The 499,155-nt window shown below is 38.9% G+C and overlaps 2 protein-coding genes and 1 non-coding gene across 4 annotated transcripts; 1 reads left to right on the top strand and 2 right to left on the bottom strand.

Moving 5' to 3' along the window:
- Positions 1 to 84,298: 84,298 nt before the first annotated feature.
- LHFPL6 (LHFPL tetraspan subfamily member 6) lies at positions 84,299 to 305,776 on the bottom strand. The gene is made up of 4 exons (XM_045566961.1): positions 305,440 to 305,776; positions 303,421 to 304,000; positions 109,953 to 110,051; positions 84,299 to 85,437 (listed from the first exon to the last, which is right to left on the bottom strand). The coding sequence occupies exons 2-4, from the start codon at positions 303,803 to 303,805 to the stop codon at positions 85,319 to 85,321; spliced, it is 603 nt and encodes a 200-aa protein (XP_045422917.1). The 5' UTR covers positions 303,806 to 304,000; positions 305,440 to 305,776; the 3' UTR covers positions 84,299 to 85,318.
- On the bottom strand, positions 168,440 to 168,542 carry LOC123649582. The gene has a single exon (XR_006739080.1). It is a non-coding gene; the product is annotated as a small nucleolar RNA U13 (small nucleolar RNA).
- Positions 305,777 to 336,260: 30,484 nt separating the features above from the next.
- On the top strand, positions 336,261 to 394,500 carry COG6 (component of oligomeric golgi complex 6). Of its 2 annotated transcripts, XM_045567213.1 has the most exons (19): positions 336,261 to 336,515; positions 337,665 to 337,808; positions 340,660 to 340,731; positions 341,644 to 341,702; positions 346,557 to 346,668; positions 348,336 to 348,418; positions 348,792 to 348,862; positions 350,541 to 350,634; positions 355,661 to 355,789; positions 355,869 to 355,960; positions 357,489 to 357,553; positions 361,607 to 361,698; positions 366,024 to 366,141; positions 378,728 to 378,859; positions 379,538 to 379,705; positions 383,130 to 383,237; positions 384,205 to 384,258; positions 387,110 to 387,189; positions 392,799 to 394,500. In XM_045567213.1, the coding sequence occupies exons 1-19, from the start codon at positions 336,279 to 336,281 to the stop codon at positions 392,944 to 392,946; spliced, it is 2,058 nt and encodes a 685-aa protein (XP_045423169.1). In that variant the 5' UTR covers positions 336,261 to 336,278; the 3' UTR covers positions 392,947 to 394,500. The 2 variants fall into 2 exon arrangements, with proteins under 2 accessions (XP_045423169.1, XP_045423170.1); XM_045567214.1 differs by lacking the exon at positions 383,130 to 383,237.
- Positions 394,501 to 499,155: the final 104,655 nt, after the last annotated feature.

Raw genomic sequence — 499,155 nt, 5'->3', positions numbered from 1 at the left:
AACAACAATCCATTCCCAAGAACAATGTTTTCACAGCGTGAAACCAGAGGTGAGATTATTATATCATGTAAGCAGTACAAAAGACGAGGCTGTAAGGAGCAGGAGTCCCTCCCTCAACCCCCACCACAAATTTTTTATTATTTTAATATAGCAGCATCTCAACTCAAGTACAAACTATTGGAAACCAGCCCACTGGCATAAAGTAAGATTATCTCTTTTTGAGGTTTTTTTTTTTTTTTTTTTTTTAAGGTAGATACAGTGTCTGTGAATTCTGCTAACCTCCTGCAAAACTAACTTTCCCAAGTGTCAGACTTGCAGACTGTTACCCATCTCAGAGACTATCTACAGTAAATTCTTGAAGCAAGTCCATTATAGTTCTTCATGCAATGATCTTCCATCAGCATCCCTCTCCCAGGAGACTACCTGTGAAAGTGCCCTCTTAGTCCCGTTCGGCAAGCTTGGACTCGGGATGAAATAGGAAAACAGCAAAAACATCATTTCCCTTAGAGAAGTAGCTTTCCCTCCTCATTACTCCAAGGATGTCAGAGTGACTGATAGCCGCTAAGTCCTAATCAGCAAGTCAATTTATCTCAAATCTTGAAGCAGCCAGCAGCCTGGATTATAGGGTTTGCCTCCAGAGAGCAATCTTTTTCCTTGATCAAACTTCTGTGTGATCTACAGACCTGCCACAGTTTACAAAGATCCACAGTGTGACAGCTCGAACTTCACCAGAATGAGAGAGAAAAGGCTGCATTCTCACCCAGAAGAAATGATGAGAATGAAGCAAAAGCTCACCATGTCTGCTGGTCTGTAGCTCTAGTTCCAAATGTGCTCTGCTGACCTCAATCTGCGCTCACCCGAAGCTCATAGACTGGGTTCCATATTTAGACACATACATTTTTTCCCTCTGTCCCTAAATTCTAACACTGATGGCAGAAATGATTTTACTCCAACTTTATTTTATTCCTTTTTAAATTTTTTTTAAATCTGTGGTTTTTTTCTGGAAAAAACCATTATTCATTTATAATTGTTTATCACATGTGTTGCATGTGCTACTCAGCAGGAGAAATATCGAGAACTGGAGATCTTAGCAGTCATGCTGGAAAGAACCAGGCAGTTTATGTTCTTACAGACACTCAAGCGATATTAGGATCATTTGTTACACAGGGTTTCATATTGAGCTTTTATTATTCTGGTTTATAAGACAAGGTTACTGTTATTGAAAAATGGTCAAATTGTTGTCACCAAATAACTGCCTTTGTATCATTCAGGGTTCAACCAGAAAAGCAGAACCATTAGGACTTCTATATTCAGAGATTTATTGCAAGGAATTGACTGGTGCGGTTGTGGGGGAGGGCTGGGCAAGTCTGAAATCTGGAAGCAGGCAGTGGACAAGGGCAGGCTGGAAATCCCAGGCAGGGAGGAGCTGCTGTCCACAGGCAGAATTTCTTCTTCAGGGAAGTCTCCACTGTGCTCCTAAATTCATTCAACGGATTGGATCAAACTCACCCAGATAATCTTCCTAGCTCAAGGTCAGCTGATTAGCAAACTTAATTTCATTGCAACCTTGATTCACCCCTGTTATATAACATAACATACTGACAGATTGTGGAAATCTTTGGGAATTATTACTCTGCCCACCACACTTTTTTTTTTTTCTTTTTGAGAGAACCTGCCCACCCAGGTCAAGAATACAACCTTTTGCCCCTGGTACCTTTTCTCAAATGGTCCCAAATAAGGTATCTAGACCTGTTTTCTTTCCAAGATCTCTACTGAAGCTACCGGGGAACTCACTACTGCCTTTGGCTAATGGCACTTCTACAGGACGAAATTTGTCAGGGTTTTCTGTCCCCACACTCATTCTGTGCAAATTATTACTTTTAATCTCCTGAGGAAGTACTTTAAATTGTTGCATGATATTGGAAGACAACAATATTTAAGAAAAATGGATTAAATATTGGTACAGGATTGAGAAATGTGTGTTGGGGGGAGGCATTAATAATGTCCATGTATTTGGACAGTGTGGGTTGTATATCTTTCAGACCAAGCCTCAAAAGAATAATGACGATTAATGATTAAATAATGTACACGAAAACTCTTTTAAAAATGCCATCTCTAAAGAGAGTAGAATTTTAGAGCTTAAAAGTAACTAGTGATTACCTAATTTAATTAAAGGTATGATAGACTTATCTTTTCCACCTCAATACTTTTTTTAATGAATTTTCTGATATTTCAGAGGAAAGTTTTCTCCAGAGGTTTGATCTCTAATTCTTCATATCCTAAGAAATCAATCTTATTTTAAGGGAAAAACAACTTATATAAAATTCATTTTACATTTCTAAAGTGATGAAAATGACTTTTGATTTCCAAAGAATAGTAAAAACAAAGTAAGCATTGCATATATTTCAAAATATTCACGTCCTTTAATGTTCCTGGAAATTTTTCTCTCTTAGCCAACTCCCTTTATTTTATAGATAAGGAAAGTGAGGCAAAGAGAAGTCTTGGGTTAGGGCAGAGCAGGGGTGTATATATGACTGTTCCCATCCCAATTCAGAGTTCTTTTTTGTGCCATCATTTTGTACAAAGTATTTATTTTTGCTTCTATTATTTTCCTAGGTCTTCATCACTGACTGGTGTGTTTGGAGATAGCCTCCAAATGGCATTATATTACACAGTTTTGCTAAGTAATTCATAGTTGTGCCTGGCCTTTTGTGGGCAGAGCCACCCATTTTGAGGCAGAGAATCACCCCCATCTTTTTATCTAACTAACTCTGTATGTCCAGAGCTTGAAGACATATCAGAGAAAACCTGGAGAACCAATACACTTCTTGTTCTGAACTTTCATCCTAGATTCCGTCAATCCCTACTTAAGATCCTTTGTGACTTCCACTTCCCTCGGGTTAAGTTGCAAACTCCTCAGATAGCCTGCAAAGCCCATATGCTCTGGCCCCCATGAACCACTCCATGGTCATCTTTTATCCCCTTATTCACCCCACCCCTACCCTGAACTACAGCCTCAACATCTCACAGCTGAGACTGGGCCTTTCTGCATCAGACCTCGATGCCTAGGGCAGACTTCCTCACCACTTGGTCGCTTTGGATAATTGCCACTATCTTTCAAGTGTCAGCTTAAATGTCTCCTCATCCAGGCAGCCTTCCCTGACCACTCCTAAACCGGGCCAGCTTCATCTTCAGTGTGATCTTACGGTATCCTGTACTTGCTCCTTATCTAGCCCTTACCACAATGTATGGCCATTTCTTGTCTATTTCTCTGCCCTCTCTAGGCAGACTGTAGTGTCTGCCTGGCTATCCCAAGTAGCCAGCACAGTGCATGGCACATCGTAGGCCCTGAATATACATTATGGAATCAGTTAGTGAATGAGAAACGAGAGAAGGAGCATGTGGTCTATCACTCACTCAATCTCCGGTCAGGGGTGAGACAGAACGTTAAAACCCTCTAATCATGCCTTGGTCTTTCAGGCTACCAGCTCACGTTCTAAAGCTACCTAGGGGCCCCAGCTACCAGTCTTCTCATTATTATACAGAACAAATTCTCACCACTTCAAAAATTCCAAGAGTGTTAGGAGCTATGTGCCAGGAACCAAGGAAAAGACCAAATATGTATAATTCTTACTATATCACAGCATCCTAGAAACAATTTCTTTTAAGCAAGTTATTGGAAAGAATTGCCATTGTGTGATATAGAATTGCAGGGTTGAATAGTGTTGCCCTAAAAACTGTCTTTTTAATTGTCTTCACAAACACAGCCCTGGTCCTTAGTAGTTTTTCCTCATCAATCACACTTAGCCTGCCCGGTGTTGTGTCTAGCCAGACTCATGTGAAATACGTTCTTCCTTTCTTTTCCTTTCATTCTCCCTTCTTGGTACAGAAGAGAGGGAAATGGAGAAGGAGAAAATAGATTTGTTTTAGTAATTAATGTATGAGAAAAATCAATCTCTCCCTTACCTAATTTGATAGTTGACCTTTTTCTTCAGTAGCACTGATTCCTGTTGTAAACACACACAATCGTTTACAGCTTTTGTTCTTGATGTTGGCATGCAGGTGACAGGAGAGGGCAAATAACAAATCCTAGAAAGTCTTTTTTAAGAAGATTACAAAAGTCTGATGGGTTACTACCTGACCAATATAAATTAGAAAATTTAATCTTCCTGTTTTTTTCCTTCTGTTATTCATCTGTCCCCTTTTGGAGGGACCTTTACTTATATTCATGTTTTTAAAAAGCATTTGTTGGATGCCCTCTGTATGTCAGACTCTGTGCTGGGTGCTGGGGATACAGCACCTTCTTGGTTACAATAGGTAGGTATTAGCAGTGAACAGATATTTTAATCCCATAATAACCCAAATAAATGTAAAATTACAATTGTTGTACATACTACAAAAGAGAGGTACATAGCTGTACCAGTTCGTTACTGCTGATAACAATAACAAAATATAAAATCTCAGCACCAATGAACAATAGCCATTTCTTTCATTTTGTAGGTCAGTGGGGTTGGCTGATTTAGGGAGGGCTTTGTTGGCATGGCTCTGCTCACACGCCTTTTATCTTCCTCTCAGAACCAGTAGGCAGCCTGAGAGGGTTCTTTTCATGACAAGGACAGAGGCACAAAAAGACAAAACTAATTGTGCAAGCACTTTTCAAAATCCTTCTGTGATATATTTGCTTTCATGCCACGGGCCAAAGAAAGCCAATACCACGCCCAACATCAAAAGATGGGAACTTGGAAAGGGGGAGGAGGGCAATTCTGAACAATAATCCAGCCTCCCACAACGGTTCATGGGGAATACCTAGTGGGCAATTTGGGTAAGAATTAACTAAGCGAATCAGAAAGGGAACAATTTGACTAAACCCTCTGCAGTGAGAAGTGACACGGTGGGTTTGAGACATGGAACAAGCTGAGCCTAGAGAGATTAAGAGGGACCAAACCACAAAGTGACCTGCAGGCTATGTTAGAGACTTGGAATCTTTATCCTAGAGATTTAATATTCAATACTATTGTAATATTATAATACATTATAGATATCCTGTGCATCATGCAATTCTCTTTCTTCTCTTTTCTTCCTTATGAGTTTGGAACAAAAGGGAAATCACATAATTATGATTAAAGAAAAATATAAAAATGAAATAATATAAATATAGTTTTCAATATATGCTTTTCAATAGTAACAACAAGCCAGAATTTTATTTGGTCTTTTTTTCATTTTGAATTGTTTTTTTCTATTTTATACTCTTTCTGATAAACTTAAGATCCTACAGCATTTTAAATTTAACCAGAAAACTTATGGTACAAAATGATTCCTTTAAAATCATCTGACAATTATATCTGAAGTTGCATCACATATTATATTAAGATGGAATATTTATGCATTTTGCTTAAAAAGTAAAAATTTTACCTGATAGTACCTGGTAAAATAAATATGGAGAATCATCCTTTTCATATTGGCCTAGTGGACTAAAATCAAAGGCCTGAATTAGCCTTCTCCTGCCTTAGTTTTTCCTTATGGAATACTCTGATTTATGCTGAAAGATATATTATTTGAATTTATTGGCAAATAATATTATCATAATGTGAAAGTATATCTAGCATGACTGTATAATTCATGATCTAACCCAGGATAATTTTGAGAGCGAAATGGGAAACCATTAAGATTATTGCCTAAACCAGGGAAAACTTGACATCAGAGGACCCTAAGTATGTTCATATAGAATTAAGCCCATTAAGAAAAAATGTAGTTCTTTTACCTGTATAGATAGGAAGATGGCAACCAGTACAGTAACTCTACATCAATATTCTTTTTCATTTGTCAGAATATTCTCTAGCCAATAATGAATCCTAAATCAGTCGGGCACTTCTGTTTTGTTCGGGCCATCTGATGTCTCTTTAGAAAAACTAAAAAACATTTTTAAAAGTAGTAGTTTATTAGGAGGTTCACTGGGACATAGTGAATCTAAGTGACTTGTTGAAAATCAAACTGGCACTAACTCAGTTCTTTGAAGAATCTGACTGATCTTACCTTCACTAGAAGAACAGATATCATATTTCAACAATTAGCATTACAAAGTTTAAATTCAATGAGTGATATTACAAAATTTAAGCAGAATTAATAATTAAATGGTGATTGAAATTCATGTGTGAAGAAAGCAGAATTTTAAAACATCAGTGTATTTTAGACATTATTGGGTTAATGAATCAGAATCCTCTGCCAAAAGTGAAGTAGATTCTAATGACCCACCATTAGTGTAATTTATGTTATTTCTGAAAATGGAATCATTTCAGGCTTTAATTTTATTTATTTGACAAAGGAGATAGCCAAACAGGATTTTTTCCTGGAAAATTGAAGGAGCAATGGGTTAACAAGTAATCTTGTCCCTGTGTTACTGATATTTGGGCCAAGGATAAGAAACAACTGCTTATATTAAAAAAAAAAAATGTTTAAAAGTAGATGCAGGAGTTGGGCAATCTCCAGCTTGCATTGTTTATATTGTTACAGCTTTGTACTGTAATAAGATAAGAAATCCCTTGGTAGAAAGTTAGAGTTTTTCCAGATGTAGTAATTACATTCTTTAAGTGACAGAAAATTCCCCCCATGCCTTCAAGAAGTGTTGAGAAGATAATTGATGGATTCATGAGATGGAAAATGGCTTTATTTTATTTATGTCCTCTTCATTTCCTTACGGGCCATTTGAAAGAACAACAGTTACCACCTCCATCCTAAGTGGAAGGACACAACAAAAATGAAGTACGTGAGTCGAAAGAACATTCTCAGCACTCTTAAAACTAAAATAGGCAACAAAGCACATTTATTGTGTCCTGTTTTCAAAAATGCATTTGAATGGATTTCAGGTAGGACTATTCAGGCCACCAGTCCAGACAAACCAGGACTTTCCTGAAGAGCACAGAGCTTCACACGCCACAGACGGCACGTCTGAACTGAGGAGACATTCAAATTTCCTTTCCCAGAGCCCACGAATGAAAATATTTGGGGTAGTCATCTCAGGACTGGCTGCCCAACTTCTGTTTTTATGATTTGCATTGAATGTTGGAGTTAAGCACGATTGGCCTGTTGATTCCGTCAAAACTGTGTAATTATTTGGCCTGCCAATTCTGTCAAGCAGACTTAACTGATACATAGACACTGTTTGTCTCTTCTTAATGGTAATGTCGGGGTAATCAGCATCACAGAATAATAATTCCTTAAATGTATGTAGTATTTTAAACTTTTCTGAGTGCATTCACACTTTCCCATTTACCTCATTTGCAGTAGATCAACACAACCAGCCGTAGACAAGAGTAGAAAGGCAGTCATCAATCCTTGTCATGACATAATATCCTTGGCCCATAATGATCTGGCCGCTGTCAACCTCCCTAACATTATCTCTTCCTGTTCTTTGTAAACCTCTGTTTCAGTGCTGCTAAATATGGCTTCTTCAGCGGGCACCGTGCTCTGTGATTTTCCTCCTGTGCCTCCCTGCTGGGAAGTGCAATGCTTGTCTGGCCTTGCCGTTAGATCCCAATCCCTAGCGTGGGGCCTTGCACGCAATAGGAGCTCAACAAATATTTGTTGAAGAAAGTAATGAATAACTGCTTAGCATACACCTTCCCTCCTAATACTTCAAAATTCACTTGAGATATTAGCTCCTCAAAAACACTTTCTCATATTTCCCTCATATCTAATCAGCTACCATGCTCTATGCATAAATCTATTAATAGACTCACTGATTTCTCCCTCTCTCTCTGTCTCTAGGCTGTGACCACCCGTGGGCAACGACTGTGTCCCATTCACGTCTTTATCTCCAGTATCTAAAGAGTGCCTGTCAAACAGGAGGCTCCCGGAGACAGGTTGTTCAAGGAATATGGGTCCCGACAAGTGGTCTCTGGTAAATCACTGAAACTTCAGTGTTCCAGATCCACAGTCTTTACAGGGGTCCCCAGAATGAGTGACAGGTGGCACTGGATGAACCTTACCCCCTCCTCCCCTCTTTTTAATGCCAGTTGCCTCCCCCTTTGCCCTCCTGTGCACCACGGCCGACACTTTGCTGTGCACATCTTCTGGGCCTGGCTCGTTGGTGTTGATTTTGTCTTAACCAATCTTTCTACCATCTTTTCCTGCATTGACTTGAAAATGCTCCTCATTTCACCAGTGTTAGAACCTCTTTCCTTAGGTTTCGGCAATAGAGGTACCACCTGGGGCACAGCTCCTTCATTTGACTTGCTCTCAGCTTATGCAAACCCGTTCTCTCCGGGAACTTGGCAAACTTTCCCCAGGTGCTGGGCTCCATGTGTCACTGTACTAAAATCCACATGCCACACTCACATTCTGCTTTCCTGGACCAGGTGAGGACAACTGCTTCTTGTTTCCCTGAGGGCGAATATCTTTTCTATAAAAATTTGTTGCCTGAGAAGTCAAGTGGCAGCCCCCGTGCTCTCTTTGCTTGGGAATCTTAGCCCTGTGGACAATTCATCAAGGAACCCAATCACCACCTCTCCCACGAGACTCATCTGTCCTCATATAAAGGGAGCTCCCGTCAACCTTTCAGTTGGTTGGCACAGAACTGCCTATACATGCCTGATTTCACGGCACATAGGCAGCTTAAGTCCTTACCCAAGGCCCCTGAGTGAAACAGTAAGGAGATTTATAGCCATGAATACTCAGGAAGTTTCATGACATTAATTACAGCATTGATAAAATTTGGAGACGCACTCAGAGGTTCTGCGGCAATAGCTGTCATATGCAATTTCTTCCCTAGAAGTAATTAAATTTACGGATATTCAAGTAGGTGATTATCAATTTTCTCTATACATGCAGAATAGCACGTGTGACAGAGCTTTGAAACTGAGTTTTGTGATCACCTCGTGTGCTGCGGAATAAAGGATGAGTTAAGTCACTTTCACCTGTCTTCACTTAGGGCTTTCATCTTCTGCGTCTTTTCATCTTACTCTAATCTCTCCCTCTCACCCTGTACATCTGGAATATGAAATTGTGTTTTTCCAAAGAAGTTCCTAGCGCAACTGTAAATTAGCCACACTGTGACTATGTGATAGTACAATAGCAAATAGAAGTATATTTTCTAATGCAAGATGTTACCCAAAGCATGCAAATCCAAGGCAAGTCCTTCCATGTGAACATGGACTGACACCTGTGGGGCCCTGTACGAAAGTTAAATGTCGCTATTCCCATCTTCCCAGAGAACGCACTAGGCAGCCCCACACAGATGTCTGTGTGAAGAGTGGCACAGAACAGAGTATCCAAGTACTGAGAAGTACCCCCAGCCCAGCCCCACACTGAGCCAGCGCCCCAGCCTCCCACTCCCACGGTGAAACGGAGCAGCCCTTCTAGGGTCAGCCCTCACCACCAGCACCACTGCCCACGCCACTAGGTCAGCTGCCTGGGGACACTGATCAAGCGCTATTGGCTCTGTAAACTTGGTAATAGTCCAGGCATAATTCAGAGAGGTAAAAAGAACCAGGGCTCAGGTATAATGCACAGGACGCTGGTCAGGAAATCTGGAAACTCAAGTATATTTACATTTCCAATCTGTCAAAATTTCTGAGTATTCTTTCTGTATTGGATTGGATACCAAAAAAGAAAACACAGACCCTACCAATGAGGTTTTTCTACCAATGGCTACCAAATGATTATTTCATTCATCACCCACTGCATCTGGGTCTAAATGGACTCCTCTGTAACTGGGTTATGATACCTACCCTTCCCGCCTTTGGGAAACACAGTGACTAGAGAGCAAATGTGTATGGTGTGTATAGAGTGTAATGGAAAAATAGTGCCAATAAATTTCTCTTTGGATATAAAATGTCAACAGCAGCCCCTTTCCCTCACAAGAAAAAAAATACAAGAAATTAAGAATTCCACTTTATGAAATAACTCTACTGCAATTGCAGTAATTGGATACTTTGATCTAGAAAATTAACCTCAATTCCTACATTATGAGAACAACCTACTTAGTGATGACATGTGGCTGAGAGCCGTCTTCCCAAACAACCAATGCACTTCATTATCTGAGTGAAAATATATGTAATAAACAAAAATATGTCACTAAACACCTATTAGGCTGGCTAACAACCAAGAGCCTGACAATACCAATTGCTGGCAAGGGTGCAGAGCAACAGGAGCTCTCATTCATTGTTGGTGGGAATGCAAACAGCACAGCCACTTTGGAAGATGGTTTGGCAGTTTATTAGAAAGCTAAACATAGTCTTACCATATGATCTAGCAATCATGTTCCTAGGCACATATCCAACTGATTAGAAAACTTATGTCCACACATACTTGCGTGCAAACAAAACGGCACACAAGTGTTTATCACAGTTTTATTCATAATTGCCAAAACTTACAATAAACAAAAAAAGCTTTCAATAGATTAATGGATAAATAAACTGTGGTATATCCATACAATGTAATATTATTCATCATTAATAATATGAGCTATCAAGCCACAAAAATACACAGATGAATCTTAAATGCATTGTAAAAGAAACCCTTCTGAAAATGCTACATACTAGGTAATTCCAAATATATGACATTCTGGAAAAGGCAAAACTATAGAAACAGTGAAAAGGTCAGTGATTGCCAAAAGTTTGGAAAAGGGAAGGTGGGTTGAATGGGTGAAGTATAGAATATTTTTAGCGTTGTGAAATTATCGTCTATGATACTGTAATGACAGATACATGACATCATGCATTTGTCAAAACCCATAGAAATTTACACCAAAAGAGTTAACTTTAACATATGAAAAAACTTTTAAAAGCATCTAGACAGTCAGGATCCCAGAATGAGACACAGAATGTGCCAAAATAGTCTAACTTTATTGCAAATGCCTGCAACAACCTCGCTGAAGGGAACGTGGTCTAACAATTGTGATATACTATAGATATGTAACAGAAATTAACAGTTAAGCAAATGGAGGCCAGATGGTGGGAGCCATGTGTCTTACTGCTGGAGGGGGAGGTTACAATTCACAAGGGGAAATGGCCAGAATGATCCACGTGATGATGGTTTAGAGTTGAGACATTAGTGTGAACTCCTGTTTAGTTAATATAGATAGAGAAATATTTACAGATATGTGTGTATACATATATATGTACACAAACACATACACACACAGGGGTTAGTATATTCAGGGCCCAGAAACAACAACACCCCAATATCAATAAACACACCTGGCACACAGTTCTTGGTTTCTAAGGCCATTCTCTAATAAAAGAAACTAGGTTTTATGAAGAAATGTCTGATTCTAGGACCTGAGCAGGAACTATATAAGATGAGCCTAGAGCAACTTATAATGATGAAAAAGCTAAAAGCAAACAAATAAACAAACAAAAACCTCCAACCAACAAACCAACCCACGAGCCAAACAAACAACACACGATGATGAAAGTGTGTCACAAGGACACAAGAGCCTACTAAAAGATACCCCAAAGGCCAAAGCTGGAACAATTGGAACAAAATAAAGTATTATTGGATTATAATCCAAAGTATAAAATAAACATCCATGAGCCCATACTGATATAAATAAATGATTCACTAAATAAATAAATGGGAAAGAAGAGACACATCTCTCATGCAGAGTAATTCCAAATAATTTATGTAATTGCTTCCCCTCTTCTCAAGTGTGGTTTGCACAGTGACTTCCTTCACAAGAGTATAGTATGGCACAGAGAACAAAAAATTAACTTACTGATTGGGAAACTTGGCAAATGCTACCTTAATCAGGTGATCAAGGTTAACATTAACAGTCATGTTGACAGTATGTACCCTTAACAGATGTGATGTGGATGGGACTGTACTTTGGTGGTCTTCTTTCCCAGAACTCATAACCCCAGTCTAATCAGGAGAAACACAAGAAACAAATCCCATTAGAGAGACATTCTACAAAACATCTGACTAGGATTCCTCAAAGTTCTCAAGGTCATCAACACAAACTGTCACGGCCAAGAAGAACCTAAGGAGACAGGATGACTAAATGTAATGTGATCCTGGAACGAAAAAGGACATTAGATAGAACTAAGGAAATCTGAACAAAGTATGGACTTTAGTTAATAATCATCTATTAATACCGGTTCATTAACTGTGGCAAACGGACCACACTGACAAGGATGTTGATAGGGAAACTGGCCGTGGGGCGTGTGGGCGCTCTCTGTACTACCTTTGTAAATTTCCCATAAATCTAAAACTGTTCTAACATAAAAATTTTATTTAAAAATATAGATTTCTTTTGATGCCGTATGCAATGTCGGAAAAAAATCACAATTACTCAGATTTATTTTTTCAAGTAGTAAACTGAAATGGGGGGTGATTGTTTCAAATGAGCATGAGGAGAAATTATAGAAATATTCTCATGACAGGCGAGAGGAAGGGTACACACTGAAAGAAACACGCACACACACGGCCTTGGAAACCAAATTCAAACATCGTATGAAACAAGCCAGCGCAGCAGGGGAGAGTGGAGCCGATCACCTCCAGCTCCCCGGTGCATGGGGTCTGCAGCTGCCCCGTGGGCTCCAGGGCCTGTCCAGCCCTGCCAAGGCAGAAAATGACAGATAATTTCAATAGCTACAGAGCACTTTGGCAAAATCCAAAGAGCCCAGATTTGCCCTTTTTTTTTTTTTTAGTTACATTTATCCACTCAAATCCTTCTCATTATTCTCGGAAAAAAACTTGGAAAATACTAGCATTCTCATAAAAATTAGATAAAATATTCAATTTTGATTAGCAGAGGTTTATCAAATCTTTGCTTTTCCCATTTCCATATATTTAAAAGGAAAAAAATAGAAAAGACAACAGTGCTCTTAGAATGCTCTAAAAAATATAACCCTAATTAGAGCAGAACTGTGTGTTCCTTCACGAGTGTACATTGTATGATTAATGGCCACCTCTTTTCAGGGCTGTTTTCAGGCCAAGATAGTGATGGGTTAGCACTGCAAATAACATCATGATGTTGCCCCGCTCCCTCTACTTCCCCCTTAGGCACACTGCTTGTGAAAACTGGAATCCCCATTAGGCATTTGTGTTCCATTTAAGTAAGTTTGGGAGAACACTATTTAACCCCACAAGCTGATTACTAAATATCTGTTATGCAATCAGCGGAGACTAATCCATCCACAAATTCACTTCAGCTTAGTAAACAGAACCATGAGAGTCTTTCAAGGTCTTTTCCTAAGACATCGTGGTAAACCACTGAGTACCACTTCGACTGGAGGCATATTGCCTATGGTGGGTGTGACATCACCTGTCATGTCCTGGAAAAGAAACAAAAACCCCGGAGAAGGGGTGGCAGAACTCCTTGGCTCTGGCCCTGGCGCTGCCACTAACTTAGCCTATTTGGTCCTCAGAATCTTCAACTGTAAAATAATGGGTTTGGATCTAGATGGGCTATGAGAGCTTAACGAACTTCACTCCCTAAGGGGAACTTGAACATTTATTCCCAGGGCCCTAGGACTTGTAGCCAAAGGGACCGCTCAGTAAGTGGATAAAGTCTTTGAATTCTTTAGGTTAATCTGAAATTTTGATGTACTTTATATACTCTTCATAGTAAAAATCAATATTTTTATTATGAAAATGTTTTAAATTAGTTACAGTAAATGAGCATCATTAAATTATTTGCCATTTTCTTTCTACATGGCAGAGTAAAATCGATATTTATGGAAGACCATACTATGCACACCTCGTGGCTCCTCTGAAGCTCGTGGTATTCCTATTCCAGTTTGTGAATCAGCAGGACCAAGGTCATCTTTAGTTAATAACTTCCTGACTCTGTAAAAAAACTTAATGATTTATTACGTTCTGAAATCATAACATATTCAGACTTGCAAATTACAGCTGTACCAAAGGACAAAGGAGGAGGTGTCATGTTCTGCCATCAGAGATGGTGTTTAGTCTGAGTCTTACATGCTCTAAGTCCCTGCCTACCTTTGATGCAAATCAATGGAAGTTTTAATCAACTGGTGGCCAGAGCATTACCAGTTTGACAGTTTAAATGGAGTTGACCAATGTATTTGAAGCAAGTACAAGTTTGAATGTTTTATGATTACCGAAGAGTTAGAGAACTAAACAACCCCATTTACACAGTCATAATATCTTAAGCCATTCTCCTTGGTGTGACACTAAATTTCACAATTTATTATTATTGTTTTTAAAAGCAGCAATAAAAAAGCGTCAATAGTTAAGTGTTCAGAGGTTATGCAGGGTGGTTCCCACGCAGAGACGAAACTATTGTGCTGGCAGCCCTTGGTCCTTTGAGTGGTGGTAATGATAGAATAATAATATTAACTACTTGTAAAAATGTTCAAGTCCTGTTTTGGAGCCCTATCTCTTCTAAACCTTACAACAGCCATAGGTTGTGACACAGGTTGAGTTGTCCTTTTCTTTCTTAATGATTTGTAGGAGTTCCTTGTATTTTGGGACCCGAGTCCTTTGAGGAACATATGCATTGCAAGTATCTTCTCCCAGCTGATAGCTTGCTTATCTGTTGTCTTAGTGGATTCATTCTCTTGACACACAGAAATTCTCAATGTTAATAAAGTCTAATTTACCCATTTCTTTCTCTTTTATGATTAGTGCTTTTTTGTGTTCTATTTAAGAAATCCTTGTGTACCACAAATTCATGAGTATCTCCTATATTGTCTCTAGAAGCTTGATTGTTTTAACTTTTATATTTATGCCTGTGACCTATATTGTATTAAATTTCGTGTATGGTGTGAAGTGATATCAATATTTCTTTCTATCTGAACTTCCAATTGATCTAGCACCCTTTATTAAAGATACTGTCTTTCCCTTCACTAAATAACAGTGAAGCTTTAGTAATATTAATAGTCATGTGATTGCATATGCATGTATATATGTATGAACTCTACCCTCTGTTATGCTAATATGTTTATGTATCCTTATCCAGTATCATAGGTCTTACTTTATAGTAGATAATCTGGTATATAATTTGCAGTAGGTACATTCATAATAACTCTTTATTTCTGAAGTTTGCTTTATTTTTTACAATATTGCATTGACTATTCTGGGTCCCTTGGTTTTCTATGAAAATTTGAGAAACAGCTTGTCAAATTCTGCAAAATAACTGGTTGGGATTTTCATTGGGATTGAATTAAATCTGTAAATCAATTTGAGAAGAATATACACCTTAGCAATATTGAAGCTTTCGATAACTAATTATGGTATTCCCTACATTTTTCTCAGTAATATATTGTAGTTTTCCATATCTTACACATCTTTAGTTAGATTTATTCTAGGTATCTGATATTTTCTGATCTGGATGCATAGAATTTTTAGTTTTTCTTCCATGCCATTCTCATTATTGTAAAACATTCAACCTATTTCAAATTTTTTTTGTGATTAATGTTATGGTGAACATGTGATAAATAGTTGTGAGGTTATACAGAAAACATTTTTATGTTTCTTCAAGGTTAGAGATTTCTGGGTAAATTTTGCTGAACCTTGGGACCTCAGCTAAAGGCAGCCCATGGAAGGTTTGTGTGTGCATTTCAAGGCAGGGTGAAACCTGGGACTGTGGACACATCTCTGGATACTGGACTTATCTTTCTCCTGCAGAGGTTTATTCTCATCTCATAAAAATAGAGTAAGAACCCACAATTCTTACCATTGTGTTTCCAAAGAGACTCTCTCATAAGGGAAAGGGAGACAGCTGCCTCTCCTACATAAACAGATTATATTTTTAGGGTTCCTCACCTAAAACCACCTTTATGTATAAGATGCATCTGGCTCTCATCTCATCCCACCACAGGTAAGAGCTGAAGCACAGGGAACTCTATAATTATTTTCTCTAAGTAAATAATAATAATCTCCTCAGCTCCAGAAACCTTGATTGTGCATTCAGGGTAGTATTAATAACTATGGATATTAAAAACTTAATAATAGGTTTTTTTTTTCATGAGGACAAAGTATTCGTCTGGTTTTAATTGCCACGGTGTATTTCCTGGCATCTAGAACTATCCTCAGCACATAGTAGGAACTTGATAAATATTAGTTCCATGATATATTAGTTATCTATTTCTGTGAACATATTACCCCAAAATGTGGTGTATTAAAACAGCAAACATTGATAATCTCATAGTTTCTGTGGGTCAGGAATTCAGGGGAAGCTTAGCTGGGTGGTTCTGGCTCATGGTGTCTTATGAAGCCCCATTGTCTTCTGGGGCTGCCGTTGTCTGATAGTTGACTAGGGCTAGAAGAAATGTTTTTAAATTCACTTGTGTGGCTATTGACCAAGGCTTCAGTTCCTTGTTATATGGGCCTCTCCTTAGAGATATTCATGACATGGCACCTGGCTTCTCCAAGAGAAAGTTATGAGAGGGAGAGAGAGTACACACTGTCATTTATGATTTACTCTCTGAGTTATACACATACCATCACTTCTGCTTTATTCTTTTTATTAAAATCATGCCACTAAATCCAGCCCATATTCATAGGAGGAAATTACGTGATTACACAAAGGCATGCATACTGGCAGGCAGGGATCATTGGGGCTTTCTTTGGGGCTGGCTATTGATATTGATAAATGATATCATATGTTGATATCATTTATCTCCTCAACTAATCATTACTTTGTGCTCCAGCTCTAAACTCTGGAATGAGTAGAATTTCATAGGCACAGAAAAGAAGAAAGGGTTTCCCACCAGAAGAAACACTGTGTACAAAACACAGAAGCTAATAGGGCATGTTTTCTGCAGGGAACTGTAGGTAGATCTCTGATGGAATGCAGGGTAGTGAAGAGAACTTGCAGGACTTGTGGCTGAATTAAATCATTAAGAATCTCTGTAAGTCATGAGAAGGAGCTTAGACCTCACATAATGGACAATCACTGAGTGTTTCTATGCAGAAAAGTTGAGGAATTAGAGAAACTCATTTGTTCCCTACTAGCAGTGTGGAAGATAGATCAGAATTAGGAGTAAGTGGAATAAGACAGACCTGTTAGCACTAGTTCAAAAGTCTCCCAAGAGATGGTGACTGTGAACGAGGCAGTGGCAGTGGGATACATGATAGTAGCTAATATTTTTATGAATAATAAGAGAAAGAAGGAGGAGGAAGAGGAGAGAGAGAAAGAGAAATAAGATTTGAATGGTTTACTGATTGTGATGTGCATTGTTTAGTGAAGATAGAGTGAACTCTCTGGCACAAATGACTCACTACATTTAAAAACAACAACAAAATCTGTACTGTGACTATATAGCAGTACAGTTTTACAATCCACAGATCAGATATTAATATCAGAAACTACCTACCTCCCAAAACTCTCCATTTCAGCCAGGGTGTTGCCTGTCTTTATCAACTACACCTAACTCCTTTGTAATCTGAGATGGGTTCTGTCCTGGGCATACAAGGATTATGTACCTCAAGGGGTATTTTCTTCAGTACTGGCTCCCTCTTACTGCTGGTTTTTCATGTCTGTTACCCTAATGGCTTTGGTTTTGTTCTCAATGCTATTTTCCAAACTATTGATTTCTGCTCTTAGGTCTTCCGGATGCTAAAACACGGTTAGCAGATCTACAGTTTCTGCCTATTATTTGTGTACATTTGTTCATATACATATGTGTGAGCATATGTGACCATTTGAGGTAGTACTGGGGACAGGAATATGAGTAGAGACATACATAATTCAAAGATTACCTAAGAGACAAAAAACTGGGGCCTGGTTCCTCCCTTTATCACTTCTTTAGGTGCTCCTCGTGATATTGTTAGGTAGATAGTGAGGGATTCCAGGTCTCCTAGGGACAAAAGTGAGTGCTGTTGCTTTGGTGCAATTGCCCCATCCTAATCTCCAAAGCCAATGCCATACCTGGGGAAGAGGAAATACTCTACAAATCGGCCAATCAGTTTAGTGCACCAGTTGCAAAAGAATGCAGAGGACTCTCTAGCCCCCGGGCCAAGCAGCATAGGTACCATAAAGCCTGGATATTGACCTAGAACAACCTGCATGTGTAGTAATGCAACTCCCAACTGTATAATCAAAGTGCTTCCATGGTGACGTCTGAGCCACTAGGGAGGTCCGAATCTGGGCACTATAAAACAAGACGCAGACGATAACCAAGTCCCTTTTTTTGGCCCCTTCCTTTGGCTCTCTCTTTGCTGCAACAATGGGTCGGGTCGTCATCTATGGCGTATGTATCACGCTCTGTAAACCTGTATCTTGCTCTTGCCCTGTAATCCTGTCTTTCTCTCCTCAATAAACCTCACCTTCGTGCTTGCCTTACTTTGGTGTGTCTGGTCATTCTTTGGCCATGAGCGCACTAAGAACTGACATTTCAGACTAAAACCTGACAGGATGAGTAAAAAATACTGGATCCAGAAGTGAATTTAGCATTTCTTTGCTTGAGTGGGGCATGAGCTTATAATACACATGAAATCAGGATTAGAGGGCATAGCACAGGCAATAATAAAGTCATTGTGAAGGAAGTTTATAATAAAATTACTTCTCAAAGCAGGTACATTTTCTAAAAGACTTGCCACTGAACCAATTTTGTTGAATTCAATGAAGTGGCATTGAGTCATGTTCTGCATGCAAGGCCCTGTTCCAAGCATTGCTGTGAGCAAAAGCGGAGGTTTGCAATCACTCCCTGCCCTAAGGAGCAATGATTGCAAACAGAACTGGCATCAGAGCAAATTACCATAAAGAACAATTCACCCCTACCATTTAATCTTAATAAATGTGTTTATCAAGTTTTTAATGTGGCCAGGTGAAAAGGCATTGCCTGATGTGTAGCCTTGTGACATAATGGAAAATGTAATCACATAATGAGTAAATAGTAAATATGTATGGGTTCAGAAAAAGCACAGGTAGTTTTAAAGACTCATTAAATAGATTTGACTGTGCCTCTGAAATCAAAGTGTGCATACACTATTTGAAAATGAAGTGGAGACGAAAGCCTATGATTGCATCTCTTGATCAACTCTTCTTCGGAAAGGCACAGAGCTCGTAATACTTGTTTTTTCACCATTGCTTTACTCTTTGGAGAGTTACAAAATTATTAATTTTCCATTTTTTAACTAAACAGAAACCTGTCTTTAGGACAGAGTACATGGAAATGTTCCAGAGACTGATTTATGCATGGTCATATGGGACTGTCTCCAGAGTTGGACAACTGGGAATGTCATCATGGGCTCCATGTTCTTATGGAGAAGCCTCAAGAAATTGTACCTTATCATTCAAGTTTTACAAATCACATATTTCACAAATTTTAATTTTATAAATTTACATATTTCTACCCAAACGTGCACATACTAATTTAGTTATTTTAAGCTCATACCTTTACAGGGACAGCACTGTGTGTCTATATCTGCAAATTTGAAACCAATGAGTATTTAAAGGATACAAGCCAATCTAGAGGGCTACTGTTGCAGAGCAGGCTCTCTGGGAGCACAGTGAGCATGATGTTTCTTACAGAGTGTCATTGGTGTCCACACCTGGGGAAGAGAGGAGGGAGAAGCAAGGTTGGGCAGAGGGAGAAGTGAGCTGCAATCTAGTCCAAATGGTTAGATGACCTCACAGGGAGCTCTGAAGATCAAATAGCCCTTACTTTGGGTTGGGTGAAAATGGCCAATCCTTTCTACTCCTGCCTTGATTAGTCATTGGATGTCAGCCACCTAGAAAAGGGATTTGACTTTGGCCAAGGGGCCTTTCTGCAGCCAGCAGGTCATCCTTGAAGAGCCTGACAGGGGAAGGCTGTCAGTTGTGTGTATGCATCACATTTTCTTTATTCATTCATCCACCAATGGCCATTTAGCTTATTTCCATATCTTGGCTATTGTGAATAATACTGCAGTGAACATGAGAATGGAGATATCTTTATAAGGTGGCAATTTCATCTCCTTTGGGTATATACCCAGAAAAGAGATTGCTGAGATTTTTGTTAAATAAGTAGATTTTAGCTGCTCTTGTCACACACACATACAAAAGTAACTAAATGATAGATATGTTAATCTGCTTCACTATAGAAACCACTTTACTATCTATATATAATCCATAACAGCATATTTTAAATCTCAAATATGCATAATAAAATTTATTTTAAAAAATAAAATAACAATAACAAAGAAAAAGAAATATATATATATATGTATGTATATATTTTTGTCTTGGTCCTCAGCTCCTGGCCAGGACTCCTACAACTCTTGTAATTTTATAAGTGATAAGAGTGATAGGAGTATCTTTTGTTATAATATTTGTTTGGGATTTTTGTTGTTGTTTGTCTCTCCAACTTCTGAAACAGGTCTGGAGAGATGAAGGTGAAGAGAACTTCTTTTGTTATTCATAACAAGCCCCTTTCAACTATATTTGAGTTTATGTTAATTATGTGACATTTGGAAAGCCCCTAAGGATGAGGGGGTGCTGGTTGCCAGGGGAATCAACCATATTGATTAGAGGGTTGGAACTTTCAGTTGCACCTCCTGACCTTTGGAGAAGAGAAAGGGGTTGAAAGTTGAGTTGGTCGCCAATAGCCAATAATTTAATCAAGCACGCCTGTGTGATGAAGCTTCCATAAAAACCCTAACCAAGGGGTTCAGAAAGCTCTGAGGTTGGTGAACTAGAATGTATCCGCGTGCCAAGGGGGTGGCACACCCCAAACTCTGCAGGGACAGAAGCTCCTGTGCTCAGAGCCCTTTCTGACCTCGCCATATGTATCTCTTCATCTGGTTGTTCATTTGTATCCTTTAAATTTTTCTTTGTAATAAGTCAGTAATAGTACGTAAAGTTTCCCTGGATTCTGTGAGCTGTTCCAGCAAGTTATCAAACCTTGGTGGGGGGGGGTTATGGGAACCTCTGATTTGTAGCCAAGTCAGGTAGAAGCTGTGGGTCACCCGGGGACTCACTACTGGTAAGTGACATCTGAAGTGGGGAGCAGTCCTATGGGACTGAGCCCTTAACCTGTGTAGTCTGTGCCATCCCTGGGCAGTTAGTGTCAGAATTGATTCAAATTATAGGACACCCAGTCAGTGTCACCAAGAATTAGAGAATTGGTTGGTATGGGAAAAACCTCCACATATTTGGTGTCAGAAGTTTGAGAAAAGTATAGAAAAATAGAGTTTTTACTTTTAACCAGGTATCAACAAAATGCTTGTGCTATGACAGCAGATAAGGCATTCCTAGCCCTTCACAGAATGTACTGTCTAGTGAGGATAACAGTTACATAAATAGGCTCTTACAATACATTATAATCCCAATGTTCTTGACTGAACCTGCCTATGAGCCTGGATTCCTTATTAACCCAGGGACTTCCCCCAGTCAACTTGCTGGGATGACTGGGAGGCATTTTAGAATTGACTCTTTATTATATTAGGTAAGGGCTTTGCAATTCTGCTTACTAATCAGGAAAAATTGAAGCTATTAATCTCAACTGCAGCCTATTTGTCAACTGCCTTTAAAATGCGAGTTACATGGAAGAATTATGATCTTTATGGAGTGATTTAAAACTATTGAGAACCAGTGTAGTTTTACTGTAAACTTTAAAATTAGAGCATTTTTTGATAAACTTCTGTTTAGATCATAACAGGGTCTATCAACTAGAAAAATTCTTTATTCCTTTTGACCTTTAGAAATACCTACAACAGATGCTGAATTTACAGACTACGATCCGTCTTCTCCTTTGCAAAGAAAAAGAGCCATATAAATGTTAAGAGGAAATAATTTCTGAAAGCTGGACATTTTGCAAACAAAGCATATGCACTGGTACACTAAAATCCCAGACTTCACCACTATATAATACAGACATTTAATGAAATTCAACTGGTACCCCTAAATCTATTAAAATTTAGAAGAAGGAAAAAAATGTATGTGAAAAAAGAGGTCACCTCTTGAAATTTTGAAGAGAGATTCCAAAACGTGGAGCCTAATCAATTATCTTCAAGTTTGCAATTTGATAATCCTTAACTTCAGGATGGCAATTCTTTATATTTAATTGAAATTCCCAATTAAGAAAAGCCACCTCCATTTCAGGACTTAAAATAATTCTTAGCTGAATGCCACATTCCAGCTAGCATCAGAGAGAAAACTCCAAAACTCTATAATACTGAGAAAAGTGCTATTAATAATACTGAGATTCTGAAAATATTTTCTATTTAAGATATATTTTCAACTTTTTGGAAAATACATATCATCAGATGTCTACATATTTCCATTGTTTATTAAGGCATCTAAGGAGGACTTTGTTAAAGTCTTCTGTTCCCTTTAGTATTGTTAATATTAAATACTAACTGAAATTCATTTCAATAAAGTGTCAGTCATGATTATGTGTTAGACAAAGGTGTATAAATACCACTTTATAAGTAAACTGTGAAAATGTGTTATTTTTCAGAAGCAGAGATGTCTCATTAAGTCTATTTTTTTCTTCTTGGTTATGTGGGTAACACAATTTTCAAAGTTTTTAGTAGATATATTTACGACTTCAGCAGATTTAGTAGCGTTGGAAATCTTCCCTCAGGATGGGTAGGTGAAAATAAAAAGAGACAAAGGAATAATAGAAGAAATCTTTAGTTAATGGTCTCTCTTTCAGGAAATCATTTCATGACATAGGAAAAAATAGTTTCTATACCCCTGTTACCAAATTCTTAATCTCTTTGTGCCCTTTGTTTCAACTGTAGCTACACCTCCTTTTATTTTTTAATTTTTTATTTTTAATTATTACTGGTACATAATAATTGTATGTATTTATGGGGTGCATGTGTATTTTGATACAGGCATACAATGTATAATAATCATATCAGGGTGATTGGGGTATCCATCAGCTCAAGCATTTATCATTTCTTTGTGTTAGGGACATTGCAATTCCATTCTCTGTATTTTGAAGCATGCAATAACTTACCGATTTGTTGCCAAACACAGGTTTGGCTGCCCGCCACCTGAGAGCCAGACATGAGAGGCGAGTGTTGGTGAGGACAGGTGGTTTATTTAAGTGCCAGCAGCCTGAGGAGATGGCAGACTACTGTCTCAAAGACCATCTCATTTCCCCTGCTTACTGGGCAGCTTATGAAAGGCAGGGGTGAAGGGGGTTCGTGGCAGAAAATGAGCTTTACACAAGTCATGACTAGCTCAATGGTTCTCGGCAAATGGTAGGTCATCTGGCGGATCTCGTCGTTAGCTGTCTGTAGTTGGCTGTTCCGGACTCTTGATCTGTTTTTCCTCAAGGTCCTTTTCTAATCTTGTGCCCAGCAGCCGTATAATCAAGAAGCAAGTTAGTTCTCAACTTTTAAGACAGAACAAACCGAAAGCACAGTGGAAGCAAAATGGCTTCTCTTTAACTGGCCTAGCATTATAGTCTGAATGGCCCTTGGGGAGCACTCACACCATTTAAAAAAAAATTTGGAGGAATTAGGTAAAAAGACACTGAATGAAGTTGAGTTGTAGTGTGAAATCAAGGGTCAATTTAATGTTGAATGGCTAAAGATGTTTATAAAAATGGGAAGGAAGTCCATTGTTGTTCAGAGATGAAAATTAAAAGGTACCTGGTGGCATTCAGAGGGCCTTTTGCAATGCACAGAGGGTGACTGTCTGCAGGGGCTGTGTGCCACGGTGTGGGGAGGTGAGTGCAGTTCTCTGTCTTCCACACTTCACACATCATCTGTGTCTGCAGAGTCGGCAGTTCTAAGACACAAAAGCCCCAACTTACCTCTGTGCTGATCTTAGCAGTAAAAATCCTTGCTTATTTATAAGTCTGCTTTGCACTTCTGTTCTCATCTGAAGATCCCAAATAGCTTTCTGGGCAAAGAGGCACGATTAATCCCACTTCACGTGATTGGGTCACAGTGTCACCAGAAGCCATAATCTTTCCCTGCACATTTCCAAGTTAAATTTTTCACAGAAAGAAACACGTTGGAGAGAATAGTTCTTCAAGGAGAAGGCTGAGACTGAGCTCCCAGAATCCCTTCCCTGCGTTTTCCCTGGTGTAGCTACATTCATTCAATAGGGCAAGTATAAATACTGTATGTTATGTCAACAGAATTCTGTTCAAAGGTGCACTTTTTTCATTTATTCCCTGCATTGGATGTTTTATCAAAGAGAGTATTTTGGGCTAGTTCTATGCAGCATACACTGGCTTGATAAAATTGGGTGGGACTTGCTGTTTCTTTTGCAGAAGAGACATGTCAGCTAGCCAGCAGGGGGAAAAGTATACGTCTCTATGCAAAATGATCCACATCTGTTCTTTTAAACAGATTGTTTCAGTGACTCGGACTCAGTCTGAGAACATATCTACATATTTGGAGATGTTTTTTGAAATGTGTGACTTACCTTCCATGCTTTGGTCGGGGCACTTGGTCTAAAGGAAATGGCTTAGGCTTATACAAGGCTCAGTGACATGCACTGGGGGAAGGAAGGGATCAGTAGAAACTTTTTGACAGTGACAAGAAGTTGAAATAAAAAGGAGGATTTAGAGCCACCAAAATGTCTGGCCTCCTCTATTAGTGAAAGATGATTACTACAGAAAATAATATTTAGCAATATTTTAGTTTAAAAAAACCCCTACCTATTTGTTCATAAAAGAGTGAGGAATGTGATGAAAATATACTGGGCTAGTAATATATTATTGGTTTATATTTGATTAAAAATAATTTATGAAAATGGATGAATATATCATCTCAAATAAAGATGTTAATTCCAGACACAAGAGGTATCTTTATTCACCTTTGGGTGACTCAAGGCTTAAAAGAGGAAAGCTAGAGAAACCAAGAGAACAGAATTTTATCACCCTCTAAATGCAGGGCTTTGGATGATAAGGGCTTTATGTGTCACAACGCAATACAATTTCACCGACACAATGCTAAAGTGAAATCACCGCTTATTTGAGGTCCCTGAGATAGCGTGTTTCATTTTTATTTTGTTTTATTTTATCTATTTCCTGGGAGCAGGTTTGATCCTACAAGGGAAATGTGAAAGCTGACTCTATACTATGGTATGAAAACTGAATAGTCCTGACTGGGAAAACTGATCTTATCCGCCAAGTTTATTGGGCAGACATCTGTACCGTTACATTGACTAGATAAGAGAGCTCCAGTTTAAAATGTGTAAATATCATCTGCCAAAGGCCTTCGGGCCCTCTTCTCTCACTAGCACGTTAGGAGAAATTATCGGCTGGAGTTAAGGTGCTCATTTCTCGGTGATGGGGTGGGAATAGAAAGAAACATGGAGGCGAATAAGAGGAAACGGCTCCCAAATGAAGAGAAACTGGATTTCCATTAATATGTACCAGGGCAAGGCCTGCAGGGAAGAGACTAGGCTTTGAAGCTTTCTCTGCTGATCCACACCCATCCTCAGCTGCAGCGGACAGAAGACGAAGATGGGAAAAAGAATAAAAAAGAATTTGGAAGATGCAAAGGCAAACCATGAGTGCTGAACCTTCAAGATGCTACAAACCAGAAATTGTGTGAGGATCTTCTAGGAGCTGCAGTTTCCTCTCTGATTTTGGAGAGAGAGAAAAGAACAGTTGAGGAGAGATCAGAGTATTTTCTCATTTAAAAATGATGTAGCTGTTGCTAACTCTAAGATATTTCTGAGACAATAAATAATGCTTATTTGCTTTAGAATCAGAAAAAGGGAGGCTGAATGTTCCAACAATAGAATTCCACACTGATTTAGGGATATTGCAGTTCCCCTATTCCTTAAATTTTATTTCACACTTTAAACAACAATGCCATTGAATATGTTGTTGTCTATTCATAGCTCACTATTATTTTTCTGATTTATTAAACAGGAGGAGTTAATGAATTTTTGCAGTGCAACTGAATTATATAGCAGAGAGATCCTTGAACCTAGAAGAGCCAGACTTAGGCGATTGCAACTGATGAGGTCTGTAACCTTTTGTGATTCACATAAACTCACCGAGTCACCCATAATATGGAGAAAATCAGATAATACATATGAAAGTATTGTATAAACTGTAAAGCACTAAACATCTTTTATCCACATCAAGCATCTTTAAAATTAATATTAAATTAGACCTGGCATTGAGCAGAATATTTAATAAGTTAAATATATGTTATAGAAGTTGGGTCCTTCCTAGCTATGATGCAGCCTACAATCGAAGGGGGAAAACTAGTCACTGACTCTGCCTTTACACCCCTTCCTGGGGTGTGGAACAACACTGGAACATTGTTAATTCAGCCACAGGTCCGAGAGTAACAGAAACCCCCACTTCGGAAAAACTCTTTAGAATGAAAAACTTCACGTAGAATTACATTACTGTCTTTGAGGCGGAATTTTTCCTCCATGTCCTATTCTGAACAAATTAAGTAATAAAATGTAAGGCAATGGGAAATCAAAATATCACCTTTATAACTGAAAGTGAAGTTGGGAGAACAGTTTAGTGGGAAAGCCTAATATGTCTGCTAGGTGAAACCCCAAATTAGAAACGCTTACCTGCCCGGTCAGTAGAGCAGTTCACTGACATGGTCCTCTTGCCCCCCACCCCCAGTCTTCACAGGCAGAGTGTGTCCCAGGAAGACCAGAGCAGTTTGCACTTTCCCTGAAAATCACTTGCTCCCAAGACAAGGGCAAAACTGGGCTGCGTTATGCCCAATTTACTGCTCCATAATTTACCAACAGAACAAACCACCACACCACTGCCACCTTGGGGTGAAATGAGTATGGGCCAGTACTTACATTTACCTGTGTTCCCTTCACAGGAAGGAAACACCAAGAATAATGAAGAAGCGTTCCTCATAACCTTTCCCATTTTGATCTCTTGACCTTTGGGCTTAACTCTCAAGCCCCCATGGAAATAGTAACCTTTCAGGATATTTTTGTTCCCGTCTTTAAGCCACTTCCCCAATAACAGCCATTGTTCCTCCAATAGTAAGATTTATAGGCATGTGTCCGTAATAAATTCCAACTACAGTGACATAGTTGTCTGCAAGGGCTGCCATAACAAAGTACCACAGACTCTGTGGCTTAAACAACAGAAATTTATTTTCTCACAATTCTGGAGGCCAGAGGTCTGAGATCAAAGTCTTAACAGGTTTGGTTTTTTTCTGTGGCCTCTCTGCTTGGCTTACAAATGCTATCTTCTGCATGTTTTCACACAAAATAGTCAATATTGATAAAATTCTAGTATCTACTTCAAATCCATATTCAAATGTTGTGTCTTTCATAGCTTTTATTCTCCTGATTCAGAATCAAATTCAGGATCATAAATGTCTCCTTAACATCCCTTAATCTGAAGGAGTTTCTCAGCTTTTCTTTGTCCTTTTTGCCTGTGATTTTTTTGTTTGTTTGTTTGTTTTGAGATTGGGTCTCACTCTGTTGTCCGGGCTAGAGTGCCATGGCATCATCATTGCTCACTGCAACCTCAAACTCCTGGGCTCAAGCAATTCTCCCACCTCAGCCTCCAGAATAACTGGGACTATAGGCGTGAGCTGCCACACCCGGCTAATCTTTTTTTTTTTTGGGTGCCTATGGGGTCTCGCTATGTTGCCCAGGCTGGTCTTGAACTCCTGGCCTCAAGTTATCCTCCTGCCTCAGTCTCCTCAAGTGCTAGGATTACAGGTGTGAGCCACTGCCCCTGGCCTGATAATTTTGAAGAGTACAAACCAGTTATTTTGTAGAATGTCTCTGAATTTGGGTTAGCCTCATTGTCATGCTTGATTCAGGTTATGCATTTTTGGCATGAACACCTCTAAAATGATGGGTTTTTTTTTTTCAGAACATTTTATTTAAAGGTACATGAGCATGATCATGATACTGTAGGTTAGTTTCTCCTAATATTGGTGATGTTAAGTTTAATAACTTTGCTAAGGTGATATTCAAAAGATTTCTCTTATAAAATTATGATTTTCCTTTTTGTAATCAATAAGTAATTTGTGGGAGAGATATTTTGTGACATGTAAGTATCATGTTAATTACAAAACTTCTAGATTTGGACAGTGGGAGAACCTTTAAAGATTACTTTTGTGTCCTTTTGACATGAGTCTCTAAACACTTCTTTACTTTTGGTGCAATAAGATGTTCCAGGTTCATTTTATACTCTCCCTGCCCCAGCCCTGGAATCAGCCATTTCCCCAAAGAAGATTAGGTCCCTTTTGATGGAAAATTATATTTAGAATATAAGATCTGGGCACTAGGTATGCTCATTTGTGTTGCTGTGTCATTGCCTTTCAAGCTAACAGACCTAGGTAATATGTAATATATGATCTATCTCTATATATTAATGCATACATACAGCTATAATGATAGATATATGTATACATATGTGTGACCACATAGAAATAAAACATATATATCTTTATTTTGCTATCTATCTTAAAAATCATTTGTTCATACTGATATCTCTAATTCTAATCCAATACTACAGGATGTTTCCATATTTGTAATTCTCCAAAGTGAAAAACCTGACCCTCATTATACTTGATATATTTCCATATTTGCTCAAGCCTAGACTACTCAGATGTACTTTCAGAATTGTGAACCCAAAACACTGCAAAAAGCAAACCTACTGACTAGCATTCATATACATTTACTGTGTGTAGATAGCATTTACATACTCTAAAATGCACATATAGTTTTTGTTTTTCTATTCTCTATTTTTCTACCCAAATTAAAACTATTGCTGTTCAAAGGACATCAATTAATGACACTCCTCTTTTCTGCCCCAATTCTGAATCAATTGAGAAATAAAGAGTAAGGCAGATGGAAGATCAACATAGAAGTAGCTTAGTGATCAAGACAAATCAGTTTGCCAGCTGAACCCCAGAAGTGGGCACGGTTCCTCCCCTGGCCAGTGCCAATCCTGCAGGGAGAGATCCTGTCTTGGGCGAAGTGGAGCAGAATGCCTGCTCCCTGACAGTGTTTTATTTCCAAAGCGAAGAAGAGCTGAATCAACTGCAACACCCTGGTCCATGGCATCCAATTCCTAGCACAGTGCTTGACACAGGGAAATTACTGAGAACTATTGAATAAATAAATCTTCTCATTCCTGCTGTATAAGTCACTTCAGGCTGCCATGACAAAACCGAATTGTATATAGACTAGGTGGCTTAAACAACAGGATGTTATTTCTCACAGTTCTGGAGACTGAGAGAGTTCAAGGTGCTGGCTGATGTGGTTCTGCAGTCAGGGCTCTTTTCTTGGCTTGCAGCCTTCTGACTGTCCTCACATGGCGAGAGAGACAGAGAGAGCTCTGTAGCATCTCTTCTCATAAGGGCACTAATCCCATCATGAAGGCCCCACTCTCAGGATCTCATCTAAACTTAATCACCTCTCAAAGGCCCCATCTCCAAATATCCATCACATTGGGAATTGGGGCTTCACCATATGACTTTGGGGGTGACACAATTCAGTCCATAGTACTGCATTACTACCAAATCCTCATGTTGCAGATTTGTGTCCCCTGAAAGGTATGTCCAAGCCCTAACCCTTGGAACCTGTGAATGGGATCTTATTTGGAAATAGGATTTTTACAGATATAATCAAGTTAGGAAGAGGTCATAGCAGATTAGGGTGAGTCCTAATCCAGTGACGGGTGTCCTTACAAGAAGAGAGAAATGTGACACAGACATAGATAGGGAGAGAGCACTATGTGACCACGAAGGCAAAGACCGGAGTGCCGCATCTACAAGCCTAGGGACACCAAGATTGCTGGCGACTTACCAGTGCTAGGGGGGAGGCATGGATCCATTCTCCTTCAGCGCCTCCGGAAGGAAGCCACCATGTCAACACTTCCAGCCTCCAGAACTGTGCAACAAGACATTTGTGTTGTTTGAAGCCGCCTAGTTTGTGGTACTTTGTTACAGCACCCTAGGAATGAACATCCCTCAGACCTATTGTCATTGATTCCAGTTGTTCATCCTTGAACCGTTCAGCTTAATTCCGACAGAAAAATCTTTCAATATCACTCACATCATGTCACTTCTTTGTTCAACAGTGACCAGTGATACACTATTTCCTTCAGTTATCACTAAACTCTTGTTTGCCTTGTTTTCAGAATCTCAATTACGTATTTTTTCATACTGTCCTCTTTCTAGTCAGGCTTAACTCTTTCCTGTCCTGAAACTCTGTATGTTCTAATTCCGGGGTTTGCTCCCTCCCTGCCTTCTCCCTACCAACCTTCTGTCTAAATCTCATGCTTTCTTTAAGTTCAAAATTAAAATTAAAATAAAGATTTTTCATTCATTACACCAACACTTCTTATCTCTCTTTCCTCTGAATTTATACAAAAGCTGTAATCTATACCGCAAAAGTTAGCTCTTTATTGTATATGATTATAATTGTTTTATCTGTTTATCTTGAAGACTTCTCTTTAAGGCGAATACCATTTTATACTTCTGAGCCTCCCTCAGGCCTAGCAGAGTGATAAGATATGCAAGAAAGAGTTTCTAATTCATTTGTACCCATGACATGCATACCAAATATTGTGCCCGCCACGCTCATAATAAATATTGCATTTAAACACACATGCATAAGTTCTGGCCAAAGATTACTCTGTTATAGCCTACTCCATTAGTAGTGCTTTTGACCTAAATTCTTTCCCTCCTTTAGGAAAACTAGGAGGAAAAGAAGCTTCATTTAGTCAAAATGCAAAATAGGATCTAGAGAGTGGGAATGACCCAGCAGGTGATTTTCAAAGTGCTCTGGTTTGAAGGGACATAGTGCTTCTTTCAGAATCCAGTACAATGATCCATTATGGTCAGAGAGTGCGACCAGGAAACAGAATTTCTCTTCTGTCATTCATGGGAGTCGAGAACTGCCTTGTGGGAGATCTGAACTGTCTGCTCTTACGTGTGGTCCCCGTGCCTGCCTTTGACAGTAGTTACCCATTATCTGGAAAAATATCTCACCATCTAGATTTTTTCTTTGCCTCTCCCCATTGATGGTCTAATTACTGGCAGTGTCAAGTGAACCTCCAGTGCCTGCGCTCACTTAGGTTAGCCACCGCGGCCATCTTCTCCTGGTGTTTGCCCTGATGTCTCCCCTTGGCTCACTCAGCCCTGGTCACACGGCCAACCTGCTGCTCCTCAAACATGCCCACCAGCACGTGCAGCCCTCTGGTGGGATGCTCTTTCTCCAGATATCCTCGTGCCTCACTCCTTTCCATAAGTCTCTCCTCAGATGTCACCTCCTCTGTTTTAAAATATAGTGTAGCAATATAAATTTGGGGGTGTTGTTAGGCCAACAGATCAGGAGACAACTTTCATTGAAAAGAGAGCTTGTTACTGACAGACGCCGAGGGTGGGGGCATGATGCACCATGGGGGCCACAATGGAAACGCCAGGCCCATCAGGAGGCAGAGGGGTGGGCAATGGTGGGCGAGAGCCTCCATGGGGAGGTGAGCAGGTTTAGCATTGGCTAGTGTGAATAATTTTAGGAGGGCTGTCCCTGGTTATCTGGTACTGGCCCTGGGGTGACTAGAGCAGGTGGATAGTGACCTGGAGTGTGAGAACCCAATGAAGGAGGGGCTTGGGGTCTGGGTTCTGGATTAGCTGGTTTGTATTTGAAAAGCACACCCCTGGGAGAGTTGTTTACTTTCTCTAGGACTCGGCTGGCCCTAAGAGAGGCAGCCCCTCCAGGGTCAGCAAGGCCCCAGAGGTCAAAGCATCAGAACACAGAAAAGACATAGTTACTGAAACCCTCAAAAGGCCTTCCCTTACACCCCGGGGAAGCATCCCGTTCCCCACCGCCAGTCTCCATCCGCTGCTTCTTTATTTGGTTTCACAGCACTTTGTAGAACATACCTGATGTATGTTTTTTGCATGTCTTCCCCCAGTAGCATATACCTCCATCAGAACTTATATTCCACGATGTTACTAAGGTGCCTCCAGGGTAAGACGGGAACTAAGCTCTGTTCCCAGCCCACAGTACAAGCTCAGCAATACTAGTTGAATAAATGAATAAATATATAAATCGACACATACAGCTTGCGATATGATTTTCAGTAATAGCATCACATGTGGATTCCTTATCACCAAAAATTACATAACAGTGAAGATGCTATCCTCTAGAAAAATGTGTTTGATGATACTAAAATGTTTCTAGTAATGACAGAGATTGATATAAAAAGTATGTGTAAAGGGTTTGAATAAATTTTTTCAGGAAATATAAGAATGAAAAAGCAGTATTTCTAAATTAAATAACACTATGATACATATTATGTAATTTTCTTTGAGCTTATGATATAGACGTGCACTGCATAACATTTTGATCGATGAGGAACCACATATATTACGGTGATCCTATAGGCTTATAATACCATATTTTTAAAATCATCCATTCAAACTAGAATGTAGATGTTCCTGAAGTGGATTCAGGCATAAATAAGCGATCTTAATGTTAATTATCTAGCTTTGCCTAATTTAGACATAGGCTGTCTAGTAGTTTACCCTGATGACATACACAGTCAAAACCTGATCTAGACATTGCAGTATTATTCAGACCTAGAAGGCTGTATTTTTTAAACCATACTTTAAGTCATTTTTCTTTTCTTTTTGTTTGTTTCTTTAATGTAATTGTTTCTATTTTAATAGATTTAGGGGGTATAGATTAAGTTCCATTACATATATATGTTGTAATACTGCACTTTTACTATACCTTTTCTATGTTTAGATCTGTTTAGATTCACAAATACTTACCAATGCGTTATAATTGCCTAGAGTATTCAGTACAGTAACATGCTGTACAGGTGTGTAGCCCAGGAGCAATAGGCTATACCATATAGCCTTGGTGTGTAGTAGGCTGCACCATCTAGGTTTGCATGGGTACACTCTATGATGTTCACACAATGATGAAATTGCCCAATGACAAATTTCTCAGAATGTGTCCCCATCGTTAAGTGACACATAGTTGTACATATTAATTAAACATTAGCTCATGTATAATTAACATATGTGAAACTAATTAACACATTAAATATTGTAAAAAGGTATATGTTCAAGTTGGTCAAAATATCATTCTTGGAAAAATGACCTTATGTCAAAATTGCTTTATATTCATGCATATAGAGTATTCTTTGAGTCTACTTAACTCAGGATTATGTTAATGTCAATGCATTGTTTTAAAGAAATTTTGCTGGAGAGCCATTACAAGGTCAAGAAGAGAAAAAGTACTTTGCAGAGTAAATTAATGTCAGTCATGGAAACGTAACACATGCATAATCAATGCCAGATCGCCTTTTCTGTTCTCATCCAGAAAAAGGAAGAGATCATCAGTTCTCTTTGCAGGGTAGCAGAAGTAGGAATCACCACAGAACAAACTGGAGCTGCTAAGAAAAGAATTAACTTCCCCTCAGTAACAACTGTGCAAGCAATTAAAGTCTTGAAAGCCTTGGAGAAAACAAGAAGATCCTAAAATTCGGAGGCTCGGTGAAGCTTGAAAGAATGAAGGTTTCCCCTGGTGAAACTGAGAAAAGGAGGAAGGTTTTGGAGATGGCTTGTCTGATAACTTGATCATATATTTTGAGTTTGACGTGGTGTGGGACAACCAAAGGGCCCCAGAAAAGGAATGCGTTGAGTGAGATTGAAGGTTCTCAAACTCGAATCCACCTTAGAATCATTGGCAGAACTTTTAGTGGCAGCAATCTGTTCCCTTTCTCCAGAAGAGGAATTCAGTTGGTCCGTGGTGAGGCCAAGGCATTTTTTTTAAAGTGTCCTGGGTCAGGATTGGAAATCTCTTGGACAGAGATATAAATCAGGTTCAGTCTCTTCAGGTGGAGTAATTATTCCTAACTTAAGTCAATGTGGTTGGTCGAAAAAAATGAGAGTGGATCAGACCTAGGTTTACATTCCTATTCTACCAATTCCTGGGTGTTGGGATCTTTGATATCTTTGATCTTTTCTGTGAAAAAGAGCTAATAACCAATTATGATCTTCTGTACTGACCAAGTTGGATGTTCTATTTACTGCAATAGCCATAGTGCTAATTAATAGGACCTGTGACAGATGGTATTCATTTAAACTTCTGAGACAGACAGTCATTGCCTACATGCAACAGTGCAAAATATGCATGAAAATCCAGATGGGCCACAGAACTTACTTTTAAATGTGCACGTATAATATATACTTGTATTAAACAGGCAGACCCATACATTATCTCTGTGGCCTTTATATATATCTATAGATTCATATGTACTCCACTTCCTTTCATACATCATGGAACCCCAAATTCTTCATTTTCCAAGTTATGCAGACTCTTTTGACAGGAAAGTAATAATGTCTCAGCCAAGAAATAAAGTCTGTGAGCCAAAGAAAGAAAGAGAGAGAGAGAGAGAGAGAGAGAGAGAGAGAGAGAGAGAGAGAAAGAAAGAAAGAAAGAAAGAAAGAAAGAAAGAAAGAAAGAAAGAAAGAAAGAAAGAAAGAAAGAAAGAAAGAAAGAAAGAAAGAAAGAAAAAAGAAAAGAAGAACAAAAGAAAAGAAAACAGCCCAATGTCTTGGACTAGAAAGAAATATCTAGGGAAGCCTTTAAGGTAATTTGTGCTAACGATGTAGTTTGCAAAGCTGGCTGAATTAAACATTTAATCTGCCTATTCCCATTTGGAAATGTTTCTGTTGACATTGCTCCCTTGGCAAACACCCATTTTTCTCTCAATTGTTGGAATTTATCAACTACAGCACCAGGAAAGAGGGCCAAACACATGCGGCTACCAAAAATGCCTTCTCACTATTATTCAAGTTCAAATAATAATCTACAAAATTATATAATATCATTCAGTAATAATCATTATCATTGTGGTTTTCAAACTTGACCTCTAACTCTTCATTTTTATTTTTACTGTCTTGAGTTCCAAAAACGCTGAGCTAGAGACAAAGATTCATATGAAATTGATTTACTAAAGGAATGCTTATTGGGAGATACATCTTCATGGGTCTCTCATATTTCTATATATTTTATGAGCAGAGGAACTGGCTACATTTGTTCTGAACTATCTTTTCAAGGCTATTTATATAGCGGAGCCATGGAAGCTAGAGATATTGACTCCATCTGCAACAAAAGGTAGATTTGTTGATTGTCCAGTATGATAAAGATAACATTTCCTTCCAGGACAAAGGTCAGGCAGGTTTTCTCACTGCCCAGTATAAAAGATTGAGGTTCCTTAAATTCAAGTTTTCTCTCCCATAATGTAACCTACGATGTATCCAAGTGTCACCCGGCTCTCTTTGCATCACCCTGTGGGAAATAGGGTTTGGGGAACCAACGCAAAATGATGCTACTCTGCCTGCTGCTATTACCACGTGTAACAAGCTGTTCTTTGTCCCTGATACAGGAGACTCTTTCTTCCAACACTGTGGCAGGTTAACCTGATAGCTTGCAAGTAGAAAATAATCTCAGACCCTCCACAGTTTTGACAGTTTTAGCAATAAGGATAGGGAGCTGCTAAGGATGGGATTTCTGGAAGAAGAATGAGGATTTCTTAGGCCAATTAAGAGGATTTGAAGGAAGTCCAGGGGAATCTGTAGTGAATGTCTTGACCGAGTTGTATGGACAACCAAGCAAGAGATGGTCCCCAATTTTATTGCCTGATAATGAAGGTGACTAGGAAGGTGGTTACAGGCCAAATCCAGGGAAGTAGGTTCAAAAACAGCTGCCAGATGGCACCTTGGTTGTTGCTAATCCTCCTCTGGGTGGAGGGATTGCCTTAGCAATCCAGCGGTCAGCCTCAGGTCTACCCCATTGTAACAGCTAGAATAGAAATGGGTGGCAGAGGTTTCCAACACCCCACAGACAACAGTTACAAAGATGCACACCTACACTGAGTGTGAGAGGAGAACAATTCACATCCACTATGGGCAGAAACCAGGTGAATGGGTGGAACTTTGGCATCATCGTGGGAGATTTTTCCAGATGCCAAGAGGACATAGAAATGAGAGAGTATTATTGAGTGACAATTCTCCATGGATCTATCATGTTTTTTTACATCCTGTGAGCAGAGACATTGGCTGCCTTTGTTCTGGACTATCTTGTCAAGGGTGTTTGTAGAGTGAACAGCTTTGGAAGACAGAGAGAGGAACCCCTCGACAACAAAGGGCCGGTTTGCTTACTTCCTGTTATGAAAGATTCAGTATCCCTAAGCTCAGAGGGTTCTTCTGTAATGCAAGTGCATGTGCCGTTGTCGTCTGGCCTCTGAGAATAAGGGCTCTGTGCAATCAATGCCAAAATGATGAAACTCTGGCTACAGCTATTGCCATGTGCAGGAAATTGTTCTCTGTCTCTGACACAGGAATGCCTCATCTTCTTCCAGCATGGATAAAACTGTGGCAGGCTGACTCGTTAGCTTGCAACTAAAGCAGATCTCTACCCCTTCGCAGCCCTTTACAGCACCCTCAGGAGAAATCTGCAGGAGAAGGACACTAGGAGGAGAGTCTGAGAAGAGAGAAAGAGAGCAGGGAAAGTATTTGAACAAGGCAGCGGTTTCAGATGAAGTCTGTGCTCATCTTGGTGTAATTATATCTCAGAGTTTGTCCCACTAGAATTAAGAGGGGATCTTTTATATTACCTCCACTCCCGCAGTCAATGGCTCTGGGCCACCCAGGGGCGACAGTGGGGAGGGCACACTGAGCAGGCAGCTCCTAACAAGAAACTCCAAATGCACAGGGCAGTCCTCCTGAGACAGCTGAATTACAGATGCGCAGCAGCACCCACAACGGCCTGTAAGTGGGATCCCTGGGGCACCAAACGTATCTGCTACACTGACATTAATTAAATGCTTCCAATACGGATAGCAGTGTTCCAGGGACAGTGGCATTCAAACCAAGGCTGCACTATGAAGGGAAGCAATTCTGGGTTAGTACCATGGTTTGAGACAAGGCCAAACAGAGGTAGAAGCAATGACCTAGTTGCTCAGAAGCTGGCCAGCAGTCTGCTCAAGGACACAGCCAGATTGGCAAAACACACACACACAAAAAAAACCTAGAGAAACTTGAAGATTTGTTTTCCTGTTCATCCTTTATCCTCCTTTTCTCCCCCTTTAGAATATGGTTCTTGTAAACCATCAAGGAGAAAATGTGGCCTCTCCCGACATTTGAAAGAAAGCAAGAAATAACTTTTAAAAAGAAAATTTTAAAACTACATCAAACACTAAAAAATTGCTGGGGTCAACTGTAGGGTCACTTCTGCAGCACTGTTTTGTTACGTTAGAAAGAAGTTTTAAAATTAAAAAAAGAAAAAGAAAGACATAAAAGATAGAAAAGAATAAATAGGCAGTCAGAGAGACAGATAGCTTTTATAATAGCATCGGAGCTATCCTGGGATAGCACTCCAGTAAATTAATAAATCATCCCTCCAGAATAAAATAGCATCATTGGATTGTAGCAGCCCTTCATAGCCAAAGCGACATACCTCTGTCCAAATAACTTTGTCAAACAAGAAACTGCCTTTACATCACACTAGTATCTAGCAACTCAACTTCAGCAGTTCCATGAGATAAAAATGAAAATGTCAATTGCAAATGGCTCTGCTACAGCTGACTTTGTGGTTATCAGCTGGATAATGCTGTGAGAGGCAGTACATACTTTGGACCTGTTTTGAGGCAGCTTTATGATCTTTTGTCCATATTGGTCCAGCAAATTACAATCTAGCAAATACTAGCTACTGTGGTAGAAATGAGCAAAGAATGTGAGCAGCTAGAGCAACTTCCAGAAAACTCTCCTTTTGTCTTGTAAAGGATAGATATAATTGAGGAATGTTTGGAGAAACCTCCTTATTGACCTGCTCAGGACCAACCTGAGTAGCAGAACATTAGGAGAGGTTCTGAGCAATGACAAACCCGACAGTCATTTATTGACTCAATTCCTCACAAAGGCTGGTTTGGGCATGTTTTATTAGTCTACAGTATCCCTTTTCTTCAGTGTTTTTTGTGGAAATGAGGAAAGATGCAGATAGCTTGGATAAACTTTCTGGTAAATTTTTTAGCAAATAAATATATATTTTCAGAAATATCAACATATGTTGATATATGGTGATGTGTTGCAAATAGAGAACTCATAATTGGAATGTATTATACAAAATAGCCTGGCAGATGCTACATTCTTTAAAAAGAATCAAAAATATTTGCCTGCTCTTCTGTTTGGCTCAATAGCATGTTTTATTTGGGTGTTTTGTTGATTCTACAATATTTTAAGTAGTTACTAAAAATGTCATAAAAGCTTGGCAGTCTTGTCCTACAACAGGCCCTCTTTACTCATTTGTGTTGTTTTCTGGACTCTGAGAGTTATTTGGGTTTACAACCCCTGATCTTCGTTTCTTCCCAACATCAGAATTAGGTGAAGAGATAGATCCTAATCAATCATTTCACATGGGTAATGTCCAAATACACCGAATGCTCTATGACCAAGATATGACAATTGTCCTTGGGAATAAAAACATAATTTCACAATAAAAATAATTATTGTGGAAAAGTAACTCATGCAATAATACGTACATTGTTTCAAAACTATTTTAGCATTTTCTTACTTTGAAATATTACATCTAGATGGAAAGATACATATAGCATATATTTTAGTTTAATAAATTTGCATAAAGTAAAAGTCCATGAAAAAACACTGAGATAATGAGAAAAAGTATTGGCATTACCCCCATAAAACTGCAGCCTTGCAAATCACATCCACACCTGCCCGACTCCCTGTGTGTAATCACTCCTCTAAATTTTGTGATATTAATAATAACCTCCTTACCTTTCTTTATAGTTTCACTATATATAAATGGCATTCGTGAACTAATAGCTTAGTTTTGCATGTTTTTGAACCTCATATGAGTGAAATCACACTGCATATGTGATTTCGTGTCTTGTTTTAGCTTAGCATCATGTTTGTAGAATTAATCCATGTTGAGGTTTGTAACTATAGTATAGTTGTTTACATTTTACATTTATTTTATAGATATATCATGATTTATATGTCATATGTTGATATATATGGTTTTCAGTTTGGAAATAATGCTACAGATATTCTAGTGCATATTCACATGAGATTCTTCAGGTATGTACTTAGGATGGATTTGCTAGATCATAGCATGATTCTTCAGTCTTAACAGTTAATGTCAATCTGTTTCCAACACAGTTGTACCAATTAACATTCCCACCAGCAGTGAATGAGAATTATTGTCCTACATCCTCACCAAAAAAGGTTATATCAATCTTTTTAATTTTTACAAATCAGCAGAGTGTTGTGTAATATAGTTAAGCTTTTTAATTCTTCCTTGACCCATGGGCTATTTAGGAGTATATATCCTAACTTCCAAAACATATGGAAATATTCTAACTAGCTTTATGATATTGGTTCTTATCTTAATTGCACTGTGGTTAGAGAAAACAGAACACATTTGGTCTTATTAAACTCTCTTAAATTTGGTATTATTGAATTTATGGCCTGCCACATTTTTTTTGTAAATTTTTCAGTTGTGCCTAAAAAGAATGTTTATTTGGAAATTTTGAGTATACTGTTTTATATATGTCCATCTGGTCAAGTTTGTCAATTTAATTTTTCATATCTTCTACATTTTACCATAATTTTATCAAGATCTATTTATTAGTTACAGAATAGTTGTATTGAATTCTCCCACTGTGACATTCAATTTATCTATTTATTCCTTTAATTTCTCAATTTTTGCTTTATATATTTTGAGGTTATACATATTTTGGAGTATTATATCTTTCTGATGAATTAACAATTGTAAAATATCTTTCTTTTTCTCTAGGAATGACTTACATAAAGACTACTTTATTTGATATTAATACACTTGCTTTTCTTCAGTTACTGTTTGCATGGTATATTTATATCTTTTTCATATTTTTACTATCAACCTTTCTGTAACCCTGTGTTTTAAATGTCAGTTGTAAGCAGGGAAAATTGGGTTTTGTTTTTTTAATCTGCATGGCCTTCCATCTTTGTCACTTAGTAGGAGTCTTTAGTCAGTTTAAGTTTAATGTAATTACTGATCTATAGCTTTTTACTATTGAGTTTACTATGCTACCATCCCTGCACATTTGCAGGTGATAATGCTCTTCAAGTATTATTTTAATTTGATATGATGGCAGTGGGAGAATAGCTCTCAGACAAAAATTAAGAGTAGAAATTGAAGTCTAAGATGAACAAAAAATAGTGTTATCTGGGCAAATTATGTCTCCGAATACTGAGACTACTTTTAAAAAGATACATGAAACATCGTCAATGATCTTTGAAGAACTATGAAAAAAGGAAGTGCTAAAAGCACATGACCACACATGGTTTTTATTTTTCAAAAAAAGAAAGTAGGTTATTTTGCTCTTGACAGCAATCTTGGGGAAAATTCTCAAATCAGTGTTTTAGAAAGAATGGTTTATAAGCCAATCCTCAGAAGAAGAAACGGTGATTATCAATCCAGAATATGTTAACTTTAAACTCCATTTAAAATCATCTACATTTCCTTTTTGTGAAAGGATTACTAGACAAGCAAGCAGTCCATAAAGTGACAGATGTAATGATTCTGGAATTCAAGCCATCTGACATAATGTCCATGGGACATGCTGGAGAAATTGGGGGTGGATGACATTATAATTGGGTTCATTCAAAGCTGATTAATCAATGGCTGCTAAATGTGCTGATTGATCTCCTTGGCTCCATCTGATTCACCATTTCAAGCAATGACTCAGATAAATATATAGGAGGGGTGCTTATAAAATAGGTGGATGACATGAAGCCATGAGAGCTGAAATATGTATTGAATGACAGAACAGGGTTCAAAAGGCTCCCCTAAGCTGTACTTCATTTAGGATGAATAAGGTCAGGAACTTGAATCCAAATATAAAATTGAGGAGATCAAGCTTAACAGTAGCATGTGTGAAAAGGATTTTCAAACACTTTAGATCCAAGTTGACAGTAAGTTCAATATGAGGCAGCAGTGCAATGGAGCTTCCAGATAGTCTATTTGGCTATTCTTATAAAAGTATTACATATCAAACAGAGAGGGGCATGGTCAGATATACTTAGAACGTCAGGTTTATTTCCCTCCTCTCGCCCCAGTAATCCCATAACATCCACTGAAATGTGGTATGTCAGCAGAAATTCTAGAAACCAGAGTCTTCCCAAAGCAATGGAATACTCCGAAGGCAACAGAAATTCCAAAGAAAAGGAATGTGACTTGGCAGTTTCCTTGATGAATGATGAGAGTTTGAGAATCTGGAATACCATCATCAAAGGCCAGCTGTTGATACACTAGGGCCAGATCAAGTTTTACAAAGACCTTCCCACTCCCCTAGAGAAATCCACAGAAAGTTGTTGGCCTGACCAAAAGCTGTGGAAACAGGAAGAACTGTGTGAGTTCTTCATGGCTGGTGAACTTGAATTCTTTATGAAGACCTACTTTTCCATTAAGCACATTTGGCACTTATGTAACTAGCTCAAGGACATAGTTATATATTTAATGCTTTACAAAGTATTTTTTGTTCCCCTGAACCCTGAGCAGCTTTTCTCAAAATTGAAATCCACAGGACATTTGTTTCTCAAGAGCCGTGAAAAATTGATCTGTGGTCAAATCAGTGGGCACATTGAGTTAACAGGTTTTTTTTACTTTTAAATTGAAATTTTGTTATTTGTTATCAAGTAACAAAAGAACATAATTTTTAAAATTAGGTGCTACTACAGGCTTAAATAAAAATAGTGGCACCTCATTCTGTTCTTCCCCGGTTCCCTTTGTATGAGACCTGATGTCTATTATTTGTTAACTTCTCCAGAAGTTTTAGGAAATTCTTTTTGTTCCCTGAATTCTGAAACTCCACATTATTGTGTTTTAGTCTTGTTTTCTGTTTTTCCAACTAATATACTGGGCATTTTAAACTCTTTTTGCTGTTTCTCTTGCTATTTACTATATTTAACCCATATGACATGTATTCAACCTATACTACATACCTCCTATTTCTTGATCCTTTAGTCTGAGATATCACCTATGCTGTCTATGAAATAGGACATTGCTATAGTTTGTATGTTTGTCCCCCAATACCTCATACTAAAGTTTGATCCCCAGTGTTGGAGGTGGCGCCTAGTGGGAGGTGTTTGGGTCATAGTGGGGCAGATCCCTCATGAATGGCTTGGTGCCCTGCTCACAATACTGAGTTCTCACTCTATTACTTCCACAAGAGCTGGTTGCTAAAAAGAGCCTGGCACCTCCCTCCTCTCTCTGCTTCCTCTGTCACCACGTGCTCTCTGCACACACCGGCTCCCCTTCACCTTCCCCCAGGAGTGGAAGCTTCCTGGGGCCCTCACTGGATGCAGATGCTTCCTGTACGGCCTACAGAACAGTAAACCAAATAAACCTCTTTTCTTTATAAATTATCCAGCCTCCGGTATTCCTTTATAGCAACACAAATGGAAGAAGACAGATATTATATGCACTTCCAGTATATCCCACGCTCCACGACTCTCAGTATACTTACATAAGAGGTTGTATTTAAATCAATATATTCAGTGTATCTTACTGTGGCTGTATAACTGTTATTCATTGTTGAGCCACAAGTGTTACCTTTCCTTTATTTAACAATTTCTTGTATCATCTGGAGTTATCAGTGATTTATTTTTTTTGTTTGGTTAGTTTTCCATCAATAACTTATCACCAAACTCTCTAACATAACTCAAACTGTCCTCTGAGTTAGTTCAAACATGTTAAATAGTCTAACCATGCAGCTTTCTTCTTGAACGTTATCTCCCGGAGCCCTCTGTCCTCTTGTGCCCAGCAGTTCTGCTGCTCTCTGGAACTGCTGCGTATACAGCTGTAGTTGTGGGACAGTCTCATAATCCCCAGAATTTTCTGTTTCCCTAGTATGCTAGCATCCCTGCTTCCTGGAGCTTATACCTCTCTCTTTCTTTGCTTACTCTGTTTATTTAGCTGGAGCAGATGAGCAGAGAAGCCTCCTGAAAAAGCCTAGAAGAAAACGTTTTGAGACCTTAAATGGCTGATAATGCCTTTATTCTAACCTCACATTTGATTAATAATTTTCCTGGCTATAAAATTCTACATTGAAAATTACTTTCCCTTATAATTTTCACGGCCTTGTTTCATTGTTCTCTGGCTCCTGCTGTTACTAGTGAGACGTCACCCTGATTCCTGCTGTATATTCTCTTTTCATGAACCTAGTTTTATTGGTGGGCAGAGGACGTGTCCACTGACAGGCTTTCCTCTGGTGATGTGGTGGCCATTTCCTCGGAGTATCCCAGACTCTATCTCTAGGTCTTTCTCATAGTCCAGTCGGCTTCCCAAGAAGAGATTCCTCCCATGTCCTGCGTGGGGAATGCAAGCCTGGCTGTCAGCACACCGGCAGCCAAATGTGAGAGAGTGGAAGGAGACCTCACTAATCAGTGTCGACTTTTACTTAATCCTCCCATTTTCATGTGTCTCCTTCTCCTCAGCTGTTCCTGATGTCTCCAATATCAGATCCCTCTGGTTCCATTTCCCCAGTGACTCAAATACCCATCTTCTGCCATAGTCAGGGAAAGATAATCCTTCCGCTGTATGGGACAAAGGAGGGAAACACTGGTTCTAATTGCTACTTATATTGAGCTTCCAAACCCACTTCCTACTTTAAGATTTAACTACACTCCTGGCTTCAGAGGTATCTGGGGCCTTCAGTTTTGAATCTTTGGGAAATGGAAGATTCAAGTTAACTTGTTTCTGGCCTTTCCTCACTGCCAGCTTAGATTTCTACTTTCTTTGGTCTAGAAATTTTAGATATCTCACTCATTCCTGTGCTTTACAGCTTCCAAAATTTTGACACCATCTTTTATCTGCACTTTACTTCTTGCCTGTATTCCTTGTCCTGTGGCTTCTTTTTTAAACATCCTTTTAACTGCTATTTTAGCAGTAGCAGTTTATGAGGGAGCAGATGTAAGTGCATGTGTATTTAATCCTCTATGTTGTCTAAAAGTTTTTTTTTAAGCTGTAAGACTTCTTAGAACTTAAAATATGCTCAATTGCTTTGTGAATATCTGAGAAAAGGATATGCTGTGCAGCATTTTTATATGCGTTAATTTGGCTGCCACAATAGACATCCCCTCAATTGCAGCAGCTTACAGCACAACGAAGGTCTATTTCTCACTCACAACACATGTCACTAGCTGCAGGTCATCACGACTCTGATCCACATGCCTTCTCATTCCAGGACCCAGGCAAAAAAAATAGCCCTGATATAAAACGTGCCAGATATAGGAGCAAGAGGAATGGCAGAAACTTCCCAGGCATCTTAGAACTTCTGCTTGAGTGTTCACATTCCACTGGAATTTCACAGGCTGAGCCCAAAGGTGATGGAGTGAGGGAGGTCTATCCCCCAGTAGACACTATGTTTCACATCATAATTGGCAGGGATGCATGATTCTTTTATAAGAAAGAGGGGAGTGGATAATTGAGAACAAGAGTATAGTCTCCTAACATATTGCAAGCTTAAATGTTTGAGTACAGAACTTCATTTTTATAACAGTTGCAAACTATTTATGATTTAGGGAGCATGATTTGAGAAAATGTTTTCTGTGTGCTCCAAGTATATTCATGAGGGCATAGAATTATGTAAAGGGGAAAACCTCAGATCTTGAAAGCCAAACTTCATTTCAAATGATGGTTCTATCACTTGCTTAATAATGTAGCTTTGGGAAACTTAATCTCTCTGAGGCTCTTCCCTCATTTGTAAAATGGACATAGTAACATCTACTTTTCAGCTTTGATGAGAGGATTAGATATAATGTATATAAAGGGTCTAGTGTGCTCTAGTAGGCCATTAGTAAATATTTATTGAATAAATGAATGGATAAATGAGTTAATGACTGAATAAAAGATTTTAACTAAAGTAGTGCAATGGTTCAGTTCAGCTGAATTTGGGTTGGCTCTCTCATTTTAAGCTTCTGATATCTTGAAGAATTATTTGAGCAACCTGTTAATGAATCCTATTATAGCAATTATTAAAATATCCTTCCCAAGAAACCTTTGTACTGTTCTTCTTGCCAAATTTATATCTGAAGCTTGAATCTTCAAGAAGAGTATAAATATATACATGATCTCGACATGATCTAGATATGTCTCAACTGATCCAAAAATACCAGCAGACAGGAATTTCCTGTGTGCCTGTGTTGTCCTATTGGCAAGTGTCCTCAGCTCTGTGCTGTAGACATTTAGAAGCTGTTTATTCAATTTTGAGCCATGTTGGGAAATAGCTTTACTAGTTTGGGTTCATTTTATTGGATAGTTGTAGATAATAAATTTTCTTCCATCAAGAGATGACTTTAGAGAAACTCACCATCAATTCCAATTACAAAGTTGGATATATTCCCATAATATGTCATCAGAAAAAGTCACCAACATGCTGCTACAGAAACAGACCAGCTGGCTGCATAATGTAGTTAGGACTGCTCTCACAAAATTGATATTTCTCTCTGGAATTACCAGTTGTGTTGGTGCACAATGCACCTTATATTACGCCAGAAGTCTTTCAAATGCCCAAGTTCAAAATGATGGACCAGTGATAAGACCTTGTGTTATAGGAGACCTTTGAACTTCACAAATTGCCACCAACACAATGGTAATGAGAACCCTCAATTCTGTCTTCTTCCAGACACAATGAAAGCCTGTGCTCTGCATGGCTTGCAAGAAGTTGATTGACTAACCTTACATTTATCCAAATGCCCATATAATTATTTGTGGACAAGGTCTGCTAGCGTTCTCTGGAAGAAATCACATTAATTTACTTATCAGTAGGTTTGTTTTTATTTTTTTGAAAAAAATTCCATTCTTTTCATGAGTTAAGATTTCCTTGGATGGAGGGAAAAAAGGGTAGTCAAAGAAATAACAGGTGTTCAATGAGAAATTTGTGGTGGTATAATTATTCTGTCCTAACTTCACAAATTATTGAGGCATGCCACCTAGAAACTCAAAATGATTGAGAAACACTAAAATAACATTAATGTGCAAATTACATGTTTTTTGGCATATATACATAAGTCCCTCCACTTAAAATGGTTTGAAATAGAAAAAAAAATGTGAATGGGGTTTGCCTTTATGAAAGTATTTCAAAGTGCTCTTCATCAGTTCATAGGACGAAAATTTTGCAGTAAAAGGAAAATATCCACAGAATCCAATGCCAAAGGGACCGGTTCTCCCAGGGATTTGCCTCTAAAAATTCTTCTATAATGGAAGAAAATGATACAGAGTGATTCAATAAATTAAAAGGCAGAGGAATTGGCTTTCTGAAAAAGAATAAGTGAGGGAGACATCACAGACTTCAAGAACAAAGGAAAATGGTTTTCAGGGCAAGCTACCTGATATTCTAAAATAGATGTTTCACTGGTAAACCAAGCAGCAATGGAGCGATTTTTAAAGCTCTACGGGTGCCATCAATTGGTGCATTAACCTATTCCTTGGTGTCCATTTGGGGACCCCCTGCCCTGTCATAGGCTGCCTGACTCATCCTTCCAAGCACCTGTTTTATCAGATGAAAAAAAAAAAGAATCTGGGCTTGCATCAGTGCAAAGGGGCTAGAAAAACTTAAATAGGAAATAATGGTTTGTAGCCTTTCATCATAGGACCTCAAATACTTTCTCTACATAATCTCTGTTCATCTTTTCCCAAGTTCTGTTGTGGATTAAGATAATATGAACCTAATGGCTACATAGCTAGTGGTTCACGGTTGACATAATATCTGATGACTACAGAAGAGTGAACATATGGTGTACCAAATCTAGAATTATATCAATTACGATGTCATCTGCAAGAGTAAGAAGTAGCCTTTGTTTTATAATAAATCCGTTTCCATTACATGACTTGATTTTCCTTTACTTCCATAAAAATAAGTTTTGTAAAGGCTAAAAATTTCAAGTGTACATGTTCAATGTTCATCATGGAGGATCCTCAATGCCATTTATGTTTAAGGTCCTTAAAAGAAATTGCCCAGTGTTTCTTCAGATGCCTATCTACATGTCTCAGAGAAAATTGTATGAAAACTGTAAATTTTAAATCTTTCTCCTATAAAGGAACTCTTTGGATCAGAGGTAAATAGCTATCAAAAGGTAGGCTCATGTCAAATTTGTTTTTTATATATCTCAAGCTTCAAGTCTTTTCTTGGGCCAGATATCTAAAACCTTAACAAAGGAATATTCTTTGAAGGTATTCTTTTGGACTTGTGCTTACTATAGAATTCAGTACAAGTAGTATGTATCCAAAAGGACAGAGACCCTTCTAACTTCTAAGAGGAGCATGATAACTTGTTTAAGAACTCTGGGGTTAATGCATGCGGTAAGAATGAGAAAGTCAAGGAAATGTTGAGTTGTTCTATTACAAAAATGATCAAATATTTGTAATTGATATTGCAAAAATATTACTAACAGCTAACAAATCTGCACTGCCTTTTCAAATGATTTGCTTCTTCACCAACAAGCCTGATCCACTGTCCACAAGAGACAAAGTTATTAGGATTTAAAATAACACCACAAGCATGCCATGAGAGACGGGCAACTGTGACTTAGTGTTTCCTCCAGGAATGTTCGATTTAAAAAACAACAACAAAAAAAAACCAATTGCCAGAACAGCTGGAATATCAATGCGAGAGTTTTGAATTGCATGCCTAGGCCTATATTAGTAAACAAGGGTAGAGGTGGCCTTCTCTGTAATATTTCTCTGTACATTTTATTATTGAATTGTTCAAACAAGGATTACAGGGCTAAGGTTACAATAATAAAGATGACATAAATAAAAACCAAGGGAAGTTTAAATTGATGATTATACAGTTTTAACAACTTGAACATATTTCTCTCGTTTTAAAATGAGAGGCTGCAATGGAATTAGAAAAAGTGGAAAGGCTATTGTTTTATAATAGTTTAGGGAGGAAGAACAAATGATTATATTCACTCTCAGTAATTAATTAAGATGAATTGATTTCTGGATTCCATTTGTTCATAGCGAATTATAAAGGTCCACTATGTGCCAGTGAGTTGGAGATAGAAACTAGCATGAAAACAAATCATGATGGATATAACATGTTACGCACAAGTGCTAGGTAATGTTTGTCAACTCTCAGTGTGTGTTTGCTGAGTGACTGATGGATGCACAGAGTAAAGTCAGACCTAAAATGGTGAGGGAAGACTTCCCAACTGTACTGGATCAAGGAGTCGTTGTCAGTGAAGTCACACAGCCTACATTCATGCTGCAGCCTTTTAATCAAAGTAGCCCCAAACTCCTGTTTTGGAGGGCTAGGTGTATGATACTTTCCTGATTCCTACTTTGAAGGTGAAGTAAACCCTGACAACACATCAACAACGGGTTGTATCAGGAGCCTGTGCATAAGCTGAAGCACCCACATGTGGGTTGGGTACCAGGTAAGTGAACCACCTCTATGACATCCTCTGTATTCATTTGCTATTGCTGCCATATAGATTACCACAATTTAGTGGCTTAAAACAACATCCATTTATTATCCTACAGCTTCTGTAGACAGATGTCTGGAAGAGCGAGACTCAACTGGGTTTCTGCGTAGAGTGCAGAAATTACGGTAGCAACAGGGCTGCGTCCCATGGCCCCATTTCCTTGGTGGCTGTGGATAGGGACATTCCCATCTAGGGCTGCCCACATTCCAAGGCTCAGGGTCCCCTCCACCATCAAAGCCCCCAATGCAGGTCAAGCTGTCCTCAGGCTGCCGCACCTCTTCTGCCTCCTCTTCCGCTAGTGCAGATCTCTGATTCCCACTTCTTCCTCTCTCTTCCCATTTTAAGGCCCCATGTGACTACGGTGGGCACACCTGATAATCCAGGATAGTCTATTTTAAAGTCTGCAACACTCATCTCTTCCGCAGTCTCTTTTTGTCCAGGGAGGGTGACATATTCAAAGGTTCCGGGGATTAGGGCACAGACACCTTTGGAAGGCTATTATTCTTCCTACCACAGCCTACTTGGAAGTCTCCACGATACAGGTTTTGTATCTATACATAATGACAGCAAGCTGTCAATCTTTTCTTTTAGGTAAACCAAGAGAAAGCATGCTCTTAGAGCTCCATTCGTTGCCCCCCAAAATGCAGGGCTACTTTTCCTGTTCACCGTGGAGCTCTCTATATACATTCCAGTCAGGGAAAAAATGAAACCCTGGATGACTCTGCATTCTATTCACGTTTCTGTATCTCTTTGCAATAAATATCCAATAATTCTGAGCCTATCTGTGATCTGAATTTATCTGTTTCTAGTGGGCCCAATGCATTGACTGATACAGTATAAAAAGTCACATGTCAGCTGGATCTTGAAAAATAGAAAATTGGTGGGGAGAGGGAGGGAAACATTATTGAGGTCCTTTATATGTTAAGAACTATGCTAGTTGCTTCACATAAGCAATTTCATTTATTTCTCCTAAGAGCCCTGTAAGATAAGTACCATTTTGCTACTGAGAAAAATGAGGCTGAAAGAGATCACATTACAACAAATAAATTGTGGCACAAAGACACAAACTCTGACTCTAAGGCCAGTGTCCTGCCCATTTCAAGTTGGAAGAGGATGGGGAAAAGGGGAGAAATAATTATTCTAGGAAGAGAGCACAGTTTGTACAAAAACATGTAACTAACCAAATTATTTTATTTTTAGCCAAGGAAGGAAAGACAAAAGATGGACACTAGGGAGCTGAGCTTGACAACTGCAGAAGTAATCAAAACAGGAAAACCAGCAGTGGTTCTATGTCTAGGTGCAGTGCATGGATGTGTCTGAAAATTTTAATTAAATGCAGGACTCAGAAAGGCCAAGTATAAGATTTCTTGCAAAACTTGTAAAGCTCCCAAAATTCCAGCAAGACCAGAAATTCCACAGGCTCAGATCATCATATTTTTTTTTCCTGGTATTTCTACTTTCATCTTTAGCATAACTTGGAATGTCTGGAGTTTGGGAGGGGATCTGGTCCCCCTGTTGTCTCGAACTTCCTTAGCCACCAAAGCTGAATCCAACACCTCAGAACTTGTTCTAAAAGAAGTAAAATAATGTAGAAAGTCCTTCCTTTTCCCTGTTACAATTTTGCAGAAGGGCAGTGTATTAAGTTTCTCTAGAGAAACAGACCAATAGAATATGTGTGTATGTGTACGTATATAGAGAGATTTAGTTTAAGAAATTGGCTCATGATGTTATGGAGGCTGGCAAGTTCAAAATCTGCAGGGTGGGCCAGAAGGCCAGAGACCCAGAAAGCACCAGTGCTACTTTTTAAGTGCAAAGACCAACTGCTGCAGAATTCCCTTTTTCTCAGGGGAGCTCAGTCATTGAATGGGTGAGGCCCACGCACAGTAGGGAGGTCAATCTACTGTACCCAAAGTCCACTGACTTAAATGTAAATCTCATGCAACAACACCCGTACAGAAACATCTGGAATAATGTTTGACCACATATCTGGGCCCAGCCAAGTTGACACATAAAAATTAACATCACAGGCAAATCAACAATTATTCATGCTACATCAACTTTGAGAATTCCATCATATTTGTGTTTTGCAATCTTTTTTCCATGGGTGTTTGGTGAAGTGGGTGGAGCTCACAAAATCCAATTAAACTTCTTGAAATATCTTGTAGAGGAGAAATGTGGCCTCTTTCCAACTGGCTATTTCAATACATCAGAGAATTCTATAACCCTGAGATACAATCAGAAAAGGTTCTGGAGCCTATATGATTCCATTTTTATTTAGTCTTAGTCAATGAACCTGCTACAGAGACTAGAGGATGAGATATATGAGTCAAAAAGCTAAAGAAAATGCATGTTTTCTGAGGACAGAGATGGATGCAGAGGGAAAAAAATAATTAAATCCCCTGAACACATTTAAACATTTCCTTACACATATTTTCTGGGTATATACACAAAGCCACCTGAAATTTTTCAAAAAGTTCTTTAAATAAATAAATACATTTATGTGTGTATATACATATACATATAAGTCTTACCTGTGAACATTTTTGTACTTAAATAAATATATATTTAAATCTGTACATTTAACTATTTCCTTATTATAGATTTTAAAGAAAAGCCACCCACATACTTGGTGGTAAATATGCTAGAAGCATTCTCATTGAGATCAGAAGCATAATAAGGATGACTGTTAACTATCAACACTTTTTTTTAACTTTTTTTAAATGGGGCTGACAAACAAATAAAATATTATGAGATGAAATTTTGAAATTTATATTCTATTTGACAAGTAAAAACTATATAGATTTATGGGGTACAACATGATGTTCTAATCTACGTATATGTTATGGAATGGCTAAGTCTAGCCATTTAAAATATGTATCATCTCTCATACTTACCACTTTTTTGTGCTAAAAACAGTTAAAATCTCCTAGCAATTTTCAAGTATATAATATATTGTATATTATATATTGTATATAGAGTCTTGACTCTACTTTCTCTGATTTTCAAGACCTTAGAAAGATCTTATAAAGACCTTCCAAGACCTTATCAAGAACAAGCTCTTCCAGTTTTGTTCGTCCTCAGATGCCCTGAATTTCCCACAGTTTCAGTTCGATGGTAATATTCTCTCCTTACCTGGCACATAGCATGGATGTTCAGCTGTCAAACACCCAGGAACTCAGCCACAGGGACCATGAGGGACTTGTCAGGCTATAGAAAGGGGAATGAGTTCTATAAATAGTGTACAAATGTTTCACAAAACACCGTGTAATCATTATCAAGAACATTTCTTTATAACTCCAAAAGTTAAAGAACATAAAACGATTGACTAAAGATATTCTGATGTGTAATGCCCATCTGGAGAATGTTTCACACCATTCTAGATTATTTCTATGCATAATCAGTCCTCTTCTAGGATTTGTGACTTAGTAGATCAAAAAGAACCTTGAAAATGATGTTTCCAAATGTGCATTTTTTTGCTACCATTCCATTGACTTAGGCATACTCTATAGCTTTGGTTTAAAATTTGGATTATAAGAAAGTATGGTCAATAGTTCATTTAAGATTTGAAATTCTTTTCCAAGAACTCAAAAAGATCCAAATATGATCTGATCAGTTCAGATGTGTAAATTAGGGGTCAGCAAACTATGGCCTATGAGTCATATCTTACCCACCAACTGATTTTGTAAATAAAAACTTTGGGAATGTAGCAACTGTCATTTGCCTACATACTGTCTATGGCTGCTTTCACACTGTAACAACCAGGTGCAATAGTTGCCATAGAGACCATATGGCCTGCAGTCTAAAATATTCAGTCTAGCACCCTTTAAGAAAACACTTGCTGACCCTTGATTGAGATTTATAGAATCAGAGCCCCAAAATTCAGAGAAACTTTTGTTTCTTAGCTATATGATAACATCAGCAATAATTAAGATTCTCACTCTGATAATAGCATGGGCTTTGAAACCAGACAGGTTTGGGTTTCAATCCCATGTCTACCATGCTCTTGCAAACTTGGTCAAGTTACTTATTCTCTTGGTGCCTATTTTCTCATTTGTAATGTGAGGATAATAACATACGTAGTTCAAGATTATTGTGAAAATTAGAAAGAGATGCTATTTATTAATATGATAGTCACATGGGATAAGGTAAGGATAACGATGGATAAGAATCCAACTGTCTCAAAGACGTGCCTCTCCATGTGTTCGATTGTTTGTCAGTCTTAAAATGACAATCATTTTATTATAGCACAGTTTTGTGGTTAACGAGTTTGGGCAGGGCTCATTTGACTGGTCCTATTGTTCCACATGGTATTCACTGGATGGGCTGGTCTGGAGGTCTCCAGAAAGCTAGACTCTCCTGTGATGTGGTAGGGTGGCTAGAAAGGCCAGGCTCAGCTAGGACTGTCAACTGGAGCACCCACATGGAGACTTCCAAGCATGGCAGCCCCAGGGTAGGTGGACTTACTACAGAGCAGCTCAGGGCTCAGAGAGGGTGTTCCAAGGGGCAAAGGCAGCAGCAGCAAGACTTCTTGTAACCTAGCTTTGAGAGCTACATAGTGTCACTTCCAGCACACTCAAGCAAGCCTCTGAGGCCCGACTCTACTTCTCAATGACAGGGATCACGGAGAATTTACAGCCATCCTTAATCTACTATACCCTACCTTATGCATAAAAAAACAATTTTACTAAAATCAGGGACTTCCGGTTCCAAAATGGCAGCATAGAAACAAGCTAGCTTCACTCCACCCCACCCCCACCTCCCAGAAAACCAAAAGGAAATATACAGCCCTGAGATTTGAGGATGAGACAGCTCCTGGGGCCACAGAGAAGTGAATTTTACTAAAATCAACCACGAAAGCAACAAGAAATTTATTCAACCAAAGAAATGGTGAATTTAGGATTGCATGAAAATTAATTACACTAATTTTCCACTTTCCTTCAAGTTGTTTTAGCAATATTTCAACACAACTTGTCTGTCCATTCGAACAACCAAAACAGTCAGAATTTTCAATACTCCCATTTACACTTTGTAGAATGTATCAGATTCGTTAAGCCACCATTCTTACTACGCCTCTAAAATGAGCAAAGGAGAGCCCCTTTCCTCTTCTGAAGGAAGTAAGTATAGTGTTTTTAAAAATATGAAGGAGTGTAGCTGTATTTGAAATGTATTTTGAACAATTTGGAATGGAAAGTGATAGCCATCTGCTACCTTGTTTCTTTCCTCAAATATAGAAATGTAGTTAGTATTTACATTTTAAACTCCATGTTTATTCCAGATGTATCAGGGGCAGGGAGCAGCCCAGGATGGTGTGGAATTCAATAATACATCCTCTGCCAGATCTCAGCGGGTGGTTCTACCAAGCAGTGCGATGAAACTAAATCGAGAATGCGCAGTGCAGTCAGCCCTCATGTGTGGCACAGACGCCAGACCTGAAATAGACACAAGGGCCCCAGAGCATAGCTGAGGCAGAGCTCTATGGAACAAGCTAATGGCTTCGCTTTCGGTGGCTTCTTGCAAACAGTGAAAACTTCAGAGCTGGAGCGAGAGGGAGGCTCTGAAATTTTTGTGTGAGGAAGAGTATAATTTAAGTGAGAAAATAACCAACATCTATTTTGGAAACTCTCTTTTTGTGCAAACAGAAAACTGTCGCTGTAAAATGTATGTTTTTCTTTTTTTAATGTCTCTCTCTGACATACAAAAGAGTTTTTTAATAGTGTTTATTATATTTGTGTCACTTTAATGGACGTAGCTGGGAGGCTGGATAAGAGAACAGCCAGGAGCATGCTTGTAGTACATTAGGCCTAGAACCAGACCCATTTATTTTAACCACCAGTGTTTTACTGGATAGGTAACCAGCTCATCGTGGGCTACTTTAAGATGATCAGCACTGTTCACATTTCAAAACAATGCTTCCTAAAAAGAACATCCATTAATCAGATCAGCAATGAACACTTTTTCAGTTTAAGTAAAGCAAGTTTGTTCTCTCTATATTTTTTTCCTAGGAGTGTGATCCACCTAAGAAGACACACGCACAGTAAAACTCCACTACAGCATTGATAATTAATTTTTTAATGTTGTTATTTAAAAATGTAAACCATTAAAGTTGATATGTTTATGGTTTGAGATACAATAAACTGGAAATTCAATCAAATTTTGTGGATTTGTTTTTATATATGCATGTGTAATCAGAAATGTTTTGGTTTGCAGTTGTTCCTCTCAGTGGGAATGTCTAACTTCACCACACGGTATGTATCCTCATGCTGAAGGCTGCCACTCATGAACGCCTGAATATACAGGCATGAACTCTGGCTTCTTAGAGAGGAATCATCGTTCAAGGATGAAGAATCCCATCCACTGATAATGACTCATGTTTATAATATATTGCAGTTTACAAAACTCTTTCACATAACTCACCTCATTGGATGCTCACAGGCATCTGAGTTAAATTTTACTCTGCCCATTCTATAGTTCAAGAAATAGAGGATGTGAAAAGATAAACTTTTCTTTTCTTTTTCCCGAAATTTCTGGCCAGCCCAGAGCTGAGTCAGGGTTCTGAATTATGCGCTTTCCACTGCACCCACCTCCCATCCTCCACACCGCTCACCTGCGGTACCTATTCCCATCACAGTGATTTTCTTCCTATCTCCCGTGCCACCTGTTCTCTCCTACCTCTGTCTAAATGCTGCTTCTCTGGCTTGCCTGAGTACCTTTAGCCCAGAAAGACTTCTCTAAACACTCCAGCCCACCTATATCTCACCTTTTGGCAATATCCCACATCACTCACTATCTATAATGAACCATGGTGTCTGGTTGTGTTATTTCCTCTTTCCATCTATGATATTTGCAAGTCTTAGGCATCCAAATGGCACATAAACAAATGCATTGGGTGCAGGGGCTGTACCATTCCCTCTCCTTCCCCCAGGTGCCAAGCACAGTTGTGTGCACAGAGCAGGAGAACACTTATTATTCAAATGAACAATTCAAAAATCTCTCTTCTTGAGCCAGGTACCTGAGTTTCTTTGCTCTGCCTGAAATGCCCTCAATGCTTTCAACTTCCCAATCCCTAATTATCCTCAAGTCCCAGCTCACATGTCACCTCCTTTGTGAAGCTGTCCTGAATCATCAGGGAAACTCTAATCACTGTCTCCTGGTATTTGTCACACTCTCTGGTGGTAATTTACATGTCTGTCTCCCGACAAAACTATCTGGAAAATACATGCAACAATCAATACCAGCCACTGTTTCAAATACCTCCTGTATTCTTCTCTAATTGTTAGTGGAAGGAATTCTTAAAAGCCCAATTAGATTGTAAACTCCTTTGAGTAGGGAGTATGTGTTGGTAGATATTTGTGGTTTGAATTCGGACTTTGGAAAAAGATTAGCTCTAAAGCAGTAAAATCATCTCCAATGAAACATTTGTCACTGAAGAGGAATAAACTAATTGCACAAAGCCTTTTTCAAAATCACCTAAACATTTTTCAGTAGAAGTTGGTGTATTTATCTGCCTTTTTTTGTTTATAAACAAATAATTATATTCATAACACAGTTGGCACAATCCTATTGGAAGAAAATTGATGGTATACAAAGAAGGCTGTCATGTGAATCACTGTTTCACAAGAAAAAAATATGATGCAAATATTTCTCACAACTCAAAGATGAGATATGTGCTCCATAAAGATTTCATCTAATGTCTAAAATATATGGAATTTGGCTTTCCAGAGCACATTTTACATTCAGCATAATGAAAAGTAATGAGCTGAATATAGACTATTATATAAAAGTGAACATGATGATCATAATTCATCTTGAACATTAGAATTCATTTTAATTACATCTTAGTAAATTTAGTCTATTTTAATTATAGCTTAGTGAATTTAATGGTATGAAAAGGTACTTAAAGTTCTTGATCTAGAATGACAATATTACACATACAATATTGGCCTTATATAGGGATGAACAAGGGAACCAGAGTTCAAACTACAATATCAAAATCACCTGAAAAACTTGTTAAATATATAGATGTTCTGGCCTCAGTCCCAGAGATTCTGAATCAACCTCTGTACTTTTAATTATAGTGATAGTGATTCACACTGAAATTTGGGAGCCAATGGACTAGGGAGATAAACTTAGTGGTGCTAAAACCAGCTCCTACTGGCTTATAAGGGCTGATTATGCCCATCTCTTCCCAATCCTGTTGTCAGTGACGACACGTTGGTGACCAACTCAGCCATGGTGGCAGTATTTATACCACAGAAATTGGCAACCCCTGTATTGCTAAACATCTACCAGCACTCTACTGGATAAGACATCAGAACTTCAGGTCTCTCTCTGTAAGAGATGTTTGGATAAACTTTGGTCCTGCTGAAATTCTCTCATAAGCATTCTGTTATGAGTTTAGGAAGAAGCAAAATAAAAACTCAAAGTTCCTGAGCTGTCAGACTCAGAATTTGTCTTTAGTGAAGTGACAATTAAAAGGCTTATGGAAGTAAGCTAATAGTCATTTAAAAGGCAAGGAAATCTCAAATTTCTTGTGGTGGTGAACTTTCTGAAAATTTATGGACTGGATTTATTCTGGATAAGGTGAATCATGGGGAAGAGGGAGAGTGCGGCGTCCCATGGATCTGCTTTGCCAACTTTCTTATGTTTCATCAGATCCAACTGCCATGCTGCTTTCCAGCTCCAACCAACTCTCATCCAAATACAAGACCTGGTGGGGAATATTCCATGGTATACACGCTCCTGCCCCTCCTGGACAGCTGGGATGTATTTATGCTCACCTGTTATCCTAAACACAAATCAGACCCAGATAGAGGCAACTTAATTTAATATTTTGTCAAATGACACAGGAAACTCAGAGATTTGTATTTCGGAATGACTAGGTCAGCAATGAAAGTCCCATGACCCTGAAACATAATCACACTCTAGAGGCTTGTGTATAATGTCTTAAGGTGGGAAAACCACAGTTTTGAAGGAGAAAAAAAATATCTTGCAACTTCATTCACTGATGCAAATTGAGTGATAAAAGCCTCCTTCAGGGGGAAAAAAAACTGGCAGAATAGGCTGCGTTGGTCACAAGAGAAAGGCAAAGAATTAGTCCTTTAAAACTGTAAGAAAGCCACCAAAAATATTCTTAGGGATGATTCTACAATTCAAATACCATATAGGAATCATATACATTGACCATCTATTCCAGATTTCCTGGAACACGTATGATTTTATGAAATTCTATTTTCACTAATAAAAGGCATCTCCGTTACTAACTAAATGGGATTAGTGTACATCTCACAAAGAGTAACTTCGCAAATCAAAAAAATAATAATAATTTTTTAGCTAGAAAATGTGTTCCAATTTGAGATTTGGAAAATATGATGACCATATTTATAGAATTTATGTTAATGTTCTCCTTATAGCTAGACAGCATGTCCAAAGTATAACAGGTTCCATTTGCAAATGTAAAAGCACACAAATGGAAACTCCCAGCCTCTTAGTGTACGTGCAAGGCTTATGTCTCAGCTCCCCCTCTCCCCCACATCAAACCAAGTACCTCTCGAAAGCTAAAAGTCTATTGAATTAACAAAGGCAAACACCCTCAAATGTCAAAGTTTAATCCATACTTCTGGGGACATTGGTTGATCTGTGGAACTAAATGAAGAAAGAAAAAGAAAAAAAAGAATAAATAATAAAAGCATTGTGGGAGAACTAGAGTGTTTCCCCAAATGCTCAACTTACTGCCGTGGAATCAGACCCCTGGAGTCACCAGAGTGAAATATTTCTGCTCAGGAGAGAAGGAAGCAAAGCTTTCATTTCTAGCACTTAAATAGTTTGTACTCCAGAAATGGCATTTGTGCTCAGACTCCAAATCCCAAATGACAAATCATATTTGAGGCATTGATCTCCTTTTCTGGGGAAGCTTCACTACCTACCACACGTGCTCCATCTTTATTGTGTATTTGGGCTATTTAATTATTCTTCACAACTGTTTTTCTTCCAAACTATTTCTAAAAATAAATAAATAAATTTTCAGTAAGTTAACACTTCACCTCAAATCCTTTGCAGCACTACGCAGAGCATGTGGGTGCTGCAACCCTCAGCAATAAAAGGAAAGCTGCTAATGTAGATGGAATCGTATATTTCAAAGGAACAGATGGGCCATGAACTTCAGTCTGCAGACAGTGGGATGATGCTGACCCTAAGGGTTTCTCACTGGGGTTTCTGGAGTCGATGCTCCTACCAGCAAGCAGACCCCTTTCTGTGCCATTGCTCCTGAGAGTCTCTTCGGATCCCCGGGATCTGAGTTCCTCCCAGTGTTGCTTCAGTGTTCACCTAGCCAACGCCAAGGCAAAGAAACCTTAGAAAAAGGGAGGAGCAGAAAGAGCTGCGTTGCCGGTGGGGAGGGAACTGAGGGAAGGGAACACAGACGTTACAATACCAAGAACTGAGCACCGAGGTGAATTTGCATTCCTTGGGGTTGATCCAAAGGGTGTCTGGCATTTATGAAAAGGAAGCCTTTTGGCTTCCTGGTAGCTGTCAGGGCCTCAGCGAGAGGAGCAGGCTCCTGCACACACTGGAGGCACAGCATCGCTGCGACTGTACAGGACACAAGGGCCTCGGGCTGGCTGGAGAGATGGAACATGGAGAAACGTCCCTCTCCAAAGCACGGTTCTTTCTGCCTGCAACACAATTAGCCCCAGACATCCAGGGTCCTGGTCTGGGTCTCTCCTATTGGAGCACCTGGCTCTGGTGGTCCTCTTGCCATCCCTCTCCAAGGTGGAGAATTCTGAGGCACCAAACTCAGCCCCCACTCTTCTACACCACAGTCCAGGAACCCAGGATCAAGCAATTCCCCACCCGAAGGCTCAAGCCATCCCTGAGTCTGCAAGAGGCTTTCCCCCAGGTATGTCCTTGAGGGGGCTCATGCTTAGACCTCAGAGGTGGCCTAGGGGTGAATGTTTGCAGAAGAGGACGGGGCTGGGATTGGACAGAGCTTTGACGTGCTGGCTGGGGTGTCACACAATCATGTGTGGGAGGTGCCTCACGGTGAGGGACACAGCGGAAGGAGGAAAGACGTGGGGATGGGCTTACATTTGCACTCTTGCTCCCAAGCCCTGCAAATGATGGAGGTGGACTTGCTGACATCTGTCTTGTTAAGGATCATATGACACTGGCCAGGAGACATGTCCATACACTTAAAAAAAAAATAGGCCTCTTGCTTTCCTGGGCACAGTGAATAATCACTGCCATAAAAGCTGTTAGCCTTTAATATATACTGGACTCTGTGCTAAGAAGTTTACATATATTACTTCATTTCATTAACTATAAGATGTAAGAACTAGTATTATTCCCATTTTACAGATAAAGAAATCAAGGCTGAGAGAGGGTAAGTCATTTGTCCACATTAACATAGGTGGTACATGGAGGCCCGGGGTGAAAAATCTCTAATCCTGCATGAGTGATGGGAATCAGTGAACACAGAAGAGAAGCACATGTGGGTTTTGCTTCTCTGAGGTGGAGAAAAATCTGTAGACTCTTAGGAAGGGGTGGGAAAGAAGCAGAAAGACTTTTAGAAAATAAAACAGCTCAGAGGGAGGAGGAACAAATCCCAGGCCAAGGAGAGTGCTGCCAAGAGCTTCAGGCCAGGAGGGCTGGATACAAATTCCAGCTTTCTTCTCTGTGCAGAACCCAAACCCCACCCACAAATTGTCTTAACGGCAAATTACTCAGTTAATTACACCAGCTGGACAAAAAAAAAAATTCAAAGGAAAGTTTGCATTTTAGACATAAGTGAACTGCTGGCTCTAAATATTTTTTAGTTCAAAGGATGAGGTTTTTGGTCTTTTTGGACTAAAATATAGTTGGAAAATCTATGAGAGGCCCTTGCCATGGGCTTCATCACAGTTCCAACAGCTGAAGTTTGTTTTGTTTGCTGTCTAGTAGCCCTGGAGGATCTACAGGGCTGAATTTCTGAAGGAGAACTTGCAGCTATCAGATCAGTTAGAATCAAGGCAACTAGCGCAAAAGTTCTGGATGTGAATTTTTTTAATTAAAAAAGGGTTTTGGCTGGGCGCAGTGGCTCATTCCTGAAATCCTACCACTGTGGGAGGCCATGGTGGAAGGATCGCTTGGGCTGAGGAGTTTGAGACCAGCCTGAGCAAGAGTGAGACCCTGTCTCTACTAAAAATAGAAAAATTAGCCAAGCGTAGTGGCATGTGCCTGTAGTCCCAGCTACTTGTGAGGCTGAGGCAGGAGGATGGCTTGAGCCCAGGAGTTTGAGGTTGCTGTGAGCTAGGCTGATGCCACGGCACTCTAGCCGGGCATACAGAGTGAGACTCTGTCTCAAAAACAACAACAACAATAAAAAAACATTTTTCATTAAGGTCTATTCAAAGTTAGTTTGCAGAGTTTCCGGAGAAATTAAAAGTAATATAGAAAAGTGACCAAATTAATTTAAATGCATATACTACCTCCTCTTTTGTAATTATGGGAAAGGTTTATAAAACACACCTGTACGAGGGAATAAAGAACACTTTGTCATTTTTCAATTACATTTCAAATGTTAGGACAATGAATGAGCATAAGAAAAAGAGGTTGTATCAGTGTTGTGTATGATAAAATAGAGGACAAAGTATGTAATACTCTCTCATTACTTTGCATTTTTGCTGTTGGTGTTACATCCCATTTATTCTCCATGGACGAGATCTCTATGCAAAAACCTCACTCTTCCTTCTCAGACTAGGTAGACTGACATCTCTCCTTCTGTGAAAATCCCTGTCCACAAGAGAGAAATGATTTTTTTCAGAATAAGAAATGATTACACCAGTAATGAAGGAACTCTAATCAAAGTGCTGCAGCAGGCATGTTGGCACCTGCCCCACTAGCAATCAAGACCCCAGCTCTGTCTGTCTTTTGGGCATTGCCCCTCTCACTAAGGTACTTCACACATATCAGTATTGTGAAGGCCTCACCCATCCCCTTAGATTACCATTTTACAGATAAGGAAATGAAGACTCATTGATTCACGTATTTTTGTATCAGTTAAACTTTTTCTTAATTTTCTTAAGCTTGAACTTTTATTGTTGCTATTATGATTTTTTAAATATGTCAATGACTCAACACTGGTCCATTAAGATGTCGAAATAGTGATGAAAATAAAAACACAAATACTACAGCTTGGAATAACTTCATAATGAATGATGAAGCGGTCCCTAGGGTAAATATAGAATTTGTCTTTGCATGTGTTAGGGTGGCGAATTTATAAATGAAGATTTTTCACAAGAATCCAAAGAATGACAAATATTTGAAAATTGAATTTTGTTGGCTTGTCTTTTATTGGATCTGAATCCTTAGTGTGTTTTCTTTTAAGAAATCTTGTTATATTAGGGCAGTAAACCATTGAGACTTTTGTATCATTTCTCAAATAAAGGACAGTTGCTTTTATGGTAAACCATCTGAGTTTCTCCAAACTTTCCACTGCAAAGCTGCTACTTTTGTTGCTACAAGTGACACAGTATAAAGGGTAAGGGAACAGGCTTTAAAATTGCACTTACTGTGTGTACATCCTACTTACTAGTTTTGTGACTTTGGCCAAGTTGCTTTGGACACAATGTTTCTTTGTCCCACTTTTCTTGAGTGTGCAGTGGTGCTAATAAGTATCTAGTTTTATAGAGTTGTTACAAGGGTAAAAATCATGTAAAGTACTGAGATCAATGTCTGGAAAACAGTAAACATTCAGTAAACATTAGCAATTATTAACAATGAAGAAGAGTACAAATTCAGAGTGGGTATCTCTGAGTCACCTTCTTTGTGGATACACAGATACAAATAATAAAAATCATTTTTTTATTTTCTGGAAAATAATTTATTGAATTCAAAGTAATATGGAAGGAATAATAAAGCAACTATTTAAAAATATTTTCTTTTTTTAGTTGACAAAAATTATATATATTTATGATATACATGTTGTGATATATGTGTACATTGTAGAATGACTAAATAAAGCTAATTAACATATGCATTACCTCACATACTTATCTGTTTTGTAGTGAGAACATTTAAAAATTACTCTTCTAGCAAATTTCCAGTATACAATACATTGTTATTAACTACAGTCACCATGTCATACAATGGATCTCTTGAACTTACTCTTCCTAACTGAAATTTTGTGTCCTTCAACCAACATCACCCCCACTCCCCCTAACCCCCAGGCCCTGGTAACCACCATTCTACTCTCTACTTCTGAGTTTGACTGTTTTAGGTTCCACATATAAGTGAGATCATGCAGCGTTTGTCTTTTTGTGCCTGGCTTATTTTACTTAGCACAATGTCCTCAAGGTTCATCCATGTCATCACAAATGACAGGAATTTTCCTCTTTTGTAAGGCTGAATACTATTCCATTGTGTATATATACCACATTTTTTTAAAATCCTTTCATCTACTGATGGACATTTAGGTTGATTCCAAATTTTGGCCACTGTAACTAATGTTGCAACGAACATGAAAGTGCAAAAATCTCTTTGACACACTGCTTTTATTTCCTTTGGGTACATACTCAAAAGTAGATTTGCTGAATCATATGGTAGCTCTACTTTTAATTTTTGAGGAACCCTTGTACTGTTTTCAAAATGGCTGTCCTGATGTATAATACACTCCCACCAACTGTGTACAAGGGTGCTCTTTTCTCCACATCCCCATTAATACTTATTATCTCTTATTTGTTTTGATACTATCCATCCTAACAGGTGTGAGGTGATTTCCTTGTGGTTTTAATTTGCACTTTCTTGATGATTAGTGATGTTGAGCATTTTTTTCTAAAGCTTTTGGACATTTATATGTCTTCTTTTGAGTAATGTCTATTCAGGTCCTTTGCCTATTTTTTCATCAGGCAATTTGTTTTATTGCTATGAGTTGTTTGTGTTTCTTATAGTCTATTTTACACATTAACCCCTTATCAGATGTATGGTCACAAATCTTTTCTCCCATTCCACAGGTCATCTCTTCACCCTGCTGTTTGTTCCTTTGCTGTGTAGAATCTTTTTAGTCGGATGCCTCCAGTTTGTTTATTTGTACTTTTATTGCTTGTGCATTTCGGATCATATACAAAATGTCAAGAAGCTTTTCCCCTGTTGTTTTTAAATGGTAATAATCTAGGGATCAGAGAAACAGCTTAATAAGGGATTGGCAGAGGCCCTATAGCAAATGGAGCTGTGGATACTGCATATTATAAACAGCATAGCAGCAGGAAGGGCACCGACAAACATAAACACTGCTGGAACTGACCACTGGATGAAGCTGCGTGTTGTGTGAGAATCTGTCTGGTTTTTGTCCTAGGTTCCTGGAATGGAGCATCTAAACACTTGGAATTTTCTGAGTAACAAGAGTATCTTTGCTATCCATGGTTGCAAGGTTATGCTAATGGGGTGACTCATGGTGGGCCTCTAGATAGTTTCAGAATGGAGGCTGGCCATGCTGGAAAGACCAACTATGTGAGTAGAGAGTTGGGGTTTTGAGCCAGGTGATATCAGACCTACCTCCTGGGAGGGGATAGGGACTGTTCAGTCAGTTGGCCAATGATTCAATCAACCATGCCCATGCAATGAAGCCCCAATAATGTTAATCTCTCTAAACAACAAAGCTCAGTTGAGCTTCCTGGTTGGTGAACACACTGAGGCACCAGGAGGATGCTGCAGCCTGATTCCAAGGGGAGAGAACATAGAAACTCCACATTTGGGAGGGGTCCCACACCTTGCCTTATGTACCCCTTCTTTTGGTTGGTCCTGATTTGTATTCTTCATAATAAACTGTAATGGTAAGTATAGCGTTTTTTTTGAGTTCTAAGAAATCATAAAACCTGAGGGGGTTATGGGAATTCCCAAATGTGGAGCCAATTGGTCAGAAGCGCAAGTGGCCTGGGAATCCCCAGAGTGACAGCCAGTGTCTGGAGTGAGCGCCGTCTTGCTGGGGACCGGGCTTTGAACTGGTGGGGTCTGCACTAACTCTGGGCAGAAAGCATCAGAACTGAACTGCAGTGTTGTACGGTGTGAATCAGCCCTTGGCATATGTGCCCTATTTGTACAGAGGTGATGGGCTGGACCACACTTTGACCTATTCAGCACTGAAGTCATGTTCTAGAAAAGAAAACTTTTTAAGTTAAGTATTATTTTATGCATTGTGGTATAGACTGGAGAAAATATGTTGACTTGAGTACCGACAAAGCTTGAGCAAAGGGCTTCACAAGGAAGGGTTTCTGCCACCGTCGGTTGAGCACACAACTCAGGGGCCGCAGTTGACAGGCAACAAGTAAGTAACCCCTCAGCTTAATTCAATCGTTATGGTGACAACTGTGATACAGTAGGATTTAGCCGACCGAAAAATTTGTTTTCAGCTTATTACGCAAATAAATTGGCAGTTATAAGTCTGCTTTTTCACTCTGAAGTTCTGACTGTCGAAGGAGGGGTGGCTTGGCCTCCACTTTCAAGTTACAGTTACGCTAAAACCAGCTCATCATGACACTCATCAGCCTGCTGAAAACCATTTCTATGATTTCATGAAACCCGCTCAAGTGTCACAGCTCAACAACGTATCACGAACCCTGAATCGCCAAAACCTGTCACTTCAGAGGTGGAGTTTCAAGATGTTCCTGCAGAGGATATGACACGAGGATTTTATAAGAAAGCCAAGATATGATAGACTAATTGCTGAGAGTTCGACTCTCTCCAAAACGTATGTGAAATACTTCACTCAACAGAAGAATTGGTGGCCTTCATATTAGTTGGTTATATTTTAAAACCACCTCCACACAATGCAATGGAAATGGGGGGAAACAAAACGCTTACTTTCCAGAGTGCAATGTAACAAAAAGAGTAGATTAAGAAATCATAAACTGCTTTATCCCAGGCTGAAACCCTCCTAATCCCGTCTACTTTGCACCTGACAGAGTGCCAGGAGCCATCTTCCGTGAGAAGTCACCCGGGCAAGTTTGAGGCCTTGCCTTGCCCTGAAAACTAATCAACAGACTCACCGATCACTTGCATTCTTTTTGACTTAGGAGTTTCTAGTTTAGGAGAAATAAAGACTAAGAAAAGAAACATAGCAGACGCTGAGCCTGACTGATGGCTAATACTATTATGCCATCAAGATGGATACAATAACTCAGTTAAGATATATCCACTTAACTTATACGGAGTTAGCATTTTGAAATCATTTAAAAACTATTTCCATTAACAACAGCAATGACATTTGTGTTATGTTTATGTAAAATTGGCAGTCTGCTTGCTGGGTGCCAAGGAACTTAGCCTCAAATTTCAAAATGCAATAACTGGTCTGCTAGGAGAATGGACTCGGGATATGGCAATGTGAGGAGCTAGGGGAATGCTCTCCCCAGGAAAACAGGCATTTAACTGGTAGAAAATACAAAAACAATGATGACCCTGGATATTTCCCCAGGGATATGCAGCAAATGGAAAATACTGAGTCAAATTGTGCTGCATCTCCATACAAACAAGGAGAGTCTTAGACATCTGAACGATGAACCCACCCAACTCCAGCTCCATGTGAGGGAGGTACTACTCCCGGTGGGCAGAGGCAAAATGATGGGGTCCCTGCTCCCCTCAGCTTCTAGTCCAGGACTGTAATTTCAGCAAGAAAGGGACAGGCCACTAGCACCTCCCATCCTCCACAGTCTCACATCATGGAAGTGCTGCCCTGAGCAGGCGTGGCCAGAGGAAGGGGGGGTCCCTTCTCCCACCGAGCTCGCATTCAGAGGGTGAGGGTACTTCCCGCCCCAGGTGCTGCAAGCTGGGAACACTGACTCCCTCTACTGCAGCCTGCTCCTGGGGGAGGAGGTGCCACACCCTTGAGGCAAGCCAAGAAGGTAAAAGGTACCCACCCTTCCAGCACTGCTTATAGAGGGTGTGGCATTCTGGTAAAAATGGGGAGTTACCCCAAACCCCAGCTCTGGTTCAGTGGCTCTAAGTCTCCCTCCAGGGGAAGGGGCAGGTTGTGGGAATGGAGAACGCCACAGCTCGGCTTGAGGGGAATAACTTCATGCATAAAGGTATTGATGACAAGTAATTGAGAGGGGGCTGGGAGTACCATGATACTAGTAGAAATGAGCAAAATGGAAGACCAGCCAAAAGATTAGCAGAGAGAATCAGGGAAAGAGTCAGCCAAGAAGAGCCCTGCCGCGATCAAAGTCCTCCCTGGGGGTCTGGAAGGCTGTGCACATGAGCCAGGCTGCACCCACTCAGGAGTAATTAAAGCAGGATGTGGGGCAGACCCAGAAGCAGTCCCCAGGCCATACACCACTCTGGCCGCAGAGGTCCTTGAGCCTTTTTGGATCAAAGAGCTTCGGCTCCATTTCTGATCAAACACTGCCTGAAAATAAGCTACTCTGACCCAGGGAGAACTTCTAGAAAGCCAGGCTTAAAAAGTAAAATCACTGCCATCTCTGGTGGACTGGAAGTCTGTGCACAAGCCCAGCACTGTGTCCCCTCAGCAGGGACTGGAAAGCACCCCTCCAGGCCACCAGCCCCTGGATGAACACGGGGCCAACTTATAAAGTCCCCACAATGTGAAGGTAATCCCCAAGCCACACATATAAGATGGTTGTGAAAATAGGATGAGACTATAACTGGATAAGGGCTTAACCAGAATGTTTGCCCAATAACTGGTTTACACAGAGCCAGCGGGGACGCCTAGGAAGCCAGGATAAAAGGTGAAAACCAAGAAAAATGTCTGAGCAAGATATTAGAGGCAGCCCACTGTCGGGGAAATTGACTGCATAGAATCAGTCCAGGCAAGAATCTAAACAAATAACTGAACTAAAAGAAAAAAATATACGGTGTCTCAGAAATTGGAAAAGGAAAAATATCCAGAGTTGCTATAACAATATATTATCTAAGATGCCCAATTATTAACAACAACAACAACAACAACAACAAAAAATAGGAGACATGCAAAGAGGTAGGAAAATGTAACCTATATGCAGGAAAAAAATGGCAGGCAAAAAAGCCAAAAGCAAAAACAGCTTTAGAAGAGGGCCAGTATAGAATTAGCATACAAAGACTTCAAATACATTCTGAGAACTAAAGGAAATCATGTTTAAAGAATCAAAAGAAGGTGTAATAACAATGATTCATCAAATAGAGAATATTAATAGAGATAATGTGATGGTTAATTTTATGTGTCAACTTGACTGGGCTAAGTGACACCCAGGCAGCTAGTGAAACATTATTTCTAAGTTTGTCTTCTAGAGCTATGGTCCCCAATCCCCGGGAGGCAGACCTGTTAGGAACCAGGCCACAGAGCTCCACTGCCTCCCCGCTGCACCTCCACCCCTGTCTGTGGAAAAGTTGTCTTCTATGAAACCAGTCCTTGGTGCCAAAAATGTTGGGGACCTCTGTTCTAGAAGACATTAGCATTTGAGTCGTCAGTAAAGAAGATCATCCTCACCAACGTGGGCACATCCAATCCACTGAGGACCTGAATAGAACAAGACGATAGAGAGAGGGTGGATTTGCTCTCTCTGCTTGATTTGGGACACCTGTCTTCTGCCTTCAGACGTCAGCACTCCTGGTCTCAGGCCTTTGGACTAGGGCTGGGACTGGTCCCCCCAGCCCCCCAGCTCTCAGGCCCTGGGTCTGGACTGCAATGACACCACCAGCTCTCTTGGGCCTCCCACTCGCAGACGGCAGATGGCGGGACTTCTGGGCGTCCATAATCATGTGAGCCAATCCCTCATAATAAATCTCTTACTATATACCTATACATAGCCTATTGGTTCTGGTATTCTAGAAAACACAGATGAATAGAGATAGTAATTATTTTTTACAAAAAAAAATCAAGTGGAAATTCCAAAGCTGAAAAGTACAAAAACCCAATTGAAAAATTCACTTGAGGAGTTGAACAGTCTATATGAGTTGGCAGAAGACAGAATTAGCAAACCAGAAGAAAGAGTAGTAGGGATTACACAATCTGAAGAATAGAGAGGAAGAAAAATAAACAGCCTCACAGAAATATGGGATACCATTACATGCACCAACATACATATAGTGGAAGTACCTGAAAGAGAGGAGAGAAGCAGACAGAGGGGAGCAGTCAGGAGTGGAAACACAAACCCAGCTGTCATCAGCAAGTTGGTGGTAGCTCTGGCCCTGTCCCACGCACTGGCCTCCTTCCACTCCAGCCCTGTCCTCTTTCATTGAGGGCCACCTTTATTTCCCCTCCAGAACTAACCCGTCTTTGCCTCCACCCCTTTGTTCATGCTGCCATTGTTTCCTGGGATGCCCTCTCTCATCATTTTGGTGAAATATCTATCCATTTTTAATTACTGAGAAAGAATTTGCAGGTAATATCTACTACATATGCTACAGACAATTTGGCGAGTTAACCACAATCTGTACCTAATCTTTGCTTGTCTAGCAATTCTCAAAAAACAAAATATGACTACAACAACAACAATAAAACTTACAGAAACTGAACATTTATGTGCTTAACTGAACCAAAACTGAGTCCTAAACATCTGAACACAAAGACTGAGGCAGTCTGTTCAGCACCCCGGCCAAGCATCCAGTCGTGGGTTTTGGCAAACAACTTTTTTCTTATTCTGCCAAAAATCGTATTCTAAGATTCGTGAAGGGTCTGCTTCTTTACTGACTTTGTGCACACGCGAGCATGTACCCATGACTATAATAAAGTCGGACACGTGCTCAATTCATTTGCAGCTTTTTCTTGAACAAGAACAAAGCTCAAGCGACAGCTCCTCTGTATAGCTTTCCCTAACTGTCAAGGTAGAATGACCACTGCCTACCGTATTCCCCACAGGACTCTGTACAAACTTCTATAATTGTAGCTCTACTTACTAACACGTCTGTCTCTCCGTCAGACTGCTTCTTGAGGGCAGGGACCTTTTGTTTGTAGTGTATCCTCTCATATTAGCGCAGTTCTTGTCACTTAAAAAATGGAAGTGAGAAGGAAGCAATAAGAAGGAGGGGAGGATGGAAGGAAGGGAGGGAGGGAGAAAGAAGGAAATTTTATGTGGCATGTTTTGTAATGGTATGCTGTTCCTAATACTTTATTTAATAAGCACTGATAATTAACGTTTACAGTTTTCCTAGAAAAATTGGCAGCCCTAATTTGAAACACACACACACACACACACACACACACACACACACACACACACACACATATTTGGGCAATATGCTATAAACAGAAATCATTAAAATACAACAATCTATTCAATTGCTCAACTAGGTCAAAACAATGTTTCCTCCTGTCTGGTTTCTCTCCAAGCAGTCCAACCATTTCATTACCAACTGAGTAGCTGAAAATCACTTGCCGGAGGCAGAAAAAAAAAAAAAAATCAAGTGACTGAAAATGTCTGTCTCAGCGACCTGACATTCTTAGTGAAAGCTCATGGGAATTGCTCCTTCAGAGCCTAACCATGTCCCGGAGCAGCCCCCAGGCCTGGGGAATGACACCGACAACCCGCAGAGGCAGAGAAGGGCAAGATTGGGCTCTAGAGAAATTTCCAACATTGTGAACTCAGGAAACTATGAAGAGCTCATTCTAGACACCTCCGGGGGCCTTAGGTTTGTGCTGAATGTTTCTTATTCACACTTGTGAATGTTTCAGGTGATCTAACAATACTCGTAGCTTCCTGTGTGCACCATCTCCGAACAGTATGGAGGGTTTTGCTCTCTATGTCCTGCACAGGACATCGTGGTCACATTTCCTCCTTTCAACACTCCTGCTAGCAGATCTCTTCCTCGGCGCCCGATTGGACACACGTAGTTCTGAACTGTTACATCTCCAATCAGGAGATGTCATTTAAAGTAAACCCCATATCCAATGTGATGAGGGTTGTGAGCTGTTATTAAAAATATCAGTCCATGGAATGTTCCTAACACAAGGGAACGATAAATGCTTGAGATGATGGATATCACAGTATTCCTGATTTGATTATTACACGTTGTATGCCTATATCAAAATATCATCAGTACTGTATAAATATATGCAACTATTATGTACCCATAATAATTAAAAACTTAAAAATTAAAAAAAAAACACCCAGTTTGTGGAAGAGCTGTGCAGAATCCTTCATTAGGCAAAGATCTGATAAAATAGACCTTCAGTGCCTGTGGTAACACAACTAGAGACCACTTCCTAGGCTTCAAAATGTTCTCCAAGGAAGCTAATTGCAGAGAAATCTGGAGCACTGTCAAGAGGAAATTTCCAAGTCAGAGTCAGATGCAGGCTCTTCATTTTCTATAAAAGAGATTCTTATAGATTCCATAAGCCATAACAGAGCACCAGGACTTCAAAACGTGAAAATATTAAGAATGGAAATAATGACGTTAATTGAGCAGTTACTATTTCCTAGACAATGTTGTGAGTTTCCCATTAGGTAAGTATTATTATTACCTACAGTTAACAAGTGAGGAAACAGAGGTTTCAAGATTTCAACACTCTCTTGGCTAGTAAGTGGCAGAAATGAGTCTTCAATCCAAGCCTGTTTTACACTGACATATACCGTTACTATGGCTTTAAACTCCAAGCATAGCTGGAGTTTAAAATTAAAAAATGAATGATTTAACCTAAAAAGGAGCCAACAGAAGCAAAACTGTGATAGGAAAGGCCAAAACAATCTTGTCCAGGCCCCTGAGAGTGAGCACGTGGGACCCCCTGCTTGGTCAAAGATGAATGATCTGGAGAAACTTGCATGGGCCTGCCCCAGTCTGGTGTCACCTCCAGAACCGTGGAAGAAAAAACACCTTGGTAGCAGTTGGCATATACTTAGGAAGAAAGAACAAACGCCCTGGCATCACTCAGAATTCTAGATCATCATTTTGTCTTTGAAACTCAAACTGTTCTAATAAAATAGGAATTTTATTCTCGAATTCTTCTGGGTTGACTTTTGCCTCTAGAAAATCAATTATGGAGAGACTGAAGATTTCCAGTAGGTAGGAAATTTCTAGCTACCTCTCACTCAGTCCAGTGCTAGTATGCAAAGTGATGCTATCTCTATGGCCTCCCTCACCACCCATTTTGGTCTCTGAAGCCTGCCTCATAGTTCTGTTACATGTTTTATTGTCATTCTTGCAAGAATCAGCTGTTTATAACTAACAATTGTCATTCCTTATCTGTCACTGCTGGATGGCAAAGCTGAGGAAAATGTGTAAATACTGAAAAATACTGACTCCTATGAACCTTAAACTGGCTGTGCCCATCACTACACTTACACGTGTGCACACACACACACACACACACCCCTCCCTCCCCTCCCTGAAACTACATCTAGTGCAACAGTTTTTGGTAAAAAAAATTTGGAAAATTTCAATGTCCTTTTCTTTTCATTATTTCCACTGTAAGAATCCAGAATTCATTTGCATGTTAAGGACTCTCAGTGCTGCCTCCCAGTTTCTCTTGAAAGTTCTGCTTTTCCGAGAAGTCTTATTTCTCCCAAGAAAATGAGACCCTAGGGAGTCTGGGGGTCAAGGGATCTGAATTCTCTCCTGACAGTTTCCAAAGGATAATTGATAAAATGGATACCTCCCGATCTGTCAGCTCAATATGATCCACTCCTGCTGCCCATCCACATTCTTCTCCTTAACCTAGATTCCTACCAAAAAGCCAACAAAGCCCTTACATTTCTAAATCGTAACCAAATGTATGGGTGATATTCATGCATTCCAAACAGCAGCTTTTTTTAAGAATCACCAACTGAGCAACTTTTTTTATATGAAAATAAATTTATAAGTCTTTGGGAAGAAGGCATGGTCCTGAGAAATTTTGAGTCTGAATATTGTAGGCATATTTATGTATTAAATGTATTGGAGAAGTATGCCATTTACATTATTAGCCATCATTTATCTATTGTGGAAATTTAGACTTTTCTAGAAAAGAGAAATGAAGAAGTCACACCCATGTTAGTAAATATTAGTGTTAGTAAATGTAGTCCACTCCTTGGAGGAAAAAAAGCTACCTGTTTTCTATTTCCTCACTTGTAGTAAAATTCACTTCCGTTTCAAACTGAAGGTGCCCGATTTCCTCAGTAGGATATCCACAAAGACCCTCCAAGGTCACTGATCTCTCCAGTGATGAGGATTGTAATAGCAGATGAAAGGAGTGAGCCAGGTCTACGTGTGTGAATAGGGTTAATATGTGTGCTTGCTATATCTTCTTAATGGCTTTCTCTATCTTTTAAAGTCTTTACTTATATTTTAAGTGCTAATTACTGGGCCCCACACCATACATCCTGAATAATAATCTCTCAGAGTTAGACCCATGCATCTGTATTTTTAATAAACAATACAAGTAGAGGGGGAAATGTATGAGCAATTTAATGCCTGAGAGGTTACTGGCAATCTTTCAATGCATAAATTATTCCTTGCATTGCCTCCAAGACACCACGAAATAATACCATAAAAGAAACCCAATGTTTGCAATATAAGCAAATGGACTTCTAATCTGTGTTTACTGGAGCAAAGCAGACAAATGGATTTTGCACTTTGTAAAATTTCCCCATACGGAGTTAATTCACAGCACAGTTTTCAACCCAGTTTGCTGGGAAAATTCCTTTGACTCTCATTTGAAAGGTCACCCTGTGTCCACCTTTGACCCCTGCCATGCTTTCCTCAGAAGACTCTGAGAAAAAGTGATGGAGAAACTCCTTCCAGACATGCCCTGCGACTGTTTGTATTCATTCTCATCCTGAATGTTGTTTTTTCTTTTCAAAGACTGTTAGGAGCCATCAGATAAGGGAGATTTAGAATTTAAATTTCAAAGGGCATCACATTTATATATTCTCTGTATATCCAATTTGAGTAATTAATGTGTCACATCATTTTCCAGGGAATATCATTAAAAAGTCTACACCAGTTGATACTTCCAAACATAGCTACCAACAAACCCATGTCCCAACGGGACATACAATTTAAGTATGTGGCTGAAGCTCCCCAGATATAATACAGCTGTTAAATTCACTCAGTTGTGCGGTAAATATTTATTGAACACTAACAGAGACAAACGCAGTGCTAAGTGAGTAAGACAGACACAGACTTGGTCTCTGTGATGACAACTTTCAAGTGAGAAAACAGACGTTCGACAATTAATTAATTGCGACTTTGGTCATAGGAGGGTCTACCAGGAAGCTCACATCATCTGAAGTGGGGAGAAGTCAGCAATGTTTCCATGAAGAATGGCCCTGAAGTTGTGACCTTAATTATACACAGGGTTTAGTTCGGCCAAGAGAGGTGGAGAATGACGTTCCATGGAGGGAGAACAGAAGTGCAAACCCCGCAAGGCACAAAATAGCTTGGCCGATTGAAGGAATGGAAAGGAAGACAATGACAAGCGCAAAGAGGAGAAGAGTGTCAAAAGACAGGGTAGTAAGATCTATACCGACCTGTTAAAGAAGAGAAGTAAGAAAGAAATCAGTGAGGTGGAGGAATAATGAGACTTATGATTTCAAAATTTGATTATTTCACCAATATGAAAATAGGTTTAGAGGAGAGCAAATGAGGATGCAGGATGGTGAGTTAGGAATGTGCAGATAAAAAGGGCTACATTGTAATGGATTTTTAAAACGTGATATGTAAATATATGTGTCTGTGTGTATACATATGTGGGTGTGTGTATAACACTATATACTATACATTATGAGTATAATTATATACATTATATATGTAATTACATACAAATATATGTAAATTCTTTTTAATCTCCACCCTAATGGTGGTTAACTTAACATTCAGTAGACCCTCATCAAATGAGGCAGCTACAACAACTGACTTCAAATATCACCATTAAATCCTCATCAGAGAGTTTGTTAATTGACATAAGGAAGGGCAGAATATTTCATTGGTGCAATGAGTGGCGTTTAAAATTAATGAGTCGGCTCTGCCAGTTCTACCTTGGCATGAACAGAGTTCTGAGACTGTTGAGAGCCCAGGAGCCTCTCACCTTTCAGAGTGGAATCCTAGGCATAGGACCCCTCTGTGTCCTATTATTTCACAAAGGATTCTGAGCTAAAAATAGGTGAACCGAATCCTGTTGCTAGATTATTGTCACATCTGCTCAAGTGAGCCTTTCATGTTGGGTACTTTCCAAAGTGCCTAAAGAGCAAATAAGTGGAACAGACAGTATGAGAATTTTTTTGTGCTTACTTGCAAACGCTATGTGGCAGAGACTTGCTTTAATTGTAACATCCCATCTGGTGGTGAGCTTGTGGAGGAGGAGACTTGCAGCTCTCACCAATCTCGAAATTCTTAAACTAGTGATATTTCCAACATGAACCTCAAAATAGGATTGGCTAAATTGGCTCAGGTCAGTTGACAATCACTGGATTAAGAAAGTATTTGTGGAGGTGGAGGAAAGTAGGTCTACCAAAGGGTTGGATTTGATATGGACGGGGAGAGGGAAGTATCAATGATGACAATTTTCTGGCACGAGCAGCTTGGTTCATGGTGGTACAATGTACAGAGACAAGGATCACTGGAGGCAGAACAGGTTTAGGAAGAAGATTATGAATTCAGTTTTAGACAGATTGGGTTTGATACATCTGTGATTTTGCTCAATGGAAATGTTGTATGTGCAGTTGGATATAAGAGGTCTGGGGCTGAAGATGTACCTGTGGGAGGGTTTGGTAAATCGATATAATAGAAGCCACAGGAATTCCTGAGATGGCCTAGGTAGATAATGATGTTGAAGGGGAAAAGGCCCTGAAGAATGCCAATGTTTAAAGGCTGAATACAGGAATAAGATAAATCAACAATAATTTTGCAGAGCTGGGTGCTATGGCACACAACTATAATCCCAGCTGCTCCGGAGGTTGAAGTGAGAGGATCACTTGAGCCCAGGAGCTTGAGGCCAACCTGGGCAATATAGTGAGACCCCTTCTAAAAAAAAAACATTTTGGTGGTGTTACTCTAGAAATATTAATATGTGGCATTTTTACAAAATTTTACAATTTTAAGAACTGATAGCAAAATTTCTTTTCAGGTAAGCTGTCTTTATATATACTTAAGCAATGAAATAAGATCACAGAATTGCTATGCAGGAGATTAAAATAATTTATTTTGCTTTTTACAGAAGAGGACAGAGGAGGCAGCCCGATGGAGAGAGGTCAGGCTGGTGGGGTTCCGGGAAGTTCATAGTGGAAGGGCACCAGAAGGAAGGTGGTCTACTCTTCCATTTATAGGGGCTCGAGATGCCGCACTGTAACTACGAGGAGTTTTTGTTTGTTTGTTTTGCTTTTGCTTTTTTGAAACTGAAGAAGCAGCTCAGTTTCAGGTGGGGGTCAAAGTGATAAAGAACAAAGGCAGGATGTGGGTATATAAAAATGCAATGGCAGAGATAACCTCTGAAAATAGCCCCCCAGAAATCTGCAGAAAGTTAGGGGCTGGCTTTGAACTCGAATAGGCTGTGGAATGGAAAGTTTTATTTTCTAAAGCTTTTGAGAAATATGTATATCTATCATCTCTTGCATTTAAAAATTATCCCTTTGTATTATTCAAAAATTATTTTTGGAAAGGTAACGACAGTCACAAGTCCAACAAAACAAAGGGCACTTAAGTCTCCCTCCCTTGCTTATCTCTTATCCAGAGGCACCCATTGTCATGTTTCTTATTTATCTTTCCAGAAACGTTCTATTTGTAGAAAGCAAATGCATGTATATTCTTTAAAGATATTATCCGGAATTTTGGCGTACTATTGATACATAAACTCTTCCACATCTCAATTTTCTCTCTGAATAGACATGGGCGCTCTTTCCATGTCAGTACAGAAAGGCTGCCTTTTAAATGGCTGTATGGTTTTCTACCCATGGATGTGCCCTAATTTATTTAAGGAACTCCTCGATGGTTGTTTGTTTCCAGACTTTTGCTATTACAGAAAATGCCTCAGTGTCCGTAATCATTTGGCACACGTGCAAACCAAAATGATTCTTCTTGCCAAAGTAGTTTAAAACTCCTTTCTCGTGATGACAAGAGGCAGAACACAGAGGAGGCGAGGCGCCAAAGAAAACAGAGATAAAGGCTCCGGGAAAGCTCAGTGTATAGAATCTCAGCTGCAGCAGCAAAGTCATAGCCACGTGCCCCAGGGCAGTCAGAGGAAAGTGAAACATTGCAGAGAAATGAACTATTAATAGTAAAGACTTTGGACTAGAGATCTGTGTTTTGGAAGAAGATATTCTAAAGCGTATCAGACCTCACAGGACAAAGCAATGTGGATCACAGAGACAACACACTAAACTAGCAAGAACCACTCCCTTAGTTTCCATGGACAAGGGTGATCAACAGTTCTTCAGAAGAAATGAAGACAAGGATCAGAAAGTGTATTTTGTGTCTAGTTTTATTATCAAGTATTGATAGAGTATTTGTAACAAACCTTTTTAGATGCTCTTGTAAAGTCCGGAGTTCTTTCCCTCCTCTTGGTACTGTTATGGACATAGAGTGTGTAGACACTCCTTTCCTATTCGTCAAAATTCTGGGACCCAGAGTGAAAGAAACCAGAAAAATAATGATAATAACAAAAGTTACTATGTATTAAGTGAGTACCATGTACTGATAACAAAAAGTTTACCCTGGCTTATCTTGTTTTATCCTCATGAAACTTTATTAAGAATTATAAGATTATTGTTCAGATTATAAAAATGAAGAAACTAAGGTTAAGAAACTTGTTGAAGTTCCCACAACCATTATACAATGGAATCAAGATTCACACTCAGTCACTCTGACTCTCAAGCCCCTACTCACTGATGGGTGCATGAAGTTTTAGCCAAGGAGCCAAATCTACGTTTGTGGCTGGTTAACTAGCCCTAACCTATCCGTCTCCTTATGTCAGCTGTACCCTTAATCCCAAGTTTCCCTTAAAGACCTGGTGCTTGTCAGTAAAGTGGATCGGAAACTAATCACTTAATAACTCACTTCAAGCAAATAATAATTCATTGCAGGTAAGTATATAAAAACTGCCTTTTATAAAAATCCCTCCTAATGAAGCTTATTTCTGTGTATTACAAGTTAAACATTCATTTTTTAAAAAAAAATTATGGTTGGCCCTTATGATCTAATATATGCTTAAAGAATTGTAACAAACAGCATGTGTTTTAAAGAATTAAAATGAATAGAAAAATTTAAGGACCATAATAAAAGGAAAAATACGTCAATGGTAGCTCCTGGCACAGTATCTGATACCTGATACAGAATATGTGATCAGTAAACACTTTTTAAAGGAATAAATAATTAACATAAAAATACAAGGATATCAGAAGCCATGTAAAACTATTCTGGTTGAGCCAAACTAAACATCTCAGGCAATCATAGCATAAGTTTCTGACTAGACAAGCAACAGTGCCTCTCCATATCCCAGAGAAATGTCAATTCTGAAAGTTGTGAAGAAAAAATATATACGCAGAAGAGTTTCCAGATCCAATTGCTGGTGGAAGTAATTTAGCTTGTGTGGCCACAGATGGCCTCACAACACCGAGCTCTCTCCTTGTCCTGTTTATGTTAAAAATAATCTCATTTTTCATTATCACCAAAAATTCATTTTCAGGTATATTTAATTTAACTATCACTTCAGTACATGAAACTAGGATAGGCACAAAAAATACAGAACTAAAGATGACTTAGATCATAAGAATATCGTCCTCTTTCTACAACAGGTGAACTCCTCCAGGAAAAAGTCAATTGTTTTCTCTCACGGACACAGACTGCCACGTGCTAGCGCAGTCATCTGGTTCATCGTATCTTCCTTCCTTGCTCTGGGGAATTAGTCTGATTCAGTTCCCTCAAAAATTTCTCTTGAAACAAAAGGTAATTTCTTCTTGGTCCTGTGGGCTTTCTGGAACCAGTGGAACAATCTGGTGGACTTACCTCCATCCATGAGGACTCTCTGGAGAAACCTGCTCCACTTTGTAAGAGAAGCCTGAATCAAAGAAGGGTGCGTGAGCATTTGCTGTTCTAACAAATTCACCCCATTCACCAAGGATTGCAAAAAAAGTTTTCACAAAGATGGTATTTTTTCTATTAATAAAAATGCACAATGAATTTCATCTTTCTCTCTCCCTTCTCAGCTAAGTTTCTTGAAAGATTATTCTATAATTGTCACTTCTTCTTCATCTCTTATTCACTCTTCTACCCCTAACAATTTCATTAACACCCCCACAACTCTACTAAAACACTCTTTTCTGAGGTCATTATTAAACTTCTAGTTACGAAATCAAATAAACAGAATATGACTCCCCCAGGACATTTGCCATAAACACTACTGAGAACCCTCTCCCTCTTGAAATTCTATTCTCCTCCACTGGTGTCTGTGACATCTTCTTTTTAGTTTCCTTTGACATCTCTGATTGCTCCAACAAAAATCCTTTTAATGTTCTATCCTTTAAATTATGATGTTCACTAACATTTCTTCTTCTGCATTCATTCTTTCTTATTGACTGCATGTTCACTGATATTGCCCACATCTGTTATCTATACAGTCATGCGTTATATAAAGACTTTTCAGTCAATGACAAACTGCAAATATGACAGTGCTTCTGTAAGATTATGATGGAGCTAAAAAATTCCTATTGCCTAGTGATGTTGTAGCTGTTATAAAATCACAGTGTAATGCATTACTCATGTTTGTGGGGACGCTGATGTAAACAAATCTATTGCACTGCCAGTCGTATAAAATTATAGCACATACAATAGCACTATAGGATGACTATAATTAACATTTTATTGTATATTTTCAAATGGCTCGAAAAGCAGATTTTGAATGTTCCCAACCCAAAGAAATGATAAATGTTTGAGGTGATGGATATGCTAATTACCCTGATTTAATCATTACACATTGTATACATGTATTGAAATATCATGAGTGCCCCATAAATATGTACAGTTATGATGTCAATTAAAAATAATACTAAAATCAGAAAAGATAAAAAACAAAAATATAGCACAGTACATAATACTTGAAAATGATAATAAACAATTATGTTTCTGGTTTATGTTTACTATACTATACTTTTTATCATTATTTTAGAGTGTAATCCTTCTAGTTATAAAAAAAAGTTAACTGTAAAACAACCCCAGGCAGGCCCTTTAGGACCACAGACTGATACCTGACACCTGTCTGTGACTTATTAGGAACCAGACCACACAGCAGGAGAGCAGCAAGTGAGTGAAGCATCCTCTGTATTTACAGCAGCTCCCCATCACTCACATCACCGCATAAGCTCCGCCTCCTGTCAGATCAGCAGGGGCATTAGATTCTCATAGGAGCGTGAACCCCACTGTAAACTGCACATGAGAGGGATCCAGGCTGCATGCTCCTTCTGAGAATCTAATGCCTGATGATCTGAGGTGGAGCTGAGACGGTGAAGCTAGCACTGGGGAGCAGCTGCAAATACAGATTATCATTAGCAGAGAGGTTTGACTGCACAATAAATGTAATGTGCTTGAATCATCCTGAAACCATCCTCCCACTCCTCTTGCTGTGGAAAAATTGTCTTCCATGAAACTGGTCCATGGTGCAAAATGGTTGGGGACCACGGCTTTAGGAGGTATTCCAGAAGAAGGCATTGTTATCATAGGAGATGACAGCCCCATGCCTGTTATTGCCGTAAAGACCTTCCAGTGGGACAAGATGTGGACGTGGTGGACAGTGATATTGATGATCCTGACCCTATGTAGGCCTAGGCTAATGTGTGTATTTGTTCTAGTTTTTAATGAAACAGTTTAAAATGTAAAAAAAAAATTGCTTTTTAAGTAGAAAAAAGTTTATAGAATAAGGATATAAAGTATTTTTGTACAGCCGTACAATGTGTTTATGTTTTAAGCTAAGTGTTATTACAAAAGAGTCAAAGGTAAAAAAAATTAAAAAGTTTATAAGGGAAAAAGCTTACAGTAAACTAAGGTTAATTCGTTAATGAAGAAAGAAAAATATTTTAAAATAAGTTTAGTGTAGCCTAAGTGCACAGTGTTTATAAAGTCTACAGTTGTGTGCAATAACGTACACTACTGGGCCTTCACACTCACTCTCCACTCTTTCAATCACTCATTCAGAACAACTTCCAGTTCTGTAAGCTCCACCATGGTGCGTGTCCTATACAGGTGTACCATTTTTTAATTTTTTATACTGTCTTTTTACTGCACCTTTGGTATACTTAGACAAATAGCACTGTGTTACAGTTACCTACAATATTCAGTCCTCTTCCATGCTGTACAGGTTTGTAGCCTGGGAGCAATAGGACCCTAGTATAGGAGTACAGTATACCATGGAGCCTAGGTGTGCAATAGGGTATATCATTTATGTTTGTGTAAGTACACTCTATGATGGGCCCACAATGATGAAATCACCTAAAGATGCATTCTCAGAACATATCCCTGTGTTAAGCAACACATGACTGTATATCCAAAATTTTGCCTGAGCCTCAGGCCTTAATTTTCAACCCACTAAGCATGTGCACCTGAATATTTCACAGGCATTTCACACACAAGTCCTTAATTACACTCATTTTTTTGGTATGTCTGAAAAAGGTCTTTATTTGAAATTTTTTTTTTTGTTTTTGAACTGTTTCCCTTGGGTGTAGAATTCTAGGTTGATGGTCTCTTTTTTTTCTCTTTTAAATTTATTTTTAACTGACAAATAAAAATTGCATTTATTCATGGTGTCCAACATGACGTTTTGATACATGTGTACACTGTGAAATACTCTTTTTTCATACCATGTCTCTGTCTGTGGCATTGGCATCCACCCACCTCTCTTCCTCCCATTCTTTACATTCCAGGGACCTACCGATTCTATCCTGTCCTCTCCAATCTGTCACAGCTTCTCCACCTCTGCTAATTTTGCCCAGTCTGGCCCTATCATTTCGCACCTAGATGACATCACCCTGTTTGTTCACCTCCTTTTCTCCAACTCCGGGGATCTTTCTAAAAAACACAAGTTGTTCTTACCACCTTTCCCCCTACTTTGGAGCCTTCCACTGCCTCCAGGATCGCTTTTAAGTTTTAGTTCTCTTAGCAGTGGCACACAAAGCGTCCCCTGCCTTTCTCAAGCCTCATCTCCCACCTGCCCCAAACTAACCCTCACTGCCACCACACCAAGTGAGACGACTCACAGTCCCATTAACACTTACGGCCCTCCCCACCTCTCTTTTTTTTTTTAATGTACAATTATACCCTAAAATGCAATCCGTAAGTGCTCTTATTGATGGATTTAGGCAAGCGTATACACCCATTTGGATACCACCCCAATCGATACATAGAACGTTTCCATTATCCCAAGAAGTCCCCCTGTGTCCTCACCAGTCAATCCCCCACCTTCATAAGAGGGTAACTACTATTTCTATCACCAATATTAGTTTTCCCCCTGAGTCTGCCTTCTTTTGCTCAACATAATGTCTGTGAGATTCATCTAGGTTGTTGTGTATGCCAGATGTTCATTCCTTTTTATTGCTGAGTAGCCCACTGTTTAAATATACCACAATTTATCTATGCATTGGTGGACATTTGAGTTGTTCCCAGTTTAGGCTTATTATCAATAAAACTGAAATGAACATTCTTATACAATCTCTTTGTGGACATAATTTTTTTTTGGCATAAATACCTAGGAGAGGAATTACTGCAGTTAACTTAGCAAGAAGTTGCCTATTGTTTTTCCAACCATGCATCCACATACTTGGCAATATTTGAGGTTGTCAATATTTTAATTTTTTGGTTATTCTAGTGTATGGTAAGTGGTGTTTCATTGTGGTTCTCTAAGTTTCGTTTTCTTGTCAACTAATGATGTTGAAAACCTCTTCAATGTCATTATTGGGCATTTGTATATCCTCTTGTGGGAACTACCCCATCCATGTTTTTACCCATTTAAAAAATTGGGTTGTCTTTTTATTATTCATCTGAGAGAGTTGTTTATGTATTCTGAATACAAGTTTTTTACCAGATATATGACTTTTTCCAGTCTTAGGCTCACCTTTTCATTTTCTGAATGATGCCTTTTGAAGAGCAGAAAATTGTAATATGTCATCTTTCTTTATGCCTTTTTAATTTGTGTGTGCGGATTCTGGGAGGAACTTCCTCCCCGTCTTTGAGAGTCAGTTGACATGTGGTAGAATGATCACCGATGCTCTTGTTACTTCTTCCCCAAGAGCTCAGGACCAACTTGGGAGCAGGGGCTGTGTTCTGTTTAGCGCTTTATATCTAGCAGAATGCCTACCAAGTAGCAGGTACCCAATAACTATTATCCAAATACATGAATGAATTGCTGAAAATTGGAAGAGTCAATTAAATTCCATCAATTCACTTCTTTGCATGTCATTTTCTCTTCCTGAAAACAAGCTAAACTCCCCACTCACCTCACAGGCATGTGCAAGCAATGAAAGCTTTTGAGGTTGTAAAAATGGAAAAATTTTTTGCCTCGTAAGTGTACATCAGTAAGAACCCTGTGAATATATAATGTTCACAGACTTTGCTATTATTGTTATTATTCCATGAATCTTGATTTTCAATTGAAAAACACAATATATAATTATTAATAAATTAGATGTTTCTCATGAAATGCTGGGACATCTTGACCCAAAAGAGAAAAAAAATCATCTGATCTGACTAGCCCTTGTGGTGTAAGGGTTTGTCATTTGACTTTATCATGAAAGAGTGGCTCGGTTTTTATTCTAGTGAGGCCCACTAATGTCTAAAGTCATGTGGACTACATAAAAATGACATTGACATCCTTAAATCTGTCTAAAGAATTAGGCCTTAATGAATTCCATAGAGAACTCCAACTTGATAATGGGAGCTAGGAAGTCATAACACTATACTGACAGGAAGGTGCAGTTAAAAAAAAATGTGAAAAGCACCAGCTATACGTGAAAATAATAGGCTAATTGAGGAAGCAAAGTGCAATCTTCTCTTCTCTGCAGGAAACCACAGAGTGGAGAAGCCCCTGCTCAGCAGACAATGAGACACAATCAAATGACATTCAGCACATTATGAATTAAGCATCTGAGAACGGAATGACTTTCTCCATGCCAAAAAAGCCTCAGAAAGTCCAGAATTTTATTGGCCAGATTCCAGCATTGTTCTTCCAGAGCAGTATGGCTCCTCACCCTGCAATGATTAAAAGTACCAGAAGCGAGCGTGATCCTCAGATATTCAAGTTAAATTGATAAATATGTATACAGTGTATAGAAAATATAGTTACATGTATAAATAGCCAGAATGTTCAATTTCTAAATATGAAAAGCACATAATTTAGAATCTAATTGAAGCTGAATTTTTAAGGATTTGCTACAATAGTTCAGACTTGCTTAATAAAATAATATATCCGTTATCCAGTATGCAATCTTTGCGCCTGCAAGAGCTGGGCCTGTTAAGGGGGCATGAAAACATCCAAACCTTTCTCTTTAGTCGGGGCTTTCTGCTGAGGGAAGGCGTGTGAGATAACCTCTCTCCAACGGCCAAGATCCCTGAAGGAGCATGGTGTAAAACTGTCCCTGGCACAGACGTACAGAAGAAACCCAGCACCTCGTAGAAGGTGGAGGACAGCACGTCACTGGCAGCTGTGACAACACTGTCATCATCCTGGAAACTAGTCGTCCAGACACCTCCTGAGCCATGAGCTGGCTCTTGTTGCCCTACATCATGTCTGACTGTGGCCCATAGTCTCAGACTTAATACCAAATAGAGCTGAAATTTTTCTCTCGTAAGAATTTGGTCATATTGAAGTGCAATAAGCAGGAAGTTAGAATTCTGGCAGCAAAGCATTTTATTTGAAAGCAGAAACTATTCTTATTTGCCTTTAATACACTGTATGCCTAAAACTGTGCCTAGTTGGATGATTAGTGAGTGACTTAATGAGGGGCCTTAAAAGAGAGAAGGAGAATTTACAGGACTGTTGTAATGGAAAGGCTATATTTAAGAAATTAAAGAGGCAAACTCGATAACTGAGTTAACACTCCATGACTCATCTCGCTATTGATCAAACAGAGAATTTATTCACAGAGCTTTTCAAATACAAACAAAATAGCACTTTGTAGTTTTTTACAAAATGAATATTGAAATCAACGTGGTACAGCACAGAACAATAATGGACAAAAGAAAACAAGATCCAATGCCTGGAAAATGTCTCTTATCCCTCTCATGTCTGCAGCTGAATTCTCTCCTAACAGTGGACAGAAGGTTGTCCTTCTTACTTCACAAGAATATCATAGCAGAAGCTAGTCAGAGAAATATTGCATATCTTTGAATAACATTGAAATACAAAGGCTTAACTCTAAAGGTTTGCATAAACACTGAAAACGTGTAGAGGGTGTAAGGAGCTTATGCAGGATATACAAAATACTGATAGAGTGGCTTATTGGTCCATGTATTAGGCTTAATGTATGCTTTATGAAGTGATAATACTGTATTTTAAATGTATATTAAAAAAAAAAACAGAGGAATAATGGCACCACCAAACCTCCCGTACGGTCTGTGCGACAATCCACGTTTGTGCGTGGGCGCGTGTGTGGACGCGTGTGTCTGTGTGCTTGTGTGCTTTCAGGAGTGCCATGACCTACAGGGAACAGCTGCAGGGGAGCCTGCTTCCCAACATGACACTGTTTCTACTAGCCCTTTTGATTTTCTGAGTCCTTACCTTTAAAGAAAACACTAAGAACACAAACAAAACCCTTGTTTGCATATATAGATTCGTTGTGTGTGTGTGTGTTTGTTAAACGTTAACAATACTCTGTGGAATAGAAACACCCAACACCCTGAAATATTTTTAGCCTTTGGTCCATTTTTCTCTGTCATTCCATACGTTTCATTGTTTTCACAAATCTCCCCCACCCCTCCTGCCTGTATAATGTTCCTGGTTTTATTGGGTTTCATTTCATTAGCATTGCATTGGATTAGAACCACTATTCCACCTTTTGAAAGTAGCTGGATGCTTCGGCCCCATTCAAGCCACTTTGGGCCATCTTCTCCTCCATCTGCTCTTGGGGGCTCCCTCTCAGTACGGGTAGTGCTTCTGCTTCTTGCCGGAAAAGCAAGCCAGCCACGTGCACAGCAGCATGGCGGCGGCGGCCCCTGCTCCCGTGCAGTAGTAGGCCCAGCCGATTTCACACTTACCTGGGGATGAAAAAAAGAGAGAAAGCAGGCATAGGTGAGGATGCCTTTGCAGGAGGCTTTGTTATTTCTTTCCAGTGTGTGTGTGCTCTGAAATACCCACTAGGAACATGGTGTCCTCACTCAAATGGAATGATAACATGTGCCGAGAGCTATCTTGAGAGTGAAGAAAACAAGAGTGGTTTTGTGCATTTCAGAAGGATCTCCAGGGCTATGACTCATGCTGGCTAACAGGAGAGAAGCCTAGTCCCCTCCACCAATGTCCACACCCCTGCCTGAACAAAGGGAGAAATCGCAACAATCAGAATGGGAGAGTCGGAGTTAATTCTAATTTAAATCACCCAAACTCACCTGCATGATAGAGTACCTTAGGGAGAAAAATCAAAATACAGATACAACCTTTCTGCAAAAGAGCTCCTCTAAGGAGGAGGATAATGGGTAATTATCCTAAAGTGAATAATACTGCTATTTATGACTCTACTGTCTGAACCAGGGACAAAAACTCCCAGACTCTCCTGGGGTCAACATTCACCTTGAAGTTAAAGTACCGTTAAAGTGAAAAAATAATGACAAGGGTCCAAATAGGTCCTGATTTCTCAGACTTGGGTTAGTATTTATAGTAATAATATACTCAAAATACTAAACATATAATTAGTAGATTTCTTTTTTATATATTGTCTTTGTTGATTTTTCTAACAACATTGTGAGGTAGAATACTAGCTCAGCACGGTTGACAAAAAAGCTGGAATTTAAAAGAGAAGTTATATGCTTATAATTAGTAATAATCTGAGCCAGGATTCAGACCTGGGTTCCAGATTCCAAGAATAAGAAGACATTGACCCAAAATATCCTATCTGCACTAATGGAATGGGTTTCTGCATACATTAACTTTTTTTTTTTAATGGCATCCAAGTTATTCTTTGTGTGTGCACAATAGAAAGCCTGTGATATCTTTCCCTTGATATTGTTTTTTCTGATCCAATTTTAATTTTTCTTTTCACTGGTCTTACCATCTTATCGGACAATACTCCAACAGCAACCATTTACCTCCCTTTTGTTCTTGTTTACACATTACATTAGACAAAAACACAGGCACCAAGACACTTGGATTTCACAGTCATTAAACATATAAAATTTAGATTAAAAACCTATCCCTTTTTTCAGTCAGTCTGTAGGCAAACAGCCTGTTGCATGGCAAGAGTGATGCCATCTTGAAGCAAAACCACCGTGCTGACCCGATGTTTGACTCCTGCATACCAAGGTGTTCCTGGAGCATAGATAACGTCTCATAAAGAAACAACGCCTACAGCATAGAAAACCCTTTATAAAGATGTTTATCTAACTTCCCCTGTGGTCATGATTTCGCAAGAAAGTCTGAGACGTGACCGGCTGCACATGTCTTTACCCTAAAAACTTGCTTTTATAAAGAACACGTTCTGGAGGGTGGGTGCAGGCATCCACAGTCTCCTAGCCATCCCAGACGTGGCTTCTCTTCGTAAGTCCCTAATAAATGTTTCTCTCTGAGAAACTGGATTTGTCAGGCTCTTCTTTCGGCCTCTCAGCTTCCTTGGCCATTGGGGGTAGGTTTGTACAGTCTTGCTCGCTACGGAATGCAGTCATTTCCACCTTGTTCATTTGGGAAAAATTAACAACTTCTCTACTGAAAAATACAAAGACTGATGCAATTCAGCTTCATGCTTTTTCTGGAAGTTTCCTGGAGGGGCAGTTAGCTTGTGCCCCATGTACAGATAAAAAGGCAAGGAGAGACAGAGCTATATGAGCTAAGGGCTGTGGTCACTATGATCAACAGCAGCAAAATTAGATCAAGAGCCTCCGCATCTTCAAAGTACTCAGGGCATCGCTTGTGCACACAGACAACAAGCTGTGTAGTTGATTCTCCAGTCTAGGTGTCGTCCTAGATTCCTCCCTGTGCACATCCAATAATCACAATTTAAAAAATAATTAATATGTATTGACTACTATTTGCTCCAAAGCATTATAAGAGCTTTACATGGAGTAAATATTAATTAAATATTAATGTATTTAATCTTCATAAGAACACAGTAGGGTAGATACATGGGTTTCATCCCCATCCTTCAGATGAGAAGACTGAGGCCAAGGAAAGTTCAATGACCTGCTCAAGGACTTCCCAGTAATAAGTGGCAAGTCCTTTGCCACTGCCCCCAAAATCTACCATGGGCATGTCCCCTTCTCAAATGCCCACAGCACCCCCAGGCAGTCTCACCTGCCGTCATTGCTGTCCTGTCTCACTGCTTCTACCTACATCCTCAGCAGCAACAAGGCAGGCACCTACATTTTTAAAAGCCAATCAGGTCAAGTCACGCTCTTACTTGCAACCCTCTCATGAATCCTGAAAGGCCTGTGTCCTTCCTATGGCCTAGGCCTTAAATGAGCTGGTGCCTGCTGACCTCTCAGAGCTCATGACCACCCCCCCCCCGTCTTCTCTCCGGCCACACTGACTACCTTTTCTGAAGCACATCAAGCTTGTCGCTGGCAGGAAGCTTCACACTCATTACTCCTTCCACCCAGCAAAGTCTAATTCTCGAGCATTAGAGAACCGGCTCCTTCTCAGACGGCACCTCTGCAAAGACACCACCCAGCCCTGCCTGCCTCATCAGAGTCACTCCATCGTCCTGTACGTCACTTTACTGCCCTCACAGCACTTTCCACGGTCTATGGGTAAGCGTGTGTGTGTGTGTGTGTGTGTTTCATTCTACCACTAGAACCAAAGATTCAATAAGGGAAGAGTGTGTATTTTGTCCCTGCTGTAGTCCTACTACAGTGCCTGGCCCCTAGTAGGCACTCAGTAAATAATTCCTGGATGAAGGGGTAAAATAAAAACAGAAAGGAAGGAAGCAAAGCAGGCGGCCAGGCTGTCTCAGAGAAACGGAATAAACCTGGGGTTTTATTTTAAGAGTGACTCTAGTCCTGTTCTGGCACTGAACTTTTGGGGAGAAATTCCCAAACCTGGTTTGTTTTTCCAGCCTCACAGAGAGTGTCTTAAATGTAAGAGGATGGCAGATGCTGAAAGATCACATCTCCACGTTGGGGCAGGTCTCATTGGCACAATGACCCCCATTAATACCGAGACATAGAATAAGCATTTTTCACAGGTACCCGTGTCCCCTTCATGGACCAGAAGTGCTGACAACCGTGGGCTAATGTGGCTGTGAGTCTTGAGAATAACGTCCATTTTGAATTATTCTTTTGCAGGATTAAATAAATCTGGGAGGGAGAATTAATAGGTAGCTAAGAGATGGCCAGTGGTTTACAACCTTTCAAAGAGTCAGCAAAATTTGTGGTTTATCTGTTCAGCACAGGACTCATATCACTGAATACAATCAATCGTTCATTATTAACAAGGTATTGACCTCCATACAGTCCTGTGACCTAACATGAAAAGCAGAGTATATAATTCTTTATTAATGACTCAAGAAAAAGTAGCTGCTGGGGCTAATTATTGGAGAATAGTATATGTGACAGCAGCCACATGTATTAAATAAAGATGAAAAAAGAAGCTGCCAAAGAAAGGGTTGACTATCAGAGGACAAAGAAAGAGAGGATATCATTTTTTTTTCCTGCAGAGAAGTCAATAAAATAGAAGTTTAAACTTCAGGGGGGTTTAAATGGCAGGGGAGCCACAGCTGATGGTATAGATGTTCCACCCGATTCCTCTGGATCCCTTTGCTGGGTGTGGACTCTCACTCCCCAGCTTCTAGCTTCTGTTTGTACTTTGCTCCTAACAGCTTTTACTTGCAGCCCTCCTCTGAGGACCCACGAGGGACTGCAGCCCCTTTGCCCTAACTCTCTGGCGGCTAAGGTGCCCCTGGTACAACCTGCAGTGATGAACTTGTGCAGGAGTGTGCACACCTGGCTCTCCTGCCTCCCAGTGGGGCAAACTCTGCAGTGTGATGAATGTTTCGGAAGCCCTCACCCAGAATTGCACCCTTGCTTGGTGTTCATGCCTTCACCCCCTTGCTTCCCCACTTCCTTACTGTTTTGTCCTTGGTGCATTTCCAGGAACACAAATCCTCATCTCAGAATCTGCTCTGGGAAGCCAGAACTAAGACAGGAGTGAATGAACAAAGTCTTTCTTGCTTTTCTTTATCAAAGGGTCTGTGAAGTTGCTTCCATTGTCAGAGGCTGAACCATCCCACCACACATCCAAGCCCTGCCATTTCCTGCCGGACCGAGGGCCAGAGAAGAGCCTTCAGCAGCAGCTTCCTCACACTCCCCTGTACTACCATCTGCCGGGGGCAAACCCAACTCCTTCCCTTATTCAGCATGTCATCGTAATTTCTTGTAATTGTTATGTTTCTGGATCTATTCGTCATAAAACATGCAATTAACTTGTCAGACCAGTTCTCTATCAGATGAAAACTGAGAGAAAATTAAATAAAGGTTCGTAAAGAGTATACCACGACAGGATAAGATGTTTGAGGATGCAAGAAAACATGGCCACTGACTACACATGTATGCAAGTCTACATGCATAATGCACACATTTTGTTAAAATTCAGCAAATGTTTAAGGTCCAGAATAAGAAAATAATGTTCAGTGTGATTTAAAAGAAAAATATTCCTCCATTTCAGACAAGAAGATTTTCACTTATTAATTCATAAAATAATTATTAAATCAAAAATGATTTAGTATGGGATGGTTCTAGTATTTTGGATTCTATGGAATTATAGACAGCCCATCACATAGCCTCAAAGATATACAAAAGCACAAACACACACACACATAGATCTCTGAGGAAATAAGAAACGGTCAAAATCAGTCTATGAAGAGCAAAATGTATCAGCAGGATTTAAGCAAATCTGAAGAAACACTAAGTCATCCAACCCTAATTTTTGATTCTCTCCTTCCTTTCCTCCCTCTCTCTCCGCTTCCTTCCATCCTTTCTTTCCTCCCTCCATTTATTCACTGATTCAACAGAAATTTATTGACTGCCTGCTCCAACTATGAATCACTGGGGACTAGCAACTTAGTTGGGAATAATACAGATATAATCCCTGCTACCAAGGAGCTTATTGTCTAGTCAAGGAAATTAGTATTGAACAATACTCAGAGAATTATACAATAGTCACTGTGATGTGTGCTTTGATTTAAAAAAAATCCAGGATGCTAAGGTAGCAAATCCCAAGGGATCTACGTAGTGTGGTCAGGTCAGTGTCAGTGGAAGTGAGATTGAAGCCGAGACCCGGCAGATGTGCAGGAGCGAGCCAAGCATGAATGTGGGTGGTCAGGCAACAGTGTGTTTGGACGAAGGGGATAGGAAATGTAATGGAGGAATGCAGACAGATTTGTGTCTTGCTAGAATACTTCTCCAGTATGAAACGGATGCCATTTTTGGTGCAAAGTGAGAGATGGGGTGGGTATGGCCATCTCCAGAATTTGAGAGCTTGAAGCCTGAAAATTTCCTCTTCGAATTTCATTTGTACTGTTGGATGGGAATATGAGGTATTCAACATTCACAAATAAATCTTAAGTACCTATGTCTGTCTTGCAATGGTAGAGGAGCTGGAAACAGAGCAGTGAACTATGCAGAGTCCTTGGTCTCAGGAAGCTTTCTGTCTATTGAGTATTGGTCACATCAGTTGTATTTTTGAAACATCCCTTGTATATGATATACATTTTGTAGAAATTCAGTTCAATGAAATAAGCCAGACAAATAGGGATTTTTTTTTCTCATAAAACTATAAATTTGAAAGCAAAACATCAAGAGTTCTGTGAGAGATTAAGGATTTACCAGCCACATACCCTGAACTTCTCCAAGGGAAAGGAGAAAGTAGATTTTTCTCTTTGAGTATAATTCCATTGTTAAAACCCATGTGCCCAATACTAAGAAATTAGCACCATGTTTTACAGTCATTGAAGGAAAAACTCTTTCTGAGTACTTGCCAGGAGCAGTCATGGAACTAAATGAAACCAGGAAATATGGGGCCATTCTTCTATCGCCTCCCTTTTCCCCTGTCATGGCAATAAATGCTTGTTATTATAATCCAAACAGAAAGCATTTTACCAGAGGGCAAGTTTTGTCTGTGATCCTTTCAGGAAATTAGAGAAGCAAATCTGTTTAAACTTTCCCTTTTGCTCTCTGTAATGCTCCATCAAACAGGACTGCAAGCTTGCTTGGTTGGCAAATTGCTGCTTTCAACAATGGGGAATACTATTCTTGACAGATAAAATAGAGGTTAATGGGACAGAAAGCGGCATACCACAGCCACCTGCCAAGGCGATAGGATAGAAAAAGACTCCGTGGCGTGGCAGCATTCCAGGGCGGCCCCAGAGTGGGGACAGGGGTGGGAGAGGTGTGGCTGACTGCGTAGGGTGGCTCAAATTAGTCCTTAGTGCAGCTTTTGGAAGGAATGGGAACAAGAGAAGCAGTACAAAGAACCCAGCCTTACCACACACAACAATGGAATTCCAGTGATCTTTTCATCTGTTAAGGACAATGCTGTTTAACCTCTGCCTTTTCATTAATTTGGTCAATTAAGATTTTGGAGCCCACCATGCGTGTCTGTTTTTGTTTCTGCCTGTTCTACTGGTGTATTCCACCGCTCAGCACGACGACTGGACCACAGCAAAGTGATGCACACTTGTGGCATGAACGGATATTGGACACCATACTTGTGCTACACAGAAACCCAAAATTAATAGTTATCTAATAGCTGTCATGTACAGACTGTGAGTGAAGGGCTAAATAGTTAACAAGTGACATTTCATTTAATCATTTTTGTCTATGATCCTCTATTTGTTTATACTTTTCCAACATCATTTTCACTTTGATGATGCCGCAATTGAGTAACATAAAAGATAAGTAACTTGCCCAATATCTCAAATAAATGATAAAGCTTGAGCCTGAACTTGGGTCAAAGTGATTTCAGAACTTTCTTCTGTGTTCAGATAATGTATAAGGAACATCTAAATCAAATGCATTTTTCACATTGGTTCTATAGAACTCATCTTCGTGAGCACTTATAGGCCAAAAAATATATATATGAAATATATTTATCTGACCCCTTCAATGTTGCCAGTGTTCTCAGAAGACTCTACATACCCACGTCCACCTTGCATGGTTCTAGTTATTAAAGGTCCGCATCTCGCACAGACTTGACAACCCCGATTCCTGAGCAACAAAACCAAACCTGGCGCTTTTGGCAACCCCCCTTCTCTAGAGGATGTGGAGAGGTGGGGTCTAAAATAAGCTGTCTTCAGGAATTCAGATAACTGATGCTCCCTGCGTGAGAACCTGGCTCTCGACGTGTCCCCAGACTGAGTGCTTTTGAGCTGACCCTGACTCTATCGGAGTCGCAGCTGATGAAAGGCTTCCGCTCCTGGGGACACTCCAGTTCCCCTCCAGGGCTGCTGTCTGCCTGTGAACGCTGGGCAGTTTGGCTGGAGCCACCATATCATCCTAACTTTTACCCCAAGGGTCCGCTGTAGCACCCTCCCCTGTGTACAGCGTTGCTCTGTCAAGCACAGCACAGAACACTGTAGCCCAGACAGTTCCTGCCCTCTGACCACCTGCTATCTATCACAAAACCTCCATTTGCAGTGCCTTCCTGTGCTCTGAAATTTGAACTTGAACTCCACGGGTTTCCAGCTTACTTCTCTTTCCCCACGAGGTCACTGCTGAGCTCCCAGCACGCCTTGGAGCCACAGTGACTGAGTCAGGAAATGTTAAGCCATGACTTCCTTTATCAAGGCAGAATATCCTTCATCTGCAATATTTTGAAATTGTTGACATGTTTATATTAAAATGTAAGGTTTGGGTAGAGAAGAAGCAGGCATATATTATCCTTGCTGCTGCTGGAATAATGAGGGCAGGAAGGCAGAAGGATTAATGAAAGAGAAAAAACGTCCGTATTTTTAAATACCATGGTCAAAAGTTTGATAGGTCTTTCTCCTCTTGCATAAATTCCTTCATATCTCTTCATATTCAGACCATCCTGTTTGCATGTGCATTAAAATAAAAAACAAAAATAATCTGTCATGGGGCCAATTCCATTTGCTCCTTAGTGAAGTTACTGAACAAAGGTATTAATATCACTTGTAAGAAAGAAACAGGTATTAAACCTTTGACCTAAAACAAAAAAGTTTTAAATCAAACTTTTAGGCCAGGCGTGGTGGCTCATGCCTGTAATCCTAGCACTCTGGGAGGCCGAAGCAGGTGGATCGCTCGAGGTCAGGAGTTCGAGACCAGCCTGAGCAAGAGCGAGACCCCGTCTCTACTAAAAATAGAAAGAAATGATCTGGACAACTAAAAATATATATAGAAAAAATTAGCCAGGCATGGTGGCGCATGCCTTTAGTCCCAGTCACTCGGGAGGCTGAGGCAGTAGGATCGCTTAAGCCCAGGAGTTTGAGGTTGCTGTGAGCTAGGCTGATGCCACGGCACTCACTCTAGCCCGGGCAACAGAGTGAGACTCTGTCTCAAAAAAAAAAAAAAAAAAAAAAAAAACAAAACTTTTAATGGACAAGTTGTAAAACCCATATCTCATGTGCCTATAAAGAGGAGAGAAGAACACCCTAACTTGGTTGGTGGGCAGAAAACATAGAAGTAAAAAGGTTGAGAGAAGAATGGAGGTGTATTTCTTTTTACACTTATTATAAGCTCCTTTTCTTGTCTTTATGTGTGGTGGTTTTTTTTGTTTGTTTGTTTTTTGTTTTTTGAGACAGAGTTTCACTTTGTTGCCTGGGCTAGATTGCCGGGGCCTCAGCTTAGCTCACAGCAACCTCAAACTCCTGGGCTCAAGCGATCCTCCTGCTTCAGCCTCCCAAGTAGCTGGGACCACAGGTACATGCCACCATGCCTGGCTAATTTTTTAAAAAATTTTTTGTAGAGACAGAGTCTTGCTATGTCACCCAGGCTGGTCTTGAACTCCTGGTTTCAAGCAATCCTCCTGTCTTGGCCTACCAAAGTGCTAGGATTATAGTTGTAAGCCCAGCCCATCTGGAGATTTTAAATGCTGCTTTGCACATATTATATTCTTCAAGCGAAAACCATAAAGCATAAAGAGAGGCCACAACACACAGTAGCCAGCATGAAGAAAATCATTTCCATTTCTTTTATTAACAATTCTGTATTTGAAACATATCAGTATGAGGTCTTCAGCTTAGATAATAGTATTATATCAATGTTAATTACCTAATTTTGGTAACTGCACGACTAGGTAAGAAATTGCCATCTTTAGGAATTACTCATTTAAGTACCGAGGGTTGGAAAGCCGTGGTTGCGAGGGTGAGGGGGGGGGTGGGAGGGAGGCAGAGAATGATAACACACATGTGACCAAATCTAACATGACGGGCATCTGGGTAAAGGGTTTACAAGAATTCTTTGTATTATTTTGCAACTTTTCCATCTATCTGAAATCATTTCAAAATCAAAATTAAACACACAAATAAAATGTTAAATATATGTGTATATGTTTATAAAAAAACTCAGCGAGGGACTTTATGCTTGTAAGTATAGGGAGCAAAAAATCAATACATATGCTGGTCATATGGCAGGTGAAACGAGAAACCGCATAATGGCCACTTGTATTCTGTAATTTTCCTCAGGAAAATGCTCATTTACCCTCTCGGCCCCCATTTGCAAGTGTGGCTGTGTTAAGCACAGCGCAGCTGAGGTGGTACCTGCCCTCTGGCCACGTCCTGTCTGCCCCCAAACCTCTTCCCATTCCTGCCAGTCACAGCCAATCCACGAATAGCCTACAAATCAACTCACTCAAATGAAGACGGTGTTCCAGCATGAATCATACAATCTTGCTGTGAAACGACACATGAGGTGGATGAGCGTGCAGGACCCGTGTGCCTGGGTGGGAGGGAAGAGAAGGGCCACCCGTCTTCTCCAGGAGGAGGCCCCCAGAGGACCAGAGCAGCACAGAGGGGCACAGAGGGCCCCCTTTCCCCAACACAATTTCTCCAGCCTGGCAAGATGAAGCAGTTATATATTCCATGTGGGAAACAGTATTTCCCACTGAAGGAAAGGGAGTTTTCCAGCTCATACATACACAAGCAAAGCCTGTGCTCCAATGAGAAAGACCACAGGATTGTTACGTGCCATCAGAGTCGTCCCCAGACAGCTCCAGCTGTGAGTGCTCCAGGCAAGGCAGGAAGGCAGGAGGGACGGGAGTCAGGGATTACAGCAAAGGGATTAGACCCGAACAGCACAGAGGCTCTTTTAAATCCAAGTTTTGTCAAGAACCAGGGCATCGCACCTCCGTTTCTGCGTCCTTTTGACTTTTCATCATTCTGTCACTTCTGGCACCCAGAGCATCACAGCATCACAGATTCTAGAGCCAGAGGGACCTTGGAGAAGGACTATCTAGGTCAAAGGTTGGCAACCTGATCCTGAAAAGGGCCATAGAGTAAACATTCTAGTTCAAAAGCAATAGTCCCTGAATTAACAAACGAGCATGGCTGTGTTCCACACAACTGTACTTACAAAAACATGTAGACCAAATTTGGCTCACAGTTTGCCAACCCCTGATCTAGGCCATCTCCTGCATTTTCCCTAGGAGGACACTGCTGCCCTGGATACTGAAGGGACTTTCCCTGATTTCTCAAATGTGTTCTTTTCAGTAGCTGAGTCTTTCTCTTTGTGTATAATTTGTAATTTCCCGGCTCCCAATCTAAAGCAGCAGGCTGGTGACACTGGGTTATTCTTCTCTAAAAGTCTAGTCCTGACCATTTGGGAAATTAGTGCATATGCCACATAAGTACCTGCCTGCCCTTTTAAAGTTAATTTCACATGCCCAGAACAAAGAAGTATAGAGTTATGAGAAAAAGAATAAACCATCAACTTTTTTCACCAACAAATCAGGACATTTGATCATATGTACAGCCATGCATTGCTTAACAACAAGGACATGTTCTGAGAAATGCGTCCTTAAGCTATTTCGTCACTGTGCAAACATCATAGTATACGCACACAAACCTAGATGGAATAATAGCCTACTCCATTACATAGCTCCATTATAGTCTTACGGGACAACCGTTGTATATGTCGTCCATTGCTGACAGAGCCATCGTTATGCAGCGCATGACTGTACACAGTATTAATATAAGTAAACTACTAGTGGAAAAGAGATGGGTATAAAACAGAAGAAGCAGGGTTATGTGGGTAGGGAAAGAGCAGATGTGGGCCAGTTAAAGAAACTGGGCCAGGCAGATCTAAAAACTAGATGTCCAGGTGATGTTGCTGGGTGTGGCTACACAGGAAGAAACTCCCTTCACTTCCTGTCATATCTAGGCTCCTGTGGGTCTCCCTTTCATATCACACCAAACCTAATTGTTTTTCCCTCCTGTCAGATCCATCCAAGGTCTTCCCTCCTAAACTCTACACTGAATCAAGATCCTCCATCATGCCATTTTGAAATCCTGTTGAGAATCCCATAACCACGGAAAGGGTGGTGATGATGCTTTGAGCATATCTTCAATGCTAAGGGATGGCAAAAGAAACAAAAATACCCCAGTTCCTGCAGAAACATAATTAAATTTCAGTTGAAGTGTGGAAAAAGCAGTGTGAGTAGAGTGGCTTCTGAATTCTCATGATCACACCAATCAAACGGCCCTCTGTTCTATGACCCAGTGGGTAGTTTGCTTAATATTCACATTTGCACCATTTACACATAAAAAGCGGTTCATCATTTGTCTTGTCTGGCCCACTGAGTATCTGCCAGTACAGTTGCTATTAATCCTCAGCACCGAGTCTGTCCTGAAAGTTTTACTAGAGATAATGCACCGTTAAGACGATAAGGCAAAGGCTTGGCTCTATCTAAAGAATGCAGAGTGGTGGCCTTTGTGTTCACACTGCGAACTGACACAGAATCCGATCTCCAGGTGGCGGTGGCTAAGATAACCAGTGGGGCTTTGTTCAGAGTATGGTGATAAAGATTATCCTTTAGTTTCTGTCTGTGGCTGCTATTTATAAAGGCTGGCACTACCTGAAACCCAGCTCCTCTGACTCACGGATGGCCCAAAAGAGTGTGTGAAAAGACCCCGTCTGTCTCTAAATGCTGCTGTCAGTGTGGTCAGTGGCTGCAGCCAATTTTCCAGCAAAGCACGTGAAGAGGTACTGCATTCCATCCTGATGCCATTTCATCTACTTTCCCCATCCGTATCTACTATCCCCAGTCACACGGCCACTGGCCATTGAGCAGCCTCTGAATATACTCTCCAGGCGTCCAGTTAAACAGCACAGTGTTGCACCAAGCGCTGCTTTGATGTCGGTTAGCTGCCCTCAGTCTAAGAGGTTCTCCTTGATGATCCTCCTTGCTTGTAAGGTAGCTCTGGTGAACAGACCTAATTCAATTTGGTCAAGAACAGCCTTGAGACTCTTTCTGGTAAATTATAACAGCTGCTGAAAAAGTGTGAGGGGTGGTGAGGGGTAGCTACTATTCTACGACCTCGTTTCCAAGTTATAATGAAAGCAGGTCTCAGACCAAATCCAGCTACAGATACAGACGCTTAATAATAAACAGCCACGAAAAAGCAGGCAAAAGTCAGCTCATCAACCTGTTCCAGGAGCTAGTTAAATTCTAGCTCTCTATCTGTGTAGGTGTTTGGACTACCAACTTGCATAAAAGAACCACTAGAGGCAAATACAGCAAGGTTTCAGGGAAGGACTATGCTCCTTTTGGTAATAAACAACCATAAATCCTCCCAACAGAAGATGAGAAACAGAACCTTTTAGAGATGCTAAAGCCTTGGATGTCATTCCTAAAAGCAATGAGGGCACAGCTGAATGCATCAATAAGGCTGTACTCACTTTCAAAATACTACAGTACACACCTCTGCCCTGGTAGGTAAACAGTCACTGCTCCCAGCTCTCCAAATATCCCATTTTTCCTTTCTTCCCCTATGAGCCCTAGAGAATCTTACCCTCCTGTCCCAGAAACCAAAGAGTTAATGCCCCTGGGGGAGCCTGTTCAGCACTGTGGCCAGCACTTGTTTTGGTTCAAATTCTTCAGAGCCTAAGACAACTGGTTGTTAAATATTTTGAATATCACTCAGACAGAGTAAGGCCTCCATGGCTGGATGGATGTTTAAATCCTTTTATGTAACCATAGGGAGTGTCTCTAACTATTTTAGCCAATCTGCAATCTTAAATATCTTTAATTTCACTGACAAAAGTCCATTTTTAACATTCATCATGCTAACTAATAAGACACTAATTCCACCAATAAAATTCCATCTCTGACAAATGCTGTGCTAATTAGCAAAGCTTCTGGTGTTGGTCAAGATATGAGTAACAGAAGCACCTGTAGTAGCATCCTTGAGTATCACTCTGGAGTATGCACTGGAGTTGTGGTTTCCCCTAAATAATACACATATATCACTGTCTATGCTGAAGTATTTTAAAAGGAATTATAGGCACTGTAACAGTGTTGTCAAGAACTGTAAAAGGTCTGAGATTTTACTCTATTTTCAAGCTAACAAATTAGATTGCCGCAATTTCACTGATGCTGGCAAAAGATAGGAGACTCCTGGGTCAGAGACAAAGGACTGTGTCACTCACAGCACAAGTTGCTGCATGAGCTTCATGTTTACACCCATTCACCTTGTCTCCCACATCCAATGAGGGCTGATGTAAAGCACTCAGTGGATGCAGCCAACCCAGTGAGTTTGTGTCACAGTTGGGGAACCCCAACCTAAGGGAATTGAATGTTTTATAAAGGATTGCAATAAAATCTTCCCAGTCTTTACCCCAGAGGGAAATATTATTTTTATTATACTGGACAATAAACAATCCTGTCCTCTGCTCTGCTTCCAAGGTTGTTTACTATACAAACACCTTTGAAAAGATATCCCAGAATAAAGTGCCTCCACTCACAAGATGTGCTAAAACACGATATCCACGGAGAACTGTCTCTAGGCAGCGGCACTAATGAAACTGGTTACGATCCTGAGTGGAAGCACATTCAATTTACTAGGAAGGTTGAATGCACATTTTCATGATTTCAAATTGGAACTGGTATATGGGAGAATTTATTTGCATAATGGTTATTGTAAGTAAAGATGATTTTCCCTATAACATCCCTCTAACAAACACTTTCATAGATAATGAAATAAAATCAACAGGGTTCAATGGCTTTCCAGCTTTCTGGGGAGATTTGAAGACTGTTAGGAGGTTAGGTCTGGAGTTCAGTTCTCTAAGCTTTCCATTGTCAGACTTCCAAATGTTTACCAGAGGTCCTAAATCTTCAGATGTCAGGAAACCATTTGAATAATAACAAAAAACTATGAATACTCTCTTTGGAAAAAAGTACATGTGCATAATCCTATAAAAATTGCACACCCCGGGTTCACACATTCTCTGAAGCCTACTGATGGACTATTGGCCCCTTACATGGTATGGTGACCTCAAGTTACATCAGTGTGTGGATCAAGGGTTACCATAACATTGAACTTATTTACCAGTGTCATCAAAACACCAGCTGCTAGCTCAAAGTGGCTTACTTAGCCAGATACCGTGTAATTGACATCCTCAGTCATTCAAAGCATGACCCCCAATCAGGAGTTTAAAAAATGCTGGCCAGAGCATACAAAAATCAATGCTTCAAAGATACGAAATCCTCAGAAACAGAGGACTGAACAGTGTTTCTTTAAAGCATGATCCTAAAATAATTTATGAAAAGTAGAAAGGACACAAATTAGAAGTGAGAGAATAAGGAGAGAAAGGCATAATTAATGACTGCAATGAATAATCAATAACAGTGTGCCATAAAACGATTCCAAAACAACAACAACAACAAAACCAGAAAGAACTTAAAAATTCTTTCAGTCCTGGTTATTTCATAAAAGAGCAAGAACACTTCACAAATGCCCACCGCTCTTAGGAATGACTCTATATGACAATATAGCCACTAATGATAAAAGAAAGCATGTTTATGCTTTATATGTTTTATATATTCTAGCTGAAATGATGCGGAAGTAAACAATACATCCTCAAAATATTTCAACATGATTAAAATGGGAACTATGTTGGTAATTAAGGCAGAATGGAGGGACTAATATTTGTTGCATGTCTTCCATGTGCAAAGCACCTTATACTATCATACTTAATCTTTTTAACAGTCATCAGAGAAGTAGGTATTATCATCCCCTTTTGAGAGAAAGAACTGAAATTCTGAGGGCTCAAATAGCTTTCCCAGAATCAAACAGTTGTAAGGGGGTGAAATTGAGATTCAAATCCAATTCATGTTTTCTTCCATTAACTATTGCTTTAAGGTGAAACTACATTAATATAGAATAATTCATTCATATGGTATTTTCTGAAAGGATCTGATAAATGAAAGTCCCCTCCCAACTGCTCGGTTAGTGAGCTTTTCTCTAGAATTTTTCTATATTCCTTAATTTTTCTCAACATTCTACCAGGTTAAAGATCAGATTGGAAGTCAGATCAGTCCTTTGATCACTGTCTTATATTTTTGGTTTTATTCCCACTCCTCTTTTGATGAGCTATTCATCAATATGCTAACAAATGGCCCTTTCCAAGCAGGAGGAGATCTATCAAGAGGATGGGGCTACTTTCTATCTTTTACTATGGAACGAAGGCGAAAACACACAGTAAGGTCACTAATAGGTGAGTTAGCACACCAATACAAATTCTCAATTCTGGATGGATTTTTTTCTGGGAGATTAAGACTGTAATTTAAAGATTTGAAAAAACTTTCTCTAATGTTCATATAGATAAATCTCCTGGCAGCATCAGTGAAAGTTCTCTCCTCAGTGTTATTCTGAATGAACGTTTATCTGATCAGATAAATCTGTGAGTCTTTTCAACTATAATCTGCTTGAGGGCAGAAAACAAGTGGGGGACTTCCCAAGGGGTTGTATTACATCAAAAGGAGACAGCTGGGGAAGGAGAGGTAGATACATTCCTCCCTAATCCTATTTACCAGAAAATCTTGATGAAATTTGTACATTTATTCAAGAGGATGTTCAGATAGCCAATTTGTTTTAATTGCCCTTTCTTTCCAATATACATCATTGATACAGTCAATTGAACAAAGTTCATTCCTGAGAGATGATCCAACACATCAAAAATATCCCCCAAAACAGTTAAATTTAAAATTAGTGCTTTTCTAGCCCCAGATTAATATTCAAGTGGAACACACTAGGAAATAGTTGAGAGCACATAATAAACACACACACACACACACAATTAGAATGAAACAGTTCAATTTCCTACATTTCCTTAAGTGTGCTACACTGTATCTAAAAATGAATACCACTCAGGTACATCTTTTTTTTCCTAATAATAGGACAACATTGAAACCAAAATGAAGAAGAGTCTTTAAAAGAGAGTCTAGCATATTCTCTCCAATAGTTTTAGGGCCCTATCTCAAGAAATCTTATTCCCACAGGTTTTCTAAGAGATTTCCTTTTTTCTGCAATTGCTGAATTCCACTGATATAAATCGCTGCAAGCCACTGAATGAAGCTTTCAAAGGGCATTATTACAAGAGTGGGAATGATCCTACACAGCAATAACAATCCAAAAAGGACTTGAGAAAAAAAATAATTTAGAGCAATTTCTTTTTTCGCCTATCAGAATATATGCTTCTTTAGACTATGATTTTGACATTGGTTTGTTTTTTTTTTCCTGAGTGATGATTAAGCCATTAGTCCTTTAGAGAGTGATGTCACAATTCTTGCTAGGAAGGATATCAGTGGCCAAATACATATAGAAACATGAAGGGAGCTGCCTCTTTCGTGATCAAAAATTAGCAGTAGGGGTTTTTACTTCTTTTCTTCCTTCCTTCCCTCCTTCCTTCCTCTCATTCTCATTCCCTTCTTTTAATCATTAGTATATGGCAAATATATGACATGCAGGTAGAGACCATGTCTACCTTATTAATAATTTTATGTGTGCGGCACATAAACTGTGCTTAATAAATATCTGCTGAATAAGTAAATGAATCTAAAAAATACCAAACACCAAGTTAGGCACTGAAGTTGCAAAAATCCTGTCCCACTAGTTCATCTGGAACCTGCATAGATGTGTTTAGGGAAGCAGAGAGAATTGGATCTATGATTGTGCGGAATGGGGGACTTTCTCCTAAAGCAGGACTAGAGGTGTTGTGTTTACTCAGTTATAACTTAAAATGGAAATGTTCATGCTCTAATTTTGTTGTCATGGAACCCACTGGAATGGGCAGGTTGAATGATGCCCCTGAAATGAATATGGTATTCTCCCCACTTTCTGGAATGAGTGCAGAAAACCACCTTATGAAAAGAGGTCCCTAAGAAGGCCGAGTGACCAGAAAAGCTTATTGTTTTTTGCCTTGGAGGTGCCTGAACACTTTGCTCAGTCATGTCATCACTGGCCAAGTTGAGCTTCCTTGGCTGGCGGAAGTTTCCCAGCATCATTTGGAGCCAAGTTCCTGGGTGCCCCGTGGGTTCCTACCCAATCTGGGTCTTGGTTTAACTTGCAGCAGCTGCCTGGTTTTCCTCCATCATTCTCCTGCGCTGAGCTCCGGGGGAGGAAATTCAGGCTCATGCTGGACCTTCTAAATGATTTCCAGTGACTTGCACTCAAGTGTCAAAAGTTTGGCAAAGGTCCAGTTAATAGCCATATGGAATGTGAGACACCATCGCTGCTTCAAATACCTTAAATTTGGCTAAATTTCAATGCTTACTGTAAACCAGCCTCCCAAATAGCAATCTCATAATGGAATAATCAATTTACTTCAAGCAACGACCGATGCATCAAGTGTTAAGGATCTCTTCCTGAACTGAGTGACAGACACTTTAACTGCTGTTCTCTGCAAATGTCTGCTTCTTACAAGGGGCGAGTCAGTCCCACTCTGGTACCCAACTTTTATCCTTGCAGCCATTGGGCAGAGCCTCAGCTGCCTGGCCAGACTGAGCATGAAGCAGCCTCACAAGTCCACGTGAGTCATAGGAGCCTTCTAGTTTCTAGCCAAAGTGATGCTTGTTATATTAAATGTCATGGAGGCCAATAGCAGGTTCTCTTGCTTGAGAAGCACCAAGCCTGAAAAAGCTCAAAATCTAAAAAAAAAAAAAAAGAAAAAAAAAATTCTCCTTTTGTTCCCATTTTTACCCAACTGACCTCCCCATAACTTACAAATTGTTTTTCCTCAAGTATGATTAGATTTGGGAGAGGAGAAAGCCGGAGTCAGGAGTCAATGAGCTAAAGGAGAAGTGTCCAAAGAGATGTGGGATGATCATTGTTCAGATGAGAATAGAAGAGATTTCTTCCCTAGACTGAAAATTGGAAGAAACAGGCTCTTATCTTTTCCAACACCCAGAGGCTCTGAGTTTTGAGTTCATGGTAGTGTTCTTGAGAAGCCAACAGCATAATTTCAAGAACAGGAAGCATGATGGCTTCTTAATCAAATTAAAGAGCAAAATGAAAGTAATAATTACTCAAATTTACTTGGCAAATTAGTAAGACAAATTAATTGAAACACTACTTTTGATCACAAGGATATAATTAGAAAAGTCTTTGGTGGATGAAAGTATCTCTGAGGCATCAATTAAATCAATTGGATGACCTGATTATAAAGACCTTATGCTTAATATGTAAACCCAAACTTACTGTTATGGAATATAAAAGGAAGAATAGAGATTGATCAGCAAATTAAATTAAAAATGGTCCTGTCCAATTGCAAACATCTACTGGGCTTTTATTTTGTGCCAGATGCTGTGCTACGCTACGTATTCTTATCACTTACACTGAATGGTTCTCTTAAATAAAAGTTAACAAATAAAATCACCATTGTTAACACTTGCACAGCATAAACCATTGCTGTGTCCACATCCACAGGCTACATTGCTGGAAGGAGCCCAGGGCACTGAAGTTGGACTAAAGAGAGACACATTGAGATCCTTCTTCTCCTATTAGCCTCATCTTCCACTTACAAATCCCACTCCTTGGTAAAATTCAGTTTTGTAAAACTCTGTGCATCCAAGCTGGACCGTAAGAAGCCAATTAGCACATGGCAAGCCCTGGCGGCAGTTACCCCTTTAAGAGTTACACACAGCAAAGTTGGCCCCACTACAGTGAGAAGGGAGGCTTTGAGCCCACTAGTTGGGAGAAGTTCCTCCTCTCCTTTTGACATGAACAGGATGCTTAGAGCCACAGGTGCCAAGTGTACTTAGGACCACAGGGAGAACTAGCCTCAGGGATGAAGCCGGCCTACAGATGGTGGATGGTTATAGCCAGTCTATAGATGATTCTTCCTGAACATGGGCCCTAGACATCTTTGAGCCCTTGGGTCAGTCAAGTCTGCAGCTCACCCTAGCTCCCACCTTGCTACAATAAGAGATCTTCAATGTCTTCTTTGTTTTAGCCAGTTTGAGCCAGATTTTTGTAACCAAAACCTAATCTACATAAAACGTAATGAATGTTTGTTAAACTAAATTTTAGCAAAGTACAAAAAAATTAAGTTTCCATATAACTTGGGGCAATTTTTTTCAAAGTATGATCACCGACAACTTGCACCTGAATCATGTGGGATACCTGTTTAAACCACAAATGAGAGAATTATAATTCTAAGGTGTGGAGACTAAAAAATCTACATTCTCAACAAGACGACTACTGAATCTAATGCTAACGGTTGAGAGCTACAGTCAAGGCAAGCCGTACAATTTTATTTGGGGAATTTAGAAACTCATTATGCAGCCCATTTGGACTCTGCTTTCCCTGCTTTAAAAATGTGTGTATGCACACCGACTCCTTGCTTCTTCATAAATTAGTGTGTTCCCAAAGTAAACAGAGTAACAACCTTTGATTTGTAAAAGGGAGTACTTTTGCAAAATTGCTTCAGGGTTCTGAATGTAATAAAATTTAAAAATGCTTGAGAAAGAATCAATAGACTTATAAAATTGTTTTTAAGACGCATAAAAAAAAAATTCTCCCCAGTACTCCTTTCTAAGGAAAGGAAGCATTTTTAAAGGAAGATCTTTAGATTCCTACCACATCACAACTACAGGCACGAGCTTTTTATGAAATCCCTTCTTGCCTAACTACTACTTACATTTCTGAACTCAGTTTAAATATTCTTACCCTAGGAGGCTTTTCCTACCCCCTGAACTAAATAAAGTATTATTTTGTACCATGGCTGATACTTGAGATTAAACCTGCCCAAACAGGGCAGCAGAACTTAAAGTAGGATCCTCCCTGGCTCTTCTCCTGGCCCTCCCTACGGCCCACCCATCCATGCCACCCTGTAACACACCAGCACTCAATCTTCACCCACCTAAATCCCATACAGCCTTTTGGGTTCAACTAAAAATAACACTTGCTTAGAAAGGTGAGGTCAGGTACCCTTGAATTATGAACTAGCAAATAAATACCAGTCAGGGTGCTTTGGGCTGCAAGTAAGAGAAAACAGCCCTCAAACATTAGCCAATAAGGAAATGAATTACTGTGTGTCAGTGAGTTTGGAAGTTCCCAGGGAAGGCCAGCACAAGAGATGGCTGATCCACAGGCTGGGTTTCTTTGCCCACCTCTACCCCAGCAGATGTCGTGCTCCTGCCGTTCCACCCGGTCAGAGGGGGCTGCTAGAGGACAGAGAGCATGGCTTCTGCTGCCTGCCCCTTAGATGTAGGATCCCTCTTCCTCAGAAGCCTCTAGTCACACCGGCCCAAATGGGCTTCAGCCTTCCCATCCCATGCCAGTGTTAGGGGTGGGGCGGCCAAGGATGATTTACAGTACTTGCCACCTTATTTTCCCCTGCCACCCAACAAGAAAACTGTAGTGTTCGTACACACACGAGGATAATTGGATGGGGCTGCACAGTGCAGTCTTCAACTGTCCTAGAAGCTGACCAGCTGCCCTGGAGGCTGCAGGGATCAATGAGTGAGCACATCTGAAATGAAACCATTTCTGGTATACCAGGGTTATTCTTTGGCTGAGATCAGGGATCATCAACCTATGGCCCCACTGCTTGTTTTTGTAACAAGTTTTATTGGGACCACCTATTATCTTTCACACTACAGCTGTAGCGTCGAATAGTTGCACCCAAGACCAGATAGCTTGCAAAACTGAAGATACTATGTGGCTCTTTACAGAAATGTTTGCCAACCTCTGACTTAGACTTACCAACTAGGGTGCAATAATGTCAGTGAGTTAATAACAATGCCCATTGTAGCACCCAACACTTTTTCTTTCTAACATACTTCACACATATATTACCTTTTTGAATATCTGCCTCCCTTGGTAGTTTTAGGTGCCCCAAAGGGCAGTGAATAATCTCTTTACTCATTGCTGATGCCATATCCCCAGCACCTGGCCCAGGGGCTGGCACAATGTAAGGACTTCATAAATATTCGTTGGCTGAGTAATTGAAATGAATGCACTCCTTAAATAATCACCCATGTAGAAACAACAGCAATTATTTCTTTCAGGATCCTCTAGATGAGAAAGTAACAACATTTCAAAAACAGCATGCCAAACAAGTGACCCAAATTCTACAGTAAGGAAAGCATGAGCTTTAAAAACATTAACATTCCCCAACCCTTGGGAGGAAGATGTGCCCACACACTGTCTGTCTCCTTTGAGAAGAGACAGAAATGAGCTCAGAGTCTCAGAAGTGGCAGAGCCGGGGTGTGGCAGAGGCAAGCACCATGTATGTCACTAAAATTGTGCCCCTGTCCTTACTGAGAATGCCCACAAACTCATGTTGTGACTCACAACCCCAGTCCTAGAGGTCCTAGGTACCCTCTCAATTTAAACTCTGTAATTTGTGACTTCACTAATTCACTGAAGTTCAGCCTTCATCAGTATTCAGGGAAATAGTAATGATTTTTTCAAAGTAGACAGGAAGTTAGGTGGGATGGGCCCTAGTGATATCTCCGTGCTACAGTTTCTTTTTAGGTATTTTTTTGAAGGAAAAATTGACAAGAGTCCACCAAGATAACAGTAACCTGGAGAAAGAGAACCTGATAAACCCCCAAAGTTATTCAGGGGACCTAGAATTCATTTTACCTGCATATGATTTTAGTTTTTTTTTCTTATCATCCAATCTAAGACAAATTTAATAACAAAAAAAGCAGAAATGGAAACACCATAGTGTCTTAAATTGCCAAAATGGTGTTAGTGAGTTTAATAGCATAAGAGATTATCACCACTAGCAAAGAAGCAAGTGTTTTTTTAAGTTTTAGTTTGACATTCAAAATTATAACCCACGATGCTGAGAAGACACAAAGGACTGGGGTGTGGTAATGAAAACTGCAATAACGGGACCTGAGTTTCATTATAATCTGCTAATTAATATAGCAACACACAGGGACAACAGATCAGCGACGACAGGATTCTAATCAAGTTGGGGCCTGTGTTAAACAGCCAAGAATGCCGCAAACACCAGGGCAAGGAAGGTGCCAAACACTGTATTAAAATATCTCCTCTGGACATCGTTTGCTTTCCAAAAAAAGAAAAAAGAAAGTTGGCAGTCAACTTTGTGCCAGCATTTCAGCATTTTTTTCATTTTTTTCCCTTTTCTACATTTATGGCCATCACAAACTAATCCAGACTTAGGAAGCCTTGTCATGGAGAAGAATGGGCAAATGGAAATCTCTTATTTTTTTTTAATGCATGCAAATTAGGTGGTATTTAGAACACAGTCGTCTCTACCTAAAGAGCCAGTATTTCTTTCGAGGGAAGGCAGGAGGGTGGTTGTCATCCATTAAGTCAAACAAAATTTGCTTCCTTTTCACATTAACAGACCTCTGATGTCGTGTCACATCTGTCCATTCTTCTCAGTATCTAACAGAGAAGCTTTTTCATAGACGTTATAGAAATTTAGAAATCATTGTTTGGGATGTATTAATACTACTATTAGACCAAATCCCTCAGAATTTTTCTTCTTACAATAAAATATTTAATGTGAAAATTAGGGGTTTAAGCGAGCAACTTACTATGTACTAATTGTCAGACTCTCAGCCTGTCCATCCGTAGAGCAGGGAAAATATATTTGCTATCACTTGGCAGTGATGGGCTTCAGGACACACCACCTCCAAATTCAGCACCTCGGCACGTGAAAGAACAGCAGAAGCAGTGTGGTCACCCTCACCTTGCCCCTGGCCTTCTCCCTGGCATGGATTATCTGACATTCCCCTGACGTAGGTCATAAGAACCTCATTTGAGAGCCATCCTTTCTATACCGGAGAAAAAGAAAATTCTTATCTCTGAAGACACAAGGACACAGAGAGGAACCTGAACAGACAGGCCTTGCTAAGTTCTCCAGTTTATTACTATTAGATCATATCCCCTTTGTTCAATCATACTATTAATAATACTTCTGCACAGCTACCCGCTGCTTCATCAAAACTAGCATAAAAAGTACATGGGCTTACCTATTTCTCCAGGTCTTCATTTCTTTACAAAGGCTCCCATGCCATGCAAAATTTATTTTAAATAACTTTGTATGCTTTTCTCTTGCTAATTTGCCTGTTATTATAGGAGCCTTAGTCATGAACCTAGCAACAGGTGAGGAAAAGATATTTCTTTTCCCCTATAGCAATAAGCGTTTTATGGGTTCATATTCCTTGTTCTAGTAACACCAATTCTAGAAAAAGACTCTAAGAAAATAATTCAGTAGAACAAACACTTATATTCTTTAAACTATTCATTACAATATGTCTTAAAATGACAGAAACCGGAACAGCCAAAATGCCCAACAAGAAAGAAATAAGGAAGTGGTTAAGGAAATAGAAGTTTATCAAGTAAGGGAAATACTATCCAATGATGACACATTAAAATGATGCAACCCATGTAGTACTCTGACAAATTTTTCGTAGATTGCAAAGTAGAATATGCTAAGGCTACAAGTGAAATATATCTGAAATGTTATTAGTACACACTGGTCCTTCATCATTCAATCACTTATCTGGACGTGGCACCTTGCTGTTCCTGCTGCTGGAATCTCTGAGGTCTCCTAAGGAGCTTTCTCATTCCTCTCTTGTGCCTTTGCGGTGCTGTATTCCTTGCCTGAAAGGTGCTTCTGTCTGCTCCTGATGATACACACGCATCACTTGTACAGGACCCAGCTCCATGCTCACTCCTTCCCCAAAGAGGTCTGTAACCCTGGAGTGAGACTGCTTTGGACTCCTTCGCCCTTGCTGTCATTTTTCCTTGATTGTTTCATTTGCCTCCCTTCTGAGACAAACTGCAAATTCCACAGAGTTGCTGTTGGCATGCAACAGCATGCAACAGTGATAAATATAAAAATATGATAAATATATGATTTTGAATCAATTCATCAATGAATATAAACTCATAAGAACAGGGGCTGTTTCTTATCTTTGTATCTACAATATCCATCACAGTACTGAGCAAACAGTAGATTACCCGTAACTCTTCACTAAACAAACGGATAAATTTATATCGTCTCACACAAGTGCTTGCTGCAATACCAAGATAGACTTTTCTTATCTGTCCATTTTCCACTTTCTGCTTCTATGAAACATCAGATAAGGGTTTTTTTCTAAAAGGAGCAGCATCCATGAGAGAGCTTACCCAGATCGAACTGGCCAGAAATGTAGCCGCAAGTCTGCCGGACTTCCTCACTGTCCCAGCCCAGCGGGTAGAGGGCGCATCCAGCACCGATCAACAAGCCTGCAAAGAGATAAGACAAGAGAGCTTTACCAATGCACCTCTGCATCCATAGATAAAGATTGGGGAGTGAGGGAGGATTCAATATTTAGCAATATATCAAGAACATAGTGTCTGCTTTTTGGAAAGCACCAGGCACAACTCTCTTAAGCAATCTAAGGTCAGTTTGACTCCAAGAGCAATTTCAAGTCTGCTTAAAAGAAAAAAAAAAAAAAGAAACAAAAAGCTTGACAGCTCAGTTTGGTTCCAACTTTGCCTTTTAAAGCATGAAAAACTTCACAAATCCTGTTTAGGAAATACATCCAGAAACTTTTTAAATCATTCATGTAAAAAGTCAACCATTAATTCATGCAAACAAGTAATTCAGGAGCAAGCAAAAATTCCTAATACATTATGCTTCCTTACTCATTAGATGTTTTGTTTCCAATTTAAGAATCAAAACAGAATGTTTCAGCATTGTCGAATTTTACCAGGGGCCAAAAGAGCATAAAGATTTTCACAAACCACCTCAGCATATTGATTGAACTTGTGAACTGTTATGCTGCAAGAGAATCATCCACAGGTCTCTGAAATATTCTAGAAGACAGACACTTATTGCAATCTAAGTCCTCCTTGCAGTTAAAACCAAAGGTCTGACGATTAAACTGAAGAAGAGATGGTTTTATTTTAATATAAATTAAGTTATCATGGCAGCACATTCTGAGCTGACAGTTTTCGATGGTGAGTCTAGTTTTGCGTCAAAGCTTAATATGGTTTCACAAGAAGCGGAATGAGATTTAAGCACTCACCATTTGAATGTGTGGGCTAATCTGAAAGTAAGATCTTGTCACATCAGTCAGAAAGTGTTATCACCCCTGAGTATCACAGATGTGACCCCCTTTTGTCCTCCCAGTCCCCAGCCCCTGCCCCAGTGGGTGACTGTGTAGTTGTAACCCATACAAATGATCTGTTCCTTCGCAGGCATCTAAGGTGGAGCTGCTTTCCCTCCTCCTCCCCAACCACTGTGCTGAGCTGTGTGGGATAGAATTTACATCATTCTGAAGACAACTGCTAACTAGTTTTATCTGCCATCAGGTAAAGAGATAATTACCTTACCTGAAGATGCCAAACTTTGTGTAAACTGAACTCCAGGAATGATGAATCAACAATGTGGTATCGTTTCTATGATACTCAGTTCTCAAATTAATAAGTAACACCACTTTTTGAGATCTTGAGAGCAATTTTTAAGGATGACAAATGCAGACAGGCATTTGGGACAGAAAGTATTCAAGTGTAAGAAAAATGAAAAATAGTAACATTTAAGCCATCAGTAGTTTTCTCTTTACCTGATCGGGAAACAAATGAGAAATAGTCTGATTTGTGAATGTTCTTTTCATTACAGCTGAAAAATATGTGTCAAGAAGTCATGAAAACACTCATCTTGGTCCTTGGTCTAGCCACTTGGGGACAATAGAAAGGAGGGTATAAATGCTACACAGGCAACAGGTGGGACAGTGGTTCTCCAAGTGGCAGGGCACTTGGCAGTCAGGGTTCTGTTGTAGAGTACTGGGTGTCTTTGTGATGCTTTGTAATGTAGATTTAACCATATAAATTAGGAACAGTTTTATACACAGGGAATTTGTGTTACATGTATGAATTTTTTAAAAAAATACTATGAACATAAGCTCATGTTTTAAAAAGTTGTTCAATGAAGGGCAACTAGCTTATCTGAATTTCGATGTTAATATTTATGTAGTTTTTGTTTGCTTTGTCATCTGCTAATGTTTGCTAGCAGGAGAGATACTGCAGACTCCAAAGATCTGAGAAACATTTCTGGGTGAAAATTGTACGTCGCAAACTGATCAGGCTAATTAACCATCACAATTATTAGGATACGTAGGTAAATATTTCAGCGTCCTTCCCACTACCTTGCTACCATTGTAAGTTAAGGGAGTCTCAGATGGAATTTGGCCAAATACTTGATGAATGTTTATTAGCAAGTTGACATTAAAACCAGTTAGAAGACCAATTCTGTAAGCCCAGTGACATCCAACCCCCCCTACAACTCTATCATATAGTCATCCTAGCAAGGACCTTATGTGAAATTTTCAACACACAATACAACAATGTCAGGCTCAGGGAAACTTCAGGTCAGATCAGGCAATATTATCTCACATTAAATGCAAGGGAAGCGGGAACAGGACCAAAGAGAGTTCCAAACCTGCACTGCCCAATGCAGTAGCCATGAGCTATATGTAGCTCTTTAAGTTTAAGTTAATTAAAATGAAGTAAAACTCAAAAATTCAATTCCTTAGTGGCACTAGCCACATTTCAAGTGCCGAATAGCCACATGGCACTAGTGGCTACGATATTCGACAATGGAAATATAGATCATTTTTATAGTCGGCAGAGTTCTATTGGAGATGGCTATCCTAGATCTAAGACACACTTTAAAAGGATGCTGGACTTGCCAAATTCCTATGCCCTGTACCTGATAGTGCTTGTTAACAATCAAAATCATCCCTTCTCTTTTAAAGTCTCCCTTTTAGGTAGGGCTAGAGGCTAGGAAACCACATTCTGCAAACTCTCCTGCTAGCAGGAGTCCTGGGTCATATTCTGTCAATGAGAAGCCCTCCTGTGGAATTGGCAGCTGCAGCCAGGGGCAAGCCTTTCTGCAGATGGTAGATGTGAGATTTTGGGAGTGGCTTCCAGGTGTCCCCTTCCTCTGCACCCACTGAGGATGTCAGTTGTAGCTCCTTTTGATCCCAGCCCTTCCTGCTTTCCTGAAGTCTTCAAAGCAGCTTCTCTGATCTTCACTTTCCTAGACTTTCTAACAGGTCTATAAAACTTTAAATCCCTGGCCAATACCCCTTCCTACGTGAAATATCTAGAGTGGTTTCTTTTACAGGCCAAACCCTGCTGGGGACATGCCCCACTCATACCAGGGCAGAGAGGCAGAAGCAGATCTTCATATCTCACCCATTTTCTCAATTAAAAATCATCTCTAATAAAACTTATGCTAATTATTAAACTTCTGGGGCAAGTATAGATAGTGATATATTCAAAAGCTTTGCCTTTAACCCTCTCTGTGGTGTGGTCTCTGGGTAAGGAATTTAACCTGGTAAGAAACCTATCCTGGAGTGTGGATGTTAACTAGCTGCCCTTAGGGGCTGGATTGAAGTTAACCAGCATCTTATTATCTATACTGAAGTGCTATATTGTAAAGTAAAGTAGACAAAATTAAAAAGTGAGAACATCTTCTTTAGCGGAAGAAATTTGCCATTGTTCGGTTCTAGCAGTGGTAAACCTCAGTCTATGTTATGGAAATCAAAGTTTCATAGAAGCAGAGTTTAGAAATTCCTGAATTAGATACCACTTGGGTATTATACCATACGGAGAAATGGGACTCAGAGAGCGTTCTAGAATTTAAAGTGATTGTCCAAATGATGTGTTAGTGACCTGACAGGTTTTAATAACTCTAGTTGCCTAATTTACTCCCAGGGAGTAAAGGGTTCGATTACAATCTTTAGCTCACAGACTTTTGTATTATTTTCACGCATTTTCTTTATTAGATTTCTAAACCTTGTGGTTGCCATATGGGCTTAATTTTAACCAAATTCCTTTGTCACTGCCATAAAAGACTCATGAAAAAAAAGTCACATGATCACACTTTTTGAAAATCTGTGCATACAAAAGTGAGATTGAGGAAAGAGGCTGAGAATCAAGGCAGCAACCTGAGGAAGGTGGTAATGGGAGGTGCGTTGTTGGAAGAGGTGTGAGATCGTTCAGGCTCATTTGCAATCTATTTTTGCAATCCTGTAGACTTCGCAACTTTTAAGGGTTACGAGTCCATCACACATTACTGTAAATTAGTTCAATCTTTAGTTTTCACCCAGCACCTCACTGAAGTCAGCTCTCTGGAAGCAACAGACCATGAGGAAGGTCACCTTAGGACTGGAGAGAGATGCTGCCTCCGAAAAAAGAAAAAAATAATAATCCAACAGATGACTCTTTTAAATTATTAAATTAAAAAAATCCATTTTAATAATGCATTGACTATTAGGCATTTCATCCTAAGTCCCTTAGAGTTTTAGGCTCACCCTCTTCCAGAGCCAAGTCAGTGGAATGACCTCTAAGGAGAAGCCCGTGCTAATGGCAAAGAGACGGTGCAGATAAATGCAAAGAGGTGGGAGTTTCTGAACCACGCAATAATGCTGTTTTGTAAAAGAAATCTGTTCTTTAGCCCCAGATGGGCTCCAGGGCCCAAACCTTAGCCTGGATACCCTCTGTCTAACTGTAAACTACCTAGGGGAGAGTTCCTAGTAGAAATTGTCAGTTTTCACAAAATGCTAGAAATATCTGTCATGATACTAACTGTTTCTTCGAATTTGAGAGTGAAGTCTGAAGTCTGTAAAGAGTGCTCAGAGTAAAGACCTGGGGCTGGGAATTTTCCCTTCTGCAAAACTCTTTCTATTCAAACTCAGGACTTAACACTCCGCCAGCGGACTATTAGCATAACAATTCGGCTCCCGCCAGGAAGGCAAAACAAACCTCTACTCAGCCAATGCCAATTACCCTCCGCAGGTGGTAAGAATAGAGTCCTCATGTTAAACCCATAAAGCCTTATTTTTCCAGGCCAATCTTGAAAGTTTTTTTTTTTATGTGATCTCACTTTTTTCCATGACTATTGCTCCATTCTTTTTCCACAGATTTTTTTTTTTTGTTTTTTATAGCGTGACTTTTTCCACCCATGGCCCCTTCAGCGGTCACACCAGCGTTTCCCATCAATTCGTCTTTTATGTGTTTTGGATACTTTTATCCATCCTTCAATTCCTTTATCTTCCCTTCTGTGGTAAGCAGCGAGGGAAATTGTTTTCTTTACTGTTCTCATGAAAGCTGCTCAATCTTGTGGCCTGTTATCTGGGCTTCTCTTTAAAAGTGGTTGGCACGTTTCCATCTCAAAGTCTCCATATGCTAATTTAGGTGCACGAGTTTTGTTCGTTTTCATCCCCAGATAATGGTCTCTTTATCAAAAAAAATGTAACAATAAAATAAATAAATAAATTCAGTGGTGGGGAGGGAACAAGAGCAAGGTTCAGTATTATAACTCTTTAGACCCTGAAAACCCAAGAAGGAGTAAACTGTTTATGTGTTCTACAGAAAGAAGGTTTGGTTAGACTCTAGTAAACCACACCTCTCAAAGTGCTTTCTGGAAACTGAGGCACAGAGCATGTGAGAAGATGGTCCAAAGACACAGAGTTCAAAATAATCCTGGGTTCCTGGATCCCAGCCAGGGCTCTTTTCCACCTATCGTGATCCCAGTGCTTGGACATATGTCCACCCAAAGTCACACACTCACCAGCCATAGTCTGAGTTCCACCGGAGACATGTTGGATTTGGCCAACATCCTGTTTTAGTAAGCGGGACTTCATATCCCTAAGTTCAGATTTCTTGGATCTCCTGAGTAATTGAAAGATGTGCCAATACTGAGCCTGCACACGGCTGGCGGGGGCCGTGGCATGGCCATCCTGTTAGACCACTCTCGTGCCCCGGCCACTCTCAGAGACATTTCTGACTCGGGATCGCTGACTTCCTGCACCTACTACTGGTTCTTTGAATATGTTTTGAGCCTTCTCATCTCTGAAAGTTGAATCCCTTCTCTCTGACTGAGATACTCTTCTTACCTCAATGCTCAGACTCCACCATGAAAATGCCAGCTGTTAAGGTCTAGAAACCTCAATGGACAGCCTCCCCTGGCCATCCCACTCCCCTGGCCATCCCACAGCGAGCTTAGGTTTTACCCCCCCCCCCCCACCGTGAGCTCCCACTGTGACGCGCTCTCCACAGTTCACTTGAGGCCTACCCGCTTGCACTGTCGTTATTTGCAAGTATTACATCTCCTGGAAGGCCAGAAGCTCTATCGTGGTTACTTGCACCCAACTCACTCATTCCTGACGTTTGTTAAATATTAAATAGTAGTAATATTTATTCAGTATTTCCAAAAGCCTCAGAGTAACTATATGATAGTTACAGAACAGGTAATACAGAATATATCATTGCCCCCATTTCACAGATGAGGAAGCTGAAGCTTAGGGAAGCAGGCCTACGCTCACGAAGCTCCTAGGTGGTAGATCCACATTGAGGGCTGAGCCCTCAGCCAGTGCTTCTCACTCCCATTTTCCAATCCTCCCAAGTCCCCGAGAGTTCACTCTCCCAACTCTGGGCTTACCTTCCATGTCCACGTGTATACTAAACCCTGTATATAAACGGGGAAGGAGGAATGGCGGGAGATAGAAAGAGATTATAAAGTCACGCTTCCTCCAAGATTGACTCTGCATTAGCCACGGGGAACACTCTTAATGTTGCCTCTAACTAAAGACGAGGGATGGGCTCTTGGGAACCCAGAAAGTCCCTCCCCTGGGTGCCGGTGAGGGAGACCCCAGATGTGAGCTTTAGCACACAAAGAGCTTCTGTCTACAAAGAGCAGATGAGGCATAAAGATGAGAAACGGGTTCTTTATCATCAGAAGTTTACCCAAGGAAAGCATATCTTACCCTAACACTAAGATATGAAGTAGAAATATGATAATTAACTATCCAAAGTATTTTAACAAGTAACAATAAGATTATTTCTTTAAGGAAAACATCCTGCAGGAGAGTGTATAATTCTGGTTTTCTTAAAATGTTTTTCAAAAAGTCACCTTGATTCTTATTTCTTCTCCTTTTCCAGCTCATGTGACAGAAGACACAAAAGATATATACAGTGTGTTATGCACCAGAATACCTGCTCCTTAGCTCAGAGAAATATTCCAAGCTAATTTTAGTCATGAATAACTTGTCATCTTTTCTCTTCCTAGAGTCCCTAAGCAATCATTGGTAGGAAAAAAACTGTTTCAAACATTGAAACTTTGGGGGATTTTACAATTTCTATGTGACAGTTTTCTGGAAAATTGAAACTGATTGCAAGCAACATTTTTCTAACTCTAGTAGTTGAGAGCACCTCAGCTCACTATTGTACTTCTTTAGGACTCAGTTTTCCTCATCTGTAAAATGGGGAAAATACCTATCTCTTGGGGTGGTTGCAAGGAATTAAATGAGATAGTATATGCCAAGAGGTAGCACAGCACAGTCCTTCATGGGAAGAGTTCAATGAATGATCTTATTGTTGAACTTGAGACCCTGACATGCAGGCAGAGGAGGGCAGTGGATTTTGTGCAGGGCAATGTGTACACAGTTGCCTGCTATCCAGTCCTCTTCTCTTGGAGAAGGTCCTCTTTTTAGGTGGAGTGAAGCAAGAGCCCCAGCCAGGACATTCCTGGGTGTGTGAGCAGTGGACACTCCCCCAGCAGTCACATGAGCCACACAAACCTCAGTAAGCACAAGGGACACAGCCACAGTCTGGTGGCCCTCACGCTTGTGCAAAGGATTAGTATACTGCTACCATGATCAGAATGCTTTTCTCTGTTCCTTTTTGTTTATTAAAGGCACATTTGGCCTTTCTGTGAGGAAGGTACAGCCAGAACTGGTGTACTCTCTTGGTAGACAAAGAAATGGAGTCACAGACAGGTGGGGCAATCTAAGTGCCGTCATCACACAGGCAGAGGCAGCGCAGGGACACAAACTCAGGGCGCTTGACTGCTAGGATGGGAATAGGAGCTTCAGCCTTCACTCTGAGACTGCCAGAGAGGAAGCCAGCAATGCTCACGCTGCAGCCACACCTCTGAAATCACAGAAATGCTCACTTTCGGGGACCCTACGGTGTCTTGTGTAGGGAGAAGGGATGGGGAACCTGCGGCCTTGGGGCCACATATGGCCTTTTCACTGAATCCAAATTCTACAGAACAAATTTTGCAGCACAGAAACAGCTGGGGAGGGGGTTGTTAGAATGCAGATTCTGGTTCTGTAGTTCTGGGGAGGGGCCCCAACTCCTGCATTTCCAACCAGTCCCTGGTGAGGCAGAGGCCACTGTCCTCAACCACATTTTGAGCAGGGAGGGTCTAGTGGACATTGGACAGATGTTTACATCCACAGTATCAGCCTTGAATCCTGCTATCACCCCGACCAGATGTGCGCCCCCAAGCAGCATGCCTTTAACATCTCCGAACTCAGCCTTTCATCTGGAAATTAGACCTAATAATGGTTGCTGTTCCTTTAGCATGGTGTCTGTATCTTTAGCATTGTTATTAGAAATAAATTAAAGTCTTAATAAAAGTGTCTAGTTCAGAGCTTGGCATATAATAGGAGCTCAGTATATTGTAGTTGTTTGTGTCAATATTAATAACAATATTGCTGCTGTCTTAGAATTGCAAACGTTTCATTCTATTAGACCTGCCAATTTCAGATTCTGCATTAGCAGCTACAGGTGCTCACCAGTTTAAAACAAGCAAACAAATAAAAACACTACCTAATATTGCCTGCTCACCTCTTCATAACAAATACATTTTCTGGAACTGACCACATGTCTACAGATAAGAATAATAAACATTTCTTTTTTTCCCTCTGACATGACAGTATAAAAAAATTCAAATTTACAGAAGAGTTGGAAGAACTGTACAGTGAATACCCATACACCCACTGCCTAGGTTCTATGATTAACAGGTTTTAAAATTTGGACACCCCTGAAGCTCTGACTCGGGTGGGGCAAGGGCCATATATGTAACCTAAACATTTATACCCCCGTGATATGCTGAAATAAAAATAAATAAATAAATAAAATTTGCTGTATCACCTATCTACACATTTTTCTATTCCTCTATTGATCCATAAATCCATCTCCTTTTTCAGGGGTGGGGGGGCTTGTTATAGTAGGTTTCAGGCATCACTATATATAAAGTCTCTTGTCATCATCATACTTCCTTTCCTTTCCTTTCTTTGGGCCAGCAGTCTGTGCAGACTTGTGACACTGACACAAAAGTTAGACCCAAAAGCTGTAATTGAGACAAGGCTGTATCCCTAAGGCCTGATGGCACTGAATTGAGACCATCAACTGGGAAAGTGATTTTTATACAAATCTGGGGCAATGGATACCTCTAAGCTTTTCACATTTCTCAAACAACCACCTTACAGCCTAAAGCAGGATCACCTTGCTTCAGCTATCTGCCCCAGAAATCCCAGTAAGAACTTCACAAAGCCCAGAATGACAGGGCCATAAAGCCTCCCAGTACAGACAAGCCGCTCAGCTTGGATTTTTCAGTAGACACATTTTCTCTTAAGGATCACTGTTGTGTTGTGCAAAATGAATTACTCCTGACACTGACCCTCTTAAATAAGAAAAAAAAAAAAGAACATACATAATCACCGTACTTCAATGCAAAACCTTTCCAGAGGCAGGGCTAGGCTCCAAAAATACCCTGTCAGAAAAGTTACCACGGGGAAAAAAAGGTGCAAGTAAATTTACACTGCAAACCCTGAACCCCTTCCACCCCTGCTTTGAAAATGCAGAGTTAATTCTAAATCAGACTCCGGCAAATGCATGCTAGCGAACTGCCATTACCCTCAGTCAGATAAATATTTTGGTGGTAAACTGTTAGAAACAAAGGCTTTGGAGTCATAAAGTGTTGTGTTTGAGTGAATTTGGGTCTGCCAATGACTAGATATTGCCTCAGCAAATCTCTTAAACTTGAGCCAAGAAATTTCTTTCCATAAAGAAATTTCTTCCATAAAGTGGATATGCCGGTGCCTCTTACAGAATTGCTGAGAGCATTGGAGAAAATGCTTTTAGAGTCCCAACACAATGCAAAACAAATAGAAGTAGTTTACCTCTTATGAAATAATGGGAAAGAGGAGGTAACACTCCACTCCAAACATTTATTTTTATTTATATAATGGTAGCTTTATGAAAACAAAGTGTACCACCGTCACATCAAGACGTACTGTTTTGATGGTAGATCTGCGAAACTTCTGCTGGAATTGTAGGGCAGATGACGCCACGTGTCTGAAGTCTCGCAGACAAGTCACCTTGGCATCATGAAGTAGAATGCCATCCCCAGCCACCTACAAGCCTTTCCCTGACATGTGTACAGATCTTTGCTTTGATTCCTGCTAAATCCCTAAGTCGCAGTTTCCTCCCCCTCAAGCCTGTGGAGTGCTTTGCTCTGGGCGTGGGAAATATTAACATCATTTCTGCCTGATGTGCTCATGTTGTAACCCTCCCAGGGGCCCTGGGTTATTGGGAGCGGTCTCTGATTACGGGTGAGCACATAGCCAATAGAATCATTGCTGGGAGCCTTGTCAGGGCCCTCTACCAATCACTTCCCGCCACGACTACCTGCAATGGTATATAAGCCCACTGTCCTTCCTGTTCGGGGTCTCTCGCCATGTAACTAGACTAGATGCCTCATTAAACTGCTGTTGGAAGAACTCCAGTTTGTTGCGTCGTCCTTGCAGGCGAGTGCGGCGCGACACTGGGTGAGCTGGTATCAGGGACATTGGTGATGGGACTCAGAGCCAAGCAATGCACAGACAGAGTCGGCGGGAGAAGAGGCTCTGAGACACCCTGTCTCCTGCAAGAACTGGAGCAGATGTGGGGTTGTGTCTTCAGTGGAGACAACTGTGGAACCAAGATGGCCCATCTCTGCAGACTTTGTGAGGAACCACATTGCTTGTCATGCTAATTAACACACAGCTACCATGGGGATCCCATGACCTCAGGGAAGGGGCTGGCTGGGTGGAGAACTAGTGGGGTGTGAGTAACCAAGTCCCCTTGGGAGAAAAGAGGGGCAGGATTGTGGGTAGGGGAGAAGGGGACCAGGGAAGGAACCTTCTCATACCACTGTGAGAAATAGTAATTTATTATTTTTGAATTATTATCTAAGGCCAAAAAGTGTAAAGAAAGGGCATGGCTGGGTTTTAACTCAAACGGGGTACTGAATTGGGAGCTGCTGTAGGTAGAGGAAGGACAGTAAGCGTTGGAGCCAGAGGGCCTTGGGTGTGGACCAGGCTCTGCCCTGGTTGGTGGTGGCCACAGGCAGGTAGCTTGCTTTGAACCTCAGGGTTTCTCTCAGGACCAGTGTGAGTAAGGCTGTCTGTACCCACCAGGGATGGGGCAATGACCAGAGCAATGCACTCCAATTGCCCTGCACATGTTGGACAGTGACATGTCGTGTTTGCATGTGACAGGGGAGGATGTCCTATTGGAGGTCACTCAGGATGAGCACACCCAGACAGGGAAAACTATTTGGAGGAAAATATCTCCCTCCTTAGTTCTGATATCCTAATGTCATAAAATTGCCCAGGACAGAGAACTGAGATAGAACAATCTTCTAAAGGAGTGATGGATTCCCTGGGGCTTTAACTTCAGCTTCTCTACTGTGTAAATTCTATTTTAGGAACCTGTTTCCGTTCTAACATAACAATATTTAGGAGGAAGAATAAAACTTTTCTCTGGACTAATGCCCTTAACCAATACATCCAGTGCCCAAGGACTGACAGACGCCTCGCTTCTAAACCCTCTTCATTCATTTCTACTTGACTTAAAAAAAAAAAAAATAAATAAAGGTAGGGTAAGAAATAATTTATCTTCTTATTTATTTCTAATGTTCTTAAGTACTTCAATCGGGGGCCCCAAGACAACACCACGATAAGATGGCAGGCCTATTTTTAAAAAGTAGTAAAATCTACATTTGATGGAATGAAAAGATAATGAAAGACTTTCTATGAATTCACATAGGTGAGGACCCGGTGTAATCTGTACCCTGCCACAGTGGGCCGCTTGAAGCCTGGAAGCTTACCCCAAGAAGAAGAGTGTTTAAAAATACTTTAAAAAATGTAATGCAGGGAGTATCGTGTGAAAATCCTATGTGGTAATGAAAACAAGCATATCACACATCGACATGGCACTTTTTTCTTTAAGTTCTAGATATTCTGACGGCAGATACTACTTATCTCTAGCTTGCAAACAAGAAAATTCAAGCATGAAACTGTGAAGAGTTTTTGTCTTGACAAACTACCATGGCAGAGCTGGCCTTGAATCCAGCTCCTTACTACTGATTTTGACGCCACAGTGAGGACCAACACCCCACGCGTTTCACAAACAGTGCTGCAATGCCATTTGGCGATTAAGGGCATAGCCCTAGGAGTGTGGCCACATTTCCCTCTGACTTTGTGATCCTGGACAACTTTCTTGCCTTTCTCTTGGGTATGTTTCCTCATCAATAAAATAGGAATAAAATATCATGGAGCTATTGTGAGACTTTTAAAAATATATATTTATACACACACATATATACATTACATACATGTGTGTGTGCATGTGTGCACACATATACACAAACCTTATATATAATCATATACAAATTATATATGCAGATTATATCATTATTTGAATATATACAAATTATGTACTATAAATTTTTGAATAAAGTATATAAGTCCTTTGTAACAGGTTTCAACTAACTTTTCAGCTTAGGATAAATATTATTTTCACTATTTATATTCATAAAGCACCTTTTCACCACTAGAAAATTAGAGACTATGAACATACCATAGATTGCATAAGGTGGTGTGGGTGGCCTGTTCCCTTAAAACAAACAATTCTTTAAAAATATTTTTTTTCCTTCCTCCACCTTCTGGGACATCAGGAGAGAAAAACCTCATCTATTTTCTTCAGGTCTTTTTAAAATACCATCAATTCCACTAAAAAACAGTAAAACCATCTGGAATAGCTGAGAGACAACAATTTGGAAGCAATTTCTTTCGAGACAGCTATAATAATTTTCCTTTCTGTTTTCTTTCTCTCTTGAAATGTCAAGGATAACTGAAACTTTTTACTTTTCCATCTGTGATCAGTCCCAAAGAAGTTTTGAAGGTACTTGAGAATTTTGTTCCCAGTTAGTTCAATATTGTTTTCTCACTTCAACCCAATTTTTAAACTACCACATCTCTCTTTAGTGTCTTGTAACATTTAAAAATATAAAATGCTCATTAAAAACATACATCGGAATATGAATATAAAGTGTTCCACAATGGGAAAAATACTCTATTTAAAATACTACCACAAGTAGTCATAATGAAATCACTTATATCTTTTTCAAATAGATTATTCTAACCAGCACATGAAAATAAAAGTAAAAACAAACTCTAAAGTGGATAAATGCTGTGTCTCACATTGAAGAACTAGTAGAAGGTAGAATCAGGAATACTCATTCCTGATGTTCTATTTATCCGAATATGAATTTTTTACATGAATTTTATACAAACAAAAACCTGAACACTAAACACCAGATGTATACCCAAGGTTCAAACTATGAGATATATTTTAAAATATTTAAAATATATATAATATATAATAAATATATATACATAAAAAATATATATAATACAGTTGGCTCTCTGTATCCATGGGTTTCCAATCTATAAATTCAACCAACCGTGGATCAAAAATATTTGGGAAGAAAAATGCATCTTAACTGAACATGTACAGACTTTTTCCCTTGTTGTTATTCCCTAAACAATACAGTATGACAATCATTGACATAGCATTTACATTGTATTAGGTATTATAAGTAATCCCGAGAAGATTTAAAGTATCCAGGAGGGTGGGTGTAGGTTACATGCAAATACTATGCTATACTTGGGGACTTGAGCATTCACAGATTTTGGCATCTGAGGAAGGTCCTGGAACCAATCCCCCAAGAATACCATGAAACAGCTGTATATTTTTAAATATATTTGGTAAAGAAAACAAGACTAATTGTTCTCTCCTTCATAAATTGAGCCAGTGGGCTTCTGACTCTGAGGCAAGCGTGCTACTTGTCGCTGTGGAATTCAGAACCCCAAAGAAGTGGCCCGTGCATCTGAGCAGAAGGAAAGTAACTCAGAAATAACCACAGGTCAAGGTGGGACTTGTGTCATGTTAGCAGCAAAACCAATAATTACCAGAGAAGTCAGTTCATTTTGGGCCGGACATAAGGGAAGGTGGTTCTTACTGGACGAGTGGGTTCTGATGAGCAGACACAGGCACCTCAGGTGAAGAGGACAGGCCGAGATGGGCAGGCACAAAATGAAAATAGAACAAGATAGCAATCAAGGCAGGAAAGTGGTGGCTAAACGGTGAGCATGCGGTCAATGACCCTTGCAGAAGGTCCTTCATTCTGGGCCAAGAAAGTTGGCCTTTATTTAGTAGGCAAAGGGAGACTGTATTATTAGTCTGCTAAGTCTATTAGAACAAAATACCACAGACTGGGTGGCTTACGCAACGGAAATTTATTTTTTTTTACAGTGCTAGAGGCTAGAAGTCCCAAGGTGTGGGCAGGCTTGGTTTTCTGTGAGGCTTCTCTTCTTGGCTTGCAGACGGCCACCTCTCACTGTGTCCTCACCCCGTCTTGCCTTTCCTCTGTAAGCTGCACTGGCTCAGCGTCTCTGGGAGTCCACATTTCCTCTTCTGACAAAGATACCAGTCTTATTGGATTAGGGCCCACCCTAATGGCCTCATATTAACTTCATCACCTCTCCAAGCCACTATTTCTAAATACAGTCACATTCTGAGATACTGGGGTTAGGGTTTAACATATAGATTTGGGGGCTGCATAATTTAGCTCGTGACAGAGATCTTAAGGTTTGGAGTTGAATTCTCAAATATAAGAGCTGAAAGGCATCCTCAAGATGATCTAATCTGGTGCTTCTCAAACTTGGCCGTGAAAATATTCCTAAAGACAAAGAGGAGTGAGCTCATACCTTAACTTAGTCCTCCTCGGAAACAGGTTTTCCACAATCTGCTGAAAAACTATTGCGAAATTTTCCATTCTCCTCCACAGATAGCCTTATTCTTTATATAAAAACGCTTTCCCCAAAATGTTGGCGTCAAATCCATGCCCCTGGAAGATATTCTAGGTTTATCCTGTGGCTTCACACATCCATGGCATTTCCTGGTAAGTACACGTGTAGCTCAGTTTTAGAAGAATGAATCTAAGCTACGGCTCAAAAAGACGAAGTGACACCCTCAAAGTTCCAGTTAGTAAAATAACCAGAAATGGAACAAAACCGCTTATTCCTCTGTCCAAAGCTTTCTCTGCAACACCAATTGTCACACAGAAAAGAAGAAGGTCCCTGCTCTGGCTGGCACAGGCCACACCACATTCAGACAGCTTCGGCCTGACACACTGACTTCCCCAGCTGGCCCCATGGGTCACCCCTGCCCCTTCCCACAGGGCAGCAGACAGAACAGACTCCACGTCTTTCAGAACAGGACTGCAAAAGCTGGCTCGGACCAGGCTTCCTCCGGGGGAACTATCTCCAGCCACAACTTTCCAGCTTATTTCTAAAGGGAGAACAGCGCCTCAGACAAATGCTTCCCTTTTCCGAGCAGCTGCTAATCAAAGGCCGTGAAGCATGATTTGTACTACCCACAGCTTCATGGGAAGCATAAAAAGAAAGATCACAACATCATGTTTATCTCCCTTTCATTGCTGTTTCTGGCAATAGTATTACAGTCAGGCAGGCTGAGTCAAAACAATTTTCTAAAAATATGGATCAGCTGAGACCATTTAAAGCCTCTTTTTATGGAGTTATCGTTAGGACTTTTCCCCTTGGGCTGCGTTGTGTACTGTTTCCCAGAGCCTCCTCTTCCAGCATCTAGTTATCTAAAAAATACAATTCTTTCTCCTTGCCAGGGGGATCGCAGCCCCGCAAAGGCTGATAAGCAAGTGTGCATTCCTCCCAGGAGCCCGGGCAACTATTCCCAAGAGTTCTATCGTGCGGGGCGGGACGTGGCACGAACAGCAGTCAGAGTTTCTGCTGGGGAGTAATTGGCGCTGTTGGTGGACATTGTGCTTCCCAGAAGGTGCGACTGACTGTGAATCCATCTGTTTCAATCCTTCCAAGAATGAGTTTTCCCTTTTCCCAATTTTCATGACAGGAGGATGTTAGATTCTAGAAGGTGAGCCATATGCCACAATTCTATATGGATGTTAACATTTAGGAGGGAAAAATCAGCCCTCGGTCTGTGTTAGGCTTTTCACCCAACTGTGCAGTGCTAAGGTGACATTGGAGAAGTTTGCTTTCATTATAGATTCTATTTCCTTTGTATTAAAGCCAACGAAGGAAATGCAACTACTTTCAAACAAGCTTTATAAACAGACTATTTTCAGATTTATGCCCCTTAAAGATGCCTGCTATAAAGGCATAGGGTTTTACTTGAGAAAGAAACCCAACGGAACATCTAGTTTTGCTGATTTTTGTGCTGTGCCCCTGGGAAGAGGGGATCCATGGTGTCTATAGAGCCATCAAACTGGGCTGCCACTTGATGATTATATAACAGCAAGTTTAGGCTGCTCAATAATTTTGAAAACTACCCTAAGCTGGTGTTATGGGTTAAATTGCATTCCCCCCAAAAAAAGAGATATATTGAGGTCCTAACCCCTAGGACCTCAGAATGTGAATTTATTTGGACATGAAGTTGTTGCAGATGTAATTAGTTAAGATGAGGCCATACTGGAATAGGGTGGGCCCTTAATCCAATATGACTGGTGTCTTTATAAGAAAACAGCCAGGCGAAGACAGAGGCAGAGTTTGGAGTCGCACTGCCATAAACCAAGGAATGCCTAGGACACCCAGAAGCTAGGAAGAGGCAAGGAAAGATTCTTCTAGAAACTTCCGAGAGAATATGGCCCTGCCAACACCTTTGCTTCAGACTTCTGGCCTTCAGAACTTGGAGAGAATAAATTTCTGTTGTTTTAAGCCACACAGTTGGGGGTCTTTTCTTAAAGCAGCCCTGGGAAATGAAAATACCTGGTTAACAATACATTCTTTCATTGTTTAATTTTTTTTTACCTTCTCAGTCAATAAGTTAATAAAGTAAATTGAAAGAAAATGTAGAAAGTTATTTTCTCAGTTTTCTAACTCCTGTCCCTCACCTCACCCCCTTATGTCTCTTAAAAGCATGCCTCCAAAAAGAGGCATACATAGAGGCTCTGGTTTCTCTATGTACCCTGCCAATGTTCAAAGAAGTGGCCCGGATTCCCAGATGCCACACATAACGCTGTAAATCTCTGTCCTACCACTGAGTCAAAGAAGGAAGGTCAATGAAGGCTCTTCATTGCTCTAACCCGGAGGAAGCATAACTTACACATCAGACACAGTTAACCATGCATGCTTGACATGTGAGATGCAAGCTGCATAAGCATAATTTATTTTTAAATAGCTTCTTTCAGCAAAGAGCTTGAAGAAATTTACTGACTTTTACTTAATTAATCCTTGCAAGCCATCCATGACGAAGGTAAAAAGTAAGGTCATATATCCATCTCTCCTCTGGCATCTCAAGATTTGGCCACTTGTTCCCTGCTGAATTCTTGCTTTCAGGATTGTGGAGTGTCTCCTCTCCCAATACACAGACTTTTATTGTGAGTATGAGCTTTGCATTTCCATATAACCCTGTTTCTGGGAGCTCCTGGTAAGAAGAACATAATTTCCATCCTGCCTCTCTTTTTTGAGGGGGAAAGGTTACTCAGAAAGGCCCACTCTATTCTGAAATAGCTATTTACTTAAAGCCTTAACTAATGAATTGTGTTGAGATCTAGGAAACTCAGTGTGTGGTGTGTGTGTGTGTGTGTGTGTGTGTGTGTGTGTGTGCTCATGCACATGCGTGGAAAGAGAGAGAAAGGAAGCAATGCTTGCATTCGAAGGCCATAAAAGGTGTGTTAGGTGCGGAGGCGGCATCTCAGCATCTCAGGCAACCCTTCATTGCTGCACACATTTTCAGGGACTCTTTTGGTCACTCTCCAGCATGTGTTCCGTTGGCACTCTGCCAAGGACTGCATGGTGCGGACACGTGGAGAAGAAATCATTAAGGAAGAACTTTGGCGGCAAACCCTATTTCAACCAGCGCTGCTTCTCTTTGGCCTATTTTTCTATTGAGCTGAATAAGCTCAACGAAGTAAAATCAAAATAAAAAATAAATAAAATAAAAAATCTTCGAAGGACCTTCAGGGATATTATAGGAAGATTTAAGAAAGCACCAAATTTTTTTGAGCTCTTTAAAGAAAGAAGTGATGAAAAAAAAACAAACAAACAAACAACAAAAGGTGCCATGTAACACTGAGTTCTCTGGATATGACCTGTGAGGTTCTTCCTTTAATTTACCAAATAGTGACAAAGGTTAACACCTATGTTTCTTGACCGCCTAAGGGTTAAAGCTCTTCTGCCAACGGCAGAGCAACAGTAAGCCACTGCAATCTCCTCTAGCCCCTCTTGGAGGTGAAGTGACACATTTCACCAACCTTGGAAGCTTTGTGGACTAGTTTGCCTCCTTGGATATTGTGTATTTACTGGATTTAGCCAACTGCCACCAGCAGAGCACTTTTTACAATCATTTGACATGTATGCAGCCAACCTACCCCACAACTCCACATCTTTCCCAGAGCCAATAATTAGTGCAGAAACTCAGGTTTTAAAAACCCCATGTTATTCAGATGCCATAAAAATTTCAACACGTGTTTATAAAGCCAAAACACCTTAAGGCTCAATCTGGTTTATTCTACTGTTTATATTAAAATCTATAATGACCATATTTCTATAGTACGTGCAGCCAGCTAGTTGAGAAAGGTAGTAGAAAGGAGAAACCACAGTCTACAGTGATTTTTATATATTTCATTTCTGCTCAAAATGGTCTGAAGGCTCAAAATGGTCTAAAAACTAAATTTAGCCTCTTTAAGCAAAAGGTTGTTAAAACAGAAGGTTCTAAACCAGCGAGAAAAGTATTTTGATAAGCACTTACAGGAAGAGGAAAATGATTATCAAGAAAGAGACAAAATTGGAAGGGAGGTGAACAAGTTCTTTCTACACTCCTATTAAAAGCATTTACGTAGGTGTATCTTAATTGGGAGTTTAGGATAGCAGAATTGGGAAAGCAGAGCAACAATTATTAACTCTTGTTTGTGGAAGAGGGAGAAGCCTGAGGGCTTAAAAGATCATGTTCTGTAACAATCAAGCTGTGGAAAGCGAAGAAACTCATTGAAAGGCCAAAATGTTACGACTGATATTGCCCAATGCCGCCTCTTGCATTTTGGGCAAGATGAATTCTGTCATTATCAGCACCCAAAAGGGGTTGAAGGGGTTCCGAGATCAGATAACTTTGACTGCCAGGGTTAAATAAAGAAATGTTACACATAAAATAAGATTTGATCTAGGAGAGTAAATCCAAAGTGAGGTGGAAATTACTAACAGCCAAATTTAAAATGAAGGAGGGCAATAATGTGTACTTCAGCATACCTTTCATTTCAGTAGGTATTTGCTGTTATGTGAACTTGGAAAAAAATTGACTTGAGCTCAATCAAAATGTAAATTCTTACAAAACAAATAGGTCTTAGGTTTCACAGTCAGGCCAGCCACATTTCCCATGTTCAACAGCCACGCACGGCTAGTGGCTATCATACTTGGACAGCACAGATACAAGACATTTTCATCATTTACAGACGTTCCATTGGACAGCACACATTAAAAGGAAATGCCTTCCAGACCTTTCAGAGTATTATAAGGATGGTTGGTTTTAGTAATATCCTTCTACATCTTCTCAACACCAAAATGCCCATCAGCATCAACCACTGTGTTTATGCCAAACTTTTTTTATTCCTTTTCATTACTATGTATCAGTTTCACCTATTCTCAAACTTTATCACCAAAGAAATAAAGAAGAAATAATATAGAAAATGATAATTTAAACATAGAGCATACCACCCTATAATTAATACATAGAAAACTGATTTGGATTATTTTTTTATCCAGCTTATATGACATTAAATGCTGGTCTCATGACTGTGTTGAGTATAATTAAAAATGTCTGTAGCAGCTACATTAAGTATTCTGAGTCCAACAATTATAGAGCCCCCAAAGTCCTTTCAAGTGTGGGGGATTTTACAGCACTTTTTCGAATTTTTGGAAATACACATAGGCGCCAAAATCATTTGCATGAATCTCTTACATAACAATCGAAGTAAAGACTAGACAGGAAGAAAACAAGTACAATCTGTTCCTCCCTCTCAGTTTCTCTCCTTCAAAACTGAGAATTCACTGTTTTCACTGAAGAGGGGAAAGTCATCAGCCTCATGATGACACAGATGAGGGAGCCTTGGAGTCAACAGTGGGAAATGAGGACCTCACTGTCTCACGCAGTCAGACTCAATAAGGTAGAGAAGGGGGCAGTGTCCATTCGTGCCTGTTCTTTTCAGTACATTCGTTAGACTCGTGCTAAAGCAGAAAGATAAGCAGTATGAATATCTACGAGCTCTCTGGAGATACACATGCTCAGTCTTTTTCTTCTAAATTTTTAAATTCAGGTTTCACAAAAGTATCATGAACTCTACTGCTTGATCATTCTCATGCCTTTCCTGACTTGCCAATCTCCTACTACCACAGGTTATCAGTCTATTTCTGTCATTTTTATATCACCGTGAACAATTAACCAAAATGGATAGGACATGGGACTAAAGACATGTCTGAATTCCAGTTCCATAAGGCCAATTCGCTCCCCTCTAGCAACACCTGTAACCCTGTCGTCTCAAAAGCAGGTGCCATTGGGCATGAGACCCATTTGGAAGATAGGGAAGGATTCAGGCATATGCTTTGCAAAAGTTGTCCAAATGATAAGCTGAAGGAACAATGGATTATGCAGACAGCAGGTTTCTTTGTACTACTATACAGACTTGTGCTGTCCAATGTGGTAGCCACTAACCACATATGGCTACGGAGCACTGGAAATGTGACTATTCCAATTTGAAATGTGTTCAAAAAGTGTAACATGCACACCAATCATAAAGATTTCCTAGGAAAGAAAGGAGGCAAAACACTTTGTTAATAATTTTTATTACTGATACATGTTGAAATGACAACACTTTGGATATATTGGGTTACATAACATATATCATTAGAGTGAATTTCATGTTTCTTTTTGCTTTTTAAAATACAGCTTCTAGAAAATTTTTATATAACATATATCATTAGAGTGAATTTCATGTTTCTTTTTGCTTTTTAAAATACAGCTTCTAGAAAATTTAAAAGGACATATGTGGCTCACACTGTATTTCTATTGACAACGCGAATATAGACCATGATCACAGGCTCCATCTGTAATACAAAAGAGCTTAGAAAATGCTGACTCATGAAAAGCAACCCTAAAAATGATCTGTTATGAAGGCAAAAGAATCGTCTGGCAACAAAAGCAGAAGAGTGAGTGGCTGGCATTGGAGAAGGCATCGTAAATATCTCTGCTACTGAAAACGGCATAAAGGCCTCAGCAGCAGCCGAAGCCATGTAATCCGGCAGTATCAAAAAGAAATCAAACACAGATTTCAAAATCCCTGGCTTGTCTTTTGAACTAGCTGTGGGAAAGCAGCTCTCACAGTCTGCGAGAGGTTAGGGCTGTGACTCCTGCAGTCCTCAAGTCCTCACTTTGATTTTTCTCTTGATCAAAGATGGAACCTCATCACTGAGAACCAGCCAAAGGCTCCTCAAAGGAATTCCCCCGGCAGGATATACAATGACCCAGGGAGAATAACAAGATAATTTAATAATGACATCAAGAGTTTTCTGACTAATATTTAAGTCCCCAGATATTGAGAGAGAAGGAAAAATAGGGATCGATACATTGTATGTGATAAGGGAGAAGCAATGCTTTTGTCAAGTGGTGCTTGGAGTCATTCACAGAGCCAGACAATGAAGGCATTTGCCGGTTTATAAAAGGGAACATCCAGGCAGCTCTCTATTTCCTCCTTTATTTCGTTGCTCTCTATAAGCTCTTGTGTTCTATAAATAGGCAAGAAGGAAAGTTAATTAGTGTCAGCTTTCTCATCCAAGAAGAATGTTATCCTTGCCTCTTTTTCCAATCTTTCCAGGCTCGGAGACGACCATTACTCTTCTGTTACAAAGTCTGTAATTTACTTCAAATTACTTCAGTACAATCAGTGCATATTGTGCATATAGTGGTAGGTTTAAACTTTCATGCCCAGGAGTTGTCAAGCTAACATGCATAAAGAATGTGAGGTTAGGGTGGCAAGGTGACATTCAATCAGAAAGAGCCACGCTCTAGAGGCAGCTACTGCAAGTCCTTCTGTGATCTATATATCAACTGAGAGCGAAACCATGCCAATAGTAAATAAATAGCAACAATAGGTTTTTACTGGAATGTTTATCGAAGCAGAATTCACAACTGCGGAGATATGGAATCAACCTAAGTGCCCTTCAGTTCAGGAGTGGACAAAGAAAATGTGGTATATATATATATACCATGGAGTACCACTCAGCCATAAAAAGGAATGAAATAAAGTCAGGTGCAGCAACGTGGAGTGATCTGGAGACCATTATCCTAAGTGAAGTATCTCAGGAATGGAAAACCAAACACCACATGTTCTCACTAATAAGTGGGAGCCCATAGATGGGCACACACAGGCACAAGGCAACATAAAGGCATGAGAAATCAAGAAGGGGGAGGGCACGAGGATGGGTGTGGGATAAACACTTACCCATTGGGTGCAGTGAACACTATTCTGGTGATACGCACACCAAAAGCCTTGACTTAAGCATTATACAAGATATCCATGTAACAAAAACACTTGTACCCCCCATAATTAATATTAATATTTTGAAATAAAATAAAAAAACAAAAACAATAGGTTTTTATTGGTCAAAGTAACATTTTGTTAATTAGCATGACAGATTTAATAATAGGATTTCATTAAATGACATTTAAAATATTCAGAGTATGTACATGGGTAAAAATATGTTAGACATATCCCTAATCGTATTAAGGGTATACAAATCCAGCCAGGCCTGTACTCTGTACCATCTGAGAGAAATGGTGCCTGTGGCTTGGTACCTAGTTGTATCTGTGCCCAGTCATTGCTCTAGGAGGATTTCTGATTTATGATGCTAAGCGAAAGGCCTGGAATATCGCCTAGTAGAAGCTGTTGTTTTTGCCTCAAGTAAACCTTACCTACCGGGCCAGGTCATTGTACCTACAAGTACAGAGAGCTGAGGCTTTATGCAGCTTACAGAACGGAGTGCATGAACTGCTTTGCGTCTGCTTTGCTAAAGCCTGCTTATTAAATAAGCACCTGATGGAATTGTTTTATAACCTGCTAGCCAGGTGATAAGCGCTTGGCTTTCTCTCACCTACTTTGAATTTCTTAGTTGCTGCTGTCTAACAAAGTTAATCTCAGTGTTGCCCATGATCAAACTGGCTGAGGTCAGTAAGCAACAGCCTCATTTTTCACTCTGATTCAACAATCAAGCCTTCTTTCAGTCCCTTGGGGATACAATCCTTCCAGTCTCAAGGAGACTTATATCCCCTCAACATTCCTCACCTGGTCACTTCTGAGTCAATTTTCAGATCTCAGCCCAAATCACTGGTTCCCAAACCTTGCTGCAATTAAGAATCATCCAGACAGCTTCTAACAATCCCACTGCCCAGATAACACCCTGTACAAATTAAATAAGAACAACTGGACAAGGGAGCCTCAGTTTTAAAAAGCATCAACGTTTTTTAAAGATTCTCTCTGGGTGGTTCCATCCTGCAGCAAAGTTAGAGAAGCACTCAAAATGAATGAGTCAGTGAATTCAATATTTACCTTTTCACTAATACTTTCTCCCCCAAATTAAAACTAGTCAACTAACCAAATATTTGAGCACTGTGTGATTAGTTTTCTAACAGGTACTTCGGAAAGATAGAAGAAAACTTATAATCTCTTTGCAAGAGAATTAATGCATATGAAACCCCAAGAGAGCTGGGATAGGGCAGAATATATAAAAGGAAGGGCTTAAATAAACTTGAGTGCAAGTTAATAAGGAGTAATACACATATGTGGACATTTGTCCTCCTAGACTTAAGTGAGCGAACTTGGGCATAGATAGTCTAATTTAGAAATCATATAGTATAGTACAGGCTGTTTTCATCCACCCCAACTTTGCATTGTCTCTCACTACCCAGCAAGTCTTCCTGAGCTTCATGCAACATTTGCATAAGTCAGTGGCCTTTTGCTTATCTGAGTCAGAAAACCAGATTCAACCGCAAAATGTGAAAGAAATGGCTTCGTGTTGAAAACTGATTGTCATCTTTATTTAATTTTGATCCAGCATTTGGGATACTATTTAAATGACTAGCCTGATGAATCATAGAGCTGTGCTAGAAGAAACATTTGTTGGTGAGCTCTACAATATTTACTCTCTTCATAATTCTTATCATCTACCTGAATCCTTGATGCTGTAAACATTTTCTGGGCTGTCTCTACAAACCACAGCTTCTGCATCCAGCATGAATAGATAACTTCTGAGCAGAAACCCAGATCGGGCTTGGGGACAATAAACATTCTTGCTAATTTTAAGAAGCTGACACAAACAGACCAAAAGCACTTTTTTGCCTCATAACAGAAGCAGGTGCTGCAAATTAAGGTGATGTGCACAGGCCACATCAGAGACAGGGATGAATAAATTCTAGGGAGCTCCAGGGTAAAAGAAGGCATGTGGTAAAAGTTGAAGGACGTGTAAGATTAGCTGGAGTTGCTTAAGGGCAGCCACAGCTCTTTTTCTATGTTAAATATGAGTTAACGGCAGGACTCATCCTATAAAAGCAGAGGATGGAATTTATCCAAACTATTTTCTGTGATGGGTAACACTAAGAACCCTTGTGGGTGTGACGGACATTAATTTATGTTCCGTATTGTACTGTGCTCCCCAGAGTTCAGGGTGAATGGGAAATGACAAGAGGCGTCTGCGAGCGATTTCACTGCATGGGCCAGCTCAGCGCTGTGTCCTACGAAGTGGCAGACACTTTCCCAATCAGGGCTTGAGATTGTTATGTAAAATATTGTCTGCTTGGGTGCCTGCTTTTTTTTCAATAAATAATACACCATTTGAGGAAGAATTGTGTCAGGATAGTATCAGTGTGCGGGTTTTGTGCACAGTTAGGATTTACCTAGAAGCTATTTGAAAAATATTCTCAAAGTTTCTAGGTCCAACTTATAAATTTTTTTAATTGCCTTTTGAAATTCAGCAAATATTAACAATTGCTTTCAGGGAATCTTTGATCAATGCCTGGTCCCATGTACTAACTTAATAAAACTCTGTAAACATTTTAAACTATGTGTATAAATTTACTATGTTTAATTTCCTTAATTGCCTCAATTGTCTGAGTACAAACAAACTCTACCACATACATGAGAAGTTCTTGTGAATATAACAAATTACAGCTCAAACATACTGGATCCTAAGTTATCTCAAATGGTTGAATATTGTTTATAAACTTAACTAAGATTTCGACCTAAAACCCCAAGTCTGAATAAAATTGTCAATTATCTACTTTTAATCTAATCGTAATGCTCAGTGCAGATATTCAAACATTTAAGATGTCATATGCATTCAGATTTATTAATATAAATATTTAATATTATGTGGTGATTTTCTTAAACACTGCACATTTAATTTTAAGGCTTCTTGTGGAAACAACTGAATCACCTCAAACAATTTTGTGGTCACTCCAACAAGGAAATGTTTGAGGCTACATTCTTCAGTGAGTGTTTGGATAGCAACTATAAGTTTTAGCCCAGACATAAACTCTGAAATTGCAAGAGATCCAGGGTAATTTTTCTCACTACCATCATCAATACATCAGTGAAACCCCTGTTTGACAGTCATTAGACCAACATGGGTCTCAAGAGCACACCCTCTACTCAGGGTGGTCCTGCAGCACAGGCCACCAGATTAAAGCCATATCTTTAATTTTTCTCTACTAACAAAATTTTGCAACCCACCATGAAGCTTTGAGCTAATATCCTTCACTTCATCAATTATATTAATTTGTTTCATAGATAATTAATTTCCTCTCTAGATTCCACAGGTTCCCTTCCTCCTTTAAAAAAAATTATGTACTGATCAGATAATTAGAGATTTTCCTAGGTTTTCCAATACTGTTGTAGAGGTGGCTGAGGAAGAATTTCCAGGGTAGAATCTGATTCTTCCAGACCAAGCCCTTCTGAGAACTCATGTTTGGCCATATCTCAGCCTGAAGTTCACCTTGACGCAGGCTAAGGCATTTACCTATAGCATGCAAGTTTTCCATTTTCCAGATTTTGAGCTACAAATACCTTCACTAACTGTTCTTGATCCTCCCCAGGTTAAGTGCCAAACGGAGCACAGGGCAAATAGTTTAGAAACCGAAAACTGGAAGAATTAGGTCATATCATCAAAACTTGGTATTTGCTAAGGGAAATAACTTCAAAATGCTTTAGAAGATATCTGCTTATAATTGAAAAAAAGATCTGAGCTGCAAACAGGAGTTAAATGTAATGAGCTATGAAAGTGATGTTCTACTACCTACTATTTGTTTACAAAGGTGTTTCACCTTAGTGTTCACTGAGCCATCCATATACATAAGTACATAGAACATATACTTTAGCACATGATTATTAATAACAACTAATGTATGACCTATCAATTTTTTTCTTCAAAAACCACATTATAAAAGTTAACTTATTAATTAGCAATTCATGAATATAAAAAACCAATTATTAGAGTCAGATAAAAAGTAGTGGATTCTCTTGGGGAAAAACAGAGGCATTTCCCTTCTCAGAACTAATGGGAGGTGACAGACACCTGCCTGGGACACCAGGCACTGTGCTTTCAGCACTGTGCTTTCCTTCTGCATAAATATCAACTAGCCAAAATGGATGCCAGAGACTACTTTTCTGTCTTTCTACCTGCCATATATAGGCTTTTAGAAATATAATGGAAATTATATAAGTAAAAGCAATATACACGCATTCCTAAAAATGTCAAGAGCTATTCAATAAACTACTTAAATATGCTGAGGAATAGCTAAATTTTCAGTAAATGTATTAATAAGTCAGTTACATAAATTGAAATTGCTATTTTATTTATGACAATATCTTGGTAGTCTAACTTGTAGACTAAACTGCCCTAAATGCAGGCAGAAGTCTTTCCCCAGGCTATCAGAGCAGAAGGCCAGGGAATTATTCCACAGTAATGAAGATATCTTTTCATCCTCAAATTAAAAAGAGTGGTAAAAAGTTCCTGTTATAATCACTTTAATAAGTGTAAGTCATTTGATCCGTATACAGATCTTCCAGGATTACTGCTTATATACAGCCACTTATAAACATCTGGAGGCTTTCCAGTTCTCATTACAGGAAACAAAAATGATTTATTATAATAAATAATGCATCCTCCCCCAATTTGGGCCCATTCTATTTTTGTTATGGTGCTTTCCGATATTTTGCACCAACACACAACACTTACTCCTTATCTTTAATCCTCTGCCCCGATTGAACTGCTGCGGCTTGCGCCATTGAAAAATAAAAATGAAGTTCAAATATAAGTGGACCATGACAAGCAGTTGATGCTCTGTCACAATGACTCCCTGCCTGTCAACCTCAAAAAAAAAAAAAAAAAAAAGAAAGCAGACCCAGCCTGGTGTTTCCAGCAGTATGACCAAAAATGAAATGAAATGTAGAAAATTCTTTTCAATAGTAATAGAAGGAATGAAAAGTTGGTGGTGGTATTATTTTTTAAAATTGGCTAAATTGGTCACTTGTTAGGAAGTAAGGACTTTGGCTTTTCTACCCAAAGCAACCTGAATGCTTTCTAAAGAGCCGTGACAACAATGAAAGTAGTAGTACGCCGTGGTGGGAAAGTGGCTTGGTGCGCTGTAAAATATGAGGAATTTGTAGTCTTAGGCAGGTGACTTTGATAACGTCACCTCGATCTGCAGGGCAAATGGCTTTTGCTTCCTATTTCCAAGTGGGGTTTTTCTTTTATGACATATCTCTGGGTTCATCTGACCTGATATCTATTTACTTTACAGTTCAAATTGAAATGTCCCGAGATACTATATGCATGACTGCCACTGACAGGCAATTTTTCTTGTCAGTGTTCTCAGCCCTGGTGAGCTTTAGGGATTCATATATGTCTCTGGGCCAAGCTGTACTTATTGATTCAAATGCCAGCCTTCTTCAGTACATAGATGTGACACGACAGTTCAATATATGTAATAACGTTATGTTTCCTAAAGTTGCCACTGAATTATTTGGATAGAACTTTCCAGAGTGTCTTCAGATAACAGTAATTTAAAATTGTTACTTAGGGAAGATATAATGTGGGGAGGGAAAGAAAGGAAAGGAAAGAAAGGAAGAAAGGGAGAAGAAAATCAATTCAAAATAATTTGTTCTACAACAATAGGCTCCTTTCAGCTCAGTCATCCAGAAAAAGAATAATTCAGTATTGCTCAAAGCTATTCAATATTATGGCAAGATCTCCAAGCGGGGTTCTAGAGAGTTTATCATTTTTGTGCTAGAAACAATAATCCTGTGCTGGATCATGCCCAGCACAAAATGCCAGATAAATGTTTAAAAGGAGAGATTTTATTTCACATAAAAATTCTTAAAAGACTAAACCATGGAGATCATTTGTTAAATTATGTGTTAAAATTGTCTACCTGTCCGCATTATACATTCCATTCTGGATAATAAAGATATCATTTGAAGAAAAAAATGTTCTAACGGTGATTTGGGGGAACAAAAAATAGCCAAGACACAAAAACTCTTTCACAACAGTTCAAAAATCCTGAGGCCAAATTTATGCATTCATTTGGCTTTCAGCAGGCGACAGCTTTGCCCCCAGCAGTGCCGTGCAAGCTTACTTAAGAATGCAGAAGAGCTCAGAGAGCTGAAAATTCTATTCCCATTGCCATGGTGAACACCACAGCAATGAAGATAGCAGCCCCCCAGCACAAGGAGGGTGGTCTCCAGCATTCCTTTGGAACAGCACCACTAAACTTAAAAACAATATCACAACTTAGAAATGAACCCCCTATCTAGGATCTAAAAACACACTTCAAGTATCATTTCAGGGAAACAGGTCCTCTTTCTCCCCAACCCACCAACAATGACATAAAACCAATAAAAGATCAGCACGAAAGACAAGAATTTTCTGGTATTCCCCCCCAAACATGTACGAATAACATTCAAAGCAGATATTTTCCATGTCCCGGGGTGGGGGGGTGGGCACAGTTCCTTATAGCACAACCTAAGAGCATTCTGTACAAAACCACCTAGAGCAGTGGTCCTCAACCTTTTTGGCACCAGGGACCAGTTTCATGGAAGACAATTTTTCCATGAACCCCAGGGGGTGGTGTTTCAGGATGATTCAGGCACATTACATTTGTTACATTTGCAGCTGCTCCCCAGCACTAGCATCACCACCTCAGCTCCACCTCCAATCACCAGGCATTAGATTCTCATAACGAGCGAGCAACCTAGATCCCTCACATGCGCAGTTTACAGTAGGGTTCGGGCTCCTATGAGAATCTAATGCCGCTGCTAACCTGACAGGAGGCGGAGCTCAGGCGGTGATGTGAGCGATGGGGAGCAGCTGTAAATGCAGATGAAGCTTCACTTGCTCCACTGCTGCTACTCCTGCTGTGCAGCCAGCTTCCTAACAGGCCATGGACTGGTACCTTGGTACCGGTGCACGGCCCCGGGGTTGGGGACCGTATACCTAGAGGACATCCTCACTGAGATGATCAATGAGCCCACAGTGGCTTCAGGAAGTTTTCAAAAAGCAAAGCCTCTGAAGGATGTTAACATTTCATTACTTCCTTTTCTGAAGGTTATTGAATCAGGAAGTTATTGTCCCCTATCAATTTTTGCAGGGGAAAAACATAATGGCAGAAATCTACAACTTCCTGACAGCGCAGCACAGCTGCTTGGCTTCAGAACAACATTCCATATTTCAAGCAATTATTATATGCTAAACTACTGTATTATAAATAAGTGGCTTATTATAAGGGACCCTTCCCAGGTGAACATCTCTGTTAGAGGGCTATGTTTTTTTAAAAGGCTAAATTTACTTTCCTTAATGTCATGTTGCCTACAATAAATATATTTCTGCAGGGGCAGTACAATATGTATGTGTGAATAATCGGTCTACACCCTCGGGGCAGTTACTTGTTCTAACTAGAAATACACACTTCAACTGTAGTTAGCCAGCATGTCATCAAAAGCCATACCCCGGGATAGCTGCTATAGATTTGCTTTAGTTGTTTTTGTGTCCATACTAACCTAAGAAGTTTTTATAACTGGCAAAATGGATGTAAGAGGTGGGGTTTTTTGTTAGTGAAATTATTGGTCCTCAAGATAGCAGGATTGGCTGGAATCTGGAGACACATTTCACTCTTCTGTGTACATGCTAGAAGAATCTAGTGAGCTGTGGAGGGTATACCCTTTGAAATGGTTCTTGAGCATGGTTCCATAATAGTGGCGTATCCAGGAATGATCCACAGGACTTAGGTTGTCTGTTTCCGTCTCTCAGCTTAACTAAGTCCTGCCCCTAGAAGTGTTGTGTTTATCTCAAGGGGACCCTTTCATGTCAGCTGTGGTTGGAGCACCTATAAGGACAGAGAGCTGGGACTTGGATGAACTTCAGAAAACACATGACGATTACTGGGGCCTGGTAGCTAATAAACATATGTGTGAGAAAAATTGTTCTGAGTATGCTTCTGGGTTTGCAGTGGGATTGTCAGGGAGGAGAACTGTAGCCCTCACCTACGTCTAAACAGTGACAAACACTGCTAGCTATTTACAAAATTCAGTTTCTTCTCCCGGGGCACAAACTACATTTCCCAGTGTCTCTTCATTAACTGGGCATCAACTGAAGCCCAGCCAAGGACTACGAGAGTAGATGATGTGTGTCATTTCACATCATGGCTTTTTTTTTTATTTTTTATTTATTTATTTTTTTTGAGACACAGTCTCGCTCTGTTGCCCGGGCTAGAGTGAGCGCCGTGGCGTCAGCCTAGCTCACAGCAACCTCAGACTCCTGGGCTCAAGCGATCCTCCTGCCTCAGCCTCCCGAGTAGCTGGGACTACAGGCATGCGCCACCATGCCCGGCTAATTTTTTTTTCTATATATATATTTTAGTTGGCCAGATAATTTCTTTCTCTTTTTTTTAGTAGAGACGGGGTCTCGCTCTTGCTCAGGCTGGTCTCGAACTCCTGACCTCGAGCGATCCTCCCGCCTTGGCCTCTCAGAGTGCTAGGATTACAGGCGTGAGCCACCGCGCCCGGCCACATCATGGCTTTTAAGAAGTAGATGAACCCCTCCATGCTCTTTCTCCTTCTTTCGGCTGGATATAGGTATAGACGAGGCACAGGGAATGGCATACCGGGAGATGGAGCCCGGATTCTTGAATCTTCACATGGAAGATTGGTAATATCTACTTGGGCTGTACTGTGAGTGAGGAACAAACTTTCATTACGTTTCAGCCGCTACATATTCTCGGGCCTATTCGCCACCATAGCCCAGCCTATCTAGCTGAAACAAGAGAGCACCAATAATTTGCAAAAAAGAGCCTCGTCATTGTGTATGACCAGACTGATTTACAGCAGTTGAAATATATTTAATTGCGAATAATGAGTGTGCTGTCTTTGAAGGATATCTGAGAAAATAATTGTGTTGGGAAATTACCAGACAGGATCTTTACAAAGCACTTCTATATTTTTGCATATGACTTCTGACTGACCACTACTCTTATTTTAATTATTTTTTCTTTTCTTTTTCTCATTCAGGAATCACACTAGGAATCATAATTATGCTACAGTGACAAAAAACAGCTGCCAATAATTATTGAGCACTTACTAGGTATTAGAGAGTGTCCTCAGCGCTTTACGCTGATTAATTCATTTCATCTCCCAGCAATCCTAAGAGGCAGATGCCACAATTATGCCCATTTCATAAATAGGGGAACTGAAGTACAGAGAGGCTAAGTGTCTCCCCAAGGTTATACAAATCATAAGTGGCGGAGAGGGAACTTGAACCCACACATGCAGTCTGGCACCAGTGTGCACTCTCTTAACCTCCTCATTAGATTGCCTGTCTCCTCCGGATTATCACGGTAGATTCAAATATGAATGAGACTTGACCCTACCCCAAGGAGTTTATAAAATTAAATATAATACAAAGTAGAATATCTATCACTAAGTGAAATACAAAATATTGTGACTTTCAAAAAAGGAGAGATCATATTTAATCAAAGAAATCTGTAATATTTTAGAGAGGAAAAACAGCATTTGTTATTCATTTTAATTCAATTCAACCTACTTGTATTGTGCACCATTTTATGCCAACTCTTCAAAGAGCTCATAGTCAAGTAATAAATATTATACAAAATATACCACACTGATATGCACAAGGAAAATACCTTATTCTTTAAAGGAGCAAAATAAGATTTGAATATTCATAAATTATGTTCCTATTTCAAACGTCAAACTGAGTTCTTCTTTTTCCTTTTTTTTAAAGAGACAAGGTCTTTCTATGTTGCCCAGGCTGGTCTCAAACTCCTGGGCTCAAGGATCCTCCACCTCAGCCTCCCAAGCAGCTGGAATTACAGGTGTGGCTAGGTTTTGTTTTTAAAGTTTGTTTTAAATGAATTTTTCTGCTGTGTTACCCTTTAATAAGTGAACATGTGTTTGCATTTGCACGAGTGTACTGAAGTCTAACATGCATATTGAAAAGTGCACATATAAAGGCAGAGCTCACAGAATTTTCATAAGCTGAATACATCATGTAACCTTTACTCAGATTATAAAAACAGAATGTGACCAGCACCCCAGAAGCCTTCCTTCCGTTTCTTTTTAATCACCAACCCTTCCCAAGGGTAACCATTATCCTACCTACTAGCAGAATAGATTGGTTTTGCCTGTCTTTGTACTTACATAAATGGAATCATAATTATGTACTCTTTTGTTATGGCTTCTTTGACTAAAATTTATGTTTATGAAAATCTTCTTTAGTGCTGAGTGTAATTATAATTGGCTTATTTTCATTGTTGCATAGCATTCCGTTGTGTAAATATAGCACAATTTATCTGTTCTACCACTGATAGGCATTTGGATAGTTTCCAGGGTTTGGTTGCTACAAAAAATAATTCTGTGAACATTCTCATATGTCTTTTCATTCACATCTCTATGCATTTCTGGATGAAATATATGTAGGAAGGGAATTGCTAGATCATAAGGTATAAAGGCACTTAAAAATATATTTCCCACATGGAAATCAAGCTCAGTGAATAATGTTATGTGTACATTAGGAAACCTTAATAAAATAAGCATTAGTTGTGAGAATAGAACTGTCAACATTCACACAATATAGTCTTCCTAATTACTCTTTCTAGAGTCAGATTTTAGCCACAGTTCAGTAGTAGCCTATCTTGTCACTTTCCAGGAAATTGCTCTTAAAATACCACTTTGAGCTTTATGACATGTACTTCAGGACAACTGACAGAGTGTTCATGGTGGTTTTTTGGCTGGAATGGAGGTAGAGCAGGGACCCTGCACTTGGTATTATGAGGCTCCTAGGAATCTCTCATGGGGTACTGTTTTCACTTATTCTTCTTTCTATTTCAGTTCAGTGAAATTCACATATAATGCTTCAAGTGACCGTAGGCTCCTTTTTTTGCCATTTGTGTTGAAGCGTGCTATGAAATTCTTGCTTACAAAACTTTGATAGAAGGCATAATAATGCCAATTGTTTGTCTTATCTCTGCCCAACCACTTAAATGGGATAATCACTGGGCGATTCAGTTTTTGTTCTATGCCTACTGGCATGGAGACCCTTGAGAGTATTTGGACAGGTTGGGGTAAATTAAACTGAGAAAAAATAGCATGTTAATTATTTCAAAACAAATAATTTACTAGAAGCAGGCAAAATCAACATCTTCGTGAAGCTATAAGGCCTTGAGTAAAATTAATGAGTTGGGCAGAGTACTTTTTCTTAAAAAACACTTACAGTTCAAAGGATCTCTCAGATTTTAAAGTCTGAGTTTCTCTTTCTTCCTTATGTGGCACATGACCAGTTTATTTGGTGGATAACACATTCCTCAGACCCCGGGACAGGCCAACTTGGCCTGGTTTAACTTGTGCTGTGCTTTTTTGTAATAGCAACCTCAGACGGAAACATCTGGAAAAATACCATGACTGAGCTGGTGGGATCAAAGACCAAAGTGAAATGGTCTATTGTTAATTTCCAGGAACTGACACAGAGTGCAGAATGAAATAATTCAGTTGGGCACGAATCCCACTGGATTTCTGAAAAGTTTGTATATTACTCTGTTGCCTCACCAGAGAGCTGAAGGAGTAGTTCAGCAACGTTGAGGGAAAATAAATCTTTGTGCATGTGTGTATGTGCGTGCATGTGTGTATGTGCGTGCACGTGTGTGTACATGCACATGCCAAAGAACCCAAGTCTGCATTCAACATGTGAATAGTGTATTTCTTGGTGGCAAGACAACTTGCCATAAAAAAAATATTGAAAAAATACAAAGGCAAGCTGAAGAAACACCTAAGTCCTTTCATAACTTGAAACTAGGAATTCATTGTGTTTGCAAAGAAGCATCTTGGTCCTTCGCCAGACTGAATTCTGAGGAGAAGTAGCTGTCTGGTTTATCCCACTCTCCCCAGCAGCTGGGACAATGTTTGGTACATAGTGTACAGTAATCAAAGGTCTATCAGATGAAGAATAAATGGATGGAATAATAAATAAAACAAATGGTAAAACTTCATAGTCTAAGTGCAGAACATGAAGTGAAAGTCTAAACCTTGACCCTTCTCAAGCCTTTCCCATTTGCAGTCAATTTGCCTCCTTGATCTTTGGTAAATACCTGAAGAAATGAAGAGAGAAAAGAACACAAGACTTACCTACCTTGGTAGATATCTGGTGCTTAGATATTCACAGAATTAGGACTAGAAAGGCACTTTCAGATATCACCTCTATCTATTTCTCTTCCCATAGGAAGTGTTTAATGAGAGACAGGATGGATGTGAATTGAAGAAATGTCCAAGGAATGAGATTACAGCATCTCCCTGGCTAACAACTGAAGGTAGAGCACTGAGCAAATGTGAACAGCCACGGGAATGGGAAAAGAAATTAATATGAACTAAAGTCATTGCTGGGAGTAAGAATATTAAGAATATTTGGGGAAAAATAATCTGGACAATTAGAATCAGGTTCTATGAGTCAGATAGTGATCATTCCCTGGAATATAAACCCCAGGAGGGCTGATATCTTTATCAGTTTTGTTCATTAATGTGTCCCAAGGGTCTAGAACAACGCCTGACATATTATATGTGTTCAGCACATGTTTGCTGAATGAATGAATAACCTTAAAATGTAAAAAAAGAAAAAAAAAGACAGGAGACATTAAACTTCATTATATTGGGTTCATTAGTTGTCCAGTTCTTTTACTCTACATTTCCTCCAACTGTGGTGCTTCACGATGATACTTGTACAGTTTAAGGACAAAAAGGCAGAGCATAAAAGTTCTCCTCCTTTCCTCCACCTTGGGCTCCTTTTCCATACAACCTCTTAAATATTGGAGCAATAAAGTCAAAAGTTTGCATCTGGAGAAAAGTAGAATCAGATTCATGTACTTAATGTTTGAATGCATTATTTAGTTGCAAGAGAAAAGAGAAAGTGCTGGCTTTCTCTTTTTTACAGTTTGTGTGAACACAAATCAAATATAGAGAAGTTATAGCATCTATAACACTGACGTCAGAGGCGGCGGAAATAATTTGTATATGGCATGCACATCACATTTTCCTCTTAAAGTTGTTAAAATTTCAGTTCTGCTAGTCCCAGCACCTGTTTTTACCTTCTTGCCTACAATAAGCATACGGACATTTGTCACAGGCACTTAAATGATGAATTTGTGGAATCATATGAGGTTGTTTTCTTGAACATGAATACGTTTTTGTTTTAAAATGTCACTTGCAGATTTCTTCTAGCCTGCCTATACATTTCGGTGATTACAAGTTTAGAAGAGCTCAAAGATCTATGGAGAGTCCTCTTAATCCCAGGAAGAAATGAAGATGGAAAAGGCCAAGTTGCTTTTCTTAACTTGTCTTACACGCCTCTTCTCTCCCTTGAACTCATCCTAGCCTATTCCTATCCCTCTTAAGACAGAACGAGACTGGACTTTACCAAAAAGACTAACCACCCAGCCTTTCTTCCCAAGGCTGTCTGTTGCCAGACACGGTGCAGAAGAATCTATGTGAGGCCCTCAATTCCTCTGACTCGTGTGCCCTAGAGGCTACATTAGGTCACCACGGCTGCATAATATTAAATGAGACAAGGGCTGCCTGAGCAAATCTACTCGAGGCTTACATTCCTCAAAGCATGAATTGGAAGCCAAAGAGGGAGTTTTTGTTTTGACTTTTGGAAATAAATCTTTCTCTTCCCCTCCATCCTTTAACTAACAGCTTCCCCTAACTTTCCGCCCCCTCAACAGGGAAAAGACAAGGGGGAAGGGGTCACATCAGCCACCAATTTTCCTTCAGCAAAGTTCCTCACTGTTAGCCATTCTGTGAAAGTTCATTAGCTGAATAAACCATTCTCCACAGACCTCATCTTTATTCCTCTCTTCTTTCCCCGCCTCCCCCCTTTCTTTTTAACCTTTCAGCGCAGAATTAAGTCTTTGTGATATTCAGAACATCAATGAACTCTCACCCAGCCAGGCGGAGCTCCCGCCAGGGGCAGGGGCGACTCTGTGGGCTGCATTCCAATTTAGTGAGGTGGGGACGAGGAAACACAGCCCCCGCCTCAAATGGGCCCTGTGTCTGAGTATGATTCATAACACAAACATGTTTAGACAGCAAAAGAAAGGGAGAGAGGGGCATGGGATTTGGAGTCATTGAGTCGTATTGTTGCAAGATTCAGAGCATTATGTGGGGAGAGAAAGAGGTTTGGTCTTGTGTCCCAGCACCCAATCCCTGCAGGCAGAGCTGCATTAAAAGGAGGCCAGAATGCCATTTCTCATCTTCTACGATAAGCCCAAATTAAAACAAAACCAAACAAACCCCACAACTACTCTTATCTCCCGCCATCCCATTCCTACCCTGTCCTGGCAAAATAAACACATGAATAAATGAATAAACGAATGAATAGATAAATGAATGAAATAAACAAGTTCTTTTTAACTATGGCTAATCTTGTATACATATATTCTTCCTTATGAATACTGTAGTATGTCAAATTAGCTGCTAATTCTTTTTTATGGGGTTTGAAAAAAAATTCTACAGGGATATTTAAATATTCAGTAAACTTAAAGAACAAATTAATTCAGGTATCCTCATTTATACACAGAAGTTTCCACTTGGAGTATGATAGATTTAAAACTAAATGATTGGCTAGAAATATGCTCTGATTCCTAAAATAAAATTTTAAAGAAAAGAGTAAAGCTTTTTTCTCATCTGTTTTTTTTTTTTTTTAGGATGCCATAGAACTAATATCCGAGTAAAAGGAACTGGCCAAATCTCACGTCTCTAGTTCTGCCTTATTTTTAATAGAATTATGTATATTTTACATTTTATCCAGGAATCTCCTTATAATGTTAGTGGCAGCTGAGCGAAGTAAAAACTGCATATTAAAAACAGAGTAGAAGCTAATATCAGTTTGAATGTGTGCAGTCACCAATGATTATCATACTCTTTAAATGATAGAGATCTGCAAGGCCCCTCATTAAAGCAAAACTTCTTAAAGCTCCAAACAGCAGCCGTGCATTTTCTTCAGCTATACAAATAAAATATCTGGTTTGGTCGGAGACATCTCACATTGTCTTATCTTTGGGAAACTAAACAGCATTGCCATTCCTATCTTCTCCTCTAATAATCTCTTTGGCATTAATATAAAATGTCTACTGTGGCCAAACAGCCCTGTGGACTTTCTAGCATATAAAGAATCACTTTCATCCTGAACTGCCTAGGAGAGTAAAGGTAGAAAGTGGATTTAATATTTAATGATATATAACTTGCTGCCCAATGATCACAATAAGGATTCAACAGATTCACCTTTTCTTAAATGTTTCAGGAATGTTTTCCTTCTTTTATTTTTTTAAAGAAATGTTTAGGACATGGGTGAAGCTTCCCAATTAGTGAACAGATAAATCAGTCTACATCTCAAATGCTGGGTGTGTTAGTCCATCCACTTAGCTTATTAGACAGCTGGACAAGACCCAGAACAGGCTATACTTCCTTCTGTCCTGACCTCAGTCTTGCTTACGAAAGAGAATAGACACTGATAAAAAAAATGATAAATAATAATGAGTTGTTTCTCTACTTTGGAACTTCTTATAAAGTACAATTTCATTGCCTCTGCTCAGCCAGTAAGTTTAAGCTGATATTGGTCTGACCACAAGTCATCTAAGGTCAAAGCCTTCTACCTATTGTTGAACAAAGAAAGAAAGGAACATTTTCAGGCAGTTTTGGAACAAATGGTTTCAAAACATATTTGGTATTCCCATCCTCCTCTCAGAAAATGTGGAAAAAAACAAGCAAAAACTTTACAACCAATAAATGTCTCATTCACTGTATGTGAAATAAGAGTTGAGTGAGTCTTCTGAAATTTAATTAAAATGTTTTAACTTTTACTGAAGCTATTACATTCTTAATTATTTGGGCAAAGTCATTTAAGTTCATAATTCTTTCTAAATCCTCTTTTTTATTAAAATTCTTAATCATTACAAGTTCTGCACATATCAGTCCCAAATAAACAAAAAAATCATGTCTCCTGCTTGCAAAGAATTCCTATTTTTCTATTTTTTCCTGAGGGGTCTCTTCCTAAGGTAAGACTTACCAATATAGGTTAAAGTTAAGTAAAATTTTTCTAGAAAAATTTCTAAAATCCATGTACTTTTTATAACTGTTAAGATATGTGTTTCTTTTACACAAGCAAAAACATAGGGAATGAGAATTTTTAATAAGGTGACCAAAGTCACAGAGATTTTATGGAAAATGCACAGTTTAATAGCCTGTTTGTCCCCAGAAGGGCTGGAGCCCCAGCTGTGTTTGGACCTGCTTAGCTGCCCCTGGCCTGTATGTTACCAGGCGAGCCGCCTTCACATTGGGCTATCTGTAGTCTCTAGCCATTCTTCTCCCCTGGCTCTCTCTTCCTGAGAGATGTAAACCACACACTCAGAAATAAAGAGTATTTTCCAAAGACTTTAGAGTGTCTGAAGATTACGGTCTGGGTTACTATGTAATCCTCAACACACAGAGAACGCCTTTGCCCATCAAACTGTAATTCACACCATAACTTGTATCTCTTTAGGTCAGTTTGATCAATGGACCATTCACCCTTTGTGTTTTCTTTCTATAAGTAGCAATTAATGTTGCTAGCATTGTGTGGGGAATAAATAAGATAGGCATTTAAAATAACTGTTTTAAAGAAAGGAAAGAGGAGAGTGCTCGCCAGCCACAAACTGGGAACAACCACACCAGTTTTCTTAACATACTAAAATTACTAAATTTTTTTTTACGTGAGTATGACCCCAAACCCCTTCAAGAAGTGACTTGTGGATACCCAGAGAGGTGGGCTTTGTGACATGTGAGTAGGGAAATTAACACCTCAAGACTTTCAGCAGGGAATGGGAAGATGGACTTTGTCAGAAGTTTAAAAACTTTCAAAAGGTGATTTGAAAAACATAAAAGAATTGTATTTTCACTTTTAGTGTAAGAGATACTTGAGGGAGATGAATTTGGTGAGAGATGGGGAAAGAGGATTTTCTTGTTATGCTGCTGCAATAACAACAGTAACAAGATAAAAACTTATGAATTCTACAGTCTGTATTTGTCCAGCAGTTTCTCAGTTTGTGCCAGTAGTCCCGAAGTTATTTGTACTGAAAAGAACTCTCTTCCTTCCTTCCCATAGTGCCTTTCTTATAAACAGCAGTATTTTGTCTTTAGATTCTGTGTCTAGGTTTGTTTGTTTGTTTTCCTCTCAAAACTAGGAAATAGCTTGGTAACAAAATTGAAAAGGAGCTATTTTGCCAAGAGGACTTTCTTATTCTTGGTGGTAACAATATCTAATATCTATCTATCAGATCACAAAATTGAAATCCCAAGTCTGGGTGCCCATTTATTCCCCTGTCATAGCCCCCAAAAGACAGGCTGTCAATCATGAAGAAAAGCCAAAAGACTGAAAGGAAAACTTTAAATTGCACAAAGGTGATGCTTGGATATCGTATTTGCAAATTGGTTTAAAATTCCTTAATTATAAGGAATGTTTGCTTTAAAATTATTTTATAAAATATATTCATTTAAAAATAACTCTTAAAGATATTACTAAATGTTGAATTCTATCCCATTAAGTCTTAGGTTCATAACACACGAATCACACATGTACTGTGATGAAGTAGATTCCAGCTCTATAAATGATCCTGCATATTGAAATAATTTAAAAACTATTCTCGATGTCATTTAGGGGATTTCATTGAGTGGATAATAGTTCATTGTTCCATTTTTTGCTTTACAACATATGAAATCAGATGTTTCATAACAAAAATTATCATCATTTCCAATTGAATATTCACCTGGAAAGATTCCATGTAAATGGACCAACAAATTCAAGGTTCATTCCCACTGTAAGCAGTGGAGAAATTAATGAGGACATTTTGGGAACTCAGAGCTGTCATATATTTCTACTTCCCCAAAGCAGTCCAAATAAAAAGATATTGGGGAGAGGATGGAGAAAGGTTGAAAAGTGGTTTCAGACTGTCATAATTTGAAGGCTGGCTACATAAACAAATCCTTTTAGATAACATATTTGAATTCTGTTCCCTTACCTGGAAAAATGCACATTTACAAAACCAACCAGAGGAATCTGAACACTCACAGAGGATGATCAGGAAGACTAGCTGTCTTAACACTTGGCTAGCACAGTAATACAAAGGGTGAGGTAAGCATAAAACATTGGTTTGGGTTTTTGTTATTGCTGCTGCTATTATTATTAAAGACTATGTCTTCAGGAGATAACCTTGTTTCATGCCTCTTCTAGCAGATTTTGTAAGAGACAATCCCAGTCAATAACCTGGGAGCAGGTACCAGGAAATGCCAAGCTATGAAAGAAGTTGTGCTGCTATCATCATCTGCTGTATTAGTGGTAGCAGACTACATGGTATGTCCTAATGCTAGGTATTATGAATTCTAAAATATAAAAATGATGCTGGTTCAGTTAACTCCAAGAAGTTAACAGTAGGCAATGGCCACAAATGCCTTATAAAAATACACTCTTTTATCTGAAAAGCTCTCATGCCAGCTCCTTTCCTTCAGCAATTTATTTTGGGTGAGGAGTCTCATTTGTGTGGTTTTTAATGAAGCCAAGAATCAAAGAAAGGATGTTATAGGTGTATCACTCTCAACAGATCTCTTGCAGTACTCAGATTATCTCAGATATTACACAAAGACTTACCCGGTTAGAATATCAACAACACCTCCATATGCCAAATGGCTTTAGTTATGTCTTGCTTCAGGAATAGTGGAAGCATATACTTTTCAAACACACAATGTAATAAAATCTTCAAGGTTACATGGACTATAGGGTACAAAATTCAGTTTATATGGGATTTCACAAGGCCAATGTCTACAGTTGAGAATTATACCAGCGAAGAACTCTCATTTCTTTTCCTTCATTTCCTTTAATTTATTCCATGTTCTAGCAGTAACTACACAGTCATCTGCAATCTTGTAGACAAGACTCTAAATGTCTATTACATTATCAGAGTATCAGGGGAAATTTCTGTTCTCTCTTTGTCTAACAATTATCCACTTCCTTGTCCATTATTGCTATGGAAAAACAGTATTCCTAGATCATTAATAAGTGCATTTGGCTAAAGTCTTGTCCCTGTTTTACAGACTGGACTGTCAGTGTGAACATATATAACCACCACCTTCTATACTACCACGCAGATTAGCCATGGCTAAAAGTCAGGTTAGAAGGCAGGGGCCTTTGGAGGCCAAGCTACAACCAAGTTGTGGATATTTAAGTCACAGGCTGAATCCAGACCTCAGCTTAACATCGCACATTCTTTAGGAAGCTCATAGAAGTAAAACTAAAATGCTACATAAAAAATCCCCCCCCCAAACTCCTATAGTTATCATATTCAGAATGGCACTTTAAACATTTGGTAATATAATTAAAACAATGTTGCTTAACACACGTGTAAATATTGTTTCAATTTTGGTTACAGTGTATTTTTTAGACACAATACAACAAAATGAGGCCTAATATAGACTAACAAAACATTGACGCAAATGATTGGTTGAGTGAAACTATAAGCATTATGAAATGAGGTAATACCATTTTTTTAAAAAGATAAGGCAAGAAACAGTTTTGAAATATCAAAAGAATTTCTAATCAAAGCTACCTTGACCAATATCTTTAGAATTCAATAGTAAATTTTAAAGATGTGCTTTTTCCTGATTAATATGATATTAACAGCAAATTAAAATTGGATAGAAAAATGATAAGTTGAGATAATGGATTTAGATGTCTACCACTCTCTGATATATAGAAGCTGCTTGAACATGTGCTTGTGTAGAGAAACTATGTAACTTGAGCTGTTTTTCTGAGAACCTTTTTGTCTCACATTTCTCAGTGACCTCTGTCTTCTATTTGCCTTCTCGTCCTCTCTCTCAAACTTCAACACAAATTGGCTAGAATATAAAACTGAAGAATTTACGTAATTTTATTTATAACAGGGTTTTAGTTTGGCTTAATTTCTTTCATAGTAGTTAAACCATGCCAAGGTACTGTTCAGAGATATTAAGTGCACTCACATTGCTGTGCAACCATCACCACCATCTTCCTCCAAAACTTCTCCATCATTCCAGACCGAAACTCTGCACCCATTAAACAATAACTGCCCATTTTCCATTTCCCCAGCCCCTGGGGTGACTACTATTCTACTTTCTGTCTCTGTGAATCTGATTATTCTATGTATCTCATGTAAGTGAAATTAGGTTGGTTGAATTTTAAAAGACATAATTAGAATCATATTTGCTTATCTCCAAATACACCAAGCTAATTAAGTTGGCTTTTACTTATGCATAACTCTCCTTTTTTGGCTTGGGGATCTTTAACTCTGAGTAGGAAAAAAAAAAAGTCCTCACTTTTTGCTCTGAAATGATCACAAATGCATTTAGTTTATTATGTATGCCTTTCTCCTTTTTCAAGATAATACATTCGTTACTCAGCTCCTGTTATATACCAGATACGTGGCATTTTATCTTCAGGCAGGTCCTGAAGATAGAATGGTGATTGAGAAACAGTGCTCAACCCCATAGAGCTGATGATATAATGGGAGAAACGGACAACAGAGAATTTGAACACTCTAATAAAGTCTCTGATAGGAGGAACCCAGGCTGCTTCATGACACTCAGAGGAAAGATCGAAGTCCGCTTGGAAAAAGAAAGGCTTCTGAGGAAAAGCAGTGCATAAGCTGAGACATGAAGGATAAGTAAGGATCAGCAGGTGGGAAAGAGTGATCCCAGGCACAGGAAAGAGTGTCTGTGACAAAGACCTGCAAGAATTTCCAGATAGAATGAGTCAAGTATGAGAAAGGAAACAGAGCAAGATGAGATCACGTGGTGCCAGGGTACACTGGCCCTTCCCTAAGTCACGTGGAGTCATCTGGATGCTTTTTCCAAAGCAACAGGGATGCGTGGAAGGAGTCTATGCAGCATTGTGACATGGTTATATTTTAGAATGCTCACTCCGGCTAGAACTAGATTGGAAGTAGGAGAAACTGGACCCAGGAAAACCAACTGGGAGACTACAGCAGTGCTCCATGTGAGGAATGAGACTGGCATGAGCTAAAGCAATATTGGATTCCTCTAAGCCAGCATAGGTATTGTTGCTATTACATGCAATATATAACACATATGCTATATATATATTAAAGAGGACATACAACATAGTTATATAAAAATATCATTTTTCTTAAAGTACTTCATGCATTAACATGAAAATACATGCATTAACATGAAAATTATGTGAAATTGGATAATAAAAGAGCTTTTAAAATAGTTTGACCTTAGGTTTAAAAATTCAATAAAAATTTAAAAAGGTAGATTCCCATCTTAGAGTCTCAATCCCACAATTTAAGGGAATAAAATTTTATGAAAGCTTCAGTAAATGAAAATTGTGAAAATGGAAAACACCAGGTAGTTGTGAATAGTCTGCGAGTGAAGCTGTCAGCGACTGCACCGTGAGCCCAGCCTTCCACTGATAATAACGTGGGCTGTGAATGAAACATCCCTATTGTGTGGATGTGATGTACAAGGGCACATGTGTAAAGGAAATTGCAAAGTGGAGCTACAGAAAAATTTATCACCTGTTTATGTGCCAGTCTACAGTCACATAAATAGGTAGTAAGATAACATCCAATTTAATATTATGGGGATCTTTACAAAGTAAAAAAAATGTTATTGCAATTTTTCAAAATGATGAAAATGTCCTGGTATAATTTCAGAGATCTGGAATCTATGTGGCCATCATAACTCATTTCTGTCCCTAATGTACTAATACTAAACTTAGAGAGAGGGCACTGCACATTCCTAGAATACTTTCCAGAACTCTTAAAAGTAACAGGGCAGAGAATCTCAGCATTTTTTGAGTACTAAAGTTACAGTTTTATTTTGTACCCTTAAATTGTTTTAGACAGATTTATTAGGTACAAGTGACATACAATAAACACCATATATTTAAAATGTACAATCTGATAGGCTTAGGTATGTATGTATCCATGAAGCCACGGCCACAATCAAGATAATGAACATATCTATCTTTCTCCAAAGTTTCCTTGTACCCATCATAACCCCTTCCCTCTCACGCCTGCCAGAACCTCTCCCCCCATCCACAGGCAACCACAGATTGCATTCAGCCATTACAGGTTAGTTTGAATTTTCTAGAGTTTAGAGCCTATAAATGAAATCATACAGTATGTACTCTACGTCTGGCTTCTTTCACACTGCAAAATTATTTTGAGAGTCACCCATGATTTAGCATATATCAACATTCCTATTGCTGAGTAATAGTCCATTGTATCGCTATACCACAAAATGCTTGCCCATACGGCTGTTGATAGTGGTTCTTTCCCATTTTTGACTATTACAAAAAGAGCTGCTATAAACATTTGTAAACAAGTCTATGTATGAGTATATATTTCCTTTGCTTGTGAAAACATATCTGTGAGTGGAATGGCTGAGTCATACATTAGGAGTTTAACTTTGGAAGTAACTGCCAAACTGCTACAGTGTATTTACCATTTTACTTTTCCATCAGTAGCTTACGAGAGTTCCAATTTATCCACATTCTTGCCCATATTTTGTGCATTTTGTCCAATTTTAGCCATTCTAACAGGTGTGTAGTGGTGTCTCACTGCATAACATAAAATTTTAAGTTCACAATTCAGTGGCATTAGTTAGATTTACAATGTTATGTGACCATTGCCACTTCCAAAACTTTTTCATCACCTTAAACAGAAACAGTGTAGCCAGTAAGCAATAACTCCCTATTCCCCATTGCCCCCAGCCTTGGTAGCCTGTAAGTATTTTCTGTCTCTATGAATTTGCCTATTCTAGATATTATAGATAAGTAGATTCGTACAGTATTCACCCTTTTGTTTCTGGCTAATGTTACTTATTGTAATATTTTCAAGATTCATCCATGTTGTACCATGTATCAGACTTCAATCTTTTTTATTGCTGAATAATATTCTATTATATATATATACACATATATATGAGTGTGTGTATGTGTATATACAGTGTGTGTATGTGTATATATATGTGCATATATATACACATACACATATATGTGCATATATATACACATACACACACCATATTTTGCTTATCCTTAAAAGTCTTTTAATGGGCAGGATTTTTTATTTTTATGAAGTCCAATTTACCAATTTGTTCTTTTATTGATCATGCATTTGGTGTCACATCTAAGAAATCTTCAACTAACTGAAGGTCACAAAGATTTTCTCCCATGTTTGCTTATATATTTTGTAGTTTTAGGTTTTATATTTAGGTCTTGACCATTTTGAGTTAATTTTTATATACGGTGTGAGATATGGATCGAAGTTCATTCTATTGCACATGAATATCTAATTGTTCTATTATTACTTGTTTCAACAATTAAGAGAAAAAAACTATTCTTTCTCCACTGAATTGCCTTTGCATCTTTGAATAAGATCAGTTTTCCATATATGTGCTCATTGCTAATACATAAAAATACAATTAATTTTTGTGTAGTGATGTTGTATCCGGAAATCATTTACTAATTCAAGAAGCTTCTTTGGGGGATTCCCTCTGATTTCCTACATGGACATGCAAGTGATCCAAGCATAAAGATGGTTTTCCTTCTTCCTTCTCAATCCGGGCACTTTTTGTTTCTTTTTCTTGCTTTATTCTACTGGTTAGACACTCCTCTTCCCATTCCTACTTACTTTATTCCTCACAGTTATTGAACCCAGGAGTTCTTGTCAATAAAGTTCCAGGTGCAAGGCTTCATCTCAGGGTCTGCTTCTGGGGAAAGCTGACCTGTGCTGTCACTTACATGCTGACACTTACAAACTTACTATCTCCAGCACATACCCACTGTCTGACCCCAACACTGAAATATCCATCATTCTTCTCAGCCTTCCATCTTTTTTTATCACTTTGATGTCCAATGGAAATCTCAAACTTAACATGTCTAAAACTGAATACTTGATCAACCCCCCGCCCCTTAACCCCAAAGCTACCCCACACACTGTCTTCTCCATCTAAGTTGATGAAAATTCTAACTTTCCATTATTTATTACATATGCTAAAAGCTCTGGAAAATTCTTGGGGCTTTCTCTCCTATTCCACATCTCTCCTATTCCAAATTTTTCAGCAAACCTGTTGGTTCTATTTTCAAAATATGTTGACCATTTCTTACCATTCCAGGCTATCACCTTGGCCCAAGCCACCATTATCGCTCACCTGGATTAATTGCAATGCCCCTCAACTCTTTTCCTTGTGTCTCTCTTTGCCCCCTGCCATGGTCTGAATGTGTCCCCAAAATTCATGTGTTGAAACTTAACTCTCATTGCGGTGGTATTAAGAAGCAAGGCCTATGGCGAGGCCTGGGGACATGTTCTCAGTGCCTAGACAGCAGCTACGGCGCAGAATCAAACCCAATATGGCCCCTTTGTCACTGCCCCAGCTTTGCCTCCTGGTTAGATTTTGTATTCCCCAGGCATCCTCTGTCTTCTGTCCTGAGCACTATACCTGGTATGTATATTGAGGACAGACAAGCCCTGCCCTTTGTAGCCACCTTGGATGCCACATGGCTACTTAAGATCTAAGAGGACAGAGGAAGACATTAGGGTGCCTGCGTCACAGTTTCAAAATTCTATTCAGTAATTTAAAATCTTAAAGTTATGTTATGTTAAATTAAAAAAGATAGTCATAAAATGTCTGAGTAATTTATAAGGAAGTTAAAATATGAAAACATTAATTGTTAAATGTAAGTTTAGATTTATATATTTGGCATCTTATTTTTATATGACATAGAAAAGCTAAATGTATTTTGATCTGTTAATAAATGAAATGTTAATATCTATGTTATAATTATATATATATTATATATATATTATAATTATATATAAATATATATAATTATATATATTATAATTATATTAAATATATATAATTATATATATATTATAATGTTATAATAATATCTATGTTAATATCTAATGTTAATAAATGAAATGTTAATAAATAAAATGTTAATAAATGAAATGTTAATAAATGAAACACCTTTCTAAAAAATCATAAAATGATTTTCATCTACAAATACTGACATAAAACGGTTCAAAATTACTTACTTCCTAGGATTTTCCACTAGAAATTAGGGTGACTAAGAGTTATAATTTTAGTTAATATATGTAATTAAAACTACTAGAGACAATTCAGTATGCAGAGTGCATAAACAAAAGCAAGATATGCTTTTGGTGAAGAAATTTGTAAAGGCACGAAAATGTGTGTTTGTTGAAAAAAATAATTTCATGTAGTTAAAAGCTATTTAAGGGTTGTTTCAAAAGCAAGAAATAAAAATTACAGATAAAACTAAATAAATATAAAAAGTTAAGAAGAGAAAAAATAAAATTTTTAAGAGATTATAAAGGTTTATGGAAGTCTGGTGTGGTCAAAAGCTGACTGAGATTGGATGTATTTGTCTATAAGATTTTACTAAAATTAGCTTTAATATTGATTATACACTAATACAAAAGTAAAATTTGGTTTTCTCTTTTGAACAAAAGTTTTTTAAAGTATTAATAAGACACAGTAAAATATTTTTGTTCACCTTTTGAGTAACTGCAAAAGCAGAGAAAGAGAAGAGGAGAGACAGGTTCTGTTTCATGCTGTCTTTCTCAGTCTTTTGGTTGTTTGGAAAACTGTTCTCTATCAAAGAGTAAAGTTTTGCTTTTTAAAATCTTTGAATTATCACTATGGCTAAATAAACAAGTATTATTTTACAACAATCTGTAATTTAGGTGTTTTAAATCTTTGATATATTTGATAAGTTTCCCAAAATCAAATTTTAAATTCAAAATTAAGACTTTTTTGACCTCAAACTAACTCTGGAATGCTACAGAGGGCTCCTGCAGCATCTAAGAGAGAGATAAATAGGATTATTTGGTATGTTAAATTACACGGAAGCACTGTCAAATTAAAAATAAAGTGAGGCCTTTGGGGAAGTGATTAAGGCATGAAGACTCCACCCTCACAAATGGACAGGTGCCTTATAAAAGGGCTGGAGAGAACTAGCTTAGGACTCTTTTTGCCCTCTGTCCCTTCAATCCCATGACACCTAGACAAATTGTCCCTTACCAGGCACCAAACCTGCCAGCACCTTGATCTTGGACTTCCTGATCTCCAGAACTGTGAGCAAATAAATTTTTATTATTTATAAATTACCCAGTTTGTGTTATTTTGTTATAGGAATACAAATAAACACCCCCTACAATCTATTTTCAACCCAATAGCAAAAGTGATCTTATTAAACTGTAAGACAGATCCCTTCATACTTGGCTCTGACTTTCTGACGGCTTCCCCTTCCGTGCATTCCCTCCCTCTCCACCTCCTACTTCTCTCCTGACCTCTCGTCCTGTACCTGTGACCATCCTGCTGTCCTTGCTCAGGGTCTCTGCACTGCCTGACGTGCTCCCCTCCCAGGGCTCACTTCCGCTGAAAGGCTCACTCCTCCAACATCGTCTTTGCTCGAACCTCACTCTCAGTTGGGTTTTCCTCAACCACGCCATTAAAATTGCAACACACCCTCCTTCCTTGTAGTTCCTGTTTCCTTTACTGGCTTGATTGATTAATTTTTGCCTCCTTAGCACTTAACATCTTTCAATGTACTTTATAATTTACTTTTTAAAAATTGTTTCTCCCTCCTCCCACCCCACTCCCCAAATTTAAACCCCTTGAGTTCAAAGATTTGTATCGGTTTTATTTATTGTTGTTTCTGTAGGATCCAGAACACTGCCTGGCACATGATAAGCAGTCAATCCATGGTTGTTGAATCAATTAATCAATCAATTAATCAGCCAACCAATCACTGAACTGATGACTAAGCATGTTTTTGTTTTACCCTAATTTCTATGGCTGAAAGGTAGAATACCAATCTTTGAAAAAAGTGAACAAATATCCAAACAGAAAGTAAATTTTTTTCAATTCATTCTCCCATGAGGCAAAGGAACCCATATGCAAAAATCCATTCAAGCTATCTTGTCACCAAGATCTTGCCTTCTGATGTTAAGATCAACAGATATGGGTTCTAGTTTGTAACTGTGACTTTTCTAATCATTTGAGTTTTTCTCATCTGTAGTATTAGAGAACTGGCCCACTAAGCTCCCCTACCTCTAAATTGCCGTAAGGCTCTGATAATTAGGTATCAGAAACAGCTAATTTGGTGAGTAATCTCTTTCCTTCAATACGTTGGCTAAGTTTCATCATATTATATATTTACCTCTAGCTAATAAGTCAACCAATCAACTAAAAAAACAAAACAAAAGAAACTCTAACAAAGCTAAGTACTAAAAGTGACTGGCATTTTTTGTGATTAAGAGTTTTGCAGCTTATATGATAGATGTACATGTGCAATTCTATCTTTAATGCACTTTATATAAAGTGCATGTAATATACATAATCCTTTGATGATCCATCATGTTGAGGAGTGCTTAATAATTATCAAAAAGCAGCAATTAAGCCAGAAGAGACTTCTGACAAGGCTGCAGACATCTGGACATGCACATCTGTTCAAAGTCAGTGTGATCTATACAGAAGAACCTAGAGAAAGAATTAGTGTCAATCTGATGATATTCAGTGATAAACGATTATTACCCAAAATCCAATATGACATCAGGGATAATAACAAAACTGGAAAGTTAAGTACAAATTGAGTGACCTCACATGTTATGGAAATTTGAATACCTTGATTGTGGCTCAAAGCTGTCATGTTAGCAAGAAAATTCTCATCCAGCCTAAAAGTATAGGAATTCTTATCTGCTCCATCTCAGCCCTGAAAACCAGCTCTCTGGGCCACAGTTTGAATAATCCAGCAGACACTAGAGCTTCCTTGGGGACAAACTTTGTTTCTACTATTTTTTTCAACTGATTGATTTCCCACTCCCAGTATCCTGGCTCTATGGACCTAGTTGTGACCTTCTTTCTGTTTTGGTGACTTTTACAGACTCTGGGCTTTTGGATTTCTGTTTCTCTTCCCAGCTTCTGCAACCACATCTACCAGAGGATTCTTTGATTTTCACTTAAAGAAGCAGCTATGTAAGCTCTCAGCCCCAGCCCTGGACAACAGCTGTAGGGAGAGCTCTGTCATACTATTAATAAAAATATAACAGCTTCCACTTATTGAGTATCTACAACACACAGGTACTGTATCAGGAGCTTTCCACAGGAAGTCTCGTTTAACTTATACAACATTTTTCTGAGAAAATTTGTTATTATTGACGTTTACAGATGAGGGATCTGAGAAATTAAATGACTTGTCCAAAGTCACACAGCTAATAAGAATACAAAGAAGGCACCAGAATTCTAAGTCTATGCTTTCTGCTCTGACATACTGTTTCTCTACCAAGCATTTGCAGCATGAGTGATTTCAATGTCATTTGCCCTTTTGCATATTATCTAGTAGTCAAACTGACACAAATGCGTTTATCATTCTAATGCCCAGATAAATTGTTTCTAAACTTGCCTTCATAATAACACTAAAATGTTACTAGCCATTTTCACTGTAGGTGCCACTTGCAACATAGGCAAAATTATAGGCACCTTAGAGTCAAGCACCAAACTATACTACCAGCCATGTAGACGTCACCACCACACACTTGCAAGACATTCAAGAATATTCTTCATAAAGAAGTAAAAATTACTAATTTTATTAATATCAACCCTTGAGCACACATCTTCTTAATATTCTGTCTGATAAAATGGGAACTATTCACATAGAAATATGATGGCGGCTGTTTTGAGGTAAAGCACTTGTGTCATGGGTTTTTGAGTTTCAAGCTGAATTAGCCTCATTTTTTCATAAAAACATCATTTTTACTTGAAATCACAAACGACAAAGCATTGTTATTCAGACTTGAGTAATTGGCAAACACTTTCTCTATGAGGAAAGTGGGCCCATGTTGGCATTTATTGCCAATGATAAAATTTGAGCTTTCAAGCAAAAATAATTATCTTGGAACATTTGTTTCGGTTACAGTATGCTTGGCAGCTTCTCAATACTTAAAGACCTTTCCAATGAGGTCATGAGTGATATGAGTATAATCTTTTATATATTGTAAAGTAAAATGTATCAATATTTGGAAGCTCTACATAACTCAGTAAATCAATATTTTCTAAATGACTAATGTGTGATGCTACAGAATTATGCATAGGTAAAGGCTCCATTCAAAATGCAAGATAGGATGGCAGATTTAATACCTACGTACATACATAGACAACAGAATATGAAGAGTTCATGGGTTCCACATTTCAATCAACTTTTAGAAACAACCACTTGTCAAGTTTCAGTGTGGCAACAAAGAGGAATAGTCATAACTATCTGAAAATGCTATTGAAATACCTTTCTCTTTTACAACTTCATATTTGGATGAGCTTGTATTTTCTTCATCTACTCAATCAGAACAACATATTGCAACAGATTAAATGCACAGATATGAGAATTCAGCTGTTTTCCATTAAACCAGTCTTTAAAGAAGTGATGTTTACAAAAAATTGTAAAACAATGCCCCTCAAGCATTTTTTTGTTTGAGAAAACATATTTATTTATATTGATATGTACTGGGTTTAATATTATTTTAAAATTAATTAATCAATAAATACATTAAACGTTTCACAGTTTTAATTTCTACTAAGGCAAATATCAATAGTATTAATATAAGCCAGAGTTCTTTGGAATCCTCAATAATTTCCAAGCATACAAGGTATTCCTGAGATCAAATCATTTGAAAACCAGTGATAGAATTTTTTGTAGCCATTGAATATTCCAGGAGAGTATATCCAGAAAGATTCCAAAATAAAATATAACATGTATAGAAAAATGACTGAAGAGTGATATACTCTAATGTTAGCAATATCTGTAAAGTTGTAAAATTGTAATTTTACTATTATTTTTGATCTGCTAAATTTGTTAACATTTTTATAAAAGAGCATATCTTGCTTAAGTAAAAAGCTAACAAATTAACAAACAAATGAATCACCGAATTATCATGTAATTGTCTTACAGGGTAATAGCTTTTTAGTCTAGGAAAGAAACTTTTTTTCTTCATTGCCACCTTCATTTTTATTCAGTACTTCCTTTCTTCCTGCCCTGATAGCGATTCTGGATATACGTATTTCTTCTCCATAGCCCCTGCCTCCTGGTTGAGGGTCCCTAACCTTCTAGGTCCTACCAATGCTTATAAACTACACTATCTTATAAAACAACCTTTCATCTGAAAGTTATCAACACTCATTGTTCTCTACAATTATTTATTACGAAGCACAGTGTGATTTTATTTTTAGAGCAGTACTAGGCACATCAGCTATTTATTATTACTCTATTGTGTTATCATATATTGATGATTCTGTTATTATCGTGGGTCCCTGGGGGACATCCCCCTTGGCATCTGGAAGACCTGGCTTCTCAAGTCACAGCTCTGCCACAGACTTGCTGTGTGACCCTGGGTAAATGAACGTGCCTTGCTGAGCCTCAGGTCCTTCATTTGCAAATGAGGGATAATCATGCAGGGACAGAGACTGCCAGTGACTCTCAATATCCCTCCTCCCCTTCCACTTTCAACGTGCGAATCGCTATTTTCGCTTTGGGCTGTGGCACCCAGCTACAATATGATGCTCTGCCAGGCGGCGAGTGTGACTGAGTGGTGGCCCATGAGAACTAAGTGAAAGTGACCGGAGCAATTTCTGGGAAGTCACAGGAAAAGGGAGAGGAACATTTATGAAAGAAGATGTAAAAATCCTCATAAAACAGCAGCACGCAGAATCCAGGAGCATATTCAAAGGATAATACATCATGATCAAGTGGTGTTCATTCCCGGGGATGCAGGGATTAATAGGAAATCTAATAACGCAGCTCTTCATAGTGACAGATCAAAGGAGAAAAACCAGATCCCTCTTGATCAAATTCAACAGTCCTTTCTGATTTTAAACACTGTAATAAATTGGACTAGATGGGTACTTTCTTGACAGGATAAAACATCCTCAGCCGCAACTCTGGCATCTCACTTAACAGGGGACTATGACGGTTAGTTTTAAGTGTTAATCTAACCAGCTAGGCTATAGTATTCAGTTATGGAATCAAACTCTAATCTACGTGTTGCTGTGACGGTGTTTTGTAGATGTGGTTGACATCTGTAATCAGTTGACTTAAGTAATGGACAGTGATTGTCCTCAATACTCTTCATGGGCCTTACCCAATTAGCTGAAAGGCCTTAAGAGCAAGACTCAGGCTTCTCCAAGGAAGGAGAAATTCTGCCTCAAAACTGCAGCATCAGGAGAGCAGACCAGATGAGGAGGAGGAGACTAAACTGGACGAGGAGACAAGACCGGATGAGGAAGAGGAAACCAGACGGGATGAGGAAGAGGAGACCAGACAAGGAAAAGGAGACCAGACAAGGAAGAGGAGACCAGACTGAACGAGGAAGAGGAGACCAGAATGGAAGAGGAGATGAGACCAGACTCACAGTGTGATGTTTTGCTTTGTGTGATCACACCTGTTTTAGGTTGCACACTGAATTACATTAATCACTATAATTTCCTGAGCCAGTCTGACTTTTCAGCATCCCAATGTGCACCTGAAAATAGCTGTTAAATATAGCTATGGCCCCCACAATGGGAGGGGTATGTGGATCAGAAGAATGACCTACATGTTGAGTCCATGTAGCCACTTGATTGCTCAAGTGTTAAGCCACTGGAGTCCAACACACCTGGGATAAAATCCACAACTCTGAATCCCTGGATATGTTCTATAACCTCTCTAAATCTCCATTTCATCATCCAAAAGGTGAAGAATTTCACAAATTTATTATAATATGAAAAGTCTTACATATCCTGGCAGATGGTAAGCGCTCCAAAAATATAAGCTGCTGTGCTTTTATCATATTATTAGTATTATAATTATTAGTGTAATTTTAGAGGTTAACTCCCCATTTAATCCTTCTTTCCTTAGAAATCATTATAATGGATAATATGGCTACTCTCTCCTCTAGTTCAACTTCATGAAGTAATTGTTTTTAAGTTTAATCAGTTAAGATATAGAACCTGAAAGGTGTAGTATGTATTAGATGAAGAAATCTCCTCAAGACTTAAGGGGCAGGGACAGAGACCACATAATCTGTAGCCTAGATGACCAGGAGATATTTTAGAGAGATGACCTAGAGAGATTGTGCAATGACATATCCTATCTCATAAAGAAAAGGGAGTAGAATGATGGGCGGGGCGTGGTGGGTACAGGCTCAAAGACAAATTTTGTTCACTCCAGAGTTATACTTTGGGTTGGGTTTGGTGTGGCCTGTACTCTGTTTTTTTGTTTGCTTCTTTGTGTGTGTGGGTGTTTTTTTGTTTTTGTTTTTTTTTTTGTCTTTTTTTGAGATAGAGTCTGGTTCTGTTGCCCCAGAGAGTGCTGTGGAGTCAGCCTAGCTCATAGCAACCTCACACTCCTGGGCTCAAGCGATCCTCCTGCCTCAGCCTCCCAAGTAGCTGGGACTACAGGCATGCACCACCACACTGGGCTAATTTTTTCTATTTTAAGTGGAGACAGCGTCTTGCTCTTGCTCAGGCTGGTCTTGAACTCCTGACCTCAAGAGATACTCCTACCTCGGCCTCCCAGAATGCTAGGATTACACACGTGAGCCACCACATCTTGCCAATACTGTGTTTAAAAAATAGAAAACAAATACCTGGACCTTTTCTTTTCTTTTATTTATAATTTCCAATTATACTCCCGTGCTTAGTACTTGCTGTCTCAGCCATATTTTTGACTTCCTCATCAAGTGAGAGCCTACTTGATGAGGAAGTCAAAAATGCCTAACAAAGGACCAGAGACCACCTACAGACTTAAAATATGGCTGAGACAGCACTTTATAGGACCAGAGAAGTTAATTTTTATGCAATTTTTTCCAATTGTAGTTTTTGGCATGAAGGAAAAGTCTATCCATTTCCTGATATATTGCTTCAGTTTTCTCACTGATTAAATTCAGGATTCCCGAAAAAAAAAAAAAAATAGGAAAGAATTCTTTAGGCACCTCTAAATATCAAATAGTCTTCTATGACTGTGGAAGAGAAGGGAGTCCTTTAAAAACATTAAATAATTGAAAAATTTAAATATTTCAATAAGTATTCTGTTAAATTGTTACAAATGTCACATCACAATCCTCTTTATTTCCTATAAGGATATATATCCCTAGGTATTAATGGATGATGTATGAGTCCTACGGTATAAAAAGCTCTTGAGTAAACTTTAAGAAAAATATGTTTAACACTTGTATTGCCAAAAAAAAATTATTTTTTTTCCATGTGAGGAGAAACTTTCTGGGACTATTCCGTGTTCACATTTAAAATAACATGCTAACCAAAACTTTGGAAAGTGCTAAAGGGTCTGCCAGGTACAAAGGGAAAAAGGAAGGCAAAGGCCGGGAATCGGGAGACAGGACTGATCTGGGATCCACTGCTGGTGAGCTGCGTGGCTCTGCCCAAGTATTCTCATCTTTCTCGACCTCAGTTTCTTAGCATGTGTGTTATACTGAGAGGGCTGGACTTACAGATCTCAGAGGTTCTTTGGGATCTATAATTTTATTCTTAATTTCTTTTCTTGCTTTGTGAATTTTTACCTTGTCTCAGTTATTCTTTTGGACTCTTCTGTGTCCTTTGGCACTACTGACAACAGTCTCCTTCTTAAAACTCCATCCCTGGCTATTACGGTGAGAGTGGGTTTGTTATAAGAGCGCATTCAGTCCTCTCCTGCGATCTCTTGTGCATGCTTTCACCGTGTGGTATCTTCTGCCTTGTTACGATGCAGCAAGAAGGCCCTCACTGACTGCGTCCCCTCAGTCTGGGACCGCCCAGCCTCCAGAACTGTAAGCCAAGTAAGGAAACTTCTGGTGTCTGTAAATTACCCATTCTGAGGTATTCTGTTATAGCAGCAGAAAATAGACAAGGTCCCCTAACACTGATAACTTACAAATCTATCTTTAGGCCGTATGGTGTCACATCACACAATGGAAAGAGCATGGATTTGGGGCTTTAACAAAACTTAGGCCCCTTAACTCAGGATCTTGTGAAGACTTATTGAAAATAACTTTTCCAGTTTTACAAATTAAAAAACACAGGATGAGGGAGGTCAGATTAATTACCTACCCATTATTAAATTAAATTGGACCTGACCAAAATTACCAGGAGAGGGCTCAGTCCTAGTACAGAACAGATTTCAATAAACCTTTGTTAAAGTATTCTTTGGAATGTCTTGTCAGGCAGGGTTTTAAAAGAAACAAATATTCTGAATAAGTACTGAGGGGTTGGTAGTTATTAATACCTAATATTTGCTTTTCATAATTTACTCAATGGCCCTTTCCAAATAATTGCTCAATTGTCCATATTTGGTAGAGAAGAATACAACAAACAAAAAAAATTTGTAAGCTGGGATAACCTGGCCTTTCAGATGACAACTCAGTCTTTCAAGCAGACATGCGACCTTAGAGGACATCAAAGTTTGCTTGAAATGGAAGCAGCCTCTCGGAAATGAGTCTTCAAAGATGGAAAAGCACTGCAGAGGAGCTTTACATTTAGGGTTTTTTCCTGTGGTACTTTAAGCATAACAGATGGATCTTCATAATTAGCATCACATTTGCATTTTTCTCTCGAACAGAAAAAAAAAAAAAGAGCTAATAATCTTAGAAGGAGAATTAAAAAGCCTCATTCCATCATATTTTTATTGATCTTATTTACAGTTTGTATGCCAAGTCTTCTTTATGGTACTTATTACCTCCAACACTCTCCCAGGGGATGAACAAATTTACAAATGAGGAAGCAAGCAGACTAGTTACTCAGGAGCACAAACTTGAAAATGACTTTAGGACTAGAACTCACTGGAAGGCCCTGATAAAGTGGAAGAAATATGGAGATTCAGATACAGTTTGAAGCCCATTGATGCAATTTCCTCCAACAGAATAGGCCTATTTATCTTTTGTGCACATTTCTAGGAGACTCCCGTTCTTTCCTCGTGCTCCATAACTCCTACCACTTAGAAGCACTTAGTTTAAAGGGGCTATGAAATAAATGAAATCATTGAACAAACTGCCCTCACAGGCAAGCTATCCTGGTCTACAGCTGGAGACACAGTTATATGAACAAGGGTGGGTACAGAGGTTAAACAGACGCCACCTGCAAAGCACAGAGAGATGGGAAGAGGTCCCGGGACACCGACCACAGGACAAAGCACACCCTGAGAGAGCTGGGCCAGTGAAAAAACAAGGATCATGTCCCACCCTGTGTGCAACATCTAGCATCACAATCTTGATAATCTTCGTAAGTGCCCTGTAAGGCTGATATCAGCCTCATTTTGTAGATAGAGAAGCTAAGATTTAGAAAAGTGAACCATCTTGCCCAAAGTGCTCTTTACAATAGCAAATCCAGGATTTTCAATTAGATCCTGTCCAACAGCAAACTTCATGATCATAACTAGCATGCCATTTTGACCTGTAAACTATCTGCAATAAATTTGCTCTGGTAAAGGCTTTGCTTTGATTTATCCATATCCAATCCTCCGTAATCAATAACATAACTTTGCAAGTCACCTGAATGGGGATTAGGAGTGTGATCAATAACCATGAAACAGAGAAGATAAACTGGTCCACGGGGAAACTCAACCCTTGACCTCAAGCTCTCTAGGGCTGAGTTCTAACCGTGTCAGTTAATTAGCCACAGACTATTAAATGAACAAATTAGAGTCCAAATCCTTTCAAACCACAAGTCTGAGCTGATCCTTTGTAGGAGCACAGAGTTAATATGTACTGTTTTTTTTTTTCTTTTTTCACGTCAGATGGGTAACGTGCCACATCATGATGAAGTTTGAGGGAGGCACATCTCACACATCAGTGTGAAAACCCAGCCATCATGCTCATGAACCACAAAGGGATCAACATGTTCCGATTTTGAGTGTGCCCCATTTAGTACCGTGCAGGTCCCCTGAGTATCTTGAAACAGATAAAATTCTAATGGATAACTACAATTTTTAAAATTTTCTCTTGTAGTCATATTGCCTATACTATGCTATGTCTTTTTCTGCTTTGAAATTGATATATCCAACCTGGGAATCAGGATCCTTAAAAACAGTCCTGGTCAAACGACCAAATTTTCATCAGATTCATTAAACTCTACCCCATAGGTCAAATCAGACCTGACATTCTTGAGTTGGAGAGAACCCCATGCCTTCATATTGTGTGTCCTAAATGAAAAGCTATAACACCACACGTATAACTGATAACGTTCTGCAAGCCAAGATAGCCTGAGAAAAGAATTCCCCTTTCCCTCACCTATTCCTACTGGACTTCAGGCCTCTTCAACAACGTATTGAACACATTCTGCACACAAGGGTCAGCCTCACCTGAAACAAAGTCACTCGAGGGCTGAGTTCTTGCAGAGCAGGAGAGGAACAGGGAGGGAAGCAAGACGAGAAGAGTTACATCCTCTGCTTAGTACAGAATTTGGGCCACTGCTCTTCTCCACCCTCCATAAACTATGGATAATTGTGGAAGGGCTGGAAAGTGAGATACAGCATAAGGAGAAGGAAGAAGGAAAGAGAAGGGAACTCATCTGGGATGCTGCTCCATTCCTCCTCCCTCAGTCCAGACCCTCTCATATCATCCTCTTACCTTCATTCTAATTCCTTGACCCAGATTCATGCCACCCTACTCCCAATCTCCTAGTCTCCTTCACTGTAACCAAGCCCCAGGCCACAGCGGTCACACATTCAGAGTTGCAGGGGTCTCCTCCCACAGCAGGAGTGGTGGGAAGGCACGTATCTCAAAGCTATAGAGTTTCAGGGAGCACGGATTTGTTGATTGCCTGCACATTTGGAAGCCTGACGTTTCACAGAAATAAAGTTCTCTGAGATGACTAAATTTGACAGCACTGTTATCCAGGGTACGCACTGAGTTAAACAGGATTTTGTCTGCTGGCCTTAGATCCAAAATATCACCAAATATAATCATATTCTGAGTTCCAAACAAATACATTTTTGGAACTCAACCTGCCGTGTGTGGGAGTCTTGCCTGTGCTCACTGTGCACATCTATTCATCAGGTAGAAAAACGGGAAATGTGCCAAACAGAGACGTGCACTTTGAACAATGTTATTGAAAGAATTTGGTCCATTAAATAAATTCTGTAATTATGAAGAATAAGAGCAGGCATTAGACACAACAGAAATTCCTCATCGATTCCAGTATCTCTACTTTTATTTTCTGTAAACAATGTACAACTTAATGTACAAAATTGCTATGATCATGGCTGCTGGTAATTCCAGATTTAGATATAGAAAAACCTCATTAAAAGAAATCACATGGCTATAATTCTTTTTAATGGGATTCTTGATTGTTCAAACCATCATTCATGAGGCAACTTTTAATTCCAAAAGGTGAAATATGCTTTTAATTTACTGATGTTAATCCAACAAGATCATTTGGAAATATTTTAAATGCCTATAATAGAAACCATTTACTGGAAGGCTCTAATGAATTCCTTAATGTGTTTATTTCAGGACAAAAATAAGAGTAATACTCTGTTTTTTAAAGGGGGGGACTAATAGGATTAGATTTGCAGTGGAAGGAACTTGGGAGGAAGCTGGCCAATTGGAAGCTGGCACGACAATATGAGCAGATGCATTAAGAGTCATCGGATCCGGGAAACTGATCCCAATGCTGTCAGACCTTCTAAAACTGTCTCAATCGTATAGATGCAAAAATGGAAACTTATTCCCAGTTTGCAGCTTTAATAGAGCCAAGAGAGGTGCTACTTCCCTCACAGTGGGAGGAAGTTTTCAATTGCATTTCATGCCTGTAGCTTTCACAGGTATGGAAGTCCGGATCAAGCAGCAGCCAACCCTCTGGACTGAATGGCCAGTGATATTCCTTCCTGTGTTTCACAACAATTACATTGAAATATGCACTAACCACACATATGTTTGAAATGTACTTTAATAGCAAACCAAAGACTTTAGCAAGTGGTTCTAAATCTGACAAATTAATAAAGTAATTTTTACTTATATAATGATAAAAGGTTAGAATTATAATCAGTATTTCCCACTATATTCTGGTGAAGAGTGTGAATGGACATGGGATTAGGAATTATGAAAAAGTAGTGGTGATAGGAAAAGCATTTTTTTCAAGGTTGTAATCACTATGATTTTTCTACAATATTATTTCTAGAAGTCGATTAACAATTCTGCCATTTAAAAAATATTGTTACTGTGAAATAGTTAACATTCACTTCAAAGTTCAGAATTTTAAATGAGCCTAAATTTATGCAACACATGGCCTTACCTTTAATTGATATGATGGAACTTGTTTTGGGGGACAGAATCTAAGAGAGATATATAGATAATGAGCCAAATTATCCAAGCAACTAGGCTTTCATTATTGTGGACACCACTGGATGCTACACTGAAAACTAAGTGGTATTATGCTGACCTAAAGACCTAATAAAGTCACAAAATCTGTGCCTCAATGGCCAAGTCCACTCAAGAACAATGGTTAAGATCCTCAAGTTTCCTGAAAAGGAAACAAAAAGAATTTCAAACTAAGATTGAATAGTTTGGTAATTTCCGCCAGCTCTGACTCAGATTTACCATCTCTGGTTCCGTACTGTGACATCACACTTGTCCACAAATTCAAACCGGGCAATCTCATATATTTGGAACATAACTGAGAATCAATGAGTCAAGTCACAAAAGTCAGGTAATAAAACTCTTTGCTGTGTCTTGGAGAAGAAATTCTTACCCCATCAACTTCACAGATTATTTGTTCTTACACTTTACCTAAAAATATTACAAGCTTGTTGATCTGTTTTCTAAATCTGAATGAATGTTGGAAGCTGTAAATAAACGGGCTTAGGATTTGTTCTAGGGTGTGGGAGCAGAGACGTGATGCCTAACGATAGCAGGGAAAATGGAAAATCTGTGAAAACTGACAAAAACTTAAAAAGCACAATATTCGGCAGCAACAAGACCCAATATAACTCAATAGGTCCCATTGGCATCACAGTACTGCATGAGTGGCAAAAGAGTTGACGTTCATTCCAATGTTTGATTCATTCAGAAAAGTTCACACTTTGGTTTAGTCAGTTTACTAAGTTATACAAGTGCTAATTCATTTTAGAAAGCTATCCATTTAAAAGGCTGAAAACAATATTTCTATGTATATATATGTGTGTGCATGTGCATGTGTGGGTGGGCAGGTGTGAGATATCTATCTAGATATAGATACAGATATATGGAGAGATTATCTATCTATCTATCTGTCCATGTTAGATTCTAAGAACCTCAAGCTGATTTTGCCTGCACTCAGTGGATTCTGCTAGTACATCCAGCAATATTCAAAGGGTGGCTTCTTGATCTGAACCAGGGCATTTTATAAATCTGAACTAAGTGAATTCCATTTCTGTAGGTCAACAACAGTCAAATAGCCATTTCATATGGCTCCAGCTAATATTATACATTTCAAAGCACTATAAGCCATTTTGTGATCTGTAGACTTTCTCTGTATTATATTGTACTTAGCCTAATTATAAAATTAGATTAGATTATAAGCATATAGTAGCTGGGTAGTGGGGACCCTGACCTGGAATGAAAAACATCTTTAGCAATCTAATGGAAATCATAGTGATTAAAAAAATGTTGATATTTGAAAGATCATATCTTAGGATCCTCAATTACCATAAATTTACCATGTAGAGTTTTATTCCAACTCACACTAATATGGGGTAGTACTTTATTTCTACTACCCAGAAGACAGCCTGGATGTAAACACCATTTACTGTCTTGTGATCCCCCAGGAAATGTGCACCAAAGCTGAAGTGAAAATTGTCAGGTTTTTCTTCCAGTCATGAGCTCCATTTTGTTTGTTTGTTTGTTTGTTTGTTTAGCAAGGGGGGAAGGGCTAAGAATAGTTTACAGAAACAATGGGAGAAATTATTAAGTTTGTTCATATTTCTGGTTAAAAAAAACAACTAAGCTTTTGTTCTATTCTGCAGCAACCAAGATATTGAGTGATTAGCAATCAAAAAATGAAAAACATCAATTGGTATTATGATTTTATTATAAATCAATTTCCTTTCCAATTGAGTATATGTTTTGCAACTTAAGAAGCTCAAGAATGATTAATCATTGATAATCTTTTCTGAGAAACAACTGGCCTGTATTCAACCTATTATATAACCTAGCCAAAGAGAGAAAACTGTTTACAAAAAGCCACTACACTGAACACTTGCACTGTTTCTAGACTATTAAATGAGCTTGTTTTCTGAATGTATGTTATTCAGAAGATTAAAGAGTACATTTAGAAAGTACATAAAAGCTGTTTATAACCAAGCATGGTATTATAATGATAGTTTAATTCCTTACATGTTCTATTAGCATATGCGTCTACCGCTAATATTCTCTTTCTTATAAGTCTCATTAAGTAGGGTTGATCCAAATAGGTTTCACTTGCCTGTTTTTTAAAGCTTTGTCAAGCTACACCCTTAACTAATATTCCCAAAGATTCAAGTATATATTCAAATCATTCCTGTTTAATGTTATGAAAAAATTTCTAAGTATGGTAATAAAACTATAGAAAGCAGAAGTGTAAAACTACAGAAAACATGTGTGTGTGTACTGCTCTTTTGAAAATAGACAAGCTTAAGAAATATTTTTGGACCAGGGCCATGAGCTGAATGAACATGGACTTCATTAAGCCCCTAGAGGACCCCTGCACATTAAAGAAACAAAAATTTTCTGTAGAAAATTTGTTATGTACAGCTACATCTAGTTAAAAAAAAAAAACAAACAGAGTTTAAATGAGGTCAATAAAATGACACCAGCTGGTCCCACTCCCCACCGGCTGTAGAGGGAAGTGAGGAGCCACAGGATACCTGAGGTTTAATCCAGACAAAGCTTCACGGAAAAAGAGAACCAACACAGCAAATCGCGCTGAAAAACAATCTTCGCCAGTCCAGATCGTGGGGTACTAATAGAACTTAATGTTTGAAATGTTTGCCCTTCAAAGAGAAATTCTTACATACTAAGCCCAGGTTCAGATACAGATCACCAGATTCAGGAATACAGCCTTCAATGGAGAGGAGAGGGGGTCTGCATTTTGGTTAATACAAATGTAACACCACAATTGCCAGTATTAAGATAATGACTTAAAATCTGAAGTTGAGCAGTGGGGAGATGCTCCCCCCTTTCTTCACAAGCCCTGGAGCTGTCTCACATGTCTGTCGGAGTCTGGGGTGACAGTGCGGGGTGACAGGAGGGCTTTGTGCAGGGCTTTGACATGGCTTATTACAATGATACCCCGACACCGGGGTCTCACACACATTCCTCTGCTGCCTCGTTCAGTCTCCCTTTCAAATACTGGTGTTAAGATGTTGGAGACTGTAATTCAAACTAAAGGAAGAGCAGCAGGAATCATGGCCAATGCACAGATGTAGGAGAAGTGAAAAACAGGCATAGCCATTGATAGTATTAATTGGGACAGCCACTCAATTAAAAGGCAGTACATCCTAGTCCTTTTCCCTTTGTAATGCTCACCCCTCGCCTAGCTGGCCCTGTTCTCTAGAGTTCTGAGCCATCCTCTGGCTTTGTCCATCTGTCCCAGTTTCCTCCACCCCCAGAGAGTGTGACCTTATTACTACTCTGCACAAAGGCAACTGAAGCATGTGCCCGCGGCAGCCTGGGGGAACCAAGATGCCAGGAAGAAAAGGTCTCCCTGGAATCCTGACCTTTCAAAAGCTTTTCATGAACACTAGAGATAGAGAAGCCTGCTGACTTCACTCACCCGCAGACAGGCACTAGGCAGAGGAACACCCAAGGCCGTTCTTTTTTTGGCCTTACCCTGGGAGTTGGGTCATTCTTCCACCCAAGAGAAAACAATTTTCCCTGGCTTTACTTGAAGAACTACATTTAAGTGATGGCATGGTGGTTCTGTTTTAAAACAAGCCTAGTTTAATCAAATAAAACATCTGAGTATCACCTCATTGAATGGTCACAAATATAAAAAAAAACCAGCATCAGGCAAACTAATAAAGACTAATTGAGCTACATCAACTTTAAACTTATGTAGTATTTTTGTCGTAAGTAAGGCTTGAAGTATATCATAATGGGCATTTAACCTCATGCAGTAATTTTCACCTAAGAACCCTTTATCTCAAAACACAAATAAAAAAATTATATGTGCCATGTTATTTGTAATGCTTAAATTACACAAAAATCTTACATTAATGACCTTAATTAATTTTCATTAAAATATTTGACATTGGCAAGGAAGGTGTTATTACCCCAGTTAAAGGAGTACAGACTGATACGAGAAAAGCTAAGAGAAAGTCAGGCAACATGGTTGGTAACGAACGGAGTGTTTCTACTTCCACCTGATCACTACCGCTTCATCTAGGGCGAGTCCCTTGCCTTCCCCAGGGAGGTGGTCCATTCATTCATTCTTTAATTCAGTGCTACAGATATGGGCTGGACAAGACAGACAAACCACTGCAACACCTTTACTGTGACTGGAGAAATCTCAAAGAGCAAGTCACATGTATGATATGGTTAAAGAAAAGAAGAATCTAGCTTTTTCTTTAACACACTAGGCCATCACCCACCAGAGAGAACTGGGATAAGGCCAAAGTCAAGGTTAGGCCCAAAGGTTTCGAGTGTCTACATGTGCTTGCCTGGATGTACTTCAATTGAGTTCTCTTCCTGCATCCCCAAGGCAAATGTAGTTGATTTCAGAATTATTTACTGCTTCAAATGGTCCAACCCAGTTTCCCTTCATCCTTGGAGATAATCAAGAACTGATTTCTGATTCTCAAGAAAAATTGAGAATTTAAGGACTATTAGATCTCAAACTACTGGCTGAAACTTTTAATTTGATTCTGATGTAAACTATTACATTTCTGCAGGATAGGTGAAGAATCAAGAAAAATGAAACTATTATTGAAATAGTTAATACTTTAAAACACAATCCAACACCACTCCATCTGGGTTGGTGACACTCCTCTATCTCTTCTCTCTATAACGTTTCCTTAAGAGCTGTAATCAAAGGATGTCTTCGTAAGAGTTGGGTTCACTTTCAAGTATAATACTTAGTTCTTTCTGTAATTCCATCTTAGCACCACTGAATCAACATTAATACTTTAAAGAGCTGCCTTTTGCAGATGGGACGAATGTATTACACATACTCATCACTTTTGGCTTCCTACTGATACTGTTTAAAGAGTGGAGACACAACATTTTCATCCAATAGGTCACAATGCATATAATTGCTAACACATTAACTCATTTGGAAAAATAAGTGTTGTTATTGTAGATATATAGATATATACAGGGAGAAAAAGAGAGAGACCTTTACTCTTTTCTTTTTATTATTTTCACTCTGCAGATTCTGTTAATAAAAGCCAAGGGCTTCAGCTGTTTAATGTCTAAATCATTTAATAAAATTTACGGAGCACCCCGAGTACAAAGAGTACTGGAGCAGCAGCAGGCCCCTTACCCTGAACTGCACTCTGGGTTAGTCACTGAAGAACACAGGAAGTGAAAAAGTTGAAGTTTCTACAGCATGCTCTGAAATAATTGAATGTAAAGATACACTCTGCTCCCACCAAAGAAGAAAAGGCGTGGCTCTGGTTCACGTACCATCAATATTTTCAGTATAAAATACTTAAATCATTTGGATAACAAATCTCATTTCCACGTGGTCAAAAATAATGAACTATATTTTAAATTTCTAAGAGTTTCATTCGTTCTAGAGAGAGTATATATGCTTATCACAGCAGCAATGACTCCTGCTCAAAAGCCTAAGGAAGAGAAATGGTTTGAGGACAATAACCTGATTTTATTTCACCAGGGAACAAGGCTTTCAAGTCTCTTGTTACTTCTCGTGGTGGATGTAATGTATTTATCAAATGTTGCAGAGCACTGACTTTATCTGCTCTAGTCATCAGTGGCAAATAAGATTACCATGTGAGACAGTAGAGAAAGAAAAGTTGTTTTTTCTAACCACGTTCATGTCATGCAACTAATGTTGTTGTTTAAATGAACAAAACACATAGGAAAAATAAAGAAATAATACAAATTTCATTAAATTTCTAATGAGCCACATTGTATATATGTAAACGCACACATGCCTCTGAAATCTATATCATTATCTTCTAAATAGAACATGGGACACAAATATATTCACTTTTAGAGTTTTGACGGCCAGAGGCTACAAGTGATAAAAGCTGTGTTGCTCAGCATGGTTAGCAAGGAAGTAGGAAGAGTCCAGTAGCAAGCAAGAGAAGGACACAAGCTTTCTAAGAGCAAAAGCCATTGCTAACCTATTGAGACTCACATCTAGAAAAGTGTCTGCTTCTTGAAAGTGCTTATTAACCAACCCGAGCCAAACCTTTTTGGGGATAACTTGCAAACTGGCAGAAGACTGAGCCTTTTTGGAGATTAAATATATTTGTTCTTCCAAACTTCAGAGGACTATTTAGAAAATGACTACTAAAGGATTTGGCTTTACTTCCAAATCTGTAAAAGGCTGATTGATATTAGATAGCAGAAATACAAATTTTCATTTTTGATAAATTGGGAAGAGTCAAGAGATCACTGTATTTCCTTGCTTGAAGGAAATTATTCATGACACCATTTGGCCTAAGAATCTAAAACAAGCGCAGAGATGTAAAGGGTTGAGGGAGGTATGGAATATCTCTGCTAATATGTCATTCTCATTGAGTTTATCTCTCCATTTCAAAAACAAATATAGAAATAATGCCAATTCTAAGGAAGTTCTTCAGAAACAGAGGAAGAGGGAAGCATCACAGCTCATTTTATGAGATGAGTAATACTCTGATGTTAAAATAAGCTAAAGGCATCACAAGAAAAGAGAACTAAAGACAAATAGACACAAAAACACAAAAAATTCTTAAAAAACTGTTAACAGATTAAATCCAACAATATGTAATCAGAACACTATATCATGAGCAAGTGGGGTTTATCCCAGGAATGCCAGGCAATTAATGTAATTCACCACATTAATAAATTTTTGGCTAAGATGACAAGAAAATTCAATGAGGGAAAAGATATACTTTTCAACAAATGGTGCTGGGTCAACTGAATATTTGTATGAAAAAAACAAAAGAACCTCATACTACATTCAAAAATTAAGTCTAAATGGATTAATGAATCTCAATATAAGAGCTAAAATTTTAGAAGAAAAATATAGCAGGAAATATTTGTGACATTAGGTTAGGCAAAGATTTCTTAACAATTTCTTAAGAGCAAATTATAAAACAAAGAAATGTGACAATGGACATTAAGATGAGAAACTTCATATTTGAAAGACACAGTTAAGAAAAATACAAGCAACAGATTGAGATAAAATATTTGCAGAACATACGTCCAGCAAATAGCTTGTGTCCATAATATATAAAGGATTCTTACAATTCAAGAAAACAGACACTCAAATTAAAAATGAGCACAAGATTTGAATAGACACTTCACAAAAGAAGGTATAAAAATGGCAATAAATACATGAAAAGTGGTTCAACACTAGCTATTAGGGAAATGTGAATTAAAAGCATAATGAAATATTACTGCATACCTACTAGACTAGCTATAATTAAAAAGACGGACAACACCAAGTGCTGGAAAGGATATGGAGCAAGTAGAACTCTCATACATTGCTGGTCACAATTGCAAAGAAGTGGAAACAACCCAAGTGTCCATCAATACATAAGTGAATTAATACAATGTGGTGTATGTATCCTATGGAGTACTACTCAGCCACAAAAAACAATGGCGAACTAATACCTCTTGTATTAACCTGGATGGGACTGAAGACCATTCTTTTAAGTGAAATATCAGAAGAATGGAAAAACAAACACCACATGTACTCACCATTAAAGTGGAACTAATCAATCAACACCTATGTGCACATAGGGAAATAACAATCATCAGAAATCAAGCAGGAGGGAGGGGAGGGAGAGGATGGGTAAATTCACACCTAATGGATACAATGCACACTATCTGGGGGATGGGCACACTTATAACTTTGACTTAAATGGCACAAAAGCAATGTATGTAACCAAAACCTTTGTACCCCCATAATATTCTGAAATAAAAAAGTAAATACATAAATAAGAGAATGGAAAATCATACAGATTTGTTGGACACAGTGTGGCAATTTCTTATAAAATTAAAGGTACACTTACCATATGACCCTGCAATTCCATTCCTCGGCATTTACCCAAGAGAAACGAAATCTTATGTCTGCACAAAGGCAAAACCATGATGAGAAAAAGCAGATCAGTGGTAAAGGAAGAAGACGGACTGCAAAAGGGGACAAGAAAACTTTTTAAGATGAGGGGACTGTTGTATATCTTGATAGTGGTGGTGGTTCAGCAACTGTATACATTACCAAAATTCCTTAAGCCATACCCTTGAATTTTACTGTATAAAATACTTTAATAAGTAAAAGTGAAAATGACATACAGGTTCCTATTTATCCACTGCCTGGTGGTACAGAAAATGACACAGAAAACTACCACAGAATAGCACAGTGAAATGAAGATTTTGGGAGGAGAGAGAAGTCCAGATCTGAAAATGCCAAGTCCAGCCCAAACAAACTATTTTCCACCACTGTGAATATCATCCAGTAGCTTTTATTTTGTGGAAAAGTGTTCATCAGGAAAAGAAAAGTGGCAATAACAGCTGTTTCTGGGTACACTCAATTACATAATGGAGACACAGCATAACCCTGCAACAGATTCCCAGTGACAGTCTGCCATCGGCAAACCTGGCGCAGGGGAGAGGAAAGGGTGGGAGTGGAAAAGAATGGAAGAAAGGGCTGGAGAGGAAGAGGAGGGAGGGTGCCGACCAGGAGAAAGAGCAGCTGACAAAAAATAAAAAATAAATAAAATAAAAACATAAGACCCAGGAGAAAACAACCCTCCAGGAAAAGAGGTTATGGGAAAAGCAGAGGAAGAACTTAACAGGGCAAATGGCAAAGCACACAGAAAAATAAGAGATGTGAGAAAGAATGTCAAGGTCAATGAAAGCAGACACCAAGTAGAAAGGGTAGAGAGAAAAGAAAACTCTGGAAACTACAAATGAGGAAAGAAAAAAAAAATGAAGTTAAACAGGGTTCAGAAGTCCACAACTGGATGGGAATGTGAGCTATGAGACTGCCAGTGTATTATTTTGCTGTAAAATTAAACTATTACAAGGAAATACCAAAGAAATAACTTGAAGAATTTCTTTCCAGAGGTTTCCAACACCATTTTTTTTTTCTTCCATGAAATGTAACATCCCTGGGGCTTTTAAAAATTTTATTTGGCTCCCTTGAACTAAATAACTCAATTTAAAGCACGGTTTCCCTTCCAAGGACTTTGAATTTATTTATTTTAATTTTTCTCTTCAAGGATTTCAAAATGCTTATAAAGAGACTTCCCACTGGGAAGCAGAGGGACAAGAGGGAGATAGACCATAAAGACCTGCCTGTATTCTGGTTCCAGGTTTGTTAGTGACTACGTGAGTTGGACAAGCTCCTTAATGCGTGTGTGTGTGTGTGTGTGTGTGTGTGTGTGTGTGTGTGAGTGTTAACAAAATAAACTCTCCCAGTTCCATTTATTCCACTCTTTTCTTTCTCCCTCTCCCTGCCTTCCTTTTTTCCTTCCTTCCCCAATCCTTTTCTAACGCTTTTTCCTTTCTCCCTCTCTCCTTCCTTTCTTTTTCTCTTTTTCAACAAACTTAAGAAGAGCACACTCAAAGCTGAGCGCGGTGCCAGTTGCCAGGGACACAAAACCACAACTGGTTTGAGTCTGCTCAGGACCTGCACTGGCTGGGAGGTAGCTCATTCATCAGCAATAGCAACTATTGACTGTTCTCATCTTGAATATTAATCCTTTTAAGTATAAAAGCAATTCTGTCTTTCCTATGGGAATGTAAATCTTTTCTATAGCATTTTTTGGTTTTTTAGTTATACACTCTTATTTATCTCCCAATTTCCTACAAGTCATGCCTTCATAATTCAGTTTGGAATTTTAAAACTCAGCCTGACAAGACAGCCTGAGGGTCCTTTAGAGTTGAGGCTAGGAACGTGATCATGTGAAGATAAGCATAATCATTTGTGGCGACAACAAAAGCTCCAACAACCTAAAACATAAATGCACCTTGTTTTAGCAGAGATTTTCATGTGTAAGAAACCACATACGTTTGAAAATACCTATCTGGTGTTGACATATCAGCATATCTTTCAACTCTTCTAGATTCCCACAATTATTAGAAAAAATGTGGAATAAGAGGATCTTCTTAAATAAAGATAATATAACTTTATATATTTTAATCCCTCCCCTTCATAACTTACTTTACGCTATTCAATTCATCCCTTGAGCATCTACAGAATTTTCTCTTTTCATACTATGACTAATTGATCTCTGCAAATTAGCAGGCGTTTTGGCCGAAAGTTCACGTGGGATGCTTGGTAGTTCACTTGACACAACCTGTAAGACATGACAGACTCAAGAAAGAGCAAAACTCACAGCTACCTTAACACAAGTCAAGGTTCAAGAGTCCAACGGTTAATTATCTAAAGTGAGAGCTTGAAATCTCATTAAATTAATAAGAAACTCCAATCCTTTATGGAGAGGAGTTGTCACTATAGATCACTGCCCTGCCTAGCCCAGAACATCTCTCTCTTTAGTCTTAAGAGGCAACACAGCGAGAAACACGGTCCAAATATTAAACATGCTGACTTGTGAGAAAGCACACATATTGGTTTGAACTTGTGGGAGAACAGAAAACACCACAAACCAGGCGCTAGCCTAAGATTCACAGCATTTCTCTTTCAGCAATTCTGAATTATTATTTCTTAAAGAGCAATAGCTGGTTCTTTTAAGGCACTTGGTACAGAACCCAGGACAACATCTGTGGGCACTTAGTAAACAGTATTTGATGGCAAAACAAAGGCATACAGTGTTGGCCATGTTGAGAGTCATTCTCCTAAATGATTTGAACTCCTAACAGATGATCCGAGTAGGAGTTAGCTGGCTCCTTTGGAGTAGACATTTGGCTTGCTCTTTAGAAATATTAATGGGGAGAAAAGACTCTCTCTCTGTGGTCCTGCCAGTGCTTTAAAACAAGATGCCCCCTCATCTCTGCGTGTTTATAGCTGCATGTATAAGGGCAAGTGGTCGGGGGGTGTATAACTCCACCGTGCACAGCCAAGCTGGAGAACTTTAACATCTTCACAAGTCATTACTCCTTAAGCAAATTTTTCCTTATAGCTGAGTTCCCAAGGATGATTTATATTCAGAGACGCTAAGGCTAGTCTGTGCCCAAATGGAAAAAAATATATATATAAATATACACATATAAAACCCTTAGTTAGTTATACCTGGGGAAGAGAACAGAAAAGGGTGGAGGTGAAGGAATAGCTAGAAAAGCCAAGATAAACATCTGCCCAGAAACTTGCTGCTGAAGTATTGGCATTAAAAAGCCTCAGCCCAGCATACACTGGTGCTTCCAATTGGAATTTCTTCTTTCCTTAATATGAGCCTACTCCAAGCGTTTGCCATGTCATCAGCTATCTCTATTTTGTTAATCCTTTTTTTTTTTTCCGGGTTAGAAATTTCTTACAACAAAGAGAGAAAAGCAGACAAGGATTCTTTTTTTTCAAAAAAATAGCCCTGTGTCTGAGTCTGCCATCTGGGGATTTTCTGATGTGAGCCCTCACTCAGGGCGGTGCACAGCAGGACTCTACTGGCACTCCGGCCTCAGACAGGCTCCGGGAACTTGGGGAACCACCCAGGCCAGTCTCCTCGTGCTGAACTGCAAATCTTCTTCCAACTCTGTGGATGGAGCACCCAGCAGCTGATTCCTTTTTCTTCCATATCGCCCTCCTCAGGAAGCCGAGGGGATCACACTGTGCTAACAGCACCTTCAGAAGAAGAGGTGGCTCAACTCTCAGAAACAGTCCCCTGAGGACTTATTTATCAAAATGTCACCATAATACGTGTTAGAGCCAAATCTTGATCCTCCAAAATAGTACTCCATCAACAGAGATTCTTTTGAACTACAGCTAAATTCCTTTCCTTTGGTTGCCTTTTTTTTTAATGTGTGTGCTACTGTATCTCACACACCATGTCTCTGGGAAATTTTAGCAAATTGCTCTCACTCACATAACTGTCAGTATGTTTAAAGTCATCTCCTTCTACAAATGTTTCCAAATTCTTCCACCCTATCCCTATAAAGCTGTATATTATTCAAGGGCTTTTACGGAAAGGGAACAAACATGTATTTAGCAACAAATAAATGCCACACACCAGGCTACGCACTTTTCATCACTCTCCCACTCTGTGCAGTAGGGAGTGGATATTACTGTCTCTGATTTGTAGATAAGGGAACAAATCCAGGTAAGTTCCACAAGCCGTACATGGCCAAGGCAAGAATCAAACTCAAGTCTGTGATTCCAAGTTCCAGTGAATTCCTTTCCTCTGCTTATTGTGACCCTCAAAAGTCCTCAGGAATTAAAGTTTTATGGAGACAAGGTGAAGATCACCCCTGACAGGCTTGAAATCATTCTTCAGGATGGGGCTGGAGGTGTTATCATGGTTATCTTCCAGGAAAAGGCTAACCCCAACCAGGCTGTAATAATATGAGCCATTGCTGGCTAATTCTCTCGGGTCCCCTGAGCATGTTTACGAAAGGACAGTAGTTCCCAAGGAAAGTTAGCATCCCAAGGGAACTACATGGGTGTACTCTTCCTCTGCCTCACCCTCAAGGCAATCTCAGGCAGCAATAGGAAACGGGTTTCATCACTATTGTCAACTCAGATTGAGAGATGCTATCAGGCGTGATGGGCTGAAAAGATTCCAGGCCATGGTGAGGACAGAGTCAATTAGCAACACTCACTGCCCTCCCTGAGTGCCTGGTATGAGTCTAGACAAATGATTTCAACCTTGTATGACTGCAATCTACCATCATCCCTACAACTTCCTCCCAACCATAAAACCATTTTGTTTGTTGTTAATTTACACATTATCAAACCCGGGGTGGAGGAAGGTAGAGCTAAAACCTACAGTGAATCCTATTATGTTTATTCCTCTAGTTTTGATGTAATTAGTAGAAACTGATCAGAGGTAGGCTTGGCACAGTAATATTGATTATAAAAGTATTCAACATAAAATATTACCCAATATAAAATGATCTAATTTAAATAAATTTTCCTATTAAGACATATCTTGCATGCAAATATTTATTTGGGGTAGGGGTAAAGGTCATAGTACCTTAATCTCTAGGTGGGTGCATGTGACAGTCCGTAGTCCCATTGTAGGTGGGGAGACTCGAAAGTTGAATGAGGAGGGTCTAAAGATTTCAGCCAGAGGCTTTCAGTTAGGCATGTTAGGAGAGAGGAAGGCAGGGAGGTATGGATCCTCATAGTTCTTATTCTTTGTAGTGAGGAATTCTCTTGCAGTAATTGATTTTTGGGGGTTCTGTTGCACCACACTCATGCTATGATTGGCCATAGGCAACTATGTAAGCCCTGATTTGTGGACTGGTGAATTGCAGATGACTCAGTGCTAGTAGTTTGCTAGTCTTGCTCACCTGGCTATAGGTTTTCTAGATATCCAAATTGAGCAAGCCTAATACGTTGATGCTGATTAGATGTGGAAGCCTTGCTGTTGAAAAGACTATGCCAGAATAGGGATTTGGAGCTGTAACTGATACGCTGCATACACTCTGCACAAGTGAAATATGTCAGGCAGAGAGGGAATTGTGAACTAGGGAGGTGCTCAAAAAAGTGAGTTTTCAAGTAGGTCTGTGATTTGCATTTCCTTTTTATAAGCTTAGTGATGTAAGTTCATGAATTAGGACTCAAAGGAGGACACATTAAAAAAATCTCCAATACAGCATAGAAATACCATGCACATAGGTGGATTATATCAAACTAAAAGTGATATTTTGGGGCCGATTAAATATTTCCAATGGTAATTTTGATACAAATCAATGAATTGACGGATTGATGCTAGGGAAATAGACCCCATATAAAATAACAAAGGGTAATCATCATTTAAAATTTTTACCTAGACCACCAAAGTGAAAATAGCTAACTAAATGGAGACAGAAGTCAAATGAAACTGAAGACGAACTCATAAACCTAATAGTTGCTAAAGACTATTAATATTGAACTTGGAATGAACTGTAGTAGATGTTTCCATATGAGAGAATGCATGAAAAAACCATGTTTTAATACCAACCAGCTACAAAAAAAAGTAAAGAAATCCAAATCTATGGTTCTTTTATTCTATTCCATGAAGTCTATTAACTAAAGGTATAGCTGGGTATAATTTTATTTTTATAACATTTGAAAGACTCAATGTAAATAAATAAATTCAAATATCAGGGAAAAAAGCAGTCTCTTGCCAGGCCTAATGTCTTGATTTGGGTTTTGGATATTAGGTCACTATGGAAATAAAGTATATGACCTATTCCAGAGAACTGAGAATTGTGTAGTTGTTTCTCTCCTTAATCAATAACACACAAAGGGGAAAAACATGGCCTTAATTGTTATTCAAGCTAATTACACTGGAAGGAGATCTCAGACTCACTTACTGACAGAGTCCTTCAGATAATTCAGTGGATATTACATCTGGGAATACTGTCTTCTAATAGGGGCACTTATTAGCTACAGAATAACAAAGCATCAGAAATCTTCAGGGATAGCTGCTGTCAAACAACATAAATCAGAAACCACAATTGATTAACTAATTTGAGCAGTAAAGACAGATTTAGTTGCTATGGCAATAAAGGAAGAGTTGAAGATTTGATCACCAGAGAGATTCCTCATTCTTATGGGATTTCAGAGAGATCAGAAGCCACAGAGAGAAAACAGCCACCGGGTTATTGACTGTTGCCATAAAATAAGAGTACTTTGTAATCATTTTTCTTCTGAAGTGTTTAAACTGCTTTACCCATACTAATTGTTAGAGTGACCTGAGACAGCTAGTAGCATCTCAACCTGTCATTAACAAGATGTTCACTGAGGTGATTCCTGGACAGAACATGGGTTAGAGCTAAAAAATTCTAGGGTCTTGCCTGTCTCTGTGACCTCCAAAGAACTCATCCCCCTAACTTAGGAACTACTTTTCAAACACATTCAAAGGTTTCAGATTACTCCTATGCAATTAATGAAATTTTAGGTTAAAAAAATGAGAATCCCAGCGTCCTCAGATCATACCCCACCAAATTGCTGCCCTTAGTCCTGGAGCCACCATTCCAGGAAGAACAGTTAGGAGTCCAGCATGTCATGTAATTGGGAAACACAAACTGGGAAGTGACTGAATCATCCTGAGAGTGCCTGAAATGTTCATCTGGAGGGAAAAAAAAATCAAGTCCATCCTACATAGGTTCAAGGGGAAGAATTTCAGGGTGGCCTCCTAGAAAGCAGAGATAACACATTATAAAGATCTTGGTTTTGAATCTACATGAAGAAAAGGGAGTCAGCTGCATGGCGAGAGAGTTCCTTTCACTGAAAAGGGTCTAGCAGAGGCTAGCCATGACCTGGCAGGGCATGTGCCTGGGGGACTGGGCTAGGGTGGTTCCTTACAGTCCTGTGACTGGGATCCTAAGTGTGGTGCTACTGGGTAGAATGATCCTGATCTTCCCCAAGGTCCTGTGCACTGTGAAAAAGTACTCCGTTCCCGAATGCCAGACTTTTGAGCAGGGTAGGCTCCCTTTCATGGGGAAAAGCCACTTCTTTCCACTCTTTGGCTCTGTATCTTTGCCTAGGAGAAGGGATTTGGAGACATGATTTAGTAAATCTTAAACTGTTCAGCCAAAATGTTTGGATCTGAGTTTGTTTGATTACTTTTCTTAAGGACCCCTCAATATCGCCACATAATTCCAGACACTCCTAGGCTGAGAAAAACGCAACACGCAGGCACTACAGGCAGAGAGGAGAAGGGGAAGATCTGATTCAGATTCTCCTCCACCTGACATCAGCATGAATTCCAGTTGAAAAATATTGATTATGCCCTGGGCACATGCAAAGAACTGCTGCATGTTGTGAGAAAATCAGGGATGAATATTTCTCTGCATTTATACTTTACTGTCTTGTATAGAAGATTCGACGCATCTTATGAGTTTAGTTACTACGTAGTGCCGGACTTAACAAAGGTCACAGGGTAATAACATCCAATTAGTAGTCTGGAGCCCAGGCTTTGGAATCAGAGATCCAGGGTTGAACTATTATTCAGCCAACAATAAATTATGTTACTGTAGGTAATCTGGAATATATCTTCTCATTTTATAGAATTTATAAACGTAATTAAAGCCTTTGCTCTTCATGCTCATCTCCTTATAAAATGAATAGTAAATGAAGATACATAAGATTCCATGGTTCATCAGCAAACACGTTTTCTAACCAAATTTCTTAAGCATTTATCATAGGATGACACTGCAGAATAAATTACATTTGTTGTTCTTATGTAGGTTTTTCTAAGTAACTTTTAGATAACCATATATCAGATATATAGGAACCAAACATAGAAATTCTATACTATCTTTATTCACCTACTTGCTTTATTCTGTAAGACCTACATTATTTTTTATAAACTGATCTTTGTCACTTAGTGACAAAGTGATAAAGTTAACTTAGAAGTCTGGTTTACTAAAAGGGCAACGGGTGAATTCTGGTAAATTAGACAAAGGGACAGAGCAAGTCTGACCCCACTTTACAGAAGGACTGGGTTCACTCTTTACCATCTCCTTTGTGTCCCCACCTTACAGCACTTGCTCCCCTTTACCACCCTTATTCACCTATGATTCCTATTTCTTTTCTACATCTTAAGTTTCCCGAATTTGGGTACTCTGTCTTCTTTGTGTTTTTATTCCTAACGTTTAGGGCAATGCCTGATGTATGGGAAGGATTCCTTACACATTTATTGAATGAGGAAATGAATGAATCTCTTCCCAACTATTTTCAACATTCATCTTTCATAATTTTTGAAGGGTATTTCCATGTCCACAGGGCTAAGGACTCCTCCTGCTTGTGCTGGGGCTCAGCAAACAATATCCCAAAATACGGTACTTTGACATGCTGAATTAAAGAGGAAGGTTCAAAGTCCTCTAACCATCTCCCTCTGCCTCAATCTTCTGTCTCTCCCAAGGCACAGGATGAGGCTATTCTCTGAAGTTCCCTTATCTGCCTAGAAAACCAGACTCACCAAAGAGGAGCACAATTGCCTTTGATCCTCCCCCTGAAATGTCATTAACCAGAGAAGATTAAGCTCATATCACAGAGGAAGAGACTACAAAATTAAGTACCACACCTACAGCCCAGACTAACTTTGTCCCAAACTATTGTCTCTTCAATACCCAAAGAGAATTATTTACCAACTATTGTCTGAGCATTGTGCCCATTCGTTCCCCCTAAAACTTATTTACTACCCACCAAATTGCCACATTTTCCCCAACTCCTCTTCCCCTGTGAAGAAGGATATATGAACATCTGGACTCCACTGGGTTATTAGGTAATCACTCTCCTGTGATTTTCCCCCATGCACATTAAATAAATTTGTATGCCTTTTTTTCTCCTATCAATATGCCAATTGTAAGTTCATTTTCAGCAAATCTTCAAAGGATGGAGGAAAAGCTTTCCCCCTTGGTCCCCATGCCTGTCAAATTAACACATTACTTGTTCCTCTTGGGTCCATATCCCTTACATTCAATGTCAATTTTAGTCTTTCCCAATCACTACCATCCTTGAAATTCTTCAAACAGCACCACTCTCCTGCTGCCTTTTTCATCAATCTACATAAACTGAAATCTCCATACTTATTTTACATAATGCAGACGTCTTAATTAGTATTAGCTGATCCGTGCAAGCCTATGTACTTCTGATATTCCTTCATCACTTTTCTCCTACTTTCTTTCTAAAAATTCTTTATTCCTTAATTCCTTTGACTTAGACTTTCATTTTTTCATAGTAGAAAGTGAACATCAAACAGTTTTCCTTATAGCTGCTGTGGCATAATCATGCATTTCTGCCTGGCTTTAATCATTTGATTCTAAAGATAATCATTTGATTCTAAAGAGTGAGCTGGGTAAGGGCAGCAGGGACCACGTCTTATTTCCTATGCTCCAATCAGCTGTCAAATCATCTGTATTGAGTAGTTCCTGGACAAAAAGTGCTGGCTGATTTCTTCAACTGGGCCAAGAGCCACAAAATATCTTAACATCTCTGTCGATGGCATAATGTCTCCATGATGTATCTCTTCATCCTTGGCCATGTCCTAAAAATAATGCCATGATTTGGACTCTGAAATCCATCAGGATTATTCACAGTCCCCAGGAAATTATCTGAATACAGCTTCTGGATCAAAAACATCCAACATTATCCTTTCACATTCTCATTAACAACCACTTATGACTTCTCTACATAGAGTAACGATTCCCAGAGGAAGCCAAGTCTTGGACTGTTTTTCTCTCATCAAAAACTCAATCCTGACTTCTCAAGGGAATTAGCGTTATGATTAGCATCTTCATTTTGCCATTTATACAGTTAGAAGACGCCAAAAATGAAAGAATAAAAACCTACGTTAGGTTCGAATGTCGACATTCTATCAAGTAAAGCCTAAGCATTGTTTCTTATGTGAGAAATATTTCAACTAAGTTGGTATGCCTCAGGCTAGCATAACTGTATAAGGCCCAGAACAGCGGTAGCTGTTTTAAGAGAAAAATCTTATTGATAACGGTTTCAGCTGTAAGTTACCTGTCACTGCAACATGGCACTTCTTGCCAGTACAGCTATCCTCAAAGTACTTCAAGTCAGACTCTGCTTTTTGAATCCTGGCCTCCTGGACAGATTCTTTCCCCTTCCTCCCCACCTCTCCCACACACCCTCCTCCCCACCACACACACTCTTTATGCTGCCAGCGGCCAGGAAACAACAGAGTTTCAGATTCTTGTGGGTGTTCAGTTTATAGATCTGTTCCCACCCACTCCTCTATCGTATGCAAGCTGCCGACCACCACTCTCTCTCCTTGTTCCCAACATGGTTCATAGTGCTCTAGCTTCTCCTCTCCTTCAAGGCAGCTGATGTCTTTCTTCACTGCATTTCACTCATATAAAATGTGGAACATATGAGGTTCCCAGGATGCTTGACATCAGGCTGTCCTCACCTGAGCATGACACCTCAGTTCTCCCTGTGACAGCCAGGCTTCCCTGCTGGCCTTGAGAGCAAGCAAATGGGTTAGTTCTCAGGACTGAAAATAATTCAGAAAAAAAGTCATCACAAAATAGAGCAAGCCCTGTCTCTGGAAAGCCATGGGTTTTGATTGACCAAGTAAACTACATATATCTTCTCACCAAAGTGAAACATAGAATCAAAGGATAATTAAAGCAATTCCTCAAAGCATTTGCTGAATGTCTGTTGTGTGCAGGGCACTGGGGAAACCAAAGATGAAAATGTCACACATTGTCTCTTTCTATGAGGCTCTTGCAACCTGCGGTAGCCCCAGACAGGCACAATCACACTGTGATGGTGTTATTACTGCGGTAGACACACAAGCAAAGCACAATAAGGGCACAAGTCACCAGCAATCAATTATGCCTCGGGGAAGAAGCAAAGGAGTACCTGGAAAGTACTTCGAGAGGCAATATTTATCTTTCCAGAACCTGATGTGAAATGGCACTTCAGGTTTGAGTAATCCAGCTAACCATCTCATTTCTCTACTCATTTTAAAAATACATGCAGTCAAAACAAAGTCAAAATGGGCTAGTTAAAATGAAAAATTCCTTTGGTAAAACCTTTGCTAAACTAAATGGGCAAGACAAACCCTTCTTCAAGCTCTCTCATATTAGATATAATACTTTGTGCGAGGTATGTTCAAAGAAGTGCAACAGAAAACAAATCTAATATATTTAATTTGTCAAGGAAGCTCTTGTCAAACATAGAGATGAGGTTCAATTTCATTCAATATTTAGCAATTCATTCTCAGTTCCTATTCTACTTTTTTCAGACTGTCAACATTTTAAATTACTATTGTATTTCAGTTTTTTATATGGTAATTAAACATTGGCTGCTAAGAACTAAATTAAAAAGGGAACTTCTTTTAATTATAAATACACAACAATCTCAATAAATCAAAATGATTTATTTTAAATCACCAAAATTATTTCCTTTTGGAATATAATGGATTGAATTTCAGCCACACACTGCTTCTAACTTACTAAGCAGAGCAATGTGCGCTCTCATAAATTTATGTTCTATGATATATGGATTTATTATTTATAAGAAATAGCTAATATATATAAGCACATCAAACTACAGAGAAAAGCCTGAATCCTGGTCTAACAACTTCTGAATTTGGAAGTTAAGCTTTAAAAAGAATTTGAGTGAAAAAATCCCCACTGTTTTCAAAACAAACTTAATAATAACTCAGTTTTTAGAAAATGCTTTTCAATTTATCAAATGTTGTTGCATAATAATACATTTCAATTTGTGGTCCAAAACAGAAATCTGATCATCACTCTAGCTGCCCCTTCTTTCCTACTCTCCACTCCAGGTGTGCAGGCATTTCTCACTCACTATTCACTGTGCAACCACAATGAGCAAAGCTCCATTCTAGGCACCATGAACTACATAGGTGAACAAGAGAGATTTTTCTGAAAGGATTTAGAGACCAGCCAGGATGACAGCTAAGAAAATCAATAACTGTTGTACAGTTATGGTACAAGTAGAAGCTAGATGCTCGCTAGTGCAGCATCCAAGCTGTCTGAGGAAGGTTTTCTGGAGGAAATGATGCCCACACTGAACTTGGAAAGACTGAAGGATGCAGGGTGAAGGCCAGAAGGAGGAGAGAAAGCTATTTCAAGCAGATGAGGCCTATATTTCTATCATTTCCACCTGAACACATCACTGAATTCCATTTTCTCCTCTGTCTCCTCACTTCCATTGCTTTATTTCAGACCCGTGGCATTTTCTCCTGGAAGATACTAATAAATGAATTCTCTAGAGGGTCTTAGGTACCATGGTAAGTTGAGGCCTCATGAGAGCAGAAGGTGATCCCTTTATTAAGGCAGACAGCTCCAATGCCCTAACAGTCCTTTAACCATGCACAGCCTATCCAGGAAGTCGTCTAAAAGTGGTTGCCATACAGGTCCCAGGGCCTCAGACACTCTCTCCAAGCCTCTTTGTCCCCCAGCCTCATCTCTGAACCCTCTGCATATAGATTTACCAAGAACACATACAGACCTGCTACGAAGATGAATTTCAGCTGGCTCTATGTTATGTATCGTTACTTACACATGTATTGTACCATAGGGATCATATGTATCATTAGAGACCAGGATGGTCAATCTTGTAGAGAAACTAACCAAGGCAGTATAATTCATTTTATGGCATTAGAAGTTATTCTCATAGCACAAAACTTTAACCTCATGTAGACATGATTATCATTCCCATTCATTGTTATCCTAGAAAGTTACTTTCAGGGAAAAAGGAGCTTACCCTAAAATTTTTCAACAGCTCATCACCAAATGATTCTTAGCCTTCCTCCAGAAGATGGTGTGGATGAGATACTGGAATGCATTTATTCTCTTCCACCTGCTATCACAGGAAGGGAATAAATACTCCAGACAGGTAATTCCCAAAATTACATAGCAAAGTGGTAGCAGAGCTGAGACTAGAACCTGGGACTCAGATCCTCTGGCTCTCAATTCATTTTTTTTTCATCTCATCTCACTGGCCCTAGACCTGTAGTAGTTTATAAACGTGCCTTCTCCCTGTGGCTGAGTGTATCCTTTCCCAGATAAGTCCCAGATAGCCGTTTGCATGGGAGAAAGGAATCATAGAGTAACAGTTAAAATCACTGATTCCTCTAAATCCAATTTAAAATGGCTCCCCCTTCTCAGCTCCTAGCATTCTTACAACTTTCAGCCCAGCCACTTTCTTAAGGCTCCGTCCCCCATTAGCTGTGTGTAGGGAAGACGACTGTAATGAGTCCACAGCACAGAAGCAAGTCTGCCCCCTTCCTCATTCTCTTAGCATCTCCATTGTTACAGGACGTGTGCTTTGACATCTGAGAAACAACACACAGCTTCTGTTCGTTTTATTTCCCGGGGAATATGCCAAGGCTCAGCAGTGAGAGCAGGAACATGTTTTTTTCCTCTTAATGAACTCAAAAGGTTTCTTCCCTTCTTTAACAAGCAGCCCTTTGCACTGTTGTCGTCCTTTCTGCAACTGCAGCTGAAGTCCCTGGAAGGTATTAGCCCTTCAGTGATAACTTTGCACTGCGTGAATGGCAAGTACGGAGGAAACAGGACAGCCAAAGCGAAGTCGGGGCATGTGTCTCCAGATGACAGAGCACTCACGAAACTCTCGGATCACCAGGGGACAGATACGTGGTCTGGGGTTGGCGGGTGGGGATGCAGCGTGGGGAACAGAGGTTTCCATACCGCCCTCCTCTCAAGGATGGCCTCATGCTCTCTGTCCCCACATCGGCCTTGATGCCACCTCACCTGCCCCCTCTGAACATGTGTGCTTTAGGAACCAAAGGCATCCAGAAAAATATCCATTTCTTCCAGAATAAGGGCAGAAAGGTACAATATCTCACAGACACTTTAAACATAAATACATTTTACTACTGCCACGCTGAGATATGTATTATAAAATGTGCAGGCAATCATTGAGTTTCTTAGGGGCTCCAAAGTAAAAGAATGAAAGCCAACAATAGTCCAGGTGAAGGACGTAGCATTTTCTCTCCCCCACAATGCTATTCAAACTTAATTTCTTCCAATATAAATGTGCCCAATTTCACTTTATTCTATGAGATTATTATACAAGATTTTATATAGTTGAGCACACTGAAGTCTTCTTTCTTTCAGGTATATTGGCAGCAGTCCCCCTCGACTTCTAAGTCCTACTTGAGTCACTTTATGTGAATTTGCCACACACGGACATTCAGGATGAAATAACCTCTCAAGGACAGGAGTAGAAAGTACAGCACAAAACAACTGCCTTATTTAGAATTCATGAGAGCCAAATATGAGTCCAGTTACATAGGAAATGCCAATGACATTATACCACAGCTGGAAATCATTCACAAGTGCCAATGGTTTGCAACACTTAAAATGGCTCAGAGATCCAAGTGCAGCCATTCATAGAGAACTGTTCCAAACAGGAATGATACTTGTACGCGGATGCAAATATCAACAGGTATCCCCTTGGCCAGCTGCTTTACCAGTAACAAATTCTCACACAGACAAACCTATAATCAGATGTGCAACTTGGAGTCTTGGCAAAGAGCACTTTAAAGCTGAATGAAACCATCAATGCTACTTTGGAATCTTCTTTGGATTCTGTATGACCATGGAGCACGTTAAGTCTAAATTATTTCTTTCTCTGCTCCTGCAGGGAAATGAAAAGAGAAATAAAGGAGGAAAACTTCCCAGAAATAGATGACCATCTAGTAAATTTCCAATTACACAAACTGTCCTCAATATGTTAGGACAGAGTTTGGAGAAAGGGTCCCTATTCAACACACGGTCATTGATTTGAGGGTAGTATTGGCTAGTTTATCTTCCTAAATGAAATTGCAATTGCAACACCAGAAGAATTCTAACACAAAGCCTCTGCTTACAGATATTTTATAGGCATGCCTTTTTTATGACCCTGTATTAAACATCCTGTAACTTGTGATCTGTGAAAATATAATAAAAAAAAGTTTAAGTAATAGTACTTTAGAAAGAAAAGGAACCAACTGTCTACTTTCTGTAATAATACAGCTTTCCTATTTTATGAGTTTATTTAAAATAACAACACTAATTATTTTTCAGTTTCATGAAGAGAATTTCACGTCTTCATTTTTCCATTTTCTTTGATCTGAGTCAATGTTCACTGTTCACACTAGAAGAAACTTGGCATGACAAATTGCTAACAACTTATTTTTATTCATATGTGGCTTTTAGCTCATAATTTGTGAGATTATTACATTTCTTTCAATTAATTAAGCAGGATCTCTTTTTTAAAAAGAAGAAAGCAATGTTTCCTCATCTTTTTTCTTACCTTTCTAGGGTCAAACCACCAAATTATTGTGACTTTAATGTAAAGATTATTCTCAGGAGGTTAATTTAATGCCATGATGAACTAATCCCGAGTTGACAATGATGAAATAAACATTTATTAAACTAGGTTTTTGCTTTTTTTTTCATGAGGCCTTGAGATAAGTACTGGACAAAAGGAGCTGTGAGATGATGTCCTGGCCACGAGAGATCACGGACCAGTGACAGGGACAGGCAAGTATGGCAGATAGCAATGCACCTCACAGCACATACCACGCTGGAAGAACAGGAGAGGCAAGGCCCTAACAGCCTGCGGGGGTAAAGGATGGATGATGGTGGAACTGATTCTTCAAAGGAGGAACTCATTTTGTAGATCAGGGGTTCTCACATGTTAGATTGAATTTGTTAAAGCCAGAGTACAACACTGCTTTCCCAGAGAACCATAAGCAGGGTATCTCAGATGCGACCTGATCCTGATTCAGACGGGCCCAGGACCACCCCTGGAGGCCACACAGCAGACGGACGGGGATAAGTAGTAGGATGGGGGAGGCACACCGGGCAGAGAGAATCATCCGTGAGACTACCAGGAGGGCAGCGTGCACAGGTACAGAACGCCCAAGAAACTGGAGGGCAAAAGTATCAGAGATATGAGCAGCTGCCTGATCAGGAAGGCTCGACTTGCCATGTGAAGGAGCTTGAATGTGCTCCTAACCAATTTAAGTGTTTAAGAAAACGACAGATCAGATATGCTTAATAAGCTTTAATGATAGTAACAAAGTTGAAGGTCAAATCTTCCCATGTGATTAATTGATCCATTTTTTTGGAATAAAGCCACGAAGAAATAAAAAATACCTTTTTGTTGTTTTTAATGCAGAGATTAACGTCAGAATACAATGATTTAAAATGCCCACCAGCCTTTTAAAGGGTGCTGTGGTGGCAGCACATCTCATAAGAAACGATGCCAGGTGGCCCCTGAATACTGCAGACACCATCTATAGCCACACACAAGGGGGCTTCTGGGACAGCACCCACATTCTCACTGGTACCATGATGTGTTCACCATCACACCCCTGCCACCCAGGTGAGACCACTTCCGGGAGGTGTCAGCATCACAGGGAGACCCCCACATGAAGTGGCAGCAACAGGCTGCCGTGATCAGGTGTAACTGAAGCAACGAGAGTTATCAGTGCCAGCGGAAAGTCAAAGGGTCAATGCCCTCCCCACACCACCAAAGGGAAAGCACAGACAGGAGCATGTAGCCCTGTGGCCAGGAGTGACAGGCTGAGTCCACAACCCTCCCACCCTCTCAAGCAGATCATCTACCTCATAGAAAGAATTCCACAAAGCAGGAAATGAAAAATAACGAATGTAATCATTATGTGCTTATATATGTGTCCTGATTATGGATCATCAGTAATATTTTTATTTCACGCAAACTAAAAAAAATTACGTATTTACTATTTCTATCAACGAATTATGGCAAAAACACATGACTAATATTGTACTTAACCTAATGGAGCATATATCCTGTTTTTTCTAGTTTGTATGAAAACATCTATCTTTATTTTTCCACATTAATTAAATTGAAAATAAACATTTGAGCTCTAAAAGAAAAAAATAAACTTTATCTTAAATTCAATTAGATAGATACTATTAAGGCTTGCCCTAAAATAGGATACCGCATGCCAAAGAATTATTTGGTCGTTGCCACAACTTCTTTTAGTAAAGATCTAGTAACAATTTGGCAATGTAGCTGAGCCTACAGAAATTTTGCTAAAGCTAAGTAAAAATGTTAATAAAAACTGAATTAAGGACAGAGTGAATTCTTATTGTATTTCCTCACACTTTCAATATAATTTATATCAACTGTAGCATCTCTAGGAACATAAGTCTTGTAAAAAGAAAATATTGCAGTTGTGAAGAATTTGCAAACCATATTTACAAAGTGACACCAGCAAAAATATTTTAAAATGTATGTACTCAATAATCCAAAACCTGTGAGAAGCCCCTTCCCCTCAAGATGATTGCAAACAAAAACTCACAAGCTTAAAGGTAGTGTCCCATTTTAACAAAATATGTAGTCTTTGGGCCTTAGTAAATGTGAGGCCCAGGCTGAGGTGGAAGATTGCTTGAAGCCAGGAGTTCAAGACCAGCCTGGGCTGAATGTAGCAAGACCATGTCTCTACAAAAAATTTTAAAAATTAGCCAGGCATGGTGGTGCACACCTGTAGTCCCAGCTTCTCAGGAGGCTGAGGTGGGAGGATCGCTCGAACCCAGAGTTCGAGGTTAAAGTGAGTTATGATCACATCACTGCACTCTAGCCTGGGGACAGAGTGAGATCCTCACTGTGCAAAAAAGAAAAAGAAAAAAATAGTGAGGCCCATTGCAAAGGAGAGTATTCTCCATTGTCTTTGTGGTTATATAAAGTGAATGTTTGATAAGCTATTGACAGTATTTGCAAATATTAATAGTAACAGATCAAAGATGGGAAATAACAGAGAGGTTTTGACACTTATAAATTCAAACTCCTTTCCCTTCACTCCCTAGCATGCACCCTACACTTTCAGAACCCCAGCTTCTCACTGCCCTGCAGATCCAACCCTCCCCTACCCCTGCTGGCTTTCCCATCTCCAGCGCCCCTGCCTCAGCCCCTGCTTCGGAGCTGGTGGTGCTTCTCATGGCCAGATTCCTCCCTTGTGCGTCTGAAGCCTTTGCTAACAATTTCGTCTGTGTCAGGTTCTCTCCTTTCCCTAAACCACTGCTGTATACAGAGCCAGAACTACTTCGCTCAGTTCATGATAGTACTTTACACATTTCTGATGCTCTCAGTAGGCTTTTTTGGGAGCACAGACTTTTTCGCAAATATTTTTTAGAATTCTGTTGGCATCTCTACCATGAGAATTATAGGATATCGTGCTTTGCACTGAAGTCTTCCTTCAGTAGAACTTGATCTGCAAACGTACTCTTTGCCCCAGGAAAATCTGTGAAGAGGAACATGACCCTGATAACCAAATCCCTCAAGTGCCTGCCTTTAGATACAGTCAAGAAAGAAAAGAATGTTCTGTGTTAACCACGGGGCACTTTCATAGCATGCGAGAGTTTACTCTCAGATAAAATATGTTGTCTTTTCTTTGTCAATGAATAACCTGTATCTACTCCCTAGTTAAATGAGAAGAAAGTATAACTTTCTTCTGGTGAGAAAAAAAACACCAGATGATTTCTTGGTTCTAATTTTAGCTCTTCTTACGATTTATGTCAAGCATCTAGAAGAGTATCATGTAGTCAGCAGATAGCTCATAAATAATGGTCTTACTGAGCATGAAATATCTGTATATAAATTTCCCCAAAAGCCAATCATGGTTAAACTTATCCAAAAAGAATGTGGATAGAATTATGACGTTACAAGCCAAGTTACTGCCAATTTAACAGAATTTTGATGTTACAAGCCAAGTTACTGCCAATTTAACCGCATCAACCTGGAAACCAACATCCAGTTTTAAGAGGAATTAAACTAAGATAATGTTCCAAAATAAGTCCTCCCAATTATAAAATCAAGCTAAGGCGTGACCAGTGTTTACTGTGTACCTACTGCATATGCAGCTCTGTTCCAAAGAAGAGAGGAGAGGGGAGAGTTTCCTAAGAAGTGAGGATCCCTGACCTCTAGGACCTGACACATTCCACCTGGTAATCAACAGAAGTTTGGAGAAGTGACATCTAAATGAAACTTAGAATACTCACAGAAGTTTTTGTGAAGTCAATTGAATATTTATCAGATTTTCCTTGAGGAAACCAGCACTAAACAATAAACATTTTTGAGCCTCTGTGGCAAGATGGCAAAAAACTTGGGAATTATTGCCATGTAGATGACATTTAGAGAATAGTTCTTGATGGAACCACACCAAAAGCAAGTGCAAATAGAGAATATTTGAGAATAACAATCCTGCCCAAATTAACAGGTCAAGCACAGAAAGATAAGAATAGCTGGTAAGTTGTCAAGAAAGTAGTTAGACATGATGTCATGGAAGATGAGCAGAAAGACTTCAGAAGGAGAACTAATCAACAGTGTCAAATCTTACACAGACGTTTAGTAAAATGGGCCAGAGAATTAACCATTGGATTTTGCAACACTGAGGTAACCTGGACAATGACAGTTTTAGGAGAGGGAGGGAGAAAGAAGAAGACCCTGTGGAGCAGGATGAGGAAGGAATCAGAGGGGAGTAAGTACAGACAGCAAATGTAGAAAACCCAATTGTGTGAAAGCCAGCAAAGCAGAGGTAGTTGGAAGGAAATGCAGTTTCATTAAAGGTGGGAGATTTAAAAGACAAGGGATTAGATACAGGGCTCACATGGAGGGGCTGCCCTTCATCCACAGTGACAAAAAGGAAGGGTACATGGGACAGTTGCAGGCAGACATGGGAGAGGGTGGATGAAAGAGCTTCCATATTTTATCTTTCTAGTTTTAGCAGGAATCATGATGGCTTGGATTATTGGTAAATTTTATTTTACTATTACAACATTTTTTTTTGTATTTTCCAAAGTTTCTTCTATAACAAACATATCTTCATAATAAAAAAATTACTTTTTGAATGAGACTTAAAACCACACTGGAAACATATTTGAAAATGTTTAACATAGTTAAGTTACACAAGAGACTTATTTGAACACACATTAAAAAGAGGAAAAATTTTTGTGGCATAATCTCTGCCCTAGTACAGCTGTGCAATGTGCACCCCTCCTTGTCTCTTTTTGGGGTTATGCCTGGAGCAAGGACTGAGAAACTGCACCAATATTGTGACTTTGGAGCTCACCCAGAAACTGCAACTTTTCTTTGCTCCCCATTTCAAGCCTAACATAAAAATGCCACACATACAAAAACAATTGGTCTAGATTATTCCAAACTCCTGTCTTGTAATAATTTTTTTACAAAACCGCATCCTCCTGTTTTCCATCCAATTCTGCCTCAGGCAAAGGCATTTCATGATACCACGAAACACAGTATATTGGTATAGATTCCTTTTACTTTAATTTTTTAAAGATGAAATATTAATGCAGCTTTCTTCTCTGGTTTCAGAATCCAAGCAGACCCAATTTAGGAGTTTGCAGAAGCACCAAAAATCAATGCATAGAGGAAGAAGATGGAGCCACCAATGTAAATAGTTTATTGACTGAGCAGTGAGCAGTGGCTGAGATATTCAGCCAGCACTTGCTTTTGCGTATCTACCACCCTGTTCCTGCCATGAGAATGGGATAGCTTGAGTTTCGCTGAGCTTGTGTTGCCTTTTACATATATATGAGAGACTTGAGATGTTTAAGGTAGTATAAAACCTGGCATTCCATAAGGAAGAAAGATATTAATTATTAGGACCACAAGAAGTACTACTTATCTTCTTAGCTGACTAACATGTTATTTTTCTCAGTTTAAAAGATTCTCTTGGAGGAGGACGATCATAGGATTGGCTCCTTCTAATACTCTCTGTTTACCGCTAACTTTTTTCAATGTGATTCAATTCCATAACTATGCCTAAAATGTGATCTACATGACAATAATTCCCAAGTTTTTTGCCAATTGTATCCTCTCTACCAAGCTTCAGATTCATATGGCCAATTGCCTACTAAACACTTCATATCCAAGAAATCATGACCAGAATGAATGGTTGATTCCGAATATCCATGTTCTTTCTCCCTAAAATGTGTTCCCCTCTTTGTACTCATCAGAGTAGGCACCACCATCTAGCCATTGCTCTGGCTCTCAACTTTGGAGTCATGCTCGATATCTCTTTAGTTTGCTGCAGTTGTTGAGAAAATTTAATGAGAGAAAACCCTGGCTGATCAGTAAAACCATTTCTTCAATGAATATATGATCTTGATTTATAAACAGTGTGGATTCTCCTGGGGAAAACCAGCCACTGATGGCAAAAATAACAGCCCCTCCCTCTCTCTTTCCTTCACCCCCCTCCCTTTACCTTTTCCTCCCTCCCTTCATGTTCTGGGATGATTTATTTTCCTTTTTAATTCCTTTCCATTAAGGTAAACTCCCTCGAAAAGAACTAAGGGTCTAAGCAGGAGGCTGTAGTCAGTTGTGAGGGTTTTAAATACTGGGTAGTTTCAGACTTCACTTCATCTACATCTGTAATAAACCACTCTCAGCAATATTTTACATTATATGCAATGGTTTTCAGGTGGGTGGAGGGAGGTGAACATCAAAACGAGGAGTGCAAGCCCACGGGTGGTGGACACATTCCCTAAAGATTTGCATATGTGGCCGCCTACCACCTTCCTACCTTCAGAATGACTCATGGACTTTTTCTCCCTTCCTTGTATAGCCAAAGGGAACTTACTGCTATTTACCGTGATGAAAACAAATGTCCAAACATGGCAGTTTTCATCTATAGACAATTCTCAATTATCCACTGTGGGTTTTCTATGGCCTCTTTTTAATTCCAGAAAGATTTCTTCTGATGCCTCGGATGCTTGAAGCTCACTCTGCCCTCATTAGCCAGTAACCACTCAGGGAATTCCAACTACCTTTAATATCGTATTAAGCAAAATATGAAGGCAGACAAATCAGCAGGAAAAACCACATTGCATATAAAACACAAATAGGAATGTTTTGGCATATATCTCATAGTTCGAATTATCAACACCACTATTTTCCAACTGAACAATGACCTGGAGGCATTTTAATGATTTCTGAAAATTTTATCTGTATATCATATGCAGAGAAATGGGTTCAGCCATTTTCAAGTATTCTACAGTTACTTATTTAATTCATAAATGATTCAAAGGAAACCTTTTCTTCTCCTATCTGATAGCCATCATTTAGTCTTTTTAGCACCATGGGTGAATGGGAAACAAATAGAAGAAAGATAAAAACCAGCTCCTCTAGATTTCTGGTAGAATGCTGGCAAATGCAAGACTATAGTAGGAAACAGGCTAAAATAAGATTTCCCAGTGTTCTACCTTAGAATTTCAATGACTTATGTGTTTCTTGGCTTGCACCACTGTGAATAATCAAGAGCTAGTTCATAGGACAGCAGCTATGAAAATATGTACGTTTTCAGAAAACAAAAGAAATCAGGATGCTACTGAAAGATATGATAAATGAGCTCAATTTTTTAAATCTAGAAATTATAGCAAAAGAAATTTAATTTGCTTTGACCTCCTATAGCATTAATACTTGTACTATCAATTTGGCACTTAGCACACACTGACTTGTGCCATTATTATCATTAGTAATAATAATAATAGGCATTAATTGATCTTTTACTAAGTTCTAGCCTATCTAAGGCACCTTACAAACAATGTTTCTAATCCTTGCAACAACCCTCCAACATAAGTATTATCGCTCCCATGTTACTGACAAAACACATCAAGGCTCCGGGGTAAATAACCTGCTCTAGGCCACACAGTTTGTTGGAACAATAAGGGTTGAACCCAAGACTGGCTGACCCCAAACCCACTCCACACAGCTTTCTCAATGCCAAATGTCACCTTTTACAGGTCTTACTCTCTCAGTGAGACTACAAGCATCCATTGGAGAGTAGGAGTAGAATTTTTAGTGGGACGAGACCTAGAATTTCCAGATTTTTACATCACTCATTGTTTCCAGTGGAGTACTCAATAACCGCTATTGATTGAGTCTCCATTTCAGTAGGGGATTTTTGTTTTCCTTAGTGTCATTTTTGTTTCCACAGAAGGACCAGCTGCAGCAATGCAGTTGCTTGTGTGGGGGTGATACTAGTGCTTTTGCTACCAACAGTACAGATTAGACTGGGTCAGCTAATAATACAGTATCTTTAAAAATGTACTGCAACCCGTGCTGTCACTTATGAATGGGTGGTATACATATAAACCTGTCCCAGGGGGCCCCACACACCAGAAATCTTCGAGGTAAACTGTGGCAACTGCAGGTCACCAGAAGGAACAGACGCAGGAGTATAAACCGTATCATCCCAAGCGGTTACTGAGCATTACTGCCAACGCATGACTGCAGTCAGGGTGTCTTGTTCCTCTCTAATGACAGATTTACCGGTAAGAGAGGCATTGCAGTCTGTCACTGCAAAGGGAAGTGCAATCCTACCAGCTTGAAAAGCAGAGGTCACTTTGAGCCCCTTTTATAGAATAGAAGAAAATGCTAATGGATCACCGTGTCTAATGTCAAAAGAAGACAGTTTAGTTCCTTGCTGGATTACTCCACTTCAATAATTTAGAACAAGTGGGTAGCCCTAAAGAAAAGATTGAAATTGTGCCTTTGCTTTTAAAAAGATGACTAAAAATTGTTTGAATATTCCTGTTAATTCATTCTGTGGTACTTAATCAGCACAGGACAGAGACTTCAGTACAAATGCTGCTATCTTCTGAGACAGCCACAGCTTGCACTAGGGTCAACACTCAACTCAATCAAATGCAAATTTACCCTTTTTATCCAAAAGAAGATGTAAGTTAACTCACTGATAAATGAAACGTGAGCAGTTTCTCATCAGCTACACATACAATCTTAAGAGCTCTCGGAAACTATCACGCAGACAAAAAGGGCCACTCTGGAAAACAATTTCCCCCAAAATTATTAAAAGGATAAATGCACCATTAGTTAATTTGGGTAATATTACATGCCCCTCTGACATTATTCCAGAAACAAGTAGAGATGGAATAGAGATTCCTGAATTTTCAAAACTTTATAGTGCCTTTTGGGCTTGATTTTTAGTAGACAAAAGAGCAATCTCTCCATTTTTAGTAGACAAAGGATCGTGCTTCAGCCTGGAGCTCTCCAGTCCTGCTCTAGCTGCATCAAGGGTTTCCTAAGTGACCTTGGCTAAAGCACTTAACCTTCCCACGTTTTAGTGTGTCCAACTGTGAAATAAGAAAGATAATGACAACAACAATAATAAGGCTCAGCACCTACATACCTCACTGAAGGGTTTTATGAATTAATCATATTGAGCTTTGAAAGTGCTTTCATGCTTTAAAAGCATTTGACAACAGTTAGCAAATTCCCACATCAATGTAATATATATGGTACATAGAATTACGTCAGAGACTTTGCATGGTAGAGTGCATTCAGGTTATTTTGTGGGCAAGGCTTTAGGTGACATTAAAAGAAATATGTTCTTTAATTGCTTTTGCTATTTGCTCCAGGGAAGAACAAGAAGAAAATCAATTTTTAAAAAATCGCATCCAGTGCTACGGTATGAATGTATGTCCCCTCAAAATTCATACGCTGAAACCTAACCCCCAATGGGATGGTATTAAAAGGTAGGGCCTTTGGGAGATGCTTAGATCATAAGAGTTCTGCTTTCATGAATGGCATCAGTGCCCTTATAGTGGAGGCCTGAGGGAGCTTGTTTGTCCCTTCCACCCTGTAAGGACATATGGAGAAGGCGCTGTCTATAAGGAAAGGACCTTTACCAAACCCAAAATCTGCCAGGACCTTGATCTTGGACTTCCCAGCCTCCAGAATAGTGAGAAATACATGATGTTCATCAGCTACCCAGTTTACAATATTTTTGCAAAGGCAGCCCCAAAGACTAAGACATCAGTTAAGTGATAATTATAAAAGTATGTAAGTGAAAGATCAGCCTTTGACAGTTTTAATGCAAGCTCTGAGAACAGGCAGTGGGTAATTGGTGAGGTAACTCTCCCTTTCATCCCAGCAGTCTGTTCCTTTCCAGTCCTGCCCTTCCCACGACCTCCCTCTCACTCTCCCCCAAATCACAGTCTTCTCTCCCATCAAAGATGCAACTTCTAAGGCAGACTTTCCAGATTAGATAAACCCTCCTAACCACATGAAGAAAATCTTCACTACCAAACGAAGCTGCAATTATGTCTTGTTAGTTCATGTATACCTGGTTAATTGTAGTGTACTTCATGCTGACGGATGATGCCCCATTAGACTGTCAGTGCCTAGGGGCCGGCCCAGGGCTCCCATTTCCTGAAGAGCAACAGGAAGCCGAGGACAGTGCTTTTAGGTTCTGAGGTCATGCAGTGAGTGGCGCTAATGAGTTTTAAAACATCCTTAGATATTTATCATAGCACAAGGTTTCAAAAATCAACTGTCATCAATATCTCCTACTTGGACTCAACACATGTGACTTTGCAGATATTGCTTTAGATTCTATGTCCTTCATCACGAATTTGGAGGGTGTGGACAAAAACATCCTTAATAGGAAACCGTTTTGTTTATGTGGCTCCTCGTCCTTTCTTTGTTAGCTTTACTTTCAATCTCTCACGCCATCTGAACAGCATCATTTGAAGACTCCTCCCTCTCCTCTTTTACGTAAGCAGATCTGGCAGCAGATTGTTCAGTCCTGATATGTTCTTTGCTGGGACGGTTCTGTGGCATCTCATCAGTTAGTCGTGGTTGGTGTCCACATCAAAACTCATGTGCAAAGGCATTGAACAACGGTATTAGAACCTAAATGCTGACCGTATTAGAAGGTCCAGGAAGCCTCAGGTACAACCCTTGAGGAATTGTTTTGCAAGGCTGATACCTTCCTCTATTTTGAGAGCTAAAGAATCTCTTTGATGGAGCACTGAACCTGAAAGTCAGGGGGCCTGGATGGGGTCCCAGTGCTGCTTCTGAGCAGGGAGGGGGGGCTTGGACAAGGCACATTAGTTCCCTAAACCAACATTTCTTTAAAAGGGTTAAACCTGATAATCTCTCAGCTCCCCATTAATCTTAAAATATACATAAAACAATGTGATTGCATGGATTTTCATGCTCCTGTTCTTTTAAAATATATATCCAAGGAATACAGATATACACTATGGCTTTTTGAATTTGAATGTACTATACAACTTTTGAATTCACTATACAATTTCTGGAGATCTGAAGTAAAGTTAAACTAACAGTCTTCATAAATAAAAAAAGGTAACAGATATGAAATTAAAATCATGCACCAATTTAAATCAAATCCAAACTGCTGTTCCTTCACCTATAGTTGGGAAGCTGGAGACAACAAGTAATAATAGCTAATAAAAAAAAATAGAAAAAAATAATGGAATTAAGAGGATCCTGTGCAGGACTCAGTCTCTCCTTCTGTTCCTCTTCTTCCTCTTCACTGATGCTAAAAGGTGCAGTAATTGCTTAGGCATCTCTTATGCCCTGAATAAAGAGAACAGAGATGCAATGCAAGTGCAAACCAAGAGGGAGGTAAGTCCATAAAAGCTTGATAGGAGGACAACACAGAGTGGACAAAATCATAGTATCTCAATGGGTGCATGGGTAAGTAAGCCATACAGCAGCAGTCCCCAACCTTTCTGGCACCAGGGACCTGTTTCATAGGAAACAATTATTCCACAGATGGGGGGGTGGAGGATGGTTTTGGGATGATTCAAGTGCATTACATTGATTGTGCAGTCAAACCTCTCTGCTAATGGTAAACTGTATTTGCAGCTTGTCTGCACCATCACCTCAGCTCCACCTCAGATCATCAGGGATTTCTCATAAGGAGCATGCAACCTAGATCCCTCGCATGCGCAGTTTACAGTAGGGTCCATGCTCCTCTGATAATCTAATGCCTCCGCTGATCTGACAGGAGGCGGAGCTTATGTGCTGATGTGAGCGATGGGGAGCGGCTGTAACTAAGGACGAAGCTTCACTTGCTCACCTGCTGCTCACTTCCTGCTGTGCGGCCCAGTTCCTAACAGGCCGTGGACTGGTACGGGTCCACAGCCCAGTGGTTGGGGACTGCAGCCTTACAGCATACCTAAAAGAGGAGCTCTAGTTTTGACAGCAGTAGGCTGCTTCCCAGGTGTATCAGTCTCTGTGCTAACTCCGTCTCTACTCTGGAAAACATAATACTGGAAGCAATGAATGCTGATTTGCTGGAGCGTTAAGTAAAAAGATATGGCTACAGCAAGTCAGTAGTCACTTACGCTGGAATTACAGCTCCATCTGTGGCCATGTAACTAGCTGTACAGCTAAGCATCTGCCACACAATTGCAACTACGATATGTGAACTGGCAACACCAACAATTAGAACAATCACACCCCAAAGTCTCAAGGAAGCTTTAATTATTCATTTAATTTGAAAAGTAAAGCTGGAGAAGACAGCTGCTAGGGACACAGCTTTTCTTTACTCGTTGCTACTTATCTGGCTTTGGAATCTTTCTATTGTTTATGTCATTCTCTTCTGTTTTTAATGAACCCTTATTTTCCTGGAAGTCCTACAAAAACAAGATCAGTATTAAATCCAAGTACTTCCAATTACATCAGGCATGTGGGCAAAACATTAGCTCTCTAAAATGGACAATGAACTCAAACTCCACTGGAATGAGGGCCAGCCTGCTGTTTCATGCACTCAAATGGTGCGATTAAAATAAAGATAGTGACTGTGGTGTGCCTCTAGATTTAATCAACAGAGATTTGTGAGTCCTACCATGGCACATACAAACTACTCTAAGACATTGTGGTATAGAAGAGGAAAAAGGTATGTGCAGGAAGTACCACACAAAAGGTTAGGCAATAATACCATGTAAGAGTTACAAATTTGGAGCCATGGTCAAGGAGGAGGAACAGTTGACTTATGATTGGGGATCAAAGGACTCATGGCAGAGGTAACATTTGAAGTAATTCCTAGTCTGGGCAAATGAGAGAAAATACCATTTCTGACAGCGAGGTTAGCATGAAAGGTAACAGAGGCAAGAAAGAACAGAAGAGGCTTAGGATATGGGGAATGGTTGCACCTAGCAGAAGTCGTGGAGAGAGAAGGCCCGGAAGAGAGGTGGAAGATAGGTTGTAGAGGCTCCAAAGGCCTGCCTAAGGAGTCTGCTAAGAGATAGATCACCTGAAGTTCTTAATTGAGGAGCCACTAATTCATTCTGGTTCTTTAAGGATTATCTGTGTGATGAGGATGTGCAAGATCAATTTCAAGGGCAATACCCAAAGTTCACTTGGGAGGCTACAATTCAAGTCTAGGAAGGACTTGGTGAGGTCGTGGAGTGGGGATAAGGGGAAAGGAGAGAGAGCTGTCTCCATCTGTAGCAGGGCTGGCTGTCCAAACAGATTTCCACACTGTCCAATGTGACAGCCATCAGCCATATGTGGCTACTAAGCACTTGAAATATGGATAGTGCAACAAAGTCCATTTTTAATTTCATTTAATTTTAATTAATTTTAATTTAAACAGCTACGTGTGGGTAGTGGCTACTGTATTGGACAGTGTGGTTCTCAAGTAATAAATATGTACTGGTAAGAGGGTAATCAAGTGAAACAACATTAAAGATGTTTAAATAACAGAAGACAGAAATTTGCATTAATTACATTTGGTAGTTTCACAAGAATTTGGGCATGAGCCATGTGCTTCTTAAAATACATTAAGCTGTGACCTTCTGGCAGACAGGAATAGTTTTCATTCATCTTTCTATCTCCTTATCCCTAGTGCAGTGCCAAGTGCTAAAAGTACTCATTGAACAACTCTGAATGAATAAATGAATGAGTTAATGAATGAACATATTGTCAGTATGCAGAACCGAACTCACCATTTAAAGAATTACTAGATTTAGGCAAACATCTCAATGGGTGAAGGTAGTGACTGTGGGATGCATCCTTGATGTCATTCCCCAAAATCAAAAATCTAGAGCATATGAATTAAACATCCTGAAGGATTCACAGTCACTTTCTCAGTGAAATTGGTGGTGTTATTTTTGTCGAAGAGCATTAAAAGAGTCAAAAGGATTCATATGAATGCCGGAACCTTAACACCACCATATATTTAGTTAAATGCTTTCAGAAAGCAATTTCTGATTATAAAAGGAATACACATTTCTTGTGGAAACTTTGGAAGGTATTAAAATAATAAAAGAGAAAATAAAAATTACTTACAGATCTTTAACCAAAGGCTTCACTGTTGTTTTGTTTCCTTTATGTCTTTTTTCTGTATGTATTAAAAAAAAACCACACATACAAAAGAGTAGGACTGCTAAAAAGCTTTAACATCAAGTAACAAAAGAATTGTAAATTATGCCACATGAATTTTATTACACTTGTAATAAGCTGTTTATGGAAAAATTGAAATGAGAGAGGAAATACTTATAAAACTAAAAAACACAAAGAATGGAGTTACATAGGTAGTATAATCATCAGTTTTTAAGCCAAAACCAAAACCTGTGCATAGAAAGTGGGAAAAAAGCTTGGAAACAGCAAAATATTAGCAACGATTGTCCTTGGCTAAGAAATGATAAAACAATTTTATTTCCTTCCACCCCCAACTTTTCCACATACTAAAGGCTCTATAATAGACACAGTTTTCTGTTAGCGAGTCAATAGAGTGTTCTGGTTAAGAACACAGGGCACTCTGACCCATTATTGTCCTCAGGGAAGGCATCAGGACAACGGTGATATCTAAGAACTTCTCTCTTATTGTTTAGGACGCTGTGAGAAGTTTCCATTTTTATATAGAATAGCAAGCGAGCATGATTTCTGGGCAAAGAGAGACTTCACAGGAAGTTTGAACAGTACACATTCTCTGCAAGCATTCAAGGACTTGGTGACCTAGCTTTAAACCTTAGACAACAGTCATAGAATGTTAACCTCAGGGACTTCCCATTAGAAAGAAAAGAATCCTTACATTACCACATCGAAGAGTCTCAGGCCTCATGGAAGAGATTCTGCCAAGGGTCCCCCATAACACCATTCGAATATCCTGGGCAGGTGGTATCAATATTTGTTTACAGTCATGACAATGGTGCTGAAGCAACTACCCACTGGAAAAGGCAGGAAGTCCCGCAGAAGCACATTGGCCTCAAATGCCATCAAATGCTACATTTGCAGGACTATTACTAGTGCCAACTTCCTAAGGAAGGCACTGTTCTAAGTAGTTCACATCATTTTTCACCATTTGCTTCCCCCTTTGGTGGATGGGGAAATATTCATTAACGACTTGTTAATATTCTTATTTTATACATGCGAAGACTGAAGGAGAGAGAAGGTACATAGTCTGAGGTCCCTTACTTACGGAGCATTGGGATGGGATTCCACCCCTCAGCCAGACTTCTGTCCTCCCCCCTCACTCTCACAGAGCCCCCCATGCTCTTAACCCCGGCTCCAAATATGATCCATAAAACCAGATTGGAATCTATGTCCTTATTTTATGTAAATAATTTCTAGCTAATACAAAAGATTATCCCCATAATATCAAAGTACAAGGAAAACAATTCACAGAAACCCTTTTCTAAAGCTACAGCTCACACAACTATAGATTCTCCGGAGTATTTAATAGGAATTAGGTTCCACAGTCATTTAAGATTTAATTTGAATCCAATGTGCCACACTTACTGTATTGACATAGTCACAGGAGAGTAGAACTGTGCAGTGCCAACATAAATGTTTTTCTGAGCAAGGTTATGGGCATGCCTTTTCTAACTAATGAGTCTAGAATTTTCCACTTTTATTAACAGATTGCTTGTATGGCTGATCCCATGGGCTGGAAGCAGGAAAGTTGTTTAACTGCGCGACTGAGCTGTCTACGCCGCCCCACCACTCCACATGTCCTCCTCAGTCACTTGGTTGGGGTATGAGATGGCTGCACCCCACCCTTCCAGCTCACAGTGTCCCCGCCCTCCATGTGCGTATCTGCTGGGCGAAGGGAGCAGCGGGAAACAGGAGAATTCAATCCACTTCCAAGTTTGGAAAAACAGACCTTCAGAAGAGATGTTGTGGATCAAACAGGGAAGAGTCCATTAGCTACTGCCTTGAGATCTTGTAACACATTTGATTAACAGGAAAAGAAATCTCAAATTAATGAATCCATTCAGGTTCAAGGCATTGGTCTCCCAGAACCTCTGTGTGAGGCTATATTCCCGAAGTATAGCTTCTCTCACCCTGACCCGTTGATTTCATTTAACAGGACGCGGTGAGTCTAGTCAATCATGTATGGAATTTCTCTTACAATTTGCTTTATGATAATGATACCTTTCATTTGCATCGTACTTTATAGTTCTCAAATCATTCGTTGAGTGATTACAATATTTCAGTTAAAGGCATAAAAGAAATTACGCCCGTTTCAGGGGCGAGGAGTAGAAAGATAAGCGTGGTGTTCCATGCAGCAATTCAGTTCATCCATCTGGATGTAGCTCCTTTCAACAATCACACCGGACTTTTTTGTAAGTACACGGTCATTCAATGATTGAAACATTATAGATTGCTTATTACCTGCCAAAACTTCTGGGTATTAAATTAATATTTATAATATGCCTGCTAAGTGCCAGGCACCAGGCTTGAAGCTGGGAATATGAGAAGTTCAGTCTGTAACTCAAGGGTTTTTTGTTTTCACTTTTGGTTTTCTTCTTTTGTAATTCAGTTGGGGCCAGTAGTGGTGTGGAAAGAGTTCATGCTTCAGGAACCTAAGGATCTGGGATTAAATCTGGCTCAATTACTAACCAGCTAAATGGCCTTGGGAGTCATTTTGCCTCTCAGACCTTCCATTTCTGCATCTACAGTCAAGAGAAACAATCCCTCAGGGCATATATACAGGTAAAATAAAGTAATGGCCATAAAAGGTCTGGCACATGGCAGGTACTCAATTAATGGTAACTCTATGGAAAAGAGAGATTAGAGAAGAAGAAAGAAAAAGGAGAACTCAGCTAACTTGATCCCTTGCATCTTAGTCTGTTCTAAATACCATAAACTGAGTGGCTTATAAACAGCAGAAATTTATTTCTCACAATTCTAGAGACTGGGAAGTCCAACATCAAGGTGGATTTAGCATCTAGTGAGGGCCTATCTTCTCGTTGTGTCCTCACTGGGTTGAAGGGGCAAGGCAGCTCTCTGGGGCCTCTTTTATAGGGGCACTAATCCTATTCATGAGGGCTTCTCCCTCAGGACCTCCCCCAAAGAGCCCCCTCCTAATACTATCACCTTGGTGGGGAGGATTTCAGCATATGAATTGGGGGAAGGGACACAAGCATTCAGACCATAGCACCTTGAGACCATGAAACCAATTTTATGAAATGTGATATAACAAGACCCCAAAGAAGGTTCTTTCAAAACCCAGCACTTCAAAAATGCATGCATGCAATGACATTTACACTTCCAAATTGCAGAGGAACAGGTGTGGCAAAGAAAGATATTTTTCCTGGACAAAACAGAACAGGTAATTCATCAGTAGAGAGCTATAGAAAAGAGCACACAGCCTCATGAGTGGCTAGACCAAAAATAGTCACCACAGGAAAGCAGGCAATCTGTTATTAGTGAAAAGGCTAATTACATCTCATTTTAGAGAATGTTTGCTCTACTGGCCACCACAGAGATCCAGGGGTTGCTTGTGCCAGAGGCATTTCCAATGACCGGCTGCAAGTGAAGTGCTGTCATTACTTTCCATGAATCCCTGGGTGCAGCTCCATCACCAGGGATGATGACCACAGTATTGGCAGCATCTCTGAAGTGCAGGCTGCAGGTGGCTCCATGAAACCTCTGTACTAAAATCATAACACTCTGCAATCCAAAATGCAGAAGTCTATCCCAAATCTAACTGCTGCTGTAAATCGTAAAGCCAGAAAAACAAAGTCAAACTATTACCTTTAGCAGGGAATGCGGATTCAGTGATGGATCATTTTGCTCATCATCTTGAGCAAGTAAACTACTTTCAAAATCTATTAATGGATTTTAAGGCAAACCCCCACTTACCGCAGTCTCCACCAGAGGCAGACTGGGGGCACAGTGTCAGGCTTTATGGTAATGTCTAGCAAAAGTCAGTAGAAAATCAAGTTATCACAAAACCACAAGGGTTTTAGTTCCTGGCATTGACTTTGACCCTTATGAGGGGAAGGTCAAGGTGAGGGAGGTAGAAAGGGGCTGGTTTTATTCTCGATACATGACCTCCATTTCTTTCTAACTTTAGCACGATTGGGGGAGAGAAATGGCCCTATTTACAAGTGCTCTACCAAATTCCCAGTAGGAGTTTTGTGTCATCCCTAGTGCTACTCTCATGCTACAAAGGCAACAGGAACAAGCTCCTTAGAACAATCAAAGTGTGCCTTTTTAAACCAGCATAACGTACTTCTCTCCAGCAGTAAGATTTTCTCTTATTTTATACAGACATGGGCAAAATTAATTTGGGGCTAATGAACTTGCAATATTTGTATAGGAGTGATAGGCTTTCCTGCTTTGATTTTATATTTAATCTTCTGGGATTATGACAGCAATCCCAAAGATGGGAGGAGGAATCCACAGCTGTTTAACTTAGGGTTTATTTTCTACACCCTCTTTACAGTGTTGAGAGTGCCAGAGGTGACAGTAATAGCATTATCTGATTTGATTTGAGTGGCAATCTTTTCAATTTAATAACTCTGATGTCAGCTTCTCTGTCATGTTGCCAAGTTTAATTCCCACTTCTGCCACGATTAACACTCTAATGAAGACACTGATTTTAGTGCTAGCACACACTTGTGAAGCTTAGCTCCTCTTGGAGGCCTCTGCGGTGAACTATGATAAATCAACCCCACCTAGAGTACTATGGTTTATGAGATTAAACACCACTGAACATTTCCATTTTGCTCTAAAACTTTATTACTACATGGCATATTTAACATTTTAGTGTTAATTTATTTTCCAAGTATTTTACTCGGCTTTCGGTGATTCTTCCCAAACCACTCCACAAAAGGTAAGTAGACTATGGTTCCTCATCAAGACCTAACGAGGACAAGTCAGGTTCCCAAAGTCAGAGTTATCCGATGCCCCACTCAGAAGCCACTGCAAACTCTTCTTCTTTCCTGGTCAGCTGCTCCAATAAGGTAAAGGGTGTTCCCCAAGCACCTACACTGTGGAGAGCTGCACTAAACCTGGTTAATCGTGCCCTGTTTGATAAAGTGCTTTCAACGGTTGGCGTATTTTCTGTCTACATAGGATACTTTTAATTCTAAAAAGTCATATTGCCTACTTTCTCCCTGAGATTTATTTGTTACAAAGGTTAAAATGAGGGGCAGAAAAAATCAGTAGAGACTGAAAGTCTGAATAGAGTCTGCAGCCGCGGTTGGGAAGCCCAAAGGCTCTCAAGCTCACGGCTGCACCGGGAAGAGATACACAAGCCCCAAATATCTACTTTAACAAAGGTAACAAAAAGGCTCTGCCAGCTCTCTTTGCTAAGGACTCAAGGATAAAAGATGCAGGGAGCAAGTGTACACAGTCCTACATCTCTGGCCACTGATAAGGCAGCGCCTCTTGGATCTCCCACCAGCAGCTACAAAAACTTCCCACGATGATATTGTTATGTTTTGCCTTTTTCCCAAACGTCATGACTCTGAAGAGCACCAACTAATCTTTTCCCTATATTCCAGGCATGACAATGAGCTGGGTTTGTTTTTTTTTTAATAGTCCTGTTAAAAGTCAGTGATTATTTCTTTACAGTGATGGTCAAAGTTTGTGTTCTGGGGTTTTGCAGGAACGACTCCAAACCCAGCCATCATCAGTCTGTACCTGGATCGTGGCAGCAGCGTCCTTGCTGTTCATCCTACCTTGGTTGTCTCCTCCCTTTGGAGAGGGCACATCTGCAGCCAGGTGTCGCAGGCATCTCATTCCTGATAACCGTAGTTGTATTTAGCATGGAACCAGCTCACACCCACTCCTAGTCCGTGAGATTCGGGTGTCGATGGCCCTACCCATCACCCTTTCAGGAGGAACATGAACCTGGTCTAGCCTGTCTGGAACCAGCAGCTCCATTCCAGGACGTTTCCCAGGTCTCTGAGGATTTGCTGTAGGCTTGCAGTTTCTGGCCACCCGTTTAACACCACAAGAAGAGGCCATCCCCGAGAAAGGAGCCGGCACAGAGATGGCAAGAAGGAGACCGGTAAGTAATAACCTTCCTGGAGCCCCTGGATCCAGCAGGCCCCAAATCAGGCTCTCCTTGGTCTTCAGTAACATGAGCCAATAAGTCCTTTTTTGAGTCCACCACTTTGACTTGGGTTTCTGCCACTTATAGCTGAAACAGTCATGGCCAATACAACCACACACCTCTCTGACATGACATGTTGACTGGAGAACTCCTCTAATATGTTGTTTTGCTCAGGATCCTAGAAGGGTTTCCTGCAAAATTCAAACCAGTCCATTGCTCCTTTCCAAACTCTCTTTCCACTTTGATCCTTTTACCTCCAGAAAAGTCAATTTCTGTCGTCACCCTGCAGGTCCTGCCTCAGTGTGTTTCCTCACACCCTGTACCATGTCCCCCTCCAAGTAGAAGCCCTTTGCATCTTTCAATGCTGTTCTCCAAACACACCTCAATTCTCCCTCTCTTTCCCATCAGCACTCACTCATTTCTTGTGCTTCTTCCTGTGCACCCGATGACAGATTAGCAGGGATGTTGTTCCCTTCATTAAATTATGAATTTCTTAAGAAAAGACCCATGAATAGTATAAGGAATATTCTCAAACCTTTTAAAACATATGCTAACCCTTTAATAACTATAAAAATTCTATAACCCTTTTAATATTAGCTAAAATTTCAAAATAAATTAAATACACTGACCAAAAGCAAACCCAATATTTGGCACAGTATTAAATATAAGTTATACTTGAATGACAAGTTTGGATTGTGTTTCCCAGGCCAGTGGTTCTCAAATTTGAGTCACAGAATCACCTGGAAAAATTAGCAAAACAGATTGCTAGGCCCCAACCCCCGAGTTTGTTTCTCAGTAGTTCTGGGATAGGACATAAAAATGTGAATTTCTAACACATTCCTAAGTGATGCTGATGTTTTCCTTTGAGGGTCACTATTCTGGGGGCATGTCCCTTCTCTCTAGCTTATTTTCTGAGAAAAGCCCAGTCTTTGAGGTCCAGACCCAGAACCCATCTCTGCCTCTCTACAACCATGGGAGGTTATGATCTGAGCCAGCAGGGCTCACGGCTCTGAGTTGGGAGCTCTACAGTCACACGGAACAGGCTACCGGGTCTGCCATGTTGCTGGGTGACCCTGATTGGGCAAATTCCTCCCTCTCTCTAAGCTTCCACTTCCTAAAGTGTAGCATGAGGCAATGACAGTACTCGCCCCATGGATAAGGGAGAAAAATGAAGTGCTTCTCAAAGTGCTCAGCACATCGTAGGTGCCCACTCACTTCTGACTGTTATTACTGGTGGTGTGAGTGTTGCCGTTGATGCTAACAGTTGATGTTGAAAGCTGCACTGGGAACCAAGTCTTCTGATTCCCAGGCCAGGGTTCCTTCAACTCTGTTCCAATCTCTCTTATGTGAATATACCTTTCATTGTAGTACCAGCCTGAAATGGTATCCTTTCTCACACCTTGCTCTACAATGTTTGAAGAGCCCAGAAGTATTTCCTGACATCATAGTATGCATTTTTTCCTTCAGCCTCCCTAATTCAATGAAAAATTCAATGTTTAGAGAGTCTGAGCATTAAAAGGAATTATACATTGGGCCTAAAAGAGCCCCATTTTCTCTCCCCCTAACAATTAATAACAGTTTTCCTTCAAAATGTATCAAGGCTTCCCGTAGGCTCCATCCATGGGATTCTCAACCTCATTGCCACTGTGGAGGATAGTTATTTGTGGCACTTCATTAAAAAGGAAAAAAAAAAAAAGGGACAAAGAGAAAAACAAGAGTCGTGGGGTAAATAGAAATGTTCCCTTTTCATTTACCCCATGCAGCATGCAGGCCCAACCCCTGCTCTGAGCGCCATCATGGAGTTTCTGAAGAGGCGTCAACCATGTGTTCAAAAGCCTGACAAGGGGCCAGCCCAGAGTGAGCCAGGGCAGAGAAGCGTGATGCTAAGGGAAACAGGAGCCAAGAGTCAAGCAATTAATGTTTTTTTCATGCTTCACTATAATTAGCCAGATCAAAGGGGACCCGGGCTCACAGATCTCACCAGGCCCACACGACTGAGAACAGTTAGCAAGTGGCCCAGTAGGCCCTCGGTACAACTAATTGTTCACAGGCAGAGCTCCGTTTCCTTATAAATCCCTCCCTTGTGAATCCTTTATCAGTTATTTTGATTGTGAAGAGCTACACTTGAGAAAATCCGCAGGACTTCTAGAGCTCGTGTTCATCCGCTGCCTGCTGTGCGGGGTGCAGGTTGCTCCCAGCGCCTCCAAACAGCCCCGCCAGGGAGGGATGTGGCTCCAGGTTGAGGAGCTTTGTCAAAGCCTCGTTGCTCGGAAATGGCAGAAACTCAATTCAGATCTTTCAAAAGTCAACGAGTTGCAAATGCTCCTCCTAATCATAAAAAAAAAAAAATCACCTGGGCAGCTTATGAAAAATACACATTTTGCTCTAGAGGGTCTGGGGTGAGGCTGGGACACAGGGTCTTTAAAAAGCTCCAGGTGAGTCACAGTTTCACTCAGGTTTGGTAAACCAGTTCCAAAAGTTAAGAGACCATCTGTGCAACTTCTATTTACTTCTGACATATTAAACACAGAAACTCTATTTCATGGGAGTTTTACAGATTTCTTGACATCACAGTGTCTTCTAGTCCTTTTTTTCTTCACGCACCCAGAACAATAAATACATTTTCTATCACAATTGACACATGTGGGAGTCCTCTGCCCAGAACGCTGGGTGGTTCCCAACTGTGCTCAGTGTAACAGCTGGAATCCTCACGGCCAACAGGTGCCACATCATCTGGCCCCTCTCCCCCTCTGGGCACGCGGCTTCCTCACTCATTCCTCTCCAGACACACTGGCCTCCCTGCCATTCCAAAGACTCTAGGAATTCCCACCTTTGTGCCTTTGTGCTGGCTGTTCCCTCTGCCTAGAACACTCTTCCCCAAGAAAGCCACACGACCTCAGCTCCTGTCTCTGCTCAAACAGCAGCTCAGTAAGGCCCACCCCCATTATTCTACCTAAAATTGCAACCACCACTCGACAACTACCATAACTCCTAATCCCCTTTACCTTCTGCCACTTTTTTCTTTTTGCCATAGCATGATCACCTTCTAACACACCACTCAGTTTACTTACTATGCTGATTATTTACTACTATCTTCTCTGTTACAGAGTAAGCCCCATGAGGTCAGGATCTTTGTCTGTTGGACTATTGATGTGTCCTGACCATCTAGAACAATGCTTGGTATGCAGTAAGAGCTCAATAAATATATGCTGAATTAATGAATACAATGAAAACAAAGTTTCACACGATAATACTTAACTTTACTATGTCAATGTACTCCGATATTGTCCATCCAATTCTATTTTAATGTATTTTATTAAAGGATTGGCTGCGACGCATGAATTGGTCACCCACAGTTCGGAAAGCACTGACATAACTAATGTTCTGTCTTTGCCAATAACTTGCTGGATGCCTCTTTAGGCCCCAGATCAATTTCTCAGGATGTGCCTTTTGACCACTCAAATACAAAAAGCCTCCTCCAAAAGTCCTTGAAGAGACTAATAACTACACATGATGGCAGACCACGTGCAAATAAGAAAGCTGATAAAATGATAACATGGGAAGTTTTGGCATAAAATTCCTTTCTCAAAATGTTAGCGTTGGTGGTGCACAGCGGTGTTGGAACAAACATTACGAGTGTAGTGAGACGGTGCATCCGTGAGTCATCAGGAGGTCTACTCATGTGTTGCAAATTATATTAATTTAGTTATAGCAGAGAAGAATGTTTTAAAGCATATGGTTTAATCACCATGATCTGTGAATTTTCCTTTCAGAACTGTGGAATGGGAAGGACTGCTTTTATTTCAGATGGCTAACTTCAGATGAGTAAGATTAGTAGGCTCAATATTATCACTAATGAGCAAATATTTGTAGTTATATCCTATGAGATCTTAAATCTTCTAGCTTCTTTAATCTTAAGTTTGGCTTCATATTTCAGAATTCACACTGGAAGCACTTCCTCACTGTATTAGTTGACTAGGGCTGCCATGACAAAGCACCACACACTCGGTGGCTTAAACAACAGAAATTAATTTTCTCACAATTCTGCTGGCTAGAAGTCCCAGATCAAGATGTTGGCAGAGTTGGTTTCTTCTGAGCCCTCTATCCTTGCCTTGCAGATGGACACCTTCTTGCTGTGTCCTCACAGGGCTTTACTTCTGTACCTGTGTCCTAATCTCCTCTTCTTTTAAGGACAATAGTCATATTGGATTAAGGCCCTCTCTGATGACTTCATTTTAACGTAATTACCTCTATACTGTCTCCAAATATAGTGATATTCTGAGAAAGTGAAGGTTATGGCTACAACATACAAATTTTGGCAAGGGATAGAATTTAGCCTAACAGTACTTAAAACATATTCAGGAATAAGTATATTCTTTTACATCTCTATCTGCTGTCATATAGGCTACCAAAAGCTATGCCAAAAATATGCAATTTCATATTCAATGTACGAGGCCTTCCTGAAATAAATAGAAATGAACCGGCCAGGGAGGATAAAAGAATTTATATTTTCCTTAAAGCTCAGGTTTTCCTCCCAGATCTTTCATTTTAAATTGGTTTACAGACACGCCTTTTTCTCCTAAACATTCTTCCCTGGGCACTGGTACAAATTAAAAGAGAAAGGAAGGGAAGATCTGTCAACCAATCTAGGGGAAAACATGAGGTCAAATGAACGGTTTAACAATCAACCCTGTATAGATATTATCAGGATCAAAACATCCTAGGAATCACTGCTATTGCCACATTCTTTATAGAGGAATCTGAGTAGAATACAGTTTTCAGTAGACTCTCTGTGGAATTCAGAATATAACTGGTGTCAGGAATCTGTCAGTTCAAACATTTGCTGAGGGTCCACCGTGTGTACAGAATTGTGCAAGACCCTAGAGGAGATTTAGTGGGAAACTATCCAACGAAGTGAGGATTATTTTACTTGATGGAGGAAATGAGAACTTCAGAGGTGATATGAGAACTGTCTGAAAAACTTGAAGGGCTTCTAGACCAAAGAGGATTTGATTTATTCTCAGAGGCTTCAAAATGTAGTTTTATCCATTGGGTCAAACCCTTAGAGGCTGATTTTGGCTGAAATGAGGATGAGCTTTCTAACATAAGTATCCAGTAACAGTGAGGTAATGAGTTCCTTCACACTGAATATGTCAAGCAAGGCTTGGGGGTTCTTTGGAGAGATTCGCGAGTCAGGTGGAGAACTGATGACTTCTTTGGTTTCTTCTAAAGCTGAGAACCTCCCATGAAGTCCATACCTTCTACAGGCTTCCAGTAATAGAGTGAAAGACAATATCTTCTTTTATAATTTGTCTAACATTTTGTCTACAGTACAAATAAATATTACCTTCTATGCAAGGATGGATTAGCCCACTGTCAGAAAGGAATTACCAATCATTTCTCAGTCCTCTTCGGTTATTATAAAGGATCTACAAAACATCTCTCCTTCTATCCTCTACTTAATTCAGGTAAAGCCTATATTCAAAACTGACCACCTGTCATGCAGGTGATCAAGCAAGAACCATCTCTTTTTACAGACAAATTAAGTCCAAGTATATCACTTCAGGAAAAAGAACTAAAATAACATAGCTTTATTCTACACCTTGATCTTTTGCATCATCTTCCTCACAATGACAGTTTCTGGGGAACAGTGTGATGGTTTCCAATATTCAGCATTGATTTCCATGGACTTAATATTCCGTGATCAACAGTGCAGTTAATAGTCATGATTAGGAAAACAATAAGAAGCTACCATAAAATATATATGAAAGAGGACCGGTGGTTTCTGCTGCTAATGCCTTTGCCAAGTTCTTAACGAGGGGCGAGGATCCCAGTGGTGTTCAGTGGTGAATACATGACCAATTGTGAGAAAAGACCTCAGACAAGTGAGTAAACATTCATCAAAGTTAAGTTCCATCAGATTTCCCACTTTGCTGAGCAGTGGAAACCAAAATCACCTAATTTTCTACCCAGCCCGGCTAGGATGATGATCCACAGTGAGAAGCATTTCACACTGAAGTCATTTATTTTATTTCATTTCATTTTTTGCTTGTCACCCCTAAATTAATAAGGGCCACTGCCACTCAGCAGCTTAATCAACAGAGCTCCATCATTCTGTCAGCTCCTTCAGAAGGAAGTGTAAGGAAGAGAGCCGGAGTGGGGAAGGGTTGGGTGGCAGGGAAGGAAGGAGGTGGGATAGGAAGCGGGAGAGGGAGGGTGTGGAAAAATAATGTGAGATCTCACATATAATCTGCAGCTGAGGCAGCCATGTAATTATAAAGCTAGCTTTTCTTTCACTTGACAGCACAAGAAAAGGAGGTGAAGAGAAGCTTTTAAATGAAACATGACATTCCCTTATTAAAGTCTGATTTAGATTTTAAATAGCTTAGTGTTTGAGTCTACTTCCACGCTCTGAGCTGGCCAAGAAGTAGATGTTTAATGGAAAAAGAAACAGTATTTTTTTAAAACAGTGTGTGCATGTTTCTAAACAATTTCTCTATAAACATGTTGATGCTTCTAAAAGCTTTTTGTGTTATCCAAGCGATAGTTGGCCACCTATGGGTAAATATAAATGTATTCTAGCTCACTGGGAAAATGCATGGTGTGCCTTTTGTTTAAAAATAACATGATGCATAATGTGTGCAGTGCATTAAGAATTTATTGCCCATTTCTGCTTCAATTCCTCTCCGTTGGGGGCAGCCCGCAGAAACTGCACGTCCTCACAAGCAGTGCTCTGTGGCCCACATTCAGCTGGACCGTTGCATGCCGGAACCTGTAGACCCCAAACAGGAGGGCAGTTGCGGTGAGTTTCCTTGTTAGAAGTTTTGGGCTTTATTTTCCATCTCACAGCAAAAGATAAACATCCTTGCTTCTTTCTCTTCCTCACACCCACTTTTCAACTTTTCAAAGGCCTCCAAACATACCCCCCTCCCCAAAGTACATGGGAAATGACTCAGATTGCTACAATTTATATCTGCTTGTGAAATAGTAACAATAATATTCACAATAATGTCAAATATTTCTGGAGCATTTTGCATAGTGAAAAAGAAGTTTTACATACATTATCTGTGTATGTGGTAGATATTAACTAACTTCATTTTACAGAATAGAAACTGAGCTCAGAGAGGTTATACAATTTACTCACAGGTACGGAGCAAGTAAATGACAGATGCAAGATCTGTCTCTGATTTTAAGTCTGGGCCTGCCTGCCTGCCTGCCTTCTCTCATTTTTCTTTCTTTTTCCCCATTCTTCCTTTTTTCTCCCTCTTTTTCTTTTTAACAGTGTTACTGAGGTATAACTGACCTGCCTACAATTACATTAACCTGCTTGAAGTATATAATTTGATAAAATTTGATGTATATATAACAGTAAGACCATCACAATAAAGATAATAAATATATCCATTACCCAATCAAATTTCCTCTTGATCCTCTGTAACTCCTCTCTCCCCCATCCTAGAGAACCACTGATATGCCTTCTTTCATTATTGATTAGTTTGAATATTCAGGAATTTTATAGAAATTGAATCATACAGTATATACTTTTTTGTTTAGTTTCTTTCACTCAGTGTAATTATTTGGAGATTCATCCATGTTGCTGCATGTATCACAAATGCATTCCTTTTCATTGGTAAATAATATTCCAGTGTATGGCTATATCATAGCATTGTGAATCCACTCATCTGCTGATGGACATCTGCATTGTTTCCAGTTTGGGGCTATTAAAAATACAGCAGCTATGAACCAACATGTATGTGTCTTTCTACCAATGTATGTTTTCACGTCTCTTTGGTAAACACCTAGAAGTGGGATGTATGTCTAACTTTTTTAACATGGTATGTGTAAGTTTAACTTTTTTAAGAAGCTGCCAAATTGTTTTACAAAGTAGTTGTATCACTTGACACTGCCACCAGCAATGTGTGAAAATCCCAGTTGATCCACATTCTCATTTACGCCTGATATGGTTAGTCTTTTCAGCTGTAGTCATTCTAATAGGTGCTGAATGATATCTCATCATGGTTTTAATTTTCATTTCCCTAATAATAAATGATGTTGAACATCTTTTCATGTGGTTATTTGCCATCCATATATGTGTCCAAACATTTTGCCCATTTTTAATTGCATTGTTTTTTTATAGAATTTTGCATGTTCTTAAATCATTGGGATACAAGTTCTTTATTAGATATGTCATTTGTGAATAGATTCATTCATTTTTTTCTCTATGGATCATACCTTTAATGTTGTAATTAAGAAATCTTAGCCCAACAAAAGGTCACAAATATTCCTTCCTTTGTTTTCTTCTAGAAGTTTTATAGCTTTGGGTTTCACATTTAGGAACACAATACAATTGGGATTAATTTTGTATATGGTTTGAGGTGTAGGCTGAAGTCCATTTTTGCATATGTATATTTTTTAATTTTATTTTCTATTTCACTATTTGGTATTTGACTATTTTTAAATTGTTTTAATTTTTGACTATTTTAAAGCTTTCTTCTATTTAAGTATTACCAATGCTTTTTATTTAGGAATGCCAAATGGATCATTAAAGAAGGGATTTAAAAATAAATATGGTACAATGGCATGAACCACACAACATTAAAGTAAGAACTAACATGGCTGGGCGCAGAGGCTCATGCCTGTAATCCTAGCACTCTGGGAGGCCGAGGTGGGAGGATCGCTCGAGGTCAGGAGTTTGAGACCAGCCTGAGCAAAAGCGAGACCCCGTCTCTACTAAAAAATAGAAAGAAAGTATCTGGACAACTAAAAATATATACAAAAAATTAGCTGGGCGTGGTGGCACATGCCTGTAGTCCCAGCTACTCAGGAGGCTGAGGCAGGAGGATTGCTTAAGCCCAGGAGTTTAAGGTTGTTGTGAGCTAGGCTGACACCATGGCACTCTAGCCCAGGCAAAAGAGCAAGACTTTGTCTCCAAAAAAAAGAAAGAACTAACAGATTACAAGACATAGAATAGGCTCTAAGATAGTAACTCATGGTGCTCAAAGAGCATCCTGAAGGAAGACCGAATCCCACTCAATTGTCCATCTGCTGGTGGTTACTGATTGCTCTGCAGATGGGACACAATAAATAGGCATTGTTCTGGAGTCCTATACAATCAAGACACCTCACTTATCACTAAAAGCTAATGAAAGACAGCACCATTCTTTAAAGGCTGAGTTAAATCTGCCAAATTACACATTCTGAGCACAGTTGGTTTATAAGCAGTATTCCTCAAGCTTCCTGTATTTTTTTCCCCAATTATAAAACCCCTTTTCACAAGACACTGTTTTCCAGAAGTGTTACTTCTGCACTGGGGCCGACTAGGGTAGGGATGTCTGTAGTAACTGCCAAGACAACTGCTTTGTTTTCCCACAAGGGATAGGTCACTAGAAACTGAAAAGTCCAGAACCAATTGTGTGTCTCCTGCTGCTGCTTTTACTTTTAGCATTAATTATTGGATCTATAACCTAAATTCTTCACCAAACCCTATGTTAATCAAGAGATCAAAACACATCTTTCCAGAAAGAGAAAATACACACGATGGGAAAGAAAGTAAAAAGTTAGGAGTCTTAGAAATTAACTGAAAGTAAGTATTCTTTACAAAAGTGGACAACTTTGCTTCCTGTGTGGAAATGTTAAATGAAACAAAACCAAACAAAAAATAGCTGAAGAGAAAAATTGCAATTTGAAATATAATATTTAAACCTGAAATTAAATTAGTGGTACTTGCATTCATCCTCATTAGTTTTAAAATATTTTCTCATAAAGTATTTAAAATATACAAAAAGTCATGAGTTAATATAATTACTACTTCTGTACCCATTTCCCAATTTATCAAATCTTAACATTTTGCCAACTCTGTTAATTTCTTAAAGTAATGCAATATTATATGTACAGTCATTTTTGCTTAAAAATTTGCAAGTGAGGATGAGCTGTAAAGTTTGAAAAATATACTTAACATACTTTCTCCCATTTTTGGCAGACATTAGCAATCAATCATGGGACTCTGTTCCTAACCCCTACCAATTGATTAAAATTCCTCAAAAAAAAAAAAAAAAGACAGAAAAGAAATACATTTGCTACCTCTGATGAATACATAAAAGCATTAAACAAAGGACTCAACTACAGTCAAAGGAAAAAAAATCGAGCTTTCCAGGCTAATTAGCTTGACTTTATGAACAAAGACTATCCTAGAGTATGTTAGTCAGCAATTTGACAAATTTTGGTCTATGAGGAATGAATAACCTTAGGCCGTTATCATTTTCTTTCTATGAAAAACCTAGGTACTTTTTTTAAAGGGCAAAGTTAGGAAATAACAAAAAACTATTTTTTCTCTGTATTTTAGTAGAATTTTGGAATCAATCACCAATTTAAAGTCTAGTTTAACTCTTGATCTTGAAAATATATGTGCTATGTATTGTTCTGTACCTGGCGCTCCATAGCAAGATTTTGCCTACTGTTAGGTATCTGCTTTGTGGAGCAAAAACAGGTGCAGAGCTGTCTTTGAGAAATGCTTCTTGATGATAATAACAACATGGAGTCCCTTTCTGCACCCTTCGTTGTAACTTCCTATCATTCATTCAGAATTTTCCGGCACCTTCTGGAAGTTTGATTTCTCACTTCTCATCCCAGTCAGTGCCTCTGAACAAATGGTTCACAAGTCTCCCTGAGACCACCTATTAACGGCCTAGTTCTGAAATGGGGTAGGTGGTTAAAACGCTGTTTTATTGGATGACTTTATAAGTATAAAGATTATTTCAAATCTTAAATATCTGCAATATTTAATGCAAAAGAAATTCAGTTTCAAACAGCTTACCCACCCTTACCTTCCCCATCCTACTTAAGACTCCATCTTCATGTTATCTCTCGTCTCACCCTGACTCTACAGCTCTGCGTGAAATCTGTTTCCTCGACTAAAAACCAGTGGCTTTCATTCCTTCCTTTCAGAGTATGGAAAATACATAAGAAAAAAAAAAAGCCAAATTTCTCTGTCATCAGTCACAAAATGATTTAGCCAGTTGTGACCTCTTTTTTAAAAATTTTCCTATGTGTGGTCCTTTTGGAAAATATTCCTATCTTCAAACGACTCTTCAATTCTAACAAAGCAGATGGGGCAGCTTGACCGGGCCCAGCATGCCTGGACTCTGGGAGAGGACCAGACAAGGGTCCAGACTCTCTTTCTGCTACTTGTGTTCTAAGGCCCATTCCGGGCCCTTGGAGGTGTGAGATGGGAGGCAAGGGTTGGAAAGACCTGCCCAGTCACATACTACGTTTTGTTCTACCTTTCATTTCTCTGCTGTCGGCCACCAGAGAAACATGTACCAAGACTCATGACCAAGACGTGGTGGGTGTTGTGAGAGAAGAGTATCTTCACCATCTGCCGGCTGCACATCTTTACCCTCCCCCCGCCCCCATTGCCCATTCGTTGGAAGCATCAGAGGGCATTTTCTAAATAATAGCAAATAACCTTAAAATTTTAACAACTGGAAACAGAGTTTTTGTCCTAGGTTAGATGGGATCATTTTAGGTCAAATCAAACAGTTCCAAGTTAAGAGAACTGTTTTAACTGTAGAAGAAAGGCATGACCTTTCTTATAGAATTCCATGGAATTCTGACCTAAAACAATTATTTTGTTCTAATCATCAGGGTAAGGTTTTCTCAGCTCTCTTATATTGCTAAGTTTGTGTCATCTTCTGCCCTCAGTCTTGCTTCTGGCTTGTATTCTACACCTTCCAGTGGCCTTTTTCATTTTAATCTCTTTCTCAAAATATTCTCTGAAAATTTTGAAGGCCAAAACTATAAAAAGATAGAAAGTTGTGAGAGTGAAGGAATAAGTATATATATTCAGTAGGATCCTTAGTCAGGCAGGTCATGGAAAAATGTCAAAATAAGGAAAGTAAACTGCACTTTGAGTGTCTGCTATGTTCCAGACACTGTAGTAGGAGCTTTACATGTTACCATATTGATTCCTCACAATAATTCTATAAAGTAGGTATTTCCATTTTACAAGTGGGAAGCTAAACTTCACAGAGGATAAGTTGCACTGTCTGAGGTTATACATCTTCTAAGCTAAGATCCAAACCCAGGCCTTGATGACATGTGATATGTATGTCACCCTCATTAGTCCACATAATGCCTTTCTGTTTATTGGTGGGTATTGTGTGATTCCTATTGCACTGGATATTTTATGGGATAAATAATATATGCATCTCAGTCCCTGCCCTCAATAGCTTGTGTATGAATATATTCCATTTCTTGCACGTTAGAGCCAAGTGATCATTAAAACTTGGGGCAGGGAGGCAGAGAGAGAAATACAATCAATATGTTAGAAAAGAGAGATCTTGAGGTACTGATAGTGACCCAGAGAACCTCATGCAGAAGGGCTACTTAAAGTAAGTCGTAATGGAGCTAAGATTTTATCTGCACTCACCTTGCAATGTTAGGATGGGAGAGTCCTGGAATATTGACTCTAGAGCAATCGCAATCCTGTCATTTACAAAAATGAGAATCCTCAATCTCATTTTTGTAGATGAAGGAATACAATCAAGTACACCCAGCTAAAGAAGGTCAAACGTGGACTTTGGAATTGTCCCTTGTGCTGCTTCTACCATACTACAATGTCAAAGCATTCTCAACATTCACTCATTCATTTATTCATTCTTCAACAAATATTAAGTCCCAAATGTGTTCAGAAGACTGTGATAGATGCTGGGGAAATAACAGAGAACATGGCAGGTGTGGTCCCTGCCTTACATAACTTATACTTGGATAGAGATCCTCTCACTCCTACAGAGCTAATAATAAAACCACAGACTAGAGCCACAGAACACTCCTTTCTCTTTCATAAAGTTTAAGTGATAAGCAGATACTGTGAGTCTTAGCCTATTATTCTCACATAAATATTTCCTTCCAATCTACTCAGTTACATGGATATAGTATATGCTAGAGCGGAACGAAAGAATTGTTTAGATCAGTGGTTCTTAAACTTTAGCGTGCATTAGAACCACTTGGGAGACTCCTTAAAACACAGATTTCTTGATCCTATCCCAGGGCTTGTGATAGGGTTGGTCAGGGAAGGGGCCCAAGAAGGTACACTTCTAGTAAGTTTGTAGGTGATGCCATTGCTGCTGGTCTGGGAACCATATTTCAAGAACCACTGGTTTAGATCAACCGCAGAATAAGCAGCTTCCTACACAGAAACTTAGGATAAAGTAGGTGTGCCCCTATCATCTCATATCTGTGGTGCTAAGTATTATCGTTCTGGTTTTACACGGGAGAAAACAGGAAAATGAAAAATCAAATGATTTGCCCAGGGACAGCTGTGTGTCCTGACTAATAATGAATGCAAGAGGTCAGATTTCTCCAAGCAAAATTGAAAAGGCTAAGACCAAGGCAGAGACTAAGGCAGTAGTCCACCCTTATCCAAGGTTTCGCTCTCTGGTTTACGTTACCCACGGTCAACCACGGTCTGAAAGTTGGTAAGTACAGCACAACAAGAAATTTTGAGAGAGAGTGATACAGACCACATTCACACAACTTTTATGACAGTATATTATCATAATTGTTCTATTTTATTATTAATTATGGTTGCTAATCTCTTACTGTGCCTCATTTATAAATTAAACTTTGTCACAGGTATGCATGTATAGGAAAAAACATAGTCTGTATAGGGGCTCCTACTATCGAGGTTTCAGGTATTCACTGGGGGTCTTGGAAATTATTCCCCAAGGATAAGGGGGGGATTCCTGTACTTCGGTCCTTGTGCAATATTCAAGGAATGCTAGCTATCCTCTTTCCATCTCTGAGAACCAGTTTAAAACACTGATAAGCCCATCCTGAGTTGACTCTTTTCATCTTGATTCTGAAAAGCCAGCAATTAATTGTCATGATCCCTCCTCTTGGTCATTGCACTCATCTTGGTAAGACCTGAGTGATGGAGTCTAAGGTTTTAGATAGAGGGTCAGGAGCGCCATGTTCTGGTCCAGTCTGAGGCACTGATTATTTAAACTGGCCAAATTAAAGTAACCAGGTTCACTCCCTTCATGTGTGACCTAAATAACCGGAGAGATGACTTCCAAAGTCCCCTCAAGCTTCAGCATTTTACAATCCGCGCTTATTTCCCTGGTTATGAATGGGCTAAAAAAGGGGGGAGGGATGGAGCCACAGTGACAAAGCTCTAAGTGGAAGGGTCTCTTCTGAAAAAACAGAACGAAAGCCCCATCTCCCTTCTGCATCCTGGGCTCAGTGGGGCAATGCCAGGAAGTCTGTTCTGTTGATGTGTGATTAGTCTATTTACTGTTCACACTGATAAGGTAAAAAGTACTCTGGCATCAGCACGGGTCTCTCCGCACCAGGTTTGCAGCTGCTCTGAATGGCAGGTTAACATTCTGATCTGGTCCCAAATGAGGACCACAATATAAAGTAGGAACACCATGCTATATGTGAAAACAACATTTCCCAAAGAAATGTGAGCCACAAATCCCACCTGGGTAGCTCATTATTATTCAGCCAAGGTTAACTGAGTGTGGAAGGATGAGAGGAAAGCAAGGTCCCCCCACCCCCAATTTCTGCAGCCTCAACAGAGCTCCAAAAACAAGGGCAGGGAAGGGGCAGCAAAGCACCAAATTAAATGTAAATGCATTTCTGCAGTTATATAGGAACGAATGAATTTAATATGCCCAAAGCTGGAGAAGACAGCCAAGGACACGATTGATGTAAAAATTTTAATTCCAGGCAGCCAAAAATCAAAAGAGAAATAGTGAAGTGCTTGCTAAAGGCCAGGGACTACGATCCCATGTAATGTCCCATATTAGAAAACAAGCTCCAAGAATGTGTAAGATGAACATGCGGGTTTTCTAGGCATTTGCACGAACAGATCAAATGAGTAAGTAACTCCCACATCAGCCCTACACTTGCCTTTTAGGACCATCTGAGCCACTGCTGTTGACCTGCATTCCTGTGATCCTGATGAGTCCTGAATCCCCTGCAAATGGAGTACTTGTCCCTCTAACAGCTCTGCCCACTTCACCTGGCAAAGAATCTTACTCTATTTCACACTTTATGGTATTTCTGACAAAATCCTGTCCCTGCCTGTTAGTTCCACTCACAAAGCAATCCCAGCCAGGGCTGAGCTGTGTTGCCTTCAAGAAATGATATGCCTTCAAACTTCTGCAGCTACTTCAGGCTTGCCACCTTCTCATCAAGGGTGGAGGATTTTTTTTTTTTTCTTTTTCATGAAGGAAAATAAAGCTTGAAGCACACCAAGCTATAAATCAGCATCAGGAAATAAGGTCATGCATTTTACAGCATATGATCCAAACACGCTGTGCCAAATTGGCCTTTAGTCACTTGAACTGACATAAAATGTGCCTGGGCTGACACTTTATTTTTACCATTTGCCCTTATTGCAAGATAAAGGCTGTCGCCTTTCTCCTTCCTGGGGATTTCTCTTTGGCTTAACAGCTTGCTAAATGCTTGCCTTTGTTTGATAATCATTTTAAGGCATTGTTTTAAATCATCAGTCTCCCTTTCTAATTTATCTCTGTCCAACAGCCAAGCAGCTCCAAGCTATCTGTGCTGAGGTGGGTGATTAACGGTCTCACTGATTGCCTCTATATTAACATTAACATTGTCTTCCCAGCCACACTGATATGTGAGTGGTGATGAGGGACGGAAGGGGAGAGACATAAATTAAAGGAATTATTTGAAATAAAAAGCATTAGTAACTAAGAGGGGAGACCAGTAATAAAAACTTCTTGCTTTCATAAAAAAATAAATTACTATGGGATTATATTTTCACGAGAGGGTCAGGGGGAAAACGTAGCTGGTGTATAGTTTTAGATGAATTCATACCTCAAAAGTTATATATAGTTACATTATAACCTTCTCTTTATTCATGGTAGTCATCTTAATATGTTTAAATTAAATTTGAACCAAGGAATTTTTTTCAAGTGTTTTGCATTCTAGCACATCCTAGAAGGCTCAAGACTGTGGAGGCTAATTATGGGTTTCTATTGTCTAATCTTTCTGGAATAGTTTCCTAGTTGGATTCCTGCGAGCTTCACATTTTGTATCTGGGCAGACAAAGCCCTTCAGCAGCAACAACAAAAATCTAACAGCTATGCCACACTCCCAGCAGCCTCTAGGAAATGAATGCAAAACACTTCTATCCTGGCAAAGGCTTCCTGTCCCTGAAATGAAGTAATTTATTTGCAGACCATTCAGCTTACTACCATGCCAGCTTCAAACATCAGACAGTATAGGACTTGTCACTCCACTCGAGCAACCTAGTGGTTGGTGAGCCTGAGCAGCCCCTGGCTTGATTTTGCTGGCATGGGGTAACGAACCCCTAGAGAGCCCATCTGCTATGCAGGAGATTACCATAATTGATCTCTATATGTTTCTCATTTTCAGATAAAAGATAACGTATGAACATGCAGACTTCCCATAAATCCCACTGGTGTTGAGGGCCCTTAAACACAGCCAGTTCAGAAGGAGAAGAACAAGGATGACTGGATGTTAATTAACAGCCTGATGAATATATAATGCAGGAATCAACAGGGACCTAAAGAAAACTCATATGAGCTAAGACATTAACACACTAGATGACCTTGGCCAAGGCACTTGACCTCTATAAGCCTCAATTAGCCAAACAGTAAAATTGAATAAAATAAAAATCTTGATGAAAATTAGATGTTGAACTTAATTTACTCTGATGAGCTTTCCTGAGTAATTTACAGTCCCAAAGACAATAGCCAACACACAAAGCAAACATCCAAAGTGCCAGCATGGGAGGGAGTCGTATCAATGCAGCTGTCCAACATATTATAGAAAGCCTCTTAAATCAGTCTGTGTAGCATTCTATTAATTTAATGCATGCCCCACAGTGGTAATTTAAATCTGTCATACTGGAAATAGAGTGTACTATGTAATTTTAGAAGAAGAGTTTAAAAAAAAAACCATTCCGATCTCCCTACATGATCCAAAAATACCTTTTCTAGAAATTGCTTTAAAGAAATCCCACCATGGTGTTAAAGGGAAAGGCTTGCCAAATGTTCTAAAGGTTTCAAAGAAAAATACTGTAGACAGTAGGGGGGTAATGAGAACTTTTACACTTCTAAATTATATAATTAGTTCCTGAGTACCCAAGGCTATTTAAAATGCAATTTGTTGATTGGAAAGGAAACAAATAATGAAGTACAAAGAGAATAAATGAAGATACTCCTTGTTAAGCCAGTGAATCTTCATGGTATGGGAGAAGAAAAAACAAAAAGAAAGAAAAGAAAAGAAAAGAAAAGAAAAGAAAAGAAAAGAAAAGAAAAGAAAAGAAAAGAAAAGAAAAGAAAAGAAAAGAAAAGAAAGAGGGAAGGAAGGGAGGAAGAAAGGAAGGAAGGAAAGAAGGAAGGAAGGAAAGAAGGAAGGAAAGAAACAAACCCTACCTGTTCATGCTCCAAGCAGTCAAGGTTTTCAAGAGGATCCAGTGAAAAAAACACATTTTTGCTCTGGTTTTACAAATAAGTACAGGATCTTTGGCTCTCTTCTTTTTATCCAAAATCTGAAATAACCTTAAGTAACCGAGACATCATCCTTAACCGTCATTATCTCTACTGAAGGTCCCAAATACGTGTCTCCAGCCCAAACACTTTTCCTGAGCTCCACATCCAAATTGCTCCCCAGCTTTCCTCAACTTCTCAAAAATCCCTATAGGTCGTCCCTGTTCTCCCCACACTGAGCACCATTCATATGTCCCTGGTTGTCTGGGACCGTTTCGGTTTATACCTGTTGTGCTTGGGTAATTACTAATCGTGCTTCCTTCACTCTGGCAAGGGGCCAGATTAGGAATATAAACTATATGGTTGCCGAATCCACACTTCTCACCTCCACTGCTTCACCTGCCCCCAGCTTCAGGTAGGCCTGTGCCATCGTCTCTTGCTCAGACTGCTGGAATAATCCAATGGCTCGGCCTCCAATCTCCACCATGCCCGTTCCTTCCTCCAATCCATCCATTCCCTCTGGGTGAGCTTTCCAAAGTGAAAATCTAATCAGGTCACTCCCTGCTTCAGTGGCTTCCCTGCTTTCAGAATAAAGTTTAAACGCTTTATAGTAGTGAAGTTCAAAGTCCTCCATAATTTCACTTCATTCAGCAAATCTCCCACTATGTATGTTGAATGCAACTACACTACAACCTTCCTATTAATAATAATAATGCAAAACTTAGTTTTCCCAGATCCCAAAGTACTGAAGCATCAACATTTTGGGCCTCAAACAGTTCTTTTCTGGTAAAAAAAACAAGAAGTCTGAGACATTCTGGCTACTGTCTTCAGTTAGTTGTGCTTTGAAAAACTGTGTGCCAATCTTATATTTTTTAACAACTTGTATTTTTTAAACAACTTGTATTTTGAATGTACTAGAGAAGCTTTCTATTTGAAATAACCCTGTAGAAAATCCTTCTGAATAGTAAACAATTCTCCTATTGTGTCTATTTTTCTCTTTATTAACTTCACATTTTTTATAAGTTTTCTAAATCTTTCCAAAGCTTTCTGACACTTCACGCTGGACCAACCTGCAAAGAATCTCACGGTCGGAAACATCTCTAAAGGCCACACCTGGGTGGCATTTCAATCCTTCTCAGCTTTGGGACACTTTGGGACCACCTGGAAAGCTTTTTGAAAATGCAAATGCTCAGGTGCCCCACCCCACCCGAGACGAGGCCCAACCAGGTGCGCTGGCTGGTGCTCCCTGAAGCTGGACACTGAGGAACAGCATCCAGTCCAGGACAGAACACCCAGGGCACAGCAAACCAGCAGGGCCAAAGCTTACCTGCAGTCAAAGTGAGAATGAATCAATAAATGAGATATTAAGCAAAGTAGCTGCTTGGAAAATCAGAGCCCAAGTATGTGAGAAACTCCATGTGTAAAATTTTTTTTTTTAGACAGAGTCTCACTCTGTTGCCCGGGCTAGCATGCCATGGTGTCAGCTTAGCTCACAGCAACCTCAAACTCCTGGGCTCAAGTAATCGTACTGCCTCAACCTCCTGAGTAGCTGGGACTACAGGCATGTGCCACCATGCTTGGCTGATTTTTTCTATATATTTTTAGTTGGCCAGATAATTTCTTGCTATTTTTAGTAGAGACGGGGTCTTGCTCTTGCTCAGGCTGGTCTCGAACTCCTGAGCTCAAACGATCCTCCTGCCTTGGCCTCCCAGAGTGCTAGGATTACAGGCGTGAGCCACCACGCCTGGCCTCCATGTGTAAATTGATTTGAGGAATTTGCTAAAGGTAAAAATCCTACAATAAGTCCATTTTTAAAGAGTCATGAATTCATCTGACTTACATTTGACTTTTGAATACATCAGTTTTTCGATGGAGATAGTAGGGACTTTTTCCTCAAATGACTCATCAGGTCAGCACCAAAGTCCCAGAATGTTATGAGTATTAAAAGTTATCATGCATTAATTAGTTTGTCTCTCTCTTCATCTTCCCCTCAGTCTGCAACTGATATCAGATCAATTAGACCAGAGGAAATTTCCTTATTTCATGGCTTTAACAACAATCAAAATCTTCACTTATTGAATGCTAACAAATATTTTTTCTTTTTTCTAAAACAGCTAAAATTGTGCAGCTAAATATGACATATGAGAAATAAGTCATCCAGGCTGAGAATAAAAGTTCTAATCTATTCTTCCTCTTTCATTAACCTTTAGATAAGCCCCATACTTTCTCCTTGGATGTCGATAAAAGAGTGGACATCTATAAATCCTAATACCTAGTTTCTGGAGGATAAATGAGGATAAATATAAAACACTCTGGGTATTACTAACAAGGGAAAAGAAACTATAATGAAGTTAAATCTCCCCAAAGCAAATCATGACAATTCAAGCTGGTGTTTGCAGACCTGTGGTGCCCCTAGTTCATGCACTGACCACAAGACTCATCAGATGGAGGGATTTATAGGAATGGCCCATGCTAGAAAGGATTCCTAGCCTTGTACATCAGTGATCTCAGCGGAAAGTGGGATGTTTCAGAATCCCCTGAAGGTTCTGATCCCCCTTCCTTGGCCAGGAGCATAATGCCCAGCAGTCTGGTCTTCAAAATGGGTTCTTTTGAATCAATACCTTTCATCATGCACAGGGCTGTGTGAAATTCGGTGACCTACAGACAGGGCAGAAGGAGGAAGACCTGAAGGGGCTCTAATCCAGAACCAGACCCAGCCTCTACACTGGAACAAACACTGGGGAGAACAGGGCAGGACCCAGCCTCAAGTGCAGCAGGTCAAGCCAGCACAAAGCTACCCTGAGCACGGGGCACTCGGTGATTACTCTGACCAGCCCTCATACAGGGACACCCAGCCCGAGCAAGAGTGAGTCCCAGGAGGGAGAATCCTGAAAGGGGGCATTCAAGAATGGTGCCCTATTGAACTCTTTGTTAGCACCAGGCAATTCTAGTGGCAATTCATCAAGCTAAGCTCCAATTCCCCAAAGGCAAAAAATAAAAAATAGAGTCCCAGTCTTCTGGACTGTGATGAACTGGGGAGACTAACAAGTGGTAGACTCAGCCATAGGGAAAGAAAGCCGACTCCTGTTATCAGAACTGTGGTCAAAGGTGGGAGCTGGGTCTTCAACATTGGTAGAGAAACTAGCTATCAAAAAGTGGAGCTGTTTGAAGGCCAGACGACAGCAGCAATCATTGCAATGCTAAGTCAAAGAGTGGTGACCTCAATCTCCTGAAATCCCTCCTGCCCAAGGTACAAGTGGTCTCTAGAGCAGAGACTCTCAAGCCGGACTGCACGAGTATCACTGATGTCTGGGTCCCCTACCAATCTAATTATATCAGAATCTCTGGGTGTGGGGTCTAGGAATTGGTGTATTTTCAGTGCCCAGGGTGATTTCCTGGTGCAATCAGGATTGGAAATGACCACTCAACTGGGAAGGCTTAGCTCTAGGAGATGCTGCAGGCAGGATCTGAAAACATAGGTCCATAATCAGATTCTCCATAATCCTAAAGTTATGTCTACAAGGACACTGATTCTTTTCCATTTTTTTTAACAACTTTCATAGGTCTAAGGTAGTATAAGGTACCTGTGGCCTTTTAGACAGATCATTTAGACAAATCAAAAACAGAGACAAAGGCCCTTCCTCTCAGCTTCAATCAATACTTCTTCCAAGTTTGAACTAAAGACCACCTATTTTTAAACCACCTTGCTATCCAGGGTTTCATGTTACAGTACCTATGTGATCTTTTTATCTCAAATTGAATCTTAGAAGCAGAACTTCAGAGTGTCCTGAAACAGCAAATGTTATATATAGCCAAGTTCTACTGTTAACCTCTCATTTGCTGTAGGTGCACTTCATGTACCATTTCAAGTGCTGAAAAGAAGACGAGAGGTTCAAAATGAGAATTAGATTTCTTCCACTATATTTGAAGAGTTTCTGGCTTGCGTATCAGGTTCATATCATTTGGTCAGTAGTAGCTACAAAATTTTACATAGCAACGGGACTGCTGATAAGGTTCAGAGTGCACTGCGTTTGGTGTGTGTGTGTGTGTGTTTGTCGTTAGTTTATTAACCATATCTACAGAGAGAGCAACGAACTGAATGCTTTCCTCAGATCACAGAAATAAGTAAAATGTAGTCATGATAAAGTGTCATTATCTATCCAAATATCGACAACATGTTCTACTGTGCCTCTTGCAAAGCACCTGAAAGATTCTTGACTGTTGACTTCCCTTGCTGATAATTTCTTTTCTCAGAAGGCAGAAGAGAACAAAAAGACCAAACAATAAGGATAAACTAATTTGTGCAGCGAAAACTAATGGAACCCTGAAGGAGAGTGACCCTCTCACTGTATTTTACACTCTCCTTGGTTATTTCTTGCCCATTCCACTGGCTTCCCAATTTCTTTCACTACAACCCCCGCCTCACCCCAATCCCCCAGTACACACATCAACTCTCACTGATCCACCATGCAAACCACCACTGGAGCTACGATCCAACTTTGGTCATGTCACTTTCCTCCTCCAAAGACAGAAATCTATCTTCTCTTTAGCAAGCACTTAGCATTCACCACGTACCAGGTATTATGTAAGTGCTTAACAAATATTAACTCAGTAAACGCTCATAAAGACCCTAAAAGGCAGTTGATATTTTAACTTCATTTTGCAGATAGAAACACTGAGGCACAGGTTTTAGTAAACTGCCTAAGGTTACACAGGTAGTGAATGGCACAACATGACTCATACTCAGGCAGTCCGGCTCTAGAGTCCATGCTCCTGACCAGCATGTTGTACACTGCTGTCAGCAGGGCCATGGCCAAGTCCAAGCTCCTTTGCATGGCAAAGGTTTTTGTTTTGTTTTGTTTTGTTTTGTTTTTGAGACAGAATCTCACTCTGCCCCCTGGGCTAGAGTACAGTAGAATCATCATAGCTCACTGCAACCTCAAACTCCTGGGCTCAAGTGATTCTCCTGCCTTAGCCTCCCGAGTGGCTGGGACTATAGGTGCACGCTACCACATCCAGCTAGTTTTTCTATTTTTAGTAAAGATGGGGTCTCGATCTTGCTCAGGCTGGTCTTGAACTCCTGGCCTCAAGCAATCCTCCCCCTTTGGCCTCCTAGAGTGCTAGGATTACAGCGTGAGCCACCCACGGGGCTCAGCTGAATGGCAAAGCTTTAACCAACTCTCCAACACTATTGTCTACTGCACTCCCCAAGCAGCCCACACTGTGGTTACAGCTGATGACTTACTGTTTCACACACACACAGTCTGCACCAGTCTGACTGCACACCTACCTATGTTCTCATGGCCTACACAGCCCTCCACACCCCTTTAAGGCTCACCTTGCACACTACCATCGAGATATAGCCTTCCTTCTTCCCCCAAACAAGATCTATTTCTTCCCTTTTCAAATTTCCCTGGGTCTGTATATGTCCGAGAAAATTGGTCATGGTTTACATGTAATTGCCTGTATACATGTCTGTTCCCTCCTCCCCCACAACCACAGAAAGACAGTACTGGTTTTTTTGTCATTTGCATAGGATCTAAGGTAGCGCCTCCCTCTTGTTGATTTCAGTTGCACTAAATTCTTGTGGGTAATGTAGAAATACTGGCTGAATGATAGTATGATTAGATTAATTCATAGCTTATTCATTAACTGTATCTAAGAATAGCTTGTTTACCAACTCTATCCAAAAGGTGTTGAGTAATAGACAGCCCGACAGGAAGCTTCTGGTGCTGAGCAATGCTACTATGTTCTTGGTCCTGTCTTGACAAAGAATAACTTGTAGGCAGACACAGAAAGAATATTTTTGAAGTACTGGAGGATGTGGAAATATGAGATGAATGGCAAATCAATAGTAAGACAAAAATCAGCCTCAAAGAATGGGTTAAAATTAACATGATTGAAATACCATGTGAATAGATCATTGAACTTAGCAACATTAGAACACAGGATGAGGAAAATACAACTTCAGGAGTCTTTACAGGAAAAAAAAACAGCCACCTGCCTTGAGCTTTACTAGTTGCATGACCTTGGACAATTTACATAACCACTCTGGGCCTTTATTTCATTCTCTAAACCGGCAGTCCCCAACCTTTTTGGCACCAAGGACCAGTTTCATGGAAGACCCAATTTTTCCACAACCTGGTTGGGGGGGGTGTGGGTTTGGGATGATTCAAGTGCGTTCCGTTTATTGTGCAGTTGAACCTCTCTGCTAATGATAATCTGTATTTGCAGCTGCTCCCCAGCACTAGCATCACCACCTCAGCTTCACCTCAGATCATCAGGCATTAGATTCTCATAAGGAGCCCCAAACTAGATCCCTCACATGTGCAGTTTACAGTAGGGTTTGCCCTCCTATAAGAATCTAATACCACCAGGGACCTGACAGGAGGCGGAGCTTATGCAGTGATGTGAGCAACGGGAAGCAGCTGTAAATACAGATGAAGCTTCACTTGCTCACTCCCTGCTCGCCTCCTGCTGTGTGGCCTGGTTCCTAACAAGCCACAGACCTGTACCCTTCCACAGCCTGGGGGTTGGAGACTGCAACTCTATATAATCTTATGCTTTAGAACTGATACAGGTATTAAAAATATGCCTATTAAGCAGAAAGTATACAGTCTCTGGTACCTATTATTGTTATTCCTATTATAGAGGGTTTAGGTTTCTGAAAAGTGAATACAAGCCGACAATGTAACATAACAACTAAAAAGTTAATGCTTCAGATCAGAATCTGGGCTGATTTAAAAAATAAAAAAAGTTAGTTCAGGCTGAAGCTGCACTAACAGATACGTATATCCTGATCATAAGAAAGATGAGCCCATTGGACTCTTTGCTGGCCAGAGAACTTTGCAGTGGAGCTGGATTCTGGTGAACATTCCAGAGTGATGTCAAAAAGAAAATGTAAAAGGTCTGAGAGAGAAATCCCAGGTGTAGAATTTTTTTTAATCATTTTTTACTACCACAGCTGCTCTGCTCTCTGAGTAGGTATATCAATACAATGCTCACTTATTTTACAAAAGATGAAAAAATAAAGGTTTCAGAATCAAGGCTGGTATTATTAATAAAATAAATGAGAGAAGAGAGATGGGAAAGAGCTTAATGGTACAGAGCCCTAAGAGGTAAGGATTCCATAAATAAGCTAGGCGAACTTCAAAGCAGAGTTAACATGATCCTACTAAAAAGAAAAAAATTGTTTGAATAGTTGTATTATGGAGCGACAGGCAAAGGTGGCAGAGTACAAATAAAAGATAATAAAAAGGAAGGGCCAATGACAGGACAGCCGACATACAAACAGGTCACACTTCAAAGATGTAAATAAAGTATTCACGGTAAGGATCACGACATAGAAGCTTCCATAAAGGGAAGAAGGAAGCTAAGGGATCTAGAAATGTCACTGCATCGACAACTGAATACCCAACAAATATCAGTTTAGTACTTACAGTGAGGAAAATCCACTCTACACTTATTTTCTACAGTCTGTATTTTCCTTAATATAAGCATAGTTTAATCATCAGCATTTTTTCTTTTTTTTTAGGAAAAGAATGAAATTCACAAGTAGAGCCTGGGAGAAAAAAACTAGGGGAAGAGAGGGAAGATGTCCCTAAGCAGGTCCATAAAACTACATTTATTAATATACCTTTCAAGGTTTGTCACAATTTTATATCACATAATTTGCAGGAAATGGAATATTTGGAGCTGGTACCATTGCCTGGCTCAAAGGCTCACTGAAGAGACGGGAACGAGGTCTTGATTCAGCCCTCTGGAACGAACATCTGCAGGTATCCATTTCCATCTGTACAAGGTATATTGTGCAAAAGGAGGAAGGTACCCGGGCTTTCATAAAACCCCTGCCTTCTTTTAGCTAAAAGCACTCTAAAGGAATGGCATAAATATCAGCCATCCTTGACTGCTTCTCTGCACCCCCACCATGCAACAGTGGACTGAGAGGGAAATTAGACAAATATGTCTCCTGCTGTTGTAGAGTTTAGAGGCCATCAGGGGAGACGGACCTCAACAAAACTAGGTACAGAAATAATTAACCACTTTTGTGGTAAATGTTATAGGGAAGTAGAAAACTGCACCTAAATAGCATATAACTGGGGGTCCTGGCCAAGCTTGGGGTATAGGGAATGATAAAAATATAAAATCAGCAAAGGAAATAAAACTTAAATAATTCTATTTTCTGCCAGGAGTGGCAACTTTGCCAGGCTGATGATGAAATAATGGCTAGGAAATGAGCTCAACTGACAGAAACAAAAGAGAACATGACTGGCAGAAAAAGAAAATGGTATCCTCAGACTGCCTATGGTCAGTGCTTGGGGCATCGGAGTTCTGTACAGAGGAGCCAGACAGAGGTCAGTCCATGGGCAGAAGGTGGCACGAGGAGCTGCCAGTTGCTCTCTTTCCAATCTCAATGCCCATTGAGTGGCATGCTTTGTGTTTTTGTCTTTTTAATTTTTTAGATCTGAATCATATTTCTAACTCTCAGATTCATTTCAGGGTCATTTTCATTATAGACCTTAATCATGGGTTTGTTTCTGAGGTCACTGCCTGAGAAAGACTATCACCTTTTTCAACACTCAGGCTTCAAAAATGAAAAGCATTGTGACATAGTTCTCCTTCTGACTTAAAATTTAGACTAAAGAGATAATGAAATAACTAATTTCCATATGAATATCTTTTGTTATAGTATTGTATTTCTGGAAGGATATTATCCAGTTTGGCAATGCATTTCTTTGCATTTAATATTGCCTTCATGTCAGTGGTAATATTTAATGTTACTCACTAATTCAAGATGAACCACTGAAGTGGTAATTTAAATAGCCTTAAGCCACTGGAATGAGAGGGTGACTGGTAAATGTTCCTTAAGTGCCTGCCTAACCTTCTATTTTCTTTATGCACTTTGACACTGAAGAACAGTGACAATAAAGGCTACTAAGGATGGCTAGACCAAGACATGTGGCCAAAAGCCGCATCATGTACTCAAGGAGCTTTTTCTCCTTTTATAATAAACTGATCCATTAGGAAATGTTCATAACTGTATTATGGAAACCAGTGCATGCAAAAGACATTTATTAGCATCAACACAGTAAAAGCATAATCCTCATAAAAAGTCTTGAGGTTGCAGATACATAATAATAATTTTTCCTCTTTTTACATAAAACTCAGTGGATATGGGAAGCTTAAAAAAAATAACAAGTCACAGAGAAAGAATGTTATTTCATAGGTGCTAACCCTTAGCAAAAGCAACATTCTAGATAGAACCAAGTCCTGTCAGTTAAAAGGAAGGCTCTCATCTTCCTCTGCTAACATTGTTTAATAATTTTATCTTTGTATAGGAATAAATACATGCATGATCAGACTCCCAAATGGACAGAAACCCAAAACAATCTTGTTAAATAGACAGTACTCCTATACTAACTGCTGAAAGCCCCAAGGGGACTATCAAGTCCCCAGTACAGGAATTAGCATGTACGTTACTCAATAAATTCTAGTTGATCTGAAATGAAATGAGCTACCTTTTAAATAGTGGGGATGTACAGAAGACAGATATGTAGATATAGATGGCAGGTGGGAGGGAAAAACTGATTTTGATGCCAGAAAGGAAAAACCAAACACTAAGCTACATAGAAAACAACACAAATACCAATGTTTTGTGAACTTCATAATAATTGCTTTAAAATACTGCAATTGCAACTGATAACAAAAGTTAACTAACAAAATGAAGATGGAGAGAATCCACTGGATTGGCATTCTAGGTTCTTCCTGCCTGTCCGGCACTCTGACGTGTTGCTCTGTGTGCGACCGGCCACTTCACGTGGTGTTTAGCCTCACATGTGCCCCCGATTCCACATGACAAGGGGAGAGATGAGAACAGCATGTCATGAGGTCAGAGATCCATTCATTCCACCCCAGCTTACTTCGCCTTTGGACCCACCAAACTAGTGCCAGAGTAGTAACTGTTGCCACTGACATCATGTGTCACCTCATTTTAAATCAGTAATTTTGAAGGCTTTAAGTGAATCTCCATTGGCAGAAACTGAAAGGTAGAAATATACATAAATCTTAGATTCTGAATTCCTTCAAGAGTCAAACCGTAGATTCTAAGAGAACTTTGCCCTGACTTACTTTTATTCAGATAAATCAACTTTCCAGTAAGTTACATATTAATATTTATTCAAATTTCAAAATGACATCATTAATCAATTAGTTCAAAAATCTGTTACACTGTACAACAGGTTTTGCATATCCTCTACGTTAGACAACAGCCTTTATGACTCCCCCTCAGGAAATGTTGGTCCTTAGATGGCTCAGTAACTTCTGATGCACTAAAAAGTAAAAATATCTAGAAATCAGCATTCTGGGTTAAAAGTATTTTATGTTTTCCTTTGTCCAGTCTAAAGATTTCTAATTAAATGATGACTGCATGGTGCCTGCGTTCTCCCTAGCGTCTTTCTTCCCTCAGCCGACTCCCAGCTCCCCAGGCTTTCACGTACATCCTCAGCAAAGAGGTCTTTGACCTTCACACCGTTGCTCGAGGTAATGTGCTTGAACCAAAATCACGATAATGTCACACAATAAGCAAGAGGAGATCTGTGGGTGCTCAGGGGAAGAGACAGATAGCTGCAGTGGGGTCTAACTTCATGTTGACAGATTTCTGTCTCCTACGCATCTTTGAACTATTAATAGTGTGGTTCCATCTGTAGTCCAAAAAAATAAAAAAGAGTATATATTCCACAATATAACATAAATTTAACTCCTTGAACATCTGATAGCTCATCTAGGGGTGTTTCTTCCTTCTCTTCTGTGACAGATTTGTGCTGCTAGACTTGGACCTACGTCGTTGAGGTCAGTTCCAAGGGACAACACATTGCTCCCACAAGCAGAAACCATTTAACTCTCTGTGGTCAGAACAGACTATGTCAGGCTTCAAGTCTTGCACTGAACTTAAGAGCTTTCTGATGTTGGCATCAAACCGAGGGTTCCTTCTCGTTATACACTCGTCATTTTTCTGTTTCTTTGTACTTAGCTTTTATAGTTGCTTTTAACCTTCCCACATTGACTATAAAATCGGGTAGACAGGGGAAAACTCTCACACTTTTCTTTAGTTCTGTCACAGAAACTTCTCTGCACATGCTAGGGGTTTGGCCAAGTTGTTAGAAGTACAGATTTAAGAACTTCCAGTTACTTCTATAATATTTCTAATTTAATCTTTAATCTTTAGCAAGTTAATATTACCTCTATAAGATTCATGATCATAAAACTTTAAGCTTTAAAGCATGTTTTGTTTTTTTTTTTAAATCTCACCTGTCTCCTAGTTTGTACAGATTTGGTAGTTCATGGTCTAGAATCTAAATCACTTAGATGGCCCTACAAGAAGGAAATTCCCCATTTTGACTTTTGTTGAGGGTAAGGAAAAAAGATCTGCTGGTTCACATAGATCTTTCACGCCAGAACGCAGACAGATGGACTATTTGGCACACTCCCCGCTCTGGGCCTCAGAGCCCAGGCCAGCTCCACACTCACAGATATGTTCTACTTCCATCCTGCCCCCCAACACCAGGCTGAATCTGCTTTTTACTGGGGATGCTTACTGCCTACTCCTCATCTTACACATACTCCTCTCCCCTCTGACGGAAAAGAACCAGACCTTTGGATATTTCACAAGCTGACTTAGAAGGAAAAATTAAAGCACTTCTAATCAGATCCCATGGTTACCTCCTACAGTCTTTAAAAGCAGCTGGGAGACCCCAAAAGGGACAGCAATGACAGGCCCAGCAACATCCTGAAGAGCTCAAGTGCCAGGCTGGAGGGCATCCCTCTCTCCCAGAAGCCAGCTACTAAATAGACCAGTGTCCCTGGGAATGTTAGTTCACTGTAGTGCCACTTTTACAAAGGAAAGTAGAATTTTCCCATCTCTCTCTATGCTATTAAAAATTATTTTCATTTTAGGGAAACCGGCAGGCAAGATAAAACGTAGTGGGAAATAGAATTTATGAGCTGCTTCCCGCACATCTGGGCTACAATTCTTGCACTTGTCACCCCTGTTGACAAGCTTAAAATAAAACTATGATTTTTATTTTGAGGTCCCCAGACATTCTTCCAGGTAATCCCTACACATTCATTTATCCCCTTTGGCAGAAAGAATTAACACAACCCAGAACAAATAATAAATTTATTTATTGTGTTGCTTAGACACTTTAGAAGGAAAAAAATGTATATGACTTGATTTTCAAAGAATTACTCTATCTTGTCAGAAGAGAGGAAGACGGCTAAGGCAGTGCAAGTTAGCTTCTGTTTAAGACAGCTGGAGGGCAAGCTTATTGTTCCCCAGTCAGTACCTGATTAGCAGAGATGCCACTGCCAAGAAATAATATAGAAAACTCATGCCAATTCCCTCATTTTTACTTGAGTACCTTGTGCATCTATTTAACAGACATCTATGAGTTCCTACTATGTTCAAAGTCGTAGGCAGGGGGACAAAGAGGACTGCTAGTGCATGAGCACCTTAGTATGTTCATACTTAGCATGCAAGGCACTGTACTGCAAATATACAAATATGTTCTCATTTGAAGTCTAGCAACACAGTAAGAATAAAGAATAAACCTTGTTGGACTGATTTAGTTGCATATTCTTATCTCCAACAGACAAATGGGGAATCCAGACTTTAGCAAAGTTAATTACCTTGCCCAGCTAGCAAGAGGAGAGACTTCAAACAAAGTCTATTCTACTCTCACTTTTGCTCTTTCCAGTTTACTGAGCTGTTTGTTGGGAAACAAATAGAAAATAAGATTTTGTACTCAAAAGTATTTATGATTCAAAGGGAGAAAACACACAGATAAAATAAAGTGACCACAACATGATGTAAAAGAAAAAATTGATAATGCAAAAGAAGTTTTGCACAAAGTATGAAGGAGGAAAATGTTTTACGAAAGAGGTAGTTTTATGCTGAGACTCATCCAAGGATTAATTTATCCAATGTAAGACTAAAACAGAGCATTTTCTATGTGCTTAGTACAATGTATTATGCATAGTAGCTGCTCAATAAATAACTATTGACTATTGAGTGAATGAACAGGATTGCTTCAGGTGAACATAAAGTGGAAAAAGCATTCCTAAAGAAGAGAATGGCACATGTAACAACATGAGGACAAGCAAGAAGAATTACAGCTAATGCACAAACTACAGCTTTTCCCATCGATCTGTATGAGCATATGTTATGCTGAGTTTGTTGGCATAACTTAAAAGCAAGTATCCAAAACAATCTAGATGTAGATCATACCCTAGTGACATACAATTAGGACACATCTTTTTTTCTGAATATATTGCATGTCATTTGTAATAGAAAAAGGGGCTGGGTTGGTGGCAATAGCTTTCATGCAGGTGAGAATTAATGACTCTCATTGTCTCTGTGTAGATAGCTGTGCTTACATGTTGTTTCCCTTTGGTTACATAAAAATTTAAAAACAACAAAAAATTTAGGGAGCACCTAAATAAAAGGGAAGAAGTTATTTTAAATTAACAAAATGAAATTTGAAAGTCTGGTAAGATTCCTAACTACTGAAGCCAAAATATCCTTGTGGGGCTGAAGTGTATACATTTAGAAATAAAAGCATATAGAAGTACCAAATTTAAATTAGGGATTTCAAAAGTTGAATGTTGGGTGGCAAAAGCTTAGACTTCAAGTGAATTCCTTCTAAGAACTGCAGCTCTGCACACACTGGATGTGTGTGGCAAGATGCTTTAAAAATCTTCTGACAAAAATGTGCCCACCATGAAGAGCATGGAAAATTCAACTACAGAGTAAATAACTTGTGCTGGACAAATAACATGTTACAGAACATAATCGCATAAATCAACCCTTCTGCTGCAAGGAAAGTATGCTCAGTCCGCTGCTGGGCACGGTGGCTCATGCTTGTAATCCTAGCACTCTGGGAGGCCAAGGTGGGAGGATCACTTGAATGCAGGAGTTCCAGACCAGCATGAGCAAGAGTGAGAGCCCATCTCTACATAAAAATAGAAAAATTAGTCGGGCATGGTGGAGTGTACCTGAAGTCCTGACTACTCGGGAGACTGAGGCAGGAGGATTGCTTGAGCCCAGAAATTTGAGGTTGCAGTGAGCTATGATGATGCCACTGCACTCTAGCCAGGGCAACAGAGCAAGACTCCATCTCCAAAAAAAAAAAAAATGAAGAGTCATGGGACAAAAGGTCACATAGCATAAGCTAAAACCATGAAGAGCTGTTCCATGCACTTCACCAATAGCTGTCAAAAGGCAGCCACGAGGCAGGTTTGGCTTTCATGCTCTCAAATGTAGTTCATATGCTTCTAATTTTTGATCTTCTGTTATGGAAAGATCTGGTTTATGTTTCTAAAAGCCATATTTCAGCTCTGCATAAAATATAATGCCAATGGTAGGAATGTGAAACAAATTATGGAAATTACCTCTAAACCATCTTCCCTTTTTTCCCTCTCCCCTGGGTAGTTAGTGGCCTCCTGCCTGATAATCCAGCTTCCCTCCAGCATTTGCCCACCCTAAACCATTTTGTCCTTAAAGAATAATGACAATCCTACTCCTGCCCTACTCAAAAACCTTCAGTGGCTCCCAAGTGCCTACCAAATTTGGTATAAATTCACAGCCCTCCACAAAACAGCCCCACTTGATGTTTCCAATCTAACAATGAATGCTGCAGTACAAACAGCAACAACAGTTTTTCAACTTATTTTTTGTTGCAGCAGCAGCATTTTCCCCAGTGAAAACCCTACACATAATCCAAATAATACCAAGCAGATAAAATGGTCCCCTATTAGAATGTTATTTCATACATCCAAATATATATCATTTTCTTTTTATAAAAACAAATGCTAGTATTTTTTACTTGTACCATGTATGTACCCCATGGGACCAAATGTGAGGTATTCCTCCAGCCTTGAAAATATTTAATAAAATAAATACAGTGTCTTCTATGAGTTAAAGTTTGAATCAGTCAAAATGGATGTGATAGTCATCTTTAATAGAGACAGAATGGTTTACAGGCCAGTAAAATACAATCCAGTTGTAACCCTTTAATACTGTCATCCCGAGCTATGTTTCAGAAGAACACTAGTTCCACAAAACATTAACAGTGTTCCAAAGAAAGAGGCCCATGAACAAACAATATTGGAACACACTGCATACTATATCCTCCCACTGGAAGATTAAGGGTGTTAGTTTCTCACTGTAGGCTCTGAAGAAACTGGTTAAAATTATTTGACCCACTCCTTTTCAAACTCACTGTCTTCAAATCATGTCCCATACCATTTTTAGAAGAACACCCATTAATACAAGTTTCCTGAAAAGCACTTCAGAAAATACCGCTGTGATCAACTTGATACTAACCAGTCTCAATTCAACATTTCTAAAGCACAAAACTAAATACATGAAACAGGAGAATACCCTGTGACCTTAGATTCTAGGCTGCTCTAAAACTGCTATTTGCATGCTCACTATTTGATTCCAGGAGATAGTTAAAAAGATGGCGGCAGCCGAGGTACTTACCCATCTTTGGGTATAGGGGTGTATTAAGTAGGGCACAATCTAAGCCACTGAAACAAAGTTTAAATGAGACAGTGGTTCATCTCTCCCTCGAGATACAGGGGCTTAAATGAGACAGTGGGTTTTCTCTCCCTCAAGGAATATTCCGGAGTGGTAGGGTGGATCTGCCATCGTCAACGTGTGGCTTCCCTCTCGAGCCCAAGGTAGAAGCTCCTGTTTCCCCCACCGCGTGTGCATCTGAACAGCAGGAAAGGCAATGGCAAAGGCACTCACACACGCCTTCTCAGGGTACGTGCCACCCCACTGGCACCCACATCGCACCGACCACAACGTGGTCACCTGCCACACTAGGCTGCAAAAGCGGCTGATAGAAACTCCCTCACTGGGGTGCAGATGGAAAACCATCCACCTGTGCCGCCACGTATCTCTGGCAAATATATAACCACATGAAATAGAAGGGAGTCCTCCCCACCTTTGGAGTCCATGCCAAGAAGGAACAGAGAGGCCTTTGGTGCGATTTTGGAAGTACTGGTCTAGTCACCCTACTTCTCCAGCAGACTGGAAGTCAGTCTTCCATATTTCCACATCCGAAGCAGGATGATAATGCCCTACATACCTTCCCACTCCTTTGCTGCCATAGACAACATTCCAGCATCCTTCCAATTCCCAGCTGTCAAGTCTCCAGAGAAGAACCTGCATTTGAACGGTGGATGATAGTAACAGTCATAGTAATTTTAGGGAAGCACATTGGGTTGTACATGTAATTGGTTCACACCCGCAGAATAAAATACATATGTACTCTTGTTTTGATCCTAATTAGGAACATTGAGAAATATCAAAACCAGGCTCCACTTTGCTGAGCTTAAGTTCTGCACAAAGAAAAATTAGATTTATAATACCTAAGAAATAATGTGTTTCAGAAATGACAAGTAAAAGACAAGAGATAAGTACTTTAACATGAAACTAACCTTGAGGCAATTTGGCAGTAATCAGGACTACCTATAAAAATTTACTGTTTTCATTCTTTTCAGGACCCTACAGCAGAAATGGAATTTGATCCTGTTCCGATAGTAAACACTTCTTTTATATTCTTAGGCTAAGGAAACTGAAGCTTTCTTGTTAATCCTCCTGCCCCCACCCTAGATAGGTTAAATAAAATAGTAAGCCACTTCACACAGTGCTAGCCCATGACAGTTTCCAAATATGGTAGCATTAAGCATTCCATATATGATTGCATGTTACATTAACAGTGATACAACAGAAGAAGGTAATTACCAGATTTCATACATAGGTCAAATTTAATTTTTCACAGTAGCTCTATAAGTATTAATATTCAAAGATCTCAAAATATATTATAAAGTCAAGGATCAAAATGTGCAGCCATTTGTTGAGGGGAATGGAAAAGGAAAGTAGATATTATTACATGCTTGTAAATGCATTATTGCATACATTTTATTTTTTTAGAGACGGGGTCTCACTCTGTCACCCAGGCCTGATCATAGCTCACTGCAGTCTCTAACTCCTGGGCTCAAGGGATCTTCCCTCCTCAGCCTCCTGAGTAGCTGGGATTACAGGTATGTGCCCCTGTGCCCAGCTCCACATGGCATACTTTTTGGATGATACCCAACAAAGTGGTAACAATAGATATCCTCTAAAGGATACTTAGATAGGTGAGAGAAAATGTAAGGAGAGATGCTTTTACTATATATCCTTTTTTACACCTTTATAATTATGGAGTATATCCATGTATTACCAATTCAAATAAATTAAAATTAATAATCATATATATTTTTTCTCCTTGCTCCCTGTGCAACCTTCACTCTCTCACTACCTGTATTATTTTCCTAGGGCTGCCATAACCAAGTACCATAAACTGGGTGTCTTAAAACAACAAATATGTATTGTCTCACCATTCTGGAGGCTAGACGTCTGCAATCAAGGTATTGGCAGGGCCATGCTCTCTGCCAGGGCTCTAGGGGAAGATCCTCTTGAGTCTCTTCCAGCTTCTCGTAGCCCCAGGCATTTCTTGATTTGTGGCAGCAATACTGCAATCTCTGCTTCCATCTCATGCAGCATTTTCTCTGTGTATCTCTGCCCAAATTGCCCACTTCTTACTAGGACATCAATAATATTGGATTAGGGCCCTCCCTAATGACTGTGTCCTAACTTGATTACATCTATAAAGATCCCATTTCCAGATAAGGTCACATTCACAGGTACCTGGGAGTTGGGTTTCACATGTTTTTGCGGGACACAATTCAACCCATGGAACAAACATAATCCACGTCGTCACACACGACATTCTATAGACATAGTTTCTCTATCCCTTCTTTTCAGTCCAAGCTCCATATGACAGAGTGGCTAAGTGACCCCCACTTGTCTTCCTTGAAAGATTTGGCTGGCATTGTAAAAAACAAACATCCATTTCTTGGTGGAAGAAATTCAGATAAAAATTCAAAAGAACAGAAGGTAGATATTTTTAAAGCTGTTTTTGCAGGAAATCAAGGGCATTATAGACCACCAGATGGGCATTTCAGGCACTTGATCAGGATGCTCTATGAATTCAGGGACAATGAACATGCTGTCCCTTTATTAGCTACTAATTTTTATCTGGTTGAGGTTGGCCTACATAGACATATGTGTTCTTAGACTTTGTAGCTAAATTAAAGCAAATAAAAAGTTAACTTGAAGTTTTGTTAGAAACAAAAATGTCATTCTTCTGCTGTGATCTTAACCTCTTCTTTTGAGAGTCATAATCACCTGTTGCTAGTTATTACAGTGAATAAACAATCAAGCTCAGGACAGAAGAAAGGAGCATGGGGTCTGCCAGAGAGCATTGGCATTTCAAATAAATAACTCCAGTAAGAGTCGATAAGGATAAGCTTAAGCAACCACTGACAAAGCCTACTTAGTACTTTCTTCAGCCCTCTACTTGACACTATGTAGGGCAGGAAAAATGTGCCATAGTAATCTCACCCCATCCACTTTATCCATTAAGTATCATTTCATTATCTAGTTGGCACAAGATCTACCTGTTTATCAGATCACAGTCCTGAGTTCACAAGCAGCAAATAGTAAACTTGCATTATCAAACTATTCTTCCCATAGAGCAAGTTCTAAAATTTTAAAGAAATATATACATTGCATGGAGTCCCTCTTTGATACTCTTGATCAATTTACTCACACACCATGGGATTGTTGGGAGGGCAGGGATGGACGAGGATGCAGAGAACGAGGAGGGATACCAGTTGCTTTTGTTGCACCATTCAGATCTCCCTTCGGGAGGGGAGCAGAGTCAACAGTGTGGACATCAGTCGCCACATCTTCAGGCCTCTGCGCTCATGCCAAAGCCATGCTCCTCCAGGGTGCTCCCAGCCAGTGCCTGAACACTGTGAGCACACTAGATCCAGCCTTTCCTGCCCAACTCAAGACTCTTCTAATGGGCAACTTCTGCTCCATGGCCTGGCTGAAATATTTTCAGGATTGCACTGAAGTCTGGAGCTCCTCCTACCCAACCCTCCCTCATTCCTTTTTCCCAGGCCTCAGACCCACCATCCAGTCCTGCGGTTCTGCCCACCTCTTCCTGATCCCTCCCCTTTTATCTTTCACCAGCATTTCCCTCTCCCCACCCAAATCTCCTGCACATCTGACCAGCAGAATGCAGTTACAATTCCACTTAAACTGGTATAATAGTGAATCAGCCAGTAATTAATCCAGTTCTGATTTACCTCTTATCTTCCTGAGACCTCACAGAAAAGAGAGAGGCAGAGTTTCCTTTTTTGGCAGTCACTGTTCCTAAAATAATGAAGCAGGAGCCTCTATTTTTCAACTCCTGAGCCTTAGCTGTCTCCTGTTCTAATACCCAAAAGAAGCTCAGACATGTCCCTGAGGTCATTAGGAGTCTGTTGAGCGTGTCCCCTCAAGGGGCTTGTACCTCTGCACCTGTCATTTTGATTAACTGTCTTCCTGCTGATGGGAGCCCTTTAAGCCTGGTGGGAATTTTTAAAGTTCATTCACAGTTCTCTGTCTTCCCGCCCTTCACTGCAGCCCTCCTCTTGCAAAGGCCCGGCTTAAACACATTCTTGCCTGAAAATAATGGGACAGGTCTGGTCACTGGCAGCTCTAAGTTCCCAGTCCTAAACATGCCCACCAACCAAGTCCGTGTGACCTTAGGTAAGATGCATCCAAACCTAGATCCGTGCTGTAAAACACAAGTTTATGAACCAAGGAACGAATAGGCATAAAGCAAAATAGAAAACTTAGATGAACACAGTGAAAGTCCACTTTCAAAGGTTGCAGGTCCCAGAGTGTGTCTGCCTCAGGCAGATCTATCCTCACGGGTCCAGTGTGTTTCGTGCCCGGGAAGGAGACTCTACAACCTTCCACACTAGGAAATTTCAGTGCTTTTAAAACTGCATTCAAAGTTTTTAAGGGTTGTAATTACCCAAATGCAATTGTTAACTTACAGCCTGAGTTTCTCTATTTCTCTCAATAATCACGACTCCTTTAGATTTCTTTCACATCTCATTATCAAGCTTTATAATCTTTAATCATTCTGTTGCTTTTCTATGATATTCCTCTACATAAAAAGAAAGAAATACAACAAAAACAAAACTGCAATAACACAGAACTCATACAAGGCACAATTATCAGGAAAATAGGCCTAGCCCCTGAATTTCAGCTGAATTCTGCTAAGCCATTACGACAGGATTTCAGAATATAACTCAGGCACAAAACCACTAAAAAAGCAATGGAGAGTCAAGGTCAGGTTACCGCACAGAAAGGTCATTCTGGAATAGTAAAGGGAACAGGAAATCAATGTCAGGTTGCAAGTTCCACTTTTAGCTCTTTCCTTCTTGTACCCTGGATGCCATTTTACTTATCTTTAAGATAATTTGTTGACTAAACTAATGGTCAATCTTAGTGTCACTCAAGGAGACAGGATGCAGATTTGAGGATCACTCTGCATGATTTGCTGCCAACCGTGTTTCACCTGAATTCAGTTGAGTTCTTTCAGTTTAAGAAAATTCAGAGCAGAGGGGGACATACTAGATGATACCACTCAAAAGCAATCAAATATTAATATATCTCAGATATACTCTATGGGACAAATGGCATGGCTTTTTCAGGAAGTCAGTATCATGACAAAAGGGGATATATCTTGATTAAAGGAGATGAGAGACAGAGACACCAGATACGAGGCCATAGTCCTGAATTGGATCCTAACTGGGAGAAACCAGTTAGTGATACTTTGGAAATGATTCAGAAATTTTTATATGAATTGGTATCAAATTACATTAAGGGATAATGATCAATTTTGTTAGGTATAATAATTTTAATTCAGTTATACAGAAATATTACGTTAGAGATAATCAATAAAGAAATCAGGGGTGGAATACAACACTATCTATAATTTACATTAAAATATTTATATATAAAATTGATTTATACATCCACCATAGGGTTATTCATCTACCCCAGATGGTAAATTTTTTCTGTAATGGGCAAGAATAAATATGTTAGGGTTCACAAGCCATACAGACTTTGTTGCAATCACTCAACTTTAACCATTGTAGCATGAAAGCAACCACAGATCACAATACACAAATGAATGTGCATGGCTGTGTTTCAATAATACTTTATTTATAAACACAGGAGTTTGTATACAATTGTTTGGCCAACCCAAACCAACTCTTTCATTCAAAAATAGATGCATGACAAATAGTCCTTGGCCCCAGTATACAGCACAGCATTATCTTAGCCTTTTAGTTCATTTTCCTTCTACATTTGGAACAGCAGCAACGTATGAGTTCTATTCACGTGAGATCCATAATATCTACTCAGTGTTTTCCTACACAGCTAGGCTATTCTCTGTCAGATGACTCAGAGAGTTTATTTAAAAAAAAAAAGCAACGTGCCTATAAAATTAAATAACCATATCACAAAAGGAAATTGAACTCTGAGAAGGCTCTTCTATCCCATAAACCAAATGCACCGGGGATCTCTGGCCCTGGAGCTGATTAGTATTTGTCCAGCTTTTGAAGATAAGGGGAGAAGTCACTGGCCCGTCACCTCACTTCACCGCTGGAATCCAACTCACTCACTTGGGTCCTCCGCACACTGGCTATTCAGCAAATCAGCATTTTCCTGCACAATATGCTGCACATGCACATGGCCTAGGAGAGTAAACACAGGTTCCCAGTGGTTCTTATTTTTGGAGGATAAACCACTGGGCAAACTGGACTCAACTGATCTGCACATAGCACAGGTGAGGTCAGTGGTACCTCTTACCAACCAGGTACAGATTCAAGTGAAATACACGCCTGTCTGTCTGTGTGCTCATAAATGAGCAATCCTTCAAGAAAGATCCCCACAAACCCAGATTGCTCTTCAAGATGACATTAGAAATATAGAAGTCAGCATTAAATATTTAGAGTATTAATTAATTTGCCCCATTGGTTCAGACTGCCTATTAAAAGTTTACCTATAATAGAAAGCTTTGGTCTATTCAGTTTCGTGCCCTGCCATTAAAACTGCATGTAATAAACTTTTATAGAATATGGCATCTCATGAAATTTAAATAGACTTAGTTCCTACAAGAGTTTCATATAGATGATGAGTAAAAACTGAGAGAAAATTCATGTTATATAGATTCTCTATTAATAAAAAGAAAGCTAGATCATGATTCAAACTAAAAAAAATAAACCCTACAGTGTTGAGATCACCTATAAATTCTTTGGAAATGAGGGGTCAGAGTGGAGGGGTGAAACTCCTGCCAAGCTTCAAGGTCATAAAATTAGTTGAAATAGAACACAAAGCTATATATATATATGTATAGCTGTATATAGAATGGTAGTACACATTATGGTTCACACTGAGCAGTAAAGTAGGAAACTTTTAGAAAAAATACCACATTGGAGTCTTCTAATTATTTATGTATTATTTGGGATTCTTGATCTACATTGACCAGAAATGATATAAGAAAGAAATTACTCCTTTTAACTCTTGTTAGAAAGTTATTTATAGACACATGTTATTTATTTTTATCGGCCTTTAAGAATTCTACCCACCCAGGACATAATACATACATTATTAGAAATAGTACTGTATGTCTACCATAATTTGTGCAATAAAATTTATGTTAACTTTCCAAGAAGAAGGGAGATTTATCCTTCTTGAAAGGATTTTTGACAGAAAATATTAGGGATATACATAATCTAGTTAATATAATAAGTTTTCAAGCCATCCTGGGCATTTGGGGGCTTAACAATTACTATTATAAATACAGAATAGTTTTATCCTTCTAGAGAGGATAGTTTATCCTTCTGTAAAATAGGCTTACATTTGACAATATTTACCTAAGAGTTGAAACAATTGTTTTAGTCAGGAAATAATTAAATTCCCTTCAAAGTATTTAAATTGCCAAACCTCTGTTTAGGATACCTCCTTCCTTATTAACTTATATAAAGGACAATTGCCAGAGAGAAGAAACAAATGCACTTAGAGATATTTTTTTCTCTGAAACATTTAGAACACACATTATAATAACAGGGAGAAAAACTAAAATATCCATTACAGTGTCGAGTAGAAGTTTAAAGTGAAACAAGAATGGCTAATACTTAGCAAGTACTCTGTCACGGAGAAACAATTATAGTAGACGTATACTTTCTATACAAGATAAGTAAGCCTGACAAGATTAGTAAAGGTTTATTTCTCCATTAATTGGCAGGTTGTGTTAATGATAACCATCAGGTGCACAGCATGGGAACATAAGCTGCTTCTGGGCAGTTCAGTATTGCTCCTAAAAGCATCCCCCGTCTCCCTGCACCAGCTAGGCCCTTGCTGAGTAAATGGATCACACGGACAACCAAACTGGGAAGAGTTTGGTTTGGGTCACTTTAAAGACACAGCTTGAACACAAATCAAGTCCTGCCATTCTTCCATATTTGCTTTTTAAAATTTTTTTTTTATTTCAGTATATTATGGTAGTACAAATGTTTAGGTTACATATATATTGTATATTTGCTTTTTATGAGACACTTCAGATAGAAAACAAATAAAACTAAATTCTGCAGACCTATTTTCCCAGTCTGGCGTTCAAAGCTCTCCATAGGCCTCTCCTACCTGTATGACACTATGTCATCAATGACGCAGCCATGCACCCTCCATAACCTGCTGCCAGGACTACTCTTGCCTCTAGCCCTCACTCCCCACCTGCGTGCCTTTGTCCTCTAACTCTGCTTCTCTGATTCCTGTCTATTATCCTTTAAGCCCCGCTGAACTCTCACCTCTGTGCGCAGCCTTTGCTGGCTACTGCAGCTCACACACGCCATCTCCCTGAATCCTCCCTGCCCTTGCACACACAGCTGTTGGAGTATTTACCACATTATTCGTTTACCTGTTTATTCCCGTGTCTGAGCTGTGACCCACTGCACAGCAGAGATCACCTTATTCATCTTGTGTCTGATCCAGTGCCTAGAACTGCCTGACACGTAGCAGAACCTCATTTAACACGTGTGGAACAGGTTACCACGGGGATGGGAAGGATTAGGGAGCCTCTCAGGGTGCTGATGATATTTTATATCTTCACCTGAATAATAGCTATGGGTGTGTTTGCATAGTAAAAATTTATTGAGCTGTGAAAAAAAAATTGTGGAAGAAATGAAAGAATGAACTGGCAGCAGGAAGTACCCAAAGTAATAAAGGATGCCTTCCCGTGAAAAGATGGCTACTACTTTTTGTTGTTTCAAAGAGTATGATGCCTAGCTTCACTGTTTAGAAAGAATGAAATATTCAACTGACAATGACAATATAAACACACGCACACCACACCACACACACATACGCCACACACTCATCACTCGCACCACACCACACACATACCACACATACCACACCACACACACCACACACTCATCACTCACACCATCCCACACACACCACATCACACATCCCCACCACAAACACACAAACCACAGAATGTCTTCCCTGCGTGGCTCATTGCTCCATTGTGCTTCCTCTGTACCCACCACCCGCCCGGACCTTCTAAGAAGACTCCATCCCCGACTTTGTAAGACTGTGTAACAAGCCACTCCACCGTCAGGATGCCAAACCTCTGGAAAAATGGTTTCCGCCACTGCGAGAATCCTGCCTGAGTGAGCTAAAGTCCCCAATTCTCTGCAATCCCCGACAGGATGTGTATCAACTTTCTCTTCAGTTCCTTCTCCTTTGGTGCTTGGTTCAATTCACCTCAACAAATACTTATTGAGCCTTCTATGCACTAAGAGCTAGGAAATGGGTTATAATGATGAAGAAGACATGCCCCAGGTTATTGTGTATGTGTAGCAAAATATAAATATAATGTAAGATTTACCATTTCAACCACTTTTAAGTGTACAATTCAGTGGCATTAAGTACATCTACAATGCTCAGCAACCATCACCACCATTCGCTTTGAGAACTGTTTCATCTGCCCAAACAGAAACTCTGTACCCATCAGACAATAGCTCCCTTTGCCCTCTTCCCCCTGGTGATCATCACTTTGCCTTTCTGTCTCTATGCATTTGCCTATTCTAGGTACCCCATACAAGCGGAACCATACAACATTTGGCCTCCAGTGTCTGGCTTATTTCACTTAACATTTCCGGGGTACTTCCATGTTGAAGCATGTATCAGAATTTCACTTCTTTTCCAAGGCTGAAAAATATTCCATTGTATGTATATACCACATTTTCTTTATCCACTCAATGCATTCTGTTTTGCAGGAGTTTTTGTCTAGCAAGGAAAGTGTGCCGGGTTTTGCCCACTAGTTTGCCAATCTTTGTTCAACATCTGTCCTCTCAACCTAGAACCTTCCATCCCAATGTGCTGTGTGCTCTGTTTTTACAGGGAACACTTGTCTCTTCCACCTCTTTATCCCATCGTTTACAATGGCACCGGCACATAATAATCATGCAACTAACGGTTGTTTATTAATGCATGAAAGATTTTCTCTGGAGTCTTCTGAGGAGACTCCTTCTGAAGTTTCTTTTTCTTAGTTGTAGTCCCTGCCTTTGAGCTCCCACTTACTTTCCCTGCATAGAACTAGTGGCATCTGGCCCCTGCAGACACAATATTTACCTCATTCCTCTCCTAATCCCAGAGAAAACAGTATCTATGAGAAATTACAAGTACAAATGGTGCTGTATTGGGAGTCAAGAGATAGGAATTTTAGTCAGGTCACAAGCTCCTCAGGTCTCAGGAGTCTATGGTTTAGCCCAAAAACAAAGGTGTTAAACTCAGTCTGTCCTGTTCTAAAACTGTATCATGCCAATTAGCATAAAGAAACAAAGCAATATCTTGATGAAATGCCTCAGACACATCTGGATAATGTCAAAAATGGTTTCTAAATATTCTTCTGATCTACCAAAGCAGTTTATTTACGGCTTCTTTAACAATTCTACTGTGTTATTTCTTTTATATTTCAATCACTTGGAAAACTATCTTAGACTTCTATTTGGGGGGGTAAGGGAGGTATCATTTCCAGCTGGAACTAGACTACCTAGCTATCACCATTGGAAAGCAGAAGAAAATGAGGGGAAATAATATTTATTCTGCCTAAAAACTTGAAGAATGCAGTGAAGACACTACCAAAAGGGAGGAGAAAATTATTACCAAGCAAATTGTTTTGGTTCTTTCATTGAGGAAGAATTTATTTTTCAGTCAGCTTTGGCTAGTACCTTTTGCCACTATATGAATTTTTGCAGTTCTAGAAACTTCTCTGAATGCATAAATAGGGAATTACCTCATTAGACACCTTTCTACCTCCTCCAGTGCTATTTTGGCTATTTGCAGGTGACAGAAATGAACTGGTGAAATCTGAAAGAAGGAACCAAAAGCCAGAGGGCTAATAAATGGAGGTGGCCTCCTAATGATACAGAACCACTGCTCTTCCTCACCAAGCTCCCCCATGAGAAGCTGAGGGGCTCCAAGTGGTAATTCCAGGAGAGCACTTGGTCACCTCACTGGGTGATGCTGGGGGATGATCATTGCCCACAAAAATAGTACCGCTAAAACGAACAGAAACCCTGTTAGACTACATTCAATGGGAATGATTTTTTTTCTATAAAATAATAAACTAACTGATTAATAACACACATGAGAAGGATGAAGAAAACTACTAGAATCTGGTAAAAGGAATGATACCAAAGTGAAACTGTCAATGGGAAAAGTCCTATGGAATGACCTGAATGACAAAAATTGTTCCAGTACAAAAAGTTTCAAGTATTCTTTCATTCCTAATTTTGCATTATTCATCTAACTAATTATATAAAAGCTTATTTAATAAATAACACCAATAGATCTACTACAAATAGGCAAATTAACACCCAACTTAATTGTCAAACCAAGATTACTAAAAACGAATAAAAAGTGACCAAGGGTAAATGGTCAAAAATCTCACAGAACAAGCATGGGGGGGATCCTGTTTGGTATTAGCCCCCTCAACTGTCACTCTCCATCTTCCTCACCACCTCCTTCCAGTCATAGCATATTCTGTCCATTCCTGAAACACACCACTCACACTCTCTGACACTGTCCACCACGCAGACAATAAGTGGCTCTGAAGCCGTATGATCATAGATAAGTCTGAGTCCACTTCGCTCTTGGATCTTGGGCAAGATACTAACCATGCTCAGTTCCATCACCTTGACAATGGAAATAACAATAGTACAGTCATCCCTCCCTATTTGTAAGGCATTGATTCCAGGACCTCCGTCAGGCATCAAAATCCACAGATGCTTCACTCCCTTATATTTGTCTATTTGTCTATCACCCATGTACATCCTCCCGTATACTTTAAATCATCTCTAGGTTACTTATAATACCTAAAACAATGTAAATGCTATGTAATTAGTTGTTAGACTGTATTTTTAAAATTTGTATTTTTATTGTTGTAACATTATTTTTTACTGTTTTTTTTTTCCCAAATATTTTCTAGCCCAGGTTGGTTAAATCCACAGATACAGAACTCATAGATATGGAGGGCCAACTGTAACTAATCTGTAAAGTTTGGCAAACCTTTAATAAAATAATATGTCATAAAATGATTACAGAGTGCCTATAGCCCATAATAATTGCTCAATAAATGTTAGCTATTAGACTGTGAAATCTCATGATGAGACTACAAATAAAATTGAGGCCAGATGACCCGGCTGGCAATATACAGCTAAATGACTCCAGGGACCAGCCCTTAATCTAGACCAGTGTTCCTTAAATGGTGGCCAATGGTCTCACCAGCATTAGAAATCACTTGTGGTCCTTAATAAAAATGTAGATTCCTGGGCCAATCCCTAGAGACTGGAACCCAATTAGTCTTAGGGCATAGGAATATACATTTTAAAATAAGTAACTTAGCATATTCCAATATACATTTTAATTTCAAAACCAATAATCCAGTAGTTCTCAAGCTTTGGTATCTGCATCACCTGAGAACTTGTTAGAAATGCAAATTCTTGGATCCACATGACCTAGTGAATCAGAAACTCTGGGATAAGCCAGCTATGTGTTTTACAACCCTCCAGCTGATTCTGACAGACCCTGAAGTGTGAGAACCACTGCAGTCATCTGTACCTTCTCATCCTGATCCAGCCAGAGACCCAGAACCAGAAACCGGCGGTCACCCTTGACTCCACGCCACGCCATCTCCTTCCCTTGCCTGTGACATCCAACCAACCACCAAGGACTTGTCTATTTTACTTTGTCCTCTTTCCATCCCTGCCTCTATTTCTCTATTCCAAGTCTTTGTCTGCCTGCTTTTTTGACTTCCATGAATGCCTCCTACCAAATTGCTTGGCTTCCAATCTTGTTACTTTCAAATCCAGTGCTGCACCTAAATTGCAAATCTGACAATGTCACTCTCCTGATTAGCACCCTTCAGTGGCTTCCCACTGCTTGTGTGACTAAAGATCCTTAACATGGCTTGTAAGTCCTTTCACATTCTGCCTCTGCCTGACGTTCCAGTTTCCATAATAACCACCCCCTGCCTCCAGTTCTCTGCCCTAACAGCACGAAGCCACTTAGAAGTTTCCTCCACAAATCCAGCTATTTTCCAACTCTAACCTTTAGCTCCTGCTGCTCCCTCTTCTTCACATTCCATTCTCCTTACTCCAGCGCCTCAATTTTATTAGTTCTACCTTTAATTTTTTTGTTTTCTAGAAAAAAAAATCCCAAGCCCTTTTTATCCTTTTCCCAAGGCTAAGGTACATTTCATTCAGTGGTTTATGACACATTGCCCCTGTCTTTGGTTGCCTATCTCATGTCTGTTTCACCCACTCATTGCTCCATCCATCTTTGTGACCCTAGCGTGCATAGAAAGAAATCAGAATAAATTTGCTGACCCATTTAATACACCAACAACAAGCATTTACTACGCTGTTGGCTGAGATTGGAATTGTAGTCAATGGCCAGGTACTTTTCTGTGTAGAGAGCCTTGTAGACTTCTGTGTAGAGGAATTGATCTTCAGTTCATTCCCACTATTCTCAAATTAACTAAATTAGTGAATGCAGACACTATATTCTGAACATTTTGCAAAACAGTGAGATACTGCAGCAAATCCAACCTGTACTGGCTACTGAGAAATAAGGCTCCTGTGTTGGCTGCTGCCAAACCTGAAATAAACGCATGGACAGAAAGGTTCAGCTAATTGTGAAATCATAAATTTTTGACAAATCAAAGAACATACTTAATGTTTCCAAGTTCTTTTTAAAAATATTTATCCCTTTTTTTTTGTTTTCTAGCATTGTTAGGAATGAAGTGTCATTCTAATATAAATTATTTACTTAAATTTTCAGAATCAACAAGCTATGTGGAGCTGAAATGCCCGAAAGTGGGGAATGTCATGTAATGCTACACTTTAGATGCAAACTTAAGCCATTTTCTTTTAGGAACACGATGGAGTTACATATACTGACCCTCACACCACCCCTGGAAAATCAACAAAATTTAAAGGTCATAAAATTCAGTGAGACCACATTGCTCTACCTCAAAGATAAAATAATTACCAAGGAAAGATATGAAGCGCTAAGAGATGTTCATGAAGTATTATCAAAGACTGCTACCAAAAGAGTACATATAGTAATAAAATGAAATTAAACAGAATATTATGAAAACACTACCTGGAAAATTACCTACTTCAGAGGATTTAATAATAGACTATGTATTAGAAATTCAAGGCAGGCGATGCTTCCCCAGTAACAAACCAATGGGCAAATTTACGAATCAGAGACTGCATTCCCTAATGTTTGTTGTTATTCTGGCAAGCTGAGGAGAGAAATTTGGGAAAACAACAGATTCTGCAAGTAGTACTAGAATCTCAAATTAAAGGATCGGCCTAATGTTTGTAAAATATAGAAAAGACTAGTGACCTTTTCTAGTGTATTCCCACCATCTGGATGACAGCACATCTCCAAACAGGTAGCAACTGAGGTAGATTAGGTGTGGGACACACGGGGATCTGTCTTAAGACAACTCATAGTTACTGAGGATGAACTCTTTTTCTTGTTTTTTATGGTTAGAAAAGTTGGCATACCTAACTTCAGAAGAAAATTCATGGTAAAAATTATTATGTGTAATTACTCATAAATCTATGGTGTGTGTTAAAGGAGAAAAGAGATAGAAAAAAAATAATCAAAATTCTCCCTCCCTAATACCATGCAGAAGGAAAGAAGCAAGGAAGGAAGGAAGGAAGGAAGGAAGGAAGGAAGGAAGGAAGGAAGGAAGGCAGGCAGGCAGATAAACCCAGGGCTTGTCCATAGAAATGGCTGATTTCAGGGTAGGCAGAGAAAGGACAAAGTGAGAGTTGGGACATCTTGTGATTCCAGAGGGAGAAGAAGTGCCTATAAAAAAGACAGGGAGTGTCATGGGGATGCAGAAGCCAATTTGAAAGCATCAAAAGTGCAATTCATAAAGGTAAATACTGATAAACTAGACTTAATCAAAATCAAAAACTTCTGCTCTTTGAAAAAAATTGTTCAGAAGGAAATGAAAAAACAGGTTGCAGACTGAAAAGATATTTGCAAAATACTTATAAAGAACTTACATCTAAGATATATAAGCAAATCTCAAAACTTAATTTATTAAGACTCTTCTATTACAAAATGAAAAAAAAGGATTTTGAAGAGATGCTTCATCAAAGAAGATATACAGATGTTAAACAGGCATATGAAATAATGATCACTGATCATAAAGAAAATGCAAATTGAAATCACATATATGGTCAATTGACTTTCAACCAAAATGAAAAGGTAGGTCAGTGAAGAAAGGATAGTCTTCACAACAAATGATGCTGGAACAATTGCACGTCCACATGCAAAATAATAAAAACCTTAATTCCTACCATATACAAAAATTAGGCCAAAGTGTAAAATCGAAAACAATTAAACTTCTATAAGAGAACATGGAAGAAATCTTTGTGATTTAGGCAATGATTTCTCAGACACACTACAAAAAACACAGTAAGATACCACTGTACACACATCACAATGGCTAAAATTAAAGGGAGAGACCATACAAAGTGTTGGCAAGGAGGTAAAGCAACTGGAATTCTCATCTACTATTGGCAGGAAAAAAAAATGATACAGCACTTTGGAAAACATTTTGGCTTATAAAGTTCTGCACACATATACCACACAACCCAGCAGTCTTAATGCTAGTCATTTGCCCAAGAAAATAAAACCTGATTTTGACACAAAACTTATAGGTAAATGTTTATAGTAGTTTTATTCATAACCACTAAAAACTGAAAAAAATAAAACCAATATCCTTCAACTGGCATATATGATACCACAATGTGATGCAGCCATACAATGGTATACTACATGTTACATGCAACAACATGGATGAATCTCAACTACACCTGCCAAGTGAGAGAAGCCAGACTCACAAGGCTACATTAGACACAGAAATAGATTAGTGGCTTCTAGGCTGAGAAGTTGGGGGAAAATGGGAAAATAAGAATATCAATTAATGGGTGCTGAGTTTCTTTTTGAAGTGACGAACATGTTCTAAAATTATGATAATGATTGCACAATTTTGTGACTATAACAAAAAGGGGCATCCTCTGGGGGAAAGGCAGAAGGCAGAAGCCAGCACCTGAGACAACGAGGCACCAGACTCGCTTTATAACAGCCCACTCTCGACACAACTAACCTGCCTCTGCAATGATGGCATTAATCCTTCACGAGGGCTCTGCTCCCATGACCCAATCACCTCTTATTAGGCCTCACCTCCCAGCACCGTTGCATTGAAAATTAAGTTTCCAACATACAAACTTTTAGGGACACATTCATATCACAGTAATCTTGAAGTCAGGCAGTATGAGCCCTCCAACTTGGCTGTTTTTCAAGATTGTTTTGGCTATTCTAGTTCCATTACTTTCCCATTTAAATTTTTGAGTCAACTGTCAACATCCACAAAAAGTCCAGCTGAAATTTTGATTGAGAATGTATGAATCTATAAATCAACTGGAGGAGAGCTGACGTCTTAACAGGATTTCCAAGCAAGGAAAAAGTCATTTATTTAAGTATTTGATTTTTTTTAAGGGAAAATTTAGTTTTTATTTCTGGCATCTTCTTTTTCATCCCTGCCTATCTCTCACTCCATTCCCCAAAGTCAAGTTTTGATACATTAAAGAATGTGCTTAAATCATGGACAACAGTAGTACTTTTTATTTTTTATTTTAAGTTTTCAGTTACTAATATAATGATAGACTTCTGTACCTAAAAGTTTCCACTTAATAGTGACTCAGAATATCTTGGCTAATTTCCTTAATTATGTGTGAATAAACTAAATACAGTTGGCCTATGCTTTTTATTAAACAAGGATAATTATTCACACCTCAGAAAAAATGCATGAGAACATAACATTTCAAAAATTAGTACCCTCTGTGCCAGGTATCTTTCCCGTGATGGATCAGAAACTGCATGTGACCATCCCATTCACAAGGTTTTTTGATCACAATAAATTGAACACATGGGTAACCTAACCCAAACATCAATAAGCCAACTTAAACGCATAACCCTCAAAGCCTGAAACAGAGGCAGGGCCAGCAGATAAGGAGAATCTATTAACTGAGAGAAACACGCACACTCACATTCAAAGCCTATGATTGTGACAGTAATTGGCAAACTGAATATTTTTCAGAAAGTCCCTTTGTTCTTAATGGCACAAAAGCCACTGTTGCTCTGCAACACACTGTCACTGTCATGAACAGCAGTAGTGAGTACTGGCGCATGCCAAGGATCAAAAGCTGTGATGAAAGGGTCTATAATTAATAATAATTGCTTCCCAAGTGTCTATTTTACATAAAGATTCCACTTCATAAGGGACACATTCAAGTCCACTGGATAGGCTTAATATTTTCACTGTAGGTGGTCCTTTCTGGGAAAGCTATTCAAAAGCTCCACATGGGGCTAGCAAAACATCATTAATAAGAATGATAGAGAAGAATTGTAGAGACAAAGCACACCCGGCCCAGGGGGACATCTTACAGTGCACCAGCAATAGTGTACATGCAGCCCATTCAGCTTTTGAAATGAAGGTCTCCACCCAAAGACAATGAAGGCACAGTTACTTATTCAGTCATTTTTTTAATTTAATGGGTGTCTTTTCAGTGGTGGTGACCAGGAGTGGGAATGATGCTTTGGGATATTTTTCTTGCAGGGTCGATTGTGTGTATATACTATTATTCTTCTGTGTATTTTAAATACAAGAGAAGAACTTTAGTAATGCTTTTGAATGCAGTTAATAAGGAATTGCAAAGCCTCAGAAACCAAGCAAAGGGCAACCAAAAGACTATTCCTATAACTCCAACAAAATGAAAGAAATTTAGACAAAATACTTCAATACTTTTATGCTCACGTTAGAAAAACATTCATTGTAATCTTATTGGAAAGCAGATGAATCTAATTACTGTAATACAATTTCAACATTATTTGGATAGTCACCTAATAATTTTAATAATCACCTAATGATTATAAATCACTGTGGTAGACTGATGACAACAATAGCCCCATTCTTCACCCCTTCCTACACCCATACTCCTTGAAATGTATTATAGATTTGCAACTTCACCCTTTGAAGTTGGGCTGGTCATGTAACTTGCTTTGCCCAGAAGAATGCAGTGGAATTGATATTATATCAGTACTGAGACTAGATAAAAGGCCGCGCACACACTGGAATCCTGCCCTGCTGTCATGAAAACCAGCCTGAACTTGCTGGCCAGACAAGGAGAAACAGAAAAGCACGATCCCAGCTGAGGCATCCTAGACCAGCCAGCCACCAGTTTCTCTGCAGACTGCAGAAACACAAAGGAAAGCAGGTGAGACTAACCTAGGCCAGCCCAGACCTGATGAACCACCCTGCCAACCCATAAACTCATGACCATAATTAATATATGGCTGTCATTTTAAGCCATGAAGTGGTTTGTTACACAACATGAGATAACTGATACAATCACGTACCTTTTTGACCTCCTTGATTTCATTCCATACCTTTCTTTTTACCTCCCCTTGTGTCTTCCCAGTTACCAATATCACCATCACTAGTCCCATGACTCCTGATTAAGCCATCTATTTTGACTTCTTTCTCTTCGGCACTCGCTCTAATCACTGACTTAATCTAGTAGCTTCTATTCAAAAGTGGATCTCAAAATTATCTGCTATTCTTCATTTCTTCATTTTTTCTGCCACTTTACTTGTAAAGGTCTTCATCATTTGTCTTTTAAAAGGTCTCCTTTCCTCATTCTTTAGCCTCCTCAACACATTATTTAGCCATGAAAGTAATTTTCTTACTAAATCAAAATCATCATTTTGTAAAAATGCATGTCAAGACATAGCATACCATAGATGCAAGTTAGATACTTTAATAACTCCCAGTTTCCTACAGAATGTTCTGAATGGTTGAGCATGAAATTCAAGATGCTTCATCACCTGATCCCAATTTTTCCTTCTAGTTATTTCCTACTGCATTTCCTCCACACTTCTGCAATCACATCAAACTAGAATTATCACCCAAAGAGACCGTGCTCTTTCACTTCTCTGTGCTTTGGAACGTCTTCTTCCCCTCTTCTCCATCTACGGAACTTACAACCAACTGATTGATCTCCTGACAACTCTCTGGCCCTCTTCTCCAATAGACGCAGCCCTCCCTGCCCCTCCCACCCCTTCCTACTGCCTTGGGTGGATTTGTCCTTTCCTCTTAACACCTTGAATATGCCTCCATTATGGTAAGTTTTCATTACAATTTAATCTCTGTTTAATCTCTTCCAGTCAAATGCTGGAAGGTTGTAAATTTTGACAGCAAGGCATATAAATCTTTGCATCCCTGATACATCCAGCACAATTCTTCATACGGTAAATGCAATGTGCTGTGGATCCTGGAGTCCGAGAGAGGAAAGGAACTGCTCAGAGAGAATTTAATTTTCTAGCCAAGAGCTAGAGTGGGGCAAATAAATACTTTTGCTCCATGATCAAAAATGGAAAGTTATGCACAACAGAAAGTTAGCTTTTGGCTCCTTCAAAATTCTAAACTTAAATGTTACAATACAGCACCAACTACTTCACTCCTGTTCAGGAAACTGGCAACTACGACTATGTTAAATTCAATTAGAATCAGGACCCAGAAGTGTTATAATCTTTTTCTATCTCACCCTTGTCTGTCAGGCATATTTGGCAGAATCAGATAAGTGCAAGGTAGTTTCTGAAAACCATAAAACTTTGAAAAACAGAGCTCTCTGTTCAGCAACCGTTTTTTTTTTTTTTTTTGTATTCTACTATGAAGAGAAGAAAATAAGGAAAATAAGTTGATATCAGGACTCATGTAGTAGATACTTTCAGGCAAATATTATTACACTTACAAGAGAGTTCTGTAATCACACACACATTGTGCTTCTAAAAAGAAACACAGTGACTCTGAGCAAAGTTTCAATTTCTCTGGGTCACTATTTCCTCATCTGTAAAATGAATGGCTGAGACTAACTTAGCACTAAACTTCTGTGAGCTTATTAAACATCAGTTTATTGAAACTGATGTTCACAATAATGAATATAAGGAAATACAAGTTTTTAGTAACAAAAATTTAAGTTATGCATACTATAATATATAAAGATAGCAAAAGGCACCAATATAATTTTTTTTTTTTGAGACAAGGTCTTGCTCTGTCTCCCAGGCTAGAGTGCCATGGTGTCATCATAGCTCACAGCAACCTCAAACTCCTGGGCTCAAGCGATCCTCCTGCCTCAGCCTCCCGAGCAGCTGAGACTACAGGCATGTGCCACCATGTCCATCTACCAATATAATTTTGAAAGATTTTTAACAAAAGTGAAAAATAGAGTATTTTCATGGCCTTCAATTAGAAATTTCAATTAATAAGAACACTCTATCCCTACCACATAGTCCAGCTAATCAAGATACTATCGTGAATATTAAAACACTAGTCTTACAGAATGTAGAACAGTTTAATAAGCTTTGTAGATGAGCTGTGGCCCTTTGACAAGTTACTTAAACTCCACCTCATTGTATGAAAAATATGGATAATAATTCCTACCTCATTATGGGGGGAGGGGGTTTGTAAAGACTGAATGAGACAACGTCCATGCCATGACTGGAACACAGCACCTTCTTTTCTCCACCATCCCCAAGGAAGTTCAAGGGAACACATTAATGATGCCTGATTGGAAGTCACCTCCCAGCTGTATAATGCTCACCTCTGTTTTTTCATCATTCAACATTGTCTCAGAATGATGCAATTTTATTTTCACAGATAGCACCTGCTTCAAAGTCACTTACCTCCTCTGCTTACTACACAGCAGGATGATGGCAGCATTAAAAAAAGGTCACACTAAATGTATTCATAAACCCAGGTCTGACAAAAGTTTTAGCTTAAGTTATATGCTGCCATATGAAATAACGTCAGGGAATATCTGACAATAACTTAGGTTAGTAGAAACACCATAGAGAGTAGAAGCCTACTCGCTCCCCAGGACTAGGCCGGAAACCCTATTTTAGGAAGAGACAAATCTATCCTTTTCTGAAATAATGCTTTCTTTGCATGAAATGAAGCAAAGTTTACCATTTTAAAATCCTTATTAGAAATGAGTAACATTCTAAGAAACATTCCTTTCTATGAAATTCCTGTTCATTTAATGTAATCATGCTTTGGGTCGTGGTCTATTAAAGTTTTACTAGACAAAGCAGAGTAGGAGGGGCCAGAGCCTGGAATCAGAGCTTCCCATTGGAGAGGTGCAGAGAGGCAGGTTCTGCTGCAGGCGCTGAGATGAGCCCAGTCTATCAGATCAAACACAGCATCCAAAGAGACAATAGCAGGTGGCTGGTGGAAGCCTTCGTGACTGTTAAGGTCAGGGGAGATACCAGATTAGAGGCCAAGGGAGCATCTAGTGCCTGTCCTCCAGGGACAGGTAGAGACGTCCTCCCAGGAAGGCCAAATCCAACCTGCATGATAGAGTCCCAGTGGCTCCATTCTCCAGGCTGGGCTTCAAAGACAAGGTCTGGTTTCTGAGAATGGGAGTTGACCAGAGGAGACAAGGGTCTATTCCAACGTGACTGGCCTAATGAACAGGAAACAAGATGCAGAGGCAGATATGGTTCGAGAGGGCACTTCAATCTCAAGGACAATATCCAAAGTAGGGCACAGAGTCAGAACTGGACTAAGAGACGAAGACAATGCAGATCCCCAGAGTAATGGGATAGAGCTCCATAAACCCCGCCTCCTCCAGGGCCATTCCTAGCAAGGATCATACATCTCAGGGAGTGTGCAGGTAAAAGCATTTATTGAAAGCCAATTATGCGTCCCTGCTCCAGGCAGTAGGAAATCAAAGACTGGAAGAGGACTGTCTCTGCCTTAAGCAGCTCAAAGTCCAGTAGAGGAGGTGAAAAGTGATGATTACATTAAGTGTGACGAGTGCTGTGCTGCAGATGCCCACTGAGCATGTGAAGCGCAGAGCGGGCCACCTAACCTAGATCCGGTTAAGTTGGGAAAATCTTCTCAACTAGAGTCAGTATGTTTTGTTGGATTAAATCCTTGAGCAGTGCTATAACAGGCCCCCATCTTCTCTTCCCTAGAGAGAAAACATTTCTTTGACTTTCTTATTTTTAAACATTTAAGAAAATTCTTTCCACTCTTTACCGAAAGAATACCCTCTAAACTCTCACAGCAGTGCCAATTCAGACAACTGGCGGTTCATGCCGCCCACAAGACCAGCTGAGCTCCCGGCCTGTGAAGGCATCACAGAAAACCACACAAGAAAAGACTCTCTGCAATCTGTCAGCATGGTGACTGTCCAAATCCACCAGGTTATTTCCTGGGCAAGAGTTTACATGAGCTCAAAATCAACATTATTAATAAGTTAGCAAATACTTCCTGTTAAAACCAAACTGCATGCTTTGCCAAAAAGTGGGGCTTCCATGAATTAAATGAACAACCTCGTTGCATCTTCTCAATTCTTCGATGATACAGTATTTACTGCCTACACTCTGCAGATGAGAAAACCGAGATGCTGAAAATTATTTAATGTTCTTGAGGTTACACAGCTTGGAAGCATTGGGGTCAAAATTCAATGCTTGTTCTGTTTGTCTCCAAAGCCTGCAGAAGCATAAAAACCTACCTCTCACCACAGTCTTATTTCTTTAAAGAGTACTTACAACCCAGGAATGTTCAAGAACGATCTACTTTAAGTTATGGAAATTACCTAACATAATGCAGCACTGGGCTGTTTTCAAAGCAGATTTACATGTACCGTGTAACTAAACCTCGTGACTTCCTGTTGCCGCCAGCACTGAGTGTAAAGTCTTAGGGTGGCAAATAGGACAGACTCTCACCAACTGGCCCCACGTGAGTTTCTGGCCTCCTCTCTGGCCCCGTTTGCTTTCCTCCCTTTCTTTGCTGGAACCAGCCCGTGTCTACATCACATGGCTCCCTTGTACCAAAGACCTTTCCCACTTTTCTGCCTGATAAATCCACTCACCTTTTCAGGACACAGGTCGCCCACTTCTAGGAAGCCCGGCCCTCCTCCTCCTCTCTCCCCAGCTGCCCCCTGTCCCACTCTACTTTCAGAATGCCAGTCTAGCAGCACTGAGGGCCCTGCATTATCACTTGTTTGTCACCCTCTGCCTAAAGCCTTTCTACTCAAGCTGTGGTCCATGGGCAGCAGCACTGATGTCTCCCGGGAACCTCGGGCCCTCCCCAAACCTACAGCATCAGAATCAGCATTGTTAACAAGATCTCCGTGACTTGTGTGCACTTTAGACTTGGAGGGGAACCTTTCTCACAATCTGTGAATTTCAGGATGAGAGGAGTGTCATCTTATTATACTTACCCTCAGAACTTACCCCAGGGCCCAGCATTGAGTGAATGAACACTCTGTAAATGTTTATTGAATCAAAGTGAATATGTGCTTTCATTTGATGCTCCCAACATCCCTCTGAGTTAGGAACTATTATCCCCATGTGACAGATGAGAAAACCGAGGCTAGAGACTTCTAGAAAATTTCTTAAAACTCAGATAATCAATGATTAGCACAGGATGAGTTCAAATCTTCTAACTTCAAATTCTGTATTCTTTTCATTTTCTACACTGTCTCCCATGCATTATAAATAAGAACAAATATTTATGCAATAACTCACACAATATTTATTTTAGCATTAGAATATTGCGCAGGCAGAGTTAGCAGGCACTTTGCTTTCATGTTCATGCACTCATTCATTCCTATAGGTAGTAAACTCTTATTGGGCATCCACCATGGGCAGTCCGTTGCAATCAGTATAGCAACAGATAAAGAGCAATCCTCACCCAGCATGAGCAGTACCATGCTGTGTGTGTGTACATAGCATGTGCATAGACTAAGAGGAAACTATGAGGAAAGGCACTTTACAGAACCTATAGCACAAGCTGCAAAACAAAATCTGGTAAGTTAAGATAGAGAAAAAGACTCACCAGAGCACCATTCAGTTTTCAATGCATCAAAGATTTACACACTCTTCCCATTATCATTAATGGCTCTTATGAACGTAATTTGTCCCCACGCACCAAGGGGAGAATAAATTCCTCACAGAGGGGAAATAGAGGGCATTCAAAGAAGAAAATATTTTATGCAGAAAGCTGATGACTGCTGGCTGATAATGAATGCAGTAGGGGTAATGGTAATTTTTTTAAATTCCTCATTAAATGAGTTATAAAGGTCATGGGGCAATACTAGCAATACACACATGCACACACACACACAGCATCTCTGAATTATCCAGCAATGATAAAAATGGCTTTTTACAATTCAGGACTAAATAAATTAAAAATTAAAATCAGGATAAGATAAAAATAAAAGGGAAAAGAAATTCCAATAACTTTAAATGATAAAGATCATATAAAAAGCAGGAAAGTATTGCAGAGGGATGAATCGAATAAGAAACTCCTCTGTGATGGTCCGTGCTCCCCCAAGTCACTAAATCTGCTGATGACAGAAACAAAATACAGAAAGATACCTATGCAGAAGGGAAAAGCAAACATTCCTAAGTGACTAGAATAAATGAGTCCAGTGGGCGATAAGGGACATATACAGATCAAATAGGTGTAAGATAATGAGACAAGGGACCAAAGATATTCTTAGAGGGTAAAAGCTCACAGGTCAGCAGTACAGAGGCATTCTCAAGAGCAGGATTGTTGCATGTTTCACTGCCTTCTTGGCTAATAAGAATAAAACAGACAGGCAAAGTGGAGGGATGGGACTTGGGACATAATTTCTACTTTCCTGGGAGCAGCATTTCTTCAGGTGATTTGGGGGTTTTTGCTCCTCATCAGATCTTTATTAATCCATTGTCATGTCTCTATATTTTATTATGCCTGCCAGGGTAACAGATGATAGTCACGACTTCAGGTCATAAAGCATATCAGCTAACTCATGGGATTGAGAACAAAATGAAGAAGGAGGTATGACACGTTGCTTTTCTTCCCAGAGCCTCTGCTTTTTCCCCTGTAAAATGAGGTTGATAGACACTGTCCCCTAGGGCTATCGTGTAAGAGAACAGACACTTGTATATCCCCTATAGGCAATAAAAATTGTGTAAGCCTCCTAGTACCACGCCGGGCCACGTGAGCACTCAGCAAACGTGGGCTGCTACTGTCATCGCACTGGGAAGGGTCCTGCCACCAAGAGTCATTAAATCTAGGAGATGGTGAGCTGTTTTCCTCTGGAGAGTTTTGTGGGGGTTTTTTGTTTTATTTTGTTTTGAAAAGAAATACAGCACAGATTTGGCCAAATCAGCAGATAAACTGCCAAGACCAGGGATAAGTTCTATTTAGTGTACTAGGAATATAGCATTTGAGACACCATTATAAACATGGAGTGCTTAATGAGGAGTATTTTATAAAAAATGATAAAGTCTCCTGCCAGGATTAAATAGTGACCTCTTTGCTATCCTTCCAAATGGAAGCAATAAAGGAAAAATGAGTATTAAATATCTATTTATCTATCTTATCTCAATTCTACCCAGACTATGATATCCATACTGGGCCAGAACAACAAATAACTGGTATATTTTCATATTTCTAAACTTCAAAAAAATGGTCCATGAGATACAAATCCCAAAAGCACTAAATAATGGTTTTTGATTTTTCTTGTAATACATCACCTGTGACCACCCTGCCTAGAGGTGAACTGTATATCAAAAAGAATGATTGTGGTACTAAATGAGACTCCCGTAAAATTGCACTATGATATTACACTATTTTGGTTGCCTTCGGGAAATATAAAAGTCAAAAGCATCTAACCATGGGTAAGTGAACTGGGTTTGGATTTGAGGAGATAGAGACGCTGATGGAAGATTAACTGCTTGTTTAAACAGAGAGCCTTTTGTGGGAAAGGGTTAAGAACACTACTTCCATCTTCTGCCAGTGAACAACTCCCATCTGGAAATTGGGGCAGTATGCTAACTCTGATGTGACAAAATTTAAACATGCTGATGGGGCAAGTTCACTGAAACCTGTCTACATGTATTATTATATCTTGATATCGTATAAGTGAGTAAACCTCAAGAATAAGTAAAATAAATACAAAAGGCAATAAATTAAAGATTATATTCTTGCAGAGGAGCCACTCTGGATAAGTGGCCATCCCAAGGCATAAACATCTCTTCCACATTCCATCATTCTAAGAATAGAATACTGATCTCCAAGGATCAAAATGACCAGTGTTATTTAAAAGATACATTTTTGCTTAGAATAAAAACCAAACGGTCCTGGAATAAGCTTGCCATCCAATTCATCTCAAATCTAGGAGAAGGATAAACCAAGAAAGAACAAGCAGAGAGCAACTGAATTACAACATATCCCATTATAGAGTGATAGAGTATGCTTTCAAAAAATAATCCGGTTTATGTCAAAGAGAGTATCACTTCTAAACGCTATAGGCAAAAAGAAAGGGTTTTTTTTTTTTTAATTACTTTTTGTGTCCACGTTTACTGCAAATTACATATAACAATACAGTTCTTAAATAGTGCAAAATGAAGCTGCAACTACAATTTTGGTGCTGCGGTTTTTATATTTGCGTAGATGTTAAAATAAGACGGAATGTTGGCACGACCATCACAGAACAGAAAACAAGCTGCTGAATGAGGAGGAAATGACCAAGGAAACAGAGAAGTGACTGGTTGTTTGAAAGGGATTTTGGTGAGAATGGTGTTTTGTTTTTTTTTTTAAGTCTGCATTAATTGGGTTATTTCTGAATGAACATTTGATTATTATAAAAGAACATTCTGTATAGAATCTAGTAAAACTGTAAATTCCTGGCAGAGTCACTTTGAAAGTATGAGGCTGACAAGCCCTTCTTTTGAAAATCTGAGAACTATTTGCATGAGAATTATCACTCTGAAGCAAGCAAATTCCAGTCCCAGTGACTCACTGCCTCAGCCACCTACACTGGGGCTCCCAGGCAGAATGGGTTCCAACCCAGTGTGAGTAGGGAGTCCAGGACCAACCAGTTCATGGAATCACACGGGGCATAGCAACATGGTGAAGTTTCTTGCCAAATAAAAAGACACCAAATCAAAAGAAAAGCAATTAAGGTCATTTTGTTTATATTATAACTTAATTTTTAAACTATTATGTCCTGAGATATATCTGAAACACAAACTCAAATAGCAGAAAGGACTTCTGGGAACTTGAAAAACTGAATGCTTTTTATAGCAAGTATGTGCCTCTCAAGTTCAAAGTGCCAAACATATGATTTTATCCTGTTGGAAAAACCAGAAAGAAAAAGGAGGAAGTCTTCAAACAAAACTCTCACCCTCTCTTTAAGAGGGTGGAAATTGGAATTAGCTGTACAGAAGAACAAAGAAACATATGACTGGTAATTTTCTCACCCCTCCTTTTTTGGTTAAATTCTATTAGAGCGACTGGATTTTTGTATTTGTTAAACTTCAAGCATCATTTTGAAATGATAAATCCTTAGAAAGCAGAAATCCTGTCTCAATAACTTTCAATATACATTATATGAATGAAAATAAACTTTCAGGACTCTCTAAATGTATTATGCCAAGGGGGAAGATAAGTTCTGCAGACTGAGTCCTGTAGCATGTTTGCAACTTCTGCTTCTTAGACTATAGATTAACTCATTCTTAGACTATAGATTTCCTCAATGTTCGTGTATTGTAGAAGACTAGGAGAGACCAGAGACCAGACCTTCTCCCCTTCCCCTTCCGATCACTGATGTGTGTTAAAGATTAACTGCCTCCTTCATTGTCCTGTACCTAACTCAGGCCAGATGGAACAAAAGACCCCATGACTGTAATATCTTCAGTGTGGAATGTTAAATATACCTTTCCTGAAAGAAAAAGTCCACCTCAACTAATTAGATCATCGTAACTACGCATTCAGTCTTATAGAGAGAGAGATGCTGAAATTCTATTAAGCTTCCCTAAACTTTGTCTATATAAATGATCCTAAACTTCTACACGTCAGAACACTGACTTCCATTCTTTGGAATCTGTATTTTCTAGACAGTCGTCCTCAAACTTTACCCTTGAATAAACTCTCTTTAAACTAGATCCTGACACCTTTAATTATTTTAGGTTGACAGTTATCTATTATAGCATCACTTGCAAAAGGTAATTAAGATTGCTGAAGTAGTAAAGGATAAGAGTTCACTTTGAAGGGCTTTGAAGGAAAATTAAAAGGACCTCTACTTAAGGAACTCATCCAAAACCTGGGTTAAATCCCATTTCTGCCACTACCTGGCTGTACCTTGGACAAGCTACTTAATTTCTCTGTGCCTTGATCTCTTAGGGCCTTAAAAACCAGGTTTATAATCACACCTGTCTCCCAGAATGGTGAGAAAATGTATGTTAAGGACTTAGCATGATGCCTTTGACATAGTAAGCAGTGAATAAATGTTAACTAGGGTTATTTTTTGGCTAACATCAAAGAACATTACAATTATCAAAAAGGTCTTGGTGTAGATTGACCATGATCTATCCCAAATAAAGGTCAGAAGACTCTAAATTTCAGGCATGGAATTAAGGAGGAATATAGAATTGTTTTTTATATTCCCACTTAAAAATATTTTCAACATAAGAGAATAATACTCATTTTTTTAATTTCCTGCAATATATTAAATTTTAAAAGAAGTGACCAAAGAAAACTACCAGTGTTATTTTTTCTGATAGCCAATATATTATCAAAATTTAAAAATCTGCATTTTATCTAATAAACTTTCTTGTTCCATGTTACTGAGACTCTAAGCAAAGGAAAGTAGAAAATGTGCACAAAATCAAATCCATAACTTGAAATTATCAAGGAAGAAGTAAACAATCTTTCAGAGCAAGGGTAAAGAGACTCTTCCCATAGAAGTATAAACTGTAAAATTTTAGGCTTGTGGGCCACGTAAATGTTAGGTAGATAGCAAGGGATTCCGGGTCTCCTAGGGACAAAAGTGGGTGCAGCTGAAAGTCACTCCCCAACCATGGACTTTCAGAGAGGCTCATGGGAGATCTGCATGCACAGTAAGACTCAGGTCATGCGACTCCCAACTGTCTGATCAAAGTGGCTCCATGGTGAAGTCTGAGCCATGAGGGAAGTCCCAATCTAGGCACTATAAAACAAGGTGCACACCATGACCAGGTCTCTTTTTGTGCCCTTCCTTTGGCTTTCCCTTTCCTGTGACAATGGCTCTGGTTATCACCTGTGGCAAATGTATCAGGCTCTGTAAACCTCTATCTTGCTCTTACCCTATAATCCTTTCTGTCTCTCCTCAATAAACCTCATTTTCGTGCTTGCCTAACTGTGGCATGTCTGGTCATTCTTCAGCCATGGACATGCCAAGAGTCGACATTTCAGACTGAAACCTGACATACTGTCTCCTTCTTCTTTCCTCTTCTTCTTCTTCCTCCTCTTCCTCCTTCTCCCTTTTTAACAACTCTTTGAAAAGATGAAAACCATTCTTAGCTCTATGGTTAGACAAAAACAGGCCTCAGGCCAGATTTGGGCCCAGAGCCATAGTTCTCCAACCGCTGTTATAAAGCAGGGATGGGCAAACTACAGAGCAGAGGACAAATCCTGCCTGCAGCCTACTTTTTAAATAAAGTTTTATTGGAACACAGTCACTCCCATTCATTTACAAATTGGCTATAGCTGCTTTCACACCTCAAAGACAGAGTTGAATAGTTTTAACAGAAACCCTATGGCCCATAAAGCCAGAAATATTTACTATCTGGCACTTTACAGGAAAATGTTGCCAATTTCTGTTCTAGAGTAATGAGAATACTTCATCAATATCACTTTTCTCTATCTCTTTCCACTATGGAAAAACTAGAGTAAATTGTCTTTATTACTTCATTGAGAATTACTTTATCTCACTAATGGTAAATGTCAAAAAAGCCAAAACATAGTAAGTTTTATATATGGAAGTGTTGGGTAGAGAAAACTTTCAGACATCTATTTGTTTCTTTAAATGGGTGGCACATATTTCATATTTTTTGTAAAAGCAGAGAATGGGAAATATTGCTTTTTGTGAAATATTGAAAGAAAACAATATAAAGCTGTAATAGCCAGAAAAATCCCAGAATAGAATATAGAACACAAACTTTGGGCAGGAAAAACACCCTTTTGTGGTGTATGAATGTTGGATGCTTCAGAGAAGACAGCTGCTCACTTTACTCAGAACAAGGACTTGCTCCATTCTGAAAATGTGGTCTATAAAAACGTACAAAACTACGTAAATAAAGCAAAACACCATACATATGTGAATACAATAACCCAAATCAAATCATTTCCAACAGTTGCATTTCTCAACTAGCCAGCTTTCTCTCAAATCTGTAAGCAGAATACTTTATCCTAGAAATTAAATTTTAAAATTACTATGAAATTGTTTTTATATGTGTTTGTATTTTAGTTTTTCTCTGCATGATGCATGACTGAAAACTCCCTCCTGCCCATCTCAGAAGCTCCAGGCTCTGGCTCCTTCTACCCCCCATGTCCCTTAATGTTTAGGTGGAGGCCAGTGCAGCCTCCAGGGAAGGACTGTTGCTTTGCTACCCAGCAGCATAACAGAATTTGGGCTGATCATATCCAGTGACCTCAATCCCAGAGGTCAGGGAATGCTAGAGGATTCAACAAACACAGAGGGTTTTCTATTGAACCCTTAGCCACGTCCTTCAATCACCCTTCCTCCAACCTGAGCAGTTGACCATTTTCACTGGTGCTTCAAACCACGTCCCATGCTGGCTTTCATTACTGCTTGGGAATTGAAAGCCCCAGCACAGTAAGATCTGTGAGGGCAGAGATCATGTCTTCCCTGCCCACCAATTTATCTTCAGCCCTTACCTCAGTGGCTGGTGTACAGTAGAGGCTTAGTAAACATGGATGGATGCATTTTTTTCTTTTTGTGGAAGATATCTTTAATATTTTATATTAATTACACTAACACTTTAATTTTCTTCCACGACTAAAATTCTCTTCATCCTCAAAGGCTCATCACATATGCTACCTTTAAACTTTTCTTTATCTTACCCACTCCGAAAAAAAAAATATTTTTTATCTTGACCTTTTCTGGGCCCTTGTTATATCATGTTTGTACATCTTATCAGGTATTTATCTTTTTGGCATATTTTATGTTTACTGATCTACTGGTTTCTACATGCTTTCCTAATTACCTCATTCATTCTCATAATTTTAATATCACCAAATACTGAGAAGTACAAAATTTATGTCTTGCCATAATATCTCCTTCAACTGTGACCATCACATAGACAAATCCTTGAAAGACACCCCAAGCTCAAACTCAATGGTGTCCAAAATTGAAAACATCAATATCCTTCAACATACCTCAATCCCCTGAACTCTTCATTTTAGTTGATGACACAACCACAGATTCAGTTCCCAATACCAGGTCCTGATAATTTTAACTCCTTAATAGAATCAATTCCAAATTTTCTTCTCTACTTCAATTGCTGCTTCAATTCGACCTTAGCCTCCTAATGAGCCTCTACTCTGAATCCTATCTCCTTACAAATCTACTCTACAAAAGGTGGTCTATCTAAAACACAAATATGGAAATAATTTTACCCCACTTCAACCCTTCAATGCCTCCCCATCACATCAAGTTAAAGTCCAAGTTCCTCAAAATAGCCCTGAGGAGGACCTGCTCTACTAGGGTAAGCTCACAACGATAAATAGAGAGTAAGGGTCAAAAACTAAAAGCTCTTGGACCCCAAAGCCCTTCTTAACCAAAATTCCATACTGTGTTTGCCAGCTCTTCTTTAGGAACTGAAATAGGAAGCTGCAGCTGTGTCAGGATTTATCAGCAATAAACAGAAGCTAATCCTTCTTTATTTTGCTTCTTCCATTTCCACCCATTTTCTCGGAAGGTTTTGGAGACTTGACACAAGGGAAGCCCCTACTTCCTTCAGTGATTTATTTTACACTCCAAACCACAAACTCACAAAGTGTAGATAACTGAAATCTTACTTCATCCCTGAGATGTAATTTTTAAATATCCAGCAGGATTCATTAAAAACTTGGCAAGAGTTCAGGCATGGTGGCTCACACCTATAATCACCAGGTGGGAGGATAGCTTGAGACCAGGAGTTCGAGACCAGTCTGTACAACATAATGAGACCCCATCTCTTCAAAAAATTAGAAAATTAGCCAGGTGTGATGGCACATGCCTACAGTCCCAGCTACTTGGGTGGCTGAGGTGAGAGGATCACTTGAGCTTAGGAGTTCAAGGCTGCAGTGAGCTGTGATCACACCCCTGCATATCAGCCTGGGCGACAGAGTGAGACCCTGTCTCAAAAAAAAAAAAAAAAACCATGGCAAGAAAAGAGGAGGTGGGAGTAAAATAATTGAAGAGAATAGAGTGACATATAATAGAATGTATAATAGAATGATAACATATCATCAAATGATAATCTTATATAATAGAATATGTACAATTTATGTATTAGAATGACATATATGGAATGATTATCAAAGAGGTAAATAAACTAGTACAAACTCTATGGAAAGTAGTATGGAGACACCTCAAAGAACTAAAAGTAGACCTACCATTTGATCTAGCAATCCCACTATTAGGTATTTACCCAAAGGAAAAAAAAGACATTTTATAAAAAAGGCACCTGCACCCGAATGTTTGTAGCAGCACAATTCACAATTGAAAAGTTGTGTTAACAACCCAAGTGCCCATCAATACATGAATGGATTAAGAAAATGTGGTATATGTATACCATGGAGTACTACTCACCCAATAAAAAAAGATGAACTAATACCTCCTGAATTAACGTGGATGGAACTGGAGACCATTCTTCTAAGTGAAGTATCACAAGAATGGAAAAACAAACACCACATGTACTCACCATTAAGTTGGAAGTAACTGATCAACACTTATGTGCACATATGGAAGCAACATTCATAGGAAATCAAGCCAGTGGGAATGGGGAGGAGGGGATGGGTAAACACACCTAAGGGGTACAATGCACACTAGCTGGGGGATGGGCACACTTAACAACTTTTGACTTAAATGGTACAAAAGCATTTTATGTAACCAAAACATTTGTACCCCCATAGTATTCTGAAGTAAAAGAAAAATAAAACTGCTATACAATCAGCATTTGTGAGCAACAAGACTTAACTGTGACTAAAGCTATGGCAGACATAAAATAGAAAGTCTGGTGGCAACAGACTGTGTGTGTGCATGTGCCTGTGTGTGTGCGCGTGTGTGTGCGTGTGTGTGTGTGTGTGTGTGTGTGTGTGTGTGTGTTGTTTCTTTCATAAATATTTAAGGCAGGAATGTTCAAAGTAGGGAGAATCCTGTAATTTCTTTTACCTATGGTTTACATTCTTTATCTCCTAATCCAATTAGATTAAGTATGAACCCTTCACTCCCATTAGTATAACCATATAACTATCCAACTACAAGTGTAAATGGCAACAAAAAAACTAATCATTTCATGTAATTTAAATTTTAGGCAAACTTATTCTTTTTAGGACATCTCAAGAGGTATCTCATATAACAAATCAGGCTGAAGAATTATTTCAATCAGTGTTTGTGACCACACATATAAAAGGTTATAAATGTGATAATTAAATCAGTGGAAAGGGACGTGAACTAAACAAAGATATCGTATATCACAGGACAATGAACTCCTAGAGTCATGTTTGTGCCCTACATAAGTAGCAATCAGATAGCAAAATAGCAAGCTTTCATAGAAATACTTGAATATGATCAAACATAAAATAAAATAAAACAGTTAGAACAATTCTAAAGAGTTACTCATATATGGCTCAGAGCCATAGCAAGGTATTTTTTAGCTGTGTGTGTGGGGGGGTGTGTGCATGTGTGTGTGTCAGAATCCCCATAGGGAATCAGAGAAAGTCTGAGACCTCTTTCCAAAAATACACACACATACAGAAATGCAAGCCCCAGATATAGAACTTCTGTGAATGTATGAAATATAAAGCTGTAACTTAGAGGTTCAAGTCCTATGCTCAGGAAATAATACTATACATTATGTGCATCTTCTATTACTCAAAAACCTCTCTGAGAAGTGAAAGTTTCATCTCTAATTGTTATGGTTTTTCTATAGAAATAGGCTTTGCCGCTTATCTTCCTTATGCTCATATCTAAAATGTCTTGGCTTCCTGTGTCTCTTCCACACTCTCTGCCTGCCTCTCTGATCCTCTATTTGCTTTACTCATCCACCACCTTTCACTTTAAGCCTCAGCTGTTGCACAAAGAGTCAAATCTTAGCCTTCTGAGCTTGCACACCACAACCATCAAAAACTGGTGGATATCTTTCTCCTAAGTAGGAGGATTTGTGGGAGGCTTCAATCAGTGACAATTTGCTGCTCCTCCTCCATCCGCCAGTCACAAGGACTTTGAGCAACTGGGTCACAAGGCTGCGGGCAAGGGGCTCAGAATTCACAGGAAAGTAATGAATAATGTTATTGAGGTTTAAGGTGATGTACACAATCTAATGTTTGATGATGGCAAATTTCCTAGCTTGTAGCCACATAAAGAAAAAACAACCAGGATTGACATTAAATGTACTGCATACTGTTTTTTAACCTAACCAAAGCCATAACTTCTATCATGTTTTGAAGATTTCTAAAAATGTATGTTATACAATTCTCAATACAGTATTTTGGGTACAAAATACATTTGATAGAGATTTTCCCCTGTCAAAATAGGTGAAAATTGGGACTAGAAATTCATTCTTACTTAAATACTCCTATTTCTATTAAGAAAAAAAAATAGGTGAAACAAATTAATTTCTGAAATAGATTTTACAATTTAAATGAGTTTCAATAGGTCTTAGCCTTCAAAAGGAAAGTATCTTTTTTTACTTATGTTTTCTAAAAGAATTGCTCACACAGAGTTTGTTCTGAGACTAGAAAATACTTGGAGGATCTTAATAATAATATAGAACAAAGGAAGACCATTTTAAGAGATCAATAATCATCAAAGTAGATTAAAATTTATGAATTAATATCTGCATCTAAGGAAAAGCAACCACAGTTGTGAATAGAAATTTTCTGAACTTGAAGGTTAGAACTTTCAAAGTGCTGGTTTTAAAAGTTTTTACAAAATGCTTTTGGTTTAAATGTACAGGTTTTTAAATGACAAGTGTATCTTGATTCTCCTTTGCCACACAAAAAATATTGGAAATAATCTTGCATCTAGTAAAGCCTTTCTAATATGAATATTTATAAGTAGGCTAATAGTTAATCATTTTGAAACTTTATAGGAGATATTTATAAAATATAAAAAAAGGAAGCTTGAAATATTTTTCCTCTATTTCCTCCTTTTTCAAACCATAGATATTACCAGGTCTACATACAGGTACACAGCGCCTTCCAGAGAAAAGTGTAGTGTCTCTGGACGGAAGATACACAGCTTCACTGAAAGTCATCTGTGTCTCTTAGAGGCACGGAAGATCTTATAGTGGAAAGGAAAGGTTCTGGACGTACCCGATCTGTGTTTGAATTCCAGTTCAGTCATTTCCTTGCTACACATTCTTGACCTCTCTAAACCTCAACTTTCTCATCTGTGAGATAGGGCCAACGCTCCTTTACAAAGATACCGTAAAGATTACAAATAAACATATTCCTCCCTATGGTGTGCATATAATAGATCACATTTCATATTATTTAGATTATTCATCAATTTTTGTGTGCTTAAATCTTGTTCTCCCCGCTCCACTGCAGAGCAAGGTCTAGCATCAATCGTTGGTTGGATGATGACATCCTGAGATTCCTGAGGAAGGCGACTGATTCGCCAGAGGCTGGATGTGCAGGGCAAGTGTCCAAGCAGGACTCAGGGGGTGCAGTTCCTTCCTTTACCAGGAAAGGAGGTAAATCTAACAAATTTTCATTCTGTTCCCTCCTCTCCACTCTGTCTTTGCAATAAGATATCTCATCAAATGGAAACACAATGATGACCATATGCATGGGTGACCAGAGCTGTATTACCTTTCCTGGAAGCAGCAGAACACAGACACAGGTGTGAAGTTAGAAAGATAATGTGTTAATAAACCCTGGTTTGTGATTCTTCCAATGCCCATAGGACAATCATTTCTGAGGCTATTTGTACACTTACTTGTATCTCAGACTTTAGTGCACAGTTAAGTAACGATGTCTAATACATTTTTCCCCAGGCTACTAGCATTTCACTATCTGTATAAATTAAAAACGAGTATAATGAAAATCCACAAATAGGCAAGATATTATTTTAGTCACAACGTCTTCCTAACTCATTCCTAAATCTCCGTGTCCAGGAATTAAGAAGTCCAAGGAGCCAGATGTATTTTTAGCTTCATTTTATTATCATTCCCATAGTCCTACCTTTTAGTAACAAGTGCTATGCTGTGGACACAGTCAACTAAGGGAGAAGCAGCAGCATAGAACTTTGGTAGCAATTTGCCATTCAAAAAGTTCAAAGTCCCAAGGTGGGAAGGATGTGGGGACAGCTGTGGAGTGGGCAGGTCCTTCCTGTGGGGCCCAGTTCCCTGCGCCCGAGCATGCCCGGTTTCTCCCTGAGGTTCCTGTCCAGCCATGGGACAGACCCTGTGCAGGCCGTAGACGGCTCCTGATCCTCTGATTGACTTTCAGTGGCTGAGGGATAATCTATGCTGACATGTCTGATTAGAAATCACCGGTTTACTTTCAAATCTGTGGACACCACCGAGGAGCCAGCATTTACTTCCCATTCAGGTTTCTGTACTGTGCATGTAGGCCTAGGGGAGATATCTCTTCTTTCTGCTTTACTACAATTCGCTTTCACTTTTAAACTAAAGTGATCCCAGGGGGATTTCTTAAATGTGAAGGTTTCTCTTACCTCTTCTGAAACTTTTGGCAATTCCATTCTGGACTTGTTCCTATGTCTCCAAAACTAAGAGGAAATAAGCTCATTTTTCACTGCTCTAATTTATAATCATTTTACCAGAGTTCATACAGACTAGATTTGGGTCAAAATGATTTACTAGTGCAGCACAGTTAAAGTCAGTAAAAATACTAGGGCCATAGATGAGAATAGATCGCTTACGTTGGTAGAGTTTGCTGCTTTAAATTTTGTGCTAAGAAAACTGGTGGAGGCTGACTTTAAAGATGGTAAATTAAGCATTAGTTCCAATTTGTGGTGTGACAGGTATGAGTATTAAGTAGTTGTTCTTCCTATTTCATTGGGAATCAAAGAAGCAAAGATTTCTTACTATTAACTAGAAATGAAAGAATAAAGTATGTTTAATTCACAAGCAAAAATAAAAGATGGGAATTCAAATCTCTGGCTTTTCTCTGCATTAGAGAAGGGTGGCTTCATGGTATCCAGCCTGTGCAGACCTGTGTAGCCACATAGGGTCACACTTGGTTTATATGTTCTGCTGTCACTATCTTGAAATTTTTAATAATTTTTTTAATGAGGGGCCCTGCATTTTCATTTTGCACTGGGTCCTCCAAATTATGTCACCAGTCCTGCATTAGCAATATAAGCATTATTACTCTATTGTCCTTACCTCCTTACTAATAGAATAGAATTTATTTGTTTATTCATCCATTCATTCATTCATTCATTGACCTAATATGTTGAGTCCTACTGTGTCTTAAAGATGCAAGAAATTCCAATAAGACAGATAGACTCACTATCCTCAGGGAGTTAATAGTCTAAAAAAAAAAAAAAACTGGACAGTGAAAAATGACAGAATTTAAGAAAAATACTTTAGTGCTAAACTGACTTGAACAAAAATGGCACATGGCAGTTGAAAAGGATATACCTAATTTTGCTACTCCTCTGAGTCTTCCAGAGTGCCTGCCCCTTCTCTCCACCAGGCTACACACAGAGTGATGAAGCAGTGTTCCTTTAAGCAAAACTGAAGCAACAAACACTTGAGGGTCAATTATAGCCCAGTTTCAGGAAACCGTTTTTCAAATCTGGAAAGGTTAGCATTTGGAAAGGAGCATAAGAGCTTCCAAGCACAAGTTAAAAGAATGAAACTCCATGTGCACACACTTGAGTTCCACTTGTCTCAAAAGTACCAGGGTCCAAGCACCCCGTGAGCTACTGTCCCATTAGATATATTTTGACCATGTCCCACAGGCAGGCTGGTGTGGTGGCCCTAAGGAACACACAACATCTGTATCAAATGATGGCTCGTGGGTGTCCTTCCAACAACCCAATACTGACACCTAGATTTGATAATATTTTAAAATAGAAATATTTTAAAGCTTCCATCCAAGCTCCCATCCTGGCAGCTTCCCAGAAAAGACATATTATCCATCGACAAAGACTGAACTGAAGAGAAGCTTTCTCAGTGCCTTCACCACCTTTAAAATGCACACTGGCAGCATGTCTCAACCCACATCACCGGCAATTTCTCTCTTTCCTTTTCAGAAAAAGAACAACCAAGTTAGTTTGCGTCTACAGTAAACGGGAGAATCGATCATCACGGAGTGATGGGACAAAAGCTCCCTACTAAAGACCCCTGACAAAGTAATTAAATCAATGTGAAGTAATAGCTGTGAACTATCTCACGGTAACATTTTCAACTGCTGACTATTTCCATGCCTGTCGGTATGACTGCAAGTAAAATGGGAACGGATAAAAAAGATCATCTTTTGAAATTAACTTGGCTCAGAATAGTTACATTTAAACATATCTTTATTTTAAGCCTAGGGCTATTGGCATCCAAAACAGAAAATTCCATAGAATCTGCACTGTGCTATGAAGTAGGAGTGTACTGGGCACAAGAAGTGACATAGTCAAAAGAAGGGAGGGAAATTAGTGCAACACAGAGGACACAGGCAAGCATGTCATAACCATAAATTAGTATCTTGCTCAGGTGAATACCTGGATTCAAAGTTTTCCAAAATAATTTTAAACAAGTCATCAGTCAAATCCATATACACATTGTAACAGGTGCAGGGTGTGTTGAGAGACTTCAGCAGGAGGGCTTGACAATCATACATAGTAGACACTGCTGTCCCCAAACCCCCACCGAAAAAGTGTGGATAAAGTTCCACCAGAGCTCAGGTCATGGAGGATCCCTTCCCGCTAGGCAATCAAGGAAGACTTTTAGGAGAAGTCAACATTCAAACTAGATCTTGAAAGGCAAATAGAATTGGGCCTGTGAAGTGGAAAGAGAAGGGTAATGGGGACAGTGTCAGCAGAGGCATGAAAATGGGACTGTGTAGAGAGTGCACAGTTTGGCCAGAGTGGAAAGCATGAGAAGGAGGTCAGTGGACGGTAACGTGTCCAGTGGAGTTGGACACTCCTGGGAGGTCTTTACCTTACAGGGTGCAACTGAGGTATTTTGAGTATGAAGGGCCATGATCACAGCCAAGGTTACCCTGGCAGCAACATGAGAATGAACGGCAGGGAGGCAGGTGTGCCAGAAAGGAGCCCAAAGGCCCAGGCAAATAACAGATACTGCTCACCCACCACAGGTCTTCTGAGCCACTTTGAAACAAATGTGATAGAGCACCATGACACAAAATGAGAACAATATTTAATGCTGGAAGGCTTTTTAAATGGTCAACCAGCAGGTCATGACTCTTGGAATAGCACATTTCCATTATATATAGGTACCGGTTACATTAAGTAACTATCTCATAGTATATTCAAGACAATGAAATTTCTTGTCATTCTACTGGATTTAGCCTCTAGTCTCAAAATAATTTAGTTTTACAGTACATTCTTCTGCTCCATCTCTAACTTCAATTTCAAAAAAGTTTTTATCTTTCTCTTACAATATACTTATTACAGTTTTTAAAGAATCATACACAACCACCAAAGATATTATTTTCTTTTTATTTGGCTCAATTCCCCTGAGGATCAGAAATGAAAGCTCCAAAACCCCTCAATTGAGCTCTAATTTTAGAAACTACTACTTCAACAAACATCTGCAAGTATCACTGGCAAGGTTCATTTTGCAAAGATCGAATAATGATCTAGCAATATAACACAATACTGAAGCTTGCTGTTAGTAGAATAACAATGGCCATCCTTCTGAAGGAAAGAATCTAGTGACCAAAGCAACGAATTTATAAACTTTTCAGGGTCACCACCCTGTAGTATATTTACTTCTTTTTTTCTCATAGTACCCATCACAATGTCAAGCAAAAAGCTGCAGCAAAATTTTAAGATTAAATGAGAAAATGTGTACAAAATTGTTTTGTATATTTTAAAATGCTATATCAAAAGTATCTGACATTTGTCAACTTAGAACTCTCAAGAACTAACTTTACTTTCAAATGATCTCCATGGTTATGCAAAAGAAATAAAAATACAAATTTTATGAACAGGTAGCAATCAGGCTATAAATACAGGAGAGAGTATTGGAAGACAGATGGGGAGTTTAAGATGGGGTTTCACAGAAGGACAGATGATATTTTAAAATATCACCACGAGCAAGAAAACCTACAATATAGTGGCATGTGCCAAAAACAAAAACAAAAACCCACTTGTGCAGACATCAAGAATATGCATATAGATATCTGTAGGACATCTCAAATTATCATCTGCAGAGGTCAAATACACCTAGTAATAACATGTATTTACTAGGTCCTGAATAATAAGTCACTTACAGACAAGAATATTACTAGTTCAAAAATTGGTTGAGGAAAATGCAGTGGGAGAGCAATAGAAAACCTAAAAGTAGGTGAAAATATAACCAAAGTTCTCTTTTGTAGTTCTTCCTTTACAATTCCTTACAATTCTTTCTTAATATGCTTCTGTTCATTACTTTATCTCCAGTTTGTAGAATGTTGCCTAGCACAGAGCAGGGTTCAATAGATAGTTATGAAATGTTAGTAATAGTGACCTTTTATTAGGAATCTACTTTATCAGGCCTGATGTTAGGTGACTTATATATATTTAAACTTCAAAAAATTCAATGAGTTAATGTTACAATTAGTACTAAAGGAACGACCTGAGGTTAAGGGTCAGTAACTTGCCCAGAACCATGAAGCTGATGAGTGGCAGGATTTAACCCCGTCTGTTCAGACCTGCGTTCACTGGCTTTGCATGACAACACATGACCACAGAATAATGTGAACACATGAATAGAAGGCAGTACTTTAAGATTTGCTAATGCCTAGAAAAATTACTAACATTCAATTTTACTTATGGTCTTAAGTAAATAGTTTTTTTTTTTTTTGGAATCTGATTGCACGTAAAATTCTAAAGCATTCCACATGGAAAAAAATGCCGTCCTAATCTTAGGCTATAAGCAATGCTACAGAAACAATCTGCCAAAAACTACAAGCCTAACAAGCTAAATAAGGAAAGTATAGAGAAATAAAAACATTTCCCTTGTCCAATATTTTCCACCATCTTAAAATCCCATCAGATTCAGATTTCCAGATCTGCCCCAACTGGACAGCAAGATTATGATGGTAAAACCACTCGACACAAAGCACAATTGTCTGAAATTACACTGAAGTCAAATGTACATCAAAAGGTGCCACACAGGGAAGAAGAGCTCACTGCTGTGTAATTTAATGAAACCTACTGAGCACCAAGGGCACAGACAGCCAAATTGAATTTTAAATGGTTCCTACCAGGAGGCTGTGATCAGGACAGCCACCAGTAGGTGGATGAGATAAATGAACTGAGTTTCTTCCACCCAGCAGGCGATCAAAACAGAACACCATCTTTATGCATGAGACCACAGGGAAAAAAAAAAAAAAAAAAAAGGAGAAGGTTAAAAATTCATCTTTTCACACCTCTGCTTTTTTACTACCTGGTCATTTCTAGAATCTGCCTTCCCCATGGCATCTTTTGTTAATGAATATCACGCAGAATGACCTTTTTTCCTGCCTTGATTTTTATTGCAATCTATTCCAGACCAAAAAAGAAAGGCTATTCCTGCAAAGTACAAACTTTTCTGTCATCTTGGTCCACCAGCACAGTAACTGCTAAGCAGCTGGCACCATCCAAGCAGAGGCTTCGAAATGATGATTACGGTCAACACAGCTAGGAGTTTCCTTTCAACCAGGACAGCCAAATGGTAAAAGGAAGTGTCAAGATTCAAAAGCCATGTCTTTCTAAGAGTAAATGAAGTAATATCCTCTCACGTGAAGGTGTTCAAAAACACTGTTTTTATAAATCTGTATATTTAACCATGATCTTCCTCATGAGCCCTACGCCCAATGTTTCCAACTGCCCACTTGACCTTCCACCTTGAAGTGCCTCCAAAACTTGAACCACAAACTATCCCGATCTCAACTCATCCCGTTGCCTCACAGATCACACCTCCTGCAGACATCTGTCTCCACGAACAGCAGCCTCCTTCTAGGAGGCACACAGACTTGAAAACAGAGAGCTGCCACTGGTGCTTAATCTCACGAACCACAGTCAGTTGTCAAGTCACAGCGCTTGCCTCTTCCATCCCATCTCTCATCTCTCTCTCTTTGTTACTGACATTTCCCAGAGTCCAGACCTCACTCCGCAGATCACTCGGAAGGTGGCAAGGCCCAACCACGTGAACTGCAGTCCAGGGAGAACTTTATCTAACTGGAGGATTTGGAGGGTAAGGCAAATAAGGGAAGCAAGGCAGAGTCAATCCTATAAAGCAGAGGAGGAAGAGAAGATTGAAATTCAATGACCATGTGGCCACCACAGCTAACCCCCAGTCAATGGGAAGGCATTTTACAAAGTAGAAATTTGATCAGTAGCAAAACATCCTGGAGCTCCAAATGTACCCTGGTCTGGCCCTTTATTATTTATTATTTATTTATTTATTTATTTAGGCTTTTCCAATGGCAATGCTAAAGATTCAGGAGAAAGGACTCCTGGTCAGTCTGCAAGTGAGTCTGGCTAAGGCTGACGGAAAGTGACCTTGCTCTGCAGCCTACCCAGTATGTGTATCTCACAGGATTGTGAGGACATCGACCAAATAACATCTCTCTGAATCCTCTTAGCAATTAAATGACATTCATCTGCACAATTCCTCATTCTAAATTTTGAGCCTCTTGAAGGCAGACATAGGGATATTCAAGTCATTATTCAACCCAACCGCTAGCATCTGCCATTCTGCAAAGTAGGAATTTGATCAATAGCTGCAAAATTGAACTGGGTTAAAAGCACATACATAATAGCTTTTCAAAGAGGTGACATTATATTAAGTCTCAGGCAGACAGCAAATTATTATTGCCTACTCTGTCTCAGGCACTTTTGTAGGTTCTGGAAATAGTGTGGTGAATAAAACAGACCAGGCCTCTGTCCTCAGGGAGTCACAAGCAGTCAGAGAAGAAAGACATTATACACCTAATTGCAAATGTTAAGTAAGTAGTCACAAGCATACAAAATGCCCTGAAGGAAAAGTACAAGGTACAAAATTTTAACAATTATGTCCCCTAAGCCAGTGGTCCCCAACCTTTTTGTCACCAAAGACTGGTTTCATGGAAGACAATTTTTCCACAGACTGGGGAGGGGATGGTTTCAGGATGATTCAAGTGCATTATATTCATTGTGCAGTCAAACCTCTCTGCTAATGATAATCTGTATTTACAGCTGCTCCCCAGTGCTAATATCACTGCCTCAGCTCCACCTCAGACCATTAGGCATTAGATTCTCATAAGGAGCATAACCTAGATCCCTCGCATGCTCAGTTTACAGTAGGGTTCATGCTCCCATGAGAATCTAATGCTGCTGCTGATCTGACAGGAGGTGGAGCTTATGTGGTGATGCCAAGTGATGGGGAGTGGCTGTAAATACAGATGAAGCTACGCTTGCTCACCCACCATTCACCTCCTGCTGGGCAGCCCACTTCCTAACAGGCCACAGACCAGTACCAGTTCACTGCCCAGTGGTTGGGGACTACAACGCTAAGCAAATACCTAGCTATCAGTATTACTTAACACTAATCCTTCTGGTTCCTGCCTCCCCCTCTGGCCTCACCTAACCCATCCTCCTCTTGCTTTCTCGTCTAGAGTGCTTCAAAGGCAACCTGCTCCCTCACACCTGAGCGTCTTGTCCCTGCTGTTCCCTCACCAGGGAGGCTCTCCCTGCTCCTCCTACTATGTGTGTCAGGTCTCAGCTCAAGCCTGATTTCCTTAGAAACATCTTCCTTGGCACTCACCTAGGTCATGACTGCCCATGATGTACCTTTCCTTTCTGATGTTTATCATGTTTGTAAGCTTACACTAATTTGGGAGAGGGTTTGATTACCGTTGGTCTCTCTTACTAAACTTAAATTCTAGGTAGACATGAATCAGACCTTTCTGAACAGTACTCTATCTCCAATGCCTAGGACAGAGCCTGACACATAGTAGGCACCTAAAAAAATTTGTTGAATAAATGAATTTTTAAAAAGCACCAATATAAATTTTTTACATCTAGCATATACCAGGGTAACTTCCCTTGAGACTAAAATTAATATTCTTCCTCAGAGTACTGTTATGAAAATTAATTCTTATTTAGATGTGACTACAGAGTCTATAAAGGGATTGTCTTAATATCTAAGGATTATCTTTTCCTTTTAGATTGGGTAATACAACCCCAAACAAGAAAAACAAAACAATATCCCAACAAACACTAAACTGCAGAAAATAATAACCCCATTGTAGTTCTAGACGTGAGGAGAACATGAAAAATATTATATTTCTATCCATAATTGTATACACATAGCAGGAGAGGAGAAATAATACAGGCAGCTTAGATTGCCATGGGAGCCAAGTGTTGCCAGGAGTGAGAAAAGCTATGCCAACTTTAACCATGTATCTATGTTCCCACTTTCCAGCCACACACATGTTGGAATGACATGGTCCTATGAGGAACCCAGTGCTTCATACGGGTACCAGCCCCACCCAACATCACCAACTGCAAATTGCTACCTACATGGAAGGCATATTAGTAGATTACTGAGAGGGCAATCTGAATAATCTCATCATAACAAGACATCAGGGATATGTGCTTTAATACAACTTCTGGAGCTTAGAGAGAGAGATACACACCCAAACACCTAAGAATGCCATGCCTCATACATATTGCATATAATATATAATGCTAAAGAGCATTATATCAAATGAGCATTACATTTAATTGCAGAATCATAATATTTTAGAGTTTAAAGGCACATTGCTTTTCTCAAAAATTTGATATGACAAATATATAGGAACTAAAAATTGCACTAGAATGACAAAAGCACATTTTGTGTTTCATGGCGTTCAATGCAATTGGCTCCTAGGACATAACATGAACAGTAGCTCATAGATAATAATCAAGGCATAACTAGTCTCTTCATTTGCTTTACTTTAAAATACAGCTGTAACCTGACTAACATAAGCTATGACAACAATCCCAACGATCAGTTTACTGCAGGTAACTGTCAGCGATTTTAAATTTTAAACATGTTGATAAATAATATTTATTCATTTCTTCATAAATAAAATAAAGGTATAATTGAAAAAGTTAAAATTGTTTATGAAAATGAGAGATGTAAAATCAATCTTACATCTTATTATTGCTTATGTATTTACACACTTAGTATTTCTCTCCCTTTTAGGGAGAGAAAAGAAAGTGTCTGCTTGTAGGAAGCTAGTGAAGTTCAATGACGCCAACAGCTGCCTTAACTGTTATCAAAACACACCTCTGAAGCCCCCAGGTGTGCTGGGCAGTCAGTAACCTGTGCTTGCATGCAAATGACTATGCAAATGATTCTAAAATCAAAGATAGGCACACTGTACAGCTGTATAATAAGTTACACCCCCATACTATGACAACAATATTTATTACTTTAAAAAATAACCCTCTGTAAGTAAAAACAGAGCTGTTGTAATGTGACATATTTTCTTTTAACTTTTGAGGGACTAGAAAGAAAAAAAGGAAATGCTGGTTTCTTACATAAACAGAGATATAAAATTACTGAGATATGCATTCACTCATCTATTCAGCTAAACACACTCAGGGTGGCAGCAAGGCTTGTTTGACACTACCTCAGAAACATCTTCGAAATCCTCTCCTCTCTGTTCCCACAGGCTTCATTGAGATCCTCACCATCTCTGGCCACCATTGCTGTAACAGGCCTCTAACTGCCTTTCCTGGTTTTGATTTTTCCCCAAATCAATCTTTGCCCCTCACTGCTACTAGATTATATAGTTCCTAAGCCAGTTTCACAGACATTCAAAAGCTGCACTTCTGTTACATGTAGAATCCTTAGCAAGGAATATAGACAGGGACCTTCATAACCAGACTCCATCTGTCTGCATTTACCCCTATCACATCACCCCTACCCCATACCACATAGGAAATCTGTTGCCATTCCCTGAACTCCCACCAGATCTCTCTACAATTCCTTGGCTTTGAGGACTTGATGTTTCCCTGCTCAGAGGCCCTGGGTGGGTGGAGGAGGGGGCTATCTCACTCACCAGACCCAGGTTAACTAGTACCTCTGCCAAGACACCTTTGCAGATAGAACGTCACTCCTCCCTTGGGCACCTGCAGCATTTGTTCATACTCCAGAGGCTCCTGGGCATTCCCAGATTAAACATCTGTGATTTCTGTCTATTCACAAAAAATCCCAAAAGTTCATAGTAAGACATAATCTTCCACTTGACTGAGATATGAGTTATAATTATGTATTGTGTTTCACCAAGAGTCCAGCGGAGAAGCCAAAGTCATCCTAGGTATTTCAAACACAGAGAATTTAATATAAGAAATTGGTCATATAGATGGTGGAAGGGCTATAAAGCCACATAGGAGTTAAAGAGGTGACCCAGAAATCAGCAACAACAGAATACTATTGCTGTGCGTTAGACTGGAGTGATAGTGGAGGATGGCATTGCTAGTGACTAGGGACTGGGCTACCTGACTAGGGTAGTAGGATCATGTCAGTGGTTTTCTGATGAGAGCTGGGACCATGAAGGGCAGGACTTTCCAGGAGCAGATAAAACTGCTGCCAACAACATTGCCCAAGGAAGGGCAAGGGAGGGAGAAATACCCTGGATTTTCCCTGCCTCCTTTAGTCTTCCAAAAGTGCCTCCCACTGGCCAGATATCAAAGTGCCAGATGTCAAGCCTTCTGGCAAATGTAGTCCCTTATGATCTATAGCCAAGCTGGCGAAGGGCAGAATGGAAAATGAGTGGCACACACTACATGAGGCTGGTGATCACCACACCTGGCTGCAGAGTGAGCTTCACCGGCTGATCACCACCTGCAGCAAAACACGGAAGGTGTGTAACATGTCAGGACTCCTTCGGATTGTGACTATACCTCACGTGTTGGTTTCCTCCATAACACTGTAAGTTCCCCAACAGTGGGGTCCCGATTTTTATCCTAACACCTAGCACAGTATTTGGCATACACTAGGCACTCAATAAGTAAATGCCCATCATCACCAATCCCCTGAATTTACAACATTCCTTAACTCAGCACTTCCCAAAGTTTGTTCTGTTGACCATTAATTCAAAGAGATGGTAATGCGTATTACAGGTAAATAGGACCTTACCATTCCTGATTAAGTTTGTGAAACACGTTGACAAACAAAATTAAGCTGGTTTCTTTACTGCAGAATTATTCAGAGCTTTAATAATATCCTTAAAGATGAACTTTAGTATTATGCAGCATTATTTCAATTTATATGACTACAGAACGCTATTTCCCAAAGGACAAACATTATGCAGGGACATAAGTTAAGGGGACATTGCTCTAAATGTCTTCACATTGGCAGCATTATGTTATTTCATCTTTGAAATATTTCCATGAGGTACAGAAGAATAAGGTCACACCTTGTAGATACAAGTGTAGTTAATAAACAATTAGAAAAAAACTAAATAACACATCAAGTGTTGATTGAATGTATAAGGTTATCATTTACTATTCTAGTCATTGTAGGGCTAGAAGAAAAATATGTCACAGTGTCTGCCCTATTTGAAGAGACAAGACAGGAAAAACAGAGAATCATCAAGTGGAACTTTCTTTTTTATCCAACAATATTTTTATATATGTTTTAGTACATGAAGATACCTGGTGTTGTCTGATTATTAAAAATCTGAGACACACAGAGGTACATTATTGATTTGGCAAGCAGGTCAGCTCTGGAGCTGACATTACAATTTTAGCTTCATTAATTCTAAGAGCAAATCACTAACTAGAAAGATGTCAACCATATAAAGAAAAGATAACTAGATCCCCTAATATTAGGTCAGCAATATTAATTACCGGAACTTGGCAGTGTTGTATCCAACCTCATGGTCCTCTAAAAATGACCATTCAAAAATCTCTAAGAAATCCTTGGATTCTTACTATGATCTAGCTAGAACTTTAAAAGTTCTGTTTGTTTCTATCCTAACATTTTATTGATCCAGAATGACAAAGTAGGACCTTATCCTTCATTTTTAAAAAGAGACGCAAGGTTCTTGGTTTTGTTATTTCAAAAATGTGTCCTTTCAAATTAATATTATCGTTATCCTTAACAAAGAATTCTTACAAAGGCTTCCAACACTGGGTGTCTATACTAGAAAATTCGGCCAGGATGCAATCTTCTGTTAAATAATTTTAAAAAGATAGTATGTTTGCTTTGGTCAGATGTTTCAGCATTCTCCCTTAATGGCATCTCTACTACATATTACATTATTTACATTAACTTGTAATGTAATTTTTAAAGACAGTCAAAAAGTTACTACATGGTATTACTACAAGTGTTTCTATCACACCAGAAGCATTAAACTGGGAACCAAAGAGACAATAAAAACATTCGCCTATGTTAAGAGACTTATTCTTGATGGTCAAAAATTCTGAATTCTAAGTATAATATAAAGTGGAATCTTATTTAACACTTTAATATTATCGTGATAGTATTCATAGCTCAATCTGTAAGTAATGGGATAACTTTTGTTGTCACTCTCTAAAATTCAGTGTTCTCATCTGTAAAGAAAAAAAAATTAATCACCTGCTTCACTGAGGGGAAATAAAAACTGAATATGTTCCAGAGATCAAGAGCCCAAGTAAATTAGGGAAACACTTAATTCTGTATCCCCTCTCCTCTCCTCCCCAGGGGATGGGCAATATGCATCAACGCATGAAAGGTTTCATAAAGTTTTGCTGCAATGAAATCTATGCACTTTCCATAACCAAGTGTTTCTCAAGTCTCCTTGTCCCTAAAACTGTTTTGCTTTTTACTGGAAACATGTATTGCTACACTCAGGAATTAATGTTCCTTAGAACACACTTGAGGCTGATACTTTAAGAGAGCAACAAGATCAATTCTTATAACCACCGAGAATTAAAGTTTTGAATTGATGCTTTTATTCTTTCTGATTATAACCAACACCCACAATATATACCCTTGCCAAGCTGCAGAGTCCAAATGCTGAGAGTGTGACAATGATGACTTTGTATATGGAGTGCAAATTTTATGTATCTTATGATACTATATAAAATGATGTAAGGACCTCTTGAGTGTATTTTTCAAGTTCTTTGTATAGAAACATTTATGAATTCACATTCCTCACTTGGCTTCCTTTGTAACTAACATGTTTTTATGACAGCTCACCAATTTGCAGTCTATGTGCTAGTGAGGCTCACTACTCTATACCGACCACGGCCTCAGTAGTATCTGGCTATGGCTGTGTTAGCTGGTGGTCACAAAGGCAAATACGTTAAAAATCAAATGGCTCTCTTAGACTCTACTCTGCAAAAAGTAAATGGAGAATTGGACCATGTCAAAAATAAATCTAAACAATTCTGGGGAAAATGTGTTACACAGCTGCTAATATGTCAGGTGCAAGTGTGATAACTCTATATTCCATTTTTAAGAATTATCATCAGCTAATGGTGGCTCATGTCTCTAATCCTAGAACTCTGGGAGGCCAAGGCAGTAAGACTGCTCGAGCTCCAGTGCTCAAGAGTTTGAGACCAGCCTGAGCAAGAGAAAGACCCCATCTCTACTAAAAATAGAAAAATTAGCTGGCGTTGTGGTAGGCACCTATAGTCCCAGCCACTTGGAAGGCTGAGGCAGGAGGATCACTTGAGCCCAGGAGTTTGAGGTTATAGTGAGCTACCATTACTTCACTCTACCCAGGGCAACAGAGTGAGATCCTCTCTAAAAAAGAAAAAAAAAGAATTATTATCATCATTATTTTTTACTTAGTAAAAAAACAGTACCTCAAAATAGGGAAAAAATTGTGCATATTTGGCAGAAAAGAAATCAGGTATCTGTGTACACTCTAACTGCACATGAACCAGCAACATCACATTTGCAGGGTGAAGGATGCAAAACAGCACTGGGAATGATGGTGAGGTTTGTAATTTGCAGCTGGTGTCATAAATCAAAATACAGTCCTCATCTAAGTATAGTGTGGAAAATATTTAATTTTTCTGCTTCAAGAGTATATACTCAAGGCTGATCATCACCTAAAGTCAGCAATATAATATAAAGGAGAAACCTATTATAAACTGGCCTGTTCCTCCACCATTTCCGGTGTTCTGCAGCTCAAATCACATCACTCCCAAAATGACCACTACAGATCTAACAAACCTGATGATTCACACCAAGTTTAGTTGTTTCAGTCTATACCCCAATACTAGCACAACATGAGGCTTTAAGCAAATAAGATTGGTTTGTATTTGTCAAAATGTGGTCTGTGGACCATCTGTGTCTAAAACACCTGGAGAGTTTGTTCAAGTGCTCCCTGGGCCCCACCCAGACCTGCCAAACAGACTCTCTGGGGCAGGACCTCGGACTCCCCACATGAAATAAGGTCCCTGGTGATTTTTAGGCCCACTAGAGAACTGGAAGAATACTGTGTTGAATCCTGATATGGAGACCTCAGAAGCTTCATAGGAAAATATCAAAACAATAAAAAACTTTCTAGGTTTAAGGCTTAGAAAATAAGTTGTTATAGGGAAAAAAAGGTTAAAAAAACAGGTGACAATGACAATTTGAAAATGTCACTTAAAAACATTATTAGATACAAACATAAAATCTGGTATTCTAGTTTTTATAAAAGATTAATCTGTTAACATCCCTGCCTTTAATAAATCCAGAGCTTGGAGCAGATGTGGTGTTTGCTGTCAGCTGACTACAGGGCATCTTCCTATCACTCCATCCTGGCTGGCAAAGCCCTGCTCCCACTGTTGCACTGTTTATGTCTCCATCTCAAGCTTGTTCCTCTTCATCATCAATAAATGTGGTTGTGATGAAATGTGTGGTCTGTGGTTCCAGAAAGCACTGCCATTGGGCAAAAGTATATCATCTTCCCTAGAGACATTTAAGACCAGGAGACCTTTACGTTGGTTTAAAGCTGATTTAAGTGGCACCCTGCCTGGCAGAAGCAGCCCCGACTGGGTAGCTCCTAAGGTATCCTCCCGGCCTAATCATTCTGCCTTCCCAAGACGTACGCGGCCCTAAGAAGTTGGCCACGCGCTCTCTGGGCCCATCCCTGTGGCCTGTACTGTGGTCTTCTTATCTTTCAATGAGCAATTGCCTGCTGAAAATCCACTGCATGCAAACTGCAGAAGATGTATTAAGGTCTTATTTTTAGTTCCCCATATATAAAATCTTGTTTCTTGCACAGGAAAATGGCAAAGGAAAGGAAACTTCATTATATGTAATGCATATATTATAATATGTATATAATATGTATTGAGAGAGAATTCCAGAAAAACAATTTGTTGTGACAAGAACAAGGACAAATGGAACTCACATGTGCTCAATCAATACCGAACTACAGAGGTGGGACCCTTTTATAGCCCAATTAAAGAGGTTTGTATCAGATCATGACACAACTAAACTTTAAGTTCTGAAAGTAAGCCATCTGCCAGAAGTCACATTTCCTAAAATAGGAAATGGCTGACTTAGGACAGGGCTCTCAAGTTGGGGTCAGCATCAGCATCACCTGGGAACTTGTTAGAAATGCAGACTATGATGTACGCCACCAAACCTACTGAATTGGAAATTCTAGGGTGGGCCCCAGCAATCTGTGTTTTAAAAAGTCCTGCAGGTGGTTCTGATGCATACTCCAGTTTAGCAACCACTGGCTTAGAACTCAAGACAACCACCTGTACTTCTATCCTAGGTCACAGTGAGCTGAATGAAACAAGAGTAGTGAGTAACCTATAAGATGTGATTTAAAGAAGAGCAAAAAGAGCCCTGCCTGCTTCCCCAACTGGCCAAAGAAATCCCTGGATTTCTTAAAATTAGAGCAACTGCTTTCAGTTAAAACAGTGTCACTAGAAAGCCACTATGCCCATTAATACACCAACACTCATTATTTATCTTGTTACTCAGCTGTCACTTGACAGAGAGTCTGGATAAAAGAAAAGCATAACAGGGCATATCATGTGACAGGTCGGGTTTACGGCACAGCAAAGGAAGGAGAGTCCCAAGGAGTCATCCCGAGGGATGAAAGACAAGCCCAGGTGGGACCTTAGAGTCAGAAGACTCTGGAAAGGCAATGATACTTTCAGCACACAGAGTAAAGGATGCTCAGAGAAACACTCTGTCATCATTACTGTCTCGAACAGCACTTAACTATCAATTAGTTGAAGAGATGATCTCTCCGGCTTCTTAGAACAGAACAGTGTCTAAACTGGAAAGGCAGTTGTTTGCTGCTGCTTAGCACTCTACACGCACTTTATACATATATATGACTCACATTCACACTAAATGTGGAATTATATAAATTTGGGACTCTCTTTGGTACTCCCTCATTACAGCACAGCAGTCTCTTAAGATGAAATTTCAGACCCTGACATATGCAAGCATCAGTTGACAGAACTTACAAATAAGTCAGACTTAATATGTCTTTACAATGTTCTTCCATGTTTCATTTACTATTATATACATCAAAAAGTTTGATATTAATTTTTAAAAATTTTGTGAAAGTTCTTCATGACTTCAACAGTATTTGAAAGCACATAACTTTATACTCAGAAAAAACATTAAAACTTCTATTTTTTCCGAGTTTCCTTACCATACTATATACATGTTAACATTTTTATTATACAGTCTATTTTCCAAAGGCTTTTTACATGTCTTCTAAAAACTCAACTGAGGGTAAAATTCAACCCACACTAGCATAAACATGCCTTATAATAAGAGATGGAGATGGTAGCAATTAAAGTTTACGTACAAGTGACCACAGGAAAAGCAGCAGTCATTGGTTCCTTGAGGTATTCCTACTACAGGTAGCAAATGTCCACGTACAACAGTCCTATTTTATGTTCTATCAGTTGACAGGTGACATTTTTAACCTTTAACCAACCATAGCAAGAAAATTCAAAATTAAGATGACACATTGTCCTTTAACTTGTTCCAAAGTACTGCAGGGGTTTTATTGCCTGATGTTACACCATATGGGCAAACCCTAGACACAGCGGCAGGGTCAAGCAGGATGCCTCTGTATTTTGCCATTCTCCTATTTCCTGTTGTTTTTGGAGCAACCCTAACTTTAACTAAACATAACCCTTCTGGGCGTGTCATGTTTAGTAAGAGAATCTGCCTCATAGTGGACTACCCTGTATGTTGATTACATCTCTGAAGCACTGCAGTCTATGAAGTTCACAGAACTTACTTGTTTGGTATTTTACAAAGTCTTTATGAAACCCATCCATTTCATGAAAAATTTACTAAAATAAAATTACTTACCATGTAAGTTTTTATGAATAAAAACCCAAACAATTATGAAATGAACAATAGGAGGAATTCTTTTTGAAGCATTTTTTTTGCATCTAATCTTCCATTAACTAATAGTGATTAATGGCAGATTTTTCAAAACCTTTTCCATATTTCAAGTTATTTTTTAATTCTAAATGTACTGTTATCTTTGGTAATGTGCATATTTCCTTGTGCCCTCAAGGGGATAAACTCAGAAAACCCTCTTAGGTATTACATTTAGAATTATTTTTACCAGATATGAGAAACATATGAGAGAAGTGAGAGAATAACCACCTCTAGTGACAAATTATATCCTTAGCTTCATGCCAGTAACTCGTACCAAGCCAGAGTTCATGAAAAGCATATACAAAGGAAAAATGGTTCTTTGAACAATATATATATAACTTCCCCAACTGTCTGTCCCCTTGGGTATTCTGTAAAGTAGAACATTTAGCTCTATATAATTCAAAAAAAATCTATACATTGCTTCGAGAGGGAAGCATAAATCTCATGGGTCTCAGATTCACTTCCTGTTGCCTTCCTTCATTATATGTTTAAAGATAATCAATAAAAACTGATTTCTCTTTGTAAGCATTTTCCTGTTCTGCCAGAAATAAGAGCAGTCCCTGCCCTAAAATGAAGAAAAAAAGTAATATTTACCATAAGAGGAGAAAATGAAACTGCCTAAGCATTTTTCCTGAGCCAAGTGAAACACAAACAGCAAACCAAGTTGATTCTTAAAGGAAAAAAAATTAAATATTCCTGGAGTTACTTCTATTTTTAAAATCTGTGGTATCAACAAGTTCTCAGACTCTCAATGTATATTTCCACTTTCAATGACAACCTCATTATGTTTCCTAATAGTTTTACTATATTTTTGTGTAAATATACATACCACATGCAAGACTTCAGTCGGTGTTAAACATTGAAGCTGTAAAGAGAAAACAAGGGGATCCTCTAAACTGCCTCCCAGAGTGGACTAAGAAGCAAAACCAAAATGCAAAAAGCAGAGGAGAACAAAGTTACATCCAGTAAGGAAATAATGGACTGCAAACAATTCTCTCTCTCGTTTTAAAACACAAAACTTTTTGCCACTTGCATTTTCAGCATGAGAATTAAATCTTACTCCCTTAAAACATTATTTGAAAGTTTTATACTAAATAATCTGAGATAATCCATTGGGATTTTCTAATATATAGTGGCTATCTCAGAACTATTCCTTTAAAATTTGTATTCCTTCTTCTGGATTCTTCACAAAAGACTGTAAGAAAACACCCAATGGACGAGTAACAGACTTTTACTTTGTAATGAAGTTACAAATACATTTTATAAGTTTTCCAGGCTTCCTATTTCCCTTTACTCTGCACTATCTGTGGAGGTTGTCATATTTCACCAGGGCAGACTGTAAATCAGACAAGTTCAGCCAGTTGAAGAATGGAGGTGAAAAGCACAGTGGAAAATACATAAAGTACAATTAAAACCATATGACCATAGATATTGAAGCAATACTTGCTGGAGGAAATCCAAGTAAAAATCAAACCTTTTCTGGTGTTAGTGAAACTATCCAGTCCATTTGAGACAAACACACATCATTCACTAAATATTCTTTTATTTTCTTGTTTCCACAGCAGAGCACCCTGGGAAGTTAAGACCTAATAAGGTAATTAAGCCTATAGCTATCTTTGTAGCATAGTTAAATTCATAGTTGTTAATATAAAACTAATCTGTCATTTAAAACTGCAACACTTATTTAGCAATATAGTTTAAGATTGGGCAAGAGTCAATTTTGCATCCACTAAGGAGCATGAGAGGCTAATGATAACAATGTTGAATCAAAAACCTTTTCCACTTTCTATGAAATCTTAACCTCCAAAAACCTGAGAATCCCAGTAAGACAAAGATAATCGAATTGCCTATTGTTGAACATAAAGAGCAAGAAGCTACAAAATCCAAACTGTCCCTCCTACTACATTACAAACAACCTTGATGTTATTGTCTCACATAGGTGGCACTTAGCAGGCCAGTGATGTCTATGTCTAAGGATATACAGAAATTAAGAGCTCTTGCAGCTGTAAAGCAATTCTGAAAACATCTTTGACTTTGGCAATCTACCATCAAAGCCATTCCAAATCTATTTCTCCTGTGCATTCCAAGCGTCACTTACAATAATCTCAGTTGACAACTGAAACATAATTTTTAATATTGCTTTGGAATTCCAGTAAACAACTCAAGTTCAGCAAGTCACTTACCCCCCAGAAACTGAATTCCTCCAGCCACTCTTCCCACTGTCCTGGAGATGAGCTCAGACACGCAGCAACCCATGAGGGCAGTGAGCGCCACCAGGAGGAGGAGGCCACAACCCAGGCCGGTGACTATGGTACAGATCCTCCACTCCGCGCTGGGGATGCCCTGAAAGGAGGCATAGCGCCCACACTCCTCCACCATCACCATCATCTGCCGACTCTCATCGTGAACGGGGTACGAGCACCTCCGGAAGGTACCGAAGGACACAGGCTTGCCCAGCTGTGATCCCCAGAGCCAGTAAGGCATAAAGAACCCCACACAGGAGGTGGCAGCACAAAGAAAAGAGAGCAAAGCCCAGATCACTCCGGTACAAGTCAGACTGGATGCCATCTTTCACCAGATAGGGCAATGAGGACCTCAGGCAAATGTTCTGGGACTGCAGGAGTGAATGAAGGTGTGTGATCACCAGGGATCTGCAGGTAATCCACAGTTCTGTAATGCAGGAGTGTCTATTAGCAGAATGGATCTTCACTTCACTTTAGTTGGCATCAAGTTCCCATCCTCTGCACTTAAGGATGATGGTCCCTGATAAAACAACAATAGAACATATTTAAAGTTAAAGGCTTTTAGAGAAGGAAGAAGACTGTTTCAGTTGGTCTATAATTTTTGCTTGATAAACATTCAAACTTGTTTCAACATTTCAAAAGTGGGAAGAACTAATTCTCTCTACAAGCTTCTCTGTAACTCAAGTTTTGTCAAAGCTTTTTCATGTCTTTACTGTAAATGCTCCCAAATTAACTCTGACAGCTATTTACTTAAAGAAATGCATGACTTCTATTTGCCAAGTCAGTGAATTCATTTCATATACTCACATTAAAAGTAATGTAGCATTTTAACTGGCAGTAAACATAATTTAGGATATTAAAATAAAATGAACCCTACCATGGTTTCTTTATTTGGCTTGCAAGTTTATGCTCATAGTTTGTTGCAACTTTTCTGCATCCCTTTAAGGGAGCATTAACTCTCTGCATGAGCCAAACAAAATAATTAGGATAATTTTTCACAATTGCAGAGTACCATAATTTAACAAACATTATGGTCTGTGGAGGCACACACGTTGGACAGAACTATTATCAGACACTCCTAGAACTCATTCAGCAGCATTTGAGAATTCCTTCAGTCTTAACAACTATCTTCTAGTGTAAAAGAAAGCCTGTGCATGACTTAGTTTGTATCAGCGATTTTGATTCATTGCTTCCAGTAATTTTACTGGAAACCATTTCTCCCACTGAATGATTGTCTATCCCGAACAGTAATCCTTACTTCCTAGTCATTCGAATGGTTCCAGGTGCATTTAGCTCCACTCCTGCCTTTCAGAAAGAGTTCCTTAACCATTTCCCACACTTTCCAGAGAGAAATAGAGAAGCACAGAGCCCATCTGCCCTAGAGTTCCAATCCCAGACCTCCCAACTCCCAGCTTTTCAGAACTCCTGACTCCACTGCAACCCCCTACCCGTTTTTTCTCCATCCACCGCCCCATCTTCATTTCTGGATGTCACGCAAAGGGAGCCCTGGCTACCCGTTGTTTTTTTTTTTTTTTTTTTAATCTTGTCAACTGTGGTCAGCAGCTGAAGTTGGTTTATCTGGGCCATGAGGCCGGGGGAGACCAGCAGGGGGTGGCGTGGGGGAAGGGGGCTTCCTCTCCAACTGCGGTGGGCGCCCTGGCCCAAGACAAGCCCCACTCGGCCCCCTGCGATTGCCTCGCCCACCCACCCCTCCCGTGGAAACACACAATGATCCTTCAATTCTAAAGGGGGGACAGAGGCATTTTCCAACCGGCTCCGGGCGAAGGGAGGGGAGAAGGATGGGAAGGCAGCACCCCCCGGAGGCAGACGGCGACGGCAGATGAGCCCGGCTCAGGAAGTCGCGAGCCGGGCGCAGCCCGACTCCGGCGTCCGGGGAAGAGGGGCCGGAGAGAAAGCGGCGCGGCCCCCGCCCACGGGGCGGCCGAGCGCGTCACTTACATGGCTGGCGGGCGGCGGCCACCTTCTCCCCCGGGTCCCGGGCGCGCACACAACTTGCCGTCCTTCGCAGGCGGGAACATCCACGGCAAAGACGACCGTCCTACCTTCCTTCGCCGCCGCCTCTAAGAGCCGCAGAGAGCGGGGCCCGACTTGGAAGCGCGAGGGCTGGCAGGAGGCGGAGGGTCTGCGGGAGGACGGGCCGCTCGGGAACCGGCAGAGACCCGGACTCCCGGCGTGTCCCCGGCGCGCCTCGGGCGGAGCGCTGTGGCGGCGCGGGGCGCCCGGGATCGCCCGCAGATGCACAGACCCCTCCGGCAGGCGAGGCGCGCGCCGCCTCCTCCCCTCCGCGGCCCGGCCCTCCGCTCCCTCCTGTCTCCTCCCCTCGCGCCCCGCGGGACCCGGCGCTCGCAGACCCAGGACGCGGCGGGGCCGCCGGGGACGCTCGGGGGGCGCGGGGCGGGGACGGGGCGAGCCCACCCCCCGGCCGGCTTTCGCGGCTCCCCTAGCCACGAGCCCCCTCCGGCCGCCTCCTATTCCGTGTCTTTCCAAGCGGACAGTGGCGGGGGGCGGGGTGGGGGACAGGCAGACCGAGAAGTAGGGGAGAAAGTTGCTAGTCTTCTTGGGTGCTCCCGAGGGGCCACGGAAGAAGCCACATGTCCCCTGTTTGCTTTTCTGTGTCTCCTGTTCCGGTTTTAAGCTCCGATTTTCCTACTGCCCTATGAAAAGACGGAGGTGGGAAGGAGGGCCTTAAAAAGTGGGTAAAGTGGCCCTTTTGAGCTTGGAGGAGGCTGCTCAGAAGTGGCCACTTTGGGAGGCTGTGGATGAGGCGGATGCGGACGTGGGACTGAGAGCAGAGGGGAGTGCCAGGCTCGCGTATCCTGCGGGAGCAGCCGCCTCTCCACGCAAGCCAGGCAGAGGGCAGGCACGGGCTCTGCGGAGCCTCTCCCGGGAGATACCTTCTTTGGGAACCTCTTTCAAGGCACCGCTCTCTCCCCCTCCCCCTCCCCCTCCCTCCTCTAGCTTCCCTTTCTGTCCCTGCTTTTCCCTTCCTCTCTATCCCTCCTTCCGATAATTTTTGCAGCCTACACCACCATCTGATTTCTTTTCTGAGAAACAGCTGAGTTTTATTTCCCCTCTGGACTTGAGATCTTTCTTTGACTTGTCTTTAGCACTAACCCCTTCGGAAGTTTAGAGCTAGACTGGGTAGAAGACTGTGGGAGTATCAGCTGAAGATAGTATTTTAAGAAGCATGCCATCTGGGAATAAGTTTTTGCAGTAAGATGCTTTCCCAGATAGAGTTTTTGCAGTGTGCCTTTTTAAAGTAGTTGAAAGGAGTAAATTGGTAGGTATGTATTTTACACTAAACTTTCAAATTGCCCCATTTTAATGAACCATGATGGTGTACGTTTGTTCTACAACGACAGCTGGAGGTGTGTGTTCTTTCATTATTATTCTGAAAGACATTTAAAGATTGGTTCCAACCCTTGGAGATCATAGACCTTTTTAAGAATATAATGAAACTGATGAGCCTTCCAGAAAAAAACAAATGCACATACATATTAAGCATTATCACAGTGGTTCTCAAAGAGAAGAAGAGGGAATATGCCCTCCAGGAGATATTTGGCAAGGTCTGGATTTAGTTTGGTTATTACGACCCGTGACTGGAGAGATGTGACTGGCATCTAGTGGGGAAAAGCCAGGGACCCTGCTAAATACAGTGCACAGGACTGTCCCTGAAATTATCTCACCCAAAATGTCAAGAGTGCTGAGGTTAAGAAATCTGTTTCAGTGAAATGTCAGATGGTTTTCTATACTCCTGAAGCCCATCCATGAATCTCAGGTTCAGAATCCCCAATTTAAGAGTTTGGGTTTTTTTAAATTTAAGTTGTTTAAATTTTTCTTGTACAAATCACCGGTTCTTGGGCTCAGTGACACTATAATGATGACTGGTCTGACTTCCAGTTAGATACCACACCCTTAGGGCCACACAGAGTCTTCATACCTATATAATGCAAAGGTAGAAGATATGATTATATAAAGACAAAATAATAATAGTGTGGTTGAACGTCAACTCCACACAACCTACTGGGAAACTGGTCTAGAACACTTTCTCCAGCTTAGAGGAGCTTTAAGCACTAGAGAGAGATGGCTGGAGAGACATTAATGGTAATCATGTTTACCTTAGATTGCCTCCTTGCTGTGTGTTAGTCAGTAAGCTGAGGTTTCTTCATAGATTACCTATCTAGATCTAGTCTCAAAAAAGAAAAAAAAAACCTATGAAGAAGGTACAGTTATTGTTTTACAGAGAGGTTAAGTAATTTTCCTAAGAATTTATAGCTAAAAAGTGGACTTCAAAAATCTCATTGTTTGCCTTCTTTTAAACAGAGTGGGCACTATCAGAGAGATTCTGCTAGCATGAAAAATAAGATACAAGAGGCTAAATTTTTAAAAATCTATTGGGATGCAATATCAATTATTTGTGAAAGCATGATGTGTTATATGCTGGGAGTCAAATTTATAATGTAAATGAGTAAATTTAGACAAATAGTGACTTTTCTGAGCCTAATTTATCTCATTTGTAAAAGAGGTTGAAGTAGATGATTTTAAATATTCTTTTAGCTCGTGACTTCCAGCATCATGATTAGATGGGTACTCACATTTGAGAAGGAGTTTAGGGATGATCTACTCTTATTCAAGTACATAATTTTACAGCTGAGGAAACAGAGGCTCAGAATACTTCCAATGTCTTACCCAAAGCTCAGCTTAGAATCCATGTATCTTGACTTCTCTTTTCATTCCACTGTGTAATTATCTTCCCAAACTATAAAATCTTCTGAATTACTCTTTGAGTTCTTGCATGCATACTTTATAGGCAAAAATGCATTATAATGTCTTTAAACCCCTTGCATTAAATATGCATCTTCAAAAGATCTTTAAATTACTTCACAGCCAGAAGTTCCCACGTTGTAGATACCTGTTATACCACCTACCTATTCCAGGTTTGGGTTGCCAGTATGTTTGGATAGTAGTGTCACTGAGTCACAAGATGAGTCATGAATGTAAAAGTGTATGGAAAGCTGTAAAGCATTTGTGACAACACTCTTGCTTGCCTACCCAATGGTAATTCACAATCCCCTCTCCCTTGCTCACTAGGTATTCTTCTAGCCTCTTTAACACAAGTAGTGGCCACTTGATCCTGTTCTAGCCAATGAGTCTGCTAAGGAGGCCTCTGGGGAAGATTGTAGTCTCTAATAAAATAAGGAGGCATGAGAGAGTAGTTCTCTCACCATCTTGGCTGTCTTTGGGCACATTCTTGAAGGATGAGGTGTCTGGAGCTGTGGCAGCCTTCTTGTAACCATGTGGGGGAGAAGGGGGAGGAGAGGGGTCACAGAGACATAATCCCAGTACCCTAACATTGTGGAGCTGCTCACCTTCTTTTGAATTTTTAAAAAAGTAAATTATAGATTGTTAATGTGGTTTAAGTCACTGTGAGTTGAATTTTCTTCTTTTAGTAGCTGAAAGCATTCCTAATAGATAAAGCCATATACAGATAAGACGTGCTCAATGCCAGGAAGTACACGTTAATCAATATTATATCTCAGTGCTTGGCAATAGCAGATAGATACTCAATAATTGAATGTTAATTGAGGGATTTAATGAAAAAATCAATATTGTTGTGATTATTATTCTTGTTTTAGTCCAGCCTACCCAGACAGTACTTAATTTTTATTTTATTTTATTTATTTTTGAAACATAATCTGGCTCTATTACCCTGGGTCACAGTGCAGTGGCATCATCATAGCCCACTGCAACCTCAAACTCCTGGGTGAAGCCATCCTCTTGCCTCAGCCTATCAAGTAGTTGGGACTACAGGTATGCTATGACAGCCAGCTAATTTTTCTATTTTTAGTAGAGACTAATTTTTCTATTTTTAGTAAAGATGGGGTCTTGCTATTGCTCAGGCTGGTCTCAAAGTCCTGAACTCAAGTAATCCTCCCACCTTGGCCTCCCAGAGTGCTAGGATTACGTGAGCCACCGCTCCCGGCCAAGAGTACTTACTTTTTAAACAAATGGGGTGTGCTATGTGAAAGTAGGTAAGAAGTATGATAGTGAAATATAGAAAACATCAGGAATCAACCAATTCTAGATGGAGAGAGGTTGGAAAGGGACTTCTTCAGATCACATTTAAGGCAATTGTTAATTTGACTGACACAATGTTATTTCCAACTCCTTTCTTCCATATCTTTCTCTCCTATAGGAGTAGTGAATGCTAAAATCTTTATTTCCCAGCCTCCCTTGATGTTTCAGTGGCCATATGACAGTTCTGGCCGGTGAGGAGTTCTGGTACTATCCCACCCACTTCCTCTTTCTTCCAGCCCAGAGAATGTATATGATAGCACTTTATAGCACAGCATCCATCTTTCAACCGTGAGGCAACAGGCATAAGGACAAAAGCCAACACACTAAGAATAATGGAGTAAAATGGTGAAAATAGTCTGAATCCTTGATATCTTCGTAAGGCTGCTATATTATCCTCAGATTTCTCTTGGAGTGAAAGTAAGTCCAATAACTTTTCCCTGTTTAAGTCACTGTAATCACCTGCTAGACTATTCATACTAACTCTTCTCTTGCCATCAAGGAACCACACCACAGCAAAGTGGATTAGACACAGATCTCAGAGACATTAAGCAGAGCAAAGAGAGGACAGGATAGTGCTGAGGGGAAATTCATTCTCAAGCTAACTGGCTTGAGAGGCATGCATTGTCTACAGCATATATTATAGAAAATGGGCCCTTCTTAAGTGTGGCAGTAGAAACAGGAACAGCTATGAAAATGGCTTATGAAATGTTTCTTTTTAGAGTTCTGCTTTGTTTTATTTTGTTTTGTTTTTTAGAGACAAGGTCTAGCTCTGTTGTCCAGGCTAGGGCGCAGTAATGCGATCGTAGCTCACTGCAACCTCCAACTCCTGGGCTTAAGCGATCCTCCTGCCTTGGCCTCCTGAATCTTCGGATTTACAAGTGTGAGCCATGCACCAGGTCTTCTTTTTTAAAGTCTTAACTTTGAGCAATTCTGAGAGACAGAAATTCTCAGCTTTATAAGATGGCCTGATACTGAAAGTTTCCCCTTTTATATACAAACCAGCAAGAGAGAGAGATGCAGGAAGGTGGGAAACACAGAAGAGAATTAGTATTAATAGATAACAAAAGAGAGACTCTAAACAGGGCCAGACAAGAGATATTTCCCTTAACTTCTCCTGGCTGTGGAGCTAATCAGTCCCTTATCAAGGGAAGAATACATCATTCGTTTCTCAAAAAATGCTGTGAAATAGCCCAAGAAATGCTCTCCCAGCTGAAAAACTACAATCACAGTTTTCAATACAGATACAGTGAAGAAGATTTAAAATAGTTTGAGTTCATGGTAAATTTCTCTTTTTCTGACATTTTCTTCTGTCCTTCATTCCTAAAGTACCCTTTCCCTTCACAAATCCCTTCTTAACACTAATTTAAGTGGGTATTGCTACTAGTACAACCTCTGTGGAAAGCAATATGGAGATACCTCAAAGAGCTATAAGTAGAACTACCATTTGATCCAGCAATCCCATTACTGGGCATCTACCCAAAAGAACAAAAGACATTCTAAAAAAAAAGACATCTGCACTCAAATGTTTATAGCAACACAATTCACAATTGAAAAGATGTGGGAACAACCCAAGTGCCCACCAATACATGAGTGGATTAATAAAATGTGGTATATGTATACCATGGAGTTCTACTCAGCCACAAAAAACAATGGTGATATAGCACCTCTTGTATTATCCTGGATAGAGCTGGAACCCATTCTACTAAGTGAAGTATCCCAAGAATGGAAAAACAAGCACCACCTGCACTCACCATCAAATTGGTATTAACTGATCAACACTTAAGTGCACATATAGTAAAAATATTCACTGGGTGTTGGGCAGATGGGAAGGGGGAAGAGGGGGTGGGTATATTCACACCTAATGGGTGTGGTGCGCATCGTCTGGGGGATGGACACACTTGAGGCTCTGACTCAGGTGGGGCAAGGGCAATATATGTAACCTAAACATTTGTACCCCCGTAATATGCTGAAATAAAAAAAATTAAAAAATAAATAAATAAATGGGTATTGCTATGACATTTTACTTCACTGTGTCCATTTTATATATAAGGGAAAAAAATTTCTGGAGGCAAGTGATCTCTCAGGTCTTTCCTGGTCTCTATTTCAAGTAGTCTATGAGTAGTGTATGTCTTGCTTTTAGAATGCTAATTCTTTTATTTGTATACATATATTTACATAGCTATCCCAACATCCTATTAAATTGGGGTTGCCTATGTCATTTTCTGTGACCTTCTTCAATGTGTCTGATAGACTCAAGACACCTCTCCCCCATAGAAATTGTATTTGTCTAGTTGTGTGCAATTCCTAAGCATAGTGTTTTGTATGACTTTATTCCCCAGAAATTCTCATGGAAATAAGGCAGATATAGTCTGTGACCTGCTCCCAGTGGTGCTGTCTGCATTATTCATTTAAAGTTTGCAAATCACTTTGTATTGTAAAGTGCCATGTAATTTCTATATATTATTCTTTTAGGAATTAAAGTAGCATACAAATTTTAAATTAATAACTTATTCATAAGAAGAAAAAATGTGAAGTGCTAAATCACATTTAATATAGCAAATACTTCACATTAAACCATCAAAATGGAAAATGTCCATGATACATAATACATCTTTTTTGCTACATGACCCAGTATGCATTTTAAAGCAGCACATAATTATGTTTAATATTGAATCAGTGTCATGCTTGTGCTACTTTTAAGTTATTTTTTCCTTCTAGTATCAAAAATCATCTCAGGCTTTTTCAGTATTATAACTATGTTGTTTGCTTTCATTTTTATTTTTCCATAATATGTAGAAAGATCAGTATTATGAGTACTATAGGAAGAGATAAGAATTTTCGTGGATAATAATATTTGCCACTGGTCAATCATAACTTCGGAAAGAATTTGCAAAGATTTATTTCTACAGTATTTTAAAATCTTAAATCTCCCCATCACCCAAAATAAGACTGCATTGCAAGGATCAAATATACTTTTTCTGATACATTTTATCATAATAAATGATCTAACAGGAGAAAGCCAAAATTGAAACATGTAATTTGGCATTATAATACTAGAGGGCTTTAACAAGTACTAATTTTTCTTACAGTAAATAATTTCATATTATAGCCATGGTAAAATGGTAGAAGGAAAATGCCTCTTCCTTAGGCCTCTGGTTTTCATCGGGTGGAATTTTCCTTCAGTGCACCTGGTCTCTGTCCACGCATCTGAGCACCTGGGGCAATTGTAGAACTGGGGAGAAACACTCCAAGTACGCTGGGTTTGCGCTGCTTTTCCCTTGTGAGGGAATCTCCCACAGGGGGCAGGGGTGCCTCTCTGCAAGCCCAGGGGGCCTGCCCTGTCCACATGGCCCAGACCGAGGCAAGTAGACAAATCTGCTGTGCTCTGGGGTTCAGTTAGCAGATCTGTTTGCCTCTCACTAAGCTACACCCCCAATATAGCTGTTATCAGGAAGAAACATGGTACTTGGTCCGTATCTGCCACTTGTTTTCCCTCAATTTGTGCAGATTGCAGATGGGGAAGAGGAGTGCCATTTATTGGCCCCCTTCAGAGACCCCAATATGAACCATCACAAAGTGAATGTTAGCATATTCATTTATATACTAGTTAAATATTACTGTTTTGTGACCAATGTGCCGGTTATAACAGCAGGGCTGTACTATGGAGTCATGGGGAAAAGAGGGGAACTGATTTTTAGCAGTTAGCATTGAGTGAAATTGCCAAAGACTGTATCTTAAATGCCATACTTGGTTGATTTGCCGGCTACCGTGAAGGAGCAGGTGGAAGGAGAATGCTATTTGGCTACCTATGCCTTTGCCAGATCTGCGTCTCTGTGTGGTAAAAGCTAAAGAGCAAGGGTGAGGTGACAAGAAGCAGAAGATACAAGAATAAAAATAGAGTTAAGAGCATATCCAACATCGACTATGCCAGCAGATAGCCAGCAGAGTAGGGGAAGAGTGAGCGAGAGGGAAAGAAGGAGACAGAGGGAGGGAGGAGAAGACAGAGGGAGAAGGAGAGGGCTAACATGCTTACATTTCATGTGCCACCTTGACATCTTTGAGCCTTGCAGTTCTCCAAGGCCTAACTTCAGGTCAACTTTCTCTTTAATGCATCTGTAAACCCCCTCAAACCCCTACCCAGTGAGGTCCCTGCATTTCTGCATATTCCTTGGAAAAATCCTGGTCTCTTCTCAGTGAGCTGTGGGTCTCACCTCCCTCTCACCCTAGAGTTCTCCTACCAAACCCCAAGTGGTAAGAAACTTCATTATCTCCAAAGTAAGACCACACCAGGTGGCAGTTTTCCTAAAGGCTTAGAGGATGACAAGGGAGGGGGGTTGTGTTTTAGCACTTCATACAAATCCACCCAAAATAGAATCCTAGGCTCTGAACCCTAGAGCCCCCTGCCATGGGGAATTTCACACAGGCTGCCATCTCCTTAGGGGTTCTGCCTACTGCCATTTTGCACAGCCAGGCCAGGCCCTCCCCCTAGACCCTCCTTCAATTGCCTCTTCCTCCACTCCTAACTGTTTCTGAGCCCCTTAGCACCTCTCTCCCAGGCTGCCCTTGAAACTTATGTCTCTGTTCTCTGTATTGTTTGAGCAGTTCCCTGTTCCCCCTTTTTCTCACTGTTTTTATCTTCTAGGGGTGATTATGACCAAAGGCATTGTAAGAGTCCCTTCCCTCACCCCCTTCCCCAATTAAAGAAAAAAATTATCTTGCTTTGGGATTTGCATTTGTGCCTTCCTCGAGGATTAACTGGCTCAAACTTCAGCCTGCTTTTTTAAAACATAAAATAAGCATTTCAAATATAGTATTAGAGTATATTCCAAAGAAGACTTTAGAAACAGCAATTTTTCATCTATTTAGTATGAGTTCTGTATCATCTTAAAGGACACTTGGAGCTAAAATATTGCACTAAAAAGCCTACATAATTACTGGTCTAGGAAAGAACACATAAAATGCACTACTGCACTGCCTTCAAAGAGATCTGTCTTTTCCAAGAGGAGTCGAAACTGGCATCTGACCATTATAATCAAATTTCACAATGTTGAGCAGTAGAAAGAACACTGCATGGAGGAGGCACAGACCTGAGTTTAAATTCAGAATCTGGATCTTGAACATACTAATTATTACTCCGATATCTCTTCTGTTCTAACCTATTTACACTCAGAAGTGTCTCTATGTAATAAAATTATTCACCATCATACCCGATCACTTGCCTGAGATGACATGAATTAATTCCCTTATTCGTATTAGCAAGTGGTGGAGCTTGAATGTATCATAGTGCTTGGATTAGAATGTGATTTTCCTGAATGTTAAGTATACCTTTCTTTACACCAGAAGCCTCCTAGTGGCAGAAATGCATCAAAAAGGAGCTTGGATCTTGAGAAGTTTTTCTTCTAGGTATAAAGATGCATGGTAGAGTTTGGCTTAATTTTGTCTGACTTTTTTGTTAAGAACTGATTAGCATCCCAAATGTCTCTACTCTTAACACATTAGCATGGACGTAGGCTTAGTTTAGTATAGGTCTATAGAACATTGCATTAAGCCAGGAGAAGCCCATGTTCTATCCGCTAAAAACTCCTTATCATTCCATTATATTATTTTCCTTTTTTTATTTTTGTTCTTACATCTCTGGCTATTACTTCTTTGATAATCATAATGCTTAACCAGAAATTATGTATAATGTACTTACTGCTAAATTTTAAGGGTTTTGGGGGGTTGTTTTGTTTTGTTTGTTTGTTTATTGAGACAGGGTCTTTCTCTGTCACCCGGGCTAGAGTGCAGTGGCATCATCATAGCTCTCTGTAACCTCAAATTCCTGGGCTCAGATGATCCGCCTGTCTCAGCCTCCTGGGTAGCTGGGACTACAGGCACGTGCCATCACACCTAGCTAAGTTTTTTTTTTATTTTTTGTAGAGACGGGGTCTTACTCTTGCTCAGGCTAGTGCAAACTCCTGACCCCAAGCAATCCCCCCACCTTAGCCTCCCAAAGTGCTAGGATTACAGATATGCACCACCACACCCAGCCTAAATTTTCAGTTTTTCCTTACACCTGCTTTTGATCTGAAAACATCACAAGTCCTATCTGAATCTGAATATAGCTTAGAAAACAAATAATTATGGTGTAGTGAAGAGAGGAACAACCTAATTTTCTTGATTCAAAGAAGCCTTTGAGTCTGGTTGAACAAAACAAAGAATAAACACCTGGTGTTTGGTTGATGCCTCATAACTTGACTTTTTGTGTGTAAATAGGCAGAAAAGATGACAGCACAAAAGTGAGCTCCAATGCAAATGTCTAAACACAGAGCTAGAAGTCAGGAACACCCAGTTCTGGATTGAATTTAGCTGCTAAACCATTGCTTGATTTTGGACAAGTAACAATGTAAAATGAGGAATCCGATCATCCTCTGTTTTCTCCTCTAAATAAAGCTGTATGATTGTCTTAGTCTAGGGGTAGGGAATCTTTTCATGTTGAAAGGCCGCATTAATTTAGCTGTAATCAAATAAGGCCATATTCAAGAAACTTCAATTAGATATACTTAAAAATGTACACTATTTTGTAAAAATCTAACTACTATGTACTTAATAATTTCAAATAATGACAGCTATTTGTTAATTTTAAAGTGAACTAACCTTTTAACGACTTTGTGGTGTCTCCTTTTTCTTGGAAAGCATTTGAATATTTGGTGCACCATAGAGGTCCACAGTTTCAGTTGATGTGTATCAGTTATTTGTGAGCTTAAGGGCGTCTTGATTCAGGTTAGGTAGGAGAATGTAGATTCACAGCAATAAGTGGCTGAAAAGCAAGAAAGCATTTTTTGGGCATGTTGCTGAAGGCATGGGTGTTCTACTGCATTTTTCCATATTTCAATTGGATTTTTCTTAGCATCAATGACTTTAAAATGTCATCTACTAAGGGCTCGATCAATTCTATCTGTAGTTCTTTAGGTACCTTGGTGATATCAACTAGGTGAGGCTGAAATGCTAATTTGAATGTGATGTCATGATTCTTAAAGTCAGTGAATCTTTCATTATATTCTCCAATAAATAGGTATATAACAGCTACATATTCTTCAAATGGTTTGCATATATCATCCTGCTCATCAGTGACTTTTGCTATCTGGGGAAAACGTTCATCCCAAATTTCTTTTTGAAGAAGAAATGTTTTGAAAACAGATAGCTTTTTTCATGCTTGGCTTTTTTGCCACATATCATATCATATATAGACTTAGTTTTACCTTGCAAAGAAATATTCAAGTCATTTTGATTTGACATGATATCACATAGAAATGCTACATTCCTATAGAAATCTTCTTTCAATAAAAAATTCACATTGCTTATTCTGTTCTTCATAAAATTTAACTATCTGTTCTCACAGAGATAAAATTTTGCCTAACACCTGTTCCCATGATAGCCAAAAAATCCACACTGAATACCTCATCATTCACCTTTAGCATGTTATGAAACAGACAATGCCGTGTTGCATTTGCATGAACATAGTTAATAATACTTATAACTCATTGCAAAGTGTCACTTAAAATAGTAGCTTTAGCACAGAGATTTTGCTGATGCAAGATACAATGGAAAGAAATGAGAGCATCTGGATCTGTTAATACTTTTTTTATCTGTGCAATAAACCCTTCATATTTTCCTGTCATGGAAGGTGCACCATCTGTACATACACTCACTAAATTTACCAAATTCAGTCCAACTTCACGACATTTATCTTGAAAGTTGTTGAAGATATCTATCCTCCTTGTTCTGTTTGCAAGAGTGCCCAAAGTGAGTAACTCTTTGTAGCAAAGAAAATCTTCTGTTATGACCCGAATGAAGTATAAAACCTGTGCTGAGTCAGTAGTATCAGTTGATTCATCCAAAGTGATAGAATAATATGTATTTTCCTTTTGAAGTATTTCATGATGTCATTCTGTTAAGCCAAAGGCTAATTCATGCTGTGGATCCATTATGGTTCTCCTTGAAAGAAGCAGTTGTTTGTACTTTGACATGTTATCAAGGTCTAAGCATTCTACAACTTCGACAAAGCATTCTTTAACAATTGCTATATCACTGAATGGCTCCCTTTTCTCCTGAGAATATAACCTACTTTAAAAATTGCTTCAGTGGTATTATTTCCAGGTCTTATTGCTGCTTGAAAGAATTGTCTTGGTTTTTGCTTTTCATCTTTTAATTTTCTGCAACACAACCTTTCATGCTTCTCCCTCTAATTTAAAATATTTATGGTCTTATGAGACTTATAATGCTGATACACATTGAATTTCTTCAATGTTGATATTGCAGTATCACAAAACAAGCAAATCATCTCTCTATAGCAGTAATAAGATAATATTATAATTCCCAATCCTCATTAAAAAATCTGTTTTCTTTCTTCAGCATTCTCTTTGTCTTGTTTGACAGGATGGGCTGTTAAGCAGACAGAATTAAAAAACACTGTTGAGCAGTGCAACTATTCAAAAATTCCGCTTCAAACAGAAACACAGTGCATCGTTGTCAAAAGCTGATAACAGACTGGTGTACTCGACCCCCATAAACTCTCGCCAACCAGCCACATGCAGTAGTGGCACCAGTCAGGGAGGGGAAGTTAGAACTAAATCATGAGCATAGCACCCATCAATTTAGCCCTTATGGCTTACCAATGTTCTAATTGTGCCGATCAATCTGGGAGGATTATTTCATTGAAACTTATTTTACTCTATGGTATTTTAAATACGTTTATTTAAAAAAATAAAATATAAAAGATGAACAAAAATGTATTAATAAAAATGAAAGGATTTGTTCTGTAGAATTTAGATTCAGTTAAAAGTCCACACTTAAGGACCTAGACCACAAGTGGCCTTAAGGCCCCAGGTTCCTCATCCCTGTCTTAGTCTCTCTGGGCTGTTATAACAAAATACCATAAACTGGGTGGCTTATAAACAACAGAAGTTTATTTTTACCAGTTCAAAGATTAAGGTGCTGGCAGATTCAGTGTCTGGCAAGGGCCCTCCTCCTGGTTTGTAGACAGCTGTCTTTTCTTGCTGTATCCTAACATGGCCTAGCTCTCTAGGGTCTCTTTTATATGGGCACAGCCCTCATGACCTCATCACTTCCCAAAGGCCTCATCTCCAAATACTAACATGTTGGAGATTAGGTCTTAACATTTAAATGTTGGGGGAATACAAACATTCAGTCTATTGCAATGGTTTAAAGTTTGTGGAATGTAACTGATAACGCAGTTACTGTTAGCCAGACTGGTATCAGAAAACTCCTTGCTGTAGTATATTAGCTAAAACTACACGAGATAAACTTTCTGAAGGTTCAGCAAACCCCAATAGGTGATATAGGTAAAGGGATGTACCATTTTTCCACTGATTAACTTTTTCCCCATTTCTTATTTCTATACTACCTAGATAAAAATAACACCCTCTTTTCATTTTTAGCAACCATAATAATGATTCTTTTGTACAAATCAGTACTAATTAGTGCTGGAGAATGATAGAACAATCTGATGTCAAACTTCCCAATGTGCTAAATTAATCTAAACCATAAGTTTTAAATCATTTATTTCCCTGGCAAGGTTCTGCAGAATTTCTCTTCTGACATCTTAGAATTCATTAGCAAAAAACAATCCAATACATTCAAATTTACAATAATAGTCTGACATGCCCTTTTAAATGAATTTCAGGGTGACATTGGTTTCCAAGAGCATGCTAAGATCAAGACCCAAAACATAACACAGCACAATGAATCTAATTCCAATTGCTTTTTTTATTTAATATTAAAAATAAAAATTATTTTTTTTGTCTAGATGCTTTTCCAGACTTTCTCGGATTAAGTATGGATGTGTAATAAAGGTAAGTAGAAGTATAAGAGATAGCACAATGACTTGCTACTACCAAAACAATTGATCCAAATTTGACTTAGTCATAGATTAGCCATACAAGGCCAGTTGTAGTTTAGAGCAGGCAGATCTGGGCATTGCCAGTTACTGGTTTTCTGATCTTAGATGATTTACTTAGCCTGTATATAAAACTTAATTTTCTCATCTGCAAAAAAGAGATAATAATATCTGCCTATAGTGTTATTCTAGGGACTAAATGACACAGCATATGCAAAGTATTTAAAACAGTGTCTGGCATATTGAGACTGCTCAATAAATGGTGGTCATTACTGTAATAAGTTTTCTCTTCTACTCTCTTAGAATCATTCAGTAACAAATAATCCAACACATTCAAATCTACAATCAAAGTCTGATCTACTCCTTTAAGATGATTTACTATATGAAATTAAAATGAGCTTTCTTTTTTAAAATATGATTATTCAACATGCAATGTGTTATATTTTCCACAGTTCCTTTTAAAAGAGAGGACAAATTCTGGCCAAGGTTTTCATATTAATAAAAGTATCAAAATGTACCCTAATTTTGATGTATTGTTCAGTTTGCTATATTAAACAAAATGGTGACCAATAAAATTTCCCAGTGGACATGATCTTTGATACTTTGATTGATACATTTTAATGAAACTTGAACAGTGAAGCAGTGGTAGAAATCTGTGTTTGCTCTAAGCTCAAGAAATCTGAGGGAGAAACCACCACCCCCCAAAGCAAGATTTTCTTTCCTCTGACCAAGTCCAACTCTACATCTGGGTCCACCTTTCTTTCTTTCCCTTGCCCCTCCCTGTCTCTCAGCCTTCCTTGCCAATCCAGTTTAGTAGCCACCTTGGCAGAGACAAAGAAAATATTGGACTCTGTAATTTGAGGCCCAGATGGTCTTCTTAAGTAAACTTCAGATGTGAAAGCACTTTGGGTTTTATAGAGAAGACACATTATTACATCCCCCAAAGTCCTTATTAAACAACATTAGCTCAGAAGTGCAATAGCCCTCACTGATTTATATCAATTCTAGCTAATAATTATTCTTGAAAATGACTTCTGTGGATAAAATACAAAACATACTAGTTTACAAATACATCGATGACCTAACTCTTCACAATATTGTCTATATTTACCATTGCGAGAGTAGAGACACATCTGAGTACCAAACACATGAGGAAGCCTACTGACAAAACTGTGAATTAAACTGAATATTTACCCATGTCTTTGGACTTTGGAATTGACGTAGAAACTCCTACATACAGTTTTACTTTGATCAGCTAGTAGAAACTGAACAAAGGTTATTTTTCTTATTTAAATTTAAAAGTATCTTCCAGGGTAGGATTGAAATGATGAGGATACTATGCTGCTTCTTCAGTCTACAGCAAGAGCCAAGTATTTAGGCAAAGACCCAGTGAGCAAGAAAAGCTACAGGGCTGTTACTCAACAGCGACATCTGCCGACGTCACAGGAGTATGGTTTGCCACATTAGGAAGCACTGCTCTTTGGCAGTAATGTGGCTGGAATTATAGTTAACTGTTAGGCATGAAGAGGCTTATTCTCTAGTTTGTGGATTTTCTAGGTCTTTAGTGACTCTTCATTCTCCCACTCGCTCTCTGCCAGTTGGCTAAAAGGCTAATTTTGGCATTCTCACCAGACGTTAAATAAGCAGAGAATAAAAAACTCACATCAATCAATATTGCTTCTGTTGTTCAATGGTTTAAAAAATACTGTTTCCTTACAGAAGAATTCCAAATAATATATGCAGATATTCCTCCCTCCCTCCACTCAGCCAAGGAGATGGAATTTATCCTTCTCACCCTCCAAGATGGGCTGGACTGAAGGACTCACAAAGACTAGAGTATGAAAGGGGAAAAACAGTAATTTTATAGTGGACAAGACTGGCAGACATTAACCGGGTGAGTCAGATGAACATCACCCACAACGTCGTATGAACACCAGGTACCCCTGATATGACATGACCAAAGGGCTCTTCACCTCCATGGCATTCTTTCCAAAAACCCCAGGATAACTACAACAGACCAATCCACATTGGGGGCCATTCTACAAAATACCTGACCAGAACTCCTCAAAACTGTCAAAGTCATGAAAAACAAGGAAAGACTGAGAAACTGCTGCAGAGCAGAGGAGACTTAGGAGACGTGAGGAGCAAGTGCACCCTGGTGTCCTGTGTGAGATCCTGGAGCTGAAAAAGGACATTGGTGGAAAAATGGGTGAAATCAGCTTGGTGAAAGTTTGGGGTTCAGTTAATAGTAAATAGTGCATCAATGTTGGTTTCTTAATTCGGACAGATTTACCACAGCCATGTAATATGACAACATCAGGGGGAATTAAAACTGAGTGAGGGGTATATGGGAACTCTCTGTACTATCTTGGTAAACTTTCCAGCAGTTTCCAAGTATCTCAAAATAAAAATGTTTTGTTTTGTTTTTTCAACACTAAGGACTTACTGTGTGTCCATCGCTCTGTTGGACATTCTGGTGGATAGCACCTCACATCTGAAGAACATGTCACAGATTAGAGTGTGTTTTCAGATACTTTCTCTCATTTAAACTTCCGCAACAGCCCTGTGAGGCAGACAAGGTGAGATTGTTTCCATCAAGAGATGAAAAAACAGATTCAGAGATGTTTTGTCCTGGTCTAAGTCACACTAGGAGTAAGACGCAAAGCCAGGACCCAACCACAAGGCTCCAGGACTCTTTCTACTCCTCACACGTTTCTGGTCTTTAAATTACAATAGAAGTGATTCTAATGGGAGTGGCTGGCACTGTAACACGAGGCTGTTGGATTTAATGTATCCCTGTTATCCTGGCCCCTCAGTGTGAGGATTGAAGTGCTGAAACAGTAATGAATGCTGGAAGAAAAGAATTGAAATTCTTACGAGAATAAGTCCAAGTTCCAATATGTATTCCCATACTTCATCATGAAGTAATAAACTTCTCTCTGCCAAGGAAAATCCCTCTCATCCTCTAAGGATTAGCTCAAGAATGACTTTGCGAGTCCTTCCTCCACGGCTCCCCTCTGCCTCCTGAGAGCGCACTCCTACAAACTCTGTATTCGGGTAGCACTGTCATCGCTTCTTCTGTTTTTTGTTTTGAGGAGCAGAGGGGACATAAATATTAGAAATTTACATGCATATCTTTACTACATATAAAATTACTCTCCCACCTCTCCTTTGCTTACAACCTCTTTTTCTATTCAAATTTAATCCTCCAACATGTTTTTTCTAACCAAAATGACTCAATGTGGATGGCAAGTTAAGTTACTCAAGTGAAATGTCTCAAATTCAAATGTCTTTGGAGACCAGATATGGAGTATAAATGGGTAAAGTAGGGCCAAGTATACGAACAGTCAAGTGGCCTTCTCTGTCATTTATTTTCCCACTTTTGGAAGATCCATGAAAACTGATACTTTTCTACTAAGGAAAAATGCTGCTTGATGATAAATGGCAACTACCATTTGACCTCAGTAGTTGGGGGGAACAATAGTGATATGGATTGCAGCAAACTGTGCATGGCCTGTTTAAAGGGAAAGTATGACATGAGCCTGGAATATCTTGTTATGACAGAAAGCAAGCAATACTCAAAGAGTAATGGAGATGTAGCAAAAGCACACAGAAGCCAGTTTGGATGGCCTCCCACTGACCAAGATAGGGGCAATCTGAACATTAAAAGAAATAATGACTGCAAAGGGTTATGACTCATTGAATAAGACAGGAAAACATAAGTCTTAAATAAGTTTAAAGTTCAAAGATGAGAAATGGGATATATACAGTTTCAAATTACCTTCCCATGAAACACTAATTAATATAGAAATTAGAAAGGAGTGATTTTACAGTGAAGAATCCTGGCAGACACCACCTTAATCAAATGATCAAAGTGAATATCATTGGTAATTGGACAAATGGAAATTCTGTACCACTTGATAAGATACAATAAGAACACAGCATCAATTTGAATGACATTCCTGCCAATAATGCATACTGTAGCTAATTGTGAGGAAACTGCTACATGCCTCCATCATGCATCTCTAGAACTCTTTTTATCTTGCCAAACAGAAACTGTATATCCATTAAACAATAACTCTCCATTTGGCCATCCCCCTAGCCCCTGGAAACCACTATTCTACTTTCTGTCTCTATGATTTTGACTACTCTAAATGCCTCATAATAAGTGGAATCATATCATATTTGTCTTTTTCTGATTGACTTAGTTCACTCGCCATAGTGTCCTCAAGGTTCATTCATGTTGTAGCATGTATCAGAATTTTCTTCCTTTTTAAGGCTGAATAATATTCCACTGTATGTATATACCACATTTTGCATATCCAGTCATCTGTCCATGGACACTTGAGTTGCTTCCATGTTTTAGCTACTGTTAATAATGCTGCTATGAACATGGGTGCACAAATATCTCTTTGAGATCCTGCTTTCTATTATTTTGGTATATACCCAGCAGTGGAATTGCTGGATCATATGGTAATTCTATTTTTAGTTTTTTGAGGAACGACCATACTGTTTTCCACCGCAGCTATACCATTTTACATTTCTACCAATAGTGCACAAAGGTTACAATTTCTTCACATCCTCACTAACATTTATTATTTTTCATTTGTGTGTGTGTTTTTTAATAGTCATCATCCTAATGGGTGTGAGGTTATCTCAGCCTGGAAAAGAGAGCATTTCTCTTTGTATATCGCCACTCATCCAATATGTTTTCTATGTCAGAGGTCCCAAAGAGAGATTGAATCTGGTTTAGGGACCCTACCAGGGTGATAAGATCTGGCTACTTTTTGTTCTCTACATTTCTGAGATGGTAAACTAGGCTTTGACCTTAATTAAAGAGCTCCCCCACTCCCGCCACCTCGACAAAAGTGAAAGTTTTCTGTGCTTCAGGATTATTAGAATACCCTGTTTCCAATCTACCGGATGTAAAGAGTGGGACTAGGCCCAATAACATGGTGTCCATATTTTGTCAGGCCTCTCAGGCCAAGATCCTGGACATCACAAAGGTTGCCGGGAGGGCTCTCTTATTGTCACTACTTTCCCAAGCTTTTCCCTCTGCTCTTCTCTCCCCTGGTACAAAGCGCCAACTGGTTTTGGTAGCTCTGTTCCCTGGCCTGATGATTGAATTATTTGTTCAGAATGAACCATTCCATCTCTGCCACCAGGTAGCTCTTTAAACAGACTGGCCACAAACTGGAAACCAAATAACCCTAACGGTCAGCCATTTATTAAGAGAGACGTAATCATTCATAATCATCTGCAGATTGCTGGAAAGTGATTCACATTTTGCTAACCAGTCACCGTCAACAGCTTTGCTCTCAAATCTACTATGATAGAGTCTCACCTGACTTAGGTCTTGCTGTTTCTGTGCAATTATTGCCTTAAGCTGACAAAAAAATTGCATTTCATTAATATTTAAAATTAAGATCAATGATTACTCTAGCATAGTAACAGAATGCTTCTGCTGAATGTCATTGAATTCCTCATTAATATTAACTTGCAGTTTATAGAGAAATGGCTTAACAACTGAGCTACACACATCTAATTCAAATATTGATTAACTGAGCTATAAATCTGTGCTCATGAAAGAAATTGCTTTTAACCATCTGTGTTTGAATTTATGGTCTTTCTTAGCATTTTCAAAATTTATCTTATTTTAGTAATAACATGTACTTTTTCTAGTAGGTTGGTTATTGGCAAATATTTCGCAATTTGCTGATCAGCATAAATTTGTTTTAGATTGCCAGGAATGACATAAAATTTTCCAATTATTTCTTTATCTAAAGATATTATAACCCAGATATCCATATTATCATCACCAACCATGATTTATTTACTGGATATATTTTAATAAGCTGGGACTGATCTAAGAATACAGTTTTCCTTAGTATAGGAAAATGATACTATCGATCAGAAATTAGTAGGATACTTAATTTGAATTGTTTTTCTTGATTGCAGTAATTAACTTCCACTATGTTTAAAATATTAACATACTTGTCATGTCTTTAATATTACTAGTAGATGAAAATGTGACACAAAGCTCACTTAGCACTAATTAGAGATCCACCACCTCTACCTGGATGCTCTTGTGCATTCAAAACATAAGACTTGCTTTTTATAAGGGAACAGTTTATTTATTTTTACCATTAACAAATATTTATTAAATGTATACACCATTATACTCATTGTTGCTGTGGAGTATATAGATGAATAACACATGTTCTCAAGCCTCAAGGTGTCTCACTATTAATTAGGAAAATAGATGAGGCATGTATGCAATAACCAAAATGCAAATTCCACTTTTTACTTATTTTCTTATAAATAAATATGCAATCTCTGTACGTCTGGCAAAACCAGAGAAAACTAGAGAGAGTAAACAAATTTATTGTAGTGATAAAGCTTCTTTTTGGAGTCTGTCATATTTGGATATTCCTTCACTGGAAAATACACTTATTTTACACCAGAATGCAAACTTTAGTGTGTATCAGAATCCTCTGGAGGACTTGTTAAAATGCAGATTGCTGAGCCCAGCCTATCCTCAAAGCTTCAGACTCATTGGGTATAGGGTAGGGCCTAAGAATTTACATTTCTAATATATTTTCAGGTGATCTTAAGTTCCTTGCCCAGGGACCCCACTTTAAAAACTACTAGAGACTCTCAAAATTGGTTGGTAGTGACAAATTACATAGGGAGCATTTTCTTTTCTTTTCCTTTTTAACTTTTTCCTTCCTCCCTCCCTCTTTCTTTCCTCCCTCCCCTCTTCCTTCCTACCTTCCTTCCTTCCTTCCTTCCTCCCTTCCTTCCTTCCTTCCTTCCTCCTTTTCTTTTCTCCTTCCCCTCTCCTTCCCCTCCCTCTCCTTTTTAACATGGAACTTCCTCCTCCTCACTCTTAAGAGATTTAGTGGCTCTGTGCCAGCAATCAAATATCAATACTTTTAAAAAGCTTATGCTATAATATAATTTGCTGAATTCTGAGTTAGTTAATTTTCCTTGCACTCTTCTGGGGATAATTAAATACGAGAAGAAGATCAGGCAAACATGGTGGGCAAGCATAACATAAATGTACTGATTAGATAAAACAGAGAATGAGTCTATACTCTTTCACTTGATTCACTGACAGGCACAGGAACGCCCCTCCATATACACACCAGGGGAGCTTCCTCAGGTGTCCAAAGGTGGCAGGCAGAGTTTAGAACACTCTTAAAGGCTGGTTCTGACTGCTGAAGGGCCATGCACCCCCAGGGCTGAAGCTCAGCCACCTGAAGGGTGGCTGGACAGGGGGCTGCCATGGGGATGATTCTGAGTTACTGCGACCTGTGTTCCACTCCCTCCACATTGTGGATCTTCTCTTATTTTTAAGCAATTTCAAGGTCCTGTGCCATTTTTCACTCTCACCATCCCGAATCAAGTAATACCCCTTTGTGTTTCCCAAACTGGAATAAGAGGACACCTCAAATAAGTATGAAGCACCCTCCGGAAATACTGGTTTAAATTAAAAAGTGCATTGTCACACTCTCTCTCAGAGGAGTCCCTAATGCTGAGGATTTTAAGTACCACAGAAGTGTGTGAGTGTGTGTTTTATACTTTTGTGCTGGTAGGCTACGAACAGTCCTAATCACAATGTTTGCAGCTATTCTTCTGATTGCTAAATGGGCAAAATTTGGTATGGAAGATGGCAAAACTAGTCCTTCAATAAATTATATAACTTTTATTGCCCAAATTTACCCAACTATTTATACCTACAGAGGTTGGCTGGATGATGTCACACTGAATGAATGGGTTTAATATTTCTTATTGTCAGCAGGACAACCTCCTCTAAAATAAACTTGTACATAATCAATTACTGAGCTAGATCATATGTAAAAGGATGACCAATGCTATCAAAATCTTAAACCTATCAAAATCTAAAATCGCTTCTCATTTTTAAAATGGTATAGCCTTTAGAGATGTGGTGTTTCTGCTCCAAATCATAGACTCATGCTCTTAAAAGGAGCTTTAGTTTGACGTCCCAACAAATAAAGAATCTCCTCCTCAACATCTCTGAGGAATTGGCAGCTGCTTCTATCCTCCTGCTTCTATCCTTCTAAGCAGAGGGAATTTATGACCATTCCCTTGCTGGAAAGCTCTAAATGATAGAAAGTTCTTCCTTTCCAAAGTTTTCACAATAATGCTAATCTTTCTTCTGTGAGTCAGGACTTTCTGATTCCAAAACCCATATTGTTTTATTGTATCACACTGCCTCCAAATGAATACCTACACCAAAAAATTTGCAGGGTTATTGTTGGGAACAGAAAACTTAATGAGACCCAGTGCCTCTTCTTAAGATGTTTACAATCTACTCATAAGAGATAATACATGTGAATAATTTGTTCTAATTCAACTGCCAAAGAGAACCTTTAAGTTTTATGAACCTTTGTTCAGATAATGTAAAAAGAGTGCTATCCAGATGGAAGTTTCATGAAGGAGAAAACTGGTAGGTGGCAATACAGGAGGAAGGGGCAGAACGTGAACATTCCAAGCAGAGGGAGTGCATGTGCATATGGGGAGGGTGAGCACCAGGCATGCTTCAAGACCTGAGTTAAAACTCTGGAGAGCAGCAGAAAGTAAATACAGGGCAGCAGCGAGAGCCATAGTTCTCAGATGGGTTGGGGTTAAATTCCATACCCTGGAGTCCAGAGACAGCAGTATGGACTTGATTCTCTCCACTAATGTTCTCCAAGGTGGAATACAAACCCCAGGATGTATATAAGAGTATGCATTGGGGTGTGAGAAGATGGCAAAACTTCTAGTTAGCTTTTATTTTTAATTTTAAAAATGAAAGAAATTAAGCATTACTAAAATGTACTGTATTGATTGAATCTGGTTCCTTCACCATCTGTGTTTCAAGGTCACACATCACAGTTATTGTACAGTATGGGAGGCAGCCTGAGGGAAGAGTGGGGGCTCCACGATGCTGAGAGGTTGAGGGGGCACCTTCGCATTTGCTACCTTGCAATGGGTTTGCAGGTTGTGGGGTGGGGAGCCAGTTAGGTGGGTTTATAGATTATGTCATCTCATTTTAACTAAATTTATCTTTACAAAATGGCAAATAGATTTAAGAGGTTCCTTCAGAGAATCCACAGATTGAAAATAATATTCATAATACAATCACAAATAAATAAAATGTGGCAGAGCTGACATTCCTTTTATTCCAAGGACAAGATGTTCAACAGCCACATTACAAGATGAAAACAGAGCTAATCTGATGAGGTCTGACAAGAAATACTGTTCTAAAAAGTGACATTTGAAATATGGATATAGATCCAATTTTATTTATGATGAACCTTTCTGTAAATGGTACATACTCATATATTGTGCCTTTATGAAATGTTGAGAGGTTTTTTTTTTTCCCCACAATAGTCCTTGAACTAGGAATTGAAATAAACTGAACCTGGAATTAGAACAGCAACTTCAGATGCTGTATCACAAAGTATTAAATCAAGGTTTCCAAAAATAATAAAGCATATACATATAGTATGAATATGCATAAATAAAAATATGAATATAAAACAAGCATATATACTATATAAATTATATGCATATGTAAATAAACATGTATGATATAAAATTAATAATATAAATTTAGAAAGTCAAAATGCTTTTTGAAACATTAAGTAAAATAAAAATTATGGAAAATATTTTTATTTTCTCTTTATCTCCACCTTGAAAATTTTTCTGCTTGTTTAATAATATACCTGTCATATTAGTACAGTAACAACTTATATAGATATTTATATAAGTATATATATGTACATATGTCTATAGACTGTGCATTCTCAAAATGTTTTACCTGAAAGAGGGTGGTCATTTTTAACTGCTATATTTATAATTTTTTACTGCTACATTTTGAAATACTGTTACAAATGTACTGCCACATTTTGGAGTAGGAATTCATTGAAGGTTTTGATCCAAGAATTGATACATCAATATACAGCAAGATACATCAATAAGTGTATTTAAGAAAAAGAAATATGATATCAACATCTAAGATGAACTATAAAAGAGAAATAAGGGAGGTGGCTTATAAGTTGTTGAGATAATTTAGGGCACGAATAAGGGAGATTGCAATGGAAAGAGGAAGGAGAAGCTAATACAGCGGATACTGCGGAGGCAGGATCTACAGGATCTCAATAAATGAATGACTCAATACTGGGGAAGAGAGGGACATAATGGAGACAAACCACAGGTTAACAGTAAGTTTCTCCTCTGGGTTACTGAATGAAGGGGGAGGGCATTATTAGAAATTGAGATGCTATGTTTTAGGTTTGGTTTAGAATAGAATATATTTTCTTCTATTTGAGTCATGATTTCTTCAAATAAAGTCACTCTATTCATATTAATCTTTAATTTAGTTAATAAATCCTTATTAAACTCCTACTGGCTTAGTTTGATCTGGCTGCTATAACAAAATAACATAGACTAAGTAGCATATAAACAAAAAGCATTTATTTCTCATAGTTCTGGAGGTTGGGAAGCCTGAGATCAAGAGGCCAGCAGATGCAGTGTCTGATGAGGGTTGGACCTGGCCACCATGGATGGTGCCTTCTTGGTGAGTCCTCACGTGGTGGGAGAGGTAAGCTCACTCTCTGCCATCTCTTTCGTAAGGGGAGCCCTCATGATCTAATCACCCCTCTAATATGATCACTTTGAAGGTTAGCATTTCAACATACAAATTTTGGAGAGACATAAACATTCAGACTATATAGCACCTACTAAATTTCAAATGGCATAAAGTGCCAAGTATTCAAAGATGAAAGAGATATTTCTAACCTCGGGAGCTCACAGACTAGTGGAAATAATAAAAACATGTGGATAATGATATATACTATGAGAAGCACAGTGAGAGAATCACCTCTAGGCTGATCTGAAAGCACATGGAAGGGCCAATTGGTCCAGCTGGGAAGAAGTTTGGGAGATGAGGCTTCTGAGAAGCCTGAATAAATGAGGAAGGGCTAGTCAAGGGAAGAAGAAAGGAAGTACATTGCAGAGAGAAGCTGCAGGAAGAGTAAGGCACAGTGTGGTATATGTGGGAAACTCTAGCAGAGAGAGTTCAACAGAAATCAGATTCCCTCTGACAGGTGGATGGTTTAATTCTGGTAAGAGGTCATGGGCTCATATATTCTGAAAACAAAATCAATACGAAGCAGAAGGCTGTCAAACCTATGCAGAATGATGATCAGGGAGGCCAACTAGAAAGAAGAGAAAGTAGTTTGTATGTTAAATCTGCAGCAGAGAAGTTGAATAATGAAAATACTAACTGTAATATTTAAATTGGAGACATTACTATCCAGTGCTTAAATGTGCTACATATTAAATAAGAGAAGCAACCCTGCAGATTGGGACTACAAGAACAGATAAGTAAACACAATTATAAACTTGCTTTTAGAGGATAAATGAATCCATAAAAGGAAAGTGGACATAATCAGAGCTCCAGAAAGTACATGAATATTTATACCTTAATATTGGACTATATATTTATGAATGTGCATGAACATGTGTGTGCCAGATGAAACTTGAAACTGAAAGTGACTAGGAGATATGTGAAAATAGATACACTTTGTCTGAGAATGTGGAATTATTGTACAAGACTTGGCCAGGAATGAAACAATATTGTATAGTTTCACTGACAGTGGTGTGGAATAGCTCAGATAAATGTGGCAACTGTATGTTATTTTACAGATTAGGTAATATATATTGTTCATATCTTATTTTACCAAATCTTCACTACTCTATAATCCAGGTATTGTTGCAGCATTTTGCAGATGAGGAGACTAAGAATTAGTGGCATAAGGTGAGTTGCCCAGTGTCATATGGTGACAGAGCTGAGATTCAAACCAGATATTCTGACTCCCAGACCCGGGCACTTCATCAGTGGTTTTCATGAGGGCTTGAGGGTTCCATGAGGCCTAAGAGTTTTGTGGTTCTGCCTCAGGGACAGCGTAGTGAATATTTGTAACTTTTTGGCTGTCTACCAAGCATCATTCTCCTTTCCCTTGGTGACAACATATCAATACACTTTTGGAAAATTATCAGCCAAGGCTTTGTTTAATGTCTAAAGATAGCTTCTGTGTGCAGAAAGGAATTCTTATGTTTGCATTCATTTTCAACAGTAGTCAATACATTAAAATTTTAAATGTAAGTTGTCGATAAATTAATAATAGGTTATTAAGTATGAAATGTCCGATTTCCTTAAGTACTAAGTTTGACAGTTGATATCTCCAACATGTCACTTTGACACTTCTTGTTTTATTTTTATTGTGAAGGTACATCCTCATTCTTTCAAACACATGGTTTGGCTTGTGATTATCTTTCAAATTTTTTTTACAGCAAATTTTGTGAAACCATGGATAAGTCAAAAATTCATGTTATTTTGGAATATGAGTTCCTTCGTGAAACTAATGTAGCACAGACAGCTCAAAATATCAATGAAGTGTTTGGAAAGAATGTGGCTAATGAAAACATGGTATGTTGATGGTCTGAGAAGTTCCATTCTGGTGATTTTAATCTTGAAAATGAGCCACCTAGGTGACCTGAGACCAAGGTGAATAATGATGAGCTGAAAGCTGTAGTGGAAGCTAATCCATCTCAATCTTTGTGTGAATATATCAAGTAAATCCACTCACATCTAGTGATTGTTAATTCATACTTGATTAGTTTCTAAATTTAAAATATTAAATCCCCAAAGCCTTTACATACAACTTTAGTTTATCAATTATTTTGAACATTTTATATTTAAATATTAAATTCACTCAAGTTATATGTCCTCCTAAATATTGGAAAGTCTTTGTAAATGTGATTGATTTCATTACCTGATACTTTTCAACTTCAAATAAATATTTAATATATCCAGTTTTCTAAAGTATTTCAAATAGATAAAAAGGCAGAATTATAAATTGAGCACACAGAATTTTCTTAAGTACTTAAATGGTTCCTCTAAACCTAATAATAAAGATTTAATGATTCAGGTTATTTAAACTTATAAATACTGCTTAAAACTTATCAAATAACATTGACTCTTTTAAAATTAAAATCATAATTAAAAATCTTTTCAAATTGGAATTACAACTTTAAAATCTCAGATTTAAAACCAAAACAACACACATTATTCAGGTGATTTTACAATGTTCAAATTCCTCATTGTTTTTCATTTATTTTCTGCAGTTGTGGTCAACTCAATTTGCCCTTAATTTGGTACAAAATTATAGATCCCAAAGATTCAATTTCATCTTTTTTTTCCTTAATGCATATTTTTACACTTTCCTGGAGTTAAGTCATTTACCATCTCTTTAATAAAAAAGTTTCAGGCTATAGTTAGAGATTCTGGATAGGGACCTGGAACTTAGTGGCAATTTCCAGAATAATTCTGCTCAAGCTGCTTGTTAATGCACTGAGCCTCTTTACATACAAAGGGGGCTTTTCAAGTCCTAGCCTTTTCTTGCAAACAGTTTCATCTGGCTACTTCTTAGCTGTTTTATTTCTACTATAACTTCTGACACAACACTTGCTATAATACCGTCCATAAATTTAATTGCCTAATTTGGGTACATGATTTCTGACACCCACCTGCCTCCCTCCCGACCCCAGCCTGTTTCCATCCATCTCTGCTGTCTGCTAAAGTTCAGTGAAATCTACACAATAGCTCCTTCTATTTCCCTGCACTGGGGTTGTAACTAATGTCTTTACTATCTAATTGGATTTTGCACCTTTCTTATATAGATCATTTCCTTATCTGTCTCGCAGACCACAAATTTATAGTTATTGCATTGACTAGCATTTCTTCTCTCGTGTTGTGCATAAAAATTGTCAAGTGAGATCCCCTGTTGCTGCCTGGTTCCCAGCGGAGTCTTCAGCCTTCTTTTCAGTTCTTCGAGCTGCCTTCATATCTTTTCAGTAAATCACCCTGTCTGTCTGTTGTTTTGCAACCCCAAATCCCCAACTGATTCAGGCAGCCAAGGGGAGGCTGCACAGCTGGCAAAAGGGGTGCATTAGTGGAGAAAGGGCTGGAGGACATACCCACACTTCAGACAGATCAGCTGCACTACTGTCTGTTCTGTGGATTTCATTTGAAGAAGGGAATCTATTACTAAAAAGTTTTGAAATCAATACATCCATGACTACTAAGGTTTCAGTCATGAAACCTTCAATTTGGAGAATTTTAAGGACAAATTGAAGGATGGAAACAATGGCAGAAAATGTCTGAATAAAAAAGAAAATGGGAAATTTAAGGTGGCTTTCAAAATTGATGAGGTATCAGAGAGAAGAAAGAAATCAGGATATACTTCCACGTAAGAAGCCTCAATGCCTAAAAATTGAGGACTAAGTAGTGAAAGCAAATAATAGGAGGTACAAAGAAAGGGCTAACGGAGTCGTGATTAAAGACAGGTAGGAAATGTGGGATCATTATTTCAACGGTCCTGGGGGAAATATGCCTCAAAGACAGTGTATGGGCTCAGGCACAAAAAGTTACGAGGATTGCTTCAGAGGAATTGATTTATTCAAAAATGAAAGCTAAAAATTTCACGCTCCATTTCTCAGCTTTTCTAGAAACTAGAGCATGGGCTTGTTTTAGGTTCAGCTAACCAGGCACACAAACATAGGTGCATGGTCCAGGGGCACAAAGGAACTGGCACCATGTAGAATCATTCCTAGAGGTTGCATTTGTGGCACATCAGTTTGTAGCAGCAGCAGTGCCTGTGTGTCACCCATGGTAGGTACAACATACAGAATCAGCTAAGAATCTAGGGTTCAGCTTCGAGATCAGCAATGTCCTCAATAAACGGGTTCTCAGCTGCACTTTTGGCAATATGCCTTCCTTTGTTCCTGCCTATGTATCTGAGCTTGATTCTCTAATTTTTACAGAGACTCTTTGATTTGTTCATTAGCAACTAGTCCTCAAGGAAAAGATGGGGAAGTCTAGTATTTTTTATCTGTCTAATTGGTGCTGAAGACAACAAAACCAGTTAGTATTAAGGGATGGGACTTGGGAAGCCTGTGGCATGTGACAACGACTAAAAATTCCATCAAATTGTCACATGTGGTCACTTTGGACTAAGGGGCCTATTAACAGCAAGGCCTTGGGAGGACCATACAGCTGCTGCTGTATGAAAAACATAAAATGTTCAGATTGTGGAGCGGATGACCACATCTTATAGTGCTGATGACAAGCTCAAATTCCTAAATGTTTGGCTAAAGGTAAAAACTAAAGCTCAAGGGCTTTCTATCGTCTATGGTTAAAACAAAAATTGCTGTCTCTTATAGCTACAAGACAGAGAGCCAAAGGAAAAAAAAAGAAGAAAAGAAATTACAATATTTGTCACATGGATTGCCTGATGTCAATCAATTCACAGCCTTACCAACTGACTTATGTGAGGTTGGCAGCACTGATTGGGACAGAGCTGGACCCCAGACCTGGAATGTAGATGTGCAATTGGATTTGGGAGACTCAGAATACGCCAATCCTCAATCCCTCACTGAGCCTCCTCTGAGGATGTGTGTCAAAGCAGCACATCCTCCAGTACCTGTTGGGGGTACCTGACAGCCTTGTACTGACCTCTCTTGAGGGCATATCTCATAAAGGGAAGCCAAGTCTCCCATGCCCCACAGTCTCCAGTCCTACAGGAGTGTCAGAGTTCAGCAAGATGCAGCCTTTGCTACTTAATAGCAGCAAAAACCTGGGTGCACTTCAAGGATGAACAAAACTTTTAGTCTGGACTGAATTTATTTGATGTGGTTACACTTGGTAGAAATTCTTGCTTCTGTCGTCAATGTGCTGGCTCAGTTAGCTGGAAGAGGTTCTGATTGTCTAGTCCATTGACTTAAGGCTAAACTCAGTGGTGGCCCATGATATATAAAGTTGCCAGAACATCCTTGGTTTCACTTAGAGGAAAGAATCAAAAAACTTAAGGAAATAGAGATGTTGAAGTGTTTTTTTTTTCTTTTTCACTCCTAACCCTCCCTAATTTTGTCTCCTGAGGAGAGTCCAGACACTTTCTTCTCTAAAGACTTGAGATACTCATTGGCGTGAGGACCATCCTTGAAAAGCATGTTAGTGGTGGCTTTACTTAGGTTGTGAAAGTTGTTGGAAGAGACTACAGTTGAAATGGTCTCCCTAATTTCAAATAAGATGGCAAAATCATGGTGGGTAGAAGCCAAGGAGCTTCTTACTTCATAGTGACACCGGCTCCTGGTCTAGTTGTGAAACAGCCAAGTTTCTTCCCGTTCTGGGGCCTTTGCACTTACATTACACTTTCTCTTACCTGGGAACGATTTCTCCTTACGTTTCCAATTCTCCATCACATCTCAGTTTGAGTGTAAACTCCTTTCCAAACTTTCCCGAGTCAAGTGGGCCTCTCCACCATCGTTCTCCTTCACTGCACTTCATTTCCTTCTGAGCACGCTTCACAACCTAACAACATCTACTAACTCCTTCCTCTGGCTCAGACACACAATGTAGACTCTCCAGTGTCTGCCAGAGTACCTGGCACATACTATGCCTACGATAACTACTTTTCAAAAAAAAAAAAAGAATTCGTACAAAGAGAATTAATTAGAACATATATGCTAGGCACAGGTCTCGGTGTGTTCTACATAGAGTTCCTAATGTCAAGCATTCACAATTCTAGTCTCTTTTAATCCCACAAATCTCCTCCCACTTGAGGACCTGGCCCTCCCGCAACTCCACCCTCGCGCTTCTAGGCGCCTGAGCGGGGTAACCCAGGTAGAGCCTTCCGGGACTGGGGCGCATGCGCGGCATGATCCGCACATGCGCAGTGCTTGCGCTGCCGCCGTGGTCCCTGCCTCGGGCCGAGTTGGCCGCGCAGCAACTGGAGTTGGGAAGCGCAGGGCTATGGCCGAGGGCGGCGGGGAAGTGGTCGCAGTGCCGGCGTCCGGGGCTTCCAACGGCCTCAGCAATGGCGCGGGCGGGACCTCGGCGCCCACCAACAACCCGTTGTCGCGCAAGCTGCATAAGATCCTGGAGACTAGGCTGGACAACGACAAGGTAACCAGTGCTGGCAGGGCCCGGGTCATGGGGCCCCCGCGGGGCAGAGGCGGGCCGGGGGGCGGCGTCTGTCCGGCACCCACTGCAGTCTTCCTGCCGCGGAGCGAGCCGCGAGGGACCCCAGAGCCGCGGGATCGGCTGCTCTCGGGAGCGGGGCTGGGGAGAAGGGGGAGCCGGAGGAGCCCCCGGAAGAGCGAAGGGGTTTCTTGGGTTTCTCCTGACTTAGAAGGGTTCCTTGAAGACTCTCTGGGTAGGGTCGGTGAACTGTGGCTCCTCGAGAAGTGCCGCCCACCCACCTCCAGGGATCTTCGGGGGTCTGAGCCAGGAGAGAGGAGGAGAGCACGGGGCAGGGTAAGAAACCTGTGCAGAAGAGCAGATCTCAAGATACGGCAGCGCGAATGGGGATTAGGAGGAACCTGAGAACGGTGGTCCTGAGAGAGCATTTTCCTTTACAAGTGACAACTGCTGGGATCATCTACAGTGTGAAAGAACTATTTCTGCCCATAGCTCAAATGAACTCATATCTACTGGTTTTTGTTGTTAGCTAAGCACGATGTATGATTGAAGGGCTCAGGCAGTATTTCTTTACAAAATAAACTGTCCACATGGTCTCCCAAGGGTCTCCTGAAACTGAAGTTGAACTTTCCAGCTGCTGACATATCTAGCTCTCCCTTCTGTTTCCTGGAGTCTCTAGGTAAATTGGTTATGCCAGTGTCGCATAAAGAAAAAAGATATGTAAAAACGAAAGCTTTATAGGTTAATCTAGAGATAATTGAAAATTAAGCTGTTAATAAGAATTTGACTCCTGTGTGTAAAAAAATAACATTGCAGTGTAAGGAGTAAGAAGGAAGAGCATTGGGCTACTACTTATTATTAGATAGACATAGTGTTTGGAATCTTTGCAATTCCAAACAATTCTGCAGTGAATGACCTTAAATATATATATATGCCATTATGCACAAGTAAGTATACCGTTATTGTGTTCTGGAAATAAGTTTACTGTGACGTAATTTGAAGGTTATCCAATATTTTTTGGATTGTTGAATGGAAATAAATTATTTGAACGTGATTTCTTTACATTTTAGCTTGAGAGTAGGAAAACATTTAAAAATCAGTCCCAATGACTCTCTTCTGTTACCAATTGTGTAGGAGATGTTGGACGCTCTCAAGGCACTTTCAACCTTTTTTGTTGAAAATAGTTTGCGGACCCGAAGAAATTTACGTGGAGATATTGAACGTAGAAGTTTAGCCATCAATGAAGAATTTGTAGGCATTTTCAAGGAAGTGAAGGAGGTATGTAAACTCTTTTCACATAGCATCTATTGAGAACATGCTATATGCCTGGCTCTGTGCTAAGTATGTTTTGAATCAGGTTGATATGTTTGCTATTCATATACTATGTCCAAAAAGAAGACGTAGCTACTTACTCCTGCTGCTTCTGGGTCTTTATTTGTATCATTGTGATTTCAGAATCTGACCTCCACTAATACTGGTTCTTAGAAAGTTGTAATACTGTTCTAGGAGATTATCTTAGGAATTTTAGCCTTTTAAACAAAAAATAACATTTCTCTGAATGGCTTTCCAATAGTAATATCCCCTCATTGAATAAACCTCTTTTGGATAACCTTTTCTCCATTGGAGATTAGTTAGAATTGAGTTGCTTTTTACTGTATCTTAAATTAAGAACTTTTCAGATTAAGGTCAATTACTTCAAAGTGTCAAAAGGACTCCGGAGCTAATTTGAAGAGGCTTCCGCTGGCCAAAGATAGGACAATTTGACTATCAATGAGAATAACTGCAGTGGACCGAAACACATCAAACATGAAGTCCATGAGTTCATAATGGTATTGAAACAGAATGCTCGTTGGTTGTCTGTGGTGGATATAAGGGAACCAAGTTCTTATTTTGAAAAGTGCTAAATAAAAGGAAAGAGTCAAGCGCTTATCTTGTCTTTTATACCAACTACATATAGTTGTTGAGGGGAGGTGTCTCTATAGAAACAGTCCAACTAATAAATGAAAAGGAAATGGTAGAATTAGAAGATTTTGCAACCACTGTTGAATTTATGGATCTAGCTCAGAACTTCTCGGCCTTGGCACTATTAACGTTTTGGACCAGTTCATTGTTGGGGACTATCTTTTGCACTGTAAGATGTTCTGCAGCATCCCTGGCCTCTACTCACTAGATGCCAGTAGGACTGCCTTATCCCCAGTTGTGACAGCTAAGAATGTCTCCAGACATTGTCAAATGCCTCCCAGGGGCAAAATCACTGGGGTTGAGAACCACTGATTTAGCCATTGGTTATCACTAGCTGCTAACCTCACAGAAAGGGAAACACACAGTTATGTGACTCCTGATAAACATATATAACATCATGCAAGAAGAATTCTTGCCAGAAAATTGAATTGGAATCTAATCAAACTTATAGATCTGACTTACAGTTTCTAGGAACACTAGGGACAGAGAGATATGTTAATACCAGGAAGATGTCAGGAGAATCTGGAGTGTTCAGAACTGTACAAGAAAATGAACTGGTTTCTTCAACAAATAAATTATAGGAGAAAGAGAAATAAGCAGAAGTCAGAATCTATAGATTAAAAGAAGAAAGAAGAGAAATATCAACAAATTGCTAGTGAATCTTATTTGGTTCCTGAGTTGAACAAACTATTAAGAAAAGAGGCTATTGGGGAAATTTGAACAATGACTAGATATTTGATATTAAGAGATTATTGTTAAATGTTTAGATGTGAAAATGATACTTTTTCTAATTCCTCTTAGAAGAACATACTGTTTATCGATGAAAAATCACTTACCTAGAATTCAAAAAAATTCAGTTTGTAGGGGAGAGAGAAAGTGAATGGGGAGAGAACTAGAAAGTGGATAAGAGAGAGACACAAGTCGCCATGAGTTGGTAATTGGTGAAGTTGGGTGATGGGTACATGGGTTCATATTCTCTCAACTTTTTTTGAAAATTTTTAATAATAAAAAGTTTTTAAAAGGTTTATCGTATACTAATTGTATTTTACAATCTATAATTTTGTTTAATTGTGGGGGAAATTTCAATATAAATTCAAATAAAGACTTTAAAAGCAATGTAAGAGTCCTTGAATTATAATTTAGCCAACCTCTGTTTAAATCACATATTAAGAGGGATAATTTATTATTTTATAACTCAGATCCACTCAGTGTATTATGGTAGCTAAAGTAAATATTAGGAGTAGTTGTTCTTGATCTAACTGGCAGATAATGCCGTAGGGCATTCTTTCTAGATTATATAGTGAGATTTAAGGGAATAGTGAGATTAGTTTGCTTAGGTATCTGCTATTGCTGATATTAATTGATATTTTGAAATCATGTTTCTTTTACTGTTCATCTCAAAGCAGTTTAAGATTTAGTTTAATAATTTGACCTATGTTTTATTTATAGTAAAGTATAGAGTAACATTTGAAAATATTTGGTGCTGTGATTTTTTTATAATTCAAAGTTCTTTGTGAGAGAAGGGAAACAAACTTTTAATTCTAAAACTAAGATTTGTGCTCATATTCTCATAAGTGATTTCCTAATCATAGTTTGTCCTCACATTTTGTTTATAGCTCTCTTGACTGTTTTCATATCTCTTGACCTGATTGGCCCATTCCTTCATGAAACCGCCATGTTTCTATTTGAAGGCCTCATCTCTGTTGACAGGGACAGGAGTAAGACCCTGTCTGCCACTGAAACTTTCCTTCCTTGTATATTTTTCTGTTGTGTGGCACTAAATTGAATTGAGTAAAAGAAGAGAGTAGTGCAATGTGAAGCTAAATGTGATTTTGTGATATGATCATATTTTTGTTTTTTATTTCAGCATATGATGGGGGTACAAAAGTTTAGGTTACATATATTCCCCTTGCCCCCCCTCCCCCGAATCAGAGCTTCAAGCGTGTCCATCCCCTAGATGGGGCACATCACACTCATTATGTATGTATACACCCATCCTCTCCCCTGCCCACATCCCATATTTTTATATTAAGGCATTGCTTTAGTAAAGAGTAGAGGAAGGTTTAGAGAGGCTGGACATAAAGCCTGGGAGACCTTTTGGAAGACTTTGCAAAGAGAAACTTCATCTTACAGTATCTATAATATTTGATGTTATTTTTCTTTTCAGGAACTTGAAAGCATAAATGAAGATGTTCAGGCAATGAGCAACTGTTGTCAAGATATGACAAATCGCCTACAGGTATTGTATAATGACCAGATTTTAGCATAATTCCTACCACAAAGTAAGCTTTTGCGTTTCTTTGGGTGATGGTTTATTAATATTGTTCAGTTAACTTCAGAGCCTTTACATTTTGGTCTAGCCAGTAGAGAGCTAACTGTGTAGAATTTTGATAAAACTTTCAATTCCATAATATCCCAGAAGTCCAGCTGGAATGAATTTTTTAGTAGAAAGCCTTAGGAATAATTTCACACTAAAACTGTACCTGATAAAGACCCAGCTAAATTCTATGCATCCTCACCCTAAAAATGTCCCAGGAAAATATGTGTAATTTTAGAACTGTTTATTAAAGCAATCCTAAACTTGGGGAAGGGAGCATTGCTTAATGTGAAACTTGGCCAGAAATAGTCCTGTGTCCTTTAGATGGGGCTATCTCTAATCTTCACCACAACTCTATATGGTGGATAGTTTGTATATTCCGACTCTCAAATTTTTATCTTCATCTCAGCCATTTCCACTGAGCTCCACACCAGCGTTTCAGTGACTTAATGTGCTACCCTATTTAGAATATTTCAGTTCAACACATGCATAACTGAAGTCATGTTTTTTATCCTTAACTTGCTCTTCCATTGCTTTTGTTGCACTAAAAAGCGTCATAAACTATTCAGTTCTTTAGTCAGCATCCAGATCCCTTATCCTTTCTTGTAAGCCTTAGCATTATGTGTTTATTGAGAACTCTGAGTGAGTCCCTTTTAATAAAGTAGTGCATGAACCTTGAAATATCTATGTATTGCATTTACTTGGACCTTTTTTAAACTTTTGAGTTCTGTAGAGTGAGCTCATTTGCTTTGAACTTCAGTAAGTGCCAGTATTAGTTTTCTGAAATATAATAAAATTGGAATATACTGATATTAACTATGATTACAATTTTAGGCGGCAAAGGAACAGACTCAAGATTTAATAGTAAAAACTACTAAGCTTCAATCTGAAAGGTAAGTTTTTATTTATAGTCACCTCTTCAATAATTGAAAGATTAAGTAGAAAGAAAATTATAGATCAAAGTTAAAGCAGAATAATAAAAACAGTTCAAAATTGGTATAAGACATGAGGTCCTAAGCTATATCTAATAGTAACTTAAACATGAAATAGTAGTTTAGAAATGTTAAACTTGATATTGAGGTTGAGAGATTATTCCTTCTTTGGAATAGAAGTGATGATGTTTGTTTGCTGTGGAGTTCAGAAATGATTGCTTTTTATTCAGATTTTTAGTAATTTTACTATTACTATTTTTTCACAATTATTATCTTTTTTTTTAAACTATGATTTATCCTCTCTGGTATAATTGAGAGTTAACTGTATAAATTCTTGTACTTTACACAAGTAGGCATACTATTTGTTGACTGAATGAATGAGTGAATAAAGGTAAGTACGATATGGATTAGTGTAAATGTTGTGTTGAATATTGCTAAAACTCATTGACAATAAGATAAAACTCATTAACAGCTCATCTCTTATGTCCAAAGTAGTGTAGATAGGGATGAATATTATACTATCATGCAGTATACCTGTGTACTGTTCAGTAGTTGCGTACATCACTTAAATGTTTGAGTATTCTAGGTGTTTCTTCAGTAATACGGAGATACTACTACCATAACTGCTCGTTATAGAGTAGCTCAGTATGATATAGACCAAAGGTCATCAAACTATGGCCACAGGCCAAATCCAGCTTACCACCTGTTTTTTGTAAGTAAAGTTCTATTGGAACACAGCCATGCTTATATGTTTACATACTGTCTATGTCTGTTTTTACCCTACTATAGCAGAATTGTGTAGTTACAACAGGGACCATATGTGGCCTACAAAGCCTAAAATATTTACTACTTGGACTTTTACAGAAAAAGTTTGTCAATCCTGATCACTAGTATTTCTCAAACTATAGCTCATGACCAAAATGGAGCTGTAAAATTAATTAGATCATAAGTAACCTTAGAAATGAAATAGGATAAATTAAAATAGAAATGGTTTGAATAAATATTATTTTGTGAAGCCTTTGTTTTTGTTTCTGGTAATGGTTTAATGTACTTCTTATTGTGGGCCATGGTCAGAAGAGTTTGAAAGACACTGTTCATAGACCAAGAATGCCAAGTACATGGCCCCCATTCCTTAGTTTCACATCCATTGGTCTTGACATTCTTTCATATTGAGCCCTTAATCCTTCTTAACACAATTCTCTTTAGACTAAGATATGATGAACAGGAAATTATAAAGAGTGCAAAGGTATAAAGTTACTTGTGTAAAAGTATATTGTGGGTCTCAGGGATAGAAAGGACTTAGAGATCAGTTGCAATGATCCTTTGCAATTAAGATAATAACCAATATAATTTACTTTTGTATCTTAAAGAAACAGAGTAAAAAGCGATGAAATGAACAAAATGAAATATGTTATATACCAACATCATTTAAAAAATACTATCTTTAGCCAATAGCACAAAACAGAGCAACCATATTTTCTTTACATATATACGGAATACACCATTGGATATTGAAACACGTACGTTATCTTAGACCTGTGATCTGCAAACTGCAGTCCATTGAAACTTAGAGTTTCTTTATAAGAATTAGGAAGATACGGAGTTTTTGAAATCAAAGTCTCTACATCTTAATTTTAGTTAGAGTAATTATACTTTTACTTATTTAGTATATTAGGATTCCATGTAAGGTTTTGTTTGAAAAAAGGGTTTGACAATGGGAAAATATAAAAATTTTGCCCCATTTTAAGACTAGTTGAAAGGTAGAATACCAAATAAAATAATGTTTCTCAATTTTATTCTTCATGTCAGAGAAAAATCTTAAGTATTAAAGCTTTATCAAAGCTTAAATCCTAATTTCATGCTTTGAGATCCTCTTTTTTTCTTTTTTAGCTAAATTCTCTTTCACTAAAATCCACTTTTACCTGTATTGTGATTCCTACAAGCCAAATGAGAGCAGTTCAGTGTCTTCCTTAGAATTATGCAGTTGAAAGTTGCCCAGATGGGAATTGAAATGAGGTGGTCTAAACCCTACATTCTCTTTTGTTATGTTAGCATTGTAGTTCTATATTGTAAAGCTGGATAAACAGTCCTACCCCAAATCAGTATTTAATTACTTGATGTTGACCTGTTAGTAGGTTCATTGTACTTTTCAGGGCTTACTTTCAATCCTTTTCTCAACATTTAATCAAAGACTTGGGAGAATATATAGATAACTTACTGAAAAATTGTGAGTGACACAAAGTATAGAAAGTTAAGTGTAATATATACATATAATCAAGCTTTTGAGAAAAAACAGGGTATCTACAAGAGGGTGAATAGGATGATAAAAGGTCCCAAAAAATCATAGAAGGTTGAAAAACGAGAATTGTTTATTTAGAAGTGTAGGAAAGACTAAGAGGGACGTGATGGCTATCTTTAAGTATTTCAGGATCTGTCCTGTTTAAAAAGGCTAGATTTATTGTGTATTGTTTCCGAGGTTGGAACTGAGTCTCAAAGGAGAAATTTATAGGTGCCAAATTTTGGCTTTTTATAAGCAAGAATTTTCTACCCATTACAATATGAACAATTACTTCTTCAAAGTTTTTTTTTTTAGTCACTGAAAATACGTAGTTTGATGTGAAGTGTCATTTGGAACCATCTGTAATTTTATCCCAATTTTCCTTTCTGTTCTTTCTTCACAGTGTTATCATTCAGGTACCCTACACCGCACCACAGTAAACATAAGAACCACCTGGGAGCTTGATAGGATGGCAAGTTTCACCTCCACCCTCAGAGATTCTGATTGTATAAAAATAAACTACTATATTTTCTGATTATTGATTCAGGAGATATTGAACTGGGCTCTGCCCTTTTAACAATATCTCGGGTATTTCTATGCTGATGGCTCAGAGACTATAATTTGAAAGACCTTGCCTTAGCCAGAATATTATTTGTATCTTTTATTTTGTATCCCTTTCTTGTGATTAACATGGTCATGCTGTGAAAGAAACAGTATGAGGAAAAAATTTAAAAAAAATTTAAAATTTTTGGTTTAAATATTTTGAAATTGGGTTTGGAGATTGTATGGATTTTTTTTTAATAAAAATTTTGTCTGATCTAACCATGTTTTTCCCTCCCAATACACAAGAGCTGTCTTTTTGTGGGCACACGCATTTGTGGGTGACGCTATTCATTTCCTAATTTAACTACATTTATCAACCAGGTAGACTTTTTCTGCATTCTTGTTCATTGTACCTGGAATTCCATTTCCCAGAATTCATTTGTTGAAAACTCGTTTATCCTTTAAGGTCCCATGGTTGTTTATGCTCATGATACATTTAAAAATATTTTATAAAATTTTAGAATTTTAGGCAACCATGTGTGTGTATGTGTGTGTACGTGCATATATATGTTCCTTGAGAACATATATATATGTCTCTGTATATATATATTTCAAAGAGAGTCTTTATGACTTTGAAAAATGGTACAGTTCATAGAAAATTTAATCAACCTTTGTACTTTACAGTTCTATTATCTAGCTATTTTCCGTGCTTGTCCAAGAGCCTTTACTCAGTCTCCAGAAAAAAATTAATCAGTTCCTTCTTTGTACTCCCATAACATGTTGGTAATCTAACACTTATCTTTTGCTCTATAATTCTTAAACATTTGCTGGACGTTATGGTCTTTGTGTATTTTAACAGGATAGCAAGGGCAGTGTATTAATGTTATGTTCTTTGTACCCATTGCTTTCTGCACAACAAACTTAATTGAATATGTTCGTATAGTTACTTTAATATTTTAAAATAGTAATTATTGCAGACATTGCCTGTGATGTTTCTTAAGATTCAAGAATCTTTCTTTATAGGAATAATACTGATTGTACTTACACTGAAATTAAAGTTACTGAGAACTGAAAAGTATCAAACCAGAAGAATGTATTAGATGCTTTTTAAAGCTATATTTTGCATGGTCATAATACTAAATGCAATTGTATATCAGAAGAGGTTTTTTTTTGTTTATTTTAAAAACGTCTTTGTTGCAGTATAATTCACATACCATAAAATTCACCATTTAAAGTATATAATTCATTGAGTTTTAGTATATTCAGAGTTGTGCAACCATCATTGCAATATAAGTTTAGAACATTTTCTCTACTCGAGAAAGAAACCTTGTGACCATTCGCAGTCACCCCAGCCTTAGTCCACCAGTAATCTACTTTCCGCCTCTCTAGATTTGCCTATTATATACCTTAAATATAAATGGAATCATACGATATATGGCCTTTTGTGGGTGGCTAGCTTCTTTCACTTAGCATAAATATTTTCAAGGTTCATGGATTACTTCGGCCTTTTTATTGATAAATTACATTCCATGGTATTGATACACCATATTTTGTTTACCCATTTACTAGTTAGTATACATTGTGAAACTTTAAAGGCCTAGGATTTTTTAGCAACTGAGAAGAAATTGGTTGAAAACAGGTACATATTTCTCACCTATAAAAATAACCTTGTAAATTACAAAATAAACTATTCAAGTACTTGTAAGTGGCTGAATATTTGTAATGCCCGGACTATTTGTGAACTCATTTCTTCTTTTGTGTAATGTTCAACTCCTTTTATTGTGTGCAAGTATTTGAATAGAATATTAGCAAATTTTATCACCTACTTGTCTGTCGGGCTTTAAGTCTTTGAGGTAGAAATGAGGCTTTAGAAGATGTTGAGAATCTTTCATACCTTTGTTTTAAAAAGTTAATGTCTGAGATATAATTTGTTTTAAAGCTGTGCAAATGCATTGCATGCTTGATTTTTATTGTTTGTTTTTTTTTAATTCTAGCCTAAGGTTAGAAATAAGAGCACAAGTTGCAGATGCCTTCTTATCCAAGTTCCAGCTGACTTCTGATGAAATGAGTCTTCTTCGAGGTACAAGAGAAGGGCCTATTACTGAGGTACTCTTGCTTTCTGTAATAATCATTTAAAGTATAGCAATTACAGATGTTATAGAGAAATTGCTTTCTTTTAAGGCTTTATTATCTCACTTAAAAAAAGTTTCATCTGAAAATATTTTTAAATTTGGAAATTAAGAGAAATGTCTTAATTTCTTTTTAATTTTTATTTTTTCAAAATAATACATGTACTTTTTTTTTAAAGTCCAAGAGCACAACAAAGCTTATAAAGAAAACCTGCATCATCTCTCCTTACAGCTGGGTCCTTTGTTAACCATTTTCAACTTTGTTAATTGCTTCTTTTATAAATTCTATATTCTAGCTCTATAACTAAAAAGAATATTCTTTGATTATGTTAACTATTTTCTGTTGATTTCCTAAAATGACATATGAGGATTTAGCCTCTTAACTCCTCTCCTCCCTTCCCCCAACACAAACAGTACACACAAATTTTCTCCTTATGTCCTTCATAACTCATAGTATAGTTATAGCACGGTTCCTTTTTTTTTTCATTACAATGACATTACAGTGATTATGTGTTCTTTCTTTTATAACCTTTTGTCTTTCCTGGAGTTGGAAATTGCTTATCTTTTCATCTAATTAATTTTTAAAGCTATGCCATTTTTTTTTCCAAACTGACTGACAAAACTATAAAACTTCTCAAAATGCTAAACAACAAGAAAAAGTTTCATTTTTTTTTTTCCTTGAAGACATTCAATTTTTCCAGAAAGGAACCTTGTGGTGTCCTCAATGGGAGGAGACCACATAATTTAAGCCTGTTGTCATCATTCTGAGATAGAGGGCAAGAAGGGTTCTTAAGGTGGGGAAGGAGTCTGAGTGAGCATTTCTTAGTAGAGATCACTTTTACGGCCTTGGCTGGAATGGAACCAACCATCTAGGAGTAGGGAGGGAGGGAGGTGAGAGAATTGGTATAGACATTTCTTATTAGTATGTACTGTAATTTGAGGAACTTAGCACATTTGAAATATTTGACATCATACTTTACTTGGCCCAGATACTAAACAGTATTAGAGAAGAAGGTCCCCCCTCTAGTTTTATTCATCAAAGAAAAATCACACATCCATTATTTGCATGGTTGAAACACTATTTGTGGCATTCTGGAAACTAAGGTTTCAGTACATTTTTCTAAAGAAAAGTTCAGCTTCAATCAATTCTTAAATATTTAACGAACATCTTTTATATGTTCACCTTTGCATTCTGCTCTTGAATGAGGTAGCAAGAAGAAGTGTATAACAGATAGATAAAATATCATCTTCAGCAATAAGGATGCCATGCTTCAGTCATAGATGTGTAATACAATAGTATGCTTTTCTTTATGTAGTAATCTTTAGGTTTGCATTTCTCTCTCACTAGACTATGCACTTCTTGAAGGCAGGGATTTTTGTCTTTATATAAATTTTGTATTCTTAGCAACTAGCACACTATTTGTATTTGGCATAGAGTAGGCATTGGATTAATATATGTTTTAAAATGTGAATAAATGCCTGTTACCCCTGCTATAAAAATTTAGAGAAAGTTGAGATCCTTATGGGAAGGCTTAAATAGAATAGGTGAAAGAATTTTTTTTCCCTTTGTAGTGATCTTTCAATTTCAAGTAATGTAATTTTACCTGAAAGCATGGACATAAAGTCACATTCTTAATTTTAAAGGATTTTTTCAAGGCACTGGGAAGAGTAAAACAGATTCATAATGATGTCAAAGTTCTCTTGCGTACAAATCAGCAAACAGCAGGGTGAGTAACTGTTCATTGAACTAATTGTATTACTGCTTATGTTTCCAAAATTTTAAAGACATTCTAGGTTCTTTTTGAAGCCGTATGAAGTTTTATGAAATAGGAGTTTAATCTTTATTTATCTTTGGAAAAGGGGGAAGTTATACTGTGACATGTTTAAACTAAAACAGCAGTTGATAAGTAAATGATGATATTAAAATTTGATATTTATTTAACTGTAAAAAACTATTAAAAATCATTCTATAAAATGATCAAAAATTAATATGCTATTGCCAAATCATTCTATAATTAAACAAAATAATTAGGTGCTTAGATGTAGCTATTGACTTAAAGTTTAAATTATAATAAATCTTGATAATTTTTTTCTTTTTAGTTTAGAAATTATGGAACAGATGGCCTTGCTTCAAGAAACGTCTTATGAAAGACTTTACCGATGGGCTCAAAGTAAGTTATTTCTTTCATGTTGTCTAGATTCATGAATATTAGCATTTTATTTTTAAAATTTCACTTGGTCTTTATTTGATAAATTTTGATTTTAGCAACCAGAAATATTTTTAAAAAGAAAAACTTTACTTTGAACACATTGTCTTTGTATTTGTATCATGAGCATCTATTATCAACTAAGCAGTATGCTTGATTAAGGATGGGAATAAAAAATTTAAAAATGAAGACAATGTTTCTGCCCTAGATTATTTTAAAGTTGATTAGATCTCTCTTGTTATTTACATGACTGTAAAATAATAAATGGTAAATTAATTTTCTCCTGTTGCTGTAACAAATTACCACAAACTCAATGGCTTAAACTAACACATATTTACTGTCTTATGTTCTGTAGGACAGAAATCAGACATGTTTATTTGCATGCTAAAATCAAAGTGTTTAAAGTGGCTGCATTCATTTCTGTAGGCTCTAAGGGATGATCTGTTTCATTGCTCATTCAGTTTGTTGGGCAGAATTCAGTTCCTTGCATTTGTAGGATTGAGGTCTGCATTTCCTTGCTGGCTCAGTGAGGGTTTTCCCATTTTCTAGAGGCTGCCTGCATTCTTTGGTTTGTGGCCCCTTCCTCTGTCTTCAAAGCCAACAGTGGTGGGTCAAGTCAGTATCTCACTTTGAATCTCTCCTGCCTCTTCTTCTGTTGTGTATCTCTGACTAACTCTTCTGCCAGCCTCTTCCATTTTAAGGCCTGTGTGATTACCTTGGACTCACTGGAGTAATCTGAAAAAAATCTCCCCATTTTAAAGTCTATCACATTAATTTCATCCACAAAGTCTCTTTTGCCAAGTAAGGTAACATATTCACAGGTTCCAGGCATGAGGGTGTGGACATCTTTGGAGGGCCATTATTTTCCCTACCACAAATGCTTTATTTGGTTTAGTTTTGTTTTAAAATATTTCAATAAACTGTTTGCAAAATAGCCTCTTAAAACCAGAGAATATAGTTAAAACAAGCAACAGTGACTCTGAAGTCATTTTAAGATATCTCCAAGTCTACACATGGATATGTTTTTCTTTAGTTAGTGCATGCTACATGATGTACTGCTGGTATGAAGTCCTTGTATACCAAAAGGATGGGAGTTTCTGAACAAGTTCTAAATTTGTTGAGCATAGTAGGCATTTGTAAGCATTTTATGGATAAAATTAGAATAGTAAAATAAAGAAAATGTTGGGTGTAGAGATTTTTAAGAGTTTAAAATCCAAACTACTTCAAAATTATATTAATAATTTTATTACCATATATCAGTTATTCACATTAACATTTTTAACAAATTGCTTAAAGATTGCTCCTGAGGGAAGGAACTGATGATGTGTTTTTAGTACTCCTCCCCGCTTCCCTTGTAGCGCCATGTGTATGGCGATAATTCAGTAAATATTTGTTCATTGATTGGTTTCTTCGAATTGTAGGTTTTTGTAATAATATGTGTGGACATTTAAAGTTATAGAACTGCTTAAACTTAAATTTTTTGTTTGACAGCAAAAATTAGTTTTTGATTGACATATTCTCTAGGTTTTTCTAAGCGTTTTTTTCCTAGGATGTATGCTATAGAATTTAGGCTCCTGATATACAATGAACATGATAAAGACGTAATTTTAATTTAATAAAAGTTATGTTAATTATTTTTCAGGTGAATGCAGAACATTGACACAAGAATCATGTGATATATCTCCAGTATTAACTCAGGCAATGGAAGCCCTGCAGGATAGACCTGTCTTATATAAGTTGGTGACTTCCTGCTTTTTTTAATATTTACCTTTTCTTTTTTTTTAAACTCCAATGATAACGAGAAGTGACTTTCTTCTAATTAAAAAAGAAACTCTACTTTTCCTTTGATAATCTCCATTAACGTTCAGTATTATCAAATTCACATATAATAGCTTGAGTAATATTTATAATAATTTCAGTGATCTTTTCATCTCAGCGTGTATGGGTATCATTGGCGTATCAGCTTATTTGAGTATTACATGCTATAGAATGCAATATGGAGAGAAAAATCAAGGTGTCCCCGCATCTAGACTACCTCTTATTTATGTGGAGGTTAAGTGGTTTTCCCTAGTCTGTCATCTCATTAACTCCCTTGGAATAGTAAGTTACTAAAACTCCTGTATCAACCATGCCTGGAGAGAAGGAAGTCATATGGGTACTGAGAGAAACAATTATCCAGAGAGGAAAAAAAGAATATTTAATGTCAGTGTTTTATTAATAGAATTCAAGTAAAGAGAGAGTTCAGCTCTTTGATCCTGTAAGTTATGCCAACTAAGAGTTATGTGGTAATGCTTTAGGTAACAATTCTATGCATTTACAACTTGTTGATATATTTTTTATTTTTGTATTTTAATTTTATTCTTTTGTTTCTCATAAAAAGTAAATCCTTTTTTTTTTTTTTTAAGTAGTATGAGAATTAAGCTTTAGGTAGACCAAGGGGTTGATGATAATTCAGGAAACAGAAAACTGAGGTACTTTACCAAGGTATTGAATCCTGCTCTGAATCATCTCTTTTACATATCACTTACACTATTTTTAGAGGATTTCCTGTTACCTTCTGATTGGAATATTATTTATCCTATAGTAAGTTTATATAACATAAATTCTGGGACAACTTTGTACAGTAATAACTCTCAAGTGCTGCTTACTTACTGAGTACCATGTGTTAAGCACCATTCTAAGTACTAAAGACACAACATCAGTAAAATATTGCCCTCAAATTGCTCTGTTTTATACCAGTATAGCCAAAATTAAACAAATGCATTTTGATCAGATGTATTAATTATATTGTCTAAGGTCATGTCCCAGGTGCCATGTGGACCAAGTATTCTCGGGTAGGGGAAAGAGATGAACATCAGGGAAAGTTTCCTAAGGAAGCAGGTATAAAGTGAGTTCTGATGGCTCAATAGGCATTTTCTTAGAAGAAAAGGTAGGACACAACATTTCAGGTTGAGGGAGCAGCAGGTGCACAGTTGTGAATTGAGAGTGAAGCTTTGGGAATTCATTGCAAAAGCTTGCACTGGCTCTTGAATTAGTAGCAAAGGCCAGATCATAGTAGCCCTGAGTGTTGTGCATATGCATGTGATAAGCTAATGTTCACTGTTGATCAACAGCTTAGCAATTTATTTCTGTTTTGAAATTTCTTTCCCAACTTTTTCACTTTAAGATATTGGCATTGATTATGAATCTTTTATTACTTTCAACATTTTTGATGTTTGATTTTAATTAGGTGTTACATTGTCTGCAGATTAATATTTGTTCACAAGGTTAATCTTTTAAAAGAGATTTGTATGTTTTGGACACCTGAAAAGGACAACTTACTTCTACCACGCAAATAAATTTTTACTAAGTTACAATTCTTGATCAACACTTGGAAAGCACCAATGTTGAATTAATGGTTTATAAGGTGGCCTCTTGAGTCAGATTTATTTGACAAGGCCTTAAACCTTTATAAGCTTTAGTTTTCTTGGTTGTACAATGGTAATAATAGTGTCTATTTTACAGAATTGTTGTGAAGGTTAAGTTTGTTCACATAGGGTGCTTAGTATAATGCTTGGCACATCACTAAATTTTAGGTATTATTTTGATTTTGAGAGGAAGTGACTAGAAAGCTCTCAGCTAAAGAGGGGTGTATTTAAGGCCTACCTGGAAACCAGGGAAAAAGCTTGAAAGACCGAGAATGGAGCCATAATAGAGAAGCAAAGGCACATGCCGGGGAACAGGGCAATAATGGCAATGTGAGAAATTTTAAGAGGTATTTGGAAGTTGAACGAGGCAGTAAGTTTTTAAGGCCAAATGATTGAGATAAGATAAATGCTAAAAAAGAAAAAATTGGCTTTGCCTTAAGTAATCAAATATTTTTTCAAAGTGATAGTTTCCTTAAATTTAGGAAAAACTTAATAATGTAGCATGTTAACCACCAGATGGCACTGTATGAACTTTATAAGTAATGTATTAATATAAAAGCTTCACTATTCATGATTGTGTCTCAAATGTGTAGTAGCATGTGTAAGAAAAATGTCAATTATTGAAGGCCCTGGGGAAAGTTGCCATACTCAGTGTTTTTTTAGGTAGGATAGAACTAGAATGTTAATGCATTATTTACTTTTAGTAAATCAAGTATAGAAACTTCTTTAAAAAATGATTTATTATAAATGAAGTGAAAAAAATTTAATGATTCCTTTGGTAAACCTTCAGAATATGTTATTTAAGAGTGTAGTAATAGGCATATTGCTGATTTTTCATTATTTATATATTTGTTGTATTCTAAAGAGGAGCTTCTAGACTATTCTATCTTTTAACTTGATTTTTGATCAGAATTTTTCTTCTTTTAATTTACTTTTTGGCCAGAATTTTTCCCTTTTTTAACTATAACTAAACATGATTTAAAAAATGGAGCTTTTAACTCCATTTTTTAAATGGAATTAACTCTTTTAACTAGAGACATTTTAGAATATTTACATAATTTGAACATTTACCTTTATAAAAATACATTTTAGATTTTTGATCATTGTTGCAGGAGAGTTTGATTTTGGTCAAAGACATTTTCTTCCGTCTCTGGGAAGGATGTTTCATGTCTACAGATACCATTGCACGTTCATTGTGGCTTATGCTGTTTCTGCTTTCAATTTTATTTGTTCTATAGGAGGATTAATATTAATGTTTATTGATATTTCATATTATTGAACAGATTAAATTCCAGTATTTGCCAGGCTTGATAATTCACACACACACACACACACACACACACACACACACTTAAAATACCAGTAAATTAACTTTTTTTTGTTGTAATGGTAGTACCAGTGAACAGTCCTAGAAACAAATCATGTTGTTTATTTTTACTATGGTTAGTAGGGTCTTGGCAGTGAGGATTAGTTTTATATATTTAAAAAGTTAAACATTTGTGAATTTTGTGCTGCCTTAAGTAGTCATCTGGTAACAAGCTCATTATTTCTTAGAATCCAGGAATCATTTAAAAGAAGGGCTTCTTCATGCTAAATGGATTTATAATTTAAAAGCATGAGAGGGAAAAATAGAAGTGAGCATTTTGGTTCTAATTTGCTTTAAAAATAGAAAGTAAATGCAAGGCAGTTATGCAATTTAGCGAAACTTAGGTTGATATTGCACTTTCCCTTTCCTATACTAGGGTGTCACTGCAGGGAACTTCAAAACATTTCTTTTTAACTGAAAACAAACACAAAGAACCACAGTCTGGTTAATAGTAAACAGTCCTCAAAAAAGGTTCAGATTCTTAAAAATTTTTAGCATTTCACCACATCTCCAGACTTGCCCTTTTATCTGGAAATAATTCCTCTTTCAGTTTTCTTGTATTTAACAAAATATGGATTTTTCATTCAGTCAGCACATGAAAGAAAGCAGTATAGCCTAAGAAATGGATTCTTTTGGAAATTTTTGGGAAGTTTTGATGATTTTTGTCTATGTATAGGTTAATGAAACTTTAAGATTTAGTCCGGCAGAATATTGTTTAGGGATTTAAAAGTTAATGGGTCTAGAATCTGCTGACATTGGGCTGCTAAAAAATATTTTGTTTTCCTGTATACGTTTAAAATAGAGTGAACTTTCAACTGATGATGGGTCTAAGGAATGAGGGTGATAATGGGAAACAAGGGCTGAGCCTAGTCAAAGAAATGGGCACTGTTGGCAACTCCAGGCCATCTTCATAAATTGCATCTCAAATTGTCCTATCCCCCAGTTCAGAGCTTTTCTTTCCTACCAATTCCTTCACCTTGTTATAGAAAGCCTTTTTCCCTCTTTTCAATTACAATGGGTGACTTCTAAATATATATATTTTTTAAAAAGGTATTTGCTGTGTATGCATGATTGGTCAGTCAGTTTAAGGAACATTTAAATGTCTAATATTGAGGTCAAAATAAGCTTTAAAAAATGGATAGCAATTTTGGGGGCAAATTTTGGTAGTAAATTGTGATAATATGTGTAGAGGATAATTTTTTTTTTTTTTTTTTTGAGACAGAGTCTCACTCTGTTGCCCGGGGTAGAGTGCCGTGGCATCAGCCTAGCTCACAGCAACCTCGAACTCCCGGCTCAAGCAATCCTTCTGCCTCAGCCTCCCAAGTAGCTGGGACTACAGTTATGCACCACCATGCCTGGCTAATTTTTTCTATATATATTTTTAGTTATCCAGATAATTTCTTTCTATTTTTAGTAGAGACGGGGTCTCGCTCTTGCTCAGACTGGTCTCGAACTCCTGACCTTGAGCGATCCTCTTGCCTCAGCTTCCCAGAGTGCTAGGATTACAGGCGTGATCCACCGCACCCGGCTGAGGATAATTTTTTAATATGGAAGAAAAGTCTTAATTTTTGGATTGCAGAGTTCTAATTAAATAACTAGCTTCTGAGTAGTAGATATTATGGCTTCATGTAAAACAGTAGAGCATCATGCTTTGGACTGCAAATATACTGAAACTTGAAGAGTTAGGGATTCCCACTTTGGCTTGATTTTCTTTTACTAAATTTATTGCTCTCTCCCTTATTGCTGCTGCTTTTTTAGTCCCAAATCCTAGCATTCTTTCTTGGAAGGAGTAAAAAATGTACCTTTAGATTGAATTTTCAATATGCTAAAGTTATCTCATAAATCTTTTTTTTCTTGTTTAAAAGCAGTATTGTTTGAAGGAGTGCCTAAAGGAGCTGTGTCTTGCTTTTCTTAAAAATTGCATGAATAGTCTGCTATAACCATTAGAAAAAAATGCCAACTGCTTTCCCTGTAACCTGTTTCTTCTAGGTATACCTTAGATGAATTTGGAACAGCCAGAAGAAGTACAGTTGTTCGTGGATTTATTGATGCTCTTACAAGAGGGGGCCCAGGAGGTACACCTCGACCTATTGAAATGCACTCTCACGACCCTTTGAGGTATAATAATCAGATAACGGTAGACAAGGTTCGATGTTTTTTTCCAAGGGAATATTTACTAATATTTAGTTTCCATTAGGTATGTGGGAGATATGTTGGCTTGGCTCCATCAAGCTACTGCTTCTGAAAAGGAACACCTTGAAGCTCTCTTGAAGCATGTAACTACACAAGGTAGGTGCACCGATCATTACTGCTAATACCTAATTATAGAAAATAGCATAAGCTTCTCTGTTTCTATTCTTGTTGCCATCTTCTTCACAGCGATAAATAAACACTTCTCACCTAGATGGTACAGTGTGTCCTAATTACTCTTTCTCTCTCTAGATTCTCCCTTATTTTGCTAATAGACCTTCTCCTCCCTCACTTTCATCCGACTCAGCTGTTCAGTTTTATAGTGGACACTTATAACCTTTCATATCAAGCCTAGACTCCTCTACTTCACTTTTAAAACGTTTCTGGAGTGTCTAGCATACATTATCTCAGATCTTTGCCCTGATACTTTAAAGGTAAAAGGTGGTGTTATCTTCATTTTATCTGTGAGTAAACAGACTGAGTGACTTTCTGAAGGTCATTCCTTAAGCTACTAATTCTTTCATTTCTACTACCCAGCTTTTTTCATTCTCATGGGACTGTTTTTTAAAATAATTACCGTATGTACTAAGTGTACTTTAAATTTTTATATTGATTTCAAGGAAAAAAATGACTATATTTGAGAGTTGTTGATGTCTTGTTTATAAAATTCCAAATCTTAGTTGTGGTTACCTAAAACATTGGAGTTTGAGGGCTTAGTGTGTGATTAAAAGATGTTCTATTTTTGATAGGAAATAAAGAGACATATTGTGACCTGGTAGCACTTGACTATTTTGCTTAGCTCAGCCACACATCACCGTGGTTCATCACATGGCCTGCAGTGTACCGGTTGGTGGTAATACTTAACCTCGTAGCTTTCGACTCTTCAGTATTGAGATTCGACTCAGCGTATATGTTAGATTGGCACAAAGTCTGCATTTTTTTAAAGTTTTTTTCTGTTATTATTCGAATTACCCAGCTTAAAAGAATGTATTTCTTTAAAGATGTTTTAGAAAAGTATATATGAGAGGCAGTATTAATTATTAAGAGGTGGGAAGAAAATAGATTGGAGTTAGATGAAATAGGTTATTCTTTCTGCAGGAATGACTTAAATCTTCTGACCCTCAGTTTGTCCATCTGTGAGAATGAAGGTGGGTATGAGCAGTAAATGTCAAGTACTTAGTAAAGTACTTGATAAATAGTCGGTATTTAGAAAATACCGGTTTTTCCATTAAATTGCGAGATGTGTTTTGCATCTTTTTGCCCTCAGCCTTTGTGCTCACCAGCACTGTCTGAAATAAGGTATTTGTATTAATAAAACAAATGCTAATACATCTTCACATCACTTTCTTTAATTGATAAATTTCATAGTCTTTTTCTCCTGTCTCATACATTTAGTCTTTTCCACAAAGAAGTAATGTTCGTTTTATTAACTCAACAGTCAAATGAATTAACAAGAATTTCTAGATACACATTAGCTATTAAAGATATGAAACTTAATAAAATATTATTATGGTTATTTTAAATGTTATTAGTGCTGTTATTAATATGTATCATTGTTATTAGCTTTTTGAACTTATATGAAGCAAAGTATAATAAAAATTTTTAATTATATAGTAATTAATTTTAGGTGTTGAAGAAAGTATCCAAGAAGTTGTTGGGCATATTACCGAGGGTGTGTGCAGGCCTCTAAAGGTAAAATGTTTTGTTTTTCTATGTGTTATATGGTATCTGGTTAAATTATTGCCTTATTTTTATGAATTTAAAGAAACCAATACCAACTTGAACTCAAGCTGTAATTTTGGCAAATTAACATATTAATATAGACTAACTAAATACATTTAAGAATAATCATTGCCAATTTTCTCTGTAAGAAAATTGGAAATAAATTCTTTGTTTGCACATATTGACTTATTTTTTACAGGTTGTATTTCCTGTGGAAATTTATGTTAATCAATCAAAGAAAAGTCCGTTAAATTGAAACAGCTGATCTGTGAGCTCTTAACAGAGACTTACTAAGAACATATTCTATTTACTTTGTTGCTTCAAGCACAGTAAATTTTTTTGCTTATCATAGCAATAAATAATAATCTAAGGATAACATAATATTATGCATTGGTATTATTAACACTGCTAGTAGTACAAGGAAGTAGAATTTGTAGTCAAACTTGAGTTAGAATTCCTACTTTGCCATTTAATTGTGTTCACTTTTTCTAGTTGCTTAACTCTTTTGCACCTTAATTTGCTCACATTGAACATGTATATAAAAATACCTACCATCCAGGGTTGTTGTGAGAATTAAATCAGATAAAATTTTTGTCAGTTACTAAGCCTGCAACAAATGCTCTTTTCTTTTATTAATATTTATGGAATACTTGGCAATTATGAGTTTACTTTTCTTGCTGATTGACTTCAATTTAGTATATAGAAATTGAAATCCAGAAGTTTTATTATTTATTCTTATTAAGAAGTAAATTGTAAAACTAATTTTCTTTTATTTTTGAGATTTTCTTTGGTATGTTGTCTCAGGCAAGGAGATCTCAGATGACATACCCTGTGACAATTGGTTCTATTTATAAACTTAATAATTACTGTAACTTGATTACGTTAAGGTCTAATTATGTATTCAGTGAATAATAGCAAAGTATTTTGAAATGATTTTGTTTCTCCCAAATGAAATATTTACTTGCCATAGTTTGATTTTCAGACATTCATAGCTCATATAAAAGTTACTTACTTTGTATCCTGTAAGTTATTGGAAAGGTAAAAAAAGAACAGGGAGAATAAAAGTAAGATTTGTTTTTCTACACTCTTCATACCTTTTTATAACTCCATATAGTTAAATGAAACTCCTAGTCACTTTGATAAGTAAATTGTGCTTCATCTGCCTTACCTTTTCCCTCTCATTACTTATGGTATTATGTTTCTTATTACAGCTTTTCTTTTCTTTTTTAAAAGTGCTTGTATAAAGTATCATAATTCTAGAATCTGAGGGTTGGAAAGGAACCTTAAAATTTCCTGTCCTGGTCTGAGTAAGAAATGTTATTATGTTAAAAATGTTTAACACATTAACTGCCATGTGAGTTGTATTTAACTCAGGCTGGTTTTGAGCCTGTGGCCTCATGAAGCACATGTAACTCACACGTCTCTTCACCTTAGGAGCCGCATGAACTATTTTTCAAGTTGCATGCAACTGGCACACAGAAAACAATAAAAAATAACAAACTTTTCATTAAATGAGAAAAGATCATTTTGTTTTCAAAGTTTTTATTCTATTTTCTTAATAAAACACTGTGGCCCCAAGGAAAAAAATTTTTTTCTAGCGTGGCTGGTAGTCAATGTGTTAAACTAACCACCCACTGCTTATATAAAGAAATTATATACTGAAGTCTGTTTTTGTTTTAAAATATACTTAGAAATTTTCATTCCATCTTCCCTAAATGTATATGCCCAGGAAGATGTATATAACAATAGTAAGGTGTTATTGTGATCCCCTGACAAATTTTAATGTAAGATACCAAAGGTAAAAAAGGAACTAGTAAGCAAGCATCTTTTTGTTATAAAATGAGGAAAATTCTCTTTAGTTTCTGAAGTAACAAAAACTTTAAATCTTTTTATGTGACAGTAATATTCATTGCATACTTTAGGGAATATTTAGCAAATATTCACAGTAGCTATACATTAAATTAGCTTGATAGCTATATAAAATCCAGCAACTCTTACACCTTCCCTTCGCTTATATACTGAGGGACAGGGTTATACTATGTTAAGAATTTTCTTTCTGTATGTAGTGTTTTGTTTTGCAATTATAATTCTGAATGTTATTCTTAGTGATCTATGTGTTTTTACATTAATATGGAATTTCTTCTTAATTGATAAGCAGCTAAACTTTTCATAATGGTGTATAATAGTATTTGTTTTGGCTACTTTTCTGTCACTCAGTCATTTTTCTTTTTCTGAAGTGTCATCACCATGATAATTTCCAGTCAGTTGCTGCTGCCACCACTTCTTTAGTCTCTGTTGCCCTTTTTTCTTTTTAATTTTTGCTTCTTTTGTCTCCTGTTGTTTTTCCTATGATTGCTGGCTTTTGCTGAAAATGGTTGTCATCTTATATAGCCCTCAAAAGACAGAGTGTTTCTTTCTCTGTGGCAGGCAAAGCAATCTTGGTGTATCATTTGTGAATCTCCTGATTTTGTGGCTTTCTCTGTTGTATTCTGTATTGTAGCTGAAAGGATGCCACTTTCCCTCAAAACCTTTGTGTATGTGTGGAGAGGGATGGGAGTTGGTTTTGTTTTTATCCTTCTTCTGCCCTCCATTCCCTCTTTTCTTTTCCTTTCCTTCTTTCCCTCCTTTCTTCTTTCTTAAGGGGGTTAGAACGAAGAGTATTTTCTTGATGCCTCAAAATTCTCGTAGACACGTTGCCAGATAGCGGAGATGGTGTTATAAATCTGCTAGGGAAGAGCTGTCTGTCTACAATTAGCATCTTTTATATTTTGCTCTAATAATTATATTAAAATTCATAAAGTATCACATTTATTGATATATAATTTAAATTACTGTTGAGGTCTTGGTCTAAAAATAAATTGTCATATGAAAATTACGATTTTTAAATTCAGATGCCATTCAGAGTCTGTGGTATTGTGGTAGTTAGCCTATTGTGTTGTGCCAAAAGATAAATCAGTTTCATAAACATATTAATGTCAATGTAAGTTAATTTGTATAATATAAGAAGTTTTTGTATGCTGATATACATACATTTATAAAATCTCATTTTAGCAAATCACATTTGTTGGCGTTATGACATATGCCAAAATCTAAGTACAGAGAAAGTTCAACTTCCAAAAGCATTTATTAAACATCTGTTGTGTGTGTACTGTTCTACCAGATGATGCAGAGATGTAAAAGAAGCAGAAAATACAATGTCTATAATGTATTTGTGCTTAGAAAAACATTAGTTAGGAAAGCAAGAACATGCTTAATACAATGTAAGCAGTAGCTTAAAGGCAGACATAATACAATTTGTGTTATATAAGTAAGCATATATCAGTGTCCTTTAGATTGTATTCATTACTGAGGGTATATAATGTAAGAAAGATCAGTGAGGGATTAAATTTAATTAGAAAAGGTTTGTGTTGGGTAATCTTGAGGCAGATCAAGTTAATCTTGAACTGTTAATAGATCTGATTTTTCCCTGGTAGTCTAATATTCATAATTAGGCAAATGTGTTGGTGCTAATTTAAGACTTGTCTGCTTTCCTATTCTTTGATTAATAGACAAATAGAAACTTTGGTATTAATATACCAATAGAAACTTGGTATTAATATATCAGTTTAAAGACAAGAATTCTTTCATTTTTTCTGAATATTTGGCAATATGTTTTCATCGATAATGTGCTTTTAGGGATGTAGCAGTTGCTTTTGTGATTTAATATTGAAGGAAATGATATTATATAGTGGTGATAAACCTCAAAATGATATTATTGTATTGATATTTCTGATAATAAGTGCCTTGAGCTAAATGCTACGAATAATGGATCATATTTTTGTAGAGTATATCTGTGTTTAAGTGTTTGTTACTTCACCGACCCCTTTGACTTTATTCTCAGAAATTCTTCACTTAGAAGGCCTTTTGTGATCTCTGCAATAATAAAATTGTATCATTAATTTTTATGTTGTTTATACCACGTCATTAATGAATAAAAGTTATACTTTTAAGAAATGCTTAATTTCTTCTTGCATGTTTTAATAGGTTCGAATTGAACAAGTAATAGTTGCTGAACCTGGAGCAGTTTTATTATATAAAATTTCTAATCTCCTCAAATTTTACCACCATACAATCAGGTAAGTGGAATGGTGAAATGTGCTTGTTAAATCCATTGTGATATTCTTTTTCAGTTAAAGAGAAGTGTAAGATATTTTTGGTTTGTTTTCACTGTGTATGCTAAATAAACACTACATAGAGACTAAGTATAACTAGTAGACCCTCTACACTGTGTGAATCATTATATGCATGTTACACATGCTATACCTTAAGTCTTCCTGCATTAGTAAAAGAGATCTATGGCAACTACGTGTTATATTCACAATAGGGCATAATGAGTGAAATATCCTATTCTGGATGTAAATAACTTAAATTCTTCTTTAACATTTAGTTTACTGTAAGTGATAAAATAGAACCATAGCTTTACCTTCTTTATATAAAAGTAGTTTATCAGATTAGGAACCTCACTTGTCTTATCTAAAATGTGATCTTTGACTACAAAATTTGCATTCATTTTTGCTTTGCATATAGCTGTTAGTGGTACACACTTGAGCTGTATTATAACCATCACTGTAAGACTATGTTATATGTATAGTTCTGTTAAAACAATGTCCTTCCAAGCGATATTTTTGATAGTTTCCATATTTTCCATTTAAAAATTATTTTAAAATTACTTGTTATCCAGCATGCTGGTATCAAGAACAGAAGTCCAGCTGTTAAAGTCCAGATCCAGGATAGGTTCAGGAATTGCTAATTCACAGAGCACCAAAAAAGAGTGTGGTAAGGTTATCACCTACCCCTTAGTGACTGAGAGTAGCCACCCAAAACTCACAGCTAAGAAAATGGGTTTCACATCTTATTGGTAGATTTTCAAACAAAACTAAGAAACCATAGGCTACGAAACTGATCAGAGATAGATTTGGATTAGTCCCCTAACATTTTAGATATAAACTTATTATTCCTCATGACTTAAAAGCAATAAATTAGTTTCAATTGTGATGTTATAGTCTTCCTAAAATAAGATAATGATACATACTTAGAAAATACAAGGGCGGCTGAAAGCAGCTAGATGTAGCAAATGCTGTGATATAAAAACATGCTAGTAAAGTAATTTTCTAAATTGTTTAGTAATGTCCATGATGATAATGTTCATGATCTTTAAATTTATTATTAAAGATACTAATAACTCAGTTTCTAATGCTGGAAACAGTAGAAATATAGAAAATGATAGAAATAAAATAATTTGGATTCTGAAGATAATAGGTTTTTTAGGCTCTGAGAATTATAACTTTAATGTCTTTGAAGATGATAATATTAAGCATGACAGTTAAAATCTTTTGATACATTTTTTACATGTACTTTTTCTACTTTTTCATGCATTTCTGCATTTAGTCAATTAAAAAGTTGAGTATATCCCTGTTACTCTTCTAGGTGCTAAAGAAACAGCAATGAACAAAACAGAGCTTAAACTTACATTCCAATAGAGGAGACAATTAAGCAAGTATCAAATAATAATTTTAGATAGTGAAGGGACTAAAGAGAAAGGAAATAGTCTAGGGAGTGGCCATGTGTTGAGTAGGGATATGTGTGATTATGTTTGAAGGTCTTTCGGTAGAGGTGACACTTGAACAGAGACCTGAATAACATGAAGGAGTTGGGCATGAAAGGATCTTGGAGAAGGGTGTCCTAGGCAGAGATATACTCTGGTCCCGAAGCTACGAAAAGCTTGCGTTTTGGAGAACCAGAAGGAAGACCTGTGGTTGTAGGGTAGTGCGTTCAAAGGAGTAGAGGGAGATGAAATCAGAAAAGTAGAGATGATGAGTTAGACTAGGGTGATAGTCTTGCAGGTGATGAAGAATAGTTGATTCTGGAGATAATTTGTGTTATAGCCAATAGAACATAAAAATGGACTAAATGGAGTGAGATGTGAGGAGTCAAGGATGAATTTTTGGCTTTTGGTTTTAACAGCTGGGTGAATGGTATTGTTTGCTGAGATGGAGAATGCTGGCGAGGAACACATTGGTGGGGCTGGTGGGTGGTGAAGAGTTCAATTCTGTTTTGGCTATGTCAGACTTGATGTATCTGTGAACATACAGAAGGATATTTTGAGTGAGCAGATAATACGGAGAGGAATCAGAGCTACAACTATGTATTTGGTAGTTTTCAGCATATAAGTGATATTCAAAACAATGGGAGTACGTAAGATCACTGAAGGAGTAAGTGTAGATAAAGAATAGGACCTAGGACTGAGTTCTGGGGAACTCCAATATTTAGAGGTCAAGACAAGGAAAAAGAGTCAACGACAAAACTGGGAAGGAATAGCCAGTGAAATTGGGGGAAAAAACAAGAACCATGCAAGATCTCAGAAAATGTACCTCCTATAGATTAAAATTCCTCCCACCCCCACCAAAAAAAAGGGAATGGAATTCAGGAAACAGGAAATTGAGCAACTTGGATTACATATCCTTTCCTGTAAAACTTTTCTCCCTGGAGTTAATAATTGCTTGTTTTTGTACTTGCTTACTTTCTTATGCCCTTATCACTATTTCAGATCCAGGCCATTAAGTGCATTGTCTCACCATATAGCCAAACACCTCAAGTAATTTTCTCTCTCCAGCCCCCTTCTGATATTTTTCTCAAAGCCTTCATTTTCCTCCAATCTAGATGGGTTGCTCTCCAGGCCTACTGTGTGCTGTGGGGCTGTCACACGGGAGTTCTTCTCTTTACCAGCCTGCCCATTCCCTTGTTTTAGATGTCCCTGATTCTTTGGTCACCTCTGAATAGTATTTACATGATTGTGATGGTAAACATTGAATGGTTAACATTGCATGGTTATTTACCAGAACCCTGTGATCATAACTATGTCATGAAGCCTGGAGAAGGTGGTTTGGGTGTATTGTGGTAGGGAAGGAGAATTGTGTAAGAGAGTTTAACTCTCATCTTTTGTATCAGGGAATTTGTATATAATACCTAAAGCTGAAAAATCAAGTAATAGGAGTATAAGCATGTTAGGTAGAACTATGGAATGAAATATCAAAAGGAGTATCTGCAAGTATCTGGGCCACTTACTGAAACCTAGTGAATAAATATTAGTAAATTCTAGACATAAGGAACTGCAAAGTATAGATGATAACTCCAGATTTTAAAAAATTAATGTAAATGTGTCTTGACATCTCTCCAATTTTATTAAATTATCAGTTTCTATTTGCATTAATTTACTTATACTGTTGCTTGATGTATACTTCAGAGGAATGCTTTTTTATTGCAGGCAAAAGCTTGTGTAGGAATTCCTTCAAATTTATTTTGATGTTTGGCTTATAATATTTGTAACTGAAATACTTTTGTTGCTTTTCAATACAAGTATTATGGCTACCTGTTAAGTAATTTGCTTATATTTTACTGTTTGCTTTATTCATTTTTTTTACTGATGATTTACTTTGTTTCCACGAACTACATGAGAATCATCCAGTTTATTTTAGTTTAAGAAGGAACTGAAATATATAGTAGTAGTATTTGGTTTGATAATATATCATAGGTGGTATATCATTTTCAAGTAAATTTGCTGTATTTTTAACTCACTGTCAGTATTGATACCATTATATTTGTCTTCAGCAATCTAAATTTTTTAAAGCATAGTAAGGTGTTATTGTGCCTTTAGAAATTATGATTTCTTGCTGGATTACATCCACAAAAACTTTTCCCCTAAAAAAATTTGAAAATCACATGCAGTGTATGAATTAGGAGAATAAAATTAGAAATTGTTTTATATACATACTTGTCTTAGATCTTAGCAAAAATGGCAAACCCTTTTGAAGGGGGTCTAAGAAATAGCCTTGTATAGTAATAGCAAATTGAGGATTATGGAATGTGCTAATGGAATCAATAATTTTAAAATATTATATTAGACATTTCATAATTACTCTATACTGCTAGTTAGGCAGCTGTATAAAAATTGAGAAACTTTATAATTTATAGGTGTGTTGTTGCTATAGTTATAACTAAAAGAACTCAGTAATTATGCAATTTAAATATTTTAGCAGTAGAGCTATTGATGGAATGCTTTTCTTAAAATTAGACCTTCTTAGATAAGATAAGCAAGACATACTTTCACTATAATAAAGGAAAAATAGAGATATGGGTTTACATATTACAAATGTCTGTTCTAACCCACAGTTTTGCTAAAAGAGATTGTAAAATATTAAAAACATTTTTTAATTACCTAACTGAAAAGAAAAAATTCTGACATTTTATATAAAACTAGAGTAATTATTTTTAATTCACAAGTTGTATTCTACATAAAAATATTTATTTAAATCTAGATCTTCTTAAAGCATTATACTCAGTTAAAGAATTGAATTGTTTTCAGCTTCTATTTTTTGCAACCTGAAATATTCTTTGCTTTTAGTGGCATCGTTGGAAATAGTGCAACTACATTATTGACTACCATTGAAGAAATGCATTTGCTAAGCAAAAAAATATTCTTCAATAGCTTGAGTCTTCATACAAGTAAATTAATGGACAAGGTATGTTTGAAAAATATAATTCTTAAACTATGTGAATGGAAATCTTTCACATTTAAAGGTATTGTTTTAATGTTTTTACATTGGTTGATGATTTTTTTCCCATTACATACTGTGTTTTTTTGAGCTCTTCCTATGAACAACAAACTGCATTTAGAGATGACTTACTGGACCTAAGTGTATAATGTGTACTCCTGAAACAGTATAACACTGAGTCATAATGGGAGATAGAATCTCAAGCCCTAATTTCACTATTATTTTTCTGTAACCAAAAGTGTATAACTAAAGCAGACTTACTATATTTAGGGGTAAGATAACATACAGATTAGAAAACTGGAACTCTTACAAAAGGTTTTTCCAAAAAGCTTATGTTTTTACCCCCGTTGTTATAGCTTTGTCCTTATGAAGTTTATGCTCTTCTGAGTTATATACTGTATATTTATAAAACAAACAAGAAAATCATCCCACAAAAAACAACAAAAACTTGAAAGGGTCCTAGAAGATCTAATATTTTAAATTGAGCAGTGTATTGTGGCAGAACTTTAAGGAATGGGTTTACAATGATCACACACTTCTTTATTTTTGTTTCATTATTAAGGACACTAGTTTTTCAAGAATGTGTCATAAACACTATGCTGGCTTTGTTATTGTACTACTTCATCTAATAGGCTAGCTATATTAGGCATATATTAGGCATAGGTTTTGTAATATAGTATAAAATAGTCAGTAGCAATTCAATCCTCAGTAACTGGGCCATCTTCACTTTCCTAAGCTCAGAGAAGCTTTTATAGGAGTTTACTTCCTGACCCTATGCATGACTCAAATTCTTCTGGAAAAGCAACGTGAATTTGTGGAGCTAGAGTATCTGTCTAATATTTTTCTGGCTTTGTGTATTTCAGTTTGCACCAGAAGTTTACTAGTAGTTCTGTTTATGTTTGTGTATGTGAGTTCTTACTGAAACAGAATTCTTATAAAATCATTCATGCATGATACAAACATTGAGCATGAACAAATATGTGCTAGCTGATGAGAGTACAGGGATGAAAGGTCTGTTGGCCTCAGGTTGCTTCTCCTTTAGTGGAAAATGGTCAAATAAATAGTTATTACTATATAATCACATGTTTTAAGAAAGATACGTACCTAGGGTGGTATGCTACCACCAAAGAAGGAGTATATTTAGTAATCTACTACATACAGTCCTGTACAGAGAGGAAGCTATCCACAGAGGGAGATAATAGAGTTGAACTGTGAAGGATGTGTGCAGTGTAGATAGATGAAGAAGCGGGTGGACAGAGGTCATCCTAAGTAGAAGAAACAAATAGAATATGTTAGAACATAGGCTATGAGTCACCGATAAACACATTTTTCATTTATTAAAAAAATCACTTGGAAAGTGGTATGTGTTAAAAGAGGGGAGGCCAGATTGAAGACAGGAAAATTAAGGGAGTATTGAGGTTGTTTTTATGAAAATACATGATCTAAGGGGAAGACTCTAGGAATAGCTATGAAGGGACAGCTTTATCAGGGGTAAAGATAAAAATCTTCAAAATTTGATGACTAGTTAAATGTGGATGGAAGGAGTCGTCTAGAATAATTCATAGACTAATCACAAATACCTAGAGTACAGAAAGAGGGTATAATTTGGGAAATAAAGATGATGATATTTTCTAAGTTAGATAAGTTGAGTTTGAGGTACCTATGGGATATCTGGAATTGGTCTAATCTAGTTGGGAGCTATACATGTGGATTAACCGAGTTTTGCATGTAAGAGATACTGGAATCCATGGGTTTAGATAAGGTCACTAGGAATCATTTTTTTTTTTTAGGAGTAGAACTACTGGGTCATACAGTCTTAGGAAACACTGAACATTTAAGAGAAGAAAACAAGTCAACAGTATGATGCTGAGAGAAGATGGCCAAAGAGGCAGGAGAAAAATGAGGAGAGGGCTCTACCAGAAGAGCCAAGAGGATAGAGTTTCAAGAGGGAGGGCATAGTTAATAATGACAGATGCTGCACAAAGACTTCTAGTAGCAGGTTTGTTATCTTTGGCAATGAGTAGATGATTGATAACCTTATTGAATAATTTTAGTCCTGTGGTGAGGACAGGAGTCAGATTGCAGTATGTGGGAAAGCACATGGATAACCATTTGCCCAAAGCCCTACCAATTGGAAAACTTTTGGAACTCAGGACTGGAAGTGAAATGTATTAGGCATTGATATTAAGACATTTGAAAGTGAAAAATAAAATAAACTATGATAAATAGGAAGGATGGAATTAAATTTCTATGATAAATTAGAAAACAAAAAAAGAATTGATTATTTGCTGAAAAGATTAACAAAATTGACAAACTTCTAGCAAGTGTAATCAAGAAAAAAAATTTTAAATTATAGCATAAGAAATTAGAGGCAATCCACAGATGAAAATTAAAATTTAGAGAATATCATATGCATTTTGTGCTAAAATTTGAACATCTGAGAAGGAAGAATGATTTTTAAAGTGATGTAAATTAATAAAAAATGAGTCAAAAAGAAGTGGAAAGTTGAACATACCTAGAGAGGGAAGAAAAGTTATTAAGGAACTTGTTGCTAGGTCTTAGTTCTGGTTGTATATAGAGCTTCATTCATACCTACAAAGAACAGATAATTCTCCAGAATACAGAAAAATACGGAAATCTTCCCAGTTCCTTTTAGGTGGTATAACACTGACATAAAAACTTTTTAAAGATGACATAAAAACTTTTTAAAGATAGTGCAATAGTGAAAACCACAAATCAGTCACTTTTTTAAATTTTAAAAAATGTACCATCAAGTCAAATCTAGCAATATATTAAAACTAAGTATGGTTTAGCAATACATGAATACAAGAATGTTTCAGTGTTAGGAAATATATTAAAATTTAGATTTGGATATCTGACCAAGTTGTTGCAGGAAAATCTCAGTAATTAAGTAAGTGAAGAATACCTATTATTTAACCATATAAGGATAAATAAAACTTAACAGCCAACATCATAATTAACATAGAAGCACTAGTGGTATATTCCTATTTAAGGGAAGAACAAGAGTGCTTGCCAATACGTTTAAATAATATCCATGGTAGAAAGGCCAGATGAAGAAATGAGATTTAAATATTTCAAAGAAGGAGACATTAGATTATTTATGGATGCTATAATTATCTACTTTGAAAACCCAGGAGAATCAACTGAAAAGCTATAGAGCCAGAAAATGAATTTTAGTAAGGTAGTTGGTGAAACGATCAATATACAAACATAATTAATTTTCTTACATGCCAGCTCACGGAGAGCTCAATAAATACTAGTTACGTGAATGACTGGTTCAGTTCATTTTCTGTCAGCCTGTATTCCATCACTATTTTGCCATTACCTTTAAATTGTTTGCACCTTTGTCATCTTACCAGACTCACTTTGCAAAGCCACCTTAGATTAATTCAATTTTCAATTTCTCCTATGTGTACTATGACTGCTGAGCACTGCTAAAATGACATGACCGTGCAGACTGGAGCTACTAAAATTCATCGTGTCCAACATCAGCAAAGCCCTCCATGATGTCCAGCAAATGCTGCATGTCCTTAGGCCACCACTCACATTTACCTTACTTACCTCTTTTCCTCAAATCTACCATACTACTTGCTACCAGAAAAGTACCACCCTTGCTAAAACTGGACAATGAGCGTTTAAAAAAATCTTTGCCAGTATGATGAACAAAAAGTGATATTACTGTTTTTCTTATTTGATTTCTGTGATTCTAGTGAGAATGAACATCTTTTAGATACATTTATTGGCTGTTTGTGAATTGCTTATTCAAATCTTTTGCCATTTTCCTACTGCACTGTCTTGTTAATTTCTGATATACTTTATACATTAAGAATATTAACTCTGTCATATATATCACATTGTCTGCAAGTCATCATTTGCCTTTGAAATTTCCTATAGTATTTTCTGACACATCAGTGTTTAATTTTTGCATAGTACAATCTAAAGTTTAACAAGAAAATACATTTAGAGTTTAATATATGATAAAGTTAGTATCTATTATAGGGGAAATGATGAATTATGTATTAAATTCATTTATATGTATGTTCTTAGATGTTTCTGTGGTTTCGCTTTTCTATCAGATTTTTAATCTACTTGAAGTTTAGTCAGGATCTTATTTCCCAAGTGATTATCCATTTATTTTGTTTTATTTTCCCCCAAAATACTGAATTTCTATAAGTTTTATTACTCATGTAAAAGTTAAAATGAAAGTTTCAAAAAAATAGGAAAATATATAGTTGACCCTTGAACAACGTGAGGGTTAGAGATGCTGACCCCCACACTCGAAATCCTTATATAACTTTTGACTCCCTCAAAACTTAACTTCTAATAGCCTACTATTGACCAGAATAACGTATTTTGTGTGTTATATTTATTATTTGCTATATTCTTACAATAAAGTAAACTAGAGAAAAATTTAATTAAAAATTCATAAGGGAGAGAATATATTTACTATTCATTAAGTGGAAGCAGATCATCATAAAGGTCTTCATCTTTGTCATCTTCATATTGAGTAGGCGGAGGGAGAGGAGGGGTTGGTCTTGCTGTCTCAGGGTGGCAGAGGTGGAAGAAAATCCATGTATAAATGGACCTGCGTGATTCAAACCCATGTTTTCAAGGGTCATCTGTAATGAATAATAAAAGGCAACTTTTAAGGATGACTTCTTCCAGTTAAAACCTGAAACAGAATAGGGTAAAAACAGGGAAGAAAGTAATTTTAATTTGAATATATTAAATACCAACCAATACTGCATCTTCTGTGAGTTTATAGCAGTGAATGGATTCCGATCATCATTATTGTTTTTGTTGTTATTATAAATATGTGTACCCTGAATGTTTTTCTCATATATGAATTGGGCCACATTTAGAGATATTTTAACATTAAATTAAGATTATGATACTCTTTACAATTTATATGTTATTTATATCTACAACCATTTCTAGTTTTTTCCAGAATGTTTTCCTTTCATCAAATTTTAGTGTTCCATATTTTATATTAATTGTACCTTTCCCTTATTCTACTTCTTGAAAGCCATTTCACTTCCCCTAAAAAGATTCTAGCCTTATGAAGAAAACAACACTTATTGCAGAATGTTCTTCATTAGAAAAGCACCCAAGTGGAAATTTTTGTTAATAAAGAATTTAAGTGGATAATAAATTGTTAGGAAGAATAGCTTTTAAAATAATGATATAGCCAGAGAGGGACTTTTTTAATATGATTGCTTTTGTACTTTTAAAGAGATGTATTTGGTAGCTAATTCTTTAGCTAGTATGAAAAAAGAAAATTCAAGGACATAATTTTATTGAAAAATGTACCTTTTTCCTAACAAAGCAATTTGAAGCACTTGAGTATTCAAGTATGCATACTCCCTTTTTATCAGGCTCTTAGGAAACATTCTAACTGCAAACCTAGTGAAGTTTAAAGAGAATATGTATCTATACTGCAAAAGACACAATGCTATATCAATTTAGGATAGACATGTTCTATAGTAATAGCACAATTCTAATTTAAAAGGATATAATCTGTCATAAATGAAACCCATATCAAATTAATAGTAGTCAGGATTGATTTGCTTAGTCCTCTTAGAAAAATAACCCTAAATAATTCTTTACATGAAATTGTAATTTAAATTCTATTAATAGAATGTGGTTACTGTTTAGAATTTTTTTTACTAATCAAAGTATAGTATGTAGATAAGCAGCTTGGGCATCACCTGGGAATTTATTAGACATGCAAATTTTTCAGTCCCCATTCCAGACCTACTGAATCAGAATATGTATTTTAACAGGATTCCCAGGATAGTCATTAAAGATTGAGCAGTGCTGTTCTAGTTGAATAGTTTGAGTTTAACATTATTCTTTACAGATTGTTCTGCTAGGATAAATAAACAAAAAAATATTTTTCAGCTAAAATACTTAAAATTTATTTTTAAAAATAAAAGCATGTAAAATAAATTATAACTTAAAATTGTTTTAAACTAATGTTATTTGTATTCTTAAATTTATCTTGGATAATTTTATTGACTTAAAAACTTTAATTTCCACTTATTGTCAATTACTGGAACATATGTATTTAGGTAGAGCAAAAGGAGTCTATATATAGAATGAGGAAATTAGCTTAAAAATATGAGATTTTTTTTGGTTGGTTTGTTTTTGTTTTTATTTTTTGAAAGGCTTCTAAGAAGCTACGGTACAGAAGATTGTAATACCTTAAGTGGAAGATAATTGAAAGAATAAAACTAAAGTTGGCAGTGGAATGAAGTCATAGAAACAGCTTTTGGAATTTTTATGGTACAACTTTTTAATTTCCTCTAGTAAAGTCAGAGCACCCATACTACTAAAGGGGTAAAAAGTAAGCAGTCACAGGAAAAATGAAGACTGTGTATAGCACTACACGTTTTAAAAAAAAGAGATTTTAATGTATGAAATATGTTTTCAGTAACCTAAATACTTTTATATGTGAAATTTTTCTTTATAGTTTAACTTTGTCATTTGGAAAATGTACATAATTATGAAATATGTCTTAAAATGTTGATTCTCAATATTTACAATAATATAAAGATCAAATAACATTTCCGGCACCTCAGAAGGCATCCTCTTTCCCTTCTTAAGTCAGTACCCCCACTCAAGGTAAACCACAATTTGACTGCTGTCTCCTGTTTTTCCTGCTGTTTAAACTTCACATAAATAGACTCATAGAGTGTGTGCTCTGTTTTGAGGCTCTGACGTCTTTCATTTAACGTTATATCTGTAAGATTCATTCATGTTGTAAGTTGAGTAGTTCATTTTTTAATTGTTGCGTAGTAATTCCTTCATATATACATATATAAAAATATACACACACAATTTATTTACCCATTTTATTACTGATGGACATTTGGGTTGTTTCCAGTTCTTGGATATTATAAATAAAGCTACTATGAATATTCTTGCACTTTCCTTTACTTGGATATAAGTTTTTTCTCTGTTGTGTGTATACCCAGAAATAGAATATCTGAATGATAATAAAATTGATTAGTTTTAGTTTTAGCGGTAGCTAAGCATTTTCCCAAAGTGATTCTACTAGTCTACGCCACCAGAAATGTGTGGGAGTTTCAGTTGCTCCACATTCTCTCTAGTACATGGTGTTGGTATTCTTTTTAATTTTTGCCATTGTGGAAGGTGTGTAGTGGTATTTCATTTGTTTTTGAACCAGTTTTTGGACTGTCGTTTCACTCCCTTAATAGTCTATTTTGATCAACAGAAATTCTTAATTTAGTCCTGTAAACTAATCTTTTATATTATTTCATTTTGTGTACTATTTAACACATTAACTGCCATGTGAGTTGTATTTAACTCATGCTAGTTTTGAGCCTAGGGTCTTGTGAAGCATATGTAACTCGCATGTCTGTTTACCTTGGGAGCCACATGGTACACAGGAAACTCATGCTGCCATGCTGTAGCATACGTATTATGTGATGGGTGGCCCCCTTGGCTTGGCAAAACCCTTCAGTTGGTTCATGAATATTCCTACTTGTTGATGTTTTATTGTTACAATTAATATTGACAATTTAATTATATATGACTCATGCACAGAAAACAATAAAAAATAAATTTTTCATTAAATTAGAAAGGATCGTTTTGTTTTCAAATTTTTTATTCTATCTTCACAATAAAACACTGTGACCCTGAGGAAAACTTTTTTTTCTAGTTTGGCAGTCAGTGTGTTAAGAAATCTTTGCCTATCCCAAAATCATCATGAGGATATTCTTCTATAATTTCTTCTAAGAATTCTGATTATTTTTGCTTCCACATGTAGGCCTTTGATCATCTGAAATTAATTTTTGAGTATGGTATGAAGTAGGGGTCAAGCTTAAGTTTTGATTTTCATATGGATATGCACTTGGTGTAGCACCATTTATTGTAAAGACAATCCTTTCCCACTTCATTGTGGTAGAAATTTTGTCATAATTCACATGTTGGAATATTTTTATTATACAGTGACTTATTAAGAAATGATTTGCTGTTTAACCCATTGGTATTTCCAAATAATGTATTAAAAGTACTATATAGTTATATGTGTATATGTTTATGTTATAACTGTCCTGTAGGGACATAAATATAAGTAACTGGAGTCAACATTTTTCATTAATTAAATGAAATGCTGACTGGTTTCCAGGGAAGTGCAACATGAACAAATTGGGATTTGCTACACAACTTAAAGCTTATAGGGATTTCTGTATTGTGATTATTGTTTTACACGAAGTTCATAAGGTTCGTTTTGTTTTTCAGTGGTTGCTACTAGTTGTTATATTAATAGTTTGTCTAAATCACAAAGCCCACTTAATTCTAGTGTTCGGGCTCCACAGCCATATCAAAAGACATAGTAAAGGGGATCTCTTCCCTCAAGGAGCTTATGATCAGTCTAGAGTAAGTGCATGAATGCTTTGGAGGGACTTCAAAAGAAATAGAGATAGATTTTTCTCTTATAAAGTTTAACCTTTTGAAATGAATTTTACCTAATGAAATTAAATTGAAGTGGCAGAAGGTTATTACTGAGATATTTCTCCAAAGAGATTTTCTTTTTGTTATTCTACTATAGAATTGTACAGTCATAAATCTTGTTTATCTGATAAATTGCCATAATTTTCACTTTCCTTTGGAAGTGTGGTTCTGACCTGTTGCTGATAAGTGTGTAAAAGCACCTCATAAAATGGCAGTTTGTTAAATGACATGAGTTCGAGTAACACTCACTTGTGTCATTGGCTCTAACTATGGCAAGGTGTGACTTTCGCTTTAAATTTGCACAGCTTTTAAAGACCTTAGTTTCAGCACTTTGGGAGGCCCAGGTAGGAGTATCACTTGAGGCAAGGAGTTCAAGACCAGCCTGGGCAAAATAGTGAGACCTCCATCTCTACAAAGAAATTTTAAAAATTAGCTAAACGTGCTGGTGTGTGTCTATAGTCCTAGCTTGTTGGGAGGCTAAGCCCGAGAGTTGGAGGTTGCAGTGAGCTGTGATTGTGCCACTGCATTCCTGCCTGGGCAACAGAGTAATGAGACCCTATTTAAAAAACAAACAAACAAACAAAAAAAAAACCCTTAATTCAAGGGGATAAAAAAGAAATTTCCTTTCAGCTTTCTTTCATTGGTACATAAGATTTCAGTCATTGGTCTTTTTTTTTTTGTTTGACAATTGACAATCTCTTGTGTGAATTTTTGAAAGTTTTTTTTTTGCTTCCAAAAGATACTATATACCATAGTTTACAACTTAGAAAATTAAACATTTAGGATCTTAATCCTGCCGTGTGTGTAGTTCTACTAGAGTTGTACTCCTTATCAAGGTTTCCTGGAGGATTTGTTAGATTACTTTTTTCTGTTTATGAAAGGTATTGGGAAATTAAGATACACACATTTGCTCTGGTTTCTGTGCCTGCCTGCTTACATATGATAGCTGTTATATTGCTAGAAAATCTTAATAAGATTTGTACTAAGCTAAAAATTACACTGAATTGGGCCGGGTGCAGTGGCTCACGCCTGTAATCCTAGCACTCTGAGAGGCCAAGGCGGGCAGATTGTTTGAGTTCAGGAGTTCGAGACCAGCCTGAGCAAGAGCAAGATCCTGTCTCTACTAAAAAAATGGAAAGAAATTAGATGGACAACTAAAAATATATAGAAAAAATTAGCCAGGCATGATGGCATATGCCGGTAGTCCCAGCTACTTGGGAGGCTGAGGCAGTAGGATTGCTTGAGCCCAGGAATCAGAGGTTGCTGTGAGCTAGGCTGACGCTACAGCACTCTAGCCCGGGGAACAGAGTGAGAGTCTGTCTCAAAAAAAAAAAAAAAAATTACACTGAATAACTTTTTATATGAATATTTTCTGTTCAGTTTATGTTACTTATATATATGCATGCATGTATATGTAATACCTTTATATTTAAATTTTTAAAATTATGAATACATTGATTTTTATTAAATAAATATATATTTATTTTAAAACAAATGGAAACACAAAGAAGAAAATAACACTCATCTACATTGTTTCTCCCTGACTTAACTGTTATTAACAGTGTGGTATGTACATCTCATTCAGTTTTTAGGGGGCAGGGATCACTCTATTATTTTTTTTAAATTGCTATGCATGTACTCATAAAAAATTTAAACCAGGAAGAAGAGCACAGAGATGAAAGAAGAAACAAAACACAAAACCCTCCATCTAGAAATAACATTGGTTAACCATTAGTGTTATCAGTTTAACAATATTCTATATATCATCTTAAGTAGGAATGGCAGAATGCTTTTGTAAAAATAGATCATATGCTGGAGGTTTTTTTCAGTTCACATTTATTTGAACTTAATGGAAGAAAAGGAAACAAAATTGAAGAATTTGTGGAACTTCAAAGAAATATTTCTTCACCACAAGAAATATTTTCCTTCCATTTTGTCATTTTTGGCTTCATGTATTTTGGGGCTTTGTTGCTAGGTCCATATATGTTTGTAATTGTTATATTTTCTTGATGGATTGGCCCTTTTCTCATTTTAAGAGATCCATTATTTCTAGTAATAGTTTTTGGTCTTAAAATCTATTTTGTCTGATATTAGTATATGAGCATGTTAGTATAGCTAATTATTATAGCTAATTTAGTCTAGCTCTGTTTTGGTTATTGTTTGCAAGGTGTATCATTTTAAATCTTTTTACTGTCAACCTGTTGTTGTCTTTAAGTCTAAAATGTGTCTCATGAAGACGGCATTTAGTTCAATCATGTATTTTTAATTCCTCTACCAGTCTGCCTTTTGATTAGCATGCTTAATCCATTAACACTTAATTCAGTTGAGGATAGAGTAGGGTTTATGTCTGTATTTTGCTCTTTGTTTTTTGTATGTCTTAAATGGTTTTTGTTTCTCTCCTCTTTATTTTTTTAAACGTTAAGTAGATATTTTCTAGTATACCAGTTTAATTCTTTTATTGTTTATTTTCATATATGTGGGGGGATATATGGTTAGTTATATTTTCTTACTGGTGCCCTAGGAACTACAATTAGCATCTGAATTTATAACAATCTAGTTAAGATTAATACCAACTTACTCTGAATAGCATACAAAATTTTTGTAGATATATAACTCCATTCTCCTCTTCCTTTATGTTATTATTGTTAAAATTAAATCTTTCTACATTGTATGCCTGTTAATACAGATTTATAATTATTGCCTTGGGCAGTTGACATACAGATCAGGTGGGGAAGGGAAAGGAGTTATATGTAAATTACATTAAAACTCTCTTTTATATTTACCTTTATTGGAACCCTTACCAGTGTTCTTTATTTCTTCATGTGAACTGAGTTACTGTCTTGTGTCTGATTCTCTTTAGTAGTTTTTGTAGGACAAGTATGCTAGTGAAGAATTTTTGTCTTTATTTGGGAATGTCTTGATTTCTCCTTTCTAGAAGAATAGTTTTGCTGAACAAGGAATTCTTTTGGCTGACAGTCTCTTTCAGCCTGTGAATATGTCATACAATGCCTCTGGTCTCCATGCTTTTTGGTGAGAAATCAGCTGTTGATCTTGTTGAAAATCCTTGTTAATAATGAGTTGCTTCTTTCTTACTGCTTTCAAGATTATCTCTTTGTCTTTATCTTTTGATGGTTTGATTTTGATGAGTCTCAGTGTGGGTTTCTGAGTTTATCCTACTTGGAGGTCAGTTAGCTTCTTGGAAGTTTAGATTAACGTTTTTCATAAAATTTGGGAAGTCCTCTGCCATTATTTCTTCAAATATATTTTCTGCCCCTTTTGTTCTCTTCTTCTGGAATTCCCATTATTCTTATATTGTTGATGGTGTCTCACAGGTCTCTGAAGCTCTGTTCATTTTCTTTTGTTCTTTTTTCTTTCTGTTTCTCACACTGTATAATTAATTGACCTATCTTCAAGTTCACTATTTATTCTGCCCATTGAAATCTGCTGTAAAACACCTATAGTGAGTTTTCATATCTGTTATTGTGCTTTTCAACTCCAGAATTTCTCTTATTTAATGTTACACTGTTTCTGTGAAGTGATTTTCAAGCATGTAGCTCCTAAGACTCTCCTGGGGTAGTTGTCGAAATATCAATTCCTGGACTCCCAACCTACACACCTATGCATATTGAACCACGATTTCTAAGATTTGGGCCTGAGAATGGGTAATGTTTCTCAATTGTGTTGTAATTGGGATAGCACTGGTCTATGGAGTGCATTTTTTTTATGGCTCGGCCTTAAAAAAACCAAAACAATAGGCCATTTAAAATACATATCAAAATACGATTTTATAATTCAGATGAACACTAACTTTACTCATTAATTTTTAAACTTTAGAGTACAGAGAGACATTAATTTTAACATAATCTGACAAAGAACTTTTCTGTCACTTTCTGTGCTAATTAGTATAGTTCAAAATAAGCTATTGGTAAACTATAGACATTTAATGCGTCAGCCAATGCTTTATATCTTTTACATGTTTTACTGTGAATTGACATTTATATATTAAGACTTAGTGGAAAAATAGAAGCAGTAGATAAACCATCCTTTATTTTAGGTTGAACTCCCACCACCTGATCTTGGACCAAGTTCTGCACTAAATCAGACACTCATGCTGCTGCGTGAGGTTTTGGCATCTCATGATTCCTCAGTTGTACCGTTAGATGCTCGTCAAGCTGATTTCGTGCAGGTATGTTGTCAATTCATTTTTAGTGACTACTTATTGCCCTTCTATTGTACATTCTCTTCTCATTCTGGCATTTTTTTAACCCAGGTATTTTGACAGTACCTTTCTTATTGTTGATTTTCCTTCAACTATTAAATCATTTCTCTTTTTTTTTTTTTTGAGACAGAGTCTTGCTTTGTTGCCCGGGCTAGAGTGAGTGCCGTGGCGTCAGCCCAGCTCACAGCAACCTCAAACTCCTGGGCTCAAGCGATCCTCCTGCCTCAGCCTCCCAAGTAGCTGGGACTACAGGCGTGCGCCACCATGCCCGGCTGATTTTTTCTATATATATATTTTAGTTGGCCAGATAATTTCTTTCTATTTTTAGTAGAGACGGGGTCTCGCTCTTGCTCAGGCTGGTCTCGAACTCCTGAGCTCAAGCAGTCCACCCGCCTCGGCCTCCCAGAGTGCTAGGATTACAGGCATGAGCCACCACGCCCGGCCTAAATCATTTCTCTTAATTTAAAAAAAGTATTGATTCAATGATGCCCACCTTTTAAGCTACATTATTATTATATCATTTAATCTTTTTCTCATGTGCTTCTATAAGTTGGCTCCCTTCCAGTTAGTTTGGCATTAATTTTGAAGTGTCATTAACCCAGGACCAATGACTGGGAAATAAACAATTTTATTTTTCATTTATAGGTTTTATCGTGTGTCTTGGATCCCCTTCTCCAGATGTGCACTGTATCAGCCAGCAATTTAGGCACAGCCGACATGGCCACCTTCATGGTCAATTCACTACATATGATGAAGACAACACTAGCTCTGTTTGAATTCACTGACAGACGTCTGGAAATGCTACAATTTCAGGTAAATTTTCCTAAAAATGATTACTCACATTTTATAGGAAAAAGATGGAATCCTTTTTCTCTATATGATAGCTTTAAGTTACTGATTTGATTAATTTTAATGATCTATTTCCTGTAAATCCTTTGATATAGTCTGATGGAAGGATGCACACACGTTCGCTATTTTAGTTTTCAGCTTTGGAGAAGCCAGAATATGTAATGGTTAAGATACTTGATTCAGACCATAGTATGTGATGGTAGAATGAAGCTTTTCTGATTAATTTGAACAGTTATTCTGTATGCAGATTTCAGTTTCTGAACTGTGAATAGTATGCCGTATTTTTCAAGCTGTGTAGCTAGCGCCGAATGTGTTACAGAGGATATATTTTTATCTGTGTAAACCAGTGTTAGGCAAAACATTACAATTTGTTATACCAATCGCTCTAGTCCTATAAACCAAGTGGTATCACTTAAGAGTGTATATGATGACTAAAACAAAGCCATTTGTAAAATTTACCAGATACTTGGGTTCCAGTTTTAAATAGTAATTACTGGTAGATTTAGTGTTTTTTTAAAAAACACCTCTGAATGTTCTGTGCTATCACAAGTATATAAACAGTTTGACAGTGGGTATAGTAAAACTTCATTTATTAAGTTGTGAGTTTTTCTGAGGAATGAGTTTTAATATACCAAAATTTATGATATTTTATAATTTCTAATTCCTTCTTAGGAATATATCAGAATTATCCATATTCATGGTTTAAAATCAAACAGTTCTATAGAGTCTGTAATGAGAAGCCACAATATACCATCCTCTCCACCCCAGCGTTTCTCTCTTATTTCTCCCTCTTAAAGATAGTCTCTTTCAGTTCTTATAGTTGTTTTCTTTTGGTATTTATATTTGTAATTCTAAATGCTTGTGTGTGTTTCTCCTTACAGATTTTTTTTTTATTCTTAGATCTAACGTATTCAATTTGCACTCTGGATGATCAAAATTTATTTCTCTACACACACACACACACACACACACACACACACACACACACACACACACACACACACACAGGAATATGGCCATACTTAGAGCTTAGAGCTTTCCAACCTCCCAATGTAGTTTGATTATAATTTTTGGTTAGACCAATATTGTGTTAAATTATTATGACTATGTAAACACCATTGAGCCATGTAATGAAAATGATTAATTTTCCTTTCCTGGATAATTTTTGTTCTCTGTGGAATTAATAACATTTTTCTTAAAACATCTTATTTTTTTCCCTGTATTTATCACTAATCTTAGCCATTTTCTTAAGATACTCAGATATGTCAGTTCATTAATTTGCATTATCACCAATTATCTGCTTTTCTTAAATGTTTCATTGTTATTTTCTGCATGGTATAAATTTCTTTGTGTGTTAAATTGAGTTTATTAATTTATTCAAGTTCTCTATATCCTTGCTTATTTTTTACCCCCATTGGATGTGGAGTAAAAGCTGAATTTTTCACATGTATTTCAACATTTTCTCCAGAAATCTCCTTAGCCAGATCTTTATTATTCTGGGTGGCATTTTCAATAATTGTCCTATCAGCAGATAATTCAGGTTCCCCTTTTTCCAGCCTTCGCTAGCAATTTCCTTCCTACCCTTCCAGACCCCAGTGGCAGTCTATGGGCATTCCAAGAGGACAAGCCCCAATGCGGAAGGGCTTATTAAGCCTGTACTTGTATCATGTTTGTTAATGTGCCGATGGCCAAGGCTGGTCACGTGGAACAGCCCAGGTTCAGTGTGAGAAAGGACGGTCGATACAAGGGCATAGATATTGGAAACCATGGCTTGTCGGGGTCCTCCAGAGCAACAGCTTACCTTTTTGGGTAAAGGATTCTTGATTTTCAGACCTTTTCTATCCATTGTCTATTAGTTCTCTTCCACTCTTATTTAGCTTCTTCTAGTGTTTAAAAAGTCCAGGCTAGCCTGACTCTCTCTCTCTCTCCCTCTCTTTCTCTCTCTCTCTCTCCCTCTCTCTTTCTTTCTTTTTCATGTTAACTTATTTTACCCATCTGAAAACTTAAAAGGATTTTCTTGAGTTCAAGTATTTCCCCAGGATATTTTAAGTATGTCCCTTTTCCCATTATTTCCATCTTGGACTGTGGAGAGCCATTTCCGTTTGAAGATTCAAACCTTTCTTTTGCTCAGTAAAGTTTTCTATTATTCTTTAATCATTGCTTCACCATTTTCACTTTTTAAAATATATTCTGGGACTCCTGTCCTTTGATTTTATCTCATAGATCTGTCCTCTAATTTCTTTTTAAATCTCTTTAATCTATTTCTTTGATATTTGCTCTATATTACTTTTCTTCCAGACCACTAATTTGGTTTTTAGCAGTAACTCTTCTCTTTTTCACTTTCATTAAATGTTTATATTTGTTTTTCTTTGTTTTCCACTAAGTCCAGTAAGTAAGGGCTTTAAATGTACTTCCTTGGGCATTTACTTTAAATAAAATAAAAATAGTTTGTGTCTTTCAACAGTGTTGCATGAGGAAAAGATACTTATTCTGATTGCTTGGACAATGGCAAACATTCGGATGGTAACACATACTGTAGTTGGCAGAGTACTATACCATTGGCAAACAAACTAGTAAAACTGGGGGAACTTCCTGGTGAGGAATAGAAGGGAGGCCTCCAGACTATCAGGATTATACTGGCAAAAACAAGGGAGGAGCAGGCTTTTTCCCATGAGGGAATGCTCTAACCCGTCAGGCTAGTCCCTTTCTGTGGCTTTTGCCTCCATTAGCATTCAGTGGCTTCCTCCAAAATAGCACGAAGCTGGGGAGCACGTACCATTCACATCTGTTAGCCAGATCTTCTGAGGTAGGTCCTGAACCTGAAATCTTTGACCGAAGTTCCACTGGGCTCTCGACTGTCCCCTGCTTGTCACAGACCTGCTTTATCCACAGTGGGAGAATTTACTGCCTTAGCTGCAATGGCATTTCCTCCAGGCTTCTGCAGATGATATATGTGATTTGTTAACTCAGCCCAGCAAGTTGGGAGGGTGAGGAGGCTGGGAGGTTAGGAACATCAGGCCCTCATCTTCCCAGAATTCATCCTAAGTATTTTATTTTATACTGTTTTTGTTTATTAGTGTTTTTTGTTTGTATTTTGCTTATTACTAGCTTTTAAGAGAGTGGAGAAGCAACCCAGATTTTGTGGCTGGTGGCTAGTTCTGGAATCTCCTTCGGTTATCATTTTAAGTAAGACTTTCTCTCTCTTTTGGAGGAGGACTTCCTCTTTGGGGGAAGAAAAAGCCTTTGCTATAGAAGCCATCCCTGTGCCTCATTATCTGTGTCACTCCAAGGAACAAAGCCATGATGGAGAACTAAGCAGGGTGGTCTACTTCGACCCTCATCAGTGTTAGTCCTCTTTTAAAATGTTTTCTATTGTGTTTTATTTTAGATTGAAGCACATTTGGACACACTTATAAATGAGCAAGCATCTTATGTTTTAACTAGAGTAGGCTTGAGTTATATCTATAACACCGTACAGCAACATAAACCCGAACAGGTAAGCATGTAGGTGTTCCCAATTCTAAAAATATGCCAGTTTAGAGTATGGCTTCTAGAGTTGGACTCTGGATTTGAATCTTGGCTCTACAACTTACTAGCTTTGTTTTCCTGGGAAAGTGATTTATTTCTCTGTGTCTGTTTCAGCATCTGTAGATTGAGGGTAATAACAGTATCTGTGTCATAGGGTTGTTCTGAAGATTAAGTGAGATGTGCAGTTCTTAGATGATTGCCTTGTAAAAGTAATGAAAATATACAAAAATTAGTATTATAAAATGTATAAAGGATATTCATACTGGTAAATTTTTCAGAGTTCTGTATCACTATTTGTTGAATGCATAGATTACTATATGAATAGCAGTCATCCTTTTGTTAATTTGGCAAATCATGGAAAGGTGATCACTTCTGGGGCCAGCATATGGTCTTGTTAAATTATAGAACCCTAGTAGAAATAGATAAAGGAGTGGTGGAAACCCTAGAAAACCGTGTAAGCCATCTTTCATTAAGAGGCAAAGAACTCTTTCAAATGACATTGACAGGAAGAACATATTAAAGCCCCAGGCTTTCACAAATCACAACTTCTCAATTTTTTCTTTGCTAAAGTAGTAAGCAAATTTCCACCAATAGGAACCAATTCTGCTGCCTTTCCGTACTTCCTAAAATAATCAAAGTGAAGCCCTTCAAGCCTCCATGTCTCTCTGGCATCTTCTGAGTGCTTCATTGACTTCTTTTTCTTTGATATGAATAAATCTGAGGATCCTGATATTTCCATGGCTAATAACTTATGCGTTTCTTAATCCTTCCAACAAATCATAGTCCCTGATTTACGGAGGTTGAAGAGATGACACTTGAGTTCTTTGGAAATAAGCTAAAAGATTTTCCAAATTTGGGTAGTCCACTAATGGCCTGTATGAAATGAAATGTCTGTCTCCTTTTTTACATCTTGTTTTTGCTTTTTTTCAAAATAGGGTGCTTTAGCTAATATGCCCAACCTAGATTCCGTGGCACTGAAGGCTGCAATGGTAAGTGCATGATAAAGCATTTTTGGCTGTGTGATAATTTTGTCCCGTATGATAATTTTTATCTCTTGGTAAGCAGTAGTGATATTGGGTCCAGTAATGACTGAGCATGTATTCCTTTAACTGAGCAAGTCTGACCAGGACTTACATTTACAGTAGTATTCCACCATACCCTGATGGTCTTTTCATTATTCCTTAGCATTTCTTCATTTTCAGAGTATTATTTCTAATTTCATGGAGAAACAGGAATGACAGACATGAAGAAGTTAGGCAATGTGTATGTCATAGACTTGCTACTACCATGATCCTTGATTTGTGTATCTCAGTACTTCTTTCTGAGATGAAAACCAAAATTATATTCCAGTTTTACAACAGTACACTGTTCCCTGAAACTCCACTTTATTACCCTCTTTTCAAGCAAAGAGCTTGTACCTTCCTTTCTGCATGAGCACCACTCTTGGAGCATGTTTTTGTGTGTTAAGTATATGCTTTGCATGTGTGTTTACCCATTTATTGCATGATATTTAAGTCATGTAGCCCTGTCCCTCATAGGAATGATCCCCTTTGGAAGCTTTATAATATTAATAGTACTACTAGTACTAGTAATAATAACAACGAACAACAATAGCCATTAACATTTACTGAGCATGCTGAGTGTTTTTCCTGTATTAACTCTTTAATCCTCACGACAACCTCATTCAACCCAGGAAGTCAGCTCCTAGAGCCCAGGAGCTGAACTATTATACTAACTACTAACTATATTAACTACTATATGTGAGTTTAAAATACTCATACTCACTACGACAGTGGTTTGACTTTCATAAATAGTTCCCTAGGACAGTTTTTTTTGATACCAGGGCTTTCTTATATATCATCTTCCAGAACTAAATTTAACTGAAAATAAAGGGAAAAGCCCACAAGATACCTAACAAGAGCAAAAATGAAGGCACAACTGACTGTATTAATATTAGACAAGGTAGAGTTTAAAAACACTACATTGGATAAATAAGGAACATTATGCCATGATAAAAGACATTATATAGGAGTAAGAGTCATAACTTCTATGTATCAAACAAAAACTGTAACAGCAAAACCTATAGAAATGCAAAGAAAAGTAGAGGTTAAAAAGTAATAAATATAAATGAAAATGAATGAATTTTAGATTGACTAAAAAAAGATATAGTTTCTGAGGAAGTTATATAAACATTCACCATATTATCTAGTAATTCCACTTCAGGGTATTTACCCCCTAAATATGAATATTTATGTTCACACACGTAGATCGGTAACATTAGTTAGTACTCAATAAATGTGTTTTTCTTCCCTCTGTTTCCCTTTCTCTTCTGACACATACCTAGCCCATCACTCACAAAATATTTTTAAACCCCATTAAAAATCCTTAATGTTCCTGGTCTCAATTTTAAAAACAGTTAAGTTGAATATATTATGTCTCTAAAGAAACCAAATCTTTGTTGAGTTTTATATTTGGTCCATGGTTTTACATACAACTTTTGTTGCCTGCACTTGGAGGTTTCTAAGGCACTTCAGTCCATCATATTCAAAACTAACCCCGCCTGCCCCACCCCAGTCCCAGGGCCTCTTTCAGGTATTCTTAACTCAGCATGAAGAACATTTATTCATTCATCATATCAACAATTATTAACCAAGTTTCTGCTATTTTCTAGGCATCATACTAAGAATTGAGATGAAAATAGATATAATCTAGTAAGGGATGCAGCTATTACCCAACTAAATAAGCGGATTAAAAAGACAGTTACATGTTATGATGTTACTGTGACTTAATTTATATAGCTCCAAAATCTGGGAGTCAGCCCCTTCATCTTACTAGTGGCCAAGTCCTGATGGGTTTACCCTGACTTCCTCAAATCTCTCCACTTCTCTCACCTTAACTGCCCTGTAGTCTAAAAATCCTACAGTAACTACCTGATTGCTGTCCTTGCATCTACTATTGCAATCTTCCAGTCTATTCTCCTTGCTATAGCCAGATTTAGCATCTTAAAAGTTAAGTCAGATTACTCCCCTCCTTAATTTCAATGGTTTACTAATGCTTTTATAAGAATTAAAATCTTAAAAAAGCATACAAGTCCTACTTATCTAGCTGTTTTCCTTCCCACCTCAAATCTTCATCTATGCTGTTTCCTCTCACTAAACCTCCCTCCACCGCCTGCCCACTCAATGTCTGTTCATCTTTCAGATCTCACTTCAAATGTCCTTTCCTCAGAGATGTCTTTGCCAAACCCACAGACTGGGTCCTTAATTTACACTTTATAGTATCTTAGTTTTTTTCCTTCGTAGCATTAACATTGTTTATAATTGCATATATACACCTTACTATCTGTTTAATACTTCTCTTGCTAGACCATAAGCTCCATGAAGCTAGGGACTGTCCTCTTTGCTTATTATTTTATTTTTATTACCTAAGATACCTTTCTAATGGTAGCTACTCAAGAAATATTAGTTGAACTAATGAAGGGATTAATGAACAGATGAACAGATATATTAATAGTAGGTGAAAGTAAGGTGGACTTGAAATCTGACGACTTTGCTTCTTGGTAATATTATTACTTAAAAGCTTGGTGAGGGAGACTGAAATAAATGGTGTGGATTCAGGATTTTAAAAGTAAGTATTGGTAATACTAACTATATTAAAAAGTTGGTAGTTTTAGAGAGTTTTAGTTAGAATGTTTAAGAAACACTTGTTTGAACACAATGATCTAGTTGTTTGAAACTTGGTATTTTTTCTTAGGATTTAATCCTAAAAAGAGGTGGTTATATTTGAGATGTTTGTCAGCAAATATATGCCCTCTATGTTTTGCATTTCTGTTTCATTTAGGTTCAGTTTGATCGTTATCTGTCAGCCCCAGACAACCTGTTAATGCCACAGCTGAACTTTCTGCTAAGTGCCACAGTGAAGTAAGTATTTCTGGTCTCAAATAGTTGGTAAAGATTCACATGTTTTTAAATATCAAGTACATTTTTTGGAAAAAATTTGTTTTTAAGAATAAGATTTATCATTGAAGATCTATAGTTCTCAACCTTTTTTCCTGCCTCAGCACCCCAAGGGATCGGGCCTCACCTTGTCCTTAGTTAATTCCTGGCCTGTTATCATTCCAAAAATCTCTAATTAGTAAATAATTTTTAAGATTACTTTGAATGTAACTAGAGCTATATAGCCATAAACCAAATTCCCTTATGTTAACAGACATGTCAGAATGACTTTGACTGTATTACTGAAGATCAATAATATATTCATTGTGCAATGCAGATGAACTATTTTATAGATGATTTTGCACCTAAGAGGTTTTCTGTAGATATATATCATAAAATTGTTCAATATCATTTACCAGGAATGTACTCAAGACAAAGAACCATATATTAAAATATTACAATATTATAATTAGAAGAAACTGATAGACCATGTAGTCTGACCTCCTTGATTTTAAGAAAAATATTGAAAAAATTGTCTACATATAGGGAATTGGTAATATTATGTATATGTTTCTTTTTTCTTCAGCAGTGTGGTCAGTGCTTTCTATGTAAAAGGCACTAGAGGTTAAGGTTTAAAAGACATCTGTACTGTCTTCATAGAGCTATAGTGTGATAGGTCAGTTAAACATGTGAACAAATATTTACATTAAAAAGTACAATAAGGAAAGAACTATTGAACTTGAAAAAAATGCTTAACATACCTAAAAGGGTGGTATATTACAGAGGTAATACACTTATTTTCTGTTGTTCTGGAATGTAGAACTATACAAAAAAATAGAGCAAGGAAGCAGCTTTTAGCTCACCATGCAGAAGAATTTGGTATCAATTAGAATTATCTGGAAATGGGATAGACTTTTTTTTTCCTCATACACAGAGTCAGGAAATTCCCCTTTTAGGTAAGTAGTTAGTGTAAATGAATTTTAGATGTCTGCACCGAAAACGAAACAAGGCAAACAATAAACTAATAGAACTAAGATGGAGTTGTTGCTTGGCCAGATTCAAAATTAACATAGAAAAATTAGTACCTTTCCTGTATATTAACAATATCTACTTAGAACATATAATGAAAAAGAAAAGGCTTTGTTACAATAGTCACAAGATTGTTTCTTAGGAATAAACCCAATTATATTACTATATGGAAAATTAAATGAATAAACTTATAAAACTTTGTTGAAAATTCTAAAAGAAGATCTGAATAAATAGGCATACTCTGTTCATAGGTGGAGAAATTCACTAGTGGAATAAGTTAATCTATAAGTAACTGCAATACAGCTCCAATCACAATTCCCATGAAACCATCTTATTTAATATTTATTTTTCATCTAGAAAAGAGTTTGTAAGAGAAAACTCATCACTTTTGAGCATTTCCACAGTTACCACTCTGGTCCAAGTTAGCATCATCTGTGCCTGATTATCACATGAACCTCTGATTTATTCTGTTTTCACTCTTGCCCTGTCCACCACCATCCACCTCAACCCCTGCAGCCTAATCTGAACATCTCAGCCGGAGTGATCCTTTAATGGATTACTTAATTTAATCTGTTCCAATGAGTTTATGAAGTAGGATTTCTGTTTAACAGAAGAGGACATTGCTTAGTAGGATTAAGTAATTGAATATACATTACTTAGAAGGATTAAGTAATTGAATGTCTGTATAGATACAAAGATACAAAATACTTAAGAAAAAGGATGAATTTACATAGTAATTACTACTATAAATAAAAACAACTAATAAGAAGCAGAGCCATGATCTGAATCCAGTATTTCTGATTCTAGAGCCTATTCTCTTGAACACTAGACTATATTGTGTTTTAGTAACCCTTTTCTATGTTGAGATTATATTATTATTTTTAAAGGATGCGCAAAGGTGTTTGACATATGTGATTGATAATACACGTGAGAAGATATGTACCTTGGTCTCATAAAAACTATGTTTTAATTTCACTTAAAAACAGCTGACCTGGGGTGAAAAATTAACTTGACCCATTGTGACATTTTTGATGTTTGATAAAGAGAAATCAAAATTTAAACCAATCCATTATTCATAAGAATATTATCATCTTCTTTGTATTTTAGGCTTAAACTGTTGTCACCTTTTCTGTTGTGGCAGATTTGATTACACTCTTAACTGTGCTGCTAAAATAAAGCCCAATTTTAGTGATCACGGAGCCTGATGTTGAAAGAAGCTATTTTTAGAAATGCTGGGTTTATGGTAATGATGAAAGTTGTATCATGTTGTTATGGTAACCAAAAATTCTAAAGTACTGATTAATGACAAGCTCACTGATTTTGGAAGTAAGCAGTTCATTTCTCATTTCAGTTCACTGTTTTAAATAATTATTTAAAATACAGTTAATTTCTTTGAGCCTATTTTAAAAAGAGAGTAATATTTCTATTGAGTCATATATCAATCTTTATTAAGCTTTTTGAAATTTCTAATACTAGGTTGTTATGACACTGTAGCATTTGTAACTGGACAAATTGAATTTTTTTCTCTACCAGCTTTGCTGTCTCTATCTTCTCCATGTTCATTTTTCAATCCCTTCCCTATCTCAGTGGCTTCTTAAATTGAGGAGGAGAATGAAGAAGCCACATACTATCAAACACCAACATTTAAAATAAATTATAAACTCTTGCTTGGCTTTGTTGGCTTGGTTTTATTCAATTATCTGTGTTCTAGCAGGATTGCTTTGTTTCTGTTGCAGACTTATAATGGTTTTTAAGCTGCATTGTGAGTTATAGATAGACATTTGTAAGCTAATTTAGCTTAGAAACAGAAATGTGCCTTGAGTTACTACTAAATATCAGTAAATTAAAATTTTTTCATCATTAGGACTTAAAAATGAAATTTAAAATTTACTACTTCCTCCGAAGTTTTAGTAATTTATTCTATGTTTCCCAGTTACTCTGAATTTTTAAATATTATATTTAACATTTATTATTGTACTTTATTATGATTTTAAACTTCTTATAAGAAAAATAGCCGGTTCAGCTTGAGTGTAGATTTTAGAGTACTAGGTGTGAGTAATGCATGCTTTATACACCACCCCCAAATCTGTCTTATTGCTTTGAATAAAGAACTAAAAACACCATTTCTAAAATCCAGTATCTGACTTACTGAAAAATGGATACCAGTTGTATATGATAGCTAACAAAGTTTTAAAATACTGGTTTATGTGGCTTATTTCATTTATGAAAAAATAATGTTTGCATCATTTGGTGCATTTTTTGTTAATTTTAATTAATTGCAAGAAAAGATCACGAATCAATAGATCAAAAAAAAAAAATCTTAGAGCCTCATTTATTTAAGGAGTTTTCTAAACCAGTTTCTACCATTATTCCTTCCAGCAGAAAGGTAGTACAGCCACTAGCACAACTCCACTCTGCTCAGAGAATTTACTCAGCGTTTCTTCCTTCTGCCCACTCTCATTAAGGAAGCTTTAGCAATTTTGGGACAATGTCAAGTTGCTTCAGCTTGCCAAGAGTTTGTACCTCATCAGGACAGGGTTCTGATGCTCTAACATCATAAGTGAACTTCTCATTCCATCCAGCTATTTTTGTTCTTTTCTAAACCATAGATACGCATATTTCTACAGATAGTCTTACAGATGTATCATTTTGGCCATTATTATTAATATCAAAAAAGAATATACTTCCTAGAAAACCAGCTTAAAGAATATGTTGTAATGATGGTGACTTTGTGGTGTTGACTTGTGTGACGACTAACACAATATTACTGTTACCACCATTACTGTTATGTTAGTGTGGCCAGTCACATATGTGTACTCTTCACTATGTGAAGGAAAAGCTTGGCTTGAAATAACCACTGACTCCATGCTGTGGAAAAGAATGGTGGTTCATGAGGCCAGAATCAGACTCCTTAAATAAGAAAAGAGTTATTTTTTTTCAAACATTCAGTGATTGTTTATTGAGAACCCATCATATTCAAAATACACTGGGTTTTAAGGGACAGGACATACGAACATAAACAATATCAAGTTACTTGAAGTTTTACCGGGCAGCTCAGACATGAAGATCATATATTTCTGTAATCGTAAACAATTTTAAAGTTCATTTTGAAATTGGGTTGTATTATAGTTGTTACATATGTTTGATGTGGAACTGTCCTCTCCCCCAATCTGTTAGGATCTGAGAATCAAGAAAATGTAGATACTTTCTTGTCAAGAGTTGTAAACGTCAGGAGAGAGGGAAAAAACGTGCTGTAGATGTTCTAAAAAGGAAGGAAGTATTTCTAGCTTTGAAGGCCAGGAAAAACTTCATGGATAAGAGAGAACATTTTTCTTGAACATTAAGGATGTTTAAAAGTGGTGAGAGAGGCGTTCTAGGCAAATGGAGAAGTGCGAGCAAAGGAACTGAGGTCAACAAGACCAGGGCAGAGAGAAGGCAGGAGTTGTACTGGGCTGCAGAATAAAGTAGTGATATAGGAAGTACTAGAGGATTTTGAATAGTAGGGGAAGCAATATTGGCTTCCCTGAAACCAAAGGAAGCCACTGAAGCTCCTTGAAGGCCCCAGGTAAGGGAGACACATGATAGAAAGTATGCTTCCGTAAGATCACTCTAACAGCAGTGCCTCGGAGGGACTGAATGTGGAAGGGACTAACAGGGGGAAGACCAGGTAGGAGTTTTTGTCTACTCCAGGCAAGAGTTCATTAGAACCTGAACTGAGGTGATGGGACTACACTATTCACAAAAGTAGGAAACATTACAAGAGAAGTAGGTTTAGGAGTAAAGCTTGAAAGATACGTTTTTAATTTAGTTTGGTAAAAATCAGAAAATTAGTGCTAGGGCTCTCATGACTAAGTATGGTGATATATGAATAGTACAAGTACCTGGGGATGACAGGAAGTTAATGTCACAAAAACAAGGAGAGAGTTGGTACAGATTTAATGCACTCAATACTGTCTTTCTCTAGCTGGATAATTTTAAAAACATTTGCAAGACTATGTCTATTCTTTTCTGTGCTTTTTCATAGAAATATACATTTCTGAGAATGCTGTGATTTGTTGTAAGCAAGTGTCACACTTCAGCTTAATGATACAGAGAGATAAAGAGAAATGTAGATGTAGTTGTTAGTGTAGGAGCTATACGTGAAAGCCGCTTACTGTAAGTTTTTCTGAGAGATAAAAGTATTTGTAAATTTGAATAATTGTAAGCCTCTTTCTTTAAGGTTAATGTATTATCATTTACTTTTGCAAAATCAATACATTGTCACACGGTCACAGTTTCTGCTTCTTGTTTAGCAATCCTGCGTCTATCAGGCACTGTTCTAACCTTAAACACAGTCCCTCCCTTCTGGAACCTACATAGTAATGAAGAAAAATTTAATAAATAATAAATATAAAAAATGTGTTTTATCCCCAAATCAAGTAACTTGTGTAGTTGGAATGATTTTTTAAATAGCATGTACAATAATGAAAATGAAATGTATCTATTCGAATATGAAGCATTCTTACAATTCTTAGTAAATACATTTTTTCAGATGATGTGTTCACATTTTGCTTGTTTATCAATAGAGAGCAGATCGTAAGACAGTCCACAGAATTAGTCTGCAGAGCCTATGGCGAAGTGTATGCAGCTGTGATGGATCCAGTCAATGAATACAAAGATCCAGAGAGCATCCTACACCGATCGCCGCAGCAAGTGCAGACTCTTCTCTCTTAATTACCTTACTGGACGGATTATGTTAGCAAAACATCGCATCTCTACCACACTGTACATTATTTTGTTCTTTAGTCTATTAATCTTTACTTTGAAATGTGATAGTTCCAGTTTTCTTTGTATCATAACATTATAGGTCCCAGTGATTCGTTTTGGTCTCGATAACATGGGAGTAACGTGTCGACCTGAGATGGTGATGCTCTGTATCTTCCCTCTACACAGAGACGCTCTGTGCTTTGCGCGCTGCCTCTCCAGCTCTGTGGTTTCCCCTCTATTCTGAAAGCAAAACGTAGTATGAAAGGTTTGAGGGACTTTTTACAAGAGTAGTTCTAAATTAAGAGCATATAAAAAAATTGTCTAAACTGAATAATTAGAAGAGGATATGATCTAATAAATATCTCCGTACCTAAAGATTCATTTGCTTTCTCATTAATGTAAGTAGGTGTACTTAGTAGCTTTGTGGACCTAGCCTGTGTCAGGGCCCTTAAAGAGTTGTTATAGAAGAGCCGTGGATTATGCCCTGGTGTGCTTAGCAGTGAATCTCCTTTCTTTTTTGTTCCAGCACACTGTATATAATTGCCTATACACATTTTTATGCGATTTTAAATATACACTAAGCAAAAAAGGAGAAAAAGAGGGAGAAAAGTAACTTAAGCAGGGTGGATTCCACTCTGTGGGTGCCCTGGCAGGAATTCCAGGGGGAGCTCAGCACTTTGGATGAGTTTAGGCATCCAGGCAGCCAGAGCTGCATCGAAGTCTAGTGTTTAAAATAGGTTTTTGTCATACAACGTGGACCCCAAATCCAACCAACTACAAATTTTACCTGGTGTTCAACCCAAAGAAACAATGATCTACTAACAGTGGAGGAAACACTGCCGGAGGAAGAGTTGCAGCTGGCAGTGTCTCTTGTCTCCATGGTGGCTCCTGACAAAGTACGATTTGGGCTCTGACTTTGCAGCTTTACCTGTGAGGAAGATTCAAACTCACTGTATTTTTTGAAAGAATAAATCTCCATGTGCTTGATGTGACTTTACTATGTTACCAAGATTTCAAGGACAATTCTTATTAGCAGAAAAATTTTCATTTCTGATAAATCTATAAAAAGGGATAAGTTCCTAAATTATAAATGAGAAAACTGAGGCATGAGGGAAAAAATTGACTAGTTTGAAATATTTTGAAAAACAATAACATAAAATTAATATTTGTAGTAGATTATGTAATATATAACAAATTAGTATTTATAGAACATGGCCTATTCATCTGTCTGAAATTTATACTTATTTATAACTAATGTGATTCTTTGGAGCAAGACTGATTACATATTATCTGTTTTGGTATAAAAATCTGTATTTTTAGTTTTTTTTCTTCAATGAATATGTGGGATATGTAAAAGATAGAAAATAAAGTAAGTATAAGTCAAGAGCTTAAATTTTACATAATTTATTTCTGCTGTGAAAAAAGATTGATACCTTGCCATTAGAGAATTCCTTTGTTTTCTAGGGGGAAAAATGTATTTTGCTTTTTACTTGGTTTTTGCAAATAAAATATTAAACTATTTCTAGAGTAATGACCATTGCAGTATTTTTATATAGCTCATTGATGTGTTTTTATTAAATCTACTGATAGAAAAAGAAGTACAATATAGGGGAAAACTGAAGTAACCAGTGAAAGACTAGCAGGCAAAATATGGTATTATATGATCTTGAGAGTAAAATCAAAAGAGAAGATTATAAGTAATAATCCATTAGCATAACACTTAGATTGCTACATCATAGTTTGCATTTTGAACTATTGATTTGGCATAAGTATTAATTATAACCTAAATAATGCATGTCAGCCCTTTTTTGTCTGCCTGGCAAAATCCTCTTCTGTTTGAACTTTTCCTGTTCTTTCTGTATGCCTGTACTTGATCAGGTGAATGATAACTGAAAAAAATCACATCAGTGGATTGATTGACTTGACTTTAAATTCATGATCACAGTCTTCAAATAGGCACTGCTATAGTCTGAATATTTGTTTACCACAAATTCACATGTTGAAATCCTTACTCCCAAGGTGATGGTATTAGGAAGCGGGGCATTTGGGAGGTGATTAGGTTGTTGGGGTGGAGCCCTCATGAATGAGATTAGTTTCCTTATATAAGAGACTCAAGAGATTCCTTGCCCCTTCCACCATGTGAGGTTATAGTGAGAAGAAGACATCCATCAATCAGTGAGGCAGTGGGCCCTCATCAGACACTGAATTTTCCAGTGCCTTGGTCTTGGTCTTGCCAGCCCCCAGAAGCATGAGAAATAAATTTCTGTTTATGAGCCACCCAGTTGGTGGTATTTTGCTATATAGCAGCCCAAATGGACTAAGGCACTCAATATTGCTTTGTATTTCTACTCTGTCTTTTTGGCAAACTCACCTTCCCACTTTTCAAGAGGACTTTTTCACTCTCACTCTTAGTTAATGTCCTTTATAATTCACTGAGAATAGAAGCTGCTGGGTTAATCTTCCTCATTTTCCTACCCTCAAACATTGTACACACCTTCTCCATCCTTCCTTTCTCATTGGAGATGTTGTCCCTCTTCCTGTGACAGGCTGTTCCCTTCCTTTATTCTCTCACTCCCATTCTCTCATCTTCTCAATGCCTTTTCTCTCTGGGTTATCCCTTACAACTGGCCTCTGTAAGATTATTCTTTTTTTTTTTTTTTTTTTTTGAGACAGAGTCTCGCTTTGTTGTGCCGTGGTGTCAGCCTAGCTCACAGCAACCTCAGACTCCTCGGCTTAAGCGATCCTACTGCCTCAGCCTCCCGAGTAGCTGGGACTACAGGCATGCGCCACTATGCCCGGCTAATTTTTTCTATATATATATTTTAGTTGGCCAGATAATTTCTTTCTATTTTTAGTAGAGACAGGGTCTCGCTCTTGCTCAGGCTGGTCTCAAACTCCTGACCTGGAGCAATCCACCCGCCTCGGCCTCCCAGAGTGCTAGGATTACAGGCGTGAGCCACTGCGCCCGGCCTGTAGGATTATTCTTGATGGCATACACAACACTGTAGCATTGATAATGTAAAAATGTCTCCACCTCTCAGATCCCAACTTCGCCATTTCTCTGCTTCCTTTCATGGCTGTTCACACGTGCTGTCATCTACTTTCTCATTTCCCATTTTGTCTTTACAGTCTCCAGTATGGCTTCAGTCTCTCCATTATACCAAAACTAACCTGATAAGGTCGCCATAGGTCCTGTATGTTGTCAAATCCAATGGATTCTTCTTTATCCTTATTTTATTGAACTCTCAGTAGCATTCCATACACTTCTGTTTGAAATACTATTTTTCTTTCATACTTCTGTGGCACCACTTTCTCCTAGTTTTCCTTCCATTTCACTGGCCAAACCATTTTTGAACTTCTTTTCTGGCTTTTTTGCCTCTACATGACTTCTGAAAGTTGGCATACCCTAGGGCTTGATCCTGGAAATTCTGTTTCTCTTTTTGTCCTTCCCTTAGGGTTGTTTATTACCTCAGCACATAGCCTACCCAATCTGGACTAACACTAGCTCATGTCTTCAGATATGTCCATGTAATGGAATACTCTAAACTAATGAAAAATTAATGATTTTTAAATACAGAATAATTTAGTATGATTACATATCATACTGAAGTATGAAATGACATACTAAAGTATCAAAAGCAACTCAAGAAGAAATAGAAAATCTGGGTAGACGTATGGCAATATCATTGAATTTAGTAATCTAAAACCTTCCGACAACTAAAAAGCCCAGGACCAGAAGGCTTCACTGGTGTGTTCTCCAAGACATTCAAAGAGGAATTAATACCAATTCTTATCAAATTCTTCCCCAAAATAGGAAGAAAAAGAGTACGCCCTTATTCTTTGAGACTAATGTTTGTTATTAGTATAACAAAGTCAGAAAAGATATCACAAACTGCAGACCAGTAACCCTTATGAACATCTATGCAAAATCCTCATAAAATACTAGCAAACAGAATCCAGCAACGTATTAAAGAATAATATGTTATAATCAACTGGATTTATCCCATCAATGCAAAGTCAATTTAATATATGTAAGGAAATAAATGTACTACACACACACACAGTGGTCCCTTGGTATACATAGGGCATTGGTTACAGGACCCTCCTGTATATACCAAAATGCATGCATACTCAGTGACTGCAGAACCAACATTATACAAAAAGTTAGCCCTCCATACTCAAGTTTTGCATACCTCAAATACCATATTTTTGGTCCACGTTTGGTTGAAAAAATTCAGATGTAAGTGGACTTGAGCAGTTCAACACTACAATGTTCAAAGGTCAGCTGTGTATCCAGAATATAACTCTTACAACTCAACAATAAAATGACAACTGAATTTTAAAATCTGCAAAGGGATTTGAATAGGTATTTCTCCTAAGAAACTATACAAATGGCTAATAAGCACATGAAAAGATATTCAACATCATTAGTCATTAGGGAAATGCAAATCAAAATCACAATGACATATTGCTTTGCACATACTAGGATGGCTATAATATTAATAATTTTAAAAGGACAATAACAAGTTGGTATGATAGGGAGAAATTGGAACCCTCATACATTGCTGGTGGGAATATAAAGTTGTGTAGCTGATGTGGAAAACAATTTAACAGTTCCTCAAAAAGCTAAATAGTTACCATATGACTTAGCAATTCTATGCCTAGGCATATACACAAGAGAATTGAAAACCGATGTCTACAGAAAACTTTTACATGAATGTTCATAACAGCATTTTTATAATAGCCAAAAAAGTAGAAATGACCTAAATATCCATCAACTAATGAATGGATAAACAAAATGTGATATATTCATGCAATGAAATACTATTCATTCATAAAAAGGAATGAAGTACTGATACATGCTACAACATGGATAAATTTTGAAAACATGCTAATTAGAAGCCAGACACGAAAGGCAACATATAGTTTGACTCCATTTGTATGAAATGTCCAGAATAGGCAAATCCATAGAGACGTGAAGTAGATTAGCAGTTTCCAGGGTATAGGAAGAAGAGGGAATCAGGAGTGAGGAGTAACTGCTAAAAGGTACTTTTTGGGGTGATGAAACTGTCCTGGAATTAGATAGTGATAATGGTTGCATAACACTGAATATACTAAAAACTACTGAAATTTACTCTTTTTAAGATGACAAGTTTTAAGTTATATAAATTTTATCTGAATAAAAATAAATTACAAAAAAATAATTGGACAGTTTATATGTCTTAAATTTAGATTTTGAGATCCTATTGTGGTTTTGCAATTTAAAGATAAAATCTTCAGCCTTTTTGAAAATCAGAAGGTGAGACATATTTTCCTTGAATTTGGCAATAACACTGATACGTAATTGTCCAATCTTGGAATATTTATCAGTTTTCATTTTGTATATACCTTAGACTTTAGAATAAATATATAAATAAAATTCAGAGTCACATAATAATATTGAATACTTGCAGAAGATCAGTTAATTTTTCCTATTTAGCTAAATATGCTGTTTATGTAATACTATAAATAGATAGGCCTATGTATGGTTACTTTGGGGGTATAATTGTATTTAAGCAAAATTACCTATCATCTTGAAAATACATATTTATTTCTCCTCACAGAGAATGGGCTTTTGGAGATAGATGATACAATTATGTATTTTTATAGGTCCAAATATAAAGTTACTATAAATTAGCTGAGAAATAAATATGATCTTCATATTAATCACAGCATGCTAGTCTATCAAATCCAATTAATATTAATGCCAGGAAATGTTAAAAATAAGAACTTTCTAGCACTGATAATTCAATAAGTAAAAAATAAATCGAACTAAGCTTATGAAAATGAGCTGAGTTGGGAAATATATTCGGGAGAGCCAAAAGTAGTCATATGAAATATTTGTTTGTTTTGAGGGGATATAGCATTTTTTAACAAAATATTTTCTTACTGCGTATTAAAAACAGTGAAAGTCTAAGCCAGTCTAGGATTTTCAACGTTTATAGCTTTGCCACCAGCAAATTAATTTACTTAAATATTCTCTTTGTTTTCATCAATGTCAAGATCTGAAATACCACTAGAGCAAGCATCAGTTGTCGCCTACTAAAAGCAAAATGACAAGAAACAAGAGGGCAAGCCAGTCAAAAGCTGGGTCTCCTGTGTTGAGATACTATGAGTCTTTCTGGGTGTATCATCATCTATACAGGAGCCTAATCTGCAGGTAAGAGCTGGTTGCTGTTTTGCTAGCCAGGCCTCCAGTGGAATATAAAATGCTAATTAGGATTGAACTGAAATAGAAAAATGCATTTGCCTTTGAAGCCAAGTCTTAAAAAGGAACCCAAAGATTTGATTAGTTGGAATATGTATTTAATTACACACCAGGAATTTTTCTTGCCTAAAACTGTATTAATTTCTTTCATAAACAAAGATATAAGCAAGACAAGCATTAAAAATCCAAAAAATTGCTGCTAAAAAAGAAAATAAACAACAAAAACACCACGTCAACATACCCTTTCTTTATTCTGAATCTTATAAAAAAGAAAATTACTTATCCACTGAGTATTAACAGGTTAAATAATCATATAATAACAAACCATAATAGCATTTGTATTAACCAAAAAATGTGCAAACATACTCTTATGATATGTCAAAAACTGTCTTTGCAAGTGATAAATCATTAGCCATGGTGTTGCTCTTGGTAAACTCAGATCTCTGGGGGATGGTACAAAATTAGTATCGTTTCCTTTGTTCTGTGTGATGATGGCGGGCTGAGGCTAGTGCCATTTCTATCATAAATAAAATTTTCATATATGTGGACAAACTTATGGATTTTTACTTCATTTTTGATAGGTTTATTCCTGCACCAATAGCCAATGTTTTAATTTTTATAGCTTTATAATAAGTCTTGAAATATGGGGCACAGTGCTCCATTTTATTTTCTTCATTTACAGTGCCTTAGCCATTCTTGGCTTTTTGCTGTTGCACAAATAGCAACTTTTATTTCTCAGTTTAATAGAGAATCAACTTATATTTCTCCAACAGCTATCAGGAATACGGTTGGGAATACTTTGACTCTATATATCAATTTGGGGAGAATTGATATCTTTATATTGAATAATACAAATCATAGCATGTTATATTTTCCCTATTCAGTTAGAATAGTTTTAATGTCTTTCAAAAAAATCTTATAATTTTCTCCATATATATCTAAGAAAACTTTGGTATGTTTCTTTCTAAGAAAGTTATAGTTATTATTAATAGTGTAAATGGTATTTATTTTTAATTATATTTTATTTGTTGCTGTATATAAAAACTGAATTAATTTCTATATGCAGCAATTAAAAACTGGATATCCATATGCAGAAAAGGAAACTAGACCCCTATCTCTTGCCATATATAAAAAGCAACTCAAGATGAATTAAAGACTTAAAGGTAAGACCCTACCACTACTAGGTAGGTATTTTATAGATAGGCTTTATCAAATTAAGAAAGTTTCTTTCTGTTCCTAGTATGTTAGGATCATTTTAAATTATGAATATTTAATTTTATCAAAATTTTTTCTATACCTATTTAAAACCATATGCATTGCCCTTTTATTTGCATAATGTAAAGAATTCAAAACGTCAAAACAACCTTGCATTTCTGGAATAAACCCAATGATCATAATGCACTATTGTTTTTATATATCTTTTTGTTTGATATGGTAATATTTTATTTAAGATTTTTGTATCTTTGACATGAGAAAGGTTGCCCTGTAATTTTCTTTTCTTTTAATGTCCTTGTCAGGTTTTGGAAGCAGGAAAATACTGGCCTCATAAAACAAACTGGTGTATATATTCTCCTTTTCTGTTGTCTGGAAGTTTGTGTAAAATTGTTGTTACTTCTTCCTTATATGTTTAGAAGAATTCCAAGTGAACCCAACTCGACTTGGATATGTCTTTGTGGGAAGGTTTTAAAGATTCAATTTTTAAAATAGATGTAGGACTATTCAGATGTTCTATTTCTTCTTGTGTCAGTTTTGGTAAAGTTTATTTTTCAAGGTATATGTTTATTTCATCTAAATTTTTTGTCATAATGTTCTCCTTACCATCCTGTTATATTTTAAATGTCTGTGGACCTGGTATTGGTAATTTGTGTTTTCCTTCCTTTTTTTTCTTTCTTGGTTAGTCTTGCTAAGAATTATAGATTTTAATTAGCCTTTTCAAAGAACCTATTTTCTCCCTTCTTGAAGTGGAAGCTTGTATCATTGATTTGCAGACTGTTTTCTAGTATAGTATGTTCATTTAATGTGTTCATATTTCACAGATTTAGCTATATCCATAAGTTTGTATATGTCATATGTCCATTATCTTTCACCTCAAAGTATTTGTTAACTTCCATTGTGATTTTTGCATTTGACCCATAGATTATTTAGAAGTATATTTCCAAACATGTGACTATCTCCTAGTTACCTTTGTATTACTGATTTCAAGCTTAATTCCACTACAACCAGAAAAATATGTCTATATATCCTTTTATATTTGTTCATACTTGCTTTGTGATCTAACATATGGTCTATTGTGGTAAATTGTTCTCTTTAGACTTAGAAATGATATGTTTTCTGTAGTTATTGGGTGCAGTATTCTGCATATGGTGAGAGGATAAATTTTGTTAATCTTGTTCCAACCATCTGTAGCCCTTCTGATTTTTAATCTGCATGGTATATCAGCTACTGATAGATATTTGTTAGACATTTTAAATATGACTGTGGATTTGTCTATATTTCTTTTTAGTTTTGTCAGTTTTTGCTTTATATGTGTTTTTTGGTTCTTTTTTTTTTAGGACTCATGAAAACAAACACTGGATGCTTTATGTATTTTAAGGCTATTTCTAGATATTTAAATTCTATTTATATGATTTCTTCTTTGAACTGTGTGTTACTTAAAAGTATGCTACTTGTATTTTTGTGAGTTTTTAGCAAGGGAGTGAGGCTATCAATATGTTTCTTCAAAAGAATAATCAATGAGGGTACCTTTCCTTCCAAGGTACCCTCTGATGTCTCTCTGTCTCCTGTTCCCGTTTATTAAAAGAAACTGTAGACTTACCAGTTAAGCCAATCACTGATATATGATCTGCTGGCAGCTCCAATTGCTTTGACTCCATGGTCAATTAAGCTAAATCCTCACAGCATATTGAGGTACCATTCATATTGTTCTCTTATCCTTCTTTCCCAAACCCTGGATTGGGAGGCTTAGATTCTGTTGGCTCTGACTGATTTTTTAATACTATTAACAGCATATGGCTTTAATCTCTAAAAGATCTTGGTGTCTTATATACCAGAAATAATCTGATTTTACTTACTGAAATGACTATATCTCAAAGTGAGTTATGGTACTTAATCACATTAACGAGTATAAGTGAGTACGTCACATTGATTTCCAGCTTTCAGTTTTCTGAGATAAAATGTGGACCCTTTTTCTGAATAGATGTTGCAACTTTCCTTCTAGATGGTTTCTTGAACAAAATAAGAAAGCAATTTTCTTGCTTGGTAGACATTCTGCTGTTTTTAAAAGTATCCATAATCTGGAGCCTCAGCTCAGTGTAAAACTCTGAGTTTGGTTTATACCCAATAGCCCCAAAGAAGTTGTCATTGAATTTTGGTGGTCGGCAGAGGAATTATTGGAATAAAAATATCACAGCTTCTGTGCTGTGTGCAGATACTCACTGAGTGTGATGAAGGAATTACTCTCTAAACGAGCACATATTCTGAGCAATTAGGCTAAGTGCCAAAACCATTAAGGCTCAAATGCCAAGTGCCTGTAGGGAGGGTTCTGTTACAGGATTTAGCAACCAACCCTTGGCTCACTTACCAGAGGGTGGCACTGCAGGCTTCCTGATCGCCGTGCCAGCCTGGCTGAGACTCAGCGGTTGCCACCCGGCCACTTCTGGCTTCTAGACATTCTCCCCAGCGCTGCCTCTGTCTCCACCCTTCTTGCCCATCTGCCCTCCATCTGCCTGCCACTTGAGCAGTAGGTGCACAGTCAGGGACACCTTACAAGTTGAGTCATGACACCCGGCTGACACATTACATTCACCTTCCCTGTGCCTCCACCCCCCACCAACCCTTCTCCAGCTTGGCAGCTTGAAGGGAAAGGGCTGCCAATGCCTGTTTCATAACATCTCAGGGGCCTCCATTCAGAGGCTTTTGGAGCCTCCTGGCACTCAAGGAAAGTGGGCATGCGGGTGGGGTAACGGGAGCCACTCGGGGCTGTGGGCATCCAGGCACCCCTGGCCTGCACCCAGAAAAACCTGGGGGAACAAGAGTAGCCTTTGTAACTGCAAAATTTCATCAAGATGAGCTGAAAATCTGGTTCTGCCATTTCCCCATCCCACACCGCTCCTCCCCACCCCCCACCCCAAAACCAGAGCAGTGCAATATCTTAACAATTTGACTTTTATCCAGAACTGAGGCTCTTTATTTGTTAGAGCTAAGCATTTGGTCCAAGATTTTCTAATTCTTTCTGTGGGAACTTGAATCAGCACCCCCTCCCCAGGCTCCCACGGAAGAAGCAGATGGGGATCTTGGCGAGGGCTGGAAGTCCAGGACTTGGACAGGTTGAGAGTTCTATTTGCCAGGCTGAATTGCTTGTAATTAAAAAGCTTATCCTCCTCCTTTTTTGCACTTCTGAACTTATCTGAGGAATCAACAGAGTGTTTAATCATGCGTAGAAACAAATCTGTCCATATAAGTGAAAATCTGCATTTGAAGTCAGGGGCTTACGAGCACAGATGAGTCATGGAGGCTGGTGAGGGTGAAGTCTTACATCTCCCCTGTTGACTTGACGTTTCTTGTTTTAAAGGGCAATGGGGCATGATCAGTGTCTATGCACAGACTAGGGCTGAGCTATGCAGCTCTTCTTTCTCCCCTTCCTCCTCTCCTTCCTCCATCTCCTTGCCTAAGCTGTGCCTACATTAAGCACTCTACATGTTTGGGGTCTTGTTAGTGACACTCGCTGACACCAGATTGTTAATGTTTATCTGCTTTCTAATACTGAAAAGAAAATAACTCATTAGTCTTGACATTTTAAATGTGTGAGGGTTTTGAGACAAAAAATTAACTTTGCTTCTTCTGGACTAAGTTGTGCTAATTGCCAGATTGTGCTCATGTTAGAAAATTGGTAACAAAGTGAGGCATGACCACTTGTGGCTCTCGGGGTAATGAGGGCTCTGGGTTATTGTCAGAAATCACTGGGTTTTCTTTAAAATATTCCAGAGGAGGTGAGTAGTTGAGATTTTTCTCCCTTCAGGAGTGCTTATAGGGGGCATTGATGATTTTCAGGATGCAAATGGAGGTGGCAGTAGCAGAAAGCATTGAAGTTGGTGTACCACCTGTTGCAAAGCAAAGTGTTCTGTGTGTGTGTGTGTGTGTGTGTGTGTGTGTGTGTGTGTGTGTGTGTGTGTGTGTAGGCATGCTCGCTAATGGGGAGAGCTTTGGCTGAATCTAACCAGAGCCTGGTTGTGTGCAAATTTGGGGGGGACTGCAGGAAAATGTTACTTGTATGGACTCCCTTACAGAGTAGCAAGGACTTGTGCTGCTAATTGGAAGTATTTTGCCCCATAGTCATGCTCTGATTCTTAGATTTTCCGTTACACAGGCCAACAGCCCCAACTCCGGCTCTGAATTCTGCCACGAAGGCTACCAGGCATGAAAAGTCCCAATTTTACAGCTTGCTTGGGTAGCAATGCCAGGGTGAATTCTGGAGATAGCAAAGAGAAAGGAAAGGTTTTCCCTAAACTAGAGCTCTGGCTTCCAAAATGGAGACCTCCTGGCGGAAGATGGAACTTGGTTACATTTAGTCAGTCCCAACTCTGAGCCATCATCGCCTGAGAGCAGACGTGAGCTGGGCATTTGACATGCTGCCCTTTAGAAACCAAGGTCTCCTTCTGTGTAGGTAGCACTGCCAGGCGCTCTCGGATCCCATCCACTCACATTCATTTATGCACCTTTTTTTTTTGCAGTTTAACACGAGTCTGTCTATCTCCTTCACACTCACGCACAATGAGATTTAGTAATCCATTTTAATGAGGCAATTATATTTTAACTCTATTATGTGCAATTATGAACTCTCTTAAATTGCCTCAGCTGGGGCGCCCTGGTGTTGATATCTCACTGGCACTTACCTGCTGGCCCCTGGGGCAGCTGGGGGCAGCTGGGCCTTGAACACTGACACCCCTCCTGCCCCTGCTGCTGCTCCACAGGTGGCTTAGTGCTGCCACAGGGCAGGGACAATTGCGATTTCCTGGCCCACCCAGTGGAGCTCTTGATTGCTGTGTGGGTGGCCTGGATCTTTCTCATCTGCTTTGCTCTACTGGCAGGATTGTTTATCCAGGCCCCAGAGCCCCAGGTAGTCCTCCAGCTTGGAGGGGCCAGAAAAACAAACTTGGGTAATCATAGCCATGCACCTTTGCCTGATGTTTTTCCTTTTTAGTCATCTAGGCTTTAGGCTCCTGGGGGCAGGAGTGGGAGTGGGAGGTGGAGGCTCCTGATGCGCCTATCCTATTTTTGTAGTTAAAAGTCTCAGTGGTAACTTTAAAAAAAGTTTTAATTATGTGATATCTGCTTCTTTTGAAATAATGTATCTGATTTATATATTAGCCACAAAGCATAATGAAGCGGGCACCCATGGACGTTACCACCCAACTTAATAACTACAATGGCCTCCATACTTTTGCATCTACATGTGTGTATGTATTACACACCCCCTGCATACCCCAGAGGGAGCCACTCTGCTTGAATTTTGTCTTTTCCTTTCATGTGATTTTTTAACTTTGATCACATGTGTATGTATCCCTATTCATTATTTTCTTAGTTTTGTTTATTAAGGTGATACCCTTCTGTAAGTTGCCTTCTGTTACTTTCTTCTCCATTTAGTGCGATGTTAAAGATTCATGGCTGCAACTACATAGAGTTGTGGTTCATTCATCTTTACTGCTGTATGATATTCTACTGTGTGACAAGTTATTCATCTTCCCGCCAAATGCATTTTTGAGCTTTTCTAGGGTGTTTTTTTGTTTGTTTTTTATTTATTTTTGTTTTTTTTTTATTTCAATAGATTTAGGGGTAGAAGTGTTTTTTGCTACATGGATGAATTACATAATGCTCAAGTCAGGGCTTTTAGTGTATTCATCACCAAAAGAGTGTACATTGTACCTGATAGGTAATTGTTTATCCCTTACCTCCTCTCACCCTCCCCACTTCTTAGTTTCCAGTGTCCATTACACCACTTTATAACCATATATACCCATCCTTTAGCTCCCACTTATAAGTGGGAACATGTAATATTTGTTTTCCCATTCCTGAGATACTTCACTTAGGATAATGGTCTCCAGTTCCATCCAAGTTGCTGCAAAAGACATTATTTCATTCCTTTTTATGGCTGAGTAGTACTCCATGGTATATATACACTACATTTTCTTTATCCATACATCAATTGATGGGTGCTTTGGTTGATTCCATATCTTTGCAATTGTGAATTATGCTGCAATAAACCTTCAAGTGCAGGTCTTTTTGATATAATGACTTCTTTTCCTTTGGGTGGATACCCAGTAGTGGGATTGCTGGATCTACTTTTAGTCCTTCGAGGTCTACTTTTAGTTCTTTGAGTAACAGTAGGTCTACTTTTAGTTCTTTGAGGAATCTCCATACTGTTTTCCATAGAGGTTGTACTAGTTTAAATTCCCACCAACAGTGTATAAGCATTCTCCTTTCACAGCAGCCATTTGTTTCTTTTGAATTATGAACAATGCTTCCACAACATTCCTGTGTACACACACTTGTGTAAATGCATGAGAATTTCTATACCTGGGAGTGGAATTTCTAGGCTACAGAGCATGAGAATGTTCAAGATTATGAGAGTGCCAAATTGTCTTCCAAGGTGATTGAACCAACTCATACTCCCTTCAGCCAGGGAGTTATCTTTTTCAATTTTCCAGATTCCCACAGTGTTCTATGTCCAATGGTTAAGAGCATTTTTTGGATATGAATTCTAGCTGTTGGCTATGGGACCTTGGAAGAATTAGTCACTCTAAGTCTCAGTTTTTGCATCTGCAAAGTGGGGATTATTAATTGCAGTAAGGTATAGGTTTATTGTGACAATTAAAATAATCTATGCAAAGCCTAATCATCTAGCACAGTGCCAAACACACAATAGTGTCCAGTAACTATTAGCATTGATTATTTTATGTTAAAACCAGAGCTAAGAGAGGAGGGAAATGTTTGAATACACTGCTACTATGGTCCGAATGTTTATGTCCCCCCCAAGTTCAAATATTGAAACCCAACTCTTCAGGTGATGTTATTTGGGGGGGGGCTTTGATAGCTGATTAGGTCATGAGGGTGGTTCCCTCGTGAAGGAGATCATGCCCTTATAAAAGAGGCTTGAGAGAGATTGTCCTCCCCTTCCACCATATAAGGAACAGCTAGAATGTGCTGTCTTTGAAGCAGAGAACAAGCCCTCACCAGACCCTGAACCTGCTGATGCCTTCATCTTGGACTTCCCAGCCCCTAGAACAGTGAGCAGTAAATTTCTGTTGTTTATAAATTACCCAGTCTAAGGTATTTTGTTATAGCAGCCCAAACTGACTAAACAAGTACCTAACATCTATCTAGTGGTCATGTTGGTGGACTCCTTGCCTTGTGAAAATACAGCAGCCTCCAATAGCCCAGTGCCTTAACATTATCAAGCATCGTTAATCTAAAGTCCTTGTGCTGTTGTTTAGGATGTTTGCTACTTAGTACTGTTCACAATTTAAATCTGTCCTGCAAAGATAATTAGAGATCAATATCAGAAGGTAAAAATATTTTCTGGTTTGTATCACAGATGGCAATTTGGTAATTTACCTAATTAACACCTACGACTCCTGCTGTTGTCTTGTACATGTTAGGTGGGTTTCCTCTTTGGGCTTCAGGGGAATGCCATTGCCCTCAGCACGCCATGAGACAGCACATGCCACCCCCAGGCCCCTCACATTGATGGAGCTGTCCTTAGAGACAGCCAACGGTGATGCCAAGAGCAGCCAACATTCGCACGGGGCTTTCACAAAGCACATGCATGTATGGCCTCTCATTAGCCTCCCCACTGAGGCCCTCAAATTTTCATGTTATTTCTAGTCCCATTTTTATAGATAACAAAACAGAGTTAGAGACAATTAAGTGATTTGTCTTATGTGACAGAAGCTTGACTAAAGCCCAGGCTTCTGTCACTGGATTCAATATTTTTTTTCCACTGCCTCACCCTGCCATACTGTATTATGCTCCATAGTATGTGTTTATTTACTTTTCCTTTCAATGCCATTTAATTTAATCCATTTGATTATATTAAAAAGAAAAAGAAACCCATTCGTGTCTCCAGAGGTGGCTGTAGCCATTAGTCAATACAGAACAAAGTTCACTGTCAAATTTACTTTAAGAGGAATGGTTCAAGAATTAATTGCAAAAGGCTTATTTGAAATTAAAAAGGCTTAAGATCATGGGCTTTCATTTCTCCCAATCAAGTTTTAATTACTGAAAAGTTTAGTAACAACTGAAGTGTGTAGTTACTGCACTCTTTATTGCTGAGAGGATTTTTTTCAAAAGAGCTCCCACTGCCTCACTGCCTTCTCTTCTTGTTTCTACAAGACCTCACTTGATAATATTCATTGTCTTTTTAGTGTTCACCTTCATTACAAATACTTCTGCATTCTCTGGGGCTCACGCATTAGCTGCTCCTCGAGTCGTGAGTCGTCCGTAGCAAGAGATCAATCCAGGCAGACACAGGTGCTCGCCGCCCCCACACACCGGCAGGGAGAAAGCCTGCCCCGCTCAGGGTCATTCCACACAAGGCTGATGAGCAGAGCCACTGGTTGCAGGGCCTGTCTTCTGCATATCACTCCGCAGGTAACAGACCCAGCCATCTTTCTGGCTTGTTTCCTGCAGGTACTGAGCGGCATTTGCTCCACTCAAATTATACTGTAAGATTTCCAAGCCCTGCTTTGTCCACTGTCTCCACATTGGACAAGATTAGCCAGGTGTGTTTGTCCCAGAGGCACCTGGGTGGACTTAGAGTGAGGGGGGTATGTCAGCCTCTCCCCAGGGCTCCCCAGTGAGCCCCTCCCTGCTGCTCCATCCAGTCACTTGTCATCACAGCGAGCTTGTGACTGGACCAGGAGCACCGAGTCAAGGAAGTGCATTGGCCCAGGAGGACAGTCCTCTGCAGAAGGACAATCGTGATTTCACCCCTCATTTGGCCTGCCTCCTTGGTGTGGAGCACCTTTAGCCCCACTGGTCCTTTCTTACTTGCCCAAGGAAGATACTACAAATACACAGTTTACCCACCACGCCAAATTATTCTGAGCATCCCCCGAAAATAATAACCTGAGAGCTTGATTGCATAAAATAACTGAAAAGTGTATATGATCTTACAGTTATCAAAAATGCTTGTTGGCCCTTATCCCACCCCCTGACTGTAAGAGTCACTATTTTGTTTATCTATTCAACAAATTTCTGATGCCCACCAGGTTCCTGGCTCTGTACTCAGCGCTGGGGAAAAAGCAGTGAGCAAGGTGGGAATGAGAAGGTTGAAGCCTGGCACAGAGCAGAAATAATACTTCCGTGTCTTTTACGCAAACTTGCGTGGAACTGGAGACCATTATCCTAAGTGAAATACCTCAGGAATGGAAAAACGAACTCCGCGTGTACTCACGAATAACTGGGAACTAAACGATGGGCACACACAGGCACAAAGAGATGGAAAGGACATTGGAAACCAAGAAGGGGGAAGGATGGGAGGGAGATGAGCCGTAAAAACTTACCTGGTGGGTACGATGAACACTATTCTGGTGATGGGCACACTAAAAGCCCCCAACTTAAACATTATACAGTGTATCCATGTAACAAAATCATTTGTACCCCCTTAATATTTTGAAATAAATAAATAAATAAAAGAATGAACATGTTTTTTTTAAAAAAAGCACTTCTGCCTTCTCATTCTAAAACTGCCTTCCAAATTAAGCACGAAGGCCTCAGCCCCCTCTCCAGGTTCCCTGGCAAGGCCCCGCCCTCCTCTCCCACTTGGGTGCTGGTCCTCACAGCACGCCCAGCCTGGCTAGCCCCTGCAGCACGTGTCGGAAGATAGGTGTTGTCTGGACACATTCTGTGTTTTAGCTGCGCTCACACTGTTTCCCGAAATGTCTTCCCGTGCCCAAGTTTTGCTTAAACTTTTACAATATGTCATCAAACTTTTCCTGATTTCCTCTACTCTTCCACTGGTGCCTCTCCCACCTCTGAGTCTCCACAATATGTTGTACCTGCTTCACATTATAATTCTTTGCATATTTTATTCAGTAAACATCTCCTGGGTCCCACCAGGTGCTGGGCATTTGGTTCAGCACTGAGCATTCTACTGTAGACCAAACAGACAGGGTTCCTGTCCCCAGGGAGCTCATGGTCTTTATTCCTCAGCTCTCCATTGTTTCAGGGACAAGCCTGGGTCTTTCTCACCCTTGTGTTCTTTGCAGGGACATCAGTACCGGAATACCGGTTGGACTGGCTTGTTAAAGTCAGAAGAGCCATGAACACCTGACACAGACTTTCCTACAGTTCCCTGGCACCATGGTGTCCCATCATGGGTCATCTATTTCCTCACCCAGAGGCTCTTCTCAGGCTCCTGTCCTGGCCTGAGAGCTCTGTTCTTGACCTCTTAAGGATGGTCCAAGCAACCAAGTACTTGATTCACCTTTGGTCTCTTTAGAAAGCAGAAAGACATCCCTCTTCCAATTACCGTGGGCTCTCTTGCCCCTGTTGAGGACCTGAAGGATTTTACAAAGCATCAGATACTCTAGCCAGCGGCTCTAGTCACAGAACAGTTACTAGCCAGTGGAGATCTGCAGTCCTTCCATTGTCCCAGCACTGTTTCGTTTCTGTGCACCTGCCACTTTGGGTCTCCAATGTGGGGCCCGGCACTTTGTGTATTTTATGTCTCATCTTGCCATCAGCCCAATGAGGTGCATGTGGGTCCCGCTGTTTTTCAGAAGAGACCCAGGAAGGTCTGGGAGGTGAAGAGACTTGCCCCAGTGGCACAGTGGCACCAAAGCCGTTTCCGTCCACCCCCTGCTTTTCTTGCCTCTCCACCTTTCCTCTGTCCTAATGCCGGGAAGGGAAAAGGAGCAAATCTGTCTCCAAAGGCAACCAGAGGGAGGAGACTGGCCTTCCCAGGGTGCAGATCATTTGGGATATTTACAAACACTTGTTTCTTGGGAAGAGGCTCAGACCTGGGTGGAAGCAGCAACAAGCACTTTCCAAATCAACTTACCTGGCAGTTTCGGCAGAAAGATCTTCCTGTGATCTTAAGCACTGGAGATTGTCTATTTCTGGGGCTTCTGATAAAAAGAACGAGATTTTATGCCATTTATACATCTTCCCACTAGCAACCAACAAGGATGGGGCACCACAATTCCCAATTATTAGAAGCTGATTATCTGTTTCTACCTCTGCTTGGATTAGAACAAGAGAAAAACAAAACAAAGGCCTTGAACTAAAGATTGTATGATTTTAGGTGGACAGTGCCCAGGTAGTAAAAGAGCCGGCCCACTGTCACCTGTCAGTTACTGTATTGAGAGAGAGTAGTCACAAGAATGTAGAAATTCTGCACCAGCGTGACTTCATTCAGGATTCTTTTAAAGCTGGTAGTTTTGTGGAAATAGGTTAATTCTTTTTTATGACTTAAGTTCCACCCGCCTCATGATCAGCTACTTACTGCTTAAAAGTCAATGCATTCCTTAGAATGAAAAAATGCTGTGGTTAGGCCCATGTAAAACCCATCATGCTGCACTCTAATTGGTCCAGATGGAAATGGAAATTATAAATCATTGACATTTTCATTTACATCTCTTTTTTTTACCCCATTATGTCTAAATTTTGGCTGCAATGAACCTTAAAATTACCCACACAAGGGAACATGATGTTGGCAGAAGTTTCAGTAAATCCACATGAGTGTGTGGGGTGTGCTGAGCGAACAGGCTCCAGAGCGGCCCTGCGGTTCACAGCGCAGGATTGTCTAATTGCAGGGAGGGCCCAGCCGACTGCTCCCCTGACTATATTTAGGGGGCAAATCAGAGCGTGCTATTTATAGAATGCTCATCAGTAGGCCCCGAGTTCACATCTGTCAAAGGGAACCTTGTCGTGACTTTCAAAGTTCTCCACGTTCTCTCTTCTTTCCCAAACCGCATATAACTTTTAAACGTTGTGAATGTATTGTACATTTTGAAAGCTGCTTTTTGCCAATGAGAAGTCATTGTTTCAGATGTTTATGGCAGAATAGAAGATGTTCCTTAAATGTGGCTTTGAAAAAAAATTGAGAACTATAATATTTGTACAACTTACGCTCAAAAGCTCTTCTGTTTGATCTGTGGTTTTGGATATTAAAAAATTTCTCTTCTCTTCTATAGATTGTTATACTGGTCCTCTTATAAATCTTGTTTGTAATTATATTTACTTTTATTAGTGGTTTGGGGAAGAATTCTTAATACTTTTATATGTAGGCAGTTTACAAAGATGAAAAAAATTACAAAGTTCATATGTTCATATGTTCACAGCAAATCAATGTGATTATATTCAGAAAATTCTAAGGGCATGAGATTGCACATTTATTAATGCTTATGTAAAAAAGAGGCTACAAAAATGCAAAGCTACAACAATGACATTGAAATATCAGTGAAATATCAACATTCAGGCAGGGTAATAGGCATTTCCATTGCTTTCCCAGCCCCGAGGAAGGTCTACTTTGCTGCGAGGCCGCCATATGTAATGGCTGGGTGCGTCTGCGCTGGAGCCAGGCCTTGCTGTCCCATCCTTTCTCTGCCATCTGTTACCTAAGGTGGGTTACTCTGGGAAAGTAACATGGCCTGTTGTGCCTCAGTTTCCTCATTGGTAAGATGGGGATAATGATGTTGTGACTCAAGTAGGTTAAAACATATAAAAATGTAGAACAAAATAAGCCTTCACTGGATGTTAGCTGTTCTTACTTTCATAACAGTTATATTGCTAGAATTAGACTGGAGAAAAAAATAATAGAGCAACACAATTGTCTCTGTCCACTCTACTCACTTGGTATAATGAGGAAAGTTCTAGATGAAGAGTGAGGACATACGGGATACAGTCCCGACTTTGACCTTTACTACCTTGTGACCCTACTACACATCCTGGGATTTGGTTTCCTCCTCACTAAAATGAAGGGCTGTATAGGAGGCTCCCTGCTCCTGTTCACCTCTCACATCTTGTGATCTCGCTCGAGTGGCTCACAAATCCCTAATAATGTAGTTATTTTTTAATGTAGTGTTACATTTTAATATAATACCAAGACAAAATAAGGCATCTAGAATCCAGCTAAAGTAAAAACTGGAAATTTCGTAAGATACTATTTTCAGAGATAACTTCTGAAAGATTTTTTTAGGCAAAATTCTGATTAACAAAGAGTTGGAAAAACATGACCATATTTACAACGCTAAAGGAAACAACTGCAAGAGAATAGTAATATCAGCTCTTTTATTCTAGTGTTTGGCTTTGTTTCTAGGAACTATTAGATGAAAAAAGGCACAGGCGAGGGAAGAGGAGGCGAAGGCAGTGGAAAGGGAGCAAGAGGAATAGAGTACAACTTCTGTGTGATGTGTGGTTGTTATTTTAAGGAAATTTATTCTGACCAGTTTTATTCAAAGAATAAATCAACAAACAGCCAGAAGCAATCTGCCCCAAGATCTTTTATTTCCAATATAGACCTAATGAAAATAATCAGGTTGTGTCAGAAAAGTTCCCAGTGCGATGGCTGTCTCTATCTTCTGCAAAGTTATTGTTATTAATAGATATTTAGCCCCTCTGATCTGCACGGTGCCCTTGCTTGGTAATGGCAACTAAGTAAATATTAATACCGTACACTCTTCCCTTGGGAAAATGAAGGGGAGCAAATGGGAAAAGATGGAACAAATGTTTTTCAGCCCTATTGTAAATATTTTATGAATGAATCAGAGAAATGGAAGATGAAAAAAGCCCACTTAGCCAGTACCCTGATGTCCACTGCTGTATACTTTGAAGTGGTTTGTCTGGTCTGGTCTGTAGTGACTCAGGTTATAGGGAATTTACCGCTTCCTTCAAAGCTACTTGCCTAGCGGAGACTCTCTCACTGCTGGGAAAATTTGTCAAATTCCCCTTTGTTTAATTTTTCTCATTCATCTCATTTGGTTTCACTTATTTAGTTGCTTATCTTTAGTGTCTTTAGATTCTTCATGGATTTCTATGTGTCTTTTCTGTTTCTTTTCTTTTCATTCAGCTCTTTCTTCTTTCTTGTTGCCAGGAAGAAAGAAAACAAAACAAAACAAAACAAAACAATTTTTGCCTTGCGGATAGGTGAGCTGTGACCAATGTGTTCCATCACCATTAACAGCAGCAACAACAGCGTGAATCGAACACTTACTATGTCAGGTGTTAGGCTAAGCACTTTGCATACATGATCTCATTTGTGAAGCACCTACTGTTTGCCAGACACTGGGAATGCAAAGTTAAATATGATCCTGCAATTGTTGTCAAGGAGCTTACAACATACTGGAGGAGACAAGCATTCGAGCAGATAATGTCAACACAGCATACTACTGAACAAATTACTCAAACTTGGTGATTTACAATAATAAATTTTTATTACATCACAGTTTCTCTAGGTCAGAGATTCAGAAGTGGCTTGGCTGGGCAGTTCTGGCTCAGGGTCTATCACATGTTTGTTGTCATCTGAAGGCTCAACTGGGGCAGGAGGACCCACTGCCAGCGGGGCTCAGTCACACAGCTGGTACATTGGTCTGGCTGTTGGTCCTCCCCTTGAGGGTCTCTGCACAGGCCCTCAGAGCCCTGTGGCCCTGAGAGCACTCGCCACATCATGCCTGGCTCTCTCTAAAGAGGGTAATCCATGAGAGAGCCAGGAGAGGGGCAGTGTCTTACACCCTACCTAGGCAGCACATGGTGGCACTTTCACCACATTCTATTCATTAGAACTGAGTCTCTAAGTCTGACTCAAATCAAGGGAAGAGGGGAATTAGACTCCACTTTTTGAAGAGAGGAGTTTCAAAGAATTTTGCGTGCCACTTTAAACCGTCATACAATGACCTTGAGTAATTTATTTAAAATTCCTGTGCTCCAGCTTCTTCATCAGTAAAATAGAAATAATATTAATACCTACCTAGTAGAATTGTGAGAATAAAATGAATTAACGTAAAGACCTTAAAATAGAGCAGGGTATAGGGTACGTGCTCGAAAACTATTAGCAGTTATTACGTGGATTACTAATTCTATTCTGGATCTCTTTGGCCTGTGATGGCACTAATCCGGAGGCAAGAAGGACAGATGCTGGCGTCAGTCATGGGTGCATCATGAATTGATCATTTCTATAAGCAACAGCATTGTTTGCACACCCACCTGCTGGGCTTTGATGAACCTGGGTACCGTTTTGCCTGGGCTGGGGATCCAGGACAGACAGTGTGTATTCTTCTTTTTCACAAAGCCTCGTTTTCTTTTCTCACCAAAAGAAGTGGTCTGGAAAAGTGCCAGCCAGGCTATGTGACTTCTTCAGTTCAACATCACAGAGATGAGAAAGACCCGGGGTCCTGCTACGACCAGAGGTATAAACCCCCACTGGAGCCACCTAGGAACCTTGAATAGGTCCTTTCAGATTCTTAGTGTGGCCTCATTGGACAAAGGCCCCCCCAGGACTCTGTCCTGAAGTCCCCTCAGAAAGCTGTGTCTGACATAGGAAAGGGACCCAGGGCCAGAAGTCACTTCAGAATCACCCACCTCAATTTCACCTCTGAGAACTGAGCCATCATGAGCAAATATTATAAGAATGTCCAAGAAGATGGCTATCAAATAGTCCATGGAGATATTATCCTGGGTTAATAAAATTAATAAATATTCATTAGGTGCCTACTATTAATATGAGTAAGTCGTGGTATTTCATAAATTAGAAGAAACTTTCTGATGACCAGGAAATGAATAGAATTTTTACCCATGCAGGATCTTAGAGGATTAATCTGGTGCAGTCAAAATCGACAGTGATATTCCAAGAACATGTGTCAGGAAATCAAATGAGGAGAGAGTTTTGAATTTTTTACTAAAAACGCATTGAGTCCAAACTAGAAACCAAAATCAATGTCTACCTTTCTCAGGTATAGCCCTCACAACAGAAAGCTTGCTTTCAAAAAGACAAAAGAAAAATTTTGATAGAGTGTCAGAATATCCCAACTCCTGATATCTAACCAAAGTAAATCTAAGAGTTCAGCACTTTGTTTAGAATATATCAACCAATGTGATGGCCTGTGCCAGGGAAAGCAAGACCACCGGAAGCATAAATGTCACCCTCGGCACACATGCCCTGGCAGCTGACCCTTCCCTGGAAGAAATGTCCCTTCTATTCAAAGGCATCATCTGGGGTGAAGTAATTTACAGGTATCAATACAACACATAGAAATTACTCTTTCTGGTCAGGTAACTATATGAATATGGAAGGAATGAGAAAAGAAGCCCCGTGATTTCTCAATGTATTATTCTTTCAGCCACCTTAATAGAAGACTCAGCTTTAGGATAAATGTTAGTGTGTTTCAGGTACTCTATTATTTAGGGAGGTCTGAGGGCACCTGGACATAGAGCATTATCAAGTTATAGAACATAATTTTTCAGGCAAAATTTACCTTTCAGAATGGATTTTCAGCCATCTAATTTCTCCTTGTGTGTATTTGTATGAAAGAATGCCACACAAGGAACCGGGCATAGAAACAAAGATGAGAGCTAGTCTTTTCCTTGCACAAAAGTCCGTGCAAGAAAAGGCGGATGGCTCTCAGCACTGTGCACAGATGCGTGGCTGGGAACCACATGGCTTTCTTTTCTGCTTGGAAAATGGCCTCAAATTAGTCTGGGACATTAAGTGAACTGCTGCTAACTAAGCAAAAAGTTCATTACTCTCGGCAACAGTGAATACCATTGAGCTATATCAACGGTTCTGAATTCTTTTTCCTCCAAGGGCCCCATTTGGCCTCTAAATCTCTCCCTCAACTCCTCCTCCCCTCTCTTAAAAATGTTTTCTATTCAATGTAGGGCTCTCATCCAAGGAAAATAGATGGAGGTGAAAGACCTGGGGGTGGGGACAGGGGCGCAGAGGGGAGCTGTTTCAGAGAAGAGAAGGGGAGGTGAGAGCCGCTCCCCGTACAATACATGGGCGCTTGTTACCGGGTTGGAGGACTCTTTTTTGGCAAACATCAAATTAGGTGCAAGCATTCCTCCCAATTCATTGGAACATGCAAAATCAGTTGACAGGTTAGAGAAGAGAGGTTTTAAAAAAATTAACTTTCTTCCCTTGAAAATGTGAAATGACTCTAGGCTGTAGAGAAAAAAAGTAGCAGCAAATGAGGAGGGCTTTTTGTGGTATGAGAAGCTAAACGACCGGAATAGAACTATTTCATATTTTAGATGCAGCCTGTTATAGCTGAATAACCTTCTTATTTTGACTCACAGCTTCACACAATGCAGGCTTTCATCACATGAAGGGCCACAGCAAAGAGTTTTGGGCCATTTTCTCTTTTTATTCATTTTCTAAGCTCCATCCCTCCCATTTCCCGTCTGGGTTTGAATAGCTGAAGTGTGCCCACAATATGTATGCACTGGACACATTGTTACCTCCCTCTTACCAAAAGCACCTGGCAGGGTCACTGTTCCCAAGCCCCCCCATGGAGCCTGGCTTAACTCTTTGAGTGACAAACATCCAAATATATCTTATGCTTATTTTTTAGCGTTTTCTTAAACTGTATTACACACACGGAAAAGTTCACAGGCACATTAATGATGCCTTTCTTTTAGTTGACTCTGTTTTGATCCAATTATTAATATTACTTTAGTATAGAAGGATGTATTAGTAAAGCTTGAGTACTGATTTTCCTCATATTTTTAAGGATGATGTTAGAGGCCTTACATATTTTTAAGTAGCAAATAGGAATTTATTCTCTTAATTCCTGCAGGTGGAGACAAAGCTGTATCATTTGATCCTACACCCTTTGTCAGGAAATCTTTACATTGTAAATGGAGATAAATATTGTCATTGCCAAGAGCATGGCAGCCATTGGGCTAGTAGGATGACATTTTTTTATAAATCTGCTGATGATCAGCAACACAAAATCCTGGATTTTTCAATTACTAAGACTTTTAATACTTATAATATTGGATAACTAGTATTTGTTCATTTTTGTTTTTAGTTTTCTTTTATCCATTCCTAATGTCATAAACGAACATAATACCTTATTTTAAAATTGTTTTATTCCCTTCTGCATTTCATGTTAAATTCTTGGAGTCAGGAACTGTGTCTTTTTCTATTTTAAAATGGTGCTACAGTTGGCAGTATTACTCACATGCCTTGGAGATTGAAAAGGACAGTACTTCCCAGAGACTTCTTAGACTACATACCAATTCAAACTAACCTCAAATGACCAGATATTTAATAGTATAAAATGGAATCCCCAGTTTGGACTCTGACTCCACACCTGCAAATAACCCAGAATCTGTCTCAGTTTAATCCCGGGACATCTGAACCCTGTTTATCTGTAGGTCCCGGTCCTCCTCAAGCTAGGGGTGGCCTTGTTGCAATTGTGGCACAAGTTTCAAATAGAAGCCCAACTATTGAGTTTACTGAGGGGATTTTTGGTTCCTCTCTTATTGAAGGTATTCTGATAAAAAGGTAACCTGAAGGCAAGTGAGATAATTTTTCATTCTAGCCTAGAGAAGGTAGAAACTGGACTGGAAGTGGCCCCAATCAGCAAGGATCCTTGGAAAGTGTGGTGGGAAGGGAAGCAAACTGGCTGCAGCACAGCTTGACCTACAGCTGACTTGATCTGGTCACATAACATGGTCTGCTACAGGCCGGACATCTAATATTAAGAAGCGGGAATGAGAAGGCAGTGCCTAGAAGAGCTGCCATTACCTTCATGGTGAGCCGAGAGCTTCTAAAGTCACGGAACTCTTAGGATATACTTGTCTGTCTTACTAGGTCAGAGTACAGCCCACCTGACCTCACCTGCAAGGAATACCTCAGGTATAGGACCTCCAGGGGAGCATCCTTTGAGGGTAATGGCACTGCCTAGATGAGTATCTGTGAGCAATGAGTGGTGAAGTCCAGAAGAAGTAGGGGCTTGGGTTAGTTGGGAAACGGCAACAGAAAGTTAAAGGAGACCACTGCCACCTAGAAGGAGAAGAAGGTGGTCTTTGGGCACCAGATCCATCCGACTAGTGTTTCCTGAACACTTATTCTGCACCAGGGGTAGCAAGCAATGGATACAGAAGTCAACAGGACTGCAAGTTCACAGGGACTTCATAGTCTAGAACACAGTAGGCTGTTTACTGAGTTGGAAGTAGTGGCAACTAAATGATCAGAGCTTTTAGTTTACTGTGAGGGAGTGAATAATTCATATGACAGTTGTCCAGATGTCTGCAAGAAGATTTCCAACTCCTGTTCTCTTAGAATGAAAGTTAAGGAAACCTGTTTGGATGAAGATGATGTCCTCAACCAAGGCCCAGGGACAGGGAGAACAGTGAGGTCCTCCATAAGTCCCCCAAGAATATAGAAAGAGAGGAACCTCTGGGTTGGCTGCTACCCTGAGGTAGCTGTTGAAGGAGGCTGGTTTGGAAGTTTCCAGTGCATGGGTGCTGCAGAGGTACCCTCAGGGGCAATCTGGTGGCCTGAGGAAGTGCCTGGGAAAATGAGTCTGATTGCTAGCATGTTGAGCTCAGGCTCATTTGATTGTGGGAATTCCTAGATGAATGATGTATCAGGCAAGAGCAAGTCAAACTTGAGGAACTGCCAGGGCCTGGGCAAGAACTGGAGCGAAGGCCCAGTCTCTCATGACCAAATGCAGTATGCTTCAGCCTTGTGGCTGCAGCATGACCAAAGAAGACCTCTTGGAACTGTGTGGAATTCAGCTGGCTCTCCCCTTGCTGGCAGCATTGTTGCTTTGCAGCAGCGATGAAAGTATCCAAAAGGGGTGCATCCGAGTCCCTGCTCCAGAAGTAAGACCAGGAAGCTGGGAACTGCCTTTAGGTTCTAGTAAACACCTGGGATTTCAGGGCTATACCAGGGTATATAGTGGGGAAATGGGGAAACTGGAGGTAGGAGGGCAGGAATGAAGGGTTGGATTTCCTATTATCTGACCACGTGAGAAATTTAGCATTTGACTTTGAGTCTCCGCTAGTAAATGTTACCTTCTCAGATTTAAAATGGATTTATCACTATGGCTGTTTTCTGGTTACTATTCAGGAGTTCTAGCATATGTGCAATACATATTTTAAATTGTTAACAAGGTCTGCTTACTCTCTTCCCTCAGAAACAAAAAGGATCAGAGAATTTACCCAAACTTAGGTATTTCTACCAATCCTTTTATTTTTTAATTATTCAATGTTTTAAACAGTTAGGATACTTAGGAGAGATTTCAGGTGGAAGATTATACCTCATGCAACATTTTGCTTTTTTGCTTTTCTAGCTATTTTCTTTATCCTTTAAGTCTTTCCGATTAGGGATTGAAGCAGAAGGACCACTCCCAAATCAAAACAGGGAGAGAGTAGGGGTTGGAGTACTTGAAGGATGAAAGATTTTCCTCTTTGCTCAGCTCTGAGGAATGAAGGAAATGATATATCAAAGTAGGGACAGACCTCAATGCCCCGGGATCTAAATATGACGTATTGTACAGAGAGTAGGACGGTCCCTATGAGGTGCGGTCAAGATAGAGCCCAACAGTGCCTCAATCATGTACATCCCTGGCTCAGGAAATCCTGCACTCTGACAGCAGGAAACGGAGGAGCATGCTGAAATCCTAGGGCTTAGAAGAGAGTCCTCACTGGTGGAGAAGTGTTAGCAGGCTACGCAAAGGAAGCTATATGCATTCAAGTGAGAAGAGAGGAGGAAGTCAGTTACCCATAACAACTTGGCTCCGAGGCCATGCAAAGGGGAGAAATTTCCCCTTCCAGGAGATTACAGGAAGCTGGTCCAGACCTCTGCAGCAGCATGAATAGGCAGAGGAAGGAGTGGGGAGGCAGATAAAGAGGGCGGCTGGAACACTGGGTCAGCCGTTTTCATCCGACTGGCACGGAGTGGCAGGAGAACGGGGAAGCCTGGAAAGGCGCATGTGGCTGTGGGTGACACCGGGGATCTGCAGAGCTAGTTGTGAGCGGGTGGGGAGTGGAGGGCAGAGCACGGTGGTTAGGGCTGAACAGTTTAGGAATCTCATTTCTAGAAAATGACCACCGCAATAGGGTACAGGATATTGAAACAAGTTTTGCAGAGGGAAAATTGTACTCATCTATGCACTTTTAAGATTCAACTTTACAACAGTGGCATTTTAGACAAATAGGAAACTGAGAATCATTTTTTAAAGTGCTCCCAAGGAAGAGCTGCTCTGTGGTATCTAGTCCACCTAGCCTTGCTGATTTGAGGTCTCCGGATTCCAAGAGGGACACTGGATTTTAACCACTGTAACTCTGTTAGTTCTTTGCTGGAATCAAGCAGAACTTTTTTAACTTGTTGATTGATGGAATGATTCTGTAACCTGCTTAGATTCCAGCATGCATGTGTATAAAAAGACAACTGACTGAACCATCATCCATTCAGAATTCAACGATGGTGCATTCCTAAGAAACCATTTCATCTGGAATGCTCAAGGCTGCTGAGACACTTAATATTATTAATCACATTTACATGCCCTACGAGATTGCTTACTGGAAAGTATTCTGAGAAATTTACAGATGGGAAATGGAAGGCACCACAAGTCTGCTGGTTCTCTGCCCATTTTTTTTCAAAGGTAGGAAATGTCCCCTTTCATTGTGAGATTGGCTCCCCATGCTGTGAACTGTAGTGAGTAGACTGGGTCAAGGGTCAGAGGAGTGGCGTGAACAAAAGAGTGTGGGTGGACAATGCACAAAGGGCCAGTTCCAGGCAAGGTGGTCAAATTGGGTTTCAGCACAGTGCTCTTGCACCCCTGCCAAGAGGATGGGGTTAATTGGGTAGGAAAGTGTGGGAGGAAACTGATGTTAGTGGAACGTTTAACTGGATGCTTTAGCATTTAACTGAATTCTGTATCAAGCAATGTCTCTGTGTGTGTGTGTGTGTGTGTGTGTGTATTTAATTCTCACAACCACCTTATGAAACAAGGATTATTTGCCTCATTTTACAGATAAGAAACCTCAGATTAAGTAATCTTGGCTGGTGGCACAGAATTATTAAAGGGGTATATTAAGATTTAGAACAAATATCTGAGTGACTTTTATGCTTTTTCTCTTTTAAAATAATTCACCCCATTTATTCAATGTTAACCTTTTATACACACACACACACACACACACACACACACACACACATGAGCTGGCATTGTATACAATGGTTCCACATCCATAGATTCAACCAACTAATGATTGAAGATATTGGGGGAAAAATAATAAAAAATAACAATACAGCAATAAAAATACAAATAAAAAACAGTACAGTATAACAACTATTTACATAGATATAAAATATACAAGAAGAGGTGTATAGGTTATATGCAAATACTACACCATTTTTATAGGGGAATTGACCATTTGTTGATTTTTTGTATCTGGGGGGGGGTCCTGGGACAAGTCCCCCATGATGCTGAGGGACAAATATATATTTTCACTTAAAAAGTGGAGATGGCAGACTACAGACAGGAGTGCTTCCTATGGAATTTCAGTCACTTAAGATAGAGATGTATAGAAAAGACATTTTGGATGGAATTTTGTCCAAGTGCCACATGTCAAGCTTTCCCTGTGTGACAGCTGTCACCACTATAAAATAATCAACTACCTGATTGCCCTTTTCATCTTCACACATCCCCCACCACATGGTAGGTACGTGGTTCTGGATAAGTCTTCATTTCAGCCCTCACCTTGAATACTCAGGCATGTAGAGCATTCAGAGTAGGAAATGGCGCTCTCAGAAACACTGTCTGTGAGTGTTATTTGCTCATGGTCAGGGCACCCCATGGCCATCATCATCCCCCTGTGACCTGGGCAGGACCTTGTGCTTCTGAAACCATCCCAGTTGTGGGAGGTGACGTTGTCTGGGGAAACTCTACCGCAAGGCCTGGCTTGTAGAAATGTGGCCAGATGGCTTTGTTGTGTGCTCTTGTCTACGCTATAACTCTTCGTTTGATGAAAGTGCTGCAAGGTATGAACCCGATGGAAACTGCAATTTACTCTTCGGAATAATGCAGATAATAATACACACACACAACATGTAAGAGTTAAATGAATCCATATATGCAAAGCACTGAAAATAGTGTCTGCAAACTGTAAGCACCAAGTAAGCGTTAGCTATTATCCTTATTATGGAGGTTCTTGTCTCAAATGTGTGTTACTTTCTAAATGACTTTAATTTTCATAGACTGTTAATACACAAGATAACCTGAAGAAAGGTGAGCCCTGAAGATCCATTTATTGGACGACTTTTTCCTCTGCCACTCCCTTTACTTGTAAACTTCACTGTTCTTTGTGTTTGCACAGAAGTTGCCCAATTCAATGGGCAGAGATAGCGTTACGCAGGGGATGGTTAAAATATCCTCACTGTGGTTGCTGGTTTTAAAACTTATCATTTATGAATAGGTAATACACGTACACTATAAAAAGTTCAAAAGGTACAAGAGCATATACAGTGAAAATTAAGTTCCTCCAGCCCTGGACCTTAGCCGTCAGTTTCTCTTCCCACATGCAATCACAGTGCTAGTGAGGGATGTCAAATGATTATTTTTAATCTTCTCCTTTTAAAATTACATATATTTAAGATCACAAACGTGTTTCACTAAGTACTACTTTATGTATAAGCAATAGAGTCTCTATGTGGTGTTTTATGTCTTTATTTTCTAAATATTCTGCAATTCACATTTTTATTTTCTCTTTTTAAAATGGCAGGTGGTAGAGATTTTTCTATTTTTTTAGTTTTCATATGAATTGCTAGGTTTGCTTCAAGTAATAAGGGAATGTTATCTGTATTATTTCTACCTGTAGGAATTCACTGAGTTTTTCACTATGGCCTAATATATGACAGTGTAATATGTGTTGTATGCACATGTGAAATGAAGATTTGCCTGGTTCCGAGGGTGTTCCTAGGATGTAGGACTTTCAATGCTAAAACCAGGACAGTCTTAAGTAAACCAGGACACGTTGTTCACCCTGTCTCAGAATAAAATCCTTGGGCCATTTTCTTTAACTGAGGACTTAGTAGGTTTTACTGACTGTCCTTGAGTAGTGGATATAGCAATAAAGTAGTCTGAGAGCAGCATGGGTTTTTTCCTCCACTATAGGTGATTTGATATTTTATCTTTGAAGTTCAGTAATTTACAAAGCTGTCTCAACGTTAATTCTTCTATGTCAATATTTCCTGGAGCATTGCACACCATCTTAATTTGTAAAATCAAATCTTCACTTAATTCTTGAAAGCTATAAAAGTTACATTAATATTTTTCACTTCCATTATATGTTTTCCTTCTTCAGAGGTATCAATTATGCCTTTTGATTCTTATCTACCATATATATATTTTCTTGTAATCCTTATAAACCTCTTTTCATTTATGTTTGCTTTAAAAAAATGTTGACTCTTTTATTTATTTGTTTTTAAATTTCAGAATATTATGGAGGTACAAACATTTTGGTTACATATAACTCTTTTGCCTCTCCAAGCCAGAGCTACAAGTGTGCCCATCCCCCATACAGTGCACTCCACACCCATTAGTTGTGCATTTACCCATCCCCACCACCCCTCCCACCTGCCCAGCACCTGATGAATACTGCCTCCATGTGAGCACCTAAGTGTTGATCGGTTAGTACCAATTTGATGGCAAGTACATGTGGTGCTTGTTTTTCCATTCTCACTTCGAAGGATGGGCTCAAGCTCCACCCAGGATAATATAAGAGGTGCTAGTTCACCATTGTTTTTTATGGTTGAGTAGCATTCCATGGTATACATATACCATATTTTATTAATTCACTTGTATATTGATGGGCACTTGGGTTGTTTCCACATCTTTGCAGTTGTGAATTGTGCTGCCATAAACATTTGAGTGCAGATGTCTTTGTTACAGAATGTCTTTTTTTCCTTTGGGTAGATGCCTAGTAGTAGTGGGATTGCTGGATCAAATGGTATTAATGGAAAGTAATCAAATGGATAGTAATTTGGAGATATCTCAAAGAACTAAAAATAGAGATATCTCCAAATTACTTTCCATAGGGGTTGTACTAATTTGCAGTCCCACCAGCAGTGTAAGAGTTCTTATCTCTCTGCAACCATGCCAGTATTTGTTGTTTTGGGACTTTTTGATAAACGCCATTCTCACTGGAGTTAAGTGATATCTCATTGTAGTTTTGATTTGCATTTCCCTGATGATTAGAAATGTTGAGCACTTTTTTATGTGTTTGCTGGCCATTAGTCTGTCTTCTTCTGAAAATTTCTGTTCATGTCCTTTGCCCACTTTTTAATGGTGTTGCTTGATTTTTTTCTTGTTAATTTTCTTAAGTTATATATAGATCCTTGTTAGCCCTTTATTGGATGTGTAGCATCCAAATATTTTCTCCCATTCTGTAGGTTGTTTACTTGCTCTGATGATAGTTTCCTTGGCTGTGCAGAAGCTTTTTAATTTGATCAGGTCCCATTTATTTATTTTTGTTGCTGCTGTGATTGCCTTGGGAGTCTTTTTCATAAATTCTTTGCCTAGGCCAATGTCTATAAGGGTTTTCCCAATATTTTCTTCTATAATTCTTAAGGTTTCACGCCTTAGGTTGAAGTCTGTTATCCAGCATAAGTTGGATCGTTATCCAATTTTCTCAGCACCATTTGTTGAACAGAGATTCTTTTTCCCAGTGTATATTTTTGTCTGCTTTGTTAAAGATTGTCATCTAACCTTTTGTTTGCTTTTTAACTTATATTTTATTGTGGTAAGTATACTTAATATGAGATTTACCCTCTTGACAAATTTTTAAGTGTGCAATACATTATTGTTAACTATAGGTACAATATTTTCTATCTATTTTCATTTACCTTTACTTTGTTTACTCAATTCTCTTCTCTATAATACTTACTGTATTTCTCATTTGTTTGCTTCAGTTTGACATTTGTTTATAGGATAATTTTAGTTTTCAATTTCACTCTTTTTTAAGCTATCAACTCCCAAAAACTCATCTCATTCTATTCTCTCATTATAACTTCTCTGAGCTCTTGCATTTTTGCTTTATGCTCTTGATTTAGAGAAGCAGTTGCTTCTCAAAGATTTAAAATTTATAGATTTATAGTGATATTTGGTTAAAATATACATTTATTAAATGCAAGTTATATTTTTTGATGTAAGTGCTTTCTGTACTGTTTAAAATTTTTGTTTCAATACTTCCCTGCCTCCCTTGTGGTATCTTTGGAGAAGAGGAATTATTTCTGGACCAGCAATTTGCAAGAGGTTTGTGTGGAAGAGAAATCAGTGCCACGTTTCAAGTTAACAACAACAATAAAATTCTTCTTAAGGGTTGTGTGTATATGTGAAGAGCTACTGAAACCTTATATCTCTTTATCTGACTAAACTAAGTATTGTACCTCCTAATCTCATTGATGGACTGTTTCCTGCAAAGGTGGCTTGTCTCTGTGATTCCTCTTTCAATCTTACCTTCCATGCTTCCTGAAGCTACCAAGATTACTCATGCTTTTTGTTTCAAGATATTGTCCGTTTTATCCCTTCAAGGGACAAACCTTGGAGAACAGTATTCTGCTGTTTTTCTGAGATCTGCAGCAATGAACATTCTCTCTTGGTATCTCGAGTTCCACTGCTTTTGTCAGCTCTTCTTATATATTATACATAAACCTCATAGTTTTGCCATAGATGGAGCTTGCATTGATTGCTATTTCTTCTCCTTGTTGTTTTACTCTGCCATTTTCTACAATTTTAACAGTATTCTTAATGATCTATTTATAAAATAGATCATTTAAAAGGACCCAGAGCACCAACATGAATAATTTTAAAAATCCTTTATTTTTTTCTCAGATGTCTTTGCAATAAAAAGTGGAGAATTTTTGTTGTTTTTGTTAAGTGGTTAAACTGATGAGTGCAGAGAACCAGATGGGATCATTAAAAATTTAGGTAATACATCTTGAAGAGTCAATTTTCATGAATACCAGGCATTGATAGCTGACGTTGGGTCTGATTGGGCAAATATCTGATTGTTAGTTTCTGTACTGTTTCATTTTTGTTATACTGTACCATTTTGTCACATATTTTGAACATTACCCATCTCCCCAATACAAAGTAGAGATTTTTCAATTGTTTGAATACTTTGGACAGTGCGGCTAGCCAATGTGGAAGAAGTCTTGAATTTTTCTACACTGACCAAATTAACCAGATAATTGCCATGTATCCAAGGTATTACCTGATGCTGACACCAGCTTTTCTACTTACACTTCTTTTTTCTCTTTGACTTTACAGACAAATTAACTCCGTGGTGGCTTTTCTTCTTATCCAAATATTTTATTTATGAATAGGACCCTCTGATTCATATTTTCTATATTAATGCCAAAGCAATGTTTATATACTAACAGTCAGTGGAACTGTTTATGCAGTATAGCCAGACTGGCTTGTTATGGTTTCAGGGGAGCTCCTTTCTCGGGACATAAAAGCTCTAGTGTTGGAGATTAATAAACCCTTTCAGAACCCATCAACAGTAGCCAGAAATCCTTTCTGTCCAGCCAAATCTACGACTTTGGGTCCTTTTCTTCATCTAGGATTAAAGAAACAAACACAAACACAAAAACACATTATTCAATCATACCCCTAAACTCTGTTAAGCCAATTTGCGCTGGGGTAATAGTTAAGAGTTGCAATTGCCTTCAGATTAATTTTATCTTCCCTCAAGATCCATATGAAAGGTTTCTACCCTACCTCCCATGCTACAAGACTTGCTCAATTCACATCTTGTCTGGTCAAATTCTACAGTGCTTAATATCTCTATTAATAATACTAATAATTGATGAGCATTTACCATGAGCTTTCTATGCCTCACCTCACTTAATCCCCAGAACAACTCATTAAGATGGAATCATTAACATCCCGATTTACAGTTAAAGAAATTGAAGGCGAGAGAGGATAAGCACATTGTGTAAGATCACACAGCTAGTTAGCGTTAGTACCAAGGCTCTAACCTGGTCCATCTGACCCACTAAGCAGTGTTGACCCCATGTGCACACTTTTCTTTTACTTTGGGCCTCTGCAGTTTATGTCCTGCTTCCTCAACCCAATGGCTTTTAATCCTGGCTGCAATCCAGAGATACTAATTTAATTGGTTTGGATGGGGATCAGATTGGAATTTTCCAAAAGTTCCCAGGATTAAGAACTGCAGCTCGAACTATACATTTTTAATGAAAAAGCCTGGGCACCTAATATGCTGATTTATATATGTTAGGTTCCCAGTAAAGGCATCATTAAGTGAATTAAATGACTACAGATTGTTTTCTGAATTATTTAGTAAAGTTTATGGTACAGCTGTGTACATTGAAAGAACAATGTCTTAAATCAGCAGTTCCTTTTAGAGGACCTGGGAGGTCAAGACAACTTTCATAATAGTAATACGACACTATTTGCTTTTTCATACTCAGTCTCTCATGAGTGTAGAGGGGCATTTTCTTGAGGCTACAGGATGTGGAATGACAGTATCGGTCTGACAGATAATAGGGTGTATGTTGACACATTCTTGTGTTCTAAAATTTTCTCAGTTTTAATCTCAGATATAGTCAATGCAGATAGCTATAAGCTCTTTGGGTTCCACAATAGTTTTTAAGATTGTAAAAGGAATTCTGAGACCAAAAACTTTCAGCACCACCATCTTACGTGCTCTTTAGTGGCTTTGGTAAGTCAATACACATTTGGAGATTGTAACAGTTACATCTGCACTTAACAATAAGGCCTGAACTCCTTAAAAGTCCTGCTGCTCATAGTATAGTCCACCTGGCAGGAACCTCAGCCAACCTGGGTGCTTGTTAGCAATGCAGGGTCTTGGGATCATGCCAGATTTTGTGAATCAAAACCTGCATTTTAATAAGAGCTGCACATGCGTCATGTGCCCATTATGGTCTAAGAAACACTGGCTTAGAGAATTAGCCTTATTGATTATATTTGTTATCCATTGCTCCACATAATTTTTATCACCTTAATGGAACACAAGCCTTCCTGCTTGTGTTTTCTCCTTGTTTTGAACATGATGTCATTAGGCTCAGGTTTTCCCTGCCAGTTTGCAAGACTGGGGAAAGTAGCTGGTTTCTTTAAAAAAAATTCCTAATTTAAATCACAAGGCACACAAGGAAACAGAAAAACATAACCCATTCAAAAGGACAAAATAAATCTCCAGAAACAGTCCCATAAGTACCATGTGTATCGGACTTATTTTAGAATAACTGTATTATGTATGCTCAAAAAACTGAAAAAGAAAATCAGGAAAACAATACATGAATAAAATGAAAATATGTACAGACAAAAATTATAAAAAAGAACCAAACAAGAATTATGGAAGGGAAACATACAGTAACTGAGTTGAAAAATTCACTAGAGAGATTCAATGGCAGACTCAAACACGCAGAATAAGGAATCAGCAAACAAGAAGACAAGGCATTTGAAATTATTGAATCTGAGAGCAAAAAGAAAAAAAAGAATGAAGAAAAGTGAACAGAGCCTAAGGCACGTGTGAGACACCATCAAATAAACCAACGTATACATTATAAGAATTGCAGAAGGAGAAGAGAGAGAGAAGGGGCCAGAGAGATTATTTGAAGAAATAATGGCTGAAAACTTCCCAAATTAGAACCAAGCCATGGATATACAAATCCAAAAGCTCAGCGAGCCCTAAGTAGAATAAACACAAATAGAACCCCATTGGAACACATCAGAATCAAATAGTCAAAAGCCAAATACCCAGAGTATCTTGAAAGCAGCAAGAGAAAAATGACTCATCGTGTACAAGAGAGCCTCAATAAGTAGATTTCTCAGCAGAAACCTTGTGGGCCACAAGGAATGAAATGATATATTAATATTTAAAGTGCTAAGAAAAAAATAAAAACTGTCAGCCAAGAAATTTATAGATGGCAAAACTGTCTTTTAAAAATGAAGGAAAAATTAATACATTCCTGAACAAAAGCTGAGGGAGTTCATTACCATAGAACTGTCCAACAAGAAAAGCTAATATGAGGCTGGGTACAGTGGCTTATACCCGTAAAATCCTAGCACTCTGGGAGGCCAAGGTGGGGAAGTGTCGCTAGAGGTCAGAAGTTTGAGACCAGCCTGAGCCCTGAACAAGAGCAAGACCCCAACTCTACTAAAAATAGAAAAAATTAGCCAGATGTTGTAGTGTGTGCCTGTAGTCCCAGCTACTCGAGAGACTGAGGCAGGAGGATCTCTTGAACTCAGGAGTTTGAGGTTGCAGTGAGCTATGATGATGCCACTGCACCCTAGCCTGGGCAACAGAGGGAGACTCCATCTCAAACAAACAAACAAAAAGCTAATATGAGTTCTTTAAGTTGAAATGAAAAGACACTAGACAGAAACTTGAAGCCATCCAAAAATGTGAAATTCCTCAATAACAATAAATACATGGATAAATAGAAAAACAACCAACTGTCCACTGATGGAGGAATGGATAAGCCAAATGTGGTATATGCATGCAATGAACTATTATTCAGCCTTAAAAAGGAAAAACATACTGACATGCTACAGCATGGATCAGCCTCAAGGACATTATGCTCAGTGAAATAAGCCAGACACAAAAAGACAAACACTGTATGATTTCACTTATATGTGGTACCTAGAGTATTCAAAATTATTGATACACAAAGCAGAATAGCAGTTGCCCTGGGCAGGAGGGAGGCAGAATGGGGAGTTAGTGTTTAATGGGTAGACCGTTTCAGGGAGAGAAGACGGAAAAGTTCTGGAGGGGGATGTTGGTGATGGTTGCCCCACGATGTGAATGTCCTTAATGCCACTGAACTGTACACTTAATAGTTAAAATGACACATTTTATGTGATGTATCTTTTACCACAATAAAAAATCATAATGCCAAAAAGAGAATCACATTGAAAAAACATTACATCGGGTGACCCACCAATTTCCTCTCTTTCCTGGAAACCTCCCATCTGGGACCCTCCTTCCCTTTGTCTAATCTGGGTGCGTTGATCTCCGGAGACCCAGTGGTCACCCAGAGACTTCCTTTCCCAGCTCCATTATTGGAGTCATGGCTCCCTTAATTTACTTCCTGATTTATTTATTCCCTTGTTTTGGGGGAGAGTATTCTCTATGAAAGGATGCATGAGCATGAAATCCTCTGAATGTCTTTATTCTGCCCGTGGTTGAATTGTAGTTCAGTTTTCCTCCAAACACTCCGGGCATTTCTCCATTTACTTCTAGCATCCACGTTACTGCTTTCGAGTTGTTCCATCACACTTTTGTTAGTATATCTCACTCAGCTTCTGTGGGTGATTTCTGTCTTTCAGGATGTATTGGCTGATTTCTAACTTGAAGCTTGTCCCTCTCTACATGTTTCTGTAAAATTAACCAAACAGTTGGGAAATCCCATTCACTGATATTTTCTGCCCACACTTAACTATTGTGTTGGATCCTTTTCTTCTTGCTGTGCCCAGGAAGTTGTTGGAATTCCAGAGCTATAATCTGACTGTATAAAAAGGGGCATAATCAATTGTCCATAGTCATGCATTTTCCCCGATTTTTTTTGTTTCGTTTCAAAATAACTTTGGAGTTAGATTTGCTATTTATGTTTTAAAAAATAAAAAAAATCAATCCCCGGAAGAGCAAAACATCAACTAAATGCGAACACCAATTTATTTGAAAACTTAATTTGTTAGCTATTATGTGTTACTTTCATATTTTCTTTTTAGACCGTTGTTATTAACCGAAAACCAGTCATTGCAGAGACTAGATTCTGCTATCTCATAAGGTGTGACACTGAGGGTTAAGAAAATATGTTTCAGATTTCATTTCACTTTTTTGTTTTGTTTTGTTTTGTTTATTTTGTGCCTTTGTGTTCCCATCTAAGTGTTTTCAGTTTTTAAATAAATATTTAAGACCCAGATCTATATTTGGCTGCATGCATAATCAACATCACCTTCAGGTAAACCTTCTGCAGTTTGCAACAAATGGCAGAAATTGACCTTGGTATTTTCCAGGAGGACAAATTCATAAATATGAAAGCAGAAAAGAAAATCTTGCACCAAGATAGCAAATGACTCAGTGCAGCTACTGTAGTGAAATGAAGACAATTCGGAAAGCCGGCATATTTACAAAAGTGCAATACATTATATAATACCACAAATAAGCACAAATAATAAGAGCCTCAGCCTTTTTCTCGATGCTGACAGGTTTTATGTATCTTCTCATGTGCTCCGCCTTCATTTCAGTGGGTTTTGTCCATAAAAGCTAAACATTCCGGAGAGATCCCTGGGGTAAAACCGTCATTTAAAATCTTACTTCTGCTCTGTTATAGGTGCTTTGTGTGGAAAGGAAGAAAACTAACTGTTGCTTTTTTGTAGATGTAAAGATGGAGCTCTAGAAAACATTGATAAAGGAAATCTATAAACAATTTTTTTTAAATGGCCAAATACTTGGTAAACCCTTTTAGCAGAGTAGCTAGCCATTAGACCAGTAGGCTAGTTTGAGGTTCACAAGGCTTAACTTTTTTCTGCAATTCATCCTGTGATAAGCACAGAGAGGCTAGGCGGTAAGGCTGAGGAAGACGTGAAAGTGACACAAATACTAGACAGCACGTACGTAGAGATGGAGGCGTGGGGTCTACACTGCCTGCGTCTCCCCAGGAGCCTGTACCGGGAAACTCAGCCGTTTCTCAGCAACAGGCCGACTCTTCCTTCTCAGCCTCCTCTTCCTTCCTTGCTTCCTCCAGCAGATTCAGTTTTGGTCACCTGTCACCGCCTCCACCACTGTCTTTGTGGTCCTCCTCCCCCCTCCTCAAGCCTCACAGGAGAACAGACCCTGCTGTTTGCTGCTCCCCACGACAGGTGCTTTCAAAATGGGCTTCGTGCATAAGGGGAACAGGCCTTTGAAGAACCACACGCTAGCGAGTGGGGTGCCCTCCACGTGATAAGCATGATACCAGGGCTGGTGCCTCCACTGTCACATTTCGTCCTGCTGAATTAACTGTCCCAGGCAGGCATTGGTGTCTCTCAGTGACGTTAGGGAATTCTGTTCATGTCACCTCAACGCCCACATTCTTCACGCTACACCATATCCCTCTGGCCCAAGTTACAGAGTCTAACAAAGATCTAAGGTTAGTCCTCTACCTCCCTCTCTTCGATTCCCTTTCCTACACAGCACACCTCTGCTGCCCAGAGGCTGCCGCCGAGGAAGGGCGTGCTTTTTGCTCCTTGACAAGTTGCAGGCGATGCCGCCTAGGGAGCACCCACTGCCTTGCCAGTCCCTGCAGGTGCCAGGAGAGAGTGGACAGCATCTGCTGCCCACCGCACATTAGGCATGCGTCTCTCCCGCCGCTCCCGTGCCCACCTCCCCACCTCTCCATCTCCCCCGATCCCAGGAGCTGATGACTCTGAGGTTTCTCAAGTGGTTGAGTAAGAGTCCTCAAAATCAGATAAGACATGCCATTTTCATTGAAATGGAAACACTGACTTTGTGAAATGAAGGTTGAATGGCAAAGAACATTCTCACAAGGGTTGTGAGGCCCCAGTGGGCCTGTATTCATATTCTTCCAATAATTTGCAGGGGTTAGATGTACCCTAGTGACTGTCTGCAGGGCAGAGCTCACTGTGCCATCATGAGGCACGGCTGCAAACAGCCTGTGTCCAGGGCTGCAGGTGAGTCTGGTGCACTGGCAGGGCAGCCCTCCAGCCCCGCTCCCCACCCTGGAGTAATTCTGCTTGAGAACAATGAATAAGAGTGGAGAGAACTACATTACAGCAACTTACAGGGTGGAGGGAAGCACCAGCATCCCGACTTTGGTGTCCACACTTGGGGAGAGGGGCAGTTCCCCACCTCTGCACTGAGGTGCGGGGTGGCCTCAGCCTCAGAAGACCTCAGAGAACGTGGCTCCAGTGTGCCAGCTGCACTCAGTGGGGCAGAGGCAGGAAGGGTGAACTGGGGCTGCTGTAACAAAAATATCATAGATTGCCTTAAACAGCAAGATTTTATTTCTCACAGTTCTGAAGGCTGGGACATCCAAGATCAAGGTGCTGGCCAATTCAGTTCCTGGTGAGGGCTCTCTTCTTTGTCATGTCCTCCCACATTCAGCCCATAACAGGTGGGGTGACACTGGCACGGCTCCTGCAGGGCCCGGCGTGGGCAGTGATGGGGGTGGCTGTGGCAGAAGTGGTTCTAGAGACACAGGGGGAAACTGCTCGACAGTGTGGACCGCAGGCAGAGACGTTAAGCCTCATGTGGTTTTAGGAGAGCGAGGCGTGGGCAGTAGATGGTCCCAAAAGGGACTCGGATGGCAGAGGAAACGCAACTGCTGTGAATCCCACAGAGCAACCAGAAGGAGAGTCACTGAGAAGGAAAGAGGCCAGGGCTTCCCACCCCAGGGGTTAATACGAACCGCAAGACAAAGATGTTAATAATATTAATATGATTCCACTTTAAATCTCTGAAAAATGTGGTTTATAGCTGTCAGGAAGGAATGCTGACATAATTTATCTCCACGTCATTTAGCAGGAGGAGATGAAAATGATCTCTGTTACTCGTATGAATCAATGCTTGTGGTGGGAAGGGGCCAGGTGATTTCCTGGGGTGTTAATTTCAACCTGAGTGAGCGTCTGAGTCGGTGGTTTGAGCCACGATGCAGATACGTGTGCAACTGAGCCTTTTGGGGCTGCTGGTGCTCTCCCATTGGCAAACACTAGCTCAAGGCACCCAAACATTACAGTACAGCGTTTGCACATTTCACCTCACCTTGCTGTCTGCTCGCTTCCCGTCGCTCCCAGGCCTTTGCCGGGCAGCCTTAGTCCACAGCTGCCTATTCCAGCCCCACGTCTGCCGCGTCCTGTGGGCCCCCCAAATGTCTTAGAGCAGTGGTGCCCAACCTTTTTGGCACCAGGAACCAGTTTCATGGAAGACAATTTTTCCACAGATCGGGGATGGGGGGATGGTTTCGGGATGATTCAGGTGCATTACATTCATTGTGCAGTCAGACCTCTCTGCTAATGATAATCTGTATTTGCAGCCGCTCCTCAGTGCTAGCATCACCACCTCAGCTGCACCTCAGATCATCAGGCATTAGACTCTCATAAGGAGCAGCAGCCTAGATCCCTCGCAGGTGCAGCTTATAGTAGGGTTGATGCTCCTATGAGAATCTAATGCAGCTGCTCCTCTGCAGGGGGCGGAGCTGAAGCGGTGATGTGAGCAACAGGGAGTGGCTGTAAATACAGATGAGGCTTGGCTTGTTTGCCCACTGTTCACCTCCTGCTGTGCGGTCAGGTTTCTAACAGGCCAGGGACCACACTGGTCTGCAGCCCAGGGCTTGGGGACCACAGTCTTAGAGGGCTTTTCCTTGGTCCCTCCTCCGCTGCTTTGTGTGGGGCCTCAGCTCATACAATGTCACTCTGGGACCCCTGACTTTCCAAACGGTGCTTGTATCAATTTTTAGCTCAAGTCTGTCTCCCTGGGTTCTTTCCCTCAAATTGCCACCATGGGTTTCAGTTTCGGTACCCTGAAATTAGTGACCCTAGCTATTGGCTGCAGCACCCTGGGAGACCCACTCACTTCCTTAGGGCCCCTTTTTTTGTTGTTGTTCACACTAACTTTTCATCCAGACTTTGTTACCTACATAGTCCTACTTGGAAAAGGGTAAATTAAACTTTATTTTCTCAAGGGACATGCCTGCCTCTCCAGGGGGCTGCCAAAACTGCCTTGCGCTGAACTCCTACTGCACAAAATAAGTGGGGTTCGAGGTCTAGGTACAACTCATTCATGGCCAGATCACATTTAAACAACAAAAAGATTGCCTAATTAGGAGACAGTTATATTTATTATGTGCCTAGTACCATAGAGGATTTAAAGTATCAGACATGTTCCCTAATGGCCTTGGCAATCCCGGCTCATCTACAAAAACTTGGGGTGAAGGAAAACAGACAATATAAAGTGTCACAAAAGCTGACTCTTCCTTCCCTTTCTGTCTCTCACTTTAATGCTGAACATGTAGTAGTCTCTGCAAAATGCTCTCCTGTTTTTGTTCTCTTCTGTCTCTTTTCTCTCTTACCCTGAATGCCGGATATAATACTAACATTTCACTGCATCATCTACCTATTTGCGTAATTTTTTGAAACTCTGTCATGTTGCCTCCAAAGCTTACTCACAGTATGACCGTCAGCAAGTTATTTAATTTTGTCAGACCTCAGTTTTTTCATATGTAACATGGGAATAATAATAAACCTTTTCTTGTAAATTTGTTGCAAGTATTGAATTAGATCAATGTGAAGAATCTTAGCCTCCTTCCTGACAAATAATATTTATTGACTTGCAGTGAATAAATATTAGCTATTGTTTATATATTAGAATTATTATTAATTGCCATCATCATCATTTTATTTGGCCGTAGATGAGATAATGGCAATAGCTGTCATTTCCACAGTGCACAGCAGTGTGCACCGTACTTTAAGTATACAAGCTGGAGCAGCTGCTGAGATGGTGGCACTCATCAGTTTGAGTGGCTTTCTTCCTCTGTAACTGATGATTGATTGATTCAGAATCATGAGGGAAGAAGAGTCAGGGGAGCCCACAAATTCTCGAGAACCTGACCACAGTTTCAGTGAAGGGGCCAAGTGACCATTCTTCATCATGAGTATGTTCTGTTGTCCTTTGAACATGAGGGTGTCACAGCTAGAAGAGCTTCCTTTTAGCAACTGTGATATTAAATATTAAATTACATGTGTGTAGCTCCTGGTGACATTTTCACAGCACTTTCACATATATTTGCATATCCTATTTTACAGGTGAGAAAATTGAGACTCAAACAAATGCTGCCCCCACCCCCAAAAGTGGAGCTGAAGTAGAATACAGATATTTTGAAATCTACACTAGAAAACTTTCCCCTGTGATATTGTAGCCTTTTCTTTCATATCGGGTCTTGCCGGACGTTGCTCCCTTCCCACACCTATTTCTTTTCTTTTCACCTATGTATTTTCTCTTCTTCTTTTGGGGAGCGTTACTTCAATTATTGTTGACGTGGATTATAAAAGATTTGGCAGTAATTTAAGGATCAATTACTTATATTATCTTCTTTTGGTTCTGGGATGACAGAAAAATGTATTCTTCAGATAACAGTGCTTTAGGGAAAAATATATAATACCTACCAAAAATGGGCTTGTTCCTTTTCAGATATGAAGGGCAAAAGTCTGGAGTAGGTTGTTCAACTTCTGACATCCTTCAGACTATGTATTTGGTACTCATTTTTATAATGCCCAATACTGTACATTTTAAAGTTATTGTTGATAAAAATACAAATATCAACTAATAACTGAAAAGTTTCAAGATGAGTACTTGTGTGTTGATGTATCTATACACATCTATAATATTTTCATGCATTTATTAAAAATCATAAATTTGTATGTAAAAAATACAAATGGCTCCAACAGAATGATATAATTCTAAACTGTCTTTTTTTTTTTTTTTTTTTACTGTTTTAGGCAAATATTTCCTTTTTATTGCACTTCTGTGGCTGCTTTCTTTTAGGTTTTAGAGTGCCACCGCTATGGCTTTCTGCTCAGCATAATAATTTCTATCTGTATGAAGTTATTCTGATTGCTACCTGCAAGGCTCTGTGATTTCAAATTGTTTGAATTCATGGTGCCTTTCAGATAATGTTCAAAAATGCAAATATTCACAGTAGGAATGTCCACAGAAGTCATTTTCCCACATTCTCCTGAAGAAAAAATAGAAGCAGGAGTATGATAATAGTAAATTGGCATAAGAACCAAACACTGAGGGGGTGGCAGCTAAAAGTTAAAATGAGGAAGGGGAGACAGTGTGGTCTGAATGTTCCTGCAAATTAATAGTATAACCTTGAATGCTTCAAACCCTGATTTTCATGTAAAATCAAACCGACAAAGGACTTCCTGCCAGATTTTCGGATTCTACTTTGCACATTTTTAGCCCTCATGTTTATGATTAGAGCATCTACCTCTTGACACTCTTTGAGTCAGATGATTTTTAAGCATCTGCACACATATTTGTTTCCCTGAGCTTCAAGGCTCCTGATTTCTTTGCCTCAATGTCAAGCTTCCAGCTGTTTAAATCCTAGGCAGGGAGCAGAGTTGGTCCCGTCACTAGAAGAGATGGAGCCTCTTGCAGTTGCTGTAGTTACAAGACAAAGAATGAATGCTAGGACCGACTGGGAAGACTGCACTCCTGATGTCTGTCTCCACAACACCAGCCCCGGGAGGCTGACTGCCCCGGAGTCCAAGTGATCCATTTTAGGGATTGTGAAAGTCACTCCTAAAGAGATCAGTCCACCCTCTTTTTGTTGTTTTTCTATGAATAAAATAGAGCGCGGCTTTTCAACTAAGACAGTACTGACACCTGGAGCCAGATTATTCTTTGTCATGGGGACTGTCCTGTGTATTACAGGGTGTTCAGCATCCCTGGCCTCGACGTCAGTAGTATTTCTGTAGCTGTGGCAATCAAAAATATCTCCAGATGTTGCCACATGTCCTCTGTGGTAAGGGTGTGGGACAAAATCACTCTGGGCAGAGAGTCACTGAAATAAAATGTGTGATGCACTTACTCGTTAAGACAAATTCTTCTAAATTATTGGCTCCCAAATATTTTTTCCTCTTACCTTTAAAAGGGAAGTGATAGAGCTTGACAATTATGTGGCACCTGATATTAATTATACTTTTTAAAAATTGTTGAATTGTTCTTATATAACAATAGTGACCACATTACAAAGGTGACTCCTTTTTTTTTTTTTTTAAGAATCTGTTTGCCGACTATGGCAGGATTCTTGTTCCTGTTATTTTTCTCTTGACCTTCCTCCCTTTGCCCCAATTTCTCTAGAACCTCCATAGAAAGTAAAAGGAATGCAGGTGGCTGTTGCCTCTAGAAAGTCGAAGATGTGACGCTGCATTTTGGGGAGATTGCTAGATAGAAGAGAAAGTAGAGAGAGCAGTATGAGTAGTTCTGATCCCAGACTAAGTTCTAACTCAAGAGGTGGGTGATATGTTAGATTAGACATTTTGGAAGAAGGTGGCCAGGTCCCCTTTGTGTCTGTCCAGGAGAAAAAAGCCACGTAGAACTTACATGTATACTCTGGACTTCGGACTGCTTAAGCAGACGTCTGCAGTTTCAGAGATAGAAGTAGTTATGCGGCGCAGCCCCATAAGTGATGTGGTTTGGGAGGGAGGGAAGGTTCTCGAGTTCGTATATATAGTCACGAGATGATCCCCAGTGAGGAACAAGAGAGGAGCTCTCCAAAGAATCAATGTGAAATTGCTGAAGAACTGGGACCCAAGACCTGATTTGAAACTCTTCTTTATCTGATAGCATACCTCTTAACCTTTTGTGTTGCTTATATGATGCATTGAAAACACTAAATTTAAGCTCTTGATATAATGCAGACCATGCCTAGATTTGGGGTTAAGATAGATGTTATTGAATCTGTTTGTGGAAATCTTCAAAAGGAGTACTCCCGTCTAACTCATTGCAGTTTTTTTTTTCCACACTTAAAGTTACATTGCTGGAAAATCCAAATGGCAAAATTCATTACCTGCCATTACTACATCGACGAAAAGAGAGCATTTTAAACAAAAAATTTGACATTTAAAAACTGAGAATAGAAAAGAGAGCTTTTACAATGTTGATGAACTCATTGTAGAGTGCATGATTTATAAATGCACAAATATCCATGCACACTTTTACAGCAATAGCTGGAAAAATGAGAACTCTTAAAAAGCCAATCTAGACTGATTCCTTTTCATTCCACCTGCCTCTTTCTGGTGGTAACACCAGGAGTCTTCAGAGAGGGGCCGTGGTCTGCGTCACATTCAGCCCAACCTCCTTTCTGAGTAAGCCTGTAGCTGACGATGAAAATATGATGAATCTGCCTTAGCTTTGACGCTTTGTCGTTAACTCACTCTGGTAGTGAACTGTGGCAGTTCTTCCACTTCAGTCTATCAGCCATTCCCATCGCCTTGCCTAAAAGGTCTTTATTGTAACTGCAGCCTAGGACGAGGTGGTTGGCCCAGACCGTAGCTGGTCTGGGCGGGTGGCAGGAGTCGGGCAGGTGGTGAAGGATGAATTGCACGCGGGCCTTCCATGGCTTCTCACTCCCCAAGTAGGAGCTGAGCTGCTCCCCGAGATGGGCTGCCTGCTGCACCCCCAGGCCAGCTCCTCCACTGCTGTGGTCACCTGGCCACCTGCCGTGCTGCCCTCATTTCAGCTTCACATTGTGGTTTGGGCCCCAAAGTTAATAAATACAGGGCTGTTATCCTCCATGTGGATGTTCCTCCAGGGCCGGGTTTGGGTGCTCTTGGGTTCTTTACAGTAATCTGTTTAGATTTAACCCATTATTTTCCTTTTTAACAGTTACCTTCGTCTTGTGTATTAGTTGAATCTGCCTTGGCTTTACATAGCAGCAAAGACTTCCTAAAGCTTTTAGACGGGCCAATCACACCTGGGAAGCTTTGGAAATGTTAGATTTTGAAACGTGCTTGAAAAGAGACAGCTTTTAGGCTTCTACGTGGGCAAAAACTCTGTATGCCTATGAAGATTTCACAAATCCAACATGTTATTTTACGTAGGTCTGTTCGTTTCATCCCATCAACATCCTCATGTAAATGACCCAGACATTCTGAGTCTGAAGTTTGTATTTTATGGAATCATGCTCGCAATTTATTGCTGGATCAAATCTGCTCTAGATGATAAATCTCAAAGGAGAGATTTTAATTCCTTTGCGTACTTTGGTTTTGGCAGAGAAAATTGTCCAAGCACTTGGACCATATTAATCTTCAAGAAAAGAGAAAATGAAGATGTAGGGTGGAGATAAAAAAAAAACAACCAAAATAGACACTTACAGCAACTCTATTTTAATAATATTCTTTTTAAAAATAACTTTATGATATGCCTTATATAACACGGGTATGTGAAAAGATGTCTTGAAGTTTCAGGGTCTCTCTCTCAAATTGTAAAAAACGAAAAAAAGTACAAGTACTTTCCTTAAGGACCTTTATTTTAAAAGTTAAAGGTTTTGAAATATGTTATTTCTCTCTAACCTTCAAAATTCTGAGGTCAGTGTGCAACTGCTCTCCTATGTGGGCTGAGATGGTACAAACTCTGAAGGCAGAACACGGTGTGCTTGAAAATGCTGATTCAAGTGCTCACAAAGTTCATGACTATTTTTGAGAAGCTCCAAGTCTGCATGCCAGGGGCCAGAGGTGAACGCAAGAAGAATCAACAGACTTTAATTTTTTTAACCAAATACATTTCTCATCCCGATCAGCTATGTAATTTTTCTAGACTAGTGTAAAGTGAACATACAGGGACCCCTGTTCAAAAATTATTAAGAATTTCAGGACAGTGACCACAGAGCATTAAACTGAGTGAGGGGCTCTTTTAAGTATGACATTTTTTAAGAGACCCATTTTTTCTTCTTATCTAATCCCTCTTTCTGCTCCAGTTGAGCACTTTGGAACTCAGTGAATGTCTTTAGTTGTTCTGAACAGGCCAGGCAGATTAATTCCGTGGTTCATCTTATAGTAACAAAAAAAAAAAAAAAACAAAAAAACCCAGGACTTTTGAATAATGCTGTAAACTGGCAAAACAATTTTAACCCAAATTGTGTTTTATTAAATTTAGATATCATTTGCTAGAAAATCCTTGTTTCATGTACCATTAAGACAGAAAATATGTTGCCAATTAAATATGATGCATCAGCCCTTGTAAGATGAACTGCAAATTCACAGACATTAAGATGTGAAAAAATGTTAAAGATCTTAGAATTGATATAATTGTGGATTTCAATAGGGAAGTCTTACAATGCTGCGAGCCAACTGCTGTTATCGTCTTACCACACAATTTTAGAAAGGCTCTTTTGTTAATAGAAATGAGGCACACAGGGTTAAGGGAATGTGCTAAGATCACATGCCCTGTTAGGTGTAGAGTGGTGGGATTTGAACCCAGGTCCCCTGTGCCTCCCCCTGGAGCTCAGCTGCCTTGTCTCTTTAGCAGGGTCTTTCACTGGGAAAGAGAAGATATGCTGTAAAAAGAGGAGAAACTGACAGAAAGCTGGATAAGAAAAGAGAAAATGTGCAAACAAATGTTAATGTTTTCTTTCACTGTCACTCTCGATATGTGTGTGTGTGTGTGTGTGTGTGTGTGTCTTTTAAATGACACTTGGGAAGCAATATCTTTCACATGAAATTTGATCAATTTATGCCTCATTTTTAATTAGTGTCAAACTGTTGATAATATATGGATAGTATTAATGTATTTCATTTCAAACTGTTGATTCATGTGTGCATACATATATCCATTTTACATTTTTTGGGTGAGTGGTGTAGCTATTTTTGTGCCATAAACACCATAAAAGTTGAATGTAGAACTATGCATAAAGTTGCCCATTAAGATGAAAGATAATTCTGTAAATAAGCCTCATGGTCAACTAAGATTAGGTAAATGTTGCTATCTCTTCAGTTAAAGTGTCTTGAATATGAGCAACCTGGGATGGCAAAAGAATGTTTTTGAGATATATAGCAGAAATTATTTCTTACCAACTTTACCAATACACATGCACAATGTGCAATACACATAGTGTACACACACAACATATACCGCACACAATGTACACACATGCAATGTACACACAATGAACAACACACACAACATACACACACAATATACACAAATACAATGTACACACACACACAGTGTGCACACATACTACCTTCCTAATTCTCCTTTTCAATCTCATAATCTCATAATTGAAGTTCACTGTGTGACTGGAAATGCGGGAAAGATTAAGATTTGCACTTCTGTTGCTCTTCCTAAGAGGTGGGCTGTTATTTCAGAGAATGAAATCTCTGGGACAGTCTTTGTTTCTCTTCCCAACCGCATCCTGCGTTGAGAAAGGGAGGTTAGGGGCTGGGCTGGGACGCAGAGCTGTGGGTATTTCCTTCCCTGAACAGGATACTGTGTGTAGGAGAGAGGGGCTGCCCCAAAGGGGGACAGCAGCCCCCATGTCCCAGACGCCTCCCTCGGGAATGGCAGGGGGGACAATGGCAAATGCACGCTGTGGTTTGTGTCTGCCCTCCACCAACCAAAGCTCAGACTCCCCGTACGAGGTACTGGTGCCACACAAAAGCCGATGTTAAAGTCGATCCTTCAAAGAGGAGGGGTGAAGCGAAAAGGGATTTGGGGAGAAGCCGTTGGCACCTTGGCATTTAAGACTCAAACAACCAAAAACAAATTCAAGTTACATTCTTGCAGAGACATTCTTTAGCCTGAAAGCCACAACTGGTGGAAATTTGCAAAAGCCTTGGAAAGCAGCGGACTGAATCAGATTTCGGTGGGAAAAATTAAGTAAGGAATGTGTTAGAAAATAAACTTTAGTTTCTAGCTTCCTCCCCCTTCTCTTTTTCCTTTTGCTTTTCTTCCTCTTCTTAGAGGGAGAAAAACAATAAGGATATCCATTCTGTTATTCCTTAATTTTCATCTTGCAGCTCATTATCTCAATCAGCACATCACAATTGAGTGTGTTGATTTCTGAGGAAAATTCCAGCAGGTTCTTGAAGCTGTTGATGAGCTGTGGCTAATAGCCACAGTTAACATTTTCTGTCATTACCTGAAATGGAGTCTATGGGTTTGATTGGCAGGAAGGTTAAATGAAGAAATATCATATGGAAGTGATCATATTCTTTCTTGGATCTTGGGGACCTGGGGTGGGAGGAAGAAGGTCAGGGATCATGAAACAGAAACCACCAAAGACCAATTAAAGGACAGTTTTATTGTGAGCCAAATGGGGTCCCAAAATAATAGTGTACATTGAAGGAGAGGCTGTGGGTGCCCAGAGCTTTGGGATGCAGCAACTTCAGGTGAGAAAGGTGGAAGAACCTGGTCTACAAAGGGTGAAAATTCCCTTCAGGAATACAGAAGTCAGACAGCAGCAGCAGCAGCAGCATTTACTGCATTGTTATTCATGGAGGCTCCACAAAGATCTGGGGGTGGTTGCACAGAGAGGGGGGACCCCAAGTGCTGGGACTCATGGAAAAGTGAGGACAGGGAGTTTATACCACGCTCACCTCCAGCTTGGTGCTCTGCAGTCAGGCTCTTTCTTTCGGCCTCCTTATCTGTGAAATGAAAGAAATAGAAACTAATTTACCTCCTAGGGTATCTTCAGAGCATAAAATATAAAACAGGTTTGGAAGGGACAAATGGAGCAACGTGAGGATGTTCTGGGCCAGAGTTAAGATCAGTTAGGTGGAGAATTAACATATATGAAGCTTGAACTGAAAGAGTGCAAAACCCCAAACCTATAATGTCCCACCACAAACCAAGGGAAGAAAATGTAAGAAAGAAAGAAAATTAAAAACTGAAAGAAGAGCCCAGGGAGCATGATATGCTTTGGAGATGTGATATGGTCAAACGGGGCTTCTGAAAATACCCCTGTACGTCAATGTCAGGTGTGCACAGAGACCTTACCGGGCAGCAGTGGTTTATAAACTAAAATAAAAATGTGTGTTTGCTTGTGAACAGAAGGTGACACGAATAGAAAAGGAAAGGAAAAAGAAGTAAGGAATAAAAGAAGTAGAATACATGGGATATATGCAAATTCATTAAAAAAAGAACTACTATAGTAAAAAAAAAAAAGCACAAAAGCTAAACTAAAACAAACAAAAAGAACTCCTCCTTTCCCTCACCAACCAAATAGATTGTTTGAATTACACAGACAGTTAAGCCAGAATGGTTATCTGGTTGCTTCTTGCACGCATAATCTTAAGGAGCAGTTTTTGACTTGTTCTTAGACTACGTAAGCTGAGATTCAGAGGACCAAGTAAAACAAAATGAGTCATGGATCACAACCATCCCGCTTGTCTGCAATGGAAAGTAGAACGAATCAGATATTTTCTCACAGCTGCTGAAACCATGGCTTAGAGGCTCCACGGTGGTACTTGGGGAAAGTGAGCAGGGTGGGTGGGAGGCAGATGTCCCCCTCAGCTCTTGCCTCTCCCTGGTGGAGCTAGAAGTGCCCTTTGTATTCTAAACAAAACAACGGGACAGACACTGCCTTCCTCTGCCTGTGACAGTGCCGCAATTCCCCAATGCCAAGAGAGGGCACCAGGCGGCAAAGCCTAATAATCTACTGATTTGGAAACCAACCAAGATCAAACCTTATTTTCAAGGCAATATGAATATGCAAAATGACCTTTCAGAAATGAGGCAGACAGTCGATGCACTCGTTCTTTTCATTTCAGCGTATGGTTAGGTAGTCAAAGCAAAGGCAAATGAAACCTAAGTCACCAGTGTCCTGGTGATAGATCAGAAAATGCCTTCCCTGCTGCAGTCATCTTGCACGGAATTTCAAAACTGTGATGTTTCTTGGTCACGCTTGAATAATTTGTGGCTTCCGGGAAGGCATCAGGCTTGTTTGAACTACACAGGCATTGGTTATTGAATATTTTTATTTGAAACTCAAGAGGAAAGACACAGCAGAAAGTAAAATAGGTTTGCCCCCCACTTCCTGCCACTTTGCTTTCTCTACTCTGATAATTCCACATTCCTAAACGAGCACAGCAGGTGGGCACATCCTGTGCAGAAGGGCAGGTACTGCCACATCTTTGTCTTCTCAAGGCATTTTCCTTCTTTGAGTCCTTTTCCAGACAGAAGTAAACTTTCCTAGCAATGAGGCCTTGGATTAGAAGAATTAGAAATGGAAAAATCTTCTGTTTTGATTGTGGTCTTATCTTAGCTGAAGCTGAAAGGAAGTGGAGGAAGTTGGGTAGGTAGAGGAGAGGCCGGGGGCCCCTGTCTAAAGCAATAGTGTTCACTGCTTAATTCTCCTTAGGGGATACATCACCCCTAAATCAAAAACTCAGGCACTGGGCCCTGGAGAAGTGGTTTTTGGACACATCTTAGTACCTGTCACCAAAGGCTCATATCTTCCATGACATATGGACATTTTAAGATCTGCAAATAAATACGCTAGGCAATAAAAGAGCTGTGTGTAAGCTTAGAGTGGCAAATGGAAAATTCTGGAAGATTTTCAAAGTCCTCATATTAAAGGAGACGGGAACACATAATCATTCTTTTTGCCTTTGAGCGAGAAAGACCCAGTGCCATTTCCTAGGAAAATGGCTCTAACCTCCCAACTGGCTACACCTTTTATTCCTCATCTGCCCCCACCCGCCCTGCCCTTTTTTCTATGAAATATAAGTGAATACGGTTTTCACTGGAAGTGAGCCCTAAGACTCAATTTTATTCTGCTTATTTGAAATGATTTAAAACAAATATTTTTGTGAACTTTGAATCCTCGAATTGGGAAAAACTGTTTGTAAACAGATACTGACACAACCGATGACATACTTGGCTCGAAAAACAAGCCTCCCTTCAAACTAGCCCCCTGAAATAGTATTTGTGAAGGATGAATTTGTGGGTAAAGGAACAATTTCCTGTAAATCAATGTACCTTGCTTTAGATTTCAGTTTAATACAAAAAAACCCCCCCTGTCCTTGGAAAACAAATGGCACAGAAATTGCTTATGATCTTCATAGGAAAAGGCCGTATGTTATTTGGGTGACTTATCTAGACTTTTATTCCTTGTTCATTGGAAACCTGTATTTCTCAATCATGGTCCAATTAAACTAATACTGTAGAATAAATGTGGGATACCTGTGTGATAATAAATGGACATAGGCTGATTCTTTGGGCATTTTCATTGTAGGATGCATCCTAATGAACAAATAACAACAGATGCTTTTAATGTTGGCATTGCCATGAAATGACTTGGCTTTTCCAGTTTCAGATCTTCTCAGAGCTATTTCAGTTATTAAGGAGAAGAAAAATAAACAAGGGCTGCTCACCAGGATTGAGGACAAACATGATGGAGCCAATTACAGAAAATCCTTTTGCAGTTTCAGCCATAGTACCAGAGGCAGGGAGTTGGAGCTACTCTCATTGTTTAGGTATGTTAGAACGGCAGATTTTTGATTCCCTTTAAGAAGAGTATTTATAAAGTTTTTGTGTGATTCTGCTCATCTTTTTAAAGAGAATATGGGCAAAAGCATTTTCTTACCTCATGGTTTCTTGTTGTCTCAGAAATCGAATTCATCGCTCCGTAAAATTTAGGCATTAGGGCGATACATTGTTGTTTCCTGCCTCTTGGGAATGTGTGAACCTACTGGGAGGAACATAGAATGCACCAGAGAGCACGTTGACTTGGGAAGACTCAGTTTCATCCTGGGAGCTGCAGTCTGTTTTGCATAGTCCCTGGAGGGCTGGAAAGTAGCAGGGATATTGGATTTAGTAAAGGGAGGGCTCCGATTTCTAGGTATAGCGGGGCTTTCCATTTCTGAAGAGACAACAGGACACAGTCAGCCGTGAAATTTAGGGAGCTAGTCTGGAACTCCATGTTTTTATCTTCCAGAGAAGCACTGGCTTGGAGGTCACTTTCTTGGAATTTTATATACTAAAAAACACCTTTCTCCTCTAATGTAAATAGGATGACGATCTAAACTAAGGGTTTTAAACTTGTTTCTTTAATATCACATCCTGGCCAAAAGGTCTTATTCCATGACTTTTTATGTGATATTTGGCAAGTTATTTTATTTGGTTCTCAAGTTTTGCCTCCAACAAAGTGATGACAATATTTTCTGCCCCAAATAACCTCAAAAGGGTCTTGTAAAAATATGGCCATTTATATAAATTATTTTTTCTTCTTGTGTGAAAATAAATACAAGATGCTTTATAGGATTATTTTTATTTTTACTAACATGAATCCCAAGATAAGCATGATTATAGTATCTTATATTTCTATAGTGTTCTGTGGTTTATAAAGCATTTTTTGCATACACTAACTCATTTAATATTTACAGAAATACTAGAAAATAAACCAGGAAGGTGTTATTTTTCTATTTTAAAAATAAGGAAATGAAGAACCAAAATGGTTAAATGATTTACTTTAGGTCACACAGTCCTGGAAAGGGGACTTAAAATCTATGATTTATGATAATTGCCAATAGTCTTTCACTTTTCTTAAATGCTAGTTTTATCAGATCACTAAATTTGTATGTACTTCCTGAGGCAAGTTGGTAAAAATCTTAATATTCTGATGTTCAAGTATTGAAACTTTAGTGTAGAAATAAGACCAACGTGCCTCATAAATGAACTGACTTCATAGATAGGGAGTTTATATTTCTAAATTTACAATGGAAAGAAGTATTAGTATTCAAATATTTAGTCTGTGTAGTCCTACTGAATTTTTTTCCAGCTTATGTTTTAGTAGTTTCTCAGCATCTTTTTGGACAATATGTTCCCACTCCCCTGGCCTCCAGTCTTGGTCCCCAAGTAGACCCCTAATCACATGGAGCCAGTCAGAATCCCTTCCCTGGGAGTCATGTGCAGAGGGCAGATTCAGTCTTGTCCAATGGATGGGACTGTAATAGGGACATTCTGGGGCTACGGTTCTCATCATACGGATCCAAGCAGAAGAAGATATTTTGTGGGACAGAGACAGAATCTGAATCAGAGCCTTGGGAGAAGAGCTAGAAACCACTGGGAGTTCTGACAGGTGTCGCAATCCTAGCTCCAGTGCCCTCCTAGGGACTTGGGGTATCCTTGTCCTTGGGCTCTGGGATGTAGCCCTGAAGCCTTACTAATACATGAATCTGGAATCAATGTGGTTCAGATCACCTTGCAATCCAACTGAAACAATTGTTCAAAGTAAGTGCCTTCTCAGGCAGAGCATTTCACATTGAGCTCTGTAATCCATGCCATGCGTCATAAACACAGCGGAGCATTGATGTAATTATGTGGAGGGCAGACTGGAAATTAAAAGGAGGAAATGCGGTCTGGTGGTTAGATTGGCAGACTAAATGTCAGGAGTTTTGTTTCTGTTTTTGACACAGCCACTGGCTCTGGAGGCCTGCTCAGCCCTTGGCTCTCTGTTGTCATCCCTGAAGCTCAAGAGACTAGGTCTGTCTCCTGTTCAGGAACATCGCCTGTGATACTCAGGGACCCCTCTGATGGTAGAGGAGGTCCTCCAAGTGGAGAAGTCATGAGCTCACACAGTGTGAAAGGCTGATTTCACAGTTGGCCCGTACCTCCTTATCAACAGAATAGGGGACAGCGGGTGAGTCATGCTTGATGGGGCCAGTTTCAATTACGGGAATCAAAGCCAACCTACTTTTTATCTTGTGATGTAGTTACCAGCTCAACACACAGGAAAATTCAACACAGAGGAAAACAACACAGGATAAAGAAGTTATGGGACTGACAGTTTTTTTCTGTAGATTTGAATGGAGCTAAGTGCTCTTTTTTAATTATTTTTTTTTCTGCTTCCTTAGAACATCACTTGTCTTCTGCAACTCTGGTTTGGCAGCGCTCTTTAGTTCAAACTCTTCTGTTTCTCTTTAGGATTTTCTGATTGGTTCAAAAAATCATAAATGTTCCTATTTACACATGACATGATTGTCTATATAGAAAATTCTCCCCAAAATGAAATACTTATGGAAAAATAACAAAACATGTATGGGATCTATATGCTGAAAGTTATAAAATGCTGATAAAAAAATCAAAGAATAGCTAAATAAATAGATATACTCTTTTTATAGATTGAAAACTTAATATAGTAAAGATACCAGTTCTCCCCAAATTGTTCTATAGGTTTAAAATAATTTCTATAAAAATCCCAGCAAAGTTTTTTGTAGACCTAGACAACCTTATTTTAAAATTTGTATGAAAAAATGCAAACCCTAAAATAGCTAAAATAATCTGACAAAAAAGAGTAAAGAGGAAAGAATCATTCTACCCAATATTAGGTCTTAATATGGAGCTATAGTAATCAAGACAGTGTCGTATTGGTGTAGAGGTAGACATTTACATCAATGGAACAGATAGCAAACCCAGAAGGAGATCCACACAACTCTGCTCCTTTGATTTTTGAGAAAAGTGCCAAACCAATTCAATGGAGGAAGATAGTTCTTTTCCATAAACCATGCTGAAGCAAATGGACATCTATAATTAAAAAAAAAAACCCTCAAACTAAACCTCACATCTTATACAAAAATTAACTCAAAATGAACCACTGACTTAAAAATAAAATGTAAAATTATAAAACTTTCAGAATAAAACTTAGATGAAAATCTTCAGGATCCAAAAGTGGGCAAAGAGTTCTTAGACTTGATGCCAAAAGGTTCATCCGTCAAAGGAAAGATGATTGGACTTCATCAAAATAATAAAAAAAAAACTTTTACTCTGCATAATACCCTGTTAATAGCATAAAAGGACAAGATACAGACCAAGAAAAAATACTTGCAAACCACATACTTGACAAATGACTATATACGATGCTCTCAAAACCCTAAGGCAAAAAAAAAAAAATCAAATAGTTCAACTATAGAATAGGCAAAAGACATTTCACAAAAGAGGATTTACAGTCAAAAGATGCTCAACATCATTAGCTATTGGGGAAATGCAAGTTAAAACCTAAATGAGATATTACTACACACCTATCAGAACGTTTTAAAAAATAGTGACAATACCAAATACACTACTGGCAGGAATGTGCAGTCAGAATGAAAAACAGTTTGGCAGTTTCTTATAAAATGAAACACTCAATTATCATATGACCCAGCAATTGCAATCCTTGGCATTTGTCTCGGAGAAATGGAAATTTATTTTTCACACCAAAACCCATATATGAATGTTTATAACAATTTTGTTCATAATAGTCCAAATGTGGAAACAACCCAGATGTTCTTCAACAGGTGAATGGTTAAACAAACTGTGGGACATCTGTGCCATGGAATCCTATTCAGCAATAAAGAGAAATGACTATTGATTCACACACTTGGGTGATGAACCTGAAGGGAAATGCTGAGGGAAACAGGCCACTATCTCCGAAGATTACGTACTGCATTGCATTCCTTTGCTAGTGTAACAAACTACAACAAACTTAATGGTTTAAGTGCCTGACTTATAGTTCTGAAAATCAGGAATCCAAAATTGGTCTCTTAAGTCTTAAAAAGCCAAGGTGTCAGCAGGGCTGGTTCATTGTGAAGGCTCCAGAGAAAAATCCGTTTCCTTACCTTTTCAGGGTCCAGAAGTTGTCTGCTTTCCTTGGCTTGTGGCACCTTCCCGGTGTCTTTCCAATCTCTACTTTCATTACTACACCCCCTACTATGGTACCTCTGGGCTTCTTGCCTCCCTCTTATCAGGACATTTGTGATAACACTGGACTCATCCAGATAACCCAGGATGTTCTCCTCATCTCAAGACCCTTCACTCAATGGCATCTGCAAAGTGTGTCTTACCATATAGGGTAACATTCTCACAGGTTCTGGAGTTAGAATGTGGACGTCTTTGTTGAGCCATTTTTCAACCTATCACGATCCTGCTTTATTCCACTTGTATATAGCATTATTGAAATGATGAAATTACAGAAGTGGAGAACAGACTAGTGGTGGCCAGGCTGAGGGGAGAGGAAGGGTAAGTGTGGCTATGAAAGGGCAACGTGAGGGATCCTTGTGGTGAAGGCACTGTTCCGTCTTGTGATTGTGAGGTGCATGCATGAACATGCATGTAGACAAAATTGCATAGAACTAAACACACACACACATGCACAAACACACACGAGTATAAGTACAGCTGGAGGAATTTGAACAAGATGGATGGATTTTTGTCAATGTTAATATCCTGGTTGTGGTATTGCAAGATGTTAGCATTGAGAGAAACTAGGTAAAAAGTACATGGGATCTCTTTGTATTATTTTCTACAACTCTAAGTTAATCTAAGATTACCTCAAAATAGAAAGTTAAAAAAAAAACCCAGAAAGGCATAGTTATTATCTTAGCACTGTAATAACTCCTTAGGTTGGTGAACCCCAACTCCAGCTGGCAGTCAGAATTATTTGGGGGAATGGGTGTAAGAATACAGACTCCTTGGCTCCATCTAAGACCTTCTTGATTAAAATCTTGTCGAATAGAGACCAGGGATCTTCATCTTTAAAAACTTCTCAGGTTATTTATTATCAGTTAGATTTGGAAACTGCTTTTCTTCAAACAGTTTTGCATGTAGCACTTTCTGTTTACATAAAATTTCAAGATGCACCTGGGTCCACCTTACTGACAGGATTGTGGAAGAATAGATAATCCCTCCACATATATTCTTTCCGTGAATTCTCAGTAAGAAACTTGAGTAAGGGTAGGAGAAACTTGGGATACTGAGTTAAAACAAAATTTGTATCAGGTTGGTAATTAATTTCTGAATTAACCTACAAGAAAGATTGTTGTTTTGGAATTCTCCGTAATAGGGGAGGAGACTATTTGGAGGTGATCCTAGCAGGTGATCCTAGCAGGGGATGCTGACATAAAAAGGGGATACGTTGATTGCAGATACTTGATGTGCTGCTTTGGGGATGCAATTGACTTTAAAAATTAATACCCTTCTGTTGCTGTGCATAATGGTGTGAAGGCCCTGATGATAGCTGTGAGAGTCGAGGTGTGATGAGAACCTTCATTTAAGTTGCCAATTAGGTGGGCAAACCAAAATGCCCCAACACAGAAACCAGAGAAAAGAATAGATAACATGGTGCTGAAAAAGGTAACTTAAAAGCTTGTGAATGGAGGTTTTTTTTGAAGGCGCATAGGTAGGAGGCAGTAGAAACATAGGTCTCTCAAAAGATAATGTGTGTGTATTATTCATCTCTGATGTAAATAGGTGTTGTATGAATAAAGGTCAGAATCCTGCAATCTATGAACTGACACTAGCTCAATTCAATTAATTGAGAAATTTTAATTTGGAAACTTTCCCCCAAAAGCAGGACCTGTGTTCCACCTGACAAAGTTAATGGAACATCTAAATGGGGTAAATTAAGATATACAGGCAATTAAAATTATTTAATTTTGGAAAGAAACAGTGTCCAAGTTCCTGTGCAGAAAGTCTGGGTATTGACTGAGAAGCAGCCTATGTGCCAATTGCTATTCCCCTGATTGTTCATTCCCTCATTCCTCCTAGCACTAGAGAGGCCTAAGGTCCAAGGTAAAGTGGCCAATATTTGAAGCCAGAAAAATCTATTGGTGGGTTATAATCCTATTACTCAACTTGGGCAGCATTTGCCCAAAATTTCCAAGGGTGGAGGAAATAGGTCTTGTTGTGGTGACCTACCGCTGCCTGAACCCTCCACATGCAGGCACAGCCAGCTCTACGTGACCCAGTGAAGGCACTTCCTGCCATGGTACCATTTTCCTGGAGCTGCGGCCTCTGTGAGTAGAGCTGCAGTCACTGGCCACACAGAGAGAGAAATGAAGACCTACCAGACAATTAAGTGACATTCTATAATATTGTTGTGGGGAAGTAATGGATTCTGGGTCCTTAATCTACTGTAATATGCCAGCCTTAGGGTATTTAATATTTGTTAATGTTCCTTATATTAGTAAAATTTGCTTTTAATAGGGTGTAGCCAGAGTTCTTGAGAAGGGAGATGTTGCTAGCTTATTGGGCTATTCAGTGAGGAAATTGTGAAGGTATTTGTGGGACGGGTAGAAATGCATGTCTCTTGGGAGATAATCTAAGTCCATCTCTAATGGAATGGGAGTTCCATAGTTGGAGGTGAGCAACCTACAGCCTCTGAGCAGATCCCATCCCAGCTAATGGTCATACATGACTAAGAGGTGCCTCAGTTCTTCTGTCTCCTGGCCTCAGAGGTTAGGGAGGAATCAATCCTCACCCAAGAAGATAAGGGGGCTTCCCCTAGTGGATACTGAGCTTGGAAACTGGGCATTTTAGAGAGTGGTGGGTGACTATCTCTGGAGTAGAGTACGATATTTCCTGGCTCTAGTCCCTGATATTGAACTCGAAGTTCAGGAACAGAGCTGTGGCTGATTTGGCCCAGGAACACCTCCCATGCCCCCATGCTACTCCAGGATCATCCATTTACCTTCTTAGCACCTTATTTAAACCGAATCCCTGGTCTGGTCCTGAAAGACTGTAGGTACCCAACTTCTCAAACCTTGAAGTCCGGTCCTTAATGACTGGCAGTTTTTTATGGTCTCTTCACATATCTTTCTGGCACAGACTCCCCCAGGTCTCTGGGACGTGAACCTTATTGTACACTGTGCATGGGCACACCCATGTCAAAACATACTAGAGTGGATTGGTGAACCATTAATCAGCTTGCTAAAAGGGGTAAAGAATTTAGATATTGCTGGCTATGCCTACAATTTCCTACAGGTGAGCAATTCATACAATACCGTACTTAAAATTCCAATACCATTCTCTTCAGGAGCTTAATAAACACCTTGGGAACTAAGCCAACATTACTCTCTCATACCTGCCCTTTCATATCAAAGGGATAAAGGAGAGATTGTTCCTCTGTAGTTCATTGTTAGCTTTTCTTTGCCTGGGTCAAGGGCTTTCCTTTGGCCTAAGAAGCTCAACTTGACACCATCACCCCAGTCTCACTTTCCTGGCCAGCACCCACCCAGAGTGCGTTGGGTGTGAGATAAGGTTTAATCAAATCAGCAAAATTTGGCTGGGATCTGCAACACTGGAGAACATAAGGACTGTGCCCCAGCCACCTGGCCTTTTTACTGCAGGATTAATGTGTTGAAACAAGACTGGAGATCCTGTGACAAAGATCAGATTTACCCTAAACACCATCATTTATTATGGAGACTTTTAACAGGCTGAGTGTTCTGTTGCTCTGGTGTTTGGATTCCATGTCAGTGACAGAGGCAGAGAGTCAGATGGGTTCTCAGGGACATGCCCAGTCCAGCGCCACACTACTAGTAAATGGGGTATCTATCACCACCGTTGCCAGGACCTCCTCTTTTCATGTTATTTCCTGACGGTAGGTGCGTTCTTACATTCCAAAGAACTTTCCCAATGTTTCTTTCAGATCTTCTTTGTAAAGGCCTTATTTGCTGTGGAGCATCCCTGGGAGGGATGTAAGGAAAACCTACCTCTTTGGAATGTATAGAATAACATCCTATAAATGTGTAATACTATGCACTTGAGGATACATGCTTTTGAAAACTGATCATGGCATTTTCTCTGGGACTTTTCACTGTCGTTTATATGTTGAGGTCCAAGTTGAGGTCAATTGTGTAAAGACATGCAGTGCCAGAGCAGAGGTGTGTGCCTGGGCAACACCAAGGCCTGCCGCACCTGGCCTACACCCCAGACGACCTCGCTGCTCTTCGTCCTCCTGTCTGTACGTCCACCCAGACTCATCTGCTCCCGCTGTCCTCATACGCCCAGCACTTCCCCACTTTTCTTTGTCTCTTATGTTATTTCATCCTCACCTTTACCCATTCACCTACACGAACTACCACACCTTAGCCTCTGGATGCCAACTGCCTTCTACCATCAACACCAAATTCAAGTTGTCCTTCCTCCTTCGTCCAACAAATGTTTATTGAGTACTTAGCACATACCAATTCATGTGCTAGCTTTGGGATACCCACTGGGGAATAAACAACTGTGTTCTCTGCTTTGTGGAGTTTACAGTTTATTGAGGGAAGCAGACAATGAACTTGAAGCAAACACACAAGCAAGAGGAATGTGTAATGAGAGAGGTCTGAGAACCCAGAGATGGTAAGTAGGCTTGAAAATGGCTCAACTAGAGAGTGTTCTGAGTTAGGTCCCACCGAGATAAGTCCTGTCCCTGGGAGTGTTTGAGCAGAAAGGTTCAGAAGGACCACGTCCAGCATGCTGGTGGGGTTGAGATGCGACACTCAGCTGGAGAGATGTGAGACAGCCTCAGTCATCAATATGCAGGGAGGAAATCTTTATTAAGAAAAGGAAGGTCCCCATATAAGTGCTTCTATTCTACAAACATGTCCAAAAAAGGCCAGGCATGGTGGCTCATGCCTGCAATCCTCGCACTTTGGGAGGCTGAGGTGGGATGATCACTTGAGGCGGGGAGTTCGAGACCAGCCTGAGCAAGAGTGAAACCCCGTCTCTACAAAAAGTAGAAAAATTAGCCAGGTGTGGTGATGAACACCTGTAGTCCCAGCTACTTGGGAGGCTGAGGCAGGAGGATCTCTGGAACCCAGGAGTTAGAGATTGCAGTGAGCTATGATGACACCACTGCATTTCAGGGCACAGAGTGAGAACCTGTCTCAAAAAAAAAAAAAAGTCCAAAAAGTTGCAAAATTACCTTAGTCATTAAACATTCTGCTGTACCTAAAATAGCAAAACAACAAACAAGGTTATTCAGTTTTTCCACTTTGGAATAAAGAAACACTGCATCAATTTCATGCCTGCGATCACAGGCTGTTTCTACCTGGGAGGAGTGGCCTGAATGACGGGCTTTGCTGCTGGTCATTCTAGTCATTTATAAAGAGCTCTGGTCTGTCCCTGCCGTGGGGAAAGACCGTGTCTAAACTACTGTAGCTCAATCAAATGACTGAGAAATGTGGCGGACCCAATTAGCTGTGGCATGGCTCTGCGAGTGAGCCACACGGTTGGGACATATGTGTCGGCTCTGCCACTTGTCTAGCAGTGGCAAAAGCTTCACCAGTGACAGCGACTGCATTGTGCTGCCCTTGTTCAGGTCACCTACAGGACAGACACGTGCTCTTTCATTTTGGAAGTACCGAGGTGAAAATAAATATCGCCAGACGAAAAGTAGCAGCAGAGAATGTGGCAATGGGGAAACGAGCCAGGCATCACTGCCTAGCGATGACAGCACGGAAAAGCCAAGATTTGGAACTAGGTACTTTCATTTTTCAGTGATACAGGTTTATTGTGCCCCCAGTTTCCCTGAAAGACACAGCTTTGTCCAGTTCTGTGCTCAGCCTACAGGCCAACCTCATTCCTAGTGACACACACACTGGCTATTTCCTCCTCGTATTGGAAAGAAAACAAAGTGGTCAGAAAGACCTTCCTGAGTTAGGAGTTTTATAACAATAACATTCAATTACAATAGCAAAATTATTTTTTTAACCAAGTTATTTGTATGATTCCTTTCCCCATTGTATTAATGTAATTTTTTTAAAGCTAAGACTGCCAAGAAAATTCATCACGACACTTCAGTGTTTAATTTTATTTAAAGGCATTTTTTTAAAAAATTACATTTTTCCTGGCAAAATAACCAAGTGTTGATCACCTACATATTTTAAGTTTCAAAAGGAAATGCTTTTGCCTTCCCCCTGAAGTGACAGTGTGAAGATTACTCAGGTTGGACTTCTGTGTGAGTAACTGCTGCTCTTCTGCCTAGATGAGCTTCCTCAAGTGACATTCCTTTTACGTTTCTCATAAGAGCTATGTAATCAAGGTGGTATTTGCTCCAAAGACCAAAAATATATAGCCTGGGCAGTTATCGCTGCCTTGGGAATTATGTACTGTTTTAAAATAAGAGAACAATACTTCTCTTTAAAAGCTTAAAGATGCCATTCCATGATCTTACAGTATTTAATATTAACATGGAAATGAAAGGTGAAGCCAATCTGATGTTGTTTCTTTAGATATATTTGGTTTCCTCTGTCTAGATGGTTCTGAGATTTTTTTTCTTTGAACTATAATTTTGATAACTTTGGAAGGGCAGGTTAGATTCACTATTTATGGTAGCTGGCATTAGTGAAAATATTTATCTACATGGATACATTCTTTCCAGTTCAGGAATAGATCATGGAACAGTATCTATAAATTTTTAAAGGGAACAGTTTTATCCAAAATAATCTGTAACTTCCTAAGTTGTGGTCCCATACTTGACAACAACAAAAGAGAATCTATAGTGTTCGCTATGGAAATTCCATCAACTTGCTCTTTGTCTTTAAAAATCAGGTTCTTTATTTAACTTGTATTAGCAACAAAAGACATTTTACATATGCAACGATATACATGGATTTCTCCTGAAAAATTCATTTATTAAATTTATTGAAGGTTTAAAACAAATAAAAGAAAAACAATGTTTCTGATTCCTGTGCTGAAGTCTCCCACACGTTAGTCCTCATAAATGGGCCAGGTGAGAGTCAGGAGCCCCGAACAGAATGCTGCTCTCCTACACCATCGTGTACCCGTCTGCAGGATAGCCTCAATCCCTTTGGAGGGAAATGCATTCTTACACGTTTGCTTCTTTCACTTAACTGTGAGAGTTGGGGGCAATATGGTAGAAGAATAGGGTTGGGTTCAAATGCCATCTAGGTCACATTTTAGTGCTGAGATACAGATTAAACTATATAACCTTCCCAAATCTCTGTTTTATCACTTGGTTAAAGAGAGAGAGATTAATAATACCTACCTACATCACAGGATCAAATAAGGAATGAGTACGGATTTACCTGCTACATATTAGGTGTTTGAGAAATCAGAATGTCTACATCTAATTTTTAGTGTTATTTTATCTATCTTTTAGTAACCAATGCTTAGCCCTGTACCTGCCCTTAGTTGGGGGGTGCAGTAAATATATGCTGAATGAAGACACTGATCAATATAGACAGAGGGAGTCATCAAGGGTTTGGGAAAAGGGGCTTCTCTGGAGGACATTCTCTACTCTTCCCCTCCACCAGCATCCCTCACCCCACTTCCTGACACTCCCCAGGGTTTATATTAATACGGGGTTAGCATGGGGGCAAATGGAATGGAAGAGAATGGCAGTGGCTTCTGGCTGTTCACTGCCTACTTTTTTTTTTTTTGGCGGGGGGACAGAGTCTCACTTTTTTGCCCAGGCTAGAGTGAGTGCTGTGGCGTCAGCCTAGCTCACAGCAACCTCAAACTCCTGGGCTCAAGCGATCCTACTGCCTCAGCCTCCCGAGTAGCTGGGACTACAGGCATGCGCCACCATGCCCGGCTAATTTTTCCTATATATATTTTAGTTGTCCAGATAATTTCTTTCTATTTTTTAGTAGAGACGGGAGTCTCGCTCTTGCTCAGGCTGGTCTCAAACTCCTGACCTTGAGCGATCCACCCGCTTCGGCCTCCCAGAGTGCTAGGATTACAGGCGTGAGCCACCGCGCCCGGCCCACTGCCTACTTTTGAGTTGGTTAATTAGTTGAGTTAGTTAGAGACCGCTGTTCTCTACATAAGGCTTAAATCTACTATGATGAGGAAAAATATGTATTTCTCTAAATTCTTGATGATTGGTGTGAAGGAAAGTTTACAGCGTTCCAGAATGTTTCCCCGGCTAGCCTACTGGTCAGTGATGAAGCCTTAACTCTGCTGTGAAAAGCCCCAGAAGCCTGGACAAGGATGGATCTCCCCTCTTTGCCCACCATTTTGCAATACCGAGTGCTTTCCATAAGCATTTTTTTTAAGCTAAAAGACAGATGTACACATCCATCACTATTACTTAATTAGCTCTCCCCTTCAAAATAGCCTATTTCTTTCTCTGTGTGTCCTTTGTCTGTTGCTCTGAGAGCAGATGATGAAAGAGAAGCCCTCCCAACGAAGATTAAAATGCCATTTGTTATGAAACTTCTGATTTTCCATGGTTAAATACTACTGAGAATACAGGTAAAGCCACGAGTAGTTTCTCCAGTATTTGCCAAGCCCAAAGCCGCAGACAGAGGCGAGGGGCAGAACATGAGCAATGAAGGAGCGTGGGCTGCTGAGGGATTCCATGTTTAGACAGATGGCTTCAAGCAGTGGGGCCAGCCAGAGAAAGCAAGAGTCTGCATGGAGCACCGGGCCCCGGGAGAGCAAGTGGAGACGTTTGCATCAACCATGTGAGGTCATGGAGAGAGCCAAGTATGAGGACAGGCTTCTCAGTCATCATCAACCGCAAAGTGTCACTAGGAAAGGAGAGTGGTTTTAGTCATAAACTGGATAAATGGCTTATTTTTCTGGAGGAAGAGTATTTATGTGAATGAAGTCATGTGAAAAAGGGTGTCAAAATAAGAAGGAGTAGTGATAGATTTGGATGAGTGAAAGTGGTGAGGGAGTGGTAATCCTACTTCCTTGTCATCTTCTGACCATTATGCGTTCTTGGTCTAGACTTGGTCTACTAACCAGGTTTTATTTCATGTGTCAAAGAATCTAATGATTGATTACTGATGTCTGCCCTAGTACCAGAAAGAGGAATGGTGTATTAATGCCATTTACTGGCCATCCCTGGTCTAGAACTTAACCTTCTTAGGCTTTACTGTCCTCATCTTGAAAGCAATGCCAACCAGAGTCATGCAAAGTATTCCAAGCCTAAGGTGTAACCAGTGATAGTATTGTTCAAGGGTTATCCTGGTATGGTAAGGTCACTTGTTTGTAACACCATTTTTAACATTCAAGTAAATGAATGAATTCAACCTTCAACATTATTCACCATAACTCACTCATTGTGCATAGATATCTGGGATTATAATGGTGCTGATATTATGTTATTATTTACGTAATGCAGTGGTACCCGATATAGCCTTATGGATAGGGGGCTTTAGTTGGTTGAGGTTTTATATAGTTTAATGTCAAAGACTAAAACATTGCACAATTTATTATAGAAAAGGATAAGACACCGAAAATGTCTTGGAGATCTCTATCTCTATTTTTTGATATATATATATATATATATATATTTTTTTTCCAAAATGTATGAGTTACAGCGTGAGAGTCACTCAGGTGAAATAAGTCCGTATTTGAAACAACTACTTCATAGCAAATAGACTTTTTGATTGGGAGACCTTGACAAAGTATCTTAGAGTCAAGGGGCTGGAAGAGACTGAGAATTCATCTAATTTTCTAACTATACCTTTTATTCAGGCAGGGCATCATATGAAGGGCTTTGGGAATCATTTTGTACAATTTCCTCCCTTAAAGATTCTGCTGCAGATTTGACAATCTTCTCAGATAACCTGCTACAGGACAGGTACAAGTTTTATGAGTCCTAGACCTTATAAAAATTTTGGAGTCCCTTTTAAAGAAAATGGATTTAAAAAAAAAACCTTACTTTTATAAATTTTACATAAATAGAGATACGTAAATACATTACTAAAGCCTCTGCTAGGGTTTTAGAAGGGACTTGAGTAAGTGAGGAGCCCTGAACCACCAACTTTATCAGCTCTGAATTCTTAGTAGCCAGTAATTTGGGCTAATTTCTTAATCCTGCTGGAATTAAGGAAATAGTCACTTACAAACTTAAGGTAAGCAAGAATGTGACAAATTTTGCTTTCATTAATCACATTCTTCTAAGAATAAGAGTCCAAGTATTAATGCCAAAAACGTGAGTGGGTAATTTTTAAAAATTTATTTTCAAGACTATATACAATTACTTATGGAACAGCCCTTTATTCCCTTGCAGGTGTACAAAAAATAGTATATGTTTTTCTCATTCTTTTCTATGATAAAATATTCTGGCCTCTGAAAATAACTAAATGTATCATTTTTCGTTCCTTTTTTTCCTCCTCTGTTCCCTTCTCCTCTCTTTTCCTTTCCTTGTCCTTGTTCCTTTCTCCTCTCTTCTCCTTTTCTTTTCTCTTCTCCTCTCTTTAATTTTCTTCTTCATTCTTTTCATTCTCTTCCTCCTCTACCCTCTAAGACTGCTGTTCTTCTCCTTTCTCCTCCTTTTTGGTACCTTCTTCTCTTTCTTCTCTTTTTGGCTGTAATATTAAAAATTCCAAAATATCACAACTAAAATGTTAAATACAACAAAAAGGTTGTTCCTGCATTTCCTTTTCTTATTTATACTTATAATTTCATAGGGATATCCAATAAACTCAGAATAATTATGAACCCACAAAAGGATCTGAAGTCCTAAGACTTACCCAAGAACAAGCAGAGTAAATGAAAATAAGGTAGCAGTCAAGTACAGATATTAGAAGTGGACACATTTTCTGTTATCCTGAGCTTCATACACAGGGAAAATTATCAAAACATGCAGAAGAAAAACAAATTCTATTTTTAATTTTCTTCATCTATGTACTTTATTTTAGTTTTTCTCAAACTGAGTCTGCAGATATATTTTGGAGCTTGGTGAATTTTTTTCCTTTAAAAGTTGGCCTCTCATTATTCAAATTTGGAAACATTGTTTCACTAAAACTTTAAAATATGAAATATTTCAAATCTTGGAAAATAATACAACAGATACCAAGAGAGCCCACCAATCAAATTGAGCATATTTGCTATATTGTTTCTGATCTTTAATTTTTTAATGGAATGAAACGTCTTACATATATAGTTAAAGCCACTTTTCAGGTTAGAGTTTACAAACTTGATGTTGAATTCACTTTGTGGCTTCATGGACGTTTTCTGTCATTGCATTTCATTGAGTTGTACCAAACATTCAATTTTTTCACTGCAAAAATGGATTAAACACCTACTGTTCATCCCTCTATTTTGAATACAATGCGAAGAGGATCTAAGAAACAGAACAAAAGCACAGAAAAGAGATTAGTGATTAAGCGATTAATTAATCTTGCATGCAAAAGATTTACCACATACTCACAAAGCACTAGTTCACAGTTTTCCAATAATGAATGGTTAAAAAACAGGTGATGGGTTCAGGAATTCTGATTCATCTAATACTTACACAATCTTGATATTATTGTCAAAATCATAGATTAATTGGAAACTTGGACCAAGGGTTTTGGCTCCCAGATTTGGCCAGTGATCCTTGGCATGACCTTGAGGAAGTCAGCAGCAGCCCTGTGGATGCATGAAACATTATCTTCACACAGAGCCATTAGTCTAAATGAGTTCATGTACTTGAGACCTCTGAATAAAAGCTCATTATATTCCAGGATAAAAATGGAATCGAAACTAATGTTGTTAAATGGAGAAGAACAATGAATATATTATTAATTGGGGAACTTGCCTGTTGAACATTGGGAAGAATAATCATCTATTAGTTTAAATGAAGCTTTACATCTTAATTGCAATCAACACATATTATAATAGGTAAAATATTGAGAGACTGAAATATATATATTGATGTAAGTTTAGATTTTTAAATACTAGTAATACTTCAGTTTAGTGGAAAGACCCAAAGACCAGAAGATTTTGAAGGCTGTGTGAAAACAAGCAATGACTGTAGTTATCAATTTGAGAAAAAGCATTACCCCATGGAGCTCTGCTGGCTTAAAGTCCTCCCTGCCGGCAGAGACTGGGGAGAAACCGCGGAATAGGGGAGGGTGGAAAGGAACGAGGCCTGTTCCAGACTGCAGGTCTCAGGCAGCCCCACCCCACTCGCAGACTTTTTGGCTGAGTGGGGCCATTCCAGCCCCTCCCTGGCAGCTTTACCCAGAAGCAGAGAACAGAGCTTTGACCCCTGCTAACAGCATTTGTGGAGCTTGAGGGCAGGCTCACCCTACCCAGCTCTGCCCAGCCTCACTCCCCCACCTGTCCCCACTGAGGTGGAGAATAAGGACACTCCTGGAAGTCCCAGAGCCCCACCCTCCACCTGAGGCACTGGAGTGTCTCTCCAGAGGAACAAGAGCTGGTTACAGGACCCAGAAACAACACTGCAGCCTGCTTCTCCCAGCAAGCACCACCTACTGACAGGGAGGCCAATTTGCACACCCTTTTACTGCATTTACAGGGTGTGGTCGAATCTCATGCACAAACACTACCTACTGGCTCAGAGACTACACTGGGCATGTCATTATCTAAATGAAAATCTAAAGGTAAGAAGCAACAGCTGATCCAGATGGGAAGGAATCAGTGAAAGAACTCTTAAAGTATGAAGAATCAAACGGAAAGCTGGATCCACACCTCTCACCTCTTACAAAAATCAACTCACAGTGGATAACAGACTTAAACCTACGGCATGAAACTACAAGAATTCTAGAAGAAAAATGTTGGAAAAACTCTTATAGACATTGGCCTAGGCAAAGAATTTATGAAGAAGACCCAAAAAGCTATCAAAGCAACAACAAAAATAAATAAATGGGACCTGATCAAATTAAAAAGCTTCTGCACAGCCAAGGAAACTATCATGAAAACAGACAACCTACAGAATGGGAGAAAATGTTCACATGCTACCCATCCGATAAAGGGCTGATAACCAGAATGTATGTAGAACTCAGGAAAATCAGCAAGAAAAAAGCAAATAATCCCCTTAAAAAGTGACCAAAGGACATGAACAGAAACTTTTCGAAAGAAGACAGAGTAATGATCAACAAACATATGAAAAAATGCTCAGCATCTCTAATCATCAGGGAAATGCAAATCAAAAACACAATGAGATATCACTTAACTCCAGTGAGAATGGTTTTTATCAAAAAGTCCCAAAACAATAAATGTTGGCATGGATGCAGATAGATAGGAACACTTATACACTGCTGGTGGGACTGCAAACTAGTACAACCTCTGTGGAAAGCAATATGGAGATACCTCAAAGAGCTACAAGTAGAGCCACCATTTGATCCAGCAATCCCGTTACTGAGCATCTACCCAAAGGAAAAAAAAGGACATTCTATAAAAAAGACATCTGCACTTGAATGTTTATAGCAGCAGCACAATTCACAATTACAAAGATGTGGAAACAACCCAAGTGCCCATCAATACATGAGTGGATTAATAAAATGCAGTATATATATACCCTGGAGTTCTACTCAGCTACAAAAAACAATGATGATCTAGCACTTCTTGTATTATCCTAGATAGAGCTGGAGCCCATTCTACTAAGTGAGGTGTCAAAAGAATGGAAAAATAAGCATCGCATGTACTCACCATCAAAGTTGTATTAACTGATCAACACTTAAGTGCACATATAGTAGTAACATTCACTGGGTGTTGGCTAGATGGGAGGGGGAAGGAGGGGATGGGTATATTCACCCCTAAGGAGTGAGGTGCACACCATCTGGGGGATGGACACGCTTGAAGCTCTAACTCAGATGGGGGAAAAGGCAGTATATGTAACCTAAACATATGTACTCCTGTAATATGCTGAAATAAAAAAACACATTGCCCCATTAATGAATTTGCTAATTATTTCATCTTTATTGACTTCACCTTCTAAAGTAGATAACCCTTGAGATTCTCTCTAGTACTCTAGCTTTCTTCTCTCTGGGCACATTACTCCTTTGCATCTACAGTCATGATAAACGCATTTCTACAAAAGAGTTTCTTGAGAATTACACTGTGACCAAACTGTTGAGATGGAAACAATATTTGTTGCTTTTATTTGATGCTTTGATGACATAGCAGAGATTTAAAAACTATTATTTGTACTATTTGAGACTATAAATTAGAATATAGAATTAATTCTTTTTACTTTTTTTTTAACTAGCAAGAACTTTTAGCAGGAAGATTTTGTTTAAGCGACAGCTACTACCTGGACATACAAGATCTGGTTGTATAGTTTTAGTCTCATCATCAGGCAGCAGAGCTATTGATAATGATCAGGCTTATGAGTTTCCATCTTTGGCTCATAGTTTGCCTGAAATGGGTTGGAAAAGAAGGTTAATTATGTTTTACAGTTACATACCAGTAGAAATGCTCCTTGGACTTCTCACCACAGCAGGACAGACTGGATTAAAATACAGAAACATACAAAGGACACATGTATTCACAGTGTAGCTTTTTAAAGATTCATAGCCTCAATATATTCCGTTTTGGTACACTTATAACATACTGGATGATATAAAGATTTACAAACTGCCACTATTAAGCAAATTTATACATTGGTTGCCCAAATTAGTTTTAAGCAAGATGACTTTTTTTCACATTAGTTAAGATAATACTAATGTTTCCATCAGCTTAACTTTGAAATGATGTTTAAGCATATGATGCACAAGTATAATGATTTTCCTACTGTGCCAGCAATGCCTTCAACACACAAATGCATATGGACACATTTCTTGAAAGAAATGTTCAGAAATGTAAGGATCTTTTGATGAAGTTCTCAGAATAACAAATTTAAGATTTGGAACAAACTTTCAAGTTGAAAAAATTACAAAACTCAATGATTATGTCATCTAGGTCTATGGATACTTGGAAGTCAGTAATATGGAAGAGGTGGTAATAAAAACATCTCTTAATTAAAGAAAAGTATGAGTATATGTGATTTTTCTGGGCAGGAATCATTGTTTAGTATATTATAAATCCCATGAAGACAGCAACATAGAGTACCACTTTGGGAAAGTTATTAATCTTTCATATTTTGTTTCTTACTTGTAAAACAGGGATAATACCAGTCTTTACATCACAGATTTGTTAAGGATGTTTAATGAGATAATATATGTAAGTCACCTGAAACAGTCCTGACATATACCAAGCATTCACTAATTGTTACTTATTATTATTAATGTTATTATTAGGAGTAGTAATGCAAAACATTGATAACATAAAGACACTCCAGGCTCTTCTCTCTGTCTATTTTAAAGGCTCCAAGTCTTAATTTAAAAACCTTTTTACTTCTAGATAGGATATGAGGTCTAAAACACTTAATTTGACATTTCTGTTAGAAAGGTATGATTATATATGTCAAAGAGGAGAATTATTCAAAGTTTAATTACAGTTTGGATGAAGAAGTTGATTGATTGTTTTTTGGCAATTGGCATTTCTTTCTCAATTCCTACACTTTAAAAAAAAAGTGAGGTGTTAATCTCATTACTGTAGCACCCACAGTTTCAGTAGAGTCTAATAATGGAATCCTGGTCTCATTACTTTGTTAGGCGCCCAGTGAAGAGACAGTTTGTATGATGATGAAGATGTTCGTGATAGCCAGAGTCCCAGGAAGAAATGAATGAGACACTCAAATTGGATAATTTGAGCAGAGATAATGGGACTAAGTTGTCATGATGTGGTCTGTCAATGAATGGTACCCTGGAGCTAGTACCATCCTGAGCTCTTACCACCCCAGCCCTGCAGGGGGTGAGAGAGGGAGTGGTCACAGATCCTGGAGAGAGCCCAGGTCTATAGGGAGCCCAGCCCCAGAGGCCTGGGGAAGACAACCTGCCAGAGGTGACCCTGTGGGGAGGGAGGCTGGGGAATGACAGCCGGAACTTGATTCGGAACTTGATTCGGAAGTATAACTTCATTATACTCCCTCTGATCTCCGAGCTTGCTTCCCACTGACCTAACCCAACTGGAAGCCAGGAGACTGGGGACCTACTGACGTCCTGGAATTGACTGTCCACGAGAAGGTGCGGGACGCGGATCTACAGGGCATATGAGAAAAAAATCCAGTACTGGCGTAGAGTCAGTAAACACGCGCCTGATGATAAACTTGCTCTCTTTTCTCCCTTTCCTCCTACCGAGTAAAGCTGGACATAGAGAAATAAGATTGCTCTTCAAAAGTTTAAATTATATAAGCAGCAGTCCCATCTAACATTTTATGTTGCAGAGAGGTGTATGCCTCTCAGGTTAGTTACTCTAAAAGTAGATTTATTTAAGATATTCACATACCCAAAGTAAGAATATGCGAACCAGAAAGAAGATGGTTAAAGCTATTAAAGCTACTGCATTCTAATTAGATTAGCGATTTTATCCCCAAATTACCCCTGAATCTCAACTCTTACTTAGCTTTGATTCACAAAAAAATATCATTTGAATGACCCATTCCAGATACCAACCTTGGTAGACTGGAATATGGTTACTTTCACTGAAGCATTTTGGGATTTTCAATCATTTTATGATAAAATCATTATGGCCTTGCTTTTAAAAATACATTTTTTTCCCAAAAATATAAATAAAATAATGGATATATTTGGTTAATAATCCTTTTAAGTATATCACATAGATGCATATGGTCAACATATAGTGGTTTTCATAGGGGTGATAGATTCTGCTTTTATTTTTGTCTCTATAGTAAAATTATTGATAGAGTAATTAAAGGTATATTATTCTATATTTGTATGTCCTTGGACGGTAATTCTCAGCTGCTTTGACCTTATGTTCCACCAGCAATTATATCCAATGGGTTTTAACATATTAGAAATTAAAAACTCCACACTTTCAGGAATGGCTGCATTCCATAAATATTCTATTTTGCTTATCATTTATTGTTCTAAGCTTATGAAAAATTATAGTAGAAATTGTTAAGCCTTTAAAACAAGCAAAAACTACTCATTTAGTAGTTGAAAATTTTATTGTATGGTTGAGTATAGATTTTGCTACTTTAGTAACAGTAAAACATAAAAGTGCTCAATAAAAATATTGCCATCATTATATTGATATAAAATTTGACACTATCAGATGAACAAAACAGCATAAAGGTGTTGGCACCCAGAGGACAGGTGAAATGAAAATGAAGTTCAGGGCACAAAAGGTATATCAAGGATGTGGTTGGTCAAATAAATGAAGAAGGGACAGAAGTTAAATGGATATTGCACAATAAGCAGGAGGTCAGGAAGCCAGACATCAAGAAGACTTCTTGTGCACATGGGAAACAAGGATTAGAAAAAAATGTGTCCAAGGTGATGAGTACATCAAAAGTCATAAATTCCCAGAAGCCAAGGTAGAGACAGAAGGACATGGTGTGCCACAGATATGATGGACAGCCGGTTATCGTAATTGTAATATTAATTCTGTGTCTCTTCTGGGCTCTGCTAGGTTAGGGGACTTCTGGCTCCACTGTGGTACCGGGACCCTGTGGTGTTTAGATGCCCTAATATATGCTGTGGCTCAGTGCTTTTGTTAAAAAATATTTTTGTTCAGATATTCACAACGATTTCAATTGTATGTCAGAATTAAAATTTATTTCACTTTCTAACATAAAAAATTGGCTTTCTTAAAGTAAACAGTATATAAAAATCAAAATTTTAAAACATAAAAAAAATAAGAAAAGAGGTTGGTCGGTTATGAATGCAGAGAAACACCAGCTAATGTTTGTAGCACAGTCCCGGGGACCAGGCCAGGGCTGCTGGTCCAGTGGCAGAGACGTTCTCCAGCAGAGGTGGGTGGCTTGATGGCAACACCCGTTAAGATCATCCAACTTGCCCCCTTTGCTGACTGTCATCTCATCAAACCTCTTTCCGTTAACAGTTTGGTTTTCCTTATAGATTTGTCTACAGAGGAGCAAATGAACAAACAAGCGTCTAGTCTACTTGTTTGCTATGTGTTTCATTATAAACTACTAAACTGCCATTCTGGTTATTATACATCAGTAACTGGGGGTCCAGTTAATGCGAATCTGCCCCAGTGAGGAGGATCTCTTCATGTTCTGATTGATTGGGTTTCTGAGTCTGCAGTTCACTTAATTTGCCAAGATTGTGGTATCCTTAGAGCACTTCCCACTGGGTGGTCTTTGCTAAGTTAGCTTTTCATTGAAACCATAAAAAGAAGTGTGATAAGACTGACTTTTAAAAACTCCATAATAATACTGTTGGGTACCTTATTGGTACATTTGGTATAGTTAAACTTGCTTCCTTACCTGTGCCTTGATCCACCATAAATTCTAGAAATTGGCCTGTTTTGGATACTGCCCAACACAAAAACATTTTACAAATCAATTAACTGAAAGAATAAGGACCAAATCTAAAAAGCATAACCTTCCTCCTGTATTTGCTTCTTGGGGAGGGCTACTACACACTGTAAGAAATGACGTCTGTCTTAACTCAGATATAAATTCTGAAGCTAAGGTAAAAGTAGTAAGAGCAAATTCTGAAAAACACACAATAATTGGAAAATAATGAGTAAAGGGACAATGTGGAAATGGAAATACGAAGCTTTGTTATCCCTAGCAGAGGAAGTAAACCTTGCAGCTGAGTGAAATTTTGTCCCTCAGATCAATAGGTTGAACTATAGATTATATCTCTAGGCCAAAGCCTTGTAAACTGAATGCCTTAGAAATTCTGGGGAAATAAAGGCAAAGCATTCAAACATGCTTCTCTTTTGATTATTTGAAATTTGTGTATTTCCTAAAAGGATTATGTGATCATGTACAATATATGGTACAGATATAATAAAAGAAAACTCCAGTTACATAAGTGTGAATTGCTGAAGCAGCTGGATGAAAGACATCTTATGTTTCTTCCTTCCAAATATCAAACAAATTCTGTCTTTGAGCAAGATTTTGTAAGACATACAAAGTCAAATATTATTTTATAAATTTCCCTGTCTCTATTGGATTATGCTAGAACTTTGCCCCAGCAACACAGGAAGGAGTCTGGTCCCTAGTTAAGATTTGGTACTCTGTGAGTAGCTTCAGAAATGACCCACCTGCACCGCTGTCTGCTGGGCTCCGATGTCGAAGGAGGGTTGCAGAGACACCCCCACAACGGCTTGTTCTTTCACACCAGGCTCCCCCGTGTAGACACTGCTGGTTTTGAGGCCAAGGCGCCTCAAGGTCACGGTACGCCTGCAGTCGCCCCTTATTGGAGGCCCTGCCACCTCTGGGCTGCTGGGCAGGAGGGGTCACTAGAGTCTACAGGTGTTCACAGGTGTCTGCCCCGCAGAGTCCTCTGCCTTGTCTCCTCCCAGTCCCGAAGACTTGAGAGTGCGACACCACTTACTCTCACCGTCTTCTTTCTCCTCATCAGTCAAAGCACAAGTCTCCAACCACTCTTCTAATTTCAAACTCACCTCCGTTTTTGCCTTTTCCAAAAGTGCTGAGCATTTCCAAAGGCTTGGGGGATAGGATCATGTAGAGCTTTAGTTTTTGAAATACAAAAATGACTGCAAACTCCCTCCAAAGGGGGTACACTTCATAACTCAAACCCTAAAGGCCTTGCTGTATTTTGTATAAGGACAGAAAAAAGGAATTACTTTCTTTTTTCTTTTTTTTTTAAACTGCATCTACAATAGCAACACAATCAAGACCCCAAGTAATCGTTTTGATGTAATAGCACAAGAATAAAATGACAAGACCCAAACACTAGAGGAAGGAAGGATGTAAATGACTATGTTAGAAACCTGAGTGAGTTAAAAAATTGTTTTTACTATAATACAAATTTATATCTAAGCATCTCAGTAGCTAAGATGATAAAGGAAACACAAGGATTACCTAGCTCTTGCGTAAAAATAGTGTGTGCACACTTATCTGCATCGCATTGCTAAACATGTTTGCTAACTAAGCATTTCAGTACAAGCTTTAATAGAACAAAGAACTCTATAGAAGTTGGCTAAACCACCATGGTTGATTTGCAGGTAGAATTAAGTTTTAAGACACCTCTAACTCAGGACTAAGTTGGTTCTTAACAAATGGCCTTTAATTAGGCTTTGTACATTGGGGGTTGCCCGTAGTTGTTTTTGAGAAATCATTCATTAAAAAATGAATATCAAAGAATTCATGCTGTATAGCATTACATGTATAGGATGTGATACCAGAGAAATTAAATTACAGTAGAAATATTAACCCAGATATACTCAAAATGCAGTCACGTGACTGTATTCAAATTAGTTGACATGATCAGCCTATTGATTTACTTATTCATTCATTAACACATTCATTTATTAATTTAATTATTTGTAAATAAAAACAAAGGCACTGTGTTGGAGGGGGTGAGGCACCTTCCACGGTCCCTGTCCTCGCGAAGTTTCCAGTCTGTCCCAGGAGGCGGCCGTCAAATGTGTGCTTGCTGTAAAGGTGGTCAGTGCTGTGCTGGGTGAGGCAGAGGAAGAACACGGAGGTTGCCCCACTCCGGCACAGAGTAGATTTCAGAAATAATTTTTGTGTCATACAAGAAAAATAGTTTTGTTAGTTCAGAGCTCTGTCTCATTTAAAAACATAAAACCAACCAACCAAACAGAAAAAACTTCTCTGATGCCCTAATTTACTGGCTAGCTTTGCAAAGAAATAATATTGTAAACTGTGAGTTTCGTTCACCTTACTGGGCTTCAGGTGACATTTGGGACTTTTAACCTTTAAACCTTTAACCTTTTTAAACCTTTGGACAAAGGTTTGTCATCGTTGAGAACACGTGAAGAAGAGTATTAAGTTCTTAAAGTGCTCCCTTAAGAGGGGTGACAATGCTCCAAGTAAGGCAGCATCATTATGATAAATGTCAAACACCCCAAAGGGACGACTATGCAGGGGGCAACACTCCCTGAGATTAATCAGAGCGAGATTTAAGCATTCAGTCTCCTTGCTCACATATGGTATCTCTTATGGTAGATCATGCCCCGATTTTGCATAGCTCTTACTTATCCAGAATTTAGTACTGCCTTTAAACACTGAGCAATAATGATTTTCTTAAACGCTCCTGTTAGGCAGAGGAATTAGGATCAGATGAACTGGATTTGGGTCTCAGCCCAGCCTCAGGTTGCAACCTGAACATAGTCATTTAATCTCTCCAAGGCTCCATTTTTTTCCCAAAACACTTTATTATGAAAATTTTTCAACAAAAAGCAAAGCTGAAAGACTTTTACAGTGAACTCATAATCCCATCACCTAGACTTTATCATTGACATTTTTTATCATATGTATCGCATGTATTCATGTATTCATCACTTTATCCATCCATTAATCCATCTAACGTTTTGTCTGATGGATTTCAAAGTAACTTTGCAGATATTAGTATACTTCTCCCTAAATACTTCAGCATATAAATGCTTACATTTTTTTCTTTTGATAGAAAATGGACATACATTAAAATGCATGAATCTTAAGTTTACTTTTGCAGAATTTTGCCAGTGTACACACCTATATAGCCCTGACCCCTGATCAAGAAAGTTCTATGACTGAGCCTCATTTTTTTTTTCTTTTTTAGCTATAAGGAAGAGTTGAGAGCACTTACCTCAAACAGTTGTTGTGAGGATAACATTAGCTAATGTGAAAAGTGCTTTGTAACTTATAAAGTGAGATCAAGGGTGAGGCACTATTTTTCTAGTTGTAACTAATATGATCATTATCTTTTTGATGAGTATTGCTATTAGATGTGAAGCAATCTCTGAGAGGGTGACAATTCCATTTAGACCTGTAACCTTAATGACTATAAACTCTATCACTGCTCCAGTGTTAATTGTTAATCAGTTTGCACACAAGCGCTCTCACGTGATAATTACACAACCGCTTGTGTGGCATCCATCCTGGTTGTTTGAAAAACTCTGCTACACGTCTGGAATATGTACGGCAGAGTGGGGATGGCAGCATTCCCTCCTCTTGACTCAGTTAGCATTACTGTGCTGCATTTTCCAAGCTACTTGTGTAGCCCCGGAGGCTGGCCCTGGGTTTACGTCTGTCTTGGAATCCAATAACCAAGTGATTAAGGGGGAGTCCCTGAAGAAACCGGGATGGGTGGAGTTTGTTCTTAGAGTTAGTTCATCCTAAAAAACTATTGACATGTAAAGTGAATACTAAGAGAAAATCCACAAGAAAGGAAAGCAAGTAGATAGTGTGAAGGAAAGAAGAGAAGAAGGAAAATGAGTCCAGCACAAATGTATGTGTTCATGCATTCACAGTTATTTTGTCTTATGTAGCAGGCATTGTGTAAGAAGCCTCAGATACAGCAGTTAAGCTAGAGATACGGTGTTGAACAAGTGGAAGACAAGACTATGAAGTTGAAGACAGATATTGCATATGAAAATGAAAAAGTGGGAGGTGCTGTGGCAGAGGAGGGGACAGGGTGCTCTGGGAATGTGCAGGCAGAACTGAGAGGGCAGCCTTCCTGAGAAAGAGACGGGTGAGGTAAGGTCCAGAAGAAATTAACCGCAGGAGATGTCAGGTAGCCGTGATCCAGGAAGAAGGACATTTACAGGGTCCTTTGAAGAAAGAATTCAACAGGGCTGGGGAGGAGCCTGTGTGGAGGTTGGCAAAGTGGGAAGAACTGGGATTAGGGAAGTAGACGGGGCCAGATGGTGGAGGGCGCTCTGAGCCCTGTTAAAAGGTTTGGGCCTATCCTAAGGCAAGGGAAGCCACTTAACCATTTTGAACAGGGAAGAGCTCTGGGTACTAAATACCATAAAGTCCTTCCCCCAGATTTCCACCTAGGTATGCCTAATCGTGGAAGCTAGTGAGCAGATACCTGGAATATTGTTTGAAGTGGCTGATTTCATCTAGTGGAATTTCTTGGTATCTTGTGTTTCATCTTTAACAAAATTATGAACATTGAGCATAATATATCTGTGTTTATTTTAGAATAAACCGGTTTAGATGATGAACCTGATAAGACGGATGCACCTTGGACATAGAGCAAGCAAACTCTGGTGCCCCAGGTGCCCCCCACCACGTGGCCCTTCACCCTTGCAGATGAACAGACTCTAATCTGCAGGACTAGGAATAACAGATTGAATGAGAACTGCAGTTTCCTGGATGAACCTAGACAGCAAGGGGAGGTCTCTTCCACTTGAAATAAGCAAAAAGTACTACGCAAGTATGGAAATGCAAAAGGAGAGAGAGAAATGGAAGACAAAAGACAAACAGCTGCAGCCCAGAAGCAATAAAGACAAAAAGCCTTGAACATGAGAATTTCATCTTCAGTAAGTGGAGAGGCAGACGAGGCAATCCCTGCAGCCAGCCGGCTTCCAGCGACAGTGTGACACGCGAGGGAAGTCAGCCAGCCCAGCTAGCACCTTGGAGAAACCAGGACACCGGGCACACAATGCTGAGTCGGGACCAGACGTCATCTCTGGTCTTGAGTAGCTAGCTTATGCTAATTCCTACCCAGTGAGACACTCTGACATGAAGGTTAAATAATGCTAACATTTGTAAATATAGCTACATAAAAATATTATGTACATTTATGTATAATTAACCTAGTGTTATTGTTATTGCTATTTTCAGATTAATAGCTTCATGTTGAAAGCCCCATGCAAAACAATCTCATTTAGACTTAAAGGAGAAGCACCAGAACCTTCGTGACCCTACCCCGGTCACGACCTCCATGGCTAGACAAGGTCAGTCCTTGATTTAGTCGTCCAACTTCCCAGTTCCAGGTACCTCTTAGTTTTGAACCATGACTAATAATCAGAAAAGCTGCTAATATTTACGAGCACCTACTATGGGCACTGTTATGACTGCATTACTTGATTACTTCATTCAACAACATTCACAACAACCTTATTTTTATCCTTATTTACATATAGATGAGGAAACAGGCATGGTGAAGTTAGGGCACTAGGTCAAGTCACACAGTTGAAAGAAGGGGATTTGGGGCTCCAGCCTAGTGGGCCTTTGAGCCCATAGTTTTAATCACCATGATAGCTGTCCAGGTAACCAATTAGTGCAGAGCTGTGGTGAGAGCTGCCTCTTTACCAGGGAGGTGTGACATGTGCCTGACATGTCAGAGCCCAGAGCACCTGGGAAATGAGTTTGGACTAGATCATGCTCACATGATTTATCTCATTAGCATAAACCTCTAATTGTCTAAGACAAATAAACATTGGGGCTGGGAAGCTACTTTGGATGAAGGTAGCAGTGGTTTCCGGAGGGCTTCCCAACTACTTCTGAGATAGCATGGTAGCTTGTTTTTTTGGAACCTCATAAACTCAATTTAATAACCATTGTCCATTATAAACCCATGTGAGCTTATTTTAGACTTCAACTTTAGCCTAGAATTCTATATAGGGCAGTATCCAAGTAAAAGAGTTTACCATACTATATTTCCTGAGGCCATTCTGTTTCCTATACTTCTTGGAAATTATTTCATATTTTGTTACTTTTTTCAAACTCCCATCATCCTCCAACCTCACTCTCAGCTAAAAACTTGCTTACTGTAATATTTAATTGAGAAAATTAAAGCAATCACAGAAGCAAACTTCTACAAGTGCCCATATCATATCTTACTGACTCTATGTATATTCTACCTTCTCTCCTGTTAACTATGCAAGTACTATCCTGGCTTTTCAACAAGGTCAAGCCCTAAACTTGTGCTGAAACTGAAATCCCATTCCCTGGATTCTACTTGAGGATATTGCCCAGTGATTCTCTCTTCTCTGTCTTGACTAGTCCGCTCCCCTCCCCAACCTTTTGAATGATTGCCATCAGGTGTTATTTGTCACATCTACTGTGCCATTTCTCTGCTACGCTTCACAGCAAAACTGATAGAACTGACTATTCTGTTACTCTTGATGTCCCCTAATTCTCTCCTCCCATTCTCTCTTTAGTCTACCCCAGTCATATTTATTCTCACCTCTCCACTTCATGACCTCAATATTGCTAAATCCAACAGTTAATAGTTAATCACATTATTTAAACTGTAAGTGACATAGTTGATCACTCCCTCCTTTTTGAAACTGTGTCTTCATTTGACTTCAAAGATACCACACTCCTAGTTTTCTGTCTATCTCTCTGATTTTTCCTTCTCCATCTCCTCACATAAACCTCTGACCTCTAAACATTGAAGTGTTTTAAGGCTCGATCCTGGAATCTCTTCTTTTCCACACTCAGATGTCATCTAATCTACTCTTATCACTTCAAATGCCATGTTTATGCAGATGGCTCCCAGATTTATACAGCCAAAACTTCCTGCTCTCTTGAACTAGACTCGTACATCAAGTACCTACTCAAGGAACAGGATTATCAACTTCATCTTTGTTAAGCAAAAATGAGGAATGGTCATAATTGAAAGAGATAACAGGAAGGATGTGTGGCAAACTCCATTAGTTGCCAACTCAAAATTCATTCCCTTATCTGTTCCTTTTCAGCAATACTCTGATTTTGTTCAGGTATCCATATTTCAGGAGAGAAATCTCGTACCTACTTCAAGGGTAAATCTTGTAGGATCTTAAGCAATAAATCAATACTTGTGCTAATCATTTGTTTAGAAGAAGTCAGTTCTGGCCAATAAGAGAAATCTGATGGAGAGAGTCTGAGAAAGGCTTCCTCATTGACAAAAAGAGATGTGCAGAAAGGGATGGCCACTTTTCTTCGGATGGGCTTTGTGGGGTCTGGATGAGATGCCTGGAGCTACTGTAGCCAACCAGAGCACAGAGCTAGCCTGTAGACACCCCCATACTGAGGGAGGCCAAGTAGAACAAGGGGGAGAGAAGAGTCCCCGATGGTATCAGGAGCCTTTGAAATAGCCAACCCAGGAGCTGCTTTACAGCTAAACTTCTATGGGAGGGATGCAAACTGGACTTACTCTTTGATCCAATTGAGATATTCTTGTTACTTATAGTTTAAACATTAAAATTGACATAATGCAGAATTTTTCAGGGAGATACATTTGAATATACTTGTTCAGGCTTAACTGGAATAGTCAAGATCACAGATTCTCTACTCATTTTTTTCCTTTCTGCTCACCTGTTTTTTCTGTCTCAGCTTCTACCAAACAGTTGACTACTAGGTTACCTCTGATTTCCCTACTTGAATTCCCACTGTGCTGAACTTCCTCTTTCTTACCATTCAGATGAAAGGCAAGGCTGAGATTTTTCAAAAGAAATTTTATACAAGAATGTAGAAAAAGAGTACGGATTTTCCCCTGCATCTCCTCCTCCTTCTCTTCCTCCTTCTCCTCCTTCCCTTCTTCCTCATCCCTCTCTTCCTCCTACTTCTCTTCATTTTGTTGCTGTTGTTAATTGAAGAGCACAGGTGAGACTGTTACAGTTTCTGGGCACTCGTCTTAGTCCCCTTTCCCCACTAAAGCTCTCTATGGTTTGGATAAGAGATGCTAAATAACTTCCAAGCAAGGATAGCTTTAGACTGGTGACACTGCCAATGTGGTGAATCAGCCTTTCATCTCGCTCTGCTTGATCAGGAGGAGTTGTTCTTTTAGGGCAACTTTGTGCTCTTGAGGCATTTATATATTCATTTATTCAATAAATATTTGTTGAACATCAACTAAAAGCAAGCCCTGTTGTAGGGGAGGAGGAAATAGTGTTGGACCCGTCAGGCAGTGGCCCTGCTTTCAAGGAGCTTATGTTCTAGCAGGAAGGGGAGTAGGATACAGAACGTAAAAGGTAAATAAGCGATGTAGATAATTTGTGCAGGAAATACTCAACGTGGCAAGAGAAAGGATAATGGGGGAGGAGTAAAGGACTACTTCAGGTAGGGTAGTCACACCAAGGTTTCCTAAGGGACTTTGCAGCTCAGATATAGAAGATGAGAAGGATCCAGCTATGCAAAGCCAGGGAGGGATGATTCAGGCAGAGAAAAGTGCACTGCAATGGTCTGAAGTCAGATGAGCTGGGATGGAGGGGTAGGGCTTGGACGTAGTGAGAAAGGAACCAAAGAGTTATACAGGGGCAGATCATGTGTGCCTTGTGGCCATGGGAAACGCAAGACTTGACAGCAGGACCATGGGAAGCCATTGGAATGTTTAAGTAGGGAATGATTCAATCTGATTTATATTTTTTAAAGTTCTCCCTGACTACTCTGTGGAAAACATATTTCAGGGGACAAGATAGGAGATGAGAGATCAGTTCAGAGGCTGTGTTAGTACTCCACACAAGAGATGATGATGGCTTAGCCTAAGGTGATGGCAGGGGTCATGGAGCAGCAGACAGATTCAGGATATATTTTATAGGTAAAACTAAAAGATATTGAGGCTTGTTAGGAATTGGGAGTAGAGTAGGTATGAAGGAAATGGAGAAATTTAAGATGATTCCCAGTTTTTTGTCATAAAGAAATAGTAGATGGTTGTGCCATTTCCAAAGGTGAGAAAGATTAGGAGAGAGAGAATGGTTTGGGGATGATAACCACCCTCGTTTTGAACATTAGATATCTGTAAGATGTATAGACGTTTCTAGTAGATAAATAGAAATACTAGGCACACATGAGTGTGTGTGTGTGTGTGTGTGTGTGTGTGTATGTGTTAGTTTCCTGTGTCTGTTGTAACAAGTTTACACAAATTAACTTGGTGGCTTAAAACACTACTTGTTCTCTCACTGTTCTGGAGGCCTGGAGTCTGAAATTAGTTTGACTAAGTCAAAATCAGGCTGTCAGCAGAACTGTATGTACTTCCTCCAGAGGCTCTAGGGAAGAATCCATTCCTTGCCCCTTCCAGCTTCTGATGGCTACTGGCATTCCCTGGCTTGTGGCCACATCACTCCAATATCCACATTTGTGGTCACATTGCCTTCTCCTCTTCTGTGGTCTAATCTTCCTCTGCCTCCCTCCTATAAATCCTTAACTTAATCACACCTGCAGAGTCTTTTCTTTTGTCATATTCGGTTACATTCACAGGTTCTAGGGATTAAGATGTAGATATCTTTTCAGGGGCATTATTTAGCCTACCATAATGTGTATATATCTAGATAGGTAGATAGATATCCCCCCAAACAGACAGACAGAAGATAGGTAGTTAGGTAGGTACTATGTAGTTAGGTAGGGAGGTAGGTAGATAGATAGACAGACAGATAATGGGTATTTCTTGGCCTCCGAGAGTAACACTATACCTCCCACCTACCTGAGAGAATTTTCTTTGTGGATGCTCTGTACAGGTGTACCCTTTTACCTGTCATAGTATTCTTTATGATTCTCAAAAGCTCTTGTTCCTGATCTTTTATTCCATTTTGTATGATTTTCCTGAAGTAAATATTTTCTGTTTAAATAAGACTCACTATGGAATCAATTAAATAACTCCATACTCTATTATACACCAGGTACATTGTCTATCATGTCACTAGAATCTGTGCTTCATAAGGCAAGGAGTCTTCCTGTTTTGTTCTCTGCTGTACTCCAGTGCCTAGATATGTTCCTGGCATGTGGTAGACGCTCAATGAATGTTGGTTGCGTGGATGAGTGATTAAGATGGCAGTGAACAAGCAGGCACGGACATGCACTTGATCCCTGAGTTCATATAACTCTAATTTAATGGGACTTGCGTCTGGCAGGCAATGCTGGATTCCTTTACTTATAGTTCTAAGTCAGTGTCTTGCCATGTGGCTTTGATGGCAGGTGCTAATGTTCTCTGGAATCTGGCCACATTATATCAATTCATGCAATGCCCAGCAGCAGATTCATTGTAGTTTCACATTTCCAAGTGAGTGAATACATTTTGGGATGCACAAAATTATTATTTCCTGCCAGAAGTGTCCCTCCAATTCTCACATCTTTGCAGAATAAGGTTGATGGGGAACACTTTATCTCACGGAAAAATCAAATGCCACCTAACTCAGGTAATTTTCTCCCTTACTTACTTGGTTTCTTGGATGACCTGTGCTGGCCACGCCTTATTCTGGAAGGAGGTATGCTTCTCACATGCTTCCACTGTACGTGCATTCACAGTGCTAGTAGTTTTTTTTTTTTTTTAATGACATTTCTACAAGAACAATAACTAGCAAAAATTCACCAAAGGAAAAAAAAAGCTACTTCTTTATCATGCTTCTGCTATTTTGGGGCCACTATTAAAAACACTCATTTTGTAACTAACCCAGAAAGCTATGAGGCTAGAGAAGTGGTGAAACATCTATGCAGTTTGGTTTAAAATGTAACCTGGAAGAGAAAACAAAAATTCAATAAAAATACCTAACAACATAAGGGAAATTAGATGTTCTGGTGCAAAATTAAATTCAACATACATCTCTGAATTTTCAAATTATGCTTCTTGGAATGAACAATTTGGGCTACCCACACATGCTGATTGCTTCTGAATTACTTTCAAACTTGGGGACAGATGTAGGCATCATGGTGTAAAAGTTAATGAACCTATCTGTGCAAAGGGTATTCATAAATCATTAGCTTTTCAAATAAAATGCCAATCTATGTTAAGAAGAGAGAATTACTTAGAAAAATGTTATGCCACTGTGGAAATTGATAATACACGTGCAGTTTCAGCACCAGAAATCCTTTTCAAATACAATATCTAAAAATAGATAAACAGGAAAAAAATGGACCAAACAAATGTCTTGACATTAAAGTACAGATAGAATTGTGGGAAAGAAAGATTTATCCAAATAAGGAGTAAATAAAATTTCTGAATCATTGGCTCAAGAGTATTTTCAAGAGCAGAAATATGGTAGTCATCATCGTTATCATTATCATCAAAAACCATTAAGAGCTTTGTATGCTAATAAAAAAAGTGTCCCAGTTAAAAGAGAATTTCATAATTTTCAAGGAACTAGTATTTTAAAGTAGGCCACCCTGAAACGTCTACGCAAGTGAAAGCTATACTGATATCTACTTAAGTAAAAAGGTATAGTAAAACTAACTTAGAGGGTTATAGAAATTTTTATTAAAAAAACAGACTTTATATGGGAGTTCACTGGACTATCTTCTCAATTTTTCTATTAATCTAAAACTCTTCTAAAACACTCCTGTAGTTCTGACTTGGGCAGTTGCAAAGGCAATATATGTAACCGAAGTGTTTGTACACCCCTAATATTCTGAAATTTAAAAATAAATTTAAAAATAAGATAAAGTGTATTTTTAAAAAATCTTTAGGCTCCATACATGTTGGAGGTGATTGAAATTTGGTAGAGGTGGCAATGGTGACTATTATGGAACTGCATGAAGAAGCAGAAATGTGTCTGAGCTTTCATCTAAGCAATCTGTTAACACTTCCTGCCGGAAAACAGGATTTCACGGCAGTTTAAACATTGGAACTGAGAGAGTTGGTTAGGAAGGAAGTTGCTGTAGCCATGTGATTCACTTTGAAGGAGGCTCCCACTTAGCGGTGCAGTGCCTGGACGATGGAGGCTCTGCAGAGTTTAGAAAGAAATGAGTCACAGATGTAAGAAGAGAGCTCTGAGCAAAGGAACCCTGCCTCTTAATATCCAACAGTGACATTTTGGACTTAGTAAATCAAAATTTAGTTTAGACTTTATGAACTATGATGCTACAATTGGTCAAATAAATGAAAGTTTATGTATTTTTTAATTACCAGAGCATAAGAGAGCTGAACAATTCTAATTTCCCTGAATATCTGCACAGTTTGACTATGTTTAAGTTGAGCCCGGTGTTGGATAGCACACCAATATCCATAGGAAAGTCGTCAGTGTATGCAGAAAGAACTAGATACAGCAGGGACTGTGAAAGAAGAGCTGAAAAGATTTGCCAATAGACTGTGTATTTGGATTAGAGGACAGAAGTCTATCTCAAACCTTATTCCAACATCAATTCCAGATTAATAACTTTAATGTGAAATGGATACAACACAAATATTTGGGGACAGAAGCAATATTTGCATGATCTTGGGAGTAAGGAAGCATTTTTTAAGTATGATACCAAAATCCAATACAATTGAGAAAAAGATCAATATTTTTTTTTTATCATTTTTAGGACAAATAGCCTAAACAACTTTTTTAGGCTTAAAGCACTAGAAAAAATATGTGTTGCACACATATCAGATAAATGGTTAAGATTGTTAACATATAATGAGCTCTTAGAAATCAATGATAAATAGATGAGTACATGAAAAGGAAAATAGCAAAGGACATGAGTAGGCATGGCCTAAAGCAGAAATACGGATGACCAATACACATTTGCCATAATGTTCACACTTACCATGGTGCAAAGAATTTCAAATTAAAAGCAAGAATAAGATACTATTCTTCCTATATCAACTGGTAAAGATTAAAAATAATATACCTAGTGTTGTCTAGGGAACAAGCAAAAAAGGGTGGCAGAAGTGTAGATTCATCTTTCCAGAGGAAAATTTGACAATATTTATTTAAAAATATTAATATTTGTTAAAAACATTCCCTTTGATACTGGAATTACAACTGTAAGAATTAGTATAAAGGTATAGATATAGTCATCTCCAAATTTTTAATATTAAAAAATTGAAATGCCCTAATGTTCCAACTGTAGAGAATTGAGTTAAATTATGCACTTTATGTAGTCATTAAAAGTATAATTTTATTGTGAATTATATTATAGAATTAATTTTTATTGATTACAAATGATAATATATTGTAGAAGAATGTTAGTTAACATGGGAAAATGATGAAGCTCTGTTGTTTAAAGTCTAAACAGGAGATTTCAGAATTGCCTGTATCGGTGTTTTTATTGCTATAAAAAAAAGTATACCCATAGAGAAGGTATGAAAGAATGTTCAACAAAATGTTAATGAAACTATCTTTTGATGTTAAGATTACAGGTAACGTTAAGCAGCTGATTGAAAAAGTTCCTTATGCTTTTTCTCTGTAAAGCTCTCTGGTGTTGTTACTTTTAGTTTGAATTGGCGATAGAATTTTGAGTCAATGTTATCAGGTTGACACAAAATTGAATCAAGGACAAAACTTAGGACATGATAGATGGAAATGGAATGCCAAAATGATTTGATAATGGAATGATTTTAAATCAATCTGTGTGGCTTAAAATGAGGACTTTGGAACAAAAGAGGAAGGTATGACAAACGCAGCTGGGCTGGTGGCATCGGCTACTGGGATTTGGATGAGTTAGTTTGGGAGACGTCTCAGGAATCTGTTTGCATAAAGTCCTGAGCAGCCATCTGGGAAAGATCATCTCGGGACAAACTTGGTCTAATAGCAGCAGAGCATTGCAGCGAGAGGCTAAGTGGTTCTGAGTTACCGTGCTTGTCACTCGTATGTGTCCCAATACAATGGTTATGAATTTCCTGAGTCCTGGGAAGGGAAATGGGCATGTCAAAATTCAAAGGACTGATTTATTTTTCAAAAATTTTGTAGACAGTAGGGACATAGTACAATGCTTTGGTACCATTCTAGTAGGAGGTAACCCCAAAGGGGAGAAAGGCATTCTTCCAACTGGCTCAAGTTGCAGCCTTTGCAATTTTATCCTCTTTGCAAAAGCAAGCATCCTTGATTCATGACACCCAACCTCACCTCTCAGGTAGCCCTTGTCCTGGTGCTTATAGTCAGATGGCTCCTTAGTGGGCACCAGGATGCAATGGACCAGTTCTGGCTAGCTTTTAGTGGGGAATACCAACGAGTGGGAAATTAGAACCTGGAATATTATTGAGCTACAAATTATGTTCATGCTAAATATAAATCTTTTTGGTCAAGTGGTTTTTAAACTTTTCTTTTTAACAGCAAGATACTTTTTGTGATCCAAAACACAAAACTGATTAAGGCAGAGCTGATTGACATGGGAATGGGGGAGAAGGGGCCCAAAAGCCCAACTGCTCCTTGTCACCCCCTCTCTAACCTAAGGATACTTCTTGGAACCACTAGGGCTGAAAACCACAGTTCTGTCCGACTTCCAGAGATGGGCAATGACCTGCTCAACATAGGTAGCAGCAAGTCAGAGCTGGGCCCAGAATTCCTTTCGCTGGGATGTTTTACCCACTGCACGACCTCCTGTATCATTTCTCTTCCATGGTGCTCCTTTTGGAGAAACAGACTGAGTCCTGGGGTGGGGAAGAGGAGGAACACAGTAGGTGTTGCCTGGTAGGATGGCCTTGGTAGGATGACAAGCTACAAACCCCCCCACAGAAAAGCACACAGCATCTGGACACATGTGCCCCTAAGACTCTTGACTATGAAGCTAAGGACTTCTTCGGGGCTGTGTTTTCTGGAGGACAGGAAGGGGCCCTGACCGGGGTGGGTGTTCTGCAGGCATTCCCTCCTGCTGTTGCTCAGTGTGGCTGAACTGCCGACCTTCCAAGGTCACTGTGGGCCCTCTGAGAGAGCCTTTGATTTAACATGTAAGGGAATTCCCACTGGCTGATTAAATATTTTTATATTTTATCATCTTCCTGCAGCTAACAGCTTTTGGCATGCATGGTATTTTTATGAATGTTATAAGTAAATATTATGGGGTCAATCACAGAGATGAATATGGACACACAGGCCTAGGGCTGGAAGACATTAGATTTCACATAAAAAAGATGAGTGGGAAAACTAAAATACTGAGAACTTAGAAATACTCATCAAAGCATTACAATCGTGCATCCAAAATCCAATGTTAGCAGATAAAATCGAATTTATTTTAAATGTTATATCTAGATATCCAAGGGGATTTAATTATTTTTTTCGTTAAGTTTCAGGCATTTCTTAGTAGACAGAAATTAGGATTACACAGTCACATTAAAAACCACCAGCTTTGTTTTGGGTTTCAGTTTCAGACAGAACTAGACCCTTCCACAAAGCACGGCAGACAGATTCCCAGTAGTGGCTAAGCCACTACTCAGAGTTTCCAGGGGCCACGGGCCACTTTTGGTTCAAATAGGCCTTTGGAAAATACAAAAAATAAATAAATAAAGTGTGGGCCCTGGTGGCATCATGATCTGGTGCCCTCTTGGGTGAGAAAGTCTGAGCGAGCTGCTTGGAAACTGGTGTCAGAAAAATCCTCCTTCTAGACACAGAGTGATTCACAGCCAGAAATGTATCCCTTCCTGGGAAGCCGCCAAACCTCTGCCATGGCTGTGCCCGTCTCATAGCCACAGGCCTGGAAATCCCCGGTGAATCCATGCGTAGTGCTACTGGTCAGCAGTTGCCAATGACGTGTGCTCAACGCTCTTCCCCCAAAGCGTCTTTTCCACTTCCCTCCCACCTCTGTGGTCCCTGGCACTGGTGAGATTGGATGGGAGGTGCCTAACACATACATTCGACCTGCTTTGCTGATCTATTTGTCTCCTGTCAATCTTATTTCATTTACTCTCCCAGTGGTTTGCTGTGTGCCCCTTAAATCTAAACTTATATGAGTCCAAATCATTTCACAATTTTTCTCATGATTTTGAGTGCATTTATTCAACACATTCATAAATGTTCTTCCCTTTCAAGGTGTTAGCAATTTAGTACTATTTGCTGTCATCTGCAAATTCAAGAGCCTCACCTAAACCTAGATAATTAATAGAGTCTCGGTGCCAGGTGCAGTGGTGAGCTCTGACCTCACGTACTCCTCACAAGAAGCCCATGAAATGGGCACTTCCATTATCTCTGATTTACAGACGAGGACACTGAGGCTGACTAAACTGAAGCAAAGTTCAAGGCCATGCTGCTGCTGGTAGATGGTAGACCCTGAATTTTTGAATTTGTGTTTCTGCTTCATGTTCTATTCTCTTTGTACTTTGGGCAACACAAACACACACTGAGTAAATTCTATTAAATTAATCCCGTTTCAAGATTCAATTAAATTCAACAATTTCTTTTTTTCCTAGGTTTAAGGGTTTTCACTACCTGAAAGCGCACTGCCTATCTCTGGAGTGGGTTTGCTTGACCACTTATGCTCCCGTCAAACTGAAGCCATCCCTGGCTCCACCTCCGCCCCACCCCATGCCTGTCCCCCATGCACAAAGCACAGGCACAAACACACCCACAGTTGGACTCTTTCTGGGTGTCCTAGAACCTTGGACTCAAGTTCCTGCTCACTGCACTCAAGTTACTCAATTTTCTCTTTCCCCCTGAAGATTCTGAAGTACTTCCTGGCCCACTACTTCCAACCGAATTGCAGTTTCCATGAGAAAGGAAATCTTAACTGTGGGATTCTTGAGCCATCTTCCAGGAGAAGTCTTTTCTGCTTTTCAGCATTTAGGTAGGACATTTATGCAGGCAGCTCTTGGAAGGCAGTTTGGATTTTGTTCAGCTCTGTCCAGTCTACCTTCTCCTTTCTGGCCTCTGTGCAAATAAGATTGGAGGTAAGACTCGAGTCCTGGATCACTTCTGCAGCTAACCCCACTTCCTCAAAATGTGAACCTGCAGGGTCTCATTCCACGGCGCCTAGAGAAACTGCATTGAAAGAGAGGAATATTTCTTCAAATTTTAGCAATTATAGTTTCTTAATGGAAGTAATCGAAGTCCTATTTTGTAATTTGTTTATTATTTTGGAAGTTTCAGAGAAATCAAAGCCCCTCATAGCAAAAGTACGACCCTGCCCCAGCCCACTGTCTCCACTTTCAAAATATGTTAAAACAACAATAATAATAAAGCTATTTCAAACATGCCAAATCTAAAAAATCTTCACTCTCAGGCTCCACTATTGTGACTGTGGTTCTAGTTGATATTCTATAATCTTATCACTTTCAGGCACACATCCACATACCACCCTGGGTTATTTATAAAGATAAATTCTGTGCTGAGATCAAAATCTACAATCATTTTTTTTTCTAGGTTTAAATTTGTTTTTGCTACTTTAAAAAAAAAGATTTTGAAAATATTTTCCTGTGGGTTTATTTGTTTAAAAAAGATTTTGGTAAATAAATTACTGGGAACAAAAACTCTTTTAGGTTGTCAACTACCAGTTACCACATATTTGGAATATCTTGAATTATCTAGGAAGTAACAGTTCTGTTTTTGGACTATTTGTTACTCTTAACTTTTTTATTATGTATTAATGTTTTCAAAGTGTCTCTGCCTAAAAATGTAGCTCTAATCATTCATTTCTAGCTCATTGTGAGCAATGGCTTCTTAGCAAATTAAACTTTGCATTATCTATGCTTACTGAGCTTAACTTTGCATTATACACACTTTCTGAGCTTACTCTGAAGTGGGATAAGCAATACCTACTTCACAGAATTACCATGAAAATTAAATGATGTAGCACATGCAGAATAATGATTTCTCATCACATAGTAAGTGCTCAGTAAAGAGTAGCTTGAAAATATTGTCTAAAGACTGCAGTTTAAAATTAGTAATTGAGTTGCAACAATTACAATAATTTGTGCACATGTCTTCTATCCCCATGACCCTGGGTGTTCTGGGAGGGTGGGCAGTGGCCTCTGTTGGCCTTCAGCCTAGTCCTGACACAGTGGTTTTTCAGTGAATATTAGTGCAATGAAATTCATCTGAATATCAATCAACTTGCCATGCTGTCTAGTGTCATTGATAAGTAGGAGCCGCCTATATATGGAATTTGATGATTTCTTTTCTCTAAATACATTTAAACATTTTAACTCTATTTTTAAAGATACTGGTTTCGTTTTAATCTTCTATTTAAGAAACTGAAATTCTAATGCAAATTCAATTAATTAGTGCTAATAAGCTTACACCTAAATAAAGTCAGCAGATAAATGATGTCATCGGCTTTTCAAGGAGAGGTAAAATTGAGACAACTTGGGAGAATGGTAACAGTTTGTAATTTGCTTTGGGGCTTGTCTCAGAAAAAATGAGCTACAGTCTTGGGAACTGAGCTACAGTTAAAAAAAAAGGCTTGACCTCACACGTGAAAGCGTTGACCCCTCTACTGTGAGAAGGCCAATGCCATCAAAGCCATTCACTTGAAAGGACCAGCTGAAGGCACATCAACCTTGAATGTGTAGCTTTTGCTCTATAAGGAAAATATTTCTTACCTTTTATCTAGTAGACCTTTTTCTACTCCTTAAATTATACAAATAAATGTATGGACAAATGCTCCAAGCTAATTCACAAATATTACCTTGTGCTATTGCAATATTTCAAACATAGTAGGTTGAAACTACGGTGAATTCCACATTTAAATGTTGCATGTGCGTGTGTTTATAAAGAGAATTTTAATTCATAAGATTGTGTGTTAGTCTAATATACATTTAGAGCACCCAATATGTCCTATGAACAGTGCAAAGTGCTAAACGCATGGCACAAAAGAATAGGAGAAAAAGAGCTTGCATCATGCTGTGCTTTTGAATTTGGAACATATTGTAACTAAAAAAACAAGGTGGGAAAATACACTTACCTTGAGTGGAAAGCACCATAAATATTGGCTACCTGGAGAGCTGTGATGGGAAGGTGCCTAAGACTGAAAGCATCTTTAGTGGGCAAGAAAGCCATGGAAGGTGGGAGTGGGAGTGACTGCCCACATGCTGAGTATTTGTCATCCTGGCCTCGTGGTCAGAGTCAGCTACTAGAGGTTTCTGGCAAAGGAGTGTCTTCGCAAGTCTGTGCTTAAGAAAGGACCGTCAACAGTGAGGAGGATGAATTCAAGAGGGAACAATTACCGTGTTTGATCTCATCTCAGGCAGCTCTTTTCTAGACACAGTACACACTGGCTCTGTCCCTTTGCAGTTCTGCCTGGGCACTCATCTTCTCACTTTGGGGAAAGGCAGGCTGACCTTACTCCTGGGACAGGTCATTATAATGAGGGACTGCTGCTCTGCACTGCCCACCTATGAAGGAGAGCAGTCTTGCATTCTTTTCATTGACTTGCCTTGTAGAAATTGAGCCACAGATTGGTTCATGTTTCAGACTTATAGGATAGGACCAAAGCTATGTGTTTAGTAAGAGACATTGTTTGAGTCCCAAGCTGACCACCAACCCGGATGAGTGTTATAAATGCATTCAGGAAAGTGAATTCCTATCTCGTGACAAAAAGTCACCTCCAGAATCTGCTAGTATCTGAGACATTTCTCCAGAATCAGACGAATTTCTCTGAAAGAGAAATAGCAGCTAATAGTGCAGTGTGTCCATCAGAGTCCCAGCAGGAAACAGATGGCACTCTCAAACTGAGTGAGGAATGTTAATAAAAGTGTGATTTATGACAGTGTAAGAAGATTTAGGGACATGTACAGGGGACGTTGAAGGATGCTAGGGCTAAAATGGCAGAGGCTGATGGTGGTGGGTGAGCTCTTTATCAGTCCCGAGTCTGAAGGGAAATGTGCCAGTTCCAGATCTTGGAGAGGTAACCACAGGGAAAGGGTAACTGCACAGAAGCTGTGGCACTGGATGGGAAACGTAGCCAGCCTGTGCACACTGCAGGAAGGGAATTAAATGCACAGCTTCCTTTTCTCCCACTGGGGCAGGGAGCGCGCAGATGCGCCTACACAGATCAGCCTCAAGGGCACACACAAGGACACAGAAGGGTGAGACTGGGTCTGCAGGGGACAGGAAAAATACTAAGCTCAATGCAGTTTTCAGTATGTGGTCAATTCACATAAAATAGTAATAACAAGACATTAGCAACATGGTGAATGAGGAAGCTCCAAACTTATGTTCCCCACATAAACATGGAAAAACAAACAAACAAACAAGCCCCAAACCTGTGTGAACCAAATTTTTAGAATTTCTGGAAAACAATCAAAAGGTTTGTAGCAACCAGTCGAACACCCAATCAAGAAAAATCTGTCTTCAAAGTGGTAGGAAAGTTCTGTGGTATTTTACCTGCTTTGGTCCCACTCTTGTCTCCTGGTGGCAACAGTCTTGGTCTTGAATGACAGCAGCCCAGTTCCCAGTTCCCCTCCTTGAACCAGAAGGAGAGAGTAGACCTCCTTTGCAGATTATTATGTGTATCTATTCTAACCTGGCTGGGGATACCTGAAGAATTGACTTGCTCTTCTCTGTCTTGCATAACTCAGAAAGCAGGCAGAAAAAGCAATGGGTACTGCCCAGAAAAGTTGCAAGGGGACTAGAAACCCACAGATGCCTGGGGCAGGAGATTCTTGCTGGAGATATACAATAGACCATCTCAAGCCCGAAGGAGAAGCCTTGAGAACATTCAAAAGCAGCTGTTTATATGGGGGAATCTAGAAAGTCATGTACCTGGCCAGGTAAGATGAAGGCTGATCTCTAGCCTCAGAACAAGCCTAACAGTGCTTAAAGAGTACCCCAGCACAGGGTCAGACAGCAAAAGACTGGGAGAGGTGGTTACTTTCTCTCTTTTGTTTTTTCTTTTGGTGTTTTTTGGTCTGTTTTAGCTCCTGGTATTCAAGGAAATCTCTTTCAAAACATTAGCTGAACACAAGCTAACGGAACAGAGATTTCAGTGAGCACACATGACAAGGAATAGTCTTTGCAAAAATAGTTCAAAAAAGTTCAAAACAAATGAACTACTAGAGCTTTCAACAATCAAAAACAAAAACACAGCAGCCAACCCTGGAGAAGGAGGAAAATCTGATTTCCAGAATTACCACATCATAATAATCAAATGCCAATATTCAACAAAAATCACCGAGTATACAAAAAAAATAACCCACACATGAAAATATGACTTATTGAAATGGACAAAATAAAATGGCAAAAACTGTCCCCAAGAGAGCCCAGACATTGGACTTACTAGACAAAGGCTTTAAAACAACTCTCTCAAATATGCTCAAAGTGCTAAAGGAAAACATAGGCAAAGAACTAAAGGAAATTAGGAAAATTATTTATGAAAAAATGAGAATATCTCCAAACAGAATTATAAAAGGTAAACAAACAGAAATTCTTGAGTTAAAAGTACAATAACTGAAATGGAACGATTTGCTAGAGATGCTCAAAAGCAGATGTGAGCTGGCAGAAGACTTGAAGACAGGATATTTGAAATTATTGAGTCTGAAGAGCAGAAAGAAAAACGAAAAAGTGAACAGAGCCTAAAGGACTTATGGGACCCATCAAGAGGACCAATATAGGCATTATGGAAGTCACAGAAGGAGAAAGGGAGAAAATGACAGAGTTTACTTGAAGAAATAATGGTCAAAACTCTCTCAATTTCATGAAAGACATGAATCTAAAAATCCAAAATTATCAATGAATTCCAAGTAGGATAAGTCAAAAGAGACCCATGCCAAGACACATTACAATCAAACTGTTGAAAGCCAAAGTCAAATAGAGAATCTTAAAAGCATTGAGAAAGAAGCAACTTGTTACATATAGGGGCCTTCAGTAGGATTACTCCACAATTTCTCAGCAGAAACTGTGGAGGCCAGAAGACTGTGGAGTAATATATTTAAAGTGCTGGGGAAAAAAAAACCTGTCATCTGAAAAGTTTCCCCCTGGGAAACCTGTCCTTTATAAATGAGGGAGAGGCTAATACATTACTAGACAAATCAAAGCTGAGGGAGTTTATTATTTCTAGCTATAAATGCTTATATTAAAAAAGAAAGATCTTCAATCAATATCCTAACCTTACTCTTTAAGGAACTAGAAAAAGAAGAGCAAACTAAATGCAAGGGTTGCAGAAGGAAGGAAATGAAGATTAGAAAAGAGATAAACAAAATAGAGAATAGAAAAACAATAGAGAAAAATCAATGAAACTAAAAGTTAGCTCTTTGAAAAGATAAAAAATATTGACAAACCTGTAGTTAGATTGACTAAGAAATAAAAAGGGAAGACTCACATAACTGAAATCAAAAATCAGAGTGGAACATTACTACTGATTTTGTAGAAATAAAAAATATTATAAGGCAATTCTATGAACATTTGTAAGCCAACAAGTTGTATAACCTAAATGATATGGACAAATTCCTAGAAATATATATCTACTAAAATTGAATCATGAAGAAATAGAAAACTTCATCCATAACTATTAAGAAGATTGAATCAGTATTCAAAAATCCTCCAACAACAATAAAAAAAAGGTCCTGGGCCAGATGGCTTCACTGGTGAATTCCAAATAGTTAAAGAATTAACACAACTTTTCAAAACATTGAAGAGGAGGGAACATTTCCTAACTCATTCTTCAAGGCCAGCATTATCCTGATAGCAAAGCCAGCAAAGATACTACAACAAACAAAAAGTACAGACCAATATCCCCTATGAATATTGATGCACAAATTCTCTAGCAAACCAAATTCAGTCATGAAAAGGTTTCTATACCATGACCAAGTGGGATTTAGTCCCACAGTGCAGGGATGGTTCAACAAATGAAAATCAATCAATGTAATACACTATGTTAATAGAATGAAGGGAAAAATCCCACATGACCATCTCAATTGATGCAGAAAGAGCATTTGACAAAATAGCAATTGTGACTTCTGTTTATTTGGGATGTACTACGTGCCAAGTGCTACAGTAGGCATTTGACATAGAATGTGTTGAATCCTCAAGGCAACACCCTAAAACCTAATATTATACTATTGCCTCCCTCTTACATAGGAAGAAACTGACATTCGGAGTACTGAAGTAGTTTATCAAAATCACATATATAATAAGGAGTAGAGCCAATACGTATATTCCAGATTTTGAGATTACAAAGCCTAAGCCATTTCTGCTGTATAGTATATTGTGTCTTTTTGCTTTGGCATCTAAAGAGAATCAAAATGAAGGTCCCAAGAGCTAATTTGAGAAAGTCACTGCCTGACTGGCTTAATAAAACGGTCTTGGGCGTCTTCATCCCTGTTCTCCTCCCCACTGGTGACAAAGTGCCATTATTCTGATTGTATATTAACTTTCTTTGCCAAAATGTGGCTCTGGCCCATCTCACTCCAGTCCTGACTTTGGACTGCTGGATACTGTCCCTTCGCTTTTTACGATCTCTCCAGGGCAAGGAGGGTGCGTGTGGAGTCAGCAGCACAATAGCCAAGCAGCAAGCGTGGGGGGCAGTGGATGCTGCAGAGAATCAAAAGGAAGTTAATAAACTGAGAAAGCTGGAATCAATTTGGTTTTGACTCAGAGTCATACTCTATTTCGAAAAAAAAAAAAAAAAATCTCTCTAAAAGGTTGGTGCCAGCTCACTGGAATTAAGTTATAAATAAAAATCAGAATGATAGTTTCCAATTTTTTTATGAGTTTTTAATAGGTACATTGTTTAGCTTCCTGACAAATTGATGAAATGCAGACCTGCTAAGTCACAAAAATGCCTGTGGCATTTGTTTACTTGGACGATTACAATAAAAGAGATCTTTTCAGATTATGTCCTTTTTGCAGTGAAACTGAAAAATGTGCTTCTGCAGACTTCTGAACTTGTACATTTTGAATTTCTATAGTAACTCTCAAGACTATGACCTTGCTTTAGCACCATGACAGCTGGGGAGATGGTTTACCTCTTAGGCCAGGTGTTCCTGCTTTATAAGTGATATTAACTAGGAAGCAGATGAGCAGACGAGGGTCCAATCTTTGTGACACAGGCCGAGGTGAAGGGGACACTAGTTCAACCTAAAAGGCTGGATTTTTCTAAAACACAGAGATTTGAAATTTCTGGGGAGGAGTTCCCGGCACAGGAACTGGTTTTTGCTGGCATTATCTACAGAAGTTAACTCCATATTTGGGTTTGGGTTCCATTTATGGCCTTCTGCTCTTTTATATCTTTGCAACAGCCTTTGTCCATCACTGGCCACATTCATAGGGATCATGGGACCCGACGGTGATGGCAGAAACACTTGATGTTAAGCAAGCACTGAAAACACTTAAATGTTACGTGCAATGCTAATGCTGGCCGCCCTGTAAATCAATTTAATATTATACTGGTTTCACAATCCAAACCCAAGTTGCTTTATATGAACTTGGCCTATTAAAGATAAAGCCTATCCGCATCCTCCTAAAGACAATGGAAGTTTAAAAAAGAGAAAAAGAAAAAGAAAAAAAGAAAAACTAAACTTCTGTTTGTACTTCACACCAGGTCAGGTGACGACTGTTACCTTCTCTGAGTTGAGTGCTTCAACCACGGGAAACAGAGCTGCATTAAGCAAGAAGTGTCCTATCGCTGAGAAAATCTGCTTATGAAGCTTGCCAGAAGATGTCCTGCCTCCCAGCCAAGATGCCAGACTGTGACTCCCATGCCAGTGCGTGTGGGCGGCCTATGGGCCTTTCATCTCCGAAGGCAGAGGGTGCAAGTAGGTCACAGGCCAAGGCACCGGTGGCCTCTTTTCAGCTCTGCCTTTCCTGGTTGAGGTAGTTCTGGTTTTTAAGAGAACGTTGGGGACTGGGGACCGGGGCGGGGGCGACAAGTTAGTGGGGATGATGCACCTGGCGGCCAGGTGTCCCTGCTCACCAGCAACCCGGGGGAGGAGAAGTCCCACTCATGCCTGTGAGAGCCTGTGATACCATCCGCTTCCCTGCCAAAGTATTTACTAAACCCTGAAACAAAAGGCTGGCTAATCCTCAAAGATCAATTCTGCCCTCTGGGGTTTTTCCAAATCAATCCCACCCTCGTGGGCCCTTGCCTGGGTCTGGATGGCGCTGCCTTAGCTGCACTTTGGAATTCCGCCCGTCACTTAACTCCCTGTCAGCATTAACTTTGCTCAAGTTCAAATCTGAAAATACCTTCCTTCTTACTCTCTGCAACCCTCCGCAGCCCACTGCACACTCCCCAGTCAAAACAAGCCTTTGTGTGTGGTTAGGAGCAAAACGCCGCTTCAGAACCGTCTCTGGGCCAGGGCAGAGCTTGCCTTTGGCAGCGTGGAAGTGGAATGTGCCCTTTTCCTCGTGTAATCTTTGTGTCTAAAAATAGCAGACACCCCTTACTGTACTGTGACACACAGACTCATGGGGGATGAATAATCACATCGACAGTCATTTTGGGGGCAAGCAAGAGAGAACAATGAGCAAAAACTGATCCCAATATACAAAAATAAACATCGCAAACTTCAACAGATGTTTTCATTGTCAGCTGGGGTTTTTGTCCCTTGCTCAATTCCTCTGCCCTTTTAATTCTTTATTACTTTAAGCCTGAGAAGTTGCCCTCATTTATTTACCAGCCTTCTATTTCTCAGATTGCTGACACGGGGACTCTCCCACGTGGGGGACTCTCACTCCATGAGGGGTACGACTGAGGCAGGCAGAGGAGAACGCACACAAGGCCGTCTAGGTCATCCGAAGGTAGAGCAGCTGTGAGCCCACATCCTTTTGGTAAAGACACTCCCCCTACACTTTAAAATAATAACCCACTTAGCATTATGTACTGCAGATGTTCAGGTGACTCTGAAAACTTTCATTTTTCCAGTGCAAATTTAGGATACTTTTACTAGCATTTTGCCGATTTGTAATAAATGGTAAAATTAATGTAAGAACCACTCCATTGGAATGAAAAAGTATACAACTTGAATTCTTTTGCTACTTACTACCAAACATGTTTTTCTCCCTTCTCCATTAGATTGCATGCATAAACACTGATGCAAGGCAAAGTGTCTTGTGTTTTGGGACTAAGTGCTTTTGCTGATAACAGCACACTGAGCCCTGGGGTGGAATGTCTTAGTAGCAGGTAAAGGTTAACAACATGAGTTGAACAGTACCCACAAACGTCTTTGAAGAGAAGGGCCCACTTTATACAATATAGGGCCAAAGATTAGCATATATGAATCTCCCAGCCTCCAAACCTCCAGCCACAGTAGGTATTGCTCCAAGTTGCCTGGGACAGGGCACATCTGCAGCCTGAGGACAGAAGGGCAGCCACATCGTGGAGAAATGAAGGCTTAAAGCCAGAAGGCACTTTATAGGTCATAGTAGCCAATGTCCTCGATTTACAGCCCGAGGCCTGAGGATGCTTGATGTTTAGTACCCTTGAGTAGGACAGCAAGGACCGGAAAAGAAACAGAATCCTGAAACCCAGCTATTCCACTCTCTTTCATGGAAGTCATAGTCCCTGCAAAGGAGATCCTGAGATGTAAAGTATTGTATCAATGTTAAATTACTGGAGTTGATAGTTGTACTACGGTTACGTACAAGAATATCCCTATTCTTATGAAATAAACACTGAAATATTTAGGGGTAAAGGACAATGACATATGTAACCCACTTCAAATGGCTCAGAAAGGAAATTACATGTCTGTGTGTGTGTGTGTGTGTGTGTGTGTGTGTGTGTGTAGTGAGAGAGAGAGTGTACACACAAGCAAATGCTAAAACACATGGGTAAAATGCTAAGTACATCTGGGGAAAGGGTCACAGGTGTGTTACGATGGTGGCAGGGGTAAGTAAGCTCTTTCAGGCCTCTGCCTTGAGTCGGCCGTGTTTAGGATGGAAAGACGTCTACCCTCCTATTGGAGGCTGTAGAATTTGGAAAGCAAAGACTCCTCAACCAGTTTGGTGAGACGGGTTTACTGGATATTTTTTAAAAAATTACATGGGTCTGTCCATTCCTCTTGTCCCTTCAATTTAGCAGCCAGGTATATTTCCTGCAGGTTAAACTTGAATGAGTTATCTATGATTTGGGATAAAATTAGTGGTTATCACAGTATGCAAAAGTGCCCAGTGAACACTGAGTTTAAGGAAAAAGGCAACAGGTGTCTTGAGGACAGCTACAGAATAGACTGAACATTTGCAAGCGCTCAACACTCTGTAAACCATTTCATATACATTAGATCCATTTGATTCTCCCCCCAAATTTGAAATGCAGATATTCATCCCATTTTACAGTTGAGGAAACTGAGGCTCAGAAAGTTAAGTGGTTGGTTCTAAAACACAGAGCTGTAATTAGTCAGGCTCAGACTTGAGCCTTGCTTTTATAAATTCTGTGCTTTTGTTACTAGGCTGTGCAACCCTGTCTGCAGCTGGAGCTACATCTTCCAGCAGACATTTATTGTGTGTATTCTACTGCCAGTTACTGTATTATACGTGGCTCTGAAATCTGTTCCTGCTTTGTCTAAGCTGTGAACAAAATGGTGCTAATAAATTGGAATACACAGTTTTGGGACATTTTTTATTTTATTAAGGAAATAAATACAAAGACTTTTTTGCCTTCATTTTCCTATGCAGGTACAACGTCTCATTTTAGCTTTTATCATAAAGGTGGTACCAAGGCACCTTACAAAGATAATCACATGCTCTCCCAGAAGGCACCTGGAGGTTACTTAATCCAACTTTGTCATTTTTAGAGATGAAAAAATTAACACCAGAAACTTCAAAAAATTTTTCTAAAGCTACACAGCTAGTTGGATGCTGGGCCAGGACAGGACTGGGTATCAAACGTCTGCTCACCAGTTCAGTTTATTCCTCCTAGAAAATGAATAGTTTTTAGGCAAGTATAGTTTGATTATTTCGTATTAATACTTTTTTTCAACAGAGATTTGGAAAAGGGACAGGATAAAAAGGGACACTTAGGTTGAATATATATATATATATATATATATGTATTTCTGATATACAAGAAGATTAACAATTAAGCACGTTCATCCAAAAGAAGAGGGAAGAGCACAGATGAGTTCTGTTCTCTGTCATATTGGTCCTTTCTGATCAAAACAATATGAGAACTAAAGAAGAACCCAAAGCCCAGTGTGATTGCCAGAGATGAAGAAGGGACAACAGAGAGAGAAAAATGAGGGAAGAGGGGAGCAGAGACCCAATATTATTTCCAACATTTTAGTGCACGGTCACACTTCCAGTTCTTCATCAGATAAGAATGTTTTGCGCACATCGGGCCAATTTACGGCGCACAGGAAAGCCTGTAGCTGTGCTCTCAGCCCGCCACTTCCTGTGCGAGTCAGCAAAACAGGCTCGGCCCTGCCATTCCTTTGACCAGACGCTTCCAAGTCCTAGTTTGGGAAGAGCCTCGCAGCTTGTCCTGCCGTTTGGTGGAAGGCATCCATGGTCAGTTCCTGACCATCGTTAGGAAAATAGTGTCCACTTCTCAGGTGTCTTTTCCCCGTGTGTGTGTGTGTGTGTGTGTGTAAGAAAGCTTAGCCTTCTCCTGGCTCACTGCACTCCCATTCCTTGGTATTCATGCAAGTTAGTTCTTTACAGCTGCAATGCTAAGTTTCCTTGTTCCGTGACAATGCCAACAGCGTTAGGTACAGGGAAAGGCCTTTGAACCCCTTGCAGCTGACCTTCACCCTTCCTGTCACAGTCCCTCTTCAGTGGACTCCACCTTGCATCTGGGGATGCAGAGAAACATGTCGTTTCTTTCTAATACATCGTCCTGGAAGAGGAAAAAGTTCCTGGGAGGCCACCTGCTGAGAGCCACTCTTGGGCTTTCCATTCTTAGGCCAACTTCTCATGAGGCCCAGTGGCAAAGACAGATAAAGGATATGGTCTCATGTCATTTGTTCTAAAACAGTATTCAATAAATTCGGTTCATGATCATCTCTAAACATTTTTGCAGGAGTCCTCATCCTCCCGGCACCCTCCACCCTGATCATCCCTACTCTGCTGGTAACAAGATCTCACAGTTTGTTTCCTAAGTGTCACCAACCCCAAACAACTGTCAAGGAGTGCTGTCATCTCAGGCTCCCTCTTGGTGTCCCAGCAGGTCTGAGGTGGGAATGGAGGCGAGGGAGCAGCCCGCTCCCCTTGTTCAACATCCCTGTCCCCAGAACTGCTATTCTGGTGTGGCTCTTCTTGAAGGATTTTCCCTGAGGGCCCCTGACCCTCACCCCAGCCCAAACCTACTCGTGTGAAACCTGCTCTGGGTGGAAAGGCTGTTTGGCAGACCGAGTGTCCTCTGAGTCTCTCCGGCTCCTTGCCATAAGGTAACTCTCCCCAGAGCCCATTCTAGGCCAATTCTAAGAGTACAGGAAGAACAATGGTAATCTCTTATTCAGGGATTGAGCCCCGTGAGTTGAAATGATGTTCCTGTCATCTACACAGTGCAGGATAGGAAAAATACCTTTTTCTCACTCAAAGCTAGGTTCGTGGCTGAGGCCTCCAGAACAAAAGGCAGACTCACAAGAGAGAAGCACACAATTTTATTTAGTATAAGTTTTATGTGACACAGGGGCCTTCATAAGGAAATAGAGGCCCAAAGAAGTATTAAACTTGGGAATTTTTATGCTAAGTTAGATGAAGAGTAGACAGTCACAGAAAAACGTCATTGGACAAAGATGGTCTGATCT

Source organism: Lemur catta, chromosome 13 (assembly GCF_020740605.2).
Source record: "Lemur catta isolate mLemCat1 chromosome 13, mLemCat1.pri, whole genome shotgun sequence".
NCBI classification, from domain to species: domain Eukaryota; kingdom Metazoa; phylum Chordata; class Mammalia; order Primates; family Lemuridae; genus Lemur; species Lemur catta.
Note: the sequence above shows the minus strand (reverse complement) of the source record. Positions and strands in the feature narration are given on the sequence as shown.

What these genes read in the sequence shown, in the direction of transcription:
- COG6 (XM_045567213.1), top strand. Translation starts at nt 336,279, where the DNA reads ATGCGCAGTGCTTGCGCTGCCGCCGTGGTCCCTGCCTCGGGCCGAGTT. An exon ending in ACTAAGCTTCAATCTGAAAG is followed by an intron (nt 341,703 to 346,556) that starts GTAAGTTTTTAT and finishes TTTTAATTCTAG; the next exon opens with CCTAAGGTTAGAAATAAGAG. An exon ending in GTCAAGCTGATTTCGTGCAG is followed by an intron (nt 378,860 to 379,537) that starts GTATGTTGTCAA and finishes TTTCATTTATAG; the next exon opens with GTTTTATCGTGTGTCTTGGA.
- LHFPL6 (XM_045566961.1), bottom strand. Translation starts at nt 303,805, where the DNA reads ATGGCATCCAGTCTGACTTGTACCGGAGTGATCTGGGCTTTGCTCTCT. An exon ending in AGGAATTCAGTTTCTGGGGG is followed by an intron (nt 110,052 to 303,420) that starts GTAAGTGACTTG and finishes ATCTCTTTGCAG; the next exon opens with GCTTGTTGATCGGTGCTGGA. An exon ending in TTCTGGCCAGTTCGATCTGG is followed by an intron (nt 85,438 to 109,952) that starts GTAAGCTCTCTC and finishes TTTCATCCCCAG; the next exon opens with GTAAGTGTGAAATCGGCTGG.